Source organism: Ursus americanus, chromosome 16 (genome assembly GCF_024610735.1).
Source record: "Ursus americanus isolate L20-20 chromosome 16, mUrsAme1.1.p, whole genome shotgun sequence".
In the NCBI taxonomy this organism is placed as follows: Eukaryota; Metazoa; Chordata; class Mammalia; order Carnivora; family Ursidae; genus Ursus; species Ursus americanus.
In genome coordinates, this window is record NC_142142.1 from 62,293,187 (window position 1) to 62,824,138 (window position 530,952).

Here is a 530,952-nt window from a genome sequence, read left to right on the forward strand (position 1 = left end):
TTCTAGTAGGTCATCTCTCAGGGTGGCTTCCCAGTGAGCCCTGCATCCTGGTCTTCACACTCTAGCCAGGACTCTGAGCTGGCAGAACCAACAGGCTGATGGAGGGGGCGGGGAGGCTTGAAGGAGAATTGGAGTCTCCGTCTTGGTGTCTTGAAACACTTTCTGGTGGGGTCAACCCCCATGTGAGAATCTTGACCACATAGAGATTGTCCTGCTGACAGGAAGCCCATATCAGCTGCATGGAGGAAGAGTTCTGGCCACCCCCAGCTACAGCAGCCATCCTAGTCCAGGGCCAGATATGTGACTAGGGAGCCATCTTAATTATCTTGCCCAGTCCAATATTGAGGGGCTTCAAGCCACAGCCAATGTCTAACTGCACCCACTTGAGGGAACCAAGATCAGAACCCCGTCAGCTGAGCCTACTCCACCAACAGAGAAAGTGTTAAGGTAACTTACTGTAGAGCTGATCAGCACAATACTGTATAATCTATGGTATAAAAGCCATAGGTTACCTGACCCAACATGTGAAAACATGTTAAAGTTTTTCATTATAGAAACGTAAGGCAATCCTTAATGTTTAAAAATCCCTTTCATATATATTAGCCAGTGTAACGATGACATATCAGTTTTCCTGTTATGGACTGAATGCCTGTGTCCCCCCAAAATTCATGTGTTGAAATCCTAATCCCCACTGGGATGGTATTTGGAGGTGGGGCCCTTGGGATGTGACTCATTCATGAGGGTGCAGCTCCCATGAATGGGCCTGCGAGAGATGTCTCTGTGTGCTGGAGGGCACAGCAAGAATATGACCATCTGTGAGCCAGGAAGAGGGCCTTACCAGGAGCTGGACTGGCCGCACTCGGTCTTGGACTTCTCAGCCTCCAGAATCCTGGCAAAAAAACTTCCCTTGTTCTAGCCACCAAGGCTACAGTATTTCCTTCAGAACAGCCCAAATGAACACACTTCTCGTTGTAATGTGAAGTGACCGGGTACGTGGAGTCCGTAAACAGCAAGCTTTCAAGCCTTGTTTCAAGCCTTACTCTCAAGACTTCAAATACTAAGCTTTTTAAATTCCTGGTGGATTGATAGTTCCCACTCAAGGTTTTGGTCAGCTTAGAGTGTGCATATAAATACATGAACTTAAATATGTGGCGAGCCATTAGGTACTGAAGATCCTTCACTGTTCAAATAGAATAGTAATTACTAAACTTCGTACGATTGAGCTCTAAGTGCTAGGACTGCTTGGGCTTAAGAACACACCGTGAAGGACTCCTGTAAGGGAGATAGCACCACCATCCCCTTCATCACCGTTGTCTTCCCTTTATCACCAATGAAGAGACTAAGACAGAAGTGATAAAGAAATTGATTAACATCTCAGCTCATGACCAATCTGAGATTGGGATGCAGGTGGTGTGAGCAATGAGCTCCTGACTGTAATCAGTATCTGAGGTTTCCTTGTACTGGGCGTGGTTAGCATTCTAGCCATTGGAACTGTCCCCTCTTAGACCTGGTGTGTGGACTGGAGCTTCCGGCTGGAATGGGCGTGTTGTGCAGCCCAATGTCTTTGGCTCTCTTCCTCCAGAATCCTGTTGTGTAGTCTTGTCCCACCATTCACTCACTCATTCGGCAAATACTCCTGTAGATCATGTACTTCGTGCCATGCTCTTCCCTGGGTTGGCAGCCCCTGTGGGCCTGGGTCTCTGCACGGGGGTCTCACCACTCTAATGTACACACGCATTGTGCTCTGAGCCAGACTTGCCCATTCCTGGCATCTGTGTACCTCCTTCCAGTTCATACAAAGCACTTTATAGTCAGCATTTTATTGTTCCTTAAACCATTAAGTGCTCATTATTCTCCTTTAAAGAGGAGAGAATTCAGTGTCTACTTTTTCATTCAAATATTTCCATCAAAGTCTTTGCTCCCCAGCTCTCCAATGCAGGAGGCCACCAGCACAGGGGCTCCCCCCCCCATGAGGCTGTGACAGCCTGACCTACTGCTGTCAGCCGTGGGCCCACCATGAGGAATCTGATATTCATGGCGAAGTACCAAAGCTTGCAAATAACTTTTTTTTTTTTTAAAGATTTTTATTTATTTATTCAACAGAGACAGCCAGCAAGAGAGGGAACACAAGCAGGGGGCGTGGGAGAGGAAGAAGCAGGCTCACAGCGGAGGAGCCCGACGCGGGGCTCGATCCCACAACGCCGGGATCATACCCTGAGCCGAAGGCAGACACTTAACCGCTGTGCCACCCAGGCGCCCCACAAATAACTTTTAAAAACTTGGCTAACCTTCTAAGTTCTCTCTAGAAGAAACCCTATCATACCTACATTTGTTTTTTGTTTCTAAGACTTTGAGACAGCATGGAGTGGTGGAGAGGGGCAGAGGGAGAAGCAGATTCCCCGCTGAGCAGGGAGCCTGATGTGGGGCTCAGTCCCAGGACCCCGAGATCATGACCTGAGCCGAAGGTGACGTTTACCGACTGACACCCCAGGCATCCCTGCTTCTAGTGGAAGCATAAAGAGCTATGGATCCTAGATGTTGGGTGTCGCTCCAACACGAAACCTGCCACAGCTGAGGGGAAGCTGCTGTCAGGAACTGCGACTTGTCTAAGGCCACAGTGTCAGAAACCGTGCTAGAACCAGGCCCTGATTGCCTAGTCTCAGGTTACTGTTTTTGAGGTCCGTGGCAGCCTATCCTCCTTGACTACCTCAGCTGTACCTTTCAGAGTCTGCCCAGAGCCTGGATTTTAGCACGGGGACTGAATTAGGCCTGGGTGAGTCTGCTTACGTTTCTTGGCCACACCTCCGGAAAAGTGGCTTGTGGGGCCAACAGTGAAAGCCAGGGTCAGCGAGAAGTCTCCATGCTTTTCTGGGCTAGCCCTCACCAAAGACAGCACAGCCTCATCTAATTTTTCACCATTACAGAGCAAACGTCTCTGAGCAAAAGAGGGGCCTATCACTTATCAATGCCTTGTAACCATGTCTAGGCACTCCGAGGGAGGGGAAAAAGTGCTGTCATTTTCCTGCAGATACACATGAAAGTGTGGTGTCAGATCATGAGCCCTGAAGGGTTTGAGGCAAAACCAGGAGATGCAATCAGCGAGGAGATTTTTCACAGCCCTTGGCTCATTTACATTCTGCTAATTTACTGAGACAAAGTGAAGCCTGGCAGCTAACAAGACAGCTCTTGATGCCGGAGTATTTGCTTAAATGAAAACCTGCCAGTCTGGTTTTTTGAGGAAAAATAGGCTTCTAAAGATGGAATTATTTAATATTACAGATGTTTAAATTCCTACATTTAAAAGTGTAAAAGTGGGTATAAAACATCTTAATTAAATTGGTTTCCCTGCAAAGGACTGAGCAATGGCTTTCGGCTCCTGAAAGGCTGGCGTTAAATTTCGTGCCTCTTGCAGAACTGAAGTCTTTACGACCCCACACTGCAACGTCTGCGGATTTGGTTGCAAATGTGAATTATTTGTGCAGAAGGCCTGAGGAATGCTGCTGTAACTTAGTTCTAGATCTCCAAAGAGCAAACGACTAGGACGGAGAAGATTCCCCACCATCAGACGCTGGGGCTTGGAGCTCGGGCACGGGCGGTGGGGGCTGGAGGGGCAGGCTGGCTTTATTGTTCTGACCAAACGAAAGGTATAAACGAGGATTCTGAACTGATGGGCATGTTTATGCAGACAAAGCAAAAAAAGAGCAAACCATTGAAGAGCTCTGTTTTATTCCCCCCCACCCCCAATAAATATAAAAGAGGAAATGCTGATTTTTAAAAAAGGTTTGATAGCTTGCCTACAAATCTGAAACAAGATACTTTGCCTGGTACACCGTCCTTTGGGTTTGGGAAGTACTTTCTGGAACCACACATGCTTATTGCCTGTGGCCTGTTAAACTAGAAGCTGGTGATCCTGTCTGCCTCCTGGGACCTACACCGAGAGCCTCACTTTGAGGCCGGCCCCGCAGCTGCAGACCTGAGAAGCCCTAACCTGGAGTGTTCTAGGTCTGTAACCGTGGAGCAGGAACAGGCAGAGAGGAATGAGTGCCCTTTGTCTGTCGTAACTAGGAGTTGTGCTTGTACTGGCCGATCGGTGTGGAAACGGGAGGGCGTAGCTGGGGCAGTGGGGTGTCTGGCCTTGGCCGCGGGCTCTGGGAGTGTCTTTATCGTGGCTTCATCCGCATCCTATGCCCAGGCCACAGCAAGTGGGAAGGGCTGCCTGTGCGGCGGGCTTGTGAAAAGAGCCGGCTCTTGAGTACTTCCGCGGGCCAGGCACTGGCCAAGTGCTTTGCATTCGCAATCTTCAGTCCTTCAGCTCTCAGTGCTATGTAGTGTCGTGAACATCCCCAAGAGACAACCAAGGGACAAAGATTAGAGAACTTCTCCAGAGTGATGGCAGATACACACCAGGGACCGAATTTGACCCCAACCACCAGACCTGAGAACCTTCACACAGTGCATGGAAATCCAGGCAGAAAGAAGCAAAAGAGCCTCCAGGGAGGAGGATGGCTCACCCTGAAGGTCACAGGTCAAGATGCGTACAAGGCTGGGGGCACTGGGCAGCTCTGTCGGTTAAGCACGTGACTCTTGATTTCAGCGCAGGTTGTTATCACAGGGTCATGAGGTTGAGCCTCATGTCAGGCTCCGTGCTGCATGTGGAGCCTGTGTAGATTCTCTTCCTCCCTCTGCTCCCCCCCCCATCCCCTTCTCTCTCAAAATCTGTGAAAAAACATACAAGGCTGGAATGAAGGGATAGAGCCCAAAACCCAGTTTGTAAAACATCTAATCTAAGTGCTTGATGTGATGGCATCTTACCTCGATCATGCTGTCCTTCCAAGTTGTCTACTTGTGGGTGGAAAACCATGACCCACACAGGACCAGTGTCTTCAAAGAGGAAGAGGTAGGTTATTTCACAAGGCTTTGGAGCTTCCTGGGGGCAGTGAACCCTCCCCAGATCCTCTTTTTCCTCTTCTCCAGAATGCACGTAGTCCAGCTTCTCCCAGGCAGGAAGACAAATGCCCAGGCCAAGTGCACAGTCCATACAAAAGATGGCTTCAGACCAGGATCTTAGATCGCTCGGGGTACTTAGGGAGATTGAGCCTCTCGCCTTAGATAAAAGTTTAAACTCCCTCCTCCCCTCAATGTGTGTGGTCTTATGTCATGTGAGCAGCCACTAGGTAATTAAGTTGGGTTCCCTGAGCTGCCGATTTTGTTTTTTGGTGACTCGAGATAATGTCACTGTGACAATTACTGAAAATACTGTTGACTCCAATAAGATAGGATTTAATTTTGATGGCCTTTCTATCCACCATACTGTTGGGTCTCCAAACTCTATTGCCCATCCTGTTTCGACCCCCAAGTTTAGTTGATTCTGTATTCCATATTCCTTTGATCCTTTTTTTCTCTCCTTTCCTTTATGAGCAGCAGTACGGCATTTGTTTAGCCTCTCTGGCAGTGGCGCTAGACTGAGAATCCCTTTGTTGGACTCTGCCAGCTCTTCCGTGTCCTTCCTCATTGGTGAGGCTCTAGCGCTTGGCACAGCGCCGGGCCCTGAGCTCCTCCTCCGCACGCTCTGATTGTTAGCAATAGTAACTAGAATTCATGAAGATCTCAAACTTCTCATCTTCAGAATCTTTCTGTGGGTTAGCCTACTGACACAAAGCCAGTTCACACCCTAAGTAATTTCTACCTAACTACCTCAAGCCCCACCAAAATCAGGAAATCCCAAAGCTCAAGGTCCTGCAGCTGCCATGAGTCTGCCAAGGGTGCGTTTTGTGCATTTACAGTTGTTACCAGCACTGCTCTTGGAGAAGTCTGTTTGCCTTGAGTTTGCCCCAAGTGGGTGCATCTAATAAGCTAAAAAACAGATGATTAGACTGTAAAATATGCAGCATGACTTTTTTCCTCATTAAGTATTTCACTACAAAGTATCTTTAACCAAACTACTTTGGCTGCCCTAAAAGGATGTTCAACAGATTAAATAAAGTGTTAATGATACTAAGTAAAGGGTTAGTTACTGAACTTCAATTTCCTCCAGCATTTCTTGGGGGGGGGGGTGCCCATAATGGAGTATGTGTCAGAGGTTTCCTTACATACAACTGAATTTAGCACTTTTTTAAAGATTTTATTGGGAGGGCAAGCAGGGGAGCAGGAGCGGGAGGGGGAGATAAGCAGACTCCCAGCCGAGCGGGGAGCCCAACGCAGGACTCAATGCCAGGACCCCGAGATCATGACCTGAGCTGAAGGCTGTAGCTTAACTGACTGAGCCCCCCAGGTGCCCCTGAACTTAGCACTTTCACATTCTAATGTTCATATACCCCACCAGACAGTAAACCCATCAAGGGTGGGAACTACACTTTTATTTATACTTTAAGAATAAATGTTAATTGGTTAAACAGACAAAAAGTTTTATATCCACTTTTAAACCTCATTCTTTGCCCCTTCCTATTAAGTTGAAAATGTATATTCCAAGTCATTTTCATGTTTCTAAGCACAGAAAATGTGACCACATTTCTTATAAAGGAGAAAGCAGGACTGCAAGTCACAAAACTTGGACCCGATCCCGCCTAATTCATGAAACGCTCTGCAGCGACTGCAGACTGCTCTGACCTTTCTCAGAATTCCTGTTGTACTTGGAGATCCTGTCACCCAGTTTAGCACAGAATTCAGCAATAACTTTTTGTATGCACCACCTTGTGTCTTCAGAATGAGGCTAGAAATGCCCAGAGCAGATAATGCAGCACTACCTGCTGGACCAAGGACCAGTGTGACCCACTTTTCCTGGTGATAGCCCTGCAGGTCCCCTGTTCCAGGAAACCGATTGGAAACCAGGACAGGACAGTTGGCCACCGTGATAGGGGATGGATTTTTCAGTTGGCTAAGGACTAATTTTGAGTTCCCTTGATCATCGACGATGAAGAGTTAGTCTTCTTCCTCCTCCTGCCACATGTGGTGTAGGAAACACACATAAGCAGTTACTTCAACAATGACTGTTAGTGGGGTTTTGATGGAAAAAAACCATTAACTTTGAGCTAGACCTGATCTGCAGATTTAGGTTGGCCCGTCTCTAGGCATTCTTAGTTAAAATGGAACCCAGGAAATCACATGACCAAACTTGGATCAAACGAAGCCTAGCAAGATGAAATGAATTGACCAAAGTCTCATCAACAATCACCCTAGCCTCCTCTCTCCCAGATCTGTGCTTGTCCACCCCCTCTCCTGGACCATAGTGGGTGCTTTGGGGCTACATCCGAATTTCAGACCACGACATTGATTTTATTGGGCTTGCTTTTGTGCTCAAAATGGCCACATTTTGGGGTGATGTAGGTAAATGGAGTAGTTCGTATTTATCTCCAGGTTATCTGTAGTAGGTCAAACTTCTAAGACTTACTCCTAGAAACTGTTTTCTGTTCTAAAAGGAAAAAGAATTCTTGGCAGCTGCCATTCACTTAAAGTGCATAAGCATTATTCTTCCAAGGTTCCATTTTTGACCTGAGTATACTACTAGATAAGTCTTAAAGAATCCTCCTGTTCTCCCTAGAGCTGCTGGTATGCCAGTAGAAATGAGATGGGTGCTAGTATTCTTCAGTGGTCAATGGGTCACCTGCCTCAGAATTACCAAGGGTGCTTGTGAACATGTCCATGCTAGAGCTCTGATTCTGATGCTGCTGGAGTAGAATCCAGACAGCCACCATTCAGCAAGCACCCCCCACATGACCCTGCTGCGCTGTGAGTTTTGAGAACCGTTATATAAGAGGCTGGATAACATCCTAGGCCGCAGGCCAGAGATGCTAATGATTTGCTGTCTCTCCCCACCTGAATATCCATTCCATGAGTTTAAGAACTTGGCCTTGTTCACTATGGTACCTCCAGTGCCTAGAATGGGAGCTGGTACATAATAATAAAATACCTGCTGAATAAATGAATCCTATAATTCCCTGAGAAGTGCAACACATCCAAAGAATTTCTAGACATGTCCATTTAATCACTACTATAATTTGATAGTAATTTCATGGAATTGAAATGAAAAGTGTATTTTCATGCTCCTCTATCTTCAGGCAGATGATTATTTAAACATGAACTTGAATTTCTAATGACTTTATTCTAGCAATTAATTGCGTTGACTTTACCTTGATAATTGCCAACAGACTTTGACCTTTTGTGTCCAAAGGTTGAACTTAAGAGAGAAACTTGTTGGAGAAATTGTTGTTCTCCACCATTTCTCATATTTACAGAAATGTCCATAGGACAGATTGTTGCCAAAGCAGCTGTAAGTGACAAACTATACTGAGTAGTAGTTCTCAATTTAGGACATGACAGTGCTCTCCTCGGATGCCTGGGTCCCACCGAGAGATTCAGATTTAATCGTGGAGGTGTGGTGTGGGCATCGAGATTCTTCCCACGTGATGCTACCATGCAGCCAAAGCAGCTAACCTTCATGCAGGTCGAGTCCTCGTGGTTCGTAACCACAGTGTACAGCCTGTCTTCATCTGTGTTTGGGCCACTTTAACAAAATAGCACAGACTAGGTGGCCTGTAAACAACAAAAATTCATTTCTCACATTTCTGGAGGCCAAGAAGCCCAGCATGGAGCTGCTGGCTTATCAAATGTCTGCTGTGAGCCACTTCTTGGTTTGTAGATGGCCGTTTTGTCCCTATGTCGTCAGATAGTGGAGGGAGGAAATGCTCTTACAAAAGCGACGAATCCTGTTCCGGAGGGCTCCCTCACCTGATCACCTCTCAAAGACCCCGCCTCCAAAAGCCACCACAGTAGGGATGAGGTTTTAACCTAAGGATTTGGCGGTGAGGCAACAGTGAAACCACTGCCACTTCTCTTGAGGCCTATAACTTGCTCTACACCATTTCACTCATCTGGCTTCCAACACTGCTGAGGGAATATTTTCACTCGCAAATACGTCAACATTCACATACTCTGTTAATTTAAAATTGTGACTTTAACTTGCAATCACAGGCAGAGTGTCTACTGAGGTGTGCTGGAAACATGAAGATTAGCAATTATTTTCCAGCCTTTGATGAATATTGAAAATCTGAGAAAAACATACTTGAGTCCTTGGTCCTTCTTAAGAAAAAAAACAAAACAAGTCCGATTAACTTGCCAGGATCTGTGTCCTTGAACTTAGCCTGATCAAAGCGTGAATCCTCTAACTAGAGATAATACTCCGTGTCTTTCTTCATAAATACACTGTGCAAAAAAATTGTTCACCTGTCTTCTAGTAGAAATGCTATTGTTTGCTTCGTGTAGGAGAACACACATCAGAGGATGCACAAATGATTCGAACTAAAAGTTCATTAAGCTGCTTTCATAAAAAGGAAAATTTTTAAGTCAAAATGATCTTCAGGGAGCTGTTGCAAATGCCTGTGATCATGGAACAATGGCCATTTTGACATGAAAATACAAATGACTCACTGATCTGCTCAAGGAAACAGACCGAGGAATTCGTTCTGGGACCAACAACAGCTCTTGATTGATTCTTGACAATTCATGTTGTGATGGTCCTCCTTCCCCTTCCTTTCCTGCCCTTTGTCAGGATCTAGGTAGTGTCTTCTTGACAAATGCTAAAGGCCACAGGCTCAGATGGCTGCAGGAAGCAAGTGTCTGAGCTGGAAAGCAGAGCTCTAACAAGCATCACTCTTTGTTTGCAGAGCGAGCACGACGTATTTGCTGCTAGCCGTCAGGCAAGTGGGGGCAGATGTTGCCCTCCTTTCCATTCCAGGGAAGGAAACATGCTTCTGATACTTCCCATGATTTAACAACTCTTGGGAATCTGGTTAGCTCTGGATAATCCATGCAAGTTGTTAGGGGAAAAATTGGGTGACTCCCCCACCAAGTTCTTATATTAAAGCCCTAACCCCCAATGGGATGCTCTTTGGAGATGGAGTCTTGAGAGGTAATTAGCATTCAGTTACGTCGTGGGGGTGGAGCTCTTATGATGGAATGATGGTGTTAGAAGAAGAAAAGAACCTTGGCCCCAATCTGCCCAAGGAAAGACAATATATGGACAGCCAGGTCTCCAGAACTATGAGAAATGAGTCTGTTTAAACCACCCCATCCATGGTATTCTGTTTGTGGGTTAATCAGATAAGGATACAAGTTGGATTCTTAGCAAAATTCAAATTCTTTGGCCTGAAGGCTCACATTATCAGGAACACACTGGCTAATTCATGCTTCATTCTTGCCACGCTTTTCCCAGAAGCACCATGGCTGAGCCTCTTGGCTCCATGTGCAGTAATGCATTGCATTACATAAATTTTGATCTCCAGAGGAAACAGAAGAAAAACTAAAGATACCGCATTATTTGCCCCAGAACTTACGTCTTTATGAAATTTCTATTTCAGTGTAGAGTTTGGAGCCAGAAGAATAGAACTGCTTAATCTACTTTATGAGGCAAACGTAGATACTATGATATACATAAATGTAGTTTGAATTATGTAGATAACTCATCTTGACCTAGCCATTGACATGAATCTGTTAATTTTCCATTATTGGAAAGAATCATGGGGTTGTGTTCCGTTTCTCCACCTGCGAAGATATAGGACCATTCCCTAGATGACATCATGAGATTACAGACAACCTCTAAGAAAAGCCTTTGAAAACTCGGTCACTATATCAAGAGCCTCAATTAATACAACTACTTGAGAAATATTTTCTCTAACACATGTACAACATTAAATGTTACTGAAAAATCAAAACAACTTGTATGCTCCTTCTGCAGAAGGTATATACTTATTTCCCTCGTGTGTGTGTGTGTGTGTGTGTGTGTGTTAAAAATAGTGGAGTAAATAAAATGGAGTAACTACAACTTTGTATTTTGTTGATGAACATTGTCATTTAAATATTTCCTATCAAATGTGTTCAACTTTCCAGATAATGCGTCATCATATAACTGCATTATAACTGAATCATGTTTCCCTTACTGATCTGCTTCATTGTCTCCCCCACCCTTTTTTAGTATAAATAACACCAATGAACATTCTTGATACCTTTGTGGACCTTTCTGGTTATTTCCTGGGGATACTTAGATATGAAATACTATGCTAATAAGCCTAGAGAGTTGTGTAGATCTTGGTATATCCACTAGCATTGGGGAAGACCCTAGGCAAAGTGGGCGTCTAGATTCCGATTTCAGACTTCCATGCTGAATGTGTGACTTGGGACAACGAGCTGCTGCTCCAAGCCAAGCGCGTGAGACCAATTGCGGTGGACACTGAACTTGTTGGCTCCCTGTCCCCTCTGCCCAGATGTTACTCTAACTAGAGACTCAGCATTCTTGAAAGCCCAAACGCTACTTAACCGTTTTTTGTTTTGTTTTGTTTTTACTCTCTACTACGATGTCCTGCTAGAGGTGAGCACTTCGGGCTAGAAGTTCCTTCAGGTGGATGTCTGCATCCTGTTAGCATTTCTGAGGGTTCAAAGCCCTTTCTCAGTGGGACAGACTCAGCCCTGTGGTTCTGTCCTTTCACGCCATGGCAATCCAATATGGAGAAAGGACTCCCCAAACTAAGTTAAACTAACGTATCAACTGTTGTAAGAAATAGAATGACCAAGGAAACCAGAACGTTCTGGGCAGCTGCTCGTGGTCATCTCTTGACACTGGAGACTCTGAGATCTGAAACTTCGTTCAGCTATTGATTTTTGTGAGATGAGCGGACTGGCCACCCGGTTTGTGGTGGTTGATCTTGCCTGCAGGGCTATGGACACGGTGAGCGCTGGGACATATGTTGATAGAACGGCAGTCAGGAGCTGAGTGCCTGGCATAGTCATGGTTAATGTTTAAGTGTGTTGCCTAAAAGGTCAAAAGGACAAAAAGGAAAGATTGAGGGGTGAAAGAAGAGTGTTCAGTACTCAGAAGTAGAGGTCACCTGGCATCCCTGTCCACTTTTTTCTGTCATCCACTCACCTGTTTTTAGCTTTACCCTGGAGAGAGGAGTTTGTTGGACCTCAGTTCAGTTTGCACACAGACTTGTGACGGTTCCTTTCAGGAAGAGTCCTATCGAAACAACATGCACTCATCTGTTAATATTGTCTCATTTGAAATTCCTTAGGTGAGTCCCAGAAAAATTAGATTTTCTTAAAGGCTCCTCCCCTTCTCCCCAGTTGGGTGAGCTTGTACAATAGAAGATTATTTATGATTCATAGTGTTAAAAATGTGGAGATGAATTATGACAGATTAAGAAGTCTGATCTACATGAAATATCTGAAAACAGGATTAAAAAAAAAAAAGCACTGCATTCTTTGGGGACTTTATCTCCTTACGCTACTAATCTCTGTGAGACCAAACCAGGAAACCATGCTCACTCCTAGATAATACGAGACCCTCACACGACTGGCAGCCCCATGGACATTGGGAGCCTGGTAGTGATATGGACACCCCCAAATCCTGGTTTGCTCTAGGTGGGGACTGCCATCTCTGGGTTACTTTAGATCCAGGTCTACCCCAGCAGTTGCTGCAAAACATCTTGAAAAGAAGTTGAGCCTAAATGTGAATTGCCCAGGAATTTTAGAGGAAAATGCATGTGTGTAGCTGTGAGCAATCAGAGGTGAGCAAAAATGACTCCAAGCAGCGTCCAGGTGCTGGAAATGGGACAGGACACCTGTTGGAGGGACCTCACTTACCCTGATGTCCCTCCATGTAAGGGGGAGACTGTCCTCTCATGGTGCAGTTGGAGAGAGTGCAGCCTGGGTTAGAGAGAAGGCCAGCTCCTTGCTGGTCAGCAGGCCTGGATTCTGCCGGGTTCCACATCCTGGGCTTGGCAACACACCAGAACTGCTTCTGTCTGTGCGACTGCGGTGAATTAACCTTTTTGGGATCTAGTTTGTTCATCAGTAAAATGACAGATACGGGCTGATTTCTAAGATTCCTTCATTAGCGTAGGATAAGGGTGTGTTATTTGTAATACATACTTCTACATAAATATATAGAATGAAAAAAGGTCCATAAAACACTTATAACAGGAGCGCCTGAGTGGTTCAGTTGCTTAAGCGTCTGCCTTCAGCTCAGGTCATGATCTCAGGGTCCTGGGATCGACCCCCACATTGAGGGGGAGTCCCTGCTTAGCAAGAAGTCTGCTCCCTCTCCGTCGGCTTCTCCTCCCTGCTTGTGGACCATTTTCTCTCTCTCTCTCTCTCTCTCTCTCTCTCTCTCTCTCTCTCTCTCAAAATCTTTAAAAAAAAAAAACATTTAAAACAAGCAACAAATACTTTATATACACAGCATATATATGTGTGTGTCACATGCATGTAAATACGTGAGGATTAAGAACTAAGGCCCTAATCCCAGAGCTGGTAGGTCAGCTGGCTGTGACCGTCCAGCCCCACCCCATCCTTGCTCTGGTTGACTGCTGGATGGGAGAACTGGGTCTGGCCCATCTGTAGGGTGGATTTGATTGCTGGCCTTGCAAAACCAGCACTGCTGTATGTACCCGTGTTCGGCCACTGCAGCCTTAACAAGAGAACACATGGATGGGATTTCATCGGCTTCCTCCGTCCTCTTGTCACGCTTCTCAGGAGGGTGCTCTACTTCTATTTTCAGTCTTCCACACTTGCTTTCACCGAAGTATGCCCAGTTTCCCCCAGCAGCTTTGTCATGGGCCTGTTGTAGTTCCTTGAGCTTCATTTTGTGATCTTCCTCCGGGAAGTCCAGTGATGTGGGGGTTCAGGGAAGGGGAGTCCTCCCTGCTGCCGGGGGACCCACGGCTGGGATTCTTTAAGGTTCCAGCTTGGGGTTTGTGGAAGGAAGCTTAGAAACATGTGCTCAGGTGTCTGGAGTCTAAACGAACACCAACCTCCAGGTGATTTTGCTCGGTTTTCATAGGGGTAAACCGAGACCAGCCTGGGAAGGGAGCTAGCAGACCCGAGTGCTGCTGGTGGTCTCGGCTGGCGCGATGTGACGAGCAAACCAGCAGGCGGGTGGTTGTGAGGGAGGACGCGGAGCCCAGCTCCGCCGTCGCCGTCTTGCTCTCCCATCTCACTTCAGAGCGCCAGGGTCTTAGGTGAGGTCCTCTGTCTCCACGTCCACCTTCAGAGAGAAGATGGTCACTCCTATGTTACACGGCGGCTGTGATAGTCCTACGTCATCATACACTATGACAACATGGCGAGCTCTCATGACGCAGGAATGTAAAACATGAAAACTCGTGCACTGTAGCAGTTCAGTTCTTCACCTCCACCGCTAGATGACTTCTTGCAGAACATCTCGTGTAAAAACTACATTGTAATTTTACATCAAATGTTCTATTCTACTTTAAAATTGCTCCCACATGTGTGTGCATTTTGAAAACAAAGATACAAATTTCTACAGTCATTTCTTTTGGTACAATCCTCAAAAAGTAAGATGTAGAGAATAAAAGCATAAAAAGTTTGTCACACCACACAGTTGCTCCAAATAACCCCTTTAGATAGATTTTTCTCAACATTTTTAGCCAGCCCACCCCTGGCATGACCATTGTCATCCCAGGTGTCTAGACCTCACCCAGCTCCTGTTCAGACAACCCCCAAGGCTGCAAAGTGTTTCCTTAGTTGACAAATGCAGTTTCTAATAAGAGGACAAAACTTGTCCCAACATCCTGCCTAAGCAAAGCTTTTTTTCCCTACTATAATACAGTTTTGAGATAATTGGAAGCAGCAGTGCCTATAAAAGTTATTTTTAACAGTCTACCTTATGTGGTTTCCATATGCTAATCAATAGAAGGTGCCCTTGATGTAGCTTCAAGGAGGAAGAGGATAGTTAACAGCGGTGGTAGCATCTCAATGAAGCCATGCAGTCCTTCCTAACCAGGGCAGAGATTAGGCTAACTGAACATAATTTTAAAAATTGTTAGGAAAAATATTTCCTATCACATGAGATGACCAAATCATCTTAATCTGTAGGAAATCCTCTAAGTACTATGGTCCAGATGTTCGTATCCCCTAAATATCCAGTGTTGAAACCTGGTTACCAATTGAGGGTGTGAGGAGGTGGGATTGCGGGAGATAACTTGCAGAGGTGAGCGCTTGCTGAGAAGAGACCCTGAGGACACAGGGAAAGAGGGCTGTCTGTGCACCAGCAAACTGGTTCTCCCCAGACACCAAATCCAACACCGTCCCCTTGATCTTGGGCTTCCCAGCCTCCAGACTGTGAGAAGAAGCCACACACTTGACAGTGTTCTGTGACCGCAGCCCAGGTGGACGAAGATGCTGAGCTTGCATAGATGGGCCATGTGTTAACAGGGAGGGCAAGAACACAAAGTGGGGAAACAGTATGGAATTCAAACTCCACACCCTGGGTTGGATCACTCTCTACCAGACCTTGGGGAAAGTTGCTGTAAGCCTCAGCTGTCGTCTCTGTAAAATGGAGGTGAAATCCTTCCCTCACAGGTTATTAGGAATGAAGGAGTTAAGTCATGAGAAGTCATCCTAGAAACCGGAAGCACCATAAACAAGCAAGTTATTTACATGCTCAAGCTTTCAGGAGATAAGAGTATGAGGATCTACACAAAAAGCAAAAGATAAACTTACAAATTAAGTACTGAGATTCTGGGTAGTTAGAAAAGTAGTTTCCAGTCACGGAGGAGTTGTGGACAGCCACTGGGGCGGGGTGGGGGGGGTGGTTAACTTGGCTATTTCCTTGGTCTCCCTCCTGACAGAACTCTGAAAGTTAGTCATTCTACCAAAGTTCTGAGCCTAGAAAAATCCCTGAAGATTTTAAAGAAACGTACCGTTAATATTAAAAGCAATTTTAAAAAGGAAAAGGAATACTGTGGAATGGGGCAGGTAGGTACTAAGTGGCCGTAAGGAGTGTCTTACAGTTGAGGAATACTGGCATTGCTTTTTCTCACGTTTACAGTGATTTCCAGTGCTTTGTGCTTGGTTTCTTATCTTTTTTACACTATATTCATTACTTAGTTGTTTGCAGTCACTGCCATAAGTTGGAACTTCTGTCTACGTAGAAATGTTTCTGAAATCTCTGCCTTGACCTGTCACGCCCAAACCCCCTATTTTGCGCCTCCAGGCTGGTGGCCTCAGATGCACATCAAATACGCTCCAACCGAACTAGTTACCTTCTGATCCTCCCCTTCCCTAGCGATCTGGTCTCCGTTCATCTCTTGGTCTTCGTCCCGTCACCTCTACTCTAAAATCAGTCCTCCGTGATGGAGTTGCTAAATCCACACCTACGTGGCCACGGTTTCCACAGAGAAGGTATTCTGAATCTGTGTCGTCATCTTTAGCCCACACGTTGTAAGCCCGCTTCATTCGATGGGCTCTTACAAGGGCTGCCTGAGCAGCTCCTGCTTGACCCCTCGGCTTCAGCCAGTCTTCCATATTTGCTCCTTACATCGTATCCTTCAGCCCCCAAGTAGCCGTGTCTTTGTTCTACCTACACTACCCACGCTCAACAGCATGGCGTCAAGGACATATCACCCTTTGTTACCAACTAAACCCTTGACTTTCCTATCCTGGCATCCTGTTCCATGTCCTCTGTAATCCAATTGATAAAGCTACTAATCATTTCTTGAAACATCAGGTCTTGAAGGAGAAACAAAATTTCACCCCTTTGTGTTTTGAGGCACTACGTCCTCCTCCTAGCATGTGCCCTTTGTCCTTGGACATGTCATCCTTCAAGACCCGACCTTGTTGGCCAGACTTCCAATCCCCCCATCGGTACCACCTGCCACCATAGAACTTTCTAAATTCATGACATCACTGTTTTGGCTGTGATTTAAGTGGAGACCTTGTTAAAAATGCAGGTTCTCCTCTAGTTCTAGCTTGGAGTGGGCCCTGAGTCCTTTTCACCAGCTCCCAGGTGATGCTCCTGGTCCATAAACCATAATTGATGTAGCCAGGCCTTAGACTGCTTGATTATATTCTGATTAGTGATCTAGCAAAATATGCCTATGTTGGTGTTGCACACAAAATCTTAAGGTGGAAGCTGTCCTAGTCACTTCTCAAGCACTTTAACCTATATTTAAAAAAAAAAAATTGTCAGCATCTAGATGCTGACAAGCACATCCAGGGTCCTGTGTTATCATTCCTCTTTGTGAGGAGGACAGTAATGCATAAAACGTAAGTCTTGATTTATTATGTGCTTAATATGCTCCGGACCACTCCCTCAGCATCATTATCTCATTTACAGCTTTCAAGAGCCTGGAATACAGATAGTGTTCTCATGCCTGTTTAACAGAAGCTAGGAAAGTTCCCTACTAGAGCCCCCACTAGAAAATAGGGGAGCTGAAGTTCACACCCAGGTCTGATGTCAATGTGGTGCTTTTCTCCTTACCCTCCAGTCACCCCTCATTGCATGGCAAGCCTTTAGAAACTGGATGGGAAGATGGATGGTCCCCAAAGAACCCCCCCCCCAGTCAGTACACGCAGAAAATTGCTTGGGGAGAAAAAAACTTGTGTACCGTCCAGCAATTTCAGAATGCGTCCTCTAAAACTCCACTAGGGACCTGACCCTTCTTAGCTGATTAGGTTGTCTCTGTAACCAGTAATCTGGGAACCCAGACCATCAGTCACCCACCACACTGCTTCCTTGTGTTGCCACCACGGAGGCCCTGCTGAGCTCCCGCTGCCCTGCTCAATCGCGCCGAGAGCATCACGGCAGTGGAAGCTGCTGTCTCCACTTGGGGCCACAGATGGGGCTCTATTCATGACTGCAGCTCTCATAGGGCTCGGATGCGGTCCTGAACGGTGTAACTCACAGACTCCGATGGAAGCAGACACTGGACAGAGACCGTATCTGCCAGAAATAAAAACCTAAAACTAGCTCTATGAATGTGTTCAGAAGGCACCAGAACAGGACGGTACACTTTAGGTCAGGTTTTCCTGAGAGGTCTAAGTGGAAGGTACATGAGCAATGTGGGCGAACTTTAGCTTCTCCAATGGAAACGGAGCTAAAACACCCAAAGTCAGATCTAAATGAACTTGAAACTTCATAAAATTGAAGCTTGGTTTCTATTTTTGCTCTTCCTGCTTCTTTTAGATGAAGCTGTGTTGTATCCTAACAGTTCTCTCCACAATAAAGGGATATAACACAAAGTTAGAACACTTCCAGACTGACATTTGAAAAAAGTTCGCTCATTAAAAAAGATGAATAGAGCTTATAGTCTCATTTCAATCACTAAACTCCTATTTTTTGGAAAGAATTAACTTCAGCGTATGCTTCTATTCCTTAATTTCATTATGCTGTATGAAAACTACGTTCTCTTTATGAAATTCAACAAATGCTTCCAGATTTCATTTACTGGCGTAAGGATTCAGATTTCATTTCGTTTAAAAGCTGAAGTTCTATTTTGAAAACTCAAGCTCTGGGTATGACTGAGAATTCATATCTCATGACCCTGCATTTCAAATTACAACTTCTGTTTCTAAAAGCATTTTCCAACATCAGTCCAACATGTAGAAACGCCGCCTTGATGCAGATAGTGTCTTATTAGTGTCTTTCTTTAGGGACTTCAGACCATGTGCTACAAGTGTGTATCCTATATTCTTTGGTTCTTGCCAGAAGTAGGAAATTTTTTTTTTAACGATTTTATTTCATAGTGTCTTAAGCAGACTCTACACTGAGTGTGGAGCCTGATGTGGGAGTCGACCCCAGGACCCTGAGATCACAACCTGAGCTGAAACTAAGTCAGATGTTCAACTGACTGCGCCAACCAGGCGCCCTTTTGTAAATTCGGATAAAACCAATGTCCTTATGTAGATATTAAGACACCAAGTATGTTTAATAATCACAAGCACACAATTCACTATTTGTTAATTTGTTGGGTTATCTCCAGGGTGAGAATAAAACTTTCAGCAGCAAGAATTTCACCTGGTATATGGGGTAGGCTTAATAAGTATTTTCTGAATGATGGATAAATTTGGTGTGCTCTTATAAACCATTTCCTAAGTGTTCCTGTGTATATATCTCATCTAATCAACTATACAGTAAACTCCTTAAATCTTTCCATTTACCTAACAAATACGTAGCACATAACATTCCAAACACTATTTCCAAACACTGGGAACACGTCAGATTTACACAGTAAAAAATTACTGTCACTGATGGTAGTATAATTCTGTAAATACATTAAAAGTCATTAAATCATAGGCTTGAAATGGTGAATGTTATCAAAATCCTACCACATCTGGGAAATCGGTACCTGACGGGCGTGCGTGGCTGCTACATCTCAGGAGCCGTGTCAGCTCGGACTCAGATGGAAGTGCAGTGTGCGCTCAGGTTCTGGCCTGGCCAGCTCTCACCCTGTATAACTTGGATATCCTTCTGTCTCTCACAACCTCATTTCTCCCAGTGTAGACGAAGCTAGGATTGTCCCTCTTTCACTGCGAGTAGTAGAGAATGGTGGGGAGAGCAGGACAGGAATATCAGTGAAGCAAGACTGACCATGTTCTGCTAAGTGTTGAAGCTGATTGATGGGTATGTGGCGGCTTTCTGTAAGATTCTCTACTTGTATTTGGTAACCTAGGAAAAGTTACATTGTTCTCCATGTGGTTCTTTTAAGTTAAGCACTTTTAAGTTAAGCACTGGTGGGGGAACTGAAGTAAGAATTATTATTGGCCTAATGAATGTAGGGTAAGACCACTTGGGTTTGCCTCCTGAAAATCCCCGAGTGTTGCTTATTTGCTTAACTCCCCGTGCTGTGCAGGGATTACAAATACTTTCACATGACTTTCCTCTAAGATAAACACAGCAGTGGAATCCAGTGGATATTTGTTCTCACAATACCACTCTGAGAACTCTATTAGGACCATTGTAGAGCGAGTTCAGGAAAAACAGACCAGTTTTTCACACTATTCATGTCACCAAAGATTGTCTGACAGTCTGTCACAGTGCAGACACCTCTTAATTTCCATGCGTAAGAGAAAAAGTCAACATAACTTCTGGGTTTTTTTTTTTTTTTTTCAAATATGTCTTCAACTTTTTCGTCTGCAGTACGTGGGGGAAAAATGCTGGTATTGATGAAATGTTCAAAGAACTTCCAAGCCCCTGGAATCTGAGCATTGTTGACCCCATTTGTTTCTTGCCCCTTCAGTAGACTTAAGAGAGAAAACACGCATAGGAGTCCTGTTTATCTCCTACTTCAAAGCTACCTCAGAAGCAAGAAACTTGATCATTGCTGTGACTCCGTGTGGGGGCCGGGGAAGCAGCAGGTCCAGCTGAAGCAGGTCCGACAGGCACGGCAGGGGGAGACAGCCTGAGGCTGATCACATGGCCCTAGGAAGATCAGATGATAAGAAAGCGAATAGCTGGGAAACCCAGAAGGATGAGCTGGGTGGATGGGGACCAGGAGCTAGAAACCCCAATGGATGGACTCAGAAGGGCAAGCAACGCTGCCCTAACCAACCAGAGCCTGGCCCCGGAGGTGGGAGAGCCTCAGTGGGTACATGTGCCAGTAGCAGCACATCAAACAGCAAGGCCTTGAGCCCCGTCCCACATCAGACCTTTAGTAAACATGTCCTATGTGGCTGGCGTTGCAACCGTGATGTGCTTATGAGCAAGACAGAAGCAGTTCCTGACCTTTGGGAATTACGACGTAGCAATTGGTGCGGTGTTACACCACCAGTGACCAAGTGTCTCAAGAACTAAGCCCAGCGCCCTAACCCAGACTTGGACGTTGCCAGGAAAATGACACCTCACCTCCATCTTGAGGTCTTCATGGGAGCTGGCAGGAGGCACCCAGGGTTAGGGATGTACTAGTCGAGATGCCTTCAGCTATAAAGAATGGAAAACCGAAACTGGCTTGAACAGCAAGCCCATCTGTTAGAGAACACAGAGCGATCTTGGAAATAGGGTGAGCCTCAAAGTTGATGGGGCCACCAGTGAAGGGGTGTCATGGAGGCCACAGGTTTTTGTCCTCTGTGTGCTCCGCTAGCCACAGCGTGGGCTTTACCCTGTCTCCCGCTCCTCTTACCGCTGCAGGATGGTGGCCATACCATTCACTGCACTGTGCTTCCTTGTTCAAACTGAAGAAGTAGTAATAACCCCATCGTTCTCTCAAGAGCAAGGAAGACCTTTCCCAGCAGCTTCTAGCAAACCTCTCTGTGTCATATGGCCCAGAACTGAGCTCTGGGAACCAACCACAGGAGGTACAGATGGGATGACCCTTGAGTCCGTTCTGTCATCCTGGCTGTTCCTCATTGAGGAGCAAATAGAATCGACATCGGGGAATCAACCACGCAGTCCGCTACAAGTAGGGGTAGAATAAAACGCCCGCAGAAAGAATCAATAGTGCTGGACTTCAGGAGTCACGGGAAAGCATGAGCAGGACCGCCCCCAGGAGAAGGTGTGTGAGGAAGAGCAAGCAGGGCGCACGTGGGCACTTGAGGGTGTGGGAGACCTGCACCATGGCGGGGGGGGTGTGTGGTAGCCCCCACAAAATGCCCCAAAGCTCCGCTGCACAGTGGGGAGACCAAAGTCCCTGGGATGGAGTTTGAGAAGCTCCCGTTAGAAGTTGAAGGTCAGGACCTGCTAGAGTTTCTCACAAAAAGGCTCTGGAGGCTGAGGCACCATTCGGTCTGGCCCACGCCAGCTGCACTAACAGAGCCCGGAAAAGACCATCCTCTGTCAGCTCCAGCCTCGTGCCTGCAGGGGCAGCCACTGGCGCGGCCCCGGGACCCTGGCCCCTTGGCACACCGTGCTCTCCAGCACTGTCCCCTGGCATGGCGGTAGTGGTGAGGCTCCTTCAAGCGGCTCGGAGGCAGTGGGGATGAGCCAGGGGATTCCTATCACATGAAAGTCGACATCTTGTTTAAGAAGCCATGTGTATCAGGACAGTCTAAGGCAAAATTTTTAAGAACTGAAAACGGAATTACATTTTAAAAAGTAAATAAAGTCTGTACTCCATTTTGTGCTTGGGCCGTTTTCTCGGCCAGCCACGTGCCGTGTGGGTAGTTGACCAAATTTAGGTGTAGTGGACGCGAACACATGCACGCAAGAGAAATTTGTATCTAAACTCCCAGTACAGTTTTCTTGGCTAGGACTGTAGCATCTCATCATTGACATGGTCGTCACAATTCCTTTCTGCAGTGCGCTTCTAGGAGGTGGGGTGGCTGGCCCAAGGACCCAGATCAATATTAAATATTTGCTGGTCCCTGCAGATTAGATATCATTATTTGCTGGAGCTCTAAAGGGGCCTAAGTGACACCTGTCCTGTAATTATTCAGTCTTGACTGTTGACTTCCTCAGTCATTAGCCTGTCTTTTCATGTGGGAATCACCATGGCCCAACTTTGTCTACACTGTAGCTCTTTGTGCAACTGCAGAGATAGAAGGGGGAGAAGATCATGGGAACATTTTGGTCCCTCCGATCAGCACTGTTCCTGTAGTTCTTCCTGGAACATTCCTGAGGCTGAGCTTGCTGAATTTTGTCAACAAGGAAATGTCAGCCAGAGCCTGGTATTTCCCTCGTCTGCGCTGTGCAGTTTGCAGCTCACACGGTGCCAATTAAAAAGCAAGGGGAGCCTGTCTGTCAGCTTGGTTGGAGCTGCAATCTGATAGTAATGATTAAACTCCACACTGCCAGCTAAGCCAGAAGTGCACCTCTCCGGTAGCACGGGCGCGGAGACGCGGCCCTGGCCCTGCGGGTGGAGTGAGGGGACGTGCTTTCTGGCTGCAGCAGGAGGCGGCTGCACAGCTGAGGAGAGGGAGTCCTTAACTGGGTGATGATGGATGCAGATGGTGGTATCTTATTTTATGGGCCTGGAAGAAACAAAGGCTATATTGCCCAGTATTTCATGTGGTGTCTGCTGCGCATCGGCTTCCGCATCGAGCTCTGACCTTCCCCTGTGGACGAGGCGTGAGGTTCTGGCTGCTGAGGGGCTGACCTCCCCCAGCAAGTGGTGGCCCCGTCTCTCCTCCATCACAGAGCCCTTGCAGTCCTCCAGCTCCCCACTATGGCCCTACTGACTCATGAAATCTGGAACTCCACTGCCAACACTGTGCCCTTGGTCTGTGCCAGGTTTTGTAAGCAGGCTATGCCATACATGTGTCCTCCCCATGACAACCCTACATGGCAAGGACTATTTCATGCAACTTCCCAGTGAAGACCATGAGTCTAGAAAAGACGATCTAATTAGATCTAAAAGATCTAATCCTCAAGGTCACCTGGGGTAAATTGGAAATGTTTATATTCTATCCCACGGTGATGTCTCCTTTTGGCCTTGCTAAGTTCCTCCAGGCTTAGGCAGGCTAGTGTTATTCCCTCCTGCATCGTGATATGTGTTTGATGTCTTACCATCTTGGGGACCACGTTGTCCATCAAGCAGATAATCTAACAAGGAATGAATCTTTTTAGGAAAGCTTTATGATACTGATACTTGCCAATTGGAGCCTTCTAGACAGTGTCCATATTGTGCTCTTAACACTTAGTGGCTGTAATGGTAGCAGTTTCATAGTATGAGCTGGTAAAAAGTTTGGAGGTGGCAGGACTGGCTGATGTTCAAACCACACGGCATGAGGGGGTGGCTGCGAGACTGTGAGAAGTGGCCCAGCTCTACGAGTGCTGAGAGAGCAACTATCTCAGGCTCTCCCTAATAAGCACAATAAAGTGCTTCCAAAAGTACGCTTGTAAAATGGTTGTTTGCAACTCAGAATGAGTATTTACAAAGAAGTTCAAAAGTTAAGTGGGAGTGACATGATTAAAAATGGCAGAGGAAGGACCTTGGAAGTTTTCTCCTCCATTAAAGCAACGAGAACTGGCAAACATTGTAAAAACCTACTTTTTCATGACCGTGGAAATTAGGAAAGGGCTTTCTGCAATCCAGACAGAGTTTACCAAAGAAATAGAGTGAAATATGAGTAAGAGGAGCAAGCTTTGTGAAGTCTAACTTAGCGTTTTGCATCTTGCCCTGATCCAGCTACACAGGAGCCTCTAAACCCAACAGCCTGGCCGTCACTGGGGGGGGCAGGGGGATGGGGTGGGAGCACCTTCTTGAGGGAAATGTAAATCCGCCCACCGTGAGTATTGCATACCCGCTGGGATGGCGTTAATAAGACAAGTACCGGTGAGCATGGAGAGCAGCTGGAGCCCTTGTACATTCACAGTGGAAATGTAACATGGGGCAGAGACCTTGGACAAGTTCAGTGGTTCCTCAGATGTGGAACAGAGTTAACAGGTGACCTGGCCATTGCACTCCTACGCGTCTGCCCGAGAGAACTGAAAACCCAGCATTACATAAACACGAGCACATTAATGTTCCTAACAGCATTATTCACAGTAACAAAGTAGAAACCACTCATGTTCATCAACTGGTGAACAAATTGCAATATATCCCCCCAATGGGGTGGTATTATTCAACCATTAAAAGGAAATACTGTAGCTCATGCTACAACATGGGTGAGCCTTGAAAACATTATGCTGAGTGGAAGAAGCCAGACACGTCAGATTGCGTATCTGCAGTGCGTGCGTGTGAAATGTGCAGAAGGAGCAAATCCGTGGAGGCAGAATGTGAGTGAGTGTTGGCCGAGGGCTGAGTGAAGGCAGAGAGACTGCTAATGAGCGTGGTTTCTTTCAGGGGTGACAAGTGTTCTGGAATTAGATAGTAATGATGATTGCATAACAATATAAATACACGAAAAACCGCAAAATCATACTCTTTGAAAGGGCAGATTTTATGGCATGTGAATTATATCTCAAAAATGAGATTCCATGTTTTCTTCCTCAGATTGGAGAAAACAATAAGTTTGAGAATGTCCAGTATTCTGATGTTTGTGGTGAAATAAACACTTTCATACAATTTTGCTTGGGATATAAGTAGATGCAACTCTTAGACATTACCTAATTGCCTTCAAATGTTTGGAATGCTTAAACTCTGACTTTGCAATTCTGCTAAACATTTTAAACTAGTGTACTAAGCCAAAAGCATATGCAAGAAAATTCACTGCAACGCTGCTGGGGATAACAGAAAACTAGAAACCACTTAGACACCATGTAACATGAGATCTATTAAATACGTGCATAAAAAGGGAAACCATACGTCATAAAAACATGAGGTAGATCTGCATATAGGAAGATCTTCATGATAGCATGTTTAGTACATTTTTAAAGACCTCTCATTTGTGTTAGCCACTTAAATAGAAAAAAATTAAATTTTATCAGTTTGCCAGATGACCCCCCCACACACTGAATTTACACCCTCTTAGAGGAGCAGTTAGTTGTGCAACAGAGACATGGAGGTTTCCATTCTACAACTGAACCGTGCGGATTTGGGCAAGTTGCCTAATGTGTCTGAACATTAACTTCTTCACCTGAAGGGAGTCAAGAACTCACCATAGTCAGTATGAAGATAATATGAGCTATGTACCTATAAAGGCTTTACACAACTTTGGTATAGTTCTGTATAACATTGATGTGAGTCAAATCGTTCTCAAGCCAACTCTAAATCCAGAGATGACTCTAAATGTTTGATTTGTAGATAAACACATCTTTAATTTATTTGGGGCTCAGTCATCGTCCCCCTGGAATGCCTTCTCTGGATTTTCAGCTCCAGCACCGTAAAATTTCCAGACCCATCTGTGCACCATTAGCCAAATGTCGATCCCTCACAAGGCCTGGGCGTGGAGGAGGTGGGGAAGAGTTGTCAGCAGCTGGGCCGTTCCCGCAGCATTGGCAGAGGAGGCTTCTCAGCCTCCGGGATGCGAGGGGCCAGGAGCACAGCATTGGCAGAGGGGCCATGAGGCACCAGGGGGACAGCCAGCAGTGGAGTGTTCCACGTGCAGTGGAATGGTCTGCGCCACCAGTGGGAGCGGTAGTGGGCACATGCATCAGTATATTTCAGCGAATTCACTGAGTGTGTGTACATCATACCCCATCTAGGCGGGAGGGGGTAGAGTGAAGAGGTATGGTGCCGTCTTGTACTTCTTGTTTGGCATGTTCGTTTTTCTTTCCTGTGAGATGGCAGTGGTATCTGGAGTGCAAGGGAGTGGGAATGAGTTGTGGTCCCTCCACTTTCTAGCAGACCAGACTTAGGCAAGTCTCTTAACCCATCTGAGCCCCTCTTTTTGCTTGGCAAGCACACAAGCATACTTGCATCCTACCTTGGATATAAAATATAATCTCAGGTGTTATTCCCTGTCTCTGCCCACCCTTCCCTTTCACTTAATTCTTCCCTTACATGCTAAAACTTGCAGTTTGGGCCTGGTTAAAACTTTCTTCCCCATACCTCTAAAACCTGACATATAGGCTGTGTCTGTGGCTCTGAGGGATGTTTGCCCAATGTGGTGGTTCCAGATTTCTAAGGGTATGGTTCTAAGGTTATGCGAAGACCTTAAGACTGAGAACCGTGCAAGATGCTCTCAAGAATGCTAATTCTAGTGCCATTTTTACACTGTGACATCTAAAACCTAGAAATGGGAGGTTACTGGGAAAACGACTTCCATATCGTCTCCACGTGAACATGGGACTCACTGCTGGGCGAGTCTGCCTTCCCTTCACCTTCCACCCGCTTTTCCATTCCTGCTGTGCCCTTGAGCTGGCCATGCCTGGGGCTCCCTGTGGTCAGAGGGAGCCGAGGGGCGATGTTCACTGGATAGTCGACCTCACTGGGTGGGAACAGAAATGCTCTTCCTGAGATTCCATTCCGTATTTGGTCTCCATCTGCACAGGAGGACGAAGGGAGACTTCCTTACGAGGAATAACTTGCAGGCATTAAAGTCGCTTATGGCAAAATGTAAAAAACCTGAAAAATCAGAATGAGTGACTCCCTTCCCTCTGGAAATCCCTGTCTTTGTTTTTATTGTCCAGCTATTCACTACCAGACCTTCCTTGTACCAATTTTGAAAGTTACTTTCCAAAATGTGTTCGTTACTAGCTTATACCTTGGCAGTTTCTATAGTGTTGTGATTCTTCATTCGATTTTTTTAAATATCTTAATCCCTTAAGTTTGAAGCTCAAATACACCAAATAAGGACAATGAGAGCTCCCTGAAATGGAGTAGAGAGGGGAAAAAATGCTTTATAATTCTGATCTTCAGAGTAGCAATATTTTGATCTCCTCAAATCATAATCAGACAAGGGAGTTGCTACAGAGAGCCTCTTAATTCCCTTTGTTCTTTCCTGATAGAATAGAGGACACACACAATGAAAGGAATGAAATATTCCCCAAGGATTTTTCTCTAATCATTTAACTTTTCAAAGTAGGGAAAGGGATTAATTCTTAATTTTCTCTTTCTTCTGACCTCTGGCCTAATACCATCTGAAAATTATTTACAGGAGTCAAATTACAAAGTTGCTTGGTTCTAAACACATGGCCTGTTTTATTTTTAAAAAATAAAGTCTGCTAACATTTTCATGACCTCAGAAATCCCACGTTCTGTTTTAACCCTGTTTGTGAAATGACAGCAAAGCAAAGGAAATTCTATTCATCCAGCTGTCTACATGTTCCTACCAATCCTGGCTGTTCTTCGTGGGAGGAAAAAAACCAGCTCTGACTGCTTTCCAATATGGAACAGACTCTTGCTTTGGTGGCTTTCCTCTCCCTGCACTAGTTGCAGAATTGGCCACACATCAGAATCGCCTCAGGAATTTGCAAACGTACTAATCCTTCTGTCCTACTCCCAGATACTCTACTCTAAATGGTCTGGGGAGAAGCCTGGCCATCAGGATTTGTGGTAATTCCCTGGTGATGCTACTGTAGCCAAGGTTGAGAACTACCAGTAGGCAGAATTGTGGGATGGAGACCAAGGGGAGACCCACGGCTCCAGGCCCGCACACCCTCCCCTTCACTGAGACTTACAGTGACCAGCTCTGCCTGTATGTTTGATACCTTCGGTTGCCTTATTGTGTTGTGGGTTGTTTTTCTTTTGAGACCTTATTGTTCAAATGCAGAAGGCTAAACTTTCACTCTCCTTTGAGTTCGCTTCATGTCTGTGACCAAAAAGAAAAGCACGTGTTCTGTTTGACTTTGAATCACAAAGATGAATATATGGGTAAAATCTGAGAGCTGGGTCTGCCATACTCTGGGAGGCCTTGGAGAGCGTAAGATGTTTCTGCTCAAGTACCACAGGGTGATCCCAGCAAGTTTGTGGAGAAGAAATGAAGAAGCTAGCTCAGAAGTGCTGAAGATGCCATCTGAAAAAGCTGGGGGGCTACAGATGTAAACGACTGAAGACCCCATAAGAAAATAAAATCTATTAAGGCTCCTCAAGACCCAGGTGGTTAATGGAGGTTACCTGCTAAACGCCCATCTCCTTCAAGAAGAGAAAATGCGGTGGTCGAGCCTCAGGTCTACTAGAAGCTCCACATATGTTTTTCCTTTTAAAAGAACGATTTGAAAGCTATAGCTGGATGATGTTGAATTACACTGGTGAAAATTATTCTTTAATTTTCAGCTTTAATTTTAGGACCCAAGGAGTTAAGGGGGTGGTAAACCACGTGCTAAAGCCCCATGGGTCTTCAGCTCACAGAGGGGATCTTTCTAAACTAGTGTTGCTTAAAAGGTTAAAGAAGGTTTTGTCATAAAGATAGTCTTTTTTGCTTGTGAGGATTGTAAGCCTTTTTCCTTTCTTTTCGATCTCAAGGTAATTTACACCCACACAGAAGCTGGAAAGCATACGAAAAGCAAACATCAAAATGGCAGACATAAGCCCTTCCTTTATCAGTAATCATTTCAAATGTGAATGGATTAAACTCTGATAAAAGCACAGATTGAAAAATGGATTTTAAGAAAACCAGCTATATACTCTGTACAAGAAACCCACTTGAAATCTGAAGACAAAAATAGCTTGAAAGTGAGAAAGTAGAGAAACTTATTTCCTGCGACTAATAACCAAGTGATAGCTGAGGTAACCATAGTAATACCAAACAAAACAGATTTGAACCAAGAATTACGAGAAACAAGGAGATTGCATACTCAACAGAGTTCCAAACTATGAGGCCAACATTGAGAATTGAAGGGAGAAACAATTGTACAGGAACAATTGGAGATTTCAACACCGTCTTCAGTAGTAGAATGTTTAGACAGTTACTAATAAGGAGATACAGTTGAACGATAAAATCCAACGAGACATGCAGTGCAGTCCATTAAATGACCACCTCTTGGTTTCATCTCAGGTCATGATCTCAGGGTCTTGGGATAGAGCCCCATGTTGGGCTCCCTTCTCAGTGGGGAGTTTGAGATTCTCTCCCTCTCCCCCCTCACATGCGCGCACACGCTCTCTCTCTAAAATAATTAGGGAAAATCAATGAGAAATACAGTGGATTCTTTGAGTAGCTATATAAATGGAACAATGAACACTGAATTAGAAATATTGCATCATTACTCTTAAAAGAAATACAGGGTTTGGATCATATAGGAGTCTGGTAACAGCAATTTCGTCCACCAATCAGTATGTAAGCTTGTGTACGTTTATTTTAAAGTCCCCTCATTTGGGGGTACCTGGGTGGCTCAGTTGGTTAAGTGTCTGCCTTTGGCTCAAATCATGATCTCAGGGTCTTGGGATCAAGCCCCATGTCGGGCTCCCTACTCAGTGGGGAGTCTGCTTCTCCATCTCCCTCTACCCTGCTCATATTCTCTCTCTCTCTCTCTCTCTCTCCCACACACACACCCCCCACCAAATAAAATCTTCAAAAAAAAAAGACACCTTATTTGATATATAGTATGATCATTAACCCTGAATGCTCAGACACATTCTCACTACACCACAGGTCTGAATAAAGATGATCTGACCTATCACACCCTCCCTACACTTGGGAACACTGGACAGCATTTCTGCCCTATTCCTGGGAGCCATTTTAAACAGCAAAATCACCAATTAAAAGCACGAAACTGTGAAACACACTGCAGTAAATAGATCACAGAAGGACACTTGTTTATAGTATAAGAGCTGAAATAAAAAGGAAGAGCATCACAATGTGAGCTGGTAATATGCACTTGAGGCAATGCCTCTTTCAGTGTGTGCACGCCCACAGATGACAGCAAAAGCATCACAAGTAGTGATTTCAGAATTACAAACATCAGTGAGGAACGGAATTGTAAAATGTGGAAACTGAGTAATGAAATCCTCCATATAAGGAACACTCCACTGAAAAACATAGGTTAATCTCAAGTGCATGTGATGGGGCGCCTGCCTGGCTCAGTTGGTACAGCATGCAACTCCTAATCTCGGGGTTGTGAGTTCAAACCCCACACAGGGCATTGAGATTACTTAAAAACAAGGAGAAAGCAAACATGGGAATCCTAGGAACCCATTAATGTTCCCCTCCTTTCAAGTGCATGTGTAGTATTCACCAGACTATATGTTACATCACAAAGCAGCTGGCAATAAATTTAAAAATATTTAACTGATGGAAAGTATCTTCTTTGACCACAGCAGGACAGAGCTAGAAATCAGTCACAGAAGGAAAATGGGGAAAATACACAATTAGTGAGAATTAACTAGCTCTTAACCAGTGGTCAAAGAAGAAATGACAAGGAAAATTATAAAATACTTTGAATGAAAATGAAAATACAACATACCAAGATTTGTGGGATACATACAAAAAAGTACTCAGAAATTGATAGCCATAAATGCCTACAATTTTAAAAAATTTCAAATTAACAAAGAAAAACCTCTCAACAAAGAGAGTTTAGGACCAGATTGCTTCACTAGTGAATTCTAACAAACATTTAAGAATTACCCCAATCTTTGCCAAACTCTTCAGGAAAAAATAGGAGACCTTCCCTTACTCATTCTATAAAGCCAGCATTACCTTGATACTAAAGGCGGAAAACATAAACTTAGAGGCAAATACTTGTTGTGAATATAGATGCAAAAATCCTCAACAAAATAGTAACAAACTGATCCAATATTATATTAAACCCATATTGGCCAGGGCCAAGTGGAATTTATAATGAACCAAGGTGGTTCAATCTAAGGAAGTCAGCGGTAATACACTACACTAGTAACACCAAGGAAAAAATCCACATGATCGTGTCAATTGATGGAGAGAAGACATGTCACAAGATTCAGCCCCTTTTCATGACTCAAAACACTGAGAAAATTAGGAATAGAAGTGACTTCAACATGACAAAGGACATCTATGAAAAAATAGTGAAAGACTGAAAACTTCATCCCTAAAGTCAGGAACAAGACTAGGACTTACATACTTTCACTACCAATATGCCACATCGTAGTGGGAGTCCTACCACAGAAATGAGACAAGAAATCAAAAACATCCACATCATAAGGAAGAAAACTCTCTATTCACAAATGACCTGCTCCTATACATAGAAAATTCCAAAGTATGTACAAGAAAGTTAGGGCTAATAAATGACTTCAGCAAAGCTATAAAGTTTAAGATCACACAAAAACCCATTAGTTTCCGTACCCTAGCAATGAACGAATTGTAAAGGAATTTAAGAGATTTCACCTACAATAATAACTGAAAGAATAAAACACATACAAGTAAATTTACCAAGGAGGTGAAAGATGTATACACAGAAAACTATAAAATACTGCTGAATAGAAGTTACAGGAGACTTAAATAAATGGAAAGATATCTGTGTCGTGGATGGGATGATTTAATATTAAGATAACAATAGAACCTAAAGTAATCTCCAGATTCAAAGTAACCAATATCAAAATTCTACAGGCTTTTTTTTTTTTTTCATTAGGGAAAAGCTGATCTTCAAATTCACAAGGAGCAGAAAAGGGCTCTGAAAAGCCAAAGCAATCTTGAGAAAGAACTAAGTTGGAGAACAAATTTCTGATTACAGCACTTAGAGCTACAATAACCAAGATTGTGTGGTATTTATAGAAGAGGTGTGTAGACCGATCAGTGGTATAGAATTGAGAGTCCAAAAATCCATGTATCTATGGTCAGTTGATTTTTGATAATTATTTAATGGACAGTACTAGGACAACTAGATTTCCCTGCAAGAAAATGCAGTTTGATCGCTGTCCCCTCATACAGAAGAATTAACTCAATGAGTTGGCCTAAATATAAGAAGTAAAACTGTAATACTCTTAGAAGAAAACATAGGAGTAAATCTTCATAACCTTGGATTTGCCAAAAAATTCTTAGCTATAACATCAAAAGCACAACAAAATGAATTGGTTTCATGAAAAGTAACCTTTATGCATTAACAAAAAGGTAAAAAGATATCCTACAGAATGGGAGAAAACTTCCTAGAATCCATATATATGATAATGGACTAATTTCTACAATATATAAAGAACTCCTACAACTTAACAAAAAGACAAATGCAAATGTAATAAATGGGCAAAGGACTTGGATAGACAGTTCTCCAAGGAACTTAAACACATGGTCAATAAGCAGATGAAAAGATGTTCAACCTCTGGTCAGGAAGGAAGTGTAAATGGGAACCCCAGTGAGAGGCTACTAAGTACCCACTAGGATGGCTAGGATGAAGGGGAAGGAGGGTGATAAGGGTTGGCAAGGATGCCCAGTATTTGCTGGTGGGAATGCACAATGGTGCGGCTGCTGTGGAAAGCATTTGGGCTATTGCTCAAAAAACTAAAGCTCTGGTACCATTTGACCTAGACGTTCTACTTCTAGGTATATACCCAGAGGGATTGAGAACAGGAACACAAAGAGATACTTGTATGCCAGTATTCATCGCAGCATTATTCACAGGAGCCAAAAGGTGGAAACAATCCAAGTGTCCATCAACAGATGAATGGACAAACAAAATATGGTCTATTCATACTATGTGCTATTAATGAGCTAGAAAAACTTTTAGTTCTGATACATGTGATAACATGGACAGAAGGACACATAGCCTATTTACCACTTAAAATATCTAGAACAGACAAATATTATAGAGAAGGTCTACTAGCAGATAGTAGGGAATTGAGCGGGGAATAAGATCATGCCCTAACGGTACAGAGCTTCTCTTTGGGGTGAGGAAAGAGGTTTGGAAGTAGATAGTGGGGTGAATTGTGGCTGTGCCACCGAACCACACTTCTAAAAATGGTTAGAGTGGCAAATAAGTTATCTGTATGGCCACAATTAAGAACAGATGTCATCCCTAAAAGATAGAAACTGATTTTTATAATTCTTAGTTATTCGATAACCATTCCCAAAAAAGCATTGAAAAAGCAACACACTGAAATGAGGGGTATTTAAGTACATATGTTGGCTGCCAAAGGGAATACTTTGAAAGCTACCCTGGTCTTGAAAAAATTATGTCTCCCTGCTTTCCCCCTGCTTATTCATGGGAATAAGATGTGTAATGTGTGGCTGGCAGTTTCTGACACACCAGCCGCCCTCCTAGAGTGACAGGTGTTATTTCAGGATCAGCTCCCCGGCAGGCCCCACTGCTGACACGTTTTCAAGTGAATGCTGCTCTCTGGAAGTCACTCAGCTGAATTTTTCAAGTAGTAATATGAAAGCATGCAAAAAACTTTACTTAAAAATGAATCAACAACTGGTAGGTTTGGACTGTTTTCATTTTCTTCACTGTAAACCTTGACATCCCCCAGGATGGTCTCCCATGTGGCTACTTTATTCATCTGCTTTAACTCCCTAGGTGACCTCATCCATTGTAAGGCTTAAAATAGCATCTATGCTCTGATGATTCCGGATTGCTACCTACAGCCCAGACCTCTACTGTGAACTCCAACTTCCTCTGTATGCCCATCCAATACTTTATTTGACCTATTCTTACATAATGTTTACCTCGTGTCATGCACTGTACCAGGTACTCGAGAGGTATTAACTCATTAAATTCTCATAATGAGTCCCATTTTACAGATGAAGAAACTGACGAAGTTAGGTAAAGTAAGTATCGTGAGATCACACAGCAAGTAAGTGACAAAGTTGGGACCTGAACCAGGAAGTCCAGCTCTAGAATCCATGTTCTTAACCAGTACACTGAGGTGTTCTCTGCTGGGGTGAGTGATGGACATTACAAACTTAACACATGCAAAAGCCAGCACTCTAGAAAACCTGTTCCTCCCACAATCTTCCCCAAATCGGTAAATGACGTGTTCAGCCTTCTAGTTACTTAATCCAAAAATATTGGATCAACTTTGAGTTTTGTCTGTCTTGAGTAGCCCACATCCAATCCATGGGCAAATCCTTCTGGAAGAATCCAGCTCTTCCCATCACTTCCACGGCTACTTGGCCCAAACCAGTCACTTCTCCTCTGCCTCCTCTCCATTCTATCAGCTCTCATTCTCATCTTTTCCCCCACATAGCAGCCAGAATGATCCTTCGAACATGTAATTCAGATAGTATTAACTGTCTGCTGAAGACTCTAAGTAAAAATCAAGGTCCATGCTGGGAGCTGTGAAGCCCAGGGCAGTCTTGTCACTGCTGTCTTAGTGATGAGAAAAGCAATCTAGTAGCTTTCTCTGTTTCGTGAGCTCCATGTGATTCCAAGATCAGTGTGTTTCTGCCTCTTTCCTTGTCCGTCTGGCCCTTCCTGGGGAAACCCTATGACTGGCTCCCCTACTTGGAGTCTTTGCTCCAAAATGTCCTTCGCAAGATAACTACTGAAGTGCATGTAGAGAGAGGGAACCCTGTGCACTGTGGGTGGGCTGTCACCTGGTATGGCCGCTGCAGACAACGGTACAGACGACTCTCAAATTTAAAAAAAGACTATTCTATAATCTAGCAGTTCCCCTGGAGGATATATATGTGAGGGAGATGAAAAGCCATCCCACCCCCGTGTTCATGGCAGCATTATTTACAGTAGCCAAGTCATGGAAACAACCTAAGTGTCCATCGATGGATGAACGGATAAACTGTGACTTACAAGTATATGTGTATATACATACATACATTATTCCGCCATCAAGAGGAAGGAGCTCCTATTTGCATGGATCTTGTAGGCATTATGCCAAGTGAGCTATGCCAAAGACTGATGATCTCACATGTGGAATCTAGAATATCCAAACTCACAGAAACAGAGTAGGGTGGTGATGGTGGGTGGGTAGGTGGGGATGATGACAGGTGATCAGATGCTGCTCAAAGTATACAAGCTTAAAGTTAGAAGGTAAAAAAGAGTTCTGAAATCCAATAGACATCATGCTGACTATAATTAACAATATGTATTCTGTATTTGAAAATTGCTAAGAGCAATTCTTGAAAGATCTCTCCACAACAAGCAATTACGTGACATGATGGGTGTGTTAACTAACCTTACGACGGTAATCATTTCACGATATGTGTGTGTACCAAATCATGATGCTGTACACCTTCAGTGTATATAATATACAGTGTGATTGCATCTCATTTCAGTTATATCTGATCGAGTACACAATGTCGATGATATCTCAAAGCTAGAAAAAAAGGCTCCCACCAGAGGACATTCATATCTCTTCTATAAATTATTACCTGCATGCCCCATCCCTGTTCCTCTCTATTCTCATTATCCTGCATTCTCTGTTATCTTTTTTTTTTTTTAATCCTTTTCCCCTTAACCTGTATTGATTGATTTGTTAATGATCCAGATCATTGCCCCTGGAACATAAGCTCCTTGAAGGCAGGAACTCTGATTTATTCACTTCTATTTTTCTACCACCTACGAGAGTGGTTCCCATAGTGGTCACTCAGTATTTGAGTTAATTCCTGGGGAGCAGACCTGGGACAGTGCAAAGCCCCTCTCTGTCTCTTAGGAAATTTAAGTAGGAAAGCACTGTGCCACGTAGCATATTATCTAGAAATGCCCATTATTTACTCAGCTCCTCTAATATGACAACTGCTGAAAGTTTTAATAAAATAATCCTAAGCACTGTTATGCATATTTTATTTTCTAAATTTTATTTTACTTCAATTAACATAATGTATTCATTTCAGGGGTAGTTCAGTGATTCATCAGTTGCATAACACCAAGAATTCATCACATCACGTGCCCTCCTTAATGCTCATCACCCAGTTACCCTATCCCTCCACCTGCCCCTCCAGCAACCCTCAGTTCCCTGTAGTTAAGAGTCTCCTAGGGTTTGCTCCATCTCTGATTTCATTATATTTTTCCTTCCCTTCCCCTGTGCTTCTGTTTTCTTTCTTAAGTTCTGCATATGAGGGAAATCATGTGATAATTGTCTCTCTCTGATGGACTTATTTTGCTTAGCATAATACACTCTAGTTCCATCCATGTCATTGCAAATGCTAAGATTTCATTCTTTCTTATGGGTAATACTCCATTGTGTGTGTGTGTGTGTGTGTGTGTGTGTGTGTGTGTGTGTGTGTGTATTGCCTCTTCTTTATCCATTCACCTGTCGATGGACATCTGGGCTTTTTCCATAGTTTGGCTATTGTGGACATTGCTGCTATGAACGTGTTACCCATATTTTATAAATGAGGAAATAAACCCTATTAGAGATAAGTCCCTCAAGTTCACAGATTTAAAAAAAAAAGATGCAAATTTATGAATCTTACTGCCTTAGTTTGGGTTTTCTTCAAAAGCAGACCCAGGGCCAAATATTTGGGTGCAAGTCTCTTGAGAAGATGATGTGAGGAAATATGGAGGAGGGCCTGGAGAGGAAGATAAGCCAGTGAAGGAAGGATCCATGAACGACTGGGTCCCTGCTTTGGGCAACTGGTGCCCCAGCCCACTGGGAATGATAAAATGTGGAGCACGTCTCGGATCTTGCACCTGATGGATGAGGAAGCTGGGGAACTTGTCCACCAACAATGTCCCTCACGGCTTATGGGTTGTTGCTAGAGTTTGAACTTGCCCACACTCCTGTCTTGCCCCACTTGGGGGAGGAGCCCCTCAGGTGTCTAGGAAGTGCCCTGAAGCCAAGACCCCCAGGAAGCCCTCAGCCTGCCAGAAGTGGACTGCAGGTTAGCTTGGGGGTAGGCTGAGGGGGTACTGACCAGACAGGAGGACCCTCCACATGCAGCAGGTGTACCGGAGCACAGGGCCCAGCACTGCGAGATGTTGTTATACTGGTTAGATTCCTTCTGCTTTCAACTTCCCATTGATGCATCATCCTTGGACCCACCCATTCCCCACATTCTGCAGCCCTGTCTGTCCTCTCCAGGGGTGTATTTTTACTTACCTAGCTTGACTCCCTCATTTCTGGAGCAAGTACTTGTGAAGCCTCTTCTTCGTGTCTGGTCGAGGGACAGGAACTCGATGATGAATAGGACACAGTTTTTCCTTAGAAATTACGCTCCCAGGTTGGAAGGGATGTAAGCAGACCGGCAGTGTTGATTCGGTTTGGGGAGACGGTGCAGTGGGAGTGGGTAGGAAAGGAAGCAACCACAAATATGTATCAAAAACTATTGAATTGTACACTAAAAAAGAAGTTTTACTGCATGTAAATCACTCCAATAAAGCTGAGAATAGACATAAGTTTCCAAAAAGTTAAGGGATAAATGAGCCGAGGATTAGATCTTGTCCCCATGACACTAATGTGCCACTTTATTCCCCAGACCACACAGAACACGACCACAGCACTGTTTTCAGGCCAGAAGGTGGATGCCACGCTAGAAGTTTCTAAAGCGTTGGCACCCAGCTCAATCATGTGGAGGGCTTGTGCAGACAGGGCTACTGGGATGCTGGTCTGTTTCTTCATAGCGGTGATGGCTCTCTGGGCACGCTCACTTCATGATATCACCTGACGTAGATTTAGGCTTTGGGCACATTTCAGTATGTGTCACAATTGAATTTTTTTAGAAAATGTACTTACAAAGAGAAAATAGGAATGTGTGGTTCACTTATCTCCAAAAAGCTCTGTTGCTCAAGGGCTTTTGTATACACACCTGCATATGCTCTGCTTAGGGGCTCCGCTAACCCGATGCTTCAATGAAAGATGTCCAACTGTAGGTCCTTGACTCAAACACGACTACATGATCCACGAAGAGGTGATGTTCTCAATGCTTTGGGGACAAAGGAGAAACAGAAAATTAATGCATTTGTTTCAGACTCTGAGAGTAGTAGAAGGAGGCTGGTGTTTGCTAATGGAAAAATATGACCCTGAAGGAGCAGCCGCTTGCATCTTGAAAATTAAGAGGCAATCACAAACACTGATTTGCAAAGCCAGCAGGCAATTTCTGGAGTATTGCCCTGAATTTCTTCTTGACACTTTCCTTTCAAGAAGGTGCTTTGCCAATCAGAAAGAATGAGTTCTCAACATTTGCTACAACATGGACGGCGCTGGAGGAGATAATGCTTAGTGAAATAAGTCAAGCAGAGAAAGACAACTATCATATGATTTCTCTCATCTATGGAACATAAGAACTAGAATGATCAGTAGGGGAAGAAAGGGATAAAGAAAGGGGGGGTAATCAGAAGGGGGAATGAAACATGAGAGACTATGGACTATGAGAAACAAACTGAGGGCTACAGAGGGGAGGGGGGTGGGGGAATGGGATAGACCGGTGATGGGTAGTAAGGAGGGCACATATTGCATGGTGCACTGGGTGTTATACACAATTAATGAATCATCGAGCCTTACATCGAAAACCGGGGATGTACTGTATGGTGACTAACATAATATAATAAAAAATCATTATTAAAAAAAAAAAAAAAGAAGGTGCTTTGCCTGGGGGGCATTTGCAAAAAATTGGAAAGTCAGGAGTCACAAATGCTATTGGCCTGAGGACTTCTTGGCACTTTAAGAGTTGTGGGGATGAGTATATTAGAACACCTGAGCCGGGTAGCCAGGTGTGTGCTCTGAGCAAGGGAACATCAGCTCCCAGGGCACCTGTAAATCACCAGCACTGCAGGGCTGCAGGAGGCAGAAGCGTTCTGTTTCCTGTGGGCTATGCAATTTCCTACTGTCCGGAGATGCCAAAAGGGAGAAGACCCCAATGGAACAGCAACTCCACTGAGTTCTAATCCCCCTACCGAGGGCGTCTACGGTGCAGTGCCGCAGCGGGGCTCTGTCCATGCAGGGAGATGGGGCAGAAGTTCAGGGAACTCTGCGCCTCCCAATACGCAGCAGCAAGTTAGGGCTGGCGGCGGAGAAGCGGGAGTGTGACGGGCTTTGATCCCCCCCTGGTGTTGGCTCTGCAGAATAGCAAGGACTCTGATCTTGGTGTCCCTTGAAGCAAATCCGTGCAAGCTACAGACAGATGGGTCCCTCAGGACTGCTATGCAGGAGAGATCCAACAGCCTGGGAGGGAGGGTGTCTGAGACGGGGTGGCGGGCGGGGGTGGGGGGGCGGCAGAAGCAGCTCAGCTACAAATCCAGCCTTCTCCGTGGCCTGCTCTGCAGTCATTTCCTGGGATCTACAAGATGAGACTGCAGAGTAGCTCAGCACCCGAGCTGCGCTGGCCACACCTCGGTGCACGCAGGGTAGAGACATTGCCCCCAGGATGCCCCAGTGGGAGCCCTGGCGCTGGCAACAGCTACGGGGACCGTCCACCTGTGGCACCCCTCCAGCTGTTGCTGGAAGGATGCGTGCACGGGACTGAATCCCATTGCGAAACACCCTGAAGGCCGTCTACTGAAAGTCGGCAGGTCCGACTTCCATTCCCGTGTCCTTTTACAGGTTCAAGTAAATAATGACAACCCCCCCCAGGGTAGATCCAACTTCAGCCACGGGTTTGTGGTGGGTACTGAGGGTAGCTGGACCCGGGAATGTCTGGGTCATGTTGTCAGCCTGTGATTGTTCTAGAATGTTTTCTCCGGGTTTTATCTTGATTCAAGTTTTGTCTATGTCTTACATAATTAGGTCTATTTTCTGGCTTTGTTAGACACAAATGAAAAATCATCTCCATCTGCTTTCAGCCTTAACTAGAGGAGGTTAAAAGATCCTTTCCATTTTCTGTTACTGCCGTTTCCAATTCCAGTTGCATCGAGACCTGTAGCACAGGAGGTGCAAACTTTCGATGTCCCACCTGGGGCCTCACAGGTCGTGGGAGGTCTTCATCCCTGGCTTCATCCTCCTCTGCGTCACCACCGTGCCCGCCACACTGGCCTCTTTCTGTTCCTTAATGTACTCAACTAGCTTCTACCACAGAGCCTTTACACATGCTGTTGTTCTGAGTAACTCCCCACCCCCCCACCAAGGACTCCATATAGTTAATTCTTTTTTTTTTTTTTTTAAAGATTTTATTTATTTATTTGACAGAGATAGAGACAGCCAGTGAGAGAGGGAACACAAGCAGGGGGAGTGGGAGGGGAAGAAGCAGGCTCCCAGCCACGGAGCCTGATGTGGGGCTCGATCCCAGAACGCCGGGATCACGCCCTGAGCCGAAGGCAGACGCTTAACCGCTGTGCCACCCAGGCGCCCCTCCATATAGTTAATTCTTAGTGGTTCAAGAATGCATCCTGAAGTCAGACTGTTTCCGTCCTGGTCTCCCAGTAACTGGCTGTGTACCTTGGCCAGTTAAACTTACTGGGCCTGCTTCCTTACCGATGAAGTGTACTCCCATGACCACCCTAAGGGGCTGCAGGAGGACTTCATGACCACACCTGTGGAGGATGTAGGGTGCCAAATATCTGGCATAGAGTAAAGCTGAGTATCTGTCACTGTTCAGTTTTCATCCGCTCACAGGCCACTTCCTCCTGGAAGGCCCCTCAGGTCCCGATTGAGGCTACTTTTCCTTTGTCATCTGCTCTCCAAAGATTTTTTTTTTTTTTTTTTTTTTGGCATGGTAAGATTGTTTTATTTGACCTAGCATCTGAGCAGCCTCCATACAGCGGAGAGAGGCAACAGCGTCTCTAACCGCCGAGGACAGTGTCTGTGCCCCAACCCCCCCCCGCCCAAGGAACAGCAGAACAAGGAGGCACAGCTGTGTCTCCTGGGCTCTGAATGGAGGAGTTTCCCCATGTAGGCAGATGGGATGTGTTGATGTGACAGGTGATTCTCCGGAACTATTCTTGGGGAAACAGTCTGATGTGATCTAAAACTCAGATTTGTATTTTCGTGTATGCCTCCTCCGACTGGAACCTCCCCTCCATGAGCATGGAGTCCACGTCTTTCTGTCCTTGTTTCTGTGTCTTCTGGGCTCACACGTGGCAGGTGGTCCCTGCAGTTAGCTGAGCGGCATGAATCTCTGAACTCCTCGGAAAACCTTCCACGTAGACCTGTCTCCCCTGCCCTCCATTCACTGCTAACTAGAGGCTGAGAACAGAGTCTGTACACAAACACCCTTTGTGTCTGGTTCTTCCCAGTCTTCAGTCAGGAGGCCCCAGGCCACACAGCTGACATCTTAGAACTGAACTCTTCTCATTTGGGGCTGGGAGGCCTCTGTTGTTCACCTGTTTGGGGCTCGGAATGCATGAGTTACCAATGTCCTCCAACAGCCTGGTTTGTGGGCAGCTTGACCTTGGATCTGTGGGATGAGTCTGGAATTGTCCAGGATGTGGATTTGGCCCTTGGGTCCCTTTTTAGACTCATTTCATCCCCTTAAACCATAAGTGATGATTGTCTCTTCCCCTAAAATCCTATCACTGGGTTCTACCTCCCCACATCCCCCAAACTGTACGAAAGTAGTGGCTTGAAAAAGTCACAACATTTCAACCAGTTGAACAGCTATTTTAGGTGAGTTTGGGCTTTGGGTTTTTTGTCCTATTGATTCAGTCATTCCTGTAGACTGGCTCAGCTTGGGTATGAAAGTTGCTTCCAGAATGTGGTTGGTACGATGACAACATTTCAGTTTTGAATAAATACATTGACTACAAGGGGGACGAGATGCTGGGGATAGTAAGTCCAGGCTAGAGCACGAAGACCCCAACTTCCTTTGGGCCATCAGCCCTCTGCCCTGAAGCTGCCCCTGCAGGGAATCCCTTGGGGTTTCACAGAATGAGGACAAAGGTTGAAGCCTTTGTGTCATCTGCACAGAACCTGGGAACGTAAGCATCTGAGTCCTTAACTCCAGTCAGCCCAGGACTAGAAAAGGATGTAGGACACAGGAAGTGCCAGAAGGAGCGAATGAATTAACAAAAGACCTATAGGCTCGGGTCTTGCATGTATTTCCTGATACAGAGATATCACTGTGAGGTCATCCTCTGCATCCTCAGCATCGATAAAGTAACGTATGAATGATCGCTCTGTGTGCTAAGTGCACAAGGCAGTACTCAATTTAATTTCCCCAACAATCCCATGAAATTGGTATTCCCATCTTGCAGATGAGCACACTGTGAGGGTTACAAAGTTACTTTCCCAGGGTTGTCCAGTGAAACCAAGATCTGTGACCCTCCAAAGCCCAAGTTCCTAACTACTCTGCTGTAAGTGGCTGATGCATGAAGGAGACTACCATAAAAAAACAACAGGATTTGTAACTTAATGAAAATCTTATTGCTGAAGTCCTTTGCTTTCATTAAGTTAAACTGGCATTTAAAAATGAGCAAGCCTTTTCAGGTCAATAGTTCCCATTTCCCCTCAAGATCAATAGGATGATTTTTAGAACTATGTTCCACCTATGATTGTTTGCTTCTTCCCTGTGTGTTGGTAGGGGAGCCTGTGCTCTGACGCTGAGCGGGCTCCATGAGTTACACCACTTTCCACTAAATGTCCTTTGAGAGCAGCTACCTGCAGAATTACCATTAGAATCCCTCTGAATCCTGAAAAGAAGGATAAAACTCATTGTCTGGAACTTCTGTGGCAGAGAGTTGTTATGACATTGTGAGTAGAAGTGTCATTATTTGGGGTGCCTGGGTGGCACAGTGGTTAAGCGTCTGCCTTCTGCTCAGGGCGTGATCCCGGCATTATGGGATCGAGCCCCACATCAGGCTCCTCTGCTGGGAGCCTGCTTCTTCCTCTCCCACTCCCCCTGCTTGTATTCCCTCTCTCGCTGGCTGTCTCTGTCTCTGTCGAATAAATAAATAAAATCTTTAAAAAAAAAAAAAGAAGTGTCGTTATTTGACTTATGGCAAATTAAATAAAGACCATGGTAAAGTAACATCCTTTAGAAAATCAAGATGTGAGAACCAGCACAGAAAGTGCTTCTTCCAAACCTAAACACATGATTGAGGAATGACAAAGGGACATGGGGAACTTTCTGGGATAATGTACGTAGTGGGGCGTTAACAGGTGCATATGTGTCAAAAGTTAGCAAATCATATGCCGTAAAGAAGTATGGCTCACTGCGTGTCAAGTAAACCTCCCATAAAAATGATATTGGAAAAAAAAGTAGGGATTCAACTCACCTGGCTGAAGTTTCTGAGGGCATGAGTTAAAGATATACATTTAAATCGATGAAAATAATCAATGCGTGACTTTGTAGTGGCGTAGAGTTGGTATGTTCATCTACTCCTTAAGTCTCCCACCAGCCCTGATGCTGGAAATGGCCATTCAGACAGAATCGTCCCCAACCAAGATTTCAGGTCGTGTGACCCCAAACCCCATGTTGTCACCATTATTTAAAATTCACAAAAGTCCACCATCCATGTTACTGCATTTTTCCAATAATGTGTTTAAAAACTTAATTTATTTTCTCCATAAACCTGGTCAGGGTGAGACCCAAGGTTTATGCTACATCTGCACCATGACAGTTTCCAAACGGAGTCCTTTACCTTGAAGCCAATGATAAAACCAAGCATCAAAGTTCATTTCTCGGTACTTCCTCTTCGTAGAGAGGGCACAATTGCCAATAAATGTCCGTAGAAAAAACTGTGGCCATTTTCAAATAACCTGGAGAGTTTACCATTTCAGAGGACTCTAAAAACAGGCTGAGACCAGGGAGCTACCTGGTAGGAGCAAGGTCCTGCAGCCACCGTCCCCAGGACCACCTCTTTGCTCTGAGTAAATGCTCATATTCTTCTTCTTAGGAAAACGGGAAAACGAAACTAAACAAGTGTGGAATGTGAGACTCTGCCTGTGGCCGTCTCCACAATGGTAAAATGCTCTATTAAACTGAGAACTGAGTACGTCCATCATTGCAGTTTCTCTCGAAATGACTACAGTATGCTAAAGGCTGGTCAGTTAAAGGGTTAGAGACACTCTCTATCCTTGGGTTGTCGTCAGTGTTTTAGATGGCACCTAGGTTTGTACAGTGAGGAAGCCATGGATGTAAACCAGACCAGGGACAGTGGTTTGGAGGTGAGGGCTCTAAACCTGCCCCAGACCCACGCTGTCAGCTTATAAATGCCCCTTTGGGAAGGTCAGTCTCAGAACTCCTTTGGGAACCTGCTGTGGCACAGAGGCCCCTTCAAATTCATGATGGCAGGGATTATCTTACTCATTGCTGCCCCCAAAAGCTCTATTCCAAGTGACTTCAATGAGGGTTCATAAAATTATTTTTTAATAGAACTGTGTCTGCCTTCTACCAGAAAAACACACAGCTCTTGTGTCCTGATGGGGGATTCATTGAACATACAGCAGATGGAGAAGCCCGTAGTTGTCCCGTTTAGAGAGGAGGAGGAAAATAGGACTGTTGGGAAAAAGTGTGTACTGCTTTAAGCCAGACTGCCTATCCAGAAGTGCAAATTGCCCCATTGAGTGACATGTATAAATAAATATCTGAATAGCTAAATGCAGGGACAGAATTCATAATTGCAACGTTCAGAAATGGAATCCATTTCTCTTTCTGCAAAGAGCTTCCAAATTAACAAGACCAGCTATGAACAAGCAGATAATAAAATCTGTATCACTGATAACAAAGCCTGTTGGTTGCAAATTTAACATCCTGCTATTTTATAGTCTCTCTAATGAATACACAGTTATGACTTTCTTTCAAACGTTTGCGTGGAGACCAATTCAGAGATTCAAGTCACTCATGCCACAAAGCTGCTTTCTATTCATACTTGCTTAAAATTACCCAGGAGAGTAATTGGTGTGTTTCTTTCCTATTGTGGTTAAATATAACCCTGTTATAAGTTAATAAAAGTGCAGCTACCTTATTCATATTCAAAAGGCAGACTCCTGCCACTATGACCACAAATCATAATAGGTTAATCTAACATCAAATATGTATCACTGGGGTTGCTTAAAATGAGCATCTGGTCCAAAACTTTACATTGTAATCCAGTAGCAGACATAGAAAAAAGCAAAAGGGACTTAAGATTATGATCTCCAGACCAGCAAAAGAATAAACCAAGTGAAGACAGAGCGGTCAAAGATGGCAGGGAGTTTTCTTGGGGGTGGGGGGTGGGGGGGGACACTCCATGTCTTTTGATTCAAGGATAGAATAAATCACTTGAGAGGTCCACACATTCATTGACTCAATACTTATTGAGGACCTCGAGCGTGCTGAGCACAGGGCCAGGGACTGTGTGCAGAAAGGAACAAGGAAGGTCCCTTCCTGCCTGGAAGTGACAGTTAACTTAGAGAAATGAGCAAGCAAAGTTCAAGAGAAACCTGGTGCTTTAAACTCTTGATTTTCATAGATCCTTTAGAGATTTTATTGACCCAGCCGTCCCCAGCAGACACCACGGAAGCAGCCTGAGTGAGTCTGGATCCAGGACGAAGGGCTGTCGGGATAGGAATTGGATGGGGAGATTATCACAACCTAGAATCCAGGGAAGACTTGAGTGAGGGGATGACCAGTGGGGCCAAATATGGTGGAGAGATGATGAAAAGACCTAATTCACGTTGGATCAGCAATGTGAGGGTCATTCAGGGAAAAACAAAGACCATGAGGATGATAGTTACGAAAATTTGGGGGAATAACAAAAAACAAGTGGAGACATAATTAAAGGGAAGTAGATAAAGTGGATTCAGGAGAAGAGTTTTAAGATGAGAAACACTGTATGTTTGCCCATGGGGGTGACCCAGCAAAGGGAAAGGAATGTGCAAGACAGTGGATGCTTACAGAAGCATTGATATATGGTGAGCACTCCATGTTTTGATGGAGAAGGGTGAGCAAGGGAGTGAATGAAACCCACCAGTTCCCCTCCTCTCCTACCCAACGTGTGAAAGGTCCGCCAGAGTCCTAGTCTTGACCCGCTGAGTTTGAACAGCCTCGCCCTCTTGCCCCACCCCCATAGCAACTGGCAGATGAGTGCCTGCGCTCAGGACCTTACCTACTTGTTCTGTGCTTGTGACAATCTCAGCCCCCAGAACGACCCAGCAGAGCTAAGGAGAAAGCTCGCAGGGTCTGTCTCCAGGTAATCCCTGCCTTGAATGTTAAACTGTGCTGAGTTCCTTTCACTGATGTCATACCTTTGCCAAGTTAGGTCTTGGCAGTTTCTGTGATAAAAAGCAATTGCTTCCTGAAAGTCCATGTGGGACAGGAAATGAGGGTTGCAGTGTTGAATCGGTTTCCAAGTTTTGAGAAGGTATGCAGTGTCCAACAGGCACACTTAATCCATTAGAATGCAATTAGGGTTATTTAAGAATTAAATACATTTCCTTTTTCAAAAAAGGAAATAGGATCATCAGAAACAGAGCTGATCTATCTGGGGCACAGAAAAATGAAGGTCGATGGGTAAATACTTGGTCTCATTCTGGATCAGATACAGGGAATCTATCTACTTAATCTTGATGTTGGGTAGATCCCTAGGGGAGAGCTGAGCATTAGCTGTCTTCGACTGACTGAATTAGACATTTGATCCACACTCTGTACCCATAAGTAACTTGCCCACCACGAATCAACTTCTCACGCTACTTTATCTGCAGAAGTTAATACTGTTGTCAGAGGAAGCTACAAGTCTCCACAGTGGCACTGGGAATTAACATGTTTGCATTTACATGTGTACTCCTTGGGAGCTAGACGACCGTGAGGGATGGGCTCACCCCCGAGCACTGGCATAATCCACTGGCTACACGGTCAGAGTCCAGGACAGATCCCGGGGCTTGATGACGTCCTACTTATGTCATACGTTAGACGTGCGTGTACACACACACACACACACTCATACAGATGTACGTGGACGGAATTCCCTGATGCCTCTGGGCAGCGTGAGATTTGGTTTAATCCCAGGTGGATCGGTGTCTGTGCCTTTCCTGACACTCCGTTCCTTACACAGTAGTTAATCCTCACCTACTTCTGGGAAGTGCATGTCACGACCAGACACACTGTACAGATATGGCAGAGATGAGGCCGTGTGCATAAAGAAGCCTTGTCAGTGCGACGTGTTGGATTTCTCCCCGTGTTCTCGGACTACCATTTTCGTTATTTGTAGACTAAATAAATCCTTTAACCCAAAGGGGATCCCCGTTCAGAATTGTGCTGCATTGAAACACATACTAGCAAATAATAGTAATTAAATATAATCTCGGTCCTTATTCACTTGAGTATTAAAGGGAATCTGCTTTCTCACCCACGGAGACCTCACTAAAATTCAAAAGTGTCTCCTCTTCTCACCGGCTTTCTGACTGCCAGACACCCTGTACTCAGGCTTTACTTTCCTGCCCCTCCCGCAGGTCTGTAGCCCCCTCCCCAAGGCTTCAGCCCCAGGGAACTCGGCTCCCGCCCCCTCCACCACCAGCCCTCTTGGGTCTCTCTGGAGAACCCCAGCCCTGCTGCCCACACCCTCCTCTCAGGGCAGCCTGGACAGTTCCGTTCTCCTGCTCTGATTGTTTCTCTGTAAGAAATGCTCATGGAGAAGGTCTGACAAATAAAAATCTCAAGACTTGAGCAGAGTCTTGAGAGCTAAAGAAGTGCTTCGAGAAAGAGGGAGCCAGTTCAATCTCAAAGCAGCACGGAGCCGTTGCACCTGTCTGGGCGCAGGGCTTGCACAGCAGTGTCCTTGAGGGGACACAGCCCAGCCTCAGGGCTGACCCCTCACACGCCGTGGTCAGAAGACCAGGATTTGAGTACTGCCTCCACCACGTGGGCTAGATGAGGGACCTTAGAAAACTTACCTCTGCTTAAACTGCCATAGTGTTCTCACGTGTGGGGTAGGACGATAGAACCTCCTCGCGGTGTTGCAAAGAGGAAATAAGGTCATCTGTGAAAGACGGCCTTGTACCTGGCCCCGCGGTCCGCGCTCAGTAACTGTCAGTTCCCACTACTTGGAACAGATTCATGAGAGTATTCTCAAGGTTCTTTTGATGCCTTGCCTCTCGCCTCACATGGGTCACTAATTCTAGGTACAGCAGTTACTGACGAGGACAGAGGGGCGTCCAGTCCTTGCCTGTGTTTATAGATGAGCTAGTGCTGAGGGTAGCTGCAGGCTGACTGGGAGACCTCAACGGAAGCTTCCATAGCTGAGTGTATACATTGGAGTGTGGAAAGAAAGGGGATTCTCTCCTGTCTTTGGCAGAAGGAGCTGGGCTGGGCAGCTCTGAAGTGTGAGATGTGAGGATGTTCAGGGACACGGTATCCTATTCTCTGTCCCTGGATATGGACACGTCCTTCCCTGAGGTCACTATAGCTAGACTAGGCTGGTGCTTCCTGGAATGAATGAACAGAAAAATAAGACTGTCCACAATGTCCCCCTTCGAGTCCGTGCAGAGCTCCAGAAAGGGCCTGGGGCCCACCCATCCCCATGCTTTTATGTGATCTGAGACCAAGAGTCGGTAAAGAAAATGAGAGCATGTTTGCAACGGCACCAAGGACAGAGGGGGAAGCTCCAAGTTCGGTTTTGTATTTGGTAGAGGCCGAGGAGCCAGACGTTACTGTAGGTCTTAGCTCAAGTCCTCTAGGAGACAGAGGATTAAGGCACTAACTCCTGATAAGGAAGGTCTCTAAGCCCAATAGGAGGGCAGGAAGAGTGCAAAGCTGAGCAGAGGGAAGGTGTCTCGCAGCGCACTGGCTGCTGTCCGGCCAGCAGCAGAGATCCAGCAGCCTCCGAGCAGGCGTCTGCTCTTAGGGGGTGGGGTGTGCGGGAAGAAACACAGCGCGCTCATCCAAGGGAGAGAAAGGCAGAATGGGGATCTGGCCGGGCCTGGCTCATCTCTGTCCCCTTCATCAGGATTCTCCACGTGGGCAGTAAAGCCCAGAGCTGCAGGGTTGCAGGACCTGGCCCCGGGAAAGCAGAGTCAGGATGTGCTGAGCCCCCTGGCATTCTGATGAAACCCGAAAGTTCCTGCATGGTGGGGAGCTGTCGAGTATGGGAGGGTCAAGGACTAACCCTGAAAGGCTGTACTTTCTTTCCAGGGGCTTGGAAATCCCCAGAAGTAGCTTTTCAAAATACTTAGTTATTCCATATACCAAAATGTTACATAATCTAAACCAGTCCTTCGGCTCCAGCACACCCTCCACATACATCCACCACGTGTGTATGTGTGCACAAACACACACGTGTGCACGCACATGCACACGCCCGAGCGCCTCTATGAAGTTGGCCCTGGACGAAATTCTACTCCCTCACTCATGCTCTAGGAATAAGGGCTTCACTGCAGTCGTTTTTTCTTTCCCGGTGACATCGGGGTAGCTGTGACCATGAGAGTCTTTCCTCTTGATCATAAGATCTTCCGAGACTGTGGCTGCCAGATTTTCGCTGACGCCTCCCATTGTAGATGAGACCCTGAGGCCCTGGGTGGTTCCGTGACCGTCCCCTTCCAGTCACAGAGGCAGTTCCTGTCCACACCTGGTCCTGATCCTCCCCCCGGGGACCAGCCTGTGCTCCTTGTACCCGATCGCACTAGGAAAAGATCTGGCTCGTTTCTGCCACTGTGGTGCGCCCACGCTGCCTGCAAACTGCACGGGCCGACGGCTACATCACCTCTCTAATAGCTAAGGCAGTTTCTCGTGAAAGCAGACTCCTCTCTCTAAAAGTAAATTAAATGCCATAATCTTCCCATAAACTGGATTTAGTAACATATTCTCGATGATAAACAACGTTCAGTTGGCATCGCCTCCCCTGCAATGTGAAATTGGAGTTTACTTTTGATGTGTTATCTGTTGATGACGATTGACTGTAAATGTAGGACCATTTAGTAAGCAAATAAACCACTCAGTTAGGAGGTAACATAATACACAGCAGTTATTATAAATCTCTTTTCATCTCGCCTTTTCACTGGTTTGGAAGAATTAAAGAGGACATTGAAAATGCATTAGGTAAATAGCAGTATTAACAGTGCCGTTTAAATTGTTGCCGGGATTTGTGAAAACATGAAAAACAGAAACCTACCTTGGGACTGCAAGAACAGTTGAAGGAAGGTAGTTTCCCCACCGGGCGGGCTCCCTGGAGCGTGAAGATCCGTGGCCAGCGTCATGGGGGGAGTCCTGGCTGGCCCCCCACCCAGCCTGAAAAGCTCCATTTGTTAGGTCTGCTTAGGTGAATGCTGTTGAGAATTTGAAGTGCTCGCAGTCAGGGAGGAAAAAAAGGGAGAGAGGAAAAGCTTGCAAAGCCATGTCTCTGCCTATTCAGGTCGAGAACCACACTCGTGGTTAGACCACCGCCCAGCCCCATCTTTATTTCATTGTAGTGTCATAAATCTTTTGACCTGATTGGGACAAAACCAATGAAATGCTGAACATTATCATGTGGCCATGATAACCCTGTGTTCCCAACACAGGTATAACTAGACACAGATTAGCAGAACAGAATATAAATATATAAATATGTCAAGTGTATGAAGTCAAATTTTCATGATTTTGAGACAATGGACTAAATCATGGGAGTGTAGAGCACAGTTAGATTTTTTTTAATTTTTGGATTAGAAAAAACCAAAAGCGATCTATATGGATACATATATATTTAGAGGGGGGATTATAAAGAATTAACTCCTACAGTCATGTAAGCAGACAAGTCTCAAGAGCACAATTGGCAAGCTGGTGACTCAGGTTAACCAATGGTGTTCTTCTAGTCCAAAAGCCAGCAACGCAAGACCCAAAAGAGCTGGTGTTTTCATTGGAATCTGGGGGCAGCAGAAAACCAATGTCCCAATTTGAAGCAGTCAGGCAGGAGGACTGAATTCCCTTCTATTAGAAAGGAGTCAGCATTTTTGTTGTATTCAGGCTTTCAACTGATTGGATGAGGCCCACCCACATTAGGGGAGGGCAGTCTGCTTGACTCTGTTTTAAATGTTAAACTGCTCCAAAAACACCCTCCTAGAAACACCCAGAAAATGTTGAACCAAATACCTGGGCACTCCATGGCCTAGGCAAGTTGCCACATAAAATTAACCATCACAATTATCAAACTTGATCCCAAGCTAATGAAAGACTCAAGTAAAAAGAGGAAGCACAAAAGAACTAATAAAGATGAATATTGCTTTCTTGGAATGGAAAGGGCCTTTGAAGCTTACAGATGAATATAAAATCCTATTTTTAAAAAAATCACCAGGAAATTTAGTTATATAAGAGCTCAGTTACAGCAATCATCTGTACTTTTTAATTTGCTTTATTGGTACTCAAATTTCTTAAAGCCAACGAATTCTGGAGAAGAAAGGATTACATTTAGTTTCCAGGAATTACTTCAACTTCTCTGTCCAATGTGAGCCAACAAATTTCAATACCTCATTTCTGTTCTGAAAAGATTGCATAAGGAAGAACATACCGAGCGTATCCAAAGAGTCCTCCCTGCTCTAATGGTAAATAATCAACTGCTTAGCTAAGTTGAAGCAAGAAAAAAGAACAATACTGAGTTTTCTAGAACTTGCCCTAACCTAAGCTTCTTGCGATCTTTCTGTTTCATTTTTATTGTCCACTGTAGCATATGTATGTAATCGTTTCCTACTCAACATGAAAATTTTAAGGTTATCCTAAAGTCTACAAATTCTTTCCGAGGAGTTAATCTATAAACAGGGTGTTAGCTGGCATATGCAAATTGAGTCATGAAGTTGGGAACAGCCTTAACGACAAACCTGCTTTGACTGCTTGTTCCTAATGCTGGAATGTAATTTGTATTCTATCTCAAATGAGGGGACCATTTCTGCCTACAAATAACTGGGATTTTGGACCCAGTCCATAGAAATTTTTATTGAGCATTTATACGTGGTGACATAATGTGCAGTGTACTTTGATGATCATTGTAGTGGCCATGTAAATTAGACTGTCATCAAGATGTGCCACAGTGGAACCAGAATCTGAGTGATGTTCCTCTTCATTTTAGATGCTGTATGATGAGGAAAGAAAATGATTTATTTCGTTCTTTTCACCCTTCTGGTATTTGATCCAATCTCATGATCCCATGTGAGACCGGTGCATCTAAATGGCACATGCACCAAGAGCTCGGCCTTCCTCACGGATCATAGCGGCCTTCTTAGAGTGAATGTGGTACCAATCCACATCTCTCCTCGGCGCCCGTTTGTAGGAGGGAAGGACTATTTGGTGGTGTGTGGGAGCCACCCTCACTTATGGGGCATCCAAATGTGCACATGTGTTCCATAAAAACATGTTAGTAGCATGAAATAGGCCACTGGAGAAATGGTGACAGCATGCAGATCAGAGAAACTCCAGGGCAGGACTGCTGGCTGTGAGCCATGTAGCAACACCCCCTGACTCTGCAGTAAAGGCCTCAGAGACATGAGAAGTTGTACTGGGGAATCTAGAAATGCAGGCTCCTACCCTGAGCCTGGAAAGGGAGGGTATAAATGCTGGTCCTAGCTATCTACTCAACAGACAAATGGACTTAACAAAAGAAAAACTTGAAAAAGTCACAGACCCGCCATAATTAAAGAAGGTGAAAATCAACCACTGTAGTTTAAAGTCAAAACTCACGGTGCTTTTTGGAATAAGCTGCCGTTATTGCTTGTTGAATCTTTCTATTTTTCTTGCAGATTTTGAAAAAAACCGATAAATAATTTGATCCATATTGTTAAACTAACACCATTACTGTAATAAGCAACTCAGTGAAATGTTTCTGTTGGATAAAATCAAATATGGAATGGTCTTTAAACTCCGTAGTGTTCAAGAATGATTGCGCCTCAAAGGATTGCTCCCCTAGGCTGCAAAGCATAAGGAAAAGAGCAATGCAGATATATTCAACCATTAATTTCTGTTACTTGCAAATTATGTCTCTTTATTTTGCATTTGGTATATTTTTCTATGGCTCATATCACTGTGTTTCTTAAATTTTTAAATCTTATAATAGTTACACATATACAAAATTTAGAAATTTAGTACAGGGGCGCCTGGGTGGCACAGCGGTTAAGCGCCTGCCTTTGGCTCAGGGCATGATCCCGGCGTTGTGGGATCGAGCCCCACATCAGGCTCCTCTGCTATGAGCCTGCTTCTCCCTCTCCCACTCCCCCTGCTTGTGTTCCCTCTCTCGCTGGCTGTCTCTATCTCTGTCAAATAAATAAATAAAATCTTTAAAAAAAAAAAAAAAGAAATTTAGTACAAAGGTTTCTATAGACCCTTTGCCAAGTGTCCCCTATTGTTACCATCTTGTATCGCCATGGTCCATTTGTTACAACTGAGAAACCAACATTGGTTGACCGTTGATGCAGATCTCCCCAGCTTCTCAATATGCTTACTCTGTTCCAGGATCTTCTCCAAGGTACCATATTATATTGAGTCATTAGATCTCCATAGAACCCTCTCTTTGTCAAAATTTCCTTGTCATTGATGACTTGAGAATTTTTAGAAGCACTGATGAATGTTTTTCTAGAATGTCCTTCAATTTGGGTTTATCCATGGTCTTATGTTTATACTGGAGTTATGGGTTTTGGGTAGGAAGACTGTAGAATTAAAATGTCATTCTCGTCCTATCCTGTCAAGGGGACATGAGAACAATAGGACTTATTCCCGATGATGTGAACCTCCATCTCTTGGATGGGGCAGTGTTTGCTAGGAATCTACTATGAAGTTATACCATTTCCCAACCCTTTCCATACTCTGCTCTTCGGAAGCAAGTTATCAAGTGTATCCCACACTCGATGGGGCTGGAGTAGGGTGGGGAAGGAAGGGAGGAGAAGCTAAGATCCATCTTCTGGAGGTAGCAAATACCTACATAAATTTTCTGGGTTTGTCTGTATGGGCCTGTAATCTTTTTATATTTATTCAGTCGTTTAGATACAGCAGTATGGATCCATGGGTATTTATATTATACCTTAAATTATCATCCAATATACCTTATTTACTTTATTTCTAAAACCATTCCAACTTTGGCCATTGGCAGTACTCCTCCTGCTTTTGCAAATGTATGTCCTTAAACTTTTGAAAGCTGAAGAAATTCCAAAGTTTCATTTTTATAAGTAACAAAAAATGAAAAATTTGTTTCCTAGGAAATGCAACTCAGTGGAATCAGGGTGACCAACTGATGAGTGATTTTTAAAAAAGTTCCTCCATGTTTATTAAAAAGACAAGTTTTTGAGGAGTTTGTCTCTGATAATTCCAATTGGGGATAAAAAGTTATATTAAAACTTCTGAAAGTAGTGCAAAGAATATTTTTCTGAAGTGATTTCTGCCCAAAGGTAGTGAATCCAAGGTATATGTTAGGTCATTAAGAAAATGCAACAGAATTTGGGAAGGGGGGATTAGGTACAGTATTAAAATGAAAAAGTATCATTTTTCAATGTACTTTTCACTCAGGTCTCACAGTATGTCCTGAACCAGTTCGGTGTGCCTGTGTGTTGTGTGGCTCTAGCTAGAAGCCTACGCATGTATTCGTACGTACATGTGTATCTGGGGGTGGACGTCTACGTGGGGGGTGAGTGCAAGCCGGCTGCTCCAGGTTCTGCAGGGTCGGTCACAGGCCGCACACCCCGTGCTTCCGAAGGAGATCTGCTGGCTGACAGACATCCTCACCCACAGCAGAGGTCACTCTTCCTTCGATTAAGGAATAATAATAAGCCTTCAGCTTCTTAGAAGGACCTGCCACGTCCTGTAGAGTAATCGGCTTCAATCAAAGTCACCAATTAGAATAGTAAGCTGATTCAAAAACAGCTTCATCGAAACCTCCAAGTAGATTTGGCCAAATCTCTGGGCACTGTGGCCTAGCTAAGGGGACACCTAAAATTAACCATGTTGAGGTAGGAAAAAGTGTTTTTCATGAAAATTCTTCTTCGAGGCCATGGATAGGGGGATTATATTTCATTCTAAGATCACTAGCTTCAGTGTCCAGCCTGATGCCTTGTCCCGGGAGAACACCCAGTGAGTATTTGTTCAACTGAATGGCTTTTATAGACATTGGCTTCTGTTTTAAGTGAGTCCTATGGGTGCATTTTATGTACATTTTCTCCCAGTCTTAGGATGACTCTGCAAAGCAAGCAGGAGGGTTCTACACTTGGTAAGCTGTAGAGATTCTAATTCAAGACGGCCTGTCTTCAAGGCACATTTTCTGTGCTCTGTTTCAGGGGTGGTAAATGGGTCCAACTCCTTTGCAGAGTCCAGTCCATTCTGTGGCAAAGTGACTTTTCATGTGGGCTCAGCAGGAAGGAGGGGAGCCTCGCTGTCCGAGCAGGAGACCGTATGCATGTTGCATACGCTGGAGCCACTTTCTATTGTGTGAAAAAATTACAGGCAGGATGGAGCAGGAGAGTCACCCAAGGTCATTGCTCAATGTGATAAGGAAAGAATTGAAAATGCACCAGTTTTCAGCACCGAATGTAAAACTTCACTGTTTCTTTCAGGATCTCATTAGCACTTCCTGGAGGAGGTTTAGCTGGGTGTGGACAGACTGAGATGGAGAAATACAACCTTCTCTGCCAAAAGATGAGCAAGATAAAACAATAGTTTTGCTTTTTCCTGAAAGCCCTCCGTGTCTTTGGTGCAGTCCCTTCTTTATACGCAGGAGCTTAGCTGGAACCCTCTGTTAGGACTCCGTCTCAAGACCAACTTTATAAAAAGGTTATTTCAGTAGTTCAGGAAAAATACTTGCATGTGGGATCTAAGACATGACCACCTTCTCTCAAATTCCATTCCTCCATGTTACTAGGATATTTGAAGCCTGAGATTTTTTCCCCTCCTTTTGTTAGAGCGTCAGAGTTGCTATCTATATCCTCCTGCACGTTTCTTCCTAAGAAGTGGCTTCCAGGTGGGCGAGAACCACAGCTCGCCAGAAGGCCTGGTGCCATGAAAGAGTGTTTCCTCCTCCACAAAACCAGACGTGGCCGTTACACATATGCATGGCCGCCCTGCGTGTTCTTCTCAACAATCAGTTTTGTGGGCAAACTCCTTCACCCCTGAAATCTAGGAAGGCCAGAGTCTCAAAATATTAAAATTCATGCTATGCTCTACTATTCATAGAGGAATAGCCAGGCAAGGAATATTGGTTCAATTAGCCAAGGATTCCCCCATTTTTAAATGCCGGTCAGGGGAATGAGGTACTTGGTGCTTTTATATAAAAATATTATATTTTCTCTCTCCATCCATACTTATGAAATATGAAAGGACTATTGAAATGAATATCATGGTCACTTAGGAATCTCACCTCCTGGCTTTCTATTGTATTGATTTCAGGGAATTCTAGGGGGAAAAGATTGAGTGGATAACCATGAGGGGTTGGGCGCCCGCCAAGTCCATGGCAGGGAGGTTGGAACAGGCAGTATCCCCAGGCACAATGCGTCCGCAGGTCCGTGAGTCAACACTCCGCTCCGAAGGCCAAGAGGCGAGCATGCATTCCGGATCTGTCCCATTGCCTGCAGACTTTTTCACAAGCATGCACATGGAAAGTGGGGGGATGTTGTCAGTCTCCCTGCATTTATTAATATAATTGAAGATGGAAGTGGTGTTCTTCCTCACGCGGTCAGTATGTTCTGAGGTGACAACTCAAGGGAGGAATTGTCCTCAGAGATGCTTGAAACGAGCGCGCACAGAGTCCTCGTGAAATAGGGTGTAATAAGACCAGGCAGGGAGAGAAGAACGCGGAGAGCATTCTGACACCACTGATTCTCTTTTTGTGTTTTCTGATTGACATGATTCTTCTGAAAGTCCAAGGATGAAAATGGTATGTCTTTTCCTGTTGAGAAGGTAACTGCCTGTGGCTGTTCCTTCAACAGGATTATGATGTGGCCCCATGATAATATGATTAGCACACCCAAGAAAACTAGCTCCCGTTCAACCAGCATAGCTGGCCAAAGACCCCTGGTTTCTCCAGGGCCTCAGGACTGTAGTTAGGAGGCGTTCCTTATTTTTGTGTGGAAGCAAATCACAGACAGTCCTCTCCAGAAGAGTAGGGATTCTCAACACTGCAGGCGTTCTGATGTTAATCACCTCTTCTCCAAATGCCATTTGTATGCTAATTTAGCATTTATATGATCTGTGCCCATAGCAAGTTCTCTAAATGACAGAGGGAAGGGTCTGGGGTCTTCTAAAAGTTCTCCTTGCAGGTGAGACTGACAGGCGCTCAGGGAGAGAAGCTACACAGAGCTTAGACTGTCCACATCTTTCAGATATCCTGTGTACAGAACAGAAGAAAAGGTCAGGGATTCCTTCTCACAGTGGATCTGAAGCAATTGGGAGTGTGTGTGTATGTGTGTTTGCCTTAATAAGAAAATCTTCTTGAACGAATGCTAATTTTGGAAGACTTGCTCTTTCGTAATCAGTGTATTAAACATCGTTCTTTACGAATGCTAATTTCTACTTCCACCTTCTACCTCCACCTCAAATTTAGGTTGAATCTGCTTCCAGCAATGAGAGGAAAGAAGAGTGAGGAGATTTGGGGAGGGTGGTATGAATGCTGTGCCTCTTACTGGACCAGGGTCCGGGGCCGCCATGTTGGATACCTGCAGAGCGCGCCAACCACATGGCCCTGTGTGTGGATAATGTCCCTTGAAGGTGTGCCATGTAACTCTCTGGCCGCAGCGTGTCACAAACTGGATTGTGAAACATGAAGCTTGTCATAGGCCCCTCTTACCTCTTACTCTGTTTCCCTGTTTGTCTCGGTAGGGGTCTCTCTCACTCCCCACCCTTCCTCCCGCCCCAGCGGAGCATTCTGGGTGTGGTTGGTCCTCTCTGGCTTCACTCCTCAGGAACTGTGTGATCTTGGGCAAGCTGTTTACTACCTTTGGCTTCAGAGTTCCCACTGTAAAAGGAGGACAAGAATTGCATGTACCTCTGGGGGTGTTTGTATGAAGTGAGATGAGGCATGTGAGATGCCTGGCCCTCAGGAGAGTCCGTGAGGGTTGGCTAGTTTCCTGTTCTTCCCGTGGTCACAGCTGCCATCCAGTTGCCCAACCACCAATACCCAAAGCACAGGGAGGTCTTGCCACCCTTTTCTGAAGGTAAATGGAGAGGTTAGTTAGCTCAAAGTGGTCTAATAATGCAGCCTCATCTCTTCATTTCCAGATTAGTAAACTGAGCATCAGAAATGTCCAGATACATTCTCAGTTGTATAGCTAGTGATAGAGATACCAAGGATGAGAACTCAGGTCCCTTGTGTCAAGTATTTGATGAAATTTCCATGAAGCCAGCAGGCTCCAGCTTGCAGTCTTCAATCATGAACAATTTCCATCAGACATATGTATCTGATGATTACAATCAGCTGCTAGGAAACAAAGTCCTGACTGATCAATTCATTTGCATCCTTTTCTTCCTAACATGGGGTTAATGACACAAACATTGTTGACTCACAAATTTACTGCACAGAAAGGCCAAGAGGCCCTTGTTCCTGACGAAGGGAGTTGGGAGCCGGCCAGCTCTCCTGGGTCCCTGATGCTAGGGGCCCACACAGAGCTGTGCCCCCAACTTTCCTGAAGGCGGAGAAAGGGAAATGAACCTCGCAGCCTGGGGACAGTCTCCTTCCGAGTTGTGCGAGTAAGGGTTTCTCTTTGCCTGGGTGAATCCTGCTTGCTCTCAATGACTCAGCCTAAAGGCTATTTCTCCAGAGATGTCCTTTTCCCAAACCCCAGGTGGGGTTAGTCCCTGCCCTCATGGATTCCCACCACTTCCTGAGTGCATAAATAGTGCTATCTAAGCTACTGTCTCCTGGGACAACTTTTGGAGGGGGCCCTATTATCACATATTTTCAGGTTCTTTTCTGTATGACCTTGCACCCAGCGATTTTGGTGATTCTCTCCTCACTGACACTACTGGGCCGGGGGAGAGGGGAAGCCTAAAATTTTTATTCTACTCTTTGCCTAATCCCTTAAAATAGATGTAAGCACACGAACATTCACCCTTTGTTTCTAACATAAATGTTTCTAACTATAAGTTTCTCTCAAAGCTGGGTATAATATTCTATACAGTTTTTCTTTTCAAGCTTACACAGGACAATTATGAAAACTGACTTTGCACCAAGTCATAAAGGAACTCATGAATTTCAAAGGATTCATTATTTTTTAACCATAAAGCAATTGTTACAAATCAGTAATAGGTAAGGAGAACAACCCCAAATATTTCAAAATTTCTAAAATACTCCTGGGTCTTCTCCCATTGCTGAGCACACTATCCTACACACAGCCCATCATTACATCAGGATTGGTATTGAATGGACCAAATAGTTGATACTTGTTCTAACTCCGCTCAGCTTGATCCATCAATTACTGAGAACCATTAAAACTTCCACTACGGTGGCAAATGTATCATTTTCTCCTTCTACTTCTGCCAGTTTGTGGTTTATAGACTTTAAGGCTATGGTATTTCATACCTAGAGGTTTAAACCGTTTATCAGCTTGAAAGCTGGTTATTTTATCAATATGGAGTAACTATCTTTAGTTCTTGTAATGCTTTTTGCTTTAAAGTATATTTTGTCTGGTGTTACAATAGCAATACTGTATTTTTTCTAGAACTGGCATATAATTTTTCATTCTCTTTCAGCTATTCTGAGTCTTTTAGTTGTGTCTCCTGTAAACAGCGATAGCTAGAATTTTTTGTAAAAATCCATTAGGGCTATTTTTACTTTTTAAATTTTTAAAAATTTTAGACTTCCAGAAAATTTGCAAATACGGTATAGTTCCTCTATACCATTGGCCCAGCTCCCCTTTATATTAACATATGACACAACCGCTGTATGTTGGTCAAAACTAAGAAATCAATATTAATAGAGTATTAGAAACTAAATTTCCTGACTTCATTACATTTCACCAGGTTCCGTACTAAGAGCATTTACTAATTTCTGTCTCAGCACACCACGTTGCAGTTAGTGTTTGTCTTTTACAGTTCAGTGCTTCTCGGTTTTTTGTGACTTGTAGTGATCTTACATTTCTAGCACCTTATCTTAGGCTGTTTGCACTGTTTTTACTACTTTTCCTAGGTTTTTATTAATTGAGATTTGAGTCATTCCCTTTTGTCCCTGACTAGTAGGGAATTCAAATAAGTGGTTTTCTATTTTTTAGGTGGTTTTCCCAGATATTTTAATAGGGCATAATTAATAAAGTCTAAAGTTAATCAATGTTAAATCCAACCACCTTCCTTCCAAAATATACATTACTATTTCTAGGACTGTAATTCTATCTTGTTTTAAGCCTCCACGACACCATCATTGTTTTCATACAGTGTTTGTGTGGATGTAACAACCTATTAAGCTCTGTCAACCTGTCTTTCATTTAAGATCCTCCATCTGGGATGTTTTACTTGTTCTTGAAATAATTCCTTTGGTAAGGAACTGTTGGAGGTTAAAAACAAAAAATGCCTCCGTTTTTCTTAGAAATGGCTGAATTAGACACTTGTCTGGGAAATAGAGGTTTATTGGGCATAAAATTCTAGATTTGCAGTCACTTTTTCTGTTCTTTTAAGAAAATACCCGTTGGCTTCTCCCGCCCTATTGCGGGATATCCTGCCAGACTGCTGGTTCCCAGGCGGTAGCCTGATCTCCCACCATGTTTATGACCATCTCCTTCCCTTCAGGGTCTGCAAGCGAACCACCAGATGTTTACAGATGTACTTCTTTTGATTTGACCCTTTTGGAATATTTTAGCCTTCCTGAATTGAAAGATCCAATAAATCTTTTTAAAATTTCTTTATATTTTAAAATTCTTTAAAGTTATCTAAAATATTTTAAATTCTCAGGCATTAATGCTTCTAACTTCACCTCCCCCCCCCCATTCTGTTAACTTTGGAATCCAAGTGCATGTCCTTGAACTTCCCGTTCCACCCTCCACACCTGTCTTCTCTGACCCATCTGCCACCTGTTGCTCTGTGCACCTTTGGGGGTATTTCTTCTCTATTTAGTTTCCATTTCATTAATTTCATTTATAGACCTTTTGATCTTTATTGAAATTTTAAATTTGTTACTTTTATATATAAATTCCTTTGAGATCAGGCATTTTTTTGTTCTGTGTTCTGGCCTCCTAAATTTACGTTAATTCTAACTTCTCTTTGTCAAAACACTTTAAACGCTCCAGTATTGTCCCCACTTGGTAATTCCAGCGTCTGAAGTATTTGCAGACCTCCTCTTGACGGGTTGTGTGTGCACGTGTCTGGGTTAGTTTTGCTCTTAGCTGATATTCCTGTCAACCTTAGCAGTTCCAATTCTTCAGGACTGGTTTGAAGGTGCATTCATCCAGAGAGGCTTTGCCTTTGCCTCAGCCTAGATTCACCTTAAAATTCAGCCTTGGCCTGAAATTTTTGAACAGCCTCAAATGTGAACACAGATGATGAACTGGCCAGGACAGAATAGTCCCATAGCTAAGAAATGTCAGGGAAGATTGTTGTTTTGTTTGTTTTGTTTTTACCTCAAAACCAAGATGGTGACAGATAAGTTTTCTTTAATTTCTTCTGGGATTAGCTGACTTTTGTAGTGTCAGCATTTGAGGGGGTGGGAGGCAGGGGGCCTGTGTGATTTTAGACTCCTCACCTTGGATGGGCCTGACATTTTGTCTCCTACCCCCCGGGCCCTGCTTGGCCACCACACCAGGCAGTCAAGGTCACCAAATCCGACAGGTGTCACCAGGGTAAAATCTCACTGCAGAACCAACTTGACTTTCTGGAGCCCCGGGTTCGCTTCACTGGACACCGAGGATTCGTCAGCATCTTGCTGGCTCCTCCGTGCATATTTTAAACACTTTATCCATCATGTTTAGTTGCTGTCAGTGGAGCTGTTGTTTAGCATATCCGACTGTGATAAACTAAAAACCGACATCAAGAGAACCTAAATGTTACAAACTCCTGCTGGATGCATTTTGCTGAGCTTTATCACATCCCAGAATCAGTGTCTGGAAATTGAATTATAGTTCCTGATAAAATCCCATGCATAACTGATGAAAGGCCACATGCACTAGATTAACCAATGACTAATTATTAAGCTTCTCAATTTATTAAAATACATCACTGGACTGGTTTCTTAGGACTTCTGTAACAAATTACCACAAACTGTGTGGCTCACAATAATAGAAATGTATTCTTTGCTTATGGCCAAAAAGACTTAGAAGTCCAAAATCAATCTGTTGGCAGGATTGGTTCCTTCTAGAAGTACTGAAAGAGGATTCGGTCCAACGACTCTCTCCTAGTGACAGGTGGCTCTCAGCAGTCCTGGCTGTTCCCTGGCGTGTAGCTACTTCGGTCTCTGCCTCTGTCCTCTATGGCTTCTTCCGTCTCTGTGTTCTGTCCTCTTCTGGTAAGGACAGCATGTATTGGGACTTAAGGCCCATCCCAATCTGTAGGACCTCGTTTAAACCTAATACATCTCCGGAGCCTCTACTTCCAAATAAGGTCACGTTCTGAGGTTTGATGTACATGAATTTGGGGGGGAAAGGACACAACTTCTAACCCTCTAAAATCACCTTGAGCTTTCTCCTAAAGATAAAGTTCCCACGTACCTTGGGGAAGCAAACTGATGCTGTGTCGTATCAGAACACACTGGCCCACCGTGACTTGCTCTCTATCCTGCATGTCAGGCATGGCTGACAATCATCTTTGCTACGGATGGGGGAGTTCATCACGTCTGGCTAAGAACTTCTGCCGGGGTTCTGTAGTCTGGGGTCCATTGTTCCTTCTGTCTCACCATCTGAATTCAGTTTCCTAGGCAACTTGACAACTCCACAGTCTTAAAACGCCCCATCAGAACCCAACAAGCCCTAGAGATGGTACTGAGACTTTAAACGGGCAGCAGGGCAAGCTTGTCAGTGATGAACTCCAGCAGCAAACCTCATCTACCGAGGAAATTCCTCCATCTGGCTCAAGCCTGACGTTCTCGCCATATCTTTTGCCAAAATGACTTTCCCAGGCACTCCTGCCCCCAATTCTTCCCTGTGGCAATACAGAATTCCTGGCTATTCTCCAGATGTGGGTTATCACGTGACATCACCGTGCCTGTGCACAGACTTCCTGGTGTTCTATTATTTTTGTTGTTGTTTTTGCCCGATATTACCTGACATCTCTCACTTACCTGGTGATCTCCTACCAGTCCTTCAGGAGGCAAAGCAGTACTTTTCTGCTCTGTAATGGCTTCTACAATCCATCTGCTTAGATCATTGCTCTGCTAATACCTTCCTGGGGTACGAGCGCTGTCCCCGCTGCATTTCACGTACTGTATTCACCTGCAGTCTCTGTCTTACGCTTAGCTCATGGTCTGGCACGTGGTCAGCACTCAGCAACTGTCAAATGGAGTCAATGAGGTGCTTGTTATCTACTTACATTCCAGGCACAGTTGAGTGGGAATAGAAGGACGACTAAAGCCTGATTCTGACTTTGTAGGTATGTGCATTTTATCTCTATTTATTGACCTCCACCTTGTAGCCTCAACTTTCAAACTCAGGATTTGCCACTTGCTCAAAACCATTCTGATTCTTGGAGCTGTGATTTATCAGGCTGCTATCACTTCAGACTTGCAAGCGAAACCTTTTAAGCCATCATCTGCAATTACTTGTAGACAAGCAAATGCTTGTTCCTCTTGCCAACATCAGTTACCTTATTAGTATATTAACCCCTTGCTCTCTACTCCCGGACTTTCATCTTCCACTTAGCGCTCAGCAGCTTGGACACTTCTATTCCACCTGGACTTCGTAATACAAACCCTTTGGAAAGAGCACTCTTTTCTAGACTTAGATGAAGTTAATAGAAAAAGTCTCCGGCCATCTGAACGTCTAACTCTTGTCTTCATCAATGAAGAAAAAGCTTGTCCTGCTACTCCCCCACTTCTCATTTTGAAAACTGTATCAGAGCATTTTTCCTGGCCCATGTTTCTGTCTGTGCTCATCTGATCAAGTTTCCATCACATTTCTTGAAATGCCAGCTATTCAAGTAGGTGAGAATCTGTTAAAAGCACCTCATGTACTCTCCTTCATACACTTTTTTCAAGAATCCTGTGGTAAATCACTTTTCCTTTTTCAAAGCTGGAAAGAGCTTCCCCCGGTGTAATGCAGCCTTACCCTTTGCACTTCCAAATGCTGTCATTTTGATTAAAAACATTGCTACATTCTCTTTTGAGTTAACAGTAAAAGAAAACTCTAGAATAGTTGATTTCCTCTCTTAAGGACTCTATGATGGGAAATTCCCTGAAAGACGGAGGAATGGTGAGGTCCCTGGAAAATGGAAGGTATAAATCAGTGTCTGACTCTACGTAAAGGCAATTTTGCAGTTGTCCCCCTTAAAGAGTAATCTGTGGATGTTTGTGAACAATCTGGGCTGTAAATTCAATTCCGTTGTGTCATACGCTGCTCTCGTAATATTTTAAATGGTTTGTTTATGCTAGCTTCCCTTTTCCTTAGAAAAATTGAAGCATAATTTAGTCCTGTGTGGTGCTTTACTTTTTTCTAATCTGAGTTTTCCACTTAGTCACTGAACATAGGAGTATGAGCAAGTACGACTGTGGTGTGGGTGTGAGTGATGTGTCCAGGGAAGGGCCTTTATATGAAATGCAGGAGGATATGATCTGATGGTTTCACTCTATGACCTCGGGATATCCCGTTAACCTTTCTATTTCTCACTGAGTTAAATGATTTCTACATCCTCCCTGGTTCTAACATGCTAATATCCCTAATGAAGAAGTCAAGACCTGAATTTTGACTTGGGTCGGTATTCTTTGTGGAACACAAGTTTTCCTGGACAGTTTCAGAAATGTGTCGGAGGGTCGCCTGCGTGGCACAGCGGTTAGGCATCTGCCTTCGGCTCAGGGCGTGATCCCGGCGTTCTGGGATCGAGCCCCACATCAGGCTCCTCTGCTATGAGCCTGCTTCTTCCTCTCCCACTCCCCTTGCTTGTGTTCCCTCTCTCGCTGGCTGTCTCCATCTCTGTCAAATAAATAAGTAAAATCTTTAAAAAAAAAAAAAAAAAAAAGAAATGTGTCGGAGACGGCAGAAATGTCGCCTTCCCCCTAGAAGTCTCCCCCCCTTGTTCCTCCGTTCATCCCACAAGCCACCATTAAATAATTTGTGTCCTGCAGAAACCAAACACCCTGCTGCCATCGAGCAGAGAGAGATGCCCACCTAGTAGAGCCCTCACAACACTGAATGGAAGTCCCCCATGAAAGCCTGTCGGCCCGATTAGAATTGAACACCTGTGTGTTTCCTCCACCGCTTCATTCCCTGGGTCTCACATAGTAGATGCTGAGTTAGTTCCCTAAATTATCCTAAAGCCGAGGAGAGAAACTTCACCTTGGAATCAAAATGGACTTTCCTGGAAAGCACAGTTTGAGGTATTACACTCCTCATAGCATCGCCACCTTGAGCCTCTGTCTCTTGCCAGGCGGGTTATTCCCAGCATAAGTGACCATGCTCCAGGCGGAACGTCACCATTGTGAGGTCAGCATAAGTCTGCATGCCCTGTTCTGTGACACCTTCAGAGTCACTGCTATGTGAACGCCCCCCCCCCAATATGCCAATTCTTTTAGGAAACTTTTCTGACAAGTACCTGGTATAGAGGAAGAAAAATGTTTTTTGTTTTTTTCTAGAAGGGAGTAACTATGTTAAAGTCGGATTTCTCCCCAAAACAGAGGCTGAAACAGCTGAGATCAAGGGATTTATTTGGGATGTTGGCTCAACATACACTTGGGTGGGGGTGGTGGGGGAGAGGAAAGGAGGGCAGCCAATCGACTGTGTGTTACCAAGTAGAGCTCGAAGCTGCTGGGGGAATTGTAAGTCCAGGAGGTGAGGGGGACCCGCGGGATCTGTACAGGGGCACGGTCAGTCATGGGAGGAGGAGTCTCTGAGGAGGCGAGACCTCCAAGCACCTTTTGACAGAGCACGGGCCATAGGAGTGGAGCAGTGTCTGCAGAGCCAGAGAAAACCCTCAGGCAGAAAGACAGTGTATTTGCATGACAGAAAGAATAGGGATTCCGGAATCAGAGGAGAAAAGGATGTAGAATTGGAATGGAAAACAGTCCAAGCAGGAAGTCCATCCCTTCAGTCAGCACATTAGCGTCCCCAGCAGCCAAGTGGCTGACGGCTGAGGGCATTTTAGGAACAAGGACATCTAACGTTCAATTTACACTTGGTTTTGCAGCCCAGACGTGAACTTTTCCTCTGCCACCAGCCCAGTGCCAAATTTTCTGCATAGTCTGCTTCACATAAAGCCCTTGTGAAGTGGGTCTCTTAAAAAATAGAAATTGAGGAAGGGCTTGAATTTTATATTTTGGTTCAAGATGATGCAGAACAAAGCCAGGGGACGTGAGATGCTAGGGTGATACTTACACTCTGCCGTTCACAAGAAGCCCAATGTCCTAGCCACAGGTGGCGTGAGAAGTTCCAGGTTTTCTTCGGTGGAGAGGGTTTGGAATGATCTCCTTAAACGATGATTTGTGGAAAACTTACCCAAATCTTAAAGGTCAGAAGACCAGGGATCCATATAAGACACACATAGAATCCATCCTTCACATCTCAACAGCCTATTCTGACTGCTCCTGCCCACCCACAACAAGGACCCCTGGGGTCACACACACAACAAATGGCTAAGAAGTGAATCAGCTTCACTTGACCAGGGTGGTAATAGCTCTGAGAGGCCACGTGTCCACGTTCTGGGCCAGACCTCTGCCTGGTGTCTGCTGGTTTGCTGCCCGACCTTCAGCGCCTATAACCCCCCCCCCCTTTCCTGTCCACTCCCTGTCAAAGGAAGACTTTGGAAGGAGATCTGCAGGCTCCCGGGATTTGACTAACTCCTCCAGATCCCCAGTTTGATCTCAAGCATTTATACACACAAAGCATTCACCTGCAGGGGCTTGAAAGGCCAATGTCAAATTTTATTGACACCCTGATGAAGATGTTCTTTGTCTTCTTACTTGCCCTTCTAAAAATTCCATCCCAAACCTTCTGATGCTTCGGTCAGTGTTGATTCCCCTTGGTTCTGTCTGTGTGTCCTGTCCGTCCGTCTGTTGGCAGCTCCATCAAACACCCATGACGTAGACACATGCTGTAGATCACACGCTCCTTAAAACGGAGCATTAAACTTCCATCTCGACAACCCCAGCACTTAACACGATACCTGGATGTAGTAATAATAAATGCTTGTGGAATAAACCAATGACTAAATGGAGGAATGCCTTCTATCCCCTATAGCTCCTAACACATTTTGGAGATAATGCAAGTTAATTAAGTTTGTAATAGATTATTTTGCTCAAGACCTTCCGGAATCGTTTAAAGGCATTAGAGATGTAATCAGAAGGCAGGGCAAGGCCGTGCTTGGGTGTGAAGAAGGGAGCCTTTCATCTCTAGATTGAGACTGTGTAGAGCTCCTCTCTGGCAGTGCTTAGGGTTTTAATTTTATATGGTCTTTTAATTCCTAAATTACAGACAGGTTAAAGATGTGTTATTCTAAAGTTCCCTCTCTGTTTCAAGATACACTAGAGGGAAGCAGTGATTGGATTTGATTCCCAGGATTATTGCTATCATCAAACATTTACTGAGAACAGAGTGTAAGTCAAACCTTTGCTCGGGGTTACAGAAAATATACAGAAAATAGGGTTCTTGCCATCAAAGGGATCCCACTAGAGTGGAAAACTAGATCGTAGAGTGAATACAGATCTGCTCATCCAATGCAGTGTCCAGTCTATGCTCAATGAGAAGATCGCCGGTTAATTCTACAGGGTTTTTCAGAGGTTCAAAGGGGACCAGCCAGGGCCCCACCCACCCCCCGGCCTCCCCATCTTCCTGCCTCACTCACTCACCAGGGACTCATTGGCACCGTCAGCTCTGGGAGCTCAAGGCGTGCCGGTGGCACACAGCCGCCCGCGTACCAGCGAGAGCAGAGGAGTGGGGAGGGTTTACACGCACACGGGAAACGTTGGTGCCTCTGCGCGGTAGCCTTGCCAGGAGCGAACAGGTAATGGACGAGCACACCTGCGCTGCCACGTAGTCAGGGCAGGCGTGGAGGAAAGCGTCAGGGACGAAGGTCTGAGCGCACAGTTGAGAAAGCTGTCCCGGCGCCAGGAGCTGCGAGCGAGGCAAATCCCCGAGTCGGGCCACAGCAGCGGCACATTGGCTCCTGTGCTCAGAGCACAGTCCTAAGCTGTGTTTACTGAGCACCGATGACACGGAGCAGCATTCCCAACGCTCTGTATCCGTCCTTTGAAACCTTCTCGGCGACCCTTCTAGGGGACGAAGCCACGTCCCAAGTGAAGTAGCTCAAGTCCTCCCACCAGGAGCAGGCAGAGCTGGGAGTGGGGCCAAAGCGGACGCGCCTCTTTGCCGCTTGTTAAGATTCAGATGCGTGTGGACCATGTATTCATCAAGAAATTTCAAGTGCTTCAGAAAATGCACAGTTATTAATGACAAGGTGCCAGGCCCCAAAGAGGCAGCCAGAAATTCTCAGGTTTTAACATTTCATGTCATTGCCAGATTGCGTTTATCCCCAAAATGCTGAGGTCAAATACTTTGAGCATTGACAAAGTGAAGTTGTGAGAGGGGCTGCTAATTCAGCAGGTAGGGCAGCTCGGCCTCCAGAGGGGAAGGGATCTCTAGAAAGACCGCAGGACCCTGGCATGTGCTGTGATGGGGAGACAAGGAGGAGAAAGGACTCTAAAGAAATGCCCTGGGACTCTGGGAAGTCTGCCTGAAGGCTGTGATCCCTGAACCACGCCTGTAAGAACGTGTTGATAGAAGCAGGGCTGGGCAGCAAAGTTAAGGAATTTCTTCAGGGAAAGGAAACAGTCTGAGCAAATGTTCAGACACGTGATACGGGCAATGGCCTCCCCACTCGGCGGTGCCCATAGCTCTGTACTAGTGTGCATGGTGCCACATGGTCCGGGGCACCCTCACGTTGCCCGATGTCCAACCCACGCTAAGCCAGAAAGAAGGGGTGAGCCCTGTTTTGGGGCTAATCCCATTTTACTGTGGGAGAAAGAAATCAGCTCTGTTTTCTCCCCTTCCTGTCTTCCAAGGAAGTGATTCTCCACTGTTGCACGTGTTTATCTAAACACACTGATAGATGAAAACAAATTCCTGTCTAAGGAATCCGAACTTCGGTGTGCCCATTAAAATCTTTAAGACCTCTTCTTTTTTGCAACGACAACATGCATGCTTGCTCTGCTCCATGAGCCTTCACGCGCTGGCTTCACGAATCTCTCCCACGGGACTTGGACCTGTGCTAGAAAACAGTCTGGTGCTGTTCATCAGAAGATCTTTAGGGCTGGTGTATTTTGAACAACAAAATTCATAATTGTCTTCATTGGGCTGTGGGTCTTCATGTGTTCATTTATGTTGTGGAATGTAGTATTCAGGTCAGAAACTCTTTAAGTTCTCTGGGGTCGTTTCTAAAGTAACCTGATAACTACCCACACCCAGTGACTTCTGTGGCAGAATTTTTAAATCACGAAGTTGTGTGTTTTATGGGTTTAGGGGATGTTTGCTGGTTAGCTTTCTGCCACCCTTTTTGCTCACCGCCTTCCAGAAGATCACCCAGATCTTGCTTTGGTTACCTCTCTATGGACCATATACTTGGTACATAGTGAGCCTCTTGTCCAACTGCGGGAGTGGCCTTGATATTTGCAACCCAAGGAAAGTGACCCCATTCTCCTTACCACCAGAATCCCAGACTTGAGTAAGTCAGTGCATGCCATTTCCTGGGGTGGCAGAATTAGTTCACCAATGGGCCTATGACCCAATTTGTTCCAGTCTTGGGGGGCTTCTTAGGAAGAAAATTCCTTGCTTCTCTGAGAGACCTAGGACTGGAGACCTTCCCCTGGTCAATGAGATGAGGATTTGAATCCTAGAACTATGTAGCAGCTGTCTTTGCCATCATGGCGGGCGGAGCTGGGAGAACTATCAGAGAAACACAGCTGGGCCCAGCCTGGCCTGATGCCCATGTTAAATGGGACTTTGCACTTCTATGACCCTATAGATCTTCTTTTCAAAAACTGGTTATTTCTTCAAATATACTTTCTTTACCTGCAAACAAAGTAACATAATACTTACAAGAAAATCTCTCCATTAATCATAGCCAGTGGAAAACGGCAGGTTCTGCTTAACTGAATGGTAACATTCTGGTTACACAAGTTCATAAGTGTTATTTTGTTGAAGAGTAACAACTTTCTGTGATTTAGGAAAATATTTTTATTTCTACTTTAGAGTCAAGAAAATTAGGTTCATGACTGTTACCAAACTAAGAGTAACAGTAGAGTGCAGGTTTCCAAGAATTGGCCTTTTGGTGTAAGAAATATTACAGGAAGTATGTGTATGTGAAGATGGGGGTTTTGGAAGATGAGCATAATTCCTGAGAATCTGAGCTGCCTCTCAAAACTAAAAATTCCACTCCACTCCATCTTGATTGCATGATTTCTGGGAAAAAGCCTACGGTAATGCTCTGTCCCTCTGTGTGTCCCCACCCCACTCCCCATCCCCAATTCATTTGTAAGACTTTTTCCTTCGTCTTTGGTTTTCTGCAATTTGAATACGATGCACCTAAGTGTGGGTTTGTTGTTGGCTGATGGGTTGTTTTGTGGGTGTTTTGTTCTGCTTGGTGTTCTTGGAGGTTCCTGGGTCTGTAGTTTGCGGTGTGTTGACTTCTACAAAGCTCCTGGCCATTTTGATGGCCTGCATTTCTCCTGTTCTGTCATTTATCTCCTCCTACTATCAAAAGCACGAGTGTGTTCTAGCTTTGATATGGCCCCACAGTTCGTAGCTGTTCTGTTGTACTTTTGTTTTTCCTCTTTGCATTTCAGTTAGAGGAACTTGTGTCGATGTGTGTTCAAGCTCAGACTCTCCATCAGCAATGTCCAATCAACTGATGAGCCCGTTAGAGACCGTCCTTGCTTCTGCTGCGGCGCTCTTGATGGTTAACGCTCCCGTTGTATTCTTCATTGGAGTTCACATTTTTCTGCTTTATTACCCACCTGTCTGTGCATGTGCGTACTTTTCCATTAAAACCTTTGACATATTAGGAGCCCGAGGGCTCAGTCGGTGAGGCATCTACTTAAGCGTCAGCTCAGGTCAGGATCTCCGGGTCCTGGGATCGAGCCCCACGGTGGGCTCCCTGCTCAGCGGGGAGCCTGGTTCCTCCTCTGCCTGCTTCTCTCTAACAAGTAAATAAACAATATCTTTAGTATAAATAAAACGTTTGACATATTAATCATTAGTTTAAGTCCATGGTCCATAGAATTGTGTCGGTCATATCTGATAATTCTGCTAAATAGCTGATAAATCTCATAATTACAGTCCTGAGTCTGGTTCCAATAACTGCTTTGTCTCTTAGACTATGTGTTTCTGGGCTTTTGGCAAGAATTGTCATTTTTTTATTGCAAGCCAGACATGCTGTTGGTGCGATAGGAACTGAGGAACACAGGCTGTCAGTGTGAGCCTGAGCTGATCTGATAAGGAGTAGAGGTGTGTTGGAAGTTGGTAGCTATTAGACACTTTAAATCTCTCTGGTGTGCTTGGTTTTGCCTCCTGTCTTGGCTCTGGGGTTTCCCTGTCTGCTCTACTCAGGGGGACTGTCTTGGAGCTCTTTTGGCTGTAAAGCAATGTTCTGCTCCTGGAACCAGTTTGGCACGATGGTGAGGTACGGAGGAGAGTGGGTATTTTCTACCCTTTTGAGTCGGTCTCAGCCTTTCAGTGGAGACGGCTCTCCGGGCTGCGGTCTCTACGAGGGTTCCTCACAGTTCCCCAGTAAGACGCCTTTTTCTCCTACCTATGCACCCCCCACCTCCTGGTCTGCAGAGTTCCTGATTTCCGATTTCCGATTTCCGTGAGGCCCTGCCTCTTGCCTGTGGCTCCACACCATTCCCCCAGCCACCTGCAGGGAGTCATGAAAGCTGGAGGGAGCCAGGGAGGGGCTGGAAGAGGACGATGGGGTCCCACTCCTGAGATCCCTGGAGGGAGCCTCACTGAAGCCCGAGGCTCTGTACAGACTCAGCTTCTCAGGCACTCACTGAGAAATGGGTGGATTTGGTTATGTAATAATTGCTCAGAACTCAAGCTTGACTATAGGAACCTATTGGCTAGCCACGATTGCAAAAAGTTAAAATCTAAATGGTGGTGTAGCAGGACCTGAATGTTAGTTGGGTAGAAATCCGTAAATTATCTTTGTAAGTGGTAGACGTCAATTCTTAGCAAGTGTACGTCCTGCACGGAAAGCTGTGGTTTATGGTGAGACAGAGGTGTCTGACCTCTAGGACCTTAATTCAGAGTAATGCCTGGGGTGGACCGGGTCTCTGGGGCTGTGTGTTCACAAAGCAGGAGGCGCTGCTCTGGCCACAAAATGACGCGAGTCTGCTTAAAACAGGTGCTTTCGAATGAAACTAAATAATGGTCAGTATGAATGTGTTCTCCGTCTGCATGCTGTTGGTGCGTCCCTTTGCCTGGAGCTCTGTCACACGGCCCAGCTGTGCCTGCACCAGCCCCCATAGACGGCCACCCTGTCAGGACACCCAGAGGAGATTTGGGCTCTGGGTCTCTTGGAATCACAAAACTTCCTTATTTTCATGTCCTTGAAGAGGTCTCCGTTGTCTAACTCTGACTTACCAGGTGGAGTGCTCTCTTCTGTTGACCTCCGTGGTACTGGCTCTGACGCTGGAGGTGGGGTCCTCAGGCACAGAGCCACCATCACAGAAAAGGCCCTTGAAAATCTTCGTTTCCACCCTTGAGGCCGAGAGCATGAATTCATAGGCTGGCTACAGAAGGGTGGGTGGCTTTGGCTGGAGAGCTGAGCGTGTATGAGAAATGCCTGTATTCCTACAGAACCGGGGGGTGGGAACCGTGCTATGTTCCCAGCTGGAAGCCTGCTGTATAGACAACATAGCACCTAGGAGATACTCGGAAATATTGCCAAACCAAAGAGTAAAACCAGGGTTCCAGTTAACACCAACCCTCAGAAAAACCTCGTCACCCAAGCGTGGAGACTTTGGCAGGGCTGCATGGTTACGGTTACGGGGAAAGTGGGTGCTGAATCCCCCCTGGGCTGGGCGGAGGCCCCGTGGCTGGAGGGGCGTGTGGAAGAAAGCCAGGCAAGGCTGCAGAAAAGGTGGAAAGAACAGGTTTCTATTGTCTCTGTTGTAAAAAGCAAGTGAATGGATGGTGGTCGTGGTTGGGGACAGGGAACGAAATGCTGAGAACACACTTCACCATGAGCTTCTTGGCAACAGTCAGGCACCCCTCCCTCCCTCTCACCCTCCCTCTCTCCCTTCTGCCAGGCCTGCTGCCTTCGCGCTCCCTGACCCCACACCGGTCCTCAGCTTGACCCATGTGTAGGGTCTTCAGTCGGCCCCTCCAAGGAATTTAAAGGCCTTCTGCAAAGGAGATTTCACAAGACCCTGTGTAAGATGCTTCAGTAGGGTCAGAACATAGCACTCAGACTGTATCAAATCAGCAAACGAGCTTTTGCACAGATTGTTTTACTGACACATTTCATTACTTTTCTCTCTTTTTTTTTAAATATTCACAACTGCCTGAATTCCAGCACGTGGCTGTTGAATAATACATCTTCTCCTGTTACAGCTCAGCAGAAATTTCTCAGACATACGCCACACGGGTAATGCCGAGCCACGCACGGTGCAGGAGTTCATTAAAGGCAAACTTTCAGAAGCAAAGTCAGAAAGGCAAATCATGTTTAATGAAATAAACATGGAGAGTTCTGGGCTCAAAATCTAGGAGGAAAAAAAAATGAGTCGTAGGCTTATAAGAACTTTCCAGGGATCTTTAACTCATGTTGACGTTCATGACAGCCTCATGCCTGGAAACACTGTGTGGTGTCGCGTTCTGGTTCAAACCGTAGGAGTGGAGTATGGGACACTGGGATGTCAGCTACAGAGGCACGCAGGCACCCACAAAGGAGCCGGAGCCGGCTGGTCGGCCTGCCAAATGGTCCTCGCCGCAGCAGTTGGGAACCACGAGCTTCAGAGAGGAGGCAGCCGCTCTGCTCCACGTGAGCACGATGAATGAGGGCAGCTGCTTGGCCAGGGCCTGGGACGTCTCTGATTCTGTGCGGTCTCGCTAGCTGCTGCTCTAACTCAGCCACAGATGGGATCGGTGGCCTTGGGGGCCGGGTGGAAAGGCGACTTTCTGAGCCCTGGCCTTGGACAGCTGACTTGTGAACTAGAAAAGGAAGGTGCCTTAGTAAAGGCAGACGGAGAGAGACCCGATCCCGTTTCTCGCAGTGATTCTTGTGCAGGGGTCTGTTCCCATGCAGCGCTCGGTGGCCCTGCTGCTTCTGTTGGGGCCCCCACAGCTCAGCACCACGTGCCGAGGGAGAACAGGATGGTGCAGGCACATGTTTCTGTGCCTGCGATCTCAGCAGCTCTTACGAGGGGCTTGATCCTCCGTTTACGGATGCAAGATGTCTCAAAATAATGTGATCAGTAGCAGAACAGGGTCTGAATCCCGAAGGAAGTATGGCCAGGGTCCCCTGGGAGGTGGTGTGGCCTGGAGGGGAAAAGGCCCCCCTCCCCTTTCTGCAACAAATCCTGAATTCGTTTTCTAGCTGTGAGACCTTGGATGTTACAGAAATGTTAGGAGCCTCCATTTCCAATCTGTCGTATGGGAATACGATGCCCTGCCTTTCCACGTCGTTGTGACATGTGGGGGATGCTCGGTGATTACCACTTGCCCTCGTCCTGTGCCTCATCAGTACCAGCTGCTCAGCTCTGGAGCACGGGGGCGGGGGGGGGGGGTGCCGAAAGAGGCAGCAGCTGACCTCGATGCAGCCTTCCTGTGGCAGGGCGCATCCGCCGCATCCCACGGGGTCTGAGGACACAGCAGCCGATACTGTTCACACCTGGAAAAGTCCTAGTGAGTGTTTTGGTGACCCCATCGGTGTCCCACAGAGCTGTCCTGAATCCTGGGAAATCTTCAGCTCACTTCCAGTCCCCCTTCTTGGTGGCTGTAGAGTCTTCAGACAAGATCGTGGGTGGACTTGCTGGGATCCTCCTTCCCTGGGTGCTAGGTAGTCGAGAGGTACCGGGTGAGGGTGGGGGTTCGGTTGCTTTGCAACCCTGGAGCTCCCCGGGTGAAATCCGAAATGCGTCCCGTATGGAGCACAAGGAGATGCTGAAGAAAGAGGCCGATGGCTCCTGGTTGGCAGGTGGCAGGCTTAATAAGCAAGGGAACGCTCGCACGAGACTCGTCTTGGGCGGCTGCCAGAGGACTAGGTCTTGGCACATGCGTGCCAGAATCTCAAGGGTTTCTGAAGAGGCTCTAATGGGGTTCAGTCGTGCATACAGTCCAGAGGGTCTCAGTAACACCTTGTGCTCTCAAGGCTGTCTTTAAAGGAAATTCTAGAATGAGAACAGTAGACAGAACGTGCATTGCAAGGACAGGGGAGGGAGTACGGAGCCTCTGATCGTCCAGGTCCAGTTCCTGGGTTTACCAGTAGTCATGCCCTCTCCGTGACCTGCACCGACGCCTTCCCATCCCACCTAGCCAAGCTATTATTAATGATAATATTAATGCATCATTGCAGAATTTTTTTCTCTCTTAAGTGTAGCAATAGGGAAAAATTGTAGTAATAAGGACACAGAATAATCACTACCTTTCCTCTCTATCTTCTTTAGTTTAATGTTCATGTGCCTCTGTTAAAAAATTCTAAAAATAATTAGACCCACTCAGCACTGAGCCCTGACGAATGGTGCTCGAAGCTGTAGGCATAGTCCGTCAGTGCTATTGAATAAAATGTCCTGCAATGATGGACTGTCCTAATATCAGTGCTGTCCAGCACAGTGGACACGCCGCACGCAGCTGGTGTCTGCCGTACAGGATGGTACAGGTCTGGGCTGTAGATTCCCTTTCCCTCAATATGAAGCCCAAAGCGGAGAAAGACTAGTGACACCGCAAGGGAATCTATTTATTGCTTCTATTTTTATCTATTAAATTTCTCTGGCCCTCAAGGTTTTCCAAACAAATTATGGTCATCCTTCAGTACAACTGCGCCATTTATAGGTCATAATCTCCCAAATGGAATCCCATCACTGTGCCGTGTTTGGAAGATTTGTCATCAATATTTCAAAACCAAATTTATTAGAAATTTCAATATAGTCCATTCCGTATGAGGGTGTTTGACAACAGGAGTAATTTATGTCTAAATCACTGGGCCTAAGGGGCCGAATTAGAGAGATGTTCTCTATTCCTTTAACCTTGCTGCTGTTCTGAATACATTTCAGTTGCCATTGTCTTTTCCTAAACCGTAACTCACCATCTTAATATTGTTAAAGCTAATACATAAACACTACTTACTAGGTCGGGCACTATTTGAGGACAACTGTCTCGCATACGTATCTTCACAGTGTAGAAGAGACCACACAGGACCGCACAGAAATTTTTATTGATGATGTAACACCTTTGCTAGACCTGAGGCATGGCTACTGGGGGGACACCTGTGAGCGGAGCATCAGGCTGAGTGTCTTGAGCAATGCAGGCAGAGCAAAGGGCAACCGGACATGAAGAGGGTGTTAGGGGTGCACCACTGTGTCCAGGTGGTGCCACCGATGTTACCGAAGTTTGCAAGACCATATACTGTGGCGAGCTCTGGGCAGCAGACAGGAGGTTTGCTACATAGGCTTTTGCAAGACGGTACTGGTGCAGAGCTGTCACTCTTGATGCTACTTGCGTTTTGCTATTTAATATTTTGATTTCTTTAGCATCAAAGTTCTAGTTCTAGAATTTAAAGTTCTACCAAAGTTCTAGTATTTAAAAATGTTCATACAAAAATGCATGCAAATCGTTACTCTGGAATGTCTGTGTTCTCCCCCCAAAATCATTCTGTCATTCTCTGAACCCAGTCCATTCTTTCATCCTTCCTTCTCAAACACAAAAGAAAAACAAGAAGCAAAACAAAACCATCCTCTACTATCCCCAGTTCATTCCCAGAACAGCACGTCTCCTCTCTCCCCCTAAAAAAGGCAGCCAGCAGCAGGAACCATGACCTATTTCCCCAGTCGATCCTGAGCAAAAAGGCATCTTGGAGCCTCTCTTGGTAGAAAGCAAAGGAGCTCTGTTTCCCCATTGTCTCTCTTGCCATGGCGTTGGCCAAACACAATGAACCAGTGAGTCTGGAAGCACCTTTGAATATGCAATGCTTCCCCCACCAAGAGCCCCAAAGGGAGGGCATCCTAAATATCTCTGTGGGTATTAGGGTAACCATGTATCATCCCACAATAATAAGGAGAGGAAGTAACAGAGGCTGCCACATAAACATGCCCAGAAAGACTCTTTCCCGGTGACTTCCCACCGAAGGGAGAACCGTCCTCACAGAACTACTCAGGGGTCCAGGGAGTACTTGTCAGGCATTGGGACAGGGGTTCTGAGGACAAGAGAATCCAAGGACACTGTGTTGGTCTCTCACCTGTCCTAGTTATTAAATTGTTACCCCTTGTTCAGAACTCAGGCTTGAATACTCTGCTTGATGTTGCTGGAGCTGGGACTCCTGAAACCCCATTCTGCTCTGCCGCTAGGGGCACTGGCGGGACACTGCATTCCCAGGGAGGGAGACCCACCTGCAGCTCCACTGGCTGGTTTGCTGCCTGCCAGCTTTGCTAGGCCCCAGGGGTGATAGTAGGTAGAGGCCCCTTGGGAGAGTGCTCCATCCCGGTAGCAGCAGTTCCCAGTAGCAGGCGAATCCATTTTTGGTTTTTCCAACACTTGTAGGAATCACTTCATCGTGCCTCCCCTGCCAGCGAGAGCAAAGAGCCCCAGCCAAGTTCCGCTCCCTCCTTGGACATCTGGGACTCGAGCCCAGGGGCTCCTCCTCTGAGCTTCTAGGTCTTCACAATTCCAGCCTTTCAGCTCTGTGCCTTCAGCCCTAGGCAGTGGTGGCTGCTTCTTGAGTCACATATTTGCCCCTATCATTAGTGTTAACGATTTCAATCTAATTAGCCATTCTTCTATATTAAATTCTCATTCTGTTCAACTCAAGTAACAGGTGTGATTTCTGTGTCTTGACCAATACACTTCTGCAGTGGTCATTTCAGTGCATGAACAGAGACCCAGGATGTCCAGAAAGTTAAGGATCCATTTCTCCAAGGAAAAAATGGAGTCATTTGACCAGCCTCTGTGGTGGCTGTGAACGCCCCCTCCCCCCCCCCCCCCCCGCCAGCAGTGGCTGTGGCTGAAGAGCTTGTGAGAGGGTGCAGTCACATGGAAAAGCCCCCAAAATCACCCCAAGGCACAGTCCTTGGATTACCTGTTTCCTTGTCCTCCCGAGGGCAAGCTCTATGAGGGGAGTGATCTGTCTCATTCCTGGTTCTACCCCCATGATGTTTATTGGATGGACAGATGGACGGACGGACGGACAGATGGGTGGATAAAAAAATCGAACACTTAGTGCAATTTTAGCTGACAGCAAATTTAACAGTATCAAGGATGTCCCTATAAAATGAAACTTTATTTTTTTTAAGGATTTTATTTATTTATTTGACAGAGAGCCAGCAAGAGAGGGAACACAAGTAGGGGGAGTGGGAGAGGAAGAAGCAGGCTTCCCACCAAGCAGGTAGCCTGATGCGGGACTCGATCCCAGGACTCTGGGATCATGCCCTGGGCCAAAGGCAGATGCTTAACGACTGAGCCACCCAGGTACCCCTATAAAATGAAACTTTAGAAACCTGAAGTGGAAAATAATCCGTTTAAAAATTTAGAAGAAGACTCTCCATATTCCCCTCTTCTTTTGTCTCCAAAATTCCTGCCTCATCTGTTTCCATGCATCCTTGCGAGCTCTTTAGGGCCCTGGTTCTTGTAACATTATTAATTACCTTAAAACATCATTCAACTGTAGCAGTTTTGGCAATCCTATTATCTCGGAAGGACAAGGAGCAAAGATTAGTTGTTTTATCATTTAAGTAATGAGATTTTTAGACTTCTCTAAAGAGATTTATGAGAGTAATTAGTCTAAGCAGGAGTTTCCAGCATGAGTGTTATTAGGTGTAATAATTAACCCTAGTGGGGTGAGGTACTGACTAGCAACTTAGCAATCATTGAGGAGGGCATGAAGTTTCAGTTTCAGGCATTTGTAAATACAGATAAATGTGCATTACTAACAACTGTTAAATAAAACACTGCATTATAAAATTGTCAATATAAAGCAGGAAGTATCAACAAGTTATATGTATCTAATCATTAGCTGAGGTTTTTTTCCTTGTTCTTAAAATGCAGTTGGGGGCAGCATGATACTCTAGCACAGCCCTGGTCCTGGAGTTAGCTCCCACCTCTGCCATTGACCAGCTCTGTCACTCTGGGAAGTCATTCAACCACGGAAACTTGGGTTTCATCAAAAGAAGGGATAGAATCCTGAAGGCTCCTTCCAGCTCTGGCCTTCAACAAGTATGGAAGACACAGGCGTTGCTACAATCAGATTTGTGGGTGAAATAACATGAACTTTTCTTAAGCCCTTAAGTTTTCAAGTAGTTTGTCGTGTACCAACGATAACCAAAGCACGTCTTTAAAGCCATATTGTCCTACATACAATAGGTACCTTCCTTAAAGCAGTAGAGCTCATTCTTCATTCAAAATCAGTTGAGTAATCCTAGACCGACGATGATTCTGATTGAACACATTGTCTTCCTCTGCAGTGGTCTGACTCTTCATAGACCTATTCAGATAGCTATGGATATCGAAGGTACAAACTAACACTTTGAGAGGAAAATAAATTCTCAGATTGAGTCTCAGTTTAAAAAAAAAAAGAACTTAAGAAGACTTTGTATTTTTTTTTCCTATTGGAGACTTCCACTATTTTGTTACCTTCTAACACAAAGATGGAACCATGTGAAACAGCCAAGCCGTGAATATTTACCAAAAAACCACAAGATTTAGATGATCCTCAGTGCAGAGAGTCCAGTGAGAAGTGTGCTCTGCTCCTGCCTCATGGGATCCCCTTCCCAACTCTGACCGTTTCTAACATTTCCTGCTAAGCCCTCACCTCCCCTAAGCATTCTTCTTAAGACCATACTCCCATAGCTGTGACCCACTGCCTAGAAAGAGAAGACAGGGAGAAACCTATCTGTCAACTCAAACAGAGAGTAACAGGCCATTAGTCCTTTCTCTTGGGATGAGGCCATTGTTAGGGTTTTGCATTTTTGGTCCAAGGTCGTCTCCTGCTGGTACCCATTTTTCAAGCACTGATGGTTTTGCGAAGGTTCCCAGGACTCCTCCCAACTGACTGCTGTTCTTGCAAATTTTTCTTTTGCAAGTGAAATGGGTTTAATTTCTTCCATATAGAACAATGGGCTAGGCTCTGACAAGTTCATGCTAACCAAGGAGCGAGTCACGTAACACTTAGGATTTCTTTGGCGTCCTTTCCTGGTAGGTTATGATACAGTGCCATAGAGTGCAGCCAGAAAGAGGAACAAAGGAAGAAAATTAATTACGACATTAAAATAAAGAGGAAAAAAGAACGCCCTGAATTACCATTTGTCAGAGCACTGTGTGGCCTTTGCAGGAGCTGGGCGAAAAGTTTCGGTTCTGGCAGCGCCGCGGACTAACGCTTCTTCTTCAAGAGCCATTTCAGTTCGGGAATGGCTTAGTCTATGGAATGAGGTTTCTTCTCACCATCCTGATCTTGCTCTCCTCTGTTCTTGGCCTCTTACATACTCAGGGGCCTCCGGTTAGCATCTATTAAGCCTTAAGCTACAGTCTTAACAAAGAACCAGGGAGGCCAGGGAAAGGGGGAACAACCCCAGCTTTTCATCTCTATAAATTACAATCCAGTAGAAGGACATTTTCTTGCACATTTTAATGGTTAAGAAAGCATGGTTAGAATTCTCTGACATCTTATTAAGTGTTTTTTCTGAAAACCCTACGTGATCACAGGGCACAGTGATGGTTAGGGAAGGTGATTGTCTATAAGGGAAAACACTTTGAACTCTAATTCTGACTGTTGCTGATGAAGGGTTATCATTTACACAGGCCTGAAGGGGAAATGCTACCATGGAGTTTTTATCTCTACGATTTTATTTCTGTATACTGTTGTTTTTAATAAATTTCCTTAAACAGAATATTCTTAAAAGGATTGCTGTCGAAAATGTAATTTAAAATCCCTTTTGAGAGAGCGTGTTGTCCTCAGTGACCTTCAGGAGACAAAGTTGCGATTCCGCAGTAGGCACGTGTGTTCGCGCTGTTAGTGGGGATGTTTCAGATTGGGGAGAGACGCCTGGCGCTCTCCATCCCTGGTGTCCGACTGAACTTACTCCGTGGAGGAGAAAGAGAATGTATAATGTGAGCAGCATCTTCAGGATTTGATCTCTCATCCTTCAGAAACAGTGGGCTCTGAATAATTGATCACTGCTGGACCTGAAAAATAGTCACGATGTGGAGTTAGATGGGCCATTCTGAGGGCAAAGTGACAAACCTTCCCTAAGACCCCCCTGCACAGACACCAGCATGTCAGGCGGGAGGTAAGCAGTTTCATCGGCCCTAATTAATTTGGGAACAGAGGTAGACAGCACACCCCAAACGGTGGGAGTCTGAACAAATTCGGCAGCTGTTCTTGTTTACAGGCTGTGTACACAGAGTCAGATGGAAAGATTTTTAAAAGAGCAGTAAATGGCAATCCACACGGATAATGAACTGGATTAATGTAGCAATTAAAGTTTATTAAAATGAAGTATTACCTTCCACAAAACCTGACAATGATGTAAAAGCTGGGATCTGCTTTCAGAAGTTGTGGTTTAGCCAAGGAAATTGCAATACCCAAGAGGTGACAGGGCCGTCGTGAATATCAATGGCCATGCTGAGACCACTGGGTTTAAGTGTCATCTTAGAAGGGGGAAGAACAATCAAATATTTACCACCTGGAAGACTCCTGAGTTTCCCCCAGACAGAGGGTGCCAAGTTCTCTGCTGATAAGAGCCTTCCGGGGGCTAATGCTTTGTTCTTATCACGAGAAAGAAACTTGTGAATTAGAAATGCTTCACCTGAGATGCAAAGAGCAAAGGACATGGGAGTGTAACAGAAAAGGGAGACGATGTATACCCTCTCTTGCAAAGGCAAAATGAGGCATTGAGAGGGGAGGGAGGCCTGCAGCAGTTCCTGAACTCCGTTCTTCGGAGCTAGCTGGCATCATCAGATCTTAATAAATCCCATCATACAGATTCTGTCCAAAACAAGGTGGAACGTCATCCCTGAGTTTTTCCATGAGTCATTGGCTCAAAGTTTAGGGGTAGGGAGGAGGTTACTCCAGAGAGAATGGCATGCCAAGTCCTCCCAGTTAGACTAGTAGAGTTTGTCGGGATTTCATTGTGGAAGCTTCTCTCTGCTGAAGATGAGCGTGACTGTATCAGGTGTGTCATCAATAGTATACAAACATGAGGCATTTCTTTCTCTCAACACGGTCTCCATGAAATTCTTTTTTCATCCCCTTTTACAGGATTTTGGAAATTCTCGCTCTAGCTGTTCATTAACATCCCCAGAGATCTTTTAAAAAACACCTACACCAGGGGTCCTCCTTAGTCTCATACTAAATAGTAAAAGTAAGGGGGGGAAGGGCAGGTGTCCATTATTTCAGAAGCTACTGGTATTGTCCTCTATATTAGTTTTGACTGGATTTTGGGATACCATTGACTGGCCATTGATATCATCTAGGTGGAAGGCATCCCAGTGGTAGGGCTGGGGAAAAGGGTGTATGGGAAAAGTCCTACAGCTGACCTCCCCTTCATAGAAAGAAAATTAGATTTGGCTCTAGCCTGATCTCTTGCAAACCTCTGTAATTCCCTCTCGTGATACCTCTGTAGCACAATCACTGGCCTGGAGGCCAGCTCTCTTGGACGGCAAAATGGCCCTTCAGCTCCATTCTGTGTATCTAATTGAACCGCAGGAAACTCCAGCATCTTTCACATGCACAAAATGTTGAGTATGTAAGCAGATGGCCCCATGGCTGCCCTTTCTCCTTACTCTGCCCGCTTGCTCCATATGTCTTTTTCCTCCGTTCAAATAACCACAGGGTGCACATTGGCATAGCCTCTGTATAAGCAGATGAACCAGTGATGAGACCCCGTGCTCTGCTTGCTGGGGACCCCAATCTTGACAACTCATTTGGTCAACACCATATTCAATTGGTAGGAGGGAGAGTGGGGAGTTCATGATGTTCTGATTCCAAAGCCCGAGATCTTTCCCTGAGGTATTGATGGAGATAAAAGGAACATGAGAACAACACTGGAGTGAGATGTTGGGTTCTGACATGAAGTTGCTCACTTAAGCATTCCCAACTCCAGACACAGCCTGGCCGCGATATACTCTGAGGACTTGGCGTTTGTCTACCATTTGCCTTGGGCAATTGCTTTTTCTTGTGTTGGCTGAAAACATGGCCCAAAATACTATTTCTCAAGCAGAGAAACAATTATTAGAAAAAATTTGCCTAAATAGCTGCAGCATTCTTGATAAAGGGTGTAGTTTCCTATTCAGATGCGTAGGTGGTATAATGGGCATGTCCTCTGGGGAGAACCTTAATACATATGATAATTTTTTAACTTTCACAAAGCCGTTAACCAACTATAATGTCACAGTGACAGATTCATCCAAATTTGTTTTAACCTAGAAGAAAATTTCAGTAAGTTGATTGAGAAGCTACATGTACACCGATAGGAAATCTGTCCCTATGCAGCGTGGCACTGGCTTCTCAGATACGTCCTGACAGAAGTCAGGGACTTCCTGTCACCATCTCGGGCACAGCAGGGCTCCGAGCCCAGCTGGTGTGTAGAAAACCTGATGATCTTTGAGAAGTGGGCAGTTTCACTGCGGGGATGGCACAGATCCAGGCAGTCCCCAATTTAAATTCAGGAAATAGGTGTCAAAACTAGGGGGACCCACAGATGAGAAGAGTTTCCGCTTCACCAGTTGGTGAGCTCTTCCACCCCCACCCACAGCAGGCTAGGGTCTCAAGACCCACTGTCCCAGCAAAAAAACGACAGGTACATAGGGAGAAGATAATTTAAAGTCTTGAGACCTTGGGAGTAACAAAGCAGACAGAAACAACAGCAACAAGATGAGGGAACAGAAGGAAAGCATGGAGCCTGCTTTGCCCACAGAAGTCCGGTGGGTTCTGGAGGATTCAGCTGAGAGGCAGGAGGCAGGGCACTGCCTGTGATGACCACACAGGGCACGGGGGGGAGTTAGACTCCAGGTCCCGCGAGTGGCTAGGACTCAGGTAACCTCCTCATGGGTTAGGCTGGGACCCAGAAGGGCACCACCTAGAAATACAGGAAAACCATTCGTCTCTGTTCCACTGCAGCTCCGTTCTGAACTCTCTGAAATCCCTGAACGTGTATTAAGGTGACCCGGGTGCACCTGCCTACCTGACCAGAGCAAATGTAAATCCTGTATAGAAGAAGAAGATAACATCCAGAGCCTCAGATTACTTCTCCACATGGTACTTGATCAAATACCAACTCACACAAAGAATTGAGAGATGATAAACAAAAAACAAGAAAGATAATAAGAGAAACACACTAAGGACTCCAAATACTGGAGTTGCTGAGCACAGCTTTTAAAACAACAGTATATAAGGAAATGAAAAAGGGAAATTGAGGACGGGGACAACAAACCAGGAGTTATTTTTAAAAATGTACACTTTGGGAGTGTAAATGCAATAACTGAAAATAATACAGTGAGTCGGTTTAAAAGCATATTAGACATTAGACAGCAGTTGAATGAGGAGGAATATGGGTCAGACGTGAATATCTCAGAGTACAAAGAGAGCAGTGAACACACAGACAAGAACAGCAGAGATCCAGGGACACAGTCAGGTCCAACATAAAAATAACCTGACTTCCAGACAGAGAGGAGAGTATGACGATGGCAATATTTGAAAATGGGATGCTAAGAATTTTCCAAACTGACAAAGGCCTCAAATCCGTTTCCAGAAGCACTCCTAACCCCAAGCAGGGTAAACACACCAAACCACATCATGGTGAAATTGTTGGAATTCAAAATGGATTATTTTTGAAGTAGTCATGGAAAAAATAGAAGCATCAAAGAATCAACAGTCCCATCCCTGGGAAATCCTATTAAAGATACACTGTCAGAAAGCTCTATCTTGTGCCCGAAGTTCTTCACTGTGGCATTGTTTGTGAGAGACATTGGTGTTTTTCTCAGTTGTTCACTATCAGTAGCGGACTAGCTGAATACAGCAAGGCATCTACATGGTACCTGTCATCTGGGTACAGAGGACATTCTGTGGCTCCCAGGATGATGGGACAGGAAGTACATATCACCACCTGTGACATTTTCTTGCCAAAATAGCAGACCCTGAGTCTTAGCACTGAAAGTTAACCTCCAATTGACAGGATATCTAGGGCTAGAGGATAATAAACTCCAAGGAAACAGACAAATCCAGAAGATGGACATATTCATTCATTCATTCATTCATTCATTCATTCATTCATTCATTCTCCAGCACAATACTTTCAGTTCTTCAACAAGACAATGGCATGAAACAGAGAGGAGGGAATTAAAAACATAACAAGAAAAGACATGTAAGAATTTTTTAGAAATTTATTCCAATTAAAAAAGGTCATTTTTAAATCGGGGGGAAATCTGAATGATAACTAAGTAGTAAATGATAGGAACAAATGGTTAATTATTTGTTAGGCATGACTAAGACATTTTGGTTAAGAAGATGATAGTGCTTTTAGAGAAGCATCCTGAAATTAGGGTAAGATGGCGTGAGGTCTGGGATTTTCAAGAAAACAGCAAAAGAGGAAGGTGAAGTTCATGGGGCAAGGTCTGGACCCTGATAAGGGTTGGATCTGGATCATGGCTGTATGGGATCTCACTCTATTCTGCTTAGTGTATTTTATTTCTTTTAAGTTTTAGATTTTTTTTTTACGTGAACATGTTTCCCAGACAGAGAACCTCAGAGTGTCCGGACAATGAGAGGTTTATTCAGGCATGTGTTCTTACTGCGGATCCTGGCACGTCCTATTAGCCGGCCTCTGGTCTAGGGCACGGTGGCCACTGAGGCTGGCCCAGGCCCTGGACATCACAAGCTCGCGGTTTTGTGAGGCGTGAGGAGGCGAGAGCAGGCAGCAGCCAAAGGGGATGAAAAGTGCGAGGGCGGGTACGAGCAGGAGGCATTGGGAGAACAGAGTCGGGAATGCCTGGCCGAACCAGGGTGGCTGTGGGGTCAGGGTGACCTTCCCAGGCTGTCACCAATGGTGAGAGGGGAGAGAAGAGTAGAAGTTATCTGAGGAGGTGAGCCAATTCTGCCTCATCACAGGCCAAGAGAAACTGAGTCCAGTGCAAGGGACACAAAGAAGGACAACAAGAAAGGAGGTCACACCCTGGCTTCAGCCACCAAGGCCACTTGGCAGGAGGAGAGGTGGGCTCTGGCCCTACACACTCCATGTGGTGATGGTAGTTTCACCTGTGAGCGATCGCCTCCAATTGGGAGTATCCGCCCTTGGACTTGGGACATGGGCTCCTCTGGGCAGCCGCCTGTCTGCCTCCATTTACTCTGCTGCAAGACGCATCCGGCGTGTCTTAGTTGCACAGTTCTAGCGACCCTGGGAGAAAACCATGTGTGACCTCCGTGTGAACGGTGCACCCCCCCCATCAGGTGTGGACGATGGGTACACATTTCCTGAACACGCTCCCCACCTTTGGCTTAGAATCCGCCTGACGAGCTACACCGGACGTGGTAGGCAGCTCAGCAAGGCTAAGCTTGATTTCCTTACACGCCTCCCTCCCCGTAACAAGCCCGGGGAAAGGCGCGAGAGCCTTTCGTGGGTGAGGAAAAGATGTACAGGAAGATTAAGGAACTTGTCCAAAGTCACGGTCTGGGGTTGTGATAGACATTGGTGTTTTTCTCAGTTGTTCACTATTGTAACCGTGTAAAGTCAAGCACCAACACAGGCCACACTGGCCTCGCACACACCTGACAGTTCCCGGCACGTGGGTTTGCACCCCGTAGCTCCTCAGGGCCTTGCTGCCTTCACTGCCCTCCCTCCCTGCGCTCCCGACCGGCACGGCCCTCACAGCTCCTCCTGACTCCATCTCCGACAACACGGACTGCAGGAAGAGTTTCTGGGCATTTCCTCCCCACTCTGAGTTCATCGTTCCTTCCATTCCAGCTTTTACTAACTACTCTTGAAGTGAGAACCCACAGTTACGTCCCCCCCCACGAGACTGTGGGGCCCCTGAGGGTGAAGACTGTATCTTTGGTTTCTGCTTCAAATTGTTTTCATTTAATTTCCTTTTTCACTTTATAATCTGTGCTTATCACATATTCTTTCAGGACAAACCGAAAAATCCCTTAAAATCCTCTCCTATCAATTAAGCAGCTGTTGATTTTCCATTGGCCTTCCTTGCGCCCCCGCGAGTGTTTACCTAGCTTCACCAGCTCCTGGCACGGTACCGATAACAGGCTAGTAATAGCTCCTAGACCCTGACCTTCACGTGGGCCAGGGGTTTATTTTCACTATCTCACTGACAGTGAGGTAAGAGCTGCGCGTCATCATTCCCAGGCCAAGGGTCGGGGACCTGGAGTGCAGGCAGGGCCGACAAGGTGCCGAGGCTACAGCGGGGCCACCCCGGCTGCCAGAGCTCTGTTGGCAAACACCCCCCCCCCGCCCCTGCCTCTCTGAGCAACCTTGTCACCTGCGCCCTTACACTGGACATTCCACCCCCAGAATTTGCCTATGCTTTAGCTGTTCAGGAATCTGCATCTTAGGGATGCAAATCATTTCAAAATCCAAAAGACTCTTACCACAAAAAAAAAGCCCCAACCAAAGAGACGAAGGCTGCTCAGAAGAGCAGGAATCATGGTGACCATGGCCTCAGTTTCCCCATCATGCAGTGATGGCAGGGCAAGGGCACACAGTGTGCATCTAACTCCTGTTCTTCCTCTCATTCACTCCTCTCTCTCCCCGGAGACCCTGACATTTCGGATTGAAAGAATCAAAAACATTTTGGCACTGTCAACAAATAGTCTGAGAAGTTCTTTGAAATCACACAGATCTGTGACCTTGGGAAATTTTACAAACCAGCCTCCCACAGTCTCCGGCCACAGTCTGTCCTCTTGCTTAATGCCATTTAAGGTGATGCGGCAACTTGCTGAGAGCTGCTGGTTTGCTGACAGTGCGTTCAGTCTTGAGTGTGTTGCTAAAATCCAGCTTGATCGAGTTACAAGTAATTAGCGTGTGGCCCATCACCTGGAGTGCCGTTATGCAAATTTGCGTATGGCTCAGCTGCACGGTTTGGACAAATATTTATCACCGTCCTAAAGCCTGCCTTGCAGAGAGAAAACAAGCCAAGTGGTAGTCTATCATTCACACCCCTCGTTTCCGAAACCAGAAGGGAGCTAGGCTGTGTATCCAGGACACTAAACGTTCCGGAGGAAATAATCTCTTGCTAGTCCTTCATGCAGAAGCAAGTTTAAAGGAACCTTTGAGGAACCTTAAGTCAGAAAAAGACAAGAGCGCTGTTTTCAAATACGTGGAGGGCCACCTAGCAGAGACCAAACATGACTCGCGTGTTCTGGAAGGCCACGTTAGAATACATGGGCAGAGTTGGCCAGTTACAGAGAGACTGCTCTTAACCCAGTCTCGCGTGGGACATAAACCCAAGGGGACTATTCTTGGGAGGTAGACTTTTCTCCTGTATAAAAGGTTTATATGCATTAAATTGGTGAATTTTTATTTTTTTACCAAATGAATCAAATATCCAATCGATGTGTTTCTTTCAAAACTCTCACCCTGGAAGGTGTAAGTTACTCCAGAGAGCGTGCCCTTGACCAGAAGAGGAGAACACTCCTCTGAGCCCATGGACCCTGTTCTCCCAAATTCACATAGCAAGAGCACATCCTCAATATTTGATTCCCAAATTCATCAAAAGATATCCAGACCCATCTCTCTCTCATGGATGAAGTGATTAATGGAGCTGGGTGACACTTTTGATGAATAAAAATGTCAAAGTCAAAATGAAAGTGGTACTTGAAGTTTTGAGTCGGAGCCATTTTGATTTCCAAAAGTTACTCTTGCGGAGAGGTCCCCCAAGACCTCCTCAATCCTGCTAACTAACTTGGGGAATAGAGGGTCAACTACTCATCTAAACAGGAAAAATTTTCAGTATGTTCTTCTCTCATGATTCAAACCAAAAATAGAACAAGAGACCATGGTGTCATATACCAAAAATACAAAGTACTAATTCAAAGAGACACGTGTTTGTACCCCAGTGTTATCTGCCATAGCCAAATTACGGAAACCTCCCATGTCTATTGACAGATGAATGGATAAAGATGTGTACACACACACACACACACACACACACACACACACACTGGAATATTAGCCATAAAAAAGAAGGAACTCTTGCCATTTGCAAAGATGTGGCTGGAACTAGAAAGTATAATGCTAAGTGAAAAAAGTCTAAGAAAGACAAACACCATGTGATTTCACTCCTATGCGGAAATTAAGAAAAAAAGGAATTAGCAAGGGAGGGGACAGAGAGAGGCAAACCAAGAAACAGACTGAACTCCAGAGACACACTGTTGGGGACCCGAGGGGAGGCGGGAGGTGGGCAGGGGGATGGGGGAAACTTCGGGTTAGGAATGGAGGAGGGCACCTGTCATGATGAGCACTGGGTGACGTATGGACGTGTTGAATCACTACATTGAACACCTGAGATTGATATTACACTGTATATAAAATAACTGGGATCAAAATTAGAAAACTTAATTTAAAAAGAAAAAAAGAACATGGTCTCCCATGCCAGAGATGCTCTAGGAGCTCCCAGGAATGGAAAGAGGTGAAAGGTGACCGCTGGATCTGGGTCTCACCGTGGCTCTGCTACCCCCTCTCTCAGACAGTTTCCTCACCTGTCAAATTGAGAACGATGGCGAGTATCTCAAAGGGTGGTTACTGGAATTTAAGTATTTAAGAAGCGTTCAGTACAGGGCCGGGCACATAATAAGCTCACGACACACCACAGCTGCTCTAATTATTACCAGTGTTATTTTCGTTCTGAATCGACTTGCACTTCCTCACTTCATCCTTTCTGCTTTCCCGAATTTTAAAATAGTTTTTGCTCAAATACATTTTAATTACCCTCCCAATTTCCAGCCCCCCCAATCCTCTTAAAGGGACTCCATCAACATGTGTGGTTGCGTTTTTATGCACAACACGGGGGTTAGAAAACAAAGGTGTTTTTAGAACAAGGTTTATCATCCACTGAACACAGACCCCACGGAGTTTTTGATATCACACAGCATATAAGCTCAAAAAAACGCAGAGAAACTTTTATAAGGTTTGATAGAAGGTTATTGGGTTGGCTGTCAACACAAGACTAGGAATGCAGACACTCTTGGCTGGGACAAACCCTCTCCCTGGCTCTGTGACATCGGGCAAGGGGCTTAACCTCCATGCACCTCTGTGTTCTCACCTCCAAACTGGGTATAATAATGATAGGACCTACCTTACGGAGTTGGAGTGAAACCGGTATCAGTGAAAACGTGGTACTCAGCACAGTGCTGGGCACAGAGTAGAGCCTGATGAGCGGTGGGTGTGGTTCGTGATTTCGGGAGTCCCCTGGAGCAGAGATGGGGGTTTAAAATCCCAGAAGGAGGACGTAATCAAGATAGTGGGCGACACGTGGAAAGTCACAGAACAGAGCTCTCCTTGTGGCATTCACATTAGTTCACTGAAGTCCTCTGTCCTTAAGTCTGAAATGTGGTCCAGGTGTGCTAGGGAAGGGACACCTGTGACCCAGGTAAAGGGCCACCAGCGGCTAGAGACCCTCAGGCTTCAAGTCCAACACAAAGTACCTTTATTTTTTTTTAACTTGTTTAAAAATTTTTTTTTTATTTTTTATTATGTTAGTCACCGTACAGTACATCCTTAGTTTTTGATGTAGTGTTCCATGATTTATTGTTTGCGTATAACACCCAGTGCTCCATGCAATACGTGCCCTCCTTACTACCCATCACCGGCCTATCCCAATCCCCCACCCCCCTCCTCTCTGAAGCCCTCGGTTTGTTTCCCAGGGTCCATAGTCCCTCGTGGTTCATTCCCCCTTCTCTTTACCCCCCCTTCATTCTTCCCTTCCTTCTCCTACTGATTTTCCTGCTATTCCTTATGTTCCACATATGAGTGAAACCATATAATTGTCTTTCTCTGCTTGACTTATTTCACTTAGCACAATCTCCTAAAATCACTTTTCAATACTATTAGATATTTTTCCCAAATGATGTTTCTGTATCAAGTGCATGGAAAGTAGGTGCGTGGTTTATCAGTACAGAATACGGTTGGCCTGTGCTCCAGCACGTGAGTCTGGCCCTCCCGTGCAAACGACAGGCCGGAGGCCTGAGCAAGTGTGGGAGTGGCGTGGCGCATGGTGGGGGGCGGTCATGGTTTCCACGGTCAGGAGGGAGGAAGGAGTCAGGGCAGGACGAGGGGACAAAAGGCTTGCTCTCCACCTCTGTACTTGCTCTCCTTCCGTTGTCCTCTCTGTCTTGTCACCAGTGAATCAGAACATGGTGGTAGGTTCTTCATGACCTTCATAAATCAGATAAACTCATTATTTTGTTTCTCCTCACCATTTTTCTTCAGTGATTTCATGATCAATTTATGGGGCCTTCCATTCAAGGGAGAAGTTGTGGTCCTGCCTTCTCTGTGTCAGGGAAAGGCTACTGCAAATCAAAGCCTTGGCCACACCTGGCAGCTTCTCCCTACTTCCTAAGCCTCGAGGTGCTCTCCTGGCAGGGGCGGGGGCGGGGGACGGTGAGCACCACGGCTGGAGCCAGGGGAGAATCGGCTCTGCCCTCCAGAGAGATGAGCCTGAGGGGGTCTGCTCGTGCTAAGTGCAGCGCTCAGCACACGGGGCCTTGTAAGAAGCCAGCGGGAAAGAAGGGCCCGTGGCCTCACGATGTCCGGGTTACAGAAGGCGCCCCAGCCCTTGGCTTCCTTAGGCCTCTCGAGCAGGAGCCTTGGAGCCCCCATAAGTTCCCTTGTCGGAGCTTTTGGAATGTTTCATTTACTCACGGGGAGGAAACGCTGAGTACCGTCCACCTCTACCCCAGGGCCGCAGAAAACACAGGGAAAGTCTCACCCTCTAGCCAGGCCCTACGTCAGATCTCATGGGTTCGCTTTCCATATGCGGCTGCTTTCTCTTGCTCTGGGGCCCAGATTAATCTTCTCTAGACGGTCACTCTGAAACATAAAGTGGACTCCCTCTAACTTGCAGCCGACCCATTTTAAAGCGGCCTGACAGCTGTCTTTGCTGAAACCAGTCACCCCCACATCGGCTGACAAGACACACACGTGGATGACATGCACGTGGTAGGTTTCCCAGGGGTTCTGAGCACTTGCCCTGTGTGGGGTTTGTGAGTGTCCAGTGCACGTAGATGGTGCTGGGCCAGGCATTGCAGGGAGACCCCCAGGGATAACCTGCCGTCACCTCTCTCTGCCTCTCCTCCCCCAGAAACCTTCCTGAGTCCCCAGGGACGAAAATCCACTGACTGAGCTCTCTGGTCCTATTTCTCTCTTGACCTGCAGACAGAGGGCAGTTCACACCTTTGTTTTATTAAAAAGCAGAAAATGAGTCTCAGTGAAGAGGAATGCTTCCCAAAATTCAGAGCTCACACACAAGGTGTTTCTAAGCCTCCTGGCTCCCTCTGTCCTAGGACTCCCCCTGCCACAAATGCCACGTACGTATTGTCAGGGCGTAAGTGACACAAAAATTCCAAGTAACTCCCCAAACAACAGACTTTGACTGGGAGGGAAGAGGGTAACATGGAAGCACAGCAAACTCGGCACCTTTTCTCCAGTAAGCTTGACTGCAAAGCTGTGCATGTGCCCCTCGTGCTACGAGGTGTTTATGTCCTCCTGTTAGCTGGTCCAGCTCCTACTCATCCCTGAGGACCCAACTCGGGACTTCACGGGCTCGGTGAAACCTGCGTTGGCTTGCACCGCCCTCTGCTGGCGCCGACCGTGGTAACCGTGCCCGTGCAGGCTCAGGGCGCACTCAGACGTGCGAGCACCCGCGATGCGTGAGCGTCCCAATGTTGGCATCCCTACAGACACACCCCATCATTTGTGCATCCCGACCGCAGACCCAGGACCTTAATAAAAGAACGGAATTCCACACTAAAGAGCCTTTCAATCCCTGCTAATCCAGCAGGAATAGGAAGCAGATTGTACAAACATGCACAATTACAAAACCAAATGATACATCACTTGGGATTTGTAAAGAGAACGCTTGTCAATCACTTCCCTCCTCTCCAACAAGATGATAATAATACTTCCCCAGCCCAGAAGTGCTGGGCAAGTCCGCCATGTGATGTGCAAGGGATATTAATTAGGAAGGGATGTAGTGTGCAGGGATTTCAGACCTGACAGTGACTTTGGAGGCCACGTCTACCCCTGCAGCGGGAAGACTGCTCCACCGCCTCCATAATGCAAACAACAGGTCCTACTTTCCACCTGTGAATACTAACGAGGCACCTTACCATGTTCCTTTCAAATCGCCATGCGGGGTGGTTTGTGGACCCCATTTTCCCCCAGCCTGGGGTTTGGCAGGCATGAGTTTACAACCCTAGAAAAGAGCAGGCCACCCCCACCCGAAGCATTGCCGAGTGTGGAATCCCTAAGTAGGTGAATGGCATCCCAGTGAAAGAGCCAAGGTTTTATGTGCCTTCAGAGAAGCAACACAATGACCTGAGCGAACAGGTCTGCGTTACGATGGCACATGATCCGCGCCGCTGATGAATGGCTGTCCTGCGAGGCCTCGGAGAAGCCCAGCAGGACGATGAGAAAGACCGTGTGGGCAGGGGCACCAAAGGGGACGATGGAGTTAGCCCCGTCAGGCCGGCAGCATCAGGCCCCGCGGCACTCCTGCCAAGGCCTGAAAACCCGGTTTTCCGCACCCATTCCTCATATGTAGGCGGTGACGTCACCTCTGCCGTCACTGTCCTGCTGCGGCTGCGGAGGCTGGGGGAGGAGGCAGGTCGGCAGCTTCCCATCGTGGTCTGTATGGTCCACTCGCGCCCCCTGTGCTACCCAAGGCCACCCTCCCTGTCGCAGATGACAGATCTTCCTACAGTCGTGCTACCCGCTGAAGCAATGGGGTCATGAGCCGGCACAGCAACCCAGACACGTGAGCTTGATGACGTGCCGAGTCACCAAACCGTGAGCTCCTCTGCTGCACGACCTGAGAAGAGCTGTGTGCCTTCGCAGGCCTTCTGAGCTCATTGTCAAGCAGCATTGCAGACACTTTCCAGAAATGGGCTGCCAGCCCTCCGTTAGAGGCAGCTGCCAGTGTGGCACGGTTTCGTGGGAACAACAGTCCGCCATCCCAGCTGAGCCCCTTAGTAAGCCTCGGGCTTCTGGTGAAGGAATTAATGACTGGAGCCCCGGATTCCTCGTGTGTAGGCCAGAGGTCGTAACCAGTTCCCAGCCGCACTGTGAAGGCGGGAGACACAGGTCTGGGCACGAGGTCAGCACGCGGTAATGCCAGCTTTCCACACGAGTGCTCGTAGTATGGTCATTATCTGCAGCTGCTTTCCCTACCCGCACACCAACGTCTCATCAGCCGCGTCCTCCTCAATGTCAGGCACGGCGGAGAGCGTGTGTATAAGCCGTTCTGGGCACTGTCCTGAAGTGACTTGTCGGTCAAATCTTTAATGCCAAATTTCATACATCTTGGAATTGGCAACATACAGTATCATCCTACTTTACATGGTAAACAATCAAGCCATAGACCGCAAGGTGCCCGGGAGCAAGACGGGCTTCTCCGACAGCGCCCGGGGAGACCACAGACAGCTCTGGGCAGTGACCTCACACAGAGACCCAGGGTGGGGGGCGGGGTTGGAGCAGAAGCAAAACTGGGCACGTTCTCAGACTTGTGTTAGGATGTGAGCAATACAGCAGAGACCGCGTCCCCCCCAGACCCGCTGTGCACTCCCCATGTGCAGGTGTCATGAACCAACTGAGAAACAAAGTCCCTAGGAGCTCCTGCTGTTAGACCTCCTGCCTTCTACTTGAGGGGACAGATGACAGATGAAGAAGCACATAGATCCGTGAGGGTTAGTGCTACAGAAAAGGGTAGAGCGGCCAAGTGGGGCAAAGAATTCCAAGTGTTGGGAGGAAGGAGAGCTGCCATTTTAAGAAGATCGTTAAAAATATTGCTCAACCTTAAAAAAGAAGGAAATCTTGCCACGTGTGACCACGTGGATGGACCTCGACGGCTTTAGACAAAGTGAAATAAGTCAGACACGGTCAAATACTGTATGATCTCATGGTATGATCTCACTTCCATATGGAATCTAAAACAAAAAAACTCCTAGAACGAGAGATTAGACTGGTTACCAGGGCAGGAGGGGGGTGGGGAAGCTGGATGAAGGTGTCACAGGTGCAAAGCTCCAGGACAATAAGGACTAGGGCTGTGATGTGACTCTGGTTCACATGGCCATACAGCATATGTGGCTCTGAAGTGTTCTCATCACAAGGAAAAAAGGACCTTTTTTTTTTTTTTTTTTTTTTTTTTTTTGCTATCTCTATGGGATGGATATGAACGAAACCCCGATAATCACTTCACAACACATGTAGGTCCAGTCATTACGCTGTACCCCTTACACGTATACAGTGCTGTATTTCAACTCTCTCGCAATAGAAATAGAAAAGCTTGATCATTAAAATAGTGAAGGGAAAGCCTGTCCAGAAGGTGCTATTTGAGTGGATACCAAGAGGAAATGAAGGAAAAAGCCCCAAGGGTATTGGGAGGAGGAGGGCATCAGGCATAGGGAATACCAGATACCTCTGGAAAAGCTTAAACAGACGGACATGGTAGGAACTGTATTTTTAAAAAAACCCTTTGGATGCTATGTTGAAGGTAGATTTTTATGTCAAGGTAAGAAACAAGGGGAAACCAGTGAGGAAGCTGATCCAGGAGAAAGGGGACAGTGTCATGGCCCATGATCCTAGCAGGGAGGGCGTTACCAAGTACGGAGTCTGGCTGTGTTCTGAAGCGAGACCCAAGTGGCTATTTCGGTGGATGTGGGACGTGAGCGAGTCATGGGTAATGGACCATGTGCTCAAGAATCTGGCAGAGTGAAGGTGCCATTTACTGCGTTGAAGAAGGAGGAAGGAGCAGGTTCCCGAGTAGACAGGAAAGCTTGAGAGGTGTGTCAGATGCCCATGTGGAGGCCTTGAGGAGGTAGTCAGGTTCGAGTCTGCAGTCCAGGGGAAAGGTCTGGGGTGTCGATACAGAATTAGGCATCATTACTTCATAGGTAATGTTGAAAGCCGTGGTGCCATTAAATGAGATCACCTAGGGAACACACGGAGACTGGCGAGAGCCGGAATTCGAGGACTCGGGCTCTGCTCAGCAGTCAGAGCAGAACAAAAGTAAGATACAGTCGCATCTCCCTAAACCGTCTGTGGTATAGAAGGGGTTCCAGAATTTCTGTGCTCTGGTCACACGTGGAAAGTAGTTGCTGGTGCTGCCTGGTGAGCCTGCAAGGAAAGGTGGCTGCACAGAGCATCAGTGGTCCCCAGGCAGGAGCTGCAGCAGGTGCAAGGGAGGCACTCAGGCCAAGCGAGGACCACGGTGTGAGGGACGGGCTTTGAGGCTCCGGCTGTACTATGGTCTCACTACATTGAGTTCGTGAGCTACAGACGTAGCTGTCAGATGCCAGGAGGAAACCTGGGAGAGCTGGGTCTAGAGGGGCCCAGAAAATGCTAGGCGCACAGCTCCAGGATTGCCCTGCAACCTCAACCCGCACTTCTAAACTCAACCACAAGTTTCTCAGAACGTTAATTTCAAACGTGGCAATAGTCAAGGCTTTGGGAGTTCAATACACTTCTCACAGGAGCTTTCAAAGACCTGTACCCTACCCAAGAATTCAGAAGTGTGTTAGGGAGACAAGAGCCTGTTTTTCTCACATGCACATAAGGAGCTCCCCCCAGAACCCTGGAAACAGCCCCCAGCAGGTGAGGCGCCTCGAAACTTCTGCATGGAAGCGTCTCTGTCTACAAACAATTGTAAAAATCCATCAAATCAAGCAGTCCCTTGGATTCCTAAATCCTCCATTCTGGCTAATAACCAAAGCTTTAAATGGTAGATAATAAATCCTTTAATCCACTGTTTATGTTTAATTTCAATTTTTAATTGAAGTCCCGCTTTAAGTTTTCTTCCTGAGTTGCCAGTGGAAAATGAAGGCAGAATTTTTTGCCTCCGGGGAAAAATTAAAGACTTAGAGACAGAATACAAACACAGTGTGAGTGATAGACACTGGCAGCCTGAAATAACGCCACAGTCTCTGCTGCTAACAATTACCCTGTTTGTTTGACTTGTAAACAACCGTTGCTGAAGGAGTTTGTTATCCCTCCCTGCAGTGGCTATTAAGCTATGCTTGGCCTTTGTCCGAGTTTCCCATTTTAAATCGCCGAGGAACACCTAGAGAACACTAAATAAATAGGAAGGGAGGTACGATCGTTAGTGGTGTTGTCGCAGTTTCTGTCCTGAGACAAGACGCTGGATTCCAGAGCGTTTGGGATGGTGATCTCCAGTGCTTACGTAGAGCACTGAGCAAATTACTCACTACTTTCTCAGTAAACACTTGTGGAATTAAGGGAATCAGTATAAGAAGAATACAGTGAGAAGTCTAGGCCGACATTACTCATCACCGTCTGCTGTATCGCCATTGATCCTACTGAGAGCTTGGCACAGAAGTGAGAATGGTGTTCCTACAAAGATTTCCATCATGAACGTAGACAAACAGACATCTGTGTGTGTGCACGTGTGCGCACACTCCCACACACACCTACAGATAGCCTCCCAACTGAGGAAAAAAGTTAGACTATCAACATAACAGGAGCATATCAGTTAGAAACTTAATTTATCTGCTAGTTACAAGTACTCCATCCAAGAACAATGAAAAGTGTTTTTGTTTTGTTTTTGTTTTTGTTTATAATTTTTATTATGTTAGTCACCATGCAGTACATCCCCAGTTTTTGATGTAATGCTCCATGATTCATTGTTTGCATATAACACCCAGTGCACCATGCAATACGTGCCCTCCTTAAGACCCATCACCAGCCTATCCCCGTCCCCCATCCCTCTCCCCTCTAAAGCCCTCTGTTTGTTTTTCAGAATCCACAGTCTCTCATGGTTCTTTCCCCCTTCTGTTCACCCCCCAACATAAGAAATGGGAAGATCAGTAGGAGAAGGAGGAGAGTGTGTTCTTAAATGAACTTTGAGGGGAGACCGTGCAGGGCTAATAGTCCGGCTCTAGTCCACCAGTAGCTCCACAAAAGCATCCGGGCCCGAGGCCTGTCCTGTGTTCTGCCCCGCCGTGCACGGCTGCCAGCCTGGCTTGAGCTCCTGGCACGAGACAGCGGCCAGAGCTCCGTCCATCACATCTGCGCTCCGGGCAGCAGGAGGGAGAAAGGGGAGAAGAGCGTTTGTCCTCTCCCCGGAAGACATCTGCCCAAACGTCCCCCTCAACATTTCAACTTCCATCTCATTAGCCCGACTGTGAGAATGGATATATCGCTAGAGGGAAAACAGAAATAGAAGTTGTCGTCCAAGCGTACTGCTTGATGTGTATTTTATGTTACTTTTACTGCAGGCTTCATTGTTCTACTTGCATGACCCCTGTAGTGCTCGTGGCAACCTTACCAGACAGTTACATGCTTATCCCAGTTTTTACAAATGAACTTCAGCATTAAGTACAAAAGTCGAAGTAATTTCCCCGAGGTTACACAGCTGGTAAGGGTTGGAAATGTGGATGTAGGTATGTACCTAAGAAAGGTTAGTTCCTTGGCTAAAAAGATCCTTCTTATTTAAAGACTGTGTTTATTAACTGAACAAATATTGACTGAACATTTACTATTTTCCAGATAATGTTAGGTTCTGAAGAATTTCTTAGTGAACAAGAGAGAGAGGTTTCTGCCCACATAGACATTACATTTCAAGAGCAGACCACAAAGAATAAGTAAAGATTATGGATGGTGAACAGTACTTTAAGCAATTTAAATGATTTGCTATGAAGTGTATTGGGACAGGCTAGGGGTCTACGTAACAAGCACACCCCATTTCGTGGTCACTGTGGGTGAGCCGAGGAGCTCTGCTCACGGGGCCACCTAGGGAGCAGCTGAGAGAGACTCCAGGCTCCAGTTTTCTCAGCAAGAGAAGAATGAGGCAGGTTTCCACTGGCGATTAAACACTTCGTCTCAGAAGTCCTGCATCAACACACGTCACTTCTCATCTTTCAGGCTAGCCGCGTGTTGAAGGGACCGCGCTCGGGCATAGGGAACTGAGTGGGAGAATGCCGCAGCCTGACGGGGAGGCGGACGTGTGTCCTCTGTCCTGTAGCTATAGAGGCTGGCACCTGATCTTCTTGGGCACCCCTGGGTTCGCTGATGGTTGTCTTCACCCCCAGATGGGGTCCACTCCTCAGGGTTCTGTTTGGGAATCTTTTCTATAAACACAGAGAACAGCAATCGTGCCTAAGAAGTCGCCTGGTCTGTGTTCCTTTCTTTACCCCACAAGTTTCTGAGGACACCCTACAAACTGTCCCGTTACAGCTCTCTAACGTTAGCCTCACTGGTCATTTTTCTCCCCCGAAACCTACCCATGAGAATCTGGAAGAAGCAATTCATCACTCTGTCCACTGCTCTTACCGAAATGGAGCACAGACAACATCTGTGGTCACGGTGACTTAACGTTTCCTAATGCGACAGTGTCGATAAAGTTTTGCTTCATTGTGTGTAATCTTAGGCTCATTACCCCATTCTGTAGAAAATTTTATAATTACCGTTCAGCTTTCACTGGCAGGCTGTACTCCTACAGCTTTCTTTGGATTCAGTAAGAGGGAAATGATCATCTCGTTTTTGCTGAGGCATAATTGGTCTATATCAATAATTTCACTAAATAGTTTCACTACCTGGTGGATTATTGTAATTTCTTGGAAAACTGTGATAAAATTTGTGGAGCCATTCATCTTCTCTTGGCACCTTTCCGCTCTTTGAGTCTCTAATGGTTTTCCATTATTTCTTCCTTTGTGATATACGTCTCTAATTTTTCTTTATTGCTCTGTGATTACTGGTGCATTGCTGTTTTTGTAAAGAAAATTTGAAACCTGCTACACCCTACAGGGTTTGTTCTGATTTATATTCATTTTTCTTGAAATATTACTAAAGCAGAATTAATTTAAAATTGGGCAGTTTGAAGCATTCCAAGACCCACCTTGTAAAACTGGAAGTGAACCAAGTATTTTGTCTAAACAACGGGAAAAAAACAGTGATTTCCATGTTCCATTAATGCGAGGCCAGTAGATTAATTTTGTCCTAAAAGGAACTATTTCGGCTTTCAGTATTTATGGTATGACTCACGTTAGCTGATGGTCCTGACTTGAAGGTACAGTTCAGACTGAATTAAATGTATGTTGTGCCACATGTACTGTTTGCCCACCTAATAGTTATTCTCCCCCCGTTTAAAGAACAGAATGCAGTTACACTCTGGTTGGCAGTGTGCTCGGCTGGGAGCTTCCCTTCCCAGCCCCCTGGGCTGCCGCGGAACAGCCACACAACGTGGTTTGGGCCAACGGGAAGCAAATGGTAGCACCGACTAGGGCTCCTGCCAGAGCTCCTTCAAGGGGAGGCTGACTCAGCTGGCTTACAGTTTGCCCTTGATCTCTCCTCTCCTCCCATGATAATTATAAAGCAACTGCATCGTGAAATCATGAATCATATCAGACCCCAAGGCTTTTCTCAGAGCCAAGACAGAGAGGCTGGCTGGTGATGACATCCCGGAGTGGCCACAGCAAAGCTGACCCCCTCGCTTCCGGAGTCACCAGTATAGGAGACCAAAAAAAGACCTAATTTATTGTAGCTACTGGTCCTCAATTTATGTCACTCAGAATCTAAAGATCTATTTGAGAAGACTTGCCATCTTAACAATACTGAGCTTTCTAATCCATAAATCCATTGTACTTAAAGAATATACTCTGCAGTCCTTCTAAAGACGTTGGGATTTCTATTATGGCCTAGCACAGAGTCTGTCTGGGAAGTGTGTATTTCACACACACGTGTGTGCTGCTCGTGTCGATAAGAGCGTTTTAGGCGTGTCGCTTGAGCCATGTTAGCTGAGAACGTTCAGGTTTTCTATGTCTGTGTTTGTCCTGTCTGGGTTTCACTGGGCTTTATGGATGTGTAGATCCATGTTTTTCATCAGATTTCGGAATTTTTCAGCTATCATTTCATTGAATTTTTTTCACCGAACGGAATTGTTTTCTCTTCTCTCCTTCTAGGATTGTTACTGTGTGTTTGTGGGTGTGCTTAATGGTGCCCATGTTTCTGTTGATTTTTCTCTAATCATTTTTCTCTGTATTTCTCAGTTCTATGGTTTTTACTGATCTGTCTTCACGTTCATGGGTTCATTCTTCTGTCTACTCAGATCTGTAAAGCCCATCTAGTGAATTTTTGCATTTTGGTTATTTCTCTTTTCAACTCCAGAATATCTATTTGGACCTCTTTACAATAACCTATGCCTATACAGATAATCCCCTATTTGAGGGCTCATCGTAATAATATTTTTGCTTAAGAATGTCCTTTAGTTCTTTGATTATATTTATTCTCTCTGCTTCGAATTCTTTACTAAGTTTACCATCAGGGGAACTCAGGCTGTTTTGTTTTCTGCTTTTCTCCTGGTGCTCTCTTGTTTCTTTGCATGTCTCATAATCTGTTTCAAACTGGACCTTGAATAACATTGCAGCAACTCAGGATTCTTATTGCCCATGGGATAGCTGGTTGGTGGTGGTGGTGTTCTGTTTGGTGACTTGCCTGGACTGTCTCTAGATTGTGTCCCCATTGTGTGTGTCCACTAAAGTCCCTGTTCAGTTTTTCTTTTTTTAATCTCTGTTTTTTTTAAGTCTGGCATTGAAGTTCTCACCCCTGGGTCAACCTAGCCTGTGGTCAACAGTGATGGGGCCATGGTTTGTGCTAAAGCAGCTTCAGCCAGGAAAGCTTCCACCCCTCACTGGTCGGTCTCTGTTTGGGCTGAAGAATATGTTCAAAATTCACACAGTTTTCAAGTCTGCTCTGGCTTTTATTTTCCTGTCCTTCAAGCATCACATGAAACCAGGGACGCGTGCAGCCTGGTGCATGTTGTCTGCTTTCCGGACCCCCAGCAGTATGCAGGAGCTTATCAAAGCCACTCTTCCTTCTTAATTCCAGACAGGCCTTCCGTCTGCTGCTTGCCCCCCAAATTATCACAGTCTCAGGCTAGCCACAATATTAGATGGCCCTGAATCCCACCTAATATTGCTATCATTTTGAGAAAGGCCTGTGGACATGGGTTTTCTCTAGTAAGGCAGTGAAGTTGCTGGTCCTCATGGGCTGCCCTTCCCTGGTGGAAAGACCACACTGTGCAGTTCGGGCAGGGGGAAGGAGGAGGGCACGATGCCCAGTAGTCTTACCAAGATTAAGTGCTTTTTCTGGAATAAAGCCTTCTCAATTTGTTGGACAGTTTAATCAACATTGAGAGTTCTGAAATGGTAGTTAGTGCCAAATCTGTCTTATTATCATTGCTTTTTAGTGAAAGAATTGACAGAGCTCCCCCATCAGCCAAACGTGAGGTTGTCTTTCAGCTTTCCCCCCCTTTTAAAAAAGCTATTTGTCTATTTGCACTACTTTTGAGGAGAATTCATTGGCATTATTTTTGAATCTCCATCCAAGACTACTGTTCTTCAATCCGTTATGGGGGTTGTTTCGTAGTATGAATCTGGGGTCTGAGGTGGCAAGTGTGGGTATGGGTGTAGGAGTAGAGATTTCTCTAGTGTTTTACTTTTTACCAAGTCCTATGCTAATATTATGATGAAATATCCTGTTGAAACTCTCTGAGTAGAATGTTTAACTTCTGTTTCCTGTGTTTCACTGGAGTTCCTGTTGTGTAGTCAAGTGCGTTTGTTGCCTCTTCATGCGAGCCGAGCACAGCTGTCTCCTCCAGTGGCAATAATACCAGCCCCTCCCTCCAGCCTCAAGGAGGGGACTCTGCTCTTCCCCCAGGGATCTTTGTCTTTCCATCCCCCTCCCCCAGCTATAAGTACAATTAAGAGCTAGACTTTTTTTTTTTTTAATTGTGTGATTAAAGGGAAGCACAGGTGTCCAGTAATTCCCAGAAAAAGTGGAATAGTTCATCTTTGGAAGCATAAATTATTATAACATTTTTAAAAAGACTTTACAGCTTCAGAAATGTGGCTCATATTGGGCTATCACATCCTATAAGTTTGTGATTATTTGTTAATGGAATGTTTGGGGACATTTCAATAAAAAAAAATCCTGTGGAATAAATTTTAGAAAAAGCTGATATACTAAGTATGTAGACACTACATTCCTGATATAAAGAAAATTAGTGAGGTTTAAATTAGTACCATTATTCTCAACAATCCTGATTAAATCAAAAACAACAGGGGCGCCTGGGTAGCGCAGTCGTTAAAGCGTCTGCCTTCGGCTCAGGGCGTGATCCTGGCGTTCCGGGATCGAGTCCCACATCAGGCTCCTCCGCTGGGAGCCTGCTTCTTCCTCTCCCCCTCCCGGGCTATGTTCCCTCTCTCGCTGGCTGTCTCTCTGTCACATAAATAAATAAAATCTTTAAAAAAAAAAATCAAAAACAACAAATTGTTGACCTGCCTCCTCCCCCAAAACTGATTGTGCTTTGAGAAAGTAATGTCTATACAATAACACTGAAATTGATTTGCAATTATAAATTCAGATTAAACTTCAGGCATAAGGAGTGAGGCAGTCTGCTCTCTGGAGGACAGTGTGAGGTGCCTCGGAAAGTTAAAAATAGAGCTACCCCATGATCCAACAATCGTGCTACTAGGTATTTACTCAGAAAATACAAGAACAGTTACTCGGATGCGTGCACCCTCATGTTCACTGCAACATTATTTACAACGGCCACATTATGGAAGCAGCCCAACTGCCCACCGATGGTTGAATGGATAAAGAAGATGGGGGGGGGGGTGTGCGCCTGCCCGTGTGTGTAATGGAATACTACTCAGCCACAAAAAAAGATGAGTTCTTGCCATTTATGACAACACAGACAGACCAAGAGGATATTATGCTAAGTGAAAAAAAATCAGCAAAAGACAAATTCCATATGATTTTACTCATATGTGGATTTTGCTCATATGTGGTATTTAAGAATTTAAGAATTTAATTTAAAACAAATGAACATGGGAGAGAAGATGAGACAAACCAAGAACCAGAGGCTTAATGACAGAGAACACACTGATGGTGACCAAAGGGGAGGCAGGTGGCCAGGGAGGGGGCAGTGATGGAGAAACAGGTGATGGGGAAGGGTTAGTGCACCTGTCCTGATGAGCCCTGGGTGACGTATGGACGTGTTAAGTTACTATATTGTGCATCTGAAACTGAAACTGTATGTTAACTAATTGGAATTTAAATAAAACTTAATTAAAATATTCAAAGAGAAAAACATAAAAAGGAAGGAGACAGTCTTATGCCCAGATTTCTCAGTGAGGGAAAATAATTTACAGATTTCCGTGGCAAAGATGCCTTCAGATGCGGCCTGGTGACATGACTGAGAACTAGGAGGTTCCATAGTCTGTAATTTAAGTTACTTCTTCAGACTTGTTTCAAGAGTGCACAATTCCAGGGGGGAATAAAACTCAATTTCAAAAAGAACCTTTGCAGTTCTAAACAAAAGCAGGCAAGCTTTCTCTTGTATAGAGTGGGCTATTTCTAAGCTGCAACAAAATTAACCAGTTTGGCAAAGGGCAGCATTAACCGTCCACACAGGGCATGTTTGGAGCACCTGTCTATGGACACCTCTTCTACGTGAGACCCTGACCTCAAGCATCTACTTATCTTACTGGAAGATTGCAAGAAAATGCTGAGGGTGGTAAATGCCATTTGAATGAGCTGGAGGGGTTCATGGAAGGGAGTCAGAACATAGAAAGGAGTAGGAGAAGCTTCCTTAGTAGAGAAAGCATTTGAACTGGACCCTGAATCAGCCATCAAAGGATCCGAGAACCCTAGGCTTGGCGACCCAGAGGCAGCAAATTCAGATTCAGGCAGCTAGCACAACAACGGACGTGAGCTAAGGCCAAAACTGTTGAGAATAGTGGGATTGTGGTGAATTACAAATTTCTTGCCCTGTCTGAAGGAAGTGGTATGTTCTTCGCAACATCACTTGTTTCCAAAGGAGACACCCACTGTTACCACGTTCTTTTAATTTTTCCCTAAGAAAACCTGACATTTTAAGTGCGTATGTGAATCTAGACAGAAATCTTGAATCCTAGGTGTGGGTGACGGAATTCATCTGTTTTATGGCATCATGGAGGCCAGCTCGGGCGTCCGCTGCTGGCGTGCTCTCCACTTTAAGATCATCTGGTTCGGGGCGCCTGGGTAGCGTAGTCGTTTAAGCGTCTGCCTTTGGCTCAGGGCGTGATCCCGGCATTCCGGGATCGAGCCCCACATCGGGCTCCTCCGCTGGGAGCCTGCTTCTTCCTCTCTCACTCCCCTGCTGTGTTCCCTCTCTCGCTGGCTGTCTCTCTGTCACATAAATAAATAAAATCTTAAAAAAAAAAAAAATAAGATAATCTGGTTTGACACGTGCTCCCTTCAGAATCCCTGGATCTTTGCTAGGGCTTTTCCATCAAGGGGTCGTCACTCTCTGGTTGAACTCCTCCTGCAAGGCAAGCTGACAATCAGAACTTGCTTCCTTTCACGTGTCCCCCAAATTCTCCTAGTTATTCCTATTACTGCAGAGGTCTTCTACCCTGAGTGCTTCAAATATTCAAAAGCAGCCATTCCGTCCCTTGCAAATTTCGCCAAGTGCCTTCAACGCTTCTCAGTTGCCATGGTTTCCAGTCGGTCACTGCCTTGGTCACCGTCCTCTGGATGGATCCAGTGATCCCCTTTCCTCAGTGCATCATACCCAGAACTAAGTGAAGTGGTCCAGGGGAGGAAGGACCGTCCTCATCCTTGTTCTTGTCCTATAAGGTCTACCAGTCAGGCATCAGTTCATGAAATTAAAATCTCCCTAAATATTTTAGCAGGAAGAGATTTACATGGTATGGAATCATTAGAGGGCTGGGAGAGGGAGACGGGGCCACAATGGGCTTCAAGCATGAGGCACTGCCCAACTTTCCCGGAGCAAGCGCAACGCATGAGGGCTCCAGGTTCTCCACACCCTCAGACTAGCTCCTGTAGGGTCCACCGTGGGAAGGTACATGAGGACCACTATTGCTCTCCTAGTACTTTCGTGGGAATTAGTGTCGAATCGGTGATTCCATTGCCATTACAAAAATAAAACAATAACTCGCATCCTTTTAACCACAGGAAACTACTCCATCTGGGGTTTTGTGCCCTCAGTGCCCCAAACTGGCTTATCCAGAGAGACAAGGCTTTGTGCACTTGCCTTAATATGGGACAGTTCTGTTGTCACCCCAACAGTGGTGCTCCATGCAGGACTGAGGCCTCGGTAGTGACAGCATTGAAGATTAGCTTTTCCCTCAACCCAGCACCACTTCTTATTCCCTCAGAGATGTCTCTGGAGAGCGCTCGCGAATAAACCCCGTGCACAGAGTTGCCCGTCTTGGAGTTTGTGCACAAGAACCCAAACTCAGACAGTTCGCCCTTATGGGTCTTGGTCCCACCATCCATGGAAATGAGGGTACTAGAACTTGCCTTGTGAAATGACTGTGAGCAGAAACTTGCCGTTCCACCACACTCTTTCTAGGTGTCAGATATTGGTAGGAGCTTCAAGCTGTCTCCCTGGGTAGGAGCTAAAATGCTAGATAGTTATTTTTATAGCCAACTTTGCAGCAAGGGGAGAGCCAACCGATGCCACCCCTCGAGTGTCTTCCCTTCCCGCAAGAACGGGTGGCGGAGCAGTAGCCGCTGAATCTCACGGAGAGGAAATGCCAGTGACAGTGACGGCGGCACAGCCACGAGCTGTAGCGTTTCTCCCGCACGGAAGCAGCCGGTGCGCGGGCTGAGCTCTGGGCGTTGGCGGCAGCCGCTGCGATTTTTCTCAGCAGACCGGCTTCCGTGCTGCGGGGTCACTCCCATTAGCTCGGTCTGGAGCCTGCTGCTGCAGCTTTCTGTGGCACATCCGAAAAGGCAGGCCTCTTCTTAAGAGCGTCCTTTTCTGCTGAGCCCATCACAATCCCTTAGTTGTTGCTGCTGGACACCTGATGAAGGATGACATGGTGTCAGGGGGTAAGGTCCGTGACCACACGTGTGACAGGTGCATGTGGCAGGAGCTCCATACACGGCAGGTAGTAGGACGTTGTCACTTTGCCGATGGCTCTGTGCTCTTTAAACCGTGGCTCTGGGCATTGTGAAGAATAAGTGAGCTCGTGGAAAGGATCTAGAACAGTGGCTTGCACATAATAATCATTCAGTACATATTAACATTATTGCTGCTACAATTGAGGATAATCCCTAAAGGCTAAACTGCTAACTCGGGGTGGGGGGGAGTTTGGGGCTTGGTTTCCACAAGGTGTCACCGTGGGATGGAACCCAGCTCCCCTTAGGAAGACCCGATTCCCAAGTGCAGTGTTTGCTGCTTATCTGGTGTTCTGGTGCCCGGCCCTGCCAACAGTCTTTATCCTGGGTATTTGAAGCTGAGAGCTCTGTGTGCTCTCAAGCCGCAGCTGTAATGTCATGAGGGGCACGGGACCGAGTGCATGTGGTCTCCAGGTGCACTCACATGAGCATTTGTTGGGAAACTTCATATGCCCTCTCCACGCTCAGTGTTTCCAGAAAGACCTGGGAATGCTTAACATTCTTTATTTGCCACAAGAAAATATATAATATTTGTTGCAGGAAAGTTTATAGATCAAAGATTTGAAGGTAGTTGGCTAGTTGAACATAATAAAAATAATTAAAAAAATAAAAACAAAAAATAAAGTTAAAAAACCCCAAAGATTTGAAAGTCATCGTGGTTTTTTCCTAAAGCAAAACCTGTTTTCTAGAACATATGTTTATTTTTGCTTCATTGAGACCTGAATTAACACAGACAAACTTTCCCAAGGTCAGGGCAATAATCTCTGACATGGGTCTTGATCACAAGACATGATTCATCACTCTTCATTTTCAATGATGGGAACAGGAAAAAAAAATCCTCAATTAAAATGTAGAAAGAGAACCTCTCCAAATGTCATCTGTTTGTCTCTAGCACTCAAGCAGAGGATATGCAGAAAGAAGTGATCTTGAGTGTGTTTGCTGCTTTCAAGTGGAGATTTTAATAGTCAAATGTGTTTTCAGGAATAATACACTCAAGGGCAAAGTGACTAAATGTTTCTGTTCTCCTCTGAAGTGTAAAATGTGGCATATACTTTCTGTAGGTCTGATTCTCTTCTCCAAATTAACTTTGAAATTATGAAATTATGGGACATTCTGTTCTGTGGTAAGACTGTGTCCATCACTAAGAAACCAGTGATGGTCACTCCGCTAAGACCCCGTGAACCTCACTGTCCGTGTGAAAGCTGGAATCTGGTCTCCATTTGTCCTACTCCCAAGTGTATCTCTCTTTAAAAACATGCTGAAATGTGAGGTGTAGAGGACAATTTTAGTTGGCCCCCCAAAGCCCAGCACCGAGGTCCCCTGGGGACATCGCTGGACAGCTGGGTCCGCAGGCTGGAGGCCCCCCCCACCCGTGGACGCCCTGTCCGGGAACAGTATCAAGTTCTGCCCTTGATGCTAAACGCAAGGAAACCGACACGCACAGCGTCTTTCTCCACCTCTCTCCACGGGCTCCTCACGGGCCTGGCTTTCAACCACCCAACACAGGGTTCCACCTCCCTTCTTTGTCCGCCATGCAGACAGTACTGAGCATCTTCTCTTCCAGGCACAAGGCCGCCATGAAAGCCACCTCACCTGTAATTTCCTCTCTGCAGCTTCTCCCTCCACGTGTTTCTTCACGCTCAAGCCTTAAACTTTTCTATCAACGCCCTGCCCGTCCGCGCAAAACAGAATTGGAGTCCATGTTATACTTGGCTAACAGCCATCTCTCCCTTTCTCCGTGAAGTCAGGCTCCATCCACATTTTCTGCGCAGCCTTCCCACTTCCCGATTCTGTCCGGATGGGAATAAAAACCGAAACCACCACCAGATCTCCCTGGTCAGGTTCAGAAAGACAAGGGTTTTTAAAATGCTTCCCAGTAAGAAGAGTGCTTTATAAATATCATGTAGGAAACACCGTTCTTTGTTTCTCCCCTGATGGCAAGTGGGAGCATGTTTTTTAGGGGAGGGTCAGAAGGGACTCATCCCTCTGTCCATCCATCCAAATTCTAGTGTGGAGGTGGCAGGCTGGGGAAAAACACCTTATCGTGTTTGAACTCCCGGGCATTTCCAGAGAACACCGCACAGAGACAAGCCCCGGACAGCCCCCTGCTTCCTTCTCCCTCGGCAGGCGGCTCCTCTGACTGTGCCATCCAGTTGTCCAAGTCCTTCTCCTTGACCATCGCCAAGGTGTCCCCACTGATGCATGGAATGCACAGGGTCAAGCAGGTTAGCGCTCTGCTTTGTAGAAAGTCTGATTTGGGGGAGTGACCTCGATGTGAGTCTAACACATCTATAGATGACGTTTAGAAAGCGACCGACTTGGGTGAACCCCACTGTCTGCCGCACGAGAAAGGCCAGGTGAGCGCAGCAAGCACCCCCCCGGGGAGAAGCAGACCATAGGGCCAAGAAGTACCCAGAGGCAGAAAGAGCCCTTGCTCTACCTCTCCTGTTACCGTGAATGTGACACAATGGGTACTTTAGTTACAAACCTGGTTCCTTTCTAACCCATGACCTTCTAGGCCAAACAATCACAGTAGTGATTCTTTCCATGAGCCTGACGGACAAGCTCGTTCAAGCGGGGCTGGAGCCTTGCCCTCTCCTGACACCTCCCCTCTCAAATCCTCAGCTAAGGAGAATGCTCGGTTTGTCACCAACGACCTGGGGAGAGAGGACAAGTCTGCTGTCCCTGTTGACACGGACTGGTGGCAGCAAATGTCCTACCACCCCTGCTGGCCACGTGTCCAGTCCTAAGATGGGCCTTACTTGCACCGCCTGCCCACGCACCCCAGCCCTTCCCCCGCCCACTAGTCTGCGCTCCTCTGGGTTCTCCTGCAGCAAAACAAGCCTAAGGTGCCTTACCCCGCGTGCATCATCTTGAATTTTGCAGTTGGAGCCTTCCTCTGACCTTTGGGAAGTAAGGAGACAAAGAGGAGGAGGGGGTGGTTTGCACATTGCCCGAATAACCAAAAGAATCCTCAAGGTTTTAGTTTAAGTAAAGATGCAGGATAGAAGATTCACATCAGAGGGATTTTGGAGAATGGAGGTTTAATGCTTCCCAGTTTGGCCTTAATCGTAGCAAAGTCCTATCTGGAGGAGCAAGTGTTCCTTAATCTAGCTTCTCAGATTCCCCGGACCATTGCTTTGTGGCTCAGTGACAGGTGCTGAATGGAGACTAGTCCCATGGAGAGCAGAGGCAGGAAGGCTGCGAACTGCTTTTAGAAAAGATACCACCCACCTGAGAAATGGGGATCTTTATATACAGTGATCCTTCCACCTCTAGACCCCGGGGGTATAGCCAGACCCTGCGCTGAGGCAGAAGGGGGCCACTGCCCCCCAACTAGCTTCGAGAGGGCTCCCTCTGCAGCTTCCAGCTCCTTGAAATCTGGCCTTTGGTTTATCTGTTTGTTTTTAAGTAGCAACCCAGGGCTTGAACTCATGATCCTGAGATCCAGACCTGAGCTGGGATCAAGAGTCAGACACACAACCAACTGACCCACCCAGGCGCCCCTGGGAATCTGTTTTGACACCAAAGTTCCTGGCTACAGTTTGTGAGCTTTCTCTTTAGCTGGAAGTGAATAGGTTCCCAATAAATGCAGTCTTGTTCTTTTCATGGAAACAATGTGAAAGCTTCTTTCCCTGCCTCCTGAGAAAGGAGGGAAGAACCTGCTGTGGCCCAGGACACCCCAGGGAAAGCTGCCCCCGAGAGGTGTATGCTGCAAGGATATTCCAGGACAGGAGAGCCCACCGGGCTCTGAGCAGTGCGCCTGCTCTCCACCCCTGGCCTCTGAGAGAGCACCCCTCCCTCCGACAGCCATGCCCACCCGGCACCTCACCTCCTCAGCCACCCGATTCCTCCACAACCCAGATGGGTTCAGTTTCTAACCCCCGTCGCCCCCCCTCATTCTCCTTCACCTCCTTTACCCCTATCTGCGTCGTCCGACTGACAGGGAAAGTGTTGATTCATTCTTGCATTCAACTTCTTGTTTTCAGTAAGTAAGCCCTCTGTGCAGAAAGCTGGACTACAATGTTTCCAACTCTGTTACGTGTTGCTCTCTGCAGCTCCCTGGCCAGTCAGGCAGTGTAGACCTGGCGGTATGCTGGTCAATTATCTCCAGGAAGGGGGGGGGAACGCCCTCATTCAGGGTGTGTGCTGATCTCTGGTATAAGTACCCCCACCATAGCTACGCTGAACCAACCAGTAGGATGTCACTGGATTCAGAACTGGGGGAAATGTGCACAGTCTGCCCTCACCAGCTAGTGCAAGCTGGCTAGAGCACGCCATGTGTCACGGATACCCCGCTTAGAGTGGCCTTCTGAGCTTCAGTGGTTCCATGAAGGGAATGCCAGGGATTCAGATTCTAGGTGTTTTTCTAAACTTGATTAAACAGTGATTTCAAATCCGTAACTGTTCCATTTAACATGGTGCATTTATAAGTAGACAAAAAATATCATTGGGGAGGCATTGGATAATTCTCTCAGTCTTTAGATGCGAAAACAGATGATTTCATTACCCATCTCCAGCTCTTCTGCTCGGTTTAATGCATGCTAGCTTATGTAATTGAAGATAATGAATTTTTTGCCACTTGAGAATGAATCATTGCAACACTCAAGGCCTGGAATTTGCAAGGTCATAAAATGCTTCAGTATTAGTCTTATTTACTCATCAAAGAGGATTCCATTTCCATATAATTGATATTTGAATTGTTCAGTGACGACCATCAAACTTTTAATTAAATTCACTTTTTTGAATCATCTGAAGTACAAACAAGAGGTGAAAGAATATGAATAAAGAATTTATAGATCCTGAATGTTTGCAAATTCCATTTATGTCTGAGTAAATTTGAAGGCTTAAACGGAGGGCAGTGGGTGCACACGGGCCCCGTGGGAGCTGCTGCTGACACAGGGCGGACGGAAGTGCTCGGTTTCCTTCGGCAACTATGCACATTGTCGAGGAAAATCACTCCCGGTCCATGCCTGGCTTGCAAAATCAGGTATTAATCAGCATCCTTGACACGTTGTCACTGTCAGATGCTTATAAATTGAGTTTGGGTGTGCAGTAGGGCTTCGGACTTTATTACAGCCCTATAAGGCTCAAGTGACTGTATTTATGGTTTAGGAATAACTTTTTCCTCAACACCAACAGCTGTCTGTGAGCAGCCTGATTCTGTGCCGCTGAATTCTCCTGTTGCTAGTTTAGTTCAATTAAAAAAAAAAAAAATCAATCCTGGAAATGGTTTCTGTGAAATCATGAGCACCAAAGCTCAGGCCTGCCTCTGTCTAAACGGTCAGACGGCTCACACGGAGTTTCTGATGAGTCTCGGCCGCGACCGTTCCCCATGCTCCGGATGCTCTTCCGCACACAGCGCGGAGGCGCCAATCCCAGGAACTGTGTCTGAAGGAGATGAGGGTGGTTCTTCCTTTCTCTGCTCCATTTCATTGTTTAGATTCCTATGGGGAGGCAACCCTTTGGGATAGAGCGAACTTGGGAAGCACACGAGTCAGGGTTGGTGGTGGTTGTGGAAGCCGCCATGTGAGACAGTCTCTCCTCCTGCTAGAATGAGGCGCCGTCTGTATGCGCCGACACAGCTAGCTGGCCGATGCCCCCGTGGACCTCCCGGCTCCCAGAACTGTCTGCAGCCACTTTGGAGTTCTGATTTCTCCTTTCACAGAGATGAGCGGACTCTGGCATGCTCTGGTTTTCTTAGGCCCATGTAACTTACAGATAAAGAAAATGACAGGCAACTGAAGTCAGGATGGCACATAGCTTTATCTGACTTAAGGTTGCGATCTGTGGTCCTTCCACTAACAAAAGGTAAAACTTTAAAGGAAAAAAATGTTCTTTTTAAGAACCTTGCTCTGGGAAAACAAACCAGAGGAAAGTCTGAGAAAACCTGCATTCAAGTAGAAAAGTTTGATTTGGCAATGTCTAAGAAAAGACAACCAAATAGAAACAATTGAGCAAAAGATAAAAACAGCATTTCACGGCAGTCACAAAGGGACAGTAAACGTAAGAAATGTCGCTTAACCTTACTTGTAAACAGGGAAGCGCAGATCACAGTGACCAGGTCATCGTGACCTCATCGTGTCATCGATGAGGACTCACTCACCTTACTGGGGATGGTCCGACCACACCAAGTACGATAGGAAGCATTTGAAAGAGTGCCCGGCACTATTTCTCCTACGGTCAGTCACAAAGCAGTGTCCCCTCCCCCTCGCCCTCTGTTTCATTGTAGAGCTGACTTCTCGATGAAAAGACGTAATGTCACAAGTATTTTGATGGACGCTGTTATCTTCTAACCAGAAACTCTGCTGCAGCAAATATGTGTCAAGATGGAGAAGAGGTCCACGCACCTGCTCTCAGCATCCTCGCCTCCAGGATGACAAGGACTCGGCTCTGCGGCCCCTTCCTTAGGGGAGGGAGACGCAAGGGTCTTTCCAGCCCGTTTCCAGGCTGAGCAGCTCTCCTGAACGGGGGCTGGCTGTTCTCCTCGGTGACACGGACGCGTGAACACGGCATCTCTGTCACTTGGAGTCGCTCTCACGTGCTCAGCACATACTGTGTTGGTTCTGAACAAAATTCTACAGAAGGCAGCCGTTTGATTAAGCTGTGGTTCATCTTCTGAAAACAAGATGGACTTTTCACACTAGAAACACAATCACACATAGACCAGAAAATGGAAGACTGGGAAGTAGTATAACCACATCATTCCCAGCTTAATTTTGATTCCTACATAGTGAACTGTTTCATATAAAACTGTGATCTGTGATCGAGCATTTCAATCCACGCCCAGTCCTCGCATGTGCGTTGGCTCTAGCTCGTACGGTGGTGTTCTTCAAGCCACACTTCTCCGTGCGTACAGCGGCCCGCATTTCACAGACACAAAACCAGAGCTCGAGGGCTCGGGTGTCTCGGCAAAGGTGAGGGGGTCGTGGAGACTGGGAGCCCGGGGTCCTAACTCCCAGGCGAGGACTCCGGCCACTCTGCGGTCCCGCTCAAGCCTGTAAGTCGGCTGCAGCCACAGGCTCTGTCCCTCTCCTCCCCTCGTCCCTGATCTCACACGTGGGAATCACGTGCGTATGATTGTCGCTTCGGCCAAGGTATAGTGCTGTGTTTGCTTTGATCTAAAATAATGTAATCAAATGCAAATTATAGACCTCGAGGAAGTCTTCGTTGAGGTTATGAAGAGTTGAGTAAATTCTGGAATAACACACCCTGCAACTAGACTAGAAAGCTTGCAAATGAAGGAGCTCTGAAGGGAATTACCTCAGAATGTGGAATTCTAACTTTGAGACGTTGTCATTTCTAGGTTCACAGTTTTCTCTCTAAATGCTTTTCATTTTAAAAGCCAGCGTTTGGTTGAACTAGAAAGCAGCACGTTGCCCTGTCGGCGTGCGGACTCCCTTGTATGAAGTCCACGGTTAGCACCCCAGCACAGCCACGCTACAGTCCGTTTCCTGTGTGTGTCTCTGTCCTGTGTGGCTGCAAACACAGGGCCCGAGACAGCGGCGTCCCCGGCCCGGCGGCCACACGGAGGGAGAGAAGGGGAGAGCGGATGGCCGACGGGCCGGGTGCTGCGAGGCGGCTCGTGGAAGCCACCGTATAGTATCCGTGTTTGCCGGGTTTTGGCCGCGGCCCCTGCCTGCTCTGGAGCCCCTACCGGCTTGGGCATGTCTGGAACTGCGGAGACTCTGGAAACTTCTCGGGTCCCCAGCCGCCTGCACTGCGACCTTGTCCCACGAGGTCTGAACCCCAGGCTCCGAGAGGCTCCCCCCCACGTCTGTTGTGCCCCAGGCACGGCCCTGAGTCCTGGCGTCTCGGACGGGCGCCCTCACCTTGTCTTCCTCTGTCAGAGCGTCATCTCCATGCGGAACTTCCCCCTTGAAATCGTGCGGTGGTTTGCGTGTTTCTGGTCTCCTGACTGGACCGTACAAACGGTAGTATGTTGACAAGGAGTTAAGATTTCTGACCCCAATTCCAGTTGCTGAGAAACTCTAAAATTACAACATATATTTACTTAAGCTTCCAGCCATTGTAGAATTTACTGTTTCATAGAAACAGATGGTGAAAAGTCATCTACATGAGAAATGATAACCTCTCATTGTTTAATTATTCCATTTATAAAATTCGTACCCTTTCTGTGCTGTTATTCCCCATTTCTCTTGGATTACTTTGAGATGTTGTATATTTTAACTAAAATAGAATATATTTTTTAGTGTTTAAAAAGAGAAAACATATCTAAACCCATAGATGACTGAAAAAATTAATGGTCTTATATTTTATTGATAGAAAATTATGATACCAAAAAATAGCCAAAAATTACTCATTCTTTAAATATACTATTTTCAACCTCTTACTTACAACATTAATTTTTTGAGCCTCGGGAACCGTGAAGTGCCGTACAAAAACATATAATGTTCTCAAGGGAATTCAGCATTTTAACACAAACCCTGTGAACCGTTACTTTAAAAGTCGCATGGTGCTGTCATGACCCATGAAACTAAAAACCCAGTGAGATCAAGAACACAAGGTGGGTAACTATGTGCTAATTTTTGGACTAGCAGTTAAATGTAGACTGACCACACACTTATTTAAAGTTGAAGTAGCAAGTGCTTCTTTTTGCTAAAACAGCTTTTATTATCGTTAGATTCTACGGATTCTTTAGAAACAGAGCTGCTCCACACTGAATCCACTGGTCTTGGCTGCCGCCACACGGGACGTCGATGTTGGCTACCACGCGGTCCCTCTCGGCGCTCGTGTACACGGGCAAGGATATGCACTCACTGGGGGAATATGGACCGTAGGCACCCTGTAGAGAAAGAACCAGGTGTTAAAATACGGTAAGATACCCCCGTGAAGCACATCGGTAGATAACCAGACAGACAGAACTCTCCCCAATAATAAGACTGAATATTTTATTCGGAAATGTCTTAAATAAGGACGAGCAGAGTAAAGGCCCTGGTCCGGCTGCAGCGGGATCAACCCCCAGCCTGATGGGCCTCCTTCACCATCCCCAAGCCTCGAATAGGGAGATTCTGAAGAAAATCCTACACAGCATAACATTTCATCTATAAATATTTTTTTTGTAACACAATTTTTGCTATTTGCTATTATTGCCAATCAATATTAATTACAATTCCCTTTCTAGGCATTGAAGAGTGTATTTTGGAGAACATAGAAACAATCTCTGTGAAATACTTGCCTTAAAATGTGTGTTTATTAAATACCAACGTGAACGGGATTATACCCTTTCATGCCGTTCATATTTAAAAGGTAAGATTGATGCTTTTGTTAATACTCCCAATGCACCACTTTCTCCAAACTAGCTCCTTGATGCATTTCCACAGGCGCAAGGGAGGAGGAGGGCTGGCTCTTTACCTTTCTGATTTTTCTTTCTCCCTTTTCAGCTTCAGCAAGTCTAAGCACAGGAATTTTGTGTTAGCTCTGGAAGAAAACCCACCAGAGCTTAATATGAACAATCCAGAACCACAGAAAGTGGGAAAGAACGTCTAACAAATGAGGTAAGAGGTTGCCGTGTTTTGCTCCTGTATCATTAACAGATCTCTCCGCCATTTCTGGGGTCATGGATGATATACTGTAGATACTCTGATACGCTAGAATTGGGTCGTCCCATCAGACTGTAACAAACATAAATTATGTGTGTTAAAAACTAACTTACCTACTGTTTCACTTAATTAGGCAATGTTGAAGATTAACTTTAGTGCTATGCAGAAATGAGACCTAAGTTTCTACTTCTCCAGCTCAACTACCCCTGTTCGGGAACGGGGTTCCACAGTTCCCATGAACACCGTTTGCCATTATATAGGACCTCCCAGAGTGGTGGTTCTACATTTCTAGAACACTTTTTCCCAAATGGAACAATTGAAATTTTTATTAAGTCTACTCGGCATACGGTGTTATCTTAGCTTCAGGTGCACAATACAGTGGTTTGACATCCTATGTACTCCTCAGTGCTCACGGAAGTGTGGTCCCTACCCGTCACCGCACATATTATTACAATACTATTGACAACAGTCCCTCTGCTGTACTTCTCATCTCCACGACTGCTTTTATAAATGGAATTTTGTGCCTCTTAACCCCCATTTATCTATTTCACCCATCTCCCTGCCCAGCTGCCTGCTGGAAGCCATCAATTTGTTCTCTATATTTACAGTGTTTTCTTGTCTGTTTCTTCATTTGTTTTTTAGATTCCACATATAAGTGAAATCATCTAGGATCTGTCTTTCTCTGTCAGACTTACTTCATTTAGCCTAATACACGCAAGGTCCATTAATGTTGTAAATGGCAAGATCTCATCCTGACAGCTGCATAATATTCCTGTGTGTGTATGTATGTATGTATGTGTGTGTATGTGTGTGTATGTGTGTATGTGTATGTGTGTGTGTGTGTGTGTGTGTGTGTGTGTGTGTACACACACCTCATCTTTTTTATCCAGTCATCTATCAGTAGACACTTAGGTTGCTTACGTATCTTGGCTATTGTAAGTAATCTTGCAATACATGTATCTTTTCTAATTACTGTTTTCATTTTCTTTGGGTAAATACCCAGTAGTGGAATTACTGGATCATATGGTAGTTCTATTATTAACTCTTTGAGGACCCTCCATACTGTTTCCCACAGTGGCTGCACCAGCTTGCCTTCCCGCCAACAGCACACGAGGGCTCCCCTTTCTCCACATCCTCACGGACACTTTTTATCTCCCGTCTCTTTGATTCCAGCAATTCTGACAGGTGTGAAGTCATATCTCCTTATGCTTTTGATTTGTATTTCCCCAATTTGTAATATTGAGCATCTTTCCATGGGTCTGTTGGCCCTCTCTCTATGTCTTCTTCGAAGAGATTTCTATTCACATCCTCTGCCCAACTTTTAGTTCTATGGAAAGATATTAGGGGTATTTTGGTAAGAACTGTATCGAATCTGCATCGTTTCGGGTACTACGGACATCTTAACAATATCCGTGCTTTCAATCCAGAAGCATGGTGTATTTTTACATTTCTGTTTTTAATTTCTTTCATCAGTGCTTTACAGTTTTTAGATTACAAATCTTTCACCTCCTCGGGTAAGTTTCTTCCTAGGTGTTTTATACATTTTGGTGCAGTTGTAAATGGGACTGTTTCCTTCTCTGCTACGTAGTTACTAGTCCATAAAAATGCAACAACTTTCTGTATATTAATTTTGTATCCTGCAACTTTACTGAATCCATTTATTACTTCTAATAGTTTTTGGTGGAGTTTTAGGATTTTGTACATACAGTATCATGTCATCTGCCAATAATCTGTTTTACTTCTTTACCAATTTCGGATGCCTTTTATTTCTTGTCTGACTGCTGTGGCTAGGACTTCCCAAACTGCATAGAAGTGGCAAGAGTGGACTTCCTTGTCTTGTTCCTGAAAAGCTTTCAGCTTTTCACCACTGAGTATGTTAGATGTGGCTTTATCATGTTGAGGTCTGTTCCTTGTAAACACACTGTTGAGTGTTTTCATCATGAATGGATGTTTAATTTTTGTCAAATGCCTTTTCTTTTTTTTTATAATAGTCACCATACAGTACATCCCGGTTTTTGATGTAAAGTTCGATGATTCATTAGTTGTGTATAACACCCAGTGCACCATGCAATACGTGCCCTCCTTACTACCCATCACCAGCCTATCCCATTCCCCCACCCCCCTCCCCTCTGAAGCCCTCTGTTTCTCAGAGTCCATAGTCTCTCATGTTTCATTCCCCCTTCTGATTACCCCCCCTTTCTTTATCCCTTTCTTCTCCTACCGATCTTCCTACTTCTTATGTTCCATAGATGAGAGAAACCATATGATAATTGTCTTTCTCTGCTTGACTTATTTCACTTATCTCCTCCAGTGCCGTCCATGTTGCAGCAAATGTTGAGATTGTGTTTATTGAACTTATATAATTTTATTCAACTAATGGATTACTTCTTGGAGTTGAAGAGAGACTCAGAAGAGAAGGGAGACGTATTCTAGAATTTTACAAATGGAGAATCAGGAACCCATAGAGGATTTGCCATGGTAATCTGGTTAGCAAGTGGCAAAGCAGCCTGAGACAGTCTGGCTGGAAAGAGGATTTGGTGTGTGAATATTGGCCCCTAAAGACTGTGTTCCACGGTTACTTTCAGGACAGAACTCAAGAGCATTTAAGGAAATGAATCATGTTTCCGCTCTGAGCTCCTGACCCTAAGTAGAGGACTCTCTGAGCGTCGGTTTCTCTATTATAAAAGGGAGAAAAAAATACTTGCACAGCCAATAGGATGTTGAAAGGATTCAATGATGCGTTAAACAACTCAAATATATTTATCTACATATCTCTAATTTTGGGGGCTACATACATATACCTTTTCTTTAACTCTCTACTAATTCTCATATCAGCTAGAAAAACAAAATCACAGGTTTTAGCATCTAATACGTGTTATAGATGGTGCTAGGACAGACAGAAATAAAAATACTTTTTCCTTCATGGAAAAAATAAAACCACCGTTCTATTTTTAAGTCTAAGTGGACATTTATGAAATTCTGATTGTCTTTTCCAATACCTCACTCCCCTTACATACACATGAAAATACTGTCCTGTGTCTCCTGGTACTTGATCTCAATCAGTTAAGTCCCTTTGAAGGCTCACTCATTCCTAACATGCCTGAATCTTAACCTGATTTACATATAACAAAACTCTTTATGGAGAATCATTGCCTAAATAGATAAAAAGAACATCTGCCCTGAATCTAATTTTTTTTCTTTTTGTATTGCTGACTGTCTCAGTTATTCGTTCATTTCATTTAATAGCATTTTATATGCTAATGTTGTGCTTAGAATTATAAAGCCTAAGCATTTTAGTATATTCCCAAATAAAGAGCATAATAATCTTTGAAGCTGCAAATTTAGCTTAGGAAACAAAGTATTCACATCAAATACACAGACTGTAAGTTTTGGAGAAATGAGTATTTTAGAAAATGACAATAAAAATAAAATACTACTCTGGGACATGTTAACCTAACAAGGATTAACGAAGAGAATGAGTCCTCACTTGGACTTCAGAAAAAATACAGGATTTGGAGTAGAGAGAACTCTCTCCTGTTATCTGTCAGTCCTAATCTTTTCCCTCTTCTCCAGTCTGTTTAAATAGCAGAGCTTGAGGTTCCAGAAATTTCTGTAATTAGCCACTCTTGAAGTTCATAACCTACTGCAGGCATTTACCCCTAAATTCTTCAGCAGAGAGGAAACCAACATTACATATTTCTTGGGCTGAAATGATCTAAATCTATGAATGCCTGTTTACAATCCCAGGGAAGGTCTTAAATTCTCTCTCCGCCACCTGATACTAGGTTTGCTGGAGGTAACTTCTACATGCAAATGGAAACGTTGTACTGAAATGCGTTAGTGTTATTCCTTTCTAGGCAGAAGATCTGCTGTGTCTCTCTCTTCACTATGATGCAGAGCAATTTTCTCTTTAAATCAGGACTTAATAGTAAGGCAAAGTTGATATTTCGCAATTCACTATCAACTTACTAGGTTTTGTATTTCCAAATCCTTTCCGTCCTTCTTGTTTTTGTTGTAAAGTGGGAGTGCACATGTTGCTAGCAAAGCCTACAGTGTTTTAGAAGCAAAGCAGGGCTGCTGCTTCCGCTGCTGCTTCCCCTCCCCCTCTGGCATTGTGCTAAGCTCTTTATTTTTTAATGTTGTTCGTTTACATTTTATCTTCTATTCAAGTTTAGTACAGTGTTATTTTAGTTTCAGGTGTACAATATAATGATTCAACAATTCTGCAAGTCACTCAGTGCTCATCAAGGGAAGTGTTCTCTTCATCCCCTTCACTTGTTTCCCCCACGCCCACAGCTGTTGCTTAAAATTTTGCTGGTCATTTCTCCAAATCTCTTAAATGGTAAACATTATAACCTGAAAAGAAGTGCAGTGGACTTGCTCTTAGGTCACAGAAGAGATGATGAGAGTAGCAGAGATAAGCACTTTGGCATGGTCACTGTGAGCACAACACCTTGGGGGAGACAAGCTCCAGGAACGTTGTTTAGCTCGATGAAATTCTTACGACACAACTCTCTTTGTAATGTGTTTCTCTAAACAGACAAAGCTTGTTCTTGTGGACAGTGGTGCTACCACTGGGGGACCCGAAAAAATCACTGACTCGACCTGTCGGTTTCTTCAGCAGCAAACAGAGCCCCCCACCCCGCGACTCTACAACCCGCAGGACTGGTGTGAACGTAAGTGAGACCGCTTCACCCTGACAGGTCATCCGGCCTCTCACAGCGGCACGATTCGCGAAAACCACACGCACCTGCTCCAAGCTCCTGGCGGTGGAGCGACTGGGTCTGGGCCCGCCTTCCCCAGCGGCCGGGGTACAGTCCACACACTGTCACACGGGCTCCAGGTCTGTACCGCGTGCTGGGCTCGCAGGTGTTGACTCCATTCCCCACGCTGCGCCTTTCATTCGGGCGACGTATTCATTCCGCAACCTGCCCATTCCCCGAACCCTGCCCTCCGGCAACCCTCAGTTTGCTCTATTTTTTGGGTCTGCTGCTGGTAAGTGAAATCATATGGCATTTGTCTTTCTCTTATTGAAATTAATAATGCCCTCTAGGTCCATCCATGTCGTCACAAATGGCCACAGCTCGTCCTTCTTCATGGCTGAGTCACTAGCAGCGTCTGCGGAGACGCCATCTCCGTTCGTCTCTCTCGGTGAGCGCTGGGCCGCGTGCGTACCTTGCCTACTGGACATCCCGCTGCAGCGCACGTCAGCGTGCACGTGTATTTTTCAAATCGGTGTTTTCATTTCCTTTGGGTGAGTGCCCGGTAGTGCAATTCCTGGATCCCAGGGCAGTTGTGTCCCCCCAGCAGAACAGGAGACTCTCCACGTCCTCACCGACACTTGTTCCTCCTTGGGATGCTGATGTTAGCTGTTCTGTCAGGCGTGAGGTGTATCTCACCGTGGATTGGATTTGCATTTCCCTGATGAAATGCAGTGGATTTCTGTATACTGATTTTCTGTCCTGTGACTTCACTGAATTCGTGTATCCGCTCTAGTAGTTTCCAGTGGAGTCTTTCGGGTTTCCGATACGGAGCATCGCGACAGTGCAAGCGGACTTCTTCCTTACTGAGTCGGGTGCCTTTTCTTTCTGTTGTCTGGTGAGGGGACGTCCCTGTCTTGCTCCTGACCTTAGGGGAAAGGCTCTCAGTCTCTCACCTGTATGAGGTTCACTGTCAGTTTTTCTTAGACGGCCACAGTGACAAGTGGAGCGATGTTCCCTCCAAACTTCTTGTTGAGGATTTTTATCATGAATGGATGTACTTTGTCAAATGCTTTTTCTCCACCTACTAAGTTATTTTTATCCTTTGTCTTATTGATACGATGTATCACATTGGTTCGTTTGTGAACACTGAACCACCCTGCAGCCTAGGGTTAAATCCCACTTGGTTGTGCTCAATGTTTTTTTAACGTGGTGTTGGATTCGGTTTGCTATTACCTTGTTAAGGATTTCTGCATCTCTAGTCATGCGGGACACTGGCCTGTAGTTCTCTTTCTTGTGCTGTCTTTGTCTGATTTTGGTACACGGGTGATACTGGCCTCACAGGATGAACTGGGACGTCTTCCCTCCTCGTCTTTAAATGTTTGCTGGCATTCACCTTTGTAGTCGCCTGGTCCTGGACTCTTGTTTGTTGGGAGTCTTCTGACGACGGATTCCATTTCTGCTCAACTGTTCTAGTCCTCCTGCTTCAGTGTTGGTAATTTATGTGTTTCTAGCAATTTCTCCATTTCTTCCAGGCTGTCTGATTTGTTGGTGTATAATTTTTCACAGTATTTTCTTACATTGTTTGTTTTTTTTTGTGGTGTTATTTCTCCTTTGTCCTTTTGTTAATTTGCATCTACTTTATCTCCCTCCCTTTTTAAGACTCTGGCTAGAGATTAATACATTTGGTTAATCCTTTCTAAGAACCATCTGTTCTATTGTTGTTGCTGTTGTTTTAGTATATTATTTATTTATTTCCTTCCTTCTGCTGGTTTAGGGTTTTGTTCATTCTTTCTAGCTCCTTTGGGTGCAGAGTAGGCTGTTTATTTGCAATTTTTGAGGTAAACCTGTATGGGTGTATATTTCCATCACAGAACTGCTTTTCCTGCATTCCAAAGAACTTGGACACACTGTGTTTTCTTTTTTTAAATTTTGTTCGTATCCCAATTGCAGTACAGTTAACAGTGTTCTCCTAGCTCCAGTTGTACAGTGTCGTATTTGACCCTTGCACACACGGCTCCGTGCTCGTCGCGGTGAGTGTTCTCTGGGCCGCTGTCTTCACTTTTGTTAGTCCCCATCTGTTTTTTAATTTGCTCTTTGATACTGTTTAGCTTCCATGTGTGTGTTTTCCAATTTTTTCCCTGTGATTGATAAAGTTCCTTACCTTTGTGGTCTAAAAAGTTACCTAAAAAAGATTTCAGTCTTCTTCAATTTATCGTGACTTGTTTCGTGGCCTAACATGGCTGCTGGCATGGACACTCTCCTATGCACACTTGAAAAGTACACATATCCTGTTGTTTCTGAGTGGGATGTGATGGATGGATGTCCGTTAAGGTCATCTGGTCTATGTCTCATTCAAAGACACAGTTTCTTTCCTGATTTTCTGCAAGGACGTTCTCTCCACGGCGGTAAGTGGGGTGTTGAAGTCCCCGACTGTTACGGGATCACTGTCCGTGTCTCTAGGACTGTTTGTTTTATGCATTTAGGGGCTACAACGGTGGGTGCATAGACACACCTGTCGCATAGTCCTGATGGACTGACCCCTTTCGTGACCTGGTTACAGTCTGTTTTAAAGTCCGTTTTGTGCAGGTCTTGTTGCCCTGGCATTTCCCCCAGTCTGTCGGCGCGGCGTGTCTCGGCCCATTCTTTCGGTCTGTGGCTGTGGTTTGGAGGGAGTCTCCCCGAGGCAGCTCACCAGACGGGTCTTGTTTTCTTACCCTGACCCTGTGTTGCTGACTGGAGCATTCAGACTGTGTGCACCTACAGTGCTTACTGACAAGAACTCCGTCACCGCCCTTCTGCTCACTGTCTTCTGGTGGTTGTAGTTCCTCTCTATTACGTGCTTTTCCTCTTGCCCTGTTTCTTAGTGGTTTTCTGTAGATTATGCTCGGCCTCGTTTTTGTACATTATAGGTATGGTAGGAGCATGAGGCTCACACACAGGACCCTCAGTTTATAGCAGTCGCTAGTCTGTAGTCAGTTCATGGACCATTTAAGCTTAAACACTTTTAAAAGAAATATTTTTACTCCCTCTTCCACGTTTTATTTGTAAGTTGTCATATTTTACACCTTTTTAGTCATAATTTTCTTATTTCTAATTATGGCCTTTTCTTTTCCACTTGAAGTCCGTTTAACATTTCTTGTAAGGCCAGCTTTAGTCATGAACTTGTTTAACTTTTGTCTGGGAAACTCTAATTCAGTTTTGAACGACACGTGCTGGGTAGATAGTCTTGGTTGGAGTTTTTCCTTTCATCACTGAGTAGATCATGCCGTTCTCATCTGGCTCGCCAAGATTTTGCTGAAAAATCAGCTGACAGCCTCAGGGGGTTTCCCTTGTACACTGCTTCTCTGCTGCTTTCAAAATGCTCTCTTTAGCACTCCTTTCCGCCATCTCAACCCTTACATGTTACAGTGTGGCTCTCCTCGGGTTCTTCTCGGCTGGAGCTCTCTGGGCTTCCTGGACCTGGATGTCTATTTCCTTCTCCAGGTTAGGGAAGTTTTCTGTTACTATTTCTCCAAATAACTTTTCTGCCGCTTCCTCTCATTCTTCTCCTTCTGGGACTTTTATAACGTGAACATTTGTTTGCTGGACGTTGTCCAAGATGCTCTCTAACCTCATTGTTAACCATTCTTTTTACTGTGCGGCGTGGCTGCTTTCCGGGGCCCCATCTTCCGGATCAGTGATGCGTTCTGCACCCACGCTAGGGCATCGTTGCGGACGTTGTCCCTGAGATCTTCCATTAAACTGGGTCAGGTGGACTGTTTACCTCTTTCATTTAGTCCTTCTTATGCGTTACGTCTCGTCCTGTCTCCACATTGTGCTTGAGCTTCTGTGTTTCCACAAATTAGATGCGACAGGTCCTGAAGCTTGCGAGTGGTCATCTGTGACTGGGCGGAGACTGTGCGTGCCTGCTGGCAGGAGCCGTGTCTGGCATGCGCTGGGGGGGTCCCAGGGTCCTCCGTAAAGGAGACCCCCCGTGAAAGGGAAGGCTCAAACTGAACTGGTTGCAAGCCGGGATCATTTTCGGGTGCTCCGCTCAGGGGTGCTCTGCATGGCACCTGGAGTTGAAGCTGGCACAGGCTGGGATGTTTCAGGGTGCCCCCACACCCTGGTAGGGTGACTGCACTCGATCAGGGTGTGGGCTGCATGCTGTGCGGTGCTTCACACTGGGGGTGCTCTGCGGGGGCAGTGCAGGCACGGTCGGGGGGCACCTGGGCGGGGGTCTCACAGTGCCCTGTGCTGGAGGAGCCCTAGCAAGACCCTGGCGTGGTCTGCGATGCGCACCGTGCACCTGTGCCAGCGCCACCGTCTTGGTGTGACGCTCGAGAATGGTGCGGGCTGGGGGCCCCGGGCCCCCCGAGTGCAGAAGGCTGGCTCTGGCGCTTGGACCCTGCTCCCACGTGCGCGGAGGGGGAGGGTGCATGGTCGGGAGCCCCCACCCCTTCCACCCGGAGTGCGGGGCAGCAGCTGCTGCTCTGTGCTGCGGGACGATGACTCGGCTGGCCGCGGTCCCTCAGGGCTCGTCCTCGCAGCTGCAGGTCCCAGCCCGGGGGCTCCCGTTGTTACCTTGTCTCGTCCCTCGTGCTGCTCTCTAGCTGGTCTCTGCAGAGCGGGCTCTCTGTGACTTGTGTGCCCAGCTGCCCTGGGGCTTCCTCAGGAGGGGCTGCTTTCTAACAGGAATGGACTTGGTGTGTCCCAGAGGACGTGGGTTCAGGGTCTTCCCTGTGTCACCATCTTGGAGCCCGTGCTGGCCTCCCTTTCCAAGTACATCCTCTCCCAGTCTGGGATATGAACCATCCGTCACAAATGGGCTGGACCTGCTGACCCCAGGGTCCCCGAGGGTGTCTCCTACCACCGTGCACGTACGCAGCTGCCCCTTCAGTGTCCCTCCTGGAACTCTTCTTATTCCCACGGTGACTGCAGGTCCAGGAGAAGCGGCCTCCTCGCCGAGGACCACAACTTGCCCTCACCGGCCTCCACGTCCTCCGTCTGAGGCCTCCCCGTGCTGCCCGTCTGCGTGAACCTCTGTAGCTGTCCTTCCAGCTCTGAACTGTACTTGTTTCCCTGTTTGCTCGTGCGCGCAGTACGAGACGCTCGATGGAAGACACTGGCTTGTCCGTGGGACCTCAGGAAGGTAAGTGTTTAAGGACAACACAGCACTGCACGAAGCGGCCTCACACTGCTGTGAAACAGGCACAGAGCTTAGCGTCAGGACAGAGCTGATGCATTCCTCCACATGGTGCTGCAGACGCATCACTGTCTCCAGTGTCACAGGACACAACTGGGCCGCGGGGTCAGGACTGGGCCCCAGTACCCTGTGTTCTGACACACAGGGCGGCTGCCTCATGCTGGCCGAGAAAGGCCGAAAGTGCTCAGTTTATACGAAAGGAAGAGCTCGCTGTAAAGGAGGGGAAGTACCACAAATCCTTCCGTTATGAAGGAAATCCTTTTCATAAAAGTAAAAAAAAATAAAATCTGAGCCATTTCTTTTATTGGCTAAATACTCATACTCATTTTGCCTCCTTTCTGTACCTCGGCTATTTTTCTAATTGTTTTAAAGCGTGGTAAGTAAAATAGGATAAAGTCAAATATTATGGAGCAATACATCCTGGGTCTTGTAGTGTCAGGTTGCTTTGCAAACGACCCAGTAACAGACGGACACTGTCCCTATTATTATCTTCCTGATTTGCATTCGGTCTTTGGCCAGTTACTCACCTGCTGTTCAGGCCATTTTCTCCTACGTCTGTAACCACGAGGTACTCTCCGTGCTGTTTATAGCGCTGGGGCTCATACACACATGCCCTGCGTTTTCTCCATTGAGGTCATTATATGTTTTTAATTTTGTTTTCCAGGGAATTAACACTTAATTTGGGTCCATTTGAACTGATCTCTGTGATCATACACAACTTTACATGTTATGGTTAAAAAACCGTATCAAACTCCAACCGTAACTTCTGTATATAACTTTCAGTTTTTTTCACATACCTGTTAATAGATTGGAATAAATACTAACTAAACTACTCCCTTTTCTATCTGATAAGTCAGTCACTCCAATCCTGGAGACAATGAAGCTGACGGGGCTGGGGGGGGGATACTTTACAAAACGGATGCTCTTTTAGGCCTCGGAGAAATGACTGCCAATTATTACTAAAGCCTTATTAGTTGTTTCCTAAAAATATTCTGTTGCTTTTTATTTTTTATAGAGATTTACAATTCCTGGAAAAATCAATGCACTACTTTTTCTTATGGTAAAAGCAGTATATGAAATAGATTTTACATATAGAATCAAAACTTCAGAGTCTATGCACATATATTCATACTTACATTTTAAAATTTTATTAAGTAAAAGTCTCGTGCTGCATCCTGTTCCAAAGGCAACTATCTCCCAAGTCCCACTGTTGAAAGGTTTTCAATAATTGAGGGTTTTAAAGGGGAGAAATGTTAATGAAATAAGTCTTTCTTAAGACTCTTCTTCCTTTTTTGGGGTGGGCCCAAGATGGTGATGCAGGACGACCCTGAACTCGAGTCCACGATGGACACCACGTCAGAAGCTGTTTACAGCGGAACCCCCTCCCACACGGTGAACGGCGCTGGGGAGGGACAGGACTGAGGGGCCACAAGCAGACTGCTCTGCACCGGGGCCCAGAAAGAAAAGCCATGGTTTGAAAAGTCAACTGGAATAGAAAGAAGCCAGGCCTAGAATCCTGCCACCCAGTGGGCACCTGCCGGAGCGCTCTCCAGGGCAAAGGGCTGGGGAAGACCATGGCTTATGTTCCCTCCACCTTGACAGCCAGTGAGGGCAGGGTCTGGATGCCAGCACCAGCCTGCTGCCTCAGCAAAGCCCCAGGCCCCCAGCCCGTTCCAGCTCTGGACACACACACAGGGTCACAGAGAAACAGCGGCAGTTTAAAACAGCATCTAGAATATAAAAGATGCAGCCTTAGAATGTCTGCCTCACTGGTGGGAATGAAGAAGTCAGGAGAAATGAGGAAAGACAGGAACGTGGTCCCAGTGAATGCTCAAGAACAAAACAGGACGGAGGTAAGCAAAGCAATGGTCACGGAGACGCTCACCAGACTAGAGAGGAGAGTAGATGAACTCGCTGAGAACTCAACAAGGAGAAAAGATAAAAAGAACCGATCAAAACTGAAATAGTCACAAATGAAAAATGCAGAAGAATGGATCAACTACTTGGAAGACACCTGAGGTGAACAGCAGAAAGAAGAGACTTTAGAAAAACAAGGGTAAGTTCAGGGACCTCCTGGATGACGTGTGTATTACAGGGTCTCAGAGGACAGAGAGAACGGGGCAGAAAACTTACTTGAATAGTAGCTCTGAACTCCCCTAACCTGGAAGACATCCAGGTTCAGGAAGCACAGAGAGCTCCAACTAGATGAACCCCTGGAGGTCTACACCATGAAACACAACAATTAAAATGGTGAAGGTTAAAAATACAGAAATTTAAAAGCAGCAAGAGACGCAACTAGTTACATACAGGGAAACCCCACAAGGCTGTCAGCTGATTTTCAACAGAATCTTTGCAGGCCACAGTGGAGGTGCATGATATATTCTAAGTGATGGAAGGGAAAAACCTAGAACAAGAATACTCCCCCCTCCACACGTTTATCATTTAGAATTGAGGGAGAGAGTTTACCAGACAAAGGAGTTGATCACTATTAAGCAGGCTTTAAAAGAAATGTTAAAAGAACTTCTTTAAGGGGAAAACAAAGCACCATAATCAAAGTTATCAGTAACAGCAAATACACAGTAATGATAGAGCAATCACATAAAAAGCTAGTATGAAGGTTTGTGTACATAGAACATCAAGGGGCTAAGTAAAAATGAAGTTCTTTTAGAATGTGTTCAAAGTTTATGTGACCATCAACAGAATACAGACTGCTGTATTCTTAGGATCCGCTATATGAACCTCGCGGTCAGCGCAGAACAGAAACCTACAACAGACACACAAAAAGGAAAACCAAACATAACACTACACAGAGTCCTCCGTGACAAGGAAATAGAGCAGGAGAAGATGAAAGGAGCAAGGAAGAACTACAACCAGAAAACGATCAACAAAACGGCAATAAATTCTTAATAATTACTTTAAATGTAAATGGTCTAAATGCTCCAGTCAATAGACACAGGGTGAATGAATGGACAATAACAGAACAGCCATCTCCATGCTGCCTGGGGGAGACTTGCTTTAGACCCCAAGACACCTACACACTGAAAAAGAGATGGAAAAAGACAATGCAGGAAAACGGGAGCAGAAGAAAGCCCCAAGGTAGCAACACGTACATCCGACAAAACGGACTTCGAAACAGAGATTATAGTGAGACAAAGAAGGGTGCTGCACAATGACAGCAGCCATGAGTATCTACGCACCCAACGTCTGAACACCTAAATACAAACCAGTGTTAACAGACATAACACAACAGTCGGGGACTTTAATACACCACTTACATCAACAGAGATCGTCCAGGCAGAAAACAAACCTGTTTCATTGTATGACACATTAGACCAGATATATCCAGAACATTCCATGCAAAAACAATAGAAAACACATTCTGTGCTAGTGGGCTTGGGATATTCTAATAGATCACCTGTTAGTCCACAAAACAAGTCTAAATATATTGGAGAGTGAAATCATGTCAAGTGTCTTTTCTGACCACAAAGATATGAAACCAGAAATTGGAAACAATTTAAGAAAACATACAGGTGGAAGCTAAACTGCATGCTAATGGGTCAATGAAGAAATCTAAAAGGAATAAAAAAACTCATGGAGACAAATGCAAATGAAAAATGAAAAAACATCTGCACAAACAAAGCAGTTCTAAAAAAGGGTAATTTATAGCAATGGGGGGCCTCCCTCAAGAAACTAGAAAAACCTCAAATAAACAATCCAACCTCACACCTGAAGGAACTGTAAAAAAACAAAGCTCTAAGTCAGTAGAAGAAAAAAATAAAGATGAGAGTAGAAATGTATGCAATATGGACTAAAAACAAATAGAAAACATCAGTGAAACCAAGAGCTGGTTCTCTGATATACCTCTAGCCAGACTCATCAAGAGAAGAAGAGAGGACCCAAATATATAAAACCAAACATGAGACAGGTAACAACTGACACCTCAAAAATACAAAGGACTATATGACACTACTATAAAAAACTGTATTCTAAACTGAACCATCTAGAAGAAATGGAGGGATTCCGAGAAACATCGAATCTTCCAAGAATGAATCAAGAAGAAGTAGAAAATCTGAACAGACTGAGTACTAATCATGCAAGTGAATCATTAATTCATAAAACTCCTAACAAACCAAAGTCCAGGGCCTAGTGGCTTCCCAAGTAAGTTCTACCAAACATTCAAATAAGATTTAATATCCTCCCCAAACTATACAAAAAATCAAAGAGGAAGGAAAGCTTCCAAATTCATGCTACAAAATCACCATTACCCTGATAGAAGAGTCAAAGACACTACAAAAAGAACTACAGGCCGATATCCCCAAAGAATACAGATGCAGAAATCCTCAACAAAATATTAGTAAATGACATTCGAAAATGCATTATAACGATCATCCACCATGATCAAAAGGGATTTATTCCAGGAACACGAGGATGGTTCAATGATCTGAGATCATTCAGTGTCATATACCACAGTAACATAACAAAGGCTAAAAATCACAGGATCATCTCAATAGCTGCAGAAAAAGCAAAAAAAATCAACATCCACTCCTGATTAAAAAAAAGGGGGTTTAGAGGGAACATACCTCAACATAATAAAGGCCTTGCAGGACAAACTCACAGCTAACCTCATACTCCATGGTGAGAAACGGGGCTTTTTTCTAAGATCAGGGACAAGAAGTCCACTCCTGCCACACTGATTCAAACTAACCCTGGAAGTCCTAACCACATCCGACAAGAGAAACAAATAAATGGCATCCAAATTGGTAAAGAAGTAAAACTGTCAATGTTGGCAGATGACATGGTATTAAAAAGACTCCACCAAAAAAACCATTAAAAATAAATGAATTCAGTAAAGTTGCAAGATATAAAGTGAATATACAGAAGCCTGTTGCATTTCTATGCACTAATAACAAAGTAGCAGAGAGACTTAGGAAACACTTCCATTTATAATTGCACCCAAATGAAAAAAATAAGAAAAAACTTACCCACGTAGGTAAAATATGAGTCATGTAAAACCCAGAGCTCTGATGAAAGACATTCAAGACAACACAAACAAATGTACAGACATACCAGACTCAAGAGTCAGAAAAGTTAGTATCAGTAAAATGTCCGTGCTATTCAAAGCAATCTGTAGATTCAGTGCAATCCCTAGCAAAATACCCACAGCATTTTTCACAGAACTAGAACAAATAATCCTAAGATTTGTATGGACCCACAAAAGACCCTAAATAGCCAAAGCAACCTTGAGAAAGAAGAAGAAAGCTGTAGGAATCACAATCCCAGATTTTAAGATATACTGCAAAGCTGTAGTAATCAGAACGACCAAGAGAATAGAAAAGAAAGCCCAGAAATAAACCCTTGCTCATATCGTCAATTAATCTATGAAAAAGGATACAGGAATACACAATTAAAAAATGATAATCTTTTCAATAAATGGTGCTGGGAAAACTTAACCACTACCTGCAAAAGAATGAAATCACTGTCTTACAGCATACACAGAAATAAACGTGAGACCTGATACCACGTAACTCCTGGAAGCCAACACAGGCAGAGGGCTCTTTGTTACGGGCCTTAGCGGCATATTTTTAGACACGTGTCCTAGGGCAAGGGAAAGAAAAGCAAAAATAAACTGCTGGGACTACACCAAAATTAAAAGCTTCCACACAGCAAAGGAAACCATCAACAAAACAAAAAGGCCACCTACTGGATGAAAGAAGATATTTGCAATGATATGTCTGATAAGGGACTAATATCCAAAATCTACAAATAACTTCTACAACTCAACCCCCAAAAACAATCTGATTACAAAACAGATAGAGGATCTGAGGAGACATTTTTCCAAGAAAACCTACAGATGGAGACACATGAAAAGACGCTCAACATCACTAGCATCAAAGAATCACAATGAGACATCACCTTGTACCCGTCGCAACGGCTGGAATCAAAAAGACAAGAAACAAAGGTGTCGGTGAGCATGTGGAGAAGAAGGAACCTCGCGCTCTGTTGCTGGGAGTGCAAATTGGTGCAGCCACTGTGGAGAACAGTATTGAGGTTACCTACAAAATTAAAAGTAGGACTACCGTTAACTATTCAGGAATTCCACTACTGCGTATTTACCCAAGAAAAATAAAAACGCTAACTTGAGAAGATACACGCACCCGTGTCTACTGCTGCGCTCTTCACCACAGCCAAGACGTGGACGCAGCCTCGGTGCACGCTAGGGTGGCTGATGATGGACAGAGCACAGCGGACGGACGGACGGCGCGTGTGTCTACATACATACACGTGTACACAGCCGCAGAAGAGAATGAGACCTTGCCACTCATGACGATAGGGACGAACGGAGAGGGTGTTACACCATGTGAAAGAAGTCAGAGAAAGACAAACATCATGTGATTCCATCTCTGTGTGGAATCTAAGAAACCAACCAATGAACCAACACAGAAACAGACCCATAAACACGCAAGACCATCTGGAGGTTGCCAGAGGATGTGGGGGTCGGGAGGATGGGCAAAGCAGGTGAGGGGAGTGGGAGGTGCAGCCTGCCAGTTGGGGCATGAGTCGTGGGAATACGGTCAACGGCACTGTGACAGTGTGGTGCGGGGACCGATGGCAGTTCCACTGTGGCGAGCACAGCACTGCTGTGTTGTATGCCTGAGACTCATGTAACATTGTGTGTCAACCGTGCTCACATTAAAAACAGAACAGAATGAAAGACTTGCTTTCTTCACGTGCCTATTCCCAGCAGCGACGCAGTACGAAAGAAATCAGATGTGTATTAACCTGTCGACACCGTCAGTGCCTGCATGGCTAACTAGGAAAATAAAGGAACATAATACATGGTAATCCATATTATCATTAAAGGCTTTTTTTCTTAGCAGGATACACATTACTTAGAAATTAAAGACTATAACGCTATTCTTTCCATAACAAAATGAAAGATCTTAAAATGCCCCATACATTTTAAAAATCATAAAGGACACAATATTTTGACTCTAAATTTGTTCCAACGCAGGTGAGATTAGAAAATAAAAAGTGCCGAGACCAAGACTGTCTTATCCCGACAGCGGAGCTGTATTACCTGGGGGATCCAGCCCACACAGCAAGGGGGGACAGGACACACGCTGGGAGAATCGTGGTGATTCTCGGAGAGCTGGCTTCCATCAAAACTGCAGCCTTCCAGTAACAAGCCGCCCATCTGTCAGGGAAACAAGCAAACCACTGAAACCCACGTCCAGCCTGAAACGTCAGGAGCTTCCGTGTACTAGCGAACGATGGAGGGCAGCACGTACCCTCCTGACTATGGACGCCAGGGGATTGTCCTCTGAATCTGAGACTAAAGAAGGTGAAGACCTGGGCCACCGTTCACAGGACTTCTTTATGTCTGTGCTGCTTATTTAGCAGGTAGCTTAGAAATAAATGCTTAAAATGTATTTAGTTACAACTGCAGGTATGTCGGTATTAGATTGTTAGAAATATAATGGAAAATGCCAAAAAGTTAGTCTTTCTCCAAGAAGGTGAAAGAAGAGCATAATTAAGGGAGACTGTCTGTCCCTGCTTGGGGTTCTGACGTCATTTTTTAAAGAAAAGAGCAAAGCTCAGAAAGTTGAAGGTAAAGCATCCGTGACATGCCACGCAGAGCTGAGAGAATAATGAAGAGTTAATCTCTTTCTCTAGGTTAAGCTTAGTGTACATTTAGGGAATTATGAAAATAAAAATATAACTATTTTGATATTAGTTCCACATTTCTTCTTTAAAAGTGTTTATTCTTTTAGTCTCCTTTAAAAGTGTTTATTCTTTTAGTCTCTGCACTGTTCATCTACCCTGAGTTCACCTAAAGGCAACAAAGGTCAAGTCAGGACTTTGTATTCAGAGCCGCATCCATAGTCTCATAATGTGAACTTGATGAAAATAGACAATTTTTTTTAAAGGTTTTACTTATTTTAGAGAGTGCGCACCTGAGCAGGGGAGAGGCAGTGGGAGAATCTCAAGCAGACTCCCCACTGAGCGTGGAGCCCGAGGTGGGGCTCAATCCCACGACCCCAAGATCATGACCTGAGCCCAAAACAAGAGTTAGACGCTTAACCACCTGAGCCACCCAGGGCCCCAATACAGAACGATCTTATAAATATTACCTGGTACCTTTAGGTTTTATCAAACGCTAAATGAAAGTGCTATAGCATTTTAGAATCAAGAGAATACTTTATGTTGGAAGGCCTACTAGAGTTTAGCAGAGAATGGGCTTCAGGGAGTGGCGTACGTATGAGGCAGTAACAGTACAGTATGCCTTGACAAATACTTTTGAATAGCTCATTCTACAGTAAGATTGCTATACCATAGAAAAGATAAGCAACTTGTTAGTGAGAGAGCTGGTATAAAAACGGAACTGTTGAATTCCTGTTTAATATTTTTTCTACTACAGCACTGACACGATGATACTTGGGCAATTTAAGAGTTGATAAAGCATGCTGGCCTTGAAAAAATGTTAAAATTTACAGAGTACCTGCTCATTTCGGTGCTAGAATCTCTCTAGGTAAGACATTTGAAGGCCTCTTCTAGAAATTTCATCAAGTTTCAAGCTGAATTAGTCTGCCCGGAAATTTGTAAACATAGTTCTTGGTGACAGTGCCACAACTTGACCATGTCATTGGAGGATCCCAAGACAGAAACACGTCATTGTTCTCTTCTAACGAGGAGCGGTGCTGAGAGACTTGTTGGCACATCTGACTCTGACAGACATCCTGGGCTCCCCCAGCCTCCCCTATCCCTCAAACTGCCCAGACCTGCCACTTATAAGAAACACCTGAATCTCCCCTCTTCTCTCTGCACCCTCTACGACTACCCTGTCATGACATTTAAAAGCCATCTGTGGAATTTAAAGACCTCATCATTCCCAAGAATGAAACTAAAATGTAAGAATGTCAAAAAGTAATACTCTATCGTTTGTATAATAAAATATCAGGGATGAGAATGGTATCAACAAAGGTTACCCTTGTTTCAACATTAGTTCTTACTTTTTTTTTTTTTTTAAAGATTTTTAAAATTTATTTGTCCAAGAGAGAGTGCACAAGCAGGGGGAGCGGCAGGTAGAAACAGGCAGAGGGAGAAGCAGGATCCCTGCTGAGCCCGGAGCCTGATGCGGGACTCGATCCTGGGACCTGGGGATCATGACCTGAGCCAAAGGCAGACGCTTCCCTGACTGAGCCCCCCAGACGCCCCTGTAGTTGTTCTCTGAAGGAAGGAACGAAAGAAGGCGGTCCAAACACTTCCTTTACTGCTGAAAAAGAGCTTGGAGGATCTACCTAGTCTCCAGGCAAATGGATTTCCTGACGTTAAAATGAAGAATTCCGCAGGCTCCCCTTCCATTTACAAGAGTACTGAGCTAAGCACCCAGCCACAGAGCCACAGGCACTGGGCCAACAGGAGCATAGCAGCGTGTCACCCCGGAGAAAAGCCTCAGGAAGACACAGGACTCCACCAGCCCCAGGAACCGCGGCGCAGCAGCCGCGCGGAGCTGGCCGAGGACTTGTCTTCTGCCTTCGGTGTGTGGTGGCCTCGGCATCAGGGGGACGGCTGGGGGCCCAGCCGTGGGCGAGCCCGGAGTCGCGAGCGCCCGAGGAGCCTGACGCAGGCCGGTCCCGGCACCACGCGTCGCCACCGCGGCTCACGAGCCACCGATGGGTGACGGCAGCGGGAACCGGAGAGCACCGCGCTTCAGGGCCCGCAAATCGGCATGCGCACGTGTGCTCGCGCGGGGCTGGCGGGTCTGAGATGTCGGCTGGTCTGGGGAACTGCAGCCTTTGCCTGAACATGTCAGTGGCTGAATTCCGTCGAGGGTAGCAGAGCTGCAAGGAGAAATAATGAAAAATACACACCCTCCCGTGCACGTGTGTTCCCAGAGAGCCTTACAATACGTGTCTGAGGAAAGTGACCCTAAATCCCTTGATAAATGAGACAAGGACTCAGATTACTCCATTAACTGCTTAAAGTCACAAGGTTCTTTTTTGGAGAACTAAAATTAGAATATTGTTTTACTAACTGTCAGCCTTCCCCTCCCCCCCCCCCCCAATCTACAAAACATGACATAAAAGCTTGGGGTTTTCTGGTTGTAAATAGTTTTGTTCCCGTTTTGTAGAACAGAGGCAACATAGTTCTGGAAATATGAACACACTTTGACTCGGAATGTAACTCATTTCCCTTGCTGTTTCTACCACTGTGAATCTGCAGAATGAGGCCACATACCATACGTGGGGCTCAAGCTGCCGGAGACCACACAACGTGGTCCAGGGCAGGGCTCCTGGATGATAAGCATCCCCTCTCTTTCCTTAACCACTGGGCAAGAGTGTGTGACCAGCAGCAATAGAGATGGAGTTCTTACAGGTTAGAGCTCAGGTTAAAATAACATGCCACGGGATGAAAGAAAACCGTTCTAATTCCGTTCCCTTCAGGGGAGAATTTTAGAGCTATCTACAGAAAGAGCCAGCTTGTCGTTAATGAAGAGATTCTGGCTCACGAGAGTACCATTACAGATGCCCCTACACAGTGCCTCTCCTCTCGTAGGCCCAAACTCACAACCCAGCAAGGGCATACCTGAGCGCCCACTACGAAACTGCTATCGTTTGACGTATTTGGGATACAATGAAACCACAAAAAAATGACTACTCTCACGGGACTTACATTCCAGTGGAATAAGACAGACAACAAATACACATAATAAATTATATAGTACGTCATGAAGTAGTAATGAAAAGAAAATTGCTAAACTGGGAACTACAACTATGTAAAAAGAACTTCTGAAAAGCCAGTTGCCTAAGGTTACCTAAGTTGAAGAACTATAGTCTTATGTTTAATTTATATAAAGACTGAATTATACGTGATGTCGACTTAGGATGGGGAACATTCCACTCTCCTAAGACAGACCAACAGCGGGACGGGCCGAACAGCCCGCTACCACACCTGCTGGGTTAGGTCAGCGGAAGGCGGAGAGGCGGTCTCCACGCGCGGACAGGAAAGAAGAAAGGCCAGAACGCTCTCCAGCTACTCAGGAGGGCGGCCGTCACTGGGGAGAGGGCTTCCACTGCACACGGTGAACTGGTTTTGTTATTAACATATGCGTGATTACCTACTGTTATTTATTATTATAAAATGGATTTTTAACAGGAAAGCTACCAGAGAAAAATTTATGCTGCAGAAGATGGCTTGACTTTTTTCTTTTTAAACACATACATCTTGGGGACACCTGGGTGGCTCAGTAGGTGAAGAGTCTGCCTTTGGCTCAGGTCATGATCCCAGGGTCCCAGGATCAAGTCCCGCATCAGGTTCCCTGCTCAGTGGGGAGTATGCTTCTCCCTCTGACCTCCCCCCTTCTCATTCTCTCTCTCTTTCAAATAAATAAATAAAATCTTTAAAAAAACCCAACACAGATGGCTTGAATTTAACACTGAACTAATATACTCACAAACTGTAAACTCCCTGAGGACAAGACTTGGTCTATTTTTCATAAACTATACTTTATACATGCTTTATTATATACTTAATATTTACTGAATTGAATTCTAGAGCAGGAAACCTAACTGAACTTCAAGATTTGTATCATTTTTTTTTTTACCAAAAGTTACATTTTTAAATATGTTGTGTCCCTAACATTCTTATCTTTGCATTAGAATTTTGTTTTGTCCAAGTTGCTTCATCCTAAATCTTCACTTTGTCTTTTCACACTGGAAATACAATCTATTTCTGCTGATCTTATACTAAAAAGATTGGGGTTTCAGAGCCTTTATCAGAGTTGGTAATATTATTTTTAGACTTAGATAAGCATCAGAAATTACTGTACTACCTTTATCTGCAGCTTTGCTTCTTGCAGCCGACCTTTCCACGAGGCTACAAACTTAAGGCTATCCACAGAGCAGCCCATCGCCCTGTAACAGAAAAGCATCCACTGTCAGAAAGGAAGAATCCTCCAGAATTAAAATACAAATAGTAACGGAAGACATACTCCTGTTCGTTTGCAACTGAAATATTTACAATGTGCAAGCAAGCAGATTTCTTAAACAATGTGCAGCATCTCAGACCTCATGCCAAGTCTGTAAAGTTAACTGGTTGCGCCACGTGCTGTTCCTGGAGCACACGCGGCCTCGCGGTTTCATTTTCACAATCTCTGATCGGACCGTCACGTGGTAAGTGTGCCGTAAATGCCTATTAGTTGAACTGAAACACTGATATTTATGAAACAATCCTCAGGCACTACACACTGAAATCCCCCCAAAGCAACACAGAACTAAGTTTAGTTCAGTTTATTTTTCCAAGCATCTTTTATTACATTCTAATTTATTTAAAAAATCAGTCCATACAATATGATTATCCAAGTGTGTTACGAAAAAAAGAGCTTGATCTTAACTATCATACCCCGCACCCCACCAGGACGCCTGGTCAGCATGTCCAACAGAAATGTCTGCAAAAAGAAAAATGCTTTCGTGCAGTGCAAAGTGGTTGCCACGGGTGACTCCATGTGGCTGGTGTGACTGAGAAATTCCAGGCTTGCTTTTATTTCACGCTAACGCCTTTAACTACAGGCAGCTCCATCGCACCTCCGCCAACCCCGTCAGACGGTAGCCACAACCAGATCGTCAACATTTTAAAAAATTAAATTTCACCTTTTTCAATTCTAATGAAAACATCATAATTATAAGCAATGCTTTTTAAACTAAAAGTTCACCGTGTTAAGAAATGTCAAGTATTAGGAAATAACACATCTCCCTTAATTCAATAATAAGTTTATTTCTTGCCAACGAAGGGAATGTGATCCAAAGCAGAGGGACAAACACGTCAGGAGTTCACCTTGCTCACCTTGCCGTCTCCTGGCGAAGGGCGTTGAGAAATGTGTCTGGGTGGAAGAGCTCGGACAGGTCAAGTGTATCAGAGAGAAGAGCCTGCTTCTCAGCTCTCTCTACCCAGCTCTGGATGGGGAAGAAGTAAGACACGCACCCATTTAAAAACTTTGTAAATTTGGAAGACAAATCTACTAAAGAACTCTTACATAAAAGTCATGTTCAGTGAGAAAGTTACACCATTTCCAGTTGCTCTGAAATAGTGCCTGGAAAAAAAAAAAAAAGGTTTCTATTTTACATCGTGTGAGGTCTATTGTAATTTTTTTTGGATATAACATTCATCTATCCATCCATCATAAAAACAGCTTCCTTGCACAAACTTTTGCTGGTAAAAATCTGCTCCAAAAGTCTAAAATATGAAAATTAATCGAATATGTAACATTTCAGCTGGGACTGGCACTTCTCGTGATAAGCCACCGCTCGAAGTGCGCTCGGAAGATGAGCTGAGAATGGAGCCAGTTCCGGGTCTGCTGCAAATGTGCCATCTCACGGAATCAAGCGTTATTACGGTGGAGGGTAACGTCCAAGAACAAAGGGCTCTTTGTGAAAAGGTGTTTTTGAACAGTCTTTTCTTCTCATCTGGCATTTTATAAACCCATTCTATCCCAGTGGAGAGATACACGTCATCACTAGGCATGTTTTATGAGTTTAATAAGAAATTGCCATGTGGAACAACTAACAAAACGACGAAGCCTTGTACAACACTGACTACATACGTGCTTCCCGCGTATTAGCCAATCCTTCCCCCGCCGGGAGGAGTGTCCTCCTCCTTTCACAGGCGAGGACACGGACACGCGGCAGACAGACGAGCTGCCCTAAGTGGTGTGTTTCTGTGCCACACTCCGTACAGGTGCTGAAGCGCCTTAAGGGAAACGTAACTTACCGGTGATTTCCGCGTCAGTCTGTCAGTCCAGCTGCAGCACAGACACGCTGCCATGGTAACGTCGGCTGGTACAAACCCGCACAATTGTCATCTACTCAGCCATTCATTTCGTATGATTTATAAAGGCTAGGAAACACTGCGTTTACTTAATTTATTACTGTACAGAAAAGCGACGTTTCATGTGCTGAAACACCCCGTTATCCACCCAAGCACGGACGTCTGTCAGCCAGGCGCAGGAGAGGAGAAACTCCAAAGCTACTGTGTTTGCATTAACGTCCTAATGCCTTTGACCAGTCCTCCTACCCTGCAGCAAAAATGGTCCCGTGTCCCTAATACCAGTTGATAATATGCGTATTTAAAGAGGAGAAACAACTTAAAAGAGAGCTTTTTAACAAACTATGATGATTTCTTCTTGGATATTATCCTTTAAAACAGTAACACTCTATACAGTACCTATTTTCAATAAAGGATATTTAAATTATTCATTGTTTACTCCCTATGAAATATTTTTATTATCTGCCTATTTTCATTAGCTAAACATAGCTAACAAATTATGTTTGTGTGATCTTTTATTATAATATTTAACGCGTACATATTTCAAATTAATACTATCATTAACCTCTTAAAATTAAATTTTAATTAAAAAATTTCAAAAGAGTTGTTGCCAGTAACGGACATATGCACATGTTCAAATTAATTAACAACTAAAGGGTGGCTGACCATCAGATCTTTACTTTAAGTCTGAATTAATAAAATTAGTAACCAAAGGAAAAGCTTCTATGATCCAAATGTTCTTATTAGTCCATGGTGGGGGGAACTTTTTGTCTGTTACGCTTCAAGGCAGACTAAAACAAAGGCATATTTGATAAGATGAAGTTTAAATAACAAAGATTCTCTTACTTAATATGTATGTTGTCTTTGAACAGCAAACTTCATAGTGAAAAACACAGTGAAGCATATTTTTTAAAAAATTACATTTCAACCTGTTTACAGCAGCTTTATTCATGACCATCAAAACTGGGAAGCAACCAAGACGTCCCTCAGTAGGTGAGGGATAAATACACCGAAACAATGAGCTATCACGCCACGAAGAGACGCACGATACTGAGTTCAAGAAGGCAAGGAGAGGGGCGCCTGGGTGGCACAGCGGTTGAGCGTCTGCCTTCGGCTCAGGGCGTGATCCCGGCATTACGGGATCGAGCCCCGCATCAGGCTCCTCCGCTATGAGCCTGCTTCTTCCTCTCCCACTCCCCCTGCTTGTGTTCCCTCTCTCGCTGGCTGTCTCTATCTCTGTCAAATAAATAAATAAAATCTTTAAAAAAAAAAAAAAAAAAAAAAAAGAAGGCAAGGAGAAAAGGCGACATTACTACAGGATTCCAATAATATAAAAGGTGAAACTATGGAGACAGGAAGAAGACCAGGGGTTAGCAGGGAGGGGGAGGAGGGGGTGGAGCAGCGGAGCACAGAGGAGTTTGAGGGCAGTGAAACTACTCTATGATGCTGGAATGATGAGTACGTATCATTATACGTTTGTCCAAACCCACAGACGTAACATAGCAGGAGCAAATCTGAAGGTAAACTGTGGACACTGGGTGATTATGACCGGTCAATGTAGGTTCATCCTTGGTTAAAAAAAAGTACCGTTCTGGTGAGGGATGAGGATGAGGAAGGCGACGTGGATGTGGTAGCAGGGGTGTATGCGCAATGTCCCAACGTCTGTACCTTCACCTCAATTGTTGTGAACTAAAACTGTTCTAAGACAGTAAAGGTATTTTAAAAACATTTATAGTCATTTTTAAGAATAGAAATAAAGACTTAAGTAGTACAATCTTTAATGATCAGCAGTATGCATATATGGATTGGGCTTTCAGCAAAGTTGTAGGCATATTAGCTAAAATATTTCTCAGTAAGTGTTTTTCTTTGCTGCTGGCTATCAGCCACTTTCTTTTTAAAGGATTAGGTCTGAGACTGAACATAACACCTACATGCCTCTCTTATGATTATGAGGCTGTATACCTCTAATTCTTCAAATGATGTATAATAAATGTAATTGGGGAGTTAAGCAAATAAAGCGTTGGGTAAATTTTTGACTGCTGAGTGTGCACGCACGCACGTGCACGTACACACAGATTCAGAATTATGGGAAGTAAAACTTCTTAACTGAGTGAACCACAGAGATCATCTACTATAGTTCCCTTATTAAAAGACAAATAAAATGAGTTTCCTGGGGCACCTGGGTGGCTCTGCCATTAAGCATCTGACTCTTGAATTCAGCTCAGGTCATGATCTCAGGGTAGTGAGATTGAGCCCGATGTCAGGCTCCGTGCTGGGCATGGAGCCTGATTAAGATTCTCTCTCTCCCTCTGCCCTTCCCCCAACCCTCCCTCCCTCTCTCTCTGCCTTCCACTCTTAAAAATAAAAAAAAGATTTTTCCAAGGCAATACAGGATGGTTTAAGAATGTTGCAATATTTTATCAAAAAATATGCTAGTGATGAAGCAGAATTTATGAATAAAAATGGCATGCATTCAGTCACTTAGCATTTACAGAAAGTAAGAGCTTATTATCTTGTTAGAGGAGATAAAACATGCACAAATAACTGCGATAAAAAGTATTAAATGGAGACCGTCCACGGTGGTGGCATAAGACCGAGTGCACCTCCTCCCACGGACACACAAACCTGTCTGTACCCACAGAGTAACCCTTCCTGAAGAAGAGCTGGAAACTGATCGAAAAGCTCTGCACGACAAACAAGAAACCACAAAGAGACCACACAGAGAAGGTGAGAAGAGATGGGAGACACAGTAATGACAGGAACCTCGTTCCCAATGTGAAGACCCGCAGTGGGGGAAATATCCCTGAGGGGCCTCTCTCTGGCTCACCCACCCTGGGACCCAGCAAGGAAACAGTGGTTTAAGGGCAACTGGACCGAGAGGGAAGGAAGACATTATCAACATAATAAAGGCCATATATGGCAGACCCACAGCTAACATCATACTCAATGGTGAAAAGCTGAAAGCTTTTCCTCTAAGATCAGAAACAAAACAAGGAAGTCTACTCTTGCCACTTTGATGCAACAAAGGACTGGAAGTCCTAGCCACAACAATTAGGCATGAAAAAGAAATACAAGGTATCCAAACTGGAACAGAAGACTTAAAACTGTCACTATTTACAGATGACATGATTTATATAAAAAACCCTAAAGATGCCACCAAAAAACTGTTAGAACTATAAATGAGTTAATTAAAGTCACAGGACACAGAACTAACACCCAGAAATTTGTTGCATTTTTATAGTTAATAATGAATTGTAAGAGAAATTAAGAAATTAATCCCACTTAATGGTTATATCTAAAAGAATAAAATACCTAGGAATAAATTTAACCAAGCAGGTAAAAGACCTGTACTCTGAAAATGGTAAGACATGATGAGAGAAATTAGTGATAACACAAATAAATGAAAGATACACCATGCTCATGGATTAGAATATTGTTAAAAATGTTTATACTAGCCAAAGCCATGTACAGATTCAATGCAATCCCTATCAAAATACAACAGTATTTTTTCACAGAACTAGAACAAATAATTCTAAAATTTGTACAGAACCACCAAAGACCCTAAACAGCTAAAGCCATCTTGAGAAAAAAGAACACAGCTGGAGTATCACAATCCCACACTGCAAGATACACTACAGCGCTGCAGTAACAAAACAGGACGCTACTGGCACAGGGGTAAACACACAGATCAATGGAACAGAACAGAGAGCCCAGAAATAAACACAGGCTTACACAGTCCATCAAAGGACAACGGAGACAGGACACCCAACGGGGAAAAGGCCGCTCCTGAAGCAGCAGAGGAAACTGGACCACCTTCTGACATCATATGTGAAAATAAATTCATAATGGATAAAAGACCTGAATGTAAGATCCGAAACCATAAAACTCCTAGAAGAAAACATAAGCAGGAAGCTTTTTTATGACAATTTTTTATTATGTTAGTCACCGTACAGTATATCCTTAGTTTCTGATGTCGTGTTCCACGATTCATTATTTGCGTATAACACCCAGTGCTCCATGCAGTACGTGCCCTCCTTACTACCCATCACCGGCCTATCCCCGTCCCCCACCCCCCTCCCCTCTGTAGCCCTCAGTTTGTAGAATGAAGGCGGGGGGGTGAACAGAAGGGGGAATGAACCATGAGAGACTGTGGACTCTGGGAAACAAACTGAGGTAGGAAGCTCTTAGCAATGTTTTTTTGGACCAGTCTCTTCAAGCAAGGTCAGCAAAAGCTAAAATAAAGAAATGGAATTACCTCAAAATAAAAAGCTTCAGCACAGTGAAGGAAACCATCAAGAAAACGAAAAGGCAACCTACTGAAAGGGAGATCTGTGCAAATCACACATCTGATAAGGGGTTAATCTTCAAAACACATAAAAACTTATATAACTTAGTACCAGAGAAGAGATTTTAAAAATGGGCAGAGGACTTAAATAGACATTTTTCTCAAAGAAGATATACAGATGGTCAGACACACACATGAAAAGATGCTCGGCATCACTCACCATCAGGGACATGGACATCAACACCAGATGAGATATCACCTCACACCTGCCAGAATGCTAACATCAAAAAGACAGAGTAACAAGTACTAGCGAGAATGTGGAGAAAATGAAACCCTCGTGCACTGTTGGTGGGAATGCAAACTGGTACAACCACTATGGAAAATAGGATGGAGGTTCTTCAAAAAATTAAAAATAGAAATACTGTAAAATCCAGCAATTCCATCTACGGATATTTACTCAAAGAAAATGAAAACACCCATTTGAAGAGATAGATTCACCCCTATGTCCATTACTGCACTATTTATAATAGCCAAGACACTGAAGCAGTCTGTGTCCTTCAACAGATGAATGGGTAAAGATTTGGTGTGTACACAATGACATATGACTCAGCCAGTAAAAAGAATAAAATCTTGCCATTTGCAAAACCAATGGTGGACCTAGAAGGTATTATGGTAAGTAAAACAAATCAGACAGAGAAAGACAAATACAATACAGTCTTAATTCTATGTGGAATCTAAAAACCAAAAGAGACAGATAAAACAAAACAGAAACAGATGTACAGATATAGGAAAAAAACAGCTGGTTAACCATAGCGGGGAAGTTATGGAAGATGGGCAACATTGGTAAAGATGTTTAAGAGGTATACTCTCAGAGTTATGAAATAAATAACTCATGGGTATGTGTTGTACAGCTCAGGGAATATAGTCAATAATATTGCAATGATTTTGTATGGTGACAGATTGAAACTAGACTTACGGGAATCATTATGCAATGTATAGTCATATTTGAACACGTTATGTCATGTATAACATACACTCCATGTGATGTCACGTCAGGTACGTCTCTACGACATACCTCACTACGATGCACACGTGGAGCTAACAGATGTTGTATGTCAATTATACTTCACTTTTTTAAAAACGTGTTAAGTGGAAAGCCACAAACGAAAAATGTTTCATGAGAGTTCTACTCCTATATGAACCAATAGATACAGAATTTTAAAGGAAAAGGCTTTTCCCTGAAAAAAAAAATATTTTTTTAAAGATTTATTTGTTTATTTGACAGAGAGAGAGAGAGAGCCAGCGAGAGAGGGAACACAAGCAGGGGAGTGGGAAAGGAAGAAGCAGGCTCCCAGCAGAGGAGCCTGATGTGGGGCTCGATCCCATAACGCCGGGATCACGCCCTGAGCCGAAGGCAGACACTTAACGACTGCGCTACCCAGGCGCCTCCCCCCGAAAAATTTTATATCAACTTATTACCGTTCATTTGTGAATACAACTAGGTATCACTTTTATGTAGGCTAGAGTTCAGAAAATAAACAACTGTACCTCTTCTTTTAAACATTACTCAAAAATGTTCTTCAACTAATTTACATATTAGTCAAAACTAAGATTTTCAAGGATGTAAAAGTCAGAGGCTAAAGCTATTAGTTACCAGTAATGAAATCAGTAAGTATAGAATTACATCTATATCATTGCTATAACAAAATTAAATTCATATAATAAACTTTTTGAGATGAACTCGAAGGCAAAAGAAAAGCATCAGTTGTATACCACAGGCAAAAAACAAAAACAAAAACCCCTTCCCTTCAAGTGTTCACACACATTTATGAAGTATATCATGTATCTATACAAAAGGAAGCTGAACTTCCATCTCTGATCAAAATGAGAAAAAAATAAGAATCTAATATTTTATAAAGGCAGCATCACAGATCACTGGGGAATGGAAAAAATATTTCATTCCCTCAATAAATTGTGTTGGGGAAAAACGGCTTCATGTTTGAGGAAAAAAAGTTAAATCTTTAATTCGCATTCTAACCTAAAATTATGCCATTTAGCACTCAGAGCAGAATGTTATTTCACAGATAAATGGGAATGAAAAGACAATCAACTTCAGATGGGGAAGTAGAGAAGATTATGTCTCCCATTATAGAATGACTTTTAAAAAAGAAAAAGAAATATAAGTTATAGTATATAAATTTTATATATATAAAATATAAATAAAAGTACTGAAACTAAATTTGGAAATATATTTCCACATATATAAAAATAAATAACATTAACAGAACTGTAAGTATCTTATGTCATAGCAATTAGTATAAAATGAAACACACTAATAAGCTGATGCCATTTTATTTTGTTTTGATGTACCATTTTCTTGGAAAAAGGGTTTAAGGCAAATAAATATTTTAGGCAATCACAACAATATACAATGGGAAAAGACAGTCTTGTCAATAAATGGTGCTAGGGAAACTGGACAGCTACATATAAAAGAATGAAACTGAATCACTTTCTAAAACCATACACAAAAATAAACTCAAAATGGATTAGAGACCTACATGTGAGACCTGACGCCATGAAACTCCTACAAGAGAACACAGGTAGTAATTTCTCTGACATCGCCATGGCAACAATTTTCTAGATATGTCTTCTGAGGCAAGGAAAACAAAAGCGAAAATAAAGTACAGGAACTACATCAAAGTAAAAAGCTTCTGCACAGCAAAGGAAACCATCAACAAAACAAAAAGTCCACCTACTGAATGGTAAACAATATTTGCAAATAATATACTTGATAAGGGGCTGATATGTAAAATATATAAAGAACTTAATACAGTTAAACAAAAATAATCCAATTAAAAATGGTCAGAGGATCTGAATACACATTTTTCCAAAGAAGACCTATAGATGGCCAACAGAAACATGAAAAGATGCTCAACATCACACATTATCAGGGAAATACAAATCAAAATCACAATGAGATGTCACCTTACACCAGTTAGAATGGGTAAATCAAAACGAAAAGAAAAAGTGTTGGTGAGGATGTGGAGAAGAAGGAACACTCGTGCGCTGTTGGTGGGAATGCAAACTGGTGCAGCCACTGTGGAAATCAGTATGGAGGTCCCCCCAAAAATGAAAAATAGAAATAACCATATGATCCAGGGGCACCTGGGTGGCTCAGTTGGTTAAGTGTCCGACTCTTGATTTCGGCTCAGGTCATGATCTTAGGGTTGTGAGATTGAGCCCCAAGTGGGGCTCTGCTGAGCGTGGAGCCTGCTTAAGATTCTCTCTCCTCCTCTCCCTCCACCTGCTCCCTGCCCCAACCCTGCTTGCAGGCATGCGCTCGCTCTCTTAAAAAAAAAAAAAAAAGGTGAAAGGAAAAAAAAATACCATATGATCCAGTAATTCTACTACTGGGTATTTATTTACCTGAAGAAAATGAAACCATAATTTGAAAAGACACATGCACCCCAGTGTTACTGCAGCATTGTTTACAATACCCAAGACAGGATAACAACCTATGTGTCCACTGACGGATGAATGGATAAGATGTATACACATACAATGGAATATTACACAGCCAGAAAAAGGATGAGTCTTTGTCATTTGAGACAACATGGATGGACCTAGAGGGTATTATGCTAAATGAAATAAGTCAGACTGAGAAAGTCAAATACCATAAGACTCTGCTCATAAGTCAAATCTAAAGAAAACAAACACATGAATTAAAAAAAAAAAAGCAGAATCAGACCTACAAATACACAGAACTGACAGAAGCTAGAGGGTAGGGGTGTAGGTTGGACAAAATGGGTGAAGGGGAGAGGGAGGTACAGGCTTCCAGTGATGGAATGAGTAAGTCACGGGAGTAAAAGGCAGGGCACAGGGAATACAGTCCATGATATCACAGTAAGGATACGGCATAGACAGTACCATGCTGTGGTGAACACAGCATACTGTATAAACTTGTCAAACCACGGTATGGCCAGGGAGAATAGCTTTGTGGCTTAAACACTGTTAGGTTACTAAACGTCCATCTGTGATCTGCCTTGGTAATGTTCTGCCTGCATTGGAAAGACTGTCTGCTCTGCTGCTGTTGGATGCAATACCGTTCCGTTTACATTACTTAAAAGTTCTTCAAGTCTTTGATAACCTTACTGATTCTTCGCCTACTTATCCAATTATTGAGAGGGATGTTTTGAAATCTCCAACTTTAATTATGGATATACCTGTTTCTCCTGCAGTTTTATCAGCTTCTGTCTCATGGACTTTGAAACTCTGTTAGCTGTGGAATGTTTAGCATTGTTATGTTCTTTTGACAATCTGATCACTTTATCATTATTGAATAAGCTTCATTATCTCCTGTTATATTCTTTGCTATGAAACCCGTTTTACCCAATTTTAAGACAGCTTCATGTTTTTGTTGTTTTGGGATTTTTTTTTGACAGGTGTTACCGTGGTATAGCTTTTCCATCATTTTACTTTTAATCTATTTGTGTCTTTACATTTAAAGGGCAATGCCCTGATGCCCTACAGCCAACATATCTGAATTTTATTTTATCCAATCTGACAGTTTTTAGTTGGAGACTTTGAAAATTTGTATGCTTGTAAAATGCTACTTAATAATTTATTATTTAGGGAAAAAGTGAGCTTTAAATTGCCATATCCTGTACAAGAAAATTTTAGGATTCAAGGCTGAGCAAGATAGAATTCAATGAGCAAAATTACAGCTTCAATTTGTTTTTAATTTTTTTAAAGATTTCATTTTTTATTTGAGAGAGAGAGAGAGACACACACACACACGCATGTGGGGGGGCAGGCAGAGGGAAAGGGAGAGAGAATCTTAAGCAGGCTCCACGCCCAACACGGAGCCTGATGTGGGGCTGATCCCACAAACCCGAGATTATGACTCAATCCAAAATCCAGAGGTGGATGCTTAACTGACTGAGCCACACAGGTGCCCCTTCGATTTGTTCTGAGATGACACCTAAACGTAGTGTTTTAAGGGAAAGAAGAAAGATCAAAAAATTTATTTTTTTACCATAATCATGTCTTGGTAAGATTATTTTTAATGACAAATATTCTAGTCACATGTGATAATAATGACCATAAATAATTTCTAAACATAGAAATTACATGTGTGAGGAATATTTGATAAACATAAAATTCAGTGTGACTTCATTTATGAATAATGTTCCTGGCTGATTAGTGGTTGAAATTAAGGCAAATGTTATTCTTTAAAGATGAATTTAGGGGGAAAACTGGATAAAACAGTTCTCTATTGATAACTAAAGAGCCTCCATGAACAGTTAAATCAAGTATTTTTGATACATGCATTGAAAATACTGAAATTTGAAGAAGATATTGTGAAGGCCTCCCGGCAACCACAATGAGAAGCCCGCGGCCCGCCACACAGCTGCCCCAGCTCTCGTCTCCACACACCCTCCCTTTGTGTTTTATCCCATAAGGAAGCAAAGCCCATTCGTCTCCCAGATTCTCCATGCGCTGGTTCCCCTGCTGAGACTTTCCTCTCTGGATGTTCATGGTTTGCTTTCTCACTCCATTCAAGTCTCTGTTTAAATACCACCTCCTAAGAGAGGTCTTACCTGCCCATCATACCAAAGTGATACCCTCTCCGACCCACTCACTTTCTAGCTCCCTTAATGACATCAATTTTCTTTATAGCATCCTAGTATTAATTAGATATAAAGTTCAGTTCAGCTTCAATACGGCTACGATCTATTGTTTGCCTTCACCTTCTGGTAAGCCCAATAAATAGATGCCTACTTTTAAAAGTCCTGGCATCCCAGAAATGAAGGACGTCAATATTTGTAAAGCACAGATGTTACTACCATATCTAGTAAGTGTAACAATGTTATTAATTCCAACCAGGCCTGACATTTATATTTAGTTGATTTACGATCATATATAGACGGGCATTTTATATGCCACTTGGAGTAAAAATAACCCCTATCTGCTCTATAGGTTGAAATTATTAGACTAAAGGATAAATATGTACTTGTTATTGCAAGAGTAAAATTTTTTAAAACAATGACCATGCAATTGTTCATATTATGTGAAAAAATGAAGAACTCTACAGTTCAGTAAGTAGAGAAAACAGGTTGATAATACACCTCTTAAGTCTACGGACTCTGAGAAACAAACTGAGGGCTTCAGAGGGGAGGGGGTGGGGGAATGGGACAGGCTGGTGATGGGTAGTAAGGAGGGCAGGTATTGCATGGTGCACTGGGTGTTATACGCAACTAATGAATCATCGAACTTTACATCAGAAACCAGAGATGTACTGTATGGTGACTAACATAATGTAATAAAAAAACATTAAAAAAAAAGAGAGAAAATGAAATTGCTAGATAAGTATAAGGAATAATGTTGAAAGCATTTTAGTAAAAAAAATATAAATAAATTTTAACTAATACAAAGTATAATATACCGATTTGGCTATGGTGAAATCCAGATCTTTATAAAGCTGACATACGTGCATTTGCAACATGAAATAAAACAACACTGAAGAACAAAATTTAATTCTAGGTTCGTTAGTTCTCTCTAACCCTAATTCCTTCAAGGGGAAGTCCTAGTCGGGACTACTTCTATCTTGAGAGGATAAAATACCAATGGCTATGGACTTTGCCATTTTAAAATTTCTCAGGGAGGAAAAATCTGATATCATTTACCAAAACATCTAATGTGAGTCATCTTCAATTCAAACATAAAAACAAGATAGAAAAAAAATTATATCTAGCACGTATTTATTTTTTCACTTACAAAATTTCAAAAACAATAGACATTAAAAGAATACTTATTTAGAAAAAACTTTTGAGATTTTAAAAATCCACGGAGGTTAAAAAAAGCTTCACACATCACAGATACAGATTAGCAATCATCTTCAGGACATTTAGTAAGGAAGGAGTTTTTCGAGATTTGCTTAAGGTGAGGCTCTTATGTTCAAGGTTCTTCCTAGAAAACGTATTCCTGCGAAGGACTTTGCTCGCCTGTCTGCCCCGGATGCGCACAGGGGTTAGCGGCAGCATCACTGGGTCTAGCCCAGCGTCAGGTGCACCCACAGGCAGATGAGCACATGGCCCCGAGTCCTTCCAGAGGGTGCGCAGGTGAGCGCGAGGAGCTCAGGACGCGGCTACAGCAGGAAAACCGCGGACACGTTTTTAGAGGTGGCAGGTAGCCACGCGGAGCAGGGGAAAACCGCAGGGACCAGCCAGCCACCCTCAGGCAGCTTGGCGCTCAGCGGGGCTGACCAGGAGACGGGCCCCAGGGCTGTCTGATCTCATTATAATATCATTTGCATTGCGGTGTCCCCGCCCCCTTTCCTCGCAGGTGCTGCTGAGAAGATGGCCTATGTGAGCATGTGCAGTGGCTGGAGAGAGGAAGTCAGGGCAGGCACACAGGGGGTGTGACAACGAGCACTTAGGAGAGGGGAGACCACAGAGACCCCTAAACACACGACGCAGCAGTCAGCGGGCTGCTACCACCCTTGGTGCAGGCCGCTCCTCTCTGTCTGGGGGCTGGGCCCTTCCCTCAGGAAGCATGAGGCCAGGGGCAGAGTCCACCGGCCCCAGGACACTTGCACTGCCCTTCTGTGGCCCAAGCCAAGGCTGCAAGACACAGACGACCCCCTGTAGCCATGTCCTTCCCTAACTAACAAGCCGATGCCCTGACGGCGGGGGGAGGAGCGGCTGTGTGACCCCAGCGGAACCCTGAGATGGCCAGTCTCCTGCAGGGACCACAGCTCGTCTGCCAGCACCTGCTGATTGTGCAGGAACCCTAGCGTGTCTGCTTACACGGTCCCTACATGGTTTCCGTGGTAAAGCCTCTTACTATGCCACGCCAGTCCCTGCCGAAATTGGTATGCACGTGATAAAAGCAAGATGCAGATAAAAATTCTGGGAAGACCTTGTTATCTTGAAAGCCAATTATGTTGCTATATTGTCACATTTCTAGAACCAAGATTTATCTTCTGCAAGCAGTACAAATAGCATGGTTTATAGGATTGCTTCCATAAAACTGTAGATCATCATAGACCACAGACTACTACTTAGTATTCCAAATGTGCAGGACAGTTGACCATAGGCAGAATTTATTAGCTGACAGTGCAAAGAAATTACTGTCCCTGTACAACATGTAACTCCTAAAATCTTATAATACTACTGCTATAGCAATAGCTGTATTTTACTGGGTACTATTTCAGTTATGTGCCCTAAGTTCATTCTATGATAGTAACAACACAGTTTAAAGCTCGACTGTATATTAATCTTCAACCTCAGGTTTGGGCCAAGATGTATTTTTTTCATGAAATTCCAATATTTATCTATTTATTTATTATCTATTTCCTTCACTAAATGTAGAGATTCCTGTTGGTAGGAATTCATGATTTCCTCATTACTGTGTATCTCCAGCACTTAGAGCAGTGGTGGGACAAAACAGAAGCTCCATAAATAAGTAATGAATGAATATATATGAATATATATGAATATATATGAATATAAAAGATCCATAACATACGTCTTCTGAGTATAGGATATAAAAACAGGGAGGCTAGAGGTTTTGGACCTCATACAGACTGCTTTTTCCATTCTGTTTATAGGTCTTCCTATGCATGATTTTACTGAGTGCCTACTACGTGTAAATCACCGTACTAAGGACTGTGAGAGTTACTAAAAGGAGTTAGGAAAATAAAGATTCTTCTAGGAATGCAAAAAATACTGCAGAACCTTCCAAGATAAAGTAAGATACCTCAGAAAATAAATGAAAAATTAAAAAGATAATAAGATTACTTTTAATATTTAGGATCTCAAGAGAAAATAAAACAAATCTTCAAATGTTAGATTGTAGAGTAAAAGATTAAACTATAACATCTATTGGGCAAATTTAAATAGAAATAGAAATTAAATCTCATAAGGATGTCACAGATGCTACAGAATACATATTGGGAGGTAAATCACGATGATTAGGAAACGTGAAAGAGGTTTATGTCAGTTTGCTTGAGAATAACCCTAAAAGTGATTGAATCATTCATCTGTTCATTGGATACTGAAAAACCTACTTGTGCAAGCCACTGTTCTACATGCTTGGATAGGCCCATAAACAGACAAAAATCTGCTCTTACAGAGCTTCCATTTAGTAGAGGAATACAAAGAAAATTAATTCAGTGACATGTATAGAATATTAGCTGCGGATATAGGCTCCGGAGAAAAATAAAGAAGGAGAGGAGGGGGGCTGCGACCTGAAACAGGATGGCCAACGAAGTCTCGCTGAGAAGGTGACGCTGGAGCAAAGAGCTCCAAGGCAGAAAATGACCTCCGTGCAGCATCTGGGGGCAGCAGCCCAGGCAGAGGAAACAGCAAGAATAAAGCCCTGGCGGGGAGCATTCACTGAGCAGCCCGGAGGCCAGCAAGGATAGCAGCAAACTAAAGGAGGAAAAGAGGAGGCAATCAGAGAGGGAGGAAGCCTGACCTTCACTTGTCGGCTGATGTAAGGATTTGGGGACTCTGGATGAGGCAGGAAGTCACAAGGGTATTTCCAAGACAGGAGTGATATAATCTGATTTATCCTTTAGCCAGAACATTCAGACTGCTTGGTTGAGAACCAGCCAGGGAGGGGACAAGGGTAGGAGCAGTACTAGTTAGGTGATGGCCGTATTACTAATGACATCAGTCAAGGTAGTAGCAGGTGAAGTGGTATGTCTGGATATATTTTGAAGGTAGAGGCAAGATCACGTTTCTGGTAGGGTGGACGCACACGAGAGGTAAGGAGTTAACAGGGATTCCAAGACTTTCGGCCTCTGTCATAGGAAAGACAGAATTGTCACTGACTTTCATGGGATGACTGTAAGGATAGAGGCCAAGGTAAAAAGTTTCACGGGGAAGAGTGAGAATCTTTCTAAAATGTTGCTGATAGTTTGTGGAATGATCAAACACTTGCGTGTTTTTACAGAAAGGGGACTTCAGTGTGAGTTCTCTCATTTACCACACAATTTCTGTAAACTGTTTAACTACTCTTGAAATTGGGGTTTTATTTTTCCCATCTTTAAAAACGGAAATAACACCCACCTCATGTGTTGTAAATATTCCGAGATTTCATGTACAGCACATGCATGCCTGATCTCCAGAATGAGCTCAGTTCTTATAAATGTTTCCCTTTCTGTCCTTCATTAGATCATTTAAACAGTCGGAATAAATGGCAAAAACTGACAAGGCGGGAAACAACAAATGTTGGAGAGGACGTGGAGAAAGGGGATCCCTCTCATACTGTTGGTGGGAATGCAAGTTGGTGCAGCCACTCTGGAAAACAGTGTGGAGGTCCCTTAAAAAGTTAAAAATTGAGCTACCCTATGATCCAGCCATTGCACTACTGGGTATTTACCCCAAAGATACAGATGTAGTGAAGAGAAGGGCCATATGCACCCCAATGTTCGTAGCAGCATTGTCCACAATAGCCAAATTGTGGAAGGAGCCGAGATGCCCTTCAACAGACGACTGGATTAGGAAGATGTGGTCCATATATACAATGGAATATTACTCAGCCATCAAAAAGAATGATTTCTCAACATTTGCTGCAACATGGACAGGACTGGAGGAGATAATGCTAAGTGAAATAAGTCAAGCAGAGAAAGACAATTATCATATGGTTTCACTCATTTATGGAACATAAGAAGTAGGAAGATTGGTAGGAGAAGAAAAGGAAAAAGAAATGGGGGAGGGGTAAACAGAAGGGGTAATGAACCACGAGAGACTATCGACTCTGGGAAACAAACTGAGGGCTTCAGAGGGGAGGGAGGTGGGGGAATGGGATAGGCTGGTGATGGGTCTTAAGGAGGGCATGTATTGCATGGAGCACTGGGTGTTATACACAAGTAATGAATCATGGAACACTACATCAAAAACTAGGGATGTACTATATTGGTGACTAACGTAACATAATAAAAAATTATTAAAAAAAAAACACCAGTCGGAATAGATGAAGTGATGTACTGAAAGCTCATATTTTACATCTAGGAAAATTAGAAGAGCTATTTAGATGAACCCAAAAAGGGTGTCATGAGACACACGTCCAGATCCAGAAACGCCACTCTGAGTCCTCAAAGAACAGTCAAGGTCAAAGAGGGAAGAGATTAGTCAGACTAGAAGCCAAACAAACGTTCAGATGGGTCTTGGCCCCTTTAAAGGAGTCTCATTTGTACACTGGCACAATAGAGCATGAAAGGAGGGAGAGATGAAGAGAAGAGGGAGGGAAGAGTGCTGGAGGGAGTATCTGCAGAGCTAAGAACACTTGAAGTCAAGTACATGGGCCTAAAGATAAGCCTCCACCAGCAGAAGGTCAACTTCTTTCGTATTCGCACAAAGATGATGACGGCAGGTTCAGACAATTTGTAGGTGGGAGACAAGGGTCAGACTTCTCGAAGGGTCACATTTCATAGCTTGAATTTTCTCTGTGAAGTAAAACGTAAGGTGTTCAGCTAAGGGAAAGGGGAGGCGGTGACAGAACGGTTTTCAGGAAAGCAGTGCACGGCTGAAAGGGCCATGGCGGCACACAGGGGCAGGGCCAGCCCCTTCCCGCACTGGACCCTGTCTGGTGTCACAGCAGAGCTCAGCAGCTTGTGTGTGGACAGAGACTGACCCAAGTGCAACACTTTCTAGGAAGGATGAGGCATCAGGGAACATGAGATAGGATAAAGCAGACTCTGGGAAGGGGACGGTTCAAGTTATGTGCCATGGAGTCCAGGGTATGCCGGGCAGGTTGAGGAAAGAGACAGATGACAGATGGGAGAAGTCTAAGCAGGAAAAGTCTAAAGAGTCTAGTTCAAAGGTATCCAGGGGCTCAAAGGTGGAGCAGTCATGCTGATGATAGGGCTGAAGCTGTGGACAGGTGCGAGCTTCATCTAGGAGGACTCATGCTCGCAGAAGTCGTGGTCAAGAAGGCCGCTGGTGAAGCAGGTGCAGCAGCGGAGCGGGGAGGGAGCGAGATGCCGAGAAACCACACAGGGGAAGGGGTACACTGTGTGCACCAACGAACCAGTACCATTTGCTATTTCTTTAAGAAAATCACTCTAGATCATTCCTCATTCCATTCAGTTTTCCTGCAAGGTACGTGACTGGTCTGAAAAAACTTGATTTGAAAAAAGAAAAAAGAGAAAGCAGCAGCTCCCTACGGAGAGAGGGGGACATGCTCTAAAGTGAATTAGTCACAGTTATGAATCAGTGTCAGTTACCAACCATATGCCCACATATATTAAAAGTGTAGATTCTTCTCTAAATTCTCAAAAGTTATGAAGAGCCACAGTGAGCAAAAACAAACAAACATTTTAAAAGAATGCTTTATGAACACCGATGACAGCATGAGAAATGAACATGCGATGCGTTAGGTACCACACATTCTCACTGGTCGCCGGCAACACAGCCATCGCGAACAACGTCTGTACCATGGGGTCATACACTCCATCGCTAACTGGTTTACTCTCACCTGTATTGCGAGGGCACGAGCTACAAGACCTCTCAGGTACTGTAAGGGATCTTCTGGGCCTTCCCACTTGTTCTGCCATGCGAGAGGACACTGCAATTTACAAAGGGTCCAGATTAAGTTTACATATATACTATTACACATAAAAGACCTTTAACATTAGGGTGATGGGGAAAATATTTTGGCATAATCCACATTATGTGCATCATGAATTTATTTCCTTAAGATATACCTGTTTTTCTTTGATCTTATCACAATAAAAATGAATGACAGAGATAGAATGAATTAATCTGTTTTTCTAAAAGGAGATTTGTTATAATTTGGCTATTGTTGATAATGCTGCTATAACCATCGGGGTGCAGGTGCCCCTTCAAATCAGTATTTCTGTATCCTTTGGGTAAATACCTAGAAGTACACTTGCTGGATGGTAAGGTAGTTCTAAATGTCCATCGACATATGAATGGATAAAGAAGATGGGTGTGTACACACACACACACACACACACACACACACACACACACACAGTGAATACGACTCAGCCATTAAAAAGAATGAAATCTTGCCATTTGCAACGGCACAGATGGAACTAGAACGTATAATGCTAAGTGAAATAAATCAGAGAAAGACAAATACCATCTGACTTCACTCATCTGTGGAATTCAAGAAACAAACAGATGAACATAGGGGAAGGGGAAAAAAAGAGGGAAGCAAACCGTAAGAGATGCTTAACTATAGAGAACTAACCGAGGGTTGATGGAGGAGGTGAAGGAAGGGGTGGGCTAGATGGGTGATGGGAAAGGCACTGGTTGTGATGAGCCCTGGGTGTTGTGTGTAAGTGATGGATCATTAAATTCTACACCTGAAACCAATTTTTACCATGTTAACTAACTAGAATTTTAAAAGAAACTTAAAATAAAATAAATAAAATAAGATTTGTCGGAGTAAAATTCTTGAAACAATAAAGAAACATAAGCTGGTATATACAAAGTAGCAAACCGTGTTTTCTTAAAACAGTATTTAGTACAGAAAGAAATCAAATTAAAATTGACAAGTTCATTTTGTAAGTAGTAAAGATTAAAGAAAAAAAAAGGCTTTGTTCCTCCAGAATTTCTTCAAACTCAAAATAGAGAAGTATAATGGAAATTTCATCACCAATTTCATCACATTGAACTATCTGAGAAAAAGAGAAGAAATTTAAAAAGTACTCAAATAAGTAAATAAAACCATTCTTAAAAAATATATCTTTTAAATACCTGACCTTCTATTAACTGGTATTCTCTATTAATACATACTTCTTTACTTCACAATATTCTTTACGTTCACATTCATCATCATATTACACCTTTTCTGTGAGGGTCTGCTGGATTTCCCAAGCATTATATAAATATTCAAACTTCTAAAGTACAGGAGTAAGGAGAAAACATCAATTTCATAACCCAAAACACTGTCAGACTATGTAGTAGGGAAACGACACTGTGGAATATGTCAACAATACATAGAAAACAAAAATTATAAGATAATGGGAACTCAGAGTGTAAAAGAACCTTAGAAAGTATCTGGTTTAATCACTTAAGATGTGTACAGTAAGCCTTCCTCGGAATACAGCAGAAAAGTGCCCCAACGGTGCTCTGAACTAAGACAGGTGCGGGGATTTTAAAACATGACCCCAAAGTGTCCAGTGCTTCTCCCACCAAGACCTGAAGTGCGCACTCCTCTCCTTCAACATGGGTCCCATGAACACAGCAGCAGTGATGCTGGACCAGTTTCCAGGACCAGGCTGTAGGAAATCGGTTGCTTCTATTTCCTATCCTTTGAGACTTGTGATCTTGGAATCCATCCACCATAATGTGAAGCCCAGTTTCTGCAGAGGCCCCTGTGGAGATGGACGGAAGCTTCCAGTTCTCCGCCAGCGCTGACCTGCCAGCCATGTGAATGAGCAGTGTGGAGGAGACGAGCTATCTTCACCATGTCTTATTTTTAACTGTAAGACTGCAACTTGTAATCCCCCCCTCCTCTGGCAACCATCTGTTTATTCTCTGTATTTATGGGTCTGTCTTCCGATTCCACATAGAGGTCAAATCATACAGGTGTCCTTCTCTGACTTACTTCACGTCGTATAACAGCCTCTAGGTTCACGCATAGTGTCCCACATAGATTCGTTCTTTTCCAAGACGAGTAATCGTCTAGTGCGTGTGCACGTGCGTGCGTGTGCTGTCTTCCTCTTCCATTCATCTATCGATGGGCATGTAGGTTCCTTCCATATCTTGGTTATCGTAAATAATGATGCATTGAATAGAAGCGTGCATGTGTATTTTGGACTGGTCTTTTTCATTTTTGGGTCAGACCGGATGTTTTCCAGAGCTGTGGTAGCACCGAACTGCAGGGCACTTTCCCACTGTTGTCCCCTGGGGTTTCACTGGTGGGCGGTGCCTGCAGTTAGACCAGATGCCTGCCCCCAGCCCACCACTGGGGCTGCAGTCCAGCTGGTGTGTGCGGTTATCTTCCCTTCTCCCCTGGGCAGGAGTCCCTTGGCAGCGCTGCGGGCCCACGGGCCCATGATGATGCTTTGGATGGCTCATGCTGAGGGCAGGTTGGCTGCAGCATAGACATGGGAGAGCGTGTGGGAGGTACATGTTACCAGCAGGCTAGGTGGAGAGTGTTCTCACTCATTCCCACTGGGTCGGCGTGTGTAGGCTGCTATATGGACGAGAGAAATGGTGCCCACCAGCTCTTCTGTTCTTGAAAAAGTCTCCTGAATATTCCCGCCCCTCCTGTGGATGCTCTGGGATTAGCATCGTATACAGTAAGTAACTGCTGAACTACCAACAGGAGGGGCTTGAACATTAAGTGAATGACTGTTTTACACTGACACTGATGTCGGTAACTCTCAGTTATCTGTCGCCACACAGTGAACTGCCTTATGGCTTCATGGCATAAAACAACAGACTTCATTGTGCCGCTGTTTCTGTAGGTCAGGAGTCGTGGTGTGACTTAGCACGTGCCCTGTCTCAGGCCTCCCACACCCTGCAGTCAGGTGTCATCTGGGGCCATCATCATCACAGCCTCTAAGGGCACAAACAGCCTGGCAGCTGGCAGGCCTCTGTCCCCGCCAACTGTTGACTGATGGTATCCGTTCCTCCCTCCATGGACATCTCTATCCGGAAGCTCACAACATGGCACCTTTCTCTGAGTAAGCACGGGAGACAGCGAGGGAGGGAGCTAGCAGAAGCCACAGCGTGTTGGAAACTCGGTTCAAAGTGGCACCCACGTAGACCCTTCTCAATTTCCCCACAAAGAATGGTTTTTAAATTTATTTTAATTTCTTTTAGTGATGTTTTGCAGTTTTCAACATACAAGTCTTGCTCTTTTTCTTACATTTATTCCCACATATTTACTCTTTTCAATATTATTTTAAGTGGAGTTGCTTTCTTCATTTCATTCTGGATATTCTAAATGCTCTGAACTAGCATTCACTGCTACTGCATAGAAATGCAAGTGATTTCTAGATATTGATATTCTTACTGTAATTTTATATTCATTTTCCTAATGATTGATGATACTAAGCATTTTTCAATTTTCAATGTTTTTAAGTTTATTTATGTAAGTAATCTCTACACCCAACATGGGGCTTGAACTCAGGACCCCGAGATAAGAGTCTCATGCTCTACTGACTAACCCAGCCAGACACCCCGATACTAAGCGTTTTTTTCATGTGCTTCTTTGTCATCTGTGTATCTTATTTTTTAATTATGTGTAATTAACACAGTTTTATGTTAGATTCAGGTGTACAACATGATTCAACAATTCTATACATGACTCGGTACTCATCGAGATAATTGTACTCGGAATCCCCTGTATCCATTTCACTCATCCCACCATCCCCTCCTCTTTAGCAACCACCATTTTATTCTCTGTATTTAGAGACTTTTTGTCTCCTTTTCCTTTTGGTTTGTTTTGCTTCTTGAACTTCACACATGGGTGAAATCATACGGTCTCTCTCTTTCTCTGACTTATTTCACTTAGCATTGTACCCTTCAGGTGCTTCCATGTTGTTACAAATGGCACAATCTCACCACACACACCCCATATCTCCTTTATCCATTCATCTGTGGACGAAGTGCTATCTTACACCACACACAAAAATAAACTGAAAACTGATTAAATACCTAAATGTGAGACCTGAAACCATAACAATCCTAGAAGAAAACATGCAGTGCTTTCTTTGACACTGGTTATAGAAAACTTTTTTCTAGATATGACCTCCTCAGGCAAGGGAAATCAAAGCAAAATTAAACTATTGGAACTACACCAAAATAAAAAGCTTTCGCACAGAGAAGGAAATAATCAACAAAACAAAAAGACAACCCACTATATGGGAGAAGACATTTGTAAATGATCTGATAAGGGGTTAAAGTCCAAAATATTTAAGAACTTATATAACTTTAAACCAAAAACAACAAACAATCCAATTTAAAAATGGGCAGAGGACCTGGATAGACATTTTTCCAAGGAAGATGTATAGTCAGCCAACAGACACAGGAAAAGATGCTCAACATCAGTCATCATTGGGGAAATCAAATCAAAACCACATGAAATACGTCCTCACACCTGTCAGAATGGCTACAATCAAAAACACAAGGAATGACAAGTGTCAGTGAGGATGTGGAGAAAAAAGAACCCTCGTGCACTGTTGGTGGGAATACAAACTAGCACAGCCACTCTGGAGAACAGCATGTAGGCTCTTCAAAAAATGAAAAATAGAATTAACATATGATCCAATAATTCCACTACTGGGTATTTACCAATGATGATGAAAACACAAATTTGAAAAGATATGTGTACCCCTATTTTACTGCAGCATTATTTACAGTAGCCAAGAAAGGCAAGCAGCCCAAGGGTCCATCCATAGATAAATGGATAAAGAAAATGTGGTATATGTATACCTTCTGGATAAAGTGTGTATTCAGGTTTTTTTTTTTTTTTTTTGGAATGCTTATCTTCTCATTAGTGAGTTGTACTTAAAAAAAATTCCTAGATACAAGTTCCTTTGTTGGGTCTCTGTCTCACTAATCCTTCCCCTGTCTGTGGCTAATTTTTTATATTCAAAACAGTATAATCAATTTGGGGATAATTTTTATATATGTTTGGAAATACAGGAGTAGGATTTTAATTTTTTTTTTTTTTGGCTTTGGCTTTTCAATTGTTCTAGTACTATTAAAGAGATTTTCCTTCCTCTCTTTAATTGCTGTAGTATATTTGGTGAAAATCAATTGATCATACATCAGTGGGTCTTTGCCTAGACTCTTTGTTCCATTCCATTGAGCTATGTATCTATTTTTATCCCAATACCACAGTGCTTTGATTACTTTCTTCAGAACAGTTCTAGAAATTCTTTTGAGCAAGATCTTCCATTTTATTCTTTTCCAAAACTTTTTAGGGTACACTAGGTCTTTTTATTTTTACAAAAAAAATATATTAGAAGCAAATTGTCAATCACTGAAAAAAGATTCTGTAGAGGTTTTGACTGGTGTTGTTTTGAACCTCTCGACTGATTTGGAAAGAATTAACATCTTAACAACACTGAGTCTCCTGATACAGGAACACAGTACATCTTTCTGTTTATTTCGCTCTTCTGTAACTTCCCTCATCAAAGCTTTGTGGTTTTCAATGTATACAAACGTCCTACACATCTTTTTTGTCATCATCCTGATAGGTCACCTTTGTATAACTGCAAATAGTACTTTTTAATTTCAATTTTCCATAGTTGGTTTCAGAATATATATAATTTTTATGTATCCACCTTATATTCCACAACCTTGCTAAACTTAAATGTTCTTACTAGCTCTAGGTTTTTTTTTTTTGTTTGTTTGTTTTTTGTAGATTCCTTAAGACATTGAAAATAGATGATCATATCCTCTGCAAATAAAGACAGGTTTCCTTCTTCCTTCCCAGTCTGTATGCCTTATTTCTTTTTCTAAACTTGTCGTGCTAGCTAGTGCAATGCTGAATAGAAGTAGTGAGAGTGAACCTCAGTCCCTTATTCCTGATCTTAGGGGGAAAGCATTCAGTCCTTTACTATTATGTTAGCTAAGCTTTTTCACAGATGCCCTCCATCTGGTTGAGAAGGTCCATTACTCTAATCCTGACTTGCTGAAAGCTTTTATCATGACTGGATGTTGACTTTTGTCTAATGCCTTTCCTGTGTCTACTGAGATAATCATGTAACTTTTATTAGTCTATTAAAATGATAAATAACTTTGGGGTTTTTTAAATTCAACCTAACATATTCCTAGAATAAACCCCACTTTGTCAAAATGCATTATCCACTTTTATGTTTTGTTGAACTTAATTTGCTAATATCTTGTTGAGAAGTTTTGGGTCTATGTTGAAGAAGGAAGTTTATCTACAGATTTCCTTTATTGTGATGTCTCTGTTAGCTTTTGCTATCAGGCAATGCCGGTCTCAGGAAGTTCAGGGAAGTATTCCTGCCTCTTCTTTTTTTTTGGAAGAGTTTACATAGAGTGGGTATTATTTCTTTCTTAAATATTTATTAGATTTCAGCAGTCAATTCTAGGAGCTCTCTTTGTGGGAAGGTTAGTAACAAATTCAAATACTTTAATAGAGAGTATAGGCTATAGGCTATTTCTTCTTGAATGAACTTTGGCAGTTTGTATCTTTCAAGGAATTCATACATTTCATCTAAGTTGTTGAATTTATGAGCATAAAGCTATTAAAAATATTCTATTATGCTTTTAATGTCTGTAGAAACTGTAGTGATGTCTCTTATCTTATTCCTGACACTGGTAACTTCTGACTTCTCTATTTCCTCATCTTTCTTTTGGACTATTTAAGTAAAGGTTATATTTCTATCTTATGTCCTATATTGGCTCATTATGCATACCTCTGTAGTATTTTAATTTTATTTTTATTGGTTGCTTTAGGATTTATAGTATACATCTTTAACTTATTACAGTCTGCTTTCAAAAAATAAATATTAAGTGATATTTTAAAAAACCCCAATAGTATTAATAAAACTTCACATACAGCACTAAAGTCTTATGATACTGTACTTCCATTTCTAATTGCTAAATGAATAAAAAAGGACAAGGGAAAGAATAAACTCCGGAGTTACAATCTCTGCTAAATATATATATATATATATATATATATATATATATATATATATATATATATATATATATATTCTTTTATTATGCACATTAATAGTATTAAATTAGGGATACTGAAAGAGAATTCCAAGATACTAGAAATTCTGTATTTATGCAGGCCCCTTTGTACTGACATAAATCAGCAGGAGCTGATTTCCATTTGTAAGTGTACCTAATAAAATTCTGATTTAAGTGAAGCTAGAGATGAGGAGGTGGGGGAGTTCTGTCCCAGTATTTGATAAGCCTCTGGAGATAAGTATGTGGAGTTCAGTGTTCACAAAGCTGCTTAGTGCCTCTTGTAACAAAGACTACCATGCAACTGCATGATATATTTAGCAAACTACTCAGTGACAGAGGAAGTGGGAAGAACACTGATGTAGGACTGCAGTATTGGCTCTGGTACTTTATGGGATAGCATCTCCTTTCAGCTTCAGTTTTCTGATCTAAGTGAAGGAGCATGAGAACAGAGCACAAAAGTTCTCTGAACTGGCAAAGTGTTACATAAAACATAAGGTATTACTTTATTCTAATGAAAAAATGCAAATCACTCACCATTAATAATTATCATTAGGTAAAACAGTCGACGACTTTTTAAAGCACTATTTGCATGAAGCTAGCTAAATTTTAAAAGAGGAAGCCTTTAAGATAAGATGGGGATTTCCCCAAACATTTCATAAGAATGTGCATCTTTTTTTCCCCCAAGATTTAAAGACCAATGATGGAGGTGGTCACAGATACTGACGAGTGCAGTAGGGAGAGCTGAAATGTGATGTGGCAGGTGATTCTGCCAGTTTTTATGTTTTTATGGGAATTCTGACTACACAATGGCGTTTCTAAATCATTGGCCTGCATCAGAACCATCTCAAGGGACTGATAAAATGCAGACTGCAGGATAACACAGAGTTTAATTCACACAGTCAGGGGTGGGACTCAAGAATTCACACTACCAAGTTCTCAGGTGATGTGGATGCTCCTGGTCTGGAGACCACACTTTGAGAACCACCGCTATAAAGAAGACCAGGGCAGAGAAAGGAGTGAATGCAAAAAACCGTCTAGCAGAGGAGATCCTAACTCTTAGGCATCCTGAAGCTATACAGTAAAGCTCTATAGGTAGGTATGTACATATCTGAACAGACAGCGTTGTTCAGCAAGAAAGATGAAATGATTTTGTATTGTACCTTTATAATTTTTATCTTTTAAATTATAATTTAAAGCCTTCATCCTAATATGTAAAAGAGTAACAATATTTAACAGTATTGTTCTCTTGAACAAATTATAAATATTTTGATTTTTTTACAAAAAAAGTTTTAGTAGATTACCAGAAACTGTCAAAGAAATACAAAAGTCATAATTCTCTCTAAGAAAATTCTTAACTCCAATTATGTCAGACACAGTAAAGAAAATGTCAAGTATTGAACTATTTCCTAAATTACATTAAATCATATCACTTAATACAGAACTTGTCACATTCAAATGTAATAAAACATTAAATTTTTATCTTGAAATAAATGGGATAGTACTGGATTCACAATTTTTGGTAAAACTCATTGGAAAGTAAATGTCAGAAACTATTTTATGGATCTTGTCTGGGTGAAGGTCAGCCTAGTCTCAGCTGAGTCTCATCAGATACCAGGAAACATCTCTAGAGACACTCTCTGTGGTATAATGTAAATGTGCTTTCATCCTTGGAAAGAATTTTAACCAATATGTTTTCATGCAAATTATAAAAATATTTCAAAAATAGTGATATCTTAGAGGCCATATTTCTCAATTCAAAGTGTAATATATAGGGCGCCTGGGTGGCTCAGTCAGTCAAGCACCTGCCTTCAGCTCAGGTCATGACCCAGGGGTCCTGGGATGGCGCCCTGCTCAGCGGGGGCCTGCTCCTCCTTCTCCCTCTGCCTGCAGTTCCCCCTACTTGCATTCTCTCTCTGACAAATAAATAAATTTTCTAAAAAGTATAATACATAAAACTTAACACATTAGTAATGAGATTGCCTACATCCTCAACACACTGTAATTAAGAAGTCCTCAGGTCCCAGTGCCAAACACAGAAACACTGAGGAGAACTCACTGAGTCAGGGGAAGAGTAGGAGGTGCTACCAAGAATTAAAAATCTATGACCTCTTTATAAAATGCCACTCTTTGGTCTTACTCATGGAAAATGTTTCATATAAAAAAGCCCATTTAACTCTTTATCTTTCACTGTGGTCTCATAAGCCACATTACCATACCATCATAAAAATGATTTATTTTTTCCAAGTGTTAATGCCAAAGATAGGCCCAAACGGTTTATAGCAGAAGCATAACAAGAAGCCAGGTTTGTTGACGACCTTTCCTATTCTTAATATCACATACAGACCTCTTGAGCTAGCCTATTCCATGCCCTAACCAGCTCCTACCGAGATGAGTACACAGTAACCTACATGATATCCCTACTTCTATAAACTAGTTCTGCACAATGCTGCCGGTCAACTGCTCCAAAAGCCACTTTTTACGTAATAAAGTTCTCCTCAAGTAACAATAACAAAAGCAACTATCATTTAGAGAATGCTTACTTTGTATTAAGCACTTTACCTATGATTTACTTTAATTTTCATACCAATCCCATAGGTAGGTACCTTTATTATCCTCATTTCACAAATGAGAAAAGTAAAGTTTAAAGAGGTTTATCTGACCTGCCCAAGTCACACAGCTACTAAGTGGCAGACAGACCTATTCCACAGGCCACTTTCTTGTCCTTTTGCGACATTATTTCTACATGAAAATATTCTTACTGCCTATGGCATTTAATCCCAATACCTTTTCTTTGGCTTTACAAACCTCAAAATCTGATCTAAAGCTGAATTTTCTCGCTTCATTGTGTACAAGTCCCACTGAACTTGCTGTCCTCCACACGCGGCACGCTCTTATCACTCTGACATCAGTGTTCTTCTCCTGCTAGACCTAATCCAGCTGTCAGTCCATGTAGTACTGTACATTTTGCCCTTAGACAGCATGAAGTTGGATTTTAAAGAAATACACTCTCATGAAAATTTATCTTTTGGTAAATTTAAATCATTTCTATTTATAATGGCAAAGACACCTGCCCAGGCTCCTGACTCCACAGCTCGTCCTGTGGGCTCCGGTGGAGTGACTGAGCACGTCCTGCCTCAGGCTCTCCCAGCAGAGTAAGGGAAGAGGAGCATCACCGTGTACGCGGTGACCACACAAGCTGACTCGTGTGAAGTTCTTCAGAGCTCTTACCATCCTTCCTCAGTGTTTCCTTGAAATGCCAAGGAACTTTCAAGATAGATAATATATCTACTTTAAATTAAAAAGAAGTTAGATACACCTTATAGTACAATATACTACTACAATATTTTGATCATCAATTCAAATAGTCATCTATATACAAGGAAAAACCGCTTAAATGCAGCACACAATGCAAAGCGGAGATTCTTTTTCAAGGTAAAGGGAAAAGAAACATAAGGTTGCCAGAGTGTGCCTTTCTGTGCAGAAAAGGGATGGATATTGCAGTAGACTTGAAGTTTGTGTCCTCCCCCAACTCCGTATGTTGAGACTCTAATTCCCTATGTGATAATACTTGGAGATGAGGCTTTGGGGAGGTAATAGGTCATAAGGGTGGAGCCCTCATGATGGGACTCATGTCCTCCAATGAAGGGACAGGAGAGAGGTTGATTCTGCTCTCTTTCCTCTGTGCTATGTGAAGACAGAGCAAACCAGGAAGTGGGCTTCATCAGACAACAGATTTACCAGCAATCTGATCTCGAGAACTAGGAGAAATAAACGTTTATTGTTTAAGCCTTCCCAATGTGTGGGAATTTGTTACAGCAGCCTGAACTAAGACAGAAATATTTTTATGTCAGATATAGGAAGTTCCAAAAAGACGATCTTTTATGTTCAGAGAAGACTTCAAGTTGACCATCGGAGTTTTCTATATTGGGGGTAAACAGTGTTGGGGGCAGGGGGAAAACAAAACTCTTTTCTTTCTAAATTCCTATAGAACCCTAGTGAAATCTTTTCCAGATGCCAAGTTCTGTAAGAGAATGGTCAAGGAACTAGGTATCAAATACAAGCCAATCAGTTTGGATTAAAGCTAATCCCAGGATTTTTGCCTGAGTTACCAAGAAAAAGGTGTTCTTTCTGTTGGACTTGGAGCTCAGAGGATAGTAAGACTCAGAATGCTAGGATACCACCATGTATAGAGGACCTGCCCAAAAGTGAAATCAACATGGAGGCTGCATGTATATACATATCTATACACACACACACACACACACACACACACACACACACACACGACAAGACAGGTAGATAAATAACGCAAGCTAAGGTCCTAACGACAATCTGAAGCTCTTGCATCAAGCTGACTTAATGCTGGATACCCCTGGATCCTTCCATTTTATCAGCCAATTAATTCCTAACTAGCTTAAGGTAGTTTACCTTGGGTTTTCTGTTACTGTTAACTGTAAAACTTGACAAATGTATACATAATAAAAGAGTCACTTATAATAATGAAATAAAAACACATATATTTAATTTGAGCTTACCTTTTGGTTTAATAAAGCACTTGCCAATTTCTGTACTTCTGAACTCAGTAAGGTAGTTCCTCTGATGACTTTGCTGAGAGCAGCGAGAGACTGATGAATACTTTGGACTAAGCGAATAGCATTAAATTGTTCCAGAATGATGAATGACAATATTGGAGATCCTTGTCGATCATTGGGAGGAGACACCTTCTGGTGAATCAGGTTTGAGTTCTAGAAAAATAATATGTCAGGTCATACATACTGAAGAGCAGCACAAATCACTGACATTAAACGCTTCAAAAGTTATTAAAATTCCCTGTTGTCCCACTCCGTTTTGAAATACTATTGTTTTATGGTGGCCAAGTTTATTAAATCTCTGAATACACAGGTGGCCAAGTTTATTAAATCTCTGAATACACAGGAAGGGAATTCTGGGATCCACCACCATTTGAAGTGGCATGGGGGTGGGAACTGAGAATGCAGGAGCCACATTGAGAAGCAGGAGTCGATACAGTAGGAAAAGTCGAAAGAACAGCATCCGTAAGCCAATGCAAAGAGAGAACAGCTATACTATGAAGAAAAAGAGAAGAAATCATGGCTTTGAAATAAAATGTGAATGGTTATTTAATTCAATTTGAAAATTCTCTGTACGTATATTACAGAACCACACTATAGATCTTGTACTCAAGAACAGTGACTATTACATCTTTGTGTTTATTTCTACATCTATACTTTTTTTTAAATAAAGATTTTATTTATTTATTTGACAGAGAGAGAGAGACAGCCAGCGAGAGAGGGAACACAGGCAGGGGGAGTGGGAGAGGAAGAAGCAGGCTCCCAGCGGAGGAGCCTGATGTGGGGCTCGATCCCAGGACCCCAGAATCACGCCCTGAGCCGAAGTCAGACGCTTAACGACTGAGCCACCCAGGCGCCCCTCTACATCTATACTTTAACAGAGATTGACACATGGATTTCTAGGATTTCTCAAATTAGTAGCAAAAACTCAAGGAATGGGAGTTGTTTCTAAACAGCTTATACGGTTAAGAGAAAAAAAATTTCCTTCAATATTATTCTAAAAGTGTCAAAATACAATCAAGAGATAAATGTGGGAAGTCCTCTTCTCTTACCTCTGTTATCCTAATTTTCTTTATACATTCTGCTTACAATCCTAGTTAAGGACCCCTTCTCTTTGCCCTAACGGTGTCACGTTCATATATCCCAGGACAGTGCGGAGAGTGCTGTCTTTTTGTCTACTGAGCATGATAAGTCACTTAATGACGTGATGATCTAGCATGGCTATTGCCATTAAATAAATCACCATTAAATAAATTTTATTAGCTTAAGATTATAAGATTATTCCTGAAGACAGACTTGGGCTAAGACCTCAAATTTAGACATTTTTATTTCTGTTACTGCTATATAGGCATACCTCAGAGTTATTGTGGATTCAGTTCCACAGAACAACAATAAAGCAAATATTACAATAAATCAAGTCAAATGAATTTTTTGGCTCCCAGTGCCTAAAAAAGTTATGTATATGCTATACCATGGTCTCTTAATTGTGCAATAACATTGTCTCTTAAAATAAAAAAACAATGTATACATCTTAATTTAAAAATATTTTATTGTTAAATTTGCTAACATTATCTGAGCTTGCAGTGAGTCCTCATCCCTTTGCTGGATGAGGGTCCTGCCTGGGTGCCGAGGGCTGCCGACGGTCAGGGTGGTGGCTGCTGGAGGCTGGGGCGGCCGTGGCAAGGTCTCAAGACCAGACAACATGCAGTTTGCTGCCCTGATCCACTCTCCCCGTCAGCAACGATTTCTCTGTAGCACAAGAGGCTGTTTGACAGCATTTTACCCACAGCAGAACTTCTTTCAAAACTGGAGTCCGTCCTCTCAAACCCTCTGCTGCTTTATCAACAAGCTGACGTAATATTCCAAGTCCTTTGTTGTCATCTCAACCTTCGCAGCACCTTCACCAGTAGATTCCATCCCAAGAAACCACTGTCTGTGCTCATCTGTGAGAGGCACGTCCTCATCGGTTCAGGTTCGATCATGAGATCACAGCAGGTAAGCCCCGTCTTCAGGCTCCACCTCTGACCCAGCTCTCTTGCTGTTTCCACCTGTCTGCAGCAACTTCCCCCACTGAGGTCCCGAACCCCTCAAAGTCATCCCTGAGGGTGGGAATCCACTGCTGTGAAACCCTTTTTCATGTTGGTATTTTGACCTCCTCCCATGAATCACAATATTCTTATTGGCATCTAGAGTGGGCAATCCTTTCCAGAAGGTTTTCAGTTTACTTTGCCCGGATCCATCAGAGAATCACCATCTATGGCAGCCATAGCCTAGTGAAATGTATTTCTTACACAGTAAGACCTGAAAGTCGAAACAATTCCTGGCTCCATGGGCTGCCGGCATGAGAACAAGATTCATCCCACTGTCCGTCTGCATCAGAGCTCCGGGGTGCCCGGGTGCACTGTCCATGAGCAGTAATACTTTGAAAGAAATCCTTTTATTCTGAGCAGTAGGTCTCAACAGTGCACTGGAAACACTCAGTAAACCAAGGTGTCAGCAGTTGTGCGCTCACCCAGGCTTTGCTCTTCCATTTCTAGAGCACGGGCAGAGTCGACAGAGCACAATGTGTAAAGGCCCCAGGAACTTTCGGAGTGGCCAATGGCAGGGGCTGCAACTGAAAGTCTCCAGCAGCATTAATTAAACAGACATATTTGGGTGAGAGACCTTCCACCACTCTTGGATCCATAATCCAAGAAAACAATTCATGGTACTAAACTTTTTAAAAGGGTGATTTAGGGGCACCTGGGTGGTTCAGTCGTTAAACGTCTGCCCTCAGCTCAGGTCATGATCCCAGGGTCCTGGGATCTAGCCCCGAGTCAGGATCCCTGCTCAGTGGGAAGTCTGCTTCTCCCTCCCCCACCCCCCCTGCTGGTGTTCCCTCTCTCTCGCTGTGTCTCCCTCTGTCCAATAAATAAATAAAATCTTAAAAAAAAATAAATAAAAGGGTGATTTAGGAGAGCATCAAAAAATGCTTAAAATTCAGACAGAGTTCACGTGGGGACTATGGTTTATAGACTTGCAGTAAGTGTAAAACACAAACTGAATTTCAAAGACTATGGGGGCGCCTGGGTGGCTCAGTCAGCTAAGCAACTGCCTTCAGCTCAGGGCATGATCTCAGGGTCCTGGATTGAGCCCCACATCGGGGTCCCTGCTCAGTAGAGATTCCACTTCTCCCTCTGCCTCTGCTGCTCCCCCTGCTTGTGCTCTGACTCTAATGGATAAATAAAATCTTAAAAAAGACTTAATATGAAAAAAGAATGTAAAATATCACATTAATAATTTTCTACACTGATCACATGTTGAAATGCTTCTGTTTTGGATACATCATGTGATATAAAATATATTAAAATTAAGTTCACCTGTTAGCACTTATAACAGATGACATCAATGGCTCTCATCTGTGTTTCACATCCTACTCCCATCACATAGTCCTGCCCTTGAGACTAGCAAGTAAAATGCTGTATGTTCAGCAATAACAACAAAAGAAAAGAAAAAATATACAGTACGGTCTCAAAAGTGACTAATAAAAGATAAAAAAGCATTGTGATGGAAAAGAAGGCAGCGGCAGCAGCAAAACATACTATATAAGCTGTGGTAAGTTAATCAGTGGAAAAGCGTAACGTAGCAGGAGACCGCGAAGTACAGTCGTCCAGATCACGACATAATCCACTTCCTCCAGGCCTTCCCAACTTCTCATAAAAAAATCCATGTCAAATAATTCTAAAAATAAATGTGGCAATTCTACACACCTGAAAGGATGAAGTACAGAAAGAACTCATAGTAGGGATATGTTATAATCTGAAGACAAAAAAACTGTGAATAATGTATGTTTTAATTCAATACATACACATACATAAGCTAAAATCACCATGAATAAGTACAACACACAGCAGCGTGATTTTTGGTGAAACTCCCAAGGGACTACCGTTGTATCTTTTGTCAGCTGATTATTGTAAGAAAAGCCTTTCCTAAGGACTAAATACAAATGAGTAAACTGTGTTCCTCTGAAGGATGGCTTTGACATTTTAAAGCTCATCTTGTCATTAAAAAGCTAAGTGTATCCAGAGAGAATCATTAAGGAATTATGGAGCTGCTGGGGAAAAAGGTTATGGGTATTTTAAAACTTAACTATTAAGCATGGAGTATCTTTCAGGCCAGGAAAACCACTCTAATTTGGCATATTACAGGTGTGAATCCAGGATCTGTGTGTTTTAACTGACGTAATTGTCGAAGTGGGATACTATTTCACACTTCAGTAAAATGGACGACACGGGGAAGTGGTGTCGTTTTCTGAAAATGGTTCTTTCTGAGAGCATCTGTCATAGGAGGACATTCTAGCACTGACTAGACCAGAGGCTGGCAAGTGTTCCCGTAAAGCTCCAGAGAGGAGACACGCCAGGCTGTGCGGGTCACTGTCACTCCAGCACGCTGTAGGGCAGAGGGGCTGCAGACGGTCGGCAGACGAGCAGGCTGGCCGGATTTCAGTAAAACTATTTCCAGAAAATGAGGACAGGTCAGAGGTGTCCCTTGGGCTGTAGCCGGCCAAGCTCTCAGGAACACCATCCCCTATTCAAAGTGTTACGGAGATTCAGGTTTGGATCCTTCCCAGATCTGCGATGCAAGGAAATTACTAAGATTATACTCTCTGCTCATATTTGCTCATGGCTTATAAAACAATGATCAACAACCAGACAGAACCCCCACATCATAAGATCATGTCTTGGTTCAAGATATTTTTTTCTATGATAAGGAAGATATTAAAAAGACTCAACACATAATCAGTTTAAAAAAGCAAAAAAGGAAATGAGAAACACCTTCGTTTCCATGGGGTAGAAATTTTACTTTTGCCCTCCAGGAACTCATTCTTCTTTAGATAATCATTTCCTACTATCTCTCTGGGGCAGAAACAGCCTTTCCTAAGTCTTCGTCCATATGGTTCTATAAGAATTTACTCAACTCAGGTGCAGAAATTAATTTGACTTAAAGCTTCACTTTTAAGAGCACTCCCAACCACAGTGACGGCAACAAGACAGAATCCAAGGCAGTGAGAATTCTGCTGGGTGTTCTGAGAAAGAAGCCCCTGTTTCCATTAGACTTGAACCTAAGAGATCGTAAGGTGGAGAACAGGTGCAGTCATTTTGTGACGATGGAGAGACAGCTCCTTCAGTTCTATACATATGTGTTACGTTCTATAGAGAGATAAATGCACTCCTAATCAGAACAGTCAAAAGCTTGCCATATCTGCCTTAAATTATGTCTCTCCAGAAGTGGATTTCTGACAAAGAGAGCAAGGAAGGGAACAAAAAAGGAAATAAGGAAATAAATAGTACTATCCATTTGGTGACGTGGAGAAAGATCTATAGAATTCCTGGCATCCCATTTCCCAGAATAATGGGCTGCTTTGTCGTTTTGTTTTATTACACCCAAAGCCAGCTATGAGTAACAGAGCTTAGCGTAAACTTGCTAACAGCATTCCCAGGATCACGCCAAACTACCAAATGGATCAAAGGAAACCAAACATTTGAATGCTCATTTCATTTAGTTCAGTTACAATTAAATGTGTGTTCACTGACCAAGCAGAGCTCAACTAGGACAAGTGTGTGCTGATGGCCCAATAAACTGTTTAAATCACACGTGCCAAAGAACTAGACGAGACAGCAGAGCTGCTGGCGAGAAGCAGAGGGAGCAAAGCCGAGGCGCAAAGACGGGAGGGCGGTATTTTGAGTTGACGCACTGAAGCTGATGGAAGCTATTACATCCTCTGAAAACTGACAGGAAGCTAGGGAGTGCTAATAAAAAAAAAAAAAAGGAGCTTTTGGTTTAAATATAAATTATTTGCTAATTTTATGTGCCTCGAAAACTCCCTAGCTTTGATGTATAATCCTACAGTATTAACAAACAGCAAACCCAGCAGAACCACTACCCCGTGGTTCTCTGATAGCTATTTTCGTACCAAACTTGGGTACACAGAGTAAAACGGCATATCACTAAGATGAATAAGTATGTTTCGCAGGCTCTCTGCTCCATGATGTGGCCGGAGCAGTGGTTCTGCGGCTCCATGGAGGTCTCAGGCGAGAAGGTAACAACACAGTCTCACCCTGAGAGATGTCATGTGGACCAGGGTCCCTGAGGGGAAGGACGACTGACATTCTAGAGCAGACACTCAGTGCCAGGCACACCATGAGTTCCCACACAACGTTATTCTGTTACACGTTACCAGTTTCAGCAATATAAAAACAGGGAAGAGTGGACCACGAACAAGGATAACAGATGTCACTGAATTTGAAAATTTTATGCAAAATGCATCTACAATGAACAGCTATCTTTTCTTCAACGCCCTCCTAAAACGGGTGTGCTGACGTGTACACTGACTCTCAGAAAGACAGCAAGACACGCAAATGCCATGTGCGTGCACGCTGTTTCGAAGTCTGCGAAGAGCCAAACATTCTCGTGCAGCGAGTGAACTGGTTCATGATGTTAAGGCTGAAGGGAACACTCAGGTTCCGGCCACTCAGCACCCAGATTCAACGAGAAGAAACAATTCCAAGGCCACAGAACACGCTACTTCAGAGAGAAAGGCAGTCGACAAGGCACACTCACTTAAAGGACACGAGCAACTTATTTTACAACTGCTCCAAGTAAGAAACAGAGAATTTCAGTTCAGTTTTTAACAGAGTAAGATGGGGCTAAAAACAACTACGCTGAATAAAATACTAAAGCATATTCTTAAATACACCCAAATGCAACCTTGAAAGGGGAAGAAAGAATTATTCAAACAATTAAGTGCTGAGTACTCCATTTTCACCTCTATTAACTTCATCCTGAAGGCAAACACAAGGTATTCTGGATTAGAGATAATTATATGTTCATTACCTCATGGTAAATAGTAAGTGTGTTGATATTGTCCTTGTCCCCTGTCCAAGGGCTGACCTTTAGGGTGGTCTGGTGAGAGCCAGATCAATTATCCTACACAGGAGCCAAATGCCCCATGGGCGAGGTAGACAAGGGATGGGAAAGGTGCTGATGCTCTCCTCATAGACAGTATCAGGCTGCCTCCTCCCTCTTCCCCTCCAAAGAGGATGTTCTAGGAAATGTAATGGGCTTGAACCCTAATCAACAGTGTGGTGTGTAAATAAAATCTCTCAGGAGCCACGCCATCTAAGAGATGGCTCCAAGTTCGGGCTTCACCCCTCTTGACCTGTAAAAACCCAGGGAGACAATGCTCTGGTCTCTCCAGCACCTTGGGGCTTAGGAACTTAGTCAGGGTCAACCCTGCGGCCCTCTCAGAGAAATAATAATAGTTTTATTATCCCTTCTGATCAGAGCAATAACTAGACAAAATGCTACAAAGCTAATTCTCACGGTGTGTGAAGAGTCATACAAGACTGGGGCTCTTTATAGTAACACTAGAAATCCAGGAACATTTTTTATTTTTCCATACTAAGAGTGGGAAAATGGCAAGCAGAGTCCACTGATGCCAGAGAACCCGAGCTTCTGCACTCATAAATACGGGGCTGCGAGACCAGAGATCTGGTCCAGTATCTGCTCAGGTGGAGAGGTTAGAAAGACAGCCCCCAAAACTGAAATCCCGAACGAGGACGCTCTCAGGAGAAGGGTGAAACAGAAATAACACCCCTTCGCCTCTGTCCCAAGGACAAGTAGGGAAATCGTGGGTGTTAAAATTTGGTAGTGACTGGAGTGGGGAGTGCAGGTGTAGGACTCTCTTCTCATAAACAACTGTCACAATTGGAACTCGAACGTTAGTTTGTATGTACTACTTTGGAGGTTCTAAGGCACTTCAAGAGGGCAATTTAGTTTATACAGTTCCAGGGCAGGGCTATCTCAAAGTATTTGAAGGGCTCATGATCGTGACTAAACCAAACAAAACCCTAATCCTACATTCTAAATTGAATGGCAGAACCCAATTGTTGGCTACAAATAATTCCTTCAGGTAAAGTTACCAAAATAATCAGCAGCTCATGGCTTAAAAAAAAAGAACCCAAACTACTCTATAAGTAAGGCACCCTATCAAGTTATCATTTACAATGCAGAAGAGAATCAAATCCACAAAGATTTCAGATATCAGAATAATCACACATGATTATTTATGTTTATCATAAAACAATTACAGAAATGTTTTTAGAACTGATAGAGAATCTTAAAATAAACAACAAGCAGATCTGGCAAAGAAACAAAGAAAACTTTTAAAAATTAAAAAATACATAATCTAGGGGTGCCTGGGTAGCTCAGTCGGTGACGCGTCTGCCTTTGGCTCAGGTCATGATCCCGGAGTCCTGGAATCGAGTCCCACATCGGGCTCCTTTCTCTGCGGGGAGCCTGCTTCTCCCTCTGCCTCTGCTGCTGCTCCCCCTGCTTGTGTGCTCTCTCTCTCTCTGACAAAATCTTCAAAAAGAACTTGGAAGTTTAAAATTAAAATTAAAAATAAAATTTAAGAAAAAATATATATAATTAAATATAAAATATAAAACTGTAAAACTAGATTAGATTTAGCTGAATGGAGTGAGGGAACTGGAAGACAGATGTGTAGAGTTTCTTAAGAATGCATCACACAGACAACAGGAAATGGGAAATAAGAGAAACAGGACACTTGATGAGGAAAGAGGAAAAGGCTAGCCTGTATCTGATTAGAGTTGCAGAAGAGAGAAGGAGTAAAGCAGAGCTAATAGTTCCAGTGACTTGGCAGTGCTGATGCGCACCAGCAATCCAACTTCAAAAAGCCCGTTAAGTCTCAAACAAGACCTAAAAATGAATGAATTAAAGACAAAGAAAATAAATACACACTGAGTCTTAGTAAAACTGCAGAAAAGTAAGACAAAGAGATCTAAAAACAGTAAGAAAGGAGCAATAAAGGGACTTCTCAGCAGCAACGAGAAAAACCAAAGAGGAGTAGAATTATCTCACTATACCTTCAATATAATGAGAGACAGTAACTGTTAATATAGGAAAATATACATTTAAACAACAGAGGAGGGGTGCCTGGGTGGTTCAGCGTCTGCCTTTGGCTCAGGTCATGATCAAGTCCTGCATCGGGCTCCCTGCTCAGCGGGGTATCTGCTTCTCCCTCTCCCTCTGCCCTTCACCCTGCTTGTGCTCGCGCTCTCTCCCAAATAAATAAATAAAATCTTTTAAAAAATTAAAAAATTAACAACAGAGGAAAATTAAAGGCATTTTCAGAGAAATAAGAACTGAAAGAACTTATCGCCAAAGGACTTTCTCCCTGTACTTCAGGCGGAAGGGAGGTGACACTAGCTGTTCGTGCCTGAGACGCCAGAAGGAAGGAACAGTGAAGACCCCAAATGTGGGGCAGATCCCAACCAGCATCAAGTGACAACCACCCCCGAGTCTGAAACACGTAACAGTAACTCCACAGGAAGTGGGGGCTGCGCATTGTGTCCTAAGCTTCTTGAATTCTCTTCCACGTAAGTAATTATATTTATTTTAACTTTGATAAACTAAGTAGGTAAAATAAAATATCACTGGAAAATGAAAAAGCATATATGATTTGTAAACTATGAGAGAAAAATATCAGAGACAACAATCAGTCCAAAGGAAGAAAAGAAAGGAATGAAAAAAAAGTAGGAAAAATACAAAACATAATAATATAATGTAATCCAAATTAATGTACATAGACTGAGAGATCCACCTAAAGACCAAACCAAAGCCACTTGTTGGCTCTTTGTAAGATACACCCATAAAAACAGATTCCAAAGCTGAGAGTAAAAGTAGGAAATAAGATACATCTACCCAATAGCAAAAGAAAGCTTATACAGACTCATTAATATTAGAATAAAAACACTTTAAGAGCTAAAGAAAATTACAGTGATTAAGATTCAACCTATCAAGAAATAGTTGCTGGAGGGGAGGGGGGATGGGCACTAAGGGAGCATGTGGTGAGCACTGATGAATGTATGCAACTCATGAATCACTACACTGTACCCTTGACTAATAATACAGTATATGTTAACTAACCTGAATTTAAGTAAATATTTTTAAAAAGAAGAGATAACATTCTGATTTTGTATAATTCAAGAACGGACAGTAAAAAACATTTTCTGATCACAGTTATAGAAGAAACCTTAACTAAAAGGTGACCAGGAAAGCAACTCATCAATAAGAATGCATGACAGAAGATGAACTCATAATGGAATTTAGAAAATATTTGAAACTGAACAATACTCAAAACACAAATGTAAGAAATGGAGGGATATGGTTAAAACAGCAATATAGCCTTCAGTGTTGAAACTAAGAGTCAGAAGAGGGCAATTACTGAAGCAAACCCCTGAATCAAGAAGCAGAAAGAAGAGAAGGAAGAACAATGGGAAGGCATACCCTGTTCCTGGAAATGAGATACCCTCTCTCAGCTCCAATCAACCCACTTTTCCATCCTCTCTGTGTAGCTTTGTGATGCTGAGGCTGTGCCTCGTGGAATGTCCAAAGTGGAACAGCAAGCCCAACTGGGAAGCGAGGAGCTCCGTCCTTCCTGCTAGCTGGGCTTCTCCCGGGGGTGCTCCAGCCCTGAGAAGAGACCCCCCCCCCAACCCCAGGCTCTGCAAAGGGACTGCGCCCCCAGGAGGCAGCGCTCTCCTGGGTCTGAGTCCGACTCCCAGGGCAGGAGCTGTCCACGGCTCCAGGTGCTGATCACCTCAGAGGCTACCCTGGTTCCCTGCTCCAGGGAAGGGAGTCGCTTCCTGCACACATCTGTGTCCTATTCTTTCTGTTGGTGTTTTTTGACCCTGCAAGACTTGTATAACCAATTCCCTGTATTAAATCATCTGTTGAAATACCTCGGGTTCTTTCTACTTTGCTGACTGGAATGCCACAGGCAGAATGTAAGTTACTGTAAATTACATACTTGGTGTGACTGAAAGGAACGAAATCTGTCAGCATGGGTGGGGGAGAGAGGTGGTGCAGAGAGCTTTACTAAGAACTAAATTCCAAGGGAAATCTTTCACCTGAGACTGACTGAAACAGGAGATTAAATGTGCTCAGTTTTAGATGTTGCAGAAAGCAAAAAAACCCCACAAACAAAACAGCTCTAAGTACAACTCAGAAATGCTTTTATACAACAAAGGTGTGTAGTATAAATATGTTCCCTACCTTAAATTTTCTAAAACCAGGACATAGTAATCATATTTTTATGATTTCACCTTAATTAAAAGGGAAGAAAAGTGAGTAACTGAGAAGAAATCATTTAGAAGATATTTTTAGTTTAAGAATTTAAGTACTAGTCCTATTGTTTATTCTAGTACTCTCTATTTTAATTTTATTTAATTACAATCCATTCTTTTAAAATTAGGCTACTGAGTCCACAAATTTAATCTGACAAATATACAATCTACTTACCCGTCCAAACAAAGAAATAATAGTTACTGCATCAACAGGTTCAGTTACTGTTCAGAAAAAAATCCATCACCTCCTTTCCCTCAACAACTCTCTCAGCCTAGAAGAGACGGTTTCATACGTACCTCTTATCACACGGGTAATTTCAGTGAGAATTAATGGGAGTTCTCACGCCATATAAAGGAGATGTAAATTGGTTAGAATGTCAGTAATTCTCATCAGTTATCACCATCAACCAGGTATTAAAAATTGATGAGTGGTAGCTGGTGTGTAATAAAAATTTTAAAGCATGAACTGACCTTTCAAATGCAAACATGCAGAATATTAAATGAGATTAGGTTTTTCTCTGTTATACTTTTAAGTATTTTGCTTGTCAAATTACTGGTTTTCAAATTACTATTTTTCAATAGAAATCCCAAGAAAAATGTCACAAAAACAACAGATGTTACTACATTATGCATCTGAACTATTTAAAAATGATATAACATAAATTAACGATTAAGAAAGTAATGCTAAAAGTTATAGTTACATATTTATATATTTTTTCCTGAAATAGATATAATCACTAATATCGTCACTAAAAATCTAGAGAATCAGCCTTAATTAACCATGAAAGCCTAAATTAGTAAAAGATCTTAAATATGGCCATGTTATCAATACTACTAGGGCTTGTTATACTAAGCATTTCTATGTATGTATGTATGTATGTATGTATGTATGTATGTAAGGGCTGGGGAGGAGCAGAGCAACAGAGAGAAAATCTTAAGCAGGTTCCATGCTGGGTGTGGGACGCAGGACTCTATCTCACGACCCTGAGATCATGACCTGAACTGAAATCAAGAGTCGGATGGTTAACCAAATGAGCCACCCTAGTGCCCTCACACTAAGCTTTTAAAAATCCACAAATATTTAAAGAACTAAGAAGAAAAAAAAATGTTTAAACCGCTAAGGATTCGTGTTTTCCAAACCATGTTCACATCTACTTTTTACTGGATCCATACAAGAGTCCTGTGATGACTGACTACCTGTGAAATGTCTTGGACGCTTCTCTTATGTATGTTTACACTGCCGTAACACCTAGAGGATAAAGTGTGTCCTGCTGAAGAGTCTTGCTCTTAAGATCGCCACTCTGTCCAAGCACCCTTCACCCCTGGCAGGCTGGAGCAACAAACATGGCAGACTCTTTCATCTCTGCACCACCACACCTGTCTTTTTAACCTAGGGAATTTCTTACTCATCATGTAACTTTCCCTGGCTTCCTCTCAGCAGAATTAAGCACTCCTTCACCCAAAACATTAGAATACTTGTATTTTTTGAGTATTACCAACTCTTAACCAATCATAGCAGCACCCAGCACATAACAGGAACAGTAACAGATATCTGATGAAGGATTGATGAAATGAGTAAATACATGAATGCAGAGAAGAGGTTAGCATCCCTTTTTTACGTATACAAAAAAAGCTAAGATAAAGTTCAGAAATGATTCAGCTAATGTCCCCTAGCCATTAAATGGGTAAAGATGAGGACCTAGATGACTCCCTAATAATTACTTTTCATAAGATTATTAATATTGCTTAGATATAATTAATCCTTAAGTTTAGCTAGTAATTAACCATAATTATGTAAGGAGGGCACGTATTGCATGGTGCACTGGGTGTTATATGCAACTAATGAATCATCGAACTTTACATCAGAAACCAGGGATGTACTGTATGGTGACTAACATAATATAATAAAAAAACATTAAAAAAAAGAAATAATGTTAAAAAACTCTTAAAAAGGAATGTGGTGGTGAATAATTTGAAACATTTACATGCATAAATTTTAAAACTCCTCCAAAATAAGAGAATTCCTATTCCTAAGGGCCATATCTTAATTCGCCTAGTTTCAAACACTACTTTTATGAGAACTGTTATGCAAGTTATAAATTAGTACTCTAGAAACACAGAGAAGGAACTGAGTAACAGCGGAGACAGCTTTGGAAAGATGCTGGGACTTTATGTGACCATTACTGGTTGCTAGTATAATGAGCAGACGCAAAGAGATGGAAACAGCACTTGGAAAGTCCTCACAGACAAATCTATAATGGTTTGTTCGTACAACACTCAGATCTGCTTTACTATGGCAGAGGTTTAGAAGTAAGACTGGATGTGGAGCCATGTTGTCAAAGATTTTTGTCTTTAAGAAAATTAATGGGATAATTATATGAAATATGATTTGAGGAAGAATATATTAGAAGGAGAGTCAAATTTGGAGTTTTCTGCTATAATCCCTTTGAAAGAACAGAATTCTAAATTATGGCAATGGCTTCAGGAAGGAAATGGAAGAGATAAGACACAAAAAATTATAAAAGGATGAAGTGCAAAATACTTAATACATTAATATGGCCACTGTGAATTTAATATAATGGTAATTTTTAAATAATCTATATTTATCTTATAAACAAAAGTTAAAATGAAATTTCAAAAGTTATGCTTATTTCTGGACAAAATGGCGAACTGTCTCCCACTTGTGAATCCTGTCTTTGACAAAACGAGAGGATACTAAACCAGAATATGGCCCACCAAGCATGGGAACCATCTGGGAGATGCTTGTAAATGGGAGGCTATGGCAACAGGCAGCTAACGAGGGCTGGGTGCCATGGCTGGGGCCAGGCTAGGAAGGATTTTACGTTGCTAATTTTTCACATTGCCCTGAATGGATCATCTTGCCCCATGTCACCATTTCTGGCTAAAAACAGCAGTATCAAGCAACAGCCATGGACAGCAAGTCCTTGATACTACACAGCATGCAATCCAGCTGGTGTGGGAAACAGGGCTAAACTGGTCTTAGTAGAAAGGCTGGCATTTGGAATTATAAGCTCTCAGATTAACAAGCAGAATAAATACAAAAAGAAATTCACACCTAAATACATTATGGTAAAATTTAAGTGATCAGAGACAGAATATTCTTAGAGGAATAACACAAATCAGTTACAAAGAAATAAGAATAGGAATAACAGTGAACTTCTTCAATACAAAGACGAAGAAATAATCTTACACCTAAAGGAGCTAGTAAAAGAAGAACAAACAATCCCAAAACCAATAGAAGGAAGAAAATATAAAGATTAGAGAAGAAATAAATAATATAGAAACTAAAAAAACAATAGATCAATGAAACCCGTGGAGCTGGTTCTTTGAAAAGTTCAAAAAAACTGATGAACCATTAGCCAGACCTATAAAAAGAAGAAGAAGAACAAGAACAAGAAGAAGAAAAAAGAGAGAGAGAGAGAAAGAAAGAAAGAAAGAAAGAAAAAGAAAGAGAAAATTTTTAAATAAAGGACTCAACTTCAGAAATGAAAAAGGAGAAATAATAACTGACACCACAGAAATACAAAAGATAATAAAAGAATCTTATAAAAAATCATATGCCAACAAATTGAACAGCCTACAAGAAATGGATAAAGTTCTAGAAACATATCACCTACCAAAAGTGAAACAGGAAGAAACAGAAAATTTGAACAGACTGATAATCAGCAAAGAAAACGAATCAGGAATCAAACAACCCCTAGAAAACAGAAGTCTAGGACAAAACGGCTTCACATGTGAATTGTACCATACTCTTCTCAACTAGTCTAAAAAACAGAAGAGGAAGGAAAACTTTCACATTCGTTCTATGAGGCCAGCATTACCCTGATACCAAAACCAGCTAAAGACACTACAAAAAAAGAGAACTGGCCAATATCCCTGATGAACATAGATGCAAAAATACTTCACAAAATATTAGCAAACTGAATCCAACTCGACAGTAAAAGATCATTCACCACAGTGAAGTGGGATTTATTACTGGGATACAAGACCGGTTCAATTTTGTAAATCAATCAATGATACATCAGAGCAAGAAGACAAAGGATAAAAGCCATATGATTATTTCAATAGATGCAGAAAAAGTACAAAGTACAACATCCACTCACGATAAAAACCCTCAAGGAAGCAGGTTTAGAGGGGAAACACCTCAACATAATGAAGGCCTTACATTTAAAAAAAAAAAAATGCACAGCTGGGGCAGTGCATGGCTCAGTCAGTTAAGTGTCCAACTCCTGATTTCGGCTCAGACCATGGTCTCAGGGTCCTGGGACTGAGCCCTGTGCCGGGCTCCAGGCTCAGCGGGGAGTCTGCTTGAGGTTCTCTCTCCCCCTTTCCCTCAGGCCCTCCTTCCCCCACCCCCCCACCCCGCTCATGCGCTAACAAAAGTAGATACTTTTAAAAAATGCACAGCTAACATCATACTCAATGGTGAAAAACTCAGAGCTTTTCTGCTAAGTTCAAGGATAAGACAAGCTGTCCATTCTCACCTCTTTTATTCAACCTAGTACTGGAAGTTAATAATAAAGTATCAAGGCACAAACTTAGCCCAGGGGGTGAAGGATCTGTACTCTGAAAACTTTATAGAACACTGATGAAAGAAACTGAAGGCGACACAGACAAACGGAAATACATTCTGTGCTCCTGGACTGGGAGAACAAATACTGTTAAAATGTCCACACTACCCAAAGCAACAGACTACGGGGTCCGTTGTTATCTTGCAGCTCGCTCTCTCTCTCTCTCTCTCTGTCTCACATGCATCCCTAAGAACTTGAAATTACCATTCCAAATGCCCGGGATAGTGCATTGATCCTGTCTTTGTAACGGAAAGTGACCTTTATATTCAATCCAAAAGACACGGAGGAGTGTTTCACTTGCATCATTTCTTTCAAGCTCATCCACCTGGTACCATGTCAGACGACTCTGACTGTCCAGTTGTCCCCACTGCCATGACTACATTTTACACAAACGGAAGTTCAAACATGCTTCATGCCTACAAAATTGTAAATACGCATCTCTCCTAAGATGTGAGTTCCGGCCAACGATTCTCACTTACATTGTCCTGCATTCATGTTCACTTTACAAAGCTGAAGAGTTTGTCTTAATGGTTTCTTTTAAAGGTTATGATTAAGGCCGGTGATGGGTAGTAAGGAGGGCACGTATTGCATGGAGCACTGGGTGTTATACACAAACAATGAATCATCGAACTTTACATCAAAAACTAAGGATGTACTGTATGGTGACTAACATAACATAATAAAATTTTTTTTTAAAAAAGGTTATGATAAAATCAGTTTATGATTCATAAAAGCTGCAAATTAACCCAAAGTGCAGGAGCACTACCTCCTTGTTTAGTTTCAACCAATGTGAACATAGCTCAAAAGTCTAAATCCAAATACAATATAGGTTTTAAAACTTATAGAATACAATTTCTTTGTAAAATCAAATCTCCTGAATGAGAGTGAGGGTAAAATTTCCCTGTACAATAGAGGACTGCAGCACTAAATCCATTTAGCTTACCACAAACCCCCTCCTTCAGCTATATTAAAAGTGAGGACTGGAAACCAAGAGCCCAGATCTCAACAATGAGCTAAAGTCACACCATTCTGTATATTCAATTTGATCAACAAATGTACTTTGAGCTCTATCTGAATATAACACTTACTGTGCTCTCGTGAGTTCCTAACTTGTTAAGCTTCACGTGAATAAAACATTAAGATTTCTGGGTTTTACATAAGCTATTTTGGAATGTCCAGTAATCTCCTATTACTAATCTAACTAAGCGAACGTACTAATTTAACTACATTAACTAATTTAATTAAGCGAAAGATCCATACGTATCTTCAGCTTATCAATCTAAAAGATTCTAGAGATAATTGTTAGAAAGAGAGAGGGACATCAATGGTTCCCCTGTTAGAAGTCATCAGTCATCCCTGCCCTGGGCAGCAGGAGGGATCCCAGCGGGAGGCTCTGGGCAGGAGTCTGACTCCTACACTGTCCACACCCACAGCGCCTGCGGATGGCATGCTGACCTCCACCCCACTACCGCGGCAACGAGCGGTGTCCCCAGTCTCCCCGTCAGGCTCCGTCCACTGTGGGGGGACAGTCCTGTCGGGGAAGACGCAGTGAGGCAGCCCAGAACAGCAGAGGCTCTGTGCACTAAACTGACGATGGAACACAGCCCGAAGAGAAACAGAACACGTGCTCAGAGCCTGAACAGGCTGACTACCTGCTGAAAAAGACAATTTCAACAGGCACTGGAATCCTGGAATACTCAAAATACTCAGAGTACAGCCCAAAGTTACTCCTTATGTCAAGAACCAGTAAAATTTCTACGTGAATAAGAACTCATAACAGATCAAGACCCCGCGTGGCAGTGGGAGGTGGGGTTGCAGCAGTCGGGACCACATGCCAGCAAGCTGCGAGGAGACCGCTGTAACAAACACGAGCCGTGAATTAAATATCTCCCTTGGACTGTTACGGAAATCATCCAAATGCAACTGCTTTCCCCTCTGCCTCCTGGATCCTCTGTTTGTCCGTGAGTCCCTTCTGTGTATTTAGTCCTTTTGCTCAGAACAGAAGACCCGAATTCTCAGAATCCACTCAAGCTTTGCAATCCTGACTGAGATTCTTTGCAGGCGTTGTTCGTAAGTGTTAACGCCACAGAAGGAAAAGAAGTAACACTGAACCCATGCCCGACTTCCGTTAGCCACGTCCTTTGCTTCACTCCCTGCCAAGTTCTCTGGAGCGGTCGGCTATTTTTATTCTTCTACTAAGAAGACTTCCCGGCTCGCCTTCCAGGCTGCGCAGGTCCTCTCCTGCTTTCTCTCAGGAGCGTCACGCAGTCTCTGGCTTCATGACAATAAAACAATGTCCACTGTCACAATAAGCTTAACTGGCCTTCACCTTTTTTTTTTTTTTTTTAATAAGTCTCCCTCCCCCTCCCCGCTCCCCAAACACAAAACAACAGAGAATTCATACTAAACCAGCCACACTAACATGTTTGGGTGCCTTACTTATTAGTAAGAGCTGGTAATATAGACAATTTCTATTTTCCAGTCCCTTTATTTGCTAAAAGTATTTCAGGATCTCCATTCCGCAGTCTAACACCAGGCTAGACTAGCATGGCTTAGAAGCAGAGCTCACGAACACCAAGACACGACGCACTCCGTGTCCACCGCTCACTCACTCTCTGCTGACCCCACAGCTTCTGAGAACCACAGATGCCTTACTGACATTAATTTGATGCTGGAAGTTGCACATGCTTTGGGTAAATTTTCAAAACTACTTGAAACAGGGGCGCCTGGGTGGCTCATTCGTTAAGTGTCTGCCTTCCACTCAGGGCGTGACCCCAGAGTCCTGGGATCGAGTCCCACATCGGGCTCCTCCGCTGGGAGCCTGCTTCTTCCTCTCCCACTCCCCCTGCTTGTGTTCCCTCTCTCGCTGGCTGTCTCTCTCTGTCAAATAAATAAATAAAATCTTTAAAAAAGAAAAAAAAACTACTTGAAACAAACGGTTATTTTTGACTCACAACTTCTCTCCTCCAGTTTTTCTTTTTTTAATTATGTCTAACAGGAAAATTCTAAAATGCTAGCTCTTGTTAAAGGTACACAGATTAAGTCCGTATCTATGACTACTTCCCTTAAAGGAAGTCAAGTTTTAGAAAGAACAGACACATCATACGTTTTAGGTCAGGGTGAGATATCTACAGGGTAAGCTTTGAAGTTAAATCTTCAGCTAAACTCATTGTAATTTTGGAATTGCTAGATTCTGGAGTTTTTAAAACTTCCTGATAAATGTTCTTTCACAGCTAGAATAACACTGGTAGACTCCCTCTCTCCAGGTCACTCAAAAACCCACTAAATAAACAGATTTTGTCTTAAACTAGTAGTTCTAACTTAAAAAAAGAAGAGAAACTGAATGTGAAAAAAATCTACCTGAAACCATTTAAAATATACTTACACATTTACTTATATTTTGTCACAAAAAACATGTTTGTGAAGACACATCTAAGAACCGCAGTAATACTAAGGCAACAGGGCAAGAGAACTCGATAGAAATCCAGCTAACACCAGGCCAAGTGCCAGTGCACTTACATGACATGACATATGTATTGCACCATGTGAAGAGGAGATTGAATAATCCTGTAACTACTGAAACAACGGCGTTCCACGTAGCCAGCAGCAAGAACAGAAAAGCCAGAGCGAAGCCTCGGGATGGCTTCACACTCAGAGAAGGAGAAATACAAAGCTATCCTAAACCCCTGGACTTCTAGGTAGAAAAAGTATGCACCAAGATCCTGGGACAGGAAAAGATGCATATTTTTTAAAGATTTTATTTACTTGAGAGAGAGAGAGAAAGAGACAGTGAGCATGAGCAGGGGGAGGGGAAGACAGAGAGGGAGAAGCAGACTTCCCGCTGAGCAGGGAGCCTGACATGGGACTTGACCCTGAGATCATGACCTGAGCCAAGGGCAGACGCTTCAACAACTGAGCCACTCAGGCGTCCCTCTGAAAATTTTTTTAAAAATATACTTAAGGGAAAGGAAATTTCTGTATTCATCACTGACCCCTTGTTTAGCAAAAACTCATCGTTTCTGTTTTCAGAACTTCGCCAAATTAATGCTTCGGCATCTTCAACTGCTTCCTCCAGCAGATCATTCCTTCCAGCCTACAGACACTGCGGTACTTCCCAGCCTGAAGAAAAACCATGCTGGGACCCTTACTTACCGAACCGCCTTATTCCTTCACTCTCCCGGGTAGCACATTCTGGAAGGAGCTGCCTCTCCATACAGTCTCCCCTCCTTGTCCCACAGGCCAAGGCAGTTAGCCTTCAAACACAACCTCCGGTCTCCTGGCTCCACCTCAACTCTTCCTGTCCAGGTCAAGGTCACCAGGGACTTGTATTCTGAAAATCCAGTGGCCAAGTCTGTACCCAGTTTCCTCACCTCACACCAGCAACTCGGCACAGTCAGCAATCCTGTTCCTAATGAAAGACGCTCTCCTCAAGGCTTCTGGGATGCTTCCATCTGCTTTGGGTTTTTGCTGTTTCCTCAAGGAAAGCTTGGTCATGCCTGTCCTGCCTCTAACTCTGTGTTGGACTCCTCAGGGCCGGTTTCTGAGTCCTCTTCCTTCTCTCTCTGGATGACGTAATGCATGTAATGCTTCGTAATCACTTAAGCGTTCCCTAGACGCTAGTAAGTCCCGAGTCCTAGCAACCTTTTTGAGGTCCCCACCACGCAGCCAACATTCTCCTTGACATCCACATGTAAGCTCTCCACCAACCCTGCAGCAGCCTGGCCACTGCACCCCTACCCCCGCAGCGCCTGCAGCTCTCCCTGATCCCGGGCTCGGTAAGTGGCGCCACCGCCGCCCAGTCACTCGTCCAGAAAACCCACGTGGGAATCCACGATGCGTCTCTCCCTGCAGTACTTCCAGGATCCAACCTGACGGCACCACCACAACCCAAGCCATCATCACCTCCTACTCCGACAACAGCCCCTGGTTGTTCTTCCTCTTTCCTCCCGAACCTCACTCCAAACTCACTTCTACACAACAGCCGGGGAGCGCTGTTAAAATGGTCAACAGGATCATAGCTACCCCCCTGCTCCATACTCTCTCCACGGGCCTCACTGCACTTGGAGTAAGACACAAGCTCCTCCTGCATCTTGGGCACCATCCCTCTTCGTCGTCTCCCTCCACACAACCCTCTAGTCTCTGTGCCCCAATCACACGGGCTTCCTGGCTTCCTTTCAGGCTCACGGAGTGTGCTGAACTTGTCCTCCACTTGGGGAATGTGTTCACGCCGTCCCAGCCGCTTAGAAAGGTCTGTGTCCCCTGCAACTCAGTGTGGCTCCAGTCTTCTCGTGGCTCACTTCTCAGATTCACTTTCACTCCTGGAGCAAGATACTCCCTCACTCTCCGGTCCAAAATAGGACTTCGTTCATCTTCTCTATAACAGCACCTGTGTTTCCCTCCACAGCATTTGCAATAATTTGTAATGATTTTTTTGCTTATGTACTTTATTTACTCATTTAATTTTTTAAAGCTCTCTCTTGTAACCCAACTGTAACTCTACAGGTTCTGCCTTCCACACAGTTCCAAGCACAAAAGCACTGAAGTTCTCCATGAAAATATTCTGAACGAATGACTGAATACATAGTTATAGAAATAATAAAATTATCTTGCTCTGGAAAGAGACACACATCATATTTACGCCTCTCTGGAAAGAGACCATACGTTACAAATCTTTATGCCTTCAGTAACAGTGAAACACTACTCAGCCAAGAATGCTCACACACCAGGCATTGCTATAAAAGCCTTACATAGATTAACTCATTTAATCCTGATGAGACACCTATGAGGCAAATACTATCATTAGCCCCATTTTATAGGTAAGAGAATGAAGACAGAGAAGGTGAGTAATTTTCCTGGGCTACACAGCTACACAGCTAGTAGGTACAAACGCTCAGATCCGAGCCCAGAAGTCTGGCCCCAGAAGTTACCCTCTCATCCTATGTTACATGAGTGACGAGCCAGGCCGTGCTGGCGGACAGCAGGGCCCTCTGCCCAGTGAAATGGCTGGGGCGGGGAGACGGGGGCGTGACAAAGAGCCTTGCAGTCCCCCCGGCTGAGTACCTTTCCTGGGAGTCTCTGCACAAAGTCTCTTCCCCGTCCTCCCCAGAGGAGAAAGAGTCAGTGCCAACAGGACATAAAGATCCCGTCCAGTGGGGGACCTATAACAAACTGCGTTTACCGATTTTTTTTATAATAATTTTTTATTATGTTATGTTAGTCACCATACAGTACATCCCTAGATTTTGATGTAAAATTCCATGATTCATTATTTACGTGTAACACCCAGTGCTCCATGCAATATGCGCCCTCCTTAATACCCATCACCGGCCTCTCCCCGTCCCCCATGCCCCTCCCCTCTGAAGCCCTCAGTTTGTTTCCCCGATTCTTGAACAGGAAGGAAAAACAGTTATGTCCCAATAATGACATTATATACCATGACAAACCTTCTCATACTTAAAATGTTTATATTGAAAATACAACATAATAGTAACTGAGAGTTTCATCTTGGGAAAGAAAATTACAATCTTTTTCAGTTAGAAAATTCTTTCATTCCTGTGATGCTCTGTGTAAAGAAATAACTATGAAACTGCAAAGCGAGGAACACTGTCACGAGATGACTAAAAGGGGCTCATGTAATAAACAAACGAGGAAAACAGAGCTGGAGCGACCCTTCCTTACGTGCATCATTTCTGTGAATTCACCTGTTAAGTATTTTTTTGAGTTTAAGGACAGGATGACAGTTTACTCATCTCTATTACCACAGTGTTTGCAATGCATAGCTCTGGAAAGCTAGAGAGAGCAGGGGTATTTGTGTTAGTTAGGTTTCTAAAAAAAAAAAAAGTTATCCAACTGAACAGAAAGGAAGGTGCATCTATGCAAAGGGAACCACAAGAGCAGATACAAAAGTTCCAAGGTGCTTGGCATGTTATTCACCAACCAACAACCCACCAACCAACAGAAAGACCCAGCAAGTACTCTGGCGACAGAAACAGGACATGCGGTACAAAGAAGTCAGTATGGGGAGCGCCAGGCAGCCCGAGAAGAGACCACATGTGCCCACGCTTAGAAGGTGGCACTTTATTTTACTCACAAAGGTAAATATGTGAGGCAGAAGGCAATTCAGAAGAGTGTGCAGGGGAACTGCAACCTGAGCACGACCCCCAACTGTCTGCGGCTGGAACAGTGACAGCCAAGGCGGCCAATGCCAGTGGGTCTGAAGACGTGGCTCAGGACCGACATCTCAGCCTTACTGGGATCCACCCCTGCACCGGGCCGCATTCCAGGATAGCGCCTCACTGGAAGAGCCTACTGAGCTGAACAGCTGACTTCTCCCCGAGGTGCTTGGCCTAAAAGAACTGACTTTGGCGTCATCTACTTTAGTCTGTGCTGCTGTCCCCACACTGAGCGCCACAAGCAGGACGGGGGCGTGAGGGAGAGCTGTGACATGAATCCAACAGCAGAGGGCTAGGAACAGACTATGCCTACAGCCCAAAAGAAAAAAATCAGTGTTTGGGAAAGAGAGAATTAATTTGAATTTCTAATGCTGGGTTGGGTCTTAAAAGGTAAATAATTAATACAGACCTTTGAAGTCACTTCTGTGGTCCTCTTTAAGCAGTAACTGTAGAGACTTCTCCAGAGTTACAGAGAAGGTCTGAGCACATGCCAGTGGATGGTGGGTGGGGAAGCAGGTTGGGAGGGAAGACCGAACAGCATATTCCAGAAAATGCCGCACAGTGTCAAGAGCCAACATCAGGAACTTAAAGAATGACCCAAAGCTGTCGTATCTATTTATACAGGCTTGTGAAGTTTTCCACAGTTTACTATCTGTGGCTTGAACCCCTTTTGTCCTGTCCTTTGGTCACAACTCTGCGCTCTTCATCAAACCCAGCAGAAAAGTGCTCAGGTTTAACCACTTCCTGGGGTCTCGCTTTCCTCAGGAAAGCTCCTGTGTCACACAAGTCTTGTACTGAATACATTTGTACGCTTTAGTCTTGCTAATCTGCCTTCTGTAGCAGACCCAGCTGAGAATCTCATACGGTAAGAGAGAAAAGATACCTTTCCTCTCCCGCACTACAAGATCAGAGGCTGGATTTCTTGTGCAACACACGCAGAAGTGGCAGCTTACGGCCAGATCGAAGGTCAGATAGAAACGTGACCAGCGCAAACTCAGAGACCAAGAAAACTGTAAGAAAGTAAGGTGACAGAACCATGGAGTAGGCCTCAGTCTTACTCACTTGAAAAATGGGTCCAACAAGTTCACTTATACTCCAGAGAAAAGCAAGTAAGTCTCCAGGAGATATGTGGATTATGTCTCTAAAATGTAAGATGAGATCTCTGCAATAGTTAGGATTACTTTTACCATACTTTCACAATTTTGTAAGGGATAAATGTAGTAATTTCAATTGTTTTTAGTCTCTAAGTGAACCCTTTGAGAATAATGTTACATTATTAATCTCAGAATAAATAGCTATATCACAATATGATATAATATGCATATATTTGAATACACATGTGTTTGTATATGTGTACAGATTTTAAGGATTGCATGGCTCCAAAAATCAACATAAAATTCAAAGTAGCCAATGACATATTAAGAAGCAAACCAAGTAGGAAACTGACAAGAAGCTGGATGCTGACAAGGAGAGTACTGCCATACATCGAGATAAAAACTTAACTGCTAACAGAGAGAATTAAAATGTGCATAAATTTGGTTATTAAGTTAAAAAGAAACAAAGGCTGGTTTAAGCACGGAAGAGGGAAGAAGAGACACCTCCCTCTGAATTGGTACGAAGACGGGATCGCAGTCAGGACACGTACAGAGTGCTTACTTGTGGGCAGAGTGCGGAGTGTGGCTTAGGGTGCCAGCCGGTGTGAGGTTTCTCCTCCAGCTGCCTACATCAAGCTTTCTCAGTGCGATGATCTGAGTAGAAGCAGTGACTGCAGTTAGCAGGGGTCAGTGCTTACTGAGACTGCTGACCAATTGTTGAGACTGTCCTAATAACCCAAAATTACAATTCTGTAAGGTGTGAGGACTTTGAATTTGTTGAAGGTTTTAAACGTTTTCCTAGGTTCTGAAATTAGCTTTATTTGACTTCCCTTATTTTAGGAGGTTAGATCCGATACACAGGCATTTTTACAGTATTACTAAACGGATGAACTGCATAAGTAAATTTGTCAAATCCAGAAACTAAAGCCCTGTTCTCCAAGACCAGGACTCACGGTACTCTGTCGGCTTTGCCTGGTGAGTGAGCACCTACTCCACGGTCAACAACATAACTATTCTACAGTACAAAACCACACCAACTTCCAGCCGACCAACGGTGCTCCCTCAGCACCCTGAGTCCTGTGAAAAATGCCACTTTGACGAGCAGTCGTTGACTTCACAGAACGAGCAGAGACGGCAAGCAGTGATCACAGGAACACACAGCAGGTGCAGACGAGCTGGTACAACAGCGGGCATGACAGTGACGCCAGCCACCCTGCCTCTCAGGCTTGTCTGTCCTCCTCCTTCCCGGACACCAGTACATAGGAAGGGGAAGTGCAAAGTTTGACCAAGAGACAATCTGGGGGTAAAACTGGGGAAAAAAAAAAAAAAAAAAAAAGGATAGGGAGGAAAACGGGGCAACAACTGGAGTACTACTCCAGCACTAACCTGGTTTAGTTTCTTCCAGAGGTTGAGGACCGGGGACAGCTCGTTAGACCAGATTTCTCTATCGAATTTGCAGCCAGCTGCTGCGGATCTGCCCAAGACCTTCAACTGTGAAATCACCTGGATGAAAATAAGTAGTAGCCAAAAATGAACAGACAGAAACAGTCAGGACACAAAAATAGCTACACTGATGTTATAAAACTAAAGACCAAATATAAATAAGTTTTAATCCCATTCTCTCTTCAATTGGCTTAACATTTAACCAATTTCCTTAAGCAGTTTTTAAAAAGAGAACTTAAAAGTGAGAGAAACGATCATAAAAATTACACGTTATACTGCCTCTTATGTGAGAAGTGGCTTCGTTAGTCAGAAAGCTCCAATTATCTATCGTCAATGATCTTAGTGTCTCTGTTTGCTCATGTCTGAAACCTAAAATATTTTTCAGTTTGACTCGCTTAAACTTTGTAATTTCCAAATGCTAATTAAAGATAGCATTTCTGAAAAGAGGAAATGGTAGGAAAGATAGTACATAGCATACCAAACTACATAAAACAGTAAGACAATTCTAAGTAATTATTTGTTGTCACAAATGATCATAAATCCAAGTCTTAAGGCTCTGTATTAATTTTTTGTTGTCACGTAAATGTTCCCTCTCACTTTGACTCCAACGAACGACGTGCGGACGGACCAGTTAGAACGAGGTAAGGTGCGCACTGACCCCTCTGTGCCCTCCTCGTGACCAGCTTCGCCATCACCCTGCTCACCAAACCCGCTCCCTCACTTCTGTCTGCTCAGGTGGTCCTTGCAGACTTCCGCGTCAGGAGCTCACCTGTTAATCACCTGCCACGAGGGAGGAGCTAGAACGGAGGACGCTCAGCACTGGACTGCAGAGAGTGGGGTGTACCCAACAGTGAGAGACCACGGACTCACCTCCACTAGTGTTTCAACGAAATGGTAAATCTCCTCGCTTACCTGGCCTAAAATAAACCCACAGCCACAGGCGTGCGTTTTCCTAAGCTAGTATTTTAAACTTCAACCTTTGCAGCATGTTGACTCAATTTGTTTTATTTTTTGAAAGACATAAATTGTTTTTCCTTTTTTAACAGATTGGGCTATATTTCATATTTCGTTGGATCCTCATATTAGTCAAGTTCGTAACAAAATAAGAGCCATCAATCTTCCGAAATGAACGCACTGCTCGGTTGTTAAACACCCAAAATCACGCTGTAAAACTCAACTTACTTCTAGAGCTTTTGATTGATTCTCCAATCTTGAAAAACTCATGGTGATTCAGTGTTTCATTTTCTTTGTTTTTCTGATAAATTATTTTCATTTGCTCTAGCTGAACCTTACAGCAGCAGCTAATTCATCAGCTTTGCTACACCACAAAACATCACTAGTTGGTAGTCAGAAGAAGTGCTATTTTAACTCTGGTAACATCTCCTATCACTTATTTGTGTTTTAAATTTATCAAACATGACAGGAAACAAATAAGAATGCAAAGGGATGTCTAAAGGAAAAAAGATTCAAAATTTTTTTACATGAGGCAAAAAACTATTTTAAGTATTTACCAGCCCCAAAAGGTCATGTTTTCTGTCCTGCAAAAATAATATGTGAGGTTTGTTTTTCTTAATAACACTATCATAATTTTTAAATAAACAAAGATTAATAAAAAGGGAGTTCAGGGGCGCCTGGGTGGCACAGCGGTTAGGCGTCTGCCTTCGGCTCAGGGCGTGATCCCGGAGTTCTGGGATCGAGACCCACATCAGGCTCCTCCGCTGGGAGCCTGCTTCTTCCTCTCCCACTCCCCCTGCTTGTGTTCCCTCTCTCGCTGGCTGTCTCTCTGCCAAATAAATAAATAAAATCTTTAAAATAAATAAATAAATAAATAAATAAATAAATAAAAAGGGAGTTCAAATATCTAATAAATTTATTTTTACAATGAGGATAGAGCTATAACTTGAAATGATAAACCATCTTTTGTTCTTATAAAGTCTTACATATATATCTTTTTACAAAGTGCAGGTAATAAAATATCTTTCCAGTATCCGTATTTTAAACCGATTAAAAACTACTTTACTCAATAGTACTCCCTTAAAATGGGATCAAAAGGGATGAGATTTTCCATGAACAGCACACTTGTGCCTCTTCTTCCCGGCTCTGTCCACACGGAGCAGCGCGCGCGATGCCGCTCGCACACTCTGGGGTGCCCGCGCAGCTGCAGGAAAGCTAAGAAGATGCTGGTAGCCCGCTCCACTTGTCCTCCTTCCAAGAACAATGAGAGGCACCCGAGGAATACCTATGCTTCTCCTGAGCAGTGAGTGTGTTTATTTTTAAGACTCTAAATCTTACAGTGAATTGCATTTTCCTCTGAATATTATGACACACGCAGAAGAATTTCTGATCTAACAATACTGACTTTTTAGAACATTTTACTTATTTATCTGACAGAGAGAGCACAAGCAGGTGTAGGGGCAGAGAGAGAAGCAGGCTCCCCACTGAGCAGGGAGCCCGATGCAGGACTCAATCCCAGGACCCTGAGATCATGACCTGAGCCGAAGGCAGATGCTTCACCGACTGAGCCACCCAGGTGCCCAGACTTTATAGAACTTTAGAGCATGAACTTCGTTGTCTGTTTTGTCTTCTTTTGGCATAAACGGTTTCCCTAGTTTTCTTTTCCTTTCCTCATTTTCTCTTTGGCCTATTTCCTCACCTGTTGATTTTATACCAAGAGATGACTTATATTTTTTAAGTCGCCTCTGGTGTAATCCTTCTTGGAATGAGAAGGAATATAGATTTTGAAAACAAACACTCCCAATTTACTAATGAGAAAATAGAGAAATTAAATAAGTTACATTCTAAGAGAATTAGCAGTTCCTGCTCTAGCCTTGGAACCCTGAATCAGCATGCGAGCTTCTGGAAGATGAAAGACAAGGTCGTTGAAAACCAAGTCACCCCAGCCAATAGCCAGGGTCACCTGCAAACATAAGCAAGGCTGTCCTGGCCCTCCAGGCCTGTCAACTCTCCTAATGAAGGCAGCCTCACATGTGAAACTGAAGAGGAAAACAAAGAGAAATAACCCAGCCAACCCTCAGAATCATTAAAAAAAAAAAAAATCATAAAATATTACTGTTTCAAGTCACAAAGTTTTGGGATGGCTTGCTGTGGAGCAAAGACTAATTAAATCATCAAGAATAACAGAAAACTTTTTCAATGTACGTTATGGATTGAACGTCTGCATCCCCCCAAAACCAACAGTTGAAGCTCCTTCCCCAGCTTGACCGTGTCTGGAGATGGGCCTCTGAGGAAGTAAGGAGACACACGCGGGAGTTCACACGCACTCTCGGTCTGTGTCTCTGCAAAAAGGCACAGAGGAAGAGCCATGTGAGTCCACGGTGAGGGGACAGCCATCTACAGGGCAGGAAGGAGAGTCCTCCCCAAACCTGAACATGCGGACTCCCAAGCTCCGCTGTTGGTTGTTTAAGCCCCCCACCCAGTCTGTGCTACAGATGGCGCCCCGCTTACGACGGTTCTGCCTAAAATGTTTCAACCTCACGATGTCGCGGAGGAGCTAAGCACTCAGGAGAAAGGGCGTATCAAGCTCTGATCATTCCCCGCTCCTACCTCACGGTGCTGAGGGGCGGCGCTGAGCTCCCTGTCAGCCCACCGTCCGCAGGGTAGACAACCAGCGCACTTACAACCCTGCTGTTTTCACCGTCAGTACAGTAGTCAGTAATTACGTGACCTATTCCACGTCTTATTATAAAACAGGCTGTGTCTTAGATGATTCTGCCCAACTGCAGGCTAGCATAAGTGTCCTGAGCATGTTGAAGGTCAGCGAGGTAAGCTATGATGTTTACTGGATTAGGTGTCTTCAATGCATTTCCCACTTACAATATTTTCAACTTACGATGGGTTGATTGAGCTAGAACCCCACTGTAAGTCAGGAAAGATCTGTGTTTTGTTACAATAACCCAGGCAGACTATTGCAACCTTATAAATGGTGTCTACAAAATGTGGCAAATATTAGAATCAAATGTTAGAAAGCCTTTAAAAATCCCTTTAAAATCAGAGCGAGAAAAGAATGTTGACTGTCATTTCTTTTATTCAACATTTCACCCAAATATCTAGTTATCCCAAGAAAACAAGAAAAGGCAGTTAAATGAATAAGGACTTGAAAGGAAAAAAAAAAAGCTAAATCATCACTTTCTCAGACAATATAACAATTTACCAAAACATGAAGTAACTTGTAATAGTTTCATAAAAATTATATTCATGCTATATATTTTTCTATTTGTCTATATTTGAAATAAAAAGAGCCTGGGTGGCTCAGTTAAGCATCCAACTCCTGATTTCAGCTCAGGTCATGATCTCCGGGTTGTGAGATTGAGCCCCACATTGGGCTCTGCACTGGGCATGAAACCTGCTTGGGATTCTCTCTGCCCCCCCCCCCACCTCTCCACCCCCGACTCTCTTTCTCAAATAAAATCTTAATAATAAAACATTTAAAAATTCATTAGATAATATTAATTTTTAACTTCAGCTCAAGTATTATGTCCTTTTTCAACAGTTACTTGGGAGCCCTTAAAATGTTACTTAGTCAATACTCTCATCCCCTACCCCAAACATCTCCATGCTCCCGCTGGGTGCTGGGCCAAGTACAGTGTGTTTAGCTGTGTCCACATATCAGGACGTAACAAATCACATTCATCTTCCCACAGACTGCAAAAAGGAAGCAATACACTAACTTGTTAGAGTAGGATATGGAAGAATGTCCAGAAGTTTATCCTTATGTTAACAAAGGGGGGGAACCCCTCTTCTACAGGTCTCATGTCTTTCGATAAAAATATTTATGCCACTCATACACAAGACCAAGCTGTGATCTGTGAGATGAGATTTCACTCAAGATCAAAAGTGAAATGCACAGTCCACTTCCCCATGTTAAACACTCACATCATTTTTCAAAGTGATATATTAAAAGGCTGAAATTAAAATCTCAGGAGATCTCCTAGCTTATACAATTTGATTAAGCAAATTAAGAATGAACTTCTCTCTCATCAAAGGATGTTTAAATTTTACTAGGGCTAGGAAATATACCAGTTTCAAATACTGAGGATGAACATTAAGTTATGAATAGTACATATTAACGTTTTATATGTAACTTTGGTTACATACATTATTATATATACACATCCATGCACATCTGTGTCTTCTAACACATCTATCTGCTTTTTTCAGTTTATTATATACCACATTTGAAAACAGTTTGGCAGTTAATTAAAAAATATGTACATGTCGTATCATCCACCCATCCTACTCTGAAGTATTTGACCAAGAGAAATAAAAGCATAGCTCATGCAAAGACAGAAAACGTGCAAATGGCCACAGCAGCTTAATTTTTGTAGAGCCTCAAGCGAGAAGCAATAAGGAGCGAGTGCGTGAGCACACTGCGGTACACGCACACCACGGCGACTACTCAGCAAGAAAATGGAACCAACTCCTGATACACACGACAACCCTGACAAGTACAGTAATCACGTCGACTGACGAGCCCGACAGAGGGGGTACTTAATTGTACAGTCCTTTCATACAAAACTCTGGAAAATGCACACTAATCAATGACAAAAAAGACATCGGCAGTTGCGTGGGGTAGGACACAGAGATTACAGTGTTACAGAAAACTTCTGGGGGTGATGGAAATGTTCACTATCTTAATGGTGTGAAATATTCCAAATGGTGTATACATATGTAAAGCCTTATCAAATCATACACTCTAAACATGGACAGCTCATTGAACATCAACTAACTTCTTAATAAGCTGTAAAAACTGAAAAAAGATAATTATTAAAGCAACATAACAATGTTAGACGCAGGTATTTCAAGATGACAGCGTTCAGAAAATTCTGAACGCACCTTTTCGCATGAACACAACAAATCTATGGCTACATATGGAATAATTTCCTTGGAAAAGGTCCTGAAAACTTGATGAACAGTGCCTCCTCAAAAAGGATAAAAGAGCTACATCAAGATAGGTAGGAGAGGTAGACATGCCCTAGCTAAAAATCCCACCCCAAGAATGATGACCCCCCAATCAGGAGGGATCTCAATAATGCAGAACTTTCCCCAGAGGAATGAGGGTTTTGTCCTCGCCAGCAAGCACGCCAACCCTTGGGTCCTGTACCAAAGACACAGCCCTGAAAATGCTGGGCTCTGAAAAGCAATTTAGAGTATGACAGGAAGAAATACAACTATATGGAATAACGGACCTGCTCTTAAAGAACTCACTCACACACACTCACCCCAGACCAAGTGCAAAAGCAGGAGTCTGATAAATAACTAGGCCACAGATAAAGGGGACCGACTTACTCATCTTAAATTGACCACTGGAAAGACAGGAACCTGTTAGGACTCTTAGCAGGGATAGAGGCACTGGTGGGCATCATTTCTGCAATCTCATTCTACCTTGCTAATGCGGACACTTAGTAGGTGCAATTCTGGCGATCATTCTCTAACTGGCTAGCCCCACACAGCATGCCCCACCCCACGGTGCTGCAGCCGTGTAACAGTAACAGAATGCGTGTCCTGCCCCGGGCACCACAACCACGTATCAAAGAGCCAGGCAAGCTCCCCACCCCATCCCCAACATAGCCACACAACAGCCAGCCCAGAGAACATGCTTCCCTCGCCCTGCCCTCGGCTGATCAACAGCTGGGTGAGTGCCCCACCCTCGCCACACAGCAGCCAGGGCTCCAACACAGTTGAGGGGTACAGGAAGTCCACAAATTCCCCTGGAGCATGGGCCATGGTGCCCACAAGGGACTGTGCACCTGGGACCCACTGATCATCTCCTAGGTAAGACTACTCCTTCAGGAATGGGAGAGGAAGCTCTTTCACCTAGCACAGAGAAACACACACAGAAGATCAGGCAAAACGAGGACACAGGGGTATGTTCCAAATGAAAGAACAAGACAAAACTCCAGAAAAAGACCTTAATGGAACAAAGCTAAGTATATACCCTATGAAGAGTTCAAAGTAATGGTCACAAGGATGATACTGAACTCTGGCAAAGAATGGATGAACACAAAGAGAATTTCAACAAAGACATAAAAAATATAAGAAAGTACCAAACACAAGTCACAGCGATGAAGAATACGATAAATGCACTAGAAATAGACTACAGAGGTTTAACAGCAGACTGGATAAAGCAAAAAGAACAGATCATTGAGCTGTAAGACAAAGCAATGGAATTATCCCAGATCTAGCAACTAAAAGAAAAAAGATTTAAAAGAAGTGAATACACCTTGAAGGGCCTAGAGGCCAACATCAAGCAGACTAATATACATATTACAGGGGTCCCAGAAGCAGAAGAGAGAGATGAAGGAGAAAAAACTTATTTGAAAAAATAATAGATGAAAACTTCCCTAATCTGAGCAAGGAAACAGATACCCAGGTCCAGGAAAGCCAGCGAGTTCCAAATAAGATAAAACCAAAGAGATCTACACCAAGACATATTATAATTAAAATGGTAAAAGTCAAGGATAAAGAGAGAACCCTAAAAGCAGCAAGAGACAAACATTATGTCACATACAAGGGAAACCTTGTAGTGTAGCTGTGGCCGTGAGGCTATCAGCGACTTTTTGCAGAAATGTCACAGGCAGATGAGAGTGGCATGACATACGCAGAGCGCTGAAAGGAAAATAAACTTCCAACCAAGAAGACTCTGTCTGGCAAGGTTATCATTAAGAACTGAATGACAGAAAAAGTTTTCTAGATAAGCCAAAGCTAAGAAGTTCACCACTAAATTGGCTGTACGATAAATGTTAAAAATTTTCTTTAAACTGAAAAGAAGTTGATACTAATTAGTAACAAAAATATGTGAGTAATAATCTCAATGGAAAAATATATAGGTAGCAGATTAATCTACCAAACATTCAAAGAAGACTTAAATAACTATCCTTCTCAAACTCTTCCTAAAAAACTGAAGGGCAGTAAGGGCTTCTAAACATATTTTGCAAAGCCATCTTTACCCTGATACCAAAAGCAGACAAGAATGTTACAAAAAAAATCACAGGCCAATATCACTGATCAACAAAGATGCAAAAATCCTCAATAAAATACTAACAAACCAAGTCAAACAATACATTAAAAGAATGATAAATCATGATAAAGTGGGGTTTATTCCAGGAGTTCAACGATGATTCAACATCTGCAAATCAATGTAGGACATCACCTAACTAAATGAAAGTTAAAAATCCTAGGATCATCTCAATAGATGTAGAAAAAGCATCCGACAAAATTTAACATCTATATCTGATGTAAAAAAAAAAAACCCTCAAGAGAGTGGGTATAAAGGAAACATGTCAACTTAATAAAGCCCCTATCTGACAGTCCTATAGCTAACATCACACTTGATGATGAAAAGAGGAAAGGGGCTCTCCTAAGGACAGTAACAAGACAAGGACGCCCCCTCCTGGCACTTTTATTCAACACAGGATCGGAAGACCTCGCCGCAGCAACTGGGCAAGGAAAAAAAATGTACCCAAATAAAGTAGAAAAAGTATCACTATTTGATGATGACATGACATATATATGGAAAACTAAAGAATTAACAAAGGGAGTTCAGTGAAGTCACAGGATACAGTATCAACAGACAGAAATCTGCAGTGTTTCTACACACCAATAACACAACAACAGAAAGAGAAATTATAACTGGGTCAAAACAAAGTACCTAGGAGTAAGTACAATTAAGGAGATTAAATACATTATACACTGAAAATCATACTGATGAAAGAAACTGAAGAAGACACCAATAAATGGAAAGACATTCTATGCACCTATACTGGAAGAGCAAACACTGTTAAAACGTCCATACCACCCAAAGCAATCTACAGACTCAATGCAATCTCTATCAAAACTCCAACGGCATTTTCACAGAACTAGAACAAACAGTCCTGAAATTTGTATGGAAGGCCAGATGACCCTGAATAGCCAAAGCAATCTTGAAGAAAGAAGCTGCAGGTTTCATGCTTCCTGATTTCAAACTCTACCATAAAGCTGTAGTAATCAGAACAGTATGGTACTGGCATAAACAGATTTATAGATCAATGGAACAGAATGGAGAGGCCAGAAATAAATGACCACGCACGCGGTTAATTAATTTACAACAAAGGAGGTGAGAATACAGGATGGAGGAAGGACAGCCTCCTCAGTAAATGGGGTTGGAAAATCAGACATTAAAATGGGAAACAATGAAATGATGAAATGACCGCTATCTTATCCTGCATAGAAAAAGTAACTTAGGGGCACCTGGGTGGCACAGCGGTTAAGCGTCTGCCTTCGGCTCAGGGCGTGATCCCGGCGTTCCGGGATCGAGCCCCACATCAGGCTCCTCCGCTATGAGCCTGCTTCTTCCTCTCCCACTCCCCCTGCTTGTGTTCCCTCTCTCGCTGGCTGTCTCTCTCTGTCAAATAAATAAATAAAATCTTAAAAAAAAAAAAAGAAAAAGTAACTTAAATGGATTAAAGACTTGAATGTAAAACCTGAAACCTTAAAACTCCTGTAAGAAAACATAGGCAGTAAGCTCCTTGACATTGGTCTTAGCGATGTTTTTTGAATCTTACAACAACAAAAGCAAAAATAAACAAACAGGACCACATCCAACTAAAAAGCTTTTGTACAGTGAAGGAACCATCAGCAAAATGTAAAGGAACCTACTGAATGGAAGAAGATATTTGTAAACCTTATCTCTGATAAGGGGTTGGTATCCAAAACATACAAAGAACTCACAAAACTCAACATGAAAAACCAAACCATTTTATTTAAAATTGGGCAGAGGGGGCACCTGGGTGGCTCAGATGGTTAAGCATCTGCCTTCAGCTCAGGTCATGATCTCAGGGTCCTGGGATCGAGCCCCATGTTGGACTCCCTGCTCCTCAGGGAGTATGCTTCTCCCTCTCCCCTTGCTTATGAGCTCTCTCTCAAATGAATAAAATCTTTAAAAAAGTAAAATAAAATTGGGCAGAGGAGCTGAATAGACATTTTTCCAAAGAAGACACAAATGACCAACACACACATAAAAAGATGTTCGACATCACTCATCAGGGACACGCAAATCAAAATCACAATGAGATATCACCTCACACCTGTCAGAATAGCTATTATGACAAAGGCAAGAAATAACTAATGTTGGAGAGGATGTGAAGAAAGGGGAGCCCTCATGCATGTGACAGAGGAATGCTCCCTGGGGCAACCAACGTGCAGAACAGTATGGAGTTCCTCAAAACATGAGAAACAGAACCACCGTATGACCCAGCAATTGCACTTCTCCGTATCTACTACAAGAAATGATAAATGCACCTACCCGTTCACTGCAGCATTCAGTACAACATCCAAGACGTGAAGACAACTGAGACAGCCACTGACAGATGAATGGCTAAAGAAAAATATGGTGTTTCTATGTGCATGATGTATGTATCACAGTACGTACGGAATATAATCATATATATGCAATGGAATACTAAGCCATAAAGAAGAATGACAGCTGGCCATTGAGTCAACATAGATGGACCTTGAGGGCATCATGCTAAGTGAAATAAGTCAGAGAAAGACAAATACTGGACGATTTCCTATGTATGTGAAATTTAAAAAACAAAACAGAACAGAACAAAACCCAGATTCACAGATACAGAGAACAAAGTGGTAGCCGCCGGGGGAGGGCGAGGGTGGACAGAAGTGGGTGACAGACATGAAGAGGTACAAACCTCCAGTTACAAATAAGCGTTGGGGATGTAATGTCCAGCATGGGATCGACAGTCATATCAGACTAATTCTGTAAGGTAGCAGATGGTAGCTAGACTTGTGGTGGTGATCAGCTCTCAACTACACCAATGTCAAATCACTGTGTTGTGTGCACATCGACCTAATAAGATACTGTATGAAATTATAATAATAATAAAAACAGTGTTAAGAAGTTCAGAGAGTAACCAGGAAAGTGAAAAAGTGGACGTTAGGGTCAGTACAAACACTGGCTAAAAATTCATCTGTGTCCTATAACACCTCTTGTATGTTTAAATTTTCCTGATGGCCTCAACATTTATTTGAAGGGTCATGCGGTTGCGATGGATTTTAAGGCCCTTCAGTTCAGGGCAGTTTTGGCATGTCTATAACATGTTGATAAAACTGAGACCATTACCTTGCAGAATGTCCCACATTCTGGATCCAATGGTGTTTTTTAATTTGTTCCTTACTCCCTGTGATTCCTGCTAACCAAGAGTCGTTCTAAAATCTCGCCTGGGTTCAAGTTCACTTTTCTTCAGAGAGGCCTTTGCAAAGTGTACTTTCGACTGCGTCGCACCAGGAGGCACTCAGTGTCTGCAGGACCCCACTCTGATGGGCAGACTCATCACTGGGCACAGGGAGCGGCTGCTGATCCCTCCCCTGCAAACTTCCCCATCGACCTTCCAGGCACCAGTCCCAAATTCGGTAACAATTTTATGAATCAATTACTTTATTAGGATTTGTAAAAGTGATATTTCAAATTCTGTCCTTCCTTCTCTTTATTATTGAGAATTATTCAATAAAGAAGAATATTTTTTCATCAATTTCCCTTCCATTATCATGAAACCTCATTCACAAAGCAGATAAATGCTTGTTTCCCTTTAACAGCTTAGTTTTCAAACTAAGAGACATTTTTATTTCTTACTAAATGGTAACACAGAAAAGTAAAGTATGAAGTTTATAATGTTAGTGAACTTAGTGTTTCCTTGTAAACATTCAAAAATAAAAAAAAAAGTTATCGCGTATGTTACATAATTAAATAGACTGCTAATGTCTTTCAATTCTTTTGCTTTTGTCTTAAATGGTCTTAGAACTTGAAAAGCGGCAAGTAATCAAATCCAGACTTGCCTACCCACAGAAATCCGAGGTTGACACTCGCGAACCAAAGTTCACAGCACCTCTTGCTGCTGACGGTGCGACTGGCAAAGCTGTAGCACACAAATACGTCCCGAAACATGAGTAAATACACTCAGATGGGAGGATATGTGAGACAGAAGAGCATCTTCAGCTTCCTGATGTCACAAAATAAATGCACCAGGACCTTGTGTCTTCTGCAGGAATGGAGGAAAACCCCGTGCGTCAGGGTCAGCACAGCTGCTGAGAGCTCCTAACAGCCACGCAGCGCACCGTGGCTAAAATTATTACACGAGCCATTAATCTGCAAATCTTCAGCAATAGAAAAACCATCATTAGGAATAAACATAACTCCTTCTAAGAACTCTGCTATGAAACTGCTATTGGGTCTAAAGAAATAATCAAGTTCTGGAACTCCAAAGCATGTTTAGAAAAAAAGTAACTGAATACGCAGCTAGCACTTAAAAACACATAGCTCCTACAGACAAACAAGCATGGTGCCTTAACAGAAATTCTTTCTCTAGAGAATTCCAGCTACTAAGGAACGTGATCAGGAAGAACCTCCTCCCCAAACCTGCAGAACCAAGGCCCCGCAGCCGTTCCCTGCCTTGTCTCTGCCTAGTCTCCCCTCTGTGGTCACTGCTGCCACACTGCCCTGCACTCATCAAGGCCACTCACAGGCTCCCCACTCACCGGGCTCCCCCCACTCACCAGGCTCCCCACTCACGGGCTCCCCACTCACCAGGCTCCCCCCACTCACCAGGCTCCCCCCACTCACCAGGCTCCCCACTCACCAGGCTCCCCACTCACGGGCTCCCCACTCTCTAGCCCCCCTGGACCCCTGCTGCCTCCTGGCCTCACATCCCACCAGCCCTTCCCCACCTCCCACTGTGCTGCAGCCCGATCTGATCTGTCTCACTGCAGTCCCTCCAATTAAAACTCAGGGATGGCCCATAAGTACACAGAAGGGTGTTAAAAATACACATTAAGACCACAATGAGATACTATGTTAACCCACTCTATTAGCAAATTGGAAGGCATTCAAAAATACTACCGACTGGTGGGAACTAAAGGATGTAGATACTACAATCTTCCGGTGAAAATGTGAAGTAGTACAGCCATTAAAAGCATTCTGACACAATTCTATTCGTAGATATGTACCTGGAGAAACTCTGCTCAGACATACCATGAGACATGTACACAAATGGACATACTGTGTAGTTTGCCATAACTAAAAAATGAGGAGTTTTATTTATATAATGAAATACTATAAAGCAATAATAATGAAACTACAGCTAAACCAGTAACATAAACAGAATACTAGAAAAATAACGTACAGTGAGATATTCAAGCCCTAGAACACCACACGCAATACAGTGTTTTATCAATTAAAAAATTAGCAAAATGAAGCAATATGCTTTTAGGAACAAGTGTGTGTGTGAATGCATGCATGCAATACAACTACTAAAAAAGTTTAAAACAAAAGAGAATGTTGGCTCCTTTAGCAGAATGGGAAAGGAACACAACAATCATGGAAGTTGATTCAAGTTACTGGTAATATTGTTGCTCTTCATTATTGGTTCATGAGTTTCATTTTATCATCATGCTTTTAATGTTTTGTATATATATTACTGTTATATATATGCCTTTATATAGATGAATGATTTTATTTTGAAAAGACAGTAAAAATTTTAGAACTAAAGAAATACACGCAAGTCCAACAGAAATATAAATCTTGAAGGAAAACTTCCAAATTCATTCTATGAGGCCAGCGTTACCTTAATCCCCAAACCCGACAAAGCCTCCACCAAAAAGCAGAATTACAAACCAATATCCCTGATGAACACAGATGTAAAAATTCTCACCAGATACTAATAGGACCAAGCAGTACATTAAAAGGATGATTCACCAGGACCAAGAGGGACATACTCCTGGGCTGCAAGGTGGTTCAACATCCACAAATCAATGTGATCCACCACATTAACAAAAGAAAGGACAAGAACCATATGATCCTCTCAACTGACGCAGAAAAAGCATTTGACAAAATACAGGATCCTTTCTTGATTAAAACTCTCCACAGTGTAGCAATAAAGCAAACATACCTCAATATCATAAAAGCCATGTATGAAAGGCCCACAATGGGGGAAACTGAGAGCTTTTCCTCTAAGGTCAGGAACATGACAGGGACGTCCACGCTCACCACTATTGTTCAACATAGTACTAGAAGTCCTACCCTCGGCAATCAGACAACAAAAAGAAATAAAAGGCATCCAAACTGGCAAAGAAGAAGCCAAACTCTCACTCTTCGCAGATGACATTGATACTTTATGTGGAAAACCCTAAAGACTCCACCAAAAAACAGCTAGAACTCATTCAGGAATTCAGCAACATGGCAAGATACAACATCAATGTACAGATACCAGTTACATTTCTATACACTAACAGTGAAACAGAAGAAAGAGAAATTAAGAAACAGATCCCATTTACAATCACACCAAAAACCACACGATACCTAGGAATAAACCTAAACAAAGAGGTAAAGGATCTGTACTCTGAAAACTATAGAACACTCATGAAAGAAATTGAGGAAGATACAAAGAAATGGAAAAACGTTCCATGCTCATGGATTAGAAGAATAAATATTGTTAAAATGTCTATGCTGCCCAGAGAAATCTACATATTCAATGTAATTCCTATCAAAATACCACCAGCATTTTTCACGAGCTAGAAGAAATAATCCTAAGTTTTATATGGAACCGGAAAAGACCCAAAACAGCCAAAGGAATGTTGAAAAAGAAAACCAAAGCTGGAGGCATCACAATGCTGGACTTCAAGCTCTATCACAAAGCTGCAATCTTCAAGACAGCATGGTACTGGCACAAAAACAGACAGAGATCAATGGAATGGAATAGAGAGCCCAGAAATGGACCCTCAACTCTATGGTCAACAGTCTTTGACAAATCAGGAAAGAATATCCAATGGAAAAAAGACAGTCTCTTCAACAAATGGTGTTGGTCAAACTGGACAGCCACATGTAGAAGAATGAAACTGAACCATTCTCTTACACCATACACAAAAATAAAGTCAAAATGGATGAAAGACCTAAATGTGAAACAGGAATCCATCAAAATCCTAGAGGAGAACACAGGCAGCAACCTCTTCAAACTTGTCCACAGCAACTTCTTGTTAGCCACGTCTTCAAAGGCAAGGGAAACAAAAGCAAAAATAAATTACTGGGACTTCATCAAGATAAAAAACTTTTGCACAGCAAAGGAAACAGGTGACAAAACTACAAGATGACCTGCAGAATGGGAGAAGATATTTACAAATTTCCTATCAGATAAGGAGCTAGTATCCAAAATCTGTAAAGAACTTACCAAGGAGGACACATGATGTGATGAGCACTGGGTGCTATATACAACTGATGAATTACTGAACTCTACATCTGAAACTAATGATGTACTATATGTTGGCTGATTTAATTTAAATTAAAAAAAAAAAGAACTTACCAAACACGCCCCCCCCCCAAAATAATCCAGTCAAGAAATGGGCAGAAGACATGAATAGACATTTCTCCAAAGACGACATATAAATGTCCAACAGACACACGAAAAAATGCTCAACAGCCCTAGGGACCAGAGAAATACAAATCAAAACCACAATGAGATACCACCTCACGCCTGTCAGAAAGGCTAAAATTAAGGCAGGAAACAATAGATGTTGGCCAGGATGTGGAGAAAGGGGAACCCTCTTATACTGCTGGTGGGAAGCCACTCTGGAAAACACTATGGAAGTCCTCCAAACAGTTACAAATAGAGCTACCCTATGACCCAGCAATTGCACTACTAGGTATTTATTCAAAGGATACAAACAAGTGATCCGGAGGGGCACCTGCACCCCAATGTTTACAGCAGCAATGTCCACAACAACCAAACAGTGGAGACAGCTCCCATGTCCACTGACAGATGAATGAATAAAGAAGATGTGGTTTATATATACAATGGACTATTACTCAGCCATCAGAAAGGTGAAATCTTACCATTTACACTGACATGGATGGAACCAGAAGGTGTTATGCCCAGCGAAATAAGTCAAACAGAGAAAGATAACTATCATATGATTTGGAACTTAAGAAACAAAACAGATGAACACAGGGGAAGGGAGGGGAAAATAAAGTAAGATGAAATCAGAGAGGGAGACAAACCACAAGAGACTCTTAACTATAAGAAACAAACTGCAGGTGGCTGGAGGGGAAAGGGGTAGGGGATGGGGTAACTGCAGGATGGGCATTAAGGAGGGCACATGATGCAATGAGCACTGCGTGTTATATGCAACTGATGAATCACTAAATACCCCTGAAACTATTAATACTCTATATGTTAATTAATCAAATTTAAATTAAAAAGAAATATAAATCTTAGGAGAAAAATGAAGCCCATTAAAAGGAGAAGCCATATTAAGGTTTGTGGGAAGTTGCTATTTTATGTAAGTCAGGAAAGGCCTGCTTGATAAGGTCACCTGAAGGGAATACCAGAGTAAGCCATACAGATGTCTAGGAGTCAAAGTTCCTGGCAGAGGAAACAGAACACAAACCTGGAATAGGCAGAAGCCTGTGGTCAGGGTGGTCTGTGTGCTGCCCCGAGTGGACTAGGAAAGGAAAAGCAGAAGACAAAGACAGAGGGAGGGGTGTGTAGGTGTTTGGAGACCTTTGTACTCTGAGTTGGATGGGAAATGACTGGAGGAAAATGACAATTGCTATCACCATCTATGAACTATGGAAATGTCCATCATTTTGTTGGAACACCTATTTCCTGAGTTGGACTGACCTTGCCCAGAAGCCAAAATCCCTCTAGGAAGATTTAAGGGCTTGTGTAAATATTGATTCAATTGACTTAAGACTTTTTTCTGAATCATGCAGGGTATTAACTAGATGCAGAAAAGTAAGAACTACTTGCAACAAAATTTCACAACAATTATCTCAGACTGCTCTAGAGATTCGTTGATTTCTAAAGAAAGGAAATAGTTTTGTTGAAGACAGTGTTAAGAATGCAATTTAAGACTGCACATCCCACAGTTTACCAATTCCATAAGTAATAGCTCAAAACTGTTAAAGTGTAAAATATTACATAGGCTATCCAAAGACAACACATCTTTTTCTCATAGCCGTGGAACAAAATCACACACACAATACAAACATTTATTATTTTGGGGTGGGGGGGTTTAAATGGACAAGAGAAACTGACAGTTACCAAATTCACAAAATTCCTAGGTTGGTTTTTGGGTGTTTTTTTTTTTAGATTTTTTACTTATTTACTTGACAGAGAGAGCACAAGCAGTGACAGAGGGAGAGGGAGAAGCAGGCTCCCTGACAAACAGAGAGCCCAACACGGTGCTCAATCCCAGGACCCTGGGATCATGACCCAAGCTGAAGGCAGACACTCAACTGATTGAGCCACCCAGGCACCCCAAATTCCTAGTTTAAAACACTCATTTGCGAAAAAATTCTTAAGAATGGTGAATTCTTGGAGACAGCTTTCTATATTTAATAATTCAAGAAACCGGATTCTAGTGCTGGGCCTACCACTTACCAGGTCATGACAACGGGAACTCACTACATCTCTAAGTGAAGTTTTGAATAGATTATTTCTAAAGTCTGATCCTGCAGGACGATACCTTTTGTTAATTCTGAGCCTACAGTCAAGTAAGAAATCTAACTTTGACTAAATCGTCAAAGAGAATCTGATATGCAGGGGCGCCTGGGTGGCTCAGTCGTTAAGCACCTGCCTTCAGCTCAGGGCATGATCCCGGCATTCTGGGATCGAGCCCCATATCAGGCTCCTCCACTGGAAGCCTGCTTCTTCCTCTCCCGCTCCCCCCTACTTGTGTTCCCTCTCTCACTGGCTGTCTCTGTCAAATGAATAAATAAAATCTTTAAAAAAAAGAGAGAATCTGATATGCAGATTTCATGTTATTCAGAATACCAAAATGAGAAATGCTCTTCAGTTTCTCAAATCTCTAGTAAAGACGCTTTCAACGGAGGGTGCCAAAGAATCACCCCAAAATATGAATTTCAAAGCCCCAATCCCTAACAGTCTGATTTCACACATCTTGGACAGAACTTAGCAGTTTGTCTTTGAAAACAAACTTCCCAAGTAATTCTCACGTAAGTGGCCAGCACCACCACCCTAGATACTCCCTAGGGGTTAACTTAGCAGTAAGACGCACGTCAGTTTGATGATTCATCTACACCTGCAATTGTGGGTGAACAGTTAACTTCAAAAAGAGGGAAAGAAAAGAAAGTCATAAAGGGGGCGCCTGGGTGGCACAGCGGTTAAGCGTCTGCCTTCAGCTCAGGGCGTGATCCCGGCATTATGGGATCGAGCCCCACATCAGGCTCCTCCGCTGGGAGCCTGCTTCTTCCTCTCCCACTCCCCCTGCTTGTGTTCCCTCTCTCGCTGGCTGTCTCCATCTCTGTCAAATAAATAAATAAAATCTTTAAAAAAAAGAAAAGAAAAGAAAGTCATAAAGACACGAATCTGTTGATTTTACAGTGACAAGGAGATAAATCCGGGAAAGAGAAAGAGAAAGAGGAAGCAACAGAATTGCTTGGAGAGTTGAGGTCCTACAGATCCACAGCCACGGTTTTGAACGGAGAGGTTACGTGGGGAAGCACAGAGACCATAGTTACTGGCGCAGGCAAGCGCATGTGGTTACTGGACACGCTTTCAAAACCCCCGAGTAGATACCTAGTTACTTCTCTGACTGCTTCATTCTGGCTCTAGGGTCGCACCAACAGGGTTAAAGCTTCCCGTTCCTCGACGATACTGCACACCTAATACCCAATTCCTGGTGAGAATCTTGCCGCTCCCCAGATGGCCTGTCGGACTTCACCACAATCTCTGCTTGTCAGACGGCCTACTATGGACCATTCTCTCTGTGTGGATGATTGAAGAAATGTTCTTACCAGAAGGTTGAAAAATATGTAAACTGATATATCTGAGGTAAAATTTTCAATTACTAGAGAGCTCAAGACCCGTCAGGGGTAGAAGTAATTGTAGGCTGTTTACACTGATTTTATGTGGTAGATGTTGATATTTAACTCAAAATAACAACAAGAAAAAGGAACAAAATATCACACCATTTTTTTCTAAGCTACATGCTGCACCTTTTCTTAGCCTGGAGAATATGCTGTCACTGCATGATTATCAACAAATGCAAACATAAAAAACAGTTGTTAAATAAACTATTATTAGAAGTGTCTCCTACAGGTGAACTCGTTGCAGATATCTTCAACACCTAATTTCTTTTAAAAGAGAAATAAAACAAACTTCTACATAACAAAAAGCTAACTTTCCATCGTCCTTTAGTGACTATAATTAACAAACTTGTGTCTTATTCTATTTATTAGATTTTCTGACATATGAATGAAGATGTACAATAACTAAAATCCATCCTCAAAAACCACTCAAGAGGAAAACCACCAAACCCAGATCCCATACAAGACACACACACGTGCGCGCACAAACAGAATGAGATGAGACGATGCATGGAAAGTACTTGGCATGAGCACTGAGTAACGTACAGAACTGCTGAGTCACTATATTGTACACCTAAGATTAATGTAACACCATACGATAATCATACTTGAATTTAAAAAAATTTTAAAAATTAAAAAAAAGAAAAAGGCACATAACATACACCCACAGATATCTCCTTTTCTAAACACATATAACCTTATAAAAATTCTATCTTTTCTATTTTGTAAAAATTGTACCTCTGTTTCAGGAATGATACAGAAATACTTTTATGATAGCTATGTATGAAAACTATCAAGTAGTAGTGGGTTTTTAGTTTGTACTCACTCAACTGTTCACAATATGTATTATATTTATATGTATATATACATATGTATATATATGCATATTTCATGAATCAACTTATTGATTTACTAATTATTTACTACTTCCTGTAGGCTTTATAAGATCTGAAAACTTCCTGAAACTGCAAAATTTTGTGTGTATGTACTTGCATGTATTTTTCTGAGGAGAGAACGCTAAAAGGGATCCATCATACAAAAGCAGAGGTTAAGAACTACCGCCCTCAACGATGACTGTTACTGGTCCTGATGCTTCCGTGAGTACACCACAACTTCTTCTACTACTCCTCTATTGTTACCATTTTGAATTTATAAAATGCTGCTTTACAAATAATGCTGAAATGAGACCCGCTGTAACTTTACAACTGGTTACTGACTAAGAATCAATCACCCTTTAGAAATGCAACTGTTAGGGGCGCCTGAGTGGCGCAGTCGTTAAGCGTCTGCCTTTGGCTCAGGGTGTGATCCCAGGGTCCTGGGATCGAGAACCTCATCGGGCTCCCTGCTCCGCTGGGAGCCTGCTTCTTCCTCTCCCACTCCCCTGCTTGTGTTCCCTCTCTCGCTGGCTGTCCCTCTCTCTGTCAAATAAATAAAATCTTAAAAAAAAAAAAAAAAACGCAACTGTCAGGTCATATTCACACACCATGACAGTTTCTCCAGGGCACCTGCTATGCTACGTTCAGGTCCACGACTGGCTCAAGGATGCAATAAAAACACATTTGAAAGTAAACAGCTACGGTGTGGCAAGAACGTCCTCATACGATAAATGTCCTTAACTGGACAACGAGCACTCTCTCGTAGCTGATACCGCAGAAGGCAGTGGGCATGAGGGTCTCACGTTCTCTACAAGGAAAAAGAAACTATCCAAATTCATACAGAGACTGAAAAAATGAAGAAACACTCAGTAAGCAACAGGATAGAATCAATGACGTAATGAAAATTTCAGAATAATGATGGACAGATTTTTTTCAAAATTTAGTGAGAATTATAAAACAGGTTCAAAAAACTCAATGAATACTAGCAGTGAGATGAACAAAAAGGGAGGGAAGGAGACCCTGTAGGGAACCAAACACCGGCTAAGCGGCAACCCACAAACAGGAGGGATACCACAGGCCGGCACAGAGACACTCACTCCCTGAGAAGAGGGTGGAGCCTCAACTTGGGCCCCCCTGGCTCCAGGGACCCGCACTGGGAAGACAAGCCCCCATGATGACTGGCTGTGAAAATCGGCGGGCTTAGCTCCAGGAGATAATCAGGAGAGCGGAATCTCTGCTCTTCCAAGGCCAGCACGCTACATCATTAGGCCTCAGATCCAGCACACAGGCACCTTTTCAAAGGGAAGTTTAGAAAGTGCCTAGGAAACAGATGAGGGTGGCTGGAGGGGACGTAGGCGAAAGGATAGGGTCACTGGGGGATGGTCACGAAGAAGGGCATGTGATGTGATGATGAGCGGTAGGGGTTATATGCAACTGATGGATCACTAGATTCTACCCCTGAAACTACTAATACTCTGTATGTTAATTAACTGAATTTAAATAAAAAAATAAAAATAAATTTTAAATAACAACAACAAAAAAAATGCCTAGGGTATAAGTGAAGGAGATTTCCTAATTCTAGGACTTGCGCCAGAGGGGCAGGGACCTGTAGGAGCTTTCTCTGGGAGAGAAGATATGAGCAAACACCACTTTTCTTCCCTCTCGCTAGCCTAGCTGGCCTGATTCTGACACTACGTACCCACCGGAACCCCTTGCCCCGCCCTGGCATGCCACCACCCTCTGGCCCGCCCAACCCTACCAGCTGAGAAGGCACCCTTCCCAAGTGGCTCCCAAGCTGCCACACCTGATGGGCGGCCCGAGTGGTGACCAGCTCACCCCGGCAGGGACCCCTGTCTTACCACATGGCGCGGGCAGGCTCCGCGGGAGCTACTGCCCCAGCCCAACGGCAATACGTACACATCTGTCAACAGTTAGTTTAAACATAAATGGACTAAGTGCTCCGATCGAAAGACGGAGCGTCTGGATTAAAAACAGCAAGACCCCTGGTATGTGCTGACTTTAAAAGACCTGAAGACACATACAGAGTGGAAGGGACTGAAACAGATAATCCATGAAAACAGAGGAGAAAACAAGTCAGTAACAATACTTAGATCAGACAATATAGACTTTAAAACAAAGTCTGTACAAAAGAGAAGAAGAAGGGTATTAAATAAGGATAAAGGGATCAATCCAACAAGAATGTAAGAACTGTAAATATGTATGTATGTACCCAACATAGGAGCACCTAAATATATAAAGCGAATATTGATAGACATAAAGGACGGTACTGACAGTAATTCAGTAATAGTAGAGGACTTTAACACCCCATTTACATTAACGGACTGATAATCCAAAGAGAAGCAGTAAGGAGACACTGGCTTTCAAGGGACTGAACAGATAAAAAGAGAATATTCCATTTCAAAAATGAAGAACACATATTCTTGTCAAGTGAACATGATTTATTCTCCATAACAGATCACATGTTAAAACACACAAGAAGTTTCAGTAAGTTTAAGAAGACTGAAAAAATATCAAGCACCTTTTCCAACGACAATGATAGGAAACTAAAAATCCATTACAGTTACCGTCCAACACATGCAGGCTAAATACCATGCTACCAAACAACCAATGTGCCAATGAAGACAGACAAGAGAAAATAGAAAAATACCTTAAGACAAATGAAAATGGAAACGCAATGGCTCGAAATGCTTGGGAAGGAACAAAAGCAGTTCTAGAAGGGAAATTTATAGAGATAGAGACCGACCTCAAGAAACAAAAAATCTAACTTTCCACCTAAAGGGACCAGAGAAAGAACAACAAACAAAGCCCCAAATTAGAAGAAAGAAAGAAATAATAGAAAGCAAAAATAAAGAAATACAGATTTAAAAAAAATAGAAAATATCAATAAAACTAATTGAAAACTATTGAAAAGATAAAGTGGTAAACCGTTACAAGAATTACTCAAGAGTAAAACAGAAGAGCTTCCCGGGAAGATGGTGGAATGGGAGCCCCCAAGCATATCTCACCCCATGACACAACGAGGTAGCACCCTTATCTGCATAAATAACCCAGGAAATGACCTGGAGACTAGCAGAGCAGACTCTCCACAGCTAAATGTAGAGAAGAGGCCACACTGAAGAAGGCAGGAAAGGCAGAGTCACGGGAGGGAGCCAGACGGACCCATGGAACAGTGTGTGGGGGCACGGAGGGGGGAGAGGAGCAGACCCCACAGCAGGCGTCCCACATACAGGGAGACCCACAAAGGGAAGATGAACCCACTTAACAGTCTACTCTGGAAACCGGAGGCACCTAACTTTGCGAATTCTTACCATCAGTGGAGTCTGACACCTGGAACTTTAAAAATCAGAGAGCTCAGATCCGGGAGACGCAGCGTCCCCTCCTCTGAAGAGACACAGCCTAGAAGCAGCACTCTGGACACCATTTCCCTCCCCTGCGGTCCGGCCTTAACACCAGCAGGCATGGGCACAGCAACACAGCTCACCACCTAGCGTGCTAACTGTGCCCCCCACGCCCACATTCTCCTGCGCACAGGCCTGGGCTCCAGAACTCCTCCCACTGGACACCGCTGCAGCCCCTGCTAACACGGCCTGACCTGCCCCTGTGCTCTTCCACAGTGTGTCCCCTCCAACCCCACTGGCCTTAGGTCATCGGTGGCTGCAGGTCTCGTCCTCCGCCAGTGGACCAGCACCTTAGTAACCTGACGTGCCCCACCCTCAAGTTCTCCTGCACCAAGCCCCTGGCTGGAGCCCTCCCAAAGATGTGCCACAGGTTGGCAGTGCACCAACAGCGCTGACAGGGGCTGGCACCCCTCCAAAGGGACCCCTGCTCCAGGGGGAGGGAAAGAGAAGCACACACACCAGTCAGACACCGGCCCCAGCAGCAGGAGACACTGCCCACCCAAGGAAGTTTCTCAGGGGACAACGCAGGGAAAGTGCCCTGAGCTTCGGTATGACCGCATCTCTGGGGAAGTCTTGGTCTGATTCAACACAAGCCCAAAGTGGCCCCAGACTGGCCCACAAACAATACACAATCCTCCCATGACAGGCACAGCCACCGAGACAAGCAGACTGAAGGCAGCTCAGCCACAAGAGTGGGACGCGTGCCACACACCCAGCAGACGCCCCAGAAGCCCAAGTGCAGACACAAACACACCCAGGCCAGGGCAACGGGTCCAAACCCCAGAAGCAAACCACGATGATGGCCAACTGACCTGTGACCAAGCAGGAAAGAATATCCAATGGGAAAAAACAGTCTCTTCACGAAATGGTGCTGTGAAAATTGGACAGTCACGTGCAGAAGAATGGAACTGGACCATTTCCTTACACCATACACAAAAATAGACTCAAAATGGATCAAAGACCTAAATGTGAGACCTGAAACCGTAAAAATCCTAGAAGAGAGCACAGGCAGTGATCTCTCCGACATCAGCTGTAGCCCCATCCTTCTAGATACATCTCCTGAGGCAAGGGAATGAAAGGCACAAGTAAACTATTGGGGCCTCATCAGGATAAAAGATTCTGCACAGCAAAGGACATAACCAAAAATAAAGGCAGCCTACTTAATGGGAAAAGATATTTGCAAATGACATATCAGATAAAGGGTTACTATCCAAAATCTATAAAGAACTTACACAACTCAACACCCAAAAACAAATAAGCCAATTAAATAATGGGCAGAAGATATGAATAGACATTTCTCCAAAGGAGACATACAAGCGGCCAACAGACACATGAAGAAATGCTCCACATCACTCACCATCAGGGAAATGCCAATCAAAACCACAATGAGACATCATCTTACACCTGTCAGAATGGCTAAAATCAACAACACAGGAAACAACAAATGTTGGTGAGCATGCAGAGAACAGGGAACCCTCTTACACTGTTGGTGGGAATGCAAACTGGTGCAGCCACTCTGGAGAACAGTATGGAGGTTCCTTGAAAAATGAAAAATAGAGCTACCCAATGACCCAGCAATTGCACTACTGGGTATTTAGGCAAAGAATACAAAGACACTAATGTGAAGGGATATATGCACCCCTATGTTTATAGCAGCATTATCAACAATAGCCAAATTATGGAAACAGCCCATGTGTCCATGGACTGATGCATGGATAAAGAGGATGGGGTGTATACACAATGGAACATTACTCAGTCATAAAAAAAAAGAATGAAATCTTGCCATTTGCAACGACATAGATGGAGCTAGAGTGTATTATGCTAAGCAAACTAACTCAATCAGACAAAGACAAATATCGTATTATTTCACTCAGATGTGGAATTTAAGAAACAAAACGAATTAGCAAGAGCGGGGGCAGAGAGAGGCAAAGAAACAGACTCCGAACTACGGAGAACACACTGCTGGGGACCAGAGGGGAGGTGGGAGGTGGGCAGGGGGATGGGGGAAATGGAATAGGGATGAAGGAGGGCACCTGTTGTGATGAGCACTGGGTGATGTATATGGAGCGGCGGAATCACTATATTGTACACCTGAAACTAATATTACACTGCATGATAACAACACTGGAATTAAAATAAATAACTTTTAAAAAATGTTGCCTTAGAATAATCACAGGAGGTAAAATAAATATATTTTGGAGGAAGTGATATTGTTCAATGTTATTTTACTAATTTTAACATTTGTATTAATATAGAACTCCTTGGCTCTTTTAAAATTTACTTAAGGTAGAGCTGGAATCTACCATGCTAGATAAAATGAAAATTTTAAAGAATGGCTTGTGGGGTCTGAAGTATTAAATCAAATTTCATATTGTTGACGTTTTTTCTACCCAGCACCTCTTTTCTTGGTTACCTGAGAACTGATTATGCGCTGAGACGAGCGAGCTATATTGGCAGGAAGACCGAAGAAACTCGGTTTGTCATCCTCTGGAAGCTTTTCAATGACAGCACGGTAGTCCTAAATGTAAAGAAGTGAAAAACAGCATTTCTATCAAGACTGATGTTGCAACCACTAAAACCAGAAAGAATAGATATTGGGAAGTATTAAATTATAAGTTACTCATATGTTCACATTTTCCAGGTAAATCTAACTTTCAGTCTATGTAATACTTAGTTGCCTACAGAAAATATTCTTGGTCATTACTACCTCTTCATCCCTAAATTTAAAAAATACAGTATCACATAATTTAACTCACCACATTCAAAGGGACCCCACGTGTACAATATCATGTGACACATTTTTAGGAAAGCCCTGAACCTACCCAAGACTAATCTGCAGAGTGCAGTTTTGCTTATTCCAAGAAAAATATTCCAGCTATTTTCCCGAACTTACAGAACCCCGTGAACCTACATACACACGCTCTGGTAAGCAAGCACTGCTCTGTCAATCGCGTCACATGAAGCAGTTCCACAGCGAGTCTTCAGTCCGCCGCTGAGATGTAATGAAACACACTGATAATCCTATCGTTTCCTTCCAAGAATTACTGTACACACTGCAAAGGGTCATTTATCAAGCAAGCATCTGCAGTTATTGACTCTAAACTCTAGATGGGAAACTTAAGTGTAGACCAAGAGGGTTTATCCACTTTGGCTCAAGGTTAAGAACTGTTCTGTTTGGTTGTTGTCATGCACAGGACGTACTGCACACGTGTCTACACTGTTCCTGTGGAACCTGGAGAAACGGTCGTTTCTGCCCCCTCCTATCATCCTTTCTCATCCCTGGCAGCTGTCCCTGAAGTCCTTCCAATGCAACAGTTGGACTTCAGGAAGCCCAGGGCCTGAAAACATGTCCAATTTTGGAAAGACATGCTGTTTTCTTAAGTTCTTCCCATCCTGAAACTCAACACGTGTTACTTCCCCAAGGTGTTCAATCACAACATGTTCATGTATACGTAATTATGCATGTATGTGAGCATGTGGATACACGCTTGTCCACGTGTGCACGTGCACAGTGTAGGGCACAAGCAGGTGCTCTCACCTTCCTGGGAAGTTCTGGTTTCCTCCTTCTGTAGAACTCTATTAGATGGAAACTTAACACTGATTCTCATAAATCATCCTACAAATATAAAACTCTTATTCTCTATTGATACCCTTTGCTCATTTCAAAACAGCTATGAACTTCGCTCATGTATGCTGGCTAGAAACTTCCCCCCAACCATACACAGCCATGTTTCCTAAATGACAGACAGCTACACATCCACACTGATTTGTCCTCACTTGGAGGCAAAAGAATATACACCAAATGATAACATTTACGTGAAGCTCAAAAGCTGGCAAAATTAACATAGGTAGGGGCGCCTGGGGGGCTCCATTGGTTAAGCTTCTGATTTTGTTTCTGCTCAGGCCATAATCTTACGGTACTGGGATCGAGCCCCACATCGGGGTTCCATGCTCAGCGGGGAGTCAGCTTGAGATTCCCTCTCCCTCTGACCCTCCCCCCACTCATGTGCACACTCTCTCGTCAAATAAATCAATCTTCAAAAAAAAAAAAAAATCTAACGTAGGCTGTGAGAAGCCAGATGACACCCCCTTTGTGGGGGAGGCACTGACTAGACGGGAGCACAAGGAGGTCTTCTGGGGAGCTGATGATGTTGTTTATGGACCCCTGTGTTAAAATTCATAGCACAGTACATTTATGATGTGCACTTTCCTGTAGGAGTTTTCTGTTTAAAGCTCACAGAGAGAGGGAGGACCTGTCAGTGCACTACATGAAATAAATGGACCATGAACAGCCACGGGATGCCTCTATTTGCTGTGGGAAGCCCTCCTGCCAGAAAGTCAGCCCCAGAGAAGCCCATGGTGCCCACGCGGTCTAGAACACGGCCCCAGGGGGCAGACAGGCAGTGGCCCTTACACAATAAATGAGTGAGTGAATGAAAGAAACTGAAAAATAAAATAGATGGGATACTTAACAGGTAAGATATTGAGTAACATATTCGATGTTGGTTTTTAAACTTAGACTTTTGACAATTATGTCACTGAAACAAGAATTTTCTCAAAAAATACTTGGGATGAGAGAAAAATCCACAATCCTGAAAGAAGAACTATATTACTGAGTATGTATCTCTGTAATTCACAAAGAGATATATGATAATATTTAGGTAATAAAAGCATTATTTGGACATTAAACTAAGATGAGTTTGTGGCAAAATAAATTAGAATTGAAACCTTTGGGCTATATTTAGTACTATTTTCTGGAAAAGATGACCTCATTCTATAAGGTCAGCGCATAATCAGTTCTCAAGGTGAAAAGCTCCACCTGGGTAAAATAAACACCCATCCACAGAAATGCTGCAATCAAAGGCACCTCCCATGTACCCCTCATACAGCTGGGATCTGCTTTAAACTCGTAAGCCAGAAAGCGAAGATAAACTTGTGCTATTTCTTTCCTGTTCGATAACATACCTGAGCCATCTTATGCCCAGGAGGAAGTAGTATTCGCTCTCCTTCCAGAACTTCACAGTCTTACCTCTACTGTCTTCCTTACCACAACTCTATCCTATTACCATCAAGTAGTCCCTAAATATCCAAGGGGGACAACACACTTCCCCAGAGTTGACAGAACCAGGCCACATACTGGCATTACAATGAATGAGAATTACTTGTGTATTTGAAAAGAAATATGTATTTAACAGTTTAAGAAAGGATTCAAGTATCTGGTAATAGATTAAAAATGATGAATTTTACCTACCAGAATGCTGCAGGATTTTGGTAGAGACAAGGAATACGGGAAAACACTTTTCTTATTCCTTTGGTTTAAAACACCAATTATTGAAGAATTAAAAAACTGTTTCAGGTATGACTGAAGAACTCTAAGGTCAAAATAGTTATCTATACGTCCACCATAAATAGCATTTTCAAGTAAACCGTGTAAAAATTCCCACTGCACATCTTTGGTACCTATAATTTTAAAACATATTTTTATTAGCTTTATCTCTAAGATATTAGAAAGATTCTAAAAATATCCTGAATTATTCTAATATATTAACTAAATTCCCGTCTCCAGTTGTATTTATAGGATATAACAATATACATTTAACTAAGTTAAATCGTTCCTTAAAAGGCTCACTAATAGGAATGTAAAATTCACTAATAAATTCTTATTAATTAATATAATCACAGAGTGGCTAATATTCAGAGATTATTTAATCAAGTAAAATCTGCCAAACATTTTTCCATGTATAAACTCATTTAAGTCCTCTATCATAGAAGTTAAAATTGCCCAGTTATAGTGATGAAGAAATTGAGGAATAGGGAGGGTGAGTGACCCGAATCAGAAAATCACACAATCCCACAGATCTGAACCAGAATGAGGTGTTCTGAAACCATACTCTTGTCTGCCACACAACACTGCCTCCTTAAATGGGAAATTCCTTAAGAATACATTCAAAACCTAATTTTATACAATGATGAAAATCTCAGTTCGTCACCATCATCTGAATAAGGAAACTCTACAAAATAACTTCACACATCACAGTCTTGTAATGTCATGATTTTAATAGTCAACTGTCCAGTTGCTACTCTAAAAGAGAAATGTTGTGTAAAACAACACAATGAGACTCTGAAGTTATTATTTCATTTTGCAACAAGAGCATTCTCTTCATCACAGTTCAGTGGTAATTGTAATTTTAAACTCTAAGAATTAATTCTCTGGTCTGCAGTAAACAAAGGAAGCAGCGGAACTTAAACTAGCTCCTAACACACAGTGCACGGCTCGCTAGTTTCCTTACAGGGTACTGTGCACAAAGCCTGAGGGCGGAGTCGCGCCTGCGCTGGTGTCACCGCCCACACTGGCACCAGGTGATGCAGGCTGCCTCCTGCAGGACAAGGCCCAGCAGCAGGAGACTCATTAAAGCTGCTTCCCCGCCCACGTCGCATTATCAACAGTGGCCAAGGCCCCCATCACAGCGGACCTCACCAGGCCTCCACATCCTAGCTCTGCCTCGGTCTCCACTAAATCATGTATTAGTAACGGATGGCTCACTCATTCACAGCTGGCCACCAGGGCATACAGAAACACTGAGGTACCTTTCAACTTATCAAATGCAAATAGCTATTATGTAAAATATTTTATAGAATTTTTAAGATGTTCTTCTTCTTATACCCACTGTTATCAGAGTAAGGTTCGTTTTGTTCAGGATTAAAGAAGAACGGTACTGAAATTAGAACAATAGCAGTAACAGTCAACAACCACTGCCAGCTCACTCAATATATTCGCTGTACTAAATGTCAAGTGTTTCCTGGGGCTTTTCTCACTCAGCCTACTCCAGAATTGAACCAATGGCTATAGGATCTGCTATTCTCCGCATTTTACACATCAGGAAGCTCGGGCATCAAGGCTTACACGTACCTCAGGTCTTAGGAGCTACGTCATTTCTACACCAACCTAGCCCTTTAATTAGAAATTTTTCTCCTTTTGGCATTTAATTCTGTACATGTGGAAGTCCCCAATATCCAGAAATTCTGTAATCCCAACATTACCCAGTTAGATCTTTACCATGAGATTCACTACCACCTCTTATTCACATCAATTCAGTGGTACTATTAATTCCATCACAAGCTTCAATCATAATGACAAATCATTCCAACTCCCTGCTTTGGATTCTTCATCTTAAAAGGGCACATACAATGGAATATTACTCAGCCATCAAAAAGAATGAAATGTTGCCATTTGCAACAACGTGGATGGAGCTAGAGTGTATTATGCTAAGTGAGTAAGTCAGAGAAAGACAAACATCACATGATCTCACTCATATGTGGAGTTTAAGAAACAAAACAGATGAACATAAGGGAAGAGGATTAAGAAAAGGAAAAAAAGAGAAGAAATCAATTCATAAGAGATTTTCAACAAGAGAGAACAAATCGGGTGGATGGAGTTAGGTGGGTGGGGGATGGGCATTAAGGGGGACACCTGTGGTGAGTCCTGGGTGTCACGTATTAGTGATGAATCATGACTTCTTCTCTAGAAACCAATACTACACTGTATGTTAACTAACTTGAACTTAAAAACTTGAAAATACAAAAAAGAAGAAAGAAAAAGAATAATCACCAAGTTGCAATGCAAGCTGAAGCATTAGTACATGTTCTCCAGAAAACTCTGTCAAGATTAATATTAAAAACAACAGCTTACAGAATCAGGAAAGTGGCTACCCTTGGCATGGAATGGGGCAGTGCTGGGTCACATGCATGAAGGAGTAAGGGGTGCACTTCTGGAAGGCTGGTAACACTCTGTTGATTTGGAAATAGTTACGAAGTTTCAATATATGACCGTTTATTAAGCTGTAAGTTTATGTACAGTTTTCTGACGTAGAATTCAAAACTTGTTAAAGAAAAACTCACTTGGAATATTACTTGGCACTAATGATGAACAAATGGTGAACAAATGAGTATCTTATCTACTCGTACATATATACTCAACATAAATACATCCAACTCTTTACCCAAAGCTCTAGCAGCATTGTTCACCATCACCCCAGAAGACCTACGTGACCACCAGGAAAGTATTACAATCGAAGAGTGGCATACTATACAGCACTGAGAATAAATAATCCATAACTACATGCATCCTCATAGGTCAATCTCTCAAATATAACGTTAAAGAACCTACAGACTGAGGAGTGTATGATGCATGATTCCAGCTCTACAAACACAGACAAAACTGATGTGTATGGTAAGATGCTAGTATTCACCACAAGAGCTGGGGGTGGGGCGGGGTGTTGGGAGACGGTCACAACTGGAAGGCAGTGGTACCGGCGATGTTGTTTCTCAAGTAATGCTCTGGCTACAGGAGCACATTCAGTGTGTGCAAGTTTCACTGAACGGTGATCGTACGATCTTAGTATTTTTTGTATGTAGATCATTCAAAACTTTAATCCCATAAACATATAAATTAAAATGGGACTTGGACACGTCCCAGATGTCTAACCCTATCATTCTGCTAAAGACAAGTTACAGAATCGTTTCTGAGATCTGATATTAATTCAACTAACAGTAACCGAGTAACCTGCTATGGGTGTTGAGGACAAACGTCATTAACAGAACAGTCACAAACATTGCTTTAAGGGAGATCACACTCTAGTGGGAAGAGATAAAATAACAAATGAATAAGCAACCAAAAAAATACTAGGTAGCACCGATGCACTCCAATTACACAACAGAACAAGGGGGTAGAGAGTAACTTTTAAATTACTTTAGACTGGTGGTAATAGAAAGCTTATCTGAAGAGGACACCTGGAAGGTGAGATGCGAATGGGAAGAACAGGACAGACATAAGAAGGTCTGGGAGAAAAGCATGTCAGACAGAAGAGCACCTACCAAAACCCTCAGGTAGGAACAAGCCTGGCTCGCGAGAGGAAAGGAAAGAAGACTACTATTGCTGTAGTCTTAGATGGGAATTCTATATTTTACTTTTCTAACAGTCTCTTCACCATGTGGAGAAGTTTTCAAAGGTGCTTTTAAAATAGAAAGAAGACAGGGTAAGAAGTTCTTGCTTGGACTCCCGAGGCACTGATGAAGTAGCAATAAATGAACAGAATCATGATCTGCTTTGGACGTGAAAGGGACAGAAACTGCCCAACACGGGATGTTGAAGGATCAGAGAAAGAATCCAGGGTGACTCACAGGTTCTGAACCCGAGCAGATTCGTGAATGGTGGCGCCACCTAGCAAAGCGGGCCGACTCAGGGAGGGGTGGTCTGGCAGGGCTGCAAGGTGGACGGGAGACAGGAATCATTTTCAAGTTTGAGATTCCAATCAACATATCCACCACTGCTCTCAGCTCCCGTGTCCCCTTGCCCTGGCCCTACACAGCACGTTTCAGAGATTCAACGGCCCCTGGCTTGCGGAGGTGGGGAGCTGGACGGCCTCTGCCCATCAGATCACATGGTCTTGTCTGTTGCCCTACTTCAATCTATTATTTGCACCTTAATTCTTGACTCCAACTTAATCTAAGTTAAGACTCTACAGATACACAGTATTGACCTTAGTCTACCCACACCCCTGGGTTTTAACAGTTCTCGAGATCTGAATATTTCCTCATGAGCCTGAAACTTAGGAAGGCCACAAAGTGAATACAAGGTCTTTCTAGCTTTCTGTTTCTGGAAAGTTACAGATCAATCCGAAAACTGTGGCATATATAACCAATGACCACAACAAATCAAGAGCTATCTAGTTAGCACAAGCATGGCAGTCAGGACATAAAACATGTGAAAAGTAAAAGCACATTCTATGATAGGAAGTCACTCTTGAAGAAACCACTTTATTAGTAAGATCTCAAAAAAAATTTTCCCATTAATACCAGAGATGACAATGATCAGTAGAACTTACCATCAAAGAGCCTGTCAATAATGCTGTATCCAGCCCGAAGATCTGATAAAGAAAACTCATAAAACTTGGTCCAACCCTATCAAAACAAATTTACAAATATTAAAGAACTATAGTGTTCAAAGATATATATATGCATCATGATCCTTATAATCTAAAGAATGTTCAAAATATGCTAAAAAAATAAAAGGGCAACTCCTGAAAATTAATAATCAAAACAGTAACTCTAAGGTAACAGTAATTTTTTAAAAGAAATTGAATGACCTCCATAGCATGCCAAAGACTTTTAAAATGAGAACGGTTTTTATCATTTAATATTGTGGCAATTCAGTCACAGAACAAATTGGTAAATTTTTTAGTCTAAGTATGGCGTACACATTGAAATAGTTTCTATAATTTTGTCCTTCAGAATTGTGGGTTTTGTCCACAAACAAGACAACAGAAATATTACAAAAAAAAAATTTTAAAGGCCCAAAGGCATACAGCATTATTTCCTGTACATTTCACCCATGAAGCATTCATGTCGGAAGTAATTAAAAACTCAATAACTACAATGCTTGTATAAAAAACATGCATAGAGCTCTATGTTTTATAAAAATATAAAAAAGGTAAAGTAATTTTGATGGTACTTCCCTTGACTTTAATTAGTTTAATGTAGTACATTGAGACTAAAATCTTTTTAGGCTTTAAATAGTATTTAGGAACATCAACACAAATTGCATTGCTCCATTAATCATTCAAAACAATGTTTATAAATGCATATTACATGTAAAGCTCTACGTCTAAGAGAACAAACCCAAACGTAATCAATCCCTGCCCTCTGGTCACGGTCAAACGCGGGGAAGGGAGAAGCAGGTGGACACAATCCGTCACTGGAACACACCTACAGGGCAAGCTACGCTGGGGAGGGGAGTACAACAGGCAGGAAGAAAAACACAGATGGGGAGTTAGGGCAGTAAAACTAAAGAATGTTTGCACTGCACAGTCACGGAACGTGAAGATACCATGAAGAGAGGTCTTCAGAATGACTTCCAACGGTGTCACTCACTGCTAGCTGCAGCACGGGAAGACTGCAAGGCTTGGAAAGGCCCCATGAGCTCCCGCAACCAAAGTGTCCAAGGCTCGGGTCAGTGAGAATACAGCAACGAACCAAAGAGACAAAACCTGTGCTCTTAAGCAGCTTACGCTCTAGTGCTTAGAGCCAGAATATGTGGGTTTTCAGTCCTTTTGAAACAAACTGGGTAAGTCAAATAAATAGCTGGGTACATAAACCTAGAGCTTAGGGAACTAGTCTGAGGTAGGGATATAAATTTGGACGTTGCTAACATTTGGATCAATTTTCTTAAATTATAGATGTTGAAAAAAACACATGAGGTTTAAACTTCACTCGCTAAGTTTTAGTACAGCTAAGAACTGAAGATCTGTAAGGGTTATGTGCCCATCAACAGTTAACAAACTTCCTCCAATATTTTACATAAATATCCTACCAACTCAAAGCCTTATTAATATTTCTTCTATCACTCTATTAGTAGGGGTACACGACTGGAAAACAACTATGGGGAATTCAGTTTTGAACTCTGAGATGACTGTGATATCAACAACAAAAATGATAGCAATCACTGCGGGTTCATGACGGTTCACACATCGTTCCGAACAATGTAATTCAGAGATGTGAACTATGCAATTACATGCAGGCCAGAAGATCAACAGCGAAGACAGAATTAGAGATCTAAAGTTATGAATCATGAGCCAAATTGTTAAGTAATCCTAGCCATTTACGCTGCATTGTAGAAACACTCTAATACAAAAATATGCATAGCTTACAGTATGTCCAAGACATGTTCTAACTCACCTGTGGGATGTAATTTCTTCTTTCTTGACATGCAGCATGAAACCATGCAAAACTAAAGAGAGCGTGAGCTCGATGTATGTTATCTTTTTTGCTGATTTGCTCAGGAGTCCAAGATTCGTAAGTACGCATTAAGTTCTTCTTCAAACCTGGAGGTGACTAAAGACAAAAAATTGACATCCTATTGTTTCAAATCCTACAAATGAAATTAATATTTAACATATTTAAGGACTTATTTTAATAAAGAAAAGTTTTCACTATTACCCAGTTTGACTTACGTTACTTCAAAATGTACATCTCTAAAACTAGTTTTAAACTCCTTGTACCTAACAGTTTCTATCAATTATAAATTCAAAAATTTTCAAATTAAAATACTCTAAAACCAACAATATTCATAACAACCAAGTAAGTTTTATATCATCATTGAGGTAATTTACTGAAACCGAATCGTCACTTATACACTGAATTTGACATCGATTGTTAGGGGCACGCGGTTTTTACTTTCATAGACTGTTGTCCCTCTCCAGGTCCTATGTGAATTTCCATGAGGCCTTCCAAATACTACTTACATACAATACAACTCATGCTCCTTGCACATTGGTCCACCAGGGGTGAAGGCGGTATCAGCAGACATCGCAAGGCTCATAAACACAAATCAAACCCAGAAACTCAAAGTGTATATTATTCAGTTAAAAAATACTTATCCACATGTCCAGAATCTGTATTTTTTTAGTTTTCCAAATGAAAAAGACAAATATTGAATTCTTAGAAAAAGAGTAAAATAAACCCATTTCTTAAAAAAAAAAAAAAATTCTTCTGCCTTTTTTTTTTTTAACCAAATGCATTTGTGTATTAATTATAGGTTCCTTTAGAATTCTTCTGAGGTTGGGCTGCCTGGGTGGCTCAATCAGTTAAGCGTCTGCCTTTGGCTCAGGTCATGATCTCAGGTCATGAGCCCCGCGCCAGGCTCTCTGCTCAGCTGGCAGTCTGCTTGTCCTTCTCCCTCTATCCTTCACCCCCACTTCTGCTGTCTCTCTCAAATAAATAAAATCTTAAAAAAAAAATTCTTCTAAGGTTAAAAGAAATTAATGTGCATTTCTCTGCACATTTACTTTAATTATATTAAAGTAGAAGTAAAATTTTTCTTCTAAAATGGTTTCTAACACAAAAAGCATAAATAAGTCAGGACGTTAAGAAGGCCTGCTACAAGGGAGTCATTCCCTTTGCAATCCCTTCCATTCCATGTTTCTCAAATAAAAAGACTTCTTTAAGATTAGGAAAAAAATAAAAACCACTGATTTACTAAGTACATATCCAAATCTAAACTTTGTAAAATGACTTTTATGCTTACGAAACATTTGCAAAAAATAATCATAGAATAGGCTAAATTTCCTAAGCACTATTCAATTAAATATGAAATTAATAGGAAACTGAATGACCACTTGGAGTTTTTAAGGTACTAAAGATTACACAAAATGAATAAATCCTATATAATTATAGAAAGAATCATAAATAAAAAATATTTGAAAACGACAAAAGACACTACTATGTCAAACTATGGGATAAGGCCAAGCACGTACTCAGCTGCAAATTCACAGACATAACAATAATTTCAGTATTGTTTCAAGTAAATCTAAGTCAACTTATTCAACAGAAGAAATCAGGAAGAACGAAAGCAAATATAAATCTAAGGACAATTTAAGAAGAAAATAAAGAATAAAGCAGGAAACTCAGTGGAAAGAATTACTAAGATAAAAATAAATGATTAAGTATGACATGGGTTATTTGGAGTAAATTTTGAAAAAGTCTGTCAACTAATAAAAAAAAAGTAATTGAGATTTAACAACCTTTAAAGTTATTATATGCATGTGTGTACATATATGTACATATATAGTAATAATTTTGAATATAATTAACATTTTAGAAAAGACTGCAGTTAGTTATACACATTTAAGAAATAGGAAAAAATCACCAATTTAGATTAAACAAAATTTCCATAAAGAAGTAATCAAATTACCTCATGAAAAAAAAAATCCTAGAAGACTACCCATTAATTTAAAATGCTGCAGGAACAGTTCTCCCCTGATGTATTAACTCTTCGTGTGCTGAAATATTTACTGTGTTCTTCGTAACTGCCAGGTATTATATGGTAAGTATAAAACTCAAGAGAAAAAATATCCCCTGCCTTTGTGACTCCTACCAGCTCTAGGATATGAAGTCAGACAGTGCACTGGGAGAGCAGCTGGGAAGACTCTGGAAAGGTTCTTTCTTACTAGACACTGTAATGACTTTCAATTAACATATTTCCAAATATTAAACGAACTTCACATTCCTTGGATTAATCCTTATCCTTTTTCTTTCTTAAATGAGACGAACACCTTCCAGTAAAAAAATAACAAATACTGATCTAAAGCAACAGGTCGTTATAAACATTATTAAGATATTTTTTCTTCCAAACAAAGATTATAAAAAACAAAGAACTTTCTACAAACTGAGGGTAAAAAAAAAAAGAAAAAGCTGAACCTTTATTACCAGTTTTAAGAAGTTTTAATTCAGTTAATTATCTTATTTAGGACTTGAACCAGTCCCATAATAACACTGCAAACACATAGAGTTTTGGATACAGTAGGTTTGGACATTATGTGTCAGGAGCATGATGGATTGAAAAAAGGAAACCAACACTGAAAATCTGACTTGGCTGTGCCAGAAAGCACGTAAGAACACCAGAGACCCAGCTGCGAAGAACAGAGCTGAACCCTTACCTGACACCATACGTAAAAATGAACTCACAACGCATGCAAGACCTAAACGTAAGGCTCTGAAAGGATCAAACCAGAAGGAGGCCCAGGAGACTCCGTGACAACGGCTTTGGCAACGTTTCTTTGGAGAGGACACCAGAGCAGGGGCGACAGAAGCACAGAGCAGACGAACGGGCCTCCATTCAAGTTTACAGACAACCGTGCAACAGGGAGACAACTCGCCCCGGGAAGAGCCGACACAACATGGAAGACAGAGTCCGCTGACTACACATCTGGGCAGCAACTCCTCCAACTCAACAAAAAGTCCAATTCAAAACGGGCAAACGACTTGACGAGGCCTTCTCTAAGTAAAATATGCAAATGGACAAGCAGCCTAGAAACCACTGTCACCATCGCTAATTACCAAGGAACCCCAAAGCCAACCTATGGTGAGCTACGGGCTTGCAGTGTTAGGACGGTTACAACAAACACACAGAAGTAACAAGTGCTGGGGGGACGTAAGACAGAGTCCTGCAAGGATGAACACTCTGGAGCTCCTCAAAACATGAAAAACAGAATGACCTTCCTCACATTCACTGCAGCGTTATTCACAACAGCCAAGAGGCAGAAGCCCCAGCTGTCCACGGACGAACGGATAAAGAAAACGCAGAATGTACAGACACCACGGGATATTATCAACCCTCGGGAGAGAAGGAAATCCCGTCCCACGCAACGACATGGGTCACTATCTTGAGGACATTCTCTTGAGTAACATAAGCCAGTCCCCAAAAGACAAATAATGCAGGATTCTACTTATAGGAGGTATCTAAGGTAGTCAAACACCTAGAAAACAGAGGGTAGAGATCGCCAGGGTGGAGGAACAGGGAAATGGGGAGTCGTTCCTCAAGAGACAGATGGCGGTTTCTCAAGACGAAAAGGTCTAGCGAAGGGTTGCCCAACAGAGTACATACGAACACCACCAAACTATGGTAATAAAGATGGTTATGATGGTAAATTTTATGTGTTTTTTACTGGTAACACCAAAAAAATGAAATAAAATTTAAAAGGAAAATTTAACTGTATTTTTATAAATATCAGCTTATGCTCTTACTGAGGCTTACTTCACCTAAGCGAAATGAAGAGGTGTTTTTTGAGTCTAGTTGATACATAGTATTACAACAGTTTCAGGTATACAACACGGCGATCACACACGTCCGTCATACACGATGCTGCGCTCAGCTCAAGTGCACCCCACCTGTCCCCACACAGCGCTGTCACACCACCACGGACCCTGCTCCCTGCGCCTTCCACGCCTGTGATGCCGTCGTTCCCTCACTGCCCTCCACCCATGCTGCCTGGCCCGCACTCCCATCCCCTGGCACACCAGGCTGTCCTCTATTTATAGGTCTGATTTTGTTTTTTGTTTGTATATTCATTTATTACATTCCACTTACAAGTGAAATCACGAATTTGTCTTTCTCAGACTAACTTATTTCACTTGGCAGATTACCCTGTAGGTCCCTCCAAGTGGCTGTAATGGCAAGATTTCGTCTGGTTTTATGGCTGAGCCCGAGGCTGCCCTGTGCGTACACCACATCCCCTTACCCATTCATTCGCGGATGGACACCTAGGGGGCTCTGTATCTCGGCTGCTGTAAATCATGCTGCTATCAACATCGGGGCGCCTGCATTTTTTTGCATTAGTGTTTTTGTTCTTTGGTAAACGCCCAGTAGTGGAATTACTGGACCACAGGGCAGTTCTGTTTTTCATCTTTGAGGGGCCTCCGCACAGTCTCCCACAGTGGCCGCACCAGCTGACATTCCCACCAGCAGAGCAGAGACCTTCTCTCCACGTCCTCCCCGACACTTGCTGTTTCTTGTTAGTTCGTTTCAGCCATTGGGACAACTGTGGTATCTCATTGTGGTTTTGACCCGCATTTCTGTGATGATGAGAGATGTTGAGCATCTTTTCATGTGTCTGCTGGCCATGTGCATGTCTTCTTGGGAGAAATGTTTGTCCAGGTCCTCCACCCACTTATTAATCGAACGGACTGTTGTAAAGGAAACTTAGGTGTGTTTTGTACGACCGACAGGTCCTTACAGAGCTTTAGGGGGCACGTGGAGACGAGCGCACTTTGCACTGAGTGACTCGGGGCTAAGTCTCCTTACCTCGTAGGTGATCTTCAGACTTGACTGTAGTAAGATAGGGGTGAAGTGGGGATGGACTTCTGCAGTGAGCCACAGACGAAAGGTATCTTTAGGCTGAAGAGTGTTCAATTCCTGGTGAACAAAAATAGCAAAAAGAAAAATCTACTTTAACACACACGCTGAGTTCCATTTTATAAATATACTCATAAGTAAACTTTCTTACTGAAATCCTTCTGCGACATTCTGATACAGTTCATTCTGCTGCTTATCTGCGCCGTGACCCTGGGCTCTAGGACGTACACCAGCTCTAAGCAAGGACAGTAACAGTACACACAGTGTGGAACGCTCGCCACGGGGCCCAACACACAGGACGTACAAGGTAAGCGTTCGCGGCAACCACGAGGCCTCAACCAGCAAGCGTGTGTGGGACTCTGGGTTCTCATTGCTTCCATTCATGCCTCCAGAGTTCTCTAATGACATCAATTCCTTTATTAGCTATTTTTGTTGTATCCTATTGCCTATAATATAAATTCAAAACTTCACCATACAAATTCCTCTGCCCGAGCTGTGTGCCTTGGTCACTTATTCAAATTTTTATGTGTGTTTACAAATATAATTCTTTCTACGTATTACTTTCTTTGGAACCTGGCAAATCCTTACTCATCTGTCAATTTCAATATCCTGTCTTAGGGGGGTATCCTCTTCAACTCTTCATTACCACAGTCCCAGGCAGAATTCGTCACTGATGGCAATTAGTAAATTCTCTTCCGTAGCGTTTATGATGCTACAACATAGTTATTAAGTGGCCTGCCTCTTCTAAACCAAGTTCCTCCTGATGGAGGTTACAAATTTTGTATGCAACCCGCAGTTAGGGCAACTGCTGGCTTTTTTTCCTGTACGAAACAAGTGCTTACACAATAAAAGAATGAATGAATGACAAAAAAATTGTCAAGAATTCTAAAAGAATGAAGTCTAAAAATTACTTCAATAAATATACTATGTCTGATACTAACATTCATTATTATAACGTAAAATAGAGTGAAAGTAACTAAAAAAATAAAGAATTAGCTTTTACAAAAACACTGTATATGCTTAAAATTGTAAATTATAATATACACTATTATGCCACATAATAGTTTACCATAATATACCACTTTTACCACATTTATCTGTATCTACCTTCTCCAGAACTGGCAGCCAAGACACCACCAGATGCAAGTTCTTCAAACACAACCAGTCCCCACTACGGGCACATTCTTTTAGCATCTGAATTGCTAAATCAGCTTGACCCTGACCCATAGCAACCTGCAAAAACAAAGTGAAAAACAATACTAAACAACAAATCTGACAGCACATAACAGGAGAGATTCAAGTTAACCTGTCATACATGCTAAATTCCATTATTCTTTTTTTTTTATAATAATTTTTTATTATGTTATGTTAGTCACCATACAGTACATCCCTAGTTTTTGATGTAATGTTCCATGATTCATTACTTGCGTATAACACCCAGTGCACCATGCAATACGTGCCCTCCTTAAGACCCATCACCGGCCTATCACAATCCCCCACGCTTCTCCCCTCTGAAGCCCTCAGTTTGTTTCCCAGAGTCCATAGTCTCTCATGGTTCATTGCCCCTTCTCCTTACCCCCCCTTTCTTCTTCCCTTCCTTCTTCTACCGATCTTCCTATTTCTTATGTACCATAAATGAGTGAAACTATATAATTGTCTTTCTCTGCTTGACTTATTTCACTTAGCATAATCTCCTCTAGTCCTGTCCACGTTGCTGCAAATGTTGAGTAATCGTTCTTTTTGATGGCTAATATTCCATAGTATATATGGACCACATCTTCTTCATCCAGTCGTCTGTTGAAGGGCATCTCAGTTCCTTCCACAATGTAGCTATTGTGGACAATGCTGTTATGAATATTGGGGTGCATAAGGCCCTTCTCTTCACTACGTCTGTATCTTTGGGGTAAATACCCAGTGGTGCAATGGCTGGATCATAGGGTAGCTCTATTTTTAACTTTTTAAGGGACCTCCACACTGTTTTCCAAAGTGGCTGTACCAACTTGCATTCCCACCAACAATGTAAGAGGGATCCCCTTTCTCCACGTCCTCTCCAACATTTGTTGTTTCCTGCCTTGTCAATTTTTGCCATTCTAACTAGCATAAGGTGGTATCTTGGTGTGGTTTTGATTTGAATTTCCCTGATGGCTAATGATTTTGAACATTTGTTCATGTTAGCCATTTGTATGCCTTCATGGGAAAAGTGTCTGTTCATATCGTCTGCCCATTTTTTGATTTGATTATTTGTTTCCCGTGTATTGATTTTGAGAAGTTCTTTGTAGATCTTGGATATTAATCTTTTATCTGTAGTGTCATTTGTAAATATCTTCTCCCATTCCGTGGGCTGCCTCTTAGTTTTTTTGACTGTTTCCTTAGCTGTGCAGAAGCTGCGATCACAAAGCATGGTACTGGCACAAAAACAGACACATAGACCAATGGAACACACCAGAGAACCCAGAAATGGACCCTCGGCTCTTTGGGCAACTAATCTTTGACAAAGCAGGAAAAAACATCCAGTGGAAAAAAGACAGTCTCTTCAATAAATGGTGCTGGGAAAACTGGACAGCTACATGCAAAAGAATGAAACTTGACCACTCTCTCACACCATTCACAAAGATAAACTCCAAATGGATGAAAGACCTCGATGTGAGACAGAAATCCATCAAAATCCTAGAGAACGTAGGCTGCAACCTCTTTGACATCAGCCACAGCAACCTTTTTCATGACACGTTTCCAAAGGCAAGAGAAACAAAAGAAAAAATGAACTTGTGGGACTTCGTCAAGATGAATTCCATTACTCTGATGAGAGCTCTAGGTTCTTAATAACTCTGTTGCCATTTCCAACAGTTGTCTTATTTTTGTCCTTCATCAGTGGCAGATTTCTAATACTTTTCTGTTTATTAAAGACATAGTATCATTATAGGTTTGTAAGTTACAGAACAGTAAAAGAACTCCTGTTTTATTTTTGTTTCTCACTCCCTTATTTCCTGGAATTCTTACCCTCTCAAACATGAACCTTAAAAAAAAAGGAAAATTTTTACACTGTCATCTTGAATTCTTTGAGGGTTTAATCATTAATGTTTAATTGTTAATCTTAATGTTTAATCATTAAGACTATCACTTGCTTGAAGTTTACTTCTGATTTTTCCAACACTGCACATATCCGGCCCTCAAGCTACAGGTTTAACTGTGTCATGGTATCATTCCCTAGCCCTTCATCACCCACGAAATCCTCACATGTGGCAAGGACTCTACATGCTGACCACTGTTCGTCTAGGGCTACTCAGAGAGAGGGGCCTGAGTGGGCTGAGGGGCAAGGAGAGAATAAAGACAGAGGGAATGAGCTTCCTGAGCTCACTAGAATTCCAGTGCCGTGTTCCCAGGTGCTGTGGTCCACCTGTGCTGAGGACACTCAGGGAGGGGCCCAGTCCCCCTCAGGAAGCAGACAACCCGCAAGCATATTCCAAGCTGGCAGGCCGGAGACGACGGACTACATGCAGGCTACACGGTCAGACTCTGCAGGTGTTAGTCAGGAGTCCCAGGTGGCTACACTCACAGACCACATCCTGTCTAGACTCCTTGGCGTGTTTGTAAAGGACAGTTTACAGCATACTTGTATACCGGGACAGCCAGGTGTGTGTATGTAGATAATTTATGAACGACACACGGACAGTCCTGGCTCCAATCTTTTATTGGGTATATGGCCAAAACACTTGCAGGACTACGGTTATAGATTACTGCAAACCACAGTGATTTCTGTCTCCATAATGAATACAACATAGCATTTCATTGCTTTTTAGTTGACTTTTACAAGCATTGATTTTGTTTTTCAATTAGACTATGAAGTTCTTGAGAGTGGGAACCATGTCTAATTCACTGCATACTAAAGCATGCAGTAACACAGGTAATAAATACTCACATATTGATTTTTTTCTTTTAATTTCAAGGTCTAACTCCGAATGAAGCAAATAGGAGAGGTAAAACAAAGTGGCTGAATTGTTTTGATGCACTTATTAGTTTGCCATTATTAAAATGCAAAATAAACCCCACAAAAAAACGACAAAAAAGCAAGTATAGGCATGTACAACAGAATCAAAGAAAAGGGTAAGTATTTTGCTCAACGGAAATGACAGCTAAAAATAGGCAACTGAGAAATTCCCATAAAGCATCAATTATATGAAAAAAGCTTAAAGATTCATAAAAGCTCAGAAAAAATATTTACTATAAAAATAATTTTTTTAAAAAAAAAGCACAATAGGAAAATGTCAAGAGGATGGTTAGCTGCCCATCCCCTCTGAAATCTACGCAACTTCAACAATTAAAAATTAATTTGGGGGGGGGCGCGCCTGGGTGGCTCAGCTTGTTAAGCGTCTGCTCCATCCTGGGATCAAACTCCAGGTCAGGTTCCCTGCTCAACAGGAACCCTGCTTCTCCTCTCTGCCCCTCCCCCCGCTTGAGCTCTCTCTCTGTGTCAAATAAATAAAACCTTTTTAAAAAATTAATTTTTGCATCAAAAATGTATTAGCCTTAGCATATGAATTCAGCACAGCAACAAAACTGTAAGTAACAGAATTATGAGTAATTATGTCCATATTGAAAGGCTTTACTATATTTAACAATTTTGTAAGTTCAGTCCACAAAGCTTTACAAGTTTAAACAGTCAAATCTACCGCAGATGCAAACAGCTTTACCCTGTGGCTAAGACAGAAGGTGCAGACAAGGCCCTCATCTGGGCTCCTCACTGACTGCTGAAGCCTCAGGACACCCTACCTAGGGTGGGATCCGACCCTCTCGCAGGAGAGCCACGCCTGCACGGCAGGGCCCAACTCCCTGCTCTTTGCAGCCCTCCATCCAGTTCCCTACAGCATTCCGACTTCTCCATTTGCTTCTTAATCATTAGAATATTCCCAATGAAAGCGGTTTATTTATTCAGTTGTCAAAAACTAACGGTAAATGAATACATTTTCTGACTGGCATGAGAACGGAATTGCACAAAGGAGGCAACCTGAACAAGGTACAGATCCTAAATCTACCTCAGAAAAAGTGGTGCTCTGTGACCTAAATTTTACTCACGAGTTTATGTAGTTCAGCCTTTGCAGGTAAATATTGCTGTGAGTTACTGTAAAAGCACCCAAGTAAAATTTAACAATTATTCTCAAAAGGTTAGCAAATATTTTAGTGTCCTATTACCACTATAACAAATTACCACAATTTAGTACCTTAAAACCAGACAAATTTATTACCAGATTTCTGGAGATTAGAAGCCCCATCTAACTTCAAGGAGGCTGGCTTTACTATAAGGCTGTGTTCCTTCAGAAGGCTCAAGGAGAAAAATCTCCCTCTTGCTTTTCCAGCTTCCAGAAGCCACCCCGCATCTCCTTGTTTGAGGCCCCTTCCGGCACCTTCCAAGCCAGCACCCCAGCATTTCCCGCCACTCTGGCCACTGCTCATCAACACACCGGTGCCTCCACGTGGCCTCCCCAGCCTCACCCTTATGAGGACCCCATGGTTTCCCTGGGCCCGCCTGACTCGTGCAAGACAACATCTCCACGTGAAGACACGTACGGAACTATGTGTGCAGAGAAGCTAACACATTCACAGGTTCTGGGGAGCAGGACCTGGGCACTCTGGGGGACACTGCTTGGCCACCACCTCGAAACCTGTGTCTCCCTAACAGGACCAAGCAGGGCGGCAGGAGCTATAGCAGGTGCTAGGCACTGACCTGGTGGTAGCACTCTCCACTTCTCTCGGCATTGGCGAGCTCCTGCAGTTCCTGAGAAGGGTCGGCACCCGGAGAGATAATGATCAAGATAGGTTCAATTTCCAGTGTCTCTTTGTAGAGCCGTTTGAGATTTAGGGGGAGGGGGGACAGCTCTTTCAGCCCTGGAAGACACGCGTGAAAGATATGAAAATTGCAAAGCAACGTGATTCAGACCAAGTGTATTCAGACCAACTACAGGACGTAACAGGGAACATAGGTGACTGATAATCCCGTACCTGTTACAGTTTCCTCACTGTAAAATCAGTCACTCACTAGCAATAACTACCATCTCTCTGAGTGCTTCCGTCAGCGCCAGGCACGCTTCTAACCACTCTACACCTCCCATCTCCGCAAGTCACTGCAACACTGAGAGCTGGGCACGCCGGCGGCCAGGCCCAGCGCAGGAAGACACACCAGCAGTGCTGTGCTTGTACTGTGCGGTGTTCTGCCTGCAAGACAAGACTGAACCCCGCTGCCCATCCATACTGCTCCTCATTCACTCCTGCGGCAACGTGCTGTGCACTGGGGGTCAGATTCCCACATGATCTAGCGAACAATGTCCCTGCCATGCATTACAAGAAGTGGTATAGAATGAAAAGAATATTAGAGACAGAAATATATGAGCTCTCAGGTTAGCCAAGTGACCCTGTACAAATCACTAAAAATACACTGTGCCCTGGTTTCCTCAATTGTAAAACAGACGTAACACAACCCGTAGGTCGTTTGGGAGCAAAACAGAATATAATAATAAAAACACATTCCATTTATTCAATACCTACTCTATGACAGGCATTATGCCAGTTATTTATTTTACACATAAGAAAACTAACAGTCAAAAGACTGAATGTGTTGCCAAAGGTCACCCAGCAGCTGTTAACTGTTTTCAACATAATTCACCTGAATCTGAAACTCATAACTACAGAGTTCTATACAGACAAGAAACTGTAATTTTGCTATTATGTTCCAATCTCTTTTACTAAAATTTAAATGTTTCCATGATTAATGTATTTAGTAAAAGCCAAGCTAAAGAAGACCCACTTTAATTACTAATCAGAATATACTTGTTTGAACTGAGCTGAAAAGAGGAATATGACACAAGAATTGAAAAACAGATTAGCAGAAAGGAATAGAAGAGGCAAGCAAGGCGTCCCTAAAGCCCCAAAAGTAGAAATAGACAATATTGCACCTTAGAAATTCTAAAATCGCTGGAGAAAGACATTATTAAGGATTTCTGTAGCCAGCACTTTAAATATAAATTCAACACGCCTCCAGATGGGCCAAAGAAGGCCTTTCTAGGGAACCATGCTGAAGAGACTGACTCCACACCTGCTCCACTCCCCTCCACTCCTGACAACAGCAAGTCGTCAGGATGAGTAAGAACTCTCACAGGCAGAAGTATTCCTAATCCCCACTCAATCTGCCCCAGCTGCCTCGGAAAGTTGTCGAACTGCTTCTAAGGGCATATTGTATGCATTTTATTACCTAAGCTGATGTTGCTAACATCCATCCTGTTTTAAGACCTAATCAAAAAGCGTTCTTAAGTACTTGTGGCAATGTAATTAGACAGGCTCCCGTTCACTCATTCATTTATTCGTAAACTCAATAAACATTCTAGGCCAGTTAAATGAACTGTCTGATATAGTATGCATCAAAAGTCTTAAAAATGTGTCTGGCCTTTGACTCAGTAATTGAGACTATAATAATTTAAGAAATAATTCTGGACGTGAATGCAGGAGCGGGTACCAAAGCCTCACTGTAGCTGTTGATAATAGTGAAAAACCTGGGGGAAAGGTCCTGAGGACTGAGTAATTTCTGACAGCCATACAATGGGCCTGAAGTCACAAGAATGGTGAGTCAAGTGATTATTTACTAAAAATCAGATTACTCAACTTACAACATGATTCCATACCATACTACAGGCACATGCCTGTGCCCAGAAGGAATAGAAAGGTGTGCATTATAATGTTAAGAACGATTATCTCAGGACGATTGGACACAGGTGCTTCTACCTGTCTTCTTCTCTGTCTTCTTGTAGAGTTCTACTTAAAGGTATTCTGTGATAAACGTCAGAGTATATGTGAAGATAGGTTCCTATAAAATAACTACCAACTGAACCATATGTTTTATTTGGAAATTATATGCCAATATAAAAGTTACTACATCATTTCTTTCTTTTTTTTTTTTAAAGATTTTATTTATTTAGTTGAGACAGAGAAAGGGAGAGAGAGAGAGTGCACAAGCAGGGAGGGTCAGACGGAGAGGGAGAGGGAGAAGCAGACTTCCCGCTGAGCAAGGAGACCGATGCGGGGCTTGATCCCAGGACCCTGACATCATGACCTGAGCTGAAGGCAAGACGCTTCACCAACTGAACAACCCAGGCGTCCCTAACACATCATTTCTTAAATTAACAAATACAGACTACAAACTCCATGAGGACAGGAATCCTGTCTGTTTTGTCATCATTCTATAGGCATACTCTTAGCATAAATTCAAGTATTCCTTCTAAAGTTAAAATTCCAAAGATAAACAAACGTTCATTAAATCATTTTATACATATTTCAAAGTAGTGGAACAGTCTAGATTAGAGAAAAAAGTTATGAAGAAATATACCATTTTATGATAATATAAGTAATGTTCATGTTACTTCGAATTCCATGTTAGCCATTTTGCCCACAAAACTCCCAATAAAGTAAGCCCACTGCATTTTAGTTGAACTGATCTATACATACAATCATTGGTTTTATTAACCCAAGTACCTTTGACTCATTATATCACTAGAACTGATAGGGTGAATCATCCAAAACTATTCAATGAAATTGGAGAGCCACAGATGTTCACTGCATTGTGAATTATCACAGGATAAAACTACTGAAAAATCACTGGGATCTTAAATTTTGACCAGGCATCTGTAAAAGGTTATCATTTCTTTCAAAAGAAAAAAAAGAAAAAATGAGTCAAAAGAAATAACTTACACCTTTACTGCATTTTATTTTACTCCGCTAAAATACCAAAATCATAAAAGAAGAAATAATTTACAGTTTAAAAAAGAAAGAATACCAATCCTGCACTTTTTAGGTATGTGAGTAAAGAAAGTAACAAATTAACATCTATTATAGGTGTTCAGTACAATAGATTCATTCTTCCTCACTCATCGCATCCTCCCCAACACAGAGACGGACGAGCTGCCGGTGTACCAAGGTATACGTCCTTTATTAGCAGAAAGGACGACTCCAGACATGTACCACAAACATCAAGAGAAAGAAAGAAAGCTGACCACCACTATCAAAGCCAAGGTGCATCAACCAATTAAGTGGGAAGAAACGCTTCAGAAATGGAATAATACTCAAGCCGAGAAACGAACAAAACGTCCAGCGTTTTGTGGTAGGCAGAGTGCTACGTGCGTCAAGATTCCTAACCGAGGTGCTGCCGCGAAGGCACTCTGCTGGCACGTTACGGTTACGACCCTGAAACATCAGTCACCTCCGTGAGCCCAGCAGGCCAATCTCATGCCTTGGATCCTGAACAGCAGGTGAGCTTCTCCAGCTCAGGTCAGAGACGCAGCAGGAGAGAGCAGCAGGACAGATGAGGCAGACGGGAGAGCAGAGAGATCCAAGTCTGACAAAGAGCCCTTCTGCCCTTGCTGCCTGTGACCACGGAGGAAGGGGCCGCGAACCAAAGAACCCCAGCGGCCTCTCCAAGCCGAGGAGGGCTCCGGGACAGGAGGGAAGGAGGACCTCAATCCCACAAGGGATGCAGCTGATTCTGTGAGGAGCCTGAAGGAGTCTGGAGAGGACTTCATCGTCCCTGAGCCTCCTCCCATCGAGCCTCACGGGGCCAACATCTGGATTTTGCTTTGTGTGACTCGGAGCGGGGAAGCCAGGCCAGCCCAGCAGGCCCCTGACCTCCAGAACCGTGAGACAGTACGCAGATGTCGTCTGAGGCTGCTACTTTGTGACGAGGTGTTACAGAGGCAACAGAAAATGAATATGCATGTCCTTATGTCCTTCTCCTTTCCCCCCAGACAGGACCCGACGAGACAGACGGAGCCGCGGAAGCCAGGCTCCCCGGATGGGACGCAGGCACGCATCAGGGAGGGGGCTCTGAAGCAGGAGGGCCGCCCGGCTCACACGGCCTCTTCCACAGAGGGCCTCCCCGCAGCTGCCGCGGCGCCTTCCAGGGCCCTGTGCCTGATAGCCTCGCACGCGCAGCCCAACTCCTGCTCGGAGCAGTTACTGAGGAGAGTCAACATTCGATCGGAACGACTCAGGTCCGAATATGAGCATCTGGTAACTGCTATTTTAAACAGTAATACAGCAGATGGGGCCAGTATATGAAAGCTTGGTTTGGAGGATTAAAGTGACATGTCTAAAAGTTTTGAGGACTGCCCTATCTTGAAACTGACACTACTTTCACAAACACATTTTTTAAGTTACTGTTTGAAAGTTTATAGATTATAAAAAGGATTGCTAAAACCTAATAAAAACCTTTCCATATGAATGATGCTTGAGAAATTACATTTGAAATCAAATCTTTAGAATTTGATTAAAAAGAGATAAGTGCTTGTCATTTTCAAGCAATTTGAATTTCTAAAACTTATTCATACACTAAAAACTCCAATTTTATATGAAAACTGTATTAATAAAACCATCTGACCAAATACAAAGTCATCCAGCCATATACCAGTATATATAACTTTCTCTTAAAAATAGGCAGAATATGATTTTAGAAGTATATTAAACTTTCAAAGCATTTGAATATGTGAATATCATGAGGTTTTTAGGTAATGCCATTAAACCTTAAATGTCATCTAACCTGGAGGTGCAACAGTACCATAGCAGAAGTATTCCAAAGAGTTGGTAGAAGGTCAAACTACAAAGTCACTAAGGAAGGTCACCTGCAATGTGGTACAAACAGGTACATTGTTAAAGACTACAGGAGTGAGGAAAGAATAGACACTGAACGGCCTCTCAGGAAATGGCCTTGTTTTACTGAAACTTGCACTGAGTTACAGAAGCAGACGATAAATATATGGATAAGCCAGAAACACATCAGATAGTATTGGGTCCTAAATAGGGACTTAAAACAGGCTGATGTGTTGGTGCTGTCTGGTGGCCTGGAAAGACCTCTCTGAAACGGCAATGTTATAAATTAACACCTGAATGTCACAGAGGAGAAGAAAGAAAGAAAGTTAAGAAAGTTAAGAAAGGAAAGAAAGGAAAGAAAGGAAAGGAAGAAAGAAAGAAAAAGGATTCAACACATCCATGCAACACCTGGTGCTCCTCACAACAGGTGAGGTATGCAAGTGTAGAATCACTATATTGTACACCTGAAACCAATATAACACTGTATGTTAACTATACTTGAATTTTAAAACAATATTTTTTTCTAAAAAAAAAATGTATTAAAGGGAATAATAATATTTACTATTGGAGAACTAAGAACTATTAGGTCATTGGAAGATGTCCCTCTATTAAAAAAGTCTTCAGAAAAGAATCCCCAAAAAAGAGGGACAGCACAGAGCAAATCGATGGTGCAAGGTGCTGAGGCTGTCTCGGCGCTGACGCCCAGGGGCAGGAGAGGATGGAACAGGATGGGGTCGGAGAGCCAAGCGGAGTCTCATCAGCTTATACACGGAATCTGGAGTTTATCCTAAGTGTTTTGAGAAGATTTTGGAGATCTTATGCAAAAATGGAGATGATTTGGTTTCAGTTTTTTAAAGACTACACAGCTGTACGAAGAGAACAGACTGGAAAGGAAGCGAGCGCTCAAGCAGGGAGACCAAATAAGATCAAACATTTCCACGCCTCAGTTCCAGAAGCTATTTAAGGCCTGAGGCACAGCCATAAACAACACAAATATGTGCCCTCATGTGGTTTATATTCTAGCTGGAGATCAGACAATTAATAACAATATGTCAGATGGTAGTCATCGTTACGGAGGAAAACAAACAAAGTAAAGGAGTAGGAGTATGTTATTTTATACACAGTACTCAGGGAAATCTTCACCGAAAAAAATGACATCTGAGCAGAGAAGTTGGGAAGATAATGGGGGAGGGAGAGAGCTCTCTTGGAACAAAGGACAGCAAGTGCAAAGGTCCTGAGATTGCAGAAACATGCTGGGGGTCTGGAAGAAGAGGAAAAAAGGGCTATCACAGTTGGGAAGGACTGGAAGAGGGTGGGAGTGGAAGGAGATGAGACCTCAGGGGGAACAAGGACCAGAAGACCTAAGACCCTTTAAGACACAGTAAGGACTCAGGAAGGATGAGGTGCCGTCACAAGACTTTGAACTGAGGAGCAATGCGACCTACCTGGTATTTTAAAGGCACTCCAGCTGCCACGTTGAGAATAAACTGGGAGTGGGGAAGCAACGAAGCCTGCAGAGCAGTCATCCTGCTTGTGAGAGAGTGGCTTAAACAAGGTGGGGAGATGGTGATGCAGGTGTGAGAAGCGGATGCTGAACACATGCTGAGGACAGAGCCAAAGCTGCGCAGTGACTGAGGTGAGAGAGGACAATCGTGTGCGTTCGGTTGGTAGCAAACGACACAAAGTAAACTAACTGAGAGCAAATTTTAGAGATGGAGCCAAAGAACTGGCCGGCCGATGGAGTGTGGGAAGTAAAGAGCAAAGAGAAAGGTTTCTTCTGGGTTCTGGGTGTTTGGTTTGAGCAACTGAGTGGATACTGGTAGAGCTGAGTCCAAAGTTCTGTATTGGTCCTGTTAAATTTGCAAGACGACATCCATGTGAAAACATCAAATAAGCACTTGGATATATAAGTCTAGAATTCCAGGAGGAGGTCAGGGCTAAAAACAGGAGATCAAAGAGTCAGTAATCTACAGATGGCACTGCAAGCCAGGGACGGGGTGAGTTTACCTAAGGATGTAGTGGAAGGAAGAAGAGGCAACATTTCAAAGACATGCAGGAAAACGACAAGGAATAGCCTGAAAGGGCTGAGGACTGAAAGAAGAAACATAATCACCAAGAGAAGAAAGTAGACAACATTTAAAGGAAGAAGAAAGAGCAGCATTGCTGAGAGACGAAATAAGCCAGAAGCACAGAAGTCACTCACTGTTGGACGCCATAATACGGCGCAAGACCACCGCTGAATGTAATGAGAGCAAGGTCGTGGGACTGCAGGGACAGACACGCAGACGGAGCGAGCAGGACACAGAAGCAGAGCTGAGGGACTGGGTTACTGCCGTCTCTCATGAGGGACACACTGCCCACACATCCTGCTGCAGAAGCAGCTAGAGAGGGGAACATCAGTAGGACAGGTGATACTAAGATCCACGTAAGGAGGTGAAGCTGCTGACAGAGAAGAAGATAATGGCAGGAATAAAACACAAAGGGGCATCGGGTTGGCCTTCCATAGAAGCAAGGCCGTCACTCATGTAACAAAAGGGAGAGTACAGCCACTTGGAAGATCTGATGATGACAAGTGCAGAACTCCTGTCTCACTGCTTCTATTTTCTCAAAAATGCTAGTAAAAGGCTATTGCCATCAGCCGACTTCCAAGAGCCAAATACAGGGACAGTTTTCATATTTATTAACTAAATACGCCTACCATACAGTTATTACTTACCATGTGTGTCCACACGTGGCAACATGTTAAATGTCTCAGTCACAAGTACGCTCCTGAGTATCTTTTAACATGGACACTAACATCTTTGTTCAAACACCTCATTTTCCACAATCAGAAGTTAGATACTTGTTACTCTTAGACTCTCAAAATGTGCTTTATACATGAATGATTCAACTACCAAACTACTTCAATATGAGAACCAGTTAAAGCACTTACACGTGAGCTCATCAGAATGGGTACCATTTGACTGGTACCAGCAGCTCTCCCCTCGTTTCTGGTGGCAGTCCCTCCCTCACCCAGGACTTCTTGGGGGCAAACTGCTGTTTCACGTATTTCTGGCAGGATTAGATGCGGAGGGGATCATGTCACCCAAGCCGAGCACAGTAGAGTCCTTCCTGGGATTCTGAAGGTGAGGCTAGGAGGGAAAATTCTCTCTCATCATGAGCTTTAAATGCTCTCCCAGGAGGTCGGCAGCCTTATGCACAGAACACACACAAACCCCGACACTAAGGGCAACATACAGGCAGGAAAGAGAGAACAGGGACACAAAGATGGAGAGAGAGAAGAGGAGAGAGGGAAGAAAAGCGGAGGGAGAACGTGCAGAGCCAGACCAAGAAAGAGTCCACGAGACCTGCGGGCACAGAGGTCAGCCCTGCCTCCTCCTTTCTGAGTCCTGGTTCTAGCTCTTCCCGTTTCACCGCAATGACTCTGAGATGCACGTCCGCACTTGCAACCAGGACTGGGGGGGATAAACGTTCTGCCAGGCCTGAGTATGAACAGTCCCGCAGATAGGCAGCCCACCAGAGATGGACGGGGAGACACCCCCTCCTGCCTGAGGAGAGAAAGCCAAGCAGGTGCAGAGGCACCTCCTCAGACCCGCCAGCAGCCAACCGAGTGACGGGCCTGGCAGGCGCCTCAGAACGCCTACACATGTGTGCACATGTGTGCTTGCCACAGGGTGAAACGGGAGACAGCCGTCATGTGTGGGCTGGGTGGAGAAGCCACAGCCGCCACGCAACACCTCACAGTGTGACCTGACATGGAAACAGGGTCACGCCAGACAGAATTACTGAGCTTCCGGTGTGGTCATACTGGGGCAGGCCCTCCTGAGAAATCAGACATGGGAAGGAAGAGAATCGCAGGGAGAACGCCATTCGGATTCAGCAGCTGCAAGCCCAGCACGAGCAGACAGCCAGCAAACCACCGGAGTCCAGGGAGGGGCAAGGAGGGCTTCTGCTACAGGGTTCGGAGGGAGCAGGGCGCTGCGGAAACACCGACCTTGGACTTCCAGCCTCCAAAACCCAGAGACAACACATTACTGCTGCTTGCGGCCACCTGGTCTGTGACACTCACGCAAGACCCAGGAAACTAACACATCCGGTGAGGGCGGGGACGGATGTGTGTATGGAGTGACTGTACCGAAGTGAGCACTTGCCAAAACTATCCCTCTAAACTGAGGGTTTAGTAAGAACACGAACTACGCAGCTGGGTTTGAATTCTGTCATTTACTAGCTGGGTGATCGCGTTTGCCCATCTTCAAATAGACATTTAGAAACAGCCCTCATCGTGCCACCCTGAGGATTAAAGGAGCGGATGAGCGCAGTGTATCGTGAGAGCAGTCTGAGTGTCAGCTGTCATCAGATCATCACCAACACCCGAGTTTACATGAGAGAGAGTGTTCACGAGAGAAAACTGAAGCTGGGACAATTTCTCAAAACAGGACCCGCTATAGTCAACACTAACAACTTTACAAGGTAACAGGAGAGCGATCACTCAGCAAAGATTTCCAGTGAGGAGCATGGAACACCCAGTATATATTTTTTCAATTTCCTAAAATTCTTTGCTGAGCTTGTTTATATAAGAAATTGTAATTTAATGAAAACTAATAAAAAAATTTTTTTAATTGCCACATAAAATTTCACAGATGAATAAAATGTTAAAAGAAATGGAGGATTTCTAAAAAAAAAAAAATGTCAGCATACTCTTTTACTTATGCCAGATTTTTCACTTCCAAACTTCCTGTGGTTTAGAATAAAGATTCACTATTCTTGGATGACTCCATACTTCAACTAAAATACTTCACATAGTCTTTCCTTAACATAGTTTCTCCAAATTCTCTTGAGCAAATCAAAACACGGTATAGTTCATTTACAAATGAATAACTTTTCATTCTTTCTGATAAGACTGAGAGATTTTTAAAAAGGATTGCACAGATTGTAACCTAAGAGACAAACAAATCCTTCATTTTTTGTTGTAGAACAAAAATAATTCATTTTTAAGGCTTCCCCCCCTTCCCTGCAAGACTATGGCTACTTCTCTGTTCTACTTTAATTATCTAAGTCAAACATTTGATTCCCTGCTTTAAAGTCCTAATTAAGAACAAATGTATAAATGTCTAAAGGACTGTCACCACAAAATAATTTAAACTTCAAACACCGTAACTAAATATAGGATGTCAACTATGCACCAGACTTATACAACATTAAGTACAGTCACATCCAACAACAGTTTTTTTTTTTTAATTCAGCAGAGGTTTTAAGATAAGCAGAAAGAAGGAAAAGACCTTAGAACCTTCTCAGCTAAGGTCAACACAGAGTAAACGTCCAGGACGAACAAGGAGCTGCGGTCAGTGGCCGGGCCCCAGCCGCACTTACCCAGAGCTCTGCAGGCAAACAGAGCCATGGCGCTCTGCAGTCTGTCCGGTCTGAGGGCCTGCACCACCAGAACCTGCAAGCAGAGCGCAGGCAGTTCAAACAGCCGCTCAGGGCGGTGAGTTAGACAAATGTTTACTAACGTGTGTCAGCACCGATCGCTGCTCCACGACACTGACTTACACAAACTGCCACAAGAGGTATACACGAAACACGTGTTTACTAGTGAGAGTATTACTAAAATCCACGGATTTCCTCAAACTTCTCGTCAGCAGTCACCGTGAGCAAGTAACAGCCACGGGGTCAGCGGTGCCTTCAGTCTCTAACGAGGGGCCAGACGGCAGGTGAAAACAAGGGCACCTAAGTAACGCACTTCTGATGACAGGAGAACAGAGGCCCCAAAATCCTGCCTAAAATTTTCAAATCACTCCTCTTATGCTCAATTATGTATATACCTAGATGTTTAAGTTCTCCAATAAAGCTTTTCTTAGTTTTCCTTCCTTCTTTTTTTTAAACCGCACTGGGTAAAGTGGCATTCAGCACGGAGACACAAGGACAGAAGCGCCAGCAGCCGAGGGAAGACATCCACATCAAGGGTCTCAGACCTGGATACCCGGCCCGGAGCCCCCGCCAGCGCTCAGCCTCTGCCTGGAACCCATCAGCAGGTCCACTGGTCTGTTGGGATACAGAGTGGGGGAAAAGCCCTGTTCCTCACCCTGAAATCTCTTGCATAGACGCAGCCCAGGGAAGTGAGCGGAGAACCCGCACACATACAGGGGAGTGTCTTTCTCTAAGACTTGTCTCTGCGGCACAGTCACCCGCTGGGGGAGGCGGGGGGGGGGGGGGGGTAAGTACAGCCACAGCGGGAGGCTCCCGACCAGCAACTCTGCCAGGGATGTCGAGGTCGGGGTAAGGAGCACGAGCAGAGAGCCCTTCCCCACAGGAACACTACTTGTTCCTGTAACATGGCTTCTGAATGACAACAGAAAGGTCAGATATTCTTAGGCAGTTAGATAACTCACCTGCTGAAATAAGGACACTTTCTTTGCCAGTATAGATGGAAACTCTTGCTCACACACTGAACTGTGATAGTAGGTCCGCCACAGAGCCACGTCGTCAAAGCAGAGGGTCTGGTACAGACTGGGGAGAGCGATCTAAAACACAGACATGACACTGAGCGGTGAGCAACAAGCAGATCGAAGCACGTGGGTGCGCGTGCGACTGCAAGTAAACGGAAACCAATTCCCAACGGGTGTCTATCAGCTGTCTTCCCCTTCATACTGGCTCACCTAATTTTTCTAGATCAGAAATAGTGCGGTAGACTAGCCAACCCAGAACTAGACAAAATTAAACATTTCCACAGCCGTATTAAATCGATATTTGGAAGTTAACAAATCTGGTCTCTGTAGAAACACTGGTACCTATCCCTCTGCACCGTGTGGAGAAAGGCCTGACGGCAGCAGCGCGTGAGAAGCGCCAGCACACCAGAGTTCCACAGCGGATTATAAAAACATGCCCCATTTCCTATCAATGTCGAATCCTTAAGAAAGCATTTTTTCTATCCCACACTCATTTATATCCCATCCGTAAACAGGTTGAGTCCTTTGCCTCTAGATGTTCTAAATCTCTACTTAGTAATCTCTACCTGAGATTCCTCACCAGTTTCTACTGAGCATTCCGTAGAAATACCATTTCTCAGGGTTTTCCACAGCGTATTCATTTCCTTCTACCTCAAACAGTACCCTCTCTTCCAAACTTCATCTTCCTGAGCTTCACTGAGGTATCGCTGACAAAATCACACATATTTAAGGAGTCCTTTGATAGGCACTGACACTGTGACATAATTACCACAATAAAGTAAATCCACATTTATTAACTCACAAGTTACCATTTTTTGTAGTGAGAACACTCAGAATCTACTCCCTTAGTAAATTTAAAGTACACAAAACAGTACTGTTACGTAGAGCCACCAAATTACATGAGATTCTCCAGAACTCACCCTATATCCAAACATTTGTACCCGATGTCCAACTTCTCCCCATTTCACACAACCCTCAGCTCATGGCAACCTCCACCCCCCTCGCAGCTTTTCTGAATTCTAATTTTTATGGACGAATAATATTCCATTATAGATGGATCGATCAAATTCTCTTTATCCACTCATCCATTGATGGACACTGAGGTTGTTACTATGTCTTGGGTGTTCTGAATTATAATAATCATCATAAACATGGCAGTGTAGATATCTCTTAAGATACGGATTTCATTTCCTTTGGACTTATACCCAGAAGTAGGAAGTGGAGGTGCCGGAGCATACAGTAGTTCTATTTTTACTTTTTTGAGGAATCTCCATAGTGTTTTTCATAATGGCTACACCAACTTTTATTCTCACCAATGGTACATGTTTTCTCTTTTCTCCATAAGCTCACCAGCACTTGTTATCACTTGTCTTTCCAATTACACCCATTCTAAGAGTTGTGAACTGATATCTCATTGTGATTTGATTTGCATTTCCCTAATGATTAATGATGTGGAGCACCTTTTTTGTGTATCTGTCGGCCATTTGTATGTCTTCTTCAGAAAAATGTCCGTTCAGGTCCTTTGCCCATTAAAAAACAATTTTTTTAGTATAATTTTTTGAGTGTATATGTTACATTATTTTCAGATACACAACATAGTGATTCAAATCTCTAAACTATGCTGTGCTGACCACACGTGTAGCACCAGCTGCTCCCCCCCCAGAACACTATCACAACACCACTGACTGCAGTCCCCGTGCTGTGCCTTTTACTCCCGTGACTCACTCGTCCTGCAACCGGAAGCCTGCCTCCCTCTCCCCTTCATGCACTTTGCCCATCCCCCCTTCCCTCTGGCAGCTTCTCTTCCAAACTTTTATCAACAGTGGGTTACAAGATCAGAAATGTAACCCTGTATAGACGGAGAACTTTTATGGAAATAATGGTGAGTCTGGAAGACCTGCATGTGTAGTACCAGAATGTCACATAACACAACCCTAGTCAAGGACTTAAGGGTGCTTCATCCAAGTAGCTATATTCATCTCCAAACAACCCATTATATTGTCCACATTTCATTATCTAAGTTAACCAAAATTAAACTTATACAGCAGAAAATTAAGTACATTTCACTTTAATTATTTTTAATAAGTGATCTAAGCCTATTAGAATCTAACACTTGATGGTAGTCTACTAAATTTAGTGGCAATTAGTGTACAAGGGCCTACTGCTACCAATTTATGCTACACGTTGTGCAAGCATGTTTTGGCCAGGAATCTGAGGCCATGAGGCGGCGTGCCGGTTTTCCGTTAGACTCTGGTCACGTCCCCAGGGCTGTACTCAGCGTGGCGCCAACCATATCACCCGCGAGTACTTATCAGACTCTGCAGTGCAGCTGTGCTCAGCGCAGGCTCTTCCTCTCAGAAAACATCTACATGTCCCTCCACGGGCACTGTGCTCCCCAGTCGTGGGCACTAAGGACATGACTAGCGAGGAAGACGACTGACAACAAAGCAGAACCTATGACTTGACTCAACAGGACTCAGGAAAATGGGCAGTCCAGAGTAGTGGGGAGCACGCAGTTTCCAATCCCTGAGAAGTGACAGCGCGCTGTGCCTGCTTTGCTCATCCGTCAGGTGAGGACAGTAGCAGCCGCTACCTCACCGGGTTGTTGAAAATACTCAGTGAGGTGATCAGCTTTCCAGTTCTGCAGAATGCTGTGGACCCAGTAAGTCACCAGCAGTCACCAGTAATGGCGAGCTATTCTGGTGGGCTTTACTATGTGCCACTGTCACGGGACAGCAGCTGTACAGAGCAGGGGAAGAAAGAAGAAACCTCCGGACGGATTCTGAGAGAAGTCTATTTGTCTTGTCTTTCGTTCCCCGCGATAGGACCTATGAGGCCTGACTTCAGACACAGAACCGCTGGCAGCTGGGCTTCTGAACCGTGTTTCTTCCCCAGGCCCACGCCCCTGTCCTCGGCACCCACCTCATACTCTGGAATGGGGGGGAGGGGAGCTGGGGAGTCGGGGAAGACAGAGAGAAAGAAAACCCTGTAGTTGGAAAATCGAGACACTGAAGGCTTCGACTTTGGTGTCAAAAGGCCTGAGCTGAAATCACAGCTCCAAAACTTCCCACCTGTCTGATCCTGGCTCAAATAGCCTCTCTTCACCTCGCGTCCCTCTTTTCTAAAACAGGCATAATTATGGCCTCATCAGCTTATTGTCATGATAAAGTAAGACAATACATGTATTTAATATGATTGCCTAGCACATAATGGATCTTCAACAGTATGTGTTAAATTAAAAAGAAACGTTAGGCTCATTCATTTAACTCACTACTACTGACTTTCATTTCTCATCAGTAAAAAGAGAATTTAATAATACGTCTTTTAGTGTTGGTTTGATAACTAAATAAGATAATTCACATAGAATCACTAAATTGTATGCCTGAAATTAATATTACACTATGTTAACTGTAATTTAAATAAAAACAAAAAAAATATGATCCACTACAAATGTTTTATAAACTGATAATAAAACATTAATGTGTATTATAAACCTCTTTTGAATAGGAAAGCTGTCTTCCCCAAATATTTTGCATTTCTTTACTTCACTAGGAATTAGCATGTGGGGGGGAAAAAGCATCATTACAATTTTTAGGTCACAAACGTAAGATTTTTTCCCCCAAATGTGACTGAGTATCCACTGTTCAAACAATAATTATTAATTTTCCCCCTTAGGAGTTCATAAGCCAGGTCTTATAACTGCATCAAAAGTGTTTCACCAGGTGACAAACTCCTAGAAAGAAGGAACCACGACTTTTATGCATATGTGCTTTCCATTGTCAACCAGCATATTATAAATATTTAATAAATACTTTAACTCAATGGACTATATGAACAATGCAAAACTTACATCATCTATTTTGTCATTAGCCTGTCCACTCGTAACCTTAATTTGTGCAACCAAAAAGAGTACATAACAGAAAACTAACTATGCACCTGGAGCATCGTAGGCACTTACTGAATAACCAAAGGAACGTATGAGTCAGGTTTTGCACAAAACGTCAGGGACATCATGTTTCACAAGGCCCAGATTCTAATCTCAATGCACTTACAACCTAGAAGAGGCAGACACACTGTCTGACTCAGGAATGTTCAAGATATATGCCAACAGAAGAGACAGAAGTCCTCCAATGGGAAATAGATGTTTGACAGGTAAACACAGCCACAGGGCATTCCAGGTAGAGGGGTAACAACAGGAACCGTAAGTGCAAGAAACGTGTGGGGATGGACTGGAGACAGAACAGAAGAGGTGGGCAAGGAGCAGGTCATGGGCTGTCTTACTTTTATGCAAATGACGATGGACTTTATCCTGTGAGTGATAACGAGCCAGCTGAAGGTTTTATAGAGCGTAAAAAACTGAATTAGAAGCCAACTTTAAAACATAAAGGATCCAATGAAACAGAAAGATGTGAGATGAGAAGCAGAGGCTCTGCAGCAAAGCTCAGCGAATACTGAGAGTCAAACCCGGGGAGCGATGGCAGATGGAGAGGAGCTGCGGTGAGGGACAGCTCAAAGATGCATAAAAGCAGGAGAAACAGTCTGAATTTGAACCTCTTCAGCATCGCACTGCCTCTCCTCGCACTGCCTCTCCTCTCGTCACCAACCCTGAATTATCCTGTAAATAAGGCCTCCACAGTCCCCAGCAGATCTTTTGTTTACTTATCTTTCCATCCCCGCTGGATACATAGCACAGAATCTCCATATATATGGATTAGTTAGCTCTAACTGGAACAAGGTTCTTTTCAAGTTGGAGCGAGGGTGACAGGGCAGACGAGAAATAAAGTTACAGACAAAGAAGATAAATAAATAAATAAATAAATAAATAAATATATATATATATATATATATATAGGATATATATTACATATGTGATAACATATATATATATATGTTGAATCAAAGATTTAATTTAGGATTAAAGGACTCATCAGAATAGAATAATTCTTTGACACCCTTTTACCCAGGGATTTGACGGCATATTCACAGCAGTATCAACACTAAGTATGAGTAGGGAGCAGGTAAAAAATCAACAGGTAACTCAAACACAGAAGAAGCTTAAACATCCCCCGCGGTAGGAAAGTCACAAATACCTTCAGTGTCGCCACTGCCCAGCTTCGCTCCTGGTCTATCCACGACGGGAGCTGGTCACGGATCCTTTGCTGAGAGTCCTTTGTGAGAGCAATTATTCTCTTTGGTATATGTGGTAAAATTCAAACTTAGAAAAAATAACAAGTGACTAGCTAATTTTACAAGGACTAATTTGAAAAGCTCATTTTATTTTACTATTGTAAAATTCTACGTAACAAGGTATAGATAACCATGTGCACAAATGTTGCATTCATTTTCATTGTGCATAACCTTTTATGAAACTTCAGAAAGATGTAATAAATTGTAATAAATAACTGCCAAAAATTTTACATTATTTTTAATAATATCTTGCATTTCAGACATAATCTAGATTTTGCATTACAGTTTGGGTATGCTGCTTTGAAGAAAAATATTATTCATTCCAAGTTCAAATAGAAAATTAGAGAAAAAGACAAATCTGAATGAAGTTATCAAAAATTTAAAATAAATTTTAAACTTCAGTTATATGAGAGTTTTCCTAGTCATAACACAAATTTTATTTTTTCAGGATTATATAAAGTGTTCTTGGAATATAACATATACTGAAAGAAACTGTATTAGTTTCTTAGTATCTAATTAGCATTATTCTCATAAGAATATATGTCTTTAAGGACAAAAAATTTTATTTAGGTCCATTTTACAGTACGATCGTAGAGGCAAGGATATATTCCTCTAGTTAAAGTATAATTTCAACAATACTTTAAAATTCCTCTGAAGCAACTAACATCTCATGAAGTCAAAGCCAGAACTATTTTCCCTAAGAGTGAAATAATTTTATTATTTTTACTTACAGCTTTCCGCAACATGTCTCCAACAACCACACCTGTAAACGTATCCCATTCCTATCGAATAAAAATACGAATAAACAAAAAATATAAATATACTAACCAGTTAACTGAGTTTTCTCAATTTCCCTATACAATGACTTACAGTGCAGCTTTCTAAGGACATGGAAAAAAAATAAAACCCATGTCACATCTTCCCACCTCTGGTACAACATTAACATCAAGAATGAGTTCATGTACCAACATAACACATTCCTATGCAAACTACGAGAAATAATTTTATTAAAGCAAAAAACGTAAATACAATTTCTCTCCCTATATAATGTTTCGACATCTAAAAATTTCTATGTCATGTTCAGGCAGGATTTGTCTTCATTTGTCCCATTACATGCCATTTTTCACTAACAGATAAACAATAAAGTGCACCAAAAATTTAAAAATTGTGTATGCTGGGAAAACATAGAGAAAAGTACTTCCATTGATATCTTTTCCAACAGATTAGGAGAAGACTGCCACTATTCACTTTTTAAATTAATCCACAGAATCATGACTGATCCAAGGTTATAGAATCTAGTGCTCCAAGAAAATCTCTGTCTTCACCCTGACCTCCCCCAGATAATAATGGGCACTGTCATATTCTTTGTTTCATACTGGTCGGCAAATAAAGAAAAAAACATACAAAATTTGAGAGCAATATAGAAAAAAAAAATTACTTCCTGCCTCCACCCAGCATGACCACTCACTTCTCTTACTGAAATTACAGTCACAATAGAATAGAAATGATTACTCTTACTAAGGTGGGAGTCAGAGAAAAATGTTCTCCTTTCCCTATATTTACGTACACTCCAACAGGGAAAAGTAGGGAATATTAAATCTTACACAGTGTGGAACGTACTGATCTTGGTAAAAAACATGATACAGGAGGAAGGAAAGGCATCAAAGGTAATGGTAGAAATAAAAGGAGCCAAATTAACAAATTCAGGAGAAACAATACAAGTCAGCCAGAGCACGTGGAATTAGAAACAAAGACAGAAAACAGGCATAGGGAAAGGTCTGTATTCTTTCAAGTATTCAAACAAAGAGAATCCAGGACATGGAATCTGACCAAGCAGAGGTGAAGGTTACTTACTAGGTCAAAGTTGCACTGTCCATACACTATTCTCTCCCACCCTGCTACTCTAGTCTCACTTGATGATAATGGCATCATAACCAGAAAATCATCTACAAATAATTTGTTTTGAAATATTAGAAGCACAACAGAGATGGATTAGTTAGCTCTAAATGGAACAAGGTTCCTTTCAAGTTGGAGAGAGGGTGACAGGGCAGACAAGAAATAAAGTTACAGACAAAGAAGATAAATTACACGTAAAAAAGACTAACATAAGGCTTCGGGCTCCAGGCAGCTTCTGATGCTGACTCGGAGCAAGTCAGCGAAGGGAATACATAGGGCGGCTATATACCCCGACTGTTTCACTTCGCATGCGCGCCAGCTGCACCGCCTGCACGAGGAAGACAAGCAGGGGACTGCGGTTCAGAACGGTCCAGAAGCACTGTGGTAAGTCACTCTGCCTGACCGTCCCTTCTGAATACTGGGCTTACCCAGAGGGGAGAAATAGAAATCAGCGTCTTACACCAAATTCCTAGCTTAGTAAAAAATTAATAGGTTCATAGATAATTTGCAGACTAAATTTCGGCTCTAACCCTAAGTCTGCCCATTACCAAACTTCTATGTAACTCTAACATTCTCCTCCTTTAGTCCCACTTACATTTTCTTGAAAAAGCTCAGGATGCATGCCTCGGACAAAATGCAAAGCGAACATCAACTGATCAGCCTGAAAAGAATAACAGATGTTATCTTGCGGTTTCTAAATTTGTGTTTTTTAAAAAGCATAGTCCTGAATATCAGTTCACAAAACTGGTGTTCTTTCAATTATCTACTTTTACCAACATAAGAAATGACTATTCAGGTGGTACCTACACAGAACACCACTTCCAACTTGTGGGGGGGATGGACAGAGAAAGTAGTACCTAGAGCTTTAGAGAAAATGCTGAAGATTGGTCATGAGATACATCTCATTTAAAAAATGTAAGTTTATTTAGCTGAAATCCAAATTTGAGGTCTGAATTAGCCATTACCAAGAAGATCAACCTCCTGCACTAGGAATCTTCAATTTGTCATTGTGTATGCTTACATGATCCAGAACATTCTATATGCCCCTAAATCAAGACATTTCATTTCTAGAAAGTTAAGCAAAGGGATGATGACTGTATTCATAGATATGACATGAGGATATTTAATACAAGATTTTTTATTATGGAGGAAAAACTGAAACAACCTAAGTGTTCAAAAGTTTATCATAAATAATATTCAAATCAATATATACAGCATAGCCCATACTATGGAAGGAGGAGCAATATGTTTATATAAACATATATGGATATATATCTGCAGAAAAACTTGGAAAGCTGGTATCAATTTTCATCAGTGATTTATTTTTATAACTACAGGTTATTTTTGGTTTCTTCTTTTTCTCTTCAGTCTATTTTGTAAATTTTCTAAAATATGCTTATCTCATTTCTGTTAAAAAACACAGTCAATGTTTATTAACAACAACAAAAACCCATCTACTCAAGCACCATCTTTCCCACCAGTGTATAATTTAATCATTTTCTTTGGCTTCTCCCACACGGTACACAATGCTTTATAGCTAGTGGGTGCTTATGATTGTAGGTCTGCACATGGAGTAACTGTAGAGGCTAAAGATGACCAGCACGTGACCCCTCTATTGGAAAGATTCAGTGTCTTGAATATTACACTACAGAAGAATAATTTTCTTTATAAAAGTATGTATATAGCAAGTACTCGACAAATGCTTATTAAGTGAATAAATAAAAACCATGTGTTTTTCAACCATAACATAGTCAATGACTAAAAAAACCCAAAACCAAAAACAAAAAAAAGTTCTCAAAGTAGAAAAACTTTAAGCAGATGGCCATCGCTCAGATGTGGAAAAAAGTTACAATCAACTACCATGTGTATGAAATAACTCCCATGTGACTTAGAAATATAAAAAGCAAGACATGCCATCTGGGGAGATGTGCAGTGTTCTTAGGTCTCAGAAAGTAAAAATTCAGATTTGGGGTTGAATGGTGACTGGCTATATAAGCCACTAAGATGCTTAATTTACACATCAATGGATATTTAAAATGCATCCTTCATTTAAAGTAAAGAAATAAGGATTAAGGTAATATATACACACAAATTCACTCACACTATTATTTATCTTAGCCATTTCTTCCTTTGACCTAAGGAAAAATAATGCAGTCTCCAGGGTTAATGAAGAAAAGGCAAGGCCCTGCCACTCTGATTCTCAGATTAGCCGCTGCAGTCAGTGAGCTAACTGTTGATTATTACAGAGGCCAAGCCCCAAAATGTTGGCAAAAAATAAGCCACATAATATACAGTCAATAAATGGATAATGGTGGCTCCCCTTCTCTCTGTGTTCTGGTCCCAGACGACATCATGGCCTTAGGGATAAACGTATAATCACAGCTGAGCCAACCCCATGATATCCTTCACAGATAATGGCATAAGGTACCATGGCCTAAACCAGGCTCACCAGGATCTCTGTCGATGGTTTTCCCCACCGAAGATGGCCGAGGAAGCTGTTGCTGGCAGCCATCTGGTGGCCAGCTCTACCAATGAATCCTCTTAGCAATAAGTATTTAATAATAATATTATAATAAACAATTATGACTCAAAAATACTCCTAAAAATACAATTTGCTGAGAGAACACATTATTTGCAAATAAACTGAAGTCAAATTAAGAAGGAATAAATCAAGCTTATGGACGGTCTAAACACTTACTTCAAACAATAACAACAAAAAACCTGTCAATATCCAGTTGAGGAAATATTTTGTACCTCTTAAGTCCTTGATCTGCACTGCTCATCAGATCAGAAAATTTAGGTGTTTTAGTTGAATGTCAATTTATCTCATTACACTTAGGTTCTATTACAAAATTCTTTAATATCGAGGGGATATAAAATAAGCAGAGTCTCAACTGATCATCGACATAATTAGATGAAGAAAAATCCTGAGAGACAACCATACAGTATAGATCAGCCACACATTCCATCCTCCATCATCACATACGCTCATCAACTTTTATAAAGGGTAAAACCATTAGTACGGATTCCTATGAGATACGGAAATCCTAAAGTCCACTTCTTAGCTGGGATGCAGTTCACTTTTCCAGACGCAACAATTTTGTCTCACTCACACCCTATCAGCCTAAGTCTCTGGCACCAAGCAGAGTGGGTTTAAACTCTAGTTCCCCATCCACCACATCTGAATAGCCTACAGACAGGTGCTAGCTCTAAATCCTGATCTCCTCCTTTCCAGAACGGGACTGTTGTAGGAATTAAATAACAACGCACGTAAGGTAGTTGCACAGTGCCTGGAACACTGGAAGGGGACGGATATAACCAGCCGCTTACAGTAACCTGATATACTACATAATAGTTCATTGAAGAGGAAATTTACCTTAAAAATAGTCTATAAACCTCATGATTCTCAGAGACTAAGAAGCAGTAGAAAAAATAAGAAATCTGTTCCTTTTACTGGTGCTCTACTCTACTCATCGCTGTCAGTACGTTCGAGGCAAGTGTAAAACCCATGTTGCCGCGTGAAGCCTGCACAGAGCTCGAGTACTCGCCTTTGTGCTTCACGCTAAGTCACGCATCCTAATGAACGAGCCTATGCAATCCAGCTCTACTTACAGAAAGTCTAAAGGGTTAGATATAATGCTAAGTTTCCAAATCTCCTAAGCAGAAGAAAATGATCCAAATTATCAGGATTCGTTTTAATAGCAACACGTTACAAAATTTATAAACATCCAATCAGAGAACTTCCACTTTTCTGTTAAAAGAAAACATATTTTGACAGAAAAAAATACCAGAATCCAAATTAAATGATTTGTTGGATAAATACAATCCCGAGATGCTGTTATTTTATTTTTAAAATGTATGATTCATCTGTATTTTACTCAACTAGCAAATTCCTTCGAAGAGGGAGGTGAGGTGAGCTCTTCATACCTCCCCACACAGTCTTGCTGCCGCACATCAGAGCTCTCTTAGGGAACACTTCCACGAGGAAGGGCAAGCACTCAGAGTATATGCTCTCCATACCCTCTTTCCAGCCCTTTTCTCTACTCTCATCCAATATACGTGGAAATTATTTAATACTCCAACAGCAACTTCCACTATTTTGTATCTATTCCAAATGATAAACTGGGAAGAAGAAATGATATGGAGAAGCACTAACTTGTACACAGTTCCATTATATTCATAAGTTTTGGGGAACTAAATATGCTACTTATCCTACCCAAACAACTTAGGTTACTGAAATAAACACTTTTGATCTCTTGGAAAAAAAGAAGAATGGCAGAGCCAATAAGCTCAAGTGAAACTGCTCAACAGCTTTCTCCATTTGGCTTAGTTTATTAAAAGTCTAAATATTCTGCTACAAAACAAGTCAATCATTTTTTGTTGCAGGTCAAGTTGCTTTCCCTTGGGTGTGATGTGAATACTAATAACCAGCCTCTGTTTCAGGGTCTCTCACTGTCTGTCTGTTACCAACACAACAGCAACATCAGCAAGAGAAACCGCCAGGCATTGTAATGGGAAGCTGACTGCTAAAAATCCAAAAACCTTTTGCTAAAATATGAAATCGGTTCCATCCTAATTCAGATTATAATGCTAAATCTTGAGAAATGTACCTCATTGCTTTACAATTAATATGATTTCCAAATTGTTATTCAACACTGAAACTCCGTGGAATGCTGAATTCACACCAAATAAATTTTACTGATAGAGAAATGAGAATATTAGAAACCAGATATTCCATCACCAATTAAAATATGTCTTAAGAATTATACATGACAGCTTTTTAAAAGCGAGTGTAATTGTTCACAACAGAAAAGTATTTCTCAAGACAGGCAATAAAAAACCACTTGGGCACTACACTGTCGAGGGTGTTCAACCTTCCAAGCTCTCCCCTCGTGCAATAAACCGCTGGCTGGAGCCTCACTTCCATGTCTTATTACAGGAAGTGACCCTAACTAACCTTCACTGATAGATTAAATCGTCTTGACACTGAACATGTGACAGATCTTCCCCTAATTACATCACAAAATGTACGACATAAGGATTTAAATCTCATCAGTAAATATAAGATATTACTAAAAATGAAATAGAATACATAAGCAGAGTCACAGACATATAGGTCAGAAACATGAAATTCCTAATCAGCTACTAATCTTTGGAGTGAATATGAAAGTTTGTATTATCTTTCCACTGAAACATTTTTCAAGAATATTTATAACGTATCTAGTCTCATAAGGATTTAGGTGGCACCTTAAAGTAAGTGCAGGTCCGTGATAATCACAGACTATTTTAGTACATAGGTCTTGAAAAGAAAGTAAAAAAAGCATTAAATATATTATTAGGAGAGTGATCGAAATGCAACTTTGCAACTCTAATATATTCGCTAGAAAAATGAGGATTAAAGCTACATTCAAAAGCTAATCATAAAAATTCATAACATATCAAAAAATAAATCCAATGATTAAAAAATTTAAAAACAATTACAATAAAGTGGACTTGTTCTGTAAAGTAAAGCTTATTATTCTTTAAAATACCAAGAAAATCAACAAACACGGCAAGTAAGGGAGGAAGTAAAAATAAGCAGCTTTAATAAAAACTCAGAGGAGATGAAAAATATTTATAAGCCATAACTTGATAAAAAATAGACTAATAATATCCAGGGTTGACAAGGATACAAGGAAGGAGATACCTTAATTGCTCTCTGGGTAACATTGTTAACTGATAAAAAAACTTATAGAAGGCAATTTGATAATATTCAACAAAATTTGAAAAGTATGTTTTCTTGGACCAGCAATTATACTTCCATGAAGAAATCTAATGAATAGAAATACCTATGTACATAAAAGTGGTTTTACAGAATTTCACTTCAGTCACTCATAATAGTAAAAAAATATATAAATAATATCTATCAACACAGTAGTAGATAACACAGCATATAACTATATTACGAATACCACACAATCACTAAAAACAACGAGGTTAACATATTTCTACCTATGGCAAGAGCTTCTGGAGCTGTCACAACAAAAGAGATGCAACAGAACAAAATACATAGTAAGGAAAAGAAAAAACATGATGTATTTGCACACATGCACATGAAGAGAAAGGAAATGGACAACAGAGAACCAACCGCGCCTTGGACTGGTTCACTCTAATGGAGTGAAGCATCGGAACAGGGAGAAATGACCAAGGGCTCTTCTCTACAGTTTTTCTATATATAGTTCCATAAAGTTTGAAACTCTTCCAGAAAATATTTTAAGTTGTGTCTGTGTAATAAAAATGTTTAAGTATTAATGAGCAATAATACATTATACAAATGTTAGAGATGCCAACCTCATATCTATCTAAAATCATAACATTTTAGGGACAAAATGGACTTCGAGATCATCTTTTTTTTTTTTAATATTTTATTTATTTATTTGAGAGAGAGAGAAAGGAGAGAGAGAGGGGAGAAGCAGGCTCTTCACTGACCAGGGAGCCTGATGCCAGATTCAATCCCAGGACCCTGGGATCATGACCTGAGCCAAAGGCAGACACTTAACCGACTGAGCCACCCAGATGCCCCAGATCATCTGCTTATAATTCCTCATGTATACAAATTAAAATTGGGGGCCAAACAGGTGATTTTTAGAAGGACAGCTAACCATAAGACCTCCAAAATACACATATATGCTGTCTATAGACCTATGTAGATATCTCCACAGTTCTCATTAAAGAAACATCCTACAGAAATGCCCAACTATAGGTCTGTGAGCTTCCAATAATACCCCTTGTCTCAAGTAAAGATCATCAACATTTTGTCTCTCCTCATAAAAGTTACTGTCCCTTTCTAAAGAGTGTATTAACTATATCTTTTCCAAGATTTTCTAAGAACCCTACATAACTGGACCATAATAACTCTATTTCTCTCATGTAGTTAATTGCCTCTACAAAGCTCTCCCTCAACCTAAACCAACCTATACCCAAAGACTGGTACTTAAAACAAAATCCTAAGTGAAAAGCCTCTGTTTTCTACAATATTCAAAAAATTTCTAAAATACATTTCATTTTATATTCCTTGGGGGCCCTTGTATACAAGATATCTGTAACAGATTTCATACTCAGGATCCGGCATCAGTTTACTTCCAAATGCCAGGAGTAGGAACTAGTTTTGACCCCCAACCTAGGGGACACTGGCAATGTCAAGAGATATTTTTTATTTTAACAACTGTGTAGAGGAAGTGATGCTCTCCCCTCCTCACCTGTCAGTCTCCTCCCGCACAACCAGATCCCACAATGCTGTGAGACCTTCCACTGAGCAATGACATCATGCTGGGAAAGAACACATTTCCAGCAGGGAAAGGGTTATACAATTTGACTGTAATACTGCATTAAATCAAAGTACAGGTAGTGAAAAAACAGTATTTCTTACCTTAAATAGACAACGGCATATATACTCATAGACCATATGTTTTAATGAGCTGATAAGAGACTGGATTCTCTGTTCTGTATTTTCAGAATCCTGTAGATTCCAATTTGAAAAGTGAAAAACCATTAGGAAATTTAAAACATTTAAAAAAAAACCATTAGGAAATTTATAACATTTAAATGATACCCCACTCTAATAAACTATTCCTCCAGACTCAAAGCTGGTTCTGGGACAACTCTTTGTCAACTCAAGGGACTAAACAAAGAAGTGCATTAAATTTGTACACTAATACGATAAAAACATTTGATGTATTTTTCTTTAATGCACAGGGTTAAGGCTTTCAGTAAATGAAAATTATAGTCAACTTCCAATAATACAATATGAATTGAATTTGATGATACCACTTTGAGACCTAACAGCATTAAAAATACTTCTATACGAGTATGGGTTAAACTCATTTCATTACTTGTATTATAATGACAATCCAGCCCCATAACAGAGTGACCAGAACCACCCAATACAGGATTTTCTCATCCTCGATATAAGAACCTAAACAATCTTAGACCACGCCTTCCATGTTAACTAAGGATGAACAATAACTCTGATGCTGATGCTAGTTAAGGACTCATAGCACTTTTAGTTTATCTGTTTTTGTACTTCCATTGTACAGGACTGGTATGATTCGAAAAATATCACTAATGGCTATTTCCCCTGCTTATTGAAGAAGGGCTTGGTGTAGAAACGGGACGGAGGACATTGTCAAGGCTGGTCTGGTTCCCTACGTGTGACAGGAGTTTTACATCTCACCTCAAGGAGTACTTGGAGGATACATGCCTTGAAAAGAGCAATCCTGGTATCCTATTTAGGCTAAATTTTTGGCTTCCTTATGATTATAACTGACAAGAAAAAAACCTCGTAAGACAACATTATCAGTTTAGAGAAACACGACCAGGATAAGCAGGGTGGTGTGTGACAGCAGCACAAAAACCCACGAGCTGGTGCTCAGATGCAGCAGACCTCGGTCCGGCTCTGGTGGCACCTGTCCTACCTGAGAGTGGGAAACAGCCTCTCCCTGTCACTACTCCCTCACGAAGACCACGTGTGACACGGAACCCTGGATCCACTAAAAGATACTCTATCGTGAGAAAGACTGTACACTGGCACAAGATCTAATGATCTCCAGCACACTGGACAGCAAGTTTTGTAGTCTACATATTTAAAATTATACTGATTTTTAAAATAAATTCAAGTGCACACACGCACACACATACACATGCACACACGCAAAGGTCATCTTATTCAATAGCCACACTATCGAAGACCAATGGTTTCCGAGGAGACACTGAGCTATGCACTTTTGTAAAGAGCACAAAATTACCAATGTTCTCACTGGGTTCACGCAGAACTGCTAACCTATTCATCAGTTCTCATATTCCTTCAAAGTCACTGACTTTTAACAGGAATATTCTTTGACTGAAGGACAAGAAAGAGCTTAAAATGAACTTATTGTATACTTTCTAAGTAATTTATAAGAAATTTCATGCAAAAATTTTGCATACACACACATTATTTTATATATATATAACCCATTGTTGGTGGAGATGAAGATGGAAAAGGCGCTCTCACTGCCTAAGTTCAATACACCAACAGTACATGTTTCCAAAGGTAATGAGACGGGATTTGTCAGAAAGCCTACAAACGGGCACTTTGGTCCCAGTCTTCCAAGTCTAGGAATTTAAGAAAACTACAGAAGCAACCCACTGAAAAAAAGAGAAATCATAAATGTCTGTCACTGTCTGAAACCATAAGCACGCTCTCTGACCTCCTTCTGTCAAGAGGCGCGGTCTCCTCCCCCACCCTCTCGATCATGGGCAGGTTTGTGACTGCTTCCGCCAAACACCAGACCGCAAGGTGATATCGACCCCAAGCTGACTTATAACAGTTTCTGCCTCACGGACTGGAATGCACATTAGGCCCCCAAGATGTCCTATCAGAAATCCGCTACTCTTGTGCTGTGAGCAAGCCCAGCACGGAGTCCTCCTCACCAAGCCCCCACCCCAGGCACCAGGCCTGCAAGGGGAGCTTTGCCCTCCCACTCCCTCTCTTCCCCTCACGTCCCAGCTGAGGTCCTAAACATTGTGAAACAGAGGTCAGCCATCTCTGCTTAGCCCTGACCAAACTCCCCACAGAACTCATGGGAGTTCTAAGAAAAGCACGGTCTGATCTGCCAAGTTTGGGGTCCAAGGATACTCAGCACAATCAGGAAAACACCACACGGCACGGTCTGATCTGCTAAGTTTGGGGTCCAAGGATACTCAGCACAGACAATCAGGAAAACACCACGCGGCACGTGCTCACAGGGCTCACATTGTACAGCCTCACGATCGTCAAGAATATTGTGCAGGTTTCCATTTATGGCATGAAAGTTGTCTGCAATGTACTAATACTTACTGTAAACACAGTGTAGTGGGATACCTTTAGGTTAAGACCATTTATATCCGTTAAGATAGGCTTCCCTCTATTAGCGCACAAACTTGATGACGCATAGGATACTCCCCTATCCTCCTTAACTACAATACCTGGCAGGTAGCACAGCCCCAAACGACAAAGATGAACAATGAAATTTTCAATGTTGTTTTTTCCAAGGAATGAGACTATGTAGTAATTTCTTACCTTTATACCATTTTAATGATAATCTATTACTTATTAATTTGTACTCAGAATAGAAATCATTTCCGTTAAGATGACTGTCATACTGGGATAGTTTGTTAAGAACATAAAATACAATTAAGGAGCTAGTTTCTTTAAATAAGGTTTAAAATTGTTACATGTGGTCTTCTAAAACAGAATTCTAAACAAGTTTTCTCAGGAAATTCTTCCTCTAAATTAAGCACCTACTCAAGGGATCTCTCTTACCCAGTATCAGCTGTGGGGTCACGGAGGGCCTACCTGTTTGTTTTGCAGAGCTCGCTGGAAAAGTCGGAGAAATGCAGCCAAACTAAAACGGTACATGTTATTAATTTTGGACAAGTCAGAGATAATGAAGTACATCTTGCTGGCGCTCTCAGCCAGAGGAAGGTAGGCGTCCCGCTCCTGTGGATCACAGGGTGGGTGGGAAAACATCTTAGTGCTAGCGCTCTCCTGCCACCTGCAGGCCACTCCGTTCCTAGCTAGCCGCTCTCACTAGTCCTACACAGCAAGTGCAACAAATCACAGAACTGTATGACTACAAGGAATAATACCATCTAGTTCTTCTCATTCTTATAAAACTGAGGGCAATGTATTTAAAGAATTCTCTAGCTCGCAGATGACAGAGGAGGAAGTGGTTCACGGGTGACCATACAGAGGACCAAGAGCACTTGCATGACGGACAAGGCAAGGAGAAAGGTACGCAATTATGATCAGAGAATAAACAATGCGATCTTGTATTTCAAGAGAGAAGCAGTTTAGGTGATGCCAGAGGGCATGGCATCAATACCACTGCAGGAAAGGAGAGTTGCAACCCTGAGTCGGGGGAGGAGGGGGCTGGTACCACCAGGAACAGCAGTGGAAGCAGAGGCCAGAACAGGTGTCCGCATTCACCAAGGAAGCCCCAGCATTGTTCCGTGAAGGCACAGAACAAGCCCATGAGCACAGGGGCTTCCTCTGTAAAGGACGGGAAGGAATTCTGGAAGTAAATGGCCTCAGGTTCCAGATGGGACTCTCAGGAGTCCTTCTGATCTGAGCACCAGGATTACAAACGTGACGCTGGGAACGTTATGGGTGTGACTCAGTGATGCCTGCTCAGAAGGAAAAGGCCAGGAGGTTCAACATGCCTGTGCTGTAAAATATAAAATGAGAGGTGTAACAACACCGGCCGAGTTCAGCCCTGGTAGAGAAAACACAGCGGCTGGATTAGAAGCGGGCTATAATCTGTTCGTATTCTGGTTTCAACAGAGCGCTTTCCCAAGTGAAACAATAATTATGTTTAAGTGTACAATTTGGACAAGGGCTGAAAAATACTGAAAGGAAAACGTGACGAGGTCACTGAGACGATTGTCAAAGAATGAAAGGATGTCCTCAGTGAGGGCCCAAGTCAGGCTGGAGCCTGGAAAGTCAGAGAAACACTCCCTGTTTGGGTGTCTGTTTGCCTCCAAGCAAAGCTCAATCACTAGAAAGTAGGAGAAGAAAAGAGGTATTGCTTTGAACTTGGGTTAGAATTTTACAAAAGGGATTATCAAAAGAAAGGCAAAAAGCATTTTAAGCCATAGCATTTTAAGGGAAGATAATATTTTTAAAGGAAAAGACACCTTACAACTCAATATATTTAACATGCCTTAATTTTAAAAAGCTCCAGGAATGGCACAGATGCTTTTAACGGTCATTTTCAATACTCTCATTTTCAATTTCAGAACTTGAGGTAATGTTACGCCAGAAGTAGCAGGGGCCGGCAGTCCTTCTCGGCGCCCTGAGCACCTCACCCCCCTCTACGGCAGGATCAATCAGACCCATGGCTCTGCAGTTTCTGAAGAGCTTTCTTTTTTTTGTAATCGTCATTCCCCTGACTCTATACTGTTTAATCATAGTAACATAAAGTTTAAGAAAACATGATATATGATCACAAAAAAAAAAAAAAGGAAGTAGTTACTTGGTCAAGGGAAATTTGGAGTTTGTGAGATTCTTTAAGTGACTCTTGAATAAGTGCACTGCTTGCTTTCGTCTGATTCAAAGATTCAATCAAATCCTTATTTTCCAAAATATTCCCTTGGGATGTGGCAAGTGTCTGAAGCAAAAATTAATAAAATAATGTGAACATTTTCATACATATTAAAATAACCAATTAAAAGCAGCTCATATTAGCCATCATTAATTTGATGTTTACAAAAACTTTTGTTATTTTAAGAGAATTTCAACATTTTATAGCTTATGAGAATGACAGAGTAAATCATTATATGCTATATCAAAGCATTGCATATGTATTAATTTTATCTAATAAAAATAAAAACAAAGTTACAGATTAAATCATAATGTCATGCTACATTTTAATACTGCTTGAAATTCTAAGCATATAATAATTATTAGTGAAATAATATGGTACAAAGAGAGTAGTACTTAAAAATCACTTGTCTTAGACATTAATTAGCATTACTTCTTAAGATCTTGTATTCCAAGACATCTACTTTTTTCTCTTCATATTTTGATTTTAAGATATATATTGACATGTCTTTGACAAAACAAAACCATGTAGAAGGTATTATTAAATTAAAAAAAAACGTTAATTATATTCATTAAAAAATGTAATATAAAAAACATCCTGAATAACTAAATTTTACCTCTAAAAGAGATTCCTCAAGCTTGGCTAACTGTATTTTCTTATCTTCTTCCTGTTGTAATAGTTTTGTTTTCTGCTCCTCTAAGTCAGGTTTCTCATGCTGAATAGTTAAAGCCAAAAGCTTAAAAAAAATTTTTTTTAAGTCAAAGTTATTTTAGTGGTAAAGTTCAAACAAAACAAAACATAAACTTCCCACAAACAGGCCTTGTGCTTGACCAAATACTACAATTATTATATTATGTAACTCATTTGATTCTTTCTAGGCAAACATGAGACACTTCACAGTTATTTCTGACAAAAAAAGAGGCAAAATAGTTAAACTGATCAATAAAATATTAAATATTATAGGGTATCTGTAAGACATTGCATTACTTAACATATCAATATGTAATATTTCTAAAATTAGATTAAATATATAGAAACTATGGAAACTAGTTGTTTTTTAGTGGCCAATATTCATATAAAGAAATAAAGAGATCTCTTACTTAAAACACTATATCATCGCAATCTCAACAAGATACCACTTCATCCCCATTAGGATGGCTACAATTAAAAAGATAAATAACAACAGCTGATGGCAAGATGGGGAGAAAGTGGAATCCTCATACGTTGTTGGTGGGAAAGTAAAGTGCAGCCACTTTGGAAAAGTCTGTCTGTTCTTCAAAATGTTAAACACAGAGTTATCATAAGACCCCACAAGTCCACTAAAAAACAAACAAACAAACAAACAAAACCAACCACCACTGAATTGCACACTTTAAATGGGTGAATAATTGAATCTTAACAAAACTATTTTTAAAATGCTATGTCAAATTCTTCATTTTGAAACTTTAAACTTGGGGATGACACTGGCAGTCATAAAACATGTAAATGCAAATGTGCTGGACAAACATCCTCACTGAGCGCTTCTCACAGATCTGAACAGCCCCTTTCAGGGTAGGGATGGATAGGTTCTAGACAGAATGAACAATTTTGTCAGTTCTGCCATGCTTTGAGTAATCCCGTCATAATTTTACTTCTAAGAAGTATCATCAAGTAAGACAAAAGATACCATCCATAAAAATACATGCTGTGAGCTATGTTATTATAAGAAAAAATATTTAAAGGAAATTTTTAAAAATTATAATTAAGTAAAAATTGTAACAAATATACATACTATCATATTAAATCAAAACAGGAAGAGTCTACAATTCTTAGATGAGTAAAAAATAGAACTCCAAGTCAACAGGCATAATGGCCTTAAAAGGAAAATGAGTGAGGAACTATATAAGTAAAAGCGTAGAAATAAAAAGTCATTTTGAGATTCACATAATGGTCTAAATTGTAAGAAGTCATACACAGATATGAAAATTCAAAGATGCATATGTTCTAGTGTGAAAAAAAATGTCAGACAGGGAATCAAACACCCGCCCTCAACCAGCCCAACAGGTCAATTGAATGCAATTCTCACATTTAAACTTCAGTTTTCACAATTAAAACAGAAAAAGTAGCGTTGATCTTAATCTGTGATCCTTGTCTCTCTCAAACTCTACCACACATGACAGAAAGGGACCCTAAAGTTAATGTGCTACTGGGAGAAGCAGCAGTCTGATGTTGACAACAAGTGCACAAGGCTAACACAAATGATAACATAAACCCAAACGCTTGACTAACTCACAAATATATTCGCAAGATGGTTTCAAAAGTTTAAATGCTAGTCACTTCCACAAAGTCGATTCCAATTCAGAATATCTACTGAGTACACAAAGCTAGGGGAGATTTCGGAGGTCACTCCTTGTTGCCCAGACGTACCTGTCCTCGCAACCCACTTCTTGTTGTAGTGAAGTTAACCTCTGTAATGATGGAGGCTGCATCTGGCGGGATGAAGGGATTCGGGTTTCTTGTTGACAAGAAAAGGCGGAATTCTTCATTGTAGTCAATAATTTTGTCACCTATTTGTACCACATAACGTGGTCCTATTTGTTTAAAATGACACAATTAGTTGGTTTCAATAGTCTGTCTTTTGCTTCATGACATTAAAAAATATATTAACCAGAGTGCCCTATTAACCAGCACATATACAAACAGGGCTAAACACTAGTCATTAAGACAATCTTGGGATACTGAAGCACCAAAGAAATACATATGTATACTACATTTCATTCCAAATTTTTCTAAAATGACTGATTATAGAGGACACAAAAAATAACGACTCAATTATATGCTATTCTTTACAGAATTCATCAGTTAAAAAGTGTTCATTAGGGGGCCTTGGTGGCTCAGTCAGGTAAGCGTGTGACTTCGGCTCAGGTCACGGTCCTGGAGTCCTGGGATCAAGGCTCAGATTGGGCTCCCTGCTCAGTGGGGAGTTAACTTGAGATTCTCTCTCCCTCTCCCTCTCCCTCTGCCCCTCCCACTCACGCCATCTTCTCTCTCTCGCTCTTTCTAAAATAAATTTTTTTTAAAAGTGTTCATTGTACTAGTTTTTATGATGTACTACGTAAAGACAGAATGAGCTGGTGAAAACCTAGGATTATCAACATACGAGTAATTGCAAAGATGCCCATTATTAAGTTCAAAAGGATTTATTGACTTCCATGTACAAGTGATTTGAGATGAGAAATTAAACTAAGAAAAAAAGTTCTGCCTCGTAAAGGAGTATATTCCAAAATTTAAAAAAACAATGATATCCATTATACAACACATACAGAGAAATAAATCAGCAATTATACCCACGACTTAGAATTTTAAATTGACAATAAATAATTTATTTTTTAAGTACAAAATACACACATTCAAAGATTATTTTCAAAGGTCAAGAAAAATAATGTGAGGAATTTTTGAGGACCCCAGAATAGGTTAAATTTTACTTAAAAACGTTAATATGAAAATAATTCAAAAAGCACTCTATGAAAAAGGATAAACATCCGAAAAACAGTATCAAAACAATGTTGAACTACAATCATTATCAGAAAAACACAAATTTAAAAGCCCAATGAAACACCTCTACATCATGGAATGTTTCAAGAAAACTTAAGCAGGATAAATGCAAAGAAAACCAATTCTAAGGACACCATATTCAAACCACTGAAAATCAATGACAAAGAAAAGTTTCAAAGCATCCAGAGAACAATGACACATCACTTACTAAAGAGCAACAATAAAATCAGCAGGTGATTTCTCACAGGAATGACATAAGCTAGAAGATGAAGGAATAAAAACTTTAAAAAATATCAACCCAGAATTCCATGTCAGGCAGAAAAACAAATCTCCTTCAAAAATAAAAGAACAAGAAGTTTGTTTCTAGTGGGCCTTCGCTAAATGAAAGAGAAAAGGAAATGCTTCAGACAGAAGAAAATTTGGATGGGGATGAAGAGCACACTTGCCATGATGAGCCCTGAGTCACGTACCCAAGTGCTCAATCACGGGATCGCACACTTGACACTAAGACTCCTGCAGGTGAACTAAACAGGAATGAAAATTTAAATAAAGAAAAAAAAAACCCTAGATGTAAATGAGGAGATGTGGAAATGATGGGAGAATTTGAGAACCATAGGAAGGATCAATCTGTATTAAAAACAGTCATTATAACATCATGTGACCACAACAACATATCACAACAATAATGCAAAGACAGGTGGGGTCTACAGAGTAAAGTGCACTGCAGAAGTGGCAAAGTATTTATTTGTAGTAAAATAAGAAGTCAAAGATATATATTGTTATATGTAGGATGACCACTAAAAAATTGAAAATGTTTTATCAAAAAATAAAATCAGGTTAATTATAAAACTCGATCAGGTTTCACATGATCTGGTTAACTGCATTAAATTACACAGCAAACAGTAAGACTGCACGGTGAGAGAAAACAAAAACCAAGTAATTAACTGAAGAGAGGTGCCCTTGAGAAATAAGAGCAACAGAAATATGAAAGTGAAAGAATAAAAATTATTACCATACAAACACTAGCCCCCCGAAGTAGTGTAACCATTCTAATATCAGGCTTTGAAACTTGATACATTTCTGGAGGAAAAGGAGGACATTTCATAATGATAAAGAAAATAACCAAACAGGAAAATATCACATTTTCAATATGTATGCACTCCAAAACACAACTTAAAAATATTAAAGCAAAAACTAAAAGAACTAAAAGAAAAACAAATTCAAAAATCATAGAACCTTTAAGAAATTCCCTCAATGATACAAAAAACAAAGCAAAAAAGAGTAAAGACACAGAAAACAACACTACAATTAACAAACCTGACATAACTCACTTTAGAAAAAATTAAAACAAAGAGCAAATTTCATATAATTTTCAAGTGTACATGGAAAAATTAATGAAATGTCCAATCGTGAAGCTTCAACAGGGTTCAAACAACTGAATACTTCAGATTAAGTTCTCTGGCCACAATGCTGAAAATCAGTAACAAAAAAGGGAATTAGAAAATGTCCAACTACCTAGAAATTAAATAACAACAATAAAGCTATATAATTCAATGAATTGAAGAAGAAATAAGAACTCTGGTATGAAGCTGGAGGAGGGCTGAGAGGGAAATTCACAGACATAAATGCATATATTAAAAAAAAAGATTAAGTATCAGTATCTTGAATTTCCATCTCAAGAATCTGGAAAAAGAACACCAAAGGAAATCTAAGAAAAAATAACAGGAATGAAATAAGAGGAAAAACCAGTTCAAAAATACGATAAAGAGGGTGATGGGCATTATGGAGGGCACTTGTGAAACCAGTATTACACTGTATGTTAACTAACTAGAATTCAAATAAAAACTTGAAACCAAACAAAATTAATTAAAATTAAAGGATTTTTTAAAAATAAAGGAAATCAACAAAGTTAAAAGTTGGTATTTTGAAAAGATTAGTAAAACTGATAAACCCCCTCATTGAAGATGGACAGAAGGAAAAAAAAATGATCAAAGTCAAGAAAAAGGGAGACATCGGGGGCGCCTGGGTGGCACAGCAGTTAAGCGTCTGCCTTCGGCTCAGGGCGTGATCCTGGAGTTATGGGATCGAGCCCCACATCAGGCTCCTTCGCTAGGAGCCTGCTTCTTCCTCTCCCACTCCCCCCGCTTGTGTTCCCTCTCTCGGTGGCTGTCTCTATCTCTATCAAATAAATAAATAAAATCTCTAAAAAAAAAGAAAAGAAAAAGGGAGACATCATTACAAAACCAACTGAAATCAAAATGTTATGAGAACATTATATAAAAAATACACCAATACATTTGGCAATTTGGACGAAATGAACAAGTAACTTCAGCAAACTTGACATACACACACGTTGTAGAAAACAAAACAAATCACGCTCGCTGGCAGTTTGCAGTGACAGATCCTCCTGAGACAGTGCACGGCCGTAGGAAGATGGTACAGAGACGCCGGTCACAGGACGGGGCTTACGTTAGGTGACTGGAAAATGGTTGAAGGACAGTGTGGTTCTGCTGGGGAATGGACGCAGAAAGTCCTATGACGGGTATCTTAATAATGTTTATCTAGGATGGGAGAGAAGTGGAGGGAGACTCGTGATAATTGGCTAAAAAAAAAAAAAAAAAGTCACTCCAATGAGCTGGCAGAAGAAGATGTCTGGTTATTTGTGTGATATGGAGCATACTCTTGTTTGGGGGCTGAGGCTTGAGTCCGGTCACAGCAGGGCCTGTGTGATGCTGGTGCTGTGAAATGATTCACGTTCAACAGGGGAACACCACAGCTGGGCTGCGAGAGCCAGGCCAGCCTACAGCAGTCAGGCGCTGCTTCTCTCTTTCCCATTTACGCAACATACAGATACAAGCAACACCCATCTATGCTGTTGTAAGTCAGGAATGTGGTTACCCATATGGGGGAGCCCAGTAAATAAGGGGGCTTCTGGAGTGCAGATAAAGTTCTATATCTTGATCTGGGGGCTTACACAGGTGTATTCTGTTTGTAAAAATTTATAAACTGCACACACACATATTTCAATAGAATGTTAAAACTGAAAAATACCTAGTTTTCTCAGGTGAATAGGACTAGCCATTTTGGGGGGAGGGACGGAACACTACTGCCATTCTGTACTATTTGGTTTTGTCAACTGTGCATGTATCATTCTGACATAAAATTTTTCAAAAATTTCCAAGTAAATGGTTGTCTGAAAAGGACCCTTGGCGTTAAGTCCTATGTCCTACTGTTAGAAAGTATCAGATGCAGAACTAAAAGCCCAACACAGCCTGAACTGCATCAGGCCTCGATTTACAGTCGAGTTAACCTACAGAGTTAACAGTGGAGTTCATTTCGACCATTTTCGCTTCTGGACACAAAATCATCAGTGTACTTTACAGAACTCTAGAAACACAATGATTGGGCACAAGTACAAGATTTGGTCTCCTGCTCTCTTTCCAGGGAAAGTCCGAACTGACATGTTTATTATCTTGGTTCTGAGCCTGGATCAGGTTTGAGAATATGGTTTGGATTGGTCAACATTCATAATAGATACGTTGTATCTGTTTCCAGGTCCAAACTCTTCAGAACTATATTATCATCTGACCTAGATAAATCCAGGTACCGTGTGAACTGCCATCCAGGTGCAAACATTCCACTACTAGGATAACACTCTGGTGGGTCTCCACGGACGAACTGCTCACACTGTACTGAATACCATTCAAGGCTGACTAGCTAAAGATAAGTAGGATGTAAGTGAGGACAAATACAAAACCCTGCCAACCAAATAACCAAACTGACAATGCCCAAGGAGACAGCCCACACAGCCCATTAAGAATAAACTGCTGCCTCTACAGTCACTGTATACAAAGAGAATAAAGATTACTTTGTTGGCCCATTAGAAGCAGCATATTCCGTACCTGGAATTTTTACTATTGCCTATTCATCTAGTCAACAAACGTGTGCCTGGGTTTGGATGGCGACTCTTGGCAAGGTTGCAAAGGGCAACCTTGGAAGAAATCTAAGCAATTATAAATCAATCACTGCCTTTGGCCCCTCTATCCTTCAGGTGCACAGAATTACAGATGTCTGCAAATAATTGCCGATAAGAAAATCCAAAGGAATGCTACAGCCATCCACTAATCCATAGCATTGAGTATTCCGTACAATGAGCTGACCTCGGGCAGTGTTCTTGGCAATAAAACATGTCACGCCAAGACTTACTGAAACAGATCAGTACGGAGATTTATAGGTCAGAGCTAGAGAAGCTAGCTCAACCTCAGCACTACTGGTAATCTGTGCGTGAAAACTATTTGTTGGGAGGAGATGTCCTGTGCATTCTAAGATGGTCCTGGCATAGAAATCCCAACTGTGACAACCCCATGGGGACAAAATCACTCCTCTTACAGAAACACTCATCTGGCTGTATTCAGGCCATGGGGCCATGCAGATCCAACTTGGCTCCACAGACATACTCATATGGAGAACCACCCTAGAAACAGACACAACAACAATTAATCACAGACTTAATCTCTACACTGCACATACATAAGCCCAGATGAAGCAACCATTACTAAAAGGAAACATCTGGACTAAAAGCCAACCACAACGTTCAGCCTTCATCTCTACTATAATCTCTGATCCATACTCAAGCCCAACATGGAAATGAAATAACCATAAAGGACTGGAATGACTAACAATGTTGTTAGTGAAACTTGAGCTATCTGCCAACTACACCAGCCTCTCCCTAGACAACTTCTCAGTGGCTAGCTGATCCCTGGTCTTCAGTTACATACCGACACCACATGCGCACCGACCATCTTCATGGCTGAGTGACTAGCACACACGAATCAGGAAGTGAAAACAATGAGAACTTGAAAAAGAACCATGTCTTGCCCTTCCTTTCGATCAGGACGCACGTGAGGCGACTGTTGAACAGCCTCTTCTAACTCTGTTATTTTGACCTCAGTATGAAGAAAGGCAGTTCATACTGCTCAGATTAGGGACACAGGGACATAAACGAGACTGGACACAGACTCTATCTGACGTGGTTCTAGGACAACCATCCTCTGTCTCCAAAGGAAATGCATGACAACAAAATGTCAATTCATGAGCAACTCAACACTCTGGAAAAGGACAATCTGAAGTATAGTCAAAGATGGTAAAAGACTTCAACTACTGTGATACGGGTATGTCCAACCCTGGGGAAAAGCAGGGAAAAATAAGGTAAGAGCAGAGATTAATTCTCTTTTCCTAATTCTGAAATAAACAAATTAACCCAAACAGCTCTGCACAACCATTTGGAATAGTGGTTTATAATGTGAACCAATCAGGATGTGAAATGTATAACCTGGCACCAGATCCAACTTCAAGAGACCTTGTCAACCCATTCTCGGACAATGCCACAGATACTGCTAAAACCTGACACCAATCACATCTGATAGAGGCTCATATTTAATGAACCCTCAAGGGCCCAATATAGACTGAAGGGAACCAAATCCAGATGTCCCTCAAGCTTCATTTCCACTTCCCCTGTAAGACAGCATAGCCCCCCAAAAAACAAATAATCCAGTTAAGAAATGGGTAGAAGACATAAATAGACATTTTTCCAAAGAAGACATCCAGATGGCCGACACATGAGAAGATGCTCAACATCACTCATCATTAGAGAAATGCAAATCAAAACCATAATGAGATACCACCTCATACCTGTCAAATGGTTGAAACTAAGAACACAAGAAACAACAGATGTTGGCAAGGATGTGGAGAAAGGGGAACACTCTTACACTGTTGGTGGGAATGCAAGATGGTGCATCCACTCTGGAAAACAGCATGGAGGCTCCTTCAAAATAGAGCTACCCTATGACCCAGCAATTGCACTATTGGTATTTACCCAAAGGATACAAAAATACAGATTCAAAAGGGGCACATGCACCCCAATATTTACAGCAGCAGCATCAACAATAGCCAAATTATGGAGAGAGCCCAAATGTCCATCAACTGATGAATGGATAAGGAAGATGTGGTGTATATATATATGATGGAATATTATTCGGCCATCAAAAAGAATGAAATCTTGCCATTCCAACAACCTGGATGAAGCTAGAGTGTATAATGCTACGTGAAATAAGTCAGAGAAAGACAAATACCATATGATTTTACTCACACATGGAATTTAAGAAACAAACCATATGAACATATGGGGGTGGGAGAAAGGAGACAGGGAAATAATAAGAGACTCTTAATGATAGAGAACTGGGGGTTGATGGAAGGCGGTGGGCAAGAGCTGCGCTAGATGGGGAACAGTCATTCGGGAGGGCACTTGTGATGACGGGCACTGGGTACTGTACGTAAGTGATGAAGCACTGAATTCTACTCCTGAAAATCAATGTTGCACTGTATTTTAACTAACTAGAATTTAATAATTTAAAGAAAAAATAAAAGATAGCAAGAGCTAGCCCAACAGATCTGAGTTAGTACCGGTAAGGAACAGACTGACTGAGAGCAGAGACTGAAGTGTGGAAGGTAATTCCAGGTTATAAAGGCAAAAGTCCCACTACCAAAGTTCTCTTCAGAACACATCAACCCTTGCCAGGCCAAGCATGTTGATTTGTGAAGTAACAAGTGGTCAGTGAATGCATTTTTTGCTATGCTTCTGGTTTGCCCCACTAACTCCAATTTCTATTTCAAGCTTGCAGCGTTAGCATAAGTCTCGTAGTGCTAGTGCTGCATGTATGTATATATGAGTAAATATGTGCATGTATGTATATATGAGTACGTGTCTTCAGACACACTTTGCATGACATGGTCTTGAGGTGAAGAGCATTACGTTCTAATCGTCAAAGGCTGGGTTAGGTAGCTGTGCAGAAAAGAGGAGACATAGCAGTCCTGAGACTCTATCCTTAGAAAGGCCTGCTTGTACGACAGGCCCGTAATAGGCTTCTGGAAATCTGGATGCGGGGCAGGCTCTCATGTACGAGTGCTCACTGTGCACAAACTGTACTAAGAATGTGGTTTACTCGGAACACCTGCTTTTGTGCGGGGACTCTGGAATTTTGTCTCACACTAGGTGGAATGTGCTGACGTAAGCAGCCCTCAGTAAAAACTGTGCGGCTGAGCATCTAATAAGCTTCCTTGGTACGTGACATCTCACAGGTGCTGTCACAAGCTGGTCCTGGGAGAAGCAAGCACATCCTGTGGGACTCCAGTGGAAGAGGCTAAGAAGCTTGCACCTGTTCTTGACTCCTGACGTCACACTGTGCTTTTTTCTCTTTGCTGACCTGACTTCCTATCTGGTCCCTGCAAACCATCTCAGCCACCAGTGAGACTACTTCCAGCCCTGTGTCTCCTGGCCATACACTGTCCCCAGGAGCAGTCCTGGAGACCCTGACACAAGCCGCCTCTGTAAAGGCAGGAGCTCGCTGACAGGGCCTGTTAGGCCACAATGGCATTCCCATCATTCAACCAGAAGAGTCAGCCTCAGCGGTAAGACAAAAGAAGCTCAAAGTCAGGTATGAAGTTAATTACCTTGGAAATGTGAAAAACAGTTACTCTCTGGAAAACGTCATATGTTTACCTTGAGCAACCAGATCTCGTCTCAACAGCGGATACAGCACAGGCTCCACACCATCCATCTCTTGTATAACCAGCGTTTTCCCAAAGCGCACTGCCAACTCCAGAGCTGTAATAAAGTTACTATCCTGAAAAAATCAAAAAGAACACACATTAATTCCTTCACTACCCTAATGTCTACCTTAATGTCTATCTTACAGATAATGAATATATTAATAGGAATAATATGAATATTTTAAAATTTAATATGCATGTTAATAATTCAAATTATTCACGATTGCTTTTCAAGGTATAAGTACTTGCTGATGAATCATTTTAATTGAATAAATTGTCAAACAGATTTCATAAATAATTTAAATACACATACAAAAAAAGATTTTTACAACAATAAAAAAGCTTTTTTCAATCCTTTACTATGATTTCAAATTTCAACTTGATGCAGAAACAAATTTTCGAATTCTTTATATAAGTTACTCACCCAAGTATTAATAAGAACTACCTTGGTTATGTTCAATATCAAATACTGAACAGAAGTGGAAAGACAAATGATGAATTCTAGCCAACTTTCCTTGGTGTGATATGTGATTAGGTCTAATCACTGTGGAAAGGAACTCTGGACAAAATTTTGTAACCGAGCAAGAATTTTAAGACTTTCTAGCTAGCAAAAGGGTTTTAAACATCACTTCAAGCCTCCAAGTGTGGTTACAAAAATTAAATATTTGGAATAGTAATTATTAAAATCTCCTGTAAGCCATAAGTGGCATTAAAGTATTTTATGTATTATCTAATTTATAGCTATTCTTAACACACCAATGAAGTAAATACCCCCATTTTATAAATGAAATACGTTTGAAAGAGGTAATTGTTCAAGCACCTAAAGAATATCTATGAAAGTGAGTACAAAATACACTAGGCCTTCCTCAAAGGGAAAACAAAACAAACAAAAAACACCTGACCCCAAATGATTTTCTCAGCAAGATAAATGTGGCAGTGAGCGGTCACTACCCCAAAAGACTATGACTACATTTTGCAAACCAACATGCCCAGTGTCAGGACACATGAGAGATGCTCGTTGGTGAGGTGCAGGGACTGGGGATGAGGAGAGGCGCTGAGAGAAAGCACCAGATGCTGCAAGTCTGGGAGGCTCTCTCCAAGCAGAGTCGGGAACTCTTACTTCTCTAGGATCCTATACTCACGTCTTTAATCATAATGTAGCGTAAATGCTTATTTAACTGTCTCTCCAACCTGCCAGACCGGCATCACCACGAGGACAGGAAGTGTGACTACTTTACTCACTAGGAAATTTCCAGGGCTTAGATTAATGCCTAGCACGTATGAGCAATCAAATAAATATTCTCATCCCTTTTGAATGAAAGCCAGAAGTTACCCTTCCTTCCACGGGTCCCATGCCTTCTGAATACAGACCCAGAATTGTGTCCACCGTAACATGCTAGTACCAGGCGGTATCTCAACTCTAAGTCATACAAACCTGCTGGTTAATAACTTCCAAACGTGAGTCTTTCAAATGTGTCTTTAACCACTCTGTAGCTTGAGAAGAAGGGTCGATAAGGAATGGGCATACTTGACTCTAGTTCCGAAAAAGAAAAAAAATTATAAGCTTTCATCAAGTGGAAATAATTTCCTAAAAATGATGAGTCAGTTACTGAGTGTTCTCTCAGGCTTTGGAGAACGTAAATACACAACCCTAAGGAGGGAGTAAAGGTGCAATTTTTAGCTGCACCCAGAGTCTACATTAATTCATTTCATAGCTATCAGGAATTCATATTAGAAAATTAAATTCAACCACAGTGAAAACAGTCCTCTTCACTACATGGTAACTCAGAAAACGTATATTAACAATACAGTGAGCAAGAGCTCCAGTCCCTCTCTGACATCATTCATACCTGTCTTTGGCTTTTAAAAAACAGGATCAAATTATTCCAAGCTTTATATATTCTTTGGTTAAATAAACCATAAAAACCACAGAAGAGAAGTACGAACTCATCATAAAAGTATTATTCAAATAATTATCAATATAACTGTTTGTTTCAGACATTAATTCTTATAAAGCACTATATAGCTAATATTATAAAAGGAGAACCCTAGAAAAGACATAGCTTGTAGATTAAGATCTAATGGACTAGGAACTAAATTCATTACAGGATACCCTGAAACAAATAGCAAGTTAGAAACCACTGACAATGCAGTAACACACGATGCCACTTAGCAGGTGAAAGGAAGCCAATTAGAGCGATATGATTAATAAAAATATATGTAAATACATCAATATATTTGGTAAACTTGAAAGTCTAATATTACATGTATTGTTACCCCACAAATCAGATTTAAATAACAACTGGCCTAATTTTTCTTAAATGTTCACACTTATTTGAAAAATGTGATGGGTCGTGCGACAGGGATAAGAAAATGCGCGGAAGTGCAGGTGACAGGAAGACTTGGCCCCGAGGAGCGTCTAGTACGAGCACAGAGGCTACTTCAGGGACACACCAAGGAGGCAGAGGGTGGGGACCATCTGGCCCAGGGACGAAGAGCATTTTATCAGCAACATTGTTGAAAAGTACCCACAACTGGTGGCAATAGAGTTGACAGTAAACCAGCTTTACTAGAATGTTTTAAAATTCCATCCAAAGCACACCCCCACCCCCCTTTCTACTTGCACCCGGAATGGACCGCTCACGCACTCCCTACTCCCCATGGCGCACTGAAGTACCCTCACCCAGCATCTCCCTCGCTACTTTCACTGACTGCTCCATCACAAAATGTGCCTCTCCTACCAAGTGACGTACTTCCTACGTACCATGCCTATGTTTGAGATATCATTTTACGCTAGTATTCAGGAGCAAACATTTCACAAGACTACAAGACTTTTGCCCAATCACAAAAACAATTATTTTAAATTTTAAAAAAAAGTTCTTACCCATGATTTCAGACCAATGATCTGATGCAGTTAAAAGAAAAAAAAAAGATAATATATTTCAGTAAGACCAAATATACGTTTTAGAATTTCAAAGAGTACTTACAAGTTTGATTTCATCTTATTTATACTCCTCCAGAGAGATTTTGACAAAATCTCTGAGGTATATTTTAAGTCTGTGATCCATGATTAAACATAGTTAAATTCTACATGTAACAAGTTATTATAGATCCAAAAATGTTGGGCTTTCATTCATTCATGAGTTCATTCACCTACCCTATGTTGAACTACTGCGTAAGACAATATGAGGGGTACAGAAATTAATGACACACACACTTACCCTCAGTGACTTCGCACTCACGAAGGAAGCAAAAACTGACAATTCTGTAAAGAGCATACAAGATCCACGGGTGGAGCACAGGTAGGGTTAGGGAAGCCACTAGAAAGAGTACAAGTCAAACTAAGTCAGGAAAGATAAATTGGACTTAGCCTGGAAAAGAAGTGGAAAAGGCACAAGACAGGCAAAGACAACAGCAGGACAGAGAGAGGAATAAAAAGCCCAGCACGATCTGGAAAACTGGCGGAGTTCGGCAAACCTGGAGTGAAAACGTACAGGCAAGAATGACGCGTATGATACGGCAGGAGCAGTCAAAGTCCCTCGGCTTTTACGCCACGCTTCCTAATGACATGTCTATACTTCAAGCAATGGAAAGTCACTGAGATCTATTGATCAAAGGGCTGTCCTGATCAGGTTACTATGGTAGAAGGAGCACTGCTACCGCGGTGAAGGTAGTGATACCATGGGTAAGGGACCGACGGTGTGATACTGTATTGATCCATGTGCCTCATTCCATGGATCCACTCACAGTGGACATGCTCAGAGCACGATAAATCCATGACACTTCCGAGATACAGACATGACAAGATTTGTTGAGTAACTGCTGAATGTAAAATGAAAGAGACATACAGAGACTTGCAGATATGCTGCTTACACTCCTGGGCCAGGACTGACATCTCCAAGGGTAGGAATAAGAAAGAGCAAGTCACAGGGAGGAGGAGGGGAGGATGAGAAAAGGTTCTCAGTTGGAAAGCTAACTTTGCCCACCCTGCACGCCCACCCCATGTGTCTCTGATGGGATCATCAGTCATCTACCACTGCCCAAAGAGATGAGCACATGACCCAAGCTAAACAATAAGAATCCTTTGGGGAAATGACACAAATACTGTTGGGGGGCAGGGTGCAGACACATCTTTAGTCTTCGAGCATGAACTCTGAGAATATTAAGCCCGGAGCCACCAATGGCCATCCTTAACACAGGGTGGACAGAACCTATCTGACAACGAATCCAACTCTTAAGATAGGTTGAGAAAACAACGTCCTGGTGGTATCATTTGAATCCTAGAGCTGGTCTCAATGTTTTCAACATATCAGTTACTTAAAAGCACAAGTTCCTTTTTTTCCTTCTTAAATGTATGACTTTCAGTGTTACTACAATTTGGGGTTTATTTGAAAAAAGAACTTTCCCTATGTAATTTACCTTTAAAATTTTGTGTTCTTTACATTAAGACCCAATTAATTTTCATTTCCTCAACATACACTGAATGTCAGGAAGGAAAATAATCTCAGAAATTCTGTGTAGTTTAAAAAAAACTAATTTACACTGAATTGTCTACAAATAAAAAAACATTCAATATATGTCTTCACAAGAGAAAATTTGTGAAATTCAAATCAAGAAAAATTTATAATACTGTAAAATTTAAACTATCACCTTCCCATCTCCTTTTTGGATACTTTTCACTCACACCTTCCCCATGGTTTCTAACAGCCTTATAGCTCTCTTCATTACCACTGGGTCCCACCCGCAATATTAAAAAGATCACAGAAATTATTACCCAGGCCAGGACACTTTAGAGAGTAAAAGGAAAGCTAATAATAATTACATCAGGATCACGGGTATAAATCACAGGACAAGCAATCCAGAACAAGGGTCCCCATGGCCACCTTCTTCCAGCCCACAATGACTTAGGTCACAGGAACCTCCTGCTGATTTACTTAAACTAACTCCTGTTACAAGGTCAATGGTAGATCATTAGTTGACTATTTCCTCTTCCAGACAATACTGCACTTCAATAGTTTAATACAAATATGAGAAGTTCAAGCATCTTTGTAAGACGAACAAAGGAATAATCATGGATACAAAAGCTTTACTTAGGACCACTAAAGGAGAGAGCAACTACAGACCGTGTATGTGGGAAAGCCTCCAGGGAGAGGAAGAACCTCAGGAAAACTCTAGCTGGGTTAATGATGAGTACATCTCTCAATCCAAATTCCACTTTACTCATCAGGCCTAGTCATTTTTTTCTCAAGGAAGATTTCCTAGAAACCCAATTTGTATCTATTTAGAAATCTAATTTCACATACATCACTTGAGAAGGTTTTTATAGACGTGGGCTATCCAATCACAGCCTTATCTGTAAGAGATTACTCTAAATCCAGAATACTTGAGAACTGAGACGGAGGGCTTACCATAGTGGCAAATTCATCCCAACAAAATTACTAATTACCCTAACAAATTTTTCCAAATGGTTTTTGTTTTGTCATATAAATGCATATAAATATATGTATATGTTATAATATGTTATAATAAATATACTATAAATATATATATAAACTATAATAAACATGGCAATATTAAATACCAAGTAAATCTAAGCTTATTATTAAAATTAATTTAAAAAACAATTTCTCCTATATTCATCATGAAAGATAATTCAGAACACAAAAGTAAACATTTTCAATTAGTATCAGGAAAAAAAAAATACTGTGATGAATATATTTTTTCTAAAGGCTCACCCCCCGATGTGTTATGCAATTAAAAAAAAAAGGATAATACTAATACTGTGTGTTTCTTAAATCTGCAAATGATTGTTTTCTTAGATTGCAAAAAAAGGAAGATAAGAGGAGTATGAAATTTTGGGGAAGGAATAACAAATAGGATAAAAAGCACATACTTTTTAACATAATGTAATGAATTTATTTGCCTACACATTTAAAATTTCAGATTTGTGATACTACTGTGAAAAACAATTACAGAAAATGTTTTAAAAGAGAACTAGCCAAATCAAATTTTTAAGAAGTCAAGACTGTCTGATCATTGGTCAGCAACTCCTCTGCTGGGAAGGCAGCAATGTAATGAGCCACAGCATGTCGGCTGACTGACGGCCCTAATCAAAGGAAGCCTTTTATCCAGGAGTGCAGGGCCCACAATACAAATCTTGTAATACTATGGCTCCTGTTACCTACAAAGGAGCATTCAATGTTCATGCTTCCGTTGGAGCTATGGAGTCACCGAATGAGGAGACGGTGTGCAGGCAGAGAAAGGGGCTGCAGGAGGCAAAGAGGAAACTGGTGTACGGAGTACAAGCCCCTGGGACAGAAACAACAGGAAAAACCCTATCAGCACAGGGAAGAACCATCTCCCCATTATCTGTTATATCACACAAAGGTACACCAAGCTAATGGTAAAAATCATACTGCATTAGAAGAATTATCAGTTTGTATACCTGAGTTGCAATTTGATTTTCACATTCATCACTGCTAACAAGGTTGTAAGAGGTTCACATTTAAACAATGACTTTGGAGAGATACACACTATGGGAAAGAACAATTTTCAAAAAATGTGTATCGTTATCCCTAACCTACAACCCAAAACTTATCTCATTTTCACTTTGTAGAACTTTGTATTGTAAAACGAAGTAAAATAAAATGGTAAAATCATATACTGTAGGTGAAGGAACTATATAACCAGGTGAGTCAGGTGCCACTAAAATATTTCCATGACTATTAGGGAGTTCAATCTAGAATTTTTTGTCATCAAAATAATGTCACTTTAGTTTATACTTTTATATTACAGTAAAAAATAAATTATACTGAAAATTGTAGATTCACCAACTGAATCATAAATGGATTTTCATTCCCAAAATATTTCCACTTTCATGTAATGAAGAGTAACTGTGAAAGCCTAAGAATTTGAAAAAGGTGCTTCCTGGGCCAAGCTTCCAGAGGAATACATCCAATGAGAAATTAAAATTGATGAATTACCTGTAAGATAACAACAGCGTTTTCTATGGAAAGGTCATCTGATGGTAGGCCTTCACTTTTCCAAATTAACTGTTCACTTTCAGTACAAAGAAATCTCCTTAGATCAAATTCTGAAAAGTTTAAGATATTAATATTTCACTACAATGATCATGTACTTGACAAAGAGAAGGGAACAAAACTATTTGAAATATACTCAAACAGAAGTCCCATGACCATCCTTAATATTCAATCCATTCTTCCCCCTTTAGGACGAAGAGTTAAGGAAGAGAAAAGTTTAAAACAAAAGTGCAAAGGAATGGAACTCAGTGAAATTGTATTTCTTATATATTTAATACGTATTTCACAACTATAATAATTTGTCAAAGCCACAAAATTCACAAGGAATTTTGGAGTGCCTACATTTTATTTTATGATATGAAATTACTGTAAAAATCAATGTGTTAAAATATTTAACTGCATTCATCCATTATCAAAAAATACTCTGTGGTCTCAGTTTCATAGAGTGATTTTAGGAATAGAAGAATCATTGCAACAAAACAATTCAGAGAACAATTACAGAATTGAGCAAATCTAAAGTAGATTTGGTTTCTTCTAGCTTATAGAAAATTTTTCTCTTTTACAAAAAAGTGGCAAAAATTAAAAGATGCATTTTTAGGATATTGAAATTTCAAAACATGAGTGACTAAATACAAACTTTCAAGACAAGCTGACTTGGTCCATTCTTCCAAACAGGTTTTTCTCAGACCCTCAGGAGCAGCAGAAAGATACGTAATAAATGCAGCAGCTAGCTGAGCTCTCTTAGGAAGAGTAGCTAATTCCTCTGTTATCTCTGCAACCTGGATAAGAAGAGAGAGAGCAGGTGGACGTATAGGGTATAGATATATTCTAAAAGGCGAAAAACATGACAGTTTCATAAATTAGAGTTTCGGCTGTAGAAAAAAAAAATCATGTGTTGGTTTAAAGTAATAACCCCTGCCCCGAATATAATTGTGAAAATGTAAGAATATCAACAAGATCTCTCAGTTCCTGCTGAAATTTTAAAAATGTATGAAATACCATTGTTATTTGTAAAGATGAACATTATTTTGTCATTAACATTACTAATGATTTTAATGAAGAACTTTTATCCCAATTATAGTTAAATACTGTGAATTAGCATCACATTGTAAACTACTATTAAGTGCAGAGAGTATAAGCAAAGGTACAAAACAAAACTGTAAGAAAGCATGGAGACTCATTAGTTAAAAGCAGCGTGGCTACAGAAGAGCAGAAAGAGTAGCAACATAGAAGTAATGAAAAGAGAGAGGTAGAGATGATGGGCAGGAGGAAGGCTGTGAGTGGTTTTCCATGCACACAAAGGAGCTTTTGCTGAAACTGCGATGGTAATGAACCACTCCAGGTGTTTAAACAGGGCAGGGAGGGATATAATGAGACTGGGTTTAGGAAGATCATTCAGCTGACAAATGAGGAATGGATCAATTTTAGGGTGAGATAGCAGGAAGACAAGTTAGGAGAACTGAGGTAATAAATAAATAAATAGGCATTAAAGACATGACAAATATGAGGGATATTTGCAAATGGATATGAAAAGCAAATAAGGAAATATGAACAGACAGACTACTAGTAGTGAAATCCAATCAGCAACCAAAAAACTCCCAATAAACAAAAGTCCAGGACTGTATATGGCTTCACAGGTAAATCCTACCAAATATTTAAAGAAGAGTTATTACCTATTCTTCTCATATTACACTAAGTGAAATAAAGCATTAAAGAAAGACAAATACCATATGATTCACTTATGTGAAGCATCTAAAAGACAAAACGAATAAGAAACAAAAAGCAGAATCAGACCCATAAATACAGAGAACAAACTGATGGTTTAGGGGATGGACAGAATGGGTGAAGGGGAGGAAACAGGTCTCCAGTTATGGAATGAGTAAGTCACAGGAATAAATGGCACAGCACAGGGAATACATCAATGATAATGTCATAATGTTGTATGATGACAGATGGCAGCTACACTTGTGAGCACAGTGTAATGTATGGACTTGCTGAATCAGTATGTTGTACACCGGAAACTAATGTAACACAGTGGGTCAACTATACTCAAATAAAAAATTTAAAAAAAACAAAAATACCTGCTCATCTCAAAGTATTCCAAAAAATAGAAGAGGAAGGAAAACATCTAAATTTATTCTATGAAGCCAGGACTACCCTGATACCAAAACCAGACAAAAACAGAAGAAGAAAGAAGAAGAAGAAGAAGAAGAAGAAGAAGAAGAAGAAGAAGAAGAAGAAGAAGAAGAAGAAGAAGAAGAAGAAGAAGAAGAAGGAGAAGAAGAAAGAAGAGGAGGAGGAGGAGGAGGGCGGGAGAGGAAGAGGAAGAAGAGGAGGAAGAGAAGAAAGAGGAAGAGGAGGAAGAGGAGGAAGAAGAGGAAGGAAGGAAGGAAGGAAGGAAGGAAGGAAGGAAGGAAGGAAGGAAGGAAGGAAGGAGTAGAGAAAGAAAGAAAGAAAGAAAGAAAGAAAGAAAGAAAGAAAGAAAGAAAGAAAGAAAAAAGAAAACTACAGGCCTATATTTTTAATGAACAAAGATGCAAAAATTCTCAACAAAACATTAGCAAATCAAATTCAACAGCACATTAAAAAAATCACTCACACAATCAAATGGGATTTACTCCAGGAATGCAAGAGTGGTTCAATATTTGAAAATCAAACCATGTACTACCTCACATTAACAAGAAGGGTAAAAGCTATATGATCATCTCAAGAAATATGGAAAAACCATTTGACAAAATACAACACCCATTCATGATAAAAACTCCCAACAAAGAGGGTTTAGAGAGAACATACCTCAACATAATTAAAGTCATATATGAAAAACACACAGCTAACATCATACACAATGATGAAAGCTTTTCATCAGGATCAGGAAGAAGACAGGAGGCCCAATCTCACCGCTTTTATTCAACACAGTACTAGAAGTTCTAGCCATTGCAATCAGACAAGAAAAAATAAAAATAAAAAAGCATACAAAATGCTAAGGAAGAAGTAAAACTGTCACTATTTGCAGATAACATGATACTATACATAGCAACCCTAAAGACTCCACCAAAAAATTATTACATCTGATAAATGAATTCAGTAATGCTGAAGGATACAAAATTAATATACAGAAATCTGTTGCATTTCTATATACTAATAGTGAAGTAGCAGAAAGAGAAATTAAGAAAACAATCCCATTTACAATTATAATTAAAAAAATACATATATATCTAGGAATAAATTTAACCAAGGAAGTAAAAGACCTATACTCTGAAAACTATAAGACACTGATAAAAGAAACTGAAGACAATACAAACAAATGAAAAGATACACTATACTCATTAACTGGAAGAATCAATATCATTGAAATGTCTATACCATCCAAAGCAATCTACAAATTCAGTGCAATCCCTATCAACACCAACAGCATCTTTCACAGAACTAGAACAAATAATCCTAAAATTTCTAGGGACCCACAAAAGACCTTCAATAACCAAAACAATCTTGAGGGGAAAAAAAAGCTGGAGATATCAGAATCCCAGATTTTGTTGTACACCATTAAGCTATAGTAATAAAAAACAGTATGGTACTGGCATAGTAATACATCCATGGAATAGAAGACAGAGCCCAGAAACCCACACCTATATCATCAATTAATTTATGACAAAGGAGGCAAGAATACACAATGGGAAAAAGACAGTCTCTTCAACAAATGGTGTTGCCAAAGCAGGAGAGCTACATGCAAAAGAATGAAACTTGGCCACTTTCTAATATCATACACAAAAATAAACTCAAAGTGCATCAAAGATCTAAAAGCATAAAACTCTCAGAAGAAAGCAGGCACTAATCTCTCAGATGTTGCCCACAGCAACATTTTCCTAGATATTTTTCCTCACATGAGGCAAACAAAAGCAAAAATAAACTAGTGGGACTACATCAAGCCAAACTGCTTTTACACAGCAAAGGAAACTATCAACAAAACAAAAAGCCAAACCACTGAATGGGAAAAGATATTTACAAATGATGTATCCAATACAGGGTTAGTAACCAAAATACCTAAAGAATTCATACAACTCAACACCAAACATGCCCAATAATCCAATTTAAAAATGGAGACAGTACCTGAACAAACATTTTTTCCAAAGACACACAGATGGCTAACAGACACATGAAAAGATGCTCAACATCACTCACCATCATGGAAATACAAATCAAAACCACATGAGATCTAGCCTCATATCAGTTACAAGGACGAGTATCAAAAAGACAAGAAATAAGAACTGTTGGTGATGATATAAAGAAAAGGGAACCCTCACGTACTATTGGTAGGAATGTAAATTGGTGCAGACGCTATGGAGAACATTACAGAGGTTCTTCAAAAACTTAAAAAGAGAAATACCATACAATCCAGTAATTCCGCCCCTGGTAGCTACCCAAAGAAAATGAAAATACTAATTCAAAAGAAAAATGCATCCCTATGTTCACTGCAGTATTATTTATAATAGCTAATATATGGAAACAACCCAAGTGTCCATCAACAGATGGATAAAGATGATGAATGGATAAAGAAGAGATCAAAGATGGCAGTGGAGTACGAGGACCTCAGGCTCACCTCGTCCCTCGAACTCAGCTAGATACGTATCAAATCATCCTAAATACCCCAGAAATCACCTTGATGACTGAGAGAACATACACCACAACTAAAGAGAGAGAAGCCACACTGAAGAAGGTAGGAAGTGTGGAGACATGGTCTGGGGGAGAAATGGATTGCAGGGGCTGCAGAGGGGAGGGAGCCCTGGTTGCAAAGAAGGGGGAGAGAGGGGAGCACACAGGAAAATGCACAAGAACGTTTCCCCAAAGCCACTATCTGGGAAAACGACAGGGGCTGAATTTCTTGAGTTCTTGCAACCAGTCAGGATTAAAGCCTGGAGTTTTCAGGGTCAGCGGGCTGAGCTGGGCTAGAGCCTGGAGGACGCTGCCCTACCACTAGAGAGGAGAAAGGCAAATAACCCGGAGATGGACAGCATGGAAACAGTAATCTGAAAAACCTGAAATATGCCTAGGGCACACAGGAGGTAGAGTATTCCCTCTTCTTGGAGAGGTAGCGTTCAGACAGACGCCTCTTTGGGTACAAAGGAGCCCGCTGGCCCCATTTACCTCCCCGCCCCTCAGCATAAACACGGAGCCACCTGCAGTAAACACAGCTGCCACACCGGCTGCCAAACCTGCTTACACCAGGTTCCACACCCCTGTGCTCTGCCGGGAAGGCCCTTCTCAGGCAGGCTTGCCTCAGTCCCAGAGAGGCAAGCCCCTTCCCCAGAAGACAAACAGAAACCCCTGCCCACATGTCTCCCAACCAGGGAGTCCTGCAAGGCCTCAGTTCTGGTGGAGTTGGTGTCAGGTCTCATTTCACAAGCAGAGCAGAGCACAGCTCGTTAAAACTTGCCACATTCAGGCCAGGCACCAAACACTGTCCACAGCAGGCAAGGAGAGCCTCTGCAGACCACCTGCCCAAAGGGCAGAGCAGCCAAACCACAGCAGCAGGGGCCATGCCACACACACCTGAGACACTCCCTGAAGCTCCAGATCCTGGGCACTCCAGAACCTCTTCTTCATAAGGCCATTATTTTCAGGAGCAGGAGACATAACAGGCTTTTGTAACACACAAAAGAAGGCAGAGACTTAGACAAAATGCCAAGATGGAGGAATTTCTCCCAAATCAGAGAACAAGACAAGCCATGGCCAGAGATCTAAGTGAAACAGAAAGAAGTAACATGCCTGATGGAGAATTTAAAGCAACAATCGTAAGGATACTACTGGCTGGGTTTGAGAAGTGAATGGAAGACTTCAGGGAGGCCCTTACTGCAGAGATAAGAGAATAACACAGAATCAGTGAGAGATGAAAAATGCAATAACTGATCATGGAAACAGGCCTGACGCAAAGAACAGCAGGCTGCAACGTCAGGAATGAATTAGTGACCCAGAAGACAGAGTAATGGAAGATAATGATGCTGAACAAAAGAGGAAGAAAGAATTATGGAACACCAGAACACACGTGGGGAAATCAGTGACTCTGCTGAACATCATAATGTGGGTATGACAGGAGTCCCACAAGAAGAAGAGAAAGGGGGGCAGAAGGTTTATGTGAGGAAATAATAGCAGAAAACATCCCTAATCTGGGGAAGGAAACGGACATCCAGATCCAGGAGGCACAGAGAATTCCCATCAAAATCAACAAAAGCAGGCCCACACCAAGATACACTACAGGGAATTCTGCAGACCACACTGACAAAGAAAAAGTCTTAAAATCAACAAGACAAAAGAAGTCCTTAACTTACAAGGGAAGAAGCTAACAGCAGCTGCAGATCTCCCCACAGCTACCTGGCAGGCCAGCAGGGAGGGGCATGATGTATTCAACATGCTGAATGGGAAAGTCAGCAGCCAAAAATACCCCACCCAGCAAGGCTGTCTTTCAGAATGGAAGGAGAGATGAAGAGTTTCCCAGACATCCATATATACAATGGAATATTACTCAGCCATCAAAAAGAATGATTTCTCAACATTTGCTGCAACATGGACGGCACTGGAGGAGATAATGCTAAGTGAAATAAGTCAAGCAGAGAAAGACAATTATCATATGGTTTCTCTCATCTATGGAACATAAGAACTAGGACGATCGGTAGGAGAAGAAAGGGATAAAGAAAGGGGGGTAATCAGAAGGGGGAATGAAGCATGAGAGACTATGGACTCTGAGAAACAAACTGAGGGCTTCAGAGGGGAGGGGAGTGGGGGAATGGGGTACGCTGGTGATGGGTAGTAAGGAGGGCACGTATTGCATGGAGCACTGGGTGTTATACGCAACTAATGAATCATCGAACTTTACATCAAAAACCAGGGATGTACTGTATGGTGACTAACATAATAAAAAAATATTATTATTATAAAAAAAAAAAAAAAAGAGTTTCCCAGACAAACAAAACTAAAGGAGGTCATGATCGTAAACCAGCCCTGCAAGAAATACTACTAAAGGCGACTCTTTGAGCAGAAAGGAAAGATTAAAATGACAAAGACAAGAAAGGAACAGAAAAAATCTCCAGAAACAATTACAAAACAAGTAATAAAATGGCAGTAAATACATATTGATCAATAATTACTTCAAATGTAAATGGACTAAACACTCCGATCAAAAGATATAGGGTGTCCGAAGGGATTAAAAAAAACAAGACCCATCTATGTGCTGCCTACAAGGGACTCATTTTAGACCTAAAGACACCTGCAGATTGAAAGTGAGGTAATGGAGAACCATCTCTCATGCTAATGGACATCAAAACAAAGTCAGACTGGCAATACTTGTATCAGACAAACTGGAGTTGTTGTACTTTTTTTGTCCTGCTTTGGTATCAGAGTAATACTAGCCTCATGGAATGATTCTGAATGTGCTCACTCTATTCCATTATTTGTAAGATTTTGATAAAGATTGTCGTTTTTTTATATGTTTGGTAGAATTCAACAATGAAACCATGTGGTCTTGGGCTTTTCTGTGCTAGATTTCTGATTCCTAATTCACCTTTCATTCTTGTTATTGGTCTAAGAAGATTTCCTATTTCTTGGATTCACAATTCATGATTCAATCATGGTAAATTTTACATTTTTAGAAACTATCTGTTTTTCCCTAAGGTATCTGATGTGTTAGTATGTAACAGTTTATAGTAATCTACTATCACACTCTGTATTTCTGTGTTTATCTGTTGTACTGTTTTCTCTTGCATTTCTCATTTTGACTTTTAGTCTTATTTTTCTCAGTTAATGTAGTTAAAGCACTGTCAAATTTATTTATTTTTTTTAGAAAAACTGGTCATTACTTTCAATGTTATATTATTGTTTATTTTGGTCACTATTTCTAATTTTTGTTATTTCTTTACTAATTTCAGCTAAGTTTCTTATTTTTCTAGTTCCTTGTGGCATAATGTTGTTTATTTGAAATAAACATAGTTCCTTGTGGCATAATGTTGTTTATTCTTCATACAAGCATTTATAGCATAGATTTCACTCTAGTATCTGCTTTTGCGGCATCCCATAGGTTTTGGAATATTGTTTTCTTTTTCTTTTGCTTGGAGACATTTTGATTTGCTATTTGATTTCTTATTTGGCCTACTGCTTCTGCAGTAGTATGTTGTTTAATATTTATATATTAAATTTTTAATATTTACATTGTAAATTTTCTAGCTCTTTTTTATTATTGATCTTTAGTTTTGTACCATTGTGGTTGAAAGATATACTTGGTATAATTTCAGTCTTCTTAAATTTGTAATATTTTTTTATGTCTCTTTTTATGTGATTTAACCAAGGGATTCTTCTGAGTGTACTTAAAGAAAATGCATATTCTATTTTTCTTGGATGGAATGTTTTTTATAGATCTTTTAGAACCATGTATTCTGAGTATGCTTTAAGTAAAAAATGTTCTTGTTGAAAAAAACAGTAACTTGAACTGAGGGTGCTCATTTAACATAAAGTATATCAGAGGGGAGGTGGGCAGGCGGTGGGTGACACAGGTGAAGGGAATTAAGAGTGCACTTATCACGATGAGTGCTGAGTAACGAGGTACGGCATTGCTCAATCACTATGGTGTATCCCCGAAACCACTGCAACACTGTATGTTAACTACGCTGCAATTAAAATAAAAAACGTAAAAAGAATGGATAAAGAAGACACACACACACACACACACACACACACACACTGGAATATTACTCAGCCATAAAAAAGAATGAAATCTTGCCATTTGTGACAACATGGATGAACCTAGAGGGTATTTTGCTAAATGAAATAAATCAGATACCATATGATTTCACTTATATGGGAAATCTAAAAGACAAAAACACACAAAAAACAGAAACAGACTCGTGAATACAGAGAACAAACTGGTGGTTGCCAGACATGAGGGGGTAGGAGGAAGGTGGGAGAAGTAGGTAGAGAGGATTAAGAGGGACAGACTTCCAGCTATAAAATAAGTAAGTCACGGGGATGTGACGTACAGCACAGGGAAAATAGTCAATAACGCTCTAATAACCTTCTACGGTTGCAGATGGTAATAAGACTTACTATGGTGAGCGTTTAAATGTATGTTAAGTGTCAAATCACTACACTGAGTACCTGAAACTAATGTAATATGTAAGTCAATTATAATTCAATAAAAGAATAACTAAAAATGAAAATGAAGCCTGTTCCAAAAAAACCCAAAACACAAACACCGCATTACTGAGCAGTCTGGAAACACAGCTTTGGTTGGCGTCGGGGCAGCAGGGACTTTCCTAAGACTGGATGAGGCACCCCTGGGATGGCTGAAGGGACAGGAACCCAGGAAGGGACCACTGAGGGCAACCACACAGTCCTGGATGAGCACAGGAGGAGAATCCAGTGGGGGAAATCAAACTGGTTCAAGAAAAACCCAACGACCAATCGAAGAAAAAAACAAAAACAAAAAAACCTCAAGAGACAGCATTTTAACAAAGTCAAAAAAACAGAGTATTTCTAGAAGAAGTAAGTGGCCAACAGTGTCCCGGAAGGCCAAGTTCATGGGATTTATGGAGAGTGGCGCACCTTCCCTTGAGTCATTTCCGTCCCTGCCATCCCTCCAGTCACACACAACTTCCGGGGGAACAAGATGCACTCACACAGAGTCACATAACAGCCATGAACATCTAGGTCACTGGTCCTCAGCCAGCCAAAGTGTATGGCTATTTCCCTCCTTTTCTGTTTTGAGCAAACACACTACACTGCAGATTTGGCATGTTTTCAAGGAAGCCTCTCTTGAGGGCCGCCCGTCCCAAGCAAACCTGAGCACGCCAGCGCTTGTGCTCCCGATCGAGCTGTCCGAGCAGGACTTTGGCAGCTTGAACGGTCTCCTGCGCTCTGCTCACTTCAGCTTCCAGTTTCGCGGCTTCCGATGTCCTGCTCTGAAATCTGTGCAAACATTAATATCAATTAAAGCCAAAGGGATTTAAGGAGATTTGACCGCATTATCCTTAGTATCTGAGAATGTAGTTAGCGATAATACTGACACTGTTAGTGTTCACGGGAGCATGAACGGAGCAGACACGCCAGCGCGCAGATCTGAACGGCTCTGCTGCCCGAGCACAAACTTCTCCTCACGACAGTCAGGGCCTTGTGGGAACAGTGACCCCATCTGCCCCTCCAGTTTGCCGTCATTCCCATACATGTCAGCCTCTGAAGGATAAACGCGCTATCCTCTACCTGCAATACCCTCCAGCCCCTTCTTACCCCTCCCTTGCCCCGCATGCTAACTCCTTCAAGTATCTACCAATCAAAAATATAAACAAAATGTTAAAATTCACTTCAAATATCAAACCCAATACATATATTCTTTCCCTATGTGCCCATTTGCCCAAGTTTATAACTGTCCTTTTATTTTCCTTAAAAAATACTTGTACAAATTTATTACTTTATTAAATAAGAAATATTCCAGCTGATTACCTAGTCCTTCGACAAATACATAAGTACTTATATAAAATGCCCAGGATTGTGCTGGGCACAATCAAAACAATAAACAGCAACAAAAAAAGCATGTCATGCAACACTCAGAACAGCAGCTCAAAGTACTATGACTCCCACTTTCCAGACAGACTCTTCTACAGGTTTCACCAGTAATCAGTAGCGGACCCGAAATTCACATACGGGTGTGTCAGACACCACGTTTCAGGCAATGCACGGTGCATTCCATTGTCTCTCAAAGTGCTCAATACCTCCTGCTACACACAGCAGTAAAACTCGGTTTTCCAGTACAGTAGCCACTAGCCACAAGTGGCTATTTAAATTTAAATTAACTAAAAGTAAAATCTGAAATTCAAGTCCTCAGTCCTATCACCCACATTCAAGGGCTAGTGGCTACCATCCTGGAAAGTGCAGACTACATCATGTCATCAAGCCCACGGCACAGCTCCGCTCGAGACGTGGAGGTGGAGAGCACACTTACTCAGCTCAGCAACTCACACTACGTACACGGTTTTGCCGTAAGTATTTGCTGAATTAAGCTAACTTGCACGTTTCTGTATAAATTGTATAAAAATGGCAAATGTCTCAATTCTGTTAAGTTAGAATGTAAAAATTGATACATACTTATTTTTCAATTACTTTTTTCTTTGTTCATATACTAGAAAATAAGATTGTCACTCCCAACCTAGAGTCAATTATACCTTCATGAAGAATCAAGTAAATGCCTATTAACCGGCATTGACTCATTCTTGATAATAACTCTAAACTGGGAAATGCCATTCTGTTTTACTTAAAATTATAAGCTAATTCTGAAAGTTTTTTTCCATAATCCTTCCACAATATTGATTGTATGGTATAGTGATTAAGAAAAGGAACTTCATGGAGTGAGACAAATCTATGATTTAATGCTAGCTTTGTCAGCTACTAACTCTTCAACGTAGGCAAATAAACCTTTCTAATCTGCAGAATGAAAGAATATCCACCTCTCAGGTTCACGGGAAGTACTAAAAATGACGCGTACGTAAAGTGTGCAGGACAAGAGCTCACAGATGTGCTGCACATGCGAACTACCCAACAAAGACCTGACTCTTGGCTGCAGAGTAAGCACGAGTTCTCAGCATACAACGCTGAAAGGAATAAGCACTTTCCTTATGCTTCTCTAATTATATCTAGAGAAAATGATGAAGTGTCTTTCCTGTGTCTATAACATAAAAAAAATTCAGAAATATTGAAAACACTGGTTTATGGGTTTGAGGCTTCTTTCTTGTTTTTTTTTTTCTCTGTAAGTAAATATATTAAGTATAAATAAGATCATTATTTCCTGTATGGAGAAAAAAATAATAGTTTTCAGTCTGATGAATCTCTTTCTTGGTATAGTAATTTATATTTCTTCCATACAAAAAGAAGGAAAATGGAACGCATCACCTGAAAAAAGTATCTATTTAGAAAAGTTTGAGTCTTACAAAACTAAAAGCAAATGATAGCATAACACATAAAGTATTTAATCACATATGCTCCAGCTTTCCAATTTTCACAGTTTTTAAAGGAAAACAGTCCCACATTTGTTATGATTCCCACACCAATATTTTCTATCCTATACTCTACAGCAATCACATGAAGCCAGAGGTAAGGAAAGGTTTTATGATTAATAATATTCATAAATGGTCCTGAAATTTAAGTACAATGTTGCATAAAGGAATATTTTTTAAACACTCGAAAGTACAAAGTTAAAAGGACACAGTAGTTTCTAATGCAATCCTGAACCTCGGGCAGTTTAGAGAACAGGTCACGTGAAGTCAGTCTGGATAATATGGAAATGCAGACGCCACGCCACGCCACAGGTAAGGACTGTCCGCGTGAACTTACTCCATTCTGTCCCTCTTGCTCGAGACCCCCGAGCTCAGGACCAGACACAGTGACAGCTCCAGGTTTGTTCTCACCAAAAACACTGGTTAAAACAGGAATACCTTCTATAGTATTCCATGTGCTTCCCTAGTTTAGAGTGATAAGTCACTAAAGGAAGTGAGAATAACGATTATAAGATTTTCAAAACTGAAACATTAGTTGAGGTATGTTTTCAAATATCCAAAATATATATTTTTTTCAAAATACATTTTAAACTTAACTTACTTCTCTTTGAGTTCTGATACTTTCTGGCCAACAGAATTTAGAAGCTCCTCTAGTTTCCTTTTTCTATCTTCAGTTTTCTTCAAATTTCTAAAATATAATTCAATTTTATAAAATTTATTCCATTTTATATATCAACAATAGCAAAAACAACCCCTTCTATTCCTTCTAACACCATACCAAAATGAAACCAAGGGAATTTTAAAGATATTCATACACAGAAATAAAGAGAATGAAAGAGAAAAGGACTGCAGTGGAGTAACTTTAATAAAAGGTGATAAGTGACATGATGGAACGCAAAAGCCACAAGTTGAGGAGCTGCAGGAAGAAAAGCCGGAGAAGAATTCCAAATGTGCAGCAACTGAGCACAACAGGTACTCTAAAGATAACAGAGCTGAACAGAGTGTTTTCCAATAGTTGATATAATCAATACATCAACCTCAGATTCCCTCCCACACTGAGAATGGACTATCCTCTTAACACCTCCATGTGGGTCAAGCCTAGAACCCTCACCCGCCCCCACCCACAGCCTAGGCAGAGTAGGAAGATGCTTCTAGAGATGTGACTTACCTTCCCCCCGCAAAAATGCACACAATATCTGAGAGACTGCCATCAAAGTTCCCAGTTCCCACTGTTGTGCGTCTGTGCTTTACACAAATCAACTAAACGGCTTGTCAAAACACAGACTGCAAGTCCTCGCACTCCAGCACCCCCAGCATCTCTGACTCAGCGTGGACAGAGCTCAAAAATGGGCACTCTTCCCAAGCTCCCACGGGACGCTGATGCTGCTAGCTCGGGGATCACACTTAGAGAACTACTGCAACAGAGTAAGGCCTTCAAAATTGTGAGATTAAACTGCTTCTTGCCCAGTATTGTAAACCCAGCCCAATTATTGATTGGATGTAACAGCATAATACAGGTAATTTTAGACAGGAAAGATGTCAAAACATTTTTCATCCTATATGCCCTTTCTAATGTGAAGGATATGTTCTAGGAAAATGAAGGACTAAACTAAGAAAGACAAGGACCCAAAAAAAAGAATACAATTAGAAAAGAGAAAAACAGATAAAGATAGTCGCCAGAACCTTGGTGAAGAGAAGTCTCGAGATAATAGCTATAAGCTGCAGGCCTGGGGAGGAAGTGACCCACATTAGAGCAGGAGGTCAAAAGGCTCTAGGAGGGATAATAGTAAGAAAGAATACATAAAACACAGAGATTCTTTTTTTTTTTTTTTAAGATTTTATTTATTTGACAGAGATAGAGACAGCCAGCGAGAGAGGGAACACAAGCAGGGGGAGTGGGAGAGGAAGAAGCAGGCTCATAGCGGAAGAGCCTGATGTGGGGCTCGATCCCATAACGCCGGGATCACGCCCTGAGCCGAAGGCAGACGCTTAACCGCTGTGCCACCCAGGCGTCCCAAAAACACAGAGATTCTGAATATGGTTTAGGGTCTGTTTTAAGGATGTGGATAAATATGTGATATGTCAACAGAAAAAATTTTAAAAATGAAATTATTAAGAAAAACAAAGATGTACAAGAAAGGAAATAAAAAACCATAAGATACGGTGTATCTTAGCTGTGAAAAATACATATTCAAAATAATATACACATTTAACATTATTCATTACACAAAAATATGTGACAAATTAACACAAAAATGTCACATAAGTATATTGAGAAAAAGAAGTTCAGGCCGCTAACAATCTCCTTGTCCAGGGTAAGAAGAGATGACGTCACACACGGATCAATCAAGAACATTACACAGAACAAACGCTGACTTAGGAACCACCAATTAAAATGGTGAGCCCCAAGGTAAATGGTTAAAATTTCCCCCACCTGCCCAGACCATGTTTTGCAAAATATATACAACACGTTTCCTACAACTTAGAAGGAGAAAACAAATTTAAAAGCCCTAACTTTCCAAAACCTACTTATTGTACCTTAATATTATTCATTCACAAAATTTTAGCTCTTTGTAAAAGAACTTCTACCAAATTATCCTTCCAACAACATAATAATGGTGGAGGGGAAAAAATGAGTTGGTTCTGCTCTCAACCTTCTTTTAATTGTTTTTTCTTTTGGTCTGCTTAATATTTAATTTTATATAACTGACTCATGTTATATGTTTTAATGTTGTCAGCTGCCTTTTAAGATATAAACAAGGAATAAAATGTAAATAAACCCCAATAATTAAGTCATTAAACTGATGCAGATAAACAAAGGTTAGACTTATTTATATTCTAGACCTCACTCACGATTCTAATCCCGCTTGCTCCGTTTCCAGAGGCTGAATCCGTTCCAGGACGTGGGAGTACTGGACATTTGCTTTAACCCACGCGGCCAGAGGAGCGGCCGCCGTGCTGGCACGCTTCGCATTCTGAAAAATCCATCACAAGTTAGCCAGCACCGTAACTTAATTTCAAATAAAAGCAAAGGTAATTCTAGTCTATTTTACTTAAGCATTTAATAATTTATCCCCCCAAATGAAGTTTTTGGTTGATAGTTAAAATAACAATAATGTGAATTGTTATTTTAGATAACCTTGAACTTTTGCTTCAAAATAAATGTTTTTGAATCACATAAATCTTTAATATGATATTTTATCGACATAAGCACTCCATTACCTACACTTATAATCAATATATGTCTGTCCGCAATGATGTTCAAGCACCAACTCTTCCCCTTCTGACCGTGGGACACATCTTTATTGGATAAAAGCAACTCTGAAACCATGTTACCAGAGTCAGAGTTGATGCACATAACATTTTGAATAAGAGAGCTAAAAAAGTAACAGAATCATGGAATTTAAACTATTCACTGACACGAGATACAAGTATCCTAACACAGGTATTTGTCATCATATGACAAATACGCTGGAAGAAAGAAAAGCAGACCAGGCAAGCTGGAAGTTAAGAAATGACAGATAAAAGGATTTCGAGCCGATATGAAGATTCAAACAGCACATATGACATTAACTGTGCCCCAGACCCAGCCTGGATTCCTGTTCACCCATCAGTCAGTCAAGGCTTCTGACACATAATCCCTACGGCCTATGTTTTTTTTTACTTTTCGTTTTCAGGCAATGTAAATAACCGATAATGAAAAGCCATCACATTTTAACAAGCAGAATATTACAGCGTATGGGAAGGGAACTGATGGCATAGCTGTTAAAATTACCTTTGAATCAAAAGATCCCTTATTTTTATAAAGAAGTTCTTCAACGCTCTCTCTTATTTCCTTTGGAATATTTCGTGCATCAAAAGTTGCTATGTCTTCTCTCACACCTCTTTTGGCAAGGAAACTAAAATTAAAACATTACTTCAAATGAGGCTAAAAAAGTTTGCCATTTCTGACAATAACATTGACTTAACAAAACAGTGTACGCGGTACTTTTCATCCACTAGTTAACAAAACATAGGGTCCTGAGGTATCCCAGCTTCTCGTGTGCAGTCCATCACTTTGTAAGGACCCCAAGGGTGACCTCCACAGAGAAGCCCTGTGGTTCCTCGCCTCCTGCGGACAACGTGGAGTGGTGAAGGGAAGCCATCACAATCCTTTGATGGGACCCACATCCCTTCCCGTGCACTGATCAGTGCTCGTCTGTTATAGGATAGCTCAGAAAATTTCCTGACTCCTTTCCAAGAAAGGGACTTTCACATGTTCCCTCCACCTGACCTCCCTTCCCACCTCTAGGTAGGAAAGGACTCTATCATGACCCTCAGTCCCAGCGTGGCTCTGACCATGGGCACAAACCACAACACTGTCACCAGGACAGGAAAGCCGAAGCTATGCGCCTGCGTGTTTTGTTGACACCTGGCCTTCTCTCTCCCAGTTTAGGCCTTCTTATTTATGGGGCTCCTGCCCTTGCCCCTTCCACCGTTGTCTGACTCTGCCAGGAGCACAAGACCCTGAGAACAGTGACGATAAATCACAGGAAACACAATGCTGTGTACTGTGTGTGGGCCAAACAAATGACTGCACTTACTGAGATGTTCTTCACAATTTTAAGGCATTCTTTTTTCCCTCTGTGGATACTTACAACAATCACATAATTAACAGAATTACAGAGAAAGGAAAATACCGATCTTGGAATAGGATCACAGAGTATCTTGAAATATTACGGCCAAGTGTGTAACTAGGTAATTAATGAAGCACAGTCTGAGAAACAATGTAAGAAATATTGTAGGAAGATCGGTAGGGGAAGAAAGGGATAAAGAAAGGGGGGGTAATCAGAAGGGGGAATGAAGCACGAGAGACTATGGACTCTGAGAAACAAACTGAGGGCTACAGAGGGGAGGTGGGTGGGGGAATGGGGTAGACTGGTGATGGGTAGTAAGGAGGGCACGTATTGCATGGTGCACTGGGTGTTATACGCAACTCATGAATCATGGAACTTTACATCAAAAACTAAGGATATACTGTATGGTGACTAACATAATAAAAAAATATTATAAATAAATAAAATAAAATACGAAAGAGGGGTGCCTGGCTGGCTCACTCAGGACAGAATGTGACTCTTGATCGTGGGGTTGTGGGTTCAAGTCCTACAGTGGATACAGAGATTACTTAAAAATAAATCTAAATAAATGAATCAATCAACCAATCCATGTGTACTTCACTGGTAAAATAATAACATTTTTCACAAATTCAAAAACTTACCTTTTCATGCTCACCCAAGATGTATCAAAGATACCCATCAACCTTAAAACGCCCTCAAGAATATCTCTGATGACATCAGGAGGCATACGCAGTGAGCGAATTTCTGAAAGAGATTCTGGCTTAATGTTTCCAACTGCTAGTTTAGCTTCATTGACTAGAGGCTAAAAAGACAAAGAGCATTTTTAATTTCAAAATATGTATGTAAAAATCACTAAGTCTAGAAGTTATTGAATATTTGTCATTTTATTAAAAATAACTCTAGTTATTAATATCTGTTCTCTTCAAATATCAAAATGTTTTGAAACCACAAAATACAAAATCTTCAAATTCTTACCACCATAACTATAAGAGTCCTATTTAGAAAATCTAATTTGTTTTCAGACAATTTGCAATTTTCAAGAGGCTCCTGATATTCTGTGGCTATAACCTAGTGAGGAACCAAAAAAAGATCCTAAGAGTTCGACTTAATTTCCCTACAACACGTTTTTCTCCTCAACACTCCAACAACACGGCTCACAGAAATCACAGATGGTTTTTGATGACCTTGCTTCTCCCAACAGACCCTCCTTCCTGCTTCTCTTCCATGAAGTCTGTCCTGGTCGGGAGCCACACTTGCTGACACGGCTAGAACTCCCGACACAGTGGGCAGCCAGACGCAGCTCTGACTATGCGCCCCTCGTAGCTTACCTGCACTTCTTTCAATTCTTCGTCAATTTTGTTTTTTCTTTCTTCAATTTTAACAACTTCTTCTGCTATTTTGTGCTTCAGTCTTTCAAGTTCTGTCTTTTGCTCGCTAGCATCCTACAGGAAACGGCATTTAAATTTAAATGGCTTTCCCATTAATTTTCATGCACTTGATATTTTAAAGCATGGTATCAAAAATAAAAGTTATTTTAAAATAACATTTTCTATTAAATGTTTTTCTAATGTTCACTGAGAGTTTCTAAGATGCCTGCGAAACAAATGCTATAATTTATGATATATTTACTATCAGTAAGCTTCTATGCTTTATTTGTTTTATTTTTTCTGAATAGCAAAGTAATAAATGATTATATAAAAATCAAGCCACTCAGAATTACATAACTTAGAAAATTATAATACACATTTAACACTTGCAATAAATACTCCAGATAGGTTAATATATTATGCTCATTTCATAAATGAACAAACTAAAAATAAAGTTTCTATAATTCTAACAGTAAAGACTAACAACTCTTAGAGACTACAGTATATTAGAAGTTTGTGTTTCTATATTTTAGACAAAAATTAATCAAATCATGATATAATAATATGGTAACTCAACAAAAATCAGTACAGACTCAAAGAACACTAAATTATATATCAGTAACATGTGAACTCTGTTCATGCACACAAAATTCAAGGATCCCACATACGTAAAAATGATTATTATGACTGTTTATATTTGGTTTATTGATACTAACTGAAAAACCAAAGAGGAAATCCGTCAAGAAATCTTTCAGAGTCCTTGCATCAGTGGTTCTCAACTACGTTCTAATCATTCAGGGAGCTTAAAAACGAATAGCTGGTGCTCTGTTGCCAAATACATTGAAATACTTCATGTGGGTGCAGGCAGGGCACAGAGACTTTGAAGACGGACCAGGTGGTTCCAGTCTCACCCGCAGCCCCTTACACGTCAGTCCAGTTGGAACTGTCTGTGCTCCGCGGCGTGTCTACCTTCACATCTCTACCTCCGCTCCTCAGAAGGGAACTTGTGTTCTCCATCTCACACATAAAAACCCTTAAAGGCCCAGCTCCTGGGTTGCTTCTTTTATTAGCCCGCTCTAGCAACTGGAAGTTATCCCTACTCTGAGACTCTGCAGCATTTCCTTTGTACGTTTCTTCTGTCGCAAACCCGGAGCTGCAAGCTTTGGAAGTTTACAGTTTGAGATTTAGCTGTCTCTCCAGACTACACTTTTCTATAAAATAATGAACAGAAATGTCTATTTATAATTAAGCAAAATTGTTAACTTACAAGATACACGGCTGCTCTTCTGTGTCTCAGCTAGGCAATACAACTAGCTGGAGTCACAGAAAACCCTTCTGCGAACAGCCCGACAACAGAGCAGCACAGCCGTCGCGTCCCTCGCTACAGGTCACTAGTCTGCCAGCTCACGGGCACAGGTACTGCTGAATGGTCTCCTTTGTAAACACGCAGTTGTCGACAGCATTATCCTTTACGTGGCCTCCACTTGTTTTACATGTCAAATTACTCTTTAAACGTAAGTAGTTCACAGGTATTTTTTAATAATAAAAATGGCTGTCTTCTTTACATAAATCTTTATATTAATTTGCTTCCAAAACACCTTGAGGAAAACTGCTGAAGTTTTACAGTATGAAAATTACATGTGATTTTCTATTACATTACTTACCAGGTCAGGTACTCAGGAGCAGTATCTTGGAAACACTGGCGTACATAAACATCACCTATCTGGAAATGTTATTACTTTGGGAGTTCCCCACGTGCCAATGGAATTATTTTGGCATGTGAGGGGAAACCTTGACTATGTCCTTCTAGTCAGTCGAGATATCCTCCCGTGAGGCTCAGAGTCCCTAAGAACCCTACCCACACTCAGATTTCCAATGAAGATGACCAAACACACAAAGAAAGCTTCTTCTGTGAATAAGAATAAAACAATCAAGTATGAAAAAATACATAAGAAAATATAGCTGGGAAACAGAAGACTTCATAAAGTGTCCTTGAGAGCTAAGCGGAGATGATGCAACACAAAGAGACCAAAAAAGGGACACTGCCAAAAGGAAGCATTTAGAGGCTAAAGAAATCTCTTGAGAGATGACATCATAGCAGGAGTGAAAAATTCAAGAGGAGAATTAGAAAACGAAGAAATTTTAATGGAAGTAGAGCAAAAAGAAAGAGGAAAAAGGTGAGAAAACAAAAGAAAATTAGAGAAGCAGACAGGAAAGTCCACAGTCCAAGTAATAGCATCCGAGAGAGGGAAGAGACATGGAAGGAGGGACGTACCAACCACATGACACGTGGACACCTCTTGGGACTGCGCAGAGAAGTGTCCCGGGGGGGGGGGAATCCACACAGTGTCCAACACACTGAACGAAAGTAAACCTAAGCCAAGGCAGATCGTGTCACCTTCAGAACAATGACTTCCACAAAGTCTCAAGAGAGGGGAAAAAAGAAAAAGTTCACCCGCAAAGGATCAGAACTTAACAGAACTTGGAGTGTTTCAGTCATGACAACAGAAGTTGGAAGAAAATGGAGCAATACTTTCAATGTCTGCAAATAAGGGGATTACATTTTCTTGATCAATGACCATGTTGAGCATCTCTCCATGCATTTATTGGCCCTTTCTGTCTTCTATCATGCAGGGTATCTTCAAATCTTTTGTCCATTTTTAAATTAGACTTTTTATTATTGTGTTCTAATGGTTTCTGTATATTCTGGATGCAATTCATTTATCAGATTTATGTTTTGTAAATAACTTCTCCCAGTCTGTGACTTGCCTTTTAATTTTCTTCAGAACTTATTTCACAGAGCGATGTTTTTAATTTCAGTGGGGTCCAATTCATCAATTTTTTTCTTCTTCCATTTTGGTATCACATCTAAAAAATCTTTGTCTCGCCCAACATCATAAAGATTTTCTCATGTTTTTTTCCAATGTTTTATAATTTTATGCTGTATGTTTAGATCTATAACCTATATTCAGTTAATATTTGTACAAGTTTAAGGTAAAGGTCTTGTTTATTTTTCTCTACATGGATATTCAAATACCATTTTTTAAAAAGACTATCCTTTCCCCATTTAACTAGCATTTTGTATAAAATCAATTAAGTATGAACATGTTAGTCTATTTCTGAATTTCATTATGTTCCAATGATCTGTTATATCACTACACCAGTCTCACACTGCCTTGATTACTACAGCTCAATAGTTTCTTTCTAAAAAATATTTTAATTTACTTAGAGCACGAGCAGGGGGAGGGGCAGAGGGAGAAGGATAAACAGACTCCCCACTGAGCAGGGAGCCCAATGCGGGACTCGATCCCAGGACCCTGAGATCATGACCTGAGCCGAAGGCAGACGCTCAACCAAATGAGCCACCCAGGCGCCCTCAATACTAAGTCTTTAAATCACAATTCTCCCAACCTTATTATTTTATGAGTCTATTAAATATTGAAGTTAATTTAATCACAAGAGGCATTAGACTTGCAGTATGGTTAATAGTTACCAAAACAAAGATGGAGAACATACACGAGACATAACCAAGGAGGTAAACTTACAGAGCTTAGTGACTCATTAAAGGTGGGGACTAAGGGAACGTAAGTCTAATATAATTTGTAAGTTCTGTCTTGAATAATTAGCTATACTGTCAACAACACAGAAAACAACAGATGTTGGTGAGGATGTAGAGAATAGGAGCCTCTTGCACGGTTGGCAGGAATGCAAACTGGTGCCGCCACTCTGGAAAACAGTATGGAGGTTCCTCAAAAAGTTAAAAATAGAGCTACCCTATGAGCCAGTAATCACACCTAGGTGTTGACCCAACAGATACAAAAACACTAATCAATTAAGGGACACATGCACCCCTATGTTCACAGCAGCATTATCTACAATAGACAAGATATGGAAGCAGCCCAAGTGTCCGTGGACTCATGAATGGATAAAGAAGATGTGGGATGTGATACACACACAATGGAATATGGCCCAGCCATAACGCTCACAGACTTCTAAGAAGACATGTGTAGCAGATTATTGGGGGTCTGAGTCTGAAGCTCAGATGAGAGAGTAGGGCTGAAGGATGAGAGAGATGGATGTGGTGGCAGTCAGCACAGAGGCACTGGCAAGGGCATGGGGAGGGTGCGCGGACGTAGCCCCTGCGCCGAGAAGAACGCCAAAGAAATCTCCTCTGCGAGGTTCAACAAAGGAACGGCAATGGCAAAAAGTGGATAGAATCAAAATATTAAAATATCATGAAAGTATAAGTAAAATAAATAAAGACTTACTTTGTAAATCTTGAGAATATTAAAGGCAAGAGAAAAAAAAACCCTTAAAGCCTGAAGGAGATAATTTTTTTAAAAATAAAGGAAAATATCAACTTAACTAGTAGAGGGTAAACTAACAAAATCACTCACAGACAAACCTATACCAACTTCAAATGCTTCTGTATTTATAGGGTTTAGCTGTATTAGCATAGGGTGAACTGAGAAGCTCAAGTACTTAATACCATCGGTCTGACTCAGCACAGACGAGAAATGTTTTTAAATCCATGTAAGTAAACGTGTAATTTTTCACACTGACAATCAGGCAGAAGCGGTCTCCGTGCGTCTGCACTCTCCTGCCCCCTCGAACGTTACCTGCATTGACACTGTGATCTCCTGTTCACACTGACAATCAGGCAGAAGCGGTCCCCGTGCGTCTGTACTCTCCTGCCCCCTCGAACGTTACCTGCATTGACACTGTGATCTCCTGAAGGGCAGCATCGGCTTCGTCCTGCTTAATTTTAAGTAACACACTTTGTTCTCCAGCTTTTCTGTTCAGCTCGTCCACAAGGGCTTTGGCTTCATTCAGTTTAGACACACCAGCCTGCATCAGTAAAACCAATTGACATTTAAAAAAAGGAATTTTATACACTTTATCCTGATGAATGGATAAAGAAGATGTGGGATATATATACCACGGAATTCATCTTTAAGAAAGAATGAAGGAAATCTTTAAGAAAGATTGCAAATGCTTGCAAGTGGACTTGGGTTTTTCCTTACTGCAAATCAGAATGACGCATTCGACCATATACCCATTAAGATGTAGTGCAAGACTCCACAGAGGCATAGAAGAAAAACAGATTTTAAACTGTCACAGTAAAGCTGATCAGATCAACACATAGTTGGGAGCTTCGAGACCAGGATTTTTACCCACTGAATTCTGAGACAGAAAACAGAAAGCAAGCAAGAACTCAGCAAAGCTTTTCCATGTCTCAGTCTCCCTGACTACGTAAAAGGACTCAAGGCCTGCTCCTGGGTGGACATCGGACCCTGGGCTGGACATTACGGCACCCCATCCCACTGCCCATGAGTAATCCAAGGAATGGACACGAAAAACATTCCCTCTCTTCTACAATGTGAGCTGGGTTTCTGTCATCCAACAAATGAGAAGATCTGGGAAGACAGTAATGGCATAAAGCAATACAACCAGTATTTACTGAGCACCCAACAGAGAGGACAGAATCATGCTGGTTCTCCGTCTACTACACTCACACACAAGTGCCCCAGTTGAGCTGCAGGTCAGCAAGTTCAAGTAACCCACCCACAGCACCACAGAGAAGTCAATCAAGACAATGACCTTTCCAGAGCACGTATAGTTAGTGGCCTGCTCTGCATGAAAGTGAATCATTAGAAAGAGAGATAAAGGTAACTGTGGATTAGGATGGACCCCAATTTACGACACTAACAGAGCAACACTAGGACTCTGGAGAGGAAACGCTCTCAGACAATGTCTGAGGCTGGCATTTTAACGCCACATTTAAGTTGAAGCTTTGTAATTACAAAAATGGAGAAAGACAACTGTTCAGAATGTACTGACAGATAAAAGTATTTTATAAGGTATAATTTTAATTTTAAAGGTTAGTATAAAGCTTAACTTCAGTTATTTTGTTTTAATTAATAGACATTTCTGAATTTCTAAAAACGCTTTCACGTTAAAGAAACTTTTAAAGATCACATAAACTATCAAAAGCACATAAATACCATCCAGTGGAGAAAAAAAACAATTATTGAATCTAAATAAAACTCAAAAAACCATCAGTATCCCAACGAGCAGTATAGGTAGGTGAGACTGTTTTAAGGCATGTAACACAGTCCCATACTCACGTACACCAAATACATGCCATGGGCAACGGACTGTGATATACAGAAACCCTTGCTCCCCAGAGATAAGTAAAATAATTTGAGATTACCAATACTGTACCTGCAAATGACTCTGTCTTTTTAATAGTTCATTTTTCTTGCTGCTACTGATGGCAGAATACACACGTAAAAATGTCATATATCGGCTTGGGGTAGCACCATATGCTTTACAAGATTCATGGATTAATAAAAATGATTTTAGAAAATCGGGATCAACTAGAAAGAGAAAACAAAATGATTTAATATATAAATGATCCATTGTGAATTAGAGAAAATCATCTTAACTATATTTATTTCACACCAGCTAACTCCACCTAGAGAACTATAAATCGAGGTATCATCTCTGTGTGAAGGTACATCTATTCACAGCTCCCGTGTTCCTTATGAATTTGAATTACTTAACTTCAGTATATCTGTCCACTGTGACATATTTCCTCTGAACACTTTTACTGCAGCAAGAAAGAGAAATCTACAGGTTGTCACAGCATATAAATTAGTTAGAACTACAGATCATGTAATACAGAAGCAAGCACAATAAAAGCTGCTTGAATGGGAAAGAAACACCAAACCAAGGAACACAGATCCACTGTCACTTGACACTGGGTGAAACAGGACCTCCAAAGCCAAAAAATGAAGAGTCAGTTCACACGGTATGCAACACATCCGTTCCTGAACACGTTATCTTCCTCTCACTGCCTCAATCTACGTTCTTTCGTATTCTCTACCTCGGTTACTAAAGTCAGCTTCTCATCACTGTTCTAAGCCAGAACCCTGAGAAACGTCCTTGCGTCCTCCTTCCTCGTGTACTGCAGCCACTGTGTCATCAGGCCCCCCTCAGAATGCCTCCTGGTACCCCCAAGTCCATTCCTTCCTCTTGGATTACCGCAATGGCCTTCCTCAGGGGTCTGATCGCCTTCAGCTTCTCCCTACACCCCCAGAGTTTCCAGTAACTGAGGAAAAGCATGCACCCAGACACTTCCGTTTCTACAGTAAGACTCTGGTTACATCTCTGCTAAAACCTCTCAATGACCACAGATCACCCACAAGTCAGAATCCGAATTCCTTAGCAGGACATGGGAAGCTTGTTGTTACGGGACCGGAGCCGCCTGCCTTCTCTTCATCTAGTACTCTACCGCTCACACGTCCGTATCTCAGCCGTTGGGCTGTTCACAAATCCAGTAACACAGCTGGTTGATTTCTCGGAGCCTTTTCCATGCTGGTCACTCTAACCAGAACACCCTTCCCCATGCCCATCTGCCCATGTCCATTTGCTGTAACACCTGCCAGTAAGCTGTCTCACTTTGAAAGGCACTTCATATCAACTCCTACCGTCATTCAACTCACTTTGTTTCAGAGTTTACGTTCCTATAGAACATAATTCCTGCTATTCCTCATTACACTAGGAGCTCCTAACTCATCTCTAGCATCCAGCCCAGTACCTAAGGTAAAACAAGTTCAATAACTATTTGATGCTAGATGGTTAGAAAAATAAATTAATGAATATGCTATACTAAAAAAAAAAAAAAAAAAAAAACCACATTCAAAGTTAATTTGGAACTAGAAAAAATGAGAGTTTAATTAAGAAAATATTATGTCCACACTCAAAGAACACCATAAAACTTTTTCTTGTATGAGTTGCATGCTGTGACATATCAAAGTGAAAAGTGAAAACTAATAGAAAAGTTTAGCCGTTTAGACAATGTAAGTAGAACATGCGATCATCTGGGCCAAGAATAGAATTGTTTAACTTCTTAACTGTAAACAATAGATAATGAGTCAGCTCCTGTATAAAACGACATAAACATGAGTTTATAAATAAAGAGAGCTTTAGTTTAGTTTCCATCAAAAGAAATCTTTGTTATGGAGCGCCTGGCTGGCTCAGTCGGTTAAAAGCATCCGACCCTTCGTTTCGGCTCCAGTCACGATCTCAGGGTTGTGATATCAAGACTGCATCAGGCTCCACACACAGTGCAGAGTCCGCTTGGGACTCTGTCTCCCTCTCCCTCCACTCCTCCTGCTCATGCTCTCTCTCTCTCAAATACATAAATAAATCTTTAAGAAAAAAGAAACCTTTATGTTAGTTTATCATTATTCAAATTCACAATCTCTGTGAATCTTTAGTGAATCTGTAATATCAGAAAATGGCAATTATTTCACAAAGTCAATTTCATCAAAATACTACCTGAGTTTTTTTTCTTTTCTTCTTTCCTTTTTTTGTCGTTATATTTTTCTTTGCCATCTGTATCACTGAATAACATTTCTGGTATCTGAAACAGGGAGAGCATTTCTTCAAATCTCAACCCAGTATGAAAAAGTTTAAATAAATCCAATATCAGAGGTTAAAAAACAAAACAAAGCACTTTTCTTCTAGGTTTCTTACAAAGACTAAGAGAAATAATGAATATATCCATCTTCAGAAGACATGACTTCCTAGACAAGCTTTTGACCCACGCCAACCATTAGTTGATTGCAAATTACTGACAACACCTCTCTTGAAAAATGATTAGACCGTATGAAATGAAAGAGATCACAGTTTGGATTGAATTAGAAGATAATCACAAATGGCATTTAAAATCATACAGTAAGAAAAATAAAAAGCTTTATTTGACACCAGGGCATAACAGGATTGTAAGGATTCTGAGGTTTCCTGAGTAAGGAGGAACTAACAGTAAATGAAAGTAATTCCACAACTGGTAATTAACAATTTCATAACGGAGAATACTAAAAACTATCTGTTGTCAAGCTACCACTAGGATTTTGCCACTATCACAATTAAGAAGGTCAAGTTGCATAAAGAGATCATTATTATGATGCAAAGTATGATACTCTGATAAGAGCACTCATTTAAAACACACAAAAAAACAGAAGTAAAATACTCTTCAGTTTCCTGGGAAGAAAATGAGAGTAGTAGATACGCTGACATTTTTGCAACAGGAAGCACAAGGAGTCCAGGTATGCGGTCAAAGCATCACTTCCTGATTCCCCCAGACTAAACACGATGTCACACAAAAGATCCCTTAACTGACGAAGAACTTGAAAGTGCCATGGTTCATGACCAGAGAGTACGGTTTTCTCCTCAGACATGTTCACTGATTTCTGCCAAAACCCTCGAGCCTCTGGGAGAACATTTTAAATGTATCCTTTCAAATCAATTGAAAATTTTTCTTAGGAAACTTGCTTTCTTTAAAATAGTCTATCCCTTATTTCAATTAGCTGGATTATGTAACATCTCATGAGATATACATATATGAAAACACCACACTGTATGCATTAAATATGTACAATTTTTATTTACCAGTTATAGCTCAATAAAGCTGGGTGACACAACAATGCTCCACCCCTAAACAATACCGTCCACCGGCACAGTGTTCCCGGCTGGATTGGCCCACGCTCCTCTTTACCTCCATTTTCCCCCCTCAGAGATAAAAATGGCATATTAAGTCTCTTAATTCCTATTAATACCTTCACCTCTCAATTCCTCAACTCCTGTCCTTCTGTTATCTTCCCCACCACCTTTTCCTCGACCAATCACACCCCACCTCAACTGGTCAGATCCTGAGACCGCGTCACTAACAATAACTGACATCATTCCATCGTCTCACTCGCAAATAGCCAACTCAGCCCCAGCTCATTCCCTTCAGAAGGTCAATGACCCTCACGTTCCACTACGACCTGTGATCCACGGATTTGAACATCGCCCCACTGCCATTCACCGTCGTCCTATCGCAAGCTTACAACCCTCTGGCCCTCACTCGCTCAGTCATACTGGGGGAATGAAGCCCCAAAGCTGGCCAAACGCAAGCAAGCATCCACTGCAGGCCTGCGCTTGTGAGCGCACACGTGACAGAGGGAAACAACCTGCTGCCTGGCTCCGCTGAACTCCGATCGCTAACCCATGCCAACCCTTGCGCCACCCAGCCCTCAGCCTCCCCCTTTCACTCTTCCAAACTGCTCTGCGTATCTTCTTGCATCCCTTCAGGACTCCACAAACTTCCCTCAGCTTTTCTCTGAACTCATCACCTTACTTCCTTTCACTGAGGAAACATAAACAATCACAAGAGTGTCCAACTCTTCCCAATACCACAGCTGCCCACTTACCCAGAGCTGGGCCCCTGCACTCTGCTTTCTTTGCTGCAAAGGCCAGCCCTAGTCCTCTCATGCCCTAGACCCATACGTAGTCTGCTCCACAATGTTTCCCTGCCTTTCATATATTTTTGCTTCCTTGTTTGCATTCCCAACAGCATATGAACATGCAATAGTACGTCCTGTCTTAAAAGTAAAAAAAAAAAAAAAAAAAAAAGCACTATTTTTACCTACTTCCTTCCTACTGATCCATTTCTCTCTTCTGCTTTACAACAAAATTCCTCACAAGAGGTGACCACATTCACTCTCTCCAATCCTCTTCTTCTTTCTGAAACACATTCCAGCGTGGCAGCTGCTAACTGAACCTGCTTTATCAGCCTCACCAATGACCTCCACGTTGCTAGAGCCAACAATCAACTCCCAGGCCTCATCTACTTGCGTGTGCCACTCCCCTGAAACACAGTCTTCGCGCGTCTTCACACTCTGCTGGTTTCCCTCCTGTCTCCCCAGCAGCACCTTCTCAGTATCATTTGCTGTTCCCTCCTCTTGACATCAACCTCTTCATGTTGAAGGAGAGCCCCAGACTTCAGTCCTTGACTCTTTCCACCTTGTAGTCAACGCTCATTCCTTGGTGATATCATTCATTCTCAGAGCTTTAAATACCACCTACACTGTGACAATTTCTAATTTTTATCCTGGATGCCTGACCTTTCTTTCCCCTGAGCTCCAGACTCCTATATCCAGATGCCTTCTCCGCTCTGCAGCTTGGATGTGTGACGTCACAAATTGAACACATCTAAAACTGGAAGCCTCATATTCTCCTCTCAAAATGCTCTTCTCAGCCTTCCCGTTTTCCATGGACAGTTACCCCATCCTTGCGAGGACTTAAGCCAACATCCTTGGCAGTATCCTTGAGTCCTCACCTCCTTTTACATGTTACTACAATCTATCAGCAAATTTGGTTGTTTCTACAGTAAAACACATTCAGAATCCAACCACTTCTCACCACCTCTACTATTCCATCCCTAACGCACACCATCCTTCTCTCTCACCTGGATGACTGCAACAGCTCTGTAACTAATTCCACCCTTGCCTTTGAGAGTCTACTGTCAACCCAGAAGCCAAAGTAATCCCACTAAAACGTTAGAACAGTTTTGTTCAAAAACCTCCAAAGGCTCCCTCACCTGTTGCCAGAAAAAGCTAACCTCCTTAGAATGGCTCACAAAGCCCCATCCTAGCTGCTGTCCTCCTACTTCCCTGACCTCATCCCCAACTACTTTCCCTCTGAATCATGCTCTAACTGCTGAATGGGCTTCCTGCTGACCCTTAGAATCGCCAAGTATGCTGTCCTCTCAAGATCTCTGTGAAGGAGGCTTCCCCCCAGCAATCCCCCAAAACCATGTAAACTCCATGCAGGCAGGGACTTTTGTCTGCTTTTTCTCTCCTATAACCCAACAGACAGAACAGTGGCACCTATTAGAGACCCAATAATTACTTCTTAATGAAGCCTCTCGTTCATGTGGCCTCTTAAGTCTAGAATAATTTTCCTGTCCTTTATCTACTTGCTGAAATCTAACTAAAATATCAACTCATCTGTAAAACCTTGTCTTTTATCCCAAATTACACTCCTTCCTCTGACTCATGATAGGCCACAGTCTATACCTCTATTACACAAAAATGAAGAAATGAATGATAGAGAATATAAATATTACTTAAAGAGACAATGCTGCAAACATTTATCAAACAAAGCAATGGCAGAGGCGTCTAGTTAAGACTGTGCAATGAGGGGCGCTTGGGTAGCGCAGTCGTTAAAGCGTCTGCCTTCGGCTCAGGGCGTGATCCCGGCGTTCCGGGGTCGAGTCCCACATCGGGCTCCTCTGCTGGGAGCCTGCTTCTTCCTCTCTCACTCGCCTGCTGTGTTCCCTCTCTCACTGGCTGTCTCTCTGTCACATAAATAAATAAAATCTTTAAAAAAAAAAAAAAAAAAAAAAAAGACTGTGCAATGAGCTCACACTTCAAACACATCCCCTCCCAACACTCAGCACCATAACGATAGGTATTTTTTTTAAAAGATTTCAATTTAAAAAATGGCTACAATCAGAAAGGATGATTACCCAACATTTGCATCAACATGGATGGAACTGGAAGAGATTATGCTAAGTGAAATAAGTCAAGCAGAGAAAGACAATTATCATATGGTTTCACTCATTTATGGAACATAAGAAATAGCAGGGAGATCGGTAGGAGAAGGAAGGGAAGAATGAAGGGGGGGTAAACAGAAGGGGGAATGAACCAGGAGAGACTATGGACCCTGGGAAACAAACTGAGGGTTTCAGAGGGGAGGGGGATGGGTTAGCCCGGTGATGGGTATTAAGGAGGGTACATATTGCATGGAGCACTGGGTGTTATACACAAACAATGAAACATGGAACATGACATCAAAACCTAATGATGTACTGTATGGTGACTAACATTAAAATAAAAAATTTTTTTTAAATAAATAAATAAAACTAAAAAATTAAAAAATTTAAAAAATAAAAAATAAAAATATGAAATAAAATAAAAATATATAGAATATATAAAATAAAATATAAAATAAAATATAAAAAAATTAAAAAATAAAAAATAGAAAAATAGAAAAATAAAATAAAATATAAAATAAAATACTATATATATAAATATAAATAAAATATAATATAAAATAAAGTAAAATAAAAAATAAATTTTAAAAAATGGCTAAAATTACTGCTGTGACGTTTTTATCATAGGCTAGCTAATGAAATGAATAAAAAGTTTAAAGTGCGGTAAGTACCTCTGTAGGCCTGAAGTTCTACACTCGACTACAATGTCATACAAGAGCATAAAGCAAAGAGAGAGGTTTGCAAACATGTATGTTCAGCGTCACAATTAAGGTAATATAACAAACACCAAAGCAAAGTCAGGAAAATCTGTAACTTCAAAAAGAAAATATGCTATTTTTCATTTCCATACTTCAATGTTAACTTACTTTCCTCATGCTGCTATCTGACCAGCCCTCCATCCACAACACTTGGCATTTCTTATGCAAAGCGGGATTACTCTCACAGTTTATTATGAAGTTTAAATTTGCAGAGTCCATTATCAAGACAATATGCAAGTTCTGCTGAATTCCTAAAAAAATATATATATATAAGAAAATTATTATGGACATTACAACAATAATATTTGGGGAAATCTTTTTTGAGTTTATGCGGTCTGCTTTTATGAGTTTAAAATTTTCTAAAATGAAAGGGTAGGAGCCATTATACAATACTACAGTTAAGATTTTATTTTAAAAAATACTTCTGTGTGTGTCTGCAAGCTAAGAGAAAAGATCCAGAAGGAATTCAGGAAGAAGACAAGTGTATAAAACATATTGCTGTTTTTTGTTACTTTTCAAATGTGATACTAGATTCTACTTTACAATTTTTCTTTCAAAGATTTTGGTTTCAATATTCACAAGCAAATTGGTCTCCAATTTTCTTTTAGGAGAAATATATTTTTCCTGTTTCTGTATCAATATTATTTTCCCTTTATGAAAAGAAATTTGGAAACTGCTTCATTTTCTATGTTCTGAAACTGTTTCGGATAGCACTGGGATGATCTGTTTCTCAGAGGCGTTGCAGTTTCCTTATGAACTTGAAGGAGAGGGAGGGGATGGTAGCTCTTTAACCAGTTTCTCTGTTTCAATAATAAACGTTCCTTCAGGGACAGAAAGGAGCTAAGTGTAGTAGTGTCTGGGTGGTATTATTAGTGCCTTATACCAACTTCTTCCATGTGAGATATCTGCAGTGCACATCACACTGCTTCTGTCGTCAGAGAAAGCTGCTGAGCTAGAAAAAACTAGAGAGTCTGGCAAAATCTAAACAGCTCAATAATTTCTAAGACAGAAGGGTTCTAAACACTAGTTTTACCACACAGAAACAAAAGCAGTGAAGTAAATATTCCAAGGAAGATTAAAACAGTTTCATCTTTCCCTTTTCTAAAATTTTGCTAACATGATTTTACTATAGGTTAGCTTTTCTAAAAGCACCATAAAAAAGAAAAAAGTATAAATTACTAAATAGACCCAAGATTTAAAATACCTTTGTAACCTAATGAGAAAATATGGCAAATTAAATGCTATTTATTTCACATAAACCAGAGTTTGAATTGATGAATTCAATACAGTCACTTACTGTATGTGAAGTAATTGAAGACTGGTCCGAAAAAACCATCCTGCGAAGCCTCATCTTTGAGAGGCAACAGCAAAGGCTCCAATTCTTCAAGGGTATAGAGTCCAGGAACTTCACCTATGGAACAGGCACTTCTCGTGAATTTTAGCTGTATTACCCCCAATTTAAACACATTTTACATCCATGATACTTGTTCTACTTTTGTATCAGTCTGCTCTTATTCAGGCTGTTTCCAAAAATATACAACCCTATCACCTGTCTATTACTCACAAATCTACCTCTGTCACCCTCATTTGACAAAACTCAAACCCCTGAGCAAGCCGTCCAGACAGTGGATCGTCTAGCTGTCCACCTGTCTTTGTGGGTTCTCCTCCACCCCTCCCATACAAGACCTTGTATTCTAGCCTCAATGACCTTCTTTGTGTCCCGTAAATATAATGAAATACTCCCTCTCCCTGGATTTTATACACAGTCTTCCTTGTCCTTTACCTTCCCCCCAAAATTTCCATGTGTTCTAGGAGACACTGCTGTGCTGACTTCCCGGGTGCCGGGGAAAAGCACTCTTTATCTTTCCCACATCTAAACACATCACTGTTCAGCATGTCTCACATCACATAACCATGAGTGAAGTATTTTGCTTTCCTGCTCAATTAGATTCTGAATTCCCAAAGGACAAATACTTGATCATGTTCAATATTAACCCTAGAACATCCTTAGCAAAGTATCTGGAATGTAAATATTTATTAGATGAATGAATTAATGAGTGAATGAGTGAATCTGTACTAGAAATCAGAACGAGTCCAGGGCCTGCTACAAAACAACAGAATGATTAAAGGTGAATCATAATGGATTGAGACCACAAGTATTGATAGTGGGGCTGAACTATGTTATTCACCACTGTAAGTCCAGTGTTTAGAACTGGGCCTGGCACATAACAGGTGTTTAACATTTATTAAACCAATAGATTTAAAATTTGCAAGAAACAGTAAGATGAAGTGAAAATCCTTTTGCTACACATCCAAGGCAGTGCATTCACACAGGGTCCATCAGAGCCTCATCCCTTCTTTCCCTCAGGCCCGACCCAGAGGCGCCAGACCACTCCCTGTCCGCTAAGCCTGTACTTACCCAAACACATGCACACACAAATCTGCTCTATGTCTTTCTCTCAATTTCAGCCATAACAAGACACTTTCGCTTCCTTAAATTTATCAACGAAACCTAGCTCTATGTACATACTATCCACTATAGCAAATAAGAATTTGAAATAGGAAAAAGAGACAAAGGCCTATTTTCTCTGGAAGTATTTATCAAATACTTTTTTGCTAAAAATGTGAGTAAAATTTAACTTGTGATTTTTGCGGTTATAACTTGATAATAAAGACTAATTTACCTTAAGTAAAAACAATAATTACTGCATTAATGCTTATGTGGATGTTTGCTTTCACAAACAAAACAAAACGAAAATCAAAACAGAAGCAGTCTCTCTGCTGGACCAGTTTCTCTCAGCCACAAGCAACAGACCTCCATCTAGAGACGACCGAAGCAGTGTGCAGGGACACGCACCGCACACGTGCAGAGGTGGCCCTGTGAGTGGGTCCCGAGCCCCAGCAGCCCCGCTACAGCTCAGCCCCTGCAGGCCTCAGGCCAGAGACGGACCTACCGACTGCCTAACCAGAGTCCCGGCCTGCAGCCACACGAACACGAAAGTGTAGACACTTCGTATTCTAAATTACATGTGTTCTTCAACCAGCGCTATGACATTCTAAAGAAAAGACTATTTCATTTCAGAGCCCACCTAACACGACGCAAAACAAGCATTTACTAAAAACTGGGTCCAACACGTACATCATGGAAACTAGCTTTTAATAAGGTTTACTTTGTACTTAAATAACAAAATAATCTTGGTCCAAGTTTAAAACTAAGCTACCTCCTACCAATTTCAACAGTGAAAACTCATAAAGAGATTCGAATAAATGTCACAAAGTCTTCAGAAAAGGAAGACATATAGGAAATTGCAGGTATCCTCTCCAGGAAACCATGAAAACAGTCAGGTGACTCAAGAGACAACAAGAGCATACCTTGATCTGGGAAACATGGACCTCGGATATTGAGAATATGGTGTATTTACATATCCATGTTAAGGCCGTTATTCAACCATTCCACTAACGATGGACAGTGAGGTTCTATCGCATTTTCTATTATAAATTATACTATGTATTTCCCTGCATACTAATATAGAGGGGCTATATTAAAGGGTACAGCACATTTTTTTAAACAACACCAGCTGATAACTTTCTCAAAAGACTGTAACAGATAACGGTCCCAACAAAAGTATATGAGAGGGCCAGTTTTTCAGGACATTCACCAACGCTAATAATCATTTCCGGGGGGGCCTGGGTGGCTCAGCTGGTTAAGTGTCTGCCTTCAGCTCAGGTCATGATCCTGGGGTCCTGGGATTGAGCCCTGCACCAAGCTCTCCTCTCAGGGGGAGTCTGCTTCTCCCTCTGCATCTCCCACTCCCCCTGCTCATGCTCTCTCTCTCCCCCTTTCAAATAAATAAACAAAATCTTTTTTAAAAAAATAATTATCATGTTTAGATAATTCTTCAATCTCCTGATTTTATAAAAATGGGCTTTCTCAATTCTCCAGCTCCAAGTGTGTTTACCCCGTCCCCTCAGTAAAACCCATACCACACAAACTCTGAAAGGCAACTGTACACAAGGTAACATTACTTGAATGATTTTTACATTTTACTTTTCTTTTCTTTGACTGGGAATCATTCACTTGCCTGAAGACAGAAGGCTGTTGATCATCTCCAGGAACGCAGGATGCACAAACTGGTAATCCTCAAGCAGCAGAACCACCTGCTGGGCTTCCACCCCCGCGAGATGCAGCACCTAAACACGACAACAGAGGTCTTCGCACCCGTTACAGGTGTGGCCAGGTAACAACCTCCACTCCCTATGCAAATAACGTCTGTCTTTACTCCTTTCTCCCTCTTTCTTTGTAATCAAAGGTAAAAACCAAACTTCAGCCATATAGTTCGGAAAGTAAATCCAGTCCACGAACAAACAGGTGGGGGAAATGTTCATATGATTTCACAGCTAAGACAGACAATCATGTTTAAATATACCCACATGTATCCTATATAAATTCTCCCTTTACCTTCCATGTCCACCTAACCTCTCCTAGTCCAGGGTCCCTGAGAGCTAGAAATCCTAGTAAGAATCTTCTTCCTATTTGTACATAAAAATAGAATTTTCTAACATTCATAGGGAAAATCACCATCGAAATTGAAGACTATGATGTATGTCAGAGACATAATGGTCTCTGAAGGCTTTTAGAGTAACAAGTAGTTGTGATTTAAAACCAAACAAAGCAAAGATGTGAGTAACTCACGTGTTTGAGATCATTTTTGAACTGCTTCAGTTCATACCCTCTGGAAATCTTTGGAGAAAACAGCACGGCTCCATGCATATGACTGACCAGGGAGGTGATGGTCCGCCGGCCCACGCCACTGCGTCCTGCCAGGAGGAGGGAACCTCCGGGGAAGCTCAGTACTCTGTCGATCCGAGACATATACTCCAGCACTTCTTGGAAAAGTAAAATATCTAAATTCTGGTTATCTCGTCCATAATGAATAAGGCCCTTTTTAAAAAACCACAAAGAATATGTTATAATTAATATATGCCCCATTACAGAACAAAAATGTTCTCTAGAGTACGATTCATATTTTTGATGCACTCTGGAAAAAGGGTTAAGTGGCAGTGTGTCCTCTCATGCTCCACAGCCTACCCAGGAATCCAGCCCTTCTACGAAAAATCGTGTGTGATACCAAACAAGTTCAAGAGCTCCCAGTAATCAGATACCTGCAGACACCACTGATACCATGAGTAAAACGTAGTGAGACATAGCAGGTTAATTACAAAAACTCGAAAAACCCTCAAATTTTACTAGTTGTTTCAAGTCACATCAGTGTGCGCAGACCATAAAAAATCATCTTGTGAACTCTTGTTGTGCACTTCGGGGGACTGAATCCAAAGCCCACGTGCGGGCTGCCCCACCTGGAATGTGTGGAGGTAGTGTGAAGCACACCAGACTTGGCAAGAGCCACCCACGCACAGCATGAATTGGTCCTGATATAAAATCCACACTCACTTCCAAAGCAAGTATTAATTTTAAATCACCATGTATAACACTTTCTCCTTCTTTATTGTAATTTCACAACAAAGAAAGAACAAAACACGTCTCTAGGACACTGTGGCCCAGTTTCAGTGTACCAGCAGCAGCAACAGCACCTGGGAGTCCGTGAGGAATGTGGAATGAGAAGGCTTCAGGCTGGGCCCCAGGAGGCAGCGTGTTTCCTGCCTACCTCCTCGAAGTGATTCTAATGCTCGATGAACTTGGACACCACTGCTGTAGGATGACGTTCCAATTAATACTAAAGCTCCTTAGTAATTCCAACGTCAGATACGTTCTGCCAACATGTACCTTGGCCATCTTACCCACATCTGTGTGAGTACACGAGCATTTATGAGATCTACCGAAACCAACTGTATTCCACAAGAACCAGATCTGTCTGTTGCATAACTTTGCCTCAAAAAGCTCACAGCAAATATTGCTTAAATGACTAGAATCATAACCAAATCCCAACTCAAATTCATGATTCAAATTATACCTTTCTAAGATTTATCTATTTATTTGAAAGATTGAGAGAGCGCGATCACACACACAAATGGGGGGGCAAGTGGGGAAGACAGAAAAGCAGACTCCCCGCTGAGCAGGGAGCCCGACGCGGGACTCGATCCCAGGACCCTGGGATCATGACCTGAGCTGAAGGCAGACGCTTAACCGACTGAGCCCCCCAGATTCCCCCAGATTATACCTTTCTAATAACATCCTTGAGATCTGCAGAATTCAGTTTTCCGAGTGGTTTTCCATGGGGAGGCAGTGGCTGTCCTGGGGCCGCCCTTGTTCCTGAGCTGTGTCGGGCTCCCCATGTAACATAGAAACTGTCTGCAGAAATGAAAGGTATTTTTGGTTCTATATATGTTATTTGTAATGGCAACATCAGGAAATACATTGCTCACTAAACTCTTTTTCAGTTAATTTGTCCAAATAAGATCCCCAGAAACGTGAAAGTAAATTACTCTACAATGTGCCTGGTGAGATAACGAGGTCAGCTAAGATACAAAGACCTCACACTGCGAGGTCAAACTGTCCCTGAGGAGTAACTGATGTGTCCCCACTCCATCTCTGACCCCTACCTCTCTTTCCCCAAATAAAGTGTCCCCCTCCTGGTGCTCCCCACTACTCTCCCTTTTGCTCTCTTTCTCCCTACTTCCCTCCCTTTCTCCACAATCTCCAAATAAAATTGGCAACTAAAACAAACCCAAAACCCTCCTGGAGAAAGAACCCAGATTTATAAATACCATCAAGAGCCCTTATTCTATAAAAAGGAAAAATTAACTAAACTTATTTAGAAAACAAACTCCCTTATTTTATCTACAGCAGCATCCCTGTATGAGGAAAATCTGTTGACCGTTCTGCTGAACCTTTTCCTCCCAATCCATTTGGGAGACTGCTCCCTAAAGTGTCCCTTGTCACATGAGCTCGCTCAAAGACAGCTTTAGTTTCCCTGGACCCCAGCTCCTTCACAATCTTCTTTCCCTCACCACTGCTTTTCCTATACTATCCTCTCTGCAGAAATCTCTATACTCAAACTCTTACTTGGGAACAATGTCGCCCTAACCACCAAGTCCAAATCCCCGTAGTCACTGCCCCCATCATGACCTGCTGTGGTTTCAAAGCTTTTTTCCTTAGATCGGTAGGACCATACTCAAGAAGCCACAACCACTACTCCTCAGTTTTCTGCTTATCTCTTCTCCTCTTATATTCCCTGGGATCTAAATTCTAAATTCAGTCCATTATTCCTTAATCCTGAACACTCCCCTTAGATTTATTTAACCTTATTCTGTGGATTAAATTATTGACTACTTATATACCAAAACGTATTCACCCAGACTTCCAACTGCTTAACAGACATAATGAACATATATAATGTTCATTCATTACACACGTGTATTTAAGCACCGCACTTCTATTAGACAGAAGTGGTAAGACACACATGACTGCTGATAAACTTTGTGCAGATTTCCCAAAAGACACTTAAAAAGCCTGCAAACATTGAAACACGCAGACAACTGAAGTCATTGTCTTCACCTGTCATCAGGTCTCACCTCAACTGCTGCAGGAGCCTCCCACCTTGTGTCCCTGTGACACGTCTCTGCCCCTCCAGCTACAACTTCACTAGTGATCCCACAGGTGCACAGGACAAGAATCACTCAGAGCCACACCGCTCACATACCCCACAGAGCTTCCCACTGTCTAAGGAAGAACAGCCAAACCTTCCACTGAGGCCCTGTGCAGTCTGGCTCCCCTGACCGCTTGCTTCTCCTGTCCCCTTCTGCACTCCACTGGACGCTCCAGCTTCCTCAAGCCTGTGAGTCTACGCATCTGTTCTCACCTTGACGGGAATGCCCTTCCCCTCTTCCTCACGTAATACAGTCATCCTGGAAGACACCTTCTCTATGGCACTCAAAAAATTTTAAACCTTATTTCCTTAACTAACAAAATATGTACAGGACTGCCATGCTGAAAACTACACCACACTGATGAAAGAAAGCAAAGAATATCTAAATAGACAGACATATCATGTTCATGGACTGGAAGACTCCACATAATGAGCATGTCAATCCTCCCCAAACCAATATACAGAGTTAATGCAATTCCTATCCAAAGCTTAGCAACATTATTTGTAGATAAGATTATTCTAAAATATAGAAAGGCAAAGGAACTTAAATAGCTAAAACAACTGTAAAGAAGAAGACAGCAGAAGTCAGTCTACCCAATTTCAAGACTCCTACAGCTAAAGTTATGAAAACAGGTGGTATTGGTGGGAGGACAGACATGTAATTGATGCAACAGGACAAACAACCGAGAAATATGTTCACGCCACTATTCCGACAAAGTGCAAAGCGACTCAAGGAAGAAAAGTTCCTTTTGAATAAAAGTTCCCTTTTGAATAAACGGCACTGGAGCAAGTGGACATCCGTCAGCAAAGAAAGTGACCCAAGGCCTCACTCTTCATACAGGCAGTAACTCAAAGTGGACCACTACTTAAAACATAAAACTATAAAACTTTTAGGAAAAAAACGCACAAGAAAATCTTCAAGAATTAGGACTAGATAGAGTTCTTAAACTTGACACCAAAAGAATAAAAAAAAAAAAAATTACTACGCTGTACTTGATAAAATCAAAGTATTTGGCTGTGGGAGACCCTATTAAAAAGATGAAAAGACAAGCGGAGAGTACGTTTGCAAACCTCGTATTTAACCAAAAACTAATATCCAAAATATATATAGAACTCTCAAAACTCAATAATAAAAAAAGATAAACCATCTAATTAGAAAACGAACAGCACGCTCAAAGAGATACCTCGCTTCAAAGGGTTTAGAGACCACAGGTGAGCACAGGAAAAGATGCTCAAGGTCATTCGCTGTTGGCAGAATGCAAATTAAAACCACAATGATATATCGATACGCACTTATCGAGAGGCTAAAATGAAAGAGGGTGACAACAGCAAGTGTCAGCAAGTATGTGGAGCACCTGGATTACTCACATATCGCTGACAGGAATGTTAAATGATACAGTCATTCTGGAAAAGAGCAGGGCAGGGTGTTTTGCAAACCAAGCACAAAAGCACCATGCACCCCTGCCACCGCACTCCTGAGCTTTTATCCCAAAAACACAAACATGAAGGTTCACACAAACATCTCTACATGAACTGCTTAGAGCAGCTTTCCTCCTAAGTCAAAAACTGAAAATAACCCAGACGCCCTTCAACAAGCAAATGGTTCAAGAAATGGTACCACATCCGAATACCTCATCAGTAAAAAGGAGCAAACTACTAAACTCACAGCAACCTGTGTGTATGTCCAGAGAATTACTGAGTGCAAATAAGGTTCCTGAAATGGCAAAACTGAACAGAGAACAGCCTGGCGGTCTCCAGAGGAGTGACTATGGCTGCAGAAGGGCAGAGGATGGACGTGTGTGCTGGTATTCTGTGTGTCAGCTGCAGCAGTGCCAGGACCCTGGCCATGATGCTCTACCATAACTTGGCCACATGTTACCATCGGGAGAAACCAAGTGAAAGCTACACATACTCTATGAAATTCTTGCAATTGTATGTTAATGTGCAATTATCACTAAATAAAAAATTCATTTCTTTATTTCAAGGTTTCAAAGTAACTCCCTCAAAAAAAAATTACCCCTTCTACACACCTACTATCTAGCATTTAACCCAAATATATTCAGAAAAGTTATAATTACCAGTTTAACCATCTACTTGCACAAATTTTCGTGGCATCTAACCACACTAACAATAGTTACCACTGTAAGCAATCTATGTGCCACTGGACTACATCTTTCTTGAGCACAAGAATGTATCTAGCTTATTTCCAAGTCTTCCAAGATTACATTTTTCTTAATAAATTAATATTCCACTACGTGAAAATTCTATTTGCCCAGATATGACATTTATCAAGCCTGTATTTTTAAAAAATGCACCTTTCCTTGAAAAGTAAAACGGTGAGGGGGAAAAAAGCATGTATTATTTATTGAGTCATACAAAGACGACCGTGAAAGATAAATTCTAGAGAATTCAGATACCCAATAAGACACTGACACAATCTAATGCCCAAAGAATATGCTACTTTCTTTGCAAGGAGAGATACCATTCAGGCAATTCTCAGCCTGAGAAAGATGGCACCATTTACGGAACAAAACCTGTCCACACTAAGCAAGGAGAGCTACAAGCCACACTGGCAAACCCTCACTCAGAATCAGCCAACTCTGAGCTATGACCAGGGCTCTCTCCACATTTCATCCTGCCTCAGCTTCTCCAACTCACTTCCTGATTCTGAAACTCAAGCCACGCCTAGAAAACTCCTGTCAATCTCAACATCTTCCTCATCTTCAAAATCCCCTCTGGCCTGTGCAGGTAAGACTCTGAGGCCGGTATCAAATCTGGCAGTACACAGACAGAACGTACTGTATGAAGTATTGGTGAAGACTAGGTTTACAGTCTAACAGAACAGAAACCCATTTTGTAGCTTGAAAGCAGTTGTTAACAAATACTTCCACGTTACGGTCTTGTATCAACAGTCCTTTTGCCATGATGGTTTTCACATTACGTGCGCTACTCCCAGAGCAGCTTCAGAACGCAAGCTGGGTGTTAAGTGGTAACAGCTGCAAATACAACACAGCTGCTCTGAGGGAGCAGGGCTGTGCTTTATTCCAACAGTGCGCAAAGCTGGAGACAAGAGCACATAAGAAGTTCTGTGCTGGTGACGTGATTTACTCTTAAGGAAGAATTATAATCAAATATGGATTTTTCCCAATGATCTTCAAGTTTCATACACACTCGGCTTTAAATAAAACCCTTCTTAGCAAAAATCCCTCAGGAAACATAATTTTGAATTCCAAATATAAAACACTATGGCCTGAATCCAAGAAAACAGTTATTGTCACTATATTTTATTTATATTCACTTAGAAATCTAGCAAAAAAGGAAAAAGCAGCCCCTTACAGTAAAAACATTAAAATTACCCAAACTTATTTGCACAGAAATATGAAATCATGCTATTAGCAAGAAAAAATAGTTTACAATTCTCATAACATGCATATATTACATAGACTCCGTAACTACGTTACCTGCCATATTGTCTAATATATCTGAGCCCCAATCTCCTTGAAACACAGATGCTAAAATGCTGTCAAACAGATGAAGCTCCTTTGCACCAACAATTTTATCACGAAATAAGCGTCGTGCTTCATAAGCCACGATCTCTAATACATAATCTAGGGGATGATTTGAGGATCCTAAAAAAGACAACATTTTCTTTAGTTGTAATAAAATTCAAACGACCTGCAGATGGTCTATTTCAATGTAATACCAGAAAGAAATAGAGAATAAAAATCGGCATACCGTCAGGTTGGCGTCAGATAAACACAAGAAAAGGGAAAAAAAGGTAAAATTCAATGTGTTAATAAGTTGATAAGTTGTTTAGTTGTTCAATAAAAATATTAATTCCAAAAAGCAAACTGAACATGAATGACTTGATTTTTCCCCAAATCAAATTTGAACAGTGACAGTAATAAATAGTTCAGAAGAAACACACACACAGACACACACACACACACACACACACACAGTACTGTTCCGAAGAAAGAGAAGCAATTTGAAATCAAGAAACCAAAACTTACCTCCTTCTAAATCGTATCTGAATAAGCCAAGAACCCACTGGGTAAGGACGCAAGGAGTAAAGAAATAGTGACTATGATCATCGACTGTAAATTTGGCCCGTACCTGAAAAAGAAAATAAACTATTTCCAAATATAGAACGCTATAAATTTTTCAGTCAGCACAGACTCACAGGAATGTCCAATTTCTACTACTGAGTAGAAACTGTATTTCAATACAACTGATTTCCTTAGTTATCTCACACATTATATTTTACCCATGTAATAACATTATCTAAGAGGGGTTATTCAAAGGCTTCAACAAAGTGCCAAACAGTGTCCAAGAAAAAAATAAAAGGTTAAAAAGCCCTGCTGAGCAAAAGAATTCAAGGAAGGTGAAACTAAGCTTTATGAACAGTGGTTGCAATTCCAAGGCGCTCACAGGTCTAGGAAAGACATGTTTCCTAGTGGTAGGAGCCATACACCTATCTTGTGTTCAAAGAGTCAGTGAATTTCTAACGAATCCAAGCTACTCCTTCATATATAACCAGTGAGAGCCTGTGCCTTCCTCTCCATGGACAGAACCATTGCTCTCATTCTGGCCTTCATCACTTAACTTCTGAATTAATTTGGAAAGTAATCAATGCTTTCTAACTTCTCTTGCCTCGCTTCTACTCCAAACAGACAAGAAGCATCTTCCACAAACACTTCCCTCACTTTCACGTGCTATTCCCTTTACCTAGGAAGATCTTCTTCCATCTCCAGCCACTCTGGGCACTTCTATTAATTTTTCAAACCTCAGATCACATTTCGGGGCACCTGGGTGGCTCAGTCAGTTGAGCATCCAAATCTTGACTTCGGCTCAGGTCGTCATCTCAGGGTCATGAGATCAAGGCCCACGTTGGGCTCTGTTCTGACAGTGCAGTCCGCTTGGGATTCTTTCTCTCCTCCTCTCTCTGCCCCTCTCCACTGCGCTGTCTCTCTCCCTCTGCTCCTCCCCCCACCATGGTGCACAGTCTCTAATAAATAAATCTTAAAAAAAAAAAAAAAAAAAAGGCTCAGATCACATCTCACCTCCTCTTCGCAACTACCACGGAGCAGAGTTACTTCCTCCCTCTTCTACGCTATCTCTGTGACTTGTGCACATCGTCACTGTTAACACTGCTCATCACGCTGCAGTAAGAGTTCCTGGCAGCTCTGTAAACTTCCAGAGAACAGACACCCAGTCATCTCTGCATCCCTAGGACTGGCACTAGAAAAGAAGGTACTGAATAACTGTGTTCTGTGTCCTTACTGCCTGTTTTCCACACCGTCCCACTTCACCGAGGGAACCTGAGACATTTTCGCACAGGCAACAAGAAAGAAAGACACCTCTGAGTGAGTATATACCTGTTCATACACTTGGACCATAGATCCCGCTAAAAGATAGATTTTTGATGAAGAGCCCCAAATAGAGTGATTCTTCAGATTTTTGTGGAGAACCGGTTCCAAATATGCTCCATAAATTGTCTGTAATTGCTCTCTTTCTGGGTAACTGAAAAAGGGCACATAAGAAAACAACTGAAAAAACAATGCTCTAGATTATTACGTTCATGTTCATTCGCAGCAGTGTTCCAGCTGTGCTGCTCTGAGGTCCGGATACCACCCCCCCCCCCAGTTTATCCGGGGACTAAAGCCAGGCTCTAGGTCCCTATTCTGACCCCTACTTATCTGCTCTCAAATACTGAGGGCCCTAATAGAAGTTTCCAGTGAAGCTACTTAAAAACATGATTGTTTGGAAACCACTGATTTTTAGAAAAGACCAAAAGGCAAATTTTGCTTTAAAAAGTATTTTAAATATAGCCTACCGATAAAGCAGTGATCCACCTCAGAATTGTAAAAGTAGAACTAATACAACAAACGAAATCAACCTGTTTCTCTCAAACCAAAACCAATTTCAATACAGCTTAATTGGTAGCAATAACATTTCTGAAAGTACAATGTTAACAGTTGGGTGCAATTAGCATGAAAGAATCAAAACAAGACTTTGTAAGGCAAAACGGAACAGAGGACAAGCGCCATATCCATAAAATTTGCAAGTCCTCCCAACAGTTAGGACCTTGGAGACCAATGCACGCATCAGGATTAAAGCTGTCACCCACACACCTAACCCGCCTCCACCTGTGCCTGTTTAAGTTATCATTTGTCTTCATAAAATTTGATAGTATTTTTGTTTTATGAAACCCATATGTAAACCTAAAATTCATCATTCAGGTTCCTGATACTGACATTTTAGAACAGAGATGATACAAAACAGTTGTGTTTTATTTCTAACATTTAAGAAGCACTGGTTAACACCTTTGTCACCCTAAATTGCCACCTAAAATTTAGGAAGGGCAGGGGAAAAATACCAGAACTCAAGTCTGACTATTTTTGTAGTCTTCATTTTAAAGAAATATCATTAATGGATACCTTTAATAAAATTTAAATATAGAAGATATCTCCCCAAATTAAAAAAAAAAAATTAAGAACGCTATGATACATACTCCACAGCACAAAGACGAACAATGGAAGTAAATCTGGTGGTCAGCTTATGTCTTCCCAGTCTTCCTCCAGCTGACATAGAAGCCACAATCTGAATATTCTCTAAACCAACCCATTCCAAATTTTCATCATAAAATCCTTGATATGTCAATACCTTTTTGAAAATAAATGTATTTTAAATGTTTTAGGCTTAGAATTTTCTAGTAGTGATATAAAACATTTTTGCATAAAACTCAATTGTTTCCAAATGCAATCATCCTCTACCTAACTCAAAAATCTAAGATTGAAATATACGTTAAATTCTTGTAACACTGAAAAACAATACTCCTCAAGAATCCACATTCAACTAATGTTAGCTGAATTATCATTTTTAAAGTGCTTTTCTCTCTAATAAACATTAAAAACCAGATGACAGTATAAATCTAACAGCAATGAGGGAAAAAAAAGTGAAAGAAATTAAGAAAAATATAAGGAAGCTATTTTGGTTTTCTTTATAAATGTCTTATCATATTCTACGGTTACACAGCAAAGCTAAATCCGGACCCATATAAACATAATAAACTCTAATTTAGAATGTAGGGTTTCTAATGTGATGCAAACCACATAAAGAAGTAAAGTCTTGCACACGGACAGAATGTATGGTCTCTGACCTTCGCCTTTACACAGCAAAGAGAAAGAATACTGAGCTAAGGAAGCCTGAAAGGGGCCACGACCAAGGAAGTCTACCTGCTCTCTGAAAAAATGCATCCCTAGAAAAATGAAGCAAAAATTTCCCCATATCCCACATCCCCTCCAGTTTCTGCTTTCCCCCCGTTTTAGAAATAAAGAACAGGAACTAAGTATAGAGTAAAGGTTATTTTTACTTTTCCTGTCATATATCATCTTGCTGTAATGCTAACTTCTACAGGGAAGAAAGTCAAAGAAGGGAGCCTTGTAGGGATGCTTGGCTGGCTCTGTCAGCAGAACGTGGGACTTTGATCTTGGGGTCATGAGTTCGAGCCCCAGGCTGGGTGTACAAATTACTTAAAAATAAAATCTCTTAAAAAAAAAAAAAAAAAAAAAAAAAGCAAGCAAGCAAGCAAAGAAAAAAAAGAAAGTAGCCCTGGAACCAGACTACTACAAGCTTCGGGAGTTTAATGTCCACAACACAGGTTGGATAAAACTGACCCTGAGGAGGAAAGCAGATTCTCTAACCGTTTCCTGTTACATCCTAACACCTCAAGGATTAAGGCTCACCTGCTGCAGGAAAGCGACCAGCGTGCTGGTGCCCCATTTGTCGAGCTTGGGCAGGTTAATGTCTTTCAAGTACAGAACAAGTCTCTCACAGTCCTTGGGTCTGTACACGCGACCGGTGTTGGTACTGATCACCATGCAGGTCTGGCTCAGCTTCTGCAGGACGTGCCGAGACGTGGTCTGCGCGCTGCAGTGGACCGTGGCGGTCTGGGTGGACCGCAGCTGGGCAAAGGCATACCTGAGCAGCATCCTGTGAGACGTGGAGGATGTCGGACTTCAAAAACACAGCCCGCTAAGTACTGCATACAGTCAACACAAACTTCTATAAATATTTCAGCTTCTAAAGTAATATGTTAAGGGGAAAGTGGTAAACATGGCTTAACAGGTAGCTTTCTAATTTTTACAAAATAAAAAAATAAATTTATATTTTAAGGTATTCTTGGGAGTCATTCAGCAAAAAAAAATATCAAAGTTTACAGAAATAATTTAACTTGATAAAGTACATATAAAAGATACCGTTTCTCCACAGTTGAAGGAAAGATTTTAAGACATTAAGTACTCCAAGTTTTAAAAAACTTACTATGATTTTGTAGGATTTTTAAGTTATTGCTAAAAATATGAAACTAATAATCATCTCTCCTTTATTTCCAAAACCTACACTCAGTAGGCACTATAAATAGGCTGAATTACACTGATATAAGTTATTTTTAAACAGACAGCTAACTTCAAGACGCATTTTTTATACCTAAAGCAGGTAATAACTTGGGAGTGTGTCTAAGGTATTCAGATTTTGCTGGGATTGTACGCATGTTTTCTTTTGAAGGGTATCTTATCAGACTGTTCTCTTTCCATTAGAAAACACATAACCTGGCAGGAAAAAAAAGACATATTCTCCTCTTTAGTTCTCTACAGTCATATTGTTTTTACAAGTAGTGACAATGGAAAGAGTCCTTCATGAAAATGTAATTGCTACTTTAACCCAAAGAAAGGTTAACAGAGCTGTTAAATTAAAAAGAAGAGAAGAGTACAGATCCACACCATGTACCTCTATCAAGAATTTTCTGCTCTTACCCTTTGCCACATCCTTCTGGTCCTACAAGAATAAATGGCTGTTTAGTATCAGAATTTAACCACGGTTTGAAATAATCCAGGCCTCTCTGCATGTCAGGAATCTGAATGACGGGGAGAGTTTGGCCATTACTAAAATCATCAGCTGTCAAATTTTCTGGCTTCTTCAGCACGTAAGATGCTAATCGTCCTCTACTCAAGTCATAGTAGGTGTCCATCAGTTTGTGAGGGTCTGGAGGAGATTCTCGTGCCCAATTAAAAACCTGCAGAGGAAAAAAGTTGTGATAGGTTTTCACATACTCCAAACAAGAGTATAAGAAATTTTAGTTCTGGGGCGCCTGGGTGGCACAGAGGTTAAGCGTCTGCCTTCAGCTCAGGGCCTGATCCTGGTGTTATGGGATCGAGCCCCACATCAGGCTCCTCCGCTAGGAGCCTGCTTCTTCCTCTCCCACTCCCCCTGCTTGTGTTCCCTCTCTCGCTGGCTGTCTCTATCTCTGTCGAATAAATAAATAAAATCTTAAAAAAAAAAAAAAAAGAAAGAAAGAAATTTTAGTTCTTCAAAGTCAACGTCCCGAAGTCAGTCATCTTAGTTCAAAAGAAAATTCTCCTACACTAAACCAATTAAATATCTTTTATAATTAAAGCCACATGCTCTGTCCAATATTATTCTCTAAATGATTATTTAAGAAAATAAATAAAAGTCATCTAGTCTGCACATACACGAGGGTATAAATACATTCAACTTTGAGTGAGTTTGAAAGAGCACTGAACCACTGATTTCACAGTATAGGAACCTAGTCGCACCCATTATGGTGGTACCAGGACTGCTCCCAAGCTGCTGTCCTTCTCGCTAACACTGAAAACTTGCTATCTGCACAGATATAAATCAGAGAGTTCACCCGAAGCTAATCTTCAACACCTTGCCTCTGAACTGTGAATGAGAACGTCTGCTCAAAGGCAACATACCATCTGGCATCGAGGGGTAATGAGAAGCATCTGGCAACAGGGACACCAGGTCGGACATGGAAAGGGGAGCAGCACAGAGAAAGCAGCAAATGATGGCACCAAAGAAGAAACAGCATGATACAAATGCAGAAACATGATGTTGGAGCCAACCCAGAGAAATGCATGTTCAGTGTTTTCAACAGAAGCCAATAGGATGATATCCTTTAATATATACAGTTCAGTTTTATAAACAACTTGGCTTAAATATACCTTTACATTTAGTAAAGAAAACGTTGATAATGATTAATCCATCCTAGCATTCCTAACTGCTAAAACCATTCTGGTTAAACAAATGATTAAAAATATGTATTATTCTAAACTCAAAAATGAATAATTATATACATTCACATGGTTAATTAGTTTCAAAAATGTCTAACAAAAAAGATACTGTCCACACTACCGCCTATTAAAACATTATTTTATAACATTTTAATATCATAAAATACCATCGACTAGTTCAAAGGAGAAAGTACATAAATTCAAGTGTGTAACTCTTCTATTGAATGCATAATTTCAAAATTAAAAGGTTCTATGCCTTATAGTTACAAATCACTGTATTTTGGCAATTAAGAGTCCACGAAAATTAAAAATGTTGATTGAATATAGGTTTTAAATATGCATCACCTCTTTGGTGAATTCCAGACGTGATTTCATGTTCAGATTTCCGCCAAGTCCCCGTATGAGATTAATAATAAACTGGTCATGATTTTGGGATCCACGTAGATGTGACAGACCGTTCATCACAGTCCCAACCAAACTTGTTTCAACCACATAGTCATTCTGTTGATTAAAATCCATGGTACAGACAAAAAACAAACATCAATCGATAAACACAGAAACACGGATTTACACTCACATATCTTTTCAAGTATGAACGTTAAATGTATCCCTCTTACTCAAGATGTAGAAAGCTTACATTTCATTCAGTGTATACGTATAAACTTTGAAAATGAAAAGTGATCATAAAAACGCAATTGTGCATTTCTAGCAGTAAGTGCTACAGTTCTTAACCAGATATGTGGTTTGTTCACTTCCCAAGCTTGAAGAAAATAAAAGAAAAAGTACATCACTGAGCACTGGTCTAACAAGAACAGTCCCCTATTTCCTCCTGCTGACAAAAAGGAAGCTAGAGGACAGTGGAGAAGTATGGCTGGTAAAAGGAGACTTAACACAAAAAACCATCTGGAGCTGGCTCCCTACGCACAATTTAAAATGAAACTTTTGGGTTGCAGTGGTGTAGATGATTTCGATCTGTGGACCTCTGGAGCCCCTATGCAACTTGCCAGGGGGCTAAAAGGGAAAAAGGTTCTCATTCATCCAATCTCCAAGTGTTTACAGAGAACCATTCATGCATAAGAAGGGGGGGAAAAGCGAACTCAACAGAAACTTCCATGTCTGTGACTCCAGTCTCATAGAGGAGACAGTCAACAAGTCCCAGTAACAACTAGAGAAGCAGAAAAGAGTACTCTCAGAGTAACTCAGATGCAGAGCTCGCCTCCTTGAAAAGGGTGACAGTTCAGCTAGCATCAGAAGAATGAGATCTGTGTGGCATGCAGAGAATACAGCACAGGCAAAGGTAAGCCACTGGGATAGCTCAGAAATGAGAGGGAGGCAAGGACCAGAGTATGCAGATGGCATAGGCCATGGTAAGGAATGCAACTTTTATCTTCACTACTTTTAAATGTTCTTAAAGAAGAGAGGGAAATGACCCAGTTTACATTTTTTTTAAAAATGACCCTGCATTAAAAAAAAAAAAAGTATTTTTAGAGGGTTGGAGAAATGGCAGGAAGAGCAGGAAAAAGGGAGGAGATGAGTAGAAATCTTGCTGCTTAGGCCATGCTAAGAGTTCTAGGCTTTAAAAGCCAAGATAAAGGAAACTCTCGCATTTTCTTCTATCCCGTCTAATTTGCTAAACTGATACAAGAAAGCAGAGCTCTAGTTATAAAGTCAGCATTTGGTTAGAGTACCCATTATGGTATCTCTCTCAGAATCTGAACACAGTGAACAAAGTACAAAATAAGAAAAAAGGAAGCCTCAACACATAAAAAAAATTTCAAACAATCACAGGGACCTGACCTCAAAACAGAATCAGTTTATTTTCTAACTGAATCTTTGGTATATCCACTCTATGGCTTCATCATCTTATCCTGTCCTCATGCCTACACTCAGAAACCCCTGTATATGAGTATATGCCACCTAGTGTTATCTTTCTCTTTCTAACATTAACAGCATCCACGTAGATGAGCTCAAGGGACTTGTACAGGAGCGCATTGGCTCCGTGTACTTCATGTTACTGAAATCATGACATATCCCCCGAAAAGGAGCGAGGACAGAGGCAGCAGGTATTTACTAAAGCACATATATGTTCATCCATGTGTGTCTCCGCTACACAAGTGGGTCTGTGGGTACACTAAAGCGTGCTCCTTGCCCTCAAAGTGCTTCGAGCTGAATGCATGCAGTTATAACAGAGAGGAGGAGAGCTCGTCAGGCTGGCAGGAGTGCTTCGTCGCCTAAGCCTCCAGGCAAACCTCTGTCATTCACATCCCACTCCTCACCAATCCCTATCCCTCATCTCTTAACCTTACCGGCAGGAAAAGAAAAAGGTGAGATCTCCATTTCTCGGTAAATCTTATTCAATCCCCGAGTAGTAACCACTAAATCAGGTTCAGATTAGCAATCAGATACTTTCCGAAAGTACTTTCACTGCTATTTATTTTCTCTATTTTTAGATGTTTACGTTTCTCTTAAAAGCAATGACACAAAACCAGAAATAGCTGAAAAATCATGCAGAACCTATAAAAGCCCCCCCCGCCCCCCCCGTCTTCGGTCCACGTGAAACTTCTGTTTATGCTTCCAATTCAAAATTAAGTGTGATCACCTCTTTAACTCTCCTGGAAGACAGCAATACTCTCCTCATCCCATTTTGATGACCTTTTCACATCTCTTTTTTCTCCATTAGGCAAACCCCTCCCAAGGAAAGAGACTGTCCTGTCCACCTCTAAGTCTTGTCCAGTGCTATGCTTGACACATATAGTAGATACTCGATGTTTTGGATAAACTGTTCTTAATAATATTGTAAATAACTTGCCCTTTTCTACTTTAGTATTAACTTGACATTGTTTTTAGCATGAAATAGAAGTAGGCATTTACTGAGAGTGAAATGTGACAGTAACATGGTTTCGCTAGTAAACAGGAGATTCCACTACTCAAGATTTTTAGGTAAGCAGTGCAAGATACTGTAGGTGAGAAAATTGAAGTGTTTTAAGACACCGTTAATAAAAAGTTAAGCCAAGACAAAGAACAGGATAGCAGTGAAGACACCTACTCCTCACTCTGCCCCGAGATTCTGGCTGAGATCCACTAAAAGGCAGCTATTTCTAAGCAACACTCTTAATCACCGTACTTCTGGCCTAAATGATTAATTACGAAATATAATGGCTAACTTACCTGCTTTAGAACCCACTGTAGAGCCTTTTCAAAGTAATCTCCAATCCAGTTTTCAAGATTATTCCTATAATTAGGAGGCTGATTCTTCAACCAAGATTTTATCAGAGAATTAACATCTGTCTCTTCATCACTGAAACAGATTAATAAGCATGTAAGAAATTACTTAGGAAGACATTGTCAGGGAGGCCTAGGTGGCTCAGTTGGTTAAGCGTCTGCCTTTGGCTCAGGTCACAATCCCAGGGTCCTGGGATCAAGCCCCGAGTCTGAGCCCCACATCTGAGTCTGCTTCTCCCTCTCCCTTTGCCCCTCCCCCTCTGCTCCTGCCTATTCTCTACCACTGCTTTGCAGCAACACTAGTAACTACTAAGCCCTTGAATTTCTCCTCTCACATTTCTATCCAGGCTAAAAAGGAAAAGAAAAATGGGATGATCAAAGGTAAGTGTGTAAGTTACAACAGCACAGCTCAAGTCAGCAAAGAAAGACTTGGAGCCCCTGCAGAGTAAAGACTTTGTCGTCCATGGTGCCTCCCCAGTGCCGATGGCAACAACGCATCGTTTGTCCAGGATGGCTCTGGTTTACTGTCCCAGCATAATTAACAGCATTCTCTTTCACTATTAGAAGGTCCTCATTTGGCCTATAACATAGCCAGTGCTCAACAAATGTCTACTGAAGAAACGAATGAGACCTAAAACCTAGGTACAAGCTAATCGAAAGCAGCCAAAATGTCACCATGTATTTGTATTTTATGTGCAGTCATACACATCCATCATGCCTCTAACGATAGCTGGTCCACCCACAATTTTTAAATCCCGTGCAGCAATACATGGTCTTTCTTTCTGCTAAACGTACCATTTATGCCACACTTATAGTCTACTTCGCGATATAACTGTTCCATTTATTTTATCTCCTCTGTTGAAGGGACGCTCCATGAAGAGAAGCCCTCTGTGTTCGTTTTACCCCTTTCCCGCTCTGTCTCGCCTAAAACTCCCGAGTTAAAGTCACATACATAATAGGCATTCAATAAAGACTTCAACATGTAGTTATAAACTTCCCTTTTATCCCATTTTTCTCACAAGATTATAAGAATATGTTGAACAAGTAGAGATATTGTGTGAAATGCAGCTACAAAAGTTACACACACCATGGCATGTTTCTTAATAATACCTAAAAATTTTAATTGGAATTCATGACAACTTAATAAAAGTGTTCCCTAAAATACTATCAAAAAAGTAAACAACAAATTTCAGAAACCATCTGAACCAACTTGGTAACATTATCATGTCACACAACACCAAAAACAGCTTCGAATGGTGCTAAAAGAGTAGGGCAAGGCATTGATACAGACCCATAAGTGTCAAATTCTAAAACAGCAATTCAAAAAGCAAAAGAAAGCTTTCTAATTACTCATTTGGAAAATAAAATCGGGTGCAATGTCTATGTCCCGGCATAAGAGTGTTACACATGGTACCTAACATCAGTTTAGTCTTCATTTGGACCCGGAAGCCTCTTCCAAACACACTGAGGAAGAAAGTAAACAGTAAGTCAAGAGGGTTCCAATTTGTACACTGAAAGGTCACCACACAGGACCTGTCAATCCTAGGTTGGCCCTAAAATTCTACGAATCTAAGATTCTATGATTAAAATACGGCTACTTAGCTTTGGATTATTCGCCTCTAGCTCACAACCAGCTTGCTCACTTCTTTGTACCATAAATTTAAACAAAAGAGAAAAAAAGAAACAATGAAATACTTGCTGTCTCACTGGAGCAAACAAAATCCTTAATGACTGTTAATAAACACTGAAACAATTTAACTGCAATGAAATTACTCTCTGAATGAAGTGAACCCTAACAGAGGTCAGTAAAACAAGAGGAAATGCGTATTTACGCATCATTCATATGCTTACTCCACTCTGCATGAAACCAACTGATAACTGAAGGATATTCTACATCGTGGGCAAGTGCTCCGGTGGTTTACCTAAGAAAGATCATCCCCATTCTAGATACGGTGGCTGGCGAGGCACAACTTAAATCATGAGTTTCAAATACAAAGTTGACATTTGGGCCGAACTGAATCCTTTCTCCACTGGGCATGGTGAGGAGTCGATTGTCATCCAGAACGGAATTCAGGGACTCTATCCATTCAGGGTCAATATCACCATCACATATTATCCATGAGCTGACATCTGTTTTCAAAACAGAGAAGTGGAGGTAAAACAAAAATATGTGCAGTGATAACAACTAAAAATAAGGAATAAAATAATCCTCTCATGCTCCAGAAGTCATTTGCACTACGTGTTATTTTATATCACAAAGAGCTAACAGAGAACGAGCAGACATTCTCCCTGTGACTCTGCACTGCATCTGTGCTCGAGGACTCCCGGGCAGGCTTGGCTCCGCTGGCCAGAGCCCCACGCGCTGCCGTGCGATAACGCTCTACCTGTCCACAAACAACAGCACTGGGATCTCACTAGAGGCAAAGGCGGTGTGCGTGACTGGGGCATTCCAGTCCCATGACCATGGGAGATATTCTCCACGCCTTGGTCTTCTACCACATCGTAAGAATGTAGTATCTCTTGCAGAAAATATATAGGAAACCCATTTTTAGCATGCTACTTGAGAAATACAAAATTCACCATCAAATTTCTCTGATAAATAAAAAGCTGACTTCAAAGGGGAGAAGCAGTGCTGTGTACACAAGTCTTTTCGGAAACAAACCCTTTCCTAAATCCATCCTTCCGAAGATGAGAGTGTTTTCAAGTGTACTTACACTTTTGAGACAATTCAAAGAGAAAACTATCACCCATAAAAGTGTGACAAATCAATACAGGCACTATGTGGATTTTACTTAGTGTGATATTACTAACCACAGTGAAAATGAAAACTTACACGGAAAATCTCTTCCGATTTCTCAGTTTTAAATCCTTCCCTCACAGGCTTAGAAAAACAACTTGTAATTATAACCTAACACAAAGTAGGAAGTCTTCTCAGATTCTGGCCAATAATCCCTTTAAACACCAAACCAAAAAATTGAGAGCAAGAAGTCTACTGTTTTACAACTTAAATTTTCAAAATTATTCAAAACACTATATTCCAACTCATGAGTTAAAAGTGTTCCTACACATATACACCAATTTTAACCCCAAATAAAACTTGTCATCTTCTTGTGAGGCACTAAGATACCAACCCAGCAAAGATTTTCTATTTTTTCAGTAAATTAATCTAGTTGTGAATTACAACTCACCCAGAGGACTCCGAGTTTCTATGGTAACAGAAGTTCCTATACAGTCTAGATCAACATGACAGCATGTCTTGGGCCCCTCTGAAGTAAGTGGTCGAGGTACATCATTTACGAGGCAGTTTACAGTCATGTGCGAGACTTTAATGAGGACAGTGTTAGAGACAAGTTCTGTCATCCTCTGAAAAGTACTAAGGAAAGCAAAGAGTCACAGAACACAGACCAACCTTGAGGTTCTCGGACCACTTGGCGAGCGCTATTTGTCAAAACGCCATCAGACCATTCCCTTGTATCCACGTCAATATGGCCTAACAGCTGATGTCGAGGCATAGCTTTGGGATTCATGGTATACGGTTTGACCACTCTGCCAATTCTGCACAGCGCTGCCCTTAACATCCTCCACAGAGTTGACTTCCCAGCACCACTCGGACCAACAATGACTACTCCCATTCTTTGGCGTAATTGTTCATACAGTTCTAAAGCCTTCTTGATCTAACAGAAAAGAAACATGTTTGTATGTGATTTATAGTACATAACCATAGTTCTGTTCTCATTCTGTAACAGTTGTTCTATTCCAAACATATAAAATTAAAGCCTTTGATTTCTTCAGTGGAAGACATAGCCTTTAACAAAGTAACACCTAAAAAAATCTGAGTATGTTTACGTTGTGATCTTTAAGTCCAATATTTCTTTAAAAGAAACAAGTACACTTTCCAGGTCATCTGACGATATGTTCATTATTTTATTCACTCATTCAAATATATTATTTTATTCATTTGTTGATTCATGTATTTATATCCGGTATCTCTCAAAAAAAAAAAAAAAACCTGAGGGAAAAATGTTCATTTTGAACATGTACTTGTTACATTAAAAAAAGCTACTAGGGGTGCCTGGGTGGCTCAGTCGTTAAGCATCTGCCTTCGGCTCAGGTCGTGATCCCAGAGTCCTGGGATCAAGCCCCACATCAGGCTCCTCCTCTGGGAGCCTGCTTCTTCCTCTCCCACTCCCCCGCTTCTGTTCCCGCTCTCGCTGGCTGTCTCTCTCTGTCAAATAAATAAATAAAATCTTTAAAAAAAAAAAAATATATATATATATATATATATATATATATATATATGGTAGATCTATTATGGGCCAGGCTCCATAAGAGGCACGAGGAATAAAATGATGAACAAAAGTAGACATGGATCCCATGTTCCATGAACATTACTATCCAGTGGGGAGAAATCAGTATTAGTCAAATATATGATTAAGCATTAATAAGTATGTATAAGAAAAGTAATGAAAACACATAGCAAGGAAACCTCATCTGGACTCAAAGATCAGGGAAGGCATCCCTGAGTAAGTGAGATTTAAATGTTAAGATAAAAAATAAAGATAGTTAATAAGGAATTAATTAGGAGAAAGGATCAATATATTATAAAGTATTCTTTTTTAAATTTTATTTATTTGAGAGAAAGTGAGTGCAAGCATGGGAAGGAGCAGAGGAAAAAGGACAAGAAGACTACATGCTGAGCACAGAGCCCAATGTGGGACTTGATCTCACAACCCTGAGATCATGACCTGAGCCAAAATCAAGAGTGGGCCGCTTAACCAACTGAGCCACGCAGGAGCTCCCATTATAAAGTATTCTTGGTGGTTACCTGATTGGGTATGATTTCATAATTGGCCTCCTCGAAGACTTGCTGTAGAGCAGAACTCAGCTCACCATATTCCACTTCTTTAAAGTCCATCCCAGGAAACACATCTTTAATCAGCGCATCAAACCGCGAGCAATCAGCAAATGTAAACTTTGACATTGTATTAAGCCTCAGTGCTTGTACCACAATATGACTTTCATCAACTGGAGAAAAAGTTTCATTTAAAATTATTAGTTACACAGGGAAGGAGGAAGACGGCAGAGGAGTAGGGAACACTATTTCAACCGGTCCCCTGAACTGAGCTGGATATCTAACAAACCATTCTGAACACCCACGAAATCAGCCTGAGATGTAAGAAGATATATCTAGATCTCTATAAACAGTATCTCCGGGGTCTCGAGGTTTGAAGGGCGGAGCTGAGAGTCTGCAGTAGATATCAGGAGGTAAACAGAAGGGGGAGGGAGCCGCCATAAGCTGGCGCGGTGAAGGTGATAGGACAACCAGAGCGCAAAACCCTCCTGCACTGGGGACGGCGCACAGACTCGCAGACCCATAGCGGTGGGGAAAGGACTTCAGTGCAGTCCCCAGACAGGATCCAGGGGCTGCGGGTGTGCGCCTGCGAACCAGGGCAGCTCGCGGTTTTACAAGCACAAAGGGCAGAGACGTGCCCGGCCCTGGAAGCAACAGCTGGGAGTGTTGCTGTGGGGCGCACAACCCGGGAGGCTGCGGTTTTTAGCAGCGCAGACAGAAACGGAGTCAGTGAGGCCAGGAGCGCTCAGTAAAGAGCAGACTGCGATCTCTCTGTTCTGAGACAGAGATCTGGATGTGGTCACTTCTCTGACTCTTAGCAGAGACGCAGAAAGCCGCTAGGGAAAGCTGCCAGAGAACAAAAGCCAAAAAAACTGGTTTTCACTGAGCACCCCCCCGCCCCCCTCAAGCAGGACTGCAGGAGTAACAGCGCAGCAGGCCCCTCCCCAAGAAGAGAGGCTGGAAGAACAAGAGGACAACCACCCTAAGGTCCCTATAAAACAGGTGCATCTTGCTTGGGTTGTGCTTAATACTTTGGACTCTGCACATTCCCTCAACCACCCCCAACAAAATGACTAAGAGGAGGAACGCCTAAGAAAGGAAAGAAACAGAGACTGTGGCCTCTGCCACAGACCTAATGGATATGGATATAAGCAGGATGTCAGAGATAAACTTCAGAGTAACAGTTATGAAGTCGATATCTAAGCTTGAGAAAAATATTAGCAACAATATAGAATCTCTAAGGGCAGAAATGAGATCTAATCAGGCCAAACTTAAAAAAGTTACGAATGAAATGCAGTCTAAACTGGATGCTCTCACTGCCAGGGTAAAGGAGGCAGAAGAACGAATTAGTGAGCTAGAGGATGATATGATAGAAAAGAAGGAAACTAAGGAGACCTGGGAAAAATAGCTGAAAGCCCAAGAGATCAGACAGAGAGAGATTAGTGACTCAGCGAAACATTCCAATATCAGAATTATTGGGATCCCTGAGGGGGTGGAGAAAAAGAGAGGTCTGGAAGATATATCTGAGCAAATCGTAGCTGAGAACTTCCCTAATCTGGGGAAGGAAACAAGCATTCATGTCCAAGAGGCAGAGAGGATCCCTCCCAAGATCAATGATAATAGACCGACACCTCGACATGTAACAGTACAATTTGCAAATCTTAGATCCAAGGAAACAATCTTGAAAGCGGCAAGGGGGAAGTGATTTCTTACGTACAGAGGGAGGAACATCAGAGTAACGTCAGACCTGTCCACAGAGACCTGGCAAGCCAGAACAGGCTGGCAAAACATCTTCAGGGTACTAAATGAGAGGTACATACAGCCAAGGATACTTTATCCAGCAAGGCTGTCATTCTGAATAGATGGAGGGACACGGACCTTCCAAGACCGGCAGAAACTGAAAGAATATGTGACCACCAAACTGGCCCTGCAAGAAATATTAAGGGGGGTTCTATAAAAGAATGACCCCAAGAGTAATATAGACTAGAAATTTACAGAGTAATCTATAGAAACAAGGACTTCACAGGCAACATGATGGTAATAAAATCATATCTTTCAACAATCACTCTCAACGTGAATGGCCTAGATGCTCCCACATCAAATGGCACAGGGTTGCAGACTGGATAAAAAGACATGACCGAGGGGCACCTGGGTGGCTCAGTTGGTTGGGCATCTGCCTTCAGCTCAGGTCATGATCTGAGGGTCCTGGAAATGAGCCCTACATCGGGCTCCTTGCTCCGCTGGGAGTCTGCTTCTTCCTCTCCCTTTGACCCTCCCTCCTGCTCATGCTCTAACAAATAAATAAAAATTCTTAAAAAAAAAAAAAAAAAAAGACATGACCCATCTATATGCTGTCTACAAGAGACTCTTTTGAACCTAAAGATACATCCAGACTAAAAGTGAGGGGGTGGAGAACCATTTTTCATGCCAATGGACCTCAAAAGAAAGCCAGGGTGGCAATTCTCATATCAGACAAATTAGATTTTAAGCTAAAGACTATAGTAAGAGATACAGGAGGACATTATATCATTCTTAAAGGGTCTCCCCAACAAGAGGATCTAATAATTGCAAATATCTATGCCCCCAACATGGGAGCAGCCAACTACCTAACCCAACTGTTAACCAAAATAAACATTGATAATACTACTTTAATAGTAGGGGACCTCAACACTCCAATCTAAGCAATAGACAGATCATTTAAGCAGAAGATCAACAAAGAAACAAGAGCTTTGAATGACATACTGGACCAGATGGACTTCAAGATATATACAGAACATTCTACCCTAAAACAACAGAATACTCATTCTTCTCAAACACACATGGAACTTTCTCCAGAACAGACCATGTACTGGGTCACAAATCTCATCTCAACCAATACCAAAAGACTGAGATTATTCCCTGCATATTCTCAGACCACACTGCTTTGAAACTGGAACTCAATCACAAGGAAAAATTTGGAAGGAATTCAAACACTTGGAAGATAAAGTCCATCCTGCTAAAGATAATGTTTGTATCAACCAGGGAATTAAAGAAGAACGTAAACAATTCATGGAAACCAGTGAGAACCAAAACACATCGGTCCAAAAACCTACGGGGTACTGCAAAGGTGGTCCTAAGGGGAAAATATATAGCCATCCAAGCCTCACCCAAAAAAGTAGACAAATCCTGAATACACAAGTTAACCTTACACCTAAAGGAACTGGAGAAAGAACAGCAAATAAAACCTAAACCAAGCAGGAGAAGAGAAATAACAAAGATCAGAGCAAAGATGAATGAAATAGAAACCAGAAATACAGTAGAGCAAATCAACGAAACTAGAAGCTGATTCTTAGGAAGAATTAATAAGATTGATAAACTACTGATCACACTTATCCAAAAGAAAAGAGAAAGGACCCAAAGTAATAAAACCATGAATGAAAGGAGAGAGATCATGATTAACACAAAGAAAATAGAAACAATCATTAGAAACTATTATCAACAACAATATGCCAATAAATTAAGCAACCTGGAAGAAATGGATGGCTTCCTGGAAACCTATAAACTACCAAGACTGAAACAAGAAGAAACTGACAATCTGAATAGACCAATAACCAGTAACGAGATTGAAGCAGTAATCAAACACCTCCCAAAAAACAAGAGTCCAGGGCCCGATGGATTCCCTGGGGAATTCTACCATTCAAAGAAGAAATAGTATCTATTCCTCTGAAATGGTTTCAAAAAATAGAAACAGAAGGAAAGCTACCAAACTCATTCTATGAGGCCAATATTACCTTGATCCCCAAACCAGGCAAAGACCCCATCAAAAAGGAGAAGTACAGGCCGATATCCCTGATGAATATGGACTCCAAAATTCTCAACAAGATCCTAGCTAATACGATCCAACAGTACATTAAAAGGATTATCTATCACTACCAGGTGGGATTTATTCCTGGGATGCAAGGGTGTTTCAACATTCACAAAATCAATGTGATAGAACACACACACACACACACACACACACACACACTCACACACGAAGCATATGATCCTCTCGGTTAATGCAGAAAAAGCATTTGACAAAATAGAGCATCCTTTCCTGATTAAAACTTTTCAGAGTTTAGGGAACATTCCTCAATGTCATAAAAATCATCTATGAAAAGCCCACAGCGAATATCGTTCTCAATGGGGAAAAGCTGAGAGCTTTTCTCTGAAAATCAGGAACATGATAAGGATGCCCACTCTCGCCATTACTGTTCAACATAGAACTAGAAGTCCTAGCATCAGCAATCAGACAAGAAAGAAATAAAAAGTATTCAAATTGGCAAACTCAAAGTCTCTCTCTTCGCAGATGACATGATACTTTATGTGGAAAACACCAAAGACTCCACCCCAAAATTACTAAAACTTTTACTTTTTAAGGATTTTATTTATTTAACAGAGAAAGAGAGAGGGGACAGGCAAGTGAGGGGAGGGGCAGAGGGAAAGAATCTCAAGCAGACTCCACTCCAGGACCCGGAGATCATGACCTGAGCCAAAACCAACAAAAGTCAGACATTCAACTGACTGAGCCACCCAGGGGTCCCAGTGATTTTTATTATTAAGTCTGGGAACCCTGGGACTCAAATTCTATGGAAAAGAGTCTAGAACTATACTTAGGGATCCTTATTTTCAGAGGTCAAAAGATAGTAAGGTAAGCTTGTCAATTCACAAAGTATCACAGGGCTTTAAATGCTACTAAATTCTAGCACATCATTTAATTACTAGTAACACATATCATGGCATTTGAAAATTGTGTTTACGGTCATTAAAACTTTCTAAAGTCAGCAATTATTTTATTTTTTTAATTTAAATTTGTTTTATTGTTATGTTAATCACCATACAGTACTGCATTAGTTTTTGATGTAGTGTTCCATAATTCATTGTTTGCGTATAACACCCAGTGCTCACCACAAAATGCACCCTCCTTAATACCCACCACCAGGCTAACCGATCACCCCACCTCCCTCCCCTGCCCTCTGAAACTGGGAGCCAGGTATTTAAAAATTGTCTTTATAACTTTTCTATAAATCTAAGTGTTCCAAAGACTTTTTTTTAAAAAATAATATTGTATCTGAATAACGAATCCTACCATTCTGTTTAATGCCACTTGTCTTCAGTTGCCTAAGAAGGCCCCCACTTCCTCTAAGAACGGTCTTCAAGGCTCTCAGACCCCAGTCGTAATGTTGCTGAGGCGTCAAAAGTTCCCTTAAATAGACAAGGAAATCACAAAGCATCAGATAGCTATAAGAAATTACTTTTATCACTATATTTAAAGAAATACAGACTATAACTACAGACACACAGAAATGAGCACTGATACTCCATCAATTTATGTAAAGGAACCAGTCACAGAACAGGATCACTCCAGTAAAACACTGAAGATAGAGGATTCCCAAGGATCAGGGTAAACCTGTCATGACCTGGCTAATTACCTTCCTGAAGACAATAAATGACAAGTACCTGGGACCATTATCCCTCAACTATTTAACCCATGCATCTGGCTCTCAGTTTCTGGCACTCCGGTTCTCACCAGCTCTTAAGTAATATGAACCAGAATTCTAGGTCACCCAAAGAAGCTGGAAGTCCATCGCTATTACTAGAAATAAGACATAAGAAAAACTGTGGAAGATTTCCTCCACAGAACAGGTTTTGAAGGGTCTGCTGGTAAATTCGTTCAACCAACATCATTTAGCTGGAGCACCCCAATAAAAATATTTTGCAGAAAAGGTGCAATCAAATTAATAACATTTAAGGAAAACAAACAGTTTTGAGTCAGAGGTTTTATTATTCAAACTAGAATCTTCCCTATCGATACCTTAAATACAATATAACCACCGATATGAAAAATCACTGAATAGGTACACTGGGGAAATGTGAAAAATGATCACTAATCCATAATCAATCACTGGAACCAAAAAATATAAAAATATTGAAGAGAGGAAAACTCACCTAGATAAGTTGAAGATAGCTACCAATTTTCTGCCCAAGACTTTGGCATCCTTGAAGCCTTCCGAATACAGAATAACTTCTGCGATGAGCTCATTGTCTGGATGAGACATGGCCACTGGCCTGAAAAGCTGTTTAAGATTGTCAGGCAGCTTCTGTCTTCCTCCATAACCTTTTCCAGCAGGATTCATCGTGATAAAAATTCCAGAATTAGAATTTATTTCTACCTGAAATGTTAATTCAAAATATGGGCATCAAATATTTTAACTCTAAATATAAAATAGGTTGCTAACAGAAATTTTATTGTACATATTCCTACACACAAATCTTACACCCTGGCAAAAAGTAACCGCTAACGAGTTAAGTAGCTCCCCACTCAACATACAGGAACCTCCTCAGGAGGAACAGTATGTACACAGGTCCTTTATCATCAGTTCTCTGGGATGTCCACACTTACTGAAAGCCTCCTTTTCTGGGTACACAGAGAGAGCACAACTCCGACTGAAAGTCAATAATGGTTTATGCCCTCCTGGAGCTTACAGTCTATAAGCACGCACCGTGTGATTCATGCCTTAACAGGGGGAGGCAGAGTATCATGAGAGCACCCAGTAGGAGTACCTTCAACAGGACACTTAAAGCCGAATCAGAGGGTGCACACAATGAATGGGAAGCAGAAATACCTAGAGTAAAAAAATCTGGCTATAAAGGAAAGAAAGGAGACAGAGAAGTGGTTGGAAAGATAAGTGAAGGGAAGGTTGGCTTATGCTTTAATTAGATCAAATATTATAATATTTTTTACATATGACATTGCATGTTATTAAAAAGGAAAAGATGTGGTTATGTTTCAAAGCCAATGGGGAATGGGGAGAGAGGGAAGGGCTACATCTATCTGGGAGGGACTAACAAAGACAAGGTCCCTGGGAAGGAGATTCCAGAGCGTCAGTGGAAAGATCCGTGCTGACTGGGAGAAAGGACAACTCCTTCTTTGTTACAGGAGGAAAGGAAGAAAAAAAACTCTGCGTAAGAAAGTAAGTTTTGACGGCAGGAAGGCAAAAACTTAAACAGTTTCTCTTTTCTTAATGAAAAGCTTAACCAGCATGTAAACAATATATTAATAATTTAGAACCAGTCTTACTTCTCTGCCCTGCCCTGAAAAACCTGTCCTGTGAAAATGTTATTATGGATTAGAGGATAATTTCACAGGTCTTTCAACTTTCCCTGTTTTCAACATTATACACTATATAGAGAAGCTCTAAATAAGTTCACGCTCTCATGACATGGATATGTATCTCCAATGGGGAAAAGTGAGGAAGAGAAAAACAGCTAAGTCCTTCCTGTCATAAGATCCATACAGAACAGGGATCAAAAACATGAGCCTCAGAATGAGACAGACCTGGGGTCAATTCCCAGGCCCAGACTTACTCCTAACTCGCCAGGCCGTGCTTTCCCCACCCATAAAGCAGAAAACATACAACAGTCCCTCCTCGAGGGATTATGACGAGCATTCAGTCAGACAACAGTGGAAGCACTAAGCACAGGGCCGCACAGAGCAAGTGCCCAGGAAAGGTTAGCAGATACCATTATATAGGAAGTACTCGGGACCGAGAGTTTGAAGGGGAATGGTAAAGTGGGACCAAAAAAAGGGGAGAAAACCTCAGACAGTTCACAGGTAAAAAGGTTTAATGGGGGCGCCCGGAGAAATAAAGACAGATCATTTGCCTGGGTAGGAGTCATGCAAAGCCATCAAGAGTAACTGATTCTTTAATTCCCCAGCCTATCTGTACCTCCTTGCCAAGCAGTTCGCACACGGTTCTGTGGTTCTTCAGAGCGTCCTGAATTGTCTGGATCTGCATAGACACCGCTGACAGCACAGATTCTTCCAATCTATTGAATTCATCAAAACAGCCCCAGGCCCCACACTTCACCAGACCAACAAAAATTCGGCCCATTGACTTCACATCGATGCCCTAAAAAATAGCAGCAAAAATTATATCTATAAAAAGATAATCAGGATCTCTAATAATAATTTAATACTTTGACACTTATGGGCAAAGTAATCATTTCACCCACCTGTGCCTCTTTCGCTCTTTTTTAAGCACAAATTAATAGCTACACTTTGCAAGGTGGTTTCAAACAATAAACAAAATAAGTTTTCTGGGAAGTACACAGAACTTAACAGATACAAGATATTTAGTTATTCTTTAAGTTGAAATACAAATCCTACATAAAATGTTTTGAAAATGGTATTTTCAAAATTAATTTTTTTCTCTTTTCTGTTCATTATTCTCCTTACTAAAAACATTTTTCCTTCCCTTCCCCTATATTCATTTGTTGTTTCTTAAATTCCACACATGAATGTACTCTAGGAAACAAACTGTGGGTTGCTGGAGGGGAGGGGGGGTGGGGGATGGGCATTAAAGAAGGCATGTAATGTAATGAGCACTGGGTTGTTTTTTTTTTTTTTTGGTTTTTTATTTTAGGTTTTATTTATTTATTTGACAGAGAGAAAGACAGCACAAGCAGAGGGAGCAGCAGAGGCAGAGGAAGAAGGAGGCCGGGCACCCAATGCAGGGCTCTATCCCAGGACTCCAGGATCATGACCTGAGCCCAAGGCAGATGGTTCACCAACCAAGCCACCCAGGCACCCCAGCACTGAGTGTTATATGCAACTGAGGAATCACTAATTTAAAAAAACAAAAACAAAACAAAAACATTTTTCTACCCTCTTAACATAATCCTTCATTCTGTATTTAAATTTATTTGCACTAGTTCCCTTTAGAAAAGTTCTGAGACTATACTCTCTGCAACCTCTCTCCATTTTATTGTTCAAATAATAAACCAAATTCTGTTTTCAAGTTACTCAAAAGTAAAGGGATTTTACAATATGGCATTTCATATATAAGTACATGAATACTAACCCAACTCATAGCTAACACACACTATATATGTTACATAGTTTGTAATTATGCATTCTACCTCATCACAATTAAAAACTAAAACTTGTCTTCCAAGAAGTCCACCTAAGGCCTTGACTGATTCCGTTTTTCCAGTCCCAGCCGGCCCGTAAGGGTTTCCTCCGAGCCCCATCTTCACGGCTTGAGTGAGAGTGAGGAAGCACTTGTCTGTCAGCGGCGTATAAACCAGCTTGGGAGCGTTGCCCTATGCACGGGAGATACAAAGTTCGAATATTCACGTTTTATGCAACCTTACAAACATGGAGAGTGTGGGGCTAGTTAAAAATCTAAGAAGGCAACAAAAAAGTCAAAGCTGTTAACGCAGAAAAATAGCCAAAATATTTTTTTTGTAGAAGAAACTTTTTAAAGCACAAACTGAAATCAAACTTAGTTAATCCCAAGCATGTAGTTTATTCCATCCTCAATTAATATACTGGAAGATTTTCCAAATAGTCTCTCCAGTTCTTGATAATGGTACAAAGATGTACTACTAAGGCAAAGAAATCCAAAACTAGATTATACAATAATCAATCTTATATTTTAAAATTCATGTAAATTTATTCCCTGAATCTTATGATCTTCATAAATCACAACCACTTTGGAGACTCTAATTATTTTGAAAACTTCCTTATGAAATTAAGAATATCAACTCATCAAATAATTCTCAAAATTTCTAAGTTTTAGGGAAAACAGATTCCAATTTTAGCTGCAGTTTAGAGAGTTTTTCCTTAACCTCGGTAGACAGATTTGGGTCTCAAAACACATTTCCTTTCTGAAAGTCAGCGGCCGACTCTCCTGACATACATTTTTTAACGTAATTGTCTGATATATTCTGACGACTGACTCGTTATGAAGGGACAAGGTAGAGAGGACCCAGCTGGGCTTTCTGAAAACAGGTTCCAGGAGCTAGGTTATTTGTTTGGAAACTCTCTTATCTCACTACAGAACATTCAGCAAGCGTATTTTGGCCGTGGTTGCGACGGCACCGAGTCTGGCCCCGAGTCTGCCAGAGCGTGAGGAGGCGCGGACCAGACTGCTTCTATCAACAGAGCCGGCGCGGGTCTCCGTTCTCCCTGGATTAGAGAGGCAGCTCCATTCCCACATAAATACTGCTCTAAGAAAAGGCACATTCACAGAATTCAGTACAACACTGCCATTATTTTAACTTTTCTGTAAATATTTCTCTGATATAACATCTTCTCAGTTACGATGAAACAGAAAAGAGTCACACACAAAAAATTCTTAAAAGTCACAACTAAAATAAAAATAATTCTGTCATCCAACAGCAAATTTCCTTTAAAATAAACAATTTCAAGAGGAAAAATAAAACACTTTTGCCACCAGTCATACCTGATACTCGTAAGTATACTGAAGTTCAGAATCGACCATTTGCACGTAACACGTTTGATCACTTTTCATATAAAATCTGACTTGTTTTTTCCAGGCCCAATCTTCTGTTGTATGAACTTGAACTTGGTTTAACTGCTTTACCACATCAATATTATGAATAATATCAAGAATCAGTGCTTTAAGTTTAAGCTCCAGAATGCCAGACTCTGTATGCAAATTAAAATATTTGGAGAAAATGTTAGCCTGTAACTTATGTATTACACATATACACAGATTTTTAAGTGAATTTAAACGGTAATATTGTGATACATTTGAATGACAGTCATATAAACCACACAAGTCAAACAAATGTCAAATCCACCAGTAAGAAGTAAGAATTTTGCATATGAAAATGAAAGCTCCAAACTTCAGAGAGAGAGGGTCTGGTTCCTCACTCGAAGGAGCAAGCATGCTGCTTGTCTCCCTCTGAGCCCAAGTATAAAACACACACAACGTGCACTCAACTGCTCTGCAGGGGTATGAAAAGCGCAAAGTGTCAGGCAAATTAGGGAAGATGAGAAGTGCCACCAAGCCAACGGCACCTTTGTCTTTGTTTGTCTCTCTGGTGTCCTCAGGCCTGGACCCACTGCAGCCAAAAGCCCAGCCGGTACAGTCGGAGAGCACTCCAGGGGAAGGCCGGTGGCTCGGGTTGGAGCAGCAGAAAAGGGGTCTCCTGGCAGCTACAGCCCTGGCAGCAGAGACCCAAGGGGCCTCAAATCCTGAGGGAAGGGAACCTTCCTCTGAAATCAGAGACTATGGGACCCCAAGGAGAAACCCCAATGGCTCTCCTCCCCTCTCTGCTCTCCCGTCCACCGCCCTAGGACACAGGACACAGAGGACAGCAGAGGACAGGAAAGCCCAGCTTTCCGGCCAGGAGAGCCAAAGAGGTGCCCAAGAAAACCACGAAATACTGGGCAGAGCATGGAGAGGGAGGGGATTGGGAAAATGACTCTAGAAACTTGATTATGATTCCTGGGCTCACCCTCAAGGGGCGGATCTCTTTCGAGCCATCAAACCAAAGCCTCTGAGAGCAAGCCACTAGATGGCACACAGGTGAGGGGATGTGAATAGTGCTGCAAAGACTATTTTATCTCAATTATTGACGTGTAGTTGATGCACAAGGTAGTCACCGTTTCAGGAGCACAGCACAGCGCCTCACGATTGTACACATGACTCAACGACTTCCAGAAGAGAGCTGGTGTCAGAGCCACAGCCCAGAGAAGGCTGGCTGGAACTTGGGGCCCAAACCCAACAAGATCAACTGCTAACAGAAACTATCAACATCATCCAAAGGATTTAAACAAGACCAGACACTCGTAACACAATATTCAAAATGTCCAGGATACAACCCCACATCATTCCACATGCTAAGAACCAAAGCAACACTTAAGGCAGTAAAGGTGAAATGAAGACACTCTCAGACACAGGCAATGTGTAGGAAGGAGATCACAGCCAGCAACTCTGCTCTAAAAGCAAGAAGCACCGAAGGAAGTTCTTCCAACAGCAGCAAAGTGAGAGCATCAGGATGAAGGAAGGGCAGCAGAAACGGTAAGCACCCTGGTAAACACAGCAGACTGCTGTTCTCGAGTCCTTTAAAATACGTTTGATGGCTAAAGGCAAATGCAGTCATGCAGACTCCATTTTCAGGGCATGCAGGGGTGAGACACAAGGCAACTGCCACAAAGAAGAGGATAAAGAAACCCATATGGGGAAGGTGCCTACACTTGTTTAAAGTAATAAATTACTGATTCTAACTACAATATAAGAGCACGTATATTCTAATTCCTAAACTAAAACTCTGAAACAGATAGGTGATTGGTTGACAGATACAGTCAAAAACACAATAGATAAATTAAGATAGAATAATAAGAAAAAGTTCAAATAACCCCAAAGCAGGCAGAAAATGGACCATTTTCCATACCAGTGTTCCCTGGATCCTCAGAACTCGTATCAGTGCTAGTATAGTGCTCTAGCTTGGTCACCAGCTGCGTTTCAATCTGATGAAGGCTATGATCTTTGATAGCATTTTCTACATCTTCAGTGAATTTAATCTGCTCTGCCAAACAGAGGATCTAATGAATAAAGAGAAAAGTTATTTTTAAAAGGTAAATTTACTTACTCATAAACTTAAGGAAAGACATCTCTTTCTAGATTTCCAATAGGGTACCGGGCCTCTAACAGAATGTGCTACTGGCTCCTCAAATGACACCGTCCCAGGAAAGCTCGCTAAGAACTCACCACCTACTACTCTCCTACGCGCCTAGTTTCTGGTCCTAGAACCCACCACGCTCACTGTAACCTAAGTGGCGCTGTACTTTCTTCTCCCGACCCTCTTCTTTATAAATGGCTTCTTCTCAAGGATGCAAACATATCAGTGTATGATGCATTCTATTTAGTAAAAGGGTAAGATTCTAGCATTCCAGAACAATCTCAGGATACTACAGAAGTCCGAAATTTCAAAATTCCAATTTATCTTATATTAAGCTCTGTCTTAATCTTTCGGTCTAATTCCCATACACAGACGCTAGATATAGACAGAGAGATATCCTTATATTTACATAAAACACGAAATGTTAACACTGCTTGAAAGGCTTTCTATAACAGAACCAATCTAGCATGGCTACTGATAAAGCCATTACATATTTAAACACTAGCCTTTGAAAACTTATATCAAAATAGTTTAAGAGTTCTTAAATTAACACAGAAAACCAATATCCTCCTTTAAAGATATGATCCGTCATCATATAAAACCATTTCTAAACCTACTGACCAATTACCATGGAACAGTTTTTTTCTGACACTTTTCAGCATCCAGATGAATGTCATCAAATGCCTCCGCTTACCAGATAAACCCATTTAGCTCTCTGTGTGTACACCTTGTAACTTCACACAGCAGGCCAACCTGCTGTCTTGTTCTAACTTAAGACATTTTATTAATAAATACACTATCAAAACCATTATATAAATATCTTTGTATAAATAGCAATACCATTCTTTAAAGGAAGAATAACTCTTTCAGGAGCCAAGTTATCCCCCATAATTTATGGGACAAACTCACCGCCTCTTTCATCAAGTGTATGAGGAAGCATTTAAGCAGATCCAAATCTGCTTTTTGAGAAAAGACCTTTTCTCTTTAATTTTCACACAAAAAATGTTCACTTGCTACCTTCAAACTAATACTCCTGTCTGTGGATTTCCTTGCAGGCAATACTACTGAATCTCTGCATTATAAATGCACATTGGTAATCTCAATTTTTAACAGTTTGCTATACAATTTCTGTGAGAGACTAACAGAAATGGAAGTCAAAATACAGTCCTGGCTAATTCTCAAATCACACTACCGTTATGGTATCTGGACAAGGCTAAGATTAATTATAACCTAAAATCCAGCAGTCATTAACAGTTCTTTGCAAACATCTTACAATTTAACCTTCAAAATAAGTTGTCAATGTATGTATCATTATGCCCTCTGAACTAAGTGCCTACAGGAGTCACTCTGAGAATACTGACAAAAGCAGGATTTGAACCAGGTCTGTCCGACTCCTTCCACTCAGCACGCTGTCTCCTTCCCAGATCAGAATGCTCCTTCTGTACATTTCAGGTCCTTACAAAAAGGCCTCTAGAAAACTGAATTACCAGATACTCACGCAGTCAGTTACGCTATTCAATCCCCGTACATAAATGCTCTTGAGAGAAATTTTTTTTAGTATTAACTGCTAAGACACTAGAATTCTTTGTTTTGGTTGACAAGGAATCATTCCTATTTTCAGTAGTTCATGTTTTCACAGAGACAATGAACCACTGACATCTTTCGCAGTCCAGGTTTTTAGCCAGGGACTTGCGAGCCCTGGGGTCGGCTACAGGCTGGGACCCAGCAGCTTCCCTCCTGTGCCTGCACTCCCCGCGCACCTCCTGACACTACTGTCATTTCTCCAATCAATTGCTATGCAATCCTTTCTTCTGGAAGTTTTTAATATTTTGTCTTTTATTCCAAGTTCACTTAAATCCTACCTGGAAGTTGACAGGAGTAGAGAACATTTCCAGAAGTAATAAAGCAGCTTACCTCTGACTTTGCAATGGCATTGTTGTTCATTGATGATCACTCTTAATTTTCTCTAAGAGCTTAACAAGAACTGTTAAAACATACTTTAGTTTGTCTCAACATGCTAGAAGATGTAAATGATATGAATGATAGAATGGCTAAGAATCTAAAATATTCAAGTTTCCCATCTAACTTCTCAAGCTTTAAAAGAACCAAAATAAAACTTGTCCCAATAGCTACTAAATGGTTTAATCTGGAAAGCATATAACCTTGAGCCGTTGGGTAGATTTTCCTGTGAGAAATCGCAGAACATCTCCAAAGCCTGCCTTTTACAATTCCTAAGAACTGAAGTCCCTGATGTCCTTTACCTGTAGTATTAGTCTCAACCTGCAGCGAAACAAATCCTGCACAAGGCAGGAAACTTACCGCAAGTCTTAGTACTACACTGTACTACCTGGGACAAGAACTGGACCAAGTTCTGTAAGACCCATATCTGTGGGCCGCTGTTCCCGAGGTGAGCACCTATGAAGACAGAGCTGCAGGAAGTCCACAGGCCACTGTGCAGACTAGCTCGCAGCTTCCCGGCCAACATCCCAGCTCAGCGCCATGGCTCTATTTCAGACATGCACGAACACCCTGCTAACCTCCCGCCAGCAGCAACCTCGAGGAGGAGTCCACGGGGGAACGGAGGCCTGGTGACGCCAGTCCTGCGCCTCTGCGTCAGTGACGCACTCACCACATGGAACCGGGAAGCTACTGCGTCCCTAACTGCCCCTCGATGGCCTGAGCGCATCTGGGCTCAGCGCACCATCTGCCTGAAAGCCTCTTGTGACAGCAAACTAACGCAGCCAGAGGAACCTGCACTACCAGGTGAAGGAACAAAGACTCACAAGTCAAACAGTCTGTCAGTATGAACGGCTAAAGACAGAACACAGAGGCCAGCGGTCTGACCCCCTGGCCTGTACGTCAGGGATGTTTCCAGGAAACCAGGCCTGCCTACATTCCAAGCACGAGCCCCCTTACCTGTGAAGGGAACAAGGATGGGTCAATTGAACCTTGACAACTTCGTCCAGCAGTAACACATTCTATCAGCAACTGCTTCAACGTCTGTTTCATTTCCAAGGCTAAATCATTTAACCAGGTCTGAAAACAAAATTAATAATAAGAGACACAAGGGGCGCCTGAGTGACTGAGCCAGCTAAGCATCGACCTCTTGGTTTTGGCTCAGGTTGTGATCTTATGGGTTGTGAGATTCTCTCCCTCCGCCCTTCCCGCCCACTCATGTGCTCTCACTCTCTCTCTCTCAAAATAAATAATCTTTTTTAAAAATAATAATAATATACATAACTCATAAAACAAATATACACGCTATTGACTGACCCTGTTCATTTATTTCAAGAGGCAGGATTATAATTTCTTATTGACTCTCACACTCCCAAAATGTGTTATATGACATATAGTAATTTTATTAATAAAGAAGTTAAATAATTTGAGGAAAACATTTTTTTTTACCTCTTGGGATAATGGTTAAGTGTGAAAACTCATAAATGTATAGTTAGCTATCACTGTCATCATCTCGACAAATGACTGTAATATAAGCAAACGAACCCCTTCATTTCAATGTTGTAAGAATCAAACTAGACAGCCGGGCCAATAAATCAGAGTCACAGTGACTGGCTCGGTCTCTGGGCTCATGCTATCCTGGTGAACGCACGTTCAGAAAGCTGCAATGGAAGAAGGGATTGCTTTTTCAGGGCGAGGTCTGTTATTTGGGGAGCTAAGCTACTTCTTTAAACAAAACTAATTTTGTTTCAGGGTAAATACATTTTTCACTTGAAAATAGATAAAATAATAAAGTTAACTGAAGTGAACATAACAATAACTGATAACAGCAATGAATATGTACGAATCATGACTCTAAAAGACTGTATCTTTTGTCATAAAATGTAAGTGCAAAACCTACAATGCTACATGGCTTTTCATCATTACTTAAACTCTAAGTTCTGGACTGTTTCATTTTTAGAGCACTTCCTGGTATACAAACAGCATGAACTCCACAAGCTAAACGCCGCAGAAGCTCAGGCGTGAGGACATCTCGGTGCAAGGCCACAGACACCCACTCTGCTGAGTGCAGCCGGAGCTTCCACACTCCCAGTTCCTCTGCTGGCACAGCTGCTCCAGACCCACGGCCCAAACGGACGCTCTTCTCTCCTCATCTGCTCCCAAAAAAGACCCAAGAAAGGCAAACAACAACACAACAACAAAACTCTTCACCGAACACAGACATGGAGTTACTAACAAACCTGTGCTTTCAATCACCTGATTGATGTCATCGACACCCAGTCAACTGTTGAGGCCTACCCAGCAACAGAAGTCTTGCTGAACTGTACAGACATGTGCGTGATAAGGCACGGGTCCCAGCCGCTAGCTGGAAGGGAATTCTGGTGGGTGAAAATTACAACTCAATGCGCTGCGACCTCCTGCTGTCTGGTGTCAGCCGTATACCTGTCGTAGGTCTTTGTTCACTTCCAGGGCTCCAGGGCCACTTAGTCAATAGTTGTCCAGTACATGCATTAGTTTTAAACTTACTTGTTCACCTAAATCATCTTATATAAAATCATCTTATACAACCATCACCTCATACAACATTTTGGGAGTGTGAGAATCAAGAACAAATCATAATTCTACCTCCTGAAATAAATCATCTTACTCAAGTACCTATTGAGTATTTATGCTCCTAACACTATATAGTGTACTTAAAGCCAGTCATCTTATTTAATTTTGAATAGACAGTCTTTACAACAGATAGTAAGATGGGTAGTAAAATGGGTATTTTACAGATAAGAAAGCTGTGATTCTAAGTCACAGAGCTAATAAGCTGAGGAGCTAAGATTAATATCCAGTCTTTTTGACTCCAAAGCAAAGGTTCTTTTCATAATTAGATGCTGCCTTGCAAAGACTAAAAAATCTTTATTTTCTCAATAACAGATCATTCTGAACCTAAAATATCATTTTTTTAAGATACAAGATGAGTTTTCTAAAAGACCTAAGTTTACCCTTTAAATCGACTAAGTTATTTTTGATACAAAGTTCATACAGTTAATTTTTATTTTCATACTTGAAGAATTACTTACCTCTACATTATTTGATAGAAGAACTTTGTTTTTAAAAGGTACAACTTCTCCCTCTAAAGATTTCATTGCAATTATATGTTTAGTTTCTTCATCAAAGCACACACTGTTAATACCTATAATATAAAAGAACAACTGAAATGTAAAAGGATTAAAAACATCATTATTAAACAAGATACATCATTACCACAGTGTATAATGTATATCCCATATGTATTATAATGTATTAGAATTATATTAATTCTCCTATGTAAAAGAACAGTTTTTCCTAATCAAAAATTGAAAACAACCCAAATGCCCACCAATAGATGAATGAATAAACTGATATATTCAAACAACGGAGTACTACTCAGCAATAAAAAGGAATAAAATGTAGTTGCAAGTATCTCAAAAACATTATGATGAGCAAAAAAAAAAAAAAAAAAAAGGCCAGACACAAATGAGCGCATAAGAACACACACTGATGATTCCACTGACATGATATGAGACAAAAGAAAGAAAAAAGGGGGAGGGCAAATGGGACTTCCCTTCCCCCAGATTTGTACTATATTTTACGGTAACAAAAATACTTCGATATAATGATATATATACACCCAATTTTGATCTTCACAAAAACCATACAAGTTGTTTCCAATTTAAAGGAGGAAACTAAACCTCAGAGAGGTAACTTAGTAACTGCCTAATACAGGGCAGAGGCCGAGTTTGAAAGCAAGCCTGCCGATTCCAAGAGCTCTTACCACTGCCTCCCACAGCCCAAATCACAGCTGCAGACAGAGGGCCCGAAAGCTTCACACGTCCAGGGGCAAGTACTCGTGTAAAGCACAGTGAGGAAACACCTGAGGATTCCACAGGCCCTACGATCTCTGTGTCAACGACCCCACTGTGCACCGCAGCACGAGCGCAGCTCTACGCAGTTAACGGGCATGGCTGTGCTCCAACAAAACCGTGTCTCACAAAGTCAGGCAGTGAGCCAGATCAGGCCTGGCGGCCTGCCGTTTGCTGACCCCTACTGTAAGCGAAGATGATGAAGATGTTTCACTTAGTTTGAAAAATATGGTGTTCTCCAACAAATGGAACACTCTGAGACAACTGTAATCATTATTTTTATAGCAGAAGGATTGCATGATCACTGACCCGCCAACAGCGACTCAGCACCGTCACCACACTGTGCACTGGGTGACCTCGCCTTGGTCCACAGCCTGACTGCTTTCTGCACACAGATGATCCCCGACACCCCCGATACCCCCCTACCCCCCAGCCCTCTCCACATGCAAAGACTGCCTCCACTGGGACGTCAGGCAGAAAACCCTCCACTCCGCAATGGAGGGGTGTGCTCTCCTTCTCTCCATAGCCAGTTCCTGCCTCCTTCCCATCTTCCTTCTAGCAAAGAGCGGCACCTTCTGCAGACCCCACCGTAGATGTCACCTTCGAGACGCCCCAGGACAGCACTAACACAGAGGCAGCTGCGCCAACCGCAGGAAGTGCCATGGGTCTGTCCACGTAGCAGGCTGTCTTTCCACGAAACTATAAATTCTTCTTGCGTGTGGGACACGCATTCTATTCGACAGTCTACCTTGGAGCCTAATACTATGCCTGGCAGATCCTGAAACATAGTAACTATGTGCTGGAGACAAGTTGACTCTTACCAGCAAACAGCTTTTTAAGGTGGGACTGAATCACCGACGGGCTAGTCGACTGGCCCAGCACCTCCAGCAGGTCATCATCACCAAGGAAATAAAACCTGGGGAACGCGGAGCGTTTCTCCTGATACAAACACAAACAAGAACAAGAGACTTACCTTTTCAAATGAGTCATACCATAAAGGACTTATAATTTATTATAGAAGTATTTTTTAAAAAACATGCCTCCAAAAACTCATTTAATGATTTCTGACATCTTTGAAGCTGGTCAAGTATCGTTAGCAGAGAGTTTCTGATTCCCGCATGAGTAGTTAACGTTGTGACTCTACTGTCTTTCTTGATGTCAGCCATTATTGACCTATAAAAGAAAAAATAGTAATTTTTAACTTTATCTTGGCCGATTTTGGCTGAAAGAGAAATACTGAGACATTTATTTTTTGCCTGCACAGAACAAACTAGAGATAACACTATTATAACCACAAAACATCACTTTGCTTCTAAAAAATAACACTAAAAGTTAAGAATAGCCTATTACTGTTTTCAAATACTTTATTTTTTCTTAAGTGAACTCTACACCCAATGTGGGGCTTGAACTCATGATCAGGAGTTGTACGTTCCACCGACTCAGTGAGCCACGTGCCCCCCATTACCATTGTCAACCTACCTTATTGCAAATTCTCCAATTTCATTCATTCACTAGACAAATATTAAACCCTAACTCATAGAGATAATGGTCCAGTGACAGAGAAAGATACTACATAATTTCTCAAAATATTTAAATAAAATTATGACAAATGCTAAGAAGGAAAAGTACAAAGTATTTTTAAAGCAGCTAATAGGACAACCCCTAACTAAGGCTTGAGAAAGTCACTGATGCTGAGATTTGCACGGCGAGTAAGAGAGAACGTCGCTGAGCAGGAGGGGAGCAGCCTCTGCAAACGCATCTCTGAGACAAACAGTGAGCAGAGCAGGACAGGCTGCAGAAGTGGGCGCGAGCAGACTATGCTTTATCCTTGGAGAAACGGGAAAGGAAGGAAGCACTGAAACTTCCCTTGTCATAGACTACTTGGGCCGCTGTGCAAGCGGCTTACTGGAGAAGACAGTGGGCAGCAGTCCACATGACAAGTGTACCTCCGACGAAAGGCAAGAAAGGAGAGACAGAAAAGATATGCTCAAATAGATCAAGTAGGTTAGAATCAACAAACGTGCTAACTAAATGGATTTGGGGGTGTCTGGGGAGGTCAAATAGCCATTATGTTTCAGCTCTGAGCAATTAGTTAGGTGGTACCAGTTACTGAGAAAGGAACGGGAAAGAGAAAAGATTTGTGCTAAAGGGATGAACTCGTGAGTCTAGCTTTGACGTGCTTAGGATGTTCAGTATACTGCAGCTCAGAAGAGAAAGATGGGCTTGATAAATAAACTGAGGGCTGCAGCAGGTGGAAGACAACAAAGGGGGGGGGCATGAGTGCCCACAGAGTGCACATAGAGAGAAGAACTGGAGGCTGAAACTGGCGGAATGCCCACACCTACAGGCTGAGAGAGGCCTGAGTACCAGGAACTCGAGCGGACCCAGACAGACAACCAGAAAACCAGAGGACAGTATCCCAGAAGCCAAGGGAAGAAACTCTCCAACAAGAGATGCTCAACTCTGTAAATACTAGTCAGAGATGAAGTAAAATGAAGCACGAAAAATGCCCATCAAACTACAACAGGAAAGGAATGGGTAACTTAGGAAATAGCTGGTACAGTTCTCATTACCCTTATACTACGGCAGTATATTGTTAACATCAGGCAGCGTGGTAGGGACAGCAGTGAGATCAACATGGTTCAAGAAGTAAATGGCTGAAAGAGAGCAAACAGCTCCTTAAAAGGATCCAAAAGAGGAAGAGGCTGAAGACACAGACGATACTCATAATATAAAGGGACTTAGCGTGTGCTAAGCACCTTATGATATGAATGAAAAACTGCCACAGGTGTCGATGTCTTACGTCGCTGTACTTACCTAAAATCCTCATCAACTCTGTTGAAGCGCGTCTGTTCTTTCGGCAATGCTCCACGGCCAAAAATGGGTTCCAGATACACCCATTTCCTCTGAATATGGTTTAAATTCTGTAGGTATTCATCTAATTCTGCAAGTTTTCTCTCCCAAACTGACACTTTATCTTCAAATCCTTTATAATAAGGAGAATCCTTTAAAGACTGAAGAAGGCACCTGTTATCTCCAACTTGATTTACTATGTCTTTCCAGTCTTTAATTAGCTTGATAGTTCGACTTTGGCTGTCTTCATAATCAGTCAAGGTAAATACTGCTCCAACTCCCCAGAGATCAAGTTCACGTAGAGCTTCTCTGATTGTAACTTCACCTTGTGCCCGACTATTTAAATCCTAATACAAAATATCCTTATTATTTCAAAATTACCATAAACCTAAATCATAAAACATTTCATAAGAAGATATATTTTTATCTGGTTTTTCACAATAAAGCTAATAATAATAACTGAATATATTTTACATGCAATCCAAGAGAATCACTGAAGTATCAAGAGATATCAGACACTAAGTATCCAGGTTCACATGGTCAAAGCATATATAAGGTTCTGCCATATGCTTTTTACTTCTTAACCAAAAAAAAAAAAAAAAAAAAGAATTCAAGAACCATCACAAAACACAAAAAAAGTCTGGCTTTGGGGTGCCTGGGTGGCTCAGTAGGTTATGTGTCCAACTCCTGATTTCAGCTCAGGTCGTATCTCAGGGTTGTGAGATTGAGCCCCAAATCGGGGTCTGTTTGGGCATGGAGTCTGTTTAAGATTCTCTCTCGCCCTCTCCCTCTGCCCCTCGCTCCCTTCCCCTCTCTAAAAAAGTCTGGCATATTTAAAATTACACAGACTTCAGAAATGTTATTGTAATTTTAAAATTCTGATATACCTAAAGTGATTAATAACCATCTTCTACAGAAGTCATGCTTTATAACCTCACAGTTACCTAAATAGGCTCCAAAATTATGAACAAACACAAAGGTACACATATTAAGTATGAAATAAGACAATCTGACATCAAGAGTACTTTTATTTTGGGCGCCTGGGTGACTCAGTCGGTTGAGCATCTGATTCTTGGTTTCAGCTCTGGTCGTGATAGATGGAGCCCCGTGTGGTGCATCGGGCTCCACGCTCAGTGGGGAGTCGGCTTGAGATTCTCTCTCTGCCTCTGCCCCTTCCCCCACTCGTGTGTGCACTCTCTCTCTCCCTCTTTCTCAAATAAATAAATAAAATCTTTAAAAGAAAGTTCTTTTACTTTTATACTGAATGGGCAAAACACAACACAGAAAGTCAGCTACTTATGTCAGAATTGAAAGCTGTATAAGTTACACTTTTCCCTGAGACCTTTTCTAAACCTGATTAGCAAATTGGTTCTTGGTTTAGCTCTCTGGATTTTGGCATCTCTTTGCTTCTATTTAAAATATACCCTATGATTTTAAATGTATTTTATGTAAAATGATTTGTATTTGTTTGCTTTTTGATTAAAGCTGACTCCCTTCTTAAAACAGACATTTTTTTACTTCATATTTTTCCTCTCTCTCAAGGAAGGGGTTTATAATGCTTCTATACCCCATACAAACTCAGTTGCATTACTAAAGAAAGAATAATGCAATAGGGGAACACAGTCGCTATAGTAAGGGGAAAAAATTAACTTGCTGTTTAAATAAAATACAAAGCAAAATCATATGTTAACAAAGGTCATATTTATGAGATATTTATAAAAGTGAATCTTACTTTAAGGTCTGAAGCTTTGGCAACAATTTCATCAGCTACTCTGAGGAGATCACCAAACAGTAACTTCTCCAGGCTAGTCCCCCGAGGAAGACCAAGCAGACGAAAAAGATCAAGCCAATGATCTGGAGAAAGATGCTCCCCTCTCACATATTTCAAAATAGGTATTACAGTCTGTTAAAAAAACAAAAAAATGTATACACATGAACCTATATTATCAAAATGCAAATTGTTATTTCCTTTTATGATTAGCTATAAAAATTTTACTCTATTATTTAATAATCTTGAAATCAAGTTCTCAAACAGAATGGTACAAAATTTTGTATTAAGGGGCGCCTGGGTGGCATAGCAGTTAAGCGTCTGCCTTCGGCTCAGGGCGTGATCCTGGCGATCTGGGATCGAGCCCCACATCAGGCTCTTCTGCTATGAGCCTGCTTCTTCCTCTCCCACTCCCCCTGCTTGTGTTCCCTCTCTCGCTGGCTGTCTCTATCCCTGTTGAATAAATAAATAAAAAAATCTTTAAAAAAAAAAAAAAAAAATTTTGTATTAAACATTGCTGTGGATATATGCAAATATCCCTTTGTAGCTTGATATATTTTAAAACATGACCTAAAATATTTCTATTTTTATTATGTAGGATATGACCTATATCCTAAATACGCTAAATGACCCATATCCTAAATTGCACTAGTTGGTGTAAACAGTCCAATTTATAACTTGAAGCATAAATCTCTTAGCTAAAACCTTTCAAAAGCGTAGGAGAAATATCAAGAACTCTATACGTCCTATCTTCTTTGTGCGATGGAATCATTACACCAGAAACTGGAACCCCAGCCCCCTCGGCAGCACAGTGACCCGAAGGTGACTCTGGCACAGCAGCAGGAGCGCCAGGCTCTTACTCTGTATCTGTCGACTTCCGACTGCAGCTTCACCGTCATGGCCGAATGTTCTTCCACCTTCCGTAACCTGTCATGCCAAGTCATCAAGAACTCCTCCAAAAGATAGGTCTTGGTCCTGGAAAACACCAGGACACCTTAGAATGCACACCCCCAAACACACTACCAGGTTAGAAGGACCTAGCCAGTGGTGATGAGCCGCACCGAAACGTGATCCAGTCCTCGCTGGCCATCTCCTGCAGTCCCTGCTGAAACTCTTCATAAAGCGCCCAGATCTGTGCACAGCTTTCGAGGTCCTTGGAGATGCTATAGGCCAAGGAGAAGTTGGGCTCTTCCAGTCCAAAATGATGGCAGTCATCACTACAGAAACAAAGAGTGAAGTATCATGAGATTTTTAAAAAACTCTTACACATCACTGTTCTCCAACTGCATTCCCCATGTGCGCACTGCGTATCTGACAGTGAGACAGGCAGCGGGGGACTGCGTTGAGAACTTTACTGTAACTACTTAAGTATAACCTCTTTTAAATTCATAAATGTGCATTTTTTTAAAGGAGTCGAAGTGGAGTTGGTAATACATATAAACTTGTTTACCTCATATACATCACAAAAATAGAAATATTCAGAATTATATATATTCACGGATTAACTGAGAAGAGGTTAATACTAATATCCAAGAGTTAGATTCTGGAATATAAGATCTCCTTTTAGATAAAAGACATAATGCCATATAATAAGTGTGGTCCTAAATCCTTCACTCCCCCATGAAGACAACTATCTTATGGATGCCTTTGCCTAAACAGAACAAACCTAAAACAACATTTAAACTTAATACCTTGTGGACGCCTGGGTGGTTCAGTCAGTTAAGCATCTGCCTTCAGCTCAGGTCATGATCCCAGGGTCCTGGGATCGAGTCCCGCATTGGGCTCCCCGCTCAGCGGGGAGTCTGCTTCTCCCTCTGCCTGCGGCCCCTCCCAGTCCTGTGTGCTCTCTTTCTCTCTCAAATAAATAAAATCTTTAAAATAAAATAAACTTAATACCTTGTATTATAACACAAAACAATTTTTTTCTTGGAATTCTCATTATTTTGCTAGGTTCATTTTTTCTCAGAGTCTCTGAAAGCAATTTTCCATTAATTTTATATATCCCATTTTTAAATACAACAAAATCACAGAAAGCAAGTACTCCGACTCCCTAATTGAACTTTTTAGTTAATTTAGTTTTCTGTTCTACTTCTAGGGCTAAGCAGAAATTTGCTTTTCTTTTCATCTCCTGACAGAGCCCAGCCACAACACCTAAGAAAGCAGCAGCATGAGCCCTTACTTTCGTTCTTAAAATTACAAAATTTTTTAAAGAAAACATGAAGATAAACAGATGTAAGAACATTACTGGCTTAACATATACAAATATAAATCAAAACGACTACTATCAATTTAAAAAAAAAAAAACCATACAGCAGCTTTTTCCTTATGACTTCAAGATCATCAAACTCAATTTTTTTCTCTTTTATTGACTTGGCACTTGCATCAAGAGCATTCTGCTGGCCAGTTTCAATAATATCATCACCAGGCTTTAGTTGGTCCCACCGAGCTTTAAATTTTTCCAATTCTTGATAATAGATCTGAAGACATGACTTCACATTTCCTTTCATTACTTCAATCTGTAACAGTTAAGAGTTTATAGAACTCAATTCAGAGTAAAATCTCGCTTTCCTTTCACATTTGATTTCCAACATTTTCTATTTAGAGGTGAAAAAACATCAAAACAAATTTTTCAAAAGATTGTTTTCAATTACTGAGTTCAAGTACAATAAAATTTTGTTTTCAATATTAGACCATAAATAAGACCATAAATGTTTAGTAATAAGAGATAAACTGCAGATATCACCATTAAAAAATCATTCGTGTTGTCAGCAGCTTCCACCATGACTCTCATACAAGAATATCTGGCCAATGACTACTGCTGTCCCACAGGAGCACACAGCTGCTTAATTAAGGGGGCGTGTTCCGGTCTCCTGCGCCCAAGAGTCAGTCCGTCAACAGGACGTAAGTACAACAGATGTGTATAACTACCAGGTTGTCCCTTAAAAGATGCCATATGATTCACTCATAAGAAAAATGGAAAATAATATGATATACATTGTCTGTATGGCAGAAAGTCAAGACAAACTGTGTGAAGGGACCTTCATTTAAACTGTTTTACTACATGGAGGTAAGGAGATCAATTCCATCAGCAATATAAAATTCTTATCTACCTGAACCATAACAGAATAAAGGAAAACAAAAAATCTTAAGTGAGAAAAAATCAAGTTTCCACTTTAAGAAAATGACTAAAAAGTTCTTACCTGATCTCTAATCATAAGTTGGTGACTTTCCATCATCAACTCAAATTTATCCCACTTAGCTTTCAGATTGCTTATTGTTTCCAAGCCACCACCTGCCACAGTTCGTAAAAGTCTGTTTTTATCTTCAGCTTCTTGGAATAAGGGCAAAATCTAAAGGTCGAAGAAATAACACATAAAAAAAAACCTATTTTATCAAATTTCTTAAGGTTCGTTTGTTCTAATTTGCTAAAAAATGTTTTAAAATCAAGATTTCTGCTTTGAAATGATTTGTTCAATTCCTGGATATGAAGCTCCTAATACTCACATATCATTTTACGCAAACCCCGCTAAGGCACTCTAACCCCGAGAGTTAAAAAGGATCATAAAGGTGCCCCTACAGGCTGAATGACACCGTGAATCCGTAAGGACAGCACTACAGCGCTATTCAAGGGGACATTATCATACCAGTTCCACTCATAAGAAAATGCTGAAAAGGCTTCTAAAAGAACTAGGATTATGGATTACCTAAGAGCATAAATAACTACATTATTCTACTCAACAGAGAGGGAAAGGCATGAAGAAGGTCCTTAAGAAAAGAACAACTGAAACCATGGAATCGGGCCATTCTGCACTAGGACACTCGGTAGGAGAAGACAAAGAAGACATTAAGGCTCTAATTTCCCACACGTGAACAGGATTTAGACAAGCCTGAAAAGACATGACGACAGCCTCCTAGTCCATCTACCTCCCTCCACTCCTCTTCCATGCAATCCACATGGCAACAGAGAGACATCAAAACACAATTCTTTAACATCCTGCTGCATATAGCCCAGCAAAGACTCCCCAGCGTCCATGGGATCAACCCTGAGATCCTGGCTTTGTCTCGCGTGCCAGAGATCCTGTCTAGCTCTTTTTACCATTGCACGCCACTTCCAGTCTCACACAACGTTCCAGCATGCGACACCCATGTCTTTTCTTCTCATTTCTGTGTCTTCCCTCCCACTTCATTCTTAGTCTCCCCTGCACCTCCTCTTATGCTTCAACTCTAAATTTTGGGATGTTCTACCCTGCTCCTACGCTTCTGTTGTCTGCTATCAATCAGATGGTCTAGTTCAATCCCATGGCTTCGCATTTCATGTGTATAAAGATGGCATTCAGGTTTCCATCTCCAGTCTTTACCCTAAGTTCCATATTCCTCATTCAACTTCCATCGGGCATCTCCACCACCTCTGAAATCCTAACACCCTCCTCCTCCAGTCATTCCTGTTGGCAGTAAATGGTACCAGTAGCTTTCCAGCTGCTCGAAACAAACCTCTATGAGACATACTCATTCCCCTTTCTCTAACCCCCCCTCTGTATGACACCATGAAGGTATATTATTTCAATTACCTCTGAACTATCTTTATAATTTTAAGTCTATCACACAGGAGGGACACATGAAAGTTTGCTTCCTAATTTGAATTATTTATCTTCCTTCTTCTAAACAGTTCAAATCATCCATAATATAATCACTTCATATGTGAGTGTGCATTCACGTGGTGTGTGTGTGTGTTCCTAATTCAGCTCTAACTTCACACTCCAGCATCCTGAAGTTACAACCCTGAAGTAACAGCATGAATTATTTTAGTCTTATTCTAACACGGCACATCATAAAACGGACTGTAAATACTCCTGAAGACAGTAATAAATATGATTGTTACTGTCTCACTACACCAACGTAACACCAAAAGTCCAGTTATGAGCTGACAAACTGGACCAGATTACAATACTTAAATTATATGATATTTCTAAATAGTCACATAATATTACCTAATTGAAACATCTCCAGTGCAATACACATAAATAGATAACTTCACTTTGCGATTCTCACCTCTGGTTTCCATTCTTGTAGCTTACTGTATTGTAAATTTGCATCCCCTATCTCCTCCACAGACTGGGGCATAACTGTTAAAACTTCCATAGCCTCAGTTACAAACGTATCAATTTTATGTAGGTGAGCTGAATAGGTGACATTGAAATAGAATGTTATTATCACCAAAAATATCCCATTGCATCATTTTAAAATCAAAGAGTGTTAGAAGTGATCACTACATATTAAATCTTAAATTTTCATTTGCTCATACAACGAAATTTTAAAATACAGAATAAGCAAAGAAATTTCTTGCCAAGAAAGTTTAGTTGCTTCACATCATACCTCAAAATTTTGAGGAAGTTAAAATGTACTCATTATTAGTAAATTTTACTCAACACTGTGTAATTTTTCCAGTCTTTGAGATAACATGTTAACAAATCTCAGATTAATGGAAAAAGAAACAATGTGGTATTTTGGAAAACAGCAGTAATTTGAAGAGATAAGAAATACATTCTAGCGGAACTACCTACCTTTCTCAGTAACATATGCAACAAAATGATACTTGCTCATACTGCAAATAATAAAAATGCCGTCCATTTTTAGACCTCTAAAGAGCTGGATATGGACTTTCCGACTTTATTAAAATTATCATTTTAAGCACACTTCATTTCATAATACTTTTTAGGTTGGTTGATTTTAATCATCATTGAGATTTACATTTCTAATTATCAAAATACATGCCTTTATGTATAAAATTAAGTTAAAATAAAAATTATAAAGTGTCTTTACCCTGGATGGACTTCTTCAAAGAAAGAACAAGTACATCAAATAACTTCTGGATGAGATCATCAATCACAGTCTTCACAGGGTTACAATTAATATTTAAACAATCTACCTTGACCGCACTGAAAAATGCCAATGGACATATTTTGACATTAAAAAGACTTATTAGAGGGAAAGAGTCTCGTTATAATGATTTTCTGTAATACACTTCAAAATGTAAATCAGAAAGTATTACTGTGATCTTTATGGACATTTAGATTTTATTTAGTAAAAATGCTTTCCATGCACTATTACAAAGTTCTCATTAAACAATGATTTTGTTATAACACTACAGTTTTTTAGAGTCTCACATGAATATATTCAAATATTTACAAGCCCTTTACTTGTCACAGCACAAATACAAATGTACTTATTTGAATATTTATAACATGACTTCACTATCTGCAAAGTACAGACAAGGATGATAAGGGAAAGAAAACAAAGAAGGGGAATATAAATTATTAAGGCACTAGGACAAACAATATGATCATTTTATACCTATCAAATTAACAAAAATGTAATGAATTGTTAATTTGTATCTTCAATTGTGTGGGGAAACAATTCTCAGAACTGCTGGTCAGAGTAGAAAACCATGCAACTTTTGTGAGGAGCAATTTAGCCGTATCTAACAAGTAATTTTAAAATAGGTATATTCTTAGTCTTATTAACTTCACTTTTAGAATTTATCCTAAGGAAATTTCCAGAGCAGACTCCAAGATTAATATACAAGTATCTTCTTGGGGGCGCCTGGGTGGCACAGCGGTTAAGCGTCTGCCTTTGGCTCAGGGCATGATCCCGGAGTCCTGGGATCGAGCCCCACATCAGGCTCCTCTGCTGTGAGCCTGCTTCTTCCTCTCCCACTCCCCCTGCTTGTGTTCCCTCTCTCACTGGCTGTGTCTATCTCTGCCAAATAAATAAAATCTTAAAAAAAAAAAATATATATATATATATATACAAGTATCTTCTTCAAAGCATTAGTTATAATAGGGAAAAATTAGGAACAAGTTAAATATGAAAATGGTTAAATTATTATATAGCCCTACAATTAAAAATCAAGTTTTTTGAGGACCAGGTAATAACAAGACAAAATATTAAAGATTAGTGTTAAATAACAGGATACAGTGAAACCCAAAGTTTGTAAGCATATGTACTAATATAGCCAAAACATCAAATATTAAGAACAATTTCTAGATTTTAAAAAATGTATAAAAGAACGTACTGTTTTAATAATTGGAAAAAAGACGTTCATTTTTAAGAATACTAAGTGTTTGCATGGTATCCTTAATGCAAATTGTTCTCAGTAAAGAGAAGTTGAACAAAACGTGTCCATCTGAGGCAATCTCATATTTATCTTAAACTATACAAAGTTTAAAAAAGGGCTGGAAAATAAGTCCCAAAGATTATTTAGAAAGCTATTCATCCTTTTTTTTTTTTTTTAAAGATTTTATTTATTTATTTGACAGAGATAGAGACAGCCAGCGAGAGAGGGAACACAAGCAGGGGGAGTGGGAGAGGAAGAAGCAGGCTCATAGTGGAGGAGCCTGACGTGGGGCTCGATCCCGTAACGCCGGGATCACGCCCTGAGCCGAAGGCAGATGCTTAACCGCTGTGCCACCCAGGCGCCCCAGAAAGCTATTCATCCTTTTTGAAGCAGAGCCAGGTGACATTTTAGACAGCAAATTATATGAGTGAAATACTCACTTCTATTTTAAAAATGTAATTTTCCCTTAAAGCTTTACTTCTTTTCAATCACCCACTAACTGCAAAGGTTTAAACTCCAGTTCTCCACCAGAAAACCATTAAGAGCCAGTTTGTTTAGTACATGAAGTTTTACATAATTTTTGAAACTGTGACACAGAAAATGTCAAGATTTCTAATAGCTGATAAAGAGAGATGATTTTAGTCAACCTGAGATATTAATTATACCATATTTTGCTAAAGAATTAACATAAAGTAGTCTGATTGCAGCAGAGCTGTACTCACGGACTACAGAATCCCGTGGACAGACGGAATTCACCTTTCACTTGAAAATATTGGTAACATGAAAATGAGGGTCCCATCAGCCATAGATAGGACGGCATGGCCCCAGACAGCCCAGCCCAGAACCATATGCTTCCTATAGCATCCGAAACACAACACGAGAATATAACTTTCCTAATCTCATTGCGTATTTCTAAGAAGTCCTCATGAAATAATATGTGTGTGTAAATGCATATTTGAGCTTACATGAATGCGTGTTAACTTATTAACAAGAAACGGCAAACTGGAACAAAGGAATGCAGGACCAGCATTCTTTCTGTGTTGCTGAGTTCTGGCAGGAAGACTAGGAAAGCTGTCTACACTGCAGGACAGACAAGTTGTCCTGACAGCAGCAGAGGTCCTTGAGCGGGCAAACAAAATGAGCAAGGCTGGGTTCACAGATTATCCGACAGAGGACAGAAACCTCCAACACAAACACTACAAACTAATATTAATGGCATATCCTCTAAATCATCTCAGCTCTAACTCACAAGTCATCTGTCCCTTCTCTATTCATCATCCCTCATCTTCCTCCAAAGATAAGACCTCATAATACCTCAAAGTACTTGACAATATTTCATAATCTTTCCTCCTCCCCTTTTTGAGTACCAACAACTTAATTCAGCTAATGACTGTGGTCTTCTGGGTGATGACAGACTAACTTCTCTTCCTCCGTGATCTGTTTCTTCCACCACACAACTCGTAAGTTCCAGATTAACATCCCTAATGTACAGGTACTGACAGACACACTTCTGTCTAGAAATCTTCAACAGCTAACCACTCTAATATGGAGAAAACCCAAAGTCCCCATTTTAGAATGGAAAACTCTCCCAAATCTGGTCCAGGAACATTCCCTCTACTGCTTGAACCTTCGATTCTCATTTCTAGCTGTCAAAATTCTAGTTCAAAGATTTCTAGCTTAAGGAAACTTTCCTTAATTTTGCCCCAAATGGATGGGATGTCATCACCCTGTAAACCATCACAGTCTTCAGTTCAATTTCTAAAATGAAACAGACTATTCTATCTGGTATCAATAGTAGCAATTAATCGTAACTAACATTTACTGAGAACTTCATCTGTACCAGTATTTTCTATGCCAGTTACTTACTGAATTCTCAAAACCCTTTAGGATAAATACTACAGTTGTAACTATTAAAGCTGAGGAAACCGAGGTTCACAGGCTCTCAATGGCTGTCCAGCTCCTGGAGCTGGTACGAGCCGTCTCACTCCAGAGCCCACTCCCTTAACGCCTGTGTGGACATACTCAGCCATGTCTCAGGGCACTACCAGCAAGTAAGCGACTTGAGGTCCTCTGTCCAGTGTATAGAGCAACTTTACACCCTCACAGGACAAGGTTTGCATGTTATAAATGCTCACCAAATATTTAGTAAAAGAACAAATGAATTAGAAAAAGCGGTATTTTCCTTTTATAGGTAACATATGCACAATTAAACAGGCCTTTCACAGAGCTTATTGCAAAGAGTGGTTCCAGGGATACAAGTTCCAGACAGCGATGGGGAGCTACTTTCCGAGCAGCCAGGTTACGACATGCCCCGCAGAGGGTCTCCTGCACATTTAAGGCAACACCCAGATGCAGCACTGTGTTGGGTGACTGCCAGGGCGTTCCCAAAGGAAGCTACACAAACCAGAGTCACATGTGAGATCCGCATGCCAGGTCTGCGTAGAAACCTCTCCCCCAATCCACTCTATCCAACTAGGTCCCAGCCAGCAGAACCTCTAGAATAAAACTTTAAGTCTCAGCAACGTCCTACTCCAATGATACTCAAGTGTCATAGCTGAGCTTTAAAGGAGCCAAGAAGGTGACCTGACCTCGACACCACCAAGTGAGGAGTACCCTTACCATCTCAGGGCGGAAACTGTTACGGTACGTATGCACAACTTTAACTTCAATACCTTGGAAGTCGTTCTACTTCTTTTCCTTTTATTTTCAGTGCTTTAAAATTTCTCTCCCAATCATGGACAGTAGAAAGATGCTTTTCTACTAGAGCCTCCATATCAACTTGCCCAATTACGATCCATTCCTATTTAAAGAATGAAAAACATATTATTAAAGAAACAGTAAAATATATCAACATTTAAAAGCTTAAGGTCCAACTCTTAATAATAAAATGGGACAAATGTAAGGTATTCAAGTAAATTTCAACTTAGGTGCGCAAATATAGCCATTACTGCAGAGCCTAATAAACAGAGGAAAAAACTATTTAATGTATAAAAATATTATGATGGTAAAACTTTTTTTTAAGAGATCGCAAACCCCCTCTTTTTTTTTTCTCAAATTTGATGTATACGCAGAATCAGTTTGGCAAAGTCAACACTACAAATCCAGAAGTCTCCAGATGTGGTCAATTCTAGAAACCTGAACTACGGAAGAAGCATCAGAGAGGCAGGTAAGAAGCTGGCTGAAGTCACATCCATGTCGGGAGAACACCAACGAGCACGGAAGGCAGCCAGGGCGCACCTCTGCAGCGCTGGTGGGGGTCACCCAAACAGAACTGAAAAGTTACATCATCGTCACGACGCTGCTTCACTCCATGCTCTGCTCTTGATCCAAAGCATGAAGAAAAGGATATCTTTTCCTGAGAGGAATTAAAACTGACACAACAGGGGCGCCTGGATAGCACAGCGGGTTAAGCGTCTGCCTTCGGCTCAGGGCGTGATCCCGGCGTTGTGGGATCGAGCCCCACATCAGGCTCCTCTGCTATGAGCCTGCTTCTTCCTCTCCCACTCCCCCTGCTTGTGTTCCCTCTCTCGCTGGCTGTCTCTATCCTGTCGAATAAATTAAAAAAAAAATGAAATAAAATAAAACTGACACAACAGAATCCTGTCCCATTCCATGTGGATGCAACAACCAGTTTCTCAATTTTCAAATAGTCAAAGACAAAAAAAATCTTAGTGTAACTTTTTTCTCGTCTGTGGTGTAAATATAGGTTGTCTAAGAATCCTCAACTCTGACTCTGTGCCTTGCCCAGAGTTATGTTATGACACACAAGACAAACTGTAGATTGTACATTTAATACTAATTCAATCAATCAGATGAAATCTTGTAATAGAACAACAGAAAATTACATGTTCCTTACCTTATGTTGCTGTAAAACAGCTGATAATCTCCTAAACAGATCTTCAGCTTTGCTGAAAATAGTCAAGAATCCACTTGCATTTCTATCAATCATAACAGAAAAAATGGACTCCTCTCCGGCCTCAGCCACTCCCTTAAACTGGTTGGGGATGCCGATGAACCTCTTCATTTCTCTGTAATACTTAGCCCGGATTTCTTCAAAAGGAGGCCTGAACTGTAATCGTCCCTGTCTAAACACAAGTAAGTAACTTTACAAGAGGAACTGTCAGAAACAGAGACTGAGGATGGCACGGGCCTCCGGCTCCCACCTGTAGGTCAGGTCCACGCTGATCTCCGGCAGGTTCTCGTTGAGGGCCTCCAGGCCCATCTGGTACTGGTGCTCCAGAGCTTTGTACAGCTGGTGGTTCCAGTGCTGCCTCCATGCTCGCATGTCGCTCGCCTGGAAGCCCTGTCACGGGGGTCACAGCCTTTACTTAAAAACCATGTAGCACAATGCCATTTCCATTTAGAGCTTTTACATCACATAAACTAAAATTATAAGCCAAAAAAAAAAAAAACCAAGAAACACCTCATTTTCCACATCTTGTAGTGCAGCAGTTTGTAGAGTCAAACATGAACGTCTCCAATCTCATCAATAACACACAAAAAGATCAGCAAAACTTAAAACATCAAACTAATGTCAAATGGATTTTACATGTGGACTTTATTTTATGATGCTAAAAAAAAAAAAAAAAACGGTAATGGAATCTGGTTTATTTTATGAACTTCTTGGTTCTCTTTCTAAACTTCCCATCAAGCACAGCTCTTCTCTTCCCTTTCCACTCCCTAAATACTCCATTGCACATTTTTAAGAAAGTGATAAACTTAAAACATGCGGATGCTCAGGACGGTTTACAGACTCTTTTGCTTCCATGGAACCATACGTACATTGATGCTAATACTTTAATTTTTGTTTTTCTTCAAGATCTCAGAACTGAGAAATGCATGTACTTATGTGGGACACCGAACTCCTCCTCGGCTAAGATCCCACTACCACCCCGCGGGGCGCTCTGTGCCAACTGCTCTCATATACACCATCTCATACCAAAATAGGAATAGAACTGAAATTTTACCCAAAAAAAGGGGGAAACATACTGAAAGAGCTATTTCATTATTAGGCTTCTGCCTAAACTTAGCTTTGTGTTCTACGGATGTCACGATCACCTAGAAGAAAACTAAGGAATGATAAAATTTAAGCACCAAGTCAGAGAAACTATAAAGTCTGAACTGAGAAATGTGGCATTTCATAAGACAAATGGAAACTCCTTTCCTATTTTTGAATGTAAAAGCATTGCCAATTTGTGGTCTTTGTCGTGATTCGGTATAATTCTGAATTTATTAGGAATTCATTAAAGATCTTTCACCAGTTCAGGTTCACGTTCTGAAAAGCTGGTACTCCCATGTGTAGACACCAGCAAAGCGTGCTTCACCTGGGCCTCCACACTCGCCAAGCCAGTTCTCAACTCCTGCAGCCCGTCTTTCCAGCGCTGCTGCTGCCGAAGCAGATCGACGTTCATGAGCACGACCACCTGTCAAAGATCAAAGCACAGCAGTCTCAGAGTACGCCTGGGAAACAGGACGTTTCAGCGGAAACCCGGACAGACACCACCGTAACCCAGTGATCAAATGAACTCCACCTTTGAGACGACACATGAATACCTGACGCCCTGACACAGACGTGTGATTTGTCAGAACCGCATCACCCCAATCTGATAACGAGAAAACATCACACAAACCCCCAGCGAGAGGCATTCTACGCACAACTGCCAATATCGAGGTCATGAAACACGGAGCAACCTGAGGAGGCGGGGCCGGCAGAGCCTCCAGGACTCAATGCAAGCGGGATCCTGGAGAAGGACATCAGCGGAAAGGCTGGAAAATTCAAAGCCGTGTATTTCCGAGTTTTGATACACGTACTGCGGTTATACAAGTTGCTAACAGAGGAAGTTGAAGGTAAATGTGAACTCCAAACTACTTCTGCAACTTTCAGTCTGTTAGGTAATTAGACTTCCAAATAGAAAGTACTTAAGATTATATCCCTATTACCTTTTAAAATAATACTAGTCATAGCCCATCCAACTTTATAAATAAAACATACCTTCTCACAAAACGTCGTGTGCCATTTTCTCAGTTTTCTATTTTCAGTGGCGAGTCGCTGAGCAGCATTCTGGAGTTTTTGGATGTAACCTTCTAATTCTTTAGGGTTATCCCAAGTAATCGGTGACTTTCCCCCACTTCCTGCTTTTGAATTCTAAGGTACAACAAAAGTCATTTAGCATGTACATGCATTTCTCTTTTCCTAAAGACTCCACAGACATCTTCAGTCCAGTTATCCCTAACACTGATCTGCAATAAAAAAGCATACAGTAATTTTTCTGTTTTATAAATGGTAAAGCAGCCTAGCCAAATTGAATAGCTCCATCCCTTCCTTCCAAGTTCTCCTCTCAGAGAAGAACAACCCTACATGACACAACACACACACACACACACACACACACACACATATACAGAAGGAACAGAAGTAAGAAGGCAGACAACCTACAGGCCTGGGGAACTGAGCAAACACACGCACTCTCCCTTCCTGTCTCCCAAACACGCAGGATGGGCCAGCGGACAAGCCTCCACCCTGAAGCCACCTCCAGGGACACACACAGCTCAAGAAGCCTGTTCCCTCTAACCCACAGACTAGGAAAACAGTGGCCTAACAAAAGAAAACCTTTTTAGCAAACCCACCCTACTCTGGCCAAACACCAATAGAAAGCCACCGCTCTCTGCAGAGAGCCGACCTTCCACCCATCGCTCATTCAAAGCTGGCAGTGCTCCCTGATGGTAACCCCCACCAAGGGAACACCGGTGGGGCTGAAGAGCCAGCCAAGCCCCACCACCACTCTGCTGCAAGAGCGCCAAGAGTCTGCCTGGGCTTCCCTGCAGCCATGCTAACAGGGCTCAGGAAGGAGCTAAGGGGCGACAGGACACTGCAAGTTGCCGCCCTTTCACAGGAAGGTGTCCGCAAGGCAGGAGGGGACACTGAGCTCCTGCTCCCCTCGTCAGAAGCGGCGCAAGGCCATGCTTCACTTCCGTCAGCACAGTCTCTGCAGGGCCCAGCAGAGCACTGAGCACACACACCCAGTCCTCACACTACAGTTCATTTTTTCAGAGAAACAACGCACTACACAGAAAGGACCACCAACTCAACCCACGGTGAGGTTCTCAGCTGAGACCACGACACGCAGGAGCAGGTGGAACCACATTCTCAAGGAGCCGAAGGCCCTGCCAACCATGAATTTTGTACCTGCTGAAAATATCCCTCAGGAAAGAGGGGAAATAAAAACATTCTCAGACAAAGGAAAACCAAGAGAATTTGTCTTTAAGAGCAGGTTTGTTCTTAAAGCCTGGCTACAGGCAGTCCTCTCATTAAGAATTTTGAAAAGCAAAGGAAAACACGGGGATAAGGAAAATAAACTAGCCTTCTTGTGAATTTCTTAAATCCTATTTGATGATTGAATCAAAAATTACAACCCCATGTGAGTGTAGAGGACACTACACACTTAGGACAAATACACAAAAACAGAGAGGAGAGAGCTCCGCAGCAGTCAGGTTTCTATATGTACTTGACTCGGGAAACCGTAAGGCAGAGCAACTAAGCCTGGATGCAGGAGATCCTCAATCAGTAGCTGAAAAGTGAATGAAACTAACAAGGATAATAAATCCAACAGAATCCTCTGTGGAACAGGTGAAAAAGCATCTACCTAGAAATGACCACACACGACTTACTGTTGTATTACTAGAGATAATGAAATTAGTAAAACTCGAGGCCCTGCTCTCCAATCCAATGACTGGCCAAGGGATTAGAACCAACCTCTGTGTTCTTTGTCCTGCTATCTCCATATCTATCTACTCTTCAGTCTCATTTAACAGATGCTAAATGCAATTATTTACTTCTCACAACCCAATTTCTCATAGAAATATCAATAGATGCTACTTTGAATACATTTACTAAAGAAGAAAAAGTGCTAAAGGTATATACAATTAAACATTATCTATTAGGTGAAAAATAATAAAATCTTATCTCATTTCCAAAAGTACCCTTGTAAATAGGCCCCCAAAAAAAGTCTAAAAGATATATACCAGACTATTAACAATGGCCATCCCTTGATGGTACAATTTTAAAACATTTTTTTTTTCTTTTTGTTTGCCAGTATTTTTTTTTTTTTAACTTTCCATTTAAACTCACATTGAGCTTTGGTAATAAAAACATGTTTCTAATAAAATTTATATTATGAATTATCTGACTTATAGTAAATGTTAAGCCTGAGATCTGGTGTGCAGAACAGAGTTAGTGGCACAGGTCCGCACGCTATCCCTCCAAAGGCCTGCTTCTAAGACAGACCCTTGGCTGGCACCTGACCCCTGCACCTGGGAGGCCTCCCACCACCCTCAAGTTTCTGACCAGCTCACTGGACTGAAACATCATAGTTTACGCTCAACACTCGATCCCCTTCTGGGAACCTGGAATTTACATGTTAGGCAGAAGATACCTCCATGACTAGCCCCCAGTAAACGCCTGAGCACCGGGTCACTAATGGTCTTCCCAGTAAGACACCATCTCTCACATTGGGGTTGCTGGGGTTGGGGGGGGCGGTGAAGAATGCCGTGTGTGACTCCACTGAGAGGGACTCTTAAGAGCTTGCACCTGGTTTCCCCAGGATCTCACCCTCATGTACCCTTCCCTATGCTGACTCTGCTCGGCATTCTCTAGCTGAAATAAATCATAATCAGCTGTGGGGACAACTATACCTTGAGTCCCATCAGTCCTCCTAGAAAATCACAGAACCTGGGGGTAGTCTTGAGGAATATCACAACTAGCAATCCACATTCAAATAAAACAAGAAGAAAATACTCCTCTTCTACTTACTTTTAAAATATTTTATGTCTATTAAGACTAAAAATGTAGATTTCAAAAAGCCACCAGTCACATAGTAACAGTTTAAAAACTACTGTAGGTTTTTCTAATGCCATATGTGCGCATATTTAAACAAGCACAGATAAAAATAAATATATACCAAATTATAAAATCAGGAGATTTTTTTTATGGTATATAAGGACCTCAAACTTCAGTGAATAAGTAAATATAATAGCACACCAATTGTATACTATACATATGAAATCAATTGATCAAACTCAACACCTTAAAATGTGAAACACTGTAACCGTTTAAATCTACAGTTGGAAAAATGTTACTTGGTACTTGTTAAGAGAGAAGGAAGTCATTGGGGAACAAAACAAAACCTTAGATCAATGTTAAGTGGAAGGGTATACTGAAAAACTAAAAAAAAAAAAAAAAAAAAAAAAAAAAAGGAACACCTCACACATAAATTCTAACAACATAAAAAGTCCATTTACCTTAATTATCTGTTCAAATGCTAATGCAGACTGTAGCATCATTGGTCTCTGACTTTGAATCATTTGCTGATCAATAGAGTTGTAAAAATGTGCCACCTACAAAGTAAAAGTCCAATTAGCAATAATCAATAACAAATAACAGTTTTTCATTTGTTTTCATTTTTAATTGGAAATATTAACTCTTCTCATGCTAAGATTTAACAAAAAATATTTTTCATCTCTAACGCAGCATTTATGCATGTATTAATATACGCAGTCAACAATTACGTGTTGAGTTCCTATAATTTGCCAAATCATGTCCTGGGGGCTCATTAAACAAAGATCATAAAACTCAGTCCCTGCAATCAAGACGTTCACAACCTCTCCAAACCTGCTCCTTCCTTTCTTAGTACGTAACACGTGATCAATCCATTTCTCAGACCAAAAAAATCTTTAAGTTGTCCTTAACTTTCCTTTCACATCCCACATCAGTGATGTCTACTGACTATACTCTCAAACATGTATTAAATCCAGCCATCTCGCCTGCCTCCATCAGGCCCACACCAGTCCGAGCACCCTCGTCTCTTGACAAGACCAGTCCTGACTCCAGTCAAGGCTTCCTACCATCTTTTCAAAGCATTCAAAGAAGTCAGAGTGGTCCTTCCTTAAACATGAATCACACCATAGCTTTGTCCACTCAAAAACTTCCAATGACTCCCCAGTGCATTTGAGAATAAAATCCAAAATCCCAAAACTCTTACCTAAAATCTTCCAATGGCTTCCCAGTACTCTCAGGAATAAAATCCAAATTCAAGACCCATGGCCCTACCCCAGCACAAACATCCTACATAAACTGGCTGTTAGCCCCAGCACGAACCCTCACTGCACAGTAGCCACGCTGGTCTCCTTGCTGCATCTCTAATCCACCAAGTGAGTCTTCCCTCAGGAACTCGGTATGAAATTTGTTCCCTCCACACTCTTTCTCCAGATGCCTGCATGGTTCTGTCGTCACTTTATCGTACCTCTTCTCACATGTTACCCTTCACCAAGGCCTACCCTGACCACTCTGTATCTTTCTTCTGTCTTCTTTTTCTTCAAAGTACTCATAACTACCTCAAACGGCCTACATGTGTGTTTGCTCTCTAGCTCCCAAATTAGAATGACAGCTTCAGGAACATTGTCTAGCAAGTAGAAGGCACTCAATATTACCTGAATTAATCAGTGAACCAAAAAACAGATACCTACAAGGTACAGTGATGAACAAAAGAAGACACTGTCAACTCTTTTGGTGGAAAAGGAGAAGCTCAGGGAAGCAGATCGAGTGGACGCCATGGCATGAGTCCAAGGAGTTTGAAAAGACTGTTAATCTTTGTATCCCCAGCACCTCACAAAATTCTTAGCCCAGAGTATGTGCTTGAAAAATATTTCCTTACTGGGACGCCTAGGTGTCTCAGTGGGTTTAGCATCTCACTCTTGATTTCAGCTCAAGTCACGGTCTCAGGGTTGTGAGGTCAAGCTCCGGGTCAGGCTCGTGTGCTGGGCGTGCAGCCTGCTTAAGATTCTCCCTCTCCCTCTGCCCCTCCCACCCATCCCTCTCTCTGGAAAAAAAAAAAAAAAAAAGATTCTAATTTTACAGAGAGTCCTCTTCTTTCTACTAGTACATATGAAAATATGGTTTACTTGGAGAATATCCACTGAACTTATTCTGTGCCACAATAGTAGTCCAAGAAAAAGCCTAATCAACAAAACTAGAAGCGAAAGAACACATACTCTTAAAGCAACCTGGCCGTGCTACTATCTAACCAACTCCTACTTCCCACTCCCTATACCAGCTACACACCTGCTCCTAAGTAAAGGTTTACATAAATCGACTTCCCCCAGGAAATACAAATACTACATGACCATTCCTTCACCATTTGAGCTCCTATTGCGTCACACTAAATACACAGGACACAAAAGTGAACAAGCCTCTCTGCTTTTGAAGATGCAATCCCTCTATGTGAAATGCTCACCCATCCTACCCCTGGGGCTCCTGAGAGAACATATGTATACTCTTCCAGACTCACACCAAACAGCATTCCTCTGTAAATATTTATCTGATACTCCTTCTACCCTCACCCAGGAAAGAACTGAAAATTCCCACCTCTATGCTTTCATAGGCCTTTCCAAAAATCTCTAATAAAATACTCATATTAAATATTTTATTAATTTTTCAAATATCTGTCATCAGTACATAAACTGTAATGGAATAAATATGGACTCTGGAGTCAGATTGGGTATCAAATCCCAGCTACATAACTTACTAGCTGTGTGGCACCAGAAAAGCTATGTTACGAATCTAATCCCCAATAAGATCAGTGAAAAATGGGGAGGGGGGGTTGAATTGAAATAACATAAATAATCTATCCTCCAGAAGTCCTGATATTTAATGAGAACTCAATGTTTAGTTTGCTCTCTCCTGCTACACCAATGGTTCTCAACCACAGTTGATTTGTACCCAAGGGAACATTTGGCAACAACTGGAGATGCTTTTGTCAGGACCAGACAGATGCTGCTAGATACCCTAAAACATACAGGACAGTCCCCATGAAAAAGAACCGGTCCAAAATGTCAACAATGCTGAGGCTGAGAACCATGTGCCAGAATATGAGAACAGTATATTCATTTTCATATCCTCACTATGCTATGCTTGGCAGTGCAGGTGCTCAAGGCATCTCTGCTGAAAGGATAAACGAGACTAAGATACACAAGATACGCCCCTGCCTCTAGGATACTATTCCTGCCCATCACGATCTATTAATCAAGTGACAGCAAAGATGAAAAAAACCCAATACTCCATAAAAGGGTTCAAGAGTGATTCACACACTGCATACAGAATAGGGAACAGTCAACTAAAGAAAGACACAACAAAGAAGTGACTTATGAGTGGGGAATTAAAGGATGACTGAGTTTTCTAATAAGATGAACTAGGTATCAGCGCATGGAGACACACTCAGAGTGTAGGGAGTGGGAGCCACAGCCAGTTAGGCTAGTGAGAGCGCGAGTAAGAAGGGCCTTGTGTTCTATGCTAAGGAGACAGACAATGTGGCCATAATAGTTGGTTCTAAACAGGAAAATGATATGATGGCAAAGCACTGAACACGCAGACCTAGGAAATGACCAAAAATAGCGACCAGTCCATCACCCTGGTAATTCTCTAAGAATCTGCCCCTCGAAGGCAAGCAAAAGGACAAATGGCCCTTTGATTCGAAGGTCATTTAGGATCCATGCATGCAACATGAAAGAAAAAGGAAAAAAAGAGAAATAACAGTCTATTTTTCCAAATGCTTTTAGAAAGACTAATGATAACAATACCACAAATTAATGAATTCCTATATAGGTTTGCAAAGCAAATTTTGTAATATAGTCATTTAGCAAACCATAATCTCCAAAGACTTACTTGTGCTATTCTACTAGCCCAAAAAAATCGAAATAAGAAAATGAACCGCTTAAAATATTGTAATGTAACGAACTCAGAACAGTCATATATTCAAAAATATAATGTCATACTTGTTTAAGAATAATCGCTTGCTTGCAGAATTTCTGTGCAATGTTTGCAACTTGCTGTATTTTGGCAGGAATAACAAAGCCAAGTGCAGAGAGCTGACGAACTTCTCTCAGAAGAATCACCAACCGATCAGAATAATGAACTTTTAATGATCCATCGTTAGGATCCAATTCCATAATTCGACTATTAGCCTCGATACTACAAGATAAAAAATAACTTTTTAAGATTCATGTTCTCTTTTGACACATGAAAAATGCAACAGTTTTCACAACTTTTCTGTAATACAATTAACTCGAAGTTAAAAAAATTTAATTATAGTTTTCAATCTTTTTTTTCACATAGCATCTCACAATTCAGATCTTAGTAATAAACTGCAATATCCAAAATATATCATCATATTAATATTTCAACCAGTTTTTGAAATCAGTAAAATCAATCTCTTAGCCTTCAGCTCAGACTCAAAACTGGCATCATATTCACCATAAAGAGAAAAGGTTTTGATTCATTTTCCCAAGGATTCCTTAGGTTTTTTGAGTCAGCCTACTTATTTAATATGTTTATTAAAGGATCAATGATAAGGAACATCAAAATAGAAGGAGTAGAGATATTCAAATGTTTCATTCCTCTACCTTTTTCTCTAAGGACTGTCCTTTGTTTTTCTTATAAATGCTATAACAGCAATTTTTAAATCAGGGCACTCAAGTCAGCATGATTGTGAAAATCCTGAGCTAAATTAATCAAGAAGTATTATAGTTTCATGACTTCCCTTTCAGGATCAGGTTTACATAATGCTTACTCCTTCAAATCACTTTCACAATTAAGAAAACTTGCAGGTCTTAGAAAGTAAGATACTGAAAAGCAAAGAACAAATCTATTCTACCCATCGACCAACACATATAATAAAGCAGAATAAAAAGTACATACTTTAAAGTGGCTTAGAATAACAAAGTAGCCTCAACTTTCCTATAACACAACATAAAGCCTATCAGGAAATTTTAATGGTGATTTCGTTTTTATTTGAAATTAATCTTCAAAATTACTTTCTACATATCAGCATATCCTGAAATATATTCTAAAACACGCTGATTCTATGGATTTCTAAAAATACAGTAATACACTAAGGAAAGTTTACGTGAACAAAGAAGCAATGGTTCTTCCAGATCACCCATTTTAAATACACATTAGAATAATGAGGTTAACCAGTTAGGTTCAATATCGCTCAGTAAGTGTTTAGCAAACCCTGACCCTATGGTGGGCACCACACAAGTATCTCAGGAAGAGATTACTTCCTGCCTTAAGGAGCTTCAAATAATGAAAGTTTATAGTTTACAATGCGTGTGTATCCATGTAAATTATCTTAACGGAAAAGGTAGAACAACGTGTATGAATACCAGTAGGCACACAACGTGGGAGAGGAAGGCCTACTTCTACAAGGAGACTCTGCAGACCTGAGAAGCAAGGGGGGGTGGACAACCAGCTCTACCTTCCAAGTTCCCAACATTAATGATGTAAAAGTTGATCATCAAAAATAAACCAAAATTTTTAAGGAGCAGCAGCAAGTTTGGACAAAGGAGAGAACAGAGGAAATTCCATCTTGCCACTTAGCTTAACACCATAAGAAACAAGATTTTTGCCCAGACTTTACTGTTCCATGTAGTTACACTTACCACAAACCAGATCTGGAATCAGACAAACCAGACTGAATATCCCTGGACCAATCATCAAACTGTTCTTGTTCATACAGCTTAAACTGCTCTAACAGATCTGCAGCACTTCGATGGAAAGACCGAAATCCTGACAAGTCAGACAGAAGAGCCTCTGCAATCTTAATAGTATCTTCCACCTTAAAAAAGCCACAAGAATATTACAAGAATATACTAATACTTAAAAAAATAAGCATAAAATGAACCACTTTCTCTGTGATTCAGAAATTACTTTCCCATTCACCTATAAATGGTAGAATGCAAGATTTGCAAGCAAACATGAGAAGATCAACCCCTACTTTGCTTCTGACTTGTACAACTCAGAGTAGCAAAACACAGATGTAATGCATATGAGGCATAATCAGAAGAGTAAGACGAGGGAAATTCAGGGGAGAGCCCACAAATTCAGCAATGCTCCTGTACGTGTGCAGCAATAATGTGGTCCTTTGCTTAGTGTCGGTGAAGAGCTCACACAGTATCTGCCAATCCGAATGGCAATCAGAGGAAAGAAATGTCTTCCCTCCACATCTGTACAAAGAATATGATAGCACTTTGGAAAGCTGACAAAACTGGGTGGAATATTCCAGAAAATAGAACATCAAAAATACAACCTTGAATAAGTAGAACCCTCAAACATGCTAGCCTTTATAATACTCTATGTCTGCTTGCTCTTAATCACAGACCATAACCAATTAATATCCATTCTGTGACTCAGATGGAAGACATGGTACCACATACATTAAATAGTACGTAAGAATCTTAGATCAATTTTCATAATACCAAAATATTAAAATAATAGCTTTTAAATCCATAGCCTGCTGACCCTAACATTAGGTGATGTCATAATTACATTTCACCTTCCCTTTAATCTCCTTTTAACTTAGAATGATTTACCTACATAAACGTACTTGCCGACAGACTTTGCAACTAGCAAGACTTTGCAATGATAATCTCAAAGGATTAAAAAAATCCTTTGAAAATATATAAAGGATGATTTCCTCTTTAATATTTTCTTAAGAAAACACTTTACCTGGAACAACTGCATCTGAATGATAAAGGATGTACTATCTATCTCTACATAAAAAGTGAACGGACCATTCAAACCTCCTCTGTACACTTTTTCGGAATTCTACACTTCACATGAAAATTAGATGGATATGCCAAAAAAAAGAATTTTCTTTCATTTTTCACTAGGGTTCTAGAGTGCCTTCCATATTAATTTAGCACATTTTACAATTAGTGTTCTTCATCATCAATTAAAACTAATACCTTCAGTTCCAACTGGCGAACCCAAACGATATTATTAACAACTTCCGAAAGGTTTTTGCCAGAAAGTGGTCCAGATGCTTCACCAGGAACTCCTCGGCATCGATTCTCAAAGTCTAACCGAAAATCTATAAAATTTAAGTCAAATAAATGATTATACACATTCAGCCAAGATTTCCTAAGTGCCTTCCATACACCAAGTACTAAGTGAAAGGTGTGGATAGAAAAATCCTAAGACCAATCCTATACCCTCAGGGACCTTACCATGCCTCAAATGAGACAGAGAAAGAAAATAACTAATTTTTAAAATCTATAATTTGTAACAAAAATAGTAAATTAATCTTCAGCATAAGATATAGTCTTAATCCTAAATGGTATTCAAGAAAAAGTAACCTACAAAAATATTTTCTCAAGCAAACACTATGATCTCTGATAAACTTTTACCTTTAACTGAGTCCACAAGTCTTGCCAGTAAAGTTTCTCTTTCTAACATCAGTTCTTTACTTATAGTTGGACGCTTCACCAACTCTTTATATTTCAGAAATGCTTGAAGAAGCTAACATAAAATAAAAGAATACATGTTCATCCTAAGTCGATCGACTTGGTAAATACATAAATATCTCCCAAAATAGCTCAAGGGAAATATTAAAAGTAAAATATTTCAATATTTTACCTGCTGTGGACTATCCTGAATTTCTGAAATATAATTTTTCAGTTTTCCTGCTATTTTTTGTTCCGCAGGTGCAATAATTTTTTCATATTGAGACACTGCAGCTTTCCATAAAGGCTAAACAAATTAACATTAACATTAGACTTTTAATATTTTCAATATCTGCCTTTGAGAAGAACTATACAAACAAGAAGTTCTACAGACAAAAACATATATTCAACCTCGGTATATGGATTATATTGCACAGGATTCAGGCCACTAAAAGGCTCAAATACTCGAGTCAAGCATATGGTCTTCTCTTCACTGGCAGGTAAAAAATAAAGAAGCTTCTCATGAATTGTTCTAACAGCCAAAACCTAAAACATAAAATATTAAAACAATTTATTTAGATATATCTGCACAAATAGTTGTAGACTTTACATATATTTGGCAAGAGTTTCTTTAAACTAGATTCACCGAAATGCATACAACGAACTTTAATCTTGACAATTACTACTCCTCAGTAGTCAAAGTGGTACTCAAAGACATCATCACATCACACTACCATCAGTTCATGCGCTCAAACCTCGTGAAAACACACAAAATCTAAATATGGTTAAGTTATGTTTAAGTTAGTTTAAGAAGTGTTTCAGAGTCCTCTATATTTTACCATATTGTAAAAACTTCTGATTTTCATTATTCTGCATTAAATTGCACTTTTAACAAGGATATCATATGTTAACAACCCTATTATGTATAGCTTACAAATAGCTGGGAAACAAATTGTTGTATTTTGTATTTAAAACTTCCACCAACAATGGCAACTGCGTGGCTCAGTTGGTAGAGCATGTGACCCTTAATATCAGGTTCGTGAGTTCAAGCCCCATGTTGGGTGTACAGCCTACTTAAAAAAAAAAAAACCAAAAAACTGTATAGTTTAAATGAATAAAAGGTGTGGTAGTTCAATTCAAAAATAAATAAATAAAATTTCCAACAAATAAAAAGTAATCAAAAAGGTTAAGTAAAACCACTATAACCTTTCATTTGAGTTGGAAAGATGAGCATAAACTACTGATTTTTTTCTTGCTAAAAGCAAAAATACCAATTTAACAACTCTGTTTACTGAGAAGGCCTAAAACCATTGATAACTAAGTAACATTCAGCACTTTCCCAACCAGAGTGCTGTTGCTAAATATTATTTTCCACTAAAAGAACCAGGCTCTTGAAAGAAATGACTGATTCCAGGAATGAGGCAGAAAATATCCAAGATGGGCTGGTACATTTTGAGGCAGCCCAAAAGTAAGGAAGTTATCAAAGAAATACTGGATTCATGTCAGAATAACAAAAGAGCCAACTTAAATGGGCATTCACTGCCCAAAGATGGGACAATTTGAGGATAATAACAATAACTCTAATAGACTGAAACTCATAAAATATAAAAGCTCATGGCTTCATAATGATACTAACAAAAAAACATTCCATTAACTGCCTATGGAACTTTCTATGACATTAACTTATCGTTCACTGTTCTAAAAAGTGATAAATCAAAGGAAAAAGGTAATTGTGTATACTGCCATTCCTGTACAAACTATTTCAGAATAACTAAAAAACTGATGACAGAAAGTTATTCCGTCGTCACCAAGAAATGAAGAACAACAGAACTGGAGAATCGCTGTCACGACTGTTCACAATCCTCAGTGGCTGGTAAATCACTAGAGTTGAAGGAAGAGCATCATAAGGAGAGTGAAGAGCAAACTGAACTCCCTGCCAGTGGGGACACTGCGCTGTGTGCCTCCTGACGTATCGGACAGGAATGACAGAGCAGCACCCGTGAAGCAGCCTGATTCAAGTAAACTAACGAGAAACATTTTCTGAAACCATCAGGACAACTGAACACTGGTTAAATACAAAATGAAATTAGGAAAGTACTGTCGTTTTGTTGAGTGTGGTGGTGGTATCGTGTTTGTTTTAAGGGTGTAAGTATATGATTTCTTGGCGTAGCCTTAAAAATACTCCAAAAAAAGGAAGGCAGGGGAGACAAAGATGGAACAGGAACTGAGTAATGCCAATGGCTGTTGAAATCAAGTAACAGATACAGGGCATTCATTATACTATTTCACTCTTGTTCATGTTTGAAATTTTTCATAACGAAAAAGGTTTTAAAATCTCCAAAGAACTATAAGCACAAAGGGGAAAAGTCAGCTTGCCTATCCCCTCAAGCTAAATACTTAAGTTCTACAGTGAAACTTGTAACCTATATAAATAGCTCTTCCAAATATTTCCACCGAGTACTCCCTGAAAAGCTGCCCTCCTTCATAACAATTTCGATAGCCAAGACAATGTCTAAGAGCTTCTATACCTGGAGAGGGGGGCTGATTATCTTTTTCACCACAGAGAAGTACAAAATAGAAGGTCACAACTTACCAGGTGAACAGTCACACACGAAAGAAAAAGCAAGCAGGTGGAAACCAGTACTTAGCTGGGCACCAGTCACACGACTGCCAAAAATTATCTCACATGAACTTTAATTCTTATTCTTTCCCCAAAATGTAAATAACTCCTACCGGATGTGTAATGCATACTAATAATAAAATACATTCACAAATGAGGACCTACTTCACACTTATGTCAAAGACCCAAGTAATCAAATGATACCTCTTCAAGGCGTTTGCCAAATTTGTCAAGTGTTTCAGGGAAGTATTTCTCATTTTTCCATGGATGAGGAACATAGCGCTGCCACACCTGACCTGTTAAATGATTACAGGCGATCACCCACTGTTCACAAATTGAAATACCAGCTTTCAGATGGTCTTTCATGAGATAATAAGGATCTTCCCATAGATTCAAAGTTCCCAACTTTTTCTGAACAAATCTTCCAAATGAACCACCTAATGAAACAGAAAGCAAATTTTTTAATGGAAATTTTTAAATGATTGCAGAATACATGCTTATGACAAAAATATACAAATTAGCAAACTAAGGATCTATGAAATACTATATGCACTTCCTTAGACTCAAAACAAGCATTTTTCAAAAAACATGCACACACATTTCTTTGAATTTTTGCATCTTTCAAGGTATCATGAGCATCTCTCAAGTGCAAAAATACATATGATTTTTTCAAAATGCTACACTACTGTATGGATGAAGCATTATATAACCAATTCTCAATTATTATTTGTTTCTACTCCTACATTACCAACGATGCTGCAATAAATATCTTTATGTACCTTTATGTACTTGTCTAATATTTCCTGAGAATAAAGAGAATGGTATTTTCTAGGTCAAAAAGTATACACACTTTAAATACTATCAAGTAAACAATACATATTAAAGACTTTTGAGACCATTACAAAATAAACTTTAAATTAATACATGTATAGGAACTAAAAACCTATGTAAATTTACTTCATTAATGGTCAAAGAATTTGACACATGATTTAAATTAACCAAATATATACAAATTTTTATTTAAATAATCCTATCTGATTTGCTCTAAGTGTTACTCTAAGCAACAATTATTACATTAAGGAGTATTTTCAGCAAGGGCTTGGAGGAAAAACTAGAAAAACAAAGACAGGTTTCCAAAGTTTCCAGAGTTTCCTTCTTTAACAGTACCTATGATATCTAAGAGATGTAACATTCGTGACTCAGGATAGTGGTCATGCTCTGTTTGTCTCCACACATCATCTACAACATCCCGAGTGGTCTCCACCAAGTCAACCACTTCCAATAAGGACAGACCGTCCAAGTTATAAAATTCCTAAAACCAAAAGGCATTCATTATTAAACATAAGGATAACTGTACTTTTGTCAATATAGTCAACTTGTTCCCAGACTTTTCAATTGCTACAATTCTAACACCTGCCATATCATTTCCTCCTCCTTTTTCTACCGGACCATGTGTTACTTCTTTATGCAAACACCCTACAAGTTCCTTTGCAAACATAAATTTCAGGAATGCCAGAAGAAAAAATAAGAATTGCAAAGTTCATTCATTTATGTTTGCCCTTGACCTTATTTTCTCGAAGTTTGGATTCACTTCTTGCAGCTCCTGAAAGGAGGCGGTCCTAACACCATACAGACGTTCCCCACTGAAGGTCCCACATGTCGTCACTCAGGGACTGCGCTGCATGTTATTGGTAATGCAATCACAGCTCAAGGTTTGTGATTTTACATTCCAGCATTATGATAAAAAAAAAGTTTACAACCATTTCAAACACTTCATTAAAATGATATATTGAAATAATATTTGGAACAAATAAAAAATTACTATTTATTTATTTTGAAAAGAATAGGCTTTTTTGTAACCATAAAGTGGTCACTTATTTAACCTCTAGGAATATTTCAAAGAATAATCTATCAAGTATAAAACTAAGACTTCATATTTTGGATTACTTCAAAATGCTAATTTGAATAAGCTGAACATTCCTTCAAAAGAACATATTACCTCCATGTAGATAAACTTGTTAGTACATTAAACTTTTGCTTTTCCCTATGTACCTACAGAAAAGCAATTATGTTTTTAAGAAAAATATTTACTAGAGATTAGAATCTAGCTTTCTTAAAAGTGTCGGTTTTTAAGTTGTACGCGTATTAAAGGCACACTTCAAAGAAACCCTATGTATAAGGATATATTTTGTTAACAATCATCAAGTAATAATGTCAAAACAAAGGTAAATCTAGTGAAAACCACATCCTACAGTACTTTTATCAAAAGTCTGATATAAAACTATATAGGAATCACATACTCTTGCAATTGTTTCAAATAATTCTTTAAAATAACTGGCTCTTTCTTTACTACTCTGCTTATTTCCACGATGAGCTTGTTCTACCCAAAACTGGAACTCATCACTTGGTGTAAGAATACCTGAAAAGGTGAGAAGGAGAAAAAGAAATATCAGTTCAAAACAAAAAGCCAGAAAATTATCTGGTTCATCTGCTGATCTTGCCTATTTCCTGTGCTCTTGAAGACGTACGGAAAATCAGCCTTACAATTTCTATCGACAGAAAGTTCTTCCTTAAATCCACTAAGAACAACCAACAGTACCAAACGTATACTTCACAGGTTTGTTGCTCAGTATGCTTCCCCTATGTTTTTGTAAACTATCTGTCTCTATACTGTCAGTCTCCACCTTCTACCTGGAAGGCTGCTTCTCCAACACAAGGCTTTCCATCACCACTCATATTAGGGAATACCATCCAAATTAGAAATGATTACAATTTAATCAACCAATGCCCACAATTTTAAAATATAAGCAAATTAAAATAATTTTACTTTTCAATTTGCTTTTATATTTCCCAATGAATTGGACAATTTCTAGTTGCTTAATCACATGCTGGAAAAGCGTACTATTCTTTCTGGGTCTATAGTATTCAAAAAACATCTGATTAACTGTTCAAGCAAAGTATAAAACTACATCCAATACTGTAAAATAACGATTAGTGTAGGTCATTCAGTTCATATTAATTGTTCATATAAGTAATATTTATAGCTATAATAAAATTATAATTAGCTTCAAATAAAATGCATTTTAAAATAAAAGTCAATTATCTTTGCAAGTAGACAATTAGGGTCAATCCCCATTATTCATGGATGCTGGATTTATGAATTCATCCATTTCCTACCATTTATTTGTAATCTAAAATCAATGCTTGCAATGCTTTCATGGTCGTTCACAGACGTGTACTGAGCAATGGAACACTGGAGTTAGCCCACACACACGGTCCCAGCTAAGGCTGAACAAAGTGGCACTGCCTTCTTGTTTCCCATCTCCTACTATAAACAAGTATCCTTTCTGTAACCTATTCAGTTGGATGTTTTCATTTTTTTGTCCTTTTAAATGGTCATTTCTCCATTTAAAATGGCTCCCAAACACAGTGCTGAAGTGGTGTCCAGTATTGCCAAAGACAAGAGCACTGTGATGTGACCTCCAGAGAAAATACTTGTGTTAGGGAAGTTTCCTTCAGGCATGAGGTACAGTGCTGCTGGCCATGAGGCCTATTGTTCATGAATCAACAATCTATATTTAAATAGTGTTAATTATAGTAAAACAGAAACACACATATTATGTTAAAAACAGAAACATACATAAAATAAGGTTACATAATAAAAATGTTATGACCAGAGGCTCACAGGAACCTAACTTTGTTTTTCCCCTAGGACCAAGAGCTCAGTATTTACTAATTCAATATTCACAGTGAGTTTACAGAACCTAACTAGGTAAATAATGAGGGGCAACTATATTTTCTATGTCCACGAATTCCACATTGTTAAAGATTACATCCTCCTCTTCTCAAAATCCATATAAATCTATTCATTTAAAAAAAGCTAAGGCTCAGAGAAGATCCAAAAGTGTGGAAATAAATCTGTGAAAAAGTATATTAATTTACTAATGTATTAATAAGAAAACTGTTCTGACTTTCTTTCATTAAGCTACGGTTCTATACCTCGTGTGTCATCTTCCTTAAGTTTCAATTTTGATGAGTTAGTGTCTGATCTTCGTAGAACTATACCCAACCCAGTTTCTAGTTCACTCAAAAGATTCTGAAGCTTGGGATCAAAGTTTCTGCTCCATTCCTGATCCTAAAAAACAGACAAGAGCAAACATTGATCAAAAGTTTTCTGATCAAACTGGCTTCCTTAAAATACTGTTGAGAGAAATAAGTCCAGATACACCTGTTTCACTCAAAGTCTGCCACTGCCTTCCGTCTCATAAGGGAGGGAAAAAAGGCCTTTCAACAGTTAATACTTCATATAATCATGTACTATATAGCAACATAAGAGCTGACGTGGATTGCATTTATATCTTCTGTTTCTCTATTTGTCAACAATGCTGACTTTAAATTTTTTATAATTTTTGTAACATTTAAAAACCTAAAATCCTAATGATATTAACAGCAAATAAAATATTTATCTTTGTTTATAAAGACACTTATACGAATACATAGCTTAAAAAAAAAATGACCATACAGCTCCTTTAATTTCCTTACCTTTAACAACATTGGTGCAAATACTTGCCGTACTGCTTGGTAAAGAGAATTTATAGGTGATTCTAACATAGATGAAACAAGAATGTTATTATGTAGATTCTGATCAGTAATTACTTCAGGTCGCAGCTTGAAAAACACCAGCACTTTATCTTTTGTGTCAGCAAAATCAATCTGAGTGATAAACAAATGATTTTTTCATGTTACTTTCATGAAAGTACTTGAAAGAAATGTTTCCCTAAAACTATTCTATTACTGTACTTTTTATCCCTTGGAAAAAATAGTTACTTTAAAATAATTACAGTATATTACAAACACTCTATCTCTGCTCCTTAAGAGTATCTGGGTTTTAAAATGTATCCTGGGGGCGCCTGAGTGGCTCAGTCATTAAGCGCCTGCCTTTGGCTCAGGGCATGATCCCAGGGTCCTGGGATGGAGAACCTCATCCGGCTCCCTGCTCCGCTGTGAGCCTGCTTCTTCCTCTCCCACTCCCCTGCTTGTGTTCCCCCTCTCGCTGGCTGTCTCTCTGTCAAATAAATAAATAAAATCTTTACAAAAAAAAAAAATGTATCCCCACTTATATGTGATTGTATCCTAAAGCTACAGTGACAAGTGGTTTATAAACAGAAAGCACTATATAAATATTGTGGACATATACTGCTAACTACTCCATTCCAACCAGATTCATTAATACTACAGATTAAAGTTGTGTGCCCCAGGTACACTGATTAGTAGTATATGTCTACACTCTATTCCAAAAAGTCTAAACCAAGGATGTCAATTACCCTCTTACCTGAAATTAGCATTTTAAAAGGTGCTTTTTAAGTCATATTTAAACTCAAAGCTACCAAAACAGACTTAAGTTGTCTATCTCCTAGATTTACCTTTACCTGAATCAAAAATTTTTCCTTAAGGGGCGCCTGGGTGGCACAGCGGTTAAGCATCTGCCTTCGGCTCAGGGCGTGATCCCAGCGTTCTGGGATCGAGCCCCACATCAGGCTCCTCTGCTATGAGCCTGCTTCTTCCTCTCCCACTCCCCCTGCTTGTGTTCCCTCTCTCGCTGGCTGTCTCTATCTCTGTCGAATGAATAAATAAATAAAATCTTTAAAAAAAAAAAAATTTTTTTCCTTAAAGTATTTGAGCATCAAACTTCTTCATTTAAGTTGTATAACTAGAAAGTTGGAACTGGATGAGCTAATTTGGAATTCACTAAAGCAACCATGTTTAAAATAGGTCAGTTCACAGTAATTAGTTCATTAGCTGGAAAGTGTATTACCCAAAAGTTTTGTGTTATATATACATTTTCACAGTTGCTCTCATTTCTTTTACCAGAAAGAGAAGTATATGTATTGAAAAGCTTTCACACAATTTCACTGCTGTGCATGGTAACATCTTACATATGAGATTTCCTGCTACTTTTCTTTTACCCTAACCATCATATTTTTTAGGCACAAGGAGGGAAATGGCACTTACTCGGTATTGCTGCATTTCTCAAACTCCCAGTTGCACACATTAAAATTCTATTGCTAGTATGATTTTATTCCAATTACAAGCAAGAACAATAAGCTACAAATACGTAGTTTTGAAAAATTCACTCTTTAGTCCTTACATAGTACATACCCCGTACTCTCTTTCTCCCACCTATCTGAAGAAAGAATATTCAGAAAATATACATTTTATCATCAAACTTTGAAAACACTAACCACAGTCAGTGGCCAAGGCTCCCTGGCCATCAGTCAGGATGATGAGTTTTGTCCTAGGCAAAGTCAGAGCTAAAACAAAGGATCAGTTGGCTACAGCTGTTCCTTATTCCCAAGAAGAGGAAAACAGAACCAGCACTCCTAGCTGCCTCGCCTGCCAGTTTCCCTATCAGTGCCAACTACGATCTTCTCTTAACTGACAAAATTTTGATAGCTATTAATTCAAAGTACAAAGATTTTCTTTTTCAAGGTTGCAAAATAACTCTATCAGCTACTGGGATCCATCAGATACCAGCCTACCACAACCTGCTGCCTGTTTCTGGACAGCCCACAAGCTAAAATAGGTTTTTTAAAACAATGAAGAGGGCCACCTGGCTGGCTCAGTCCAGAGAGCTTGCTAGTCTTGATCTGGGGGTTGTGGGTTTGAGCCCCACATTGGGTGTAGAGATTACTTAAAAATAAAATCTTTAAAAAAAAATATTTCATGACAAAAATTTTATGAAATTCAATTATCAGTGTCCATAAATTTTATTAGAACACAGTCATATACATGTAAACATTATCTAGGACCGCTTCCATTCTACAACAGCAGAGCTGAAGCTTCAACAGAGACCTGACCCCCTGCAAAGCCTAAAATATTTATTATCTGGCCTATCACAGAAAAAGTTTGCCAACCTCTTTCCTAAAGCATCTGTCTCGGTTAAGATTACCAATAGACTTTCAACCTAAAGGTGTCCAAGGTTCTAAATGATCAGCCCATGCTGTCATCTTCCACACTCTCCAGTCATTAAACTTCCGCAATCACTGGATTTTTTTTTTTTTTTTTTTTTTGCCTGGCCCTTGTAACCTAGGTGAGACTACCTCAGGGCCTTGGTACTTACTACTCTTCCTCTAAATCTTAAGTCTGCCTACAGCTCATCATCCAAATCTCACTTCAAAGCTCACTAATCCAGACAGGTAGTCCCTCCCCCTCCATTTTAATGCAGTTCTCCACCACACCCCAATCAGTACTTCAACATTACTCTACTTTGATTTTCTTTAATTTTTATTTAAGAGAGAGAGCAAGAGAGCACAAGCAGGGGGAACACCAGAGGGAGAAACAGACTCCCAACTGCGCAGGGAGCCTGATGCAGGGCTCAGTCCCAGGACCTTGGGATCACGACCTGAGCCTAAGGCAGACACAACCGACTGAGCCATATCAATGCCCAAAATTATGCCACATTTATGTATCTGAGTGCATGTGTTTAGCCTATCTTGTGCACTCGAACGCTACTCCTTGAGGACAAATTCTGTCCTGTTTCTGGCTTCATTCCAAGCACCCTGTAAAGTGCCAGGCCCATTTTAAGTACTCAATATTTATTAAGTCATGCTGTCAGACATCTACGGTACAATGCAAGACACAACAAAGCATTTCAAACATAACTAAAAGTCTGTAGTGTGGTATATGACTAAATATAAAATATATTGCTGGGCTCTTGAACTACTTATTGCTTCAATTTTCAGTACCCAAGATACATTTTCAGCAATCCAAACCCTCATTCTGTTTTCCCCGGACTACAGCCTACTTAAACTTTCAGTGGCATTTACAACAGTGTACCTGATTTTGTAGTTTGTTGAGTGGTGTAGCTCACCTGAGGCCACTGGAGGGAGGCTCTGGAAGGCAGAGGCAGGGACTCCCATTCTGAATTCTACCACCAATTAGAGCAGTGGAGTAGTTACCACTTGGGATGGAAACTTTGTGCCTTAATTCCCTCTTTTGCCATAAAAATGGAAATAAAAAGACAATCCTTCTCTACAGTATTGCCTCGAATATTGAATGACCCCAAGGGCATAAAGACGCAAAGCAGTGCCTGATAGAGTGTCTTCTAAACCCATGGAGCCTAGCAGAGTGCCCAGCACACGAGTTCAAAATCAAAGTTTACTGAAAAGAATTGAATTACATTCAAGACTACAGATTCCTAGTGAGTGGGGTGAATGACTCAACCATGAAACAAAAATGCGCTCAAGGGTTGCTGTGTGCTGACTGTTGGACCTTCAGATATGGGCGAACAGGAAAGGAAGAGGTTTTAGATAGGTCTGCATTTACTGAGCCCTGCAATGCCTGAAACCAATCTTCTGCTAATCCTCAGGCTTCCTTATCTAGGCGCAGACTGGAAATGGACCGGCCTCTCCAGCAATCCTGCCAGGCAGGCAGCAGCGCCCTACCTCAGTGAGTCAATCACACACTGGCCCCCCAAAAAGAATTCAAACTTTGTATTCCACCACTTCCTAAAAGGTCTGAATTCCTAACCAATCTTGCCCTCAAGTCCATTTAAGCTCAGCGCATACCCCAAAAAAGATAAACTACAACTTGCCTCAAAGAACCTCAAGAGGGAGGAGAAAATTTTTTTTGATAAGGTAGACGTTTTCTTTTTAGTTGTAACACACGTGTAGTGTTTAAGAAGAAAGCAAAACTAGAAGAGCACAAGAGGTGCTCTGCACAGGTGTGCGGGTGCAGATTAGCACACAGGGCGGGGCTACTCCGGGGGAGGGGGGAGCTGGCGGACCAGGTACGGAGGGGACCTGGGGGGAAGGGCCTGAGGGGGAAGGGGCCGAGAGGATTTGGCCCGGGGAAGGACCCCGGAGGAGCGGAGGGCCCCGTGGGGATGGGACCCGCTGGGGAGGGGTCCCCAGGGTGGAGGCTGACCGGGGACTGAGAGGGATCCCGCTTCGGGGGGAGCCCGAGTTGGGGGCTCCTGAGGGGGGCTGAGCAGGGCCCGCTCCGGGGGGTTCCCAGCGGGGAGGCCGCGGGGGTGTCCCGTTCTGGGGGGAGCCCGAGTTAGGGGGTGGCTGAGCAGGGCCTGCTCCGGGGGGGGTTCCCAGCGGGGAGGCCGCGGAGGGTCCCGTTCCGGGGGGAGCCCGAGTTGGGGGGGGTCGCTGAGGGGGGCTGAGCAGGGCCCGCTCCGGGGGGGTTCCCAGCGGGGAGGCCGCGGCGGGTGGGGGAGGCGACCCGTGACCCCGGCCCGGCCTGCGGCGTCCAGGACGCGGGGACCGTACCGCGTTGGAGAAGGAGACGCCGGCGTCCGTGCGCTGCACGCGGAGCAGCATCTGGTTGCCATCGTCCAGGAAGTTGTTGACTTCAGGGCAGCTGTACATCAGCGGCTGGTCCCAGGGCTCCGACACCAGGCCGAAGTAATTCTGGGTCGTGGTGAAGATGAAGACCTTCCGCACGTCCCCGCTCCCTCCCGCCATGGCGGCGGCCAGCACGGAGGAAGGCAGCAGTGCGCCCGCAGCCAACACCCGAGCCCACCTCCGCCCACACGCGCGGCCCGCCTGCTGGCCCGCGCGTCTTCGCCGTTGCCAGGGCCAGTCGCTATGGCGACGGAGCCCGACGTCTGCGCGGCCGCGCGCGCCGTGAGCGTTAGCGCTCGGGCACGCGCACGCACAGCTCTCGGAGGCCGCCGACCGCGGCGAAGCTCCTGAGCTGCTCGCCACCGCTGCGGTCTTTTCTACCGGGTTCCGGCAGGTGTGCGTCGGGTCGCAAAGCCTGCTGCTGATTCTTTCTGCGGATTTCTCGTAGCGGATTGCTGGAAGCGGTACAGGCAGTGTAACCTCAGTGAAGCCGCGTGACCCGCGTTCCGGAGGGCGCGGGGCCCTCGGGCTCCTCCTGCACCGGCAGCGGCGGCGCCGGGCTCCCCACCTGCGACCTGGGTCGGTACCGGCCGGGCTGCTGGGCCACCTTCAGGCGAGGGCTCTGTGAAAACGCTGAGAAAGAGCAGGAGTCGAGTGCTGTGATAATTCTCTTGCTCCGTCTTCCCCGCTCCTTTATGTGTTGCTTCGTTTCCCACAATCCTTTTCCCTTGTTACTCTATTACTAGTTTCAGAAAAAATGCAACCACCAGTTTTTCATCACGATCATTACCTGAACACGCGGCCACATTTGTGAAATAACCAAAACGTACGGTGACACCTGTGAACTTGCTTTATAACACGCAAACCTAATACCAATTTCTTAAGAAATACAGGAATGGAATCGGGTTGTATCATTTTCTTGGCCGTGGCATCACTGTAAACTACTAAACTGCTGGTCGTTTACTCTGATATTCCGAATTCAGAAATCATCTTCAAAAACATTTGCTGCGTGCTGCTATGTGCCCAGGAATGGACTAGGCCCTGGAGACGTAGGCCTGCCCTGTAAGGATTTTGTTGTCTAGTCAGGCATCGTCTTGTCTCTGATTTGAGCCTTCATCCTAAGGAACTCAAACATAGACAGATTTTTTTTTAATTTGCATTCAGTAATCACAACTTCCTCTAAAACTACAGTCTTTTATAACTGGAAAGAGGGTCTTTTTATCTGCTGAGCACCTTGAGTGGTATTTGGGAGTGGGAACTAATGAAAACAGAACCGCTGTGAATTATAAAGAATTCAAATTCTCATGAAATAATCCACAAAGTGGGAGAAAGGAGTCCATGAGTTGAGATGCCGGCCACTGGATGGGAAAAAAATCCAAACAGGAACCCAAGATGACTGGGTAGCGAGAAAGGATTTTGAAAGCAAAGATGGCTGAATATGGATACAGAGATTTTTGCTGTGCAGTGGACATCACGACCCTTCACAAAGTCTTCAGGAAAGCCAACTATACTCACATATTGGTCTAGGTGAGTTGTTTCGGTGGAAATGTGTGAAATGGTTGTATTAAGCATCCACAGCAATGTGGTGAGTATGAAGTTAGTACAGGTAGGAACATGAATCTGGGAAGCAAGTGAGGTCATGTGGATGTTATCCTCCCAGGAATTTTTAGGAACCTTAGGTGGGCTTTGGACTTCCACAAGATATGACATTTGAGTGTTCAATTATTCTTTAACCCAGATGTCAAGAAACAAACTCCTGTTGAGGGTAAACCCTGTGAGGGAGGGTAGGAATTCTCTGTGTCACTGCCGTCTACCTAGAATTAGGCATAGAGTGGAAAGAAGACAGATTAGGTCTCTGTACTCATGAAGCTTCGATGAATCAGAAGGAATCTCAGATATAAGTAACTTATACAAAGCCACGGAGATGATTACTTGTAGAACCAAGATTGATATCCAAATCCAATTGCAAACTATCTCTAGGCACTATTTCACAGTGGTAGATAGCCAGCCATCTACCAAGATCCCTTCTCTCCTGCCACAGCGAAGAAGTGGGTACTCTCCAGGTGTGGCCCTTAACTCATTCTCACCAGTAGGATGTAAGCAGAAGTAACGTGTGCCACTTACAAGACAGGGTTTGAAAGAAGTGAGTGTACCTTCATCTTTTGCGAGCTGGATACAAAACAACAAGAGATGGCAGACCATAAATGTGTAGGGCGCAGGGCTCCTGACTCAGTGTGGAGCAGGGCCAGCAGCTGTTAAATAAGAAATAAACTTAATTGTGTTTGGGCCATTTTACAGCATATGTATGTGGGGCTGTTTTTTATAGTAAGTTAAGCCACCCTAAGCAATAGAGTAATTGATATCAGCAGTAGGGTGCTGTTCATTTTGTTTTGTTTCTTAATGTAGGATGTTGGTTTAGCAGTTGGCTAGCGGGTGGCATGAAAACAGGAAATGTAAGCCGGAGAAGAGACAAAACCTTTCTGAGCCAAGCTTTCCTGATTTTGATCTGTATTGGCATATCTCAAACATTTTGGTGTCAGATCTTCTTTATACTCTAAAAAGTTACTGAAGATTCCAAAAAGATTTTTTGTGCATTATTTCTATCAGTATTTACTGTAATGGTCATGAAAACTGAGACTTTTTTAAAACATATTTATTCATCTATTCAAAAATGGTAACTCCATGACATATTAACATAAATGATTTGTTTTTATGAAATAACGGTAATTCCCAGGCTCCTGGGTGGCTCAGTCAGTTAAGAGCCAATTCTTGGTTTCTGCTCAGGTCTTGATCTTGGGGTCATGAGATTGAACCCCATGTCCAGCTCCAAGCTCAGCACAGAGTCCTCTTGTCCCTCTCCCTTCCCCTCCGCCCCTTCCCCATTTCCTTTCCCTTGTGCACTCATTCCCTCTCTAAATAAATAAATAAAATCTTTAAAAAAATAATTCTCAAAACAAACATAAATTTGGTCAGAATACTGACACTGTTTTACACTTTTTTAAATCTCTTTAATTTATGCCTTAGTAGGAGACAGCTAGACCCTCTATCTGCCTCTTCATCCTATCTCTAGCAATACGTTGACCCACAGAGGTACCTGGAAAAACCTGGCCCCACATGGACGTGTAGTTGGAAAATCGGAAAGAACTTCATCAGCGTTTTCAGATCATTGTGAATATTACTCATTACTAAAATTCCACAAGTGGTAGCTTGTTAAAGGCGAGTTGCAGTTTAGAATCCGGAAGCATGTCAGTGATTCAACATTTCATACTCAGCTACATTAAAAGCCATTGGTCATCTTGCACGCCAGGTGGGTCTTTTACCCACACATAGTTTCCTAACATCACTCATTGGTCCTTTGGAAAATACTGGTTCACTGAGCTATGAAGATCTTCCAAATGTGGATACATTTCATTATGCAATATTTAAAACACCACATTCATCAGTATACCACTGATCTCGTAAATCTTTATGTCTGAAGAGGTTGTCAAGCTTACACAGAATTTAAATTGGCAACAAATTGTGTCAGCTGTTTTCCCTGAAATGATAGCCTTATTTCATTCATTTTTGAGAAAAATGTCTGCCGCATACCCAGTCTGGATAATCGTAGTTTTTGTCATTCTTCCAGGTAAACGTGGTCTTGCAGGAAACAAGCTGCTAGTTTAGACCACGACTCCCGTCACGTGGATCTTTCCCTTAAGGCAGCCACCGTGCTTCCACATGCGGCCCAAGCGCTTTGTGTGCCTTGCATTTCATCCCTCAGAACTGTGAAATGACTTGCACTCGAGCTGTGGGATTTGGGAAAGCCGGTAATATTTACTCCTTTATGAGGGACGCTCTCCTGTACGTGCATGGAGGTAAGGAATGGGTGACTACTGGAACAGTGTTGTGCCCTGGCCTGGATCTGTGCCAGCGTTTATCACAGAGCTCTACAAACTTAGTGGCTGAAAGCAACACCCCGCTATCAGCTTGACGTCCTGTCCGTCGGTCATGGGAAACTGCATGCCTGGTTGTCTGCTGAGGGTCTCTTGTGACTTCGATCAAGTTGCTGGCCAGGCTGAGTCATTGGGAGTGTAGGCTCCTCTTCTAAGCTGCTATCATGGAGGCAGAATTAAATTCCTTCCGGGTATAAGACTGCAGTCCCCGTTTCCTTGCGGGCTGTCAGCTGCGGTTACTTTGAGCAGCTCGAGGCCCCCCAGTCCCTCACCTCTCTATGCAGCGCCGGCTGTAGACTCCCCCACACGTCAGCTCAACCTTGTGTCTCCAATCTCTTACAGCAGGAAAGGCATAATTCCCTCTCAGGGTTCACCTGATTCGACCAGGCCCAGTGGATAACCTTCTTTATTAAATCAAAGTCAACTGAGTAGTAAATTCAGTGGGAGAACTAGCCCATCCTGTTCACAGGTGTCGCCCTGCTCAAGGTTAGCGGGTTACACAGTGCATGGAAACCTTGCTCCAGCCGAGAATTCTGCCTACCACAGATGCCGGTGCTTTTGCACCATCAGTGAAAATGTCTTACCTTGTGAAAACACTGTGACCTCCCAAACCCCTGAACATGTCTTCAGCGTCCACAGGGATCCAATGTGGCACGTGAGCTCTAACACACCTGCACCCGTTCTATGAAAGTGACTAGAGGAAAAAAGATTTTTTCCGTTTGATCCATTATGTTTGACAAAGATTGGTTAGTTATAAAAATTGCTCCCCTTATAAAATATACTCGATACACTTACTCAGTTTAAGGAAAAAATGCCACAGGACTGTTATATCATGTTCATAGTATAGCAGTAATCTTCCAGTTACTATTCTTGGACAGTGTGGGGGGCTGGGCATGACAGGTGTTTTCAGAACGCCTTCTTCAGACTTGCCAAAGCTGCAACTTACCTTCGACGTGGCATTTACAGATTTTAGTCACCAGCATAATGAAAGATACATCCTAATGGGATATTTAACACTTACATATATTTACGCCTGTAGGACAAAAGGAGCTCTATGTCTTCTGACCATTCTAAATCAGTGAGTGGTTGCTAACCATTGCCCGGGACACAGAGTTGGTTCTGCAATCAACTGCACTGGAAATTGGGGGGAGAGAGGAAGGAGCTATGTAGGCAAGGGACTTAGTGTTTGTCTGTTTGTAACACATAGCTGAAGATAATTCTTTGGTCTGCACTTCTGTGCCCCTCCTGCCCCACAGGTATCCTGGGCAGTGTAGAGGAGGTGGGAAGAGGCCAGAAATGTGATAATGTGGTATGATTTTCCCCAATCTCCACTCACAAAGAGAACCAGAAACAGACTTTACAGGAGAGCAAAAAGTGTGGAGTTCCTTGCAGGTAATACTTGTGTGTTTCATTATTTAAAAAAAAAAAAAAGACATTAAATAATTTAAATGTTTTGAATTTCTATCAAATTTTAAATACTTTTTATTTGAATGCTGCTGTTTTTTAATTTTAAACATAATATTAATTGTAAGAATTATAGGAGGATGGCAGAGACTGTACCCTAAACCTGTTCTAAGATGAAAAGAACACCAGTCTTGGGAGAATTTATTTTTTTTTTTAAGATTTTATTTATTTGAGAGGGAGAGAGAGAGTGAGAGAGAGAGAGCATACATGAGCAGGGGGAAGGGCAGAGGGAGACAGAGAAGCAGACTCCCCGCTGAGCAGAGAGCCCCACGCGGACTCGATCCCAGGACCCTGAGATCATGACCTGAGCTGAAGGCAGACGCTTCACAGACTGAGCCACCCAGGCTCCAGGGGAGAATTTTTTTTTAAGTGTAGTTTTGTGATGTTTTTATACTTCTTAGCAAAAATTGTATTTCTTGAGCTTTGCTTTGTATTTGCTTATATATGGGTTTCATTGACAAATATCTTTTTGGTATTGAGGAAGAAGAAACCATGTGGCAGAGCACTCAGGGGCTCTGGAAGCTTCTGCCCATCAGTTCTATTCACGCTGTATTAGCCAAGCAAGTCACAGGGTCACATCTAATGGCGGGGGGTGGGGGACAGGTAAGCAGCTGGGCCTTATGCACGAGAGAACGAGCGCTGGAAGTTTGGGAGCAGTCCTACTGACAACCACACCTTCCAGACGTCCTTCCAGGTAAGAGACAAAATGCTGCTTGTGCTACACAAAATAACCTCCTGTCTTTCTTCTGCCGCAGTAACGAGCACAGTTCTAGACAGCGGCTGCTCTGATGACAAAGAACAGAGCCCCCAGTGGACCCCTGACCAGCGTGGAGTGTCAACAGGCAAACACACGTCTTCAACAACTGGACTCGGGCTTCTATGTCGCTGTGTCCCAACTGAGCGCCTCCAGACGCACCCACCCTGTCTCACAGGGAGGCCACTTCACAAATTCACGGGCACGTGAGTTAGTGGCGGCTTTTCAGAGTGCTGTCTTCCCTACACCAACCAAGTTCAAGTGATAATAATTTGTCTGATAAACAAAGCTAGTGCTTTTAATTTTGCCTTTCCATGTGATCAAGTATGCTAGTGAAACTACTGTTTTAAGGTTCTTACTATAAAAAAATTCCAAACCTAGTAATAGGTAGTCTTTTCCTCTCTAATGAAGCTGATTATTCTTTTAAATGCTTTGATGCGGCTTTTTTTTTTTTTTTAAGATTTTATTTATTTATTTGACAGAGATAGAGACAGCCAGCAAGAGAGGAACACAAGCAGGGGGAGTGGGAGAGGAAGAAGCAGGCTCATAGCGGAGGAGCCTGATGTGGGGCTCGATCCCATAACGCCGGGATCACGCCCTGAGCCGAAGGCAGACGCTCAACTGCTGTGCCACCCAGGCACCCCTGATGCGGCTTTCTTGACTGTGTGCCTGACCTAGCCTACCTTTATTCGCAGGAGATAGTCTTGCTTAGACTTGTAACTGAATGCCCTGTAATATTATTTTAAAAAATATGTAACCACTGAGATAAAGCACTAAAAGGAAAGCTTCTTCATACCATGCAACTATTAATAAAAGTGTTCACATAAACTGTTAGTACAAGTTTTTTATTTTCTATTTCCATTTTTATTTATGTGAAGTGATAGTTGAATACCATGCAATTAAGCCGCAGCTTTCTGCTTCTCAGCCCAGCATCTTTTTTTGGATAACTTCTGTGATAAAATAACCCTCTGACATCACAGCCTGTTGCTATGAGAATAGAGCATCAAAAAATTGGTAGCATCAATTTACTCAAGGGTAGCTCAGAACAGATTTAAAGGAAGAGACCTAGTTTTTCTCCTATCACCTTGGCACCTTTAGTCCCTAAAGATATCTAACAATTATGAAATGTGAAATTTTACACCATAAGAACCTTATTCCCTGAAACTAATGGAAGATACTCCTGTCATGGGGCTCATGTTCTTGCCTGGAATGGGGCTGTGAAGTCAATGAACACACATTTGGGGTAGTCCTTTATTAGGGAAAGGAGAGGGATCTAAGATCTCCGTGTGATGCAGTCCTTGCCATCGGGTTCCGATGTGGCTCCTCATGGTCCAGCAACCTGTAAACCAGAAAGACAGCTTCTCTGGGCTTCCTGCTGGGGACACTCTGAGAGCTTGCTTGTGTTACGGCTCAAAATCTTTTTTTACCTGGGTGCATGTTTTCTTCAACAATACAATTACCTTAAAAACTTGACTTTCTGTATTGTAAATCCCACAGCTCTTTCTCATATATAATTCTCAAGAATGATTCATCTCTGATCCCTCATATGCGTGCCCCTCTCTTTGTACGAATGATGGCTATCTGAAGGCTCTCTGAAATAGTAAGTTTGGATGGCAAGGTTAAAACCTTTAATTGATCTTAGTAGAAAGATTATGTCATCTTTCTTTCTTTCTTTCTTTCTTTCTTTTTTTTTTTTTTTAAATGAGAGACCTTTTAGTACCTTTTTCACTTAAAACTTTTAGGAAAAGTTACTACCTAGACCTAGTGTCTAGGAGCAGTCAGCTTTTCTAACTTTAAAAGGACCTTGATCTGTAGAATTCCTTAGTCCCTCTACCTCTTCCAGAAAACCAACCAGTTCTCATCTAAGCCCCCTCTCTGTTGTAAGATCTTGCGACAGGCAGATAACTGTATCCTACACGTATCACTCTGCCTCCTTCTACTTCCCATAGAGTTAGGGTCTCGCTAGGCTCATGGTCTACCTTCTACTTCTCACTGGGGACAGCTGTACTAGATATGTTACCAAGGCGCACTGGGGCTCTGCAGCTCCCCAGCCTGCTGACCTGCTTCTTCACTGTCCGCTGCCTACTTGTTCTGTACAGATTGTGAGTTTCTGTATGGCAGCATCCTTCTTCCAAGGCCCAATGTCTGTATTCACATGGGAGGCCTTGCTCTCACTTGCCAAATACGTCCGCATTTCCCCTTTCTTGGCACATAGTTGGCCTACAGTTCTTTGCTCTCTCTGTCTGTGTGTCAGATCTGAAAATGTCTCTATTTTTTAGACAACGGACCCCAGGAAGGTTAAAAAGCAATGCCAGCAGGTGTAGGTGCAGAACTGGATGTAGTCATTCAAAGCATCAAGAATATGGCAATACGGATATCTGAAAAGCATCTCTAGGTGTTCAAAACAAAAAATGTATAAGTCATTCCTAACTAATTTGAGCTTTATAGCACTTCCTAGATAGGGAAAACAGTTAACATTTGAAAGTCCTGAAAGCTTTTTCCTTGGCTAATTACATAAGATGGTTTGCCTTTGATCAAATTCCTTCCTTTTAAAACATGGATAAAAGCATTGCATAGGTCCATGGTTAAACAGACAACATGTTGCAAATTACTTCTGGTATAACGTATTCCAACAAAGCTTAGAAAATAAAAGCTGTTGAGTCAGCTTTGGACTAAGTTTAATAGTCATCTCCTCTGCTGACAACTTCTTTACATGTTGGACGCAACAGTCTGGTCTTTGCTCTCTTTGAAGATGGGCACGGGCATTTGAGTTGTTATGCTCTAAAATGTAAGTAGAAGTGATATATCACATATGCACAGAAAACATAAAAGCCAGTGTATAGCGTACCATGGTTCTTTCCCAGTGCTGCGGTGATCGTGGAAGCGTCAGTCAAGATGGGGGTTTGATCAGCCTAGCGCCGAGGAGCTAGCTATGATGGGTATAGTGTTCTTGATGGTCTATCATAAACAAGAAATACTTTTTGTTATAAGATAATGAGATTTTGGTGTGGTCTGTTACTGTAACACTGCCCTGTCCTGACATACACAGTCAAGGTACGGCAACTGTTACAAATAAACACCCCAAATTTCAGTGGCTTAAGGTAACAGAATTTTGTTTATCCTTCATTTGACAGTTGATTGTGGTGTTTGGCAGGCATCAAGTCCTCTTCATTGTCCCCCAGGTGATACACTTCTCTCTAAAGTTGTTTGAGTCTGGCTGATTGAGAGAGAAAGAGTGAAGATGGTGGTGGCGATTCCCGACTGCCTAAGACAGTGGGAAGACCTCGCCGTGTGTCCAGGACAGGGGAGAATGACTTGTCATGGGCACGTGGCACTCTGCCATGCACAGACTTTGAGCTCCACTGCATGCGACCGTAGGCCTTGACTTGCTTCTCAGGTGCACACAGCGCTGGCCTCCCACGCATGTGGTCTGTGGGGTTGCACACAGCCTTGCGCTTGGAAGGATTCGGTGGTCAGCTCTCACGCAGCATTCAGGGAGTTTTGAACAAGGGCTCTGAATTTTCATGCTGCTCTGGGCCCCACAGATTCTGTAGGTGGGCCCACATGGGAGTTCTACCCAGAACCTGTGCAGATGGAAGCCTGGGCTGCAGATAGAATGTGCAAGAACTGGGGCGCCTGGGTGGCACAGTGGTTAAGCGTCTGCCTTCGGTCCAGGGCGTGATCCCGGCATTATGGGATCGAGCCCCACATCAGGCTCCTCCACTATGAGCCTGCTTCTTCCTCTCCCACTCCCCCTGCTTGTGTTCCCTCTCTCGTTGGCTGTCTCTATCCTGTTGAATAAAATCTTTAAAAAAAAAAAAAAGAATGTGCAAGAACTCACTGAAGGTTGTCTGGCAATTGTCTGCATTTTTTAGCCCATGGAGAGAAAATATTTTGAAAATTTGTGTGTGCTTTTCTTCTCTGCGCATTCTCGCTCATGACCACATATTTGGTCAGTGTCATTCTCATTACCTCAAGGAGAATTAGGACTATAAAATCGGAAATGCAAAAAATAGTTGATTTGGGTTTTTTACTTTTAAAAATATGCTGTAACAGTTGAAGGTCATCTTGGGTAGGGATGGGGTTCCAGAGCTGGGTAAGGCTCAGACGTGGAGGGGTCTCTGTGAGGCTGGAGGTTAGCAAGCAGATTGGCGAACAGCATGTGCACAGGAGCTGACCTGGCATCAAGAAGCACCAGCACTGCCATTGCCTGTGACTGTGACCATGACCGGAGCAGCGTGGCTGCCCAGTAGAGGTCTGAGAGCTTTGCAGGGGTCACTGCCCTGCTGCAGACTCATGACAACTATCTACCCTGTGCTGAGTACTGAAGGCCTTCAAGACCTGCCCACACGTCACCAATGTGTTTTCCGAAGAAATGATGCCTACCCGTTCAAATGGCCCCATGCAGACAACCCTATTTTCAGGGGCTGGGAACACGGTTAAGATCCCTAAAGGCAGGGTTGTTGACCTGCAGGGAAGTGGGTGCTGATATGAACGGGAAAGCCCCATTACCAGAATCTGGGTGGGAATGGGAACCAGAGCAAACCACCCCCTTTACGTGCCTCCTTTTCCTCCTTGCTTTGATTCTGTGGAGCACTGGAAAGAAGTCCCCCTTCTGGATTAGTGGGAGTTGATTTTTGTTGAGTGTACCCTAAGGATACATAATTATGTACCCATTGGCAGTTTTGTTTTCAGCACCTTTATACCTATTTTCTCACTTTCTCAATAGTACAATGCTGTGATGTCCTGATAAGGCAGATACTGTTCTTTTACTACAGAGATGGCAAAACTGAGTCACAACATGATTAGATAATTTTTCCACGGCTACAGAATTTTAAAAGGCAAATCCACTAGTCTATTGGTGGTTCTCATTGTAAGAAACCATTTCCACTATGCCATCTTTCCAAGATTAAGTGTGGGAAGTATAAAGTAGAACAAAAACGCAATACTCATCCATACGTAAGATTGTAAAAATGCTTGTAAGAACACACCTAACTAAACCCAAGCTGCTTGCACTCGGTCTTGGTCTTCTCATCCATAGAGCTCTTTTCTGCAGCAGGCCATGAAAACAGTGCACTCTCTGCCAGTAACGTTAATTTTATGAACTGCTCGTCTTTATCTGGGATACACATTCCTATACCAGAGGGCAACAGGTGTCCAGTTTAATATGATCTCCCTCCTGAGCACTTTTTTATTTTTAATTTTTAAGTCATCTCTACACCTAATGTGGGGTCCAGATTCACAACCCTGAGATCAAGAGTCCATGCTCTACTGACTGAGCCAGCCAGGCGCCCCCTGAGCACTTACTCTTAATCTTCCTGGTTAGGTTTCTAACTGAGGGTGCTCTGTTTTTGCCTACCTGATCTACAAGACAGTATCTTCAACCTATGATCCCACATCCAGAATTTTATGTATTCTGACCTTCCTCAAGGCATCGACCTAGATGGCTCTCTTGAGTTACTCCTCTTTCTTCCTGCACTCTACTACTTTTAAAATTTTATCTACTTCTTTCTGCTTACTTTGACCCTCTTAAAAATAAACCTTTCTATTTTAGAAGAGTTTCAGATTTACAGAAAAGTGGCAGCGACAATACAGACATTTAAATCCCATGCCCAGTTTCCACTATTAGTATGGTACATTAGTATGGTACATTTCTCACAATCGATGAACCAATAATATTTATATTATTATTAATATTTATTATATTGACTCCATTTTTAAAAAATATTTTATCCATTTATTTGAGATAGCTAAATGGAGAGATCACGAGCAGGGGACAGAGAGGGACAAGCAGACTCCCCGCTCCCCAAGGCGGGACTCAGTCCCAGGACCCTGGGATCATAAACTGAGCCGAAGGCAGACAGTTAACCGGTTAACCGACTGAGCCACCCAGCTGCCCCAAGTAGACTCCATTTCTTGAAAGAACTAGAAGGAACTAGAAAGAACTAGAACTAGTGTGCTGAGATACCATTGCAACGTCTTTTGAAAAGACAATCTGCCACGGTGAGCTGTAAGCAAAAACCAATTGTTTGCTTTTCTCTACTGCCCCTTCAAAACCGTGTACTTATTCTTCCCTGGATCCTGAGTAAAATCTCATTCCAACCCCATATTGTTGTGGACTGTATTTATTTTTCTTTGGTGCCTCTCTCTGCAGGATGATACATTCAGGTCTTGATGAGTCCAGGTGTAGCCATCGGACTGAAACACTTCTCACTCCAGAGCTTCATCATGTCTTCTGTTTCCTCCACCACAATGGGAGACAGCGCCCCAGATGGCGGCTACTCCGTGTTGGGGTCCCGGAGTGAATCACAGCCACAGTCGGGCAGCAGGTGACCTGCCCTAGCACACCGCTTTAGAGTGTAGGGGACACCCGGCATGTGCCACATAGTTCTGCGCCGCTGGGCCTCTCTCAAACACTAGGAGTCATTGTGGGCTTGTGTGGAAGAAGTCATGTTCTAGCATCTCATTTCTACTGTTCTCTGTCTTATGTGTATGGAAATATTTTATAAAATGTTGGCCTGCCAGGTTGTTTTGAAAATAAATGATAATGTATTGGAAGGAGTATTTATGTAGATCCAGGACCAAAATTCTATGTGGCATCCCATAAGTCATTTAATTTTTGTGTTGCTTCTTTTCCTGACAAGTGCAAATGCCCTATTTTAAAGAGGTGTTAAGGAAAAAAAAAACTGTACAGAATATATAAATTAACACATTTTAGGGGACCATTTTTGGCTGCCTTGATTCAGATGCAACTATTTTAAAACATCTTTCATCACTTCGTTCTGTAACCTTCAGAAGCTAAGGGATGCGTGTGTAAGCAGGATGCTAAGGAGATGGCAGCGGTAGGGCTCAGTTCTTTTGCTTCTGCCCTATTTGGCGTGAATACATGTCCACTGTTGTGACAGATGGATATCTAGCTGTTTTTCTCTATATCCTTCTATGTACAGTAGAATAAAATGAAGGATAAAGGAAATTATGTCTTACCTAAAGTCACCGACTGTCTTTGAATTTGAAAGCAGAACATACGAGTTTCTGCTTAAGGTAAATGCTTCATGCCTCTCCTTCCTTCTCATTATTCTCATTTAAAAAATTCTACACGAAAAGAACCACAATACTGTGTCATATTTCGCTTCTCCATGGTAGGTGCCTTCTTGATGGAAACTAATGTATTGTCCATGTGTTAGCAACAGAAAAAATTAAAACCACGTAACTCAATGCTATGTACTGTTCATGGGCAGTGATGCCCCTTCTGTGAGTAGCTGGAGTGTTCTATGTTGACCACAGAGGTACGGTGGAGGCAGCAGGTACTGATCAAAGAAGACAGTGAGGAAAACGGTCTCCATGACCCTGGATAGCATCATCTCTCCAATATCACTGATAAGCATAGATTATTGGCCCTATTCTTTGTTACTAAAGTTCTCTTAAATGCAAATGCACCCCACATATTTTCCTCCCCAGACTGTAAGATTCATGAATACAGGAGTCATGCCCGCCTTTTATATCCCTAAACCCAGCACAGTTCCTGGTTTATTTTAAGTGATCATTAAGTACTATGTGAGTAATAAACTGAATGAGGGAATACCATACATGGACTCGGCCTTTCATTTTTTTTCCCAGAGAATTCCACAGATGCAACCGAGATCTCTCCAGTCATGTCCAGGTGTGCTGGGCTCTTATTCCCTAGGTCTAGAAGAAGAAGTTGTAGTTGTGTAAGAGGAGTTCTTCCTCTTCTTCTTTAAAGAATACTCCTTGGAGAAAAGACAGCTCTTCAATAAATGGTGCTGGGAAAACTGGATATTCACATGGAAAAGAATGAAACTGGACCCTGATTATACACCACTCACAAAAACCAACTCAAAACTGATTAACAACTTAAGTGTAAGACCTCAAGTCATGAAACTCCTAGTGGAAAACAGGAATAAAACTCCTTGACGTGGTCTTTGTGATGATTTTTGGTTGTAACACTGAAAGCATAGGCAACAAAATCAAAAATAAGTGGGACTACATCACACTAAAATAATAATATTGTGCACAGCAAAATAATAAAGTGAAAGGACAATCTATGGAGTGGGGATAAAAATTGCAAACCATATGCCTGATAAGGGATTAATATCCGAAACATTTAAAGAACTCCTACAACTCAACAAACAGCAAGGAAACAAATAGCCCAATTAAAAACTGGGCAAAGGATTGAATAGACATTTCTCTTAAGAATATATATGAAAGGCCAACAGGTGTGTGAAAAGATGCTTTATATCAATAGTCATTAGGGACATGCATATTAAAATCACAGTGAGTTATTACCCCGTGCCTTTTAGCACGGCCTCTGTCAAAAGGATGACACGGCAAGTGCTGTCTGGGATGGAGGAAAGGGGACCCTCGTGCACTGTTGGTGGGAATGCAAACTGGTGCAGCCGCTCAGGAAAAGAGCATAGAGGATCCTCAAGAAATGAAAGTCAAACACCGTCTGATCCATAAATTCCACTTGTAGGAATACAGGTGACTCTTGAACAACATGGGTGTTCGAAGCACCAACACTCCCATGCTCAGTTGAAGATCTGTAACTTTTGACTCCCCAGAAACATTACTGCCAACAGCCTACTATTGAGCTTATTCGTCCCATAAACAGCCGATGAACACGGATTTCATAGGTCATACCGTATTATACACTGTATTTACAATAAAGTCAGCTGGAGAAAAGAAAAGTTAGGAAGAAAATCCTGAGGAAAGCACACAGTACTGAAACAAATCTGCGAGTAAGTGGAGCTACACAATTCAAACCTGTCTGTTCTAGGGTCAGCTGTATGTCCAGAGGTAACAGAAACACCAACGCAGAAGCTCCCTTCAGCCCCATGGCCCAGACATGGAAACAACTAACTGTCCATCAATACATGAGGGGATACAGAAGTTGTGTGAGATGTATCTGCGTGTGTATCACAACAGAATATTACTCGGCCAAAAATAAGAAAAAAAGAGAAATCCTACCATTTGGGACAACATGGATGGATCTTGAAGTCATGCGGCTAAGAGAAATCAGACAGATTACAATACTGGATGATCAAACTTCTCTGTGGAATCTAAACAGACGAAAAACCAAACTCGTAGGCAAAGCGAGCGGACTGCGCGTCAGTGGCACGGACTGGTCTGGGCCCCGGGTCCGTCCAGTTGGCACTACGCACACGCGACGCCCCAGCTGGCGGGCGGGTGGAAGCAGCGTCTCCGGAGCCGTAGCCCCGGGGCTGAACGTCAAGTGCCCGAGTCGCCCCCCACCCAGCAGCACGGCCGCGGTGCAGAGGCAGGCTCGGATCACACGCAGGCTCACGGCGCCGGCTTTCTCCGGGAGCGCGCTGGCCTGCGCTGACCTTTAGGAGCGGGCGCTCCTCCGCAGCGGCGGGGCGGGGAATCTGTGAGGGGCCCTCCTCGCCAGGTCGGCCGCCACCCGGTGCCCCTCACCTGGACGGCGAGCTCGGCGGAAGCCGGGACAGCGACAGCCAGGGCTCCAGGCCGCCCCCGGAGGAAACACGCCCGGAGTGGCAGGCAGCCCCGGGCGGCGGGTGCCCCGCGTCCTGCTCCACCGGCTCACTCTGGGCCGCAGATGACTAGAGGTTACCGGCAGCACCAGGGACAAGGCCGGCCCGGTCCACTGCCCCACCACACCACCCAGCTCGGCAGGCGCGCAGCGCCGGCCCCGCCCACGTAGGGCCACGCCCCTGCCGGCGGCCAGCGCCGCGCTGCGTCATTTCCGGCCCGGGGCGGTCCGCATCCGGGTCAGAGCCAGCCTCTCGCTCCCCGAGTGTGTGAGTAGTGGAGGTGCCGCGCTGTCCGCGTTCTCTCTTCCCGGTGCGAGCTAGCCGCAGTGTCCGCCGGCGAGCAGTGCCCTCGGCCGCGAGCAGAGGAGGACGGGGCGGAGATCCGGCTGCGGGCTGCGGCCGGGCTGGGCCGCTGTGCCGCGGGCTGGCGGCTCTGCTCCTCCTCTTGCTGCTGTGTCTGGGAGCCGGCTGCCAGCACTGAGGCGTCTCCGGCAGACAGCGACCCCCTGCCCCGGCTCCCCTGGCCGCCCTGCCGGGGAGGGCGGAAGATGCCGGTGAAGAAGAAGAGAAAATCCCCTGGGGTGGCAGCGGCCGTGGCGGAGGACGGAGGCCTCAAAAAGTGTAAAATCTCCAGGTATCGCCTCCCCCCCTTTCCGTCTCCCCTCCTTTGCTGGGCGCCCAGAGGAGCAGCAGGCGGGCCGGGGCTCCGGGGCTTGGGCTGGGGAGGCGAGCCCCCGCCGAGAAAGCCGGCTGCTGGGCGCAGGACTCCGCGAGGTTCTGCGTCCGCCTGCACCTCGTGCTCGGCGTGCGCGCCCCGGGAGGGGCTGCGGGAGTTGCCTCACCTTGGTCTCTGCGTGCCCGGGAGGGTGGGGAGACGGGACTGCGCACGGCAGCTGCGTCCTCGGCCCTTGCCCCTCGCCCCCTTCTCCCTGCATCCCCGCCCCAACTTTCGTCCAGACCTGCAAGTGAGTCCAGGTCCACAGAAGGGTCACTTCTAGAATCTCTTTGTAGCGTACGAGGAAGGGTAATGTCGACCTGACAACTGCCAGGGCTAGGAAAGAAAGCTCCCTGTGCTGTAATTGGCCCCCAAATGGAGTCTTTGGAGGGGTCTCAGCCGGAAAATAACAGCAGTAAGCCCATTTTCTGGAAGGGTAGTGCCTCCACCTGCGCCAAGTCCCTACGTGCAGAGTTAGAAAGGCCCTGCCTGCGGTTTTGTTTTCTAGCATTCAAGATGCTGTTAGCTCTCGGTATAAATATTAATAAATTGGGACTTATTTTGCTCAGTATCCTCTTGGAGAAAAAGAAGATAGAGCAGAGCTGTAATTAGAGCTCTTTGATCCCACTGTAGCATGTCATGAGGGATCACAGCAACGTTGGGTGCTGCACAAAATCATTGCAATTTAGGTGCAAGAAGTGGCTCTTTTCTACATCTCGTTGGGTGTCTGACTGTATCACTGGTTGGCACTTGATGTAACAACTTCAGATGCTGCCATTAACCGAGGACTGTAGTCAGCGTTATAAACAGGTAATGACAGAGCTCCTTACAGAGAGAGCTGCTTCAAAAGCGAGGGAGTCAATTTACTTAGTCTGCATCTTCCCTTCTTGTTGACGGAATTTTTTACTTTATCACTAACGATATTTTGGGGCTATTATTGTGAAAGATGGTAAGGTTTTCTTATATCTCTTGGTAACTCAACACAAGAATGTGACAGCGCTGCTCCACCAGCTCATAAGTTTATTACTCTAACTTGTAGCCATCTTAAGTGCCTAACATATGAAAATTATTTAAATGAAGCACATTAAAATAGCCAAGCAGTCAGTTATTAAAACTCAGGTGATACTTTGCTCTATCAACTTAAAATGTTAAATATGGTACCCTTATTTATGACATTACTCAGTAGCTAGAGTTGTACCTTTTCTAGGTCATTGTGATGGTGTAACTATCTGAGCTCCTTGAAGTTCATTAAATCCTAAAGGCCATTTGTGAACTTCCCAACCTTTAATGATTTTGTGGAAGAGATAGGCTTTGGGATTAAATAGCTTTGGCCCAATTATTTGTACAATTATTATTTTCATATTTTCAGTTACGGTTATGTTTTTAATCTCTGGAATTTAATTATACTGTTGGGTCCTAAATCATCTTCTATCTTTAAATATCTAAGTTTGGCAGATGATAAATAAACAACTGTTAATTATGATTTTTTAAAAAATATTAAGTATCAAAATATAGTTTGTAAGATTTTGTTTTCAAACTTATGCATATTATACACAAATATAATTTCCATACAAGTCAGCAGAACAATCACTATAAATGTTAATACTTTCCCAACTACTAGTCTTGTCTTGAGACCATTAGGTTGAACTTCCGTGTGGTCATTTGAAATCTGGGGAAATGATTTTAGTTGATATTTTTGGATTTTGATAGTGAGCAAAGTAGCATTTGGGTTTTGTTAGCAAGAAAATATTACGTATACACTACTGTTTCAAATTGCAAATACTAAACAACTCCAATTTTTTTCCTAAAACACCCGCTGTAAAAAAAAAAGTTCTTTGTTTACTTTGAATTGAAGTAGTTCATATTGAACTTAGCTTTTCACTGAAAGTTGAGACTTGATAAAATTCTTAGGCATTTGTGTGTTTTCTAAGCTATTGCAGATCCCAACCCCCTGCTAGACTAATAAGTGGAGAGGAACATTTTTCAAGCAAGAAGTGCCTGGCTTGGTTTTATGAGTATGCAGGTAATGAAATTAATGTAAGAAGATATCAGTCACATGCTTTAACAATTTTTTGGTTCATTCATTTAACAAATCATTTATTTCAGGCCTGCTTTGTGTTAGTGCTGTGTCCTGGGATCAGGGTCAAGACTGAGGATTATGGGTAGACTAAGCATTTGGTGCCATGTCAGCATGATATTTTCAGTACATATTTCGTGAGGGGGTGAAACTCATTTACTATTGATACAGTTTGTAAACAGATACATTATTGGTTTATGTCCATTAACTAAAGTAGACTTAATATTCTGGAAAACACAAAGTATGTAACAAAACATTTTATGTTCTATATAGTTCTTACTTTTCTTTTCCATATTCTATTGAAAATTTTCTGAACCCAAACTGACATTTTCTGAAACTTTGGGGAGGCATAGTAAAAGATTTAAGATTCAGATCTGTCATTACACAACACATGTGCCCCTTAATCGTTGCTGTTCAGCCCTCTTAATTTCTACTAGAAATGTGGTAATAAATCAGAAAGTAAGCAGACTGATACTAATACAGTGTGCTAAATGCTGTATTAGGAAGATGTCCTGTGAGAGCTCAGAGGAGGAACATGTCACCTAGCCTTGGCAGTGTCAGGGAAGGGCTTCTGGAAGGAGCTAACTGAAGCTAAATCCTAAGTGCTGGAAGCCCTGATCTGGGGTAGAGCTGTAGCCTGGGGGTGAAAGTCAGAGCCAGGGAGGAGAGGTCACTGTTAAGCACACATATGAAAAAGAATACTTGTTTCCCATTTGTTACTAATTTTTTCATACGCACGTACGAAAACATTTTTTTTTTCTCAGAATAGTTTTGGTCTTTTGGAATTAATGGTTTTATAGATTCTCCCTCCTCCTTTTATACTATCATTCTCAGCGTTTTGAGGTATAAGTTTAGGCTGACTGTATGGGAAGTAAGACTATTGATGGGGGACAGCAACTTCACTGTTGAACCAGCTGAGGGATCCCCAAAGTATAATTTAAAAATTGTTTTGTAACAGAACAGATTCTTTCTAGACCAGAAAAACTGCTATTACTGGCATCCCAAGACAATGTCTAACCCAAATTAAATGAAGGGAATTCATTTCTTACTGACCTCCATTTAAATGTTGACCCATTATTCAAAATGCCAGTTTTACTGAAATTCATGTTATAGAATCAAAAGGTCACTTATAAAGAGATAGTATAATTTAGTCCATTTTTTTTTTCTTTCGTGCTTATTTGTATTTCCTCTCCTTGGGACTTTCATGGGTAGCATAATATTCTATTTAGCTCAACATTTATTTCCTATACTAACATTTTTGTAGTAGCCAGCATAATTGCTGTCTTTATTTCAAAAATCATACTTAATTATATAATGTTTCCTTACAGTCATTCTGTTAACTAGGCAGTGTTATCCCTTTTTATAGATGAAAAAACTGAGGTTTAGGTTGAGTAATTCGCCCAAGATCATACAGTGACAAGAGCCCGGATTCAAAGTTTGGTCATTTTGATTGTAGAGCCTATGCTTTTAATTACTACTATCTTATAGTTTCTTTATTTAAGTACATACACAGCAACTAATTTTCCTTATACAAAAAAAATATTAGTAAATGTACTTGAGGGTAATTTACATTACGTCATTTATTGAATGATTCATTCAGTAAATATTTATTGAGCATTTGCTGTGCGTCAGGCACTGGTAAGCGCCAGGGATATCGTAGTGAACAAGTTAGACAAGATCCCTGCCCTCGAGGAACTTGCCTTCTAGTGGGGAAGACAGACAATAAATAGGTAAGTAGGCAAGACAATTATAGTGAGTGGAGCATTATAAAAGTAAAAATATGGCAAGGTGTAGGGATGGAAAGTAGAAAGTTTGGATGGACTGTCAAGTCGGGTGATTAGGGAAGGCCTCTCTAGACGTTACTTTGGGCAGAGACCTAACTGACAAGGAAAAACCAGTCATTTACCAAATGAACAGTCACTGTTCATTTGTAGTAGTCATTGTGACTACTGAGAATAATACATGTAAAGCACTTAGCGCAGCACCTGGAATGTAATCAGAACTCAGTAAATGTAAGCTCTTATTAACACAGTAATAGCATTACGGCATTAGATTTTCTCATTGTGGATTTTGACCGTTCTGTCCCAGGATTAACAGGATAGCTCCTGTGTAGCTCACGTTGAACGTGCTGTGTCATTCATGGAGCACAGTATTTTCCCTGAGCATCTGCGATGGCTGGCATGGTTTTAGATTCTGCAGATATCGCTGTGAACAGTTTATGGTTATGAAAAAAAGAAAATTGATTTTTTTTCTTTTAAAACATATTTTACCACTGATTCTGTTAATATGATACCGTAGGTGATGTGTGTTAAGCCTGATGGTTTTGCTCTTTCACAAGACCTCTCATCTTGAGCGATACGTACATTAGCAAGGACTCAGTAATACAGGGGTCCTATTACTGAACAAAAGTGTGGAATGTGAAAAGGCACTTTTAAAATCTTACAAAGAACTGAAAAAACAGGATAGAATTGCTAACTTATATTAAAGTTCTACCAGCTGGTAGAGTGAACTAAATCATTCGCATAGCTTCTTAGATTGAATGGAAACTTCTTTTTGCCTGAAAGAGTTAAAGTCAGCTGCAGAGTAGATATATTGGAAGAGTATATTTCAATAAGTAGAACTAACATTATGCAGTCCGGGAAAAGAACATTGGTATTGACCTTGTTTTAGAGTTAGATTTGTAATTACTTGCCTTGCTTTGGGAAGCTCACTTAACATTTACAGAAAGGTCTTGTGTATGTCTTGTATATCTCCCTGTAACAAAATTTAGCTTGATTCTCATCAAATGTTAACCACTAACTAGTCCTGCAGTTTCTAGGGAGGCTGTATTTTGTGATAGTAACTGATAGTTCTCGACACAACTCTTCAGCTCTCTCTTTTGATTACTAATGATGGCAGCTTTGAGGGCAGGTCAGTTTTCTTTTTCGTAGGAAAAATTTATAATACATTTTTTGTCATGGCTTGAAGAAAAACTTTGTTTTCTTCCATTAAATTTTTTATCTAATTTTTACTTTCAACCAAACCACATATAGGGATACATATTCAGTTATATTTTAAACAGCTTTATTGTATATGCTTTTAAAATTACATAATTAACACGTTCTCGTAAAAAAATCCTCCAAATATATATTAGGAAGTGAAAGTATCCTGTAATTACCACCCCTCTCACCTTTAACACCTCACTGCATAAATAACTGCAGTACTTATTTAAACCAGAAAATTAAATAAGGGTTTTGGTTTCAGACCATGTTTTAATGTCCTCTTAGCAGCCTGGATCTCATCTGAAGCAGCAAGAATATATTGGCCCACGTGCTAGATGGCTCTACTCTTCTGTGAAGAGAAAACCGTAGGGCGTTGGCTTCATTTTGTATTTGTGAACTAATGATGATGGTGCACAATGACACCACCATCGAGTAGCCATGGTCTAGTCCATGATTAATAAAGCTGCAGGATTTTTATAAGTCCTTACGAAAGGAAAACAAGGGGGTTTTTTTGGCCATACATAGTCGGAAATTTTTTTTCTTGGTGATGAGAACTTTTAAGATCTACTCTCAGCAACCTTCAATATTGTATTAACTGTAGTCATGATGCTGTACATTACATCTCAGAACTTACATACTTTAGAACTAGAGGTTTGTACCTTTTGTGTGTGTCCCCCCCCCCCCCCGACCAATCCCTGCCTCTGCCAGCCATCAATCTGTTCTCTGTATTTATGAGTTTGGGGTTTTTTTGCTTGTTTGTTTGTAGATTCCACATATAAGTTACATCATATGTTATCCGTCCCTCTCCGACTTACTTCACTTCACATAATGCTTTCTGGGTCCATCCATGTTGTAACAGATTTGTGGTAATCTTAGAGAGTTACAAAAGAGACCTGGCAATGATGTAATTACTATCTTTTCGAATCTGATAACATAAAGAAATAGGAAAATTGATGTATTGATTTATATTTAGTGCTACTAAGGGAGAAAAATAAGAAACAAATTAAGTATCATTAATTCTTGGACAAGTGGTAGATATAAGCTAATTGAGGGATTAAACTTTTGTTTCTATATTAAGGTGGCATAATTAATGCTTTGCTGTCTATTTTAGAGCCAAGATGATAAGGGAAGTAGTAATTTTCCTAAGTTATTGTTTTCAAAATATGTGTATCTTTTTAAAGTATTAAATTTTATTTGGTTGTATTTCAAAAGGGTAATAAATGACCTTATGTTTTAGTAAGAAAACAGGTATTCTCTGATTACTGTCTTGAATTGTGTTCTGGTCCTACACATTCTAGTAAAATTTATGCTTCTTTACATTTACGCATTGCCAAAAATTTTCTTCAGAGAAGGCTGTCAGTAAATGTTTTTTTTTTAATGGATAGGTTCAAGTTACTGTACAAATGACTGATACTAATGCCACTTCATCTTTTTCCCTTACTTTCATTTTGTAATGTGTTTAAAGATTATTTCAGAAATTTTACATTTTAAATCATGTAGCAAATATTTATATTTTATCAAAAATCTGTCAAAATTCAAATTTTGTTATTTACAAAAAATGTTACGGTGTATTCATAGATGCGTTTAGTACAATGGCTTATGTTTTATGTTGGTATTAAATTATAACAATAAAATATGTAAATTATTTTTGTCTTTGAAGGTCCTGATGAAGTTGTAGGGCCAGAAGGAATGGAAAAATTTTGTGAAGACATTGGTGTTGAACCTGAAAATGTATGTTTTATTTCTAAGTAGAATGGAATACAAATGGGGTATAGCATATTTATAAATTTGTAAAATTTGGGACACTTTAATCTTATATGAGGATTTTGTTTCTTCATGTTTAATACTGTAGATTGTCATTTTTGTATTTTTAATCAATTTTAGTTGGGCACGTGTTCTCTTTCTTGGTACAAATATCATTTGTAATAGAGTGAGAGAGAGTCTACCTTCAGAAACTGTTAGAACTTTTTACTTTTAAAAAATTGGCCCATCTAAATTTCTTTGGAGTTAATAATTCCAGAGGTTGTACTCTTTAATAGTTGAAGGATGGAAATAGTTGTATAAAAATGCTCTCCGTGATAAATATAGACATGATTATCTCTGTGCTGACTTTTCCCCTATCCTTTATGTTCTGTTCTTTCCAGATTATTATGTTAGTTTTAGCGTGGAAATTGGAGGCTGAAAGCATGGGATTTTTTACCAAGGAAGAATGGTTAAAGGGGATGACTTCATTACAGTAAGACATTTTTTTAAAAAACAAATTTGATGGCCTATTTGAAGATCTTAATTGATATTTTGTGCTTCATAATTTTTAGGAGTAAGGTTTTACCTTAAAGTAATCAAATTGGTTTGATCTGTATCAATCAGTTAGAGATTGACAAAATTTATATTGTGGTCTTGACAAAATGAAAGTTACCCCATTTTTCATATTCTCTGAGAACCTCAGTACAGTCTAATTAAAATCACTGGCTCTTGGTGGGTGTATTGGAGGTCTGTGATCAGAGTTATTTACACACAGATTGTTTGAGCGATAAGGGATTTCCTTCTCTGAATATAGAGTTCTGCTTGGAAGGAGTTGGTTCTTGGGGCAGTCTAAGCAGTCCTAAGCAATTTTATGCTTGATTTTGAAAACATATTTGAAGATAGAGTTACATAGCAGTTCTATTATTTCTTTTTTGCCAAATTAATCTTACAAAGAAGAAAAGTAGAAAGGTTGTGAGGCTCCCTTGCAGCCCCTAGCCACGTTCCAGTTACACTCTCAGATGCTGCCTTCCAGCTCTTTCTTGAGGTTTCAGAATTGTTTCTGTATAAAAATGATGTGATTTTGACTTTCCAGAGTAAAGTGTGCTTAGTTTCAGAATCAGTAATTATGTGTTATTTTTAAATTATGCCATGTTCCTAATGTTCATGCAGGATGTTACTAATTACTAACATTCTAAAATAGAGGAAGCATTAATTTATAATACTTTTGAGCCAAAAACTGGGGGTTAATTAGCCATGTGGTTTCCTGTTGTGGTTATGCTTTTATTGACACATTTAACTATTCTTTACTACTTGTTTGCATGTCCTTAAATATCAGAATACCTGTCATTTTTTTTAAGTGTATCTGTTCAAAAGGAACTTGAATTTTTATATTTGAATTTTCAGCATGTAATACTTTGTAATTATCCTTTTTAACCAGCATTAACATGTAGATATTTCTTACTTATTTAGGTAAAAAACTTTGCTTATATGAGCCAAACCATAATTTCTAGAATAGAACGTAAAATCAACCCTGTCATTTCAATTACTTATAGGTGAGATAAGGAGTCAGACTCAGAGAGGTGAACAAAACGTTTGCCAAGGTTTATGTAGCTATTTAGTGGCTCAGCTAGGACCTAGAATTTAAATTTCCAGATTACCAGTCTAGCATACTATATTTCCTGTTGCATTATCTTTCTGCATATATGTTAGCATTCTTCATAAAATAAAGGGCCATTATTAACATCTTGAATCATAGTATTTACAACCAGGCTTGAATTCTGTTATTCATGTAGGTGTCATAACATACTAAATTAAAATGATGTTGACTCTGAAATTCTTTGGAAATATCCAACCTTCAATTAACTTTTTGGAGAAAGATAAAATACACAGACAAGTATACAAAGAATATAAACTAGTTTTCATATAGTTTTTTCTGTTTTATTGAAATTTATATGAGTTGTAACGTGGCTTATTGATTGTAAGACATTTTATTTGGCACTATAAATGCTTTTTGTAATGCTTCTACCGAATTTTTGTATATTGCTTTTTTGAATATCCCAGCTAACAAGTGTTTGTGTATTTTTAAACCAAAAAGTTTCTCATTATTTGTTTTTGCATAACTTGACATAATATAAAGAGCCTTTGTATTGTATAACAGAAATGTGTAAACACAAAGCAGTTCTAATAATTAGAATAATTAGCATATGGCTTTGGGTACAAGAACAGAAATTGACTTAACCCTTGAACATATTTTTTATTAGCACATCTTTTCTATAGGAAGTTCACAAGCTACACAACATAAAAGCAGTTATTGAACACTTAAAATTGACCCCGAAGTTTCTGTTTCACTCATTTACTATCCCCTGCCCCTCTGCTTTACTCTATGCTGTAAAGCCTTGCTGCTCAAATTAGGCGAGCACTCTTGACTGGGAAAATAGTGGTTTTTTTCCCCCACAGTCTAGATTGCTATGTGAAGTACAAAGTATCTCTTATCAGTTAGCTAAGTCGGACTACTCCCTGAGTTTTCTTGTAAAAAACTTGCAAAGACTGCAGTAGTTTAGAATTTAAAGGAGGAGAGATGAAAGCATGTATAGAAGTCTTAATTTTTGATTTTGTAGTTGCCTGGTATACTTGGTTTTGTTTAATACATATAGTCATAAAATGTAAAACTTCACAGACTCCATTCCCTTCTTAGATTTTTCATATCTCTAGGATTTGATTTAACCTGGGCATAGTTATTTGATGGTCCCTGAATTGTCTTAATGTAGTTCTCATTTATTTCAGATTAATTCATTTTAACCCTTAGAAAACTTTAGTGGGGCTCTGCTAAAGAGTAGAAACAGCCTGGTAGTTAAAACATATAGACAATGCTCAAGAAAAGTAGACTGTCACAACCGTGATTAATTAAGATCTGTAGTTGTGTAGAATACTTCCATACACTCATTTATTTTAAGGCTATTTCTTCATACAAACTTTTTGTATATGATCTGCTTTTCTGTTTTGTGCGGAAGAATTTGTGGGGGTGAGTTTGTGTATAATTAGACTAGAATGGCCATTTTGTAGGTTTCAGAGGATGCGGTTGCCACATCCTTTCTAGGGATTTTACTCTCGTTTCCATCGTTGTTCAGTAACTGCCAGGTTGCCCCTCAGATGGGATTTGATCTGTAGACACGTACAGTGAACACCTGTGCTCTGCTGGATGCCGTGCCACTTACCTGTGGCCACGGTGAGGCAGAAGGCTGGCTCTGCCCTCTGCTGACCATGCTGAGAGGGTGGGCAGTGCCCTGTGATGCTGTCACCTGACCCCCAGGTGGAACGTGAGGGGCGCTCGAGTGTGGAAGCACAGCTGCTAATGAGATTCATTGAGGCTGAGTGGACAGGAAAATCTGTAGATGTGGATCGTTTGAACTGGGCCTTGAAGCATGATGAGGATTTTGATGCTTAAGGATATAGGAAATGTTACTTCTGAAGAGAAATATGAGCAGAGCCTTGGGAGAGGAAAACGTGTGTGTGAAGGAAGTGGTCTAGTTGGTTCTAATCCAAAGGTACATAAGGAAAATCGACAGACTAGGTTTGAATTCCAGATAGTGGGGATAATAGCTACATTATGGAGAGCCTAGGCTAACATGTGGACAGAGCTTAAATCCTATGTTCCAGGCAGTAAAAACTATCAGATAGCAGACACTTTGCGAGAGAGCAGTTATTCTAATGTCTGATGGTCGTAGACTCTTGGGAGAGCCTTATGAAAACTGCAGACCTCATCCCCATTACAACGCACCTGCGCTGCTAAGCACAACACATTCCATGCGGATCTTCCTCTTCCTTGCATCCGTGGATGCGGGATTCCAAGGGTGCTCAGTGGCTGGAGTGGAGAACTTTTCTCGCGTGTGCTAGCTGACGGTGGGTGGTGTTGGAGCAAGGGTGGAATACCATGTTGGTGGAGAAAACGGTCAGCATGGAGCTCTGAAAAGACTGTACTTGATTATGATCATGAGAAGATGAGGTAGGAGGATAGGACCTGCCCAGACTGGCAGCAGGTACGCTGCCTGTGGCTACGTTACAGGTTGTACACCCTCCGCTGTCTGTAGTGAGCCCCGGACCGTGAAGATTGAAGGCAGTGAGCTGGCTTGACTGGATTTAGGTGAGAGAGGAATGGGGAGCATTTATCCGACTTTTTGGTGGGGATGGAAGAGTGAGGTGGACAGGGTGCTGTGGTGTGTGTGCTGTGTGACTGTCATTCATTTAGCATTTGCGGCCCAACTACTAATTGCCATTAGCATTCTTCCCCTCTGCTCTCCCTGACAATTTCAAATGCCCCTCTCCACATCTCCAAGTATCCCCAGGGATGTACCATTTTGTTTTGGTCAGTAGACCTTATTAGGAGAAAGTTCTAGATGCAGAACTTGGTAGGTAAGATTCTTCTGTTGTATATCAGCATGTCACAGCATATTTATTGGGACTTCTCTAATTAAGGAAGAGAATCTCACGTAGATCTAATACATAAATGGTTATTTCTTCTCATTTTCGAGGTCTTTAAAGAAGCAGAAATTTAAAAGCCTCCCTTGCTAATCAAATATTTAGCAATACTTGGGAAATTAATGTGCAGGTCCTAATGTTGGAATTTAAACTCGTTTCTACTCTAACCACGGTGGCCTTGGGGAATGGTACCCTATGGTGCCAGTGTCCCTAAAGTCTGTGGGGTTTTATTTGATTGTGTACTAGTGAAGTATGCATTTCTTTTTACTTCAATGGAAATGTCCTTTCTAAACTTGCCAAGTTATGAGCTATGGGCATTATAACCTCTGAGTCTGTTTGGGCTAGGTTAACTGTAAGAGTTGTAGTGTTAGTGATTGCTTGGGTATGCTCACCGGGTTTGCTGGGTCCCTTCGCAGTCTTTATGATATGGGTACTAAACGTGGAAGTTTGTTCTCTTGTGTCTTCCACTCTTCTTTTCGTTGTTCTGTTTGATTCTCTCTCTGCTCGGGATTGAGGTAGACCATCAGGAATGGTCTGCGGTAGTTTGGACAGAGGCAGCAGGGTGCAGGTGACTTTTAAGCCATTTGCCTCAGAAGGAGCATCTCAGGCTAAGAGCTGTTGTAATCACGTAAGTCGGGTGTTCTTCTGTAACCTCACGGTTGTCGGTCACTGCTCCTGACGTGTTATGAGGAGCCACGTAGTTGCAGTGGCAGAAGTTGGAATTACAGCTGGTCTCTCTGACTGGAAACTTGGTTCTTCACCTTCTGTCTTCAGCTTATTGAGATCATACCCTAAATAATATCGTTGCTCTGTGTACCTGTGGAATGTAAAAATATTTGGAAAAGATTGTGATTTCTTGGATTCTTACCAACTTGGTAACTTGTAAGTCACCACTTACACACTTTATGATTTTATCGGAACTACAGTTTCCCACTAACCTTTCCCCAGGTAGGGATTTTGAAACTTTTTGTAATTAAATACATACGTACTTTGTGGCTTCTTTTTGGTATTCATACTTCTGTTTAACAAATAATTTTGGAATGCTTCTATATGCCAGGCCCTGAAGAATGATTTCAAACTCTGGTGGCAGTGAGAGGAGGAACCTGTGAACGTAGGGAAGCATCCTCTATCGTATTTGCCTTCCTGAGTCTCAAGTGTATTAAGATTCTGAATGAGATTTTGTGTGAAAATGTGAATCACATCACTAAAATATATATGAAAAGCACTTCCTCAGAAAGCTACAAAGGTTTGAAAGATGAGGCCTCTACTTAAGATAGGTATACAAGGAAGGTAGTGCTCCTTAAAATGTAGCACCCCGGAACATTGTCACCTGATCACTCTGGGGATGCTGAGGACATCCAGATTTTCAAACAACATTGCAGGAGCATGTGTAATCTAAGAATTAGTTTCTTTTGTACATCCCTCTCGTAGAAGTTAACTAAATTTTCAGTGCCATTAAAGCTTTATTTTTCACATAATGAAGAATTTTTGTGCTGATAAAAGCCACTTAATGAAATAGTAAGTAATACACTTTTAATAAATAGTAAGAATACGCTTTTCTTGTTTTCTGCATGAAATATATCATACACTCATTCATACATAGGAACTAGGCCCCAGACAAATTGGACAATTAACTTATCCAAATTTCGATTTCTTTTTCTGGCCATATGACAGACTAAATGTGCAAAGAAACCATTTATCATGTAAAACACTTAAATGCTGGATAAAATATAAAAGCATGTTTTAAAAAGCATGCCTGTACTTGACTGTAAATCAAGCAAGATAATTAGAGACCAGAAATGACAAGAGCTGGTGATACCTTAGGGATCTGTAGAGCTGGCATTTACCTTAAGGTTACCTACCTATTCTTAGTCACCTAGGCTCTGGCCATTAACCTGTGGTGCATATTGCAAATGGGAGAGAAAATTGCAAGGCCTGAGTAGGGAGGGAATCAGAACTCTCATATGAAGTCACTGATATCACCCCTACCCAGTAGATAGAGATGTGATTGCCTGGGCTTGCGTCTACATCCAGAGAAGGGCTTATCCCCGAGAGAATTCTTATCAAAAATTCTTCATCGTGCAGATGAAAGCTGGAATTCATTATTTGTATGACAAGCCAAAAATCTATTTTACAAATGTCCCAGGTAAGTAGTAGTCTTGTATGTATAGTGGAAGTGATTCTTCTGTATAAGAATACATTTTAAGCAGAAGCCTCAATTTCTGCAGAAGAAGATTCAGTTTTCATTAATTAACAATCAAAAAGCACTTAGCATATTGAGAAACAGATCTTAAACTTAAGAATCACAACTCTTTAAGGCTAGTATTTTGTAATTTCAGCATAAAATGAATACATTAAATATATTTAAAGAAAAAAGAATGGTGTCAAATGATCAGATTTCATATGTGTAACTATATCTCCATAAGTGAAAAATACTCAAGATTTAATACTCAATGGATGAGTTACAAAGAGGTGGATGTAGATAATGTAGGAATCGGTGACTTGTAATATCTGAGGAAAATAGGAAAGAGGCTAAGGGACATAGTGGATAAATTTTTTTTCACTGTGAGTTTTCTGTGTGTTTTAGATAGAAGTCCTTCATTGAATATGTGGTCTGCAGATATTTTCTCCCACTCTGTAGCTTGTGTTTTCATCCTCTTACAAGGATTTGGACAGAGCAGAAGTTTTTAATTTTGACGAAGTTCAGTTGATCAGTTTTTCCTTTTATGAATTGTGCTTTTGGTGTCAAATCCAAGAATTCTTTTCCTAAGTCCTGAGAATTTTATCATATGTTTTTTTCTGGAAGGGTTTATATTTTTATATTTTACTTTTAAATCAGTGATGCATTTTGAGTTCATTTTTTAAAAGATAGGGGTTTTGGTTTGTTCTTTGCCTACAGAACTCCACTTGCTCCACATTTCCATTTGTTGAGAAAGGTCTTTCCTCTCTTAAATGGCTCTTGCACCTTTGTCCTGTATCAGTTGGACGTACTTGTGTGTGGGTCTGTCTCTGGGTTCTCTGCTCTCTTGATCTGTGTCTTAACCTTTGGGCAGCACCACACAGCCTAGATGACAGCTGCTATGCACTAAGTCTGGAATCACGTGACTGACTGATTCCCCCCCCCCCCGGCTTTTTTTTTTTAAAGATTTTATTTATTTGTTTAAGAGAGAGAGAGCGCACACGCAGAGGGAGGGTCAGACAGAGAGAGGGAGAGAGAGAATCTCAATCAGACTCCCCACTGAGTGCAGAGCTCAACGTTAGGCTTGATCCCAGGACCCTGAGATGATTGATCTTTTTTCAAAATTGTTTTAGCTCTTCCAATTCCTTTGCTTTTCCCAAAATTTGAGAATGATCTTCCTTTTACCTACAAAAAAATCTTACTGTGAGTTTGGTTAAACTGCATAATGAATATGGGGAGAATTGACATCTGTACTATTTGGGTCTTCGAGTACATGCAAGAGAGAGATGTCTCTTTTTGGTGTTTAATTTCTTTCATCATTTGTGTATAGTTTTCAGCATACAAATTCTGTATGTTTTGTTAGAATTACATGTAAATGTTTCAATTTTTATTTTCAGCCACTGTAAATAGCATTGTATTTTTAATTCCAGCATCCATATACTCATTACTAATACAATTGATTTTTGTGTGGTTGTCTTGCATCCTGTGACCGTGCAGAACTCACTCTAAGTTTTTGTGCATGTGTGTCTTCCTTGGGTTGTCTACATCGTCATGTCATATGATTATAACATAAAATAGGGAAATGGGGACCGTTTTATTTCCTTTCCAGTCTTGGATGTCTTTTATTTCTTTTCCTTGACTTATTGCATTGGCTGGAACTTCTACCACGGTGCTGAATAAGCCTGGTGAGAGTGGCCATCCCTTCCTGCCTCGCCATCTCGGGACTGCATTCAGTCTCTTACTATAAAGTACGTCAGCTATAGGTTGTTGCTCTTTATCAGGCTGAGGGAGTTCTCCTCTTCATGTTTTCTTGTGATTTTCACATGAATGCGCATGAACTATTTTAAATGCTTTTTCTGCATTAAATTGTCTAATCACGTAGCTTTTCTTTTTTTAGACTGTTAATGTTGTGATTACATTGATTGGTTTTTGAATATTGAGTCAGTTTACATACCTAGAGTGAATCCCACTTGGTTATGGTGTGTAATTGTTTTTATATACTGCTGAATTCTTTTTGTTAGTATTTTGTTAGGGATTTATGAGAGATACTGGTCTGTTATTTTCTTTTACTTATTTATTTCTTGGGGCATAATTGACATAACATTGTTTCGGGTGTATAACATAATGTATTCAATATTTGCGTGTTTTGGGAAATGATCACCACAGTAAGTCTAGTTAACATCCATCATCATATACAGTTAAAATTTTTTTCTTGTGATTTTTTTTCTTTTTTTTATACTGTCTTTAATTGGTTTTGATGTCAAGGTGAATCTGGCTTTATTAAAGGAATTGGAGAGTTTTTCCTTACATTTTATTTTTTGGAAGGTATAGTATAGAATTGGTCTTTAGAGATTGATAGCGTTTTCCAGTGAAATCTACATTAGCTGGTATTAATAAAGCTACCCCTCCTTTCTTTTGGCTAATGTTTCCATAATGTGTCACTTTTCATTCTCTTACTTTCAATTTGTCCCTGTTATATTTGAAATCTGTTTCTTCTAGATAGCATATCATTGGGTCATTTTGGTTTTGTGGGTCTTTTTGATCCACTCTTTCAATCTGTCTTTTAATTGGTACATTTAGACCATTTACATTTGATATAATTATTGAGACATTAAGGTTTAAGTATGCCCTATATTTTACAGTTCAAAAATTTCCATTTGGTTCTTTTTTATGTTACATTTCTTTTCTTAGACTTTGTTTCTTTGCTGAGACTTGCTATCTTTTCATTTGTTTTACTTCGTCTATAATTGCTTATTGAAGCAGTTTCATAATAGCTGCTTTAAAATCCGCATCAAATCATTTTAAACATTTCTTGTCATTTCAGTATTTGCACATATTGGCTCTTTTTACATTCTGCCTGACATCTTGGTTGTTGCTATGACAAGTGCTTTTTTTATTGGAACCTGAAAATACTGTTATGAAACTCCGGATCTTATTTAAACCTTCTATTTTAGCTACCTTTCTCTAACCAGCACCTCCGCGGGAGGAGGGCATTCCTCATTGATGTTGGCAGGCGTGAGAGGTCCACGCCCCCCGAGGTGGCCGCTGACACTACCCTGGGGCACTGCTCCTTACGGCCTGCTGGAGTGGAAGTTCATGCTCTTCTGTGGTTTCCACTGATAGTGCGGGAGGTGAAAGGGAGGGCCTTCCCACGTCCTGCTGAGGGTGGACGGTTGAGGTCCTCATCCAGTCTTTGCTGATGGAGGTGGGCGTGGAGCCAGTTTTTTCTGTGGTGGTTGAATAGAGAAGAGTGTTTTTTCTAAAAGGTTTTTTTCTTGCTCGGCTGCTTGAGTTTTGCAGGAGGGAGAGCAGGTTCTTGTTGGCTTTTTCGTTTTTGTCATTGGCATTCTGGTCTCTGACTGCTTCATCTCCAGGTCTGGGGTAGACAAGGCAAAAGAAAACCCAGGAAACTCACCACTGTGTTCTTCCTCAGAGTCTTTCAGATTCTTCCTTATGTTTGTTTTTTAGCTAATGTACAGGGCTTTTAGTTGAATTAGCAGGAGACATAGGGAAAAAATACATTTACTTCATCTTCCTGAAAGCAAAAGTTATTTGTTTAGTAAAAAAAAAAAAAGCGAGCCTTCTGTCCCCTTCCATCCCACACTAGTTAAGTGTCACTTTTCCTCTGCTTCCTTTTAGAACCAAATTTTCTGGCAGCATTTGTCTATACAGTTGACCCCTGAACAATGGGGGAATTTTTATTGAGACCTGGACATTTTGCGTATTATGTTATAAAACTTTGGATCTTATGTAAATATTCTGTTTTAGCTAGCTGTCTCCAACACCACCTTTCAGTCTTCTTTTAAAACTGGTGAGACTCTTACCCTTCCAGTTCTCTGAAACCATCTTGTTGAGCCAATTTACAAGTGGATTATCAGCAGTAATGTCCATCAGAACTATGGCTGAAGCTAAAATTGTACTTAGAGAACATCTGTAGCCTTAATTGTTATATTAAAAGAGAAAGAAACCTTCAATCCAAATGAACTAATCTAATTTTTTATAATAATTTTTTATTATATTAGTCACCATACAGTACACCCCTAGTTTCTGATATAAAGTTCCATGATTCATTACTTATGTATAACACCTAGTGCACCATGCAATACGTGCCCTGCTTAATACCCATCACCGGCCTATCCTGTTCCCCCACCCCCTCCCCTCTGAAGCCCGCAGTTTGTTTCCCAGAGTCCATAGTCTCTCATGGTTCATTCCCCCTTCTGTTCACCCCCCCTTCATTCTTCCCTTCCTTCTCTTACTGATCTTCCTACTTCTTATGTTCCATAAATGAGTGAAACCATATGATAATTGTCCTTCTCTGCTTGACTTCTTTCGCTTAGCATAATCTCCTCCAGTCCCATCCATGTTGCAGCAAATGTTGAGAAATCGTTCTTTTTGATGGCTGAGTAATACTCCATTGTATGTATGGACCACATCTTCTTAATCCATTCATCTGTTGAAGGGAATCTCGGCTCCTTCCACAATTGAGCTATTGTGGACAATGCTGCTATGAACATTGGGGTGCATATGGCCCTTCTCTTCACTACATCTGTATCTTTGGGGTAAATCTAATTTAAGAAGTTAGAGAAAGGATCAACCTGAAGAAAAAGAGATATAAAGATGTTCAGACATTAGTAAAAGAGAAAGCAAAGCTGCAATTGACAAAATTAGGGAATTCTGGCAAGATTAAGAAAAACAAAAAAGCAAAAATAAATAGTAATGCATATTAGGAAATGTTACAAATTTAATCATCTTTAAATAAAATTATGTGAAATAAATTATCAAAAAACGATGTCAGTGATCTGTTGATTCAAAAAGAAGTAGAAAATCTGAATGATCCTATAACCATTAAAAATGGTGATTGAGTAGTTAAAAATTCCTTCCCTCGTGAAAAGACCCAGGTGGTTTTTCAGCTGATTTTGGACAAATGCTAATTCTAGTATTCAGTAAACTTTTTCAGAAAATAGAAAAAAAGGGTAATAATTGTCATTTAGTTTTTCTGAGGCTTATGCTATGAGCTTGTTATCAAAATTAGTAAAGAATATGAAAGAATGAAATTGACAAGCTTGTCTCTTAAAAAAATCTAGCAATGTATGAAACAGGTAACATTTCCTAGTTTGGCTTTATTCCAGGAATGCAAGGTTTGATCAATGTTAGACATGCATCCAAAATATTTACATCTTAATAAAATTAGGAGTCACGTGTCACATTTTTGACTTAGAATAGTGAGGGTCTTCATTAAATCTGAGAATGCTAGATGTCTGCTCCATGATGAGTACTGAAACTCAGTTTGGGTGGGAGACTGTGGGTCACAGGAGATGGCACACTGATTTAATGCAGGGGAGGCCGATGATCTGTCAGTGGTGGCACAATGTGAGTTCTGTGTCGGGCAGTGATATTTTATGAAACTGTTGGAGGGAGCACCTTTCGGGTAGAGTGGAGGCAGTACCATGTGCCAGAGCATAGCTGTGACCCTTGGGAAGGGTCGGTGAGCTACGGCTAGAGCCCGACAGGAGGTGAGAGCGTCGTGCACCGTTGGCAAAGCGTCGTCCATTGCTTTTCGCTGAGCAGCCCAGTGAGTCAGGACGCCAGTGGAGATCTGTGAGGGTTCTGTTTGCCCTTTTAGGTTTCACGTCTGATCCTTAGAAATAACATGGGTAACTTGTTTGCACTCTTCTGCATATCTACCTTATTTGAGGTCAGGTGCTGCCACTATTTACCTCGATTGTTGTCACTAACAATGTAGCAATCTGAGTTTATGACAGAAGCACTAATATAGTGTGTTCATTTTCTCTGTGTTATATCCCAGACTTCTAAACCACTCATGGCTAATCTCCACCAAGCTGGTACCTGAGAACTTTCCAGTGAAATACGTGACAGAGGCCTGATTCATGACCCTTGTTCTGCCATCTTTTTAACCTCACACGTGATGAGGTTAAAGCACATTTTAATATACCTCTTCTTAAGAGATATTTGTGATTTTACTGGAGTTTTTGAGTTGTATTTTTTTAAAGGAAAGTCATTGAACTGAACTTTCACTCATTGCCAGGTTTTCTCTTTTTTCTTTTTCTTTTTTTAAATTCCATTGGTACGTAGAAGGCAACAAGTTTGTTAGTAACTCTACATTTGTGAATCAGAATTTTAAACCTAGGTTAATTTCATAAATGCACTCACTTTTCTCTTAATACATTTTCTTCTGACCCCCTAAAGATGCTTTTATTTAATTTTCTGGATTATATAATGTATATGGCTTTTTTAATTTAAGGTGTGACTGCACAGAAAAGTTACAGAACAAATTTGACTTTTTGCGCTCACAGTTGAATGATATTTCTTCGTTTAAGAATATCTACAGATATGCCTTTGATTTTGCAAGGGTAGGTGGAATTTCCATGTTTTGTAATTTTAACATTTTTCTAATCTTGAAACCACACTCAGGAGAATTTTTCCTTATGTTTTAGGATAAAGATCAGAGAAGCCTTGATATCGATACCGCTAAGTCTATGCTAGCTCTTCTGCTTGGAAGGACATGGCCATTGTTTTCAGTATTTTACCAGTACCTGGAGGTATGTATGTTCTTATTAAGGTTTGAAAATATTAATCTGGTTAATATTAAATTTTAATATTGATTTTAAAGTTTAATCTGATCGAAAATATACCTTTGAGGAAAAACAAATAGATTTTTAAATATTGTGCTTTAAAAAAAATCTGCTTAAGTAATAAAGTTTCTGTTAAAGTGTATACATATATATTGTTATTTATAGACACAAGTTCATGTTCATTAATACTTTCTGTACATGAGATACTTGGATTCCAGCCCTGCATCTCTCCCATAAAAAAAGTAACCTTCAAGAAATACATTTTAGCAAAGACGTTCTTCATGCAGAATTCGTTTCTTGGGCTCTTGGCAGAAGAGAGTTGATGCTCGTATACAGATGTCGAGCTTCTGAATCAGGTTTCTTTAATACAAGATCTTAGGCTGAGATCTACATAACGGAACTGGTTGTAGTGATAATAAAACTTTACTTTTCACTTAGGTTCAGTCTAGATAATTAGAATTAAAATATTTTATGTCCACAAATATGAGAATGGCTATAATCCTATATTTCAGCGTGCTGAGTTAAGAATGTATGCTGAATTCATGGAGAAAATATTCTTTTAGAAGGTTTAACATAGCACCCACCGCTGGCAGTCGTTCTGAGATACTGCTTTCTTTGGTTTTCTGTTTTTGTGCCTTCTCAGTTTTAGGCTTTTTTAGTATGGCTCTCACCATTTCTTAAGGATAGATGACTTTTCTTTTTGCTTTGAAAATGATTTCTCGTAAAGCTGATTATCATAGCAAATTCCTCGGAGTAATTTTGTTTAAAGCTTCTCATAAAAAGCAATGATAGGGGGACGCCTGGGTGGCTTCGTCTGTAAAGCATCTGCCTTCGGCTCACGTCATGACCCCGGAGCCCCGTATCGGGCTCCCTGCTCAGTGGGGGGCATGCTTCTCCCTCTCCCTCTGCCCCTGCTTGTGCCCTGTCTCTCTCTCTCTGACAAATAAATAAATAAAATCTTTAAAAAAGAAAGAAAGAAAAGCAACGATATGGAGAGGACTTAAATGAGTAGGTTTTGTGTACACCCTAATCTTTAAGTCTAGTAAAGTGGGTGTAATGAAAGCTAGTAAAGTAGATGTTTTTGATGGATGTTACCAATCTTCCTCCTATTACTAGTTTTGGGCAAAAATAAATAGAACTGAATGTTAAAATATTCACCTGTAAAGGGAGCTGAGAGAACTAAATATTTTCAGTGCTTGTTATGTGGAGGGTGTTCAACCTACAGTGTTTCTTTAAATTTTTATAACACTGTTTTGATTTCTTTTATCCCTCTTCAGCAAATGAAGAAATGGTCTTTGTTGTTAAATAATGCTCCCAGGGTCACCCAAGTACGTGGAGGAGTGGAGTTTGAACCCACGCCAGTGCGCTCTGCACTGCCTCCAACAATGCCAACTTCAAAATATGGCTGAACATTAAACGTCAGTGAAGAAGTGGTGTTCTGGGAGGCAGCATGAAGGGACGCAGTGTGTGCGGGATGGGTTGTCGATCCTGAGCGCAGGGGTGGTTCCACAGGTGTATACATAGGTAGACATCGAGTTTTACCTCACTCTTAGTGTCTTCGATGCTCCTGTTACTTCTCTAAAATGAAGGAAAGATAAAGGAAAACGTAACTGGGATAATGTTAACATGTAAATGTCCCTGAGACTTTCCTTAGAAGCACAGCTAATTTAAAGAGGAAGAAATGTTTTAAGAAAGACCAAATCACAAAAAAATGTTATAACTAGATTTACCGAAGTCAAGTCCTAATAAATAATGCTCGTATTCAAAATATTTATATCATTTTCTACAGCAATCAAAGTATCGTGTTATGAACAAAGATCAGTGGTACAACGTGTTAGAGTTCAGCAGAACTGTCCATGCCGATCTTAGTAACTATGATGAAGACGGTGCTTGTAAGTATGCTACAGTGTTTTCCTATGAAAATAAAATTCTTAAAAGTCTCAGATAAGAATGTACTTTCGTGTAGCATTGCCATAAAGGATTTAAACTTCCCGGCAGGAACTTTCACTATTGAATCAGGTGGAAAGTGTGGGGGCGGCAGGTGCAGAATGTAGACCAAGAGCTTAGATTGAACGGATATTATGAAATCCATGCTGCAGGGGCACCTGGGCAGCTCAGTGAGTGGAGCACCCGACTCCTGATTTCGGCTCAGGTCATGATCTTGGGGTCATGGGATCAAGCCCCCACATTGGGCTTCATGTTCAGCAGGGAGTCTGCTTGAGATTCTCTCTCCTTCTGTCCCTCCCCCTGCTCACATGCTCACTTACACATGTGCTCTCTCTCACTCTAAAATAAATAAAATCTCTTAAAAATATATATATAATCTTTCAGTCACTTCAGTTATCAGTCAGTATTCTTCAGTGGAAAGGGCAGAATGCCTTAAAACAGTTCTTTGAAGTAATGATAAGTTAGGTAAGCCACATCCTCTAAAATGGTAAAAGGTTTTCAGTTTCCACCACCAGTTTGGTTACATGCGTTATTATATACATGTACGTGGTTACATGGTAAGATACATTCCTATAAATGTCAGTTGAACTGTGGACTTATTTAAAAAAGGAGTAACTTTATTTCCCCCTATATATATATTGTGACCTCTCCCTACAGAATGGTATAACATTTAACAGTCTTTTTAGAAGCAATACGTTGCAGCAGTAAGCCAGAAGCCTAAGGACTATATGTGGCCTGCAGATGTGTATTATTTGTGTGTGTTTTGAGTCAACCTTTAAATTAAGAGTTTTTGCATAAAAAGAAAGCTTCTAGATTTGTTCGAAAAATCAGAAAATATGACAAAATTGTACCTGGAATTAGTGACTGAAGCCGAGTAGTAGCTCCCGTTGGACTCACTTCCCGCTTTGCTGGCCTGCAGTTTATGCCAACAGCTAGCTTGCTTTTCAGCTGCTGTTTATTATCGAGCTTGCCTGCTGCTTGTCTTAGAGTAAAGAGGTATGTCTATGAAATCAAGAGAAAAAGACCACCAGAACGTGTGTGCTTTAAGAAAAAGAGAGCAAGCACATTCGTTTCTGGAGTGAGTTTTCCTCTATTTAAAAAGAGAGAACAGTGAGCTCATTTAAACTGCCTACCTGGCCTCTGTCAGGAAATGAGTTTGGACCCCCCACTTTATACTAATGCCTTTTATAGAACAGTTCTCAGGTTGGGTATTGATTAGGCACCTGCTGCGTGTTTAGACTCATACTAGGTCCTGTTACCGGCCACCCTTTCAACAAGCTTACACACTTCTTGGTGAGGGAACCTGGAAATACTGCATTAAACATTTTGCATATTCCTTAATAATTAAATAACAGAATGCTGTGAACATGTAGAAAAAAGGAGTGGTTAGTCTTGACTTGGTTATTGGAGAGTTCTTTGAACACTTGAACCTTGTGAATGAACTTGCAGCAAATATCCATTGTGGGAAGTCCCTTCTGTCCGAAAAGAAAAGGCTAGGGAAGCAAGTACCAGTGAGTCCAGCAGCAGGACGGGAAGCAAAACCTCTGTGACCCCAGAGGGCCCGTCCTCAGCACTGGCACAGAGCTCATGGACAGTGCGTTCTGTAGTTGGATGGATGAGTTCACTGAATCCTAACAAAAATTGCTTCTTTATTTCTAGGGCCTGTTCTTCTTGATGAATTTGTTGAGTGGCAAAAAATCCGTCAAACATCATAGCAAGAACTAATGTGAAGAAAATGCAAACCTTTTGGCGCCCACGTGTATACAGGCTGAAGAGACGACGAAAAAATCCAAAGGGTGCATTTTCATTCATATGAAAGACTTCTCATAGTACTTTGTTTTCCTTTTTTTTAAAGGAAGTTTTCTTGTTACATGTGATGGGCATTGAGCCACACCTCTTCTGAGACTGAATATTGAAACTTTTGTTTTGAGTTATGTTTATAACATTTATTTCAGAACAATAAAGATTCAGATTTGTGACAAAGGCCTTAAAGTGAAGATGTCCCTTGAGTGTCAGAGTGGTATTTATTTTTGTACATTTTAATTCTTGAATTTTAAAGGATGTTTCTCGCCATGGATTTGGAATTTTAAAGATTTTAAACAGTATTTGGAAACATAGTCCACTGATGGTATGGCTCATTATAACCATCTGTGAACAATTAGCAAGAATATTGGCCTTGGCTTCTGGGATAATGATGTTCTGATACAACTAATAAAAAACATTTCTGGATATTGGGAGTTCTCTGGCTCTCAGCTCGGGTTTCTGTGAAACCAGATTTGCAAATGCTTTATCTGAAAATTTGAGAATTGGAACGATTATGTCCCGGTATTTTGCTTCCAAACCGTTAAATAGTATTGTCAGTAAGCGTTCATCAGCATTGCATGTGTATTCTTAATATGACTTTCCAGTTTTCTGTATTGTGTGTTACAGAGTTCCTTTTCTGTTTGAAAGAGCAAGGTTCCTGTATTAACGGTCTCAAAATTAGGCTGATGAGAGAATCGAGAGCAATATTGAAGTTGTGTGATCGTCACTGTTGTCATTACTAGTGGCATGTATATGATATCTTTGTCATTTTGTGATACGGAGAGTTTTCTTGAGGGACCTTTTTTGGTCTTAAAAGAAAACCTTTAGCTCTGATGTTGTGGATTGAGTTAAGATACATATAGGAAGAGAAGATAATAAAATAAGGAGTCTTGAGAGAGCTCTGTGTATAATGGTGCACAACTCAAGGATACCATTAATATGGGTACAATCACAGTATTGCTAATTATCACAATTTTCTAAATGTTGTCTAAAGTATCTTGAGGAAAGGACAGTCTTGTCTAAGTCATGTAAGAGGCATCTTTTGGACGAGGAACAGGGCTGTTTGAATATTGCTTTTCAAACCATCCAGTATCCCATTCACAGTCCAGCTGCGACCTTAGTAGCATTGCTAATCTCAGTGTATGAGTGGAAGGAAGTTAATAGATTATTTTTCCACAATAAGGACATTTCTATTGGGGTTTAAGGTAAAGGTTGATTTTTGAATGGTGAATTTTTTTAATGAGTGACTTTCAGTATTGACTGCATAAGGGAAAATAGCATTTTAAATATTTTTATGGTTTATTTGGTTAATGAGTTGGGAGAAAGTGATTACTGTTTTACTTGCCTTTTAATGAAATCACTTTGTACAACTTTGTAAAACACTGATATAACATTGCAAAAACTTGTCTTTTCTAAATGTCTAATCAATAAGGATAATTTTCCTAAGATGCGCCTTCTTGGTATTAGAATCGCTGAATTATTAGAACTGAGCATTTACTGACAGTGCTGTGATTCAACAACATGAATAATGTTTTAGTATCAAATTTATTATAAGTAAAGCGTTTAGATTTGTAAACATTTGAGTCTTTATAATTTAATTGACTCTTCCCTCCAGGGCACAGCTTCTAAACTTGAAGAATGTCGCCCACTTCTGTTTAACTTCAAAAGCTATAATTTAAGTGAAATCTTACAAGTTGTCAGTTTATAGCCTGAAGTAATATATTTTCTTGTCATCTTCATTATTTAAGTACAATAAGGAACACTCAGAACTTATAGATGACTTTAAAAAAATAAAATAAAGGAAACTATTTGTACTTATCCAGAGTACATTTAGACTTTTGGAATCTGAAAATGAAAATGAAACTTTTTTTCCTTCAAGTCGACAGCCCAGTCCTGCCTGGGCCACACTTGCTTTACTCTGTCACCTTCTAGTTCTCTCATCACCTTAGAGTCGTGACATTTGCTTACTTTGGAGGCAGATTTCCCCTCCCTAATTCATCAGTCAGGATGTGGGCTTCTTCCTTACCTTTCATCTGTTAATTTATATTTGAACACCTTTAATTTATTGGGAAAATTATGAGAGGTTAAGTGGTGTAAGCAAATAGGACAGTAGTAAGGAGCCTACAGTGTATTACGGAAGTCTAACTGCCGAGGCTCTTTTCATTAGTTAGCTTCCAGTGCCTTCCTGGGAATCCTGATGTACAATTTTCTGAGTTATTTTCTTTGTAGAGGATGAAATACTGGTGCTTTATAGTTGGGGACGACATGCTTCTAGAATAGCGCACATACCAGTGTAACACTACCAGAAGGAAGCGGAGCCGGGTGTGGATCCTCAGCTGTTCGAAGATGCAGAGCATGTTCCCTGACCCCTGGGAGCCGGTACTTTGTGACAAGGCCTGGTTTCTGCAGGAAATTGCCAGGGATTCGGGTCACACAGTGTTGTCTCTAAACAGCTACCACAGTTTTGCCTGAATGAGAGAGAAGAAATGATTTTTTGTCATGTGCTGATCTGCATTACAGTGTCTTCTGTGGTCTAATGACTTCTTGTTTTTTAAAATGCTTCCAGTAAAATTCTTGATGGAATACATTTTTGACAGTAGTAGTATTTCTATGTGTAATGCACAGGTTTTGTTGATTTGGTTTTTACTCTGTTTGAAGTCCTCTAGATGAGTGTTTCTCAAACTAGAAGTGAGAGCCTTCTGTGGTTTGTGAGACTGACCCTGGGGACTGTTTCTGTTACAACAAATGCCTTTACATCTAGAAAACCAAACATTTATCTTTAACAATATTGAGGGCCATCACTTTGTGCAGGGACGGGAGGAGAAAGAGAGGAGAATTAAAGGCATACAGGTTATGTAGAATAACTTAGATTCTGAACACAAGAAGTGTATTTGTGGTGAAACATTTCACTTTGAACTGAGTGTTCCTTCAAAAAAGCATGTCCTTTCTGTCTAATTGCTCATGTGAACTTATGAATGGATTTACTGGAATATATTTTGTGGTCACCTTGAGAAGCATATCATAAGAATGCTGATTTAATTTGTTTTACTGCTTTCTTGAAGAAGTGTGCTTAAAACTGTGATAATTCATAGTCTGATAAAGTTTTCTTTGGGCTTTGAAGGCTCTTGTTGCCTGAAGTTTTGTGGCATGTCTTGTATGTTTATCAGATAACTGAAGTGTCAAATAAATTAGGGATATTAATACAGAATTTAAGTGCAGTTCTTTGTTAACCTAGGAGAGAAGGCACAGTAATCTTTTAACCTTATGCCTAAAGAATTCCTGCAGAACTATTACTTCTTGAGTTGCACTGGAAATTGTTACAAGGAAACCTTCAAGAACAGTTCGTTTTCCCTTCCGAAAAGAAAAACAGCAAAATCTCATTGATTTCCTCAATAGGAAATGCTGGTCTGAATTATTATATATTTTGGATCATATAATTTTTAATGAGTGTAGTTTTATTAGTTTCATAAATGTTTCATAACGACCAGAAAAAGAGATTGCTTAAGACTTGGCCTTTCTTGTTGACAGTCCCAGTTACCTATGAGTGGTACTGCGGAAACCCCAAAAACAGTCTCCCTTGTATGGTAAATTTACATAGATTAAAGATTGTGGAAAGCTGAGTTTCAGCCCCACAGCTTAAGCGAATTGTCATTACGGAGAAATTTCTAGTGAACTTCTATTTCTTTGGAGCAAGTCTTAAGAGCTTTTAATGCACAATTTATTTAACTTTACCCAAACACCAGTCCTTTTTTTTTTTTTTTTAAGATTTTATTTATTTATTTGACAGTGCACACATAAACGGGGAGCAACAGGCAGGGGAAAAGCAGACTTCCCACTGAGCATGGAGCCCAGTGAGAGACTCGATCCCAGGACCCTGGGATCATGACCCGAGCCGAAGGCAGACACTTAACGACTGAGCCTCCCAGGTGCCCCCCAAACACCAGTCTTAATAAAACATCTTAAGTTTGCTGTATCCACCTCACAGTCCTTTGACCCCTGCAGAGATAGTGCTTCCCTTGCTCCTTTTCTAGACCAGTTGTTACTAAAACATTCTGTCTGTATTTTGTGTGCTTCGTCATTTCTTAGGGCCTTTTGTAATATGGCTCATTTTTGCATGAGTTCTGGTTTACCATGTGTTAAGTATTCTTTAAAATATATGATAAGGTTAGACTTTAATATGAGTATAGAATCTTTCAGTGTCTATTTTAGTGGAGCTTTTTTGTATTTTATGGATCTATGGTCCATAAATGGAAGAGCTAAAGTAGTTTCACTAAAAATTTCTTAGTTTCCTCCCAAATTCTATCATTTTGAAGATGTTTTATCCTTCTGTGTTTTGGCTTTGTTAGCTTTAGAGTATTAATGAAAATCCTTCCATGGATTGTTTCAAGTATTAAATTAAAAATGTGGATATTATGAAACAACCAAATACCATACTTAGAAGCTAACAGCAGTGAGCAAAATGGATGTGTTGAAAGCCAGATTTACCCGAAACTCAGTGGTGTGTGTGTGTGTGTGTGTGTGTGTGACTTAATGTGTGCAAACTGTTACCCGTATTTTTCTGTGTAGAAAACAAGATTGTGCATAGCAGCTCTTCCCATGTCTGAAGGTGAAAGGAGAATTTTGCTTTCGTGTGTGATTGCCGCCAGTTGGCTTGAACCACAAAAGATGAAGGACTAATACTTTACTTGAACAGCTTGTCGTGTGAGACTTCCTATCATTAATTCATCAAGGTTAGCAAAACTAATTTTTGTGAGTGTTGTTAGTTTACCTCGAGTATTTTAGCTGTATTATTCTGCCATGCAAATGAATTCAGACTCATAGGTGCAGAAACCCGACCCGTTTTGGATTCATATCATTCCTTGAAAGACTGAAGATTGAGTGTTTTGGGAAGTAATACCAGAGAAACCTGGGTGGGTTTTCTCTTTGCCACATTTTGTTACATCACTTTCAGACACATCACTTGACCTGTGTTCTCTTCAGTTTCACCTTAGATAAAATAGCAACACCTACCAGAATTCTTAGGAAGTCCAAGCAGGGCCTTGTCCATAGCATTTATTAGTAAATGTTCAAGGAATACACCTTGGTATTTGAACAGAAACATAATTTTTTGTAATAGTTTTGTAATAGAAAAACAAGGTTTTCTATCTTGTGTAAACTGAAACTGTTGGGGTTTCTTGTTTTAGCCTCCTATTTCTTTTTATAATCAGGCTTTTTCATATTCCTCTGGGACTAAATATTTCAGCAAATCCCAAACATCTGCTATGTGCTAGCAAGTGTTCTAGGCCTGAGTGTGTGTGTGTGTGTGTGTGTGTGTGTGTATAGTTTATCATATGACAAGGTAATTAAGCGAAAATAAGTCGGAGAAAGGGTCTGGGGAGTGTGTGAGTATAGGATTGCTATTTTAAACAGTGCACTGACAGAGTGAACCGTTGAGCCATTTGCATGTCTGGGGAAGAGCTTACCAGGCAGAAGGGATATTACATGTTAAGGCCCTGAGCTGCTAGTATGCTTAGTGTTTTCAAAAACTAACTGACTGCAGAGAGCAAGGACAGAGGAGAGGCCAGGACTAGAAAGTTGGGTTAGAGAGATCGAGGGTAGTCATCATACCTGATGGCAGGTAATCATAGAGGGCATTGTTGGCCTTTCTAAGCATAGGCTTTCATAGAGGGAGGTGGGAAGCAGTTAGGGTTTTGATCAAAGCAAGGATGGAAGGTGACACTTTAGATGGGAGGGTAATACAGGAATCCAGATGAAAAATGTCGTTTGGCTGAGACCAAGGGCAATGAAAATGGATTCAGAATTCATTTTGATAGTAGAGCAGATCGTCTACGCAGATGCATTGGATGAGGCGTGTGAGAAGAAAGAACCAGGGAAGACTCACATTTTTGGCTTGAAACATTGGAGGAATGAAGCAGCCATTTGCTAATGGAAGACTGAGAAGAGCAGGCTGGGGAGCTTGGTTTGGGACGTGTTATGGTAGATAGACCTATTAGATGTCCCCGGGGTGTGTAGGACAGACTGGTAGATGCTTGAGTCTGGAGTTGGAGGGGGAGGTCTGAGCTGGATACATAAATACACGGTTGACCGTAGAACAGCACATGTCTGAACCGTGTGGATCCACTTCATATGTGGATTTTTGTTGATAAATACATTACAGTACTGTAAATGCATTTTCCTTATGCTTTAAAAACATTTCCCTGCCTGACTTCAGGTATACAGTGTGTAATACATACAATGTATAAATGTGTGTGAATTGGCTGTTTGTGTAATCACTAAGGCTTCTGGTTAACAGGCTCTTATAGGTAAGTTTTGGGGGAGCCAGAAGTCATGTGGGTTCTTGACGGTGTGGGGTGGCACCCTCATGGCCGCGTTGTTGGAGGGTTAACTGTGTTTGGACGTCATCGGTGTATAGCCCTCTTTTACGTCAGGACATGATGAGATCACTGAGCGAGTAAGTGTAGCAGAGAATAAAACCACGCTGAAGACACAGGATTAGTGAAATTTAGGGCTGACTTGTGATTTCCCAGGAGGAGACGTTCGGAATGCTCCCATCTTCTACATGCAGGAACCCTTACTTTCTATCGTGTTATGGAAGCACTGAGGTTTAACAGTTGGGATTGAAAGCGTACATGTGCACGTGGCACTTAGATTTAAAGGATGAATTCCACTCCATTCCTGGAACAAAGCCTTGTTTTGAGACCGGACAGCTGTACATTTTAAGAATGTCTGAAGTACTCCTTCCTTCTGCTACTTGGGAATTGCTGTGATTCAGTTCTGCAGTTCTGGCACCAGGGGGCAGGCTTGCTTCTAGTTTCTGAAGGGCTGTAACTGGGATTAATTTAGCCAAACAGCACGGGCGTTCAGCCCCAATCCAGGAATGCACTTGCTTCTCAAGTGACAAGTTCAGTGTCCACTATATGTTTTCCATTGCCGGGAAAGCATCAAATAAGGCTAATGGTTGGTTTCAGTACATCTAGGATGGAGTTGATGAATATTTGCATATAAAGTACAAGGAAACAGGTGTAGCTTACTGCAGTTAAGATCTGATACGGAGCCCCCACCCACATAGGTACATAAGAGAGCTTGAAGCCAGTCGGAAGGAATTCTGGACGTGATTTATTCAGGAAATGTAGAGAGCTCTTAACTTTGTCCTGTCCATTGTGGTAAGAGTTGGGGCTACAAAGATGAGTAGATGATAGCCCCTGCCTAAAGCTTCGGTATAGCATCTTACAGCACGTAATACCTTGTGCTCGATTTCAGTGTCTTTTCCCCCAAGGTTAGAAATCCTGACTCTTTTATCTCTGGGACCTCCAAGTGCCCAGCACAGGGCTTGCTACTTAGGCTAATTCATAGTGTATGAAAAGAGACAGAACTAAGAGGGGGGAGAAAACAGTGAGGGAATTGGTTCCTTTGCAAAAAACTCCCCTGCAGGAAGACTCTCCTATTAATGTGTAAGAGTGGTTGTGGATGTGATTCCAACTCGCCATCTTTGCCCCCACTTGTCTCCCAAATCGTGTTCATCTCCCCTCATGATCAAGAGCGGTTGGTAGAGATTGCCTGTTGCTATCCATAGAGAAAGGAGGTCTAGGCTTTTTGTCGTTACTGGAGTGGAGAAGGATCCATGTGGAAGATGGACACATCTTCCTGTCTGGCTCATATATCAGTTCAAGAAGTTTGAGGTGAAAGGAGCTTGCTGGAATAAGGGTCCTCTTCTCTTTTTTTCCCCACTTTTCACCCAGAAAGTTTGTGCACACAGGACCCTTCTCCCTTAGTTCTTTTAGGGTCCCTCCTTGTACATTGTGAAATGAGGATCTTATCATGACCTCATAGGATTGTTTTGAGGATGAAATGAAATATTGTGCAGTGAATATTAGCTGTATTGCCATCTGGAAAAACATCAGTTGGACTGTGTAGGAGAGGTTTGTATTCAGTGAGTGCTTGTTACTGTAATAGAATCAAATCAATGGGGAGAAGTTGATCGACTAAATCAGCTAGATTGAAAAATGCAAATCTCTTAGGAAATTCATCTTTAATGTCAGTGATGTAAACTAATTTGTTTTATTCTGTGGCTGTGGGGCAGTGTAGTTAAATGGTTTTCAAAGCGGTATGCAATATGACTAAACGAAATGATCAATCTAGAGTGCACTTGGTACCAAGTACTGAGTGCTGGGTAACATTGGTGGCTTTCGCTGTCTTTAAAAGTGGATCATTTTGACCTCATAGCGGGGACTTTTTTTTTTAAGGTAAAAATTATAAAGGCAAAATACAAAATACTGGAATGTCTTATACTGTTTGATTCTCTTAAACCAGTTGTTTAAAATTTTTTTTAAGTAGCAGGACTGTTTTGCACACGAAATGTTACTTAGAAGCACAGTATATAAAGTCACATGACATGCTCTGCTTGAAGTGGCAGATCCAGGCCACTTCTGAGACGCCTCAGACGAGCTCCGGCTTTCTGACGAGTGTATTTTGAAAATCACTCCTTCCACGTTTACACCTTGCCCTGTCCGACGTGAACAGAGTATGTGAATCTATTTAGAAACTTCTGTTTCATTCTCTATAACAGCCCGAAAGCGGCTGGTTGTTTCGGTGTGGAACAGGATGAGATCTCGTTCAAGAGCACTGGGAATGTGTGTACTAGGATGATAGCTTTGTGACCATTCTGTCTTCATTACCTAGAGTTGGTCTCGAAGGGCAGGATCTGTAAGAACGGCCAAGGGAGGTTTGGAATAGAAGCAGGAATGAATGAATGAATGAATGAATGAATGAATGAGGGCTGAGGCTAGAGCTGTGGCCCTGTATCACGTAGGATAAGCAAGAGCATCGTTCCTGGTCTCTGCTTTTGAGGAGTCCAATCCCCCCCGTGGCGAAACAGCTCTGGGATCAGAGACCCTGTAGGTCACACGTGTTCCCCCCTCTGTATTCAGTCAATAATAAGGGCTTAATAGATGTTTGTTGAATGAATGAAAACATTTGTGTCTGTTTTCTCTCCAAAACTGCAAATCACTGGGAAGACAGAGGCCCCAGTTTGTTGATCTTTTTGTGTCCAGTGGCAGCACATGGCCAGTAAATTAAAGAGTTTACTTGCAGAATTCATGAGTGAGTGAATGAACCAATGTGCACATGTGGACATCAACATGGCTATGTCTGCATTCTGGTTTGAGTAAGATTCTTGAGGGGGAAACCGTGTCTTCAGCTCTCGGCGGAGTTGGCCTGGCTCACAGGCGGCTGTCGGCTGTGTCTGTGGAACTGAGTGCAGCGTCACTTTGGTACCAGAGTCGTCTTCCACAGCGCAGCCCTGAAGGGCTTTCATGTTACTCCACGAAGCATTTTCTGAGCTAGTGCCACTTGGATACTGAGCAACAAGCAGTAGGCGTCCAGAGGAGGCAGAGTTGTAGGGACTCAAATGGCCGAGTCGGGTTCGCAGAGCCGGTGAGGCCAGATGAAGGTGTGTTTTGAGAGGGGGCGACTTCGGTGTTTGAAAGCATGAGTTCGGCAGCTGGAGGGGGAAGGCAGGCGTGGACAGAGCCCCGGGCTCCGAGCGGGATCCATGGGGAGCCCTGGCTGTGCCGCTTCCCGGCTCCGTGGCCTTGAGATGAGTGTAGCTCTGCTCTCCCGTTCTGGAAGCAGAGCTGGGTCGATGCGCATCCTGACGCTGGCGGGACGCTAAGTGAGACCTCCTGCCACGCGCCGGCCTCCAGGCACGTGTCTGTGGAATGGCACAGCACGAATGAGCCTGACTCACTGAAAGAAGGGTCCTGGAATGTCAGCTCCGGCATGTGCCAGGAAACCTGTCCCCGGGCGGGAAGGAAAGTAAACATGCGAAGCCACCAAATCTCATGATCCCAAGAAGGGCGTTTGGGGTCATTGGGAAACGGCTTCGAGACTCCGAAGTCATGTCGGGTGAGTAAGTCGTGAGCGCTTGGTGCTGACATGATGTCTAAGGATGCTGTCTCACTGGAAGAGGCAAACCACAAAATAAACCATCCAGAGAAGCCTCACAAACAGCTTCCTGAGGGTCGGACGCGTCGTTGGCTCTCACTGCTCGCCTCTTCACTTACTGGGGAGTCATCTTTGTTCCTTCTCTGGTGACTTGTTTTAAATTTTGGTCGTAAGATGGTTACATCAACTGGACTCACGTTATACAGTAATTGAAACATAATTGGTGGCAGGCCACCCGCCGGAAAAGGGAAAATCCGGCTCTTTTTAAACTCGGAACATGTGAGTTGGTAGAACTAAGCCTGGTCTTGCTGATGTAAGAAGGGTTTGTCGTAACTTCTCCCTTCTGCCCCAAAGCCACAGCACCTGTCCGCCTGTTGCCTCCTGCCGTCACTGTGGGCCCCCCTCATTGGAGAAACCTTCCTGCCCGTCTTTGAGCCACTAGCCGCTTTGTGTGCACTCTTCTCAGAGTGTTGACAGCGCTGTATTCTGATGCACGGTTTCCATACTTGTTTTCCTACCTGGACTGGGATCTCGTTGAGAGCAGGGCTGGTGTGTTTGCCTGCCGTTTGTGCGCAGTTGGCAGCGACCCGCAGTCCGGGGACGCACCCGACAACTGGAGCACACGAAGGTGAACACGTAAAGGATTTTGCTTCTGTAAGAGGCTGCGTTATCTTCCGTGTATTTTGGTCACTGTGGGGTAGGCATTCCATTGCAGCCCTATTTTCAGTGTTGACCTGTGGAAGTTACAGTCAAGTGTAAATCCAAATGAGAAATGTGTATTAAAACAGGACATGTCTGCCTCCCGGATTGGCACGGATTTTTAAAACTGGTCGTACCCATTGCTGATACAGGTACAGGGAAGCAAGGATTTTTGTATTTTGCTGAAGGAAATGTAAACTGGCCGAACCCTTTCTGGAAGGCATTTAGGGAGATATATTTAAAGGCCTTAATAATGCTTATCTCCTCTCACCCACCAATTCTAAGCCTACGAATTTATCCTAAAGAATAAACAAATTTGCAGAAGAGTTTTTTACTGTACCGTAGTTTATAGATGGGAGGGGGAGGAAACCAGCTAGATGATTAGCCGTACAAACACTGGTTATATAGATGACAAACCTACTTCGGAGCACTCTGCCGAGAAAAGTCCATGTTGTACGGTGGGGGTGGGGAGGAACAGGTTTGAACACAGTGCGCCCACTGGCTGCTCCAACGTGTGTGTGAGCCGACGGGAAACGCCTGAAAGCCGGCTTTCCCAACAGGAAAATGGTAGCCGCCTGGTTGTAGAGTCACCCGGAGTTCTCATGTTTACTTCATTCTCTGCATTCTCTCTAATAACCACGAGCAGGTATCCGTTCTGTGATCGCCTGTTCTTCATTGTTGTTCGTTGGTCTGCCATATATTTCTCCACGGTGGAGAGAACAATCTCGCTGTGTTTTGGAGAAGCCACCTTCTGTGATTATGGAAAATGCGCACCCATCCCCTGTTGTCTAGCAGTGGGGCTTCTCGTGGCGCGTCTCCCGGGACCTTACGGACTGTGCTGCGGGCATCGCAGGTGTGGGTTCGTGAGCGCTCGGGCTGCAGATGGGGTTCACCTCAGAGCAGCCAGCTGGGAGATATGGAGGAAGAATCACCTCACAGGGCGTGGAAGAGGCGATTCTGGTCCACGTGGAGCCACGGATTCGCGGGGGGACCTTACAGTGGCCATGCATCTTTCCGGGGCTTCAGTGTCTTCGCTGTAACGTGAAGGCAGGGGTTCAGTCATCAGGGACCCTTCCCTCTGCAGGATTCTTGCGCAGGCTGCTGTGCTCTCACAGTGCTGGGACCCAGCCTTCGTTCTCAGAGTTCATCGCACGTGGCTTCAGAGGCCGGTGCTCGGCCCGGGGTTGTGCGTGCATGTTTTCTGTGGTTTGATCTCACTGTTGCAAAAGGCATCCCAGTCACTGCGGGTTGTGCCTGATGCTGACCCTCCACACGTTTCTTCGTAGCCTCCGGGGGTTGTTTCTGCTTTGAGCTTTGCAGTGCAATTCCTTTGTCCACACGACAGACTTCCAGGTACTTGAAAATAACAGTACCCCAGCCATGAGTCTCTTCTCCAGGTTGGAAAGTTCTAGATTCTCTAGCAGTTTCTCCTGTGCCCACTGGTTCTTCATTCCTCCCCGACTCTGAAGACGCCCTTCTTCTGCTCGTCCATCTTGCTGGCTTCCTCCGTCCGCTTAATCACTCCTCCTTCCACCCCAACTAGAGCCTTTCTTCTCCCAGCCGCATCGCGTCCTCCGTCCTGACTGCTTCAAGGGGCTTTACTGTGTTTTACACACCCTTTGCTGCAGTGACTCTTACACTGTGGCTCACGTTTTTACCTGCCTGTGTGCCCTGGGGCCGCAGGGACCTTCAGGGACTGGTTCCCAGTGCCCGGAGCGTGGTGGGCGTGTGCAAGCAGAAGAGTGGATGAAGCTGTTTTCTCCCTTGTAATACGGGTTCTGGTATACAGTGGGTGCTCAAGAAGTGTTCTTCGAGGAATAAATGAACTCGTGATGAACAAATGAACACACTACTGCTTCAGCGTACTTGATGATCCTTTGAATCCTCTGAAAATATTGAACCTAGAAACATAAGACTCCAGAGGCGACAGCCAGTACAGGGTGCAGGGGCCTGGTTACTCACCGCCTTCCTGAAAATACCTTCTTTATTTTATGGTATTTTACTTTATTTTAGTTCCAGTGTAGTTAACATGCAGCGTAGTATTAGCCTCAGGTGTGTAATGTAGCGGTTCAGCACGTCCGTACATCAGCCTGTGCTCATCACGACAGGTGCACTACCCCGTCCCCCACCCACCTCCCCTCGGGTCACCAGCAGTGTGTTCTCTGGAGTTCAGAGTCTGTTTTACGGTTTATCTCTTTTTTTTCCTTTGCTCATTTGTTTTGTTTCTTAAATTACACACATGGGTGAAATCATGCAGTGTTTGTCTTTCTCTAACTGACTTATTTCACAAAACATCGTACTCTCTAGCTCCGTCCATGTCGTTCTTTTTGGTGGCTACGTAGTAGTCCATTGTGTATACACCACATCTTCTTTATCCATTCATCAGTCCATGGACACTTGGGCTGCTTCCGTATCTTGGTTATTGTAGATAATGCTGCTGTAAACATCAGGGTGCTTGTACCCCTTTAAGTTACTGTTTTTGTATTTTGGGGGTAAATACCCAGTAGTGCAATTGCGAGATCACAAGGTAGTTATATTTTTAACTAAATTTCAGATTCACATTCACAGAGAAGAGGGAAACTCAGCGAGCACCTACGTGGTCCTTCCTCTCTGTGATCGCTGTGGCACTCCCTGGCCCCGGCACCTTTCTCCGCTCTCCCACCCCGAGTGTAACCGAGGGAGTCCACAGCAGTACCCAGGTTCTGCCGAGTTCTCTTGCCTTCTGATGCTACTTTTAGCTCTTGAGACAGTCTTGCTTTTATTTTTCACTTCCATGCTTTCTCCTATCTTTTATTATAATTAACTGTGGTCAGAGTTTAGTAACTTCAAGATCCTGCTAAACTCATGAAACGTCTTTCCTTAACATAAAAAAGTTAACTATAGAGGACGCCTGGGTTGCTCAGTCGGTGAAGCATCTGCCTTCAGCTCAGGTCATGGTCCTGGGGTCCTGGGATCGAACCCCGCATCTGGCTCCCTGCCTCTCCCTCTGCCTTTGCTTCTCCCCCTGCTTGTGCTCCCTCTCTCTGTCTCTCTGTCAGATAAATAAATAAATCTTTTTTAAAAAGTTAATATAAGACTTGAAAAAAGTGATCGTTAGCAACCCTCTGTTATGTTTTAAAGTGATACAAGGTTTCTTAGAAATAAAAGCTGTGATTTAATATGGTTCCCATATATAGGTTTGGGTGCAGTCTGCCCAGAACTACTTATTTCCTTCCAATATTAAGGAACGAGTGCCTTCCACATCTTCTCTATGAAGGCAAATGCCTGCAGGTAGAGGTGCTGGTCACGGAGTGGGTTGTGATGCAGGGGAACAGGAGCACAGAGCACGGTGTGTGTGTGGTATGGATGGGAAAGGGAGAAGCAGAAGGACACCAGCTATTGCTATGAGTGCGTGAGTTGTCCGTCTTGTTCCTTTGATTGGAAAAAGACTTGGAAAGAAGCCAGCGGGGCTAACAGAACACAAGTAAATTGTTTGGACTTCTGATACATGTATGTAAACGGAACGGGAGAAAAACAAAACAGGAAGGAAGTACTTCAGAAGTACAAACAGATCCTCATTGTATTACTTTATGGGACAATCCAATTTCCAGAGGGAAACCAAGTGGAAAGAATGACAAGTAGGAAAAAAAAAATCACATGAACCAGACTCTGGCCGTGCTACAGACTCCAGCTATTCAAGATGTGAATTTTAAAAATTATTCAAGTACTTAAAACATAGAAATGGTTGAGAAAAAGCCCAATAATATCTAAAAGTAAACAAGACATCAGCAGAAATCAGTTATTTCAGGGGGTTCCTGGGTGGTGCAGTCAGTTGCATGTCTGCCTCTGGCTCAGGTCCTGAGCCCAGAGTCCTGGGATCAAGTCCCGCATCAGGCTCCCTGCTCAATGGGGAGTCTGCTTCTCCCTCTGCCCCTTCCCCCTGTTCATGCTCTCTCTCTCATGCTGTTTCTCTCTAATAAATAAAGATCTTACAAAAAAAAAAAAAAAGAAATCAATTATTTCGGTCAACAACTACTTCTTTTAAATATAAAGCTCTAGTGCTTCAGGGAGAATGGTCTGTCCATGTTTTTATGGTGAATGAGATAAATATGTCAAGGGGAATTTGCACATCCACTTTGTGGGATTGGACTGACCCTTTTAAAAGTTTGGCTGGAGAAGACTAGAAAATCTGACCATTAACAGCTGGGAGTTTACCATTCTCTTTGTATTTTCGTGACCCTTAGTTATTACCAATTGACAGAGCTCTGGATTAGAAGCCAGACGATTTGCCTGGATCATTTCCAGGGTTTGTCATAAGGTTCTAATAAGAGAAGGCAAGGCAAAGCACTTTGTAGACTCTGAAATGCTGTTCGGCGATTTCAGATGGTGTGAATAACCTCACTAGGCAACAATTAGTAATGCGAGGTGCATGAAACTGTGATAGAATTCCGTGATTAGGAAACTAGTCCAATAAATATGTCACCGTAACGTTTTCTACGACTATGATTAACACATCCCTGACCATTTCACTAACTTTTAAAGCCACTTAATGGTGTGGACCTATTCAATCAACAGAGACTGGGGCGTCTGGGTGGCTCAGTCGGTTAAGCATCTGCCTTCAGCTGAGGTCATGATCCAGGGTCCTGGGATGGGCCCCGCATCTGTTGGGCTCCTGCTCAGCAGGGAGTCAGCTCCTCCCTCTCCCTCTGGCCTGCCCCCCCGCTTGTGCTCTCTCTCTCTCTCTCTCAAATAAATAAAGTCTTAAAGAAGAACGAAGAGACAACTTGCTTGGTATAGGTGGGGAAATTGATTTTCCAGGAAGACCTGCTGGCTAGCGTCAGAGGGAAACTTGAAATCACTAAGCAAGGGGGAATCTGCATTTAAGTCATTAATTTTTGCTCAATGAATTTGGGAGAAGATCAGAGATGTTTGGAATTGTGAATATTATCCAAAAGAGTCACCCTAAAACCCAGTTGCAAAAAAATTGATTTTTCTGAACTGCTGGGAACTTCAAGTAGTAGAAGCTGTAATTCTTAAACCCCCATGACTTATTAGTGACAGAACTGGTCTGTTAGCATAAATGCAAGATTACAGCAGATACATTCCCAGTTAGGTCACGGGGTTACTCTGGTTGGCCTTGATTTTTAAATTCTTACGTGGCTTTCTTCTGATATGGCCCTCTGATTCCTCAGTCCCACATTGACCTCCCGTTCTCTTAGACTGAGGCGTCCGTTTATATACTTTGTTTCTCCTCAACATGAATAATTTAAAAATGTATGCGGAGGGCACATACAAGTAAAGTCTGTGTTAAACAGTCAATAGGAATTTCCTCATTGTAACTTTTAAAACTCAACGTTTCAACTGATTGAATGTACTTTTCATGGAAAATAAAGGATATTTTCCTAAAGCAAACTTCTCTGATACATTAAAACAGGAAGGATTGAAAATGGCCAAATGGCATTTATCTCTGATTGAAAGCTCCTTGTTTTAGAGAACTCCCATCAGGGTTCCTGGGCTGTTAGGAACCCCGATGATACCATGGGAAGAGTTCCCATCTCACAGTGCTCATCGGAGGATTGAAGGAATTAATAATGTCAGTGCTTGGAATGAACGATGTCTGATGCAGGATCAGTGTGCAGTAAATGTTAGCTACTTCTTTTGATAGTTCTTTTAAATCAACCCAGGAGTATTCAGTGAGGAAATGTGTTGTCTGCCCAACAGCAGAAATTATTCTTTCTACGTGGCAGTTTTTTCCCCTTTATCTGTGTCTGTCTCATGCTCCTCACTCTTACCACCTCGTGTTACTGGTTTTTATTGTTGAAAAACTAAAGGTGTGGTTCGTGACCTCAAAAAGACTGGTGATCTGACCTTGCCACGTGTCTAGCAGCCTGGGAGATCAAGTAGGGGGCTGTGCTTCTCAGCACTGTGTCCTGTTCTCCAGCTCAGCCCAACGCCATCTGTCCTTCAGCCTGCCCGTCGTCCTTTCCTCTTAGATCGGTCCAGAGAACGTCAACTAACAATCCAGTGCTTACTGCCCATACCATACACTTACTGTATTTTATGTGTGTGTTTCATGTGTTTGTCTATTTTCTTTCAAGAAATAGTTGAGGTTCTTCAATGGCTTGATGTCGTGGAGTCATTACCTAATTATACCAGGGAAGAAAGGTTCTCTCCTCTTTTTTATAATTCCTTCTACCATCCAAATTATACTCTTTTTGTCAGAAGATTTCTCTTGGAGATGAGCCTAATTCACCCCCTTTGCAGTGGATGTTACCATCTGGATGAAATGAAGGGAGGAAATGTGGTTATGATCATGGTTAATTATTTTGATTTTTAAAAACAGTTCTTTCTTTCATAGAGCTCTTTTTTTAAGGAATTGATATTTTTTTCTTCAAGGCATTTTAAGTCTTTGGAATCTGTGATTTGAAAAAGCTGTATCCCACTCTTCCTAATTTTTAGCACGTTGGTAGAATAATTCAGAACGAGATCCGAATAGCATCTACACCACACCACCTGGTGTTTTTAACCTGAAGCACCCAGTGGCCCATCCCAGACCTACCCACCTGAAGGTCTCGATGTGAAGCTGGGCATCTGCAGTTAGCATGCTCCCAGGTAGTTCTTAGATATTTAGGAAGTGAGAATTGTTTGAGCCTTAATATGCTAGAAAGTGAAATCCTATTTTGCATTCCTTTTTAAACTTTGCATTATGTCGTTTTCAAGCTATTCAGATAGGGTGATGCTTGGTTCAGTAGGACAGTTATTTCTGAGAGTGGGAGCCTCTTCTCAGTGTACGTCTGTATGTGTGTGTGTGTGTGTGTGTGTGTGTACACAGACACACAACCTTCTCCGGTCATAGCCTCCTGATAGTCCCATAGTCTTAACTCTAAAGAAACCCACCTGACATTTTCCCACTACTCCAAGTTGGTCCGTATCTCACACCCTCCACCTTCACCAGCCTGTGTGTTTCTCAAGGGTGGCTGCATGGCACAGAAGAGGTTAGATACAAAGTGTGTATTTGTTGTTCTAAATATCGAATACATTTTATATCACTATTTGATCACTTCCTGTATATTAACCATATATTCTCAACATGGGAAAACACCTAAACGTAAATTTAACTTACATTTCTATGGTATATTTTACCCTCTGTGTGCATCAGTAAGAATTCACAGTTTTTGTTAACAGTTCTAGAACTGAGCAAATATTTAATTTATATGTTGAAGAAAAACAGGAAAAAATAAGTGAGTCTCTGCCCAGTCTTATTTCTGGAAGAATAGCTCAGTGGGGCTGAGCAAGTTCTGTTTACAGGCTTGGTTTCCACAGCTGGGCGAGCTTATGTACCAACCAATTGAGCCATTGTCCCCGATGTGTTCTTATTTCTGGCCAGAACATGAAGTTGGCAAATTATCTAAAATATTATGTGCTAAGCCACTCTAGATACAGCCAAGAAGCTCGATTGTCAAAATAGAGATGTGTGTAACTGGTGGATCTACTGAGTGGAACATGCCTTATTTGCAGGCAAATGATTTCTTTTTCTCTGATTAAAAGTGTGTTTAGATGTATTGAAATAAGGTCCCTGTGTGCATTTCATCTGTAAGAGCAATCAACAGACAAATACCTTCTTTTGTCCAGTTCCGAGGATAAAAGTAGTACAATTTGCTCAACAGAGTACAAGAATCAATCAAAAGAAGTCTCAGACTGAGAATTCAAGTTCAGATAACATTTCAGAGCATGTTATACCCTAGGCTTGTGAATTAATACACCGTCCTGTTCTTACAAAGGTCAGTCTGAGACTAGCTAAATAATGTGAACACCGAGAGATGTTGGTTTGCACTCTCCCTTTCTCCACAGCCAGGTCCTGTCTTGCCATGTTCCATCCATACAAACTCCCTCTGCGAAACTTCTGGCGGCACCTCTCATAATTAAAGAGGAGAAGTGAACGAATGTTTGCTGAGCTCCTACTATGTGCTTAGTACTTTAAAAATGTTACCCAATCCTTACAATTCTCAAGATGGATTTTACAGTTCACCGTTAACATGTGGAAAATTCTATCCTCGAAGAGGCACCCTGTTGATAACTGAGTCAGGGAGTACTTCATACGAGAGTTCTATTTTCACGTCTGGAATGCGCATCACTGTGCCGGGAGCTAGTATCACATACTAGATGGTCAGCGAGTCTTTGCTGAATGAACGGGCAAATTCCATGGATGACTCATGAGTATCACCTTCAGTCTCTCAGAATTCTTGCTTGCTTGCTTTCTCTCTTTCCCCACGGTAAGCATTGATTCAATTGGGGATCAGCTGACCCAAGTTCTTCTGTGAGTAGGAGTCACCTCCAAACTGTCCTTGACACAAAGCCCGCCAGCCCTGTTTGTCTTCTGGGAGAGCTAGCTTGTTCATTGGTGAGGCTCTCCGTTTCCTTCTTGTGCGGTCCTTACGGTTAGAAAGGCTTTCTTTCTACTGAGATAAAACCTCTTCTAGGTGGAAGGATGGCATGGAATTGTGGGGAAAGCTTAGGCCTGGGGTCAGAAAGTTGGAATCTGGCCCCCGATGTTTTCACATGAGGCAAACCCCAACCGAACCTGGTTCCTCACCTGTAGAGTTTCCAGAATTGGTACTAGGTGTGCAAAGGCCTGCGTTACCCAACCACAGGGGCAACACAAGAACCAAAGTAATGCAGAGGACAGTCCTTTGCAGAGAATAAATCCAAACAGAAAAAGTTAGTTGTTCCTCTTTCACCTCCTGGACCTCATAGAATAAGTAATTCTACTCATTTTTAAAGAAAACAATGGCATGTCTCATTACATCTTGTTTTCTTTATATTAAAGAGCTCTGCTTCCTTACATGCTTTAAAAATACAAAAGGGATGGGTTCCATGTAAAAACTGGTCCCAGCTGCCTCCTGCTGGATCCTCTCTGATAGTCAGACGTTTCCGTGACATGTGCCCAGGACCGCCCTCCCCCACGCTGCAGGGTCAGTCTGGCATCCCAGCATGGTGTGGCAGCCCATGGCCTGCATGCACCTGCTGGGATAATGGAGCCTCGGGCTGCACCCATGTTTACCTGCCTGGCAGCAGGAGCCAAGCTGTGTCCAGACTGTGTTGTGAAGGGTCAGGTCCCAGCCACTGTCATGCTCTATCTTCCGGGGCCTGTGTTCGTGCGGTCGTGGTTTTTAACCTAAACGTACAGCACTGCCCTTATTTACAGTTGATTTAATTCGCCGTGGTTTTAGCCCGTCATGCCAGTCACTGCGATGCTTTGGACCTCCTATTTTTACCTGCCAGTGAGTAGCTGCCTCCACAGGCTTTATGACATCTTCGAAAATGATAAACCAGTCCTTTTTGTTGTTAGCTACATTGTGATAAAAATATCCACGAAGATATGGCCTGGGAGGACCCTGTGAATGTCTTCTCATTAAAGATTTTCTGCTAATCTTGATTACTCTCGTAGTTACTTAACCGCTTATAGTTACTTCTGGGAGAACTGCGTCTCCCTCAGAGACTGTGAGCTTGGTCTCCTTAGGATCCCTCGGGCTCACGTCACATCTGGCGGATAGCTGCTTGGTAAACGTCTATCCCTGGAGAATGACCGGGTGGATGAGTGGGGAGGTGCAAAGTCACATGCCTGCGTATGGTTATCCACCTAGACCTCTACTCGTCTTACTTGGCCAGCATCCAAATCATATTTCCCTTTTTTTATTTGTAAAAGTACTAAGAGTTTATCAGACCTATCCTAAATCGAACTAAGAGTTTAATCAGACCTATCCTAAATCGATGGAAGTATCTCTTTTATCTAAAGATGGAATAGCCTGTTACAGAAGGAAACTAGATCTGCTAATATGACTTGATTTTAGTGAACTCATCCATATTTATTTGTAGATAACATGTATTTCTTCTCTAAGTATTCACACCTGTTTAATTACTCTCTCCCGCTTCTGCTTCATTATCTCCTTACCTAATTACCTAGTGTACCTGTGGGAGGTACAGCTATCCTCTCTCGTCCATCCCCTCCCGCCCCCTCCCTGCTTCCCCATTTCTGCTCCTTACTCTGTTCAGTCAGTCTTTCCAAGTTAAATAGTTTTTCTTAAATGCATTCTCAAAAACAGGCTTCTCTTTATCCTTAGTTCTCCTATTCTTATCCCTCTCTTTCCCTACCTGGATTCTTCCCTTTGGAACAAAGTTGAATAAAAGTATATTTATAAGTGTGTTGAATAAAATTTTTTGTCCCATCATCTCATTAAAAAAAAAAAAGCTGATTCTCTCTATCTAAACTAAAACAACCAATACCAGTTACAGTTTCTTCGAATTGCGTAGACGGGTAAGTGGGTCAGTGGTCCTCAGATTTATTGCAATTTGGGTGATCAATAAAGACCCAAACAGGAACTCCCCTGAATAATTGTGATTTCTGATATTTTATAAGGTTAGTTCTATTTCCCTGAGAAGACTAAGAATATTCTATTAAATCATTGTGAGCTCTGTCTTATTTACCAACATCTTTAGCTCTTGAGTCAGTTTGGGTTTTGTCTTAAGTAGGGGCAGTCTTGACTTGGGCAGGTTTTCTGGGAATAGAGTGAAATGAGGCCATTGATCAGCGTTTATGTTTAGCTTAAGGAAATAGCCTCTTGTTTGCTGAAATCACGTACACAGTCCTCTGCTATTTCCTGTATTTTGATAATCAGTAATATTTTCCAGGGTGGAAAATATGTGTCATTCTCTTGCAGGCTTAATGTGATCTTAATCTGAAAGTAATTAGCAGTTCATTTTTTTATATATATTCATACATTTTACCAAGTCTTCACAGGCAAGTCCAGGGGTACCATTAATGTTATGTCACATTGTAGTCCACGTGCAAGCCTTTCCAAAGGTTTATTCATGATGATAATGTTCTATACTTGGGTTATTTTGAATGCTGCTCTTTATTTTTCACTTGAGTAATACAAGAGTTTACACTTAGAATATTGGTTTACCCCATCTGGGAGCTGTCATATGACAAGATTAATCTCTGAGTCTTCATTTAGTAGGAAAAATACACAAGTCAGAAAATACAAAAGGTGATGTAAAGGAAATCTTAAAACTCAGTCCTGTAAGTTCTGCCTCTGTCAGGAGCTAACCTGTGATGTGACAGAGGAGCTGCATCTGTTACTGGGCATACTTAGGGTCTCAGCCAACACTGGCTACCCCTCAGATGTTAAGTTACAGTCCTCTCGAGGACCCTCTATACTGTTCTCCACAGTGGCTGCACCAGCTTGCATTCCCACCAACAGTGCACGAGGTTCCCCTTTCTCCACCAACATTGGGTAGACAGGTAAGTGGGTCAATTGCAATAAATCTGAGGACCATTGACCCACTTACCCGTCTATGCATCCTCACCAACACCTGTTGTTTCTTGGGTTGTTGATTTTAGCCATTCTGACAGGTGTGAGGTGGTATCTCCATGTACTTTTGATTTGTATTTACCTGATGGTGAGTGATGTTGAGCATGTTTTCACATGTCTGTTGGCCATCTGTCGTCTTCTTTGGAGAAGTGTCTGTTCGTGTCTTCTGCCCATTATTTAATTGGCTTATTTGTTTTTGAGGTATCGAGTTGTACCAGTTCTTACATATTTGGGATACTAACCCTTCATTGGATATGTCATTTGCGAATATCTTTACCCATCTAGTAGGTTGTCTTTTAGTTTTGTTTATTGTTTCCCTCACTGTGCAGAAGATTTTTATTTTGATGTAGTCCCAATAGTTTATTTTTGCTTTTGTTTCCCTCGCCTCAGGAGACATATCTAGAAAAATGCTGCTACAGCCAATGTCAGAGAAATTAGTGCCTATGCTCTCTTCTAGGATTTTTATGGTTTCAAGTCTCACATTTAGGTCTTACATTTTGAGGGGTGTTTGTGTGTATAGTGAAAGAAACTGGTCCAGTCTCATTCTTTTGCATGTTGCTATCCAGTTTTCCCAACACCTTTTGTTGAAGAGACTGTGTTTTCTTCCAATGCGTATTCTTGCCTCCTTTGTCATAGATTAATTGACCTATATATAATCGTGAACTTATTCCTGGGCTTCTGTTCTATTCCATTGATCTGTGTCAGTGCCATACTGTTTTAAGTACTACCACTTTGTACTGTAACTTGAAATCTGCAATTGTGATGCCTCCAGTTCTGTTTTTCTTTTTCAAGATTGCTTTGGCTATCCGGGGTCTTTTGTGGTTCCATAAAATTTTAGGATTGTTTGCTCTAGCTCTGTGAAAAACGCTGTTGATAATTTGATAGGAATTGCATTAAATCTGTAGATTGCTTTGAGTACTATAGACATTTTAACAATATTTGTTCTTCCAATCCATGAGGATGGAATGACTTTCCATTTCTTTGCATTGTTCTGAATTTTTTTCATCAGAATTTCATAGCTTTCAGAGTACAGGTCCTTCACCTCTTTGGTTAAGTTTATTCCTAGATATTTTATTATTTTCAGTGCAATTGTAAATGGGATTGTTTTCTTAATTTCACTTTCTGCTGTTTCATTATTGGTGTATAGAAATGCAACAGATTTCTGTACATTGATTTTGTGTGCTTAGATTTTACTGCATTCATTTCCCAGTTCTAGCACTTCTTGGTGGAGTCTTTAGTGTTTTCTATATGTAGAATCATGTCCTCTGCAAATAGAGAAAGTTTTACTTCTTCCTTCCAATTTTGATGCCTTCTGTTTCCTTCTATTGTCTGATTGCCGAGGCTAGAACTTGCAGTACTGTGTTGAATAAAAGTGGTGACAGTTGGCATCCTTGTCTTGTTCCTGACCTGAGGGGAAAAGCTCTCAGTTTTTCACCATTGAGTATGATGTTGACTGTGAGTTTTTCATTTATAGCTTTTATAATGTTGAGGTGTGTTCCCTCCACCCCTGCTTTGTTGAGAGCTCTTATCACGAATTGATCTTGTTCTTTGTCAGACGCTTTTTCTGCATCTATTGAAATGATCATGTGGTTTTTATTTTTATCCTTTCTCTTATTGATGTGATGTGTCATGTTGATTGTTTTGTGAATATTGAACCACTCGTGCATCCTGGAAATAAATCCCACTTGATTATGGTGATTTTTTAAAATTTATTGTTGGATTTGGTTTGCTGATATTTTGTTGAGGATTTTTGCACCTATATTCATGAGAGATACTGACCTGCAGTTCTCTTTTTTGTGGTGTCTTTATCTGGTTTTGGTATCAGGGTGATACTGGCCTCCTAAGAATGTATTTGGAAGTTTTTCTTCCTCTTGTATTTTTTGGAATAGTTTGAGAAGAATAGGCATTAACTCTTCTTTAAATGTTTGGTAGAATTCACCTGTGGAGCCATCTGGTCCTGAACTTTTGTTTTTTGGGAGTTTCTTGATTACTGATTCAATTTCATTGCTGATAATTGGTCTGCTCAAATTTTCTATTTCTTCCTGCTTTAGTTTTGATAGGTTATATGTTTCTAGGAATTTATCCATTTCTTCTAGGCTGCTCAATTTCTTGGCATATAGGTTTTCACAATATTCTGTTACAATTGTTTGTATTTTTGTAGTATTGGTTGTTATTTCTTCTCTTTTATTAGTAATTTTGTTTATTTGGGTCCTCTCTTTTTTTAAATAAGTCTTGCTAGAGGTTTATCAATTTTGTTGATCTTTTCAAAGAACTTACTCCTGGTTTCATTGATCCGTTCTATTTTTTTAGTTTCTATATCATTTACTTCTGCTTTGATCTTTATTATTTCCTTCCTTTTGCTGGGTTTGGGTTTGTTTGTTCTTCTCTTTCTAGCTCCTTTAGGTGTAAGGTTATATTGTGTATTTGGGATTTTTCTTGCTTCTTGAGGTAAGCTTGTATTGCTATAAACTTTCCTCTTAGAACCACGTTGGCTGCATCTCAGAGATTTGGGACTGTTGTGTTTTTATATAATTTTTTCTTTTTTTTCCTGGTTGACCCATTCATTGTATAGTAGCATGTTATTTAACTTCCATGTATTTGTGGTCTTTCCAGATGTTTTCTTGTGGTTGATTTCTAATTTCATAGGGTTGTGATCAGAAAAATGCATAGTATTACTTCGATTTTTTTGAATTTGTTGAGACTTGTTTTGTGACCTAATATGTGATCTATTCTGGACAATGTTCTGTGTGCAGTTGAAAAGAATGTGTATTCTGTTTTAGGATGGAATGTTCTGAATATATCTGTTAAATCCCATCTGGTCCAGTGTGTCATTTCAAGCCATTGTTTCCTTGTTGATTCTCTGTTTGGGTGATCTGTCCATTGGTGTAAGTGGGATGTTAAAGTTCCCTGTGGTTATTGTATTATTATCAATTATTTCTCCTATGTTCGTTATTAACTGTTTTATGTATTTGGATGCTCCCATTTTGGGTACGTAAATATTTACAATTGTTATATCCTCTTGTTGGATTGTCCCCTTTATTATTTATTATATAATGTCCTTCTTCGTCTCTTGTTATGGTCTTTGTTTTGAAGACGATTTTGTCTAAGTATTGCTACCCCGGCTTTCTGCTGGCATCCATTTGCAGGATAGGTGTTTCTCCATCCCTTTACTCTCAATCCGCCAGTGTCTTTACGTCTGAAATGAGTCTCTTGTAGGCAGCATATAGGTGAGTCTTATTTTTTTTTATCTACTCTGTCACCCTATATCTTTTGATTAGAGTATTTAATCCATTTACATTCAAAGTAATTATTGATAAGTATACATTTATTTTATTACTTGTTTTGTGGTTATTTCTGTAGATTTTCTCTGTCCTTTTTCTTTTGCTCTTTTTCATAGCTTGCTGGCTTTCTTTAATGATATACTTGGATTCCTTTCTCTTTATTCTTTGCATATCTATTACTGTTTTTTGATTTGTGGTTACCATTAGGTTTGTATATAACTTCTTCCGCATATAACAGTCTATATTAAGTTGATGGTCACTTATGTTTAAATCCATGTTCTACTTATCTCCCTACCACGTTTTAGGTATATGGTATCATATTTTATATGCTTTTATTTTATGGATACCTTGACTAATTTTTACAGAAATATTTATTTTTACTGCTTTTGTGTTTTTCACTTTTCATAATCTCACTTATGGTCTTTCTTTTCCACTCAGCATCCCCTTTAATATTTTTTGTACGGCTAATTTAGTGGTTATGGACTCCTTTATTTTTTGTTTGTCTGAGAAACTCTTTCTCTCTCCTTCTATTCTGAATTATATTCTTGCTGGATAGAGTATTCCTGGCTGCAGATTTTTCCCTTTCACCACTTTGAATATATCAGGCCACTCTCGTCTAGCCTGCAAAGTTTCTGCTGAAAAATCTGCTCATAACCTTGGGATTTCCCTTGTATGCAACTGTCTTGTCTTGCTGCTTTAAAATTTTTTCTTTATCGCTACTTTTTGCTATCTTAATTACTATGCCTTGGTGTAGGCCTCCTTGGGTTGAATTTTTGGAAGGGGGAATCTCTGTGCCTTCTGGATCTAGTTATCTTTTTCCTTCCCCAGATTAGTACAGTTTCTAATTATCATTTCTTCAAATAAGTTCTCTGCTCCCTTATCTCTCTCTTCTTCTGAGATCCCTGTAATGCAGATGTTATTATGCTTGATGGAATCACTGAGTGCCCTGTCTATTCTCAATTTGCATAATTTTCTTTCTTCTCCTTTGCTCAGCTTGGTTACTTTCCATTACTCTGTCTTCCAGGACGTTAATTCATTCTTTTGCTTCATCTAGCCTGCCCTTTATTCTGTCAGTTTTTTTTTTTTAATTTCATTTATTGTATTCTTAATCTCTGATTGCTTCTTTTTTTTTATCTCTGTTAAGGGTCTCGGTGATGTCCTCCATTCTTTTCTCTGGTCCAGGGAGTATCTCTATGATCATTACTTTAAATTCTCTGTCAGGTATATTACTTATGTCTGTTCCTCTTTGGTCTTTTGCTGTGATTTCATCCTTTGCTTTTATTTGGGAGGTGATTCTCTCTCTCCTCATTTTGTCTCACTTTCTGTGTCTGTTTCTGTGTTTTAGGAAAGTCAGCTATGCCTCTTGCTCTTAACGATAATAGTCTTGTGAAGGAGGGGTCCTGTAGTGCCCTTCAGTGCAGTGTCCCCTGTTCCCCAGGGCCTGGTGCTTCAGGGAGTATCTCCTTTATGTGCTTTGGGTGCTCTGCTATTGAGTCTTGGCCTCTTTTTCCTTCAGTCCAGTTGTCTGCAGAGGCTCGCTTTGCCTATTATGGGCAGTGTTTGGTCCCCAGCAGGGGTGAAGCACATTTTAACAAGGTATGCAGTGGTCTGCTCATGAAATGAGACCTGCCCCCACTGCCACCAGAGCTGAGGTATGGCAAGATGTCTGCACAGGTCATGAGATGTAGTGTTGGTGGGGATTTGGGCTGGTCTACTGGGGAAGGGGCACGCAGCACTAGGACTAAGGCTGGTGTGGCTGGCAAGGGCAGATGCACCGAAGTGCAAGGAAGGGGGGGGCAAGGCTTGGCGCAAGACAGGTAGGTAGGTAGTGTGGGCACAGTACTTGTTCCTACAGGTGACCCCTGTTTATGCTGGGAAGGGGAGAGGAAGTGGCACCTGTTAGCTCCTTAGTTCCTGCAGTGGTCCCTGCCTCCCCATCCCTGTATGACCACACTCTGAAATGAGCAAATCACTCTGCTTCCTGTCTGCCCCAGCCATTTTTCAAACTCCTGGTTCTAAACTGTATCTGCAAGGACTTCTTATTGTGCTGCCTTTTTAAGGGCAGGGACTCCACTTCCTAATACCCTCTAGGCTCTCCCAGAGCCAAGCCCACTGATTTTTTAAATTCTAGGCTGTAAATTCTACTGGTTTAAGAATTCGCGAAATTCAGCCCCTCTCTCTTTCAAAGGCAAATATTACAGAGATTCGTTCTCCTATTTCATGGGCTTCCTGGTATGAAAGTGTTTTTTGCCCCTCTCTGTACCACCAGCTCCCTCTCCATCAAGGATGGCCACAGTCCGTCCTGCTCCCAGGATACATCTTTGCCCTTCCTACCTTATTCGATGTGGCCTCTTCTCTACCTTGAGTTGTGCTTTGTTCTGCCAGTCTTCAGGTCGTTTTCTGGGTTATTTGTACTGATGTGAATGCTATTTAGTTGTATCTGTGGGACAAGGTGGGCTTAGGGTCCTCCTACTCCACCACCTTCACAGCTGACCCCTATCCATTTCACTTTTTTACCTGTTTTCCTATTAGACCATGTGCTTCTTGACTGCAGGGTCTGTGAAAAGTATTTATAAGAGAATCACAGTAGCTAAGCGTCTGGTTTAAACAATGCCTCTAACAAACTGTAACCCTGAGAAATTAACTTTTTGATATCAGTGTAATAAATTATAGTGGAGGAATAATCAGTGTCTTTTTTGTAGTTACTATAGTTATCGTAAAGGTAAAATAAATATTATACATAAAATCATTAAAATAATTTGAAATGCAAAAGACCTACACAAAAGGAGAAAACATGCATGAAAAGACTTAAATATTTGGCTATGAACAAAATTAAAAGGCAAAGGCAGAAATGTTGGTAACATCTAGGGCAGGTAAATTTCATTACATATACAAAATACAGAAATTGCAATAAGTATATAAATATGAAAATGCTCTAAATATAGGAAACATTTAAAGTATCATTTACAATCGCACCAACAAATTTGAAATACGTACATAAGAATCTAACAATATGTGTGCTGAAAACTATAAAACACTGATGAGAGAGAGAAACAAAAAAGACCTATAAGTGGAGAGATGTCGTGAGTGGAGAGATGTTCACAGATTAGAAGACAATTTTGTTAAGATGAATTTTCCTCCTAGATTGAGTGACAGATTTGATTCAATTCCAGACAAAATCCCAGCATGCTATTTTGGTAGAAATCTACAATTTGATTCTAAAATTTACATGGAAAATCAAAAACACTAGAACAGTTAAAACAATTTTGAAAAAGAAGAACAAGTTTGAAGAATTCCCACTTCTTGATGTTAAGACTTTTTGTAAATTGAGAGTAATCAAAACAGTATGGGATTGGCAAAGGATCGATCAGAAGTTGGGGCGCCTGGGTGGCACAGCGGTTAAGCATCTGCCTTTGGCTCAGGGCGTGATCCCGGCGTTCTGGGATCGAGCCCCTCATCAGGCTCTTCCGCTATGAGCCTGCTTCTTCCTCTCCCACTCCCCCTGCTTGCGTTCCCTCTCTTGCTGGCTGTCTCTGTCTCTGTCGAATAAATAAATTTAAAAAAATCTTAAAAAAAAAAAAAAGGATCGATCAGAAGTAAGTGGAGAACTACAGTTCAGAATAGATCTATGCATAAATACCCAAATGGTTTTTTAGAAAGACATTGAAGCAATTCAATGGAAAGAAGATAGTGTTTTTAAACAAAGGGTGCTGGAACTGGACACCCATATACAAAATAAAAATAAAAATAAAAATAAATAAATCAGTGAACGAAGCTGGATTTAAAAGGCTCTGTATAATGCTAAGTGAAATAAGTCAAGCAGAGAAAGACAATTATCGTATGATTTCTCTCATCTATGGAACATAAGAACTAGAATGATCAGTAGGGGAAGAAAGGGATAAAGAAAGGGGGGGTAATCAGAAGGGGGAAAGAAACATGAGAGACTATGGACTATGAGAAACAAACTGAGGGCTACAGAGGGGAGGTGGGTGGGGGAATGGGATAGGCCGGTGATGGGTAGTAAGGAGGGCACATATTGCATGGTGCACTGGGTGTTATACACAACTAATGAATCATCGAGCCATACATCGAAAACCGGGGATGTACTGTATGGTGACTAACATAATATAATAAAAAATCGTTATAAAAAATAAATAAATAAATAAATAAATAAATAAATAAATAAATGGCTCTGTATAGTACACTTTCATTGATGTGACTTTTTGGGCCAGGCAGATGATGGGGACAGAAAACACATCAGTGAGTACTGGGGAGAAGGGTTAGGGGAGGAGGGAACAAGAGGGAACTTTTGGAGGGCGATGAAACAATTCTATATTTTGATTGTGGTTACGTGAATGTATGCTTTTGTTAAAATTCATAAGAAAGGGAAAATTTTACTTTTTCTAAATTATATCTCAATTAACCTAATTTTAAAATATAACAAAATAATTTTCTTAAAGCAAATGACAAATTGGGCAAAAATATTTGTAACATGTGAGACAGACGAAAGGTTATTTGACATATAAAAAGTTTATCAAGGCACCTGGCTAGCTCAGTCAGTGGCACATGGAACTCTTGATCTTGGGGTTGTGAGTTCAAGCCCCATGTTGCACGTGAAGCCGACTTAAAAAATTTTTTTAATTAAAACAAAATTTAAAGAAACAAAACTGTTATAAATTTATAAGGCAAAGATGAACACACCAACTTATAAAGATCTAAAGGATTTAAACTAAAAAATTATAGAAGAAAAAATCAAGTAGCCAACCAACCTAAAAATTTAGCCTTATTAATACAAAGACTATGAATTCAAACAACATAATTTTTACTTATCAGACTGACAAAGATTATAGAAAGAAATAATTCATGATTGAAGGTGCAGGGAAAGGCCACTCACACACAGCTGATGAGGGTATAAACGCATACCTGCTTTTGAAAGATAATTTAGCAATATTTTTTTAAGACCTTAACATTTTATAACCATTTTTTGCAAGAAATTTCGTATCAAACTTTTAAAAAATATTAAAATAAATATTAAATTACATTTTAAAATATTAAGGATGTGCACCAAGATTACCTACAAGATTTTTCATCACATCTAATAATTGGTAAAAATCTGAATGCTAATTAAAAGGGGCACTGAATATGTGTTATTTATTGATACAGTGGAAGATAACTTAGCCATTAAAAATAATGTTTTAGATGAATTCTTATGGGAAGATCTTCATTCTACATTATTACATTTAAAAATGGATTATAATACAGTATAAATAGTATGACTCCATTTTTATAGATTTATATAAAGATCTAAAATATATATATGTGCATATATATGTGTGCGTGTGTGTATATATATACCCCCAGTTGTTTCTAAGTAGTGAGATGATTATGATTTTTAAGATTTCCTTCTTATGGTTTACCTGGATATTGTATCTCATCAGCGAACTGGCAATACTTTTGTTAAAAATTTAATTTAAACAGTATGAAAAATCATAAAAATATAGCCTATTAATGTTAACATCATCTAAAGAGATTATAGAGCCAAACTGGTCATGAGTCTGAATACTTTTTTTTTACGATTTATATTTTTAAGTCATCTCTGTGCCCAACGTGGGGCTCAAACTTGCAACCCCTAGATCAAGAGTCGCGTCCTTCACCGACTGAGCCAGCTGGGTGCCCCTGAAAACTTTTAACAATGATAATAATTGCTGCTATTCGTTTAACAGTTGCTATGTCCTAGACATCGAAATTCTAGAGCCTAAAGAGGGAGCACCATTATATTCTAACTTTAAAAACGTGGCAGGTGAGGCTCAACTTGTTCATAAAGGGTGGAGATAGAGTTTGGACCTGACTGAGAATCAAGCCTTGATTTCATACTGCCTCCATTCTCAGGTAAGCAGTTACTAGTCAATTTAAAAAGGGCTTTTTGGTTGCCAGCTACTCAATTTGGTGTATGATCTAGACCTCTTTGTTCCTCTCTGCTACCTCTTCCAAATCTTTGCTCTCCCTGGTGTGAAAAGTTTGTCCTCTGTGTGATGCTCCTGTGAGAGATTGATGCAGATATGTGTTGGAATTTAGTCTGTATCGAGGGTCTGGGTTGTCCATTCATTTTTGCATCCAGGTTTTTCCTTTCTCCTTTTATCATCAATCACTGAGAGCACTTGAGCGTCAGAGCCATGAAAACACTATCTTTCTCTTAGATCCTGATGTACTGGATTCTGATTTTTTTTACATATGCTTGAATTATTTTCTTATTATAAATCTAGTTCGTGTTCATTTATTGAAAAGTCTCCAGATCTCATATCCACTTATGGGCTTAACTGAGGAGTGGGGACATGGTACTGCGCAGTCGCACACCTCAGCCCCGTCTCTGGTAAGCGGCGACAAGGACAAGGCAGCGAGACTTGGGGCAGCCTTGCAGCCCTGAGCGTGTGGGAGTCCGTAAAAGGGACGCTAAAGCAGGTAGCTGCCTCCCGGCGCTCTAGTACTTGCTACCAGTAATTATGTTGTTATGCTTATTTGTTCATGCTCTGCCCCTCTCTCTGTCGCTACAACGCAGGAGCCCAGGGGTGCTCAGTACTGAGTCCTCGGTACCTAGAAGAGTACCTGGAATACAGTAGGCACTTAGCATTTGCTAATGAAGAAGCAAATGAATGAATAAGACAACAGGACTTACTAGCTGGAAGACGCAGAGAAAAGATAAGAAGGTTGCAGGGGAGAAAAACTAAGTTGGAAGGTTGTGGAGAAGGAGTTAAAATGAGAGTTTTCCCCCCAATGACTTCTCTGCCACCAATTAGATCCCTGTCGCATTCTCCCTGTTTAAATGCATCAAAGGCCCCATTAGCAAAAATACAGTTGTGGAGGTTAAAATGCATTCAGTCAGCATTGATTTTGCATAATTATCATATTCTCAAAACTGGGGGGAAAATTGTCGAAGTCCTTGGGTGACCTCAATCACATCATCAGATTCCAGTTAAGACCAAGCAATTCAGTGGCATGTCACTGCCTGCTGGTTGGGTTTCCCTTCTTTCTTCCCTCTTTGCGAAGGTCTAAAACTGTGTGGTTAGTCATCACAAGGCAGCGGGAGAGCCAGAGGAGGAGGGCGCGGCAGGGGCAGTTCGCAGGGTCCCCGAAGTCTGTGGGCCCAGCACAGCCTGTCTCACTTGGTTGTCTTGGCGCCCTAATCCCTTCTATTCCTGTTGTCCACGTCTTCCCACAAATGCAAGCCTGCGGTGAGCGGCTTTCCCTCTGTCTGCGGATGTGACCCGGCCTGCAAGTCTGTTCACAATGGGAAAGGGGAACTCACATTCCTGAACGCCCCTTATGCCAGACGTTGCCCCGAGAACTGTGTGCGGTCCTCCAGTTCATCCTCGCAATAGCTCTGGAAAGGAGGTATCATGAAACCCGTGCAACGGATGAGGAAATCCAGGCTCAGAAGGGTCAGCTAAACTGCTACGGTTGCACAGATACCATGTGGCAGATGCGAGATTCAGACCTGCTCTGCTGAAGCAGCACCCGGGTCGTGCAGCTGTGGCTGCGTGTGGGCTCTGTGCTGTACGCCAGCCTTCCTTTGTTGAGTGTGCGCTCGGCTGCACGCTCAGTCAGCAGAGCGTTACTGTGGCTGTACACTTGCCACTGGCTTTGCCAATAGCTTTTCTCTTGAGTAAAGCCTCCTCCCCTTTTTATACATACACGTAAAAATCGGTCCTTTTCCTTCTAAGAGCACAACGATCTATGCAGACTTCTAAAATGCCAGAGAAATCCAGATGGAGTATGAAAAGATTTATGAGAACTTGATCATCTAAAAGTGACATTTCTAGCCCATCTCGTTCTTTCCCCAGGTGTATTGGCCTGTGGGGTAGCAGTGACATTAGGGAAGCAAGGAGGTGAGTTAGAGGCAGCGTGGGGGTGGCTATCTCAGGTAAGGCTGACGACAGAGAGGAGGAAGCTTTGAGGGAAATTCCTTGCCCTCCCCCTATGCCCAAGGGCATTGCATTCATCTTACCTGAGCAAACCCTGGAAGAAGCTTCCCCAGGCCCAGAAGAGTGATGAGTGTCCTTGTATCCCACCCATACACACAGAGACTTTTATTTTTTAATTTTTATTTATTCATTTTATTTATTTTATTATGTTCAGTTAGCGACTGTATAGTACATCATTATTTTTTGATGTAGTGTTCAGTGATTCATTAGTTGACACAAGGACTTTCAGATCGTGCTTACCCACTTTGAGGCCTTCCTATTTCCTTTGTGCGGTGTTGTTCCCCCCTCCCTCCACTCCACATTCTCAGGTGAAGGATGCAGATTTATTAAATATTCCTCACCTCCAAGCCAGTTTTTCCTTTTGTAATCCCCATAATCTGTACTACGAAACTTCAAGCCATCTTTGACTGCCTCCTCATGCTCAAATATCCAATTAGTCATTAAATTTTGTCATTTACACTTCTAAAGGCTGATATTAAATCTGTGCCATCCGTCCATTCGTCCGTCTGTCCATCCATCCATCCATCCATCTCTCTATTCATCCACCCATCCATCCGTCCGTCTGTCCGTCCGTCCATCCATCCGTCCATCCATCCATCCATCCATCCATCCATCCATCCATCCATCCAGTGTATGTATTGTGTTCTAGATGCTGCAGAAGGCGGAGGGAATTCAGAGATGATTGAGACATGGACCTTGTTTTTGCTTTCAACGAGCTTACATTATGACTCAAGACACAAGCCAGACCCTATCGCCTTAGATTAAGTCCTGTGCTCAGTGTGGTGCATTCAGGGCCGTATCATCAGGGCTCCAGGCCGCTCCAGCCTCCTGTTCTGCACGGCCCTCCACTGGTGCAGCATTTGCATCTGGCTCTCCTGTGACCTTCCACGTGTCCACCCTTGGCTCATGCCCAGACTGTGCTTCCCCTGCTGCTTTGCCAAATGAAAATCCCGCTCAGCCTCCCAAGCTCGGCTCAAAGGCCGCTCCACTTCAAAGTTGCTCCACCACCCACTCAGAATTAATCACTTTCCTCCTGGTGCTCTCACAGTACTTACGCCTCAAGAATAGGATTTATTTCAATTGCGTGGGATAAATTCATTATCACTGCTGCTCTCCCATCAGATTATAGACGCCTCTAGGGCAATAACTGATTCATATGTCTTTTTATCCGTCTGCCACGTTACAGGGGAGGGCTCAGCAAATCTCCTGTTGGCTGAGACTATAGAGCAAACAATAGATATGTGATAATGCATGTTGAATTATGTGGTATTATCATACACAGTGTCCTTCTATTTAACAGTACTTTCCCAGCAATTATTGCTTTAGAGTTATAAGCTATTTCTCCCACCTCATTCTTCTTCTTTTTTTTTTAATGAAAAGATATCAAGCCCTCTCCTCTCTGAGACTATCCTGTCAGAGGAGAGCCAGGCTCTCACACGATGATGACAGAGGAGGGTTTTTATACACCCAGCATAATGTGAACCCAAGGCAGCATCTGCTGTGGCGGCAAAAACACACTCGAGTCAATCAGGAACAGTACGAGGCCATAGCCAGCTCCCTCTGCGGACAGGACCCAAGCTCATTCTTCTCCCGCCCCACCTCCTGCGGCACTGGCGTCTAAGTCTGTCCCCATCAGGTGAACCTGTTGAGAGGGAAAATTTGCCTGACTGTCATCATAGCTTTGAAAACAAGCTGCTCCATATCTTCTCATCCGGACCTGCGGTATGACCTCGAGATGGCTAAATTATCTTCTCTGTGCCTCATTTCCTCAACTGTAACAAGGGTGGTTAGGAAGGCTTGCCTCATAGGATGCTTGCAGGAATTAACAAGACATGTGGACCACATCAAGTAGTGTGTGGAATACAGTGAGCACCCAATAAATGTTAGCCGTAATACCATCTCCAAAACAATGCTGTGATGGCATTTAGATTTTATAAGAACACAAGCCAGAATAATAATGACTCTGTGGGTTCCTTCGAGTGTATCAAAACATTTCCTGGGTTGCATCATTCGGTTAGTGAGTAATTTTTGGATTCGTTTTCTCATTTTTATTTAAATATTTCTCAATATGTTATGCTTTGAAGTGTTATACAAGAATTAGGACTTAAAGTTTGAAATGTTAAGTCATTAACTTTTAGCTTTGTTTATTTATTTATTTATTGAGAGAGCGAGTGCGCGAGAGGGGCAGAGGGAGGGGAGAGGGAATCTCAAGCAGGCTGTACACACAGGGCTCGATCTCACGACCCTGAGATCATGACCTGAGCCGAAATCAGGAGTCTGACCCTCAACCAACTGAGCCACCCAGGCGCCCCTAACTGTCAGCTTTATCAAAACAAAACTTCTGTTTATCCCCCATTAGCCCCTCTCCCCAGTTGGCTTTCTTCTTACATCGGTTTGCTTTAGCTGTTTTTGGTAAGAAGATCTGTACTTTGCTTCAATCTGTGTTTATCACCTTTGTAACAACCTGTTCGAAACTCGGCTGCCCCATAAAGTCTTCTCTGACTGATTCCAAGTGACTGTGAAAGCCCAAAGTGTAGAAGCCCTTTGCAGCTTCCACCACATGTCAACATTAGTCAGAATTTGTTCATGAGAATATTCATAAATATTTTAACTTTATCTCACGTATTTTCCCTCTCCAACTAGATAACCAGTTCTCTAGTGGTTAGATCATTTTCCCTGGGATTTTTCATACTGCTCTTTGCAGTTGGCAACACTTGATGAGATTCCCCACTTAAGATGAAAAGATCCTGCAAAACAAACAAACAAACCAAACTTTAGACAAGAATGGGAGAAGAGTGTCACATGACTACAGCTGGATGGGTGCTGCAGAGGTTCCTCGCCAAGGCCGTTTGACATTTGTGTGACACAGAAGCAGAGTATGGACTAAGTTGAACGTGGGGGGTGAAAACCGACTGACCAATAGACCAACTGTCTATTAGACCCATAGTTTGCTCATTCATTCAGAAGGCGTTAACAACATGCTATCCCAGGTTCTGTGGAAATTCAGAAGGAATAAAGCATTGTCTTCACCTTCAAGAAACTTGCAGTTGGGAGCTGATGAGTGGGGGGAGGAGCAACTACAGGTTCGCTCGGCAGAATGAAATAAGCACTATAAGAATGGTGACTCTGAGGTGACTTTAAGGCCATGACAGCGGACAAATCTACCCCCAACCGCCTAACCTGCTTCTCTTCGACTTCCGTTCTTGTCACCACGGATGAATTGTCCACGTCCCTATCCTAGCCAAGCCCCTGCGGCTAAGTGGTAGATCTCATCTTCTTCTGCTACTCAAGGATAGGACTCTAGCAATTTCTCCCCTCTGTCTTCTGCATCAGTGATTTTTTTAAACAGCTTTACTGAGATACAATCTACATACCATACAATGGACCAATTTAAAGTGCATGATTTAATTGTTTTGGCATATTATGTTACTAATTTTTAAAATTGCCATTTGATTAAACCATTCAACGCAGTGGCATTAATAACATCCGTAAGGTGGTTCATCCATCCCCGTTATCTCACTCCGTGATTTTATTATCACCCCAAACAGAAACTCTATAACCATGAAGCAATAACTCTCCATCCTCCTCACCCCTCAACCCATGTTCTGTCTCTGTGAACTACTCTAGATGTTTCACTGAAAATGAATCATGCAGCATCTGGTCTTTTGTGCCTTGCTTATTTCACTTAGCGGAATGTCTCCAGTGCTCACTCATGTTATAGCGCATATCAGAACTCCGTGCCTTTTTACGGTGGAATGATATTCTCTTGTACGTTTGTGCCACGCTTTGTTTAGCCATTCATTCGTTGGTGGACATTTTGGTTGTTTCTCCCTTTCGACTACTGAGAACAGTGCTGCAGTGAGCATTGGTGTACAAATGTCTGTCTGAGTCCCTGCTTTCAAGGCCGCCGTGTACGTACCCAAGAGTGGCGTTGCTGGATCATGCAGTAATTCTATGTGTAGCTTTTTGAGAAATCAGCAAACTGTTTTCCACAGTGGCTGCACCCTTTTACATTCCCATCAGCAGCGTATGAGGGTCCAGTTTCCCCACATCCTCATGAACACTTACTGCTTTATTGATAGCAGCCATTTTAAATAGGTCTGAGGTGATATCTCATTGTGGTTTGGATTGCATTTCCCTGATGACTAATGATGTTGAGGATTTCTTCATGTGCTTATTTCCCATCTGCATATCTTCTGTAGAGAAATGTCTATTTGAATCTGATGCCCATTTTTTTTTAAGATTTTATTTATTTATTCGACAGAGATACAGACAGCCAGCGAGAGAGGGAACACAAGCAGGGGGAGTGGGAGAGGAAGAAGCAGGCTCACAGCGGAAGAGCCTGACGTGGGGCTCGATCCCGGAACACCGGGATCACGCCCTGAGCCGAAGGCAGACGCTTAACCACTGTGCCACCCAGGCGCCCCTGATGCCCATTTTTAAGCTGAATTGTCTTTGTTGAGTTACATACCTATTTATGTGTTTGAGACATGAAACCCTTATCAGATATGTGATTTGTAAATATTTTCTCCCATTCGAAAGGTTGTCTTTTCACTTTCTTGATAATGCCTTGAGTGTGCAAAGTTTTAAATTTTGATGAAGTTCAGCTTATCTGTTTTTCTTTTGTTGCTGCTGCTTTGGGTGACATATCTAAGAATCTATTGCTAAATTCTAGGTTTTGAGGCTTTACCCCTATGCTCTCTTCTAAGAGTTTTAGGAATTTTTAGGTCATTGATCTATTTCAAGTTAATTTTTCTATCTGACGTGAGATATGGGTTCAGCTTTAACCTTTTGCACATAGACATCTAGTTGCTCTAGCACCGTCTGTTGAAGAGACCATTCTTTCCCATTGGAGAGATTTGCAGTCTTGTCAAAAATCAGTCGACCACAGATGTATGGGCTTCATTCTGGACTCTCAGGTCTACTTCATTGACCTCATGTCTATGCCAATGCCAGGACCACACTGTTTTGATTACTGTAGCTTTGTAACAAGTTTGAGATTGGGAAGTTTGAACACTCCAGTTTTTCCTTTTTCAAGGTTGTTTTGACCATTTTTGTTTCTTTAAAATTCCATACGAATTGACGTTTCCATTTCTGCAAAACCGGGCTGTTAGAATTTTGATAGAAATTGCATTGCATCTATGGACCACTTTGGGTAGTAACGACATGAATTTAACAACATTAAGTTGAACACGGGAGCCATGAACACAGGAAGTCTTTTCATTTATTTAGATCTTCCTTAATTTCTTTCAACCTAGTTTTCAGTTTATAACTCTTTCATCTGTTGGGTTAAATTTATTCCTAGATATTTTATTCTTTTAGATGTGATTATAAATGGAGCTGCTTTCTTATTTCTTTTGCAGATTCTTCATTGATGGCATATAGAAACATGACTGATTTCTGTGTTGAACTTGTACCCTGAAACTGCTGATTTCACTTATTAGCTCAAATAGCTTTCCTGGGGTTTCTTTGGGATTTTCTATATATGATATCATTTTATCTGTAGATAGAGATGGTTTTACTCCTTCCTTACCTGCTCTGGCTACAACTTCCGGTACAATGTTGAATAGGAATGGTCAAAGGGAGCATCCTTGTTTTGTTCCTAAACTTAGAGAGGAAAACTTTCAGTCATTCACCATTGAGTATGATGTTAGCTGTGGGTTTTTCATAATTACCCTTCATCGTGTTGAGGAAAGTCTGTTCTTTATTTTTTTTTAATATTTCATTAATTTATTTGAGAGAGAGAGGCAAACCCTCCAGTTGCCCCTCTCCCACCTGAGTCAAAACCCACGCCCTGCCGAGCCCTAAACAGCCTGCCCTCTGCTAAGGCTCTGACCTCAGTTCCTGCTACCCTCTGCCCAGCCCGCCGGCTCCAGACACCCTGGTGTCCCCAGTATCCCCACGGTGCTCGGCCGCACCGTGCCTGACCCTATCTCTGCTGGAGGGCTCTCCCCTGACAGCCCGGCTGGGCCCTTCTCCTCCTTCGGGCAGCCGATTCCTCCCGTCACCGTCTGTCCTGCTCTATGCTTCACTGGTCCTCCTAACAGGAAGTGAAGCTCCAAGGAGCCACGGCTCTCTGCCTGGTGTTTTCTTTTTCTTCTAAATTCCCATATGCACAGCACCTAGAATAAGGCCTGCACAATACACGCGTGTTTGCTCAGTGAGTGAATGAGGATTACATCCTGATGACGTGGCCGTAGTTACATCATGCTCTTGACGATGTTCGTCGCCTGCTTTTCCCCTCGTCAATGAACGAATAGACCCTTTGTTCAGCTCAGCGCTAAAGCAAGGCCTTGGGGAGTTGAAGGGCTTACCTGGGGGTTTGGGAGGATTGAGCCTCCTTCAGTCCACCTTCCAGGTGGTCTGGGAGAGGCAGTCATTGTAACAGAGCGAAGGCCAGCGAGGGTCGGAGTGACAAATCGTCATATAACTTTTCCTCAAACTGCTTGGCTTCTAACCTCCCAGAGGAAATCGGTTTGGGTTTGGCGACTCAGACCTGCTGCCCTGGCTTGATTTCTCACCACGTCTTCTCTCTGTGTCAGAAGTGATGTGCATTCTTGGCCACTGTGAACAGACCCATCTTTCTATTTCTTAACTGAGCAGGAAGCCACTTCATGCTCTGCTAGTTCCTGGGAACGTTTAGGCAACGCCGGGCAGGACTGTTAGGTCCCGGGTCACCGGGGATCGGGAAACTGCCAAGTTGGAAGGGGAAGACGGGCTCGCCCAAGCCAGTCTTGGTTTACAGCTGAGGACGGGAAGCCCAGGCGCCAGGAGGCAAGAACACACAGGGCTCCTTGCTGGATGGGCTGTGGGGTTCCCACTCGTAAAGCTTGCTGCTAATGAACACTTTTATACCTTTTTTCTTCGGAAATAACGACAAAATCTCTTTTCAAACTGGAAACTGAATTTCTAATCTCCCATTGTAGGTTATAAAAACAAAACCTGTTTGCCCTGAGGTATTATTACTCTTACATTCAGGTTTTAATGAGTCTGGAGTGAATGATATGCTTGCAGGGTTTTTGGGTTTCCTGTGCCCTTGTCCTCAAACCCTCACACACCGGGGGCTGTCTGTGCTGCTGAGGGAGACATACAAGTTCAGTCCGCAGAGGGGCCCCCTCCTGCGGTCAGGTCGTCCTAAATGGGATAGCTCGTGACCAGTGTTGTCGTGAGAGGACCTTGGATTTGTGGAGCACGTGAGACTGTACAGGGGTGTTTACTAAGAACCATTTGATTTCCCTGGCACCTCTGTGAGATAGGCAGGTTGGTCATAGCATCTTAATTTTACAGAAATGGTGAGAAAACTAGGGTTTGGGGTTCATTTAAGTTTCTCAGAGTCACTTAACTAGAGGATGGCAAAACAAAGAGGCTTTCACTCCGGCTTCAGTGTTTGTTTCCACTGCGGTGAGCTTGTGATATGTTCTGGACAGAATAGTAGGCCATTAGTTCCTACAGCCGATCACACAGGGGCAGTGTCGCTGTGGACGTTTCGTTAGACAAATTGATTCTGTACTTATTACGGGCCAAGCGTTTGTCTAGGCCCTGGAGCTGTGAAATGGATATGATGCTTGCCCTGCTGGCATTATTAGACAGGACAGACATGCCAGCGAAGGACCACGACAGTATGATCATTTAAGGACTGTAGCAGAGAAATTATGCAAAGAAAACCCAAATATTTAAAGTTAAAAAAAAAAAAACCTGCCAGTTTTATAGATGACATTGGGGTGAGGGAGGGGAAGCAATACACGGGCAACCCAAATAGCAGAAACCACGCAGACCCAGACAGGCAGGCAAGGTAAAGCCTGGCATTTGAGCAGAGAAATAAATCATTTCGGGGGGATTGCCACCGGGAGAAGGAAGTGCAGAAGAGGAAGAGCCAGCAGAAGCGAGGTATTTAAGGAAATTACTTGTGTGGGATGTCATTAAAGAATTCGAAACCAAAGAGGGCCACGATTACTCTGACCAGCTGGGAGAGGGGTGGAAAGCCCCCATGCCGGGGGAAGGTTGTCGCAATGACCCACAGGATGACTCAGCCTCTTCGACAGCAGGGAAAATGCGGAGCAGCTGGAATCTGTTCTAAGAGCTGAGAAAAGGTCTAGGACTGGAAAGAAAAGGGTGTTCTCTATTACATGGAAACTTGCAAAACTAAAAATTGATCTGTGTAATTAAAATCTCTACAGAATGCCCATTGTATCCATTTGATGAGTTATTTAATGAAGAGTGACGAGAACTTCATTGCTTTCAAAGACAGTTAACGGGCGGGTTTTCTCACTTTACAAGAGTTGCAAAGAATGCAAAATGATTGCTGAGAGATCTTAGCCAACCAAAGTGTGTGACTCCAAGCCAGATAATTTCAAAAGACAATTTCAAAAAACCCTTATACTTGAAGATAAAGATGATTCTATGGAGCTGTGGGTTTCACATGATGTGGACAGACCCCTGAAACTCAGAATACCCAGGACTCCCAGGGTCTTAGAACAGCGCTGCCCTCTGTAGAGCAGCTGGGAACCATGAATCAAGGAGACGTAGGTAGGAGCTGCAAGTGGTCGTGTGAGAGGCTGGAGAGGGTTTTTGGTTGGTATCACTGTTTGCAGAGGAGAGTTACATTCAATCTCAAAGCTCGAGTAGTAAATCTAGGCTTGTAAGTTCAGAAAAAAGTGGTCACCTGCTTTACCCCTCCCCACCTTTGCTTCCACGAGGCAACAATATTCAGTTCCTTGAGCACTTTCTCCTGGCAGCCCTGTCATTTTCCCTAAGTCGTGAATTTATTCTATGATGTGCCAGAAGTACATCCTACAAGTGCCAGAATTCAGGTGAGGCAAGGGAGGCACCTGCTTCAGGCACAGTGTTTATGAAGATGCCCCAAAACCCCATCATCAAAATAACATTTTAATGAAATATTTAAAAATTAAAATTAATCCAAAAATCCATGATAAGCAAAATACCAAATTTTCAATAAAGGCAGGATCCAACAGGGCTGGGATTAGAGGAAAGTGAGTGGAGCCAAGCTGTACGAGGGGAGGGTTGGATTCTGTCTGTACGGAAACTTCTCATGTTGGGTCATAGGAATTCCTACTGTACAAAGTAGACTTTAGCCTCTTACACCAAGCTGTGGCTCCCCTCTTCTTCCTCCCCCAACCCGGTTCACCAAATGCAGCACCTTGGAATCACCGGAGGCCTTTATGAATTGTCAAGGCCTCGGCTGCCTCTCCAGCCAGTGAGGTCAGGACATCTGGGGTTGAGCTGCAAGCGTCAGCATTTCTGTTAAAGTTCCTGCAAGGTTCCACCTCGCAGCCCACGTCAGGAGCCACGGCCCTAGAGGGATGCTGCCATTTTGGTGGCATCCCTATGGAGTGCTTCCATTTGGACCATGTACAAAATGTTCACAGCTGAGCCCTACAATGTACCAGGATTGTGTTTTCATATTGTACAATTTTATCCTTGCAGGCAAAAAAAAAAATTGCTTCATTTTTACATTTGCTTAATTAACTTTTTATTTACTAATCACTAATTTACCCAGAACCATCTGGCAGAAGTCTGAAATGTTCTAGATCAAACGCATCAGGTAACCTCTCACAGGTGTATTCTTTCTTGGGGACACCCCCCCCCCGGAGTCACTCTCATGGTCCACTGTGGCCAGCTGTGCAGCCACCACCCTGGGTTGTCCCCTCCTCTTTCCCCGGTTAGGTTCCCTGTTCCCTGGGCCCCATGCCATCTCTAGGCGTGGTTTGTTCATACCATTCTGTTCCAGAACATTTCCCTGTATTATTTCTCTGACGATTTTCTCGCCTCCATTTTTTTTTTTTTTTTTTGTCCCGAGAACTGCTATTATTAGGACGGCTGGGTGGCTCAGTCAGTTAAGTGTCTGCCTTCGGCTCAGGTCATGATCCCAGAGTCCTGGGATCGAGTCCTGCATCGGGCTCCCTGCTCAGGGGTGGTCTCCTTCTCCCTCTGCCTCCTCCCCTGCCACTCGTGCTCTTTCTCTCTCTCTCAAATAAATAAAATCTAAAAAAACCCTGCTATTATTTATGATTTATTATTACTATTACTTGGATTGATCTTGTAATCTTGTTATCTTTTTTATTTTTTTAATAATATTTTTTATTATGTTATGTTAGTTACCATACAGTACATCCCTAGTTTTTGATGTAAAGTTCCATGATTCATTGTTTGCGTATAACACCCAGTGCACCATGCAATACGTGCCCTCCTTACTACCCATCACCAGCCTATCCCATTCCCCCCCGCCCCGAAGCCCTCAGTTTGTTTCCCAGAGTCCATACTCTCTCGTGGTTCATTCCCTCTTCTGTCTTGTTATCTTTATGATGGTCTGTTTTTCTCTGTCCTAGGAAATGTCCTCAAATTTCCTCTCTCAATACTTCTACTGACTTTTAAATTCCTACTTTAGAATATTTTTATCTCCTGGGTTTTTTTTAATGAATGTCCCTTTTATTCCCTTAGCATCCCCTCCTTGTTGCATGGATCTGTGAGTGACTACTACTAGATTTCCAAGGATTTTAATCTATTTATTATAATTTTTTTCAAGTTTTCTTCTGTGTTGTCTGTTTCCTTAAATTTTTTTTTGTCAGTTTTGGTCCCTACCTGTCACACTAGACCCTTCACTTAAGTATTGGGCAATTTTGGGCTCTGCATTTATTTTTAACAGGGAGGCACGTAGAAGCTGAGTGAAAGCTCTGTGTGTGAACAGGGTTGATTGGTGGAGGCAGGAGGCTGACCCTTCCTGCCCTTCACCCCTTCAAGTATCAGTATCTATAGGCCTTTTCTCTGGGCTGCCTTGAGGGAATGAACCTGGTTGCCAGGCTTCCCAGGACTGAGGGTGACACTGGGGAGTGGTAAGCAGAGGGGTCCATATGTCTCACTGTTCAGAATGCGGGTTTGACTTAATCTCTCTGTCTTCAGCAAAATACCAATGACAGGGGAGCCTCTACCCACGGAGGTTGTATTTTAATTGTTCTAGGAGAATTTGCCTTAATAATTCTTAAAACCTCACCAGTCAAGAGGAGGGAAAGCCCACTGCGGTCAAGTAGCTACAAGAGGAGGATATGGGGCCACAAAAGACTGAGTCCTTTTCTGTGTCCCGGGGAAGCTGGGGGTGGGAGGTCTTCTGAGGAAAAGTTACATCTGAACTGGGCTCACTTGGTGAATTAAAGGGAAACCTTAAGGAAAGGTAGCTGGAGGTGTGGATACACCTTGCATGTGCCTGTGGTGGGGACAGTGGTGTTGCCATCAAGGAGGGATAACCTGATTTGCTGTGTCTTCTGCTTGAGGGACTCCCTCTAATCCAAACAATGCTGCTGGAGAAGCATTAATACTGTCGACGGGTCCTTACTCTTCAGCTCCCCCATCACTCGTCAGAGCAATCTGTACTTAAAATTCCCCAAATCATTTTTTAAAAGATTTATTTACTTATTTGAGAGGGAGAGAATCCCAAGCAGACACCCCGCTGAGCATGGAGCCCGACTCGGGACTGGCTTCCAGGACCCTGACATCAGGACCTGAGCCAAAATCAAGAGTCAGATGCTTAACAGGCCGAACCACCCAGGCATCACCCCCCAAATCATTCTTTTTTTTTTTTTTTTAATTTATTTATGTGACAGAGAGACAGCCAGCGAGAGAGGGAACACAGCAGGGGGAGTGGGAGAGGAAGAAACAGGCTCCCAGCGGTGGAGCCCGATGTGGGACTCGATCCCGGAACACCGGGATCACGCCCTGAGCCGAAGGCAGACGCTTAACGACTGCGCTACCCAGGCACCCCCCAAATCATTCTTTATGGTCTATTGATATTTTTGAATTTATAGTCTCTCAGTTAAATTTTTTTTTATTTAAATTCAATTAGCCAACTTATAGTACATCATCAGTTTCTGATGTAGAGTTCAGTGATTCATCAGTTGCATATAACACCCAGTGCTCATCACATCCCTGTCCACAACCCTTTGAGGAATACATTCTAAATTGCCAGACCTCACCTCGCACCTCCACCTTGCTCCTTCTTGTTGGACCTTTAGGAAACCTTCTCGGTTCCCTTTCTAACTTCTGGTTTCACTCATTTTGGCTGGCCGAAAAGCAAGATCGTGAACAGAAAGAGATGGAATCTTGTCTCCAAAGGGCAAGAGAGACCTTCATAGGGAGAGTTCTTTGAAATTGTTCTTCCCTTGGAAAGCAGTTAGTCAGTACATCTGAGAATACACATCCGGAGGGATGTGTGTATACCACCAGAAGTGGTGCTGTCTCATTTGTGGGTGGAGCAGAGAACATACCATCAGCCCCTGGGATCACATCACTTGTCCATACTTGAAGGCAATGACTTCATCAGCATTACCCAGACCCCTGGGTTAAGGTGTCTGGAGGTGGGGGCGAAAAAGGAGAGGCATTACGTGGGCTTAGTAAGTGGGAAAGTCATCACAGCTTTCCCAGGAGGGAAATCCTGCAATTTCAGCTTATGCAATCCTTCTCTCTCCCAAGTGTCTCTCTTCGCTTCCTCCGCTGGCTGGATGCTTCAGCTCTCTGCATCTGTTTCCTCATCTAGACCCTAGACCTGCCCTGCCCACTATGCTGGCCGCATGCGATTACCAAGCACTTGAAATGTGGCCACCCAAAGTCGAGGTGTGCTGCAGGTATAAAATGCATGTTGGACTTTGAAGATTAGTATGGAAAATTGTAAACTATCTTATTCATATTTTTTACTGGATATGTGTTGAAATGACAATATTTTAGATATATTGACCTAAATAAAATATCGATTAATGTCACTTTTTTTTTTTTTTGCTTTTTTAATGTGAAAACTAGGAACTTAGGATTACATATGTGGCCCTCATTATGGATCACGCTGTATTTCTATTGGCCAGCACTGCCCTTGATGGTATAGAATGTCCCTCTGGCCTCACCAGTTCCCTGACCCTAATGTTTTCATTCCTGCTAGTTACTCAGGAGAAAGGATCCAGAGAGAGTTTAAAGTAATTCCTGCCTTCAAAAAGCTGAGAATCTCACTATCAAGGCTAAACTTAAAAGTTAAATATGACTTGTTGGACTGATGTTGGAATCATCAGCACCTGCTCTAACGCCTACTCTAATATGTGGCTCAACACACATGGAGCAATTAGAGAACAATTAGCTTGGATCTGTTAGTAGGACGTAAAGAAAAGCAAGATAGCCCCAGATGAACTCAGTATTTCATTTTAGGGAATTCCTAATGGACCTTGAGTTTTCAAGAGTTCTCCTAGCAAGAAGGTGTGACATAACTTCTCTCCTGGACACCACTATCTAAAGCTTGTGGCGTATATGGTGCCTTCTAACTGAGAGCAGAAAAATAAGAGAAATTTTGAGGCCATGAGGATACAAAACGCTAATACATTAAAAATGATTACTGGAAAATGAAATTTAATCTTTAGAAAACATTACCAATACCAAAAAATGCGCAGATTCAGAAATTCACCACAGCATCATCAAGGTCATTGATATTCAAATACTGAAGGGCTGAATTCATGTTTTGGGGAGGGAGTGATACAGTCAGAAGAAAAGCTGTCTGAGTAGACACCTCACAACGACCAGCTCTAAATATTATAGAATAAATGGGATGCACAGTCAATTCAGGTTCTGAATGAACTTCCTGCAACCTTTTGGACTTGCTGTTGGAAGCATCAAACATCTTGAAGAAACGTTTTGTTGATTGGCAGTTTTCTTTAGCTTGACATTTCTCCCCCGAAGGTAGGGAAAATGAAGTGGTTGCTGTAACTGAGCCAAGCTCTTCCCCTTAAAGGAAGGAATACATTTGCTCAGACGAAGACCTGCCAGTGCCTACAATGCGTCTAATCTTTATTCTCTACAGAGTTCCCAGCACATCATAATTAGGTTCCCAGTAAGCAGAAGAAAACGACCACTACCATCTACTCCAAAAGTGATCTACTTCCTCTATTCCTCTCTCTCTCTGTCAAATAAATACAATACAATACATAAAAGTGACTATTTAAAGACTTTTTGGAGACAGCCACTTGATTTCTTTGAATGAAAGCTGAGAGATAGGTATTTATTTTGTTTTATTTTCTTAGAGATTTTACTTATGTATTTGGAAAGAGTGTGCACGAGCATGGGGGAGCAGCAGAGGGAGAGGGAGAAGCAGGCTTCCCACTGGGCAGGGAGCCCTGCATGGGTCTCAATCCCAGCACCCCAGGATCATGAACTGAGCCAAAGGCAGATGCTTAACCTACTGAGCCACCAAGGCACCCCAAGAGATAGGTGTTTCTGAGCAAAACTGTGTATGCTGAGGTTTAGAATGAAGGGATAAGGCTTTGGGTGTTTTCTAAAACTTCAAGAAGCCTATGAAGACATAGCTGGAGACATGGACTATTTCAGGTCTGAGTTACTTAAGAGCAAGACATAAACAGGAAGAATGCAGCTGGCTGCCTTTTTGCATGTTGCCACGTCAGAACACAGACATCATTTAGAAAAACAACGGACTGCACATATTCTCCTGAATAAGCAGGAAAGGAAGAGGGAGAAAGCATTGGAAAACACTTCATACTGGGATTTTTCATGGTTTTCCCAGCCTTAGAGGTCTTGAGAGAATTGTTTCATGTGGTCTTTGGTGTCTGCTTGCAAAACATGGCAGCCCATTCTTGAACACAAAGAGGTGTTTCAGGATGCCTGCTGAGTGAACAGTGGTCTGTCTTCTTAACTTCTCAAAATATGTAAATTAAACTGATCACAAAACCATTTTTGTTTTCAGGAGTTAGTAAGAACCTATTCCGTAGCACTCTCTTCTCTGGTTTTTATTCTTATTTGTCTTCTGATGAAGCTCCCTCAAAAGTCAAGCTCCCAAAAAAGTCCCTTTTTTTACTAAACCCAGAAGCACACTCTTGGTCTTTGGTTTTCCATGACCTTGGATGACTTCTGCTTGATATCACTGACCACCTGCTCCTTCTTGAAACTTCCTCTGTTCTGATTTGCAAGACATCGCTCATTCCAGTATCTGCCTACCTCTTTGCTAGTGTTTCCTTTATAGCTTCTCATATTCCTCTTGATTCATTGCTCTGGGCACTTCTTCAGGCTCTGTTTTGACCTTCTGGATTCCTCTCTATACTGTCTCCCAGGATAGCAGATCCACTCAAGCCTCTGCCCTTCCCACTGTGCTATATGGATGCTTCCAGATCTGTATTCCTATATAGTCCGTGCCTCCATATGAACATTTCCTTCACTCGGATATCCCTCAGTTTGACCTAATAAGTGTCCGGCAGGACTCTGTCTTAACTTCTACACCATCCAATTATTCCCTCTTAGTCAGGAGAACCATTCTCATGTGGCTCATTCCTTCTCTTCCTTCATTCTTCACAACCTGCCGGTCCTATAGATCTTTTCTCTGAAAAGTCTCCTGTCTGTCATGGCCTCTTTTGTGTGCGCCACCATCGGAAAAGTCACACCCGGATTACTGCGCCAGTTTTGTGGCTGGTCATGCAGGATTCATCCAATTGATTAATATAGATATGGATACCTTCTCCTTTCTGGTATACTTGCATCACGGTACCCACATGATCAGATGTCTGCACTGACTTTATTTCCTTCGGTAGAAAATCTAAGACCCTTTTTGTGATTAATGGTAAGATACAGGGATAGAATGCACTTGGCTTGGCAGGAGGAGAGCAAAAGCACAAGACCAGAGAGGTCATGAGGGGCATAAGGACCATCCCAAAGATTCTGATCTTTATCCTAAGGAAAATGTGGATCCACTAACGTATGTTAAGAAGCAAAGGATGTATATAAATATTTATATTTTTATTTGTATCTATATCTATAAAACAGGACCAGTTTGCTAAAAAAAAAAAAAAAAGCACCCCAAATGCAGGATGAAGAACAGGTTGTAAGGAGACCCTGGAAGCAGAGAACCTAGTTAGTCAGGAATCTACTGCAAAGTTCTGGGGAGAGGTCATGGTGGCTTAGCACGGGTGGTGATGAGAGAGAGCTTGAGGGATTCGAGAGTTCTATAAAAGATACAGTTTCAAGGCACTTAGAGTTTAGAAAGTGGTACAGACATAAAAACAGCCCTACAGTGAGAAACTGTAGAAAGAGACATGTGAATGTCATCAGTGTGATAAGGGAGGGTGTCATCAGCTAGAGTTCAGGGAAGTCAGAGAAGGTCTCGCAGAGGAGGAGGCGCCTGAACCCCTCTGAAGAGAGTCTTTGAAGATGGTTAGGCATTGGATGGAGAACAGGAAGGGAGCGAATACTCCAGGCACAGGGAGCAGCACTTGCAGAGTCAGAGGCATGAAACATCGTGGTGTGATCAGGAGACTGTATTTGAATTTGGCCGACATTAAAATGCAGCAGTAGGGGTGGTGGTGACAAAAATGTGCAGGCAAGGATTAGTGTGCATATCAAAGGGCCTTGTTTGGGCTTTATCCTATGGAGTTGGGAGTCACTGGAAGGTTTGGGACAGTGAAGGGTCAGGATGACATTTGCGTTTGGAGCCGTCACTCGAGCAGCAGTGAAGAGAATGGGTTAGAGGAAGCGCTGCCCGGAGCCAGGGAGACCAGGCGAGGAGACGGGTGGTTGTCCAGGTTGGAGACAATGAGGGCAGGAATTAGGGCAGTGGCAGCGGAGGGCACAGGAAAGAAAAAGGAAATGTGCAGATGATAAAATTGACGGGTGTTCTGAATGATTGCATGTGGGGAATCAAGGGGAGGGAGAAACGAAGCCCCGTTCCAAGTTTCTGGCGAGGGTACCTGCAGGTAGAGGGGACGTTAAGCAGAGCAAGGATGATGGATTTCATCTGGAATGTGCAAGGTAGATGAGCCTCTGGAACAGGACGTGGAGATGTCCAGTAGGTAGTTGAATAAAACAGTCTGAAACTGAGGAAAAGCTGGGTTGGACACACACATGCGCACACACACACACACACACACACACACACACACACACGAGTTACCAAGATACAGATGTGAAGTGAAGAAGCTTCCCGAGGTCAGGAGTCAGGTCGCTGCTTCTAGGAGATTCCCTAGTGTACCATTTTGTGCTTTGGATATATGGTAGGCATTCAACGAATGCTTACATAATAAGTGAATCAAATGGAAACTTTGAGTGACTCATCTGAGTTTGTAAAAACTTTAAAAAGTAGCAACTCCATTATTATCACTGAAATTTCTTGTCTATCTTTTTCATTAGATTATAAACCCATTAAGGGAACGGATCATGTGTTATTCATCAAATCTTCATTTACTAGATTACTAATAGAAATGTCCATTTAATAAATACTTGTTGAATGAATGAACAAATAGAATTCGGTCAGAAGATGTGGCAAAGAGCCCCCTGGATGGACACAGTTCAGGAAGGCATTTAAGTGAGTTCAGATATGTGAAATCTTCCCTGATTACCTTTCAAAATGCATCTATGTGGGAAATCTGAAGAGCTCTCTTAAGGTGCATTAGGGTTAGGAGGCAGGGCTTTGGAGAGTGACAACAGCCGGAGGAAACAACGTGAGTTCAGTTGTGTTATGATCTCCCTTGAGCATTTTCCCCCCAAAATGTACTTTATAGCTTTGTCCAAAGACATTTTAAAGTCTGCTGTTAAATTCTCATTATGAGAGTACGTAGGTTCCATAGAGATTTTAAAGCCCTTTGAGATCGTATCAGGTCCATCATAGAAAAGGTCAGCTGATGCCAAACCAGCACGGTAAATCCCAGGGCACTTCCAGCACAGGTGCCAGAGAGATTCCATGAACTGCTTGTCTAGTTTGCAGAATATGGAATGACAAACCTTCAGGGGAAAGCAGACAGACCGTTTGTCATAGAAATTGTTTATTCTTGCTTGACAGGACCTCCACTACCTCGTGTGTTTACTATATAAAGTATATGTCTGTTGCTGTGGTTTTAAAAGTCTCCGACAAACACCGTAGGCAAAATCAGAACACATATGTAAAAGAAACACGTGGTCCCTCGCCCTCTTCTGACTCGGTTTTTGATAGAGTTTGGATGCCACAGTTTGAGTCACAGGATTAAGGGGAAGCCTTAACATTGTGATGTGCAGTCTCAGGGCTGGCTTTCCAGACATGAGTGAATATACGGACCGCATCTTCCAAGATCTTCCTAGGGCCCAGAGGCCCTGGGTGTAGAATAAGAGCTCAGTGTGGTGGTGATGATGTATTAGTTCACTGAATTCTCATAGCAGCCCTGTTAGGTAATAGCTATCCCCATGTCCATTTTCAAGTGAGGAGACCAAAGTATAGGGAACTATGAAACACGGCCAAGGTCAAACAGAAGTTAATTAGAAATTGAATCTGTGTCCAGTAGAACTTTTTATGCAGCCATTCATTTGACCCACATTTATGGAGCACCTACTAGATGCTAGATACTGAGGTCAGATACGGAACAAAACAGATGTGTTCCAGCTTTCAGGAAATGTATAGTCTAATGTGGCAGAGAGACAATCTAATCGTACAAAAGTGTATAATTGTAGTAAGTGCTGTGAAGAAAAGGCCCAGGGAGATATTAGCGTGTGTAGACAATGACCGTAGTGCTTGGCGCTCTATAGTGTTCCGACTGTGATGCTGGTATGCGCTGGCCTCGGCCGCCGGAGCAGAGCCCCCTGGTGCTGCTGTTCGGGTGTGGACCAGGGAACTGTCTGTGGTGCTTGGCACATGGACTGTGATTGTGTCTTTATCCCCTTTCCCCGGTGCAAACAAATGCCAGCTAAACTATTTATTCATTTTACCTAAATGAATACATTATTTTAATTCCAGGAGCTCTGGCCAATCCATTGTAAAGATGAAGAATTTTGTTCTTTCTGTTTTTATTCTTATTCTCACCAGGTCATCCTGGTGTGCAGGAAGGATCTGGCTTCTTGCATCAATCATGTTAGTGTATCTGACCATTTCTAAGGATTCGGGTAATTACCCAGTAGTATTTGTGTAAAATGCTTAGAACTGTGCTTGGTGCCTAGTAAGCCCCCTGTAGATATACCTCATATTATTGTTATTATTTGTATTGTTGCTATTATGATTATACCACTATTTATTTACTACTTTTGTAGGCAATAATGTATGTGACCATTTATGAGCACTGTAGTCAGAACAATGAAAAGCATCTATTCTCTGTATTCAGTAAGACATCTTAGGTAGCCATGTGGGGAAATAAAAAAGAGCAGCTTGACCCTCTGCCTTCACTTAAGATAATTTCCGATGGTGCAAGGATTTGAATGTGAAACACAAAATCATAAAAGTAATAAAAAATATATAGGATAATAATAATAAAAATAATAATAATAATAAATAATAAGGAAGGTCTAAGTTGAAATAATAAAAATAATAATAATAATAAATAATAAGGAAGGTCAGAAGCCATAAAAGAAAACACTGATATTTTAATTCAGCTGCATAAAGTTAAAAAAAAAATGAATCCAGGAAGGAAAAACATAAAGTCAAAATACAAGTACAACTAGGGGGAAATTTGCAACTCATATCATAGACAAATGGCTGATTTCCCTAATATATAAAGAATACAAATTAATCACTAAGGAAAAGGTCAATAACCCAGTAACAAACTAGCTAAGTTTATGTATTTTTTAAATTATGCAAGTGTCTCTTTAACATAAAGTGTTAAACATTACTATAAATATCCAACCTCATTCATAATAAGAGAAATGAAAATTAAGTGACAAAGAAGACCATTTTCAACCATCATATTGACAAAGATTTAAAAAATGAAAACACTATGTTGAGTTAGGGGCTGAGAGGGAGGGGAAATAGATATTCTCAAATATTTTGGGTGAAAAAGTAAATTGGTGGAACCCCAATGGAAAGCAATTTGGCAATCTCTACCAAAAACAAGAATGCAGACCATATGATTCAAGCAACTCTACTACTAGTTTATCCTAAACACAATTATTTTCACAAATGCAAAATGAAGAATGCGTAAGTGTAATGTCTGTAGTAGCAAGAATGGGCAACAGCGTCGATGTCGTCAGCAGAGGTCTGGTGAAGTTTATAGTAGTTCCGTACTATGGGATACTGTACGGCCCTTTAATAAGAATAGAATTGTCTTTCTGTACGTATATGATCTACTGTCTGCAAAGTAGATATTAAAGTAGAAAATGCACAATGCAAAACATTGTGTGTAACAAGCTACCATTTGTGTAAAGATACACAAATATAGATTATCTTTGGCACCTCTGGAGAGGGACACTGAGTGACGGGGGGACGGGGGTGGGACGAAGATCTAAGAACTAATATTTCACCATACTCCCTTTGCACCTTAAATTTTTCCTTGTATGTTGCTAATTTAAAATTAATTAAAAATGACTGTCTCCATCATAGCCATTTGGGATTTTTTGAGTAACAGAATCCTAGATGTGAAGGTAATCTAGTTCAATCTGGTTCAATTACTTGGGAAGTAATCTGGTTCAATCTTTGTTACCAGGGCAGGAAGCCCTTCCACCACAAGAGCAACACAAGATCTCTATTTCTTGAACGTTGTATTAATGTTGAAACTGCTTGTCCTACTTTTGGATAGGTCTCATTCATCCCTTTGTGGATTAGTTTAGCTAACATTGATGAAATACCTAGCAAGTACTCGGCACTGTGTGCCAGCTGTATCTCTCCTTATATACACCCCAGATGTGTTTCTTTCTTTGGCATCCATTTATTTTACTTCTGTTTTTCAGAGGATTATGTGGGTGTCCCTTACCAGCTGGAGAACCCCCATTCTGTGCTACCTACATCGGCTTCCTATTCTGTTCCTCATAAGAAATATGGAATGATTTTCAACCGGGAAGATTTTAGCTCATTTTTTTTAGGCATGCCTTCTACACTGTGGTGCTCTAAACTGATTTCATCAGTGGTCAGGTTAGCAGTCAATGGTTATATTTTGATCTAGACTCTACACTTTTATTAATACAGTCTAATGGTATGTTAATTTGTGCTAGCAACATTGCCAAATGGCTCAAGTGAATTTTACAACCAAGAACAGTCGATAAAAATGAAAAGACAACCCACGGATTGCGTAAAAATATTTGCAAGTCATATATTTGGTAAGGGACTGGTATTCCAGTTATACAAAGAACATCTGCAACTCAATAATAAATAGACAAATAAACCAATTAAAATGGGCAAAGGATTTAAATAGATAGTTCTCCCGAAAGAATGTATAGTCAATAAGCACATGAAAATATGCTCCAAATCCCTAGTCATTAGGGAAATGTCAATCAGAACTACAAAGTACCACTTCACACCCACTAGAATAGCTGTAATAAAAAAGACAGATACTGGCAAGGTTGGAGAGGCGGTGGAGAAATTGGAACCCTCCTACATCGATATTGGGATTGTAAAGTGGGGCAGCCACTTTGGAAAACAATCTGGCAGTTCCGAAACTCAAGCATAGAGTGACCCTACGACCCACCAAGTTCACTGCTAGGCATTTGCCCCAGAGAAATGGATGCATACGTCCACACAAGAGCTTGTACATCAGTGTTCCCACCTGCATTATTCTTTATGGCCAAAAAATGGAAACGACCCAGATGTCCATCAACTGATGAATGGATGAATAAATATAATATACTCATTAAATAGAATATTATTTGGCCAGAATAATGAATGAACTACTAATACATTCTACAAGGTGAGTGAACCTTGAAAACACTACACTAAAAAGCCAGTCATGAAAGATCATATATTGCATGACTTCTTTTATATGAAATGTCCAGAACAGGCAAATCTACAGAGACCAAAAGTGGATCTGTGATTACCAAACAGTGGGGGATCGGGGAGTGGGAAGTGACTAATGAGCATGGGATTTCTTTTATGGATGACGGAATGTTCTGAAATTTGACTTTGGTGATGTTTGCATAGTCTGTTAATATACTAGATACCACTGAATTTCACACTGTAAACGGGTGTATTTTATGGTATGTGAATCATTGCTCAATAAAACTGTTTTTCAGAAAAGTAGAACCTGTAAGTCAGGGATTCTTAGTGATTTTGTGCCACGAGCTGCATGGGCAACCTAGTGTTGGATCCTTTCTCGGAATACTTTTAAATGCAAAAATAAAATATTTTTAAGTTCGAAAATAAAATAGTACAAATGAAGGCAATTAGCTGAAATACAGCAAATAAAAGAACATAGTGCTATGGAGAAAAATAAAGCAGGGAAGGATGGACTGGATGTGTGTGTGTGGCAGGGATGGGGATGGGGTTGCAATTTTAAAATAGGGTCTCAGAGAAAGCCTTACTCAGCTGCTAACATCTCAGTAAGAACTGAGAGAGTTAAAGAAGCAAGCCATGCCCCCAGCTTGAGGAGAGTGTTCTGGGCACTGGGAAAGGGAAACCAAGAGCCTAGGCCCTGAGGCAGGGTCTTCCTGCTGTATTCTAGGAGGAAAGATCCACGGGGGTGGGGGGGGATTATGGTGGGGAAATCTGCAGAAGAAGAGATCAGAGGAGTGCCCCCAGGCCACACCAAGTAGGCTTTTTCAGCCCCTTAAGTATTTTGTCTTGTATTCTATTGAGATAAAAGCCACGGATTCTGAGTAGATGAGTTTGTGTTGGGAACTTTTAAGGGTCCCTCTGGGGTGCTCAACTGAGTGTATGAATTGAGTGGGAGACAAAGGCTAACTGTGCTAACTTTGGGGAGAGGGCGGGGTCCAGGCAGTAGCCTGCAGCGGCTGGAGGAGGGATGAGTCTGGATGTGAGTTTTACCATGGAGCAGAATGAATCATCTGCTCATATTAATTCCCCAAATTCCCAACCCTCAGGTAGCAAATTAGCAAGTTCAGTGGAATTGATTCTAAATAGCCATTGCAAAATATATGTGTATTATATATTTTAATATGATATATATTATATATTCTTGTATATTATTTTTAACACCAAAGAATTTTGCTCACAGGCAGGAACTCCCTTTTCTCGACCTGAGTAGTCGGTAATACGAATTTACTGCTGTTTGAAGGGTCATGGGCTTTGAAGTTGGGTAGAGCAGGGCTTGCTTGCATCCTTACGCCTTCTCTTACAAGGTGAGTGACTCAGGCTAGCAACTCCAGGGCTTTGCTGTCGTGTAGGGCAGCGGTGATTCAGTGAAACAGCGTGTGTACCTGTCCGGCACGGTATCTGGCACGTAGTACATACACACTTGTATTCATACCTTCTCCTGTTCCTGTTCCAACATAGCTCTCCAACTCCGCCCAGGAGCCTTTCCCATAAACCCACTGGAAAATCCAAATCTTTTTTTTCTTTTTCGTTTTTCTTAAATTTAAATTCCAATTAACTAATTACACACAGTAATATTAATTTCAGGTGTTCAATACAGTGATTCAGCACGTCCATACATCACCTGGTGCTCATCAGGACAGGTGTCCTCCTTTATCCCCATCACCTGCTTCCCCCATCCTCCCACCCATCTCCCCTCTGGTCCCCATCAGTGTGTTCTCTGGAGTTCAGTCTGTTTCTTGGTTTGTCTCTTTTTTCCCCTCTTTGTTCATTTGTTCTGTTTCTTAAACTCCACATATGAGTGGAAATCCAAATCTTAAATGTGCCCTTCTCCCTTTAATAAATTAAGAAAATGCGTTTCAGAAACAGGAGAATAGAAAATAAATATTTTTATGATGTCCTTTTCTAGGAAAAACATGTGAGTCTGATAAGAACTAGCCTATCTAATTTATTATCAAAACCAATCATTTTATTAGATTTGAAATTGAAATGGCCCTGCTGTTTTCTAGTGATTCAGAAGTGGAGCTGTCTTCCAAAAAAAATTCATTAAGTTTCATTAATTTTCTTCCTCTTGCATAAAGACCCTCTTACTGAATCCTGAGATTTCAGAAAGGTAAAGTGAAGCGTAAGGGATTTGTGGTGCTTTGGGGGACGTTAGGCTAGTTCATTTTACATTCTGGGAATAAATTAAGAAATATGCCAGCCATCATTTAAAAAAAGCCAACCTCCGAGCACGCAGACCTCAACAATTTCCTCCTACATTTGTGCACGAACCACATTCAGATAACGCTCTGCACCCTCCCCCTCCAACATACACACATTCCTACGCAAGTCCTGAGGAAAGCTCACTCTCGTATCCCAAAACATTTTATTTGGCTTACGTGGCTTTTCGAAGGTCATGCCAGAACGATGTTCTGTTCCCTACCTTTCATTTTCAAAAGCCCCTGTTAGAAAGCTATGTTCCTGTTACACGCAGATAATAAGTTCATGAATGAAGAAATGAACTTATAATCTTTTGTCTGCGCAAACTCAAAGCCCCTGCTGGATAGAGATTTTGCACCATTTGCTCACTTGGACCATTTCAATGCCTTGCTTTTGTGATTGTTCCCCACCTGGTCCGCTCTTGGCTAGTTGTGCCCATTTCCTGCTGGACTGGTGCACCCACTGCAGCCAGGCCGATCTGCCGGCGATCCCGTGGACGTGACTCAGCCACTCCTTCCTTTTAGTCATTTTTCTGACCATACCCTCGCCTGACCTCCTGTTATGTCTCCACTTCAGGCCATTTCCTTTCTGGTTTCCAAACACTTCTCAAAACTTCATGTGACCTTCCCAGATTAGCCTGCTCCTCATAGTTCCATGACCCCCTTAGAATGTATGCATCTGTGTTCAAGAGCAATGCGAGTGACCCTCTTACCACGTCGAGAAGTCGGTGATGCTTCTAGACAGAACTTTGGGCTGTGGTGCATCTTAGAGGGTTATCTGGCATCACCCCTTAACTTTCCAGATGAAGGTCTAGCGAGCTTACCCTGCTCCAGACACAGCTCCAGGCCCTTGACTCCTGGTCCAGTCCTTTCTTCCCCCTGAGCTCTGTTGTATACTCACTTCCCTCCCTCAGTATACTTATTTTAACCTGGTTACTAGCAGAACTTAACAAGTTGGGTGATGACATCAGAGTTTCTGTCTCCCATCATTTACTAGCTGTGGATTGTTAATTTCTTCGTCTGTGAAATGAGAAGTGTTAGTGCCTACCTTATGGGGTTGTTGTGACAACTAAATGGGGTGATCCACGTACCCGAGAAAGGGCAGGTGTTCAGCAGATACTGGAGGTGGTAGTGATGGTGGTGACTGTAGTGGCGAGTTCAGTTGTACTGCGTTGGTTTGTTTGCTCTTTGGGGGCTCTATCCTGGCTCCTCTCCTACCCTTTCTTAAACGTCCTCTCTTCTTTATGAGGCGGCCTTGGCGATTTATATCCTTATTCTCAAGCATTGCTGGAAGGTCCGGAGCAAAGGAAGCCATAAATGTGAGATCACAGAAGCCGTGAGCAGTAGGTGTGGACCATCTGGCTGAGATAATGATAGAAAACTGGGTGAGCCTTGGTTCTCACCACAGGGATCGACAAATTGAGTTGGCCCGTCAGATCTAAAACCCCAGAAGGAAGCATAACTTAACGGACCTGCGGGCAGCACTGACTGGAGGAGGCAGAGCTAAGCCTGGAGTGGCCAGGGAGGACTTCTGAGACCAGGCTGGGGCGTCCGGGAGCGTTGGGAGGGACAGCAGGCTCGGGGTGGCCAGCTCTGTGCTCACGGAGGGGAGCACCAGCCTGGAGACCCGGCAGCAGCATTCATGGCCTCTTGCTGACCTGCAAGCTGTGGCTTCTCGCAGACCCTCCTTCCTCTCGGATGGGCTTCTGTGATCGGCTGAGTCCTGCCTTTTGCGGGTCTCCTTCTCCTGTCCCCCACCCTGTCCTGCATTCAGACTTTCAGGCCACTCTGTCTCCAGGAGTTGCTCACCGTCCTCTGGTCAGTTTGTCCGTAGCGTCTCCTGGCTTCGGTCCACTCCCGTACTGTGCCTGACACATCTTCCCGCAGCAGCTGCCAGGCACGCAGTGCTGACTGCCAGGCTCTGACTGCCCAGGGCAGTTTCTTTGTCTGCTTTGGGTAGGGAAAGACTCGGAGAGGTTACACAGCTGAGGGAAGCCATGCAGAGAATCGGGACCACCTCCTTCCGACTCGAAGGGCACGCATCACCCCAAGCCGCATGGCCTGCCCTCCGTCAAATAAAGAAAGCGTGCAGGCTCCCTCCCGCCCCTCATCCCTGGACACGAGCCCCCGGGCCTCTCCCGCCCTGCACCCCATCTGTACGTGCAAGCACGCACACACACGGGCACACACCCTGTCTGCTTGTGCACCGAGTGTTTTAGAGATGTAATAAGATTTGAATTGTTCCTGAAGGTTTTCCAGTGAACACCTACAGCCTTCTGCCAACTCTGGCTTCCGTTGGCTCTCTTTCCCATGTCAACCTTAAGTGTTCAACTACTCCGAACTTGATTCTGGAATCAATAGGAAAATTTCTCCCTTGTCCTGCACAGACCAGCCCACATGCAGGCCACAAAGTGGCCTCTGCTTTGACCCCAAGAGGAAAGTTCTGAACAACATGTTCTCCCTCTTCCTGCCTTGAGAAGAACAAACCATTCTGCAACCCCGAGGTTATTGTTTTGTGGATAGAGTTTCAAGTGGAGAAAAGCGTCCGACTTTGGCCTAAAATGTAAGCACTTCCTGTATCCTCAAGCCTTAGCCCTGAGTATGCTAGGAGAGGTGGAGATGGGTAAGTTCCCACGTGCGCTGCTGCTTAGTTCCGTGGGGGAGATGGACGCTTCCAGAGAGAGTAACGCTGCGGCATGGTCTGTTCTACGTGAGGACTGCGCAGAAAGGAGATGCACCTACACGAACTTGGGCCATCAGACTCCCTGGAAGGATGCTGGTCAAGCGAGGGTGAGACGATCTCCAGGGAGTTAGACACAGAGGAACGGGAAACACACTGAAGGCAGGGCAACGGCGGGAGCACACGCAGGCAGCAGTGAAGTGACAGGTTGTGTGTTGGAAAGGAACACTTAGACTTGGGTGGAGAACTTGGAAGGGTCGTGGTGCGGACGGCCTTGTTGGCCATGCGAGAAGCCTTGCCTGGAGTCTCAGAGGTAACGGAGAGCCAGTGCAGCCTTCTAAGCAGGCAGGGGCAGACTCTCTCACAACCGTCAGCTCTTTATGCAAATGTCCACTTCCCAGGGAGGATTCCCTGCGCTCCACTCACTCCACCAATGACCATCCCCTCCAGCCTTCCATGCTGTCTTCTCCATAGTAATTACCACCCTCTACCAAACTTGTTATTTTTCCAGTTCTCAAAGGTTAGTTATCTGCCGTCTCTCACTCAAATGTACGTGCCTTGAGAGGAGGTGTTCTCTGTCTGTTGTATTTACTACTCTATTTATCCCCAGCTCCTAGAAGAATGCCTGGCTCATTGGAAGCACACAATAAAAATTTGAGAGTTGAGTGAATGAGTGTCACTGTGGGCAGTTGATTTTATGAGCCCTTCAGGGGTCATCGAATAGCTACTTACGGACAGTGAGTTCCTCACAAGTATCCACGAGTCCACTGCCTCTAATCCACCCTGCCATGTGCACTTCCTCCCCCGTCCTCTCAAGGACAGCTTCCCCTTAGTCTCCTGACCATCAAGTTTCATAATTTCACGTTGACTGCGGTTCCGATTCCTGGCAAAATAAAAACCTCTGGGAGTCTAACCTATAGTTTTCTAAGTGTACAAACAGACAGCCTGGTCAATGCAATTACTTTTTCACAGCTGGGTCATACTGGAGTTAAATCAACAAGAGGGTATGCTGTTTGCTTGGCATCTGGGTAATTGGTCTGAATACTTCCTATCACAACCTGTGAAAAAGAGCGTGTGGAGTCAAAACGTGAAAACAATTTTTAAGTCACACAAATCTGAAAGGCGATACGATGTTTGGTTATTGTTTGGTTTTAGTTCCCCTGACCACTCTGATCCTCTTGATCCCTGGCCCGGCCCACCGCCTTGCTTTCTGAGCAGAGTCCTCGCCTCCAACCAGGGGTATTTCTGACACGTGACTCTGATACGTCACCCTATGCCCCCTTGCACTTGAATGTGAATTACTCACGTATGTGTTGATCCTGATGGGAATACCAACTCTTGAGGGCTAATGTCACTTTATGCCCATAGGGAATAGCACTTGTCGTATAATAACTCTGTTCAAAACCGTCTTCTCGCTGCCCGGTTTCTATGGAATAGAGCGTAAAACTCACTTGAAGTTTATTCCAGTCCTCTGCAATTTCACCCAGTCTTTTTAAAAAAATCCCTATCTCCTGCTTTCTCCCCTCCATACATATGAAACGGGCTATTCTGGGATATGAGACATTTTGACAAATCTGCTTTCAAAATGGTACATCTGAATGTCCATCCTGTTTTGTTTTGTTTTTTTAATCATCAAGTAACCTGGACAACAGATACTCCTGTCCCCGTTTTTGGCACCCACTAATTGAATTTCCCCTACCCTCAAACTTAACCCCATCCTGAGTCATGACGAAGTACATTTGCACATTGCTCAATAATTTAAAAAGTTGAAAGCTGTTTGCTTTTTAGGCCAAGCCCAAAACCGTCCAGATGAAATCGGCCTCCTGCAATGACCCTGTCCCCATCCTGCTGGATACTTGTTTCTTTCGCTCTCCTGGAATGTTCACATTTGTGCCTTAGGCACGTTGTCCCCTCTGCCCCTCAGTCTGCCCCTCACCCCACTATTCCTTTCCTGGGTAGACTTGTCCAAACCCTACTCATCTTTTCAGTGCAATTAGACAACTACCTGCTCTGCACGTATGATACTGCTCCCCTCTCTCAGCATCAATTCCTTTCTTTCTTGTGTCTCCAAAAGGCATTGTTCACACCACTTTTAGAACAGATATCGTAGTCACACTTGAGGCACAGAGAGTTGTATGTATGCCTTCTTGGGGGTGGAGGTCTTTTTTCTACTCGTTCCCATGAAGAAGGATTTTTCCCTTAACAGTCCTGGCTTCTTGCTCCTCACTGACTTTTCCTCACGGAGGAAGTACCTGCTCGGTGGGTGACAGGTTGGTCCATGTATCTTAACTGGGTGGAGTTAATCCACCAATGGCCCTAGGTTGCGTATTTGGACCCTTTTCTCATCTCATCTCCACTTTGACCAGTGGGAGGTAAGACCTGAAGTAAGAGTGTCTACTTTGCAGACCCAAACTTTCCCCCTGTTGGGCTGTTCCGAGGTCTAGACTACAGGATAAAGGAACAGGAAAAATAGTGATAGAAAAGTGCGCCAAATCCAGTTTGGCTTTCACACTAAGCTTTGTCCTTCAACCTATCTTTGTTGTTAATAAAGTTGATAGATTACTTATCTAATTTTTATTGTTTTTTTAAATCTTATTTCTCAGTTTGTTCTGAAGCCTGGTGGGGCTTCCTTCATTCCTGTCTTCTCAACATTCTTAAGCTTTAGAACTGAGACTGTGTCAGAATCATCTTGTGCCCAATGCATCTGGCTCAGGGACTAGCATGTGTTTTTTGGATTTAATTAAGCAAATGAGCAAATCACCTTAAAACGGTGCTGAAAAATCAAGGATAATAGTCCTACACTCTCTCAATTCATTCCCTCTATCTTCAGATGTTTTCAGTTACTATATTAAGACATTCAGTTTAGGGTATGTTTTATAACATGCATAGTCTGTAGTAATTATGTACACACACAGATATAATGGCTATGTATATATGATATGCATGACTTATATTGACAACATATATATATGAGTATATGTGTGTGCATCTATGTAAAATACATGCATATGTAACTTCCAGTGACTCTCTCTCTCTCTCTCTCTCTCTCTCTCTCTCTCTCTATATATATATATATATATATATATATATATATATATATATATAATATGTATATATATTGCTCTGTCACGTTTTTGACCTTACTCTTTTTTTTCTTTTTACTTTGTGACCCCCTTCACCACTTCTCTCACCTCCCACTCCCTGCCTTTGACAACCACCGATCTGTTCTCTCTGTCTGTGAGCTTGGTTTTGTTTGTTTTTAGATTCCACATATAAGAGAGATCGCATGGTATTGGTATTTCTCTGTCTATTTTACTTAGCATAATGCCCTCAGTGTTCATCCATGTTGTTCCAAAGGGCAAGATTTCATTATTTTTTATGACTGAATAATATGCCATTATATACACACACACATCACCATTTCTTTATCCACTCACCCCCTTGATGGACACTTAGGTCGTTTCCGTATCTTGGCTGTTGTTGATAATGCTGCAATAGGGTGGAGGTACATACAGTTAGTGTTTTGGTTGTCTTTAGATAAATGCCCCAAACTGGAATTGCTGGATTATGCAGTAGTTCTATTTTTCATTTTTTGAGGAACCTCCATACTGTTTTCCAGAGTGGCTGCACCAGTTTGCATTCTCCCCAACAGAGCACGAGGGATCCCGTTTCTCCACATCCTCACCAACCCCTGTTGTTTCTTGGGTTGTTGATTTTAGCCTTTCTGACAGGTGTGAGAGAGTATCTCATCTTGGTTTTGATCTGTATTTCCCTGATGATGAGTGATGTTAAGCATCTTTTCATATACATGTTGGCCAAATGTATGTCTTCTTTGGGAAAATGTCTATTCAGGTCCTCTGCCCATTTTAAAATCAGATTGCGTTTTTGCTATTGAGTTGTATGAGTTTTTTAAATATATTTTGGATTTTAACCCCTTAATCAGGGATATGATTTGCCAATATTTTCTCCATTCAATAGGTTGCCATTCATTTTGTTGATGGTTTCCTTTGCTGTGCAGAAGCTTTTTAATGATATGGTCCCACTTAATTATTTTCACATCTGTTGTGTTTTTATTTGGTGTCAGATTCAAAAAATCGTCACTAAGACCCATGTCAAGAAGTTTATGGCCTATGTTTTCTTGTAGGAGTTTTATGGCTTCAAGTCTTCCATTTAAGTCTTTAGTCCATTTTGATTGATTTCTGTGAGATGATGTTTGAGGTCCATTCTTTTGCTCGTGGCTGTCCAGTTCCCCCAACACCATTTATTGAGGAGACTGTCCTGTCCCCATTGTTATTGTTGGCTTCTTTGCCGTAAATCAACTGACCACGTAAGTGTGACTTCTGGACTCCCTGTTCTGTTCCATTGATCTCTGTGCTGTTTGTCCGAATACCACACTGTTTAATTACTACAACTTTGTAATATATTTGGGAATCAGAGACAGTGAGTCCTCCAGCTTTGTTGTTCTTTCTCAAGATTGCCTGGGTTATTTGAATTTCCCCAGCACCTGGTCCCTGCCTGTCATTAGGGATCCGTTGGCATCTGGACAATTGGTCTGAATACTCCTCACATGATTTGTGTGTTCTGCAGGTGGTAAATATCGTCAGACTGGGAGTAAACCCACTCTATGCTCTTTTGCTCCAGCTACCCCAAAGGTGCTTGAACCACTTCCGGTGGTTCACTTCCCCTGCATGAAGACACAGGCCGGGGTGTGGAGGACGCTGGCTCCCGGTGGCAACCTTGAGCCGCCAGGGCAGAGCTGGGATCTGTACTGCCTTTGGCTACCAGGGGAACAACATGGAGAGAAGAGCTGAGGCCAGAAAATCGCCTGCCCCTTGGAGACCGGTGACCCCTCCTGAAGGGGAGGAAGAGGGAGGAAGATGACCAGTGAGAGACTGAACAGAAGCATTTCCAGAGGTGGCTTGGCAGAAAAGCTCAAACATGTCTAAAACAACTTTTTAGCAATTTATTTTTAAGGATAGCATCATCATCAGAGATCCTCGTAAAGATTTAACATATGGGTGTTTATTTCAACATTTTTTGTGAGTCACGTCCAGCCTGCACTTCTGCTCAGGAGGTAGGACAAAGGTGAGACTGTGCTGGTGAGTGAGTGAGGAGGGAGCAGAGGGGCTGAAACCAAGAGGAGAAACATGACGGACCTGGAGGAGAACAGCAAACGTCCGCAGTCATTTGGGAACAGAAGGGAAGCTGGCGTGATGCACAGAGGGGAGGACAGAGGGGTGTGTATGGATGGGGCTGGAGTGGGACCTCTCAGGACTTCGTAAGCAGGGAGAGTGGGCTCCGGCTTATTTTGAATGAGAGGGAAAATAATTGAAGGACTTTGGCCCGAAGTGAGATATCCTGACCACCTGTCAGAAGACATTTGCTCAGGTTCTTGTTGGAAGAATAAATTTTAGGGAGAAGAGTGGAGACCGTGGGGACCAGGTAGCAGGTTATAACAAAGCTCCAAGAGCCACCAGTCAGCTTGGGTTTTACCGCAGCCGTATTTTTTCCCAGTTACACTAATAATCCTGCAATAAACAGAAGGATATAGATTTTTTTCTTTCCTGAAGGTGGTCTGTGCCAGCCCTCTTCACAGTAGCCGAGCGATGGACACAATCTGCATGCCCACCAGCGGAGGGAGCGACGAGCAGACTACACGCAGACTCAGAATGAAGTACGTGCTTTAAGTTAAGGGATGAACCTCGAAACACGGGGCTAAGTGAAAGCATCCAGACACGAAAGATGACATATCCTACGCGTTCATTTATATGAAATATCTGGAAGACGCAAGTCCAAAGAGACAGAAAGCAGACTGGCGTTTCCAGGACCGTGGGGCGTGACAGTTTAATGCGCCCAGGCTTTTCCTTGGGGAAGACAAAAAGGTTAGGAACTCGGTGTAAGTGCTGCTTGCACAACCCCGTGAACACACTAGGTGTCACAGCATTGCACGCTTTACAGTCGTTGATTTTGTTGTATGTGAAATGCACCTCAATAAAACATGTTTTTAAGTCATCTGTACATTTCTGAGCTTTGAGAAACCTTAGGTGTTTTCAGGATAGTGTTTTCTAAGCAGGTGGCAGCAAGGTGAGGGGCCTGGTTTCTCTCCGTACACCTGCCTCTATACCTGCAGATAATACTTCAGTGAAAAAGTCCCATTTCTTTACTATTTGTTCCTCACATTTCCTCGTCTAAATATTTCCTTTTTGTCTTTTACTGACTTGTATATTGCAGTCTGTGCTTCTGTTATCGTTTTGTCTGCGCCTTGTCAAATAAATATATCATCCCCTTTTCTGTTCTGTGTGTTGTACATATTTTTCCCCAGTCTGTCTTTTTGAAGTGTCCAATTTTTTTTTCATTTTTATACCATTAAGCTTATTTGTCTTTTTCCATCTTAATTTCTTCTTTTGCCTCTCGGCTGAAAGATTCATTGTTTTCAAGAGGTCTCACTATTCAATTCTACTTTTTTCTATGGTTTTCTATGGTTTGGCCCATCAGCAGTTTATTTTTAATAAAGATTATTATAAGGTTTCTTATGGGCGAATGAGAAGTTGTAAATTGTTGTTCTTACCCAAATGATATAATTTTGAGCATGGTTTCTCAAATTGAGCAATATGCCGACTACTTTTTAAAGGGGAAAAAATATTTGGGCTCTTGAATGATGTCTTAAATTATTTTTATTATGTTATTTCCTGTTACGGATTGAATTGTGTCCCCTCCCCACCAAATTCATATGTCAAAGTCCTAACCCCTAGGACTTCTCAATGTGACCTTATTTGGATATAGGGTTGTGGCTGGCGTTATTACTGAAGATGAGGTCATCCTGGATGGAGAAGGGCAGGTCCCTCATCCAATATGACTGGCGTCCTTACAGAAAGGGGGAGTTTGGGTGCAGACGTGCACACAGGGAGAGCGTCATGTGAAGCCCGGAGTCACAGTCACACGCCAAGGAACTCCCCGAAGCTAGACCTGGAACAGACCCTCCCCTCGTGCCTTCAGGGGAAACACGGCCCTGCCAGCATCTTGATTTGGTGTAACTGTGAGATAATGATTTCTGTTGTTAGAGCCGCCCAGTCTGTGTGCTTCATTGCGGCTGCCCTAGCAAACCAGTACGTTACTGGTACCAGTCATACCCTCCCCACAGTGACAGCTCCTTTATAGCTCTCCAAGGGAGACAAATGTACAAAATACACGTAACACTATAAACCCAACAAGGTTTAAATACACTACATTACATTAATGTGACAGCTGGTGTCATTTGGCCGCAACTATGTCATGACTCCCCCCGTGAACACGTTCCTGACGCCCTCATTCATGTACGTGTGGAATGCGTCATTTCTCCCACCTTTCTGCTGCACCAGAAGCTTCCTGCGTATAATGCTCACTACATCATTTAGCTTTTACCTGGCCCATTCAGTTCTCCCTGTTCTTTTTTCCAATAATTCTCAGCCATTTGTAGGGACTACAAACGTGGACCCCGAAATCGTGCCTAGTTCTTGGTTACAAGGTGGTCATCCCCATAATCTGGGATGTGCTTATGCTGATTACTTTTAGACGACTAGTAAAACGAAAACAGAGAGTAAAAGAATCTCCCAGGAACCTTGCAGAGCCCCTGAGAACAAACTAACAAGCCCACGATGAACTCCTTTTGAGAAAACTATGATCCTGAAGGGCCCTCTCATTGGCGAGGTTTGCACTGGCTGTGACTCTCCCTCTCCTTGCCTTTTCAGTTAGCGAACAAGGTCGTTGGGACAGAGATGTCGTTCTGGTGCCCTCACTCTGGTTTGCTGGTCGGTGTTACATTGACTTCTTCATGTCCTACTCCATGCTCAGAGGATCCTGGGGATGCTGTGATTTTCAGGCAAAGCCAGCTCTCTTGCTGCCAATGATCAGAAAACATGTGAGCTGTGAATAGGGTTGAACACAATGTTTCATAATCTAGTGAAAGCTTTTTTCTTTTTCTTCTTCTTTTTTTTTTTTTTAATAACTTCAGTTCAACCAAGAATCTGAGTTGCAAACAAACCAGTCAAAAACCAACAGGAAAGGATGAACTTGTATAAGCATTTACTGAAAAAAAAAAAAAAAATCCCAACAATGTAAATCTAGACTCCTGTGGTCTCACTTCCCAAAATGCAGGGAGCAGGAAACGGAAAGCCCGGAAACCACTTCTCACGCTCTGTAATTTGGGAGAGGAGAGAAACTAGATTTCACAGTGTTTAGACACCTTTGCTCAACCATATTATAAGCACTTTTTGCCTTCAAATTTCTGGGAAAACTAGCATTTCTCTAAACTAAATGCAAGATTTTGCCCAAACCTGATTCTCCCCCGCCTCCAAAAGTGACTTGAAGAATTTATTCAAAGTTTCTTGGAGAAAGAAGCATTCAGTCATTGAAACGTTCCACATTAATTGCACCAATGTTTGCTAAGGGGCCGAGCACACACGGGACATGCTGACTTCTTCCCTTGTGCGGTGCTGCATCCTGGGAAAGGATGCGAGAGGAGACGTCTGCAGGCTTGGGAGCACTGAGCCAGCTCTCTTCCCAAGGAGGCTCTGAAGTCCAGATGATTCGGTGTTCTGAATCAAGTAGACCTTGCGGCAGGCCCCATAATAGGGAGTGTGCAACCCAGGGCTAGAAATCGGAATTGAAATCCTGGAAGACCTTAGGGAGACGAGTTACTGTATGTTTTCATGTGTATACGTTAAAGAAACGGACCTGCCTTACAGGATATTGTAAAAATTAATTGAAGTAAAGCACGCCTAGTGCTTCTGCCTCACACACGCGTACACATGCAAACACACACACATTATATAATACATGCACATATGCACCAATGTCAGGTCAAACCTTGTAAAACCACCTGCGCTGACCATTTGTTCGTACAAAAATGGCTGTTTTGTAGGTTTTGACCTAATATGTGTATAAGGAATGATGGTCAGTGGAAAAAAGTCAGCAGGAGGCTCTTTGGCCTGCAGAAAGCACACTCCCCTACCTCGGGGGATGGTTCCTGACCCCATGGCACAGACGGTACAGTGGGCGAGGAGAGGACAGAAGGGCAGAGCAGTAAGACTTGTGTCTGTTCCTGGGACATGTTTGACAAAGAGCAGAGACCTAAACCAGGCACAAGGGCCATTTTGGCATCTAGATGCAGTGTGGGTGTCAACCCTTCAAAAAAAAAGTAATCTGTGAGAGGAAAAAAGAGAATATGCCCAACCTTCCAACGCAAATTAAAAATATATCTTGACATTGCCTTGATATTTGTTTTTTATTTCCTTAATTAACCTTGAGGTGTTGTCTCATGTTGAGGCCAGGATGTGAGTCATACTATTTTTCTCCGTGCCTTTATTGGCCATCGCAATGGAATGGGCCAGCCCTGAGACAGGCATGATTACCTTCTTTTTCAGCTTCTCAGACCTGCAATGAGCAATGTTCTATCAATTTGCCACCCCCTTGGTCAGCCTCCTGGAAATGACTTGCCACCCCCACATTTTGTCTCCTGATTAATGGTTTAGATCTTAACTGTTCAACTGGGGGACTTTCCTACCCAGTGGCTGGATGGGTCCCTGTGGCTTCGTCCAGTGAGGAGACAGGTGACCACTAATAGGAATTGGGTCAAAATGGTAAAGATTCAGGTCAGGAGTGTTTGGTTTTTCACAGCCAGCAGGGGTAGAATGAGGTCAGGAGATCAGTTTAGTGTCTGTATTGAATTCTTACTCTTTGGGCTTAAAAAAAGAAAAGCCCAAGAAATGCGGCTTTGCAGGGGCTGGGACAAGAGGTGAGCGGTCAAGGAGAGTGCCAGAGTGCTCTCCAATTCCAATACCAATACCCCAATTTCCATTAACTTCATGAATTCTCTGCAATTAGGAGTTCGGGGAAACCCTCCAACAGTTTAGCAAAAACAGAGATTTCATCAGGCTTCTTACCAGACAAACATAGACCCAATACATTGCTCAATGTGTGTATGGTGAAAATTATGTGCTGTGGTGTATGTAAAAGGGGAAAAGCCATAAGTGGAGGGCATTTCATCCCGCAGGAGAGTGGTGCCAATTTTCTGCTGGTGGCACCACAGTGGCTTCCAGTAACCTAAAGAAAAATATTATGTTAAACTGTTTTCCTAATGTGACACTTTCTTCCAAACAGAAAGAGTGAAACGTTTGCCTTGATAACAATATTCTAGACCTTTTAATGGGATCTTGACGAAACTTTAATTATTTTTGCTTGTTTTGAGTCTCTTGTTTTTCTCCCGGTTGATTTATTGTTGGTGATTTTATAGAGAATGGGGATCTGGGTGACAAGTCCTCTTTATTTTGACTTGGAGTCTTGTTCTGCCCGAAGTTCGAAGAGCTCTTACCCAGTGATTATTCAAGGCAGGCTTACGCCAAGGCTGTCTAGTAGCATTGTGTGTGATTACCACTTGTCTAAGATAAGCCAGTATGCCCTTTGGGATGTTAATTTTGATCTGGACAAATTTGGCTTCTGTTATATAAGACAAAATCTGTCATAGTGAAGACATGATCAAGTTCAGAATTATGCAGTACAGCTAAGAGTACACTGTTTTCAGGATGCCTCCTTGGTGATTATTAGAAAATGCTTTAGCGCGTAACACCTCACTGGGAGATCACGAGTCTGGGACAGTTCTCATTTTCTCCCAGCTTGGTCCTTGAGGCCAGTTTTTGTCTGCCACCCCGGGACTCTCAAAGGAAACAAGTTCCTGCGTCACCTCCAGCAGAAAGCCATTGGGCTGGTGTTTGTCCGCTACCAGATCGATGGCGCTGACCAAGTGTTATATAGAGATCTTTGAATCTTTCAGTCTTGACTGTTTACTTCTTCATATTTCCCCCCTGCGTTGATCTCTAGTCTCCAGTTTCTTCTGTGAGAACTGCTTCTCCCCCCCCCCCAATATTCTTCCTTTTAGTTGAGAAACACTGTAGGACAGTGATTAAGCTCATGGGCTTTGGTGCCGGAAAGAGCGAGGCTCAAATCCTGTACCGACTGTTGGTTCTGACAAGTGACTTGACTTCTCTGAATTTCAGTTTTATTATTTGTAAGAAAGGAATGAAGATAATAATAAAATGTAGTTATATATTGTTACATAAATAAAATGAGATTATTTAGCCTAGCTACTAAATAAATATTAGTGATTATTGTCGTCATTCTTCTCATTTAATTTCCAAATGATTGGGTATAATGCAGCACAATTGTGTAGGGACACATCAGCCAACAAGAAAGCTCCTTAGCATAAAAGTAATTGATTTAAGGGCTATCTTCTTGGGAACTGTTAACCTTGACCGCTGCCCTTCCCTCTGGCCATCCTACACCATCTTCTATATTCTAATAGCAAGATTAGCCAACCCCAGCAAAGACTGTGAGCCACCCAGAATCTTAGAGGACTTAATGCTGTGCATAGTAGCACCATGCCCATAGCCCCCTGCCGAGGACTGACTCCTTATGCACCCCTTATGCACCCCTTATGCCATACTTTATGTTGGCCCCCATAGCCTCATCCTGGCCACATAATTTAGCAGGACCCTTGACCCAAAGGGAGCTGTTTCTAGGCTTGCCGGAAAACTCTATGCAGGAGGAGCAATTGTATGTTGGAGAGTTATCTAAATGAACTAACCAGATTCTCTCTCTTAGAGTATATCAGAGTGGGATGGGGGGAGAGAGAGAGACGTATGGGGGGAGAGAGACAGAGAGAGGGATGGAGGGGGAGAGAGGGAGAAAGAGAGGGGAGGAGGGAGAGAAAGGGAAAGAGGGGGAAGGGGGGAAGATAGGAAGGGAGAGAGAGGGAGGGGAGAGATGGGGAGAGAGGGAGAGGGAGAGAGGCAGAAAGGGGAGAGAGAGGGAGGGAGGGAGACCACCAATCTCTGGGTGGTGCTGGCCCTTACAGATGACCACGTTCTGACTTCTTTCTGTCCCTTTACTTCTGTTCTTTGTCCAGCAGACAAACTGCCAGCACATCTGGGCCTCTGCCCAAGCATCTGGCTGCACACTTCCCTAACCGTGTACCTTCAGCCGCATTTCAGATTGGCCTTGACTGTGAACCCTGCATCCCATACTCCAGGTCAAGACTGGTGAGGAGAAAGGTCAAGGGGGGAGACTCCTGTGAATGCATTAAAGCCAGAAAGAATGTGATTTGTTAACCAGAAAACATTCTGTTTACCTCTGTGTGTAGCCGTGTGTGCATTTTGTCCACCCGAAGTGCTCTTTGCCCTTGTCTCTGCCGGTCCAAGCCCCTCGCCAAACCCCTGCAGAACTGCATGAGAATTCACAACCTCCAGCCGACAGACGTCCACGTCTCTGCCCTAGCTCCTGCATGTCTCCGCCACCCTACAGGAGGGAATGTGGATGTGGTCAGTTGGTGTGTCCCCTTGTTTTGTGTCTGAAAGTTTGCATCTTCCATGTCATGCGCGTCTTCTAAAACTTGAGGTGCCGTGTGACCTGCATGGTGGGCCCTCTGCGTGTGCTGACGAATCTTCACTGATCCAAATCCCAGCAGCTCCAGTGTGAGTGATGCGAGTGACGCGAGCATGGACAGACTGCAGCGTAGCCAGTGCGCTGCGGTCCCTTCACTCACGGGGCCTCTGTGCCTCACGTGGGGATAAAGGACATTTTTTACTCCTGGTTTTCAGGTGAGGAAAAGGAAACTCAGAAAGTTTAAATGATTTTGCCAAAGTCGCACAGCCCTTGAGTCACCCCATCAAGATTAGACTGGGTGCCCGTTTCTATCGTACACAAATAGGTCACGTTTTCAGTGTTAACTGGAGGGGACTCCAGGTCTCAGTGCTACTCTCATCTGTAGCGTGAAATGTGAGTTTTTACCATTTTCTGCTGTATTTTGAAAACATTCTGCATTTCTGAACTAAGATTTCTCTTCCTTAAATGGCGCTGAAGGAAATAAAAATGTGTTATCTCTCTCTCTTTTTTGTGGTTGTGGAAAATCCAGTGGTGATTCATACACACAAAATCAATTTCAAAGTTTTTACTAAAGGTATGCAGCACCCTCCTCCCTGCCCCAAGGGCACGGTTCACAAACTCCTCATATCATTCAGGTTTTCATTCATTGTAAGCCACAAATATTGTCTAGAGCTGAAGTCAGACAACATGACTCATATTATTTGGTGACTCTTTGTACCTTAAATCTTATCAACGTGCAAAAGATTGTAAACAGCCTCTTCAAACTGTAGGCATTCATGCCAATCGTAGAATAATAATATTTAGGTCACCAACATTCTAATTGAATAAGGTTACTTACAATTTATTTATTTTTGGATGAAAGTTCTTTTTATTTGAGTCTGGTTGACAGTGTTACGTTAGTTTCAGGTGTGCAACACAGTGATTCCATGTGTCTGTGCTCCCCACAAGCATGGGTACCCTCTGTCCCCACACGGTGCTGTCACAGTATCACTGATCCTGTTCCCTGTGCTGTGCCTTTCCCTTCTGTGACGTACTCATTCCGTCACTGGAAGCCTGGACCTCCCCCTGCCCTTTGCCCATTTCACCCATCCCCTCACTCCCTTTTCTCTGTCAACCGTCAGTCTGTTCTCTGTGTTTATAGGTCTGATTCTGCTTTTTTGTTTGTTTATTCATTTTTCCCCACATATGAGTGAAATCATATGGTATTTGTCTTTCTCTGACCAACTTATTTCATTTAGCATGATACCCTCTAAATTCATCCATATTGTCACAAATGTCACAATCTCATCCTTCTTTATGGCCTCATAATATTTCTCTGTGTGTGTGTGTGTTATCCGTTCATCTACGTTTGGACACTTGGGTCGCTTCCACCTCTTGGCTACTGTGAAAAATGCTGCAGTAAACATAGGGGTGCGTGTATCTTTCTTAATTACTGTTTTGTTTTCTTCGGGTAACTACCCAGTGGCATTTACTGGATCATATGGTAATTCTATTTTTAATTTTTTTAGGAAACTCCCTACTCTTTTTCGCAGTGACTGCACCAGTTTGCATTCCCAAAAAGAGTGCACGAAGGTTTCATTTTCTCCGCATTCTTGCCAACACTTGTTATTTCTTGTCTTTTGGATGTTAGCCATTCTGACAGGTGTAAGGAGGTATTTCATGGGGTTTTGGTTTGTATTTCCCTGCTGATGAGTGATGATGAGCATCTTTTCATGTGTCTGTTGACATCTGTATGTCTTCTTTGGAAAAAAATGTCTATTCAGGCCCTCTGCCCATTTTTTAATCTAATTGTGTTTTTTTTTTGGTGTTGAGTTATTTTAGTTCTTTATATATTTTGAATATTAGGTTTACTTGCAATTTAAACTGAAATTGGGCCTACACGATATTTATGCTTAACCCATCTATCAACCAAGTAATTTTTGAGCACTGACTTCAAAAATTCAAGAATTAAAAAATAATTGCAAATAGTATACAGCCCCTGGGAAAACAATTATGAATTAGAAGGATTTTAGGTTCACAAGGAACGCTCTTCAGACAACTAAAAACAACCTCAAAAAAAAAAAAAAAACCAATAGAAACAATCTTTAGAACTTCCCCTGGTTCCTTATGTCCTGATCAGGGAGCTGCTTGTGTCCCATTCCGTTGTCTCTGTTTTCCTGAGGTCACACCTGTGTGTACTAAAAAGAGTCATTGCCTTTTGACTGCAGAGCAAAGGGTAGGTAAATACACCTGTTAACAGGCAAGCTAGGGCAGGCTGGTCTGAATGGAAGGGTAGTCAGCTCGACCGGGTTACCATCATTTGTTTTCTTTTCTTTTTTTTTTAATAATATTTTTTTATTATATTATGTTAGTCACCGTACAGTACACCCCTAGTTTTTGTTGTAAAGTTCGATGATTCATTACTTGCGTATAACACCCAGTGCACCATGCAATACGTGCCCTCCTTACTACCCATCACCAGTCTATCCCATTCCCGCACCCCCCTCCCCTCTGAAGCCCTCAGTTTGTTTCCCAGAGTCCATAGTCTCTTATGCTTCATTCCCCCTTCTGATTACCCCCTCTTTCTTCTTCCCTTTCTTCTCCTACCGATCTTCCTACTTCTTATGTTCCATAAATGAGTGAAACCATATGATAATTCTCTTTCTCTGCTTGACTTATTTCGCTTAGCATTATCTCCTCCAGTCCTGTCCATGTTGCAGCAAATGTTGAGAAATCGTTCTTTTTGATGGCTGAGTAATATTCTATTGTATATAGGGACCACATCTTCTTAATCCAGTCATCTGTTGAAGGGCATCTCAGCTCCTTCCACGATTTAGCTATTGTGGACAATGCTGCTATGAACATTGGGGTGCATATGGCTCTTCTCTTCACTACGTCTGTATCTGTGGGGTAAATACCCAGTAGTGCAATGGCTGGGTCATAGGGTAGCTCAATTTTTAACTTTTTAAGGGACCTCCACACTGTTTTCCAGAGTGGCTGTACCAACTTGCATTCCCATCAACAATGTAGGAGGGATCCCCTTTCTCCACATCCTCTCCAGCAATTGTTGTTTCTTGCCTTGTCAATTTTTGCCATTCTAACTGGCGTAAGGTGGTATCTCAGTGTGGTTTTGATTTGAATTTCCCTGATGGCTAATGATTTTGCCACCATTTGTTTTCTTATCTCCTCTGCTCTAACATCCTTTACCCTCAACATCATCTTTCAATCGTGGCAATTCAATATGGACCAGAGCTGTTCACAAGAGACTGACAGATCAGTGCTCCAATGTTAATTTAGACCGAGGAACACAACTGCTAGGTAAACATAGGATTATAGAGAATTGTATCCAATAATCTATATATTCTCTTCCACTGACAGATATACATATGATACATATATGTGTAAGAAACATAATCAAGAGGGGCGCCTGGGTGGCACAGTGGTTGAGCGTCTGCCTTCGGCTCAGGGCGTGATCCCGGCGTTATGGGATCGAGCCCCACATCAGGCTCTTCTGCTATGAGCCTGCTTCTTCCTCTCCCCCTCCCCCTGCTTATGTTCCCTCTCTGGCTGTCTCTATTTCTGTCGAATAAATAAAATCTTTAAAAAAAAAAAAAAAGAAACATAATCAAGAGCAGAGTTCTTGTAGTTTATTTGCAGGCAGAGCAAGAGGTTCTGGGTGACCGTAACGGAGGCTCCCTTCAGACCTGGCATGTTAACTCTCTTCTCCCTCTCAGACTGGATACTCCAGGCATAAGACAAATTTGCCTATATGTAAATCCTTACCCTGTTAAAATTATACAGAAGAAATAACATTTGAAAGCCCAACAAAACCCAAGAAAACAAGAGGATTCATTAGCACTTGAGAGAGTTCAATAAATTTCTGAAATAAACAAAATGAGAAAACTTATTTCATAAAATTTTAATACTCATGTTTTTTAGGGGTGCCTGAGTGGCTCAGTTGGTGAAGTGTCTGCGTTCAGCTCAGGTCATGATCTCAGGGTGCTGGGATGGAGCCCCGTGTCCAGCTCCCTGCTCCGTGGGGAGCCTGCTTCTCCTCTCCCTCTGTCTGCTGCTCCCCATGCTTGTGCTCGCTCTCTTGCTTTCTCTCTGTCAAATGGATAAATAAAATCTTTCAAAAAACTCATATTTCTTAAAACATGTTCAGAAATTAGAACATTTAAAAAATAATTGAAATTAGGTAATTCTAGCATTATAAACCTGTTATAGAACATAAAATATATTAATATTTAAATATGTGTTATCTTTCTAAAATACATTATCAAAATAAATTGTTAAAAGGGGTATTATTGATATAAAAGACAAGTTGTTTTCATAGTCTTTAGTTTAATCATTTATGATGAAGTTTTCCTGTATTGATTTTCAACATTCTCATCTTCATATCCTACGTTTTGGGGAAATCCTCCACTTTGCTGTTGGTTATAATTTAATAATTTGTCTCCTCACGTCAGTCATGAGGAATGACACATGCTGAATTTTTCAAATGACTGATATTTTAGAATTTTTTGTATCACGTTCTGGGTTACCGATGTGATAATATCACTCTGACTGCTTTCTACCGTGTTGTTTTGCAGTGGAGAGAAAGCGGGGATCACAGGTGATGTCGTGTGCTGGCCAAGGAAACATGCAGAGCATACGATTTTCGGCCGTCACTTGGGACGACAGGAGACAGGTGGAGAGTGGGTGAGCTCACCTCGGTCTCATCAGCAAGTCCTCTTTGACCACCCCGGCTTCCGAGAACCCCCTTCCTTATGTAATGCCTCCGCTTGGAGGGATGGGTCATCTTAATTTTGGGGACTGTGACCTGCCTCCATCCCTATCACCTAACTCGGGGTCTATAGTAAGATCGTGGCTAGTGATGGAGCACCCTGGTATGAATCATTTCTTTAATCTGGATATGGAAAAATACCCTGGGGGCAAATGAAATATCAGGATGGTTTCCGGTTGGCAGCTAGTTAGGCAGCTGACGGCACCATGAGGTCAGCTGGAAACCGGCAGGTATAGGCCCTTCCAACATGTGTAAACTGTGTGTCACTGGAAGAAGAATGGATCAAATTCCATACTTAACCTCTTGCCTGATCGTTTTCATCAGCAGCACATTCGTACAAGAAGGGGTCAGGTCTGCTTAATCACGTGTTTGTCAGTGTTTTTGGAAATTATGGAAAGAATTTTGGTTTTCTTAATGATGCTTTCCTGGGCAGATGGCTCATTTCCTACATCTGGATTAAGTTATCCTATTTAGGGTTGGACCCACGGTTACAGTGGTCCTGGCAGCGGGGGACAGAATGGGTTCCTTGCTGAGGCACGCGGTGCGAGTGTCCTTGGTCCTGACTGGCGGGACGGTTCTTGTTTGCCCTGCAGGCCTGGCTAGCTGTATTCATAGCCTCATGGGGCCCTGGGACGACTCGCTCAGGTTCTCGCTGCTCACTAGCACAGGACACGGAAAGCCCCAGGGTAGTGCCCGGCCCCCTGTTGTTCCGGGATAAATGCCCTGTCTTTCCTAACCTACTTCCCTTCCTCCCCTCCTCTTCTCCTTCCTCCTTTCTCTGTTTCCTCTCCTGCCTTCTTCTTCTCCTTCCCTCTCTTCCCAGGTCAGAGGGCAAATTACAAGTTCCCTGCTGCTCAGCCAATTTTCGAGAGAACATCCTCAAAAAAAGCAAAAGACATTCTGTCTTTATGGTCATGAAACAAGGAGGGAAACCTCTGTTTTTATCCATAAACTTCTCCTTTGGACTAAAAAAATGTGCTAAACTTGCTCTGTCCTCAAATGGAAAGTAACACAAACAAAATCGAGACAATTAAGGAGGGCACGTATTGCATGGAGCACTGGGTGTTATACGCAAACAATGAATCATGGAACTTTACATCAAAAACTAGGGATGTACTGTATGGTGACTAACATAACGTAATAAAAAATTATTATTAAAAAAAAAAGAAATGAATCCTTTGCTGATATTCTGACCCTGTAAAAGCAGCTCAAGGAGGCAGAGGTTCAAATGATCTCCCTCCAAACGGAATGAAATGACCCCGTTCCGACATCCCGCCATCTGCTGGTCCCTGCCAGGCCCTCAGCTACTTCCAGAGGACGAGATTCCCTCAGCTGGCCAGGACTGCTTCGCGCAGAGGTAACGGGCTCCTCCGCCGACTGTTCTCCTAACTTAGCTTGTGGTTTTCCCATTGAAGGGGCCCTGTCCTGTGCTTTCTCTCTCGTACCATTCGAGAGCCTTTCCTCAACTTGCCCTGAGGTCAACATACGGGCAGAAGAGAAATGTGAGCTCCCAGGGAATAGACTTCAGCATCTGCAAACACTTTCCTTGGCTTACAAGCACGTGGCCAACTTGATGCGGGAGCTTTAAACCTTATGGCTAACTGGTCACTTGACCTACAGGGAAAAGACGGCTCGTGATCGTTCCTCCCCACAATGTGTGATGTTTCCTCAGTGGGCAGGATGAGCTGTGGCAGGTCATTTACTTACGGGTTAAGTGGTTTGGGGTAACACATAGTACCCTGGACTATCCTAGTCGGGAGGCTGAGATTCTAATCCTAGCATCAACTTTATGTTATTGTGTGGTTTTGAGGAAGTTTCTCCATCTGTTTCCCAGTGGAATATAAAGGGGTTAGGTAGATGATCTCTGGAGGTCCTTTTGGGGTCCGTAAGCCTATGTTGTCCCCACATCACATTCTCCTGTGTTCCAAACCAGGCTTTGTCTCTCTCACTTGAATATTGAGTTAGTGAATCTTGTCTAGGTGGCTTAAAATACATTTAACAATATTCTTTTCAATTAAAAATATTATTGAGAACTAATGGTTTCATTTGTTTCCTTACATGATAATTTTCCGTAAGAACTGAATTTTACATTAAAGTTAAAATCAGTTGTCTCTTAACAACAGTAATGTAGTAAAGTAGACTGTTTTCTTGCAAATTTAGAAAACTCAGAAACAACAAATCTTGAACCCATATTCTTGGGTGAATCTGGTTCTTTGTCAAGGGATGCAAACGATTAGGACATGAGATAATTTCAGTAAGAAATCTGTAGATAATCATCTTGAGCCTGTCCTTTATTTGTGTCCATCCGTTCAGCACATTGTAGTCGAGCTCCTAACATGTGACAAGCATGGGTCAAATACTTAAGGATATAAAGATGAATACCTTGGAGAGTGGTCGAAGTTACAGAGATTCCCCATTTGGGAGAATATTGCTTTGTTCCTTTCATGTACATAAATGGTTGAAACTCTGAGGTTTCTATCTCATATCCCCAAACAGAAATTGAAGCAATGAAACAGAATCAGCCCAAATGCTTTGAGGTCTTGGAGGGCCACGCGGACAACCATGGGGATTGTGTGGTCACAGTGTAAAGCTTGACTCGACCTGGTTTTCACCCCTGTGGTTGGAGAAGGTGTAACAGGGTTTACCAACTGTTGATCATTTAAACTTCATGTGGTGAAAATAATTTATAGTGATTCACAAATAAAACATACTGTCATTCAGATATAAAACACTGATCTGTATTGCATGTTTTGCTGCTAAATATTGACTAAGTATTGTATTTTTTTAAGATTTTCTTTATTTATTTGACAAAGAGACAGCACACCTGGGGGAGCAGCAGAGGCAGAGGGAGAAGCAGGCTCCTTACTGAGCAGGGAGCCCGACGTGGGACTTGATCCCAGGACCCTGAGATCATGACCTGAGCCAAAGGCAGACGCTTCACCAACTGAGCCACCCAGGTGCCCCTAAATTTGTATTATTAAGAGTTAGGCAATACAGGCCTTAAATGTCTTCCTACAATTTCTCTGTTCTTATTAGAAGAAGAATGTGTCACTCAGGCTCTCAGCTAGCACAGAAGATATGTCCCTCTGAGTAACCTGGGGAGCACCAGGAAATCTGTGATGTAATAACGTCCCTAACTGGGGCAAGTGTGGAATTGGGAAGCTGTGTGTGTGTTTGTATCAACCACATGCTAATATTTATATTTGTCGAGTGCTCTCTGCCAGAAGGCTTTCCTGAATCAACAAAAATTCTTGTAATTGGCATGTTTATCATTTTATGCAAATGTCACTAAATTCTTTAAAACAACCTAACACCTCAGATATGTATTTCCCTCCTGTGCTTACAGCTCAGCAGTTGTTTTCATAAATGCCAAAAACACAAACTTTGCATAAACTCCATAATCTTACATTTGGATTTTAATCTTTGTAGCTACTTTGCACTGAGCAGTTACTATTTGCCAGGTGCTTTGGATAGTAATAATTTAAGTAGCAACAAAGCTAATTGAAATCTAGGGGCACCTGGGAGACAAACCATAAGAGACTCTTAACTCCAGGAAACACACTGAGGGTTGCTGGAGGGGAGGGGTAACTGGGTGATGGGCATTAAGGAGGGCACGTGATGGAGTGAGCACTGGGTGTTCTCTGCAACTGGTGAATCGTTGAACACTACATCTGAAAGTAGTAATACACTATATGTCAGGTAATTGAATTTAAAATAAAAAAATGGAAAAAAAGAATATTATGACAGTGAAATGTGTTAATATAATAATGTATTAAAGTAGTAGGATACAAAATTGAGTATAATATACAAACAATTTTAAAGTTATATATAAAGATTGGAAGAAATATTAACACCAATTATTTCCAGGATGTAAGATTATGAGTAATTTTTATTTTTTATTCACAATGTCCTTATTTTCTAAGTTTTTACAAGGATTGTTTTAATAATAAAAACTTAATTTTTTAAAATAAAGGTTAACAGTAGGTCATCCCAGGAATTTTCTAGGGAATCCTTGGAATTCTCTCACTTTCTTGAGATATATTTTGTAATAATTCATTTTCATTTTCAGACAATTCAGTCTTCATTAAACAGAGTGGCTGACTCTACTGATAATATTGAGTTAATTAACTGGACAAAATGTACACATTTTCTTATTGTATGGTTTACTTGAGTTTTATGTTCCAAAATTACCTAGTAAAACCTTCGTATATACTATTTTAAGTTGTTTTACTCTCAGTGTAGTAATAGTGTATAATAGCTGAATTCCAAAGTAAAATGGGGCTTTATTACACTGCAAGAGAAGCAATGAATAAATGCTGTGTAAGCTCTGTGGTCACAGTGCAGAGAAATCGGCATCACTTTGTGTACAAGGGACATGATTATGTGCGTAGTGTAATTATACTCATGGCAGAGAGGAGCCCCAGCCGAGGGCTCCCCAGGCTTTGGAAATGACTTGGTCCAGCAGGCGATCGCAATGGCAGCTGCCGAGAGCGCAAGTGTTGGGAGAAGCAGAATGATGGGCTTCTTGGAGAGTTCCCCTGAAACTTCACACTGAGCTCACACAGTGCTCAGGAAAGAAGAAATGGAGGAAAGAAAAGGAACCGAAAGGAGGTTTCCAGTGGGAAAGGAAAGGGAGACAAGAGGTGTCCAAATCGGGGTCAGAGGAGAGTATCAGGAGACCATTTCCACCCGGGCGTTGATGGTCATGGATGAGCGCGTGAAAAGAGACCGTCTACCCCTGATCAGCTGCCCCTGCCACTATCAAATGCATGTTGTCAGGGGCAGGATTATAGAGCAAAAGGTTTTATTCTGAGGTCCAGGATCCAGGAGAGGAGAGTGAATGATTCCATCAGCATGTTTTTAGGTAAAAACGTACTGATCGTTGGACATTTATGGAAAGAATATAGATGTCCATCGCTTTCCATTGAAGTTTGACCATTTTTGAAGGAGCTTATCATTTCAGCATTGTCATATGATCTCAAATAAACAAACTGTCTTTTTTTTTTTAAGGAATAAATACATCTGGTTAGCTAACATAGAGCATAATTCATGTAATCTGATCAGTGAAGGACATGGTGTCAGTCTTTGGCCACACCTAGGATGGAATGTTCCCTACCAGTCCATAGGCTTTGGGAATAGGGTAAATAACAATTATATTTGCCTTCAAAATGAAAGTTCTATTTCATTTTGCTTTCTCACTTTCTGTGAGATGTAAGAGCAGGGAGCAATTGTTATCTTTATTCATATCTGAAAATAAGTCTACAATTCGTAAAAGGAGGTACACATTAAATGACACAAGATGATACAGTAAGTCAGTGCTGATTGGAACTGAAAAATGTACTTCTGTTTTCCCTTTTTAATCCTCATATTTCCCCTGTATTAGTCAGGATCCAACCAGGAACCAGAAGCCACGTTAGGTATCAAACAGAGGATTGAGTTTCACAGGTGATGGAAGGTAAACAGAAGAGTGAGCCAACCTGGAAGTTCGCAGCTTCGAAAGCAGCAGCGACCCGGGGGGCAGGTGACCTGACCAACCCAGGAGCCTGAGTGACCTCCAGGTGAGGGGCCAGGGGCTGGATCCGCGGTGGGGATGCCTCCGGGAGTGGACACGAAAGTCAAGGTTTGGGCCCAATGCCTTCCTGAGACAGACAGCAGATGAGGCTGGGAAGAGCCCCAGCATGACCCTCTGTGTGGTCTCCAGCTCAGCCTTCCCCCTCACTCTCTGTCCACTGTGTGCCAGCATGCATTTCTCTCTGTCCCCGAGAGAAGCTTGCTTCCACCCTAGGGCCTCTGTGCTTGCTGTTCCTTTGCCTGGGCTAGTACTCTGCTCCCCTATATTCACATGGCTGAACCTCTCTTGTCCTTCCCGTCTCGGTTCCAAACGTATGTCCTCTGAACTATCTTCCCGTCAACAGCATTGCTGCAATAGCCCCTGTGCCTGCCAGGGTGCCGAGCACAGCAGTTTTACTTACTGGGAATTAAGTGCTTACCATGTGCCAGGCACTGTTGAGAGCGCTCTTCAATCATTATGCCCTGGAATCATCATATGGCCTGTAAGACAGGTACTGAGATGATTCCATTTGTATAGTTAAGAGTCAATAACTTTTCTTCTCACTCTGCTCCAGCCACACCGGCTGCTTTCTTCAAATATACCAGACACATTCTTACCCCAGGGCCTTTGCACTTGCTCTTCTCTGTGCTGAGAACATTCTTACCCCAGATAGCTCGAGAGCTCCCACCTTCATCTCCCATAAATCCCTACTCAAAAGTCCCTTTCTCGGTGAGCCCTTTCCTGCCACTGTCAATAAATTGCAGCATACCCCCTTGACCCCTCTTTCCTGCTCTATTTTTCTAATTATCTCTCTCCCTGCTAGGGTGTTAGCTGCTTAAGGACCAGGAATTTGATGTGTTTTGCTCACTGCTATGTCAGTGAGATTAAAGAACTTGCACTCCTCAGGGAGCTCCTACATGGCAGGGCTGGAGTTTCAGCTGTTGTAACTGATTCTAAGGCCTGTGCTCTCAATCTCCGCACGGTCCCCATAGACTTAGTCAAGAGCGGAATCACTGGACAGGGTAAAGAAACAAACACCCGTCCTGTAGTCCATAGCTTAAAAGGATTTCTTTGCCATTTAGGTGTCAGCTTATAATGTTCCTCACTTTAGACATGTTTTAATTGTGTGGTCTTAACTTTCATTCCAAGAATACGGCCTTTGCCCCCTTGTCATTAACAGGGAGAAGCCCTCACATAGTGCTGATGGATATCCCAAGGACATTAGTGCACTGGAGTTCCAGCGGATGGCCGAGGCGTGGATGCTGCCCGTGACCCTCACACCGGGACGACCGCCTCCTTCCTGCAGACAGCAGTATGAGATCAGCCCCATAGCAGGACTGACCTGGGAGTCTCTGTCGGCAGCTCACGGTGACTTCCTGTGGACAGGTTTCTGACATTGTCTAACTGGAGCTTACAGAAAACATTTCAAAATTACCCTCTTTAACACATAGTATTATTAGGATATGTTTCGTGCGATTTGGAGTTCATTCTTAATTTTATGATCAATTCAGTGAAGAAGGGCAGACTATGGAACATGGTACCCACATTCATTCAAGACGGCTTTCCTGGAGTTGAAAATAAAGCTGATGCAACATACCAGCAACATGGCAAGTTCTTCTAGTCTAGAAAGTGCTGTTTAAAAAACCTTTAAGATTGACTATCGGCTAAATAAATCAACTTAAAAAATACATGTAGGGGGCAGGACGCCTGTGTGGCTGTCAGTTGACTGTCCAACTCTTGGTTTCAGCTCAGGTCATGATCTCAGGGTCGTGAGATCGAGCCCCGCATTGGGCTCTGCACTCAGCTCGGAGTCTGCTTGAGATTCTCTCTCTCCCTCTGCTGACCCCTCACCCCTGCATGTGTGCACCTGCTCTCTCTCTCTGTAAAATAAATAAATAAATCTTTAAAAAAATAATATGTATGTGGGGATCTAAAAAATCTTGGGGTATTATGGTAATTTTTTCCTTCTAGGTTTCTCATTTTCCGGTCATTATGCAATAAGTTTACTACCTTTTAGATGTTACTTTTTAAATCAGAAAATTTATTGTTTAAGAATAGCTAAATCGTGGAAGGAGCCGAGATGCCCTGCAACAGATGACTGGATTAAGAAGTTGTGGTCCATATATACAATGGAATATTACTCAGCAATCAGAAAGAACGAGTTCTCAACATTTGCTACAACATGGACGGCACTGGAGGAGATAATGCTTAGTGAAATAAGTCAAGCAGAGAAAGACAACTATCATATGATTTCTCTCATCTATGGAACATAAGAACTAGAATGATCAGTAGGGGAAGAAAGGGATAAAGAAAGGGGGGGTAATCAGAAGGGGGAATGAAACATGAGAGACTATGGACTATGAGAAACAAACTGAGGGCTACAGAGGGGAGGGGGGTGGGGGAATGGGATAGGCCGGTGATGGGTAGTAAGGAGGGCACATATTGCATGGTGCACTGGGTGTTATACACAACTAATGAATCATCGAGCCTTACATCGAAAACCGGGGATGTACTGTATGGTGACTAACATAATATAATAAAAAATCATTATTAATAAAAAAAAAAAGAATATGTAATAACTTATACTTTAGTGCATGAGGGTAACAAGGTGAGCCCAGGCAGCTTTAAAAATAGACTTTTTGCTTCATTTGTTTAAATATTAGGGATCTTTAAATATATTGCAATTGCTTCTTATTGAAACCACAAAGGTCCCATTTCTCTAGGTTGTTTTCATTTCCATTATTCATTGCCAAGCAATCCAGATTTTTCCCTTTTCAAAGACATTTGGACAGGGATGGGCTGGAATGGGTGTTCTATTCCTGGTTGTTTTCTCTTACAGTTCTGGTTAAATCTGGCAGACGTGGACATCCAGTAACCACTCTTTTTAACAAAGCACAATAAAATTACAGTTCATTAGAAAGTGAGCCCAGGGGGCTGCCTGGGTGGCTCAGTGGGTTAAGCATCCAACTCTTGGTTTTGGCTCAGGTGGTGATCTCAGGGTTGTGAGATGGAGCCCTGCATGGGGCTCCGTGCTCAGAGCAGAACCCGCTTGAGTTTCCCCCCCCCCTCCATCCCACTCTCTCTCAAATAAATAAATAAAAATCTTTTCAAGTATGTTTTTTTTAAAAAAAATGAAAGTGAGCCCAGAAAAGTAAGTCTTGAGTTTCAGATGTCATACTCGAGCAAGTATTAGAAAGAATTTCCTTTTTTCTTGCAGACTATTTCTTTCTCTAGGGGATCCCCCAGGACGAGCACAGACATCTCTGTGGAAGTCAGTGCGCCCCTGAACTGCTGGCCTTCTGGTTGGTACCTGCAGCTTCTCCCCTGAGTCCCTCTGCGCTCGGCACCTGACCTGCGGGTTACGCCGCGGCTGTGCACTAGCGGGTCGGTGGGGCGCCGTGTCCGTGTGATCCAGTGTTTCCATTCCAGGTTCGTGCTTCTGGTTAAGCGCATGGAACGCACTCCCTGGGGCTGTGGGGGAAATTCAGAAACTAGAACAGAGCAATCATCAGAAGGTATTTCCTGCACTGGCCCAGTGAGACCGCTAGGCTTTCAGAAAAATAAAGGTACTGTCATTGTCTGCATCGTTAATGTACAGCACTCGAAACTGAAGCCAAAATTCTTATCCTAAAGGTTCTTGGACTTAACAGAATTTTCATAATTTTAATCCAACTCCAATGGCCTTTGTTCCTATTCTTCCTGGTCTGGGCCCCCCCACCCTGTGCTTTACTCAGGGGTGGGTCACAGGCATTTCTGATTCTCTCTTGAGTGATGTTTTGGACTTAGAAACAGATGATGACATCTGTTTTAAAAAGTCCCATATTGCTTATGTCTGAATCAGCAGCAGATACCCATTTCTTATTCAGCCCAGTTTTGTTTGCTCATTCTACAGGTTTTCAAACTCCCCGTGGTCCGGTAGGCTTGTGAGAAGCATTTGTAAATACCAGGTCAGTCTCATTGTGCTGAAGGTGCCACTGAAACCACAAACCACTTCACCAGGGGCAGCCAGAAGGCCCGTCTTTCATTCTCACCATTAACAGCCCAAGATAAGGACTTGTGTTGACAAGAGACTTGCCGACACATTTCCATGTGATGACACATCCTGATCCTCCGTGAACAGTAGCTACAGACAAGCAGTCCGACTCTTTCCAGAAGGAATCAATTTCTGTTTTAATCTTCTGGACGACTTTTCCTTGCCTTACTGAGAGCACTACAGAATGTGAATAGCGTGTTCTCACTGATCTGTCCGTGTTTTTCATTTTGCACTGTATGCGTTCTTAGGTGAAATGAGAAACTGATGAAACGCTAACGCTGTTTGATAAGAAGCACCATTTTTGAAGTTGATAAACAGTGGCATTAAT

The 530,952-nt window shown here is 42.0% G+C and overlaps 2 protein-coding genes and 2 long non-coding RNA genes across 13 annotated transcripts; 2 read left to right on the forward strand and 2 right to left on the reverse strand.

Moving 5' to 3' along the window:
• Nucleotides 1-115,280: 115,280 nt before the first annotated feature.
• On the reverse strand, nucleotides 115,281-404,172 carry DYNC2H1 (dynein cytoplasmic 2 heavy chain 1). 7 transcript variants are annotated; one of them, XM_045797654.2, is made up of 90 exons: nucleotides 403,766-404,172; nucleotides 399,033-399,203; nucleotides 398,490-398,625; nucleotides 396,791-396,909; nucleotides 395,658-395,802; nucleotides 394,695-394,927; nucleotides 392,282-392,416; nucleotides 392,064-392,177; nucleotides 391,835-391,946; nucleotides 391,394-391,518; nucleotides 390,089-390,264; nucleotides 388,424-388,619; nucleotides 384,896-384,991; nucleotides 381,591-381,743; nucleotides 380,923-381,021; nucleotides 379,762-379,901; nucleotides 379,455-379,683; nucleotides 378,271-378,398; nucleotides 374,305-374,420; nucleotides 373,534-373,661; nucleotides 371,685-371,834; nucleotides 370,795-371,000; nucleotides 369,546-369,701; nucleotides 369,345-369,459; nucleotides 368,449-368,619; nucleotides 366,681-367,063; nucleotides 364,904-365,036; nucleotides 364,685-364,802; nucleotides 363,042-363,154; nucleotides 360,931-361,050; nucleotides 357,787-357,937; nucleotides 355,827-356,032; nucleotides 354,499-354,681; nucleotides 353,307-353,489; nucleotides 351,526-351,749; nucleotides 350,666-350,781; nucleotides 345,532-345,731; nucleotides 344,116-344,380; nucleotides 342,629-342,836; nucleotides 340,653-340,782; nucleotides 337,830-337,985; nucleotides 336,204-336,463; nucleotides 335,136-335,382; nucleotides 333,902-334,053; nucleotides 332,766-332,910; nucleotides 331,401-331,503; nucleotides 330,849-331,016; nucleotides 325,960-326,090; nucleotides 324,474-324,722; nucleotides 323,863-323,971; nucleotides 321,078-321,191; nucleotides 319,889-320,031; nucleotides 314,981-315,065; nucleotides 312,860-313,014; nucleotides 311,345-311,482; nucleotides 306,596-306,709; nucleotides 305,909-306,069; nucleotides 304,427-304,550; nucleotides 303,505-303,626; nucleotides 301,253-301,339; nucleotides 298,447-298,573; nucleotides 289,263-289,404; nucleotides 288,569-288,678; nucleotides 284,470-284,490; nucleotides 283,021-283,119; nucleotides 281,536-281,659; nucleotides 272,850-273,013; nucleotides 271,060-271,179; nucleotides 270,375-270,509; nucleotides 268,697-268,840; nucleotides 265,751-265,840; nucleotides 258,938-259,003; nucleotides 257,178-257,228; nucleotides 256,350-256,427; nucleotides 251,203-251,334; nucleotides 250,184-250,256; nucleotides 239,913-240,073; nucleotides 235,301-235,426; nucleotides 234,143-234,253; nucleotides 229,240-229,395; nucleotides 227,391-227,466; nucleotides 222,758-222,966; nucleotides 219,920-220,024; nucleotides 194,270-194,386; nucleotides 168,783-168,992; nucleotides 157,064-157,153; nucleotides 139,315-139,424; nucleotides 138,305-138,386; nucleotides 133,550-133,666; nucleotides 115,281-115,826 (listed from the first exon to the last, which is right to left on the reverse strand). In XM_045797654.2, exons 1-90 carry the CDS (start codon nucleotides 403,958-403,960, stop codon nucleotides 115,668-115,670), a joined length of 12,945 nt encoding a protein of 4,314 aa, XP_045653610.2. In that variant the 5' UTR covers nucleotides 403,961-404,172; the 3' UTR covers nucleotides 115,281-115,667. The 7 variants fall into 7 exon arrangements, with proteins under 7 accessions (XP_045653610.2, XP_045653612.2, XP_087724616.1 ...); XM_045797656.2 differs by lacking the exon at nucleotides 284,470-284,490; XM_087868490.1 differs by lacking the exons at nucleotides 115,281-115,826; nucleotides 133,550-133,666 and adding an exon at nucleotides 133,677-136,313 and having other exon boundaries at nucleotides 330,849-330,995.
• Nucleotides 404,150-411,636, forward strand: LOC123792509 (uncharacterized). Of its 2 annotated transcripts, XR_006779707.2 has the most exons (5): nucleotides 404,150-405,367; nucleotides 407,466-407,694; nucleotides 409,029-409,164; nucleotides 409,992-410,196; nucleotides 410,473-411,636. It is a non-coding gene; the product is annotated as an uncharacterized LOC123792509 (long non-coding RNA). The 2 variants fall into 2 exon arrangements; XR_006779706.2 differs by lacking the exon at nucleotides 410,473-411,636 and having other exon boundaries at nucleotides 409,992-410,449.
• On the reverse strand, nucleotides 410,433-419,635 carry LOC148108830 (uncharacterized). 2 transcript variants are annotated; one of them, XR_015727029.1, is made up of 2 exons: nucleotides 419,444-419,635; nucleotides 410,433-419,013 (listed from the first exon to the last, which is right to left on the reverse strand). It is a non-coding gene; the product is annotated as an uncharacterized LOC148108830 (long non-coding RNA). The 2 variants fall into 2 exon arrangements; XR_015727028.1 differs by having other exon boundaries at nucleotides 410,433-419,067.
• A 136-nt stretch (nucleotides 419,636-419,771) lies between these two features.
• DCUN1D5 (defective in cullin neddylation 1 domain containing 5) lies at nucleotides 419,772-444,217 on the forward strand. 2 transcript variants are annotated; one of them, XM_045797649.2, is made up of 8 exons: nucleotides 419,772-420,154; nucleotides 422,167-422,258; nucleotides 426,954-427,024; nucleotides 427,438-427,529; nucleotides 439,954-440,062; nucleotides 440,147-440,251; nucleotides 442,074-442,176; nucleotides 443,891-444,217. In XM_045797649.2, exons 1-8 carry the CDS (start codon nucleotides 420,069-420,071, stop codon nucleotides 443,944-443,946), a joined length of 714 nt encoding a protein of 237 aa, XP_045653605.1. In that variant the 5' UTR covers nucleotides 419,772-420,068; the 3' UTR covers nucleotides 443,947-444,217. The 2 variants fall into 2 exon arrangements, with proteins under 2 accessions (XP_045653605.1, XP_045653606.1); XM_045797650.2 differs by lacking the exon at nucleotides 422,167-422,258.
• Nucleotides 444,218-530,952: the final 86,735 nt, after the last annotated feature.

Excerpts from the sequence above, each read along its gene's own strand:
- DYNC2H1 (XM_045797653.2), bottom strand. The coding sequence starts at position 403,960 with ATGGCGGGAGGGAGCGGGGACGTGCGGAAGGTCTTCATCTTCACCACG. Across the intron at positions 368,620-369,344 it reads CGGAAGTCGACAGATACAGA|ACTGTAATACCTATTTTGAA; the intron begins GTAAGAGCCTGG and ends TTTTTTTAACAG. Across the intron at positions 136,314-138,304 it reads AAGCAAAGCTGCAGATAAAG|CTCTGCTACCCTCGACGGAA; the intron begins GTAGTACAGTAA and ends TTCTCCTTGCAG.
- DCUN1D5 (XM_045797649.2), top strand. The coding sequence starts at position 420,069 with ATGCCGGTGAAGAAGAAGAGAAAATCCCCTGGGGTGGCAGCGGCCGTG. Across the intron at positions 420,155-422,166 it reads AAAAAGTGTAAAATCTCCAG|CTATTGCAGATCCCAACCCC; the intron begins GTATCGCCTCCC and ends GTGTTTTCTAAG. Across the intron at positions 440,063-440,146 it reads ATGCCTTTGATTTTGCAAGG|GATAAAGATCAGAGAAGCCT; the intron begins GTAGGTGGAATT and ends CTTATGTTTTAG.